The following is a 576,716-nucleotide window of genomic DNA, read 5'->3' as shown; positions in this document are numbered from 1 at the left end:
CTTTGTCAATAGACAGAGATGAAGGTGCACCCACAGAGGCCTCCTAACTAAAGCCCCTCCTCTGCTCTTGGTGCTCTGAGAGGGCAAAAAGGAGGCATTCTGGAATGGGGGATCAGGGGAGGCACCAGATCTGCTAGAATCAAAACCTGACACACCCCTAGAACAAGGAACATATGCCAGCCCTGAAGTTGGTGTGATAATCCACTGAGAACAAAGGGAAGGAATTATTTTCTTTTTAAGTCAAGGCGAAGGGGAGGGGAAGACACAGCTCCTGCTTTCTGCCATGAGCACAGCAGGGCTTGGATTGGGCAGTCCTTTTGTCTCAACTCTTGCATTCCATGACCCAGAAGGGGAGTTTGGCTTGCTAGACATGCATCTTTTGGCCTTAAGGTTATGGCAATTATTATTCTACAATAGCTGTTGTAACACTATCTATTTTAAAGCCATTTCTTCCAAAAGCCACCATTAAAGGACAGCATAAAAATATAAAGCAAAATTATGTTATAGCTATTACCTGCACAATCAAAGGTCTATCTTCAGGGCACACATCACAATACAAGTTTTCTTTACGGTAATTGGCATCTCTGACAAAGACCTGAGCATGCAGCATAGGGGTATAACACAGCTGGGCTCCATGGCGGCGACTTAACAGTCTCCAAGCCAGTTCACTCTGATCCACCATGGGAGCAACCACAAAACGGGCACCTTTCAGTGTGTTTCTCCAGAACTCAAAGCCCTCAAGTTTGGGCATCTTCCTTTGACTGGAAGAAAACAGAAACAAAAGGTTCTCTAATAGATTCTAGTAAGTAAACAACAGTTTATATGGCTTTTAGCTTTGTTCCATACACAGCTCTCTGCAGTAAGCATGCTAAAAAATGCACAAAACATTTGGGGAACCCTTCCTCCCCCCCAAAAAAAAACCCCACACAAAAGAAAACAATGCAAGAAGAATAAATGTTTGTAGAGCCCTGTAATGTGCAATTCAGATACTTGCAAGTCTCTTCTATGTTCTTCTAGGACTAGGTGATTGTTAGTGAACAGCAAGAGCAAATAAGAGTTTTTACAGGATTACACAGTATCCCATATTTTGGAATATCTTGCATTTACTACTTGTCTTTTTATATTTTATGATCATCATTTGATGATTCTGTGAACATCAGTGTGAGCTGTCTGATACTACAGTATTGCAAAAAAAGGATTCATAACATCACAGCAACACTCATTTTGATATTTTTATCTGATCTATTGTAACAATTGCATTACTGTCCATTAGCAAGCCAATGCTCAAAAGTGATGTTATATTAAGACACTACTATACAAATAGCACCAATGCAACACTTTCATCTTCTTATCCTGAGATCATTCACGTGGGGAAAGTATTGCAAGAAAAAGGGGCTGTGGACCAAAGCTTCAAGGTAAGTGATAGTCATACCACTCCCTCTGTCCTATGAAGGCTGGGGATACCCACCTGCTGCCTCACATCAGTCCAGTCCAGAGCTGACAAATATGTACATGCCAAAAGTTTGGCCAAACTGTGGCTTAGACAGGCCACAGAGGGACAGCCCGGGACAGCCGCCCAAAAAACATCCCACTCTGTCACAGATTCCCTCCGCCTCAGCCTACTATTTTGCTAAGTCCAAAACAGCAGCATTGGGGGGAAGCACAATGGTGGCAAAGGAGCCACCCCAGCTGTCCCTTTGCGGCTCACCTGTCTCTCCCTACCCCTGCTGTTCTGTCACCATGGTGCCAGCATTTAAGTTCCAACTAAACTGCAGTGAGGCACAGAGGGCTGGGATTTTAAGCAGGGGATTGCAAGTACTTTGATTTGCTTAGAGCAAGCAGATTGCTCGGTTTGCCTACTTTGTTGTGATTACGGCTTTATCAACTTGCTTAAACACTATACCGAAAGCACATTTTGGTGGAGGCAAGGCTATTGTCAGTGTGTCTTAGTCTCTCTCTCTTTTGTCAACTGTTCATTTTAATGCAAGTTGTTTTAAACTGCTTTTATTCATCATTTAAACGTGTCTTGTAAACCACTAAGGAGGTCTTACTACAAGCAAGCGGCAAAAAATACAAAGGAATAAATGAAAGTGCAAAAAAACCCCAAAACCCTGCAGTGGAGGCTCCCCCATCCCAACCAGGTAGGTTTGCATGTTCTTAAGGTCAGATAAATAAAAGAAGGAAGAGCAGCTGTTCTATGACGCTAGTAATATACCCCCCCCCACACACACACCCTTTGCAATAGAGCAACAGGGGCCGGTTCCGCGCTCCTTTCTAGGCTGGCATTATCCTGGGAGAAAAGGAGCTGCGCTGAAGAAGGCGAGGCACCTGCCGGGCGGAGGACCTTCCGGGGCCATAAGGCTTTTCCTGCCTCTCGGCTCTAAAGCGCGCCCAGCCCAGCGCTGCTCAAACCGGGCGGCCGCCCTCGAGGAGTTAGGCCGTGAGCCGCGCCCTCCCTCCCGCCCGCCAGAGTACACGGCCCCCTCGCCCGAGCCTTCCGCTCTCTCCCTCTCCGGTACCTGGTTCCTACTGAGGCAGAGCCCCGGGCAGGGCGCTGAGACAGCCGGACGGCGCCTCCGCCATCCCACTCCGACCGGCACAGCGGCGGTGCAACTTCAAACGGGGCTCCTCCGGAAACGGAGGCGCGGGCGGAAAGAGGCCGCGAGGAAACCCGGCCCCTCCCGGCCTCCCCCTAGCGGGCAGGTTCGCCCATGCTCGGAAGCGCCTTATGCCAGCTGCGCATTTAAAGCTCTCACAACGACAGCGGGGCGGGCAGCGAGTTAGCAGAATACCCCGGGGCAAAAAACACCAGAGAATTGTTCAACACAAGGAGGTGTGGGGGGGGGGAGAGTTATTGGGTTGTTTTTATTTTGATTTATATATGCCTGATGTTAGCCGCCCTGAGCCCGGTCTTGGCTGGGGAGGGCGGTGTATAAATAAAATTTATATACGGTATATATATATTGCGGTTTTATATTTTGATTTTGTTCTGTGAACCACCCTGAGACCTTTGGGTACAGGGCGGTATATAAATTCAATTAATAATGATAATAAAAAAGAAAGGGAAAGGACCCCTGGATGGTTAAGTACAGTCAAAGGCGACTATGGGGTTGTGGCGCTCATCTCGCTTTCAGGCCAAGGGAGCCAGCATTTGTCCACAGACAGTTTTTCTGGGTCATGTGGCCAGCATGACTAAACCACTACTGGTGCATGGAAACACCATTTACCTTTCTGCCGCAGCGGTACCTTTTTATCTACTTGCACTGGTATGCTTTTGAACTGCTAGGTTGGCAGGAACTGGCTGTTGTGGGGATTCAAACCGCCGGCCTTCTGATTGGCAAGCCCAAGAGGCTCAGTGGTTTAGACCACAGTGCTACCCGCATCCCTACAATAATGATAATAAGGCATGTAGTACTCTAGGGAAATTGTGGTTTTGTTTCCTTCGACATTGGTTGCAATAATAGCACAGAGTGGAATGTGGCTGCATGGGGTAGCTAGGGCAAGGGCCAAACTCTCTCCCCACCCTTTCCTGAGTTGTGAGATTATGCCTTTGTATGCTGTCTGTGAATTTAGGCGTGTGTGTGTGTGAGAAAGAGAGAGAGAGAGAGATTTATACCCACCTTTGAGTCAAGGGCAGAACTGAAAATTACTAGATAAAAGGACTGCCGCTGTTCAGCACCTGATCTCCCAAAAGGTGTAGTAGTCACACTTACTCTATTACTATGTGATGAGGTCCTTGTATTGTGCATTTTCTTGTGCCTATCAGCAGCAGTCAGTAAGTGGAAAATGCATGATGTGGCAGCATTGTGCTATGGGTGAGAGATACTATATGTAAGAAGGGACTGTTGGAGAACTCAACACAGGGATACAACTTCCTGTGCTGGCCCTGTGTTTTCATCTGGCTCCTAGTGTGGGCCTTCCTGGTCATAAGTACACAATTTCATGTAGGTGAATCAGTTGTCAAGTTTGTGTTCCAATTTATAACAGTTTATTAGCAACTTTTACAGACTTGTTAAGAGCTACTGGTTTTCATTTTGTCCTAATCTTGTTTACATTTTAACAATGAAGAATGTACTGTTAGTGGCTTTCCTGTATTTGTTTCCATATAATGAGGAGAGAAGAAACTATTTGAGTTTGGGCGTGGTTGTTTTCTTCAATGCAAAATTATGTGGACCGACTTAAACTGACCAAGCAGGAGCCTATGAGAACAGATGAGGCTTGGTGGAAGGAGAGGTGCTCCCCATTTATATGGAGATTATGTTCTGAGGAACTGCACACATCAGTGAAATTGTGTATAACTGAAACCCATTGGAAAAGTCTTAAAACACCCCATTTCACTCTGCTCCGCCCTGCCCACACCCTGTTCCACCTCCATCCTTTTAGTAACATTCTAGTGAGGTCTTTATGTTGTTTCCGGGTCACTTCCGGGCAATGCTTTTTTTCTAAAAAAATGTTTAGGGGTACTCTCATTCCATCTGAGACTCGGGAAACACCATAGCAGGAAATGAGGTCGCCATCGGGGATAGCAACGGAATTGACAATTTACCGTGCTAGAGAATGAAGAAACTAATTTTTAAAAATATTTTTAGTTTCTTCTCCCGTTAGATTCACAAAATGTTTAGGGGTATGCGTACCCCTGAGTACACCAAGAAAAAAAGCACTGCTTCCGGGTATACAGTCGCTCACTTAGTGAACATGCTGACTGTACTCAGTCATCAGGCTCCAGGGGTCAGCAAACTTTTTTAGCAGGGGGCCGGACCACTGTCCCTCAGACCTTGTAGGGGGCCGGACTATATATATATTTTTTGAGGGGGGAAGAACGAATTCCTATGCCCCACAAATAACCCAGAGGTGCATTTTAAATAAAAGCACATTCTACTCATGTAAAACCACCAGGCAGCCCCCACAAATAACCCAGAGATGCATTTTAAATAAAAGGACACATTCTACTCATGTAAAAACACGTCCATGGGCCAGATTTAGAAGGCAATTGGGCTGGATCCAGCCTCCAGGTCTTAGTTTGCCTACTCATGGGCTAGCCAGTAGAGCCAGGCAGTTACTGCAAGACCTTGGATAGTTCTGAGCAGACAAATTGTATCCACTGAGCCCTTATGTATTCCTCCTGGCTTTTACCCTTCTCAGACTCTACCCATTTCATGAGACCTAAGAACCTTAAAGAGCATAGCACTCTGAGTCCCTGTTAGATGCTGCCTGGTGTGTTGCCTGTGGTGATAAGCAGGCACTGGGGAGCGTGAGATTCCTAGTGTAGAGAGAGCGGGATCCTCAGAGGAACCTGGCTTTTGGCAGGGGAAATCCTTGTTCAGAAGTATGTGATTCAAGGGGCTCCCAACTGACAGGATCAGGCTCCAGCTTGGTCTTGGGACCTGGGGCCTTCATGACTTGTGGTGCTGACTCTTCTTCTCTTCCTTCTCTGGGTCAGTGTCAACAGGTGGCAGCACTGCTCAATTTTGTATAAGCAAAATAAACGCACACACTTAAAACATGCATGGGTAGTATCAAATGCTAGCTGTTGGCACAGCTAGATATGATCAGATATGTTAATCACAGTAAACTAATGTGAGCTAAGATGCAATACAGACTCTGGTAAGTTGTTTATTTAAGCAGACTCCACTCAACGTGGGACAACTTAAAAGTTTACACGGGACATGGTAAAGTTTAGACATTCCTGAACTAATAGCTTTCATTTTGAAATAAATAATGCAAGAACTTTTATCTTTCTCTCCCCCAAACTTCTCAGTGCAAGTATGCATTCTGTATCCCAATGTTACAACTAGCAGCCTGAACATTTGCTTAAGAATTGCCATAAGTAATGCTCTCTAATAATAAAAACACTATACCGTACTTCTGGTTTAATTACTGCAAATTGGCTCCTTTATATAATGACTAATGATCAGTGTGGATTCAAGGCTGCCTCAGCTATTAAGTAGGCTTAGGCTGCAATCTTATACAGCAACCTGGGAGCAAATCCTCATGAACTCAGTGCAGTATAAATTAGATGTGTTGGAATCCACCGCTAAGGAATCTGGAGCGAGCTGTAAAATCACACTCTTTCCCCCACTCCTTCCCATTGCACACATAACTAAATCTGTCCCTTTAAGCATGCTTTCTTGACTTTTACTTTGAATATTTTAAAAAAGAAAAACAATGTTTTTATAGTGCTTGGGAGAACTTTTTGTTGTTCTGAAAAGCAGTATAGAAATGCTTAAATAACCAATTAGGACACTCCAAACCTAAGTCCTTGAAAACATGCCCTAGCCTTAATTCAGAAGTATATATTTCATTTCTATCAATAGACATTTCTCTTTAGAAGAGAGACATCTTAGACTATAATTTAGGATGACTGCACATATGTGTGGGGTGGGCGGGGGTGGTGTCAAAATGGCAAGTACCACGCCTAATGTGTGTTCATTCCTTTCTTTTGAAGGTTAGAGCAGTGCTTACATGGGTAGGAGCTCCCTTGCCAAATTTGGGATTGAGGGCAAATTAGTTCTCCAGCCATTGTTGGACTAAAACTCTTGTCATCCCTAGCTAGCAGGACCAGTGGTCAGGGATGGGGATTATAGTCCAAAAACTGCTGGAGATCCAAGGTTGGGGAAACCCTGAATTAACATGAACAGTGCAAACAATGCTTGATGCTCAAATGTGCTGTTTAGGCCACAGTTCTAGGCAAAGTTACCTGAGAGTAAATCTCCATTGAACTTAATGGAGCTTACTTGAGCATATACATATAAAGGATTACAGTGGTAATGTTATATGTAATGCCTAAAGATTTTGAGAGCAGCCTAAGAGAATCCCACATTTTCGGATTTCAGAGTAAAAACAATTCAGAACTAGCCTCGCTACTGGAAAGATTCCACTCTAGTTTTTAGGTTTATTATAGATCACCTGCCTATGGCACACAGATTAGCTCCTGCAAATAAGTTGGTTTAAACAGTCCTCGAACCCCCTTCATTTCAGGTATGCTGATTTACTAAGACTGCAATCCCAAAAAACATTTTGGAAGAAGCCCTGTTAAACTCAGTGGGACTTGCTTCTGAATAGAAATGTATAGGATTGCACTGTAAACCTAATCAAATGTGTCCCCTGGATGAATTTTTCCTGTAAATACTAGCACTTTTAACAGCAGTTCTCAAAGCAGCTGGCATGGTGGTTAGCCCTGTTCCACTGACGGGGAAATGAAGGCAGTTAAGTTGATGAGCTTCTAAAACCACAAAAGAAGAAAGAACTAAGAGGAACATTTGAGACTACATGATTTCCAGTCATGTAGCATGGTTATTTGATTATACATGCATGAGGCATCAAAGCAAGAGGAAGCCACTGTCCAATGAACTTGGATAAGGTTTGTGCAGCCACCAAGCTATAGTACCTGAAGAAACTGGGGGTGTATCTCTCCCCACCCCGACCCCTGCTTCCAGAAAGGAATAGAAAATGCAAGTAAACATTAATAAGCACAGAGTATAGAAATAAGAGTCAAGGAAAGCCATGGCAGAGTTTAAGTCACCTTTAATTCCAGGAGAGCCACAAAAGAAAGGGGGCTCCAGAGCTTTTTCACCAAAGGAATGTAAAAATGAAAATGAAAACACACACACACAAAACAGAACAGGTCTGATCTGAAAACGTATTCATTTTACATTTCAGATTTCCAAGGAATTTTTCCTTAAAATTAAAAACTAAAACCAGCCACTAAGCTGCCTGTCCACAGAGGATCACCTAGCCAACCAGCCCCCAGCAGGTATGGAACTTGTGTGCAATCTCTATGCCCCAGCACTAATTAAAATAACCCAGCAGAGAACCTGGATTCTAAAGCAGTTTGGGGAGGCACAACAATCCTGCTGGATACTGATTGCTCCATGTGTCTCCTCTGTATCATTGTTGCAGCAAAGATGTTCCGATTCTTCTACAAGCATATCCAACATAGATGAGGCAAGAAAAGGCTTACTGCTTCCAGTTTTTGTTTTTCCAAAGGGGTTTTAGGCAAATATTCATAACTACTACAGACTTCTTTTTTTGGATGGATGAGACGGGGAGATGGTTCAGCTGTGGGAGGGTTAAATCAGGTTCTTGTCAACAAGAACTCATATGAAGTCTGAGCAACCCTTGAAGCAGCAAATGGGGTGGGGGGAATTAAGAAGCTAGATTGAAAGTATTTGGGGGAAATTACCACACTGGGTGCAGAAAGTTGTATACATCTGATCCATGCATTTTCCAGATGAATGCAGGAATTATCTTAAAATTGCCCCCAACCTCTGCTAAGGAAAAGACGCTACACATGCTCCAAGCTTGGATTCCCTTCCACCAGAGACTGAATATGGGACCAACAACATAGCAGAAGCAGCTTCACCTCTCTGTGGAGAAAGGTGGTGCTTATCATAGGAATCTATCTTCCATTCCAAATGACCACATTGTTCTAAAGATGAATTTTGGTTTTAATTTTGTAAAAACGAGGCAACCAAACAGCCGCAGAGGGAAGAAATACTCCACAATCAAATATTTTGTCCTTATCATTTAGCCAATCACAAATTAAAACAGTGAGCCTCTAATAAAGTAACAATAAAATAAATACCTAGAATATTTCAGATTAGAAATAATAGTTACAAAAAAGCCTCAATGGAATTAACTTACTGATACTGCTACAGAACTGACTCCTTCACAGACAAATGCGCCTCCAAAATCAGTTGCAGCTTCCCTCCTTACTCCCTAGGCTTGGTCAGTTTCACTTATCCTTTGGAATACTTCTAGACAACAGTACAATACAATACAATACAAAGCACAAAATACACACACACAGTCTGCTAATTCTTTTTTTTTTTGTGTGTACTGCAAATGGTGTAAAATGTTGCCCTCGATACAGGTCCTTGCAACAGTGCAAAAATAATGTCACTGCACTGGAGAGAGAGGGGAGGGGGGACTCTGGCCATTTGGACATCCTAGACTTGGCTGCGGAGCAGATGACATGATGGATTACAGGAAGAGTTCCTTGGGGTTGTCCTAAGGGTTAGCTTTGAATTCTCTCTAGCAATGACAGTAAAGTTTCTCAAGTATCTAGCCTTCTCGAACACTGTCCCGAGGTTCTGCCAACGAGCTATGGATGATCCCAGTAATTGACTCGACACCATCTCCTTCCAGGATCGTGCGATGGTCCCCTTCAACAATGTGGACAAACACTTTCCCGTCACAGACCTGCACAGGGCACAAAGATATAAAAGAGAACATCACACACACACACTTTTTTTAGTTTCATACACCTTCTGCCTTTCCATTCAGGAGAATGAGAAGGAACTCCTAACGACCCTTTTCTTCTTTTCACTACTTTCCACATTTTCTTCATCTTCTTTAAATCAATCACAGCCAAAGACATGTCAAGCAAGGCCTAAGACCTTTTTCTTTGAGGTTAATCATTCCATAACCTAGCAAACTAAATATTCAGCTGCTGCTGCTGCTGCTTCATAGGCCAGAAAAATACTTGCAGAAAGTAAAGATAAGGAGTTGCATCAAGCATTTGAGCTCTACATCATGTGCTGTTAAGCTTCGACTTTTGGAGCACTTCAGTTTTCAGTGAGGGGCAGAGATGTTTAGAAGATGGCTACAAACCATCAAGCAAGCTAGTTTTGTTGATTTCAATGGGACTTAAAAGCACACATAACTGGATGATGGACTGCAACCTATGTTACTTTAAGGGCTGTGGTGGGTGAAAATCCACAAAAAACCTTCCAGTTTCTTCTGTTAATGTTACTAACCTCTGAGAGCTTGTAGTCTCCTCCAAGACCTTCTCCGTACTCATTGTGGGTCTTTGCTTTCAGTAGCATCACATTGCCATGATACTTGCTCTGAGGCACATACTTGTCTCCTGCCTTCAGTTTCTTATAAAAGGAAGCAGCAGCAAAGGTAAGGGCCTCGTGGCTGAGGTCTCTGTGATTTTGAGTTATCAGATCAACAGACGCGTTTATACGAGCTTCCAGATCTGGTAGGGGTAGAAGAATCTCCAGCAACTGCAAATGGTACAAACAGGAAAGCTTTACCACAAGGTGCAGTTTCTAGAGTGAAACTGTTGTGAGCAAAATGTGCTCCCCCAACCCCAGCTGTGAACGGTGCCAAAGAGCATTACCTTATTGTATTCCGTGCCAGTGAACTGCTGAACAAAGGCACACAATGCTTCGGTTTCTGCTTCAGCCTCGTTTCCTGGAGTTAGCTTGGCTCTGTAGCTCTGGCGGGAGAGGACGGAGCACCAGAAAATTCATGTTAATCTTAGACAAAGAATTGAATTTTAGCAAAGGCACAAGCCCAAACCCCTTTGTGCCAGGCTCGGAGGAGGTGGGTTGGATCTTCCCAGCCCTCCCTGCTTCCACCAGCCTCTGCTTGCTGAGTGACAACAGTGTGGAGCTCCCTCTTTCTCCCACTAATATCCAGTGGGATCTCAGTTTGGTCTCCAGCTTGCCTTACAGAAATTGATTCAACAGGAAATGGGAGGCAATTCACATATGTGCACATGTAGCAAAATACATGGTTGCGTGCTATTCCTACATGGAAGTGTAATCTTTTCCAAGTGGCTCTTGTAGCTGGATTGGTCTCTTACCTGAGTATGTGCTGCTACATAGGAGTGAGAACCATCAAGCAGGAACAGGCTGTTGGGTAAATGGGAGGGATTCTGCTGAGCTTCCAGCTGACGACACATTTCAAAAGCAACACAGGCACCAAAGGAATATCCAGAAATCCGATAGGGGCCTTCCGGCTGCACTTTTTTAATGCAGTCAATGTAATAGGATGCCAGGCTCTGTATACTGTCCACAGGAGCAGCTAGTAGTGAGAAGAGGTAAAATGAGGAGAAGAATCAGGCTATGGATGATCACGGTCACAATTTTTAGAACGTTGCTGTAAAGAGCCAAAATTCCAGACTGTGGAACTGAAATAAATTAGACAAGTTTCTACCATTTCAAAATTGTTACTTTTTTAGAATATGGATAATTTTTGTCATGAACAGCAGAGATGTTCAGTCTGGACTGAACCTCTGAGCCTCTGGCAGCAAATGCTTACTTTTTGTAACATTTTTTCTATTAAGAGCCTTATAATATATATACTTGTGCTTGTATTTGCATGTATTTTTTTCAAGTGAAAGTTAACCTCAAGGTTTAGGGGGAAAACCTTGTTTGTAGAAATCTTAATTCTGTAATTTACTACATGCTAAATGCAATGAAGACATCTGGATTCTTCCTACATGATTGAGGAACAGACTCATAATCAACCATCGTGGCTAATTTCAGCCTCCACTCTTTCTGGAACCCTTTCTATGTTTTAAAGCAGACTTCATCAGCCTGGCGCCTTCCAGATATTTTGGACTACAAATCCCATCATCCCTAACCATTTGTCCTGCTGGCTGGTTCTAATGGGAGTTGTGGTTAAAACCATCTGGAGGACACCAAGCTGGGGAAGGACCGCTTTAAAATATACCATTTTGACTTGGTGCTCCCCTCCCCAAATTAAAGGAATAAGTGTTTTGTCCCAAAGGAATCCTTATTCCAGTGGTAAATTATCACCATATACCTCTCTTATGGCATGGAGACTTCCCCATGTACACATGGACAAAATATGCTTGTATTCAGCAAATTGGAATGTTTGTGAAAGATGTAAATTGATCCCAGCTACATTGACAAGGATGACCTCTGGACTAGACAATCAATAAGCATCACAGAACTACCTTTTGTGCACTGAAGTCCATAGGCTGGTATACGTAGTTTAGAGACAAGGTTGTTGAAAACTGAGAGAGATCCCTCAATAGGGTGAATGAGGAAGAGAGGCGGCTCCGTGCTTTTCACCTCATTCAGCTGCAAGACAGTTGGTCCATCTGGATTAACCAACAGGTTGTTAAAGTCCAATCTGGGTTGCTCTGCCTGACTGCCTTTTGTCTCATGGGATGATGCTTAAAAAAAAGCAAGTTACAGAAACAGATTATGAACCAGTTAATGCCACATTCAGTCTCATAAGATAATATAAGAGCAGATTGTAGGTTGGTTTTGGGACTAGTATCACTTGGCATACCCAGAATATCATTGGGCAGGTGTGGGTAAACCCCCCATTACCAGGACTGCTTATATCTGATTTCAAATGCAGAATCAGTTGTGCAATGAGCTTTTATTTTTTGGAATTAAACAAAAAAAAAAGTTATCCTCAGAGAAAACAATACACAATAGTTCTAGACTATATGTTGACTACATAGAAAATGAAAAAAGTACTCATTCTCTGTTGCTTCTGCAATAAAATAAAGAAGAAGAGAAGAAGAGTTTGGATTTGATATCCCGCTTTATCACTACCTGAAGGAGTCTCAAAGTGGCTAACATTCTCCTTTCCCTTCCTCCCCACAACAAACACTCTGTGAGGTGAGTGGGGCTGAGAGACTTCAGAGAAGTGTGACTGGCCCAAGGTCACCCAGCAGCTGCATGTGGAGGAGCAGGGAAGCGAACCCAGTTCACCAGATTACGAGACTACCGCTCTTAACCACTACACCACACTGGTGTTATTGCATCTATCTTCCCTGCTCCCAGGTAGCTAGTAGCAGTTTTTGGGTGGGTATTGATTGGGCAAACAGCATAAGAGGAAATGGTGAAAGACTCCTTAGGCCCAATCCAAGTGGCAGTCCCATTTAGCTGCTTTGGGAGCTCTGAATCGTGGCTCACCCATGTCATGTCAAGGCTGGCCCTGGAAACTAGAAAACCCTTTCTCTGGGTAGGTAGGGAGCTCCTACCTACATCACCCCTTCCTTAAGTGTCTCAAACCCAAAGTAGGGCAGATTTTAACCCACCAGACATACTTACTGTCTGTGGTCCCTGGTTTTGAAGAAAATTCTCGTAGTTTGTTAATGGTAAGCAACCTGACATCTCTCATTGACATGACAATGTCATAGTCCCTCTCCAGGGTTTGACGCACTTCTACACCCATCAAGGAATCCAGGCCCAGATCGGCCAGGGAGGTGTCGGCATTTAGGCTGCTTACGTCACGGACACCTATGAGAAAGAAATACAAGTATTATTTTTTTTTACTGCTGCTCAAGCCCCTCCAAACTGTCAATAATTTCTTCACAGATCTCTTTTCCTCGCTGACACAACATTGCTATGTATTTATTTAAATGGGTTTTTAGCATAGCTGTCTACGTTTCCCTTTTTTTAAAAAAGGGAAATTCCCTTATTCCGAATAGGATTCCTCGCAAGAAAAGGAAAAAGTTGACAGCTATGGTTTTTAGCCCACTCTAGCGTAAAAACCCTCACCACTCTAGCATAAAACCCCTCACCAAGATGATTGCTACACTTTAAAATACATAAGTAAATAAGCGAGCAGTAAAAAAGAAAAGAAAAACCAAATTTTCAGTACATTAATCATTAAAATAGTAAACAAGATAGTAGTAGCAGATAAAACAGTAACCTAAAATTAACAAAATGCTGACTGGAATAAATAAGTCTTTAAGATCCTATAACAGGTCAGCAAAGAGAGGGCCATGTATTTTTCCATTCAGATACCGCACTGTGTTCTCATGGCATTCAGTTTTATATGATTTCCTCCCTTTCATTAACCACATTTGATGCACTATTTCAAACTGTATAATAATTAGATCAACACCTTCAGCTAAGTTCCCAAACTCTTCCTCAATGTTTTATCTGATATATTTGTTTAAACTTTAAAGCAATGGTAGCTTTACAAACTGGTAGATGCTGTTTGCCCCAAGGAGGCTGAAATATAAATGACGGGGAACACGGATGAATGTTAGGGGAGCTAAATTAATAAATGTCTGCTGAATTCATCCTGAAGTATTCACAGGGCACTCTTGCCTTGTGTATGAGTCGAGTTCCTGTGGCTAAGTATGTGACTGCATGGGCATAGACCAGGCATGGCCAAACTTGGCCCTCCAGATGTTTTGGGACTACAACTCTCATAATCCCTAGCTAACATGACCAATGGTCAGGGATGATGGGAATTGTAGTTCCAAAACATTTCGAGGGCCAGGTTTGGCCATGCCTGGCATAGATAGAGGAGCAGGATGTCACCAAAGGAGAAAGGGACAGATGCTGGTTTTTAAATGCTTGCCTTTTAAAACTGGTGGCAAAAGGTAGCCAACATTTCTACTCAGAGTCACTGAAAATAGTGGACCTAAGTCAGTCACATCCATTAATTTTAATGGTACTACACTGAGTATGCCTGATGTTGGATACACAAGTTATTTAAGCAGCAGTATAAAACTACAAAACTATAAGGAGTATATTTTGCATTCACTACAGGGAATAAATGGTTGTATTGCAGATATGGAAGAAGAATATTTTGGGAAATTAAAGTAGGATGTAATGAGGATGTAATGAGGTTCCGAGTCATTTAAATGTTGGGAAATAATTTGTGCAATGCAAGAGAAAGCAAGAGCACAAATATATGTCCACATTACTGGTGTGTTAGGAAGGAATGATAATGATGGTGTTGACAGAGGGAAAGTGAGCAAACTAGCAATTTTAGAATGAGATCATCAAATGATGATAAGAATAAACAAATGATCATCAGAACATTCGACCAGTGTTTTTCTAAATTAGAAACAATCAACATACATTAAAGGCTATATTCAATACGCCTATGGTAAAAAGAATAATTCACACTACATAATTTGTTATATATAAATTATTTAGAATATAATATGAAAAAGTGAACAATTACATTAGGTCAAAGCAGAGGGAGAGAATCTGTATTTGTTGTATAACACTCCCACACTATATAGCCAGTATTTATGTAAGTGAAATATACAAATGGCTGAGCATTATCTTGAAATCTTATGTTCCAGTGGTTTAGAAATCAGTGTTTGAAGTCTGCTGGCCACTTTGGTGAGCAGAATATTCTTTAATTGCAAAGTTTAAACCACCCTCTCTTGGTATGACTACAAGGCTGGAAGTTCCACTTCTGTTTTAGATTAACTACAGTTAGCAATAGATCTGAACTTGAAACTGCAGTTAATATTAACTACGGTTTGTTGAAAATCAGCCACTTTCATATATAACGTTTTGAAGCCGGCTGATTTCATCTCCCAACATTTAAATGACTCAGCACCTTTTCATGAAAGCACGGTTAAGGTTAATGGCGGTTTGTCTGAATTTCGTTTAGCATTACGTGCAAACGCAGCCAGTGTTGGAAGAGGGTAGGAAGAAGTGGGCAGTAGTTAGTCAGCCGGAACCAAAAAGATATAAGACTTTGGACAAGAGAAGTGGGGGGAGGAGGCAGCGGTGGAGGAAGCCTCACGGGCACCTGGGGTGGTGCGCCCAGGGGCGGGGCAAGCGGCGCCCATAGGGAGGGCACACACGGTGCCCATAGGGACGGCCTGTCCACTGCTGAGGCCTCGCGACACACCCCATCCCTATCAGTGCAGCGGCGATGGCCCAGGGGGGATTTTGTCACCCCCCCCAGTGATGACACATGGGGCGAGCCGCCCCCACTTTCTCCGCCACTGGGTGGAGGTCTTTATTTCAAAGAAAGGATTGGAGCATTGTGGAAGAGACAGTTGCATGCAGAGAAAGTGGGGGGAGACAGGAGGGTTGTAAATGCTTCCCCATAATAACCCACTGTCTTGTGTAAGCCGTGCATGATGTGACAAGAATAGGTTGTTAAAAAATCGGATTTGCAGAACAAAAATCCCTATTTAAGGATTTATCAGATACAAAAGTAAAAGTATTATCAAAAATGTACAAACTGCTGCTAAAGTGGTAAACAAAAGAGGAATTTGTGAAATCAAGTATGATTTAGTGGGCCCAGGATGTGGGTCATAATATTAATTATGAACTATGGGAGAATTTATGGACGGTAAATATGAATTTTACGGCATGTTAAGCATTAAAAGAAAATATGATGAAAATGACCCACAGAAGGTACTTAAGACTTGCCAAACTAGCAAAAATGTTTAAAAAGGAAAAAAGGTAGTTCTGATAAGGTGCAATTATGTCCTTTATATAAGGGGTGTGGAAGAAGGAGAAATGAGAGAATAACTATTTTGGGGGGAAAGTTGTTGCTATTTTTTAACTGTGCTAAGATATTTAGTTGTCCGGTTTTATTTGTTTGCTTTTTAAAGGTTTTGTCAAGTAACATTTTTTATGGCCAAAAAACAAACATTGTCACTGAAGAAAAATTACCACTATGGAAGAAAAATAAACATTCTATTTCTAACAGTTCTTAATGGACAATTAAAGAAATAAAGAAAAAGGGAAAAAGGAAAATGTTGGAAATGTAGAGGGACCTTTTTTCCACATATGGTGGTCCTGTAAAGTGATCTGGGAATTCTGGGAAGTAATTTACAATGAATTAAAAAAGAAAATTCCCAAAAAAGCCTCTTGGGAATGGTAACAACAGAAGTCCTCACCCTCCCCCAAAAAGAGAATTTATTATTATATGCCACCACTGTGGCTAGAATCTTATTGGCAAAGGTGGAGCTCGAGTAGGGTGCCCACTAAGGAAGAGTGGCAATTTAACATGCTTGAATATGCTGAATTGGCAGGTGATATGATTGCTCTTACAAATGTGACCAGCAACAGAATACTGCTGGGTGGAGAGGGCTTTGTTCCAGCCCACCTCCCTGTTTTCCACAATTCCTCTCCTACAATCAGTCGGTATCCCTTGGCCACTTTGTCCTCATTAGGTTACACGTTAGAAGCCCTCCTCCCCTGCAAATATTTTTTGTACTTCTGCAAACCTTGGGGTTCCCCAAGCCTGTTGAGGCCACCCTCTTGCACATGGATGAGGTCACATAAACAGTGGCACTGACAGCCTTAACACTGGAAATTGAACTGGAAACTATTCCTTTTTTTTCACATGTAAAGGTAAAGGTAAAGGGACCCCTGACCATTAGGCCCTGTCATGGCCAACTCTGGAGTTGCGGCACTCATCTCGCTTTATTGGCCGAGGGAGCCAGCGTGCAGCTTCCGGGTCATGTGGCCAGCATGACTAAGCCGCTTCTGGCGAACCAGAGCAGCGCATGGAAACACCATTTACCTTCCCGCTGGAGCGGTACCTATTTATCTACTTACACTTTGACGTGCTTTTGAACTGCTAGGTTGGTAGGAGCAGGGACCGAGCAATGGGAGCTCACCCCGTTGCGGGGATTTGAACCGCCGACCTTCTGATTGGCAAGTCCTAGGCTCTGTGGTTTAACCCACAGCGCCACCCGCGTCCCTTTTTTCACATGTAAGTTCCTGCTAAGCGTTTCCATATTCTGGTCCCCACTCTATAATTGTCTCACTTATGCTCTCCCGAGTCTGTGCCTTGTCCCACTTTGTTCTCTGTTATGTTCTCTCTCTCTTCCAAGTTTCAAAAATGAGGGAGGTGACAGGTCCACACCTTTAAAACCCACTCCTGTGCAAACGTCTGGCCATTTTTCCTCCCACACCTAATCCTCCTTGCATCCACTTGCAACACACTGTTTTCCCCCTACGAAAGACTAGGCATGGCACAACTTTTCAAGAGCAACCCAGTTCTGTGAAATCATCCCCAGGGAACAATAGGGCTGATTGTCTTCTAGTATGAAAAAGCATAGCAGGCAATAATCAGGCCAGGAGAGATGATGCAGTGCAAGTAGCACAATACAATCCTGAAGTAACAGCAATGGATTGGGTGAGAAACAGTGGATATAAATAAACCACAAGAGTTGTAAAGAGGGCAACTTTTAATCTGCATGTTAATCAGATTTCAAAATGGTTCGTACTCTTGCAACTATTTCAGCAGCTCTGAGGGGAAGAAAAGGCCTTAACTGATGTTTCTGCTGTTTTGGTGTGCCCCCCCCCTCTCCCTCTCTCTCTCACACACACAATTCCTGCATATCTACACAAAGGGTGTATGGGGCCACCATTATAAAACTGTGGCCGTGAACCTAGAGTTGCCATATTCCAGAAAGTGGAAATTCGGACACAAAAGCCGTTCAGCTTTTTTGGCAAAGTTGTTGAAGTTATCCCCCCAAAATTGATAGTTCCTACATGGGTTGCCACACATCCGTGTTTTCTTGGACAGTTTCGTGATTTCCTGTAATTTCCGATAGACAAATCCAGGGTATGTCAGGGAAAACACAGACATATGGCAGCGCTACCATGAACTATCATAAAATACTGTAAAAATCCTGCCAGCTACACAGTGTGGCAAATTTCCTGGGCAGATTCATTACAAGCACCATAGCTAGCTCATGCTGTTAATTCATTTCACACCAGGATAGCTGTTTTATGCTAACCACTGGAGATTTTCAAAAAAGGCAACATCACAGAATTGCCGCCCATTTCCAGAGTGATATTTACCGAGAATGTGAGCAACAGCATCCACGAGGTCTTTCTGGCTGGCCCCATCACTTTTTGCCAACACTTTTTCTGCCAGGACGAAACTGGACATGACAGGCTGAGGCTGGTTGAGGAAGTGATCCAGAACTTCCAAGCATGAGCTGAGCCTCTGTGGCAGAGTCCCTCCAACCACAGTATCATTGGTGCCCATTGTCTCCAAGACAACACCCACGTCACCAATAGCGCCCCACTGTACTGCCAGGGCTGGAAAAGACAGAACGCATGGTGGTGTTTATAGAGCATATGACAAAACAAAATAGAGCAAGCAGACAGAAACAGACTTGGTGGTGCACAAAAGGCATTAGGTGGCATATGCCTAGTTCTGTGAAAACCGTTTTTTGCCTTTTACTTTCAAAAAGAAATTCCTCGGGGCTGGAGGGACTGTGCTGTTACCTGGAAGCCCATCATGCCGTCTCTGTTCACAGATGCGCTCCATGGTGGAGTTGGCAAAACCATAATTGCTCTGCCCGGCATTTCCTCTTCCACAGCTTACCGAAGAGAAAACGACAAAATGGTCCAGCTCTGGGCACTTTTGACGGGTTACTCTAGGGGGGGGGGGAAATCACAGGGAAGATGATTTGTTACTCATTTTCATGAAGATTCCTCTCTCCCTCATCTTAAGTATCATCAAGTAGAACAGTTGTTCATATTCAGTCTTCACATGCTACTTACTGGTCCAGGTTAAGCGTCCCTGAATATTTGGGTTTGTTGACTTCCTGGAAAAGTTCTGGTGTCTGATTTTCCAGCATAGCATCTTTCAAGACCTATAGGAAACCAGGAATTAGTGTTTTTCACATTTGTCCCCCACTCAGTCAAGTCAAGATACAAATCACGCTTTCCTTTTCAAAACAAATATGGAAACAGAATAGCAAATTCTGGACAAAGGGCCAACCTGGATGTACTGTTGTAAATTTAAATTGCATGTCTAAAAACGCAAATGGTAGCCATTGCAGAAGGAGGGGAATGATAATTAGTAGTTCTGAAGCTAGGGATGGTATGGTTAAACTTTCACACAATATTTGCCCTCCAGTGTGTGCTCTTTATATATTTTTAAAAAAAATACAAGCATACATTTAAAGTCAAGTCTAGTTTGGTCCTAAGAAATCTAGCTAAGATATTTTTGAAATATAAATTAGTGATTCTTCCTGATGAGGGTCAGATAAGTTCTCCTCATGCATTGCTTCTTTTACACATGTACAACATTAACAACTAATAGAACATGCCCCCCCTCGAATTTACTAGGAAACCTCACCCCTGCCCTTCAAGTTTTTCTGCTGACTACAAAATGAAGGGTAAGATTCCATTTGGTGGCTGCTGCTTCTCCTATATCATAAGCATAACCCTAGCACCTCAGTATGACTTTCCTCTTTTGACTAAACGACAACAAACGTGGAGCAATAGAGCGATAGTTTTCTGTCTTCATGACCAGCCTTCCCCAACCTGGTGCCCTTCAGATGTTTTAGACTATAACAGCCCTAACCACAGGCTATGCTGGCTGGGCTTAATGGGAGCTGGAGTACAATGATATCTGGAGACCACCAGGAAGGTTGTTCTAGAGTCTAGATCTTTCCAGAACACACTGCAGAAGAAAGCTAATCAGAATTGTTGCCTGTTAACGCGGCCCAGCCAAAGCAAACAGCAGATAAGAAGCTATCACAGCCATGTTGATCTTGAGCCACTCACCATAGCCAAGTTGAAGATGCCCCCAACTGGTCCAAGCTGAGAAGCTTCTTGTATTAAGTGTTGTGCCCCTTCAAGAGTCCCGACATCACTGGTTGACACGAGAACTTGGACACCCAACTGTTTCCATTCTTGGACACGCTTAGCCTGATAACCTGCAAATCGTGAAAATCTAGAAATGAGAATCACTGGGCACTGGATATACTTCTCATTGCAATTATTCTTCTCAGAAGTCTCGCATTGCTTCACTTTCTGGTCAGTATTTCCCCCTTCTTTCTTAATAATGGGATTAATCGTTGTCTTTTGTTTAAAGATGAACAAGTGCCTTTGCTCCTATATATATTGTGAATTTCTTATGCTAAACCTAGATGCTTCACAACTCCATTTCAGGTTCTCTCCCCAACCTCACCCCACATAATTTCCCCACCTCTTTTATAAACAAAAAGCCTGCAACCATTGTTCTTCAACATCATGAACTGACCCAATTTCTTGACTACTGCTCGCAAACTCAAATCTTTCCTTTCAAATGCTTTTCATTATCAACTCACCAGTTCGGATGCCGGAACGAGATGTTAGCACAAGCTTCTTTGCTCCTCTTTCAATCAGCCACTGAGCCAACTCCAGCCCAAATCCCCCAAGGCCTCCTGTGATAATGTACGTCTTATTTGGTGGGCAAGAAGTCCTGGATATGGCAGAGAGCTGGGTTCGCTTAGCTTCCTTTGTGGAACATTTCTCTTCTTCGTGGACCTGCAAATGATAGCGCAGACAGTTCATGAAAAACAATAATCTACAGAAAAACTGAAGCACGCTCTTTGTTTTTATAGCCTTGGTTTATGCTCTGCTGGCAAAGGATATCCCATGCAAGAAGCAAATGATAAATAAAGTGGAAGCAAGTGCTAAATGCTTTAGCTCATGGGTAGGCAAACTAAGGCCTGGGGGCCGGATCCGGCCCAATCGCCTTCTAAATCTGGCCCATGGACGGTCCAGGAATCAGCGTGTTTTTATATGAGTAGAATGTGTCCTTTTATTTAAAATGCATCTCTGGGTTATTTGTGGCGCATAGGAATTCGTTCAATTTTTTTTCAAAATATAGTCCGGCCCCCCACAAGGTCTGAGGGACAGTGGACCGGCCCCCTGCTGAAAAAGTTTGCTGACCCCTGGGTTTAGCTAGTCATGCAATCCCCTTTGGGCCAAGCAGAAGGTGGGAAAAGGCAAGGGCTGAATAGCTCTGTCTAGTGAAAAGCAGGGACATCCTCAGATTTCTGTCCCCTCCCCACATCTTGTTAAGTTTCAGCAGTGTTTTGGGTTTTTTTTTTACTGAGAGGACGCAGGGGTATGCATACCCCTAAACATTTTGTGAATCTATGTTTGGCCTCATTGAGGGCCAGTATTTCAATATGAGTAGGAAAATGGGAATAACCCTAAACATTTTCTTTAGAAAAAAAGCACTGCGTTTCAGTGAGAACAACAAACAATCCCTCTTCAAAGTGTTGGGGTTAGAACTGCTCACACATTCCCCACAGTGGGTCCTATACTGATTCCCATATATCATCAGTAAAGGCGCCAACAGATGCAGCTCCAGCTAAATCAGAATAAACTTAATCCACACTTTTGAGGTGCCCTGGTAGTGAGGATCAACCAGCTCACTAGTTAATGACCTTCCACTGGCAGGAAAAAGATTCTTCATTTAAACAGGCCTTTGGCCTTCTGAGCCAATTTGTTTTCAACTGCTCTGTGTTTTAATCTGCATTTTAAATTTCATTTACATGTCTTTTTTAAAATCTTATTTCTCTCTGGAGTTTTAACACAAACTTTTGTTATCTTGTTTGGGTATTGCTGTGAGTTTTCAAAAATTATTAGCTGCCTCCAGAAAAAGTGGAAAAGTGGGGTTTAAATGTAGCACATAAAAAATACTAGTTGTTTAAAAACCCGTGAAAAAAGGCCTTCATTAAACACCTTTAGGCGCCAGGCAAAAACATTCCCTCTTTAACCAGGCCTTTGGCTGATTAACATACAATGCCCTTTTTAAAATATGCTGGGGAGGAGGGGGTGTGTATTACTGGGTTGTTGTTATGTTTTCTGTCTCTTTATATTTTAATTTTATGTTGTAACCACCCTGAGACCTGTGAATATAGGGTGGTATACAAATTTAATAAAAAATAATAATAAATAGTGTTAACGCCACCTCTCAGTGAATTTCCCTCTCTCACTCCTAGGCCTTACTATCACCACTCATAGCTGATCAGCACAGTTTGCACACACTTGGGTCACAAATGCAGTCTTTAGATCTACCAACCATACCTTGATCACAACTTTTCCAATGTGTTTTCCTTGTGCCATGTATCTGAAGGCAGCTTCTACCTCTTCTCTGTTGAAGGCAGTGGTCCGTAGAGGTTTCACCACACCGTCTCTTATGCCCTTCGTCAGCAAGTCGGACACTATTTCCCAGTCTTGGTTTCCCTCCTCAAAAATGGCATCTAAAAGGATCCCATGGAAAGCCACGTTCTTCAAGAAAAGGGCCATTCCTACGGGGAGCAACACAGGTTTATGGGCTTTACACTCTATTATGGTCTTCACAACCAGCAAATTCCCTTTGAATATTAAAAGCAATTCACATACCAGTGGCACAGGCAGAAACAGAAGCCTTTGAAACGAAACTGCTATTTTTGAGAGTAATAACTCCTGGATTACATGAGCAAGGCTTAAGAGAGGCCAGTTCCACAGAAACACCACTCACACAGATTCATTGCAAAATGTATTAGAGACAAGCATCATGTTATTATGATGCTAGGAACAAGATGTTTAGGGAGAAAGCTAGCTCAGGAAGTGGTTTGGGGGCCATTGAAGAGTAGCGTGGTTTTGTTTCTCTGAATGACCATACTCATAAAATTAAAATAAAAATCTGAGTGAAATCTTACCAAGCGGTGTGTTGTTGGACAGGTCATATTTGCCTATTTCCAAGAAGCGTCCATGTTGAGCAAGGCAACGCAGACTGGCCTGGAGCTTCTCTTCTGATAAGGAGTTCAATACCAAGTCGACACCTGCAAATAGGAACAATATAACATTCCAGCACTGCACAGGATTCATGATGCCCTGTCTTCCTACTAAATAATCCACACACCCAATTTCTAATTAAATCTTAAGCCTTGGAAAAGGCTATATTACCTCTACCATTGGTAGTTTTCAGGACATGTTGCTCGAATGAGGTATTTCTAGAGCTGGCAAAGCTATTCGCATCAAGTTGTGGGAATCTTTTTTGGAGATATTCACGTTTCTCTTTAGAGCCTGAAATCAGACAATAAGCATTTTGTTTTAGTAAGCTCCAGTCCCTTGCAGGCAACTTTCTTCTGTAGAGGCCAACACTAAAGAGGAATAGAGCTGATTGTTTAATGCTTCCTGAAGAGATTCAAGAATTCACTGCCTCCCACAAAAAAGAATGAAATAACCAGGAAAATATTTCTTAATCACTCCCTCCATGTTTATCTCTGTGGAATAAAACATAGGCATACTTGTGATGCATACACTCTTAAAATACTGCTTCAAAAAATAAAAAATAAACTACCTCTGAACATGAATGCCTTGTTCCAATTGAGTGTCAGAATGATCAGTAAGGGCACAAAACAAGGACAATAGGGTGACTAGAAAAAGAGTGTCTCTACTTACCCACAGTAGTAAAGACACGGCAGCCCATGCTGAGGGCAATAGCAATGGCTGCTTGGCCCACACCACCTGAGCCAGAATGAATGAGCACAGTCTCGCCCTTCTTCATGCCGCCCCGAACCACCAAGGAATAGTAAGCAGTAGCATATACCACAGGAACAGAGGCTGCCTCTTCTAGAGTCCTGAAGAAAAGGAAAGAGGCCTTTCTCAGGTATCAACATATATTTTCTGAGCCAGTTATCATCTCTTGCAACTCTTCTCTACAGAGGGAAGAGGGATGGTGAACACGCAAGATCCTAGGGAATAAATGGGGAAGCTGCACTATATTTTGCATCATCCTTGACCACTGGGTTATGCTGGCTGGGACTAATGGGAGTTGGAGTCTAACAGCATCTCTGTCATAGAGTACTAGCCAATGAATTCAAAACAGTTATACTACTGGAAAAACCCCACCGCCACAAGATAGTTCTGTTGCTAACAAGGCATTATTTACATCAAATCCCAATTTGCTTTTAAAAGGTCTTCAGATCAGACAGAGTGTATGTAACCTAGCCCCCACAAGAAAGGAAATGTAAACTAGCCTACCAGTTTTGTGGAACCTCCCACAGAAACCTCTTGTCAGAGTCGACCACTGTAGCCAGTCCTTTAGCTGGTAGCAATCCCATCACTTTTTTCCCTGCAGGGTCAAGTCCTGAGAATTCCATTCCCAACATGCATTGCTGCAATGTCCAGTTTCCTGAAAAGAATGGAATGATCCCATGAAGCTACTCCAATAAAGTGTAACGCCTGGGAAAAGGTAACGTCTGATGTCTAAAAGTTTGGAACGTGGCAGCAATCAGATGCTTTTAACATCTTTGCCCCTTCCTTCTCCAAATCAGTAACCAATGATGTTACATTTCTTGATTTACTCTCAAAAGCAAGAATAGGTAAAGGGACCCCTGACCATTAGGTCCAGTCATGGTCGATTCTGGGGTTGTGGTGCTCATCTTGTTTTATTGGCCAAGGGAGCCGGTGTACAGCTTCAGGGTCGTGTGGCCAGCATGACTAAGCCGCTTCTGGCGAACCAGAGCAGCGCACGGAAATGCCGTTTACCTTCCCGCCGGAGCGGTACCTATTTATCTACTTGCACTTTGATGTGCTATTGAACTGCTAGGTTGGCAGGAGCTGGGACCGAGCAACGGGAGTTCACCCCGTCATGAGGATTCGAACCGCCAACCTTCCGATCGGCAAGTCCTAGGCTCTGTGGTTTAACCCACAGTGCCACCCACGTCCCTCAAAAAGCAAGAATAAGAACTTGCTAATATAAATAAGCTCTGCATATATATATATATTGCTCAAGGAGCTTTTCTTAAGTGTTGCATTAAATTAATTATACTAAGTGAGGCGAGAGAGTTAATCCAGTGCTATGAATGACAAAAATACAATTGAAGTGAGGAAAGGCCATTTGGCCTAGGGCACAGGAGTTCAATGTGCACAGGGAAATCAGTATCAGGAGATGTTTGCCATGTGACTCTGCTTTAAGTCAGGCCATCGGACCATTTAGCCCTGTACTGAGCATAACTGGGAATGTTCTTTGTCTTAGGCAGAAGATTTTTCCTAACAACCGCTACTTGAGATTCTTTAACTGGGCGAAGAAGCTGGGGGATTGAACCCCAGACTTTCTGCATGCAAATCATGACCGCGGAACTCTGAGCCCTCCCCTGTGTATTTATGCCTGGTTTTAGACATGGTGCCCCTTATTTTTTGATAACACACTTGCATGAAGCCCCCAAAATGGCTTACAGACCGTGTGTCACTCACAATGTCAAAATATCGCGAGGTCTCTCTTGAAAGAAAAATCCCTCCCAGCTCACCTGGAATGGCATCTGGGGAGAGTTTTCCTGTAGCCAACATAATGTCACGGAAATTGAGAGATGCATAATAGACTTTGCAGAGCTGGACATTGGGATTGGTTGTGTGGAAGTGGCGAAGCGGAGAAGCGATCCAACGGAGCGAGGAAAGATCTCCACGTGTCAATACATTCACAAATGCATATTCAGTCAGCTCCTGAGGTTGAACTGTGGCAGAACAGGAGACAGAGCAGTCAGCATTCTTCCATTGTTACAAATAAAAGTGTGTTTGCTTGTTAATTTGTAATAATCTTTATATACCACTATATCATGAAAAATATCAAAGCGGCTTACAATATCTACATATAAGACAAACACACAAACAGTTAATATCACACACCACCCACTAACCATTATGGAAAGGCGTATTTTTAATTGCCGGCACAAGCCTGGTGGCATAGAAAAGTTTTCAGCAGACATTTAAAGGTTGAAAAAGAAGGTGCCCGCTGAATCTCTGCTGGCAGAGCTTTCAACAGAACTGAACCTATGACACTAAAAGCTCTACTTTGTGTTGGTGTCAAATATGCAGGAGACAACTAATTACACTCCTACAGATGATCTCAGTGACTAAGCTGGCATATAAGGATTTACGCAGTCCCCAAGGTACTCCCAGCCTAAATTGTTCAGGGCTTTGTAAATTAATACAAGGACCTTGAACCTGGTTTGGTAGTAGATGGGCAGTCAGTGCAGATGTTTTAACAATAGTGTCTCGTGTCATCGGCCATGTGCTGTAATCACAGTTGGAAAAGAACTCATACCATTTGCTGAACAGATGCCAAATGTTCAAGAGGGCATGTGTTATTTCACAGAATCAGGATGATCATGTCCCAGAAGAACAATTATTGAGGAAAGAGACTGGGCCAAGGAGTGTCTTCTTACTTTTTGTTTTCCAGACCTTATGGCAGGAGTAGCAAGCATGGTGATCTCCAGACTGGAAGACTGCAGCTCCCATCATTCCTGGCCATCAGCCGCTTTGGCTCAGGCTGATGTAAGTTGCAGTCCAACAACATCTGGAAGACACCGTGTTGGCTAACTATGGTGTTGGGGAAATAAATACAGCGGTACCTCAGGTTAAGTACTCAATTCGTTCCAGAGGTCCGTACTTAACCTGAAACTGTTCTTAACCAGAAGCACCACTTTAGCTAATGGGGCCTCCTGCTGCTGCCGTGCCGCCGGAGCACGATTTCTGTTCTCATCCTGAAGCAAAGTTCTTAACCCGAGGTAATATTTCTGGGTTAGTGGAGTGTGTAACCTGAAGCGTATGTAACCTGAAGCGTATGTAACCTGAGGTACCACTGTATTGCTACAAGCTCGCTGACAATAAGAATCACCTTGTTTTAGCTGGAGATGTCTGAAAGAGCCCCACTTCCCATCACGATAAACATTCATCACTAGGTCATTCTGCAGAATCGTTTGCATCTGCTTGGTAGAAGGGGTGGTGGAGGGTTTAGGAGAAGAGGAGTCCAGGTTGGAAACAAAAAGGCACCTAGGAAGTAAAGCACACACTTAATCGAAGTGTAAGTTCACGTACATTTCTATCAGATGTTCATAAGTAGCGACAGGAATTGAATGCTGTCACTGGATGCTGAATTTTGGTACCTGATCCTGTTGCCCCCGGGCTCTTGGCGCAGGCAATTCACCATGCCAACAATTCCTGAAGTACCACAGCTGGTAGCCGTTAGCCACACAGGATGTTCAGAAGGTTCTGCTAGCATTTCCTGCAGGAGAGATCCCAGGCAAGCTGATTAGTTAACACAGAAAAGAAGGATTTCCAGAATGAAAAAAAGCAGCTCTCTCTTTCACTCAAACTGAGAGAGTGCACTTTTTAAAAAGCCAATAACTTCATTGAGAAGTAGATGAAAGGCCTCGGAACAAGAATGGAAAGCAGCTATTTCCTATATCGAAAACTGTTACCTTCAAAGGTTCCACCCATTTGTAGTGAGTCTCATCCACCGGCAGGAAAACAGGCTCCTTGGCAGGAACTGGCCGACGGCATAAAAAGATGGTTGCGCCAAAGGAAGATCTTTTTACAGCTACCAAATTCAGACCAGCCTTGCTAAGTAAGTCCTCCCATTCTACCTGCCAAGACAATAAATTTTAAATGTATAAGATGGGACCAAGCAAATGATTCTTGAACCAACAGTTGTCTCAGTTGCTGGCTTCACAAAACAAAGATTTTGGAAATCACCACTCTATTGTTGAGAGCTGATTTTAACTGCTGTTCTTGCCTTTTTGATCTGCTCTTTGCATCTGGTGAAAAATTATTGACTTCCATGGGGCTGCATGCAACAGATGATAGATAGATAGATAGATAGATAGATAGATAGATAGATAGATAGATATGATATGATATTGATCATATATTGAAACATATACAGAATGTTAATATTTTTGTTTGGGAAGTGTATTTATAAACCAGATACTTGCAGCCCTAACAATGCAATCCTATGGATGTTTGCTCAGAAGTAAGCACCACTGACTTGCGTTGGTCTTACTCCCAGGGAAGTGTGTAAAGGATTGCAGCCTAAATTTCAATTTTATTTGCTAATATCTATTGCCGTTAGGCTTAGCAACCTGGCTACATTTCAGCTTCTGAGATTACCTCTCCTTGTTGTTGTAGCATTGCATTTTTTTAAGAGGCCTGGTGAGTGTCTGTCACACCCCAGTCATGTACATGGATGGGAATTGTTGCTTCTGTGAATCACTAAGGTAGGCAGTTATATGGCTGGTTGTATACTGAGCAATCCTAACCCCAGCTGGGCAGCACTGCAGTGTGGCAGATCAGGTCAACCACTACCACAGGCAAAACCATGCTCTGTTCTATGCCAGCCTGGGGATGGCAAGTGGGGCCAGCTCATGATATAGTGAAACCTGGGATGGCTCAGCTGCTCCCCCTTTCCACCCACATAATTCTGTTTTGGGGATTTCTGCAAGCTGCTGCCAGTGGGAATCCCAGAAACAGTACCTCCACCTGCCTCCACTTTCAGCAGGCAGTTCCATGCCAGAGGAGTGACCCTGGCATCTCTGAGGGGATAGGTAGGTGGAATTCTTTTGGGCTGAGCAGAGAGACAGTCCTCTGCAATATCAACCGCTGGATTTGGAGTTTGGATTGCAGTCTTAGTTATTGTAAATACATTGTGATTGTCCCTAAGTAGAACAACAAAATAATTTACTGTTTTTCCAAGGCAAGAGTTCTCTACAGTGGTACCTCAGGTTAAGTACTTAATTCGTTCTGGAGGTCCGTTCTTAACCTGAAACTGTGCTTAACCTGAAGCACCACTTTAGCTAATGGGGCCTCCTACTGCCGCCGCTACACGATTTCTGTTCTTATCCTGAAACAAAGTTCTTAACCTGAAGCACTATTTCTGGGTTAGCGGAGTGTGTAACCTGAAGCGTATGTAACCCGAGGTACCACTGTACTGATTCATTTTCTTTTCTAATCATAAAAATGCCCCCTTCCCCAAAACAAAATACTTGATACCAGTTCGCACCATACAATTAGTATGCCTTTTCAAACCCTAAGAATAGGAACCAATAATCTAAACAACAGAGGAGAGTCTAAATCTGCCTAAAACTACGGATTATTTCTGGAGTTGTTTTTTTATGAATAGTTTAAAAGGAAAATGAAAAACGAAACACCACTCCAAATTCATTGCTCTGAGCAAAGCATGATCTACAGCCAATTGAAGAGAAATAACAAGGGCTTATAAATTTACCTGAGTCAAGAGACCAGGTTTCTCCTTCAGCTCGGGAGATGTGAGGAAGCTGACAATTTCTCCAAGAGTTTCTCCCTTCAGAAGAGTGTGCAGTAAGACAAAACCACCATCCTTCACTGTGGCCGCCATGTTGGAGAGCACCTCTGCTGGATTCCTGAAAGGGTTCAATGCGCAGTTGCACACGAGGAGATCAGCATTTGCCAGATTTCCAGAAGGAGGGCTTGCAGGGTCCCACTGCTGAGTAGAAACACCAAGTTCTTGCAAACGGCTCTCATTGGATGCCAATATTTCTGGGGCTCTGTCAGTGGCAGTGTAGTCCAGTTGAAGCATGGGTTGAGTGTTCAAGATACTTGTGACGCGCGAGTATAAGTGCCCGTCTCCTGCCAGGGCCTGTAAACAAAAAGAGTAGCCATTAATGAAAAGCACTGTGTGTCATTAACACATGGAGAAAGCACACTCACGGAGAAAAGTGTTGCCTCTCTGCAGAGCTGCACCCCAGCTCACCTCGACTATCTTCATCTTGCGGCTGGTGATGTTCTCCAGGGCCACGTCCACACAGGTCTTCAGCTCAGCAAAATCCAGCAAGCCATTGAGGAGGGGGTCTTCTTGAAGATGCAGCTTCTCTCGAGTCACAACCTGTTCCAGCTCTGAGTAGAGGTTTCCATTCAGCTCCAGGCGACAGATCTCAGCAAGTATGTACAGGAGGCCCTTCTGCTCAGGTTCCGTCTGTGCAGACGTCTTTATATTCTCTAGCCCTGGAATAGCCAACTTGACTCCATGCTTTGCTATCTTCTTCTGTAATTTCTGGATCAACTCTGTAGAGGAGAGAAGGAATATGAAAACAAAATTATTTATGTTGCTGGTGCTTTTGACTTTGCTAATATTGTTCACAGGATGCATTTGACTTCCACATATGCCTACCCGGACCTAAAGGTCGTTTCCTAAGGGGCTTCTCCATACCTCCCTGCCAAATGAGATGGGGTGTCTACTTCATACCGGACGCATCAGAAAGCATAGCGATATAAGAATCTTCTTACCTTTGCAATGGTCAAAGCTGGAGTCAAGCTGGGCATTGGAGGACAAGCAGCCATTCTCCACATACGGCACAAAGCAAAACTTCTCAAGTGTGGGAGGGGTCTGCTCCTGCTGGCGCCGAGGAGCCACACTAGCGTGAAGACCAGAGATCTGGACAGCTCCTGCTGTGATGGTGTCAAAGCAGCGGTCCACAACAGCATCAAAAGCTACAAGGCAAGGCAAGAGTCAGCAGAAAGCATTGGAAAAGCAGTGAAAATGCAGTGCAGTCAGATGGAGAAGAATCTTTCAGAATTTTGTCTAAGAGAAAATCCAGCTGCTAACAGCTTTATGACTCCCATAAATCTATCTTACTGCTTTAAGGTAAAGGGACCCCTGACCATTAGGTCCAGTCGTGGCCGACTCTGGGGTTACGGCGCTCATCTCGCTTTATTTGCTGAGGGAGCCAACATACAGCTTCCAGGTCATGTGGCCAGCATGACTAAGCCGCTTCTGGCGAACCAGAGCAGCGCACGGAAACACCGTTTACCTTCCCGCCAGAGCGGTACCTATTTATCTACTTGCACTTTGACGTGCTTTCAAACTGCTAGGTGGGCAGGAGCAGGGACCGAGCAACGGGAGCTCACCACGTTGCGGGGATTCGAACCGCCAACCTTCTGATCAGCAAGTCCTAGGCTCTGTGGTTTAACCCACAGTGCCACCCGCGTCCCTTCCATCTTACTGCACAAATACTTTTGAATTTTGTTGTCCATAAAGGAGCCCCTATGTCAGGGGTTTAGGAGCAGAGGCACGGGCAAGGGAGGAGACAGAGAGCGAAGGGGAGGAGGCAGAAGAAAAGATGAGTGATGACGACGACCCGAGATCTCCCAGTCTTTCCAGTGAATCAGAGGATTCACAGAAAGGAGCACCAGTGGCCAGGGCAAGGGGGGAGTCTAGGGGGGCACCCCAGGAAGATAGAGCCAGAGGGGACTCAGGGGGGAGCAGCTGGAAATCGGGACCAGCGTCACCGCCAGGAAGCAGGGAAGAGAAAGGGAGCCAGGGGGGAAGCGCTGGCAGCTCACCACAGGAGGGAGGGCATGAGTCAGGAGTGGCCACGCCTCCATCGGGGAGCGAAGAAACGGTTAAGAGGAAAGTGGAAGGTTGGGCGCGCGCGCCAAGTTCAAATGCAGAGGAAGGCGGCGCAGTAAGCAGCCCCGAAAGGGAACCAGGTCCTAAAGCCCGGCGCAAGGAGGCAGGAGGGTCCGGGTCAGCGTCAGAAGAATCCCGGAAGGAAGAAGCCCCGGGGGGTAGAGGGACCCAGAGGAGGACAGTCAGGCGGAAAAGGTGGAGCAAGGCTAGGATATTAAGTTGGTGCACACGGGGCGGAGACTCAGACGGAGCTTCGCCGATCTAGCTACTAGACGTAGAGTTTGCGCGCAGCAGCGTGAGAATGGAAACTGTAATTCAATAAAGACTTTTACTTAATGATCGCTGGCTAGCGTGATCCTCTGTGAGCTAGGATCTTCAAGCAGCTCTGACAGTAAGCTCCGTCTCAGCATTGTGGGCATCTACAGCCTCGAGGAGGGGAGAGAAACAGGTGCCTACTAGCGAGCTCACGAACGGCAGACGACATGACGGCTGAGCAGCAGATAGAGGACCTCAGAAAAGCAGTGGCACAACTGAACGCCGAGGTTCTCGCATCCAGGAAGAGAGAGGAGGAGGCAGCTGCCGCCTGCAGGGATCTCCAGGTCAGGTTAGACGTGCTGACAAAGCAGACACCCCGGCAGGAGGGAATTGGGTTGGCGAGACGGACAGGCGGGCTAGTCTCTCACTTCGATGGGAACCTGCAACAGTATCCCAACTTTAGAGCCGACGTACTGTGCGCACTGCAACTGCTGCATAAAGACTTTAGAGATGAACAAGAGAGAGTGGGGTTCATCATGTCCCATCTGCATGGGGATGCGAAAGCATGGCTACGCAATTTATGGAGAGATAAGGATCCGGCGCTCCAGAATGCGGATGCCTTTATTAAAGCGATGGATGGGTGCTTTTTATCAAGTATTGACGTGGATCTTGCACGGAAGGAGGTGCATGGGCTGAGACAAGGGAGGGCCAGCGTCAGGCAGTATCATGCCCGCTTTTTCGCCTTGGTCAGTGCCCTGGAATGGGACAGAGATTCGGCTCCGGTAAGAGACCTCTTTTGGGAGGGGCTGCACAACTCGATTAAAGATGAGATCGCGAGGGGGGAGAGACCCCGAACCACCCAGGAGGTCGTTCAGAGGGCACTGGCAGTGGGGGTGAGGCTGGAAGGACGTCCGTGGAGCAGGGAAGAAGGGCGTGGAGGGCGCGAACCAGCCGGGGGCCCCTCCTTCCTTCCCAGAGAAGCAGCGCGGGCGCAATCCACGCCTCCGCCAGGAGGAGGAGCCGAACCTATGGAGGTTGGAGGTGCAAGGGCTCAGTCAGCAACCAGAGCCCTAGCACCGGCAGCAGTGAAAGCGAAGCCTCCTAGAGGGAACAGGAAGTGTTACGTCTGTGAGGAACCAGGGCATATGGCAAAAGAGTGTCCCCAGAGGCCCCACAAGCTCACTGCAGCCTCGGCAATGGTGACTGCAGCAACGCAGCAAGCAGGACCACAGCAGGGAAACGACGCAGTCTGGCTGGAGGAAGAGGCTCTGGGGCCCAGCCAGACGTGTTAGTGCCGCAGTCCCCAGAGATTTTACAGCCCGTGAACCCCCTCCCGCCCAAACCAGTAGTGAGGCTCACAGCATCTCTCCAGCTGCCCAATGGAATCACCATAGACGTGCCAATCACCATCGACTCAGGCAGCAATGCGGACTTTATAGGACAGGACTTTGTCGACAGGCACGCTGTGCAGTTGCTGCCGGCCACACTGCCCCTGCAGGTTGTCACGGTGGATGGCAGGGAGCTGCTCGGGGGGCAAGTGGTGAAGCAGACGCCACCAATGGTGATGCGACTTGGGAATCACAGAGAAATCATCAGCTTCAACGTCACCCAACTATCTGACACGCCCGTTGTATTGGGCATGAGTTGGCTGGACAAGCACAGCCCAACGATGGCTTGGTACCAGAGGCAGCTGACCTTCGGCTCTTCCTTTTGTGCTGAACACTGCATAGTGCCCAGGCAGGAAGGAGAGGAAGAGGAGTCACAGCTGCTGCTAGGCACGCTGCAAGCGATTCCCCACAAGTACGCTGAATTTTTGGAAGTTTTCTGCGAGAAGGAGGCAGACAGGCTACCCCCTCACAGACCATATGACTGCAAAATTGACCTGCTGCCGGGGGCGGCGCTGCCTAAAGGGAAACTGTATTCCATGTCAGAGGACGAACTGCAAGAACTCAAGGAGTTCATTGATCATAATTTGCAGCGCGGCTTCATCCGGGAGTCCAAGGCAGTGGGGGGCAGTCCCGTATTCTTTGTTAAGAAGCGGGACACGCCCCAAAAGAGACTCGTAGTGGATTACAGGATTTTGAACAGTGTGACTAGGCCATCGGACTTCCCCATGCCCCGAATTGACGACCTCCTCGCGAAGGTACGGAAGGGCAGAGTGTTCACCAAGTTGGACCTGCGGGGGGCGTACAACCTCATTCGCATGCGGGAGGGTGATGAGTGGAAGACAGCCATGTTCACGCCCCTGGGGACCTACGAATATAGAGTTATGCCTTTTGGATTGCAAAATGGCTCCCACGTTTTTCAAGCATTTATGCATCACGTGTTGGCGGGACTGCTCTACAAGACGTGCGTCTGTTTCTTAGATGACATCCTGATCTTTTCGGAGTCGCAGCAGGAGCATGACAAGCACGTCAAGGAAGTGCTGAGCAGGCTAAAGCAACATAGGCTCTACGCCAAGCTGGAGAAGTGCCAATTTGACGTGACGGAGGTGGATTTTCTGGGCTACAAGCTGTCTGACAAGGGGCTCGCCATGGACAGCGCCAAGGTTCGAGCGGTGTTGGATTGGAAGAGCCCGCGCAACCGGAAGGAGGTCCAACGGTTTGTCGGCTTTGCGAACTTCTATCGCAAGTTTATCAAGGGCTTCGCGATGCAGACGGCGGCCATCACTGACACGCTTAGCTCCAAGAAAAAGAAGTTCATTTGGACAGAGCAGGCGGAGCAGTCCTTTCAGGCACTCAAGCGTCTCTTCGCGTCGGAAGAGCAGCTGCTTCATGTCAACCCCAGCAAGCCGATGAGGGTGGAGACAGACGCTTCGGACAGAGCCGTGGGGGCGGTCCTGCTGCAGAAAGACCCGCAGGGGGTGTGGCGACCGGGAGCGTTTTACTCCAGGAAGCTCAGCAAGTCCGAGCAGAACTACACCATATGGGACAGGGAGTTGCTGGCAATTCATGCAGCGTTCAAGGCGTGGAGGCACTTTCTGATCGGCGCCAAGCACACGGTGCAGGTTTGCACGGACCACAAGAATCTAGAGCACTGGCGCACGGCACAGTTCCTGAACCAGAGGCAGATACGTTGGGCTGAGTTCTTTGCGAACTTCGACTTCCGAATAGAGTATGTCCCGGGGGACACCAACATCATGGCAGACGCTCTCTCCCGTAAGCCACAGTATCTGGAGGACGCAACACCAGCGGCCGCCATGCACATCTTCGCACCGACAGTGTGGGCGTGCGCCGCGGCGACCGTGGACCTAGAGGCGGTACGGCGAGCGTTGCAGGGGGACTCCTTCGCACAAGCAAAGATGGCAGAGGTGCAAAGGGGCAAGGCAGCGGCCGACGGTTTCCAGCTAAGAGATGGATTGCTCATCCGTAAAGGGGCCATCTACGTGCCGGGAGACGAACTTCGAGCCAAGGTGCTGCAGCAGCTGCACGACGCGCCCACGGCCGGGCACTTTGGCAAGGAGAAGACGGTGGAATTAGTAGCCAGGGATTTCTGGTGGCCTGGAATGAGAGGGGAGGTCGCAGACTACGTGGCGAGGTGTGACACCTGCCAGAGGGCCAAACCAGTGCACAAACCGCCGGCCGGACTGTTGGAGCCGCTGCAAACTCCGGTAGAACCTTGGGAAAGGGTGGCCCTGGACTTTGTCACGGATCTGCCCAGCTCAAGGGGCAAGACGGCAGTGCTGGTGGTGGTGGACCTGTTTTCCAAGATGGCGCATTTCATTCCGTGTGCTAAGGTGGCCACGGCGGAGCAAACCGCCAAACTGTTCATAGACCACGTGTTCAAGGTTCACGGTCTGCCACGGTCTATTCTGTCCGACCGCGGGCGGCAGTTCATCTCGAACTTCTGGCAGAAGCTGATGGGCTTCCTGAACGTCAAGATCAACCTGGCGTCGGCGAGACACCCGCAGACCAACGGGCAAGCGGAGCGGGTCAATGCCATCATGCAGCAGTACCTGAGATGTTATGCAAATCAACAGCCTGCGACGTGGGTGGATTACCTGCCGCTTGCAGAGTTCGCCTACAACAACACGAAGCACGTATCCACGGGGGTCACGCCGTTCTTCGCCAACAACGGGAGGCACCCCAGAACCTTCCCGGGACTGGAAAGAATGGGGGAGGGGGAGCCGCAGACAGCAGATGCGTTCGCGTCGGAGCTGCAGGAAGTCCACGATCAGCTGAGGCGCCACCTGGAGCTGGCCAAGCACGCATACAAGGTACAAGCCGACAAGCACAGAAGGGTTGGAGAAGAGCTCCACGTGGGAGACTGGGTTTGGTTAGCGGCCCACGCAGTGCCGGCCAGGTCGTTGGCCAAGAAGAAACTAGGGCATAAACAACTGGGGCCCTACCAAGTCGAAGAGCAGGTCAACCCGGTAGCTTTCAGACTGGCACTTCCGGAGGGTTCCAGAATGCATCCGGTATTCCACAGATCGGTGCTCACTCCCTACAAGGCACCGCACAGGTTCCAGGAACCCGGAACGGCGCCGAGTCCGGCCGGAGACAGAACAGGCCACGCGGGAGCGGCACAGAAGGAACGCATCAACGAAGTCACGGAGATTTTGGACTCCAGATGGGGGGAAGAGGGGGTAGAATACTTTCTCGCCAAGGAGGGCACCCCGGCCAGTGCGAACAGCTGGGTGCCGGGATACGCCTTAGACGAACCTCTGCTCAAAGACGAGTTTCATGCCCTCTTCCCACATAGACCTATGCCAGCAGACTTTTTCGACGACTGGCTTTTCACACCCACGCTTTCGGCCAGCACGTTCCGGGGGTTCGACTCGGACGAGGAACCAACGCGAGACGTCCGTTCCCCGGAGGGGTCACCCTCGGGATCTGTCTCAGAACCCTCGTATTGGTGGGACGATAGGCCAGAGGAGCAGTTCCGCAGAAAGTGGCTGGACTGCTCAGGACGAGCAACGCCGCCAGGAGGAAGTGAGGGAGAGACGGACATGGACATTTTCGGGGACGACCCTGGTTTCGAGCACGGCGGCACAGAGATGGAAGCGGAGGTGACCGTCGTCGACGAGAGCAGGGAGGAAGTCCCGGAAGAGTTCAGATGGAGGCCCGCCACGGGAAGCGACCGATATCCGACGTTCGTCCCTTTGCAACAGCAGCCCCCAGCTCCAGCACCGGATGGAGGGGAGGGGGGACTGGGGGGCTTCGAGGGGGGGATGGATGTCAGGGGTTTAGGAGCAGAGGCACGGGCAAGGGAGGAGACAGAGAGCGAAGGGGAGGAGGCAGAAGAAAAGATGAGTGATGACGACGACCCGAGATCTCCCAGTCTTTCCAGTGAATCAGAGGATTCACAGAAAGGAGCACCAGTGGCCAGGGCAAGGGGGGAGTCTAGGGGGGCACCCCAGGAAGATAGAGCCAGAGGGGACTCAGGGGGGAGCAGCTGGAAATCGGGACCAGCGTCACCGCCAGGAAGCAGGGAAGAGAAAGGGAGCCAGGGGGGAAGCGCTGGCAGCTCACCACAGGAGGGAGGGCATGAGTCAGGAGTGGCCACGCCTCCATCGGGGAGCGAAGAAACGGTTAAGAGGAAAGTGGAAGGTTGGGCGCGCGCGCCAAGTTCAAATGCAGAGGAAGGCGGCGCAGTAAGCAGCCCCGAAAGGGAACCAGGTCCTAAAGCCCGGCGCAAGGAGGCAGGAGGGTCCGGGTCAGCGTCAGAAGAATCCCGGAAGGAAGAAGCCCCGGGGGGTAGAGGGACCCAGAGGAGGACAGTCAGGCGGAAAAGGTGGAGCAAGGCTAGGATATTAAGTTGGTGCACACGGGGCGGAGACTCAGACGGAGCTTCGCCGATCTAGCTACTAGACGTAGAGTTTGCGCGCAGCAGCGTGAGAATGGAAACTGTAATTCAATAAAGACTTTTACTTAATGATCGCTGGCTAGCGTGATCCTCTGTGAGCTAGGATCTTCAAGCAGCTCTGACACCCTATTTTTAAAAAAAATGGGATTGCCCATTACCTTCAATCTCATCGTTGTATTTCTGTGCACGTTCTTGGTGTAACTTTGGATCAATGCAAACAGAGCGGATTCTGGTTGGCAAGCGCAGACTTCTTCCTGTTTCCCCCAAGATGATCAAATGCAGCAGGGTGTCAAGGAATGTCACCCAATTCCCGCTCCACAACACCTTCCCAACATTCCCTGGGGACAAGAAGCAATCTAATTAGCACACAACAGCCACCGGCATGACAACAGCAGCACAAAGTGAGAAACTATTCACATCTCTGTCTTCTGTATCAACTGCACTGGCTATGCCCCCAAAGTCCTTGTGCTTTCCAAGCTAGCTAAGGGGAAGCAATGCCTAGACGGATCTCCAGTTTCTCAAAAGCTTGCCTAATTGTGAACATCTGTTATCAACATTTATGAATTAGAATTGACTTTCGTTTCATCATCAGTCACTGAGATGAAGAAGCTTCCAAAAAATGGAAGGCTATCAATGGCTATTGGCTACAATGGCTATGTTCTAACTAAACTGTTGGAGGCTGTACATTTCTCAACACCAGTTACTGGGAATCACAAGTATTCTTTTATTACCTATTTAGTTATAAAATTTCTATACTGCCCTTCATCCGAAGATCACAGGGCGCTTTACAATATGCAAGCACAAAAATACATACCGTAATAACAAATGAAAAAACCACCCCACATCATCATCATCATTATGAATGCTGTTGCACTCAGTTCCCGGCTTTGGAGCTTTCCTATGAAACAACTGGTTGGCCACTGTGAGACCAGGATGCTGAACTAGATGAGCCCTTGCTATGATTCAACAAGGGCCTTCCTACATTCAAAATGAATAGTAATAATCTTTAGCCCTATCTTTCAGTTAAGGTACATGGTCTTACCATTACTACTAGATTCCAAGAGTCCCTGGAATGTTGGCCCGTAATCATAACCACGCAGACGAAGCTCTTTGTAAATGTCCCCCTTGGTTAAACGGACGTCTGGGCATGTGTTTGGCTGGATCTCCAAATCAATTTGCTGGTTGCGAAAGTTATTCAGAGCGGTTTCTTCCAAAGGGCAGATTTTTCCTAGGAGACACAGTATGTAGAAGAAAGGGCAAGTGAATAGCGAGGCCGACACCCCTTTGATTTCTTCAGAGTACATGTAGTGGGAGCAATTACTTACCACTCACAGCCAGATTTCCATTCCCAGACACTTCAAAACGCTGAGAAGCTGGCATGAGTCTCACCTCTAGCTGTGTTGCACCTGCAAGGTAGCCAGAAATTGCCAGGATATTAGAGTTTAAACATAGCCTGCAGAAACATGGTTCACCAGACTATGTTAATTGCCTAAGCTGCAGAGACTTTGACTAGCCTCACCTCTCTTAGGTAGTATTGTTGCCTGGTGGATTGTAACATCTTCAAACATGACAGGTATTTCTTCCATGGAGGTCCCTAGAGATCTTGCCAGAGTGCGCCAGGCCAGCAGCAAGTAGCCAGTGGCTGGGTACAGAACCCTGCCATCAACGCAGTGACCCACCAAATAATTATCAGGTGATTCAGGATTCACATCTGTCAATGATGATTTAAAAAAAAAAATGAACAAAGCATATTTTTCAAACCTACATCTCTGGCCCAAGAAGACTCCAAAGCTGATTCCCACAAGTTGCCAAAATCCAAGCACAAATGCTCCCACTTTCCCCACCACCACTATATAAGTTTCAGTGCTGCAAACATCTAAAAGAAAGCAGCTCTTTCCCCCATTCCCTAGTTTCCCATCATCAATTTAATTCTGCTAAAGCAAGGGCATCCTTTAGGAGCTTGTTTTACTACAATTTCCACCATCCCTTACCCATTGGTCATATTGGCAGGGGCTGATAGATCTAGGAGCACAGCAATGTATGGAGGGCCACCGGTCCCCCAGCCCCATAGGAGCCAGCTCCTAGGGGTTGAGGTTCCTTTGGCCCCCCAAATAAAATATTTGAGGGGGCCACCCACCCCAGTTGATGGGCATCAACATTCAAATGTGAGCGATTATGCAGGGTGGGACTTACTCCCCCCCCCCTCAATATTTTATTAAAGTTGGCACCTCTGCCCATCCCTGTGTCCCAAAGTGTTACAAGGTGTATGATGGTTCAAACATTTCCCCTAGAGATAAATTCTGAAAATGCCTTTTTGAGCATTTTAAGATGACCTGCTTTTGGAGAACAAAGTAGCTGGTACACACCAATATTGTAGACTGTTGCTGATCCAGAACCACCAGCGCCCGTTGGGAAGTCTTCAGCTTTTGGGATATCCCATGTCTGACTGTGGTCCCAGAGAATGTAAGGGGAGATAAGGGGAGTCCCCAAAGGTGCAGGATATTCAGCAGGTGGAAACAGATTGTTCGCAAGGACATTGATTCTAAGAACACACATAAACATTGAATTTGTGAAGTTGCATGTAACAGTAAGAAGGTATAGTAACAGTAGCAAATGGAAGGCAAACCAATAGCTAGGAGCCAACATGGGACTAAGGACCCCCAAACACTATTTTCTGTGGTCCTGGTTTCTTCTAAAAATGTGCAATATTTTCTCCCTTCTCTTCAAACGGTAAAACAGCCTTTTGGAACATGGCAAGGAACTCAGGCATCAATGGAAGTTCTGGTTTCAGAGACACAGAGATTGATGTCGCTATAAAAGCTGGATCCTACACAAAGCTTTTGAAACAAATACACTAGGTTTTCATGAATGAAAGCAACCCCTATCCATTTTGCTACTATGCTCGTGTCATAAATGGCCCTGCAGCACTTCTCCCCATGACATTCAATCCTGCTTTAAGGTAGCAACATAGCTGGGGAGGGGGGAGCTACTAATGGTATAATTCAATCTATTCCAAAAATGACTTCCACTTGCACAATGGGAATTTCATTGGCTCTTCATCTCTCTTCCAGAGGGTCCCCCAACCCTTGTCTGGATTTGAGTTTGAGGGTGTGCAAAGGGCTGGAGGGAACAGGAAGTTTCCATTGGGCTCACAGAAGTCTGCTGTGCAAGAAGAGCTGCAGAGCTGGATATTGCCCTATGTTTCTCATTAGCTTTCACTCATCTCCTTACCCTGTAAGGTGGATTTTTCCAATATGTGTCAGAAAGAATTCCAGGTTGTTTTTATGTTCTTTCTTCATCAAGGGTAAAATGGTGCAGGTTGGCTTCAAAGCTCTTCTCAGAATTGCCTAGACAGGTGGAGTTCAAAATGTTATCAGTAAAGAAAAGAAATCACTGGCTTCCTTCTTCTAAAACAGACCATTAGCCAAGGTGGTCAAATGTTTTTCTGGCTCTACAAGAGAAAAATGTTGGCAACCCCAGAAGGAAATACCATTTTATATAACAATAATATTCTGACTTCTGCAAATGGAAGGGACTTCTCCAATGGAGGTTCCTGCTGAATGTGGTGATTTTTGCTAATTACAGCCCTTGGCACCACCACCCACGCTGTTCCAAAACAGTTGTTGGAGGAATATAGGGGGAACAAGGAATCAATGGAAATCCTCTCCCTTCCACCTCACTTTAACCAGCAACAGTATCCCATGAACAGAATTGGCTCAAGGAACTTGGAATCCTAGGCATTTCCTGGAAAAATCTACAGACACCCAGCACTCAGTGAAAGTAAAACACAAATCATTTTTTTAAAAAACAACAACAACACTAGACTCCAGCAAACACTACTGGTATACATGCATAGTTTTACAGGCTGTGCTTTACACTGTGAATCCATAGTAGAAAACCACAGACTAGACTAGAAAAACTGGAAAAGAAGTTATATGCAAAACAGCAAAGAGAGCAACAGGGCTTAGTAACTGTTGCATAATTTTAGGTTACACAAACCAAACCTTTGCATTTACATTAGTACACTGAATCTTCGCCATAAATGAGCTATGGCTTCAAGGAACCTTAAGAGGCATCCCAAACAAATACATTTTGCCAAGACACCTTTTTCCTTTTCAATCCTGCCACAAAATAAGACTTGTGCCTTGATCCAAACTACGTTTACATGGGATTTAGTTCTATTGGTGACAGCAGAACTAACGTCCAAGAAAAAAGGCTTAGGATTGCGTTCCAAGCCTGCCATTTATAAGCTCAGTTACATGGGAGTGAGCCTCATTGTTGAACTCATATTCCAATAAAATCCCTCCATTAGCAGTCTCCCTTCACTAGAAGGATCTCAATCAGAAGACAAATAAAATAGCCTAGGCATGACTCTGGTGGGAGACATGTATTTAGAAGGACCACAATGATAGACACTTGCTACCCATCTTTTCTCCAGTGGCCCCAAGGAAATGGAAGGAGTGACTACAGCCCAGCCCTTCCACAGCAACATGGGCAGCTCTTGATGCAATGCTGGGAGTAGGCTCTTATGAAGTTCTATATAGCTGCCTTGTGCTGTTTTCAGACAGAGGCACTGGGCAAATCAATGCCAACATCTCTATTCAGTAACAAACTGCTACTCCTTGTGCAAAAGCAGGGAGGAGGAACCTGTGGCCCTGCAGATGTTGCAGGACTAAAATCCCTGCTAACCCTTATTTAAAAGAAAACAAAACTACCAAAGGAGAATTCTTCTCTGACATCGTATCAAAAAACACAAGTTACCAACGAACCAGAAGAACTACCGTAACAGCTATGCCAAGCTCAGGTAAATAGGACAGCCTTTACCTGGCGCTTTAAGACTATAACGTAGGCGAGAAAGGCTCACAACATTTTATTGCCCAAGGTGGAGCAGCAAACAGCCACAAGTCAAGGTGTACAGTACTGAAGGCCAGTCAAGTTATTTTGGCAAGTGAACACCAAAAGAAGACATCTTCCCCTCCCTAGCAGTAAAAATACAAGAAGAACAAACTAAGCGACAAAGACATTTTGCCCTTTCATGAACACCCAAATTTTGCTGCCTGAGGTTGCCACCTAACTGTGCCTAACAGTAGGGTGGGTCTTGACAGAAGGCCCACACGGATCTCTTTGGGGAAGGAGTCCTACACCTGAGGAACAATAACAAAAAAGACCCTATCTGTTGTCACCAATTCTTTCACTTCCTGCAAGAAGACAGAAAATACCTCTAATTTTGTCAAAAATTCATTGCTTACGTCTTTCAATGTAAGTTGCTTGGATACCTTGGTAATAAGTGACTAAGAAATCTTAATGGTAATGATAACAAATGTTAAGATCACAACCCAAGATGTTATTTCATTTATCCTCCCTGCCACTTTCTTCTCACACATTACATTCATCTATTTGCCGGATTCTGTTTTCTTCTCCTTGGTTTCTCGCGTATATGAATACACTTAAATTACTAGGTTCTTGAGGGAAAGCTGCATGGAAATTTAGGATAACTGATGAGGGAAGGTGGTGGGAACCAGAGTGGAAACCATTGTGGTCACTAGGAAAAGGAGAATCTTGTCCCCATGCCTCACCAGCTTCAGGCCATGAGTGAACCCCAAGGGTAATACCTGCAGAAGGGCATGTGGGGCAATCTCCACGACCACAGCATCTTCTGGAATATGTCTCAGGCCTTCCTGGAACAAGACTGGGCTGACAAGGTTATTCACATGGTACTCAGCAGAAGAGTTCTGAGCCAGATCGCTTTGCCACTGAGATTCAGGGATGGAAGTGCTGATCCAGCGGGAGGAACGAGGCTTTGGACTGGGAATAACCTAGAAATAAAGAAAATGAGAAAAATGAGACAGGAGACTTAAGCAAAAAAGAATCGCACCATACAATGCATGTGCAACCTTTCCGCCCCAGTGAGGAGCTATTTAGGAGAATTACCTTCTTCAGGGCACTAAGCAGCACTGGTGCGATGGACGCCATATAGTACGAGTGGAAAGCAACTCCTGCGCTGAGCACCTCTTTCGCAAATACACCTTCTGCTTTCAGCTTGGCTACAAATTTGGCCACAGAGTCCTTAGGAAAGCGAGAAAAAATTAGCACCGAACAGGTGTTACAAGGGCCTGGTACACTGTAATAAGCCTCTGCCTGTGAAGCAACCATCATTCTCCATAATTCGCTCGTACATGGCTTATCCGACATTCCTAAGTGTATATGCAATAATACCCATTATATAAACCCAAATTCCCCTGAACACTGTGGAGCCCCGACCACAAGAAATGGACTGCAGCTGGAAGGAGGTGAGTTTTGCATTCTGACTGGGATTTACCAGCCAAATCTTTAGATTCAGGCTGCTAGCGTTAACTTTATTGCTAGCCTTCATTTTCAGATGCAAGTGATAGCATTTCCTCTGGTGAGTTTGCTTTCATTCTCAATTCAGTTTGACAGTATTTAATCAGGTGGCTCCTCCTGACCTTCTGATGTTTGGCCCGGGGAAAAATTCCAGTGATGAGGACACGTCACTTGATATCCTAAACATGTAGCAATGTAAGTATTGGTTCATACTAAGTTCTCACCTGAGGTCCTGAAACAGTGACAGTGTCTTCAGAGTTGTGACAGGCAGGGACCACTCCGGCAGGGCACTTACGTTTACACTCCTCCCATGTCAGACCTGTAAAAGACAGATTGCTTTGGATGAGTTCAGCCCTCTAAGGAGTAGTTATGAAGAAAGTTTTCCCTAAGAGCAAGTGAAGCAAAAGAACTCCCAATTTCCGAGTGTCTTATTCCCCAGCTAGAACTAGACTGGACATTCTAGAACACATTCCTTACAACCATTTCAGCTGCATAATACTTAGGGATGGGCAAATATATCAGTTTTTGTCTCTCTTAAAGGTAAAGGGACCCCTGACCATTAGGTCCAGTCGTGACCGACTCTGGGGTTGCGGCACTCATCTTGTGTTATTGGCCAAGGGAGCCGGCGTACAGCTTCTGGGTCATGTGGCCAGCATGACTAAGCTGCTTCTGGCGAACCAGAGCAGCACACGGAAACACCATTTACCTTCCCGCCGGAGCAGTACCTATTTATCTACTTGCACTTTGAGGTGCTTTTGAACTGCTAGATTGGCAGGAGCAGGGACTGAGCAACGGGAGCTCACCTCGTTGCGGGGATTCGAACCGCTGACCCTCTGATTGGCAAGTCCTAGGCTCTGTGGTTTAGCCCACAGCGCCACCCGCGTCCCTCCTTAGTCTCTCTTAGTTTCTCGTTTTTCCAATCATAAATTTGATTTTCCACTTCAGTTTGATTTTTTTTTAAGTCCTTATGAAAATTCATCAGCATTTTAGTGTTTTTTTTCTTTAAATTTTTTTATTCCTCCGCAAAGCAATTCCCCCAAATATGTTATATGCATCTATATGCTCACTTAACCCTAGTATAAATATTTTTAAAAAACACATACATTTAAGAGAAGTGTGAGTTTCAAAGGAAGGGTACGTTTTGGTTCAGAAATGGCTTTAGAAATTGTGACTGAGGTAAGTTCATCTGTAAGTGTGAACTGAATCCCTCATCACATTAGAGGAATTATGAGGACCAGGAATGATATTTTATATTATTTAAAATATTTACAGCCTGCCTTTCATTGCAATGTGGCACCCTGGCAGGGTACAATAGTATAAATTAAAACCAATAACTACAATTATAAAACATAACAGATAAAATATATAGTAAAAACTACAGCAGAAACACCAGTACCAGTATGGTTTAAAAACAACAACAACAACAACAACAACAACAACAACAGGCAGCTAACCCACCCCACCCCTATAAAGACCTGCTTGAATTGATGGGTTTTCAGTAAGTGCCAGAAACTCCTAAATGTTGGCACCAATCCTATTTCACAAGGGACAGATTAATACCATAGTTGGGGTGCCACCACAAAATAAGTCCTCTCCCTGGTTGCCACATACTAGATTTAACTTAGATGTGGAACAACCAATGACAGAATCAGCTGCTGATCTCAACACACACATAGGTTCTTATGAAAGGATGTTTCTTCAGACAGCTAGATTGAATGTTGCCCAAATCTCACATCCTAATCCATAAACAAGTAGGTGTGCAGTGCAATGCTATGCATGTTCACTCGGAAGTACTGAGTCATAACTAAACGTGCACAGAATTACAGCTACATAAAGCACAATCATACTTAGAGGTTAGATGCTTAAAAATCAAGCTAATCTAGCAAAAGATCAAACCAACCATATGTTGGGTTGTACCCACAGCAGTGGGAGGTCCAGTCACAAACCTTTCCCCCTTGCAGTTAATACATTTCCAAAGCTACACAAAGCAAACTGAAACCAATGTGCAATATCAGTATAGAAACCTGCTGCATCCCCTCAAGGGCTCATAAACTTACCAATCTAGCAATCACTGCTGTCTGTATATGTAACAATATTTATCTGTAACTGAGCCTCTGAGGCTTAGGCATCAACACTTACCCTGTAGAACCTCACTAATTCCTTAGTGATGGAGCTACCACTATCCTAATGGGTAAGGCTGATAGGAGCTGTAGTCCAGCAACATCAGGCAGGCATCATTTTGGCTACCCATGCAGATTATGGTCTGATTGATGCACATAAATTGTCCTTTTTATAAAACCTTTTGAGTGCGGGCTTCAATGAGATCTTGCTAAGGAGCTTCCTAAACTATAGCAGATTTAATATAATCCTGTCTCTCAATCGCCCTCATAACAGTCTCTTCTAGGTCTATCTCTTACCAATTTTAAAATGAATACTTTATAAAGGAAATGTTCCATAGGGTATTTTGTTGAAATGTAGCTTTACTAGAGAGTCGTAATACTACCTTGTACTATGCATTAGGATAGTTTATAGTTATTGTCTACCATTTAGATAGTATAAAGAAGATGAATTGTTACGAGACAATTTTGTGACGCTTGAATTTCCTGTGTAAAAAAAAATGCTCTTATCTGATTTTACAATGTGCAATACCAACAGCACCTTGCTAATCCTAAAGAAACTATGTAAGTAGGTGTAGGTACCAATCTGAAAAGAAAGGACCTTTGGGGCTGGCAGTAGCTCAGAAGTAGGACAGCTGTTTTGCATGCAGAACATTCCAGAAGATCAAAGACATCGCCAGGTAGGGATGAGAGAGAACCCTGACTGAAACCTTGGAGATTTTCTGCCAGTCTATATAGACATTACTAAGCTAGATGGACCAAATGTCTGACTCCTTATAATCAACCAGTTGTACATAACCAATTGTCAGACATATTATATATGCTCTGATGAATGCTTGCCTGCTTTTAAGCATCACAAAACCGGTCTACAGAATGTCCACTTGGAGGCCGATTAACAGCATGCAACAGCAACGAAACCTCAATCCGTAAAAACTCTGATATTTTTCTGAATTTTATCAAATATTGCCCAGGGTAAATAAATCCAGCCTCTTTAAACCTGCCCCATACTGCATTAAGGCAACTAGATGAGAACAGTTCTGTGAAGTGAAGGTAAGATTAAAACAGATTATCTGACAAATAAATAATAGAGCACATCTAGTTACCTACCAACAGCAGCCATGCCTCCTGGTGGTAGCTTCGCCTCTTTGATGCATCGGCCCCTCCAATAGGCAGCAAGAACAGCTTCTTCGTGACTTAAGGAGTTATCTGCATAGCCACAGGCTAACTCCCCAACCGAGTGACCAACAATTCCGTCAGGCTGCAAACCCATGGCCTTTAAAAGATCGATCTGTGCAATCTGGGGATTAGAAAATGGGCAGCAGTCTTTTATTTATGCCTTTGTGTGGAGTTCTCGCATGCCACTTTCTATCAGTCAAAGCGGTCTCAAAGTGGTTTTACATAAAAACAAGCAATGTGATTTGCAGAACTCATCTAATACAATTAAAAGCAACAGTAAAAAAGGACAATAAATGTTAAAATACAAAAATGGGGGGAGAGGAAGATGACAGGCTGAAAAAAATGACTCTAAACATGGCCTTGGAAATCCTGGGAAATGAGGGGAGTTTTTACCATGTGCTGGAAGCCCCTCAGTGCCATAGCCATACAAAATTCCTTTTCACTCTTCCTCTACTGCCTTCTTCATTCCGCAACAGCACAATGCTTATGGGTCTGCTGAATAACTTATCCTATTCCTACACTTGCGGAAATCTTGCTTATCAGTTGCTTTATGCAATCCACAGTCACATTCTGTTGCATCTCCTAGTAGGCCCACACACACTGCTCATTCACCTCCTCTTTGCCCTCATGCTGCCCTCTGCTTCCTCCTTAGCGGGAGCCAAGCAGGCTCAAAATGTAGAACAGCATATGCAATCTTACCTTGGGGAGTTTGCCACATGATACATGAATTTTTATTTGTTAATTATTACATTTATACCCCACCTTTCCTCCAAGGAGCTCTAGAGGCCTACAGTGTTTCTCCCCCTTAGCATTTTATCCTCACAACAACCTGCTTAGGCCGAGGGAGAATGAGTGGCCCAACATCACCCAGTGGGCTTCATGGCTGGGTAAGGATTCCAGGCCCAAATCTAATACTCTACTCACTACAACACATTGTTCCCTGGAAACAGGAAATGCCTAATAGCATTGACCCTTAACTCGCATTTCTTTATTTTTTAAAAAATCACATCTAGTGATTTTTCCTCCTCCCATCCGGCTTATTGAATGCCTGCTGTCAAAAAGGCATCTGTTGTTTTCCCTAGCTCTTTAGGAAAGTGCTGTTACGTGTGCACAAAGATCCCATCACTAAATGTACTCAACAGAAACATCCCCCTGTTGTCACACTCAAATCTGGACACCCACTTAGCAGAACTTGCTGCTCTTGAGCAACAAGAAAGAGCAAGACTCTGAGCTAACATCAAAACTTTTGTCTCTATGTGCCAACCTGCAGAATAATGGCAGCAGATGGTATGCCTATGCAGGTATAAGCAATCAGCATGGAGGTGTTGTAAAGTCTCACATCCGCACACGGCCACCTTAAAAGGGCTAAGGACAGGACAGCTCAGAAGGTGAAATGGGAGTGTTCAGAAATGCTCCTCTTTCCATTTTGCTTCCTCTACACAGTGCCAGAATAAAAGCAAAGCCTTTCGCATGGAAACTGGAGCCAGTTGCCAGTGATCCCGGGCTGAAAGGTGGGTTGCAAAGATGACTGTCTACATGATGTACATCACTAGAACTGATGAGGAAAACAGTGAGCCATCAGAAGAGTCCCGTTTCATGGGAGGCACAAAGCAAAGGCACAAACCTTCCTTCTTACCTGAATAGCAGCAAGTCCAACGAAAGCATTGACAGTGTCGTTAAAAGTGTTCTCATCCGTGCTCTGGAGTAGATCGGACACCTTCAGGCCCGTGTCTTTCAGAGCCTCATCTGAACGCAAGATGGATTGCCGGAAGAGATCAAGCTGCATCAGGCTAAGCCCCATTCCTTTCCACTGGGTGCCCATGCCTATGGGATGGAACAAGCAGAGGAGTACCTTTTAGTGCTGCTGGGTATGTGAAGAGCATGAGAATGTGACATTTTATTTTGACATTGAGAGTGCTTCAGATGTAAAAGATATGAAACCCTTCAAGCCAGGCTTTTTTTTCCAGCTGGAACTCAGTTCCAGCACCTCTCAGGTGGGCACCATTGCCATTATAAGAGAACAACGGAAGAAGGGAAGAAGAAGAAGAGTTTGGATTTGATATCCTGCTTTATCACTACCCAAAGGAGTCTCAAAGCGGCTCACAATCTCCTTTCCCTTCCTCCTCCACAACAAACACTCTGTGAGGTGAGTGGGGCTGAGAGACTTCAGAGAAGAGTGACTGGCCCAAGGTCATCCAGCAGCTGCATGTGGAGGAGCAGGGAAGGAAACCTGGTTCACCAGATTACAAGTCTGCCGCTCTTAACCACTACACCACACTGGTTCACTGGAAGTGTTCATGGTGAGTTCTAGCACTTCTTTTTCTAGAAAAATAGCACTGCTTCTAGCTAGCTAGAAGCATCATTTCATACGACCGGTGTGCGTAGCTGCCTTTTACTGCCATTGGTCTATCTAGTTCAGTATTGTCCACATCAACAAAGCTTCAGACAGGGAACATTCACAGCCATACTAGGGAGATGCTGGAGATCTGAACCTGGAACCCTCTGCATGTGAAGCAGATGTTCTGCCACTGAGCAGTGGCACTTTCCTAAATCTCTCTCTCTTTCTATGTGTGTGTGTGTCTGTGCCTGCTATAATCGGTGTGAGCTACTCAGCTTTATGACTGTATTAAATAAATCATAAGGCTATTTGGCACGACATAAAACTTTGCAAAATTAGAAATCTAGGCTCAAACAAAAGGAGAGTGCATGTGTGATTAGTATGCAATTTACCTGAGCAGATGTACCACAGGGGCCGCCCTGAGGACTGAGCATTCTGAACCTCCTTCACATCGCTCTCGCTGCCAATCAAGGTGTAGCCCCTATAAGGCATGGATGACACTGGTATCCCAGAGATATCATTGAGCATGCTCAGAAGTGCTGTGTGTTGCTGCAGATTTCTGCTCTGTTCTATTAACGTTTCTACTGCTTCTTGAGTCCTTCCACAAAACTGCACCAATCGTGGCAAATTATGAGTCTCCGGGGAGGAAGATGTCTTCTCGTTGGGCCTCAGAATGACATGGGCATTTGAGCCTCCAAAGCCAAAGGAATTGATACCACAAAGGTGACCTTTTGTGGGGGTTGGTTTAGTAACGACTTGTATACGACCATCTTGTAAGGCAGGAATATCTGGATTTGGGGTGTTGTAGTGAATGTTGGGTGCCCACAGACCATGCTCTAAAGAGAGAACCACCTGAGAAATAGAGAACATAACAGTGCAGGCTAAGAACATTTTTCAGTCATGCATATTTTGCATAGTTTGGGATAGAAACCTCAGATCCTCAGGAATCAAATTTCACATTAGAAGATAATCATTGCAGTTCAATCTACTGATATAGAAACCGGACATGTATCCTCACTTAGCACCTTTTCTTGTGTCATATCTAATTATCAGACTAATCAATTCTTCAGACGTTGGCAGGTCAGAATTATCTTCTACTGAGAATTTAAGGCTCAGAATGGTGAAGTAACTTGATAAATGCCTTGCGGCAAGTCAGAATGCTTGTCCAGAACCTGTTTCTCAAATTGTAGCTCCCACTCATCTAATCCCTAAATTTTGCTGTATCATACGCTGTGACACATTAATTATAGTTGGTTGATTAGAGGTATTGGCGCTATGATCCTTATCTGCAATGACCATTCCACACATTTGGCTTTCTCACCATCCAGCTATTCTTTCCCACTTTTCACAGGTTCCGTTCCTCTTCGTTTTAAAATGTGTGCTTTCTGACTGGCTCAGAACTGTACACACTGGTGTAAGCAAACGTGTTGATCAGGGATGCTGAAATGATGGGTGTCACGGGGCAAGTGTATTGTGAAAGAACTGCTGCTGCAAACAAAATCCACAGAGCTTCTGTGAAACAAAGCCATTGTGGTTTTGCACTGCAATGACTCAATGCTTTAGGCTTCAGAGACTGGCTATGCACACTTAATTGGGAATAAGCCCCATGTACTCAATGGAACTCATAAGCAGATATGCAGAGGACTGCACTATTTGTGCCATCATTATTTTGCATAGCAATGAATGCACCACCAAGGCACATTTTCCTTTGACAGATGAATAAATATGACAGAAAATGGACAATTTATTTGCTGAGGCAAGCAAATATTCTTGAGGTCACAAATCTTCACTGCAGCTGTTGCTTCCTATATCTGTCCCAGCTGCCCTGAACCCTACAGCCACAAACAGCATACAAAGCCAAGGAAAGACTCTTCAAGACATCTTTTCCTTCTGTCTTTTCCCCTCCCTCCCCCCTTCTCTTCCCTCTGCTCACCACTTTATCACTCTCCTTTCATCCCAAGGGACCAAGTTGCGCAGCTCTACCTCTGTGCATTGGTTTGGTTACAACAGGCATCCCCAAACTCAGCCCTGTTTTGGGACTATAACTCCCATCATCCCTAGCTAACAGGACCAGTGGTCAGGGATGATGGGGGTTGTAGCCCCCAAACATCTGGAGGGCTGAGTTTGGGAATGCCTGGTTTACAACAAGGCCCGCTCTCTTCTAGCCTTTGAAGCCCCTAGCCATCATAAATATTAAAAATAATGACAAACGGAAACAAAATAAGGCAGCCAAACCTTCCCCCAAAGAGTGAGTAGTTTGTTTACATAACCAGCTGATCTAAGAGGACTTGTTTGTTGCGGTCTAATCAGAACGAAAATATTTTTATTAATATTTACAGACATTTTAATGTTTTAATATGACAAAATCCAGATCAGTTACGCAGCAAAAAGATCTTTTAGCAAATCACCTCTTATTTACTTAAATCTGCAACTCAGAATGTGTGTCACATTTTGGTCTGATGCCCATAAAACAAGTTGTGAAACTTGGCATTTGATAATGCCAAAAGATTAACACTTAACTACATCTGAGACCAGCCCCCCCCCTTGAACTTGAGGTCCCTGCCAAGTGACCTTCTTACTTTCCCCTCCCCCACATGATTTGCCCTAATTACAACGGATAAATCTGAAGTCCCCCAACAGATTTTTATTCAACAGCTCTCTCTCTCCCTCCTGCCCAACACTAACGAATAGACATCAACTTCTCTTTTCTTTTTACCTTTGCTAAGGCAGCAAGACCAGAAGCAGGTTCTGGGTGACCCATGTTAGATTTAGTTGATCCAATCAACAGTGGTGGTCGATCTGATTGGCAAAAGACGTTGACGATGCCGTTCACTTCCTGAGGATCTCCAACCTAGCAACGGAGAAAGACAGGAAGTTAGGAGGAGCTACTGGATAGATTTCAAGTCTGGTGAGCTCTGTCAGATTTTTTTCTGAACAGCTGTGTATGCAGGTGTACAACTGAGTGTGGGGAAAGGAATACAATGCCCGCTGCTGCTGCTACGGTGGCAGTAATGGCTGAGGCTTTCTCATTAGAGTCCAGATCTGCCATCGCCTTGGCAGCCCCCACCCCCTGTTGGTGAACAGGAGGTGCTGCTGGTCTCCTCCCCACCCTTGTTCCTGATTTAGATCTTCACTCATCTCTTCTTCCCTGGAATGAGAGGGGTGAACGGCATTTTGGAGTTTGCCTCAGGGGCCAAAATGTCTTGGCCTGGCCTCCCCACACATGTTCCCATGGAGGAATTTAACACTGTGAAACCAGGGTGCAAACCCCAACGTTTCTGAAATATATTGAGAGGAATCGTGGAGTGAGTGGAGATGAGAGGAGGTAACCTATTATATCCAGTGAAAGCGTCAAATGGGAACTGCCGGTCTATGAAAGCAAAGCGGCAAATGGGAAATCTAATTGCTCCCAAACAAACTACAATAATATAGAACTAAAAAGAAACTAGCGTTGAATGAAAGAAAAGAGAGACAGAACAGGGGACATGGAGAGAGGGCAAACCTTGGTGCCTGTGCCATGAGCTTCTATGTATTCCACTTCCTCAGGCTTAACCCCAGACTCCCTGTACAGGGAACTGACCAACTGCTGCTGCATCCATCCAGAGGGGAACGTTACACCTGAAGCAAAAAGAATGGTCAATTCCTGGGTTCATACAAGGAAATTATCCATATGTTGTGAACTAAATCTTGCTTTGGCAGAATTTGCCTCTAAGTGCAGCATGTGCTGAATAAAGTGGTCAGAGGCCTAGTGGGCGGGGCGAGGAAGACCATTTCACCAGGCACAGTTTTTTCAAGGGCATGTTTTGCTTCTCAGACTGCCCCTGCCAGTCCCGCGCTGCTTTGCAAGTCTGATCCCACATTCCAGACTTGTGAAGCAGGGCATCAGGAGGGCACAACAGGCTTATGCCTGTCCAATCTAGCGGCTGAACCCCACTCAGCAAACTGCTCTTGTCTGTGAGCTTTGATTCAGGAGGTTTTTCAGTTCGATCAGGGAATAAGGCTCTCCTAAGGTGCTTTGAACAAAGCACCACCTAGCTGCTATGCATTTTGAGGAGGATGCCACAAATTTCACATTGAGCATCCAACACTGTAAATTGCAAAGGCTACTTTCAGAAGCACCTTCCCCACCCCATCACCGCTAACACCCAAGAGAGCTGTGCTTTCCATGTGCTCCCTAGATGACACATGACTATACCGCATTCCAAAATCTAAGGAAAGGCAGACCCAGTCACTGGGACGCACCTTCGTTTTTCACAACAAAGGATATGGATTCATTCAGCTTTAAGTCAGAGATGCTGTCTCTTTAATGGATTGCTTGGGTCTAAGCTGAAGCACTCTGCTACAGAAGCCCACATGGGATGAAGAGGGACGTATTATAAGTGAGCTCACAGCATGTGCCTTGGCCACATAGTAAGACCGGCTTTCCCAAGGAAATGGACAGATATGCGTGCCAGCAAACTGAACGCTGCTCAGCCTTCAGCCTTGCCATTCCCTCCACACTTCAGGCACGCTATCTAGCCTTCCATATTTTTAACTGAATATCCGGGCAGTTACACAAACTTTTGTTGTTGCTTCTCAAAAAGGATGTTGTTGGGGTTTTTTTTTAAAATGGAAAACGGCTTGTTGGGGAGGGGGAAGAGGAGATAAGCACCATGATGCACCATCAGTTCCTAAAGAAGGGCAAGAACTGTGTGGCAGAGCACATGCAATTCCTGGCATCTCCAGGGAAAACCCCTTTCTGAAACCCTAGATAGCTGCTGCTGGCCAGTGTTGACAGTACTGAGCTACATGGACCAATGGTCTGACTTTGTATAAGCCAGCTCCCTATGTTCCTAATCGCAAAGAACAGTTAACACCCAAACTGAACAAGGTGAGACTATTCCTCACCCAACTCCACTGGGTTACATTCCATCATCTACCAGGATGCATCTTAGAATGTCGCAAGCTCCAGATATTAATTTTAAACAAATCTTACCTTGCTCCTTAAATCCATCGGTATTGCACCCAGCATTGACTATGGTAGCGTAAACCCGTTTGGCTAGGGACTTCTTGGTCAGGAAAACAACTACAGCAGCTTCTGATCGGCAGTATCCATTCCCTGCAGAAATCCAGAGCCATGAGAAGCACCATCACCACCCCACATGTAATCCGCTTTAGATAGTTGGGTTTCTAGCTAAACTTTCTCAAGGTTGCTGAGCAAGCGAAACACAAAAGCCAGCATCAAATAGCCCTTATTCATATTTAAAATGGCTGGGCACTCAAATACCTCCCAACCTACTTATTTTGAGAAAAGGCATCAAGACAAAGCAGATTTTATTTTATTAGATTTATATAGCACCCTTCATCATGAGATCTCAGGGCGGTTCACAGAATTTAATAGCGTTACACAAGGCACATGCGTTTATCCTGATTTGTTTGCAGGGAGATCAGACAGTGTTGCCTATTTGATAAGCACTCACTCCTATTTGACCGTGTGGAAGTTAGATGACGTTGCATCAAAGTAAGAGTTGTTATTCCCCACTTTCCAGAACACTTTCTTTATCATACAAAAATCTGATCTTTTGGGGAAGCAGGTTGTGCAATATAATTGTGCAACCTGAATTAGCCAGTATGTGACTGAATTCCACCTGAAAATGACGACAAACTGGAAGTGCCCAGAGAAGAAGCGGAAGGAAGTCTTATATCTTGTTTGTTTAGTTTTTAAGTATTTCATTTCAAGGTATTTAAAAACCACTTAATATTTTAAAAACTCCTGTGAGAACTACTTATAAGGCTCATAACAGCTTTACTGATTACATCTCATTATAATGCTCTGTTCAAATAAATTTGAGCACTTGAACTACTTGAATCAATAAGGTTAGCAGAAGAAAACAAATTAAACAAATCGTTGTCATATAAAATGTGGTAGTTTTAACAGTCTGTCTGTGTGTCTCACACTTTTCCTAGCAGTTCTTCTAAAGTAACTGTACTTCTGTTATTCATATATATAGCTGGTGATATATTTATTCCAGTATGTGGATTTGAGGTATTTGCTCCTGAAGTATTCTAACAGGCAGATTAAATGATTTAGAGAAAATATCGCAGGTGGCGCTGTGGGTTAAACCACAGAGCCTAGGACTTGCCGATCAGAAGGTCGGCGGTTCGAATCCCCATGACGGGGTGAGCTCCCGTTGCTCAGTCCCTGCTCCTGCCAACCTAGCAGTTCAAAAGCACGTCAAAGTGCAAGTAGATAAATAGGTACCGCTCCGGCGGGAAGGTAAACAGCGTTTCCATGCGCTGCTCTGGTTTGCCAGAAGCGGCTTAGTCATGCTGGCCACATGACCCAGAAGCTGCACGCCGGCTCCCTCGGCCAATAAAGTGAGATGAGCGCCGCAACCCCAGAGTCGGCCACGACAGGACCTTATGGTCAGGGGTCCCTTTACCTTTATCATCCAATTAAGTTATAGATAAGATCTTCCCCAGCCAGTCAGTTTAAAAAAAGGCCCATGTGTGTATTTATATTTTTCTAGCTAGTTAAAAGTCTTCCCACACACACACAGTGAAGAACCTGTTTTACTTAACTGCAACGTTCAAACTAGTGCAAGATACCAATGATACATAACTTTGAAGATACTTTCATTTGAAAAGGAAAAAGAACAAGGTTGAGGTTACCTCACATTTCCTTGTTTCCTCTCAGACCTGCCTAGTATTATGTATTCATAATTTGGTTCCATTTTGCTATGTTTTGTATGACATCACCCTCTAAGCTTCCCAGAAGTTATTTACCATATTTTTCGCTCCATAAGACACACCCGACCATAAGACGCACCTTGTTTTTAAGAGGAGGAAAACAAGAAACAAGAAAGCAACGTAAAGCCTCTTGAGCGAAGAGGCAGGAGCACTCCGGCTGTGCTCAAGAGGCTTTGCGTGGCTATCCCTGAAGCCAGGAGAGCGCACCGATCCCTCTTGCTCTTCTGGCTTCAGCGATAGCTGCGCAGTCTGCATTCGCTCCATAAGATGCACACACATTTCCCCTTACCTTTTAGGAGGGGGAAAGTGCGTCTTATAGAGCGAAAAATACGGTATTTATATCTCCCTAGTTTCTTATTAAAGAGCCAATCTTTTGGGAAAAGAACAGATTATTATTCTAAAATACTCCTGTACTTTGAGAACAAGCTACCTTCCATGCCTGCTTGGTTCGGTTCAAGCTTGGTTTGTCTACGACCCACAAAGAAGCTCTTAGACAAAACAAAGCCATTAAAAGCAATTCATTATTGCAGAATAGCCTTGAAAGAACAGTGATGCCTTCTCTGTCTTTTCTGGAGACCAGTTAAACAGAAAGCTTATAAAAACAGAGAATGAAGAAAGCGAAAACCAAACGGTTTAGCTACTGGAGGAGAACAAGCCATGCAACTGAACACTGCTGTTGTCAGTTCCGATATTTGTTATCCTGAAAAGAGCTGGGACTTCTTAATTTACCAAGAGAAGACCAAGATTTACACTCCCTCAAAAATGGGAGTGCTGCTGACTGCTTCCAAAACATGGCCGAATATGAAAACAAACCCCTTACCTGAAGCATCAAAGGATTTGCAGGCACCCTCAGGACTAAGCATGCCAAGCTTCATGAACTGCACAGAAGTGTTGGGCTTCAGTACGAGATTGACTCCGCCTACAAGGGCTGATTCGCATTGTCCACTGCGGATTGCTTTGTAAGCATTGTCCAGAGCAACGAGGCCAGAGGAACACGCTGTGTCGATGGACATACTTGGTCCTTTGGGAACGAAAACCATGAAAGAAAGAAGACAACAAGCCACCATCAGTTGTTTTGCCTTTTCAGCTTTCTTAAGGCCATAGTTTTTGTTCTCTTGGGGAACAAAGCCTTTAAGATGTGATAACAGGAGAGGTTTCTGTTTACAGAGAGGAAAGTTAACTATGGTGGCACATTAATTCCAGTCCTGGTTTGACCCACACATGCCTACTCATAAAGAGTTTCAATACATTTGTCAAGTGCTGTGATTCTCAACAATGCCATAGTAATTCACCCATTAGAATTTGCAAAACATCCATCAAGAATATATGCTCTTTGTACTGAAGACTTCTGCAGCACTGTTATGGATCCTGTTCACCTACATCACAAACTTTCCTGCATCTTCCCCTGTCTGACCAAACATCTGCCCTGCCATGAGATAATCGGTCCATTGGCCCTCCATAGATGCAAACTTACCTTTGAAATCAAAGAAGTATGAAATTCTGTTGGCAAACATAGCACGTTGACAGCCAGTCATACTGTACCCCAGCAACTGTTCAGGGTCTACACTAAACGCTTCACCAGCTTCTGACCCACTCACACCAATCCACACTCCTGTGTCCGTGCCTCGAATGGAAGCTGGATTAATTCCTAAAAGGGGAGAAGGCCACCAAATGAAAGAAAATATTAGAAATATAATAAATATCATTGAATATTTGGAGGTGAGAAATGAAAAGCAGGGTGTGGAATTGTCAAAGAACGGATGAGGTCACTTGAAACATTTGACACTTAAGTGCTTGGTCCATGAACCAAAGGGTTGGGGCGGGGAGGAAACACAACCCACGACACAGAAGTAGGGACAAGAAGGGGGAGAAAGGCAGTTTATGAAAGATCTTAACTATTGTTGCTTGTAAGGAAAACGTGCTTTTGAATTGTTAGGTTGGCACGAGCAGGGACTGAGCAACGGGAGCTCACCCTGTTGTGGGGGTTCGAACCGCCGACCTTCTGATCGGCAAGTCCTAGGCTCTGTGGTTTAACCCACAGCGCCACCTGCGTCCTCACATGATCCCTACCACATAGCTAATAGGATGTGGGCAAGGATGGTGGGAAGAAGCTCACAGGTGTTGTCATTCTGTGTCATCTCTCATGCTAAGCTAAATCAATGGTCCAGAAGCAAAAAAAAAAAAAAAAAAAGACCCTGGAGAAGCAAAGTGGCTGCAAGGTCCTCTCTGGGACGCCCAACATTTGTGTGTCCTCACTAAGCCAAGGTTTGGTTTAGTGTATCATATGAACCAGGCTATTATATTACTGAAATAGGTGCTTTGACTTTCTTTTTCCTGTTTGCAGTCTTTCTGATTGAAAGTGGTATATAAATACTTGGAATCTTTAAAAAAAAACGCAACTATATAAACATGGTCCTTCCCTCACGGCCTTTTGAGTACAAAGTTTTCTTGGCAGAAATGACCCGAAGCAGAGAGACAGGCAAAAATTACAACTTTACCCCACATTGTTTCCTGAAATATGCAGTGAATTGCTGAACGGGGGGTGGGGAGTATGTTAAATGGGAAATGTGTTCAAAGAGCACAAGACAACAAGCCAATGCATGATGGCCCTGCTGATTATAAAAAATGTTGGCGAACGTGATCCTCTTTCTCTCTAAAGCAGATTATGACTCCCATCTGTGACATATAGGAGAAAATGTGTGAAATGAACCTAATTCTTAAGATAATTGAATCTTATTTTATTTTTTGTAGGAAGCATTGAAGCTTGCAAGAAAAGGAACCAGCATATAAACATTATATGGAAGCCCAGCCGGATATGGGCAGGATATAAACAAAACAAAACAAAACAAAATAATTAACAGAACATAGAATAAGAACATAGGCCCACCAATGCATTTCAACTTAGCTTCCTAAAAAATGGAAGTGTTGTCTCTGCCAGCCATAAGATTTCAAAAAGTTTTATCTAAACTTTCCACATTATTGGAAACTCTAATGTCTCCATTTTACACCAATGAGCAGGAAGGCTTCATTTGGAGGACATAGGAAAAGAGGTTGGAAAACGTGTCTTCAAGAGATCCCAGCTCTGTCAGAGAGGGACGTGTCAGCTGTGGACACATTTCCTAACACGTCTTTTCAACACTGCTACCCATCGTTACTGATACCAGTTATTAGTGTTGCTAATACTTTTGTATAATCTTTCTTTCACTGTCAAAATTGCAAGAAGCATGTTGCAACGGGAACTTTGCAAAGGTGTGACACTAATTTCAAAAGACACAGAAATGTCAAGGCCTTCACTGCAGTGGTTTCATCATTTAGTTCCAAGGTAAGTTTATCAAAATGCATGGTCATGGTGTTCTGACAAACAATAGAAGCTAGATCTCTCGGCAAAGACCTGGATTTAACTAAACTGCTGTGCTTAGCAGAAGCCAGTGCAAGGGCTCCCACTAGCACAACAGGGTTTCCTCCCCTCTTCCCCCTAATTTGCTCCAATGGATCATGTACACCCCAGAAAAGCACATGGGGGGTAACAATCAGAAGAGTGCAACACTGAATTCCTCCAAAAGTCTCTTTTGTTTTTAAAAACTGCCAACCCTCATGTCACAGAGTGGGGAAAGTCATATTTAGATTATTTCTTTAAGATTTGGAAGCCAGAATAAACCTGGGCAGTGTACAGAATATTTTTGCTTCGGTTCCCTGCCCCAACCCATGTCCCCCTACATATATGCTGTCCTGAAAACAAAGTTTGGTGTGCTTTGGGTCTGTAAATAGTTTACGTTATCTTGTGCAAGCGACACAATTTGTACACGATTGATTTGCATGTTAATAGGACTTTTGGAGCAGAATTCTAGAACTCTTTGCTCACCGCCATCTAAAATGGCCTCGTACGAGACTTCCAGCAGCAGTCGGAGCTGAGGGTCCATCGTGTGAGCTTGCTTTGGGTGAACTCCAAAAAAGGAGGCATCAAACTTGCTGATGTCCTTGAGCTTCCCATTTCTCCTGGGCAGTCCGTAAAGTCCTGAAATTTCAAAAGAAGAAAGAAAAATTACATCACGTCTTCTGTGATTAGAAATTGCATCTTGGTTGTGCTGCTAATAAATAATATTAATAATAATAATAATAATAATAATAATAATAATAATAATAATTTATTATTTATACCCCACCCATCTGGCTGAGTTTCCCCAGCCACTCTGGACAGCTTCCAATTGAATGTTAAAAAAATACAGCATTAAATATTAAAAACGTCCCTAAACAGGGCTGCCTTCAGATGTCTTTTAAAGATAAGATAGCTACTTATTTCCTTCACATCTGGTGGGAGGATGTTCCACAGGGCGGGTGCCACTACCGAGAAGGCCCTTTGTCTGCTTCCCTGTAACCTCACTTCTCGCAATGAGGGAGCCACCAGAAGGCCCTCGGCGCTGGATCTCAGTGTCCTGGCTGAACGATGGGGGTGGAGATGCTCCTTCAGATATACAGGACCAAGGCCGTTTATTATGTATAACACTGCTATTTCTACATCACTTCTTCTGTGATTAGAAATTGCATCTTGGTTGTGCTTATTATGTATGCCACTGCTATTGCTATTTCTATTTGCTATTGCGCAAAACTTCTTGCAGAGTTGCTTATATCATCTGGAGAGTTTGCAAAAGCACCATAGTTTAATTAGGTGTTTTTTTGGTAAAGGCAGACATCATGGAACTTATTTTCCTATTCTCCGAGCTTGTATGTGTTATTTGCTTTCTATTTATACAGGGGGGAAAGCCAGACAAAGATTTGTTTGGATTAATTTAGAACAGTGGTTCCCAACCTTTTTTTGGCCATGCCCCACCTAAGCATCTCTAAAATCCTTATTGCCCCCCACCCCCATGACATATAATTTTTATTATTCAAAAGGTGAACTCCTATTCACGTGGAGGAAGCGTAAAAGGCCATTCACTGTTAGTAACTCATTCTTGAATTGCCCCCCTTAAAAAACAAATTGCCCCCCTGTGGAGCGTGTGCCCCATGTTGGGAACAACAGATTTAGATAGATTCAACCTCTGAGGCAGAAGTTCCCGCTGAAGTCACTTTCAGCTATACAGTGGTGCCTCGCAAGACGAAATTAATCCGTTCCGCGAGTCTCTTCGTCTTGCGGTTTTTTCGTCTTGCGAAACACGGCTATTAGCGGCTTAGCAGCTATTAGCGGCTTAGCAGCTATTAATGGCTTTTAAAAAAAAGGAAACAAACTCGCAAGAACTCGCAAGACGTTTCGTCTTGCAAAGCAAGCCCATAAGGAAATTCGTCTTGCGGAACGACTCAAAAAACGGAAAACTCTTTCATCTTGCACGTTTTTCGTCTTGCAAGGCATTCGTCTTGCGAGGTACCACTGTATACTCAAGGACATCCAGGAATGCAGATGAGAGCACAGGAATTTGACAATGGTTCCTGTTCCTTAAAGGTCATACAACTCAATAACCCTTAGAGTTTATCTTTCCAATGTTTCTGTTTCTCCTGACAACAACAACTTAATATTTGTATCCCACCAATCTGACTGGGTTGCCTCAGCCACTCTGTGCGGCTTCCAGCATATATAGATAAAGGTAAAGGGACCCCTGACCGTTAAGTCCAGTCGCAGACGACTCTGGGGTTGCGGCACTCATCTCGTTTTACTGGCCGAGGGAGCCGGCGTCTGTCCGCAGACAGCTTCCGGGTCATGTGGCCAGCATGACTAAGCCGCTTCTGGCGAACCAGAGCAGCGCACGGAAACGCCGTTTACCTTTCAGCCAGAGCATTATCTATTTATCTACTTGCACTTTGACGTGCTTTCGAACTGCTAGGTTGGCAGCAGGGACCGAACAACGGGAGCTCACCCCGTCATGGGGATTCGAACTGCCGACCTTCTGATTGGCAAGCCCTAGGCTCAGTGGTTTAGACCACAGCGCCACCCGTGTCCCTTCCAGCATATATAAAGCATAGTAAAACATTAAACTTTAAAAAGCTTTCCCATATAGGGCTGCCTTCAGATGTTATACTCCTTAACATCTGATGGGAGGGCATCCCACAGGGAGGGTGCCACTACCGAGAAGGCCATCAAGATCACTAGACCTACCTGGTTTCCATCTCCGGTCATCTTCTGTGACCATGTCCACTCCATTGATCAAATTTTCCCAAAACTCTTGCAAGTTTTCTGATTCTGGCAGCTTCCCTGCTATGCCTGCAACCACCACTTCCTCCATCTCTCAACTCGTCTCTAGACAGCAAGTGGAGAAAAGGAAAATCAGGCCTATGCAGCAATAATGAGTCACGCAAGAAAATTACAATGCACTTGTAGAAGAAGGCTTTAGCCTAAGGAGTTCATGATTCATAATAATTCCATATTATGGGTGGAACCTAACGTAGTACTACGGCAATTTTTCTACCTGTACAATGATTTCTATCTGTGCAGCTGAACGTTCTCTCCCTTTCCTCCTCCCATGCACAGCCTAAATTTGTTCCATGCGGGCCCCCACCCATGATTCAATATCAACATGTAGGTGGCACCACTTGGGGCATCTTGTAACACTTGGAAAAAGCCTTTCAACACCTTGGCCAAGAATCCACCCTGTCATGTCTATGACTTCCAGCAATAGTAACAGGGTCAAACATATTGCGGTGGCTTCCATCCTGACCAGTGCTCCTGAGGGACTGTCCTTTTCTAAATAATTTTATTAATTTTAGTGTGCTGTAGTCAGATAACTGCAAATTTAGCAATGTAGCAAAGGGGCACACATCTGGCTGTATGTGAATTTTGTGCTACTAGTGATGAATTGACCGAGATATTATTGGGCAGCAAGTGATTTTTGCTTTAGTGTGTTATGGGATTAATATTACTATTGAGCACGTCATCACCTGCTGAATAATGGATATATACTGAATAGCACTAGTCAGGCACTGAGCAGTAACATCTTTATGTTTAGGTGCCTACTGAAGGCATGTTTATTCAAGAAGGCTGGCTCCGATGGGTGACCCAATAATTTACAGAATACCGATTGCATACTTGCAGATATGGTTTTGTTGTTTTCTAGCATTTGTAAGATGTTGTTTTATTGGATGGGATCTAACTAAAATGAGTTCTGTCAAAACAGAATCCCACACAAGAACTTCTGCTTGCACAGTGGGGTTCCCTCTCTCTTCCCCCACATGTGCCCCCCCAAAATTGGGGGGGGGGTCAGGAGAACCTCCAAAACAGCATGCAGGGGGAGGAAAGGGGAGAGTGCTCCATCTGACAAGCCAAAATGCTTGCCCTGGTGGAACGATTGTCAGAGTGCAACGTTGAAGTGCTCCCGATGTTTTAAAGCTTTTAAGAAACGATTTCAGAAACTGGGCCCTGTGTTTCATCATCTCGTACACTGCTTTGATGAACTCTAGCCATGAATCAGTTTGTAATTTCCCCCCTAGTTGTTGCTGTTGCTACAGATGTTGTCAGCAAATAAAACAACAAAGCAGGTTGACAATCTAGATAATAAAATTCAACATAACATTTCGGTGATCGGTGACATACCTAAAGGTATGGAGGGAAAATACTTGCTTTTAAGTAGTGAGGTAATATATTTTAGTATAGAATAACATAGTTTATATTTAGTTCTGAATGCTAAGGAACCAGTCCAAAACACTTTTTTTGGGGGGGGGGGGGGGAACGAGCTTGACAATAAATCCTTTGGCTATAAAACTATTGCAGTTCTCCCTTCAATCTCTCTGAGCAAGTTTAACTCATTGAAAGCTATTGTTGCTACTCTTCATAGAATCATAGAACCATAGAGTTGGAAGAGACCACAAGGGCCATCGAGTCCAACCCCCTGCCAAGCAGGAAACACTCTTCACCAGACTGTAGGTAGGACTTCCTAGAAGAGATCATCAGAGATAAAAAGGCAAAACTAACTGTTGTAGTGAAAGCTAACTGATAAAGAAGTAAAAGAGGCGCAGCCAGATTCCTTGGTTTCCTTTCCTTGCTTGTAGTGATTCATCAGAGCAGAGATTTGCTCTGGAGAGCAGAGCTGAGCTTAGAGCTAAAAGTGGGAAGTAGAGTGAAGCAGTGTGAGAGTGAAGAGACTGAGCTTTTCTAGGTCTCACGCCATTCTATGGGTACCACCAAATGTCCTTTTTATTGTGCTTACATTATACGATTTGTGCTGATGATGGTATTGAGGTGGTGACACGCAATCCCACTTTCAATAATGCTTATGCTTGCAAAGGTTCTAGGGTGATCATACCACTTCGTTTCCAATGACTGTATGTCCTGTAGCTTTCGGCTGAAATCCTGTCATACCACAAATATTCTGAGCACTTTTTGGGGGAGGGGGTCCCTCTTTTGTTGTTATAGTACAAGAATGCCCCTCCAGATGAAAACAGTACAGTAAAATATGTAAGTATGTCTTTTGAAGATAAGCTCATTTAAGGCCAAATGGAAGAGCAATGGAAATGCATAACTGAAGACTATAATTCCGATCATAATCAGTAAGCTGCAAGCCTGTTCCTGTTGAGGTTGGTATAAAAACAGCCCCCTTAATTTTAATGGAAGGGGACTGCAGTCTTCAATAATTATCAGTAACAATTATATCCTTACATTCATCTATCAGGAAACTCCTTTCCCTTTCCTATGTAGGAAAGTATTCAATTCATACAATGGCATCTAAATACAGTCATACCTCGGGTTACGAACACTGCGGGTTGCGCGTTTTCGGGTTGCGGACCGCGCCAAACCCGGAAGTACCGGAACGGGTTACTTCTGGGTTTCGGTGCTCGCGCATGCGCAGAAACACAAAATGATGTCACACGCATGCGCAGAAGCACTGAATCGCATCATGTGCGTGTGCAGACGCAGCGCTGCGGGTTGAGAACATGTCTCCCGCATGGATCATGTTCGCAACCTGAGGTATGACTACAGCAATTTAGCCTTATTTCTGTGCTGGCTTGTCCTGTTTGGGACATTCAAATGGACATCCATCATGCCAGCAGCACAGCAGGGTCACTGCTCAGCCCCATGAGAAGGCGGCTCACGCCTACACTGAAGTATGTTCAGAGATCTCCTTCACATGAGGGGATTCCGATTGGTCCACTGATGCCCCCTCACACATGAAAGAGCTTTAAATGCATATGTTGGCACACACAGATTCCCAAGCTCGCCAAGGATACAGCTGGTGGGGGGGGGCTATCTCATGCTGCCCTATAGCCCCCCCCCCACTCCTTGTTGTTTAGTGGCATCAATTACACCTTGAATGACCAAAGATTGATTGTTCAGTCACAGGTGTCAACTGTTCTTCTGTAAGATACAGTGGGTGGAATTCAACACAGTGAACATCCAGATTTCCCCCCTGTTCCCCCTGAATTTGGGGAGCAGGGAGTCCCCTGACACACTCCAGAGACCATTTTTGGGGTGTGGGGCACATGAGGGAAGGAGAGGGGGGGGGAATGGAAGTCCTTGCACAAAGCTAATGGTGTTGGTTAAGTTGAACCTACATTATATCCCACCTTTCCTCTAAGGCGTTCAAGGTGCATAAATGGTTCTTCTCCATTTTGCCCTCACAAGAACCTTGTGAGTTGGGGCAACTCACTACCTCTGAGCTTAGCCTTTTTCATGGGGTTCATTTGGAGGTAAATGAGGAGAAAAACCATGTACACTACCTTGAGCTCCTTAGAGAAAGGAGTGGGATATAAATCCAATAAATAAATAAATAGTCCAGGGGTAGGGTGAGGCCTGTGACTTCCAGATACTGTTGGAGCTACAACTCTACAATTTTATGAGTCTATGGATTCTCATCAGCCTTGGCTGGCATGGCCAGTAGTGGGGACTTGGACTGTGAAGATCCAAATTCAAATCTGCACTCAACCTTGGGCCAGTCACTGTCTCTCAGCCTAACAAACCTGACAGGGTTGCATGAGGATAAAATGGGTGGAGAACCACGCATGCCTCCTTGAGCTCCTTGGAGAAAGGGTGGTAAGTAAATCTTCCTAGGTACAGTATTCTTTCTCTGGTGTCCACAAGACATTTAACATCATTCAGACAGCAGAACAGAGCAATAATGAAGAGCTCCCTGTTGTACAATATAGAATTTAAAGACAGCATGAGGGTACATTATTTAATGGAAGTGCTATCATCCTAATTTAAAGCAGCATGCAATTCTACTCCCAGTAAATTCCTAATCAGATGTACCATTGATCATCTGCACATCCCATTCTTCTGGTTGTGCCTTTGAAAGCCTAGCCATTTATTTTCACATCCTACGCTCCAGACAACTGGGTCATTTCAAAAATCTGATCTAGTGATCCCGATAATGATCATGGGTAGGCAAACTAAGGCCCGGGGGCTGGATCCAGCCCAATCGCCTTCTAAAGCCGGCCCACAGACGGTCCAGAAATCAGCATGTTTTTACATGAGTAGAATATGTCCTTTGATTTAAAATGCATCTCTGGGTTATTTGCGAGGCATAGGAATTCGTTCATCCCCCCCCCCCAAAAAAAATAGTCCAGCCTCCCACAAGGTCTGAGGGACAGCGGACCAGCCCCCTGCTGAAAACGTTTGCTGACCCCTGCTCTTGATGTTGTAGGAATACAGCTCTAATCAGCCCCAGGCAGCAGGGCCAATAAGTTGTCGTTCAGCAACATCTGAAGGGCACAGTACTAACTCCCTCTATAAAGTGAATGATTTGCCTCTGAGGGAAGCAACGTTTATATGCTTTGGATCATATGTATCAGAATAAAGCTGAGAAATACTGATCAGCTCAGAATATATGAACTGAGATGGCCAAGGGGAAGAGATATTACAAAGATAAAGCAGAAATCTTTCTATCAACCTCAGTGATACAATGAAAGACAAGGCAGAGGGAGAGTGGGATGCTAGCTACGGTAATTAAACACAGGCTGAAGACCAGATAATTATTTTTTTCAGAGAGCTGAAAGTGCTATGAAGTAGGCATTGTACAACCATTTCACTGTCAGGTCTGGAAAGTGGGTTTCCTAGGTGCTTTTAGTGTTTCAGGACCAGACCCCATTGCATGCTCAGTCACATGTAGTTTCACACTCATAAATACTGTCCTGCCTTTCAAAAGTGGTTCCTTTCTGGTTTTCTGCTTGCAACCTATTCCTTCATCGATCTGATTTTACAGAGGTGCTTAAAATTATCAATCCAACATCAGGTTTATTCACAGTGTGAACGTGAGTATCTGTCCCGTTGTAATTGCGGTCTAATTATATCAGAATGGTGCAAGAGAGAGAATATGAAGATTCAGGGTGGAGCAAAGGCCAGGTATGAAATGTGAGTTTGAAGCAAGGGCAGCTCTATCATTAGGTGAAATGATGTCGTCGTCTCGTGCAGCAGATGAGCAATGGCACTTGGCCATCACTTTCTTCATCCATTTCTTCCCTGTGTCTTCTTGGCCTAGTTTTACTTGCTGGTGAATAGCTCACAGATGTCTGCCATAGACTGTGATGCTGCTGCAGCTGCTGCCCAGTGCCACTTCCTCAGATAGTGAGTGTGGCAAGCTACACATGCTCTGCGGAGTCTGTCTTTGTTAGCCTGGCAACCCTTCAGCTTACTTTTCTGCTCTTCTCCAAAATGGGAAGGCGGGAGAAGAATAGCTTGTCTATCTGCTCATTGGCCAACTGTCCAGGCAAGCAATTGGCTGATGGGGGTCCAGCAACACAGCAAGACACATCACATGCTGCATTGTGTCATGGGCGCTGCAGTGGGTGCAGCAGAAACCACCCATCACTCAGGCTGGAGGGAGAAGAGTAGAGACGGCAGAGCAGACAGACACCAGTCACCCAGGCATCCTCTGAGCCAAAACACTGCCATGTGAGCCAAGTAACCAGTTGAGGGGCAGGGTAGGACTGGGCAAGAGTGTTGGAGGCAGATGTTGGGTACACAGTGCCTGTGATGTTGTCTGGGATGAGATGAGGGGCCATTTAGTTTAGGGGGGACGGACATGAATAAGGACATTACAGAGGTGCATAAAATTATGCACGGTGTTAAGAAAGTGGATAGAGAGACATTTTCCTCCCTCTACCATAATGCTAAACCAGAGATTATCCAATGAAGTTGCACATTGGAATATTCGGGACGGACAAAGGGAAGCTCTTCTTCACACACAGTGCAAAATGTTCCTTGGGAAAAGGGATTGTGAAACCACTCTAGGAATTGTGAAGGACACAGAGGTCTCCCAACAACTCTCAGCACCCTTCACAAACCTCAGCTCCCAGGATTCTCTGAGAGAATATGACTATTTGAAGTAGCGCCATGGTGCCTTAAATTTATAGTGTGACTGTGGCCTAGGGCACAGACCAGAGGATGGGCAGTTAATTTACAGCATTTGCTCAAGCACACATATGCTTGAGTACAAATAAGTATTACAGTAATTATGTTGCTTCTGAGGGCAGGTTTGCATAAGCAGTCCACAGCAACCCCAGGTATGCGTTAAGATGGATAACAGAATATAGGTCATAGCAGCACTTTATGACTGGAGGCATAACGATCAACTATCCATCCTAGCTTGGTTCATATTTTACATTTTCCAAAGTGAGCAGGCATTCAATGAGCATTTGAGAACTCTTCATGAACAGAGGAAAGCGTCTATGAAGTAGTCCTCAGCATTTTCTCCCATAGTGTTCCTTTGTGACTGGCCTTTCTGCCGAATTTCACTTCTTCTTTTCCTATTGACTTTGTCAATAAATTTAAATGATCGCTGTTATGCAAAAGGACCTTGCAACACACCTAGACAGCCTTTGGCCTATTTTTGCATGCGTTGAGATTTCTGTAATATCCAGTGCAGTATTACACAGAGCTCTCTCCAATACGGATTTCTGCATTTTCTGATCTGAAATCATCCAAAGGAGGCCACACCATTGTAAGAGGGTACCTTATTTACACAGTATTTGTGCAGCCTTGTGGCACTGTGCTAACTCATTTATCATCCATAATAACCAGTCATTCTCACTGGCATTATGCACTAGTACCTACTTGTTTCATCACAGCACTTTGAGTACATTCATCGTACATTAACTACGCACTTAGTCTTTTCTTGTGATTGTGCTACAAAAGGCCATTTTAAGTGCATTTCAACAGGTTGCTTGTAATTCATTAAGTATCTCCCCCTCCCATTGTTTCTTTTCTTAACTGGAGGATATTTTAAAGATGTGTACTGAAATTCATTTCAAGACTGTGGCTGTGTTTTGACATCATTTCAAGACTGTGGCTGTGTTTTGACGTCACTATAAACCATGGTTTATTATGTTGTGAATGAGCCTAACCTCCCCTGAGCTTTCGGGCTCCCTTCTCCAGCACTGCTGTGAGGGGAATTTCAGATATGTTCACTTTCACTTAATCAGTATTTAGCCCATTTTCATTTTGCTAGTTTCATAAACTATGGCTTGAAGGAGGTTGTTTAAAACAAATCATTGTTAAAATTAACCATAGTTTGTCGGGATTAGGCAATGCAACAAGTTGTGGTTAAACAAAAATGCAAGCAAATGTTTCCAGTCATCTCCTGGTGGTTGCACTGGGGACAGGGGACAGTGGTCCTAAGAAACCATCTTTATTATGATATCTCAACACAGCCACACACTGTCCTTTCCAAATTACTCTGCTCCCTCTGAGAAGGGACATCCATCACGGCACATAATGAAGGTATGGATTGTTAAACCAAACCAAACCAAACCAAAGGACTTTAAATAATTAAAGATAACACACTTCTATGTGTACATTTTGAACCTCTTTGTTGTAAGCATGTTCACTTCGGGGGCATGGAAAAATTATGTGCTTATTTTGTAGTGTCAGATCAGTGGTTCCTAACTTTGTTTTTATTAAAGGGACTCACCAGCTGAGCGTTGTCTTTGGCAGCCAATCTCTTTATACTGACCTGTGACCATGCAGGGTGGCCAGGTGAAGAAGAGGTCAGGGCTCCTGCACCTCTGATAGTTGCATCAAAGGGAGAGTTTCAGCAGGTGTAACTTGTCATGCAATGTATACATGCCAATATCCTCTGTTCTACAGAGTTATGCACTATTCTCTTCTATATGCAGCCTCCAGTGACCATGAATACGCTCACAAAAGCCACTTCCTCCTACCCATAAGTCTCCAGTTAAATTAAAATGCTTGAATGTATAGTGTGATCCTAGCTATGTTAACTTAGAAGGAAGTCCCAATGATTTCAGCTGGTTTCACTTGTTCACAGCCAATGCTCTAATCCAGGGTTTCCCAAATTTAGGCCTCCAGCTGTTTTTGGACTAAAAATCCCATCATCCTTGACCACTGGTCCTGCTAGCTAGGGATGATGGGAGTTGGAGTCCAAAAACCACTGGAGACCCAAGTTTGGGAAACCCTGCTCCAATCCTAAACAGACTTTTTAGAGTAAACTCAAAGGGACATGCTCCTGAGTTACCATGCATAGGACTGGGCTGGTACAGTGTAATTCTGTGTTCAGGATTCTTGCTTGCACAAAAGTAAATTCCGTTGTGTGAAATGGGGCTTATTCAATCATTGTGTTTAGGATTGTGGCCTGATTTTTTATTTTGGTACCACAAATTCCTGGGCTAGCACATAAATACTTGGGACAGGACATAGCAATAGTTCCTCTAGCTTAGTTTAACAAAACGTGGGTGCATTTGGGCTTAAATGTGAACTTTAAGCAAACATAAATGAAATGTAAAGAATTAAATAAATAAAACCAATACAACAATCATTTACTCTAACACAGCAAGCAGATCCATCAGGATAAGTGCACCAGTCTCACAGAAGTCAACGGCAGTTCTACCATTTTACTTTTAAGGTCAACCTTGACTGAATTGCTTGTAAATCGAGAGATTAAGTTCTTTGCCTCAATTTGTTTCAGTGGGAGAAAGGGAACTTTTGTCACCAATGCAAGTTGCAGTACTTCTCAGTTCCTATAGACATTAAATAAATGTTCGTTGTTTTTAGATTGTTCTAAGCAAGGTTGAGAACGTATGACAAAAAGGGAAATATTCTGACTTCCTTGGTTTGGAATCTTACTTCAGACACTTAGGACAACAGTTTTGAGGATAAGCACACAAAAAACACAGACAAGGACAACTTTGCCACGGAGCTGGGTTAGCAAAGGGGGGCGTGGTACTAGTTACCCTCTATGATTTAAAATATCTAGTAAGATAAATTGCTGTACAACACTTTTTGTCTTTAAATTCTCCATGTTGCATGACTATGTTACCGTATAAAGTAATTTAAAAAACAGAGAAATAAGAGAACTACCTTATTTTACCTGTTTTTATGCAAGTCTGAATAAAATTAACGGGCTATAATACAAATAGCTCAAATTGCATTACAACTGCATCCCTTAGCTCTGAGATGGACAGAGTAAGGCTGTAGGATCATACTGCCGAGCTGAGGAATATGAATACAAGGTTACATTACGAGAACAATAGAATAATCACAGGCTCTGTGAATGTCCTGAAACAAAGAGAAAATCCTTCCCAATGCTGAGCAGAAATTGCTGACTTTTATCAGCTACCTGAGAAGAAGTGAAAGACTTCTTGGGTTGCAAGTGACGAAGTAGAAACTATCTGGTGTCCTCATTTCCTAATGTCACAATAGAGCAGAGAATATCCAGTGCATGTCATATACCTTCCAAACTCTTATCTCCTTCTCTGTGCTTCTGCATAATAAAGGTAAGAGCTGGAAATTAAGGGGGGAGAGAACCCCCCTTTTCTACCTAGATCTGCTGAAATAATGGGCTTCAGTGTGCCAGTGTAACTGTCCTCCTTGCCTGGTATCAAAATGGCTGGATGCAGAACACTTACAATGCAGCAAGGCTTAGCCTCCATCTCCCTTATTGCCAAACACTCCTCCCCCTTTTTATTCCATAACCTCAATACCGGGGGGAAACCACACCTCAAATCAACTTCACTGCTACCACATTACATCACAAAATTTCAAAGGCAGCAATTTACCTCTGCAATTTTATTCTGCCGTTAATTAAAAAATAATAAAATTAAATTAAAAAGAGACACACTGTTGTTGTTTTAATCTCAAGAGCCACAGCTTTTGTTCGTTCCCCACAGAGCTGGCTATCAAAATGGAGAACCAAAACCTGAGCTAGCATCGGAAGCTTCTCCGGTGTTACTTCTGAAAGATGTTGCGCTCAAGCCGCAGAGCCACCCGATCCCACCCGCCTGCGCCTCCAAGGCCTCCTCCGGGTCCGAGCTGATTTCACTTGGGAAGGCTCATCCAACACCTGAAAATGGATGTCGCCTTCCGATTTCGAAGACGGGCCTGGACGACCTATTCAAAACGGACGTATTTCAGTCTGCCTAGATTTGCACAACCCTATTTGCATAAGGAGGGTGGAAAAATGAAAACGCATTTAGAGATCTGGTGCCGCCAAGGCCGGTTCCCCTCCCCCACGCCGGGAGAGGAGGAGGAGGAGGAAGAGATCATGGCTGCTTCCAAAGGGGCCAAACCAGCCCCAGCGGGCAAAGGCACCGAGGGCATCCAGAGGGCCCCCATCAAGCCGAGGACAGCCCTAGAGGCGCCCCAAAGTGCGCAGCAGCTCTAGCCGGCTGCTCCGTTTCATTCATACAAGCGCCATCCGGAGAGGAGGAGGGCTGCCTCTCCCTCCATCCCGGCAACCCGAGCCGGTTACCTGCTCAGGTCCTTGAGATCGGCAGCCACCGCTGGAAGGTGATCGGCGAAGGAAGCGCGCTGAAAAGCCCCGCTGCTGCTGCTGCTACGCTGCCGGCCGCCAAGTCCCTGGCCGCCAAGTCCCTCTCTCCCTCCTCGTCGGTGCCCGATGCGTAACTGAGGCTGCCCGCGCCGCCTATCTGCGCTCCGCGTCCCTTTCTCACTGTCTCCCTCTAGCTCTCGGCGCTTATTTAAACAGCCACCACCTCCGGTGGCCACGCCACATGGGCTGACAGCTTTGCTCCTCGCCGCAGTCCAATGAGAGCTGGGGCTGGGCCTCCCGGCGCAGACCCTGGGGCGATGCCAGCCCCCTGGCTCACGGCAGCCTCTCGCCATCGCCGCGCGGAGGAGGAAGCAGCGAGCCAAAGAGCAGCGCCCGCCGAGCACGCGCTGCCCCATACTCAGCCCGCCTGGCCAAAAGCGCAACGGTGCCTGGCAGGAACTGGGCCAGCCGGCCGGCCGGCCTGCCCCGCGCGGTGGCGCATCACATGCCCGGGGGAAGCCTCCCCGCACGCACCGGCGTGACCCGGCCTGCCCTCGACCTGCGGGATCGCCCCGTCTGTGCCTTATTTTCGAGTTTCGTAGGGACCCCCCCCCCACGGAACTGAATCCCCCCCGGGGGGGGTCAAGCCTGGATAGCCCAGTCGCTTAGAGCCTGGCGGTGCTGATAACGCGCAGGTTGCAGGTTCAAGCTGTGTTGCAGAGGGTTGGACTAGATGATCCTTAGGACCCTCTGCGATTGCGTGGGAGCCATTCCCAGGCACCCCTTCTTGTCAGATTTATCAACACACACACACCCCCGTCGAGGGCGGGGGGGGGGAGTTAACTAGCCTGGGCCTGGGATGTGTGAAGGGCCCTGCGCGTGTCCCTGCTTCGTGGTGGGCTCTGCAGCGCCACCCACAGGCACTTCTGCCCCAGAGGATGCGCTTCCTCTGCTCGGTCAGCCCGCTAGGGGAAGTTGGCGCCTCCAACCTTGCGGCGCTGCCTCTTTTTTCAGCGTCTGGGAGGTAAATTGAAACAAATCAGCCCGCCTCTCTCGGGGGAGCAGATGGGCCGAGGTGCTTGGTGCGCGCTGATGCGCTGCTGAAAATACTCGACGTGAAGGAAATTTGGCTTTCTGGGAGAGAAGTGCAATTAACCCCCCCCCCCGCGCCTTGTTGTTGTTGTTATTGGTGTAACCTCGTAGCACCCCCCCCCCGCTATTGCTGCGAAAGGGGAAGAATTAATTAGGCTGATCTCTCCCTGGTTTTGCCGAGCGCGCGGCCTACAGGGGAAAAAGGAAGCAACTGGTGTCCCTGGGAGCTGAGCGCGGCGCGCTGCTTGCCTCGTTACACTCTGACCGAGTTCTTTCCCCGTCCCCTCCCGACAGAACCCGGCAAATGCAATGTACAAAAGAGAACCACACTTTCTTTAGGGGCCTAAAGTCATTGATTGGAGGTGTCCAATCAGGGGGCAGGGGGATGTAGGAGTGTACGTTGCCTGGCCAATCTGAGCGGCTGTGTGGGTGTTGCTAGGAGATAGGGTGATGTGGTGACTGTATTGAAGGGGATGGCTCTGTTTAGGAAATGAAGCTGATGGTGATGCAAGAAAGCGCCTGTGAATTGTGGCTTATTTCAGGTCATTCACCTCAGAAGAGTGCGAGCTTCCTCGGTTACTACAGTTCAGCCTTTAAAGCAGACTCTGGCTCTGTTAAATGGGCTCCCGGGATTATGTTCTCTCTACACGGGAGTATACAGTCCCAGGCGTCAGTTAACTAGCTTTCCTTACGGTTTGGGAACAAATAATGCTCTCCTCACGGAAGGCATCACGAGCTTTTCTTTGCCTCTCCGGATCTGGAGGGGAGAAAGGCTTCTCGCCTCAGTTTTAGGGTTGAGAACTTGTATGATCTTGTTCTGCTGGCGCTGAAGTCTATTGCTATCTGCTTTCCTTCGCCTCCCTCCCAGAAATGGAGGGAGCTCTGAACTTAACTCCGCACTGATCCACTCCCACTTGCTTCTCTGAAATGTAACACTCCCTTATAATGCAACACAATAAAGCAGCCACCCACATCCACCTACCCTTCTTGTAAATGCTTGATCTTAAAGTGACTTCTTATTTCTTAAGAAGAGGCCTGCTGTCTCTTCTCACAGTGGCCAAGCAGAGGCCTGTGGGAAGCACAGAAGCAAAAAATGAAATAGGCTTGGAAAAGGAAGGTGAGCCTAACATCCCTTTATTATTCAGTATGGTCACTTTGTGAATTATATCCTTGCTTGCCCCCAAGCTGTACTGTATTTCAAAACAGCGTGGCATGGTTTTGGACCAGAACTGAGGAGAACCACACAGAACTTCCCACTCAGCCATGAATCTCATTGGGCAGCTTGCCTAGTTGTCTCACAGCCTAACCTACTTCACAGGCTTGTCAGGATAAATTGGGGAGGGGAGTATCATGTCTGCTTCCCATGAGCTCTATAAAGTAATCCTGTTTAGTTTCTTTCATGTGGTGTAGAGTCATTTCTAAAAAGAAGGGAAACAGCAACTTCCAGGGCAACATTATTTATTTTCTCTCATATTTATCATTTTTTTGGTCATGCTTATTCCCCAAAATAAACATAATAATCATGTATTTATTTATATACTTCTTGGTGCCAAAAGAGGTTTCCAAGTGGTATATTAGAATAAGAAGTGTTATTTTATATGTTAGATTGGGAAAACTGATTTCCCAGTGATAATAGTTTCCTTTCCATTCTTGTGACTTGGGATATTCTATGGAACCCAGCTTCATGGTAACACGATGTGAGAGCAAAGAGGTCATGATTTAAATGGGTAGATCCCATGGCCTCTCAGTATCGATGCATACTATTTTATTATTAAAATGATCCATATTTTATTTGCTTGGCGAGATTTGCCACCTGTATCCATCTGGATTCTCAGTGTACCACCAACCCAGGCTTGAAGGCTAGGAAGGAGGAGTTGCTGTATTCTATAAGAATCCCTTCTCCTTGCCTAGGAGGATTCTAATTTTGTCTCCCTACTTTAACTGTTAAAGGTGTTGTTTGATCTGGTGTTGTAGAGTTGTTCATCCACATTGAGGCTATCTTATTTTGGGTGTCTTTGAGTATAGATAGGTGTATATATAATTTTTATTTTTCAAGGGTGTCATGACCACCATGACAACCAATAGACTGTTCCAACAAAGCCTCACACTGCAAATTCTGAGTCACACTGTTGATGGTGTTCTTGACAGGGCAGGAATATGGTGGTTTGGATGTGGCAGACCATTCATGGCTCCACAGTATGTTGACATCTTCATGGTTTACTTAGAACAATGCTTTCTCAGACTCTCTTCTATCTGAAATACATTGGTTACATCTGAATCATCCGGATTCATGGAGGAGAGGCACCAGGGCTTTGTTCAATTTCCCTTCACCAGCAGCCTGAACCTAGAGCAGGCCACTCAAAAGGATTGCTTTCTGGTTCAGATGTGCAATCGCATAATGGGCATTAAATACCACAACCCTACACAGGAAACCTATTGACTGTTAGTTACATGGTTCCAGCTTTTTATCCAGAATATGTCATGAAATCAATTGTCCACAGCAAAGCCCTACAACTGCATCTGTTCAGATTCACCAGACAGAAGCTCACAGCTTTAAAATTTACATTAGCTTTTCCCGGACTACATTTGTCTCCCAACAAAATAGAAACAACAATAGATCATGGCCAGACTGGTACCCAGGAATAATTTACTAGAGCACAGACTTAGAGGAGAAAATGACAGAACACCCTTGTCACATTTAGTTTCCAACTGAAACCACTTATCTACCCTAAGGAGTCTCAAAGCGGCTAACATTCTCCTTTCCCTTCCTCCCCCACAACAAACACTCTGTGAGGTGAGTGAGGCTGAGAGACTTCAGAGAAGTGTGACTGGCCCAAGGTCAGCCAGCAGCTGCATGTGGAGGAGCGGGGAATCGAACCCAGTTCACCAGATTACGAGTCCACCGCTCTTAACCACCATACCACACTGGCTCTCAATCCATCCTGAGGAATAACATCAATAGGTCTGTAATTGTTTAGATGCAGCTCCTTTCCAGCCTAAAACAGCTGATCATGACCACTAACATTTGACATAATAGAGATACAGACACACGGATGAGAACTTGTGGCAGATTCAGATGCCATCTTTTACCGATGTCTAGTCTAGCAACACTATTACAGGATCTAACAAAGTCATAAGCAACACCAGAGATTAATTCTGGTCATACTGCAACAGGCACTTAAAAGGGAGACTGCAGGGTGGAAACAGTGAATTACAATGAAGCAAGAGGTTCTGTGCTATGCTATCACTTGTGGACTGAATTGGAGTAATCAATGTTAATCTCTCTACATGAGTTAATTGGCTAATAAATGCTAATATGTTTGTATTATTAATAACTGATTTTTTTGAATGACCTCTGTGAAGAACATATCAAGGTCTGCATCTTTTGCATGCAATTTCTTCACACCTCACTGTTTATAATCCCTGCCCCAACAGTATGATGGAAAAGAACCCTCAGAGGTATGCTACAATGTTTATTCACACAGGGGATAATACTGCTCATATTTGATATGGGTTTGGCAGATCAGTCACAACATGTGGTCAGATCACCACCATATCATGTTTATGGGATTGATTTCAGTTGCTGCAATGAGGATGCAGACAAAATGCCTTGAGGAATGGAGTCTGCCACATGTCTACTCAACCTTGCCCATTCTGGGTATAACATCTAAGCAGAAGAAAGTTAAGTGGATGGGTCTAAGTGCTGGTTTATTTCACTTTGCATGTCTGTTTTTGGCTCAGAAAGGGCACTGGTTGTCCTCATGGATAACCTGGGAGAGCATGTCTCTGTTAATTCTCCTGAACGTCTCAGTGACTATTGATACAACCAGCCATGATATCCTTCTGAGTAGCCTGTTTAGCTGAAGAACTGGGGACATGGTGTTTTGGTGGTTCCATCCCCACCTGAAAGGCAGATTCCAGAAGGTGGAACTGGTAGATTACCTCTAGGTAGGTATGCTGTTGCGTTCTACAGGGGTCTGTCTTGTCTTGTTCCCCATTCTGTTTGACATCTACAGTAAGTCAAGTCATTTAGGGTTTTGGAGTGGAGTATCATGAATATCCTGATGTAATCCACCTCTGTATCTTTTTTACATATTTTTCATATAAGAGCGTGATAATTTTATTGGTGGCTAAGAGCTAATAAACTGATGCTTAGTCCTGGTAAAATAGTTACTGTTTATGAACGATTAATCAGTTTAGGCAAGGGATGTTAATCTGTTCTATACAGGGTTGCATTCCATCCTACAGGACCAGAGTTTTGGTGTGCTCTTATATCCAGCCTTGTTACTAGGAAAACCAAGTGGCTTCAGTAGCACAGAATGCCATCCATCCGCTGAGACTGGTGCAACAATTGTGACTCTTCCTGGGCCGAGATACCCTGACTAAAACAATCCATGCAAAAGCCCTACTCAAATTATAGAGGGAAGAACTGAGGCATGGCATGCACAGCCCATTTCAATGCTGCTCATACCCCCAACTCATCTTGTGAAACCTCTTACTCCCCCTCCCTCCCTCAAGGGAAAATCTCAGGGCTTGTAGTCCATGCCCATCATTCTTGAGAAGCCTTCTGTCACCTTTCCCTTTCTTCCTATCTGTTTGTCCTTTGGGAAAGGTGGAGGGGTAGGGCAGTGGACAAAGCAGCTGTGCTCTTTTATATACAGAGAAACTGTAGGAACTGTGCAATACATGTAGAACCAGGAGATCTGGGGAAATAAAATACTGGAACATATAATTGAGACGTCACTTCCTAGGTCTGTTCATATTCAGTGTTTCCTGTTTGATTTTGTGTATTTTGGGTCTATGAACTGCAATAAAGTTCTCTGTGTGTGATAAACTCTTGAGGAATCTATCTGAAGCATACTGAAACATATATTTATTTACCAGCTCAAGATGTAGAGGAAGGTGGTTTAAATACTTTCTACAGTCAAAAACATTTATCAGTGAAGTTTGATTAGCAAAATAGGAAGTAAGAAGGAACTTGACTAGTAACATTAATTACAAGACCAAACATGGTCAGAATAGGACTTAAACTTGGTATCACAACTTAATAACAAAATACTGTGCATAATTCAGATATAAAAATTTCTACTTCATTGAAAATTTAATCCTTTATGTTGTAGTTTCGGATTTTGGCCATTCGCTGAGGGGTCTGGGGCTTTCTGGTTCGGTTGTAAGATGACTTGTTTGGGTTTTGCTTTGTCTGAACTTCAAACTTAGTCCCTCTAACAGTCAAGGCAGCTGCTGGTACTCTTTCTGTGTAGTATGTGTGGGCTTCTTCCTGAGAGTCTTCAAGTCTTTTTGGTTCATGGATAACCTGGGATTTCTCTGCAAATCAAAAGGAAGAGAAAATGGATATTATTTTAGTTTGATGCCAATTGCTCAGAGCAGCATAAACATATATTAAGTAGTGGAGACAGGAACGTCTAGGGGAGTGGGCAGAACACTTTGAAAAATATCTGCCCACCCCAGTACCCCTATTTGCTATTGCCACCATTCAGGGGAGCAGAGCCAGAAGTCATATGATACCATTATTTCATACTATCAACAGCACCTGTTATTGTGGGGACACTACCATCTGTCTATGAATCTGACTTTATTATTGTGAACTGCTTTGAGAACCATTAGGGTTGAAAAATATACAAACACTGTAAAATAAATAATTTTCACTTGCAGTTAAGAAGGTTGACATATTGGTGGGGGATAAGATAACTTTTAAATCCTTGTGATTTATTGCCTATAAAAGAGTCATAGGTTTGGCTTTGCAATTTTTATTTATTTGAATTGTTTTAATGTTTTCTTCTCCTGAAGGTTTTTCATCTGATGGGAAAGTGCTGTAATCAGAGGCACAGAGCCTTTCCCCACTATAGTCTTAATGGTGTAGTGAAGTACAGTGGTACCTCGGGTTTAGTACTTCATTCGTTCTGGAGGTCCATTCTTAACCTGAAACTGTTCTTAACCTGAAGCACCACTTTAGCTAATGGGGCCTCCTGCTGCTGCCGCGCCACCGGAGCACAATTTCTGTTCTCATCCTGAAGCAAAGTTCTTACTTAACCTGAAGCACTATTTCTGGGTTAGCGGAGTCTGTAACCTGAAGTGTATGTAACCTGAAGCGTATGTAACCCGAGGTACCACTGTATAGATACATCTGTTACTGTATAGACATACAGTGGTACCTCTGGTTGCGAATGGGATCCATTCTGGAGGCCCGTTCGCAACCTGAAAAGAACGCAACCCGTGTCTGCGCAGCTTCTGCACATGCACGAGCGACGAAACCGGAAGTAACACCTTCCGGTACTTCCGGGTTGCTGTGGGACGCAACCTGAAAACGCACAACCTGAAGCAAACGTAACATGAGGTATGACTCTATCTGTTACTGAAATTCACTGATCAACAAACTTATTAAGGTCACCAACCAATTACATTTTACATTTATTTGTGGGCCAATTTGTTACTTCTTTGTATGAAAGAGACCACTCCATTCTTAAACATCCTGTACTGAAGTGACCAGAACACCTATGGCAAATCCCACTTCAAATCTCATCTTTACCACACAATCACTGTTTTAAGATGTAGCAGAAAGTGAATGGTAGATATCAAACAAGCATTTGAATTTTATTTTGCCTGATATTCCTAGGTCAGTAAGATGTTTACATTATCAGCTTGAAGGCTTCCATGTAAATACTGTTTTAAGGTGAAGGAGAACAGTCTTTCTGGAAATATCAGCTCTTCATCTTACTTTTTTTTTAAACTTCCAATTTTGCCTTTGGCTAGGCAGAAATGCAACTATTCAAACATAACTGAATGGATGGATATTTTGCATTTGTGCACTGCATTTCCCAAAAACACAACATTTGTGTGATGAATTTACCCAGTCCAGCTCTGTTACGATTATTTCCATACGAAAAATCACTCTCATACTTACAAGCTCAGATTCTGATACTAGGAATTGTCAAGTATAGAAAATCACATCAGAATAAGTTAATATTTGTAAAGCACTTGAACGATGAAAAGTCTTGCATAACAGCAAAGTAAAATTGCATTTGTAGAGCCAGAAAGGAGTTCAAATCTGTTGGTTAATATTCTACTCAGACCTCTCATTGTCTGGTGCTTTACCCACATGATGGAAAAAGTGTTGAAATTTTGTCCCATAAGCAAGAGTGAAAGGTAACATATGACCCAATAAGAGCCAAATTTCAGCCAAGACAACTGGACCAATCATAATGAGCTATAATAAAAGTGGTTCTTCAGTTTTCGTCATCCAAGTTCAAATATTGCAGCACAACATCTATTGCAGTTCTAACTGTTTCCCATTTCTCTACCCTTTGGCAGCTTTTTTATGAAGCTATAATTCCCCAAGGACTGGAGCTCTGACCACAAACCATAGAAACCTAATTTTTCTCTCTCCCCACTACTCAGCATATATGTTGATGTTATCAACTTAATTCTGTCAAGAATGCGGTAATTTTCTCAATGGATAAGGTAAATCATAGTCTAACAAATAAGGCAAGAGAAGGAGCTGGAAAACATTTGGTTTGTAGTCACTTTTCAGCCTTTCTTCTTCTAACAGCAGCTCTTTGAGCTACTTTTAAAACTCAGGAGATGATAAAAATCCGTGTCAACTCAGTGCTGCTGTTCGTGAGAAGTACATGCAAATAATCTTTTCTAGGTAAACTCTCTTTGTTCACATCTATAATCACACTAACTAAAATCCCTTTTACACTGCTAAATGCCAGCTGTTGAAAGTTGGCCCAAACAAGAATGTGTTAGAACACAGGGAAGACAGCTCTCCAAGTTATATGACTGTTCTGGGGAATAGGGTGTTATACCAATGTTTTCTTCAGCAAACTGTAGCTCTCTTCCTATTGGGGAGGGGGGATCTTGGGTACTAGACAACAGCTACAGAGCAAAAGAAATATTTAGTTCAGAACTGTGGCTCAACAACAGTCCGTCTGTTTCCTCTTGCAAGGGAGGGCAGAGATATTTTCCCAGCCTGGACCTCCGCATTCTGAAATGAGGAGAAAGAGTGATAACTAGTTGCTATGGTGACTAGGCCTTGGCCAAGCTGTGCCACAATGGCCATAGTATGAAGAAGGTACAAAGTTGGATACTTTCAGTAGCTTGGGCCCACTGTACATCCTGATAAGACCCTGGGATCATGTAAGGAGAGTAAAGTGATATGATAAACTTTTCCCTCAATACCTGCCATTTACCAATGCAGAACTAGATTTCAGTTATAAGCAAAGTAGGGAAGCGGGTGTGAAGAAGGACCCAATTAGCAAGCAAGAATTAGGGTGTTGGGAGGAGAGAAAAGACTGCATTTTTACACATAGACAGTTTGCTTTTAGATTTCATTCTGGCGGTTTGTGAGAATTTTATACTGGGTTAGGTTTTACTATGCTGACACACCTCTTTACCCTGGCTTTTGACACTTGAGGTGTATATTGATAGGACCCACATTCTTTTTATGATTATAAGTTGTTTTAAACCACTTTTAATGTTGTATCAATGTTGTAACCTGCTCTGGGCCCTCAGGGTAAAGGGTGGGTAATAAACAAGCAAACAAACAAATAAATCAAGCTATTGGTCCTGCCAGTAAAGTGGTAGGAAGGGAACAGGCTTCTTTCTCTGAATAACACGGGTAGATTGTCAAATCTACATTGCATCAATTCTGTGCACTCTACAGTGTTCCTGAAAAAATGCAGCAAAGATCGTTTAGCAATGTATAAATCGACTCAATCTTTTGTATTAAAGAAGAGATTCAACAAGGATACAAAACAGTCCTTATTTTCACCTGTAAGGTGATGGAGGGTGGCATTTTAAAGTCTTGCGATATACACATCACTTGCATCTGCATTTTGAGAGCCAGAATTTCTTTTTTGCATTCAGGTTTCCAATACTAGATTAGGTAATTGGTGTCCTTGCAAACTGCCAGTTGAGTTTCACCTGCTGACAGCATGAAACATTAGGCAAGTTACTGTGACATCTGCATGTGCAAACACTGTTTTTGCTTTAGCAACAGGTTCTTGACCTGCAGTATCTTCAATATCTTCAATGTCTCGGTGTACCAAATAATTTTACCATAGCACGTGGGTCATTGCCAAAAGCACACATGCCATCCCATACTGTCACCCCTGCTCGCTGCCACAGCCTATAGAAATGCTGCTATACCAGGACATAAAAATAATCTGCAAGTGTATTACACACGTTGCATTTTCAAAGCCCTTGGTAAACGTTAACCAATTAATCAAAATCCTGAAGCTACTCGGGAGAGGATTGTTCAATTTGTGAAATTGTCTGGTGGATTCATTTAAACAAACAAGCATGCCAGTAGGGAAAAGATTAAAAGCAAAAGAGACGGTCTAATACTGTAGAGGCAAAAAAGGTAGATGAGCTAAGACAATGATTCAAGAATACAAGAGGAACCCGCTGGATGAGGCCAATGGCCCATCTAGTCCAGCATCCTGTTCTCACAATGACCAACCAAATGACTGTGGGAAACCTGCAAGCAGAATTTGAGCATGAGAGCACTCTCCACTCTTGTGGTTTCCAGCAACTGATATTCAGAAGCATTGCTGCTTCCAACTATTGAGACAGAGCATAGTCACAATGGCTTGTAGCCATTGATAGCCTTATCCTCCATGAATTTGTCTAATCCTCCTTTAATGCCGTCCAAGTTGGTGGCCATTGCTCACTGCCATTGCTGGGAGTGAGTTCCATAGTTTATGTTCTATGTGAAGAAGTACTTTCTTTGGTCTGTCCTGAATCTTCCAACATTCAGCTTCATTGGATGTCCACGAGTTCGAATATTACGAGGGAGAAAACTTTTCCTATCCTCTGTCTCTATGCCGTACATAATTTTATAAACTTCTATCATGTTATCTCTAACTCAGCTTTAATCTTAACTAAAAAGTCCCAAATGCAGTGACCTTTCTTGAGAGGGGAGATGGCTCCATCCCCTTGATCATTTTGCTTGCCCTTTTCTGAACCTTTTCTACCTGTACAACATCCATTTTGACTCAAAAAGATTGAGAGTTAAGAAAATAGGCCAGCTGTTTTAGATGGGATAAAGGGAGACCTACACAAATGGGATTGCAATAATCAAGCCCAGGTAAGAGAATGAAGAATTTTAGCAGCATTTTCTATGGGAAAGTAAATGATAGAAAACAACTTCATTTTGACAGAGCAGCAAAATCACACCTATATCACAAGCATGTGAAACAGAAAGCGGGGGTGTGCACCATCAAGAGTTAAAGATGTTTAGGAGGGGACGTCAGAAGCTCCACTTCCCATCTCCTCACATTCCTTTCAGAGCTGTGGAGCAGTCTTTCTTTAAAGATGAAATGATGAGTTGATTAGAGATTCAGGTGGATAGCCATGCTGATCTGTCATAGTCATCATAAATAACAAGATGAAAAAATATTTTTTAATAATTCCAGTGGCACCTTTAAGATCAACTAAATATAAGCTTTCAAGGTATAAGCTTTTGTGTGTAATACACTTTGTTAGATAGTCAGTTGACGGGGGCGGCGCTGTGGATTAAACCACAGAGCCTAGGGCTTGCCGATCAGAAGGTTGGCGGTTCGAATCCCCGTGACTGGGTGAGTTCCTGTTGCTCGGTCCCTGCTCCTGCCAACCTAGAAGTTTGAAAGCACGCAGTGCAAGTAGATAAATAGGTACCGCTCCGGCGGGAAGGTAAACAGCGTTTCCATGCACTGCTCTGCTTCGCCAGAAGCAGCTTAGTCATGCTGGCCACATGACCCAGAAGCTGTACGCCGGCTCCCTCGGCCAGTAAAGCGAGATGAGCGCCGCAACCCAAGAGTCGTCTGCGACTGGACTTAACGGTCAGGGTTCCCTTTACCTTTACCTTTAAATGTGCCACTGGAATTATTAAAAAAGATTTTTTCATCTTTCATCTTGTTATTTATTACGTTAGTTGATTAGAACAGTGGTTCCCAATTAGGGGTCCAGGGACCCCTGGGCGTCCGCAGAACCATCCACTGCCAGAGGACTCACTTATATTGTTAATTGCACAGTGAAATCCTTTCACAGATCATCTAGCCTCTGCTCTTGACCAGAGTGCCTGCTTGTTGGCAGGGCCAAAACTTGTGAAAGAGTTGCTGGATGACAAGTGAGCTGGGATTGGGCAAAAACCTCTGACACAGTTTCTTGGGGCTCTTGCTGTTGGAGGGGGCAAGGAGAGATAGAGTGCACAAACAGCTTGTTAGTTCACATTTTTTAAAAAATGTAAGGGATCCCTTCCCTTTGCTCTCTACTTTTTAATTGAAAATAATTTCTAATTGCTTTCAACAACTTTCAAGTTTAGAGGATTCTCCCACTGCTTGTACATAGGGTTTTCAGTGAATTTGGGGTTCATATCTCATCTTGGAAATCTAAATGGAGAAATAGCTAAGCAATTTGCCACTATGATTAGCATAACAGCTAATCCTCTGATGATTTAGTTTTGTGCAAATGGCAGCCTGTGTGGATTTTGTTTTCTTGTTTTCTGTGGGAAGCTATGTGGCTACATTTGGGGGTGGGAGGAAGCAGGTACATGGCAGAATCCTAATGAATTTAAAAGTTGCTTGTTCCTATTGGGTAATCAGCAAGAATAAAAACCTTACTCCAAATAAGTATTGTATTTAACTAATTACTCTATTTAAGCCAGGGATGAAACTTGGGCACAGAAGGAAACAACAACAACAACAACAACAACAACAACAACAACAACAACAACAGTGTGATGAAATGGGAAGCCAACATACAGCCCCTTGTTGGCTGTCAAGGGGAAGCATAGTGAAGTGATTCTTTGAGTTAAGTGAAGTATGACTTTTTCTGACAGGTTCAAAATTTCCCTCTGATCAGTTGAACAACTTTGCATGGTTGTGTATGGTAGCCTACTTAGCAGATGTTTTCACATACTTGGAACACTTTCAACACAAACCTTCAAGGTAGTGATGTGAATATTTTTTACACTGAAGATAAGATTGAGGCAGTGATTAAAAAGTTATGGTTATGGACAAGCCGAGTAGACGGTGGTAGCCTTACTAACATCCCAACACTGGAGACATTTCTGGAGGCCACTGACGAAGAACTGATACCAGAAGTAAAACATTACATAAATGAACACCTGTGTGATTTAGCAACTAGCTTCAGAGATTACTTCCCTGCACCAAATTCTGAAAACTCATGGATAAGGAATCCTTTTGAATATGGTGGTGTACAACTAACAACTTTATCTGCGGAAAAGAAAGATGCACTTGTTGACGTGACTTGTGATGGTTCATTGAAATCATTTTTCAAAGTATGTAAGCTGGACCAATTCTGGGTGAAATTTTTTGCTGATTGTAAGAAGTTAGGTGAAAAGCTTTGAAACATCTACAGTAGTACCTCAGGTTACAAACTTAATTCGTTCCAGAGGTACGTTCTTAACCTGAAACCATTCTTAACCTGAGGTACCACTTTAGCTAATGGGGCCTCCCGCTGCCGCCATCGCGTGATTTCTGTTCTCATCCTGAGGTAAAGTTCTTAACCCGAGGTACTACTTCCAGCTTAGCGGAGTTTGTAACCAGAAGCGTTTGTAACCCGAGGTGTTTGTAAGCCGAGGTACCACTGCAGTTCTCTTTTGTTCTACAAAACAAACATTTTCAACATTTTTTTCATATATGAAGAACTGGCATAGAAATCGGCTTGATGTTGAACCAAATTCGAGAATAAAAGTTGAACCAGATATGGAAGGGATTGTTTGGGAGGGGGGGAAGAGTCATGATTTCTCCCATCACATTTAGATTTAGTGTGTTTTTAACATTCTGTTGGGAGCCACCCAGAGTGCCTGCTTTTTTTAGTATACCTAAAATCCTTTCCTTATTTGGGGCTACCCCACATTTTCTATATACATAAATATATCTTCTTCTTTGGCGATCACTTGTAGTGATGCTGGATTTTGGACCTTGTATAAGGAGAAATGATAGACACTTTCCAACGTTACACCATTGAGTTGGATTTGTGGTGCTGCAGAGGGGTTGTTTTGTGCTTGTTGGTGCAGCACTTTGGTCTTTTGGGCGTTGAATGATAGGCCAAGATTTTTGTAAGCTTCTGCAAAGGCATTTAGGATGGTTTGGAGGTAATCCTCTGAGTGTGCACACACTACATAGCAATTAGCATACTGAAGCTCTATGACGGAAGTTATGGTAACCTTACTCTTTGCTTTCAGCCTACTCAGATTAAAGAGCTTTCCATCTGTTTGATATATGATTTCTACTCTGGTGGGGAGTTTCCCTTCAACAAAGTATAGGATCATGGCGATGAAAATAATAGAGTTGGGGCAATAACACAACCCTGTTTAACACCTGATCTCACTGTGAATGGTTCACTTTGAGAGCCACTGTTATCTGTGATTGTTGCTGTCATATGGTCACAGAGGAGCTGAAGGATGTTCACAAATTTATCTGGGCAGCCGATTTTCAGAAGGACAGTCCACAGGGCATTACGATTTACAGCATCAAAGGCCTTAGTCAGGTCAATGAATGCCATATACAGGGGCTGGTTTTGCTCTCTGCATTTTTCTTGAAGCTGTCAAACAGTGAAAATCATGTCCACTGTCCTCCTCGAAGGTCGAAAACCATGTTGGGATTCATGAAGGGTAGCCTCAGATATTTTTAGGAGATGGTTTGCTAAGATCCAGCCGCAGCTAATGAAAAGATTCCTCGATAGTTTCTGCAATCTGTTCTGTCACCTTTTTAAAACAGATTGATAATTTCGGCATCCCTAAAGTCTGCTGGGGCCACCTCTTTCTCCCATATTTTTTCGATGAGCTTGTGAAGTTGTTGTGTAAGTTCAATTCCACCTACTTTGAAGACTTCGGCAGGTATCCCATCAGGTCCGCTGGCTTTGTTGTTTTTCATTTAGTTTATAGCTGTACATAACTTTCCCAGATTTGGAGATGCTGCAAGCTCATCTCTAATTTGTTTTTGTGGAATTTGTGAGAGGACCTCAGCAGCTATGGGGGAGTTGTGGTTAAGGAGATGCTGGTAATGTTCTTTCCAGCACAGTGCAAGAGCTTCTTTATCTTTCAGAAGTTTGGTACCGTCTGTTGAGCATAGGAGGCATGATTTATTGTCATGATTTATTGGCCCATAGATAGTCTTAGGGCTTTAAAGAAACTCTGTGCATCATGAGTGTCAGCTAAGTGCTGGACCTCTTGAGCTTTTTTTATCCACCAGGTGTTATTTAGATCTCTGATTCTTCTTTGAACCTCAGCCTTAGCGGCAACATAGGTTTTTTTCTTAGTGGTGCAGTTTCTATCTCTTTGCCAGATCAGAAAGGTCTTCCTTTTCTTGTCAATAATGCATTCAATCTCATGGTCATTCTCATCAAACCAGTCCTGGTGTTTATTGGTTCGATATCGAATAGTTTGTTCAAAGGCTGCAATAGTGGATGTTTTAAGCTTGGTCCAGTGTTCCTCGATGTTGTCAGGAAACTCCAAAAGCAGATGGTCCTTAAGAGTCGTTTGGAAGCAATCCCATGTAATAGGATCTTGAAGGGCTTGAGTGTTCATTTTGTGCCTTGGTTTCCTTCCTAAATATATAGAAAGCTCTTGGCCAGACATTAGCAGTTCAATCCTAAATATGCATGGTTGCATTAAGTTCAGCTGAATTCAGTGTAATTTTAATATGTTAAGAACTGAAGACTTAAGCAATGGCCATGTTTGCACATCACAGTAAACCATAGTTAACAGCTTACAGTGAACATGTAAGTTGCTCTGACTTCATTCCTCCTCAAGTGTGGGTGGAAGCAGCAAACCACATTCCCTGGCTTAGTGTTGATCCTCATAATTGTGGATTCCAAAACAAACCTTGGCATCATATTATGACTGTTCAGATTCCACCCACATTAGGGAAGGAACAAAGCAGGAGCCACTTGCACATTCATGGTAAACCATTTATTATGGTTTGCAATACTGTGAATGTGCAAATGCAGTCAAGGCTTACAATCACAGTTCTAATATGTACATTTCACTATGCACAGCGAAATTTATTTCTGAGATTTTTTACTCTAATACAAAGAACTAATTCATAATAACTTCACCTTTTATAAAGTCAGCATCAGAATATATTAAAGCTGTGCTTTTATATCTGCTCCAAACAAAGCTCATGTCATGAGGATAGGCAATAAATATTTACATTTCTTCCTTGGGAGATTTTTATCAAAAGTGGAATAATGCGCTGAATTATATAACTAACTGAGAACAGTGATAGTGTGTCTCTGACAAGCTTACCTGATAATCTCAAAGTGGCCTTTCTGCAGCAGTCTCAAAGTTATATATAAAACTAGGGTGGATGGCTGGTTCCCAGTACTAGAAAGAGTAATTTTCTAATTTTCTAATCTCAAGGAGTAGGAAGTTGCCTTTTCTGTCAAAGAATCCCTGAGCACCAATCTTGGATCTCTATCCAATACCGAGGCTATTGGAATAAGCTCTGGGCACAACATTAGTTCATCTGGGGTACATGCAGGCTTATTGGGATCCAAGAGAAGGGATTGCACTCCCTCCTAACATTGCAGTAGAAAGTCAGTAGGGAAGGACAATATGTCTTTTGGGAAAGTTCTGCAGAGCACAGTTTGAAAACTACTGTACTAGAGTAAGTAGTGGAGCTGAAACTACAGACATCTATTAATAGGGCATGCATGCAAGTATTCTCCACTCATTTCAAAATTGGCAAACAAAGAGCAAGAACACTGTGGATTGCACCATAAGTAGGGCAGAGGCATTCCAACGTCTACTGGTATAATGCGTCAAGAAACTGCTGTACAGTACCTGACTCGAATACAAAATTAAATAGCCACTTCATTCTATACCATGCTTACCTTGCTCTTTGTTGCTTTGGGGGCTGAGAATAGAAGGGCTTGATCCCATCTCTAGAATCTGCCAGATTTCCTCCAGGGAGCCAGCAGTGCCAGATGATGACAACAGGCCTTGCTGGAGTTGGCTGGGACTTTCTTTTGTAAGTAGTTGAGACTGGTGTGGAACTAAGGTTTCATGCCTTGGGGAATCTGCAACACGATTTCCAACAACTGATTCTGACTGAACCTGTGGAAATGACAGTATGCCCTCAGTAATGATCAGGGATCAATGACATCTGGAAATGAGCTGAAAATATAAAAAGCCAAGGGTAGGCTTGTATGGCTAACAATGTCTCCTTCCTCAGGTTAAGTTTATGATCTACTAAGACCCCTAGATCCTTTTCACATGTTCTTCTGGTAAGCCAGGTGCCCCCCCCCCAATCTTTGTGTTTGTGCAGCTTGTTATTCCTGCCTAAATGTGCAGCTGGTTATTCCTGCCTAAATGTAGAACCTGACATTTGTCCCTATTGAATTTCATTCAGTTAGTTTGGACCCAGTTCTCCAATCTGTTAAGGTCATCCCAACTTTGTCTTCTGTGGCATTAGCAAAGAATGGTGTCATCTGCAAATTTGATGAGCATCCTCTCAATTCCTTTGTCCAAGTCATTTATAAAGACACTGAACAACAACAGGCCTAGGACAGAATTCTGTGGCACCCCATTTGTCACTTTTCCCCCAGGATGACAAGAAACCATTAATGAGCACTCTTTGGGTTTGGTCAGTCAACCAGTTACAAATTCACCTAATGGTTACCTTGTCCAGCCACATTTTACCAGTTTTTCCACAAGTATATCATGGGGGACTTTGTCAAAAGCCTTACTAAAATCAAGATACACTATGTTCACAACCTTCCCCTGATCTACTAAGCTTGTAATTCTATAAAAAAAAGAAAAAAAAGAAATGACATTTGTCTGGCATGACTTGTTTTTGAGAAACCCAAGCTGGGTCTTAGTAATCACAGCAACTTTTCCTAAGTACCGTATTTTTCGCCCCATAAGACGCACCGGCCCATAAGACGCACCTAGATTTTAGGGGGGGAAATAAAGGAAAAAAAATTTATTTCCCCCCCAGGTGCGCTGCGCTAATCCAGAAGCTTGGGGCAAGCTGAGGTCAGCGCGCCCCAAGCTTCTGCGTGCCGGCAAGCAGTCCGCTGCCGCCCCAAGCCTCCCGCACCCGGCAGGAGGTCCCGCTGGGTGCGCAAGGCTTGGGGCGGCAGCGGACTGCTTGCGCGCACCTAGAAGCTTGGGGCAAGCTGAGGTCAGCGCGCCCCAAGCTTCTGCGTGCCGGCAAGCAGTCTGCTGCCGCCCCAAGCCTCCCGCACCCGGCAGGAGGTCCCGCTGGGTGCGCAAGGCTTGGGGCGGCAGCGGACTGCTTGTGCGCACCTAGAAGCTTGGGGCGTGCTGAGCTCAGCACGCCCCAAGCTTCTGCATGCCGGCAAGCAGTCCGCTGCCGCCCCAAGCCTCCCGCACCCGGCAGGAGGTCCCGCTGGGTGCGCAAGGCTTGGGGCGGCAGCGGACTGCTTGCGCGCACCTAGAAGCTTGGGGCGTGCTGAGCTCAGCACGCCCCAAGCTTCTGCATGCCGGCAAGCAGTCCGCTGCCGCCCCAAGCCTCCCGCACCCGGCAGGAGGTCCCGCCGGGTGCGCGAGGCTTGGGGCGGCAGCGGACTGCTTGCGCGCACCTAGAAGCTTGGGGCCAGCTGAGCTCAGCCCGCCCCAAGCTTCTAGGTGCGCGCAAGCAGTCCGCTGCCGCCCCAAGCCTCCCGCACCCGGCGGGAGGTCCCGCCGGGTGCGCGAGGCTTGGGGCGGCAGCGGACTGCTTGCGCGCACCTAGAAGCTTGGGGCCGGCTGAGCTCAGCCCGCCCCAAGCTTCTCGGTGCGCGCAAGCAGTCCGCTGCCGCCCCAAGCCTCCCGCACCCGGCAGGAGGTCCCGCTGGGTGCGCGAGGCTTGGGGCGGCAGCGGACTGCTTGCGCGCACCTAGAAGCTTGGGGCGGGCTGAGCTCAGCTGGCCCCAAGCTTCTCGGTGCGCGCAAGCAGTCCGCTGCCGCCCCAAGCCTCGCGCACCCGGTGGGACCTCCTGCCGGGTGCGCGAGGCTTGCAGACACTCGCCCGAAGCAGGGGGAGCCCTCCAGAGGGCTCCCCGTGCTTTGGGCGACAGGCTGCCGCCCCAAGCCTCGCGCACCCGGTCGGACCTCCTGCCGGGCGCGCGAGGCTTGCAGGCATTCGCCCCATAAGACGCACCCCGATTTCCCCTTCATTTTTGGAGGGGAAAAAGTGCGTCTTATGGGGCGAAAAATACGGTACTCAGAGTCTGTTTACTTTTCTGTTCAAGGGCCTTTCCTAGTATTGATGTCAAACTCACCAGTCAAGATGGGTTTAAGATGGGTTGGGACTGATATTTCATAACTGAATGACCTGGAAATTCACATCCAATATAAAGACAAAGCTTGACATAACACTACTAATAGCATACAAAGGGGCTAACTACATGTCACATAGAACTCCAATGCTATGGGGCTTACTATGTAAAAGCAGCTTGGGGAGTTAAATATGGAGTGAAGAAACAGTGGGAAGTGTTTAGTTCTTTTCCTGTTTGTGGGGATTCTGTTCCAAATTGCATCTCCACATGGTTTTCTGTCCAATGGGGTTCAGCATTATTTTATTAGCTTGATTATAGCTCCATCTACATACAGCGTGCTTTATTTACAAAGAACAAGAGGACGTGTTCCTATCCCAAAGGGTTTACAATGCAAAAATAGACACAAGAGAAAAACAGAAGAAGGTGAGAGAAATGTAGGCAGGGGTAAACAGGTGGAAAATATACAATGATTCCAGTTAACTATACTTCAGCTTAGTTAAAGTAGAGCATTGGGTCTCTAGGAGGTTGTTCAAAAGGCTTCATAAAAAAAGGGATTTGAAGTAAGTTAAGGAGATGGTCACATGGAAATTCAGTTCAGGGAGATAGTTCCATCCATAACAGGGAGCAAGGGGAATAAGGCAGAGTTGTTTCAGGGAACACAAGACATTTGGGTGCCGAGAGGTGAAGAAGCTGGATGATTTAAGATCACAGATAGAGAAGTGTTTGGACATATGTGGGGCTGCCTCTGAAGATGATTTGGAAACTTGAGCTGATGCAGAATTTGGTGGCCAGGTTGCTCACCGAGGCAAGACAGTCTGAGCATATTACACTGATCCTGGCCTGACTGCACTGGCTGCCAATTAGTTTCTGGACCCAATTCAAAGTGCTGGTGTTGACCTATAAAGCCTTACATGCGCAGGACCACAATACCTCAAGGACCACCTCTCCCCATATGAATGCAATCATCATCTTGAGGCCTTTCATCATGTGCCTCCTCCACATGATGTGGCAACACAAGAATAGGCCTTTCTGCAATGGCTCCATTTGTGAAATCCTCTCCCCAGGGAGGCTCACCTGGCGCCTTCAATATACCTCTTTAGGCCCCAAGCAATAAAGACTCTCCTCCTGGAAGAGAGGGGAGTGGTTGTGGGCGGGAGCCGAGCTCCGCCTCTAGCAGGGGGCGTTGCCCCCTGCCTCCCACTCACCTGCATCAACAGGCTCCACCTACTGGTGAATAAACCCCCCTTGTTTTAGACTCACCCCTCTCTGAGGGGGTGGAGTCAGCTGACGTAATCCAATGCCTAAGCCAATACCTTTTCACTTGCTGTAATCAATAAAGTTGTGGCCTTTTCTTGCCCATTAACCTTATAACAAGTGTCCTTGTGTATTCATTCCACTTTGCGGGGATCGGGTCCTCGAACCACAATGTTCTTTTTCAACCAGACATTCTATGTCTTTTAATGTGGGAGGAGGGGGTTATTGGCTTGTTTTGTTCTTGTTTTTCACGTGTATTTTGTGTTTTTATTTTGTATTTTATGCTGTGGACTAGCCTGAGGTCTTCAGATGAAGGGTGGTATACAAATGTAACAAACAAACAGAGCTACGGGGAAGCAAAGCAATAGAAGGTTAAACACCTATAAATATAAATAATAAACAAATATTTTAAACACAGATTGGAAGGAAGCAGCTTGGGGGTGGGTATTTGAATATAATACGTTGGACTATACCTGTTTCATAGGGATTTCTGCTTCTTCACTACAGCTGCTGCTTCTCGGGAGATTTTCGGTATTTAAGTTCTCAACAAAATAAGGACACTTTCCTGGGGCATGCTTTCTCTGCGCATACTGTAACTCCTGCCATGAAAAGAAACAGTCTAAATTAGTAGCTTTGATTTATTACAAGCTTCTTTCTCAATTCTCTAGAAATATGTTTTAATAAAATGGGACAGGTTAAGCACTAATATTCTCAGAAAAAGAACAGATAAAGCTCTCATAAAACCACTAACAGTGGTGGTCAAAACTGATTTTCTACATACAATCCCAAACTCTGGTTATTGCACTGCCCTGGAAGACTGCAGCCATGATCCGGTTATGCATGTCAAACCCCATTAACAAACTGGAGCATTTACAACACATGCAATTCAGTGCACCATCAATTAATTCTCTTCAGTTACAAAACTAAAACAATTCTATATTGCTTATAAATATTTTAATAAGGGATCACTGTAAGATTTTGTTGTTTTTGTTGTTGTTGTTTTTTTACTAAGGCTGGGCTGGTGCTCCCAAAAGCCTTGTCTTCTCATAAAAACCCTTCTTATCACTACAGCACTTCAGTTTGCCTACATTTTCTAAAAGTTAGCTACTAATTTGATGGTGTCTTTTGTTTGTAATTATATTACTCTCTCCATATATATACAGTGGTACCTCGGATTACAGACGCTTCAGGTTACATGCGCTTCAGGTTACAGACTCCGCTAACCCAGAAATAGTACCTCGGGTTAAGAACTTTGCTTCAGGATGAGAACAGAAATCATGTGGTGGTGGTGGTGCAGTGGCAGCGGGAGGCCCCATTAGCTAAAGTGGTACCTCGGGTTAAGAACAGTTTCGGGTTAAGAACGGACCTCCAGAATGAATTAAGTTCTTAACCCAAGGTACCACTGTGTGTGTGTGTGTGTGTGTGTGTGTGTGTGTGTGTGTGTGTAACGGTCTTAATCTATTTGTTGTTCTCTTTTAATCAATTAGGCTTCAAACGGCTGAATAGCATATATTTTTATTAAAATGAGCAAAAGCAACCAATCAATTCCTCTCCTCAGTCCACCCCCCCATCCTAATATTACATTCCTATACACGTCTACCCAGAAGTAAGCTCCATCGAGTTCAATGGTGCTTCATTTTACAGAAATTCTAAAATAGAATTTAAGCTTCCCTGTTCTTTATCTCTTCCCATAACTGAAAGAGGTGACTAGCTATGGACTTCACTACCTTTGCAAACTGAAGAGAGGCACTGGACAGAGCAGCCAATTCTGTTGGTTTAATTTTACATCATGAGCCAGTTGGCTGCTCTACAGTATGACTGTCTCCCTAGGCTTGCTTCATGTAGGTCATTGACTCCAAGGACTCATGGGAATCACAGTAATCCCAGGGTCCTTCTTAGTGCATAAAAATGATCACCAAATAGATCTGTTGACATCTTCATCTCAAACTTTGTAATATCACATTCCTCCAATACTTTGAGCTGTCTCTGATCATGATAGAAAAGTCAGAGTTGCAGTCAACTGTGTTCCAGCATGCCATGGAAGTGATTGCTATACACGGAGATAGTGAATCTTCTTTGGTGCAAGGGCTGCATTCACCTTGGTCAATCTTCCAGGGGCTGGATGCCAGTTCTGCAGTGTGGTCATAAGCAGGTTATTTCCCCCTCTCTGCTCATGAAATTAACAATCTGAAGACTAGGAAGGGATGATTTGTACCCCCATCAGAGCACTGGACTGGGTGGAGATACTTAAACCTTTCTGCCAACCCCTGTGCTGTGTCTACTTTATTTCTCAAAATCAGTGAGATCTGGGGTGGGGTATAAAAATTTTGCTTGAGGGAGGGAGGGGATATAGCCACTCTACCTGTAAAACATGCATAGTGAAAGCATACTGCATGTCACTCTCCAGTCCACAGTTTGCACAAAGTCATCGCTGTGACCAGGAGAGGGCTTGGCATTCTCAGGACAGGCTTCCCTCTGAACCAGGCCTTATGGCAATACTCCAGAGGTTCTGCACATACAGCAAGTACTGGCATGTTGCCTAAAGGAGAAGCCTACATTACCTGTGTCGTAAGCTGGTACTGGAGGTGCTCTAAAGCCAGAAGACGGTGCTTAGTCTCCCTGACAAGTTCTTTAGGATGTAGGGCACAAGATGAAGTGTGACCCTGAGGGTGCTTTGAAATCTTGAAGTCCTGAGAGCCTAGAAATCCTAAGAAAATAAATAGGTAGGAGTTTTCCACATTGCATTTAACATGGCATTTTAAAATAGAAAATATCTTGCCTACAAGAAACTGCTGCTCACAGCTGTAAATGAATTACACTGTTGTGGCAGTGTATCAGCGTGTAAGTTTAAAGAGATGTGTAGAAACTAGCCTGGGAAAATCTTTTCCAAGCAATGACCTTCACCTCTTCACTTCATTCAAAGAAGCTGGGCCACGGAACACAAACTTTGAAATGAAATTCTCATACAAGGCTTCCATTTAGGCCTCAATTTTGTTAAACAATAATCTCATTCTGCATTGTTTATTTCCAGGAAAGAAAATCAAACATACAACTGCTTATTTCAGGAATATTCAAAAATACATGATAAGTACATAACATAGTTCTTTGCTGTTATGCAACATGCAGCTGCCACTTTAACCTTTCAGTGCCAGTACCGAAGGTTTCCAAAGCCAAGAGTAAGAAACAAATACTCTGTTCATGCTTTTCTACCATATTCAATACTTGGCGCAACTTAATTACTAGTACTTCATTCTCAAGTGATAACTGGGATTTCTTAATCTCAGCAAAGAGCCTACAGACAACACTTCAGTTTCTTAGTGTTCTCAATCTCAGGAAGCTAAATTTCTCATAAAAGAACCAAGATCCTTCTACCTTAATGACATTACCTTCCTTTGAAGCTGCTCCAAGTTCTGCTCTTAGTCTGTTTACCATCTCTAGTAGCTGATGCTTCTCTTTGCTCAAACTGCAGATCTTTCTCACAGCTTCCTTCAATCTACCTTGTCTCACTTGTGCATGATTTCCTATAAGTTGATGGGATCCATCACCAGCCTCCATGCCAAATAACTGTTGCCTGAGATGTACAGAATCTTCCTGAAGCTTCCTGGTCACTGAATTCTAGAAGAATAAACGACAAGGATCAAAATAAATGAAGTGATTTTTTGGCAGGATATATATTCCATTATAATGAATAAAACCTATGCCCAAATGACAGCTACCATAAAAAGATTGCAGTCTTGAATAGTGTGTTGTATGAACCAAAACAAAAATGAAATTCCTATACTAATCTCAAACTGTGTGCCATGAGAAGTGCTGAAGAGTGTATTGAGAAATGAAGCCACCACTTTGGAGGCTACTTCTACTCTATAGCCCTCTGAAATGGGGAGACCCCATGCAGCACTGATTACTCCTTAATCTGCCAGTGCTGGCCCAAGACATTTTGCTGCTTGAAGTGAAGGACAAAATGGCACCTATTCCTATTCCATGTATAGAGAGTGACTAGACGGGCAGCTGAATATTACTAAGGCTAGCTTAGAGGGCAAACAATAGGTAAGTTATGTGAGCCAGTGTGGTGTAATGGTTAAGAGCGGTAGACTCATAATCTGGGGAACCGGGTTCGCGTCTCCGCTCCTCTACATGCAGCTGCTGGGTGACCTTGGGCTAGTCACACTTCTTTGAAGTCTCTCGGCCCCACTCACCTCACAGAGTGTTTGTTGTGGGGGAGGAAGGGAAAGGAGAATGTTAGCCGCTTTGAGATTCCTTCGGGTAGTGATAAAGCGAGATATCAAATCCAAACAACTCCTCCTCCTCCTCTTCTTCTTCTTCTTCTCTGCCCCCCAGCACTTTGCTGCTGCTTCCCACCCCACCCAGCATCTGCCACCAGAGGCAACCTCCTTACTCTGCCTAATGGTAGAGCCAGTCCTGATTAGTATACAGCAGAAACATCATCCCAATAAAGACACACTCCTGAGCAAACCTGCACTGTATCAGTATTTCATCTCCAATGCTGGTTCCTGAGCCTTCTGCCCACAAAATGCACCGTGCTGCCTCTAGGCTAAATATTCCAAATAGCTTGAGGCCTGTAAATCTATACCTCATTGTGATCTCTTATCTCCCCTGAGAGCAGGGGACCCCTCTTAATTATTCCACCTGTTCACCAACTTGGTTCATGAAGGATGTGCAGAGAAGCACTACTGGTGACTTCTCTTCCATGGAAAATCTCAAAGCTACGTGAGTCCTTTTTGGCCCGACTTTTGGTGGCCATGGTTAGGCTGGTATAATTCAAGTTTGATACTGTGGTTGACATTATGTAAAACTGGAGGTGTCTGATGTGGAAAAAATACTTGGGAATATAGTAAAGTAAGATAAATCTTATCCCTTTCAGATTGAATAGCTGCAATTTTAGCCAAATGATTCATCCCCCATAGTATGATGGAATAATACAAGCTATTCTCCTTTGCAACCAGTATCAGTTAAATTAGACCAGCCCTCTTATGATAGTCGTTCATGTATCCTAGTAGACTGGAATAACTGTGATACATGGAGTTACAATGCCTCCTAGTGGAAGTTGATGGATAAGTACAGATTCTAACTTTTAGATTAAAATACAGTGGTACCTCAGGTTACAAACACTTTGGATTACAAACACCGGGTTACAAACTCCGCTAACCTAGAAGAGTTACCTCAGGTTGAGAACTTTGCCCCAGGATGAGAACGGAAATCGTGTGCTGGTGGTGCGGCAGCAGCGGGAGGCCCCATTATCGAAAGCGTGCCTCAGGTTAAGAACAGTTTCGGGTTAAGAATGGACCTCCGGAACAAATTAAGTTTGTAACCTGAGGTACCACTGTATTAGAGAGTGCTGTGACCAGAGAATATGATGCTTCTTACAGCAAATATATAAAAAACTAAGTACTAGCTTTATTACGAATAAAAGAAGCCCATATTCCCAACCATTCATTGGCTATTATAACTTTGTTCCCTTGAAAACATTATTTTGTAATCGTAAGAGCACAAAGATTCAGCATTTTCCTACCACTTGTGTTTCTTGTGTTCTCACTGAATCCACCTGAGGATTTTTCTTTATGCTTTGCTTTTCCAAAGCATTCTTGGTAGCAACTTCATCTGGATGCAATTTACCTGAAAAACAAAGAACAGATAAAGCAGACAGCAAGCTGAGTTGGTCAGAATGCTAAATATTACCATAAACATGTCTTTCCTGTTCACATGCCATATATATACAATATTAGGGTCAAGAAAAACAGGTCCATTATTGTGAAAAGCTGTTTGATTATTCTGTAAAATATCAAGGAAATTTACCTATCAGAATAATCATACGGTTTCTTTACAGGGAAATAAAATGGCTGCAAGGAAAACTGGGTTTAGAAAATATCAATAATTTCACACACATATCCCTGATATTTCAGGACCTGTGTATAAATTCCACGGTATAAAACAAATCAGCATACTGTTTTTAGAAGGAAATTGTATTGACCTTCCAGGGCTACAAAAGGTGGCTTTCTCACATGGAAAGTTCTTCCATGAAGAAAAAAAGCATGAATACTGTGATCCACATGTATACAAAACGATGACCCAAACACTGTTTTCATGATTTTTCTTCGACAGAAGTAAAACTCTCTTTTAGGAAATTTATCATATTTTAAGCAGATCTGTCAACATGTTTCTCTTACTGTCTTGTCCAATGGTAATGTGGTAGGAAGTCTGAGTATTTTTATCACAACTGGATGATTTCAGAGAAGATACAGATAACTTTCCATGAACTTCAGGTGCATCTTCATATTGTTTGTCCATGTCTTCACATTTTTTCTTCAATACTCTGATCTCCTCTTCCAAGGATTGAACATAGTCTGCAAAAAATAAAGACAACTATCTCAGCCAGGTACTTTGCAGGCGCGAATAAAGTATTCAAAGGCTCACTGTGTGTGCAAATAAGAATTACTTCCCCCAAAGAATGCCTAGCCCTGGCTAGTATATAGCAGCTGCATCATGCCAAGGGGAAGGACAGGACATACGCCAAAGAAAGCCTGCACTATATCAGCAGGCGATCCCTCTTAATTATTCTACCAGTTCACCAACTTGGTACATGTATACGGCTTCCCATCCATTAAAAGTCTTGAAGCTATGTGAACCAATGCTGGCCTGGCTTTTGGTGGTCATGATTAAGCTAGTGTAATTTAAGTTTGATATTGTTTTAAATATTTAGGTGGCCTTTAAATAAAACTGGAAGTGTCTGATGTGGGATTACAGCAAAGCAAGATCAATCTTGCTGTCTCTTTCAGTTTACGCAGTTGCAAATGTTTGTGCAAGAACTGAAAGCCATTTTATCAAATGATTTTCACTTTCCCCACATTTTTTTTTGTAACTATAGGATTTATTCTCATAGGAATGTTTTGCTGTAACTATACTGTCTCAGTAGAACATTAGTTTTGCCTGTGCTGATCCTGCCCTCAAAATGTAACTGCAATGATCTCCATTTGTTCACATGTAGCTTTGATTTTTATCAATCATATGATCATGGTAACTTTTTGCTATGGATTGAAGATCTTTAAGAATGGGTCGGAGCTAAACATTACAAGCTAAGAGCGTTTGCAGATGACCTAGTATTGACTTTGCAAGAGCCAAACACTAGTACGAAAAAGGTTTTAGAAATAATACAACAGTTTGGCCAGGTAGCTGGATTTAAGCTGAATAAACAAAAAACCAAAGTCTTAGGAAAAAATTTAACAGAGACAGAAAAGGAGAAGTTTCAAGAGGAGACAGGGTTGACACTGGTCAAGAAGGTGAAATATCTAGGGGTTTATTTGACATCTAAAAATGTGAATTTGTACAAAGATAACTACGAAAAATGTTGGTCGGAAATTAAAAAAGATCTAGAAATATGGTCAAATTTGAAATTGTCAATGTTAGGCCGAATTGCTGTGATCAAAATGAATGTATTGCCTAGAATGTTATTTTTGTTCCAGACCTTGCAGATCCTGGATAAGATGGAATGTTTTAAGAGGTGGCAGAAAGATATTTCGAAATTTGTCTGGCAGGGCAAAAAGCCCAGAATTAAATTTAAAATATTGACAGATGCTAAAGAAAGAGGGGGTTTTGCCCTGCCGGACTTGAAATTGTACTATGAGGCAGCAGCATTTTGCTGGCTGAAAGAATGGATGCTCCTCGAAAATACAGACATCTTAGATCTGGAAGGTTTTAACAATGCTTTTGGTTGGCATGCATATCTATGGTATGACAAAGTTAATAGTGCCTTTAAGAATCACATTGTTAGAAAAGCACTGTTTAATGTTTGGAGAAGATATAAAGATCTGTTGGAAAACAAAACCCCTAGATGGGTCTCACCAGTGGAGGCCAAGGCAGTGAAGAAACTCAATATGGAGGTCGGATGGCCGAAGTATTGGGAAATTTTGGAACATGATGGAGATAAGTTGAAATTGCAAAGTTATGAGAAACTGAAGCATAAGGTACAAAATTGGTTTCAATACCATCAAATAGTGGAATTTTTCAAACAGGACAGGAAAATCGGCTTCCAGATGGAAAAATCAAAACTAGAAACTGAATTGTTAGAACCTAGTACTAAGAATTTATCTAGAATGTATAACTTGTTGCTGAAATGGAATACACAGGAGGAAACAGTCAAATCAGCCATGATTAAGTGGGCACAGGATGTTGGTCATAACATCATGTCAGATGACTGGGAATGGTTATGGAACACCGGTATCAAATTTACGGCATGTAATGCCTTAAAGGAAAACATCATGAAAATGGTATACAGGTGGTACATGACCCCAGTCAACCTGGCAAAAATTTATCATCTGCCCGATAACAAATGTTGGAAATGCAAAGAGACTGAAGGTACCTTCTACCACCTTTGGTGGACATGCCCGAAGATAAAGGCTTTCTGGGAAATGATCTATAATGAAATGAAAAAGGTACTTAAATGTACCTTTCCTAAAAAACCAGAGGCCTTTCTCTTGGGCATTGTCGGCCAATTGGTGTCAAAGAAGGATAGAGCTTTTTTCATGTACGCTACAACAGCAGCAAGAATACTCATCGCAAAGCATTGGAAGACACAAGATCTACCCACTCTGGAAGAATGGCAGATGAAAGTGATGGACTATATGACATTGGCCGAGATGACAGGCAGAATCCGTGACCAAGGAAAAGAGACAGCGGAAGAAGAATGGAGAAAATTCAAAAGTTACCTTAAGGACTATTACAAACTCAATGAATGTTAGAGTGTTTTGGTTTTTAGGAACAAAGGGATACAGTGACATAAGGTTAGAATATAGAGATGACTAAGATGACTGAGGTTGGAAAGTAACAATTGGGAGTTGCTATAAAATTATAGACATTGGGATGCAGAAAGGGGGGGTATGGGGAAGTCCCAGAAAAGAGGTTTATGAAAATATGTTATGAAATTATACGTGTATGTTTGTTTTCCTAAGTGTTTGTTTGTTCTTTAAAATTTGTAAAACCAATAAAAATCTTATAAAAAAAAAAAAGAAGATCTTTAAGAATGCATTGTATCTTTCATTAGCGTAAATGTATGAGGCAACTGAAATATGAATATAAACATTTATGTTAAGAAGATGATGAGTGCTAGAAGGGAAGCGCTTGTTAAAAGAAAAGTATAGAAATGGGCATATACACTCTGCAGTTAATATTTAACCCAATCAACATTACCAGCAGTACAAGAAACTACAGTAGCATCAGCCTTACCAGCATCTTGTGCTTCCATTTTGCTTTGGTCAGATGAAAGTGCCTGAATATTAAGGGTCTCCATTTCTCTCCTCATTTCTGCAATAACAGATCGCAAGGTACTGTTTTGCTCTTGTAACCTCTTTATATCAGCAGAAGGAAAACCTAGTTCAGTGGTTCCTACAGTATCCTGCATGGTAACCAAACAATTAAAGAAACAAACAAGAATTACACCCTGAAAGGACTCAAGCAAGCAAGTAAAATGCACCAAGAAAGCATAGTATCTTAAAGAAAAATAATATAAATGTCTGCCATGTGAACAGTAGAAAAAGGACCAATGCTGCAAAGTATGTATGATGATTTGTCCTGCTCTAAGACTTGTAAGCTGCATTAATGATATGAATGACAACTTGAATATGCTACATGACAGCAGCCCCACAGGTTCAGGGTAATATATTGGTTTGGATCCCAAGAGGTGCTGGTGGAATGCAGTTGGCAGAAGGCGTGTGCTTAGATAATCTTCTGTCTGACTGTCATCCCCTCCCCCCTTTTAAAAATATTTTATTAAGGATTTTCTTGTTTTACAGAAGTAAGTATAATGCCTCGTATTTTTTTCCCATGTAACATTTTTACAAATCCGTTTCATTTATTGAGACATTAGGGGGAGAAAGAAAAAAAGGGGGGAAAGAAAGGGGGGTGGAGGGAGGGAAGATGGATAGGGGTGGGGTCGGGTGGCGATGTTTCTATTATGTCATCCCCCTTGATATGCTGTGCTATGAATGAATGATTTGAGATTGACCGGCTCAATAGAAGAGGTCCTCTGCCTCCCTATGTAGAAACCTGTGACCTGCCCTGGTGATTCAAATACACTTTTGTGCTGGTACTGAGCAAGATAACATTCTTGAGGTCTATCTCTTGGGCAAAGTATTTGATAGCAAGGTGAGCTGACCACAACTCCAACCAATTTATGTTGTATAGACAGGTTCTCATCTTGTGGAGCTCATACATATTTCACCAACAACGACCTTTTTCATGCACAATAGCAAAGAGATTTTGCAGGACACTGTTTTGAATGTTGATGATAGCTGGATAAACATGTCAGAGAGCAGGCCCCAAAGTGTGTTTTGTTCCCAACCCTACCAATGCCCTTTGAACACCATTTAACATGCTGAGTATGTGCAATATGACTACCATATGTCACCACAGCACAACACAACACAACACAACACAACACAACACAACACCACAATGTTGCTCTTCCTGAGCAACATTAAAAACAAAGTAGAAAATATAATCTGATATACAATTATTAAAGTGTAAAACCACCGGTGATATAATTATATCAAACAGAGCCACCCTTACTGTGCCTGCAAAGAAAAAAAAACGTTTTAAGGTGATGCCTGAACAAAATTGTGTGGAAGACAGCTGGATCCGAATAGGGAAGAAGTTCCTGTATTATGAAATCATTCAATCTGACTACCTTTTCGAACACTCTCCAGATTTACAGGATGGATATTTGTATTTTGAACAGGTACCAACCACTAGAGTGCAGCAAATACATCTCTATCATCATTCAACAGTCAAAATAGTCTTTCACAATACAGTACCACTTAGCTACTGTGTGTGAAAAAGGTCATTATCAGTGAAAGCCATATGATCACTGAAAGATCAGAGCCTATCCACCTGGAAATAGTATGACATTTCTCAGTCATTCATATGCCAAGACAGATTTAAAACTGGTGTAGGGATTGATATTACAGATGGCAATCGTGGTAACAACAGAGCACAGCACTGAGGATTTAAACAGGCTTTGGTCACTAGCTCTAGCTCACTGGCACTGCTGTACTTAGCATGAGCAAGAACTGGGAAATGAGCAAACCTCCAAGATGAACATCAAAGCTGACAGCAACTTGAAGTCAAACAGCTGCTGCAAGAAATAAGTATTTGCTGCTTACTGAAAGGCAAGAAATGAGGGGCCCAAGCAGGCCTCCTTCAGGAGGGCATGGCAGTTTTGGGTGTTGTGACTGGAAAGGCCCTGTCTTCAGTGCTCAGCCACCATACTTCAGTTGGCAGGGAAACACTGAGCATAGCTTCAGAATGATGGTGATTTCAGTGCATAAACGGGCTCATGTGGCTGGAGGCAATTTGTCAGATAGTCTAGTCTCAGAAGGTTTAGGGCTTTAATGGCTAATAACAACAGCTTGAATTGGGATCAAAAGGGAGCCCCAGCCACTTGTACATCCGCCTTTCTGGATTTAGTTTCAGCTTGTTCAGTCACATCCAGCCCGTTCCAATCTCATACACTTGTATAGAACTTCCATCCTGCCCCTTAGGATCAGATGGATAAGAGAAAGAGTACTTTTTGTTATCAGGATCCAATCACACATGAGTACAATTCACACAGGGGCATATCACGATAATGCTAAATCACTGCTCATATTTCATAGATGAATGTGCATATATTTTGATGACTGTATAAATTCAGGTGACCATAATTTTTATTCAGTAAATATGTGTCTGGTATTCACTAAGTGTATAAGGGCCTTTAAATGGGTGTTCTCAAGGTGTCCTGCTGAACCAAAGTGAATTACAGAGTTATTTGATATAGATACAAATGACTAGCCCTTTATTACAGAATCATGTCAGAGTCAAATATGCTACAAAAATAGGTTGGCAAGCTGTCAAACCACCAAGAAGAAAACATAATATAGCTTTTAGGCATTCATTAGACCTCTGCACACGACAATGAGGAATCTGTATTACTCATGGAAATGCATTTGTTCTTCTACCAGTTTTGACCTACAACACTTGCTTGTTTTCCTTTTCCTTTCCTTTATCCTTTTGTATCAGGGATTGGACTAGATGATCCTCAAGGTCCCTTCCAACTCTACAATTCTATGATTCTATGTCTATTACATTGTAAGTCTGCGGACAGGAAACATTTTTGTTTTTTAATCTTTGTACAGCACTAGAAAACTGTAGGCATAAAACTACCTATGAATTTCTATATTTGTTTTTGTTTTTTAACATGGAACTCATGCTTGAAAATTTTGTAGCCAGAGACACTATGCATGGGGGAATTTAGGCTACATTCTATGTTCAACCAGCAAATGTATTCACATTATTTTCTGGTGTTCTTTTGTTGTAGTTAGTATAACATACCATTGTCTACTTAGTCATACTGCTAGGGCAATTCATGACTGCTTACACTTGTCTTCCTACCAACATAGTAAGCGGTCATGGAACTATTACCCCTCCTCCCGCAAAATAAATAAATGTTAACACCGCATTGCTTTCTTATTTGGCCAGAAGTCATTTCCCCAAGAATGTTTTCATATTATACTTTTATATTTCATGTGCTCATTCTGGACCATGAAATAATCCCTCTAGCCCTTCTAAAATATATGTATTATGCTATCCAGACACTGGCCAGATAAAAAATAATGCTAATTCAGTAGTTAACACCAAGCACAGCAGATTGGAGGGCTGGGGTATTTTTTACTATAATGTGCATGTGCAGCCAAGCTTTCCTGCTTTGCTCCTACTTTAGCTGAATGGGAAAACAAACCATGGGGTGACTGTTTTAGGGTTACATTCAAAACAAGGCCTATGGTTTGTTTATGATCAGGAAGTCAAGGGGTGGAGGAATACTTTTCCATCTTCAAATCAGAGTTTGTTTGGAGAGAAACAAACCATCAGTGCTGGTTCAGATGTAACCCTAATCCAGCTGTTCTGTGGCTTCGTCCCCCACTCAACTGCTCATCCACATTGTGATTTTTTTAAAAAAAACTTATATAGACTGAGTTAGTATAACATGTGAATGTGGCCATTGTGTACTGTTTCATACAGCAGTGTAAGTATACTTTCTTTTCTAGGCAATTCCTCAAAAAAATTATGAAGTTTATTTTGGATTAAGGAAGATACACCCAGGAAGGTGATGAATGGAAGATGAAGGGTCCTTTGTGAGGGCAGAGCAGAGAGGATCTCCCAGGCTGGGAGGCTGGGGAAAGAGGGGGAAGCTGCCAGGTGAGAGACGGGAGCATTCATCCTTCTGTGTGTGGAATATAATTGTGATAGAGGGTGTTGTAGCCATTATTTTCTCTCCATTTCCTTCCTTCTTTTCTATTCTCTCTCTTTACTCTTTTTTATCTGTTTTCTATAGATTAGTTTGGCTTTTATTGTATTTTATGTTGAAAACTTTCAATAAAACTTGATTGAAAAATAAGGAATGTTGGAAATGAAAAGGAGGGGGATTTTTATCACATGTGGTGGACTTGTAGTACGGTAAAAAGCTTCCTGGGAAATTACCGTATTTTTCGGACTATTGGACGCACCGGTCCATAGGACGCACCTAGATTTTGGGGGGGGGGGGAAATAAAGGCAAAAAAAATTTATCCCCCCCCCCGCCAGGCGCGGGGCTGGGGAAGCCGGAGCTTCCCCCTCCCCCAGAACGGGACCCAGAGCCATGCCGAAGCTGCGCGCAGCTTTGGCATCGCTCTGGGAGCTTGCGGGGCTGGGGGAGGAGGAAGCCTTCCGCCAGCCTCCAAACCATGTCAGGAGACAGCGGGATGGCGCGCTGTGCCTCTCCCGCTGTCCCCCGAGTTTGCGGGGCTGGGCCAGCCTTCTAACCAAGTCGGGGGACAGCGGGAAGGGCGCGCTGCGCCCCTGCCGCTGTCTCCCGAGTTTGCGGGGCTGGCGACGGGGAGGAGCAGGCTTCTCCCCCCGCCAGCCTTCTAGACAAGTCGGGGGACAGCGGCAAAGGCGCGCTGCACCTCTCCCGCTGTCCCCCGAGCTTGTGGGGCTGGCGGTGGGGCTCTCCTGAAGCCTGGAGGTTGTGGGGCTGGTGGGGGGGAGAAGCAGGCTTGCTTCTCCCACCCCCAGCCTCCAGATCAGGTCGGGGAATAGCGGGATGGCGGAGCGCTGCCATCCCGCTATTCCCCGACCTGATCTGGAGGTTGTGGGGCTGGTGGGGGGGAGAAGCAGGCTTGCTTCTCCCACCCCCAGCCTCCAGATCAGGTCGGGGAATAGCGGGATGGCGGAGCGCTGCCATCCCGCTATTCCCCGACCTGATCTGGAGGTTGTGGGGCTGGTGGGGGGGAGAAGCAGGCTTGCTTCTCCCACCCCCAGCCTCCAGATCAGGTCGGGGAATAGCGGGATGGCGGAGCGCTGCCATCCCGCTATTTCCCCACCTGATCTGGAGGTTGTAGGGCTGGTGGGGGGGAGAAGCAGGCTTGCTTCTCCCACCCCCAGCCTCCAGATCAGATCGGGGAATAGCGTGATAGCGGAGCGCCGCCATCCCACTATTCCCCGACCTGATCTGGAGGTTGTGGGGCTGGTGGGGGGGGGAGATGCAGGCTTGCTTCTCCCACCCCCAGCCTCCAGATCAGGTCGGGGAATAGCGGGATGGCGGAGCGCTGCCATCCCGCTATTTCCCCACCTGATCTGGAGGTTGTAGGGCTGGTGGGGGGGAGAAGCAGGCTTGCTTCTCCCACCCCCAGCCTCCAGATCAGGTCGGGGAATAGCAGGATGGCGGCGCTTCGCCATCCCCCTATCCCCCGAGCTTGTGGGGCTGGGGGGGGGGAGAAGCAGGCTTGCTTCTCCCCCCGCCAGCCTCCAGTTCAGGTCGGGGAATAGCGGGGTGGCGGAGCGCTGCCATCCCGCTATTTCCCCACCTGATCTGGAGGTTGTAGGGCTGGTGGGGGGGGGAGATGCAGGCTTGCTTCTCCCACCCCCAGCCTCCAGATCAGGTCGGGGAATAGCGGGATGGCGGAGCGCTGCCATCCCGCTATTCCCCGACCTGATCTGGAGGTTGTGGGGATGGTGGGGGGGAGAAGCAGGCTTGCTTCTCCCACCCCCAGCCTCCAGATCAGGTCGGGGAATAGCAGGATGGCGGCGCTTCGCCATCCCCCTATCTCCCGAGCTTGTGGGGCTGGGGGGGGGGGGGAGAAGCAGGCTTGCTTCTCCCCCCGCCAGCCTCCAGTTCAGGTCGGGGAATAGCGGGGTGGCGGCTCTGCGCCTCCCCGCTGTCCCCAGCTTTTGGGTGCAGGCTGCTGCCCGCAAGCCTTGCAAGCCCGCGGGACATCCCGCCGGGCTTGCAAGACTTGGGATAGCTTCCTGAAGCCTGGAGAGCGAGAGGGGTCGGTGCGCACGGACCCCTCTCGCTCTCCAGGCTTCAGCAAAAGCCTGCATTCGCACCATAGGACGCACACACATTTCCCCTTCATTTTTGGAGGGGGAAAAGTGCGTCCTATAGTGCGAAAAATACGGTATATATAATGAGTTAAAAATGTTTAAAAGTCCATTTGTGAAAAACCAAAGGCATTTCTGTATAGTAGGGAATGAGATCCCAAAGGAGATATAAAACTGTTTATGTATGCGACAACAGCAGCAAGATCTCTTTTAGCCCCAAAATGGAAGCAACAGGAAATTCTATTGCTAGAAGACTGGCAGATGAAGATGATGCATATGCAGAATTGGCAAGGCTAACCAAGAAAATCCGAAACCAGCGAGATGAAGCTTTCCAAAAAGACTGGAGTAAATTTGTACAATATCTGAAGGACAATTGTAAACAATTAACAACAGTAGCAGGCTTGTTGTAAGAAAACTTGCAAGGTTAAGGATTTGTACCTTTTTATATTTATTTTAAAAATTGTGATTAACAGAAGGAGTGAAACGTAAATGGGAAAATGTATAAATGCTATGAAGTAATAATGAATTATGGAAACCATGAGACGGAAGGGAGGGAAGTCAAAGCTCAATTGAGCAAATATGTAATGAGTATAATAAGGATTTGTTTAAATGTGATAAAATGGAAACTTAATAAATATAAAAAAGAAAAGAAAAAGAAAAAGAAAGTTCATAATCTTTTGGATCTGCTGGCATAGACTCCTCAACATGTTTCCTACATACCACTCCAAAATAGAAAGCATCCCCTGATAACTGACTGTAGCACTATCCACTACATTATTTAAGGAGGAAGCTCTGCAGAGAGATTTCAGGCCACTTTCTATTTTGGTTGTACATAAACGGCACTAGAGCCAGTTACTCACACACTACAATCTTCAAGGGCAGAGGGTAGCAAGAATGACTCTGCAAATAATAAAAAAGCTACTCTCCTTCAGCTTATGTCAGGAAATGCAAAGCCTTTCAGAAGCAACCACAACACCAAATACATGCAAGATTAAAAGCCAAAAATTAGCAATAATCTAGCTCTGCAATCACATTTTCAGAAATTGCTGAACAATTGCTTAAATTAACTTTAAGCTGCAATTGCTTCTCTAACCATGCAAAACAATAAATCTACTAGGAAAAAATCCATCTTGAATTCATCCTTATTCAGAACAAGAGGCTACAAAACCTCCCCCTTTTCATGCTTTGCTTGGACCGTAAGGCCACCAGGACTTCCTGTCCAATTTGCATTGTCTTATAAAAATTCTCTCAAGGCTGCATCCAATGCTGCACAATTCCCACATTGGAAATACTCCTGCACAGGAAACAGTGCACAATCATTCTTTTAAGTTAGCAGCTGTGGAGAGTGTGTGCTTTATTGCATGTACACATAGTGCATGTACATTGGAAAGCCATGTCTCGTCATGACTTTCCAATGTCTGCAGATGCAGTGAAATGCAAATATGTGGATATATAACATATGGCCAGTGCTCCGTTAGGACAAATTAAGCACTGACCCACCAATATATCCGCTATCCACCAGCCCCTACCTGCTTGATTTCCTACTTACAACTGTCCAGGGGGTAGCACTGTCTCTTAGCTTCTTCCTCCTTAATCCAAGTTTTGCCCTTGTAGAACTCAGCAGCGAGGAGGATGAAGAGAAAACTAGAAATCGCTGGCTCCTCCTGTCACTGGCTATTGCTGCTCTCCCTGCCTTCTGCTCTATGAGTCCCAACTGGCACCAGCCACCACTGCGTGTGACATGAAAGCTGCATGCCAACCCCATGTGGAAATGATTTCACTGTATTTTGTCACTGTTGAGGTTGTTCTCATATCCAAAGGGTCCGAAAAAAACTGTGTGCCCTTGATCACAAAACCTAAATAAAACCTAAATAAAAAGCCTAAATAAAAAAATGGCTTCTCTCACAGAACTAGCCCTGACCATAAAGTGAGTTGTTTTAGGATTAGTTCAGTTTAAGGAACAGCAATTAAGTAATTTTAACCTGTTTCACTCCTTTTGGCGTGTGACCATGCTTTCGAAGTTCCTGAACAGCTTGGTCCCTCTCAAGTGTTACAGCAGAAAGGACCTTTTCCATTTCATGCAATTTCTGTTCCTTCTCCTGTAATTCAGCAGTAACCTGCAAAACAAAATGATGGCAACTTGAGAAGACGTTCTTAGAAAATAACACTCCCCTAGCTTCTAGTACCTTCAATATTATTTTATTGCCATCAGACAACATACTGTTTAATCTCCCTTACCCTTTGAATTAAACTCAATCCAGAGTGACCATCTACATTGTGAATGGAAAGTATTGTGGAAGAGCTTTCCAAAAATGAAAGAACATGCCCTTGTTAAATCAGTAAACAATTCACTTCCATTTATCCAAGATAAAATTTGGCAATGGGCTATTCATCAAGACGTATTCCTTATAGAGGCAGTGAGGAATCTCTGGTCCACAGGCCCAATTAGGCCCACCCCATTTGTCCCACAAACCACATTCACATTCCAAGCACTTGCCAATCATATATGATGTCAGTGTCAGGAGCGTCCTACACGTGAGTAGGAACCTGGCAGAGTCACATGCCCAGCTGGCATGTTCTCTCCCTCCTGGTCTGTCGTTTGGGAGACTCAAAAGCTTTCTCTAGCCCGAACATCACAGAGACTTATACCAAGAGGCACCAGCACACTTTAGGACTAGCAGTGTTGGCAGTTCGCGTGACAGACTCAGTAGCGCAGCATTTTGGCTAGACTACGTTTATTTACATATATACACTTGGAGCATTGCAACTCAGCTTCTTTCTCTTCAGCATCAGTCAGCAAAGAGAAAGAACAAAGGAACAAATGTCCTACATCATGGAACACAGTAATACAAACATCCTGTCTCCGTCACTTCCCACTATGTGGAATGAAAACATACACAGTCATGTGATAAAAACAATCCCATGACTGCAAGCACAGGAAAAGAATCCTAACAGTCAGGTGTGGGCCTTAGTGATCAGGCAGGGATATAACGAATCAGGCAGCCCTTCAGCTATCCAGGATCCAAGTTGTTAAGAGCCTTGTAAATTAATGTTAGAACTCTGAACCTGGTCCAGCAAGGTATGGGCAGCCAGTGCAAGCTTTTGAGCACTGGAGTTATGTGCTAGCAGCTGACTGTCCACATCAACAGTCCAGCACTTTGCACCAGCTGGAGCCTCTGAACTGGGCCCAAGGGCAGCCCCACATAGGTTTGCCTTGCCACCTGCAAACTGCATCCAAGAAAGTTGTAGCTTAGTTTTTCCATCCTGTGTTGTATCTTATGTTGCTCCTTCTTTCCTCCTCACCTACCTCCACTCTCACCTGCAAGCAGAAATAATCCTCATGCAAAGAGCCAGCTAGTACTATACTGAGATCAGCTTGGTGCTATTTATCTAAGTTTTAAAAACTGAACCACTTTCGTGCATTATCTGGGTCAGCACAGACTGAATATGTTACAGGAAGAGAGTGCCAACTCCTTGGGTATGGTGGAACCCCTCAAATATTTGCTAGAAGCACAAAAGAATGACAAGTCCAAAGGTATAAAATCCCCCCTCATGAAATATGCCTCTGCTAATGCTCTGTGCTAAGCTGCTAAGCAAATGTGACGCAGTTCTGACCTGGTCCCTAGCTGTTGACAGGCTCTGTATTAGAGCCTCTGATTTCTGATATTGATTCCTTTCAGCATTCTCGTAACGCCGCTGCCAGTCCAGGACTATTTGCACTTTAGCCCTTTCCAGAATCTCTTCTCTCTCAGCTGCTAATGAGAGCTGCTGTTTATACCTAAGACAGGGAGAAATGAAGAGAAATTTAAAAAAAAATAATAATAATGGGGGGGATGAATTTAACATTTATATTTTAATGTCACAAAATATTCAACAATTTTAACCCTTTACAACTGAGGTGTGCAGCATATAAGGCAAGAACCCCAGTCCATCAGCAGCCAGATACAGCAAAGTGTGAGATCACCACTAGACAGAAGTTCAGTGGGTGTCTATGAGCCACAGAACCTTCTGTGCCACTGTCTATGGAATGCTCTCCCTAAAGAGGGTTGCCTGGCATTTACCATACATAAACATATTTTTGGCACCAAAAACCTTTATTTTTCTTTCAGGTCTTTAGTTGTTAACATTTCTAGTTCTGCTGTTATGGAATTTTTTGGGCTAATTAATTTTTACTGGTGACTACACTTACCGTATTTTTTGCACCATAACACTCACTTTTTTCCTCCTAAAAAGTAAGGGGAAATGTCTATGCGTGTTATGGAGGGAATGCCTACGGGTGGCATGCCTACGGATTTTCCTCTTCTAAAAACTACGTGCGTGTTATGGTCGGGTGCGTGTTATAGAGCGAAAAATACGGTACTTTGTTGGGGGTGGTGGGTTTGATTATTGTGCTGAGTATCTAATGTTTTATATTTTTTATATTTATTCTACTGGCCTGGTATGTATAGCACCCTAAGCCAAATTGTTGCTTAGTGAGAAGATGTGATCTCCTGGAGGGGATGTGGCTGGTCTGGAGAGAGTTCAGTCATGATCCCAGGTTTAGACACCATGCTAAGCCAAACATGCTTACATGTTTACACTAAGTCATAGCTGGCTTAGCATGATTTGCAAACCAGGTCACTGTTACTGAACTGTTTAAGTCTCTTTGAAACTGTGGTGTAAAGCGATGAATAAATCTAATAAATAAAAGAACAAATAATACTAATACTGTACTAATACCAACGCTGTACCAATACTACTAGTAGTAAATGGCTGAGTATGAATTTGAACCTAATTTCCCCCAGTACTAGACTTACACCCTGACCTCTATATCACACTGGTTTTCTGGATAACTTAATCACTGGGTGATCTTAATACTCATGTGACCACCCATTTTAATATCAGGGTGGTTAGCAGACCAATTGCTGGTTGCCCACAGCCATAGCACATCAGTGAGCATGCTTGCCTTCATGTCAACCTGCATGCTCAGCTCTTGCTTTCTTCTGTTTTAAAGCCGACTGGCTCTCTAAGGCAGAAAAATGTCAGGGAGCTAAAAGCACTGCAAGACATGCCATGAGTCAGCCCCCACCCCCTCTCCCCTGAGTTGTCTGTGGGCAGAGAGCCAGAAGTCACCAATATTATGTCAGACAGTGCACCTGCCTCTCTTTTTCCCTTCTGCCTTGAAAGGTCAGCAGACCTTAAGATAGACGGTCAGTACCATTCGCACAGCCTCATATGGAGTTTAGTTTGCCCTGGGTTTTCCTTCTGTGAGTGAAGGGCAAATACAAGGATGAACCTATATGATCTCCTCCCATGGCAAAGTGACAGCAGAGAATCAGAAGCAAGACCATCCATCTTATTGATGTGCAAATCATCCACAGCACTACTGGCACATGCCTGCCCCAGGACCTTTATCTGTCTTCAGACCACAAGGTCTCTCTCAGTTGAGGCTGGACCATCTAGTGTTAAAAGCAGGTTTTGCTCCAAAATAAACAGTATCCCTTTAAAGCAAGTGGTAGTGCAACCCTTCCTGACAAGACCTTTCTCAGACCTAGGAGGAATTAACAACTGTAGGGGAGTGGTAAACATCTTTTTCCTGGACCAAGTACTCAAATGAGTTGTGGTTGCCTTTGGTTGATACTGATTTTCTAGATCCATTTCAACTGAGATTTAGGCCTGGTTTTGGTGCTGACATTGCCTTGGTTGCTTGTGGAATGACCTCTATCAGGAGAGAGATGGGGGAGTATGACTACCCAGTAAATTCACCTGGATCTAACAGGGGCTCTCAGGGGTTATCAATACCTTCAACCATGATCATTCTGGAACTTCCATCTGTATTGGACATGGGCAGTACTGCATCTGTTCCTGCCTAGATGGTCATTTCCAGAAAACATTGCTGGGGGAGTTCTGCTGGGCCCTGTGGCAGTCACATTTCAGGATCCCACAAAGTCTCATGCTTCCCCTCATTCTGTTTAACATCTACATGAAATGGCTAAATGAGGTCATTCAGGGATTTCAAGTGTATTATAATCAACATACAGATGACATGCAACTCTTGTATCCTTTTTCATCAAAACCAGGTGAGGTTGTGGATGCATTAGATCAGTGACTAGTTGACGTAATGGACTGGACATGGGTTAACAAACTGAAGCTCAGCAAGAGAGGTACTGTTAGTAGGCAGTTGATCTGTCCAAATGACTGGTGTTCAGCCTGTTCTGGAGAGTGTTGCACTCTCCATAAGGATCAAATTCTCTAAAGCAGGAATGGCCTGCGGGCCAAATTGTGGCTGGTTGTAGGCCAAGATCGATCACGAAGAAAGATCCTGAGAAAACACTGGTTTAACCAGCTCACAAAGTCACTCACCTTTCAATATCTTGCAGTATGCTAGACAGTTGTGCTCTTAGCTTCACCTCTTCTTGTTGCAGTGCTTGAATCTGAAGGTCTTTTGAAACTGTCTCCCTGGATATCTGAGCGACTTGAGAATCCCAGCTTGTTTTCAGTGCCCCCAGCTCTTGTTGAAGTCTGTGAAAATATATAGAGAACACAAGTTTGATTACATTAATGTGGTTTTCCATTTTAAGCAAAACAACAAGCAAAAAGGGGGGACGGGACTGGCAAACAATAGTTCAGCCTCATTTATGCAAGTAGCCTAAGGGACATTCCAAACACCAAAGGATAACAGACGTCTCAGTAAAGTGAAATTGATATAGCCTTACAGTAATATAGGAAAAGATAAATAATGCAGGATTGGTATGGATACATATAAATTTAAGATAACCAAGGTAATGGGTTCCAGTGTATTACATATGCAAACAGGAGGAGGAAGCACTTGCCGTCCAAGTGTATTTTTCAGGCAAAGGCTGTTATATGTTCTACTAGTGTCTTTTATAATCAGGAATTTGTTCCCACGCACAAAATGTAACCAACTAATTGGTTCCTTATTTCTTCTGGTTTAAATGAATCTGCAATTACAGATGTTTCATCATGTTAAGTTGTTTTTCATCAGACACGTTAGATAAGGAAGAAGAGAGCAAATCCCTGAGACAGTAGGAAAACACAGTTCTTCCTTCTACTCATACAATCTTCAGTATGTATTCAGATAAGTATTGCTTCTTAGAATATAATGTGTTTCATTCAAGGAGATACAATAAGCAGCCTGTGTGTATGGGTTCCCAATGGCAAAAGATCCAAACCAATCAAAGTAAGACTCCAATCCTGATTTTTTTTCATATTCTTTAAGAACAAAAGCTTTAATATATTAGGACTCGGTTGCCTAAAGGTAAAGGTAAAGGGTCCCCTGACTGGTCCAGTTGTGGCAGACTCTAGGGTTGCGGCGCTCATCTCGCTTTATTGGCCGAGGGAGCCGGCGTACAGCTTCCGGGTTATGGGGCCAGCATGACTAAGCCGCTTCTGGCGAACCAGAGCAGCACACAGAAACGCCATTTACCTTCCCGCTGGAGTGGTACCTATTTATTTACTTGCACTTTGATGTGCTTTCGAACTGCTAGGTTGGCAGCAGCAGGGACCGAGCAATGGGAGCTCACCCCGTCACAGGGATTCGAACCACCGACCTTCTGATTGGCAAGTCCAAGGCTCTGTGGTTTAACCCACAGTGCCACCTGCATCCCCTAGGTTGCCTAGAGTCAGGCAAATTCATGGAGGGTAAAGTAATCACTGGCTACTTGTCATGATGGCTATATACTACAGATTCAGAGGCACTATGAGGAATGCTGCCCACATTTCCAGTCTGTAGAGTTCCCAATAGGCATTTGGTTGGCCTGTGCAGAAAAAGAATGCTGGAGAAGACAGGCCTATAAAATGATCCAGTAGGGCTCTTCTTAAGTTCTTATGTTGTTCTTAATAAAAAGTTTAGATAATAGAAAAGTGAAAGAGGTTTTTTAAAAAAATCAAAAGTGTTATTGAAACAGTAAATACAAACATTCATTCTCATAATACAGATATTTTATTCATCCTATTAAAATAATAAACAATGAGCTTAAGATGAACAAAATAAAATGTGTCCTTACATAATAAAAAGATAATCTATGGAATTCACTGTCTCAATATGCACGCTGTTCATTGGGTTATTATTTTAAAAAATCAGACAGTTATACATCTATCAATAGCATTGATAGATGCATAACTGTTTGATTTAAAAAGCTACTTTATTCCACTGCATCACGGATTAATAGTAAGAGACAGTAGGTATCACTACCTCTTCTGCACATACACAATGTAATAAGTGAATTGCATTTTCAAATGTTAGGTTGATTTACAGGCTTTGAAGTAACCATTTATACAAACCACATATTCTCCTTACCAGTCAGCTAATACCTTCCATCTAACTGGTGAGTGCTGCCTCTTCAGAACATTCAGAATGTTCTGTTGTAGGGAACAGGATTTGGTTTCTCTCAGAGCTATAATTAGCACGACCACATAGGGCACCGTGCTTTCAAAAAGTATTGGCCTATGTAGAGAATAGACACAAGAGGCCTAGTTCTGCTACTAGTTTAGTGAGTGATCCAAGTTAAATCCCTATACTATTCATAAACAGGAATGCACTCCAGCTTTGTTAGAACATACAGTCCAGAACACCTGATCTCCTGTTCCCCAACTGAAGTCATCTCTCAGGCATAAGTGAATTATGTCTCCAACAGAGACCAATACCAGTAGTTTCAGATGGAGCATGAAATGAATAATTAAAGGCCAGCAACGACTATTTTATTTAGTATTTATATACCATTTTTAATTTGCAGAGGTTTGCATTCTGTATTGTGCTTATCCTAGGAAATAGGCTACTCATCCTCATTTACAGTGAAAAAATTGCTTGAAATAATAGCTTGTGTGGGTCTGCACCACAAAGTTGCTTCAATTAGCCATTGATGGATCAATCTTCTATATACTACTTTTTTTTAAAAAAAAAGTTCTTATGCTTTCAGATTACACAGCATCCTAAAACACTTAATTTAATGAGGGGGGAAATACAATTGTGCAATCATTATTTCATAAAATGACTGGCTCACACTTCAAGGAAAGACTTCTTAACCAATTGCACTAGTTATCTTTAATTGCACCAGTTATATTGTCTTTTAATATCATTTTAACCTCATTTTGTCCAAGTGTCCCCTCATTTGAAAGCCACTGTGCATTCCTAGTCCTTTTTATATGCCTTGCCTCCTCTGTACTTTTTCTAGTTCTGTACTGCTTTTTAAATAGATGTATGCCAGATTTTGACAGTGCTAATATATATATATATAGTAAATGCACACACATTTAATTTATCTAACACTATTGCAAGAGTTCATAATATTTCTATTTTCCTATTAGTTCTGAGCTTTCTGTTTAGCATTTTTATCACAGTTGCACACATAAAGCTAATGTCTCAGTGAAAAACCCACAATGACTTGACATTCCCTAAACACCTCCCAGCTAATGCAGAGTTACAACAGAGCAAAAAAAAAGAAGGGGGAAAAAGATTATAGTGCTTCTCTCATGGTTCCATATACCGGGTAATATCCTTAAATAATTCAAGAGTATTGGTTAAATGTAGTTTTCATTTTTTAAAAGGGGGAAAACACGATACCAAGCTTTTCCTACCACACAAGTTTGCTTGCATACACATTCTTCACTTTTAAGTACCTACCCACTGTATTTAGATGCTATATAAATATTATTCATTTGTTACCAACTCTTCACTGTATCTTTTGGCAGCTCTCCTGGACACAATTAGACTGTTAAATTCTCTTTCCTTCAATGGGATTTAAGGAGCCTGTGTAAAGCTCGCAGCTTTTCAGTGCCAAGTACTAAAAGCAGGCTCCAGTTTCTCCTGTGCATGAGAGCAAGGCACTTTTGTGTATGCATCGGAGAGGGGTTGATATGTATTTATACCCAGCACTAGAGCTGAGAACCTCATGGGGTGACACTCCAGAGGAAACCTTGGCCTTCAAACAGGCTTTTCTAGGGGAGCAAATGGTGGGTTCCTGCTAGAAGGTTTCATTGTCTTGTACTTGATAAGTTTTAATTGCTTGAGTTGATTTTACTGGCCACTGTTTTATAATAATTTTATGCTATTACCTGATCTGACACCACGAAATCAATGAAAGGTGAGATAGAAAATGTAATTAATAAGTAAGATGGCAGCTGAAACTTCTCCTAAGAATGAGAAAATATTCAAGTGTAGCACTTTGGACCACCCTCCCCTAATTAGATTTGCTACCCTTTAAGCTAGGCATGGCTAAACTGGGCCATCAAGCTGTTTTGGGACTACAATTCCCATCATCCCTGACCACTGGTCCTGTTAGCTAGGGATGTTGGGAGTTGTAGTCCCAAAACAGCTGGCGGGCCAAGTTTGGCCATGCCTGCTCTTAAGCTGTAGTTTCTTTCTGGAACTTTTTCCATTTTAAAAGAAATCTGTGACGTGTATAATATCTTTGCTATCTTCTGATACGTTTGGTTGATTTTGATTTTTAAAATTTTCAGTTACCACATTTGGTGGATCTGAAATGCAACACAAGTGTTTTTATTTTTTGCCAAATCATTTTTATTGATTTTCAGAATTTTACCAAATTCGCCACAAATTAAGACAAATTTAATACAATTACACAATTGTTTTAATCTAGCAGTCTGTTCTAGACAGAGAATTACACTGTGTACAGAGAGTTTCTCCATCCATAACAGATTTTCTATTCAGTGGAGGGACCTGATCTGCATACAAATCTTTTATCACTTGCAGATTGACCTCTCCTTAAATGAAAGGCGTCTCCTGTGCACCTGTATGCTTGAGTGTATATGCAGAACTTGGCCCTTTGGCAAGTGTGTTTAGGACAAGCAGCACTTCTCAGTGTTGCATACCTGGTGGAGCATCAACCAAACTAGTATATAATGATGTACGTACAGGAACAACTGTATAATCTGTTATAATTAGTGGGATATGGACAGTACCCCAAGTCTTCTACCCTAGTATAACCCCAACACATATTCACAGCAAAAGGCAAAAATATATACTGACTAATACATCTAATTTTACATTTGACCTTTGTTTCAACAGCATACGAGAAATGCTGTTCTCTGGAGAGAAGATATCACAATTCCTTATCACTCAGTAATGAATTGCTACAATGTTACATGTTCTTACAATCCTAAATATAAGCAATTTGTTGCTTGGTAAAATTATAGTGCTCACCTGATAATAAATATACAATACTTTCAGAAATTGTATTCTGAGCCAAAGAATCTGCGGCTTGAAATGTGAACAAATTAACCAAGAGTCCCAGAGAGGCACTGCAACTGACTAAACGATGAATAAGTAAATATTTTCAGTTAATCTCTCTCCGTTAAAGGCCACATTCTGAGTCTATTCTAAGAACTTCTTGATGAGTGCCATTAAGTTGAAATCCCAAAACATATCAAAGATGTGGACTCGGAGCCCTGTTTCAGCCATGGTCCATTATTGTGAGATATTTTCTATGCCATTAATAAATTCTGCCTCAGTGTCAAAAGGAAATGATTTGGCACTGACGCTGTATAGCAAATCCCAGGGATACTCCTATTCAGCCATTCCATCAAGCTACAGCAGAAGGAGTGGAAGGGAAGGCCACATTGGACAACTGGTTTAGTAAAGCAGGAGTACTGCATTAATTGAGAAAGTGACCAATAGCTACAGATTGCAAAAGGAACAAGGCACAAAGCCTGTTCCATAGTGCACCATCCCAACTGGCTGCTGGCTGAAGCAGGCATCCTAAAACACTAATACAGTGGTGCCCCGCAAGACGAATGCCTCGCAAGACGAAAAACTCGCTAGACGAAAGGGTTTTTCGGTTTTGCGTTGCTTTGCTAGACGAATTTCCCTATGGGCTTGCTTCGCAAGACGAAAACGTCTTGCGCTTTTTTCTTAAAGCCCCTTGAAGAGGCGCAGTTGCGACGGACCGTGCTTCGCAAGACGAAAAACATCGCAAGACGAAAAGACTCGCGGAACGAATTATTTTCGTCTTGCGAGGCACCACTGTATAAATGTAGTGCATGCACACAAAAAGAAACATCTTAAATGTCTTCCTTCATTCTTTAGTTTGTATGTGAAGTTTTAGTATACCAGTTTGTTACAGGATGTTGTACCTAACAGTGGCCTCCTTCACATATCACGGTAAACCATTATTAATGGATAACTATGAATACAGTGGTACCTCTGGTTAAGAACTTAATTCGTTCCAGAGGTCCGTTCTTAGAATCATAGAGTTGGACGAGACCACAAGGGCCATCGAGTCCAACCCCCTGCCAAGCAGGAAACACCATCAGAGCACTCCTGACATATGGTTGTCAAGCCTCTGCTTAAAGACCTTAACCTGAAACCATTCTTAACCTGAAACCATTCTTAACCTGAAACCATTCTGCTTAAAGACCTTAACCTGAAACCATTCTTAACCTGAAACCATTCTTAACCTGAAACCATTCTTAACCTGAAGTACCACTTTATCTAATGGGGCCTCCCTCTGCCGCCCGATTTCTGTTCTCATCCTGAAGCAAAGTTCTTAACCCGAGGTACTACTTCCAGGTTAGCGGAGTCTGTAACCTGAAGCATTTGTAACCTGAAGCGTTTGTAACCTGAGGTACCACTGTATACCGATCTAAGCAATTTTGCTTCTTTATATATATTTAGGCTTAATATATTTTGAAAAGCCAGCAAAGGGGAGGTTATGTACCTGCTCTTGAGTAAGCACTAAAGCACACCACTTGCCACAATTCACAGATGGGTGTTGCAATGAACTGCTTGAAATGTCCCTCTTAATACTTGCTTAGTCATCCTGAGAGAAGTGGGAGTGTCAGTAGCTCCTTAAACAAAGTGTTAACTTTTCAGCACTGGAACATGGAAATAAGATGCCTTATCAGGAGTACTGCGAGGAATATACCAGCTGTGTGCACTACATCCTGGGATGTATCATGTACAAAACAAGTGAAACACCATGCTCTAAATAGGTACATTTCATCCAAAAATCAAAATGAGATCCTGTCATTTAACTTCAGATTTAATTACGGGAGAAGCAACATCATGCCTACCTGCAAAAGAGGGTACCTACAAATGCATTGCGTCATCACATGGATTCGGGGGGAAAGAAAGCCCCCTTCTCCCCTATATCCATGTGAGGATATAATCCACTTGTTTGCACTGAAACACACATCTACATACATAAACAGTACAAATAAAATCTAACTTACTTTTCAATGACAGCCTCTTTCTCTCTCAACTCATCTGTATGCCTCCATTCTGCCTGACGCAGTTCTGTTTCCAAAGTTTCCTTATTTATTTGCAGGTCTCGGACTTGATTTTCCCACTTCCATATCTGCTCAGTATGGGTCTCCTTTACTGAAGCAAGTAATGCATCTTTTTCCCTGGCAAAGTGATCTATAGCTGCGTGCCTTTTAGAAAGAACAAAATTACATTAAAAAGACAATTTGTTCTTTTGCATTTGTACTTTTTGAGACAATCAATCTACCAAAGTGAATTAAAACTTTTTTAAAAATAGAAATGATCATGCTGTACAAAGGTTTAAACAATGTACATTTTTAGAAGCTTCTGAAGTTATTTTACAGACTTGGTAAAAATCCTTCTGTTTAGCTTGTTTTTTTCCTACATGATAATTTTGATCTTTAGGTTGTCCGGTTCTGGGGCACTGAACAGTGCTAATATGATCAAAGGTAGGGATAGGCAATCCCATGAATAATCCTACTATGCGGCTGAAGATGTCCCAGTGAAAAATGGACATTCCGCAACTCCATTATGGCAAATATTTGCTATCTGAAGGCGATTAAGAATAAAACAGCAGTACCTGCTTTGCATCCCCAACATCTGCAAATAGGGCTCAGAATGTCCCCTGTCTGAAACCCTGGACAGCTGCAGCTGGTCAGTGTGGACAAAACTGAGCTAGATGGACCAGTGGTCTGACTTGGTATAAGCAGCTTCCTATGTTTCTAACTATGCTGGGGGTGCAAGGGGCCCTTTTTATCACAAAACACATTGGAAATGCTAAAGTTTAAGAAGTGGTTTCTTTAAATATTTCCAATGCCCTTTAGGAACACCCCAAAACCACCTAATTATATCAATGTGTTTAAAAGTGAACTACAGGAGAAAGGACCGTAAATTCAGAATACAGTAACCATTTGCCTATTTTTAGGCCCTAAACAAATCAAGATGTTACTGGGTAATGAATGGAGAGGGAGCACAGATAAAAACAAATACTTAATCCACACACTACTTAAGGACTATTTTATATATTACATTCTTAATGCTAACATGCAAAACAACACATCTTTCTTGAAACTTCAATATATTCATGCAGTAAGATTACATCACTATTTGAAGACAGAAAGGACAACTTTCAGTTACACCAAACACCAAAGTTATCTGCAGCAATTGCTTGTTGCCCACTACTTTTTAAAAAAATGACTGCTCTTAATGAGAAAAGTACACAAAGAAGACAATGTCATCTATCCAAAGAACTCACTTTCTCTCAAATGTTTCTTTTTCTTTTTTCCAGCTCAGCTGTACTGAATCGATTTTTCTTTCTAAATCCCGTATCCTGTATTGGCAAATATTGGAGGACAATAAAATAACGCTTTAAAATTAGTTCATTTGTATTGAAGATAAAGTGTTAAGAAAAAGAGAATGATGGATCTAGCATAGCTAGGTGCCCCACTGAATATAGTTTCTGTAGTTAAATATAGGATTTGTAGTTTTTAAAGCCTTGAGGTTTTTAATTAAGGTGTTTGTTTTTTTAACCAGCTCTTGTGGTTCATAGATTTTTGTTTCTGGTTGTTTTAATGCGATTGATGGGCTTTGAGGATTTGTAATAGTATTGTGTCCTGCCCTGAGATCTGTTCTGATGAAGGGTGGGTTAGAAACATCTTAAATAAATAAATATGTGAATGTGGTGCCTCGCAAGACGAAATTAATCCGTTCCGCGAGTATCTTCGTCTAGCGGTTTTATCGTCTTGCGAAGCAACCCTATTAGCAGCTTAGAGGATTAGCGCTATTAGCAGTTTAGCGGCTATTAAAGGCTTAGCGGCTTAGCTGCTAAAAGGCTATTAAAGGCTTAGCGGCTTAGAAAAAGGGGGGGAGCGAAAAAAAATCTCAAGACTCGCAAGACATTTTCGTCTTGCGAAGCAAGCCCATAGGGAAATTCGTCCTGCGAAGCACATTGAAAAACGGAAAACCCTTTCGTCTAGCGGGTTTTCCGTCTTGCGAGGCATTCGTCTTGCGGGGCACCACTGTATTCATGTCCGGGAATCATAGCAAGGAATGTCAGCTGTGCTTGAACTGAATGTTTTTGAAGGGATGTGAACATTTAGTTGAGATGCCTGCATTGCAGGGAGTTGAACTAGATGACCTTCCAGGGCCCTTCCAACTCCACAATTCTATGATTTTGTGATTCCAATTAAAATAAATATCATTCAGTTGAATGCTGTTACATCCCATACTTCTTGTACCCCATGTTGCTATTCTTTTGCAACCTTTCCCCACTGAGCTAGGGAAAGCAGAAAAGGTGAACATATATGCAGGGCAGCCCATTTCCCACCTGGCTCATAAGTTATTATTTTGATTTTAGGTGGGGATGGGGAGTCATTCCTTGCACAGATATAGATATCAGAAATGTAGGGAAACGTGTCGTGCGTTTCTCTTCAAGATTTAAATACTACAACTGCTACAAAATAAGTCATGTTACCAGAACAGTATTTGAGTAGAAAATGACTTGGAGAATGAAAACCAATCTCCTACTGGGGCAGTATTTTGACATAACCCACCAGGGGCACTGACTTGGACTCCAGGTTAAGGGTGCCCAATGGCGTCCACGACATAACATGATGTCATGTTGCGGCGGCAGCACAGCGGCGCTTCCGAGGCTTTGTGGGGTCTCAGAGGAAACATACGAGGATTCACAAGACCTCCAATGCAACTTCTGGTTTCTGCCGGAAATCATGTTCCGAGGCTTTGTAGGAACACGGAATGTGAGTGCCCTGGCACCCAGGTCCCTGTAGAAATGGCGCCTATGTAAGCCATTGTTATGTAAACACAGGTGGTTGTATCCAGTGCTACTGTTCTGCAATGGACTTCCCCTCGCACAACAGAACTTCCTCTTCCGTTCCTCTCCCCTGCAGTCCCCCATGCCCCTACAAAATCTACTCTGGATCAGATTTTGGGGGGTGTCGAGAGAGGAGAGGAAGTTCCAGTGTATAAGTGGAATGCTGCTTGCATTGCATTGCATACAACCCATGGTTCATTATCTAATTTGACAGAAACTAAAGGAGCAGACAAGACTGGAAACCAGCAGTGCAACTTTAAGCTATACTGTAGCAGTGAAGAAAGTATGACATGAGCCACTGATGTGCCAGATGTAACCTCAAGGGCAGCAACAACAAAAATAAACACATTCCTTTTACAGACATGAAAAAAATGGATTAAGAATATACTGGGAGGCAGAAAGGAATGATGAACTGAAAGGAAGTTTTTCTCAATACTCGATGGAATGGTACATTACTGGGCATCTTTCACAGCTGCAAGATCCTTTATTTCCCAATCCCTGCATTTGACTTCTTTCTCCAACTCCAAGTTTCTTGCTTCTGCCATTTTCAATGATTCTGCCACTTCTGTCCCAGCCTCTTTCAAAGCCTCCAATTCTTTGGTCAACAGCTTCACCTTTCAAAGAACAAAAAGGCACATGGGCTGTGTCTGCATCTCACACAAAGCCAAACCAAGGCTTAGTCAGATTTGGGGAACCTCCAGTCTGCAGGCCAACCCTGGCTCACCACGGTATTAAATTTAGCCCACACAACCATTTAAAAAACAAACACCCACCTGCCAATTGGCTGATGTCACACTGATGACAGCTATTGGCGGGGAGGGACGGTTTGGTTCTGCACTGGCTCTGTGTTTCTGTACCCTAACTGGGAACTGGCACACACAGCCAAAGCAGAAGGATTTAACCCTTGTTCATCAGCTAATGAACAGGGAATAAATCCTGCTAAGTGCAGCTGCGCCCACTTGTTCGCTCAGTTGAAAAAGATACATGCAGCCAAAGCTCAAAGTGGGGCTGTTTGAAAGCCCTTTTGCAAGCAGTTTCACACTAGTCTTTAAACCTCCAGTTTTCAGAAGTTCAAAGAGCAGTACAGGGCTGTTAGCAAAATGGCTTTCAAACATCCCTGCACTGAGCTTTGAAGCCCCAACATACAGACATAGTTAACTGCTCATGAAAGCTGGCACATCCTAATAAAAAAACATGGTTTAAAGTGGGCTTATAACATACAGTTTTGCTAACTATGGTTTTGTACGGTGTCTGAATTGACAATCAGTAGTTATGGCATTTAACCTCATAATGTTCCATGGAAAAACAGGCCATGAGTTCCATTGATCACTTATTGTCTATACATCACAAAACACACTAAATAGAAGTAATAGAATGTACATTGATTGATTGATTGATTGTTTGTTTATTTTTGCTGTGTACATTTCAAATTTTGAGGGCACATTTACCTTAAGCTCATGAGATAGAACTAAATTGCTCATTTCATCCACTTTCCGTCGAAACTCATGCTCTCTTTTTTTCATTTCTGAATCAAATTCCGCTAGCAGTTCCTGAAATGAAGTTGACGAAACAAAGACTGAAGTAATTCTGGGGTGAGAAACAGTGGATGAGGAGGTGGATAGAGGAGTAAGTGGAGGGCAAAGGAGGCATCTGCAATGAGAGTGTCTGGGCAACATGCCCAGTGGCAAGTTTAAATTTACAAAATTGAAAAGAGTTATAAGAGAAGCCAATGATGAGAAGGATCTTTAACTTTTTATGAACATAAGTATTCAACAAACAAACCTGAAGAAGACGAAACTTTCTGGGACTCCTTAAGGGAACTCATAATGTTCCTTTTGCCATACATTCAAAACATAAGCAAGACAGAGAGAGACTTGTATAAATTAGGGCTGCAAGCATTCAATAATTTAATCTGTAAATTATCAATTAAAAATTTAGATTAGGGGCAATTTTAATGGATGAGGCTGTGAGATGAAAACTCATTTATTTATTGCAGCTTTTTAAATTCCAGTTGTGTGTGTTTTAAGTCTTCCTTTTATTATTATTACTATTATGAAAAAAAAAAGAAACAATAAAAAATAATAAAAGTTCACCTTTTCTCTGGGAGGTAGCTTTTGTTTATTTTTATTTTTTATACCTTCTTCAGTATCTCAAAAATACTTCTATAGATAAATTTGGATTATACCTAGAATGTAATTTATAATCTTAAAGTGTCCTGAAATCAACTGATATAGGATATATAAACTTTTTTAAAAAATAAAGAATCAATTTAAATAATCAATTACAGTGGTGCCTCGCAAGACGAAATTAATTGGTTCCGCGAGTTTTTTCGTCTAGCGAATTTTTCGTCTTGCAAAGCACGGTGTCGGAAAAGTTTTGGAAAAGCTTCAAAAATCACCAAAAACCTCAAAAAAGGCTACCACACCGCGTTCTATGAGTTGCTCCTCGAAGTCAAGTCGCAACTGTATTAACAGTGTTAGGAAAAGGGAAACAAACTTGCAAAAAACGCAAGACGTTTTCGTCTTGCGAAGCAAGCCCATAGGGAAATTCGTCTTGCGAAGCAGCTCAAAAACCGCAAAACCCTTTCGTCTAGCGAGTTTTTCGTCTTGTGAGTCATTCGTCTTGCGGGGCACCACTGTAAATCAATTGATAGCCCTGTTGGTTGTTACATACAAATCTGGAAGGAAGATAACCCTGAAATTAGAGAAGTAGGGACTGATGCCGGAGGCCAGGGTGTTTATTTAGCCTTCACAACTGAGTAAAGCTGCTCTTGATTTATAGTTCTGACCTTCTTGAGATTTCAAGGTTGGCAAATTTAGCACAACATTTTGGCTCTACCCCTGTGGAAAGAATTTTACACCATCTCATTTTACTAGACACAATCTTACCAATTTTCCCAAGGGGAGGCTGCCAATGCGAGAAGATAACCAAAAACATAAATGCCACCTGATACCTAGAATGGGAAAGCAATTTCAGTACTGCTCATTAATCGCACATTACTTTTAATGTCAGACTAGGCAGGGGGAACTAGATGCCTGGGGAAAATTAAGTAACTGTAGAGTATAATGAACTCTCATTTGTCTATAGGAATGGCAACAAAAAATAAAATCTATTTATCTCATTTATTAAACATACTGTACCTGTCTTTGCAAAGCAAGTTCACATTCTACTTCCTGCAGTTTTCTCTCCAGTTGCTGCTTCATATCCCCATATTCCTGAAGATGCTGATTGATATCAGAGTCCTTAGAACTAAAAATAAAAATCCAGTGACATCACATTCACTATGGCTACAAAAATAATAGTTTTAAAAATAAGCACCCTTCAGTAAGAAGTTGTGGACTGTATTAAAACTAAGTTAAATAAGTTATTGTGTTTTGGAAGAACAACGGCAACATGTAGTGTGCACTTGAGCAAATACTAATTTCTATTCACATGCTCTTGAATCAAAATGGCCTCCCCCTAATTGCAAATGTGTCTGTACACATTAATTTGCCTGAAAGAATAAGAGTATGGCACAAGCACCGATCTAAGCTATTTACCTATTTAAATAGTATAAGCAAGTATTATGTAATAAAGCGTCTCATATATGCACCACTGAATCCTGCCACAATCCAACAGGTAGCAACAGATCTGATAAGATATCTCATACCTTGAAAAGCAGAAAGATTATAGCCAAGGAAGACCAAGGAACACAATGGCCTACACTGCACGTGAAATTCTCTACATCTACAGTACGTAATGGTTTGAGGCAGCTGCATACAAGACAAAACCTATGCACAATTGCCTCAAGAAAATGGAGTAGTACAGGCATTCTGTTTAGAGGGTTTGATTACAATACCCTCTAAAAAGAGATTCATATTTTTTGCGGCATAAGCATTCATTCACGAACCAATGTCCACTCTGTGTGGACTAAGTGTTAACAGCAGTTGCAAAGTCCTTATATACAAACAAAAAAGTGGGTAAACTAGGACAAAAAAGCAATGGGTAAGATCAGGAGTCCATGCTACTGACTGCTCACCCCCCCCCCCCATGTGGAAGGGGAACCATCTTCCAATTTCTTTATGGCAAAGACACAAAGTAGAATCAGCAGGATTGTGGGATAGCTCAGCCGGTAGAGCATGAGACTCTTAATCTCAGAGATGTGGGTTCTAGCCCCACCTTGGGCAAAATATTCCTGCATTGCTGGAGGGTGGACTAGATGACCTGCATGGTCCCTTCCAACTCTACAATTCCATTATTCTAAGCAGGATTACTACCAGAATGAGGTACAACTGGCTGCTGGCTGAAGCAAGCATCCTAAAACACTAATATGAGTGTAGTGCATGCACACAAAAAGAAACATCTTAAGTGTCTTCCTTGATTCTTTAGTTTGTATGTGAAGTTTTAGTATACCAGTTTGTTACAGGATGTTGTACCTAACAGTGTCCTCCTTCACATGTCACAGTAAACCATTATTAATGGATAACTATGAATATAAAGATCTAGGCCATTTTGCTTCTTCATATATATATTTAGGCTTCATATATTTTGAAAAGGCAGCAGAGTGACTGCATTTCAGAGGGGAGGTTATGTACCTGCTCTTGAGTAAGCACTACAGCACTGTAGGAACTGCAACAAAAAATAAAGACTACTTATCTCATTTATTAAACATACTGTACCTGTCTTTGCAAAGCAAGTTCACATTCTACTTCCTGCATAGTCCCTTCCAACTCTACAATTCCATTATTCTAAGCAGGATTACTACCAGAATGAGGTACAGAGAGAATCAAGGCTTGGATCTAGAAGGCTGAATTTCTGTCATAGCGACACAGCACTGGATCCCTCTTACCTGTGAAGCCGCTCCAACTCTAGCTGGTGTTCTTTAAGCTTTTGATGGTATTGGTATTGCAGAGACTCTTGCTTTTTTGTTTCCTTGGCAAGTGTTTGCTGCAGCTTATCCACTTGTATTCTAAGATCACTAACCTCTGCCTCTTTAGCATTTTCAACCATTTTCAACTGTATAAACAAGCGTTCATAGCGTTCCAGCTCTCTATCTCTCTCCTCTAAGACTCTAAGGTTATAGGTGAAATCTTCCTTTAAACTGTTGAATTTCCTGTGCATTTCTTGAAGCTGCTTTCTGGTTTCATGCAGTGATGTTTTCTGAAAATGGATTTGATGAGCTTGGAGCTCTTTCAGTTCTTTTTCTTTACAAATAAGGAGGTCATTCAACTCTTTCTCTGTATGGGGCATCATTGAACCTGAAAAAGAAAATCATTCATTAGGGCAGAGGATGGCATTTCTTATGGTGTTGGAGGAGACTCTTGAGAGTCCCATGGTCTGCAAGAAGATCAAACCTCTCCATTCTGAAGGAAATCAGCCCTGAGTGCTCCCTGGAAGGACAGATCCTGAAGCTGAGGCTTCAATACTTTGGCCACCTCATGAGAAGAGAAGACTCCCTGGAAAAGAGCCTGATGTTGGGAAAGATTGAGGGCACAAGGAGAAGAGGACAACAGAGGATTAGATGGTTGGACAGTGTCTTCGAAGCTACAAACATGAGTTTGACCAAACTGCGGGAGGCAGTGGAAGACAGGAGTGCCTGGTGTGCTCTGGTCCATGGGGTCACGACTAAACAACAACAAAATTCTTCTTGTTGTTTATTTACTTATACAAAGATTTTTATCCTGCCCTAATGCTTTTACCCAGTATGGTAATCCCTACCTGGCAAGAAATAGCTGGGTGATAGCGGCTTCAGAGTGTAATGGTCTGCATGGAGAGAGGGTTCTGCTCCTGCTTCCTGCTTTCAATCATAACCCACATCTTTAAACAGATTAGCCAGAGCTCAAGTTGAGTCTGTTGCTATCACATCTCATTTTACTCATAGCATGGTATTTTTCTGTGTAATTTATGACAGATTATTCCATCTGCAAATGCCATGCAGAAAAGCAACAAATGAATCAGACAAATGTTTCTTTACAATCCAATGGCAGCTCTTTAATCTTTTCAAATGCAAAATAAGGTTTTCAGATCAGACAGTCTAATAAAGCATCTCCAATGAGGATACAGCAGGCATATTTTTTAAATACAGATCCCACCACTGCTCGCTTACTGCTATATTTGTAATATTTCACTCTCCCACCAGTGGAGGACAGGATGCAGTTCACTGAAATTAAATAAATAAACAAACAAGCAAATTGTATTCCAGTAAATTAGTAACATATAAAGTCACCAACCTTATTTCTGCTTATGTCTGCTGTTAACAGATGTATGACAAGCAGAAAAAAATGTAGCAAGTGAAGCTTTCATCAGCATAGAAATAAAGTGATAGGGAAAGTTTCACTTGAATTCTATTTTGCTACTAAAAAGAAACCTAGCTGAGCAATTGTTTTTCTTTTAAAATCATAGAATCATAGAACTGTAGAGTTGGAAGGGAAAATTTCTGTTTATTTTTAGATTCTCAGAGTATTTATTAGACACTACTGAAAGTTTTTTTTAATGTATTATGTTTACTCTGTTCCTAAATGCATGCACTTGTGTGCTGGAAGTATAAATGAAATCACCTAGATATTTCTAATATTTTTTAAAGGCTAGTTTTTAAGCTATAAGCCTAGTCACACTCACTTGGGAGTAAGTCCCACTGAACTTATTGGAACTTACTTTTGAGTAGACAAACATAGTATTGCACTGTCAGTTAGCTGAGCTCAGCTCCCACTGAAGTAAATGGGGAAATTAGTCATGCCTTAGGTCTGATTGTTTTCCGTGGGTTTTACTCTCACATATTTAAAATGTATTGACTATCCCCTCTAAAGCAAAATAGAATTATTTGATATTAGCCAAATGAAAATAGTATCTAAAGTCTTTCATAAGTGGTTTTTTTTATTAAAAAAGGCTTCTGACACATCTCATTGGTTAAATTTAGTAAGTCAATCTTTAGACATCTTTCTAACGGCACTTGGAGATCAAAACTGAGGCAACACAACTTTCCCAGGAGCCTAACTGCTAGGCAGGCAAGTCAGGGTGAGGACAAAAACCTTCAAGTGTCATTACAGTGGTACCTCAGGTTAAGTACTTAATTCGTTCCGGAGGTCCGTACTTAACCTGAAACTGTTCTTAACCTGAAGCATCACTTTAGCTAATGGGGCCTCCTGCTGCCACCGGAGCACAATTTCTGTTCTCATCCTGAAGCAAAGTTCTTAACCCGAGGTAATATTTCTGGCTTAGCGGAGTCTGTAACCTAAAGCGTATGTAACCCGAGGTACCACTGTATTACAAAAGACATCCCGAATGGAGGAACAGGGGAACCAACCTGTGTTTTAAAGGACAGCTGGCAACCCTTTTCCTTTCCCCCTTCTGAGCCTGATTTTCCCCTCCCCCCCATTTTTGATGAATTTGAACCCAGAACATGTTGTGCCAGGAAAGAAAGACAGAAAATACCATTCTGGAGACCCAAGCCCCCTCCAAAAGCTGAGAGTCCTCCACCAGCTCCTGCAGCACCTGCCAGGTGACAAAAACTTCCAAGAAGACCAATAAAAGATCCTACTGTAACAAAGGAAGAACTTTGGGAAATGGGGGGGGGGATCGACGTTTTATTTGAGATTGAGACAATGGAAAACGCAGAAAGGAAAGAGCCTCTGAAAGAATCACCAGTCCCACCTCCAGAGGAAAGAAAGGAGAAGAAAAAAGAGGACCCCACAGTGTGGGAAAGACTTTCCAGACCCAAGAGAAGGTCTCCTTCAAAGGGGGGGGGGGTTAACGCACAGAACAAAGCAGCTCCCACAAGATAATTATACAAAGTTTATTTCCATCAAGGGGGGGGGGTGATTCTAAAAATTAAGGCAACACTGACACCATCTACTGCTCCTTCCCTTCCTGGAATAGAAATCATACTTTGCTAGCTGAGGCTCTTTTCTTCTTAAAGAGCTTTGTGTTCATAGTAAATTTACTATCGCACCTTTTTTGTATGCTAAACTTGTAAACAATATATAAAGAAGGAACTAGTTCTAAGAGCATTAATCTATTACTATTTTAAGAAGCTGGTATTGTTATAAAGCTGAAAAAGGGCAAACTGGCCTACGTAGCCCCGATTAGGCTAAAATATTCCAACCAGTCCTGATCACAAGGACCATACAAAATTAATCCCATTTGTCTTAATGGAAGAAATGGGCCGAGCATTCCTATACTCATACTATGCTGGGGAGGGAAGAGAAGCACCACCACTGTGCTGGTGGAAACAGTTGTGTATCCAATGTGTGTTTACCATGGAAGGAGAAGGTGAAAAACAAAAGCAGAAACTACAAAAAACACACAAAAAACCAGCAGGTACATTGCATGTCCCTGGAAACACCACCACAGCCCACCAAACCAGGAAGCACACCAGTGACAATGGCCACATGTCAAAAAGAGGGACCCGCCCCACGCGGGCCAAGTTTGAGCAATGGCAGCAGTCACTTCACCATACTCCCTTCACACTAGAAATGGATAGAACTAGGTAGTGGCCACATACATAGGCAGTGGAGCCCTATGGTACTGTTTGTCAAAGTAGCGACTAATGCTCTCGTGCGACTGCTGGTTTGGCAAAACAGTTTCTCTCCCCACCACCACCACCCCTCAATGAAAGGCGCACAAACACGCTGAAGCAACATGCAAGGGAAGCCTATGGTGCAATTTGCAAGACAGGCACAAACATGCTCCATACCCTTCCTATTTCAAATTCCCCCATGAGCAAAGCATCCTGTTCTGCCCTGCTACCTCCAGTTGCCAGAATGGAGCGCAAGGGTTGCATGCTTGTGTCTGGAGCCCTGAGGCAGAGAATACCCATTAAAGTCCAGACACAAAAATGTCGTGAGCATTAAATATGCATCATGCGAGACCGGAGAGATAAAAGACCCATGCCCTACACCCTACTATCTGTGTTATGGCCTCTTTCTGTGGGGGCTTAAATAATAGATTGGGTGCTAGTTTCTACCATACCCTATGCTCTGTCAAGAAGACACAGTTGCCAGTGATGGGTGACCTTTTTTTTTGTTGTTGTTGTTGTTAATGAAGTCAATGAGAGCAAAGTGTCTTTGATCAGGTCTGGGGCTGGTGTAGAGTTGAGCCATTAACAAGAGCATGGCCAGGGACTGCAGCATACAGTATAACTGTACCCCCCACTTCATGCTACCCATGTCCCACGCATGACTTTGCCTCATTTTGTCATGCATACCCCCCCTTCCAGGGCCAGATTTAGGTTTGATGAGGCCCTAAGCTACTGAAGGTAATGGGGCCCTTTATATGTCCAGCTGCCCTTTGTCAACAACAAATTGTCACAGTTTTTTGTGTTGAATATATCCCATATGGTAATTTATGGACCTGATAGAGATCTAAAGCCATTTGCACATAACAAAATATGTATTTTATCAAAGTAATTGTTGAACTGAAACACAATTAAAAAGAAGTATATTAGTTATTTTATATTTTGGTAATGTACATCCAGTTTTTCCCCCTTTACTTTTTTGGGGGCCCCCAAGAGAGTGGGGCTATAGCTTGTGTAGCTTATACGTAAATTCGGAACTGCCCCCTTCCCCTATGTCTGTGCTTCCTAGGATGATGGGTTTTAGCAAACCACACAAACCGCCTAAAATCCCCGCCCCCTTCTCCAAACCTGTATCTTATGCCTCACTAGACTGGCGATGAAAGCACCCAGCCCACCCTTCTCGTACAACCACCCCTTTCCTTGCACGAACCCAGCAGGTTCCAAGAAACGGCTCAATCTCGGCAACGGCGAAGACCCCGTTTCCTTAGAAACCACAGCGGCTGGTGCGACGTGAAAATGCTTCCTTCTGGCAACCGGCGCTTCGGGCCGTTGGGACCGCCCTCCGCTCCTCTCCGGTCGTAGCCTGTTGAGTTCTCCGTGGAAGCAACAGTAACTTCCCCTAGTCCCGCAAGACACACAGCCGAGAGCCCACGCTTCCTATCCTACCCTTTCCAGCTTCCACCAGTGTTGAGAATATTTTTTTTTTACACACACACCCTTTCCCCATCCTATAATGATCCCCAAGCGATGTTGACGGCGCTGACTTTCGCTCAGGCATGGCCAAACTTGGCCCACCAGCTCTTTTTGAACTACAACTCCCATCACCCCTAGCTAACAGGACCAGTGGTCAGGGGTTGTGGGAATTGTAGTCCCAAAACAGCTGGAGGGTCAAGTTTGGCCACCACTGCCTGCATTTCCTCTTCTGCCGAGGACCAGGCTCGAAAAGGCACTGCTCAGGCAATTAGCAGTTGCGTAAATGGCTTTTAAAAAGCAAATAGCGGGGTTGAGGGCTAGAGGCAGGTCATAACCCTCGCTTGTGTCCCCTACAGGGGCTTTAACATTACCTATAGACTTCCTCCACACACAGTACTGCTGTCGTGTTTTCATTGATCTATATATACATTTTTGCCTTCTCTTTAAAAAACAAAAAAAAAATCACAATGAAGAAATATTAAGGGAACCAGGTCAAGCCAGTTCAGTTCTAAAGAAGCATTTGTTTTGGGTAAAGCAGTCACACCCCACACACAAACTCTGTCCTACGATTCTCATGCTCCCCCCCCCCCTCTTGTCTACGTGAAGCTTGGAGCAACACAGGAAGATGGATTTAAACACTCATCGTTTTCGTCAGCCCCAGTGACTTCCCTGACTGGAACAGCATGACTAGTTTCCTGTAATAACTGTTAACATGTTTAAACAGTGTGCAGAGTTTGACGGGCTGGGGAAAAAATATGTCCTCATTCATTATTTTAATACAAGGGCAGAGAGTTAGGGGAGCTTTGGAGGGGAGGAAAGGAAAAATGTTTTCAGAAACACTTATTTATTTGTTTTGCAAGTCTTTGTATCCTGCCCTACACTAAATCATACAGATTTTGAAGGCAACAAACAAATATAAAATCATAATAAAACATAAAAAGAGCCTGCTGGATCAAGCTAATGACCCATCTAGTCCAGCATTCTGTTCTCACAGTGGCCTGTGGGAAACTCACAAACAGGACTTGAACACAGGAGTTCTCGATTTTTGTGATGGTGGAGACAGAGCATAACCATCATGGTAGCAGTCGAAATAAATAAAAAAAATTGTCCAGTAGCACCTTAGAGACCAACTAAGTATGTTCTGGGTATAAGCTTTTGTGTAGTCTCTTAAAGTGCTACTGGAATTTATTTATTTTATTTCAACTGCGTCAGACCAACACGGCTACCTACCTGAATCTAGCATCATGGTAGCAGCCAGTGATCGACTTATGAATTGGGATTCTTTGGGGGAAGCCATTACTGTTTAAAGTGGTATGATACTGCTTTAAATGTGTAGTGCATATGGGGCCCTTACTGAAATATGCATAGAACTGCAGCATTAAATCACAATACCACTAGCATATTTTATTCTTACTGGCTTTTTTAGCATTTGGGTTATTATATTGCTGTAATAATTTTTTCAAGGGCATTTTTTCAAAAGCTCTCACAGAGCTACAAATCAGCTATACTATACACCAGTCTCTCTGTCTCTCTGTCTCATAACCAAGAGACAGGAGAAACTGAGGACTAATTTTGGAATCTGCAATAAACTCTGGTTGATTTAACATTTCCCAGATGCCCACAGATATGTTGTTTGCTTAGCTGCTGCAGAAAAATATACATTTTAAAACATTATGAACACATTGAACAGTTCTTGGGTAACAGAAGTGTGATGTTTGGTCTTGTCTCTCACAGTTACCAAATTCCAGAACAACTAAAAAAACCAAAGACAGACTATGTACGTACACATTAGCATCTTAAAACACAGTGATCTGCATTTCAATTCACATTTGCACGTTGTTGTACATACCAGAGAGAAGGCAGGCATGGCTTTATCCAATGCACTCTTACCTGTTTGGTTTCCCTGAGCCTGCAACTCCTATTCATGAAGCTGGCATCTGCGCATGCACAAGGGCTATCTGAAAAGTACACACTGCTGCTTGACATCAAAGTGAATGTGGATTATGTTTTCAAATCAGTTAGAAGCTAGTTTGAGGGAAACATATCAAGCAGCAGTATTTCTAAAGAAACTAGATAGGGATTGTGGCTAACAACCTGGGTACGCGATTTCAAAAATCAGCGGTAGGAGGAATGCAGTGAAGCCAGAGTAAATGGTAATGTGTACACAGCCTCACTGTGAGGCATGGTGTGAACAATATATTATGCAAAAATATACAGAAATAATATTTGCCAATATGTTTCAGATCCCAGTGTGAAGCAGATCTCGGAACTGCAAGCTGTACTGGGCTACATTTTATGCAGACTGCCATTCATATTTTTACCGTTGTATCATTCTTCTCCCCTTCGTAGCCTTGTCGTGGCGAAGGGGCTTGAATAACTCCAAGAAGCTCTGAGCTATGCCATGCAGGGCTACCCAAGACGGACAGGTCATAGCCGAGAGTTTAGACTAAATGTGATCTACCTGGAGAAGGAACTGGCAAACCACCCCAGCATTTTGCCAAGAAAACATAACAAAGGAGAAGCTTTGAGAAGAAAGTGAGAGTTTCCTAGGCATGCTCTGGTTCATGGGGTCACGGAGAGTTGAACACGACTAAGACGACTAAGCAATAAAATAATTCTTCTAAGGCTACCCCAAGTTATGGAAAGGGTCTTGTAATATGAAATGCCTGTTTTGTTACCTGTTACTGTTACCTGAAATAAATAAATTAATACAATTTAAAACATGTTTGGAAACTACAGCTAATGCAAAATGTGGTGATCAATTTGTTAACTCAGCTGAATTCAAACTGCACACATTTTAGATCTGGAAGGCCATAATATGAAGTTTGGTGGGCATGCATGTCTTTGGTATGGGAAAGCTAAAATATATAAGAGCTTCATGAACCATGTTATTATGAGAAATCTGTATAGAGTCTGAGAGAAACATAAAAACTTGTTGGGAAGGAAAACACCCCATGGTTATTGCCAACAGAAGCAAATGCAATTACAATTAATTACAATTAAGAGAATAAATATGAAGAGACAGTGGGCGACTTATAGGGATTTGTTATATTTTTCAGGGAGTGAACCCAGATTAAAACCAATGGAAGAAGTAAGGGAACCAAATTACTGATTGGTTACAGTACCATCAACTATATGATATGTTCAGACTAGATAAGAAAAATGGCTTTTTGGACCAAGGCTCACAATCTGAAACAGAGTTATTGTTGAATAAGAAAAAAACAATTGTCCAAAATGTACAAATTATTATTGGAATGGGAAACAAAATATGAGCTGGTTAAAGCATCAATGACCCACTGGGTAATGGATATAGGGTACAGAACATAGAATATAGAATTAAACCTCTGGGATAATCTTTGGAAGAATGATTTGAAATTTACTGCATGCTACATGCTGAAAGAGAACTATATGAAATGATTCATAGATGGTATCTAACACTGAGTAGATTGGCTAAGATGCGGAATCGATTTGTGTTTGAAATGTAAAGTAGAAGGAACCTTTTTCATATGTGGTGGACATACAAAAAAATTAAAGAATATTGGGAAATGATATATAATGAGATGGGGGGAAATGTTGAAAAGAACTTTCCCCAAACAACCCAGAGGCATTTCTGCTAGGAATTGTATAGGAAGAGGTTCCCAGGAGTCAGAAAATTTTGTTTATGTATGCAGCAACACCTGCTCAGATTTTGTTAGCCAAAAGATGGAAGCCAAGACAGGTTCCTAGTAAGGAGGATTGGCAACTTAAGATGGTAGAATATGCAGAGTTAGCAGGTCTAACAAATGGAATAAGAAAACAAGAATAGGTATTTAAAGAGGAGTGGAAAATCTTTGCTGAGTATATTGAAAATAATTGTATATACTAAAAAATGCTGGCAGTATTAAAATAATTCAGAGGATGTAAGAATGGTAAATCAAATTAGATGGGTACATTAAAATATGCAGGAATGTTAGATAAGACAAATGAACCTTGGAAGGAGAGGGAGAGAAGTCAATGAATGTTTGGTATAATAAAATATGTTTAATTTGCAAAACAAACAAACTGTTGGTCTTGACCTTTAAAACCTCAAATTACCTGGACCAAGGTAGCTAAAGGCCTACTTCCTGTTGTGTGAACCTGCCTGTAAGTTGAAATCATCTTCAGACTCTCTTTTCTGTAAGTTGCAGTACTGTGTAGTATGAAGAAACCTGCTCCACAATAACTTGGAGCTGGACTAGTGTGGCCAGTGCCAGATTTATGTATAGGCTAAATAGGCTGAAGCCTAGGGCTTCTATATCTAGGGGGCCTTGCCAGCCCACACGCTCCCCAGCGGGTAGTCTCCCCTCTCCCAAAATTGCAAACCCAAGACTTCATGTGAGGGCAGGACAACTCAGGCCTCTAAATCTAGGGGGCCTCACCAGCCTGCCGTCTCCCCCAAGACTTCATGCAAGGGCCGGGCAACTCAGGCTCAGCAACTATTAGACTGAGGGCTAGCCAGTGGGGCCCAATTTGAAGCAGTGGGGCACAACTTGAATTTTTTTTTCTTGTAGGGCCCCAGTTCACAGCCAAAGTCTGCAAAATCTTATAGATATATATAAAATCCATCTAGATTACCCTGGTGCAGGGGCCCCCTTAGGAGCGGACCGCAGGGCCCAATTTGGCCCAATTGCTCCAATTGCCTTACCAGACGTCCCTGGAGACAGTCCCTGGATTCACCAATCTGTCGCCAGACAAAATCTGTCCCCGGATTTTAATTAATGTCCCTGAATTTATGCCTGGGGACTTCTGGCAAGGCAACATGGGGGGCGCCATGGCAGTGAGCAGCACCGGAGGTCCCAGTCATGTCAAAGTTCCTGCGGCCTGCCCTTTTTCTGTCATGGGAGAGACAGGCACCCACTGTATCTGTACTTTCCAGAAACAATTTAAGACATTTTTGTTTTAGCAAGTTTTACCAGGGAGACAAAAAATTCTCTGCTTTGGTGTTCATTTTGCATTGTTCTTCAACTTATCTTCAGTTGTTTTTGTAGTTTTAAAGACTATTTTGAGCAGTTTTATGGTATGTTTGCAAACATCCTTAAAACATATGTTAAAGGTAATAATAATAATAATAATATAAATGTTATAATGGCATTAACTACCAATGAGAACATAAGTGAATCCAAATTGTATTTAACAGCATACAGTCTCTATATTTATTATAATTATTTCAATGTGATCATTTCTCTTTTCTCTGATCCCTAAATACCAGTGCTAAAATGAAGCCAAAATGAAGCCAGCCTGTATCATACAGTAAATGGGCATTTATTGCAAAGGTATAGAGAGATGCATTTATGCATTTATCAGGAGTATGTTTGAGAATCCGTGAAGAGAGAAATAAACAAGTTACAGTCAAGCCATGTGAGAACTGAAGAAGACTTCCTGTAGTTCTTTCTAGCTGATTTGCATGTGTCCAGTTGACTGAACTCAACCCGCCAGAACCAGATTAAGTAGGTCACTTTCAAACAGTGAGTCAACAAAAATATCTTGCCATGCACTGTGGAGTGCTGCATCTCTGGTGCTCTCACTGTACTACCATATCTGCCTTCCTGAGAGCACGTATTCTTTCTGTTTCTGTCAATAACATAGCATGGGCACAACCTTTTAGAAGATAATATTGCACTATAAATTCCAACAGTCGTGATGTGGAATGGAAAGGAATGGGGTATAGCTTTGAAACACAACAAATCTTAACCAGAACTAACAAGGATTTAAAAATGTGACTTTCTCTACAGCAGCTGAGCCAGATAACCAGATAGGAAGACAGATAGATCTGGTAGCCGGCTGGTTATTGGGCATTAAAACATGTCACAACTGGTAAAATTGGTACAGGCTAAGGAGCATAATTAAATTAGGATGAAGGCTTTCTCCTTCCCCCCTAGACCAACCACTTAATGCTGTTCTGCTTGATCAATAACTGCAACCCACTTAGGAACTGCAAGCCAGCCTCACTAATTAGACGAGGGCTGAGGTGACTCTGACATGACTCCCTTGGCACCTCTTGGGCTGCTGAACTGTGTGGAGTCTGGGAATTGAAGTCAGTTCCATGGGTTTGAGCCAAAATGAGGTTGCCTGATATGGGTATGAGGCGGGTGGTGATTATCTCTCAATTTCTCATCTCATTAAGGATTAGATATCTACACGAGTGGAAGGCTATTTAGATAGCAGTTAAATAAGACTTATTGCTGCAGAACCTTTGTTAATTAACAACACTGCATTCCTTTCTTCTTCCAGGAGCTCAAACCTTGTTGTCTTGAAATTTCTTTGCTTGTATGAAAACAATCGTGTAACTGGAGGCAGGAACCAAAACAGCATTTTGTCTGATTGCCTGCTAGAAAGCTGAATGTACTGTATCATCCATCCATCCATCAATTTAAGAACTACGTGAAATAAGCACGAAGCAGATTTACTGCAAAAAAAAAAAGAGTACTTGCAGGGTAGTAATGATGACTCACATGCACGAGGTAATTTATGCTCTGACAGAGTCAAACACATCCTTCTCACTTGCAACATGCAGCCACGGCTGAAAGGAAAGGTACTTTCCTATCCATTGTCCTAACTGTTAACTTCCTTCATTGTGGCAGTGGTTATGAAAAGTCTAAACAATTTTCATCAAGAACTTTCTCAAACCAGGAATCCCCAGTTGTTTTTATCTTGGTGGGCGATCCTGAGCATGTCTACTCAGAACTAAGACTAATTAGGCTCAATGGACCTTATTCCCAGGTAAGTCTGTCAATATGTACAGGATTTCAGTCTAACAGTACAACTCTATTCCCTTCACTTTTCTTTAAGCAACACAGAACTTTAAAATCATACACCATAAAACTTTTCCTCAGATGAAGGAAATGTATATTATTAGCTAGGGGTTTCCCTTTCACCCTGTGTAGAACTGTAGCAAGTGTAGGCAGAGGAATCAATCGTGTTCATTGGTATTTTATTTCTCTTGGTGACTCTTATCATTTAGCGTAGAGCAGGGATGCCCAAACTTTTTTCAAAGAGGGCCAGATTTGATGAAGTGAACATGCGTTTACGATTTTACCCCAAACTTGTTGAGCTTTATTTTAGAATTAAAGTTGTTGAGCTTTTTTTCGGTTTGAAGTTGTTCAGTTTGTTTTAAGATTGAAGTTGTTCAGCTTTTTTTTAGGGTTTTACCCCAGGAAATAAACTGCCACAGGAGCCAGATTGAACCAACCGGTGGATTAGACCCCCAAAACAGATTTTGGACATGCCTGGTGTAGAGGAAGGATGGAGACTCCCCAGGCTCGACATATGTTGCTGGACGATAGCTCCCATAATTCCTTTCCATGGGGTATGCTGGCTGGGGTTGATGAGAGTTAGTCTGCCAACATCTGGAGGGTCAATTTTCCCACCCATATATGATCTTATTCTCTGGATTATCACTCAATAAAAAGCTGTTAATTGAATTGTCCCAGACCTTGTGTATTTCATCGCGTTTGACCTCACTGTTTACTCCATGGTTTACATTTCTCTCTCCCTCCCCATTCTGATATGTAAATATGCTTGTTAGTTAAAGATAACACTCCCTGCATCTAATGAACTGCAGTCTGCTTCATGAAAGCTTATTATGCCATAACAAATGTGTACATATTTAAGACTCTTTGTTGGTATTGCTGCAACAGACTTACACATCATTTAAAAGAAATTGTAGACAGCTATGCGTTCTGGAACAGGAAAAGAAGAACCCACAGTTGCTAGCGGAAGTTACAGAGAAACCTCAGTAAACGGTAGCTGCACCAGACTTGTAATGTTAATTGGGGTAGCATTCACTTAGAAAATAACATTTAAGAGGCCACAAAATGGCTTTGCTGTGCATGTTTCTAGTGGGGGTGGGGAGAGTAAAGGTGGAATTTTGTTAGGGCAGGGATGAATTTATGGAAACTATTGAGTAGGAGCTGTGATGCAGAACCATCTCTCCATGCAAGTAGTATGACTGATAGAAGGAACTGGCTGGGGCAAGAGGGTGGTATATATTTTTTAATCAGTGGGGGTTGACTAGATAACCCTTGGGATCCCTTCCAACTCTACAATTCTATGATTTTAGGATTCTAATATTAGATGAATCTACACCAAGGGTGGGGAACTTTATTAGAAAGCAAAAGTAGCCACGTTGGCTTGTAAGAAAAACTACAAAGCCTACATTAGAGCAGTGCCTTTATTAAGACAACCAAAATGGCATGTAATACTGTGCAAGCTTTTGAGTTCTTTAAAACTCTCCATCAGGGGAGATAGTAAAGAAAGCAAGGGGAGGGACAGCGAGAAAAAGGGTTCTTGGATGTGGAAGCCATGGAATCTGGATTTAATCAAGAAGATGGGAGGAGGGAACGGACCATAACATTAGGTGCTGCTATGCAGGTTTCAGGACGAGACCAGGACTGCTGGGATGAAAAAATGTACAAATGGTTGATCCCTTATACAGTGGTACTTTGGGTTAAGTACTTAATTTGTTCTGGAGGTCTGTTCTTAACCTGAAACTGTTCTTAACCTGAAGCACCACTTTAGCTAATGGGGCCTCCTGCTGCCGCCGTGCCACCAGAGCAAAGTTCATCCTGAAGCAAAGTTCTTAACCTGAAGCCCTATTTCTGGGTTAGCGGAGTCTGTAACCTGAAGCGTCTGAAACCTGAGGTACCACTGTATTATATCCAGTTGTTACCCAGATCTGTGTCCAAGAACACAGAAGTTCCTGCATGGGTGGAAAACAGAAAAAGAGAAACCAGACTGTTGTTACATTAACAAAGCTGGAAATTGTATGTGATGTACTATGTAAAAAAAATCTAAGAGTTGTATCTGTTGCTCCACCCACTGGCAGAGGAAGGGGGGTGTGGCGGATGCGGCCTGAACTGGGGGTCATCCATGATGGGGGGTGACATTGCTGTCGCCCCCTGGGATGCTCGCCACGGGCACTGCCCCCACAGGCACCTAGCCCTGCCCCTGGGTGCACAAGAAGTGCCCCGCTCCACCCACTTTCCCTCTAGCCCCACCCACCAGTGATGTGCAGAACCCAGAAATCTGGCCACAGCCCTTAGGCTGAAATGGTCTCCCTATCCCCATTTGTTTGTTGTTGTTGTTTAGTCGTTTAGTCGTGTCCGACTCTTCGTGACCCCATGGACCAGAGCACGCCAGGCACTCCTGTCTTCATCCCCATTTGTACCCATCTTAATAAAAGAGAATTACATATGTGTCATTAATGCGCACATAATTACACAGTAATGAAAAAGTGCACATTCCTGCATTGCAAGGGGTTGGACAAGATGATCCTCAGGGTCCCTTCCAACTCTACAATTCTATGAGCTAAAGCTTGTATGTATGTATATATGTATATATCACAGTTCAGACAGAAGTGTCATAAGATCCAGGGAAGGTCTTATCAGGCCTTAGAGTGGCCCACACAGCACCACTTCTGACACCCTTCACCCACACGGGGCTGGGAAGCCATTCAGTAGGTTTATTGGAACAAAGGAGCCAATTTTTAAATTTGTCCTATTCAAGCTCGAAATGGTTAAGAACGGATATCTCAACAGAGCTACAGAATCAGGTCGCACTTTTCACCATTTAATGTATGATGCTGCTGCGGTATTGAATTCTGATGGAATTGACATTTTTAAAAGCAGATTGTGAATGCAGCCCCGGGGGTGGGGGTCTGTTGAGGGGGATTTTGACTGAGATGTGATGATGCCCTTGGTTTTTTGGTGCACAATTTTTAAAGTGAGGTCTAAAAGTAGGGGAGTTTGCTGGGTGCCAGAAGCAGCGGAGGGAGAATGTGAACTAGCTGGACTGGCCAAGAGAAATGTCAGCAAAGCTCTGAGGGAGGAGAAAGGCATCCTGGACTGCTGTGCACAAGTGCCCTATTAAGAGATAAGCAGTGACAGGAGAGGAAAGCAAGCACTGCCATCCAAAATAGCCTTGGGTGACACAAGAGGGCAAAGGGACACAGTTCTGGAAGCTGGCAGAGGAACCTATGGCATTGGAACCTAGTAGAGAGATGAATGGACAGAGCCCTGGCCTGGAATTTAGTTCAAGGTGTGAAATTCAGGGTGGCATATGTATGTGATAAATGCATGCATGCAATAAGGGCGAAGAAGGAAAGCAAGCCATGAACAGCAAATCTATCTGTAACTATAAAACACTCTGATTAACATACAAATGAGCTTAAAATCATTCAAATATGTATGTGACTGGCAAGTAAGAGAACTGTACTGTACAAGCAGGTATCTGACCTTGCATAGAGACTGGGGCATGCTTGCACTTGCTCACACACCCCCTGAAGACACTAAAGATCAGGCAAATCAAGTTCCTCTATATCTTTCAGTCTGTGGTGCTCTTTGATCCGAGATGCTAACATTAATGAATCCAATAAAACTGTACCAAGTTTCAAAAAATTAGCCTGTCTCAGTTTGGTCCTCTGGCGACAGACACTTGATTTATCAATTTCTCCACCAGGGCAATATTCCATGCCTCATTACACTAGTCAGTCAGTGGAAGAAGCCTCTTGAATGTCTCCTGCATGTCCCTGTCTCTTGCTGCGAAAAAATATGTCAAGTCTTTCAAGTGAGACTGCACTTGATGGTCCGCAGACATGCTCAGCAATGCCAGAACTGCCAAAATGTAAATGCCTGTCCTAAAATCTTCCAAATTTCCCTTTCAATCAGTATGTTTGGTTTGATATAGGGTTATACTGATCAGTTACTGTTGTTGGATAAAGGCTGGTGAATTCTGCACTCCTTAAGCTTTTGCAAGTGAAATGGAATAGGGATAGTTCATTGGTACTTGATTTCAGACAAATAAGAAGCTGAAGGGAAGCTAAATGTAAGGAGAAATATCCCTTCCCTGTGTGGGTGGTGTTCAAAAACTCCTTAATTCAAGGAAAGAGGAGCCCACTATGGAGTTACAGAGTAGGAGGGATAGGCCAAATAATGTAATTACGTTGTATATGTGTTGGCTCTGCAAATCACACTTGTTGGTCTAAAACTGCTGGGAAAGCTTAGTCTTAAGAACACAAGAAGAGCTGCTGGATCAGTATCCTTTTCTCACAGTGGCCAACCAGATGTCTGTCGGAAACCCACAAGCAAGTCCTAGCACAACAACACTCTCCCTTCCTGCAGTTTCCAGCAACTGGTATTCAGAAGCATTACTGCCCTCCAACTATAGAGACCGAGCATAGCTATGATTACGGCTAGTAGTAATTGGCAGCCTTATCCTCCATTAACTCAGCTAATCCTCTTTTAAAGCCATCCATGTTAGTGGCCAGCATCACTGCCTCTTGTGGGAGCAAATTCTATAGTTTAAACTATGTGGTGTATGAAGAAGTATTTTCATTTCTCTGCCCTGAATCCTGGGTATATAATCCTAATTCCATACAGTTCTGGGTCGTCACACATTAATTGGGTAGCATCCTGGATAAACCTGAAATCCGCTTGGTTCTTGACCAAAAGCTGACTTGAGAACTTTGACTGTCTTACCTTAGGCAACCTGGTGATAGATAGCTAGGCATGGCTCCCTTTAGTTCTGAAACTGCCCCGGTGTGTCTGGTCCTAGATCAAGAAGGTCCTACTATTCTCATTGTTACAATGAATTCCCTTAGCACTGCGCCCGACCAAGGTCCAGATTTCTCTGCTTCTTTTCTTTGCCTGCTCCATTTCTGGCTTGTAGTTAATAGTAGTAGTAGTAGTAGTAGTAGTAGTAATTTATTTGTACCCCATCCATCTGACTGGGCTGCCCCAGACAATCTGGGTGGCTTCCAGCATATATAACAACATAGTAAAACATCAAACCTTAAAAAGCTTCCCTATACAGGGCTGCTTGCAGATGTTTCCTAAATGTTATACCCTAAATCTTCAAATCCAGTTCTGTAAGTCAAGGTCATTCTGGCTGTGGTTTTGAACCAGTCTGGTGCCTATGGTTCTGTCCTGCCCCCTGACCTATGGTGCCTCTGGTTCTGGTGTAATACACTGTGTTTATACACCTCTCCACTTACTGTATCGCCATATCCCATATCCGTGTCTATATGCACTGATTGAGCGTCAATTACTCAGTTTGGGGGGTGGGCACAGAAAGCGAGGTTGCGACGGCACAAAACCAGCAGAGCACTTTGGCACTGGTTTGGAGTCAAACAGGATGAGGTTGGATTTTTGGCCCTTTACAGTGGTACCTCGGGTTACAGACGCTTCAGGTTACAGACTCTGCTAACCCAGAAATAGTACCTCGGGTTAAGAACTTTGCTTCAGGATGAGAACAGAAATTGTGCTCCGGTGGCGCGGCGGCAGCAGGAGGCCCCATTAGCTAAAGTGGTGCTGCAGGCTAAGAACAGTTTCAGGTTAAGAACTGATCTCCAGATGGAATTAAGTTCTTAACCCGAGGTACCACTTTACTTGTAAAGGGTTTTGGCCCTTTGCACAAAATGCGGGATTCGCAGCACAAAACTTTGGCGGGATCCATAATTTCAGGGTCACACCTGATCCTGATCGCATTGCCCACCTACCAGCTCCCTGAGTTCCGACCCTGCTCCAGGGGGGAAACCCAGTTCTGTTTTTTCTCCCTGTTGCCCCTAGGTCTTCTTGCTCACAGCTCCTCTTTCCGTCTCGCCTCGGCGGAGGAGTCGCGGCCCACGTGCTCCCACCGACCACGCTGCCGCTCGGCCCCCGCCCCCTCGGAGAGCGGCCCGTGGGAGGCGCTAGGACCCGCCTGGCCTGGCCCCGGCTTGGCTCCCTCGGCCTCTCTGACGCGCTCTCCTGCCGAGCTGGCTGCGCGGCTCTCGAGCTACAGGCGCTACATCGCCCCAGGACGGCAGGGAGCCACGCCACCGAACCCGCCGCGCCCGGGGACGAAGCCACGCCCGAACCTGCCGCCCAGCCCAGCCCAGCGGTCCGGGATACCCAGGTAAGCGAGCTGTGCGCGGAGGGGAGATGCTTCTGCGGAGCGCGCGCGCCAGGGGACCGTCCGCCAGTGGCGTAGCGTGGGTTGTCAGCACCCGGGGCAAGGCAAGTAATTTGCGCCCCTCTGCCCTAGGGGCAGAGAGCTGCGAGTGCGAGCGCCCCCCCCAGATGTTGCGCCCGGTGCGGCCGGCCCCCCCTGCACCCCCCACGCTACGCCACTGCCGTCCGCCCGAGTCGCCTGAAGGGGCTCTGGCAGGTGGCGCTCGGGGGGCACCTGCGCGCTCTCCTGGCCCGCCGGGGTCTGCCGCTCGGCGGCACCTGCTCGTATCTGGGCGGGTCGGAGGCGAGGGCTGGCTTAAGGCTGGGAAGGAGCGGCGCCGGGTCTCCTCTCCAGCGCTTGCGGAGGGAGATGGAGGCGCCAAGCGGACGGAGAGACTCTCGCCTGGCGGGCTTGGCGTTGACGCAGCTGTGCATGACTCAGGGCTGGTCCCCCGCGCCCCATCGCTGCCCCCTTCTCTCGCGGCTGCCTCCCCAAGATGCTCCTGGCCCGGCCTCGGCTGGACCAGCTGAGCAGGGGGCAAAGTAGGCGGCTGTCTGCGCGCCACAGGAGGGTGGGGAAGTGAAAGCCGGAGGTCTGCGCGTCGGCGGGGGCGCATCCCATAGACAGACCTCCGTAAGGCTCAGGCATACATAGCCCCATTGGGCACCGTATTGTCCAGTTGCCCTTATTTCCCCAGCAACGGCATCTCCACGATCGCGCTTTCCCAGCGCCCCCTCCTAGCCCATGTCGCGGTGACCGCGGCTCCAAGAGGCTGGTCCTCATGATCCCCAAGGGCTCCTCTGCTAGCGCCAGGCGTCCTGGCCACCCTGAGCGGTCTGGCTCCGGCTTCTCCTCCTCCTGGAGAAGTTCATTCATTTCTCTCCCGCGCATCCTTGACCCAAGGAGTTCCGTGGCCAAGGGAGATTTGCCCAGGAGAGATGCTTGTGTCGGGACCAAGCGAAAGCCAGTCTCATCGGGGCTTTTAGACAGCCCTTTTAAAACAGGCGATCAATCCATCCGCCTCTCTCTTCCTGAGCGCATCTCCCTCCCTGTTTCAGCGAGACCGACTCGGAACCGGAGCCAGGGGCATCACAAGGAGTCTGGCTTTTCCCCGAGGAGGGTGCTGAGAGGCCTTTCTAAACATCAGAAAACACCCCAGAACAAGGCCTAGATATAGATCTCTAGTTGGTGACGATGTTCGGCTGGATCACAGGAGCACTCGATTTCTGTGCGCACCGCGTGAGATGAGGAGGGGAGGCTGGGTCTCCAGCGAGATCCAGTTTCCTTAAATGTCACAGGGATTTAAACGCTCGTGAAGGGATGACAGACAGGGAGGGAAGGAACTGGGCTGGGAAACAAGGAGCAAACCTCGCGCGCGCCTGTTTATCAGGGGAGAGGCTGGGCAACGGGAAGATGGGTAACGTTTAATCTCTAGGGTCAGAGATTATCCGGCTCAAATCCGCAAGAGACTTGGAAGGCTTACCCTGAAACCCATTTCCCCACTCCCAGATGATCCAGGTGGGCTGTGTGAGGACGCTTTTGTCCCTCAGAGGTACTCTGCTCTGTGCTGTTGTTTCCAACCTGAACTGTGCCATTTGAAAAGGAGTTCTGGTTCTAGATGACGTTCTGGTTGGTGTGTGGTTCTGGTGTTTAGATGGTCCTCCGCTCACCTGCACTTGTATCCATGCCAGATCCTTGGATAAGATTCCAAGGTGCTTTCTCTCTGTACACACAGTCCCGGCTATGGTAAATGATTCCCTTAAACTTCATTTATCTGTAGGAATCAATCTCAGCCCATCTCTGTAGTCAGCTTGGGCCTGATTGGCTTCTCCGGCCAGTGCCCAGTTACTGATCTAATTTAATCCAATGTTTTTTGACGGATCTAGGGCATTTGCTTGGAATTGAAATACTGCGCCTCCCTGGGCATAGATGTTGTAAACAAATGATATGGGCACGATTGTACTTCTTTCTTATTTTGCTGCTTTTTTGCTTTGGTATGTTAATTAAAAAAAATACGAAATTGTAAAGAACATAAAAGCGAAGCTGCTTATATCTGCCTGTGCTGTTTGACTGGTTCTTGTCTTGAATTGCAACAGCGACATTTCTCTATTAAGCAATATCAAGTCTGACATCTGTGTTTATACTCTTTTCTTTTTCTATTTGAAGTACTGGTGGCATCAGATTGATTTTTTTAGCTGCATATGACAGTAATTAGGTAGTGCTGCAGCTACATGCTCCATTATTCATTTGGAAAGCCCACTGTAGCGAAAGGTATTTATATTTCAAAATAAGTGTGTATATTTACTATGATGGGGTTATAGAACAGCAATCTGAGGACCCAGTAGGAAGCCAGATTTGGTGTTTGGGTTAACTAACGTATTTCTGAGCCCTTTACAAACACTATAGATCAACAATTCACTAAGCTTTCCTGTCAACTATAATGATAACAATAAATAATAATAGAAAGGAGAATAACTCTAAATAAAATGACAGTAAAAATGTGAAGCTGTAGATTTATTATTTATTTATCACATTTATATCCCCCCTTCCCTGCCCCAAGGTCACCCAGATGGCTGAATGGGGATTATGAACCTTGGTCTCCCAGGTCCCAGTCCAACATTTTAACCATTACGCTACACTGAATCAGTTATGAAGCTGGTACTGCAGTGTTCTTGCTTTTCATTTATTTATTATACTGCTTTAATACTCAAAACATTCTCTAAGCAGTTTGCCAAACCACCAAAGTGGTTTGACAGCATGAGGAAGGGTCAAGTAGGTAGCTAGGACCCGCTGGGTTTGGGGCTGTTAATGTGGTTCCCCAACTTCTATTCCCCGTACAGTATATAACACAGGCTGCTTTTTCTGGAGGGGAAATTCTCAAGAGGTAGACTTACATAGCTTGTGGCATCATCTAAAGTGCAGTTCTACTCTGGCTGTAAAATGACACCGCCATCAGTAGATCTTCTCCCAGGGAGTATTCGGTTCTCCCCATGACTTCAGCTCTGATCAATGCTATGCAAACATTTGTGCACGTGAGTAACTTGAGCTTCGTAAGTGGCACAATCCGGTAAGCTCAGAGTGATCACGGACATGTGGGCCTTTACTCATCTGGCATGGAGATTCGTAGGACGGGAGCAATTAAATGGAGGTATTAAATGACCTTTGTATTGCCAGTTTGGGGCACAAGGGGCTGAATTCTTACTCTCTAGAGCTGAAGGCATGAGTTTTTAGTACGTTGGATATATAGTCACGATGACTCCCGCACAGTAGCAAACAGCAGCTTCCTTTTTTTGGATGCTTTAAATGAAAAAAGTGCAAAGCTAGTAACGCGAATAATGGCTTTCTGGCCTATCTGATGGATCTGTGCACTCAACTGCTAGGAAACAGCCTCCCCCCACCCCCAATGTGTCCACCGGAGCAGAAAAGCCTGCAGGCAATTATGCATGAAGCCAGCAAGGAGGACACTGCCTGGTTTTCAGTTCCAGGCTGAATTTTGAGATTTGCAATCCTGGTAGTTAAGCATCATCTGCATGTAGTATAAAACACACCCCATACCAGATGGCAAGGGGTGTTTTTTTAAAAAAAGAACAATTGGAATGTTTTTTAGTCATTGCAATGATTGGTTACTCTTCCTCTTTCTCATGAAAGAAAGGAGAGCAGTTGAATTAAGTGCTAAATTGCTTTTTTTTTTAAAAAAAAGCCTTTTGGACTGGGTGGTCATGAAGGGGCTTTGCATTTCATACTCAAGTTAAGAGCTGAGGAGTCTTGATGGGTGTTGGGGTGGTGGCAATGATGATCAGTCCAGGGAGCCTAGCTGCCTTCCTTGCCACACACGCCCCATTCTTTACATTGCAGGTTTAGTGGTCCAGAACATGTGTGTATGTGCATTTATTTCATTTGTTGACACTATCAGGATATACAATTTGTAAATATATGTCATTAATTTATTTCACTATACTATACCAATGTGATGGGACGTGGGTGGCGCTGTGGTCTAAACCACAGAGCCTAGGATTGGTGGTCTGAATCCCCGTGACGGGGTGAGCTCCCGTTGCTCAGTCCCAGCTCCTGCCAACCTAGCAGTTTGAAAGCACGTCAAAGTGCAAGTAGATAAATAGGTACCACTCCAGTGGGAAGGTAAATGGCGCTTCTGTGCGCTGCTCTGGTTCGCCAGAAGTGGCTTTGTCATGCTGGCCATGTGACCCAGAAGCTGTCTGCGGTCAAACACCAGCTCTCTTGGCCAGTAAAGCAAGATGAGCGCCACAACCCCAGAGTCGTCTGCGACTGGACCTGATGGTCAGGGGTCCCTTTACCTTTACCTATACCAATGTGATAAAACAAAAGGTCCCATGGGACATTTCAAACCCACCTTTTAATTGCAGAAGTGATCTCCTTGGGATGAAGCTGAACTAATAATTAATTGCTTAATTATTTAATAATTCAGTTTATTCCATGTACATCCCACCTCATCCCAAGGGCTTGGGGCATTTAAAAAATGTTATTGCTAACTGCAACTCCCCCTCTAATTGCAGTGACTCAATCACACACAAAGTAATTTTTTGGAAGGCGGGGGAATCTTAGAATGATTCCTACAGCTGGGCTTTGGCAAATTTCCAGGAGAAGGAATTTTGGAGTTGGGGAGGTGGCAGAGGAGAATCAGACACTGGGAACGACTCTCCAGTTTCATGTGCTGCAGGTCTAGATCTGGAATGAATTGTCTACCAATTGGCCTTCCAACTAATTCATGCTGAAATATGGAGGAATCTCTGTCTATTCCCCCACCCTCCTGGTAATTGGTTACTCTTCCGGAAGCATCTGAGGTTCTGTACCATGTGACAGTGTACATGTTGCTTGAAACACCTGAATTGATCCGGTTACGCATATTCCTTCCCCCACAATCTCTACCCACACAGTGCTTTGGTTGTCTTCTCTTTCTGCTTGTGGATACTCCATTATCAGTATTTAAATTAACAAAAAATATTTCTGCATTGTACTGATTAGTACATTGCACTCCACCTTTCCTCCATCTTGGAGCACAATGCAGTGTACACAGGGTTCCCAGTCTGCCTCCCTAACCCACCCGCTGATGAAACCCATACCTCTTTAGCATGAATCTTAGCTAAGCCAGGAAGCCACTGGGACATTTTGTTAAGTCATTCCCTTTTAGCACCCCTATAAATATAACCTTTTTGCTTCTGCTGTAAAGATGATTGAGATTCTGTGTGTGGATTGCTTTTCAGCTCGGAGAAAATTTCCTATACGTATATGTGGGTGTGGGTGTGTGTAAATATCACTCACTATGCTGTGGATAGTAAGTGAAAGAGAAGGAAGCAACTGAGGAGATTTGAGGAGTAGGTTGATGGAACCTGTTATCAAACAGGACCAAAAGGGCAGATTGCAGGGCGGGGGATGGCAGAAGAACCACATGTTTGCTTCAAGAGAAGGGGGATGTTGAAAGAGGATGGAAGTGGAGCAGGGGAGGATTAACCTCTGGTAAATAACAAAGGTCACCAGTGGCAGAGACAAAGGTTTCTTTTGACATCTATGAAGTGATGTCTCTGCAGAGGTGGACTAGGCTCTGGCCTCAGAATACAAAGCCGCCAAATAATGCCTCTGTGGGAAATGGACCAAATGTCTCTCCCCCCCCCCCCCCACAGATTTCAGTTTAAATTAGAATTAATTGTGGAAACGCTGTAGTGGAAAGTCGGCTTTGCTAATCAGGAAGTGAAGCTCACAAATTAGCAGTGCTGTGGTCAAGTGAATGTCAGACAGAGTAGCAGATAGCATCAAGTTATAGGGGAGAGACCAGTGTTATTATAATGGGCTTGGACCTGTGAGCCCTCAGTTTGAATTCCTCCTCAGCATGGTGAGGAGGAGTTACTGTGTTTCATCCTAGCATATGCTATGGTCCTTTTTGTGAATCCAGCGTAGCAACAGTGGGCAACAGAGCTTCTCCTTTATCTCCTCCTCCCTGCACCTGCATAACCTGGGGTTGGGGGACCCTACAGAGCAGATTTTGGGGGAAGCTGGCAGAGAGAAACCAGAAGTCCCATTGTGCAAGCAGATTTCCATTGTAGAAGCTGGCAGACATCACTGGATGTCACCCAATATTAGAAAAGACTTGCAAGGCATTTTGTACGCTAAAAGGTGAAAACTATGTATCCATTCACCCTTCCACAGGTTTTATTCAATCCCAGGGCACAGTTATCCCATAACTGGGATATCCCATAAACAACAAAAAAGGGGGAAATTGGTACACATGTATTTCCAGACACCTTGAATACTATAAAAGTCTGACAACAGGACACCCCCCCCCCCAAATAATCAAGTTAAGTGACGAAACGTCTACCTCAGAAGTGGGAAACTCACCTGTGGCCCACAATATGTTGCCAAACTGCAGCTCCCCTCATCCCTGACTACTGGTCATGTTGGCTAGGGGTGATTCTTTTTTTACTTATTCTTAAAAAAGAGAGACTGCATTTAAAGCATAAGTTTCAGAAAACACGAGACAATGTGTCACATGGAGTAATTCACAAAAGAATTTTTAAAAACCCAATAAAGCCATGCAATATTAATTTAAATCTGCAAAATATTACTAAAACCCACACTAGGTAAGCAAGGAGAGTTTTAGTCAACCGCATCCAGAAGGCCACAGGTTCTCCACCTTGGGTTCATAGCAGAAGTATAGCAGCAAGGAAGCCACATCTTTTGTTACCTGAGACTAAGGACAAGATAGTATCTTCCTCCATTCCATGAACAAACGCTGACTAGACTGGTAGTCAGAATTGTATTTTGACACTGGCAGTGGGACACCATTCTCTACTGAGTGGTGATGGGCTGTAGCTGAAAGCCGTGGGCTATTTCATTGGAAGATTAACTATATCCCGCCTCTGGCATTCTCCAGCTTTTGAAAATAAGGTAAATAAATACTCTCTTCCTTAGTTTAGCATGCAGTGACCACTTCTCATTTGGGAAATTAAGTCCGCAGTCCTGAACAAATTGGATTTTTCCTATTAAGCACAAATAGAACACCCAATATAACAACCCTAAAGAAACACACAAACATATAACCATCAGTGTTACATATAGCCACTTTGTGTTAGCCACTCTTTAGCACTTCATTGCATGCGGGAGTCACCTTCAATGTACAAACTAATGTTTTATTTTATACGTGGTAAATATGCACTTTAGGCTAGGGAGTGTCTCCAGAAGGACATATGTGAGTGTGATTGTGGGCGTGTCTGGGTTCTGAAAGTTAATATAGGAAACAAAGAGCGGCCTGACTTCCTGAATGGTGTCACGTAGTATTTTGCCCTTAGCAAACCTCTTAAGTTGTTGTAGAGGCAAGTACCCGTACTTGATAACCCTTTTCCATTTGAGTAGGGTTGTGGTTTTTTGTTGTTGCTTAGAACCTTCCCAAACTTGCCTCCTGTATCATTCCCCCTGCAGGGCATAAAGCAACTTGAGAGGAATTTTTAACAAGAAAAAGGCTAGTGGGGAGCAGATCCCCACAATGCTCATTTGTGGAAGATTACATCTGATCTTATAAAAAGAAAACAATCGGAATAAGTCTACACTAGCCTCAGTGATGTGGCCCCTAAATAAGTTAATATTTGCCTTCTCCCTTAATGTTGTTTCTTCTGTTTTTATTATTGAGTAGCTCTATACTTAAGGACATAAAATAACCCTGCTGGATCAGGCCAATGGCTTATCTAACCCAGCATCCTGTTCTCACAGTGGCCAGCTCAGGCAGATGCCCATAGAATCATAGAGTTGGAAGAGACCACAAGGGCCATCGAGTCCAACCCCCTGCCAAGCAGGAAACACCATCAGAGCACTCCTGACATATGGTTGTCAAGCCTCTGCTTAAAGACCTCCAAAGTAGGAGACTCCACCACACTCCTTGGCAGCAAATTCCACTGTCGAACAGCTCTTACTGTCAGGAAGTTCTTGCATGAAAAGCTTGCAAGCAGAACCTGATCAGAACAGCACTCCCTCCCCACCCCCACCCCCACCTGCAGTTTCCCATCCACTGGCATATGGAGGCATGCTGCCTCTGATTGTGGAGCTGGAACATAGTTGCCATGGTTCGCTTGTCTGCTTTTTGAATTGGTCTAATCGTTAAAGCCTTCCAAGTTGGCGACCATCACTGCCTCTTGTGTGAGCAAATTCCATAGTTTAACTGTGCATTGTGTGAAGAAGGGCTTTCTTTGGTCTATCTTGAAACTTCCAATATTCAGCACCATCGGCTACCCACATGTTCAAGAGGCATGGGTAGGCAAACTAAGGCCCGGGGGCCGGATCCGGCCCAATCGCCTTCTAAATCTGGCCTGCGGACGGTCTAGGAATCAGCATGTTTTTACATGAATAGAATGTGTCCTTTTATTTAAAATGCATCTCTGGGTTATTTATGGGGCTTGCCTGGTCTTTTTACGTGAGTAGAATGTGTACTTTTATTTAAAATGCATCTCTGGGTTATTTGTGGGGCATAGGAATTTGTTCATTTTCCCTTTTCCTTTTCAAAATATAGTCTGGCCCCCCACAAGGTCTGAGGGACAGTGGACTGGCCCCCTGCTGGAAAAGTTTGCTGACCGCTGTTCAAGAGTTATGAGAGGTCCATGAGAACTTTTCCTTATCCACGTTTTCAGCACCATCAGACATGCCACTTTGCCCCTGCAATTGAGGGAGCTGGGGCCATGTGATGGAAGCACGCCTCCTCCTTGAAAATTCATGGGGGGGGGGGACCCTCGCCCCACTCCAGATGGCACACCAGAACACCATGCATAATTTACACACTGATATCATATCTCCTCATATATAGTTTTCTCTAAACAGCTTCATAGAGGAGTTGCTCCAACTCCGTGATGATTTTGTTTGCCCTTTTCTGAACATCTTCCAGCTCCACAATATCCTTTTTCAAGTGAGGTGACCAGAATTGTACTTCAAATGTGATTGATTTGTGTAGATTATTATATTTATATTATAAGCTAATGGTATAATATTGGCTTTAACTTCTTATCAACAAAGAACAGAGAGGGTCAGGCTGTGATATTAAATTGGCCGTTGGGATTCTGCCACAGAATAAGCATGAACAAAAACTTGAACAAAAAATGGATAATCACCTAGGATATAATTGAAACCTGTTGACAAGTCTAAGTGAAATATGGAAAGATTTTCAATAAGTTCTTTTGAAAAAGGATTACAGCACTTCCTTTGTTGTCTTCTCTGTGCTCTTCATACTTTTCTTTTAAAGAAGTCATGTTATCTAGCTATGGATCTTATTGCCAATGTAGGTTAAAGTTACGGGTGATACTGCTATGATAGGAATAGTAATTAAGAATTTGCTTTATTTTATTAAAATGGCCCAAATGATGCAAAACAGCAGCAGGGCATTATATTTTTACTTCCTGATATAGTACTGCAAAGGCAACAAAGAGGAGGGTGAACAAACTACTTTGCATACTCAAGCCACAACTTCTTTTGTTCCTACCTACATGGGGAGAGCACTTGAGTTAAGAAAGCAATAGGCCTGAGCTGCTTCATGTGATTTACGGGTCCAATGTATAGTGAGAGGCAGGATGTCAAGCACGCCCTCAGGAACAACTCACAACTGAGTCAACCTGAAGTGAATGCTACATCCCATCCCCATTTGTTCCGTCTTTTGTTTCTAGGCAACAGGCTGGGGAGCAGAAGCACACTTCTGGAGCCTGATTTTCCTCCATTTTCAGTTGGTAAGGTTACCCTGTATTTGTGTGTTGGTTTGTAAATATGCGCTTGTGTGAATGAGGACTGAGGGGAAGCTACTTGGCTGAATCAGTACATTTGACTTCTTTGCCAAGTGCTACAATCTGATGGCTATGATCAAGCCAGAGAGAGGTGTCAAGAGTACAGCCTGCATATGCGTTTGTGTGTTTTTAACCAACGTTGAAAATAACGCCTTTTTTAAAATACATAGGGACAGTGCTGCTTGTAAATGTTAATATGCGATCTTAAGGGCGTGCATTTGTTGTTGTTTTTTTAAAAAACTGTGTGTATATTCCAGCAGGTGTAGGTTTTATATTCAGATTGCAGGCAAGGAGAATTGGGGGAATAAAGGGGTGGGGGGGTGGAGAAGCTTGTGAAAACGTCTCACAAGGCAGTAATGCGTTTGTTTCCGGCCTTTTATTGTGCACGTGCTCTCTCTCTCTCCGTGGGCAGCTCTCGCCAAGAGGAATATTATATTCTAAAAGTAGCCATTGGTCGCTTAGTCGGTGCAGTTGCAACAAGAAGTAAAGGCGAGGCAGGGTTGGCTGCAGATGACCTTAGGCAACCGCTGTTGCCAGATCAACGTTTGAAAAATAAGACGCCCGGTGGCAGTTTGGGAAGCCGCCTTCTATGTATTCTGTGGAATGGACCATGGAGCTCGGGGATGTTCTGTATTCTGACAGTCTGATCCATCGCGTTACGCTACCCAAACTGAAGAGCCCGGGAGGCTGAATTTAAAAGCCGTCCTCACTGAATTTGCTTCGGCCCGTTAAGAGCACGGCTCCTAAAAGCAGTGAGTTCTCTCCCTCCTTTCATATAAATGGATTGAATCATAAGGGTTATAAAGCATTTAAATGTATAACGGCGGTGTTCTTGTTGGAAACGCCATCTAGAGCAGATATTAAAAAAAGGCGCGTGGGTCGTCTTGGCTGCAAAGCCATTAAACTTTCAGAGGCTTGCGCCTTACTTTCTTAACAGCCAGAGGGGGTAACAGAATAATTTGATTTCCTTCAGATCGACCAATGGTGCTTGGATTATTATAAGGGAGAGGAGTCGTCCCCCGCCCCCCACGCGACTTTTCTCCTCTAAATAGCCTTATTATGTGACCACTTAACGGCTCCGGGGTTGGTAACGGCATATAGCTGATGATCGGACAGAGTTGTTCTTGTTTGGCTGTTTAATTATAACTTGACCCCAATTAGATATTGCCAAGCGTTGCATCCGCGTGCGTGTTTGCTGGTTCTGAAGCAGGTTTTGCGCTATCGAGATAACGATCTTAAAATCGGTTTCGAGGGAGAATGTGTGCGTTGATTTTCCCCTCCTACAGATGGCTGAGGCTACGCGCGCTTTCTCGGCAGGGAATGCAATACTATACTAGAGCAACTGCTCCGCTCTCTCTCTCCCCGGCTCAACCACGAGGTGAGCGCGTGTATTTCTTGGTAATTGCAGCCGGCACTTCCGGCCTGCCCCTCTGTCACGTCCTGCACGTCTGCATGCGGGAAGACGTCCCCAAGTGCTCTAGCCAGCCTGTGCCAGCAGCCCTCGTGGTCTGGGCGTGGAGGCTCCGGGGTGGAGCCAAAGCCCCATTGGAACCGCATTCCAAGCGGAGCCCCCTCCCTCCTCAGATGTGCCTCTTCCTCTCAGATTCTCTCCTGGATCCACCGTGATCCTCGTAAGAGGTTTCCGCTACCAGATGCCGCACTCATGCCTTTGCAGCTTTGCATTAAAAAATGCAGACTTTACCCCTTGCACTGCTTGATCTTTGGTGTGTGAGTTTCCCCCACGTGCCTGTGTGTGTGTGTTTGTGTGTTTATCCGACTGGCAACTGAGAGCACTTAATGCATAGGATGAAGTGGGTTGTACTGGTCCACGAAATTTTATTTTAACACTTTTATTTAAATAAAACAAAGTTAGGTATGAAATAGACAATCAAGAAAAATACAGGTAGAAGAACACTACAGCAACATATTTTATGCCACACTATATTTATTGGTGTTTAAGGTACCTTAACACTGGTGGTTTTTTAAATGGCACAGTGAAGCCTTTGGTAAGTTGTCTACCTCCTATTCTGTGGGACTGTGAAGCACAGTGTAGTGGTAAATCCTTAAAGGAAAGCAGTGATTCTTTTCTAAAATGAGAGGTGCTCCAGCCACCCTAGAAATCCCATTTTTGACCCAAATCCTGCTCCCTATTTGCAAGTGGATGAGGGCACCCATTTCAGGGATATATAATCCCTGCATGTCTTCATAGGCATACAGTCCTGACATTCACAATAGCTGCTAGTAGAGCTTCGCTGTAAGCAAGCCTTGACTCTAGCCCTGCATGCAGGACTGGCCTTTGGGAATTCTGAAGGTCATGTGCAAAGTGGGCACTGATGTCCCCCTATATGATGTTATAGAGGAGATATAATTCTAGTTGCTTTAAAAATGAGGTCGAATTAAACAACCTCCACCCAAGGCTAATGCTTAGTACATTACAGATAGGTAGCCGTGTTGGAAGTGTGCATGCACACGAAAGCTCATACCAATAACAAACGTAGTTGTCTCTAAGGTGCTACTGGAAGGATTTTTTTTTTTTTTACATTAATCCAGTCCCTCTCATTCAGTGTCAATGTACACCACCTGTAACTCTTTCTTACCTAGTAGACTAGAATTAATATGCCTTTAAAAGAACCCTCCTGTTCTTTCTATTGGAATATTCTTTCAGTGCCAGTAGCGTGCTGGTCACTGTGCAGAGAGCACAAACATTACATAACTCTGCTTTGAAATGGCCGTGCTTTATTGCGTAATAACACCACAGCTCTGCAGTACGTACAGGAGAGTCAGCGTTGGCGTTATGAGATGGAGTGCTGAAATTGGTCAGGCAGATGCAGGTTTTAAATCTCTGCTCAACCATAAAGCTCATTGCATGACCTTGGGGCAGTCCCTGCTCCTGTTTACAGAGACAACGGGGAGAAAAAAAAATGCACGTGCGGTACCTGAACTCCCTGGGGGTGTGTGTGCAATAAAAGTGGAACTTAAGCCCCCTGCTCAGCACAATCTGCACAGAGATTTTCCTTGTAGGATAAGGATGCCAGGAGCTACAAGTCATGATGGTTTTGTGTACTGCTTCCAATATTGGATGTGGTACCCCATCAGAGACTGCGGATCACTCTTTGTGTGGTACTAATGTGCTGCTCACCTGGTTGGCCGTTGTGAGAAAAAGGTGCTAGGCTGGATGGGCCATTGGCCGGATCCAGCGGGGCTCTTCTTATTGTCCTTAATATTCTCAATATGTGCACACTTCCTTGGAAGCATGTCCCATGATAATGGCTGGGATTTTCTTCTAATTAAGCATGCATAGGCTGTAAGAGTTGTACTGGACCCCAAAAGCAAAATACAACAAAACAAAACAAAAAGCCAGACTTGTTGAAGAAGCTGCATAGTCTGGGGAATACATTAGGACTTAGATCTCTAAATAGATTTTTCCCCCCTTTGCTTTTTAATTGTACTGTGCAGTAGCAACATTCTGGCCGCCAAAATATAATGGATGAATGAGGAAAAACCAGAAGTCAGCTTTTCTTTTCATACATTACGCTCACTTGTGTTAAGATGCTTCTATATCTCCAGGCACCAGAAATATGCTCCCCACCTCTTTGGTTTGGGAAAATCCTGGGTGGCTTTTCCAAATTTTACAACCCCTGAAGCTTTCGTTGATTAAAGTACAGTAGTGGCAGGTAGTGGACACAGCTGTTCCCCTCTACAGTGAGATTTTGAGCCACTGTTGCTTATTATGAATTGTCTCTTTTTTGGCACTGGTAAAGAACAACTTGATATGACAGAATCTGTATGGGGAACAATAAAGGAAAATGTCTTTAGTTCTGGATTAAAGCAAATCCCATGTGTCATTCCTCTTTAAAAATGTGTTTCTTGAATTAAACTCTCCTAGGAATAGGCTTAGCCTTAATTGGAAAATGGCATCAGTGTTCTGCTGAAATCCACATGGGAGTTCATAATTCATTTTCATTTAATGTGTGAAATGAGAGACAAATCACACAAATTAATGAACACCCATATAATTGTCTTGGCAAGGATATGCACAGTAGAAAATTAGTGTTGCATGATTTGGAGGGGGAAATGGGCAGGGATTTATAGGTAGACAATTCTGGTAAAGGCCAGAGTTTCTGGTTACACATTACACCAATTCTTATTCCTGTAGAGGACATTTGTCGCACAATCTTAGACTGTCTGCTCAGAAGCCCCATTCAGTTCAATGGCATTGGGTACTGTATTGCAACCTCAGTACCTTATTCGTAGGCAGAGGAGAAAATGAGTTGGAAGATGAGGAAGGAGAAAATGCGCTGATTTGAAGGAAAGGAAAGGAGGAACATTCACATTTTGTAAGGTAAAACCTGGAAGTTGAGTTGAAGATGAAACAAAGGAGGATGGGGAATAGGGACGTTTTTGAATGATAAGATGGGTGATATAACACAGGGATGTCCAATTCCCAAGTGACTGCGATCTACTCCCACCATAAAAAAAACTGGTAGTGATCTACCCATTGGATTGACCAGAGTTGTTGAGCTTTTTTTGGGGGGGGCAAAGTTGCTGAGCAATTTTGGGGGAGACAACAACAAAGTTGCTGAGCTATTTTGGGGGGAGAAATCGCTTAAGTTGTTGAGCTTTTTTTATTTTTTTTATTGGGGGGGCATCACTCAGGATCACACGATAGACCAGGATTGACCAGGGACGCCCCGTGATTGACCGGTAGATCGCAATCAACCGGATGGACATGCCTGATATAACAGATAAAAGAAGAGCAGGGAATGAAAATTTATAATCCCACAACTGTAGCAGAAGTTAGCAGATCATTCCTGCTTCCCCATCTCTCAAATGTTTATTGTACCCTTCTGGCTGAAAACAGACCCTCAAGGGATCACCTCGTGTGTGTGTGTGTGTGTGTGTGTGTGTGTGTGTGTGTGTGTGTTCTCTCTCTCTGGTAATTAGGGGAGGCCCAGCTCTAAATATCCTGACTTTCAGGAGCAAAGCTGGTACCCCCCACCCAAGAAATTAATGTAAAATGAAATAAATTGAAAAACAGAACAATCAACTATCAGTACAATTAAAAAAGCAGAACACTAAAGGACAAATAGGTAAAGGGACCCCTGACAATTACGGTAAGTCCAGTCGCAAACGACTCTGATCCTATATCCCTCTGAAATAATTGGGCTTTTAATGTTTTCATTAAAGTTGTGAATCTGAGGAAACTGAGTAGATAGCAAGTTCCATAGGATAGAAGGTACCAGATACATTCCTGACCCTAAGCATGTGTGTGTGTGTGTGTGTGTGTGTGTGTGTGTGTGTCTATGCATATATGAGGTGATACCTAATGTATCCTGGGTCCAGACCATTATGGCCTGAAAGGTTAAGACTCCACACTGGCAAAAAGTTAGAAACCACTGGAGCTCTTTCAGAATGGATGACGTAACACGCTTTTTGCAGTTAGCACTTGCAAAACACAGGGCAGTTGCACATCCTATCACCTTAAATGTTCCCAAGCATTCATTAAAGCAGCCCTAAGGCAGTGCTTTCTTTTCACAGCCAGTGATTTAAACAGCATGAAGTGTAGATGAAGGGGGGAGAGCAGGAGAAAAGTCTCATTACTAAGACTGTGCCACGCAAAAACACCAATTCCCCATAATTTCTCCAGCGCCAAGATATTCTTCTGTTTTGAAAGACTGTCCCCTTCCCTCAACGACCCAACTATCAGCTGCTGGCTTACCTGAAGAGGCGAGCAAGAAAGCAATGCACAGTGGTTGAACACAGGTCAGAGATCATCATCTTGCTGCATTGCTAGAAGTCAGATAGCATCGTACTTCAGAAATATCCTAGCTAGAGGATTTTCAGGGATGAAGATTACTCTTGGGGATGGAGGATAGGATGGCAAAATATCCAGTTGAAGGAAATCCCTTAAGTTCCCAAAGGGTTTCATTCAGGTGGTCCATGGTGTGTCCACATTATTCATTCATTCATTCCATTTTTGTTGCTTTTATTTGTTGTATTTTATTATATTACAATTTATATTCCACAGAATTTAAATTGTAATACAGAGTAGGAAGTAAAAGCAGCCCCTAGCAAAGCGCAACACCATTACCACAAAAGACATAAAAATCTTTCCGTGATCTGCTGAGGCCCACAGCGATTTTGTAGTGGTCTGCGGGGCTGGGGTGGGGGTGGGCGAAGAGGTTGGGAGCCACTGCCTTAAGTCATTTCGCTTGGCAGGCAGATGGCTGCATTTTGGAAGTGAGAAAGGGCTCAGGGTGGGGGATGGAGAGAACCCTGTCACCGATGAATGACTGATGTGATGATGAATGCCAAGTCTTCTTCATATGCTATGTACATAGGGAAGTTTGTTAGCTGGGTTTCTGCCTGAGTTGCTGTCAGGCAGAACGGTGCAGGAGAAGAACGAGCAGCTGGCTGTGAGTAGGTGTATGCATGGATGGATGCAAGTTTCTATGGGGACAGAATAGCTTATCTCCTCCAATAGCAGATCTGTTTTTGAGAGGAAGGGGGAAAGGATTTTCATAAAGGTCTCCTGCAGCAAGACCCGATGGCTTATGGGTACTGAGGGCTTTTGTTTATCTTTACTGAAGCTGTCTGGAGCTAATATATATTTAGATTCAGATATAGATTTGCTGTCCCTGGAAAGTGCATCCATGCCAGATAGCAAGCAAATTACCTGGTACTCTTGCATATACAAACAAAACCTGATAAAAGCATTATATAGCACTGGCTTTTGCAGCTACAGTTCAGGAGCAATACCATGATGAATTGCCAAACAATTTAATTGGCAGACAGGCGGTACATGTGAGATAGCTGCTCCCCCCCCCCCCACTTTACTAAAGCAATAACTCAGATGGTGGACTTAGGCATTTGTTCCCTTATTAGTACTTTTATTTTTCAGCTTCTTGTGATAGTGAGTGATGGTTCAAATCCAACCCTTTTTTCTAGAAACGCCCCCCCCCCCCACCATACTGCTGTTAAACACTGATTGATTTAATAGCCCATCTGCCTACTTAGACATTTTGCTGATGGATATTTGATTGACAAGAGCATAAACTCTGTTGGGCAGTTAAGAGAGGGACCTCAGATAACCCTTACTGTAAGTTCACTAGCGATGACTCGGAGGATATACGTTAGGAGTACGTATAGGAAGTCAAACGTCAGTGCCAGAAAATGTGGTTTCATTGTAGATTGGCTAAGGATCTGCATGATACTGGGAAAAAGAATTTTCACTCTTCTTGTTGCAGTAATAAAACAGCAAGCCTTACAGTACAATAATGACACTTGCCAAAATGTGGGCATCTTCAGCATTCCTTCATTTTTTTTATGGAGAGGTGACTGTTTTGCTGTTCAAGGCCCAAAGTCTCCCTGGGCACATGGAACATGTCGCCTCATTCTTTGGATCGTGCCGTTTATAATCGGAGTGTTGCTTTCATGCCGGTTTCATGTTCTAACTTTATGCAGCTCAAGACAGCCTGTGTATTTGTTGTAACCAAATCTTCTCCAGCAGAGATGATGAAGGAAAAGCATTTGGATGTTTTTCTCCTGAAAGAGCAGCTTCATGCAATAGATCTGCTCTGGAAGGCTCTGCCAGGTTTATTTCTGGAGCTTGACCGTGAGATTGTTTCTTGTAAATTGTGCAGCCCTGGGCCTAAATGTCACAGAAAGGACTCTGAATGATCACATACTCATCACTCAGCCGTCTAGACATCAAGTGACTTGATTTGCAGCTCTTGCAGGGTCAAATGAATCATATAGCATGCAATAATTTCATGGCCATTGTCTTGCAAGCAATAGGTATTGCTTAGAGATAGACATTTAATACAGCAAATAACTGAATCCACTGCCTTTGTTCCTTGACTGGTAGCATGTGGGGACATAGGAAGCTACAGTATCTTGTACCTAATCAGACTATTTGTTTATCTAGTCCAGTATTCTTGGATTTGGCTGGCAGCAGCTCTCCAGGCTCTCAGAAAGAGAAAGGTCTTCCAAATAATTTGCTACCTGATCCTTTAAACTGGAGATGCTGTGGACCTTGTGCATACAAAGTAGCACAACCACTGAGCTCCTGACCCTTCTGAAGCTGGGGACTTTTAAGTGATTTTTGCCATTAGCCAAACAGAAAGTTAATCTGTTCTGGATAAATTCATTAAACAAAAGAAACAGAATTAACAATATGTGTATTAATTTATTTTATTGATGATGTTTATGTGCTGCTTAATATGTGAGATCCCTAAACAGTTTACAGTGGTACCTCGGGTTACATACACTTCAGGTTACATACGCTTCAGGTTACAGACTCTGCTAACCCAGAAATAGTACCTCGGGTTAAGAACTTTGCTTCAGGATGAGAACAGAAATCGTGCTCCGGCGGCGCAGCGGCAGCAGGAGGCCCCATTAGCTAAAGTGGTGCTTCAGGTTAAGAACAGTTTCAGGTTAAGAATGGACCTCCGGAACGAATTAAGTACTTAACCCAAGGTACCACTATACATTAAATACAATAAAATCATTTTTAAAAGGAAATGGAAATCTTAATAATAAAAGTAACAACAACAACAACTTTATTATTTCTACCCTGCCCATCTGGCTGGGTTTCCCCAGCCACTCTGGGTGACTTCCAGCACATATAAAAACACAATAAAATGTCAAACATTGAAAACTTCCTGGCACAGGGCTGCTTTCAGATGTCTTATCAAAGTTGTGTAGTTCTTTACCCCCTTGAATAATTATTATTATTTTACTATATAAAGCATTATGATCAGGAATACAAAGAAATACATTGATTGAAAAGGAGACTCCATCAAAACATTCAGCAAAGTATCAATAAATAATAAAACAGAGCCGTCAATGAATCTTATGAGCCTGGAAAATTCTGCCTAAACAAATAGGTCAGGGTGTGTTAAAGTTTGCCACTGTTTGTAAATGTGGGTATATAAATTTATCCACATATTTAATGACTGGAAAAATATCAACAAAACCAAACAACTAAAGCATTATTTGGACCTTACAGTTTAACAGGTATGTGACCGTGTAATAAATGATTGATAGATAGATGTCACGGTTGTATGTAAGACCAATGTGTGAGCAGGCCTGTGCCAAGAAGCCCTCACATACAGTGAGAATGTCTGCCTTCACAGAATGCCCATATGGGGAGGGGGGAGACTATGTGCAGCTCTGTACTTGCAGCGGCCTTACACGTGAGTATAACTTCTGAATAGGGCACAGCTCTCTGCTCTAATGGTACTGTATTCATACACACTTTGCATGCTGACATTTACAGTTGTCGCTGGTTTAAGAAACGACTCTGCTATGTAGTATTCATCCAAAATGAATTGGGTGAAGCCAGGTGGAAGTTGTCCTTTGGAAGATCTATTCATAGGAGAAACACATCCCAACACTTACTGCATCAGATAGATTGATAGAATATTAAAACAACAAGGACAGCTTGGTCAGTTAGAGCGTGGTGCTGATAATGTCAAGGTTGCAGGTTTGCTCCCCATACTGGACAGCTCCATATTCCTGCATTGCAGGGGGTTGGACTACTAGATGATCCTCAGGGTCCCTTCCAACTCTAAAAGGTAAAGGACCCCTGACAGTTAAGTCCAGTCACAGATGACTCTGTGGTTGCGGTGCTCATCTCACTTTACAGGCCAAGGGAGCTGGTGTTTGTCCACAGTTTTTCCTGGTCATGTGGCCAGCATGACTAAGCCGCTTCTGGCGCAACGGAACACCGAAACCAGAGCAGCGCATGGAAACACCATTTACCTTCCTGCCGGAGCGGTACCTATTTATCTACTTGCACTTTGACGTGCTTTCGAACTGCTAGGTTGGCAGGAGCTGGGACTGAGCAACGGGAGCTCACCCCGTCACGGGAATTTGAACCGCCGACCTTCTGATTGGCAAGCCCAAGAGACTCAGTGGTTTAGACCACAGTGCCATCTGCGTCCCTTCCAACTCTACAATTCTATAAATATCCCATTTCTGTCTTCTGCAAATCCTGCTCAAAAAGGACCTCCCACTTTCTGCTCCACTCTCCAAGTACACAGCTATACAGATGTTAATGCAACAATAACTGGTAGACAGTGGGGACTGGTCCACTAGGGAGAATGGGTCACTGTCCCATCAACTTCAGTCTGCCATCAGCTAGCCCCCACTTGTACTTGCAACCAGTCCAAGGGTTGTTCACTGCTTGTCAGAGCTTCCTCTACCTTAGTCTCAGTGCTGGCCTTATAGAACTCAGCAAGTTGGCTCTGTCTGTTGATCTCCCTGCCTTCCACCCTACTGATCTCAATGGGCACCAGTCACCACTGCTGGGAATAGGGCAGACCTTCTTCTGCATAAGAGACCACTTCATCTAAAAAGCTAGCCTTGCCTTCCATAGGAAGTCAACTTTTATGGACCCTACTATATTAAAACTATTCATTGCATAACCAAGACTGAGCTTATCATATCTTATGGTACTGATGGAATATTTAAATACATTTCTTTTATGTCTTAGGAAACAGATAAAATCTCATCATGGGAGCTGTGGTGGTTGACGATGGTCCTAGCGGAGTTAAAGCCCCTGATGGCGGCTGGGGCTGGGCTGTTCTTTTTGGGTGCTTTGTCATCACGGGATTCTCCTATGCCTTCCCAAAGGCCATGAGCGTCTTCTTTAAAGAGCTTATCCGGGAGTTTGGTGTTGGATACAGTGACACCGCGTGGATCTCCTCCATTCTGTTGGCTATGCTTTATGGAACAGGTAAGTACTTACAACATTCTAAAACTGGGGTAATAAATACATGAAAGAAACATATTACTCTATTTTATTTTATTTTATATATATTATAAAGCGTGGCTTTTACAATAAAATAGTTTGTTCCCCAAACCAAGAAAACAAGGGCATTAAAAATAAGCAAGTCTATAAAGGCAGCATTAAAATACACTAGTCGGAATAAAACAGACTAAAGGTGAAGGGACCCCTGACCATTAGGTCCAGTCGTGACCAACTCTGGGGTTCTGGCGCTCATCTCACTTTATTGGCCGAGGGAGCCAGCGTACAGCTTCTGGGTCATGTGGCCAGCATGACTAAGCCGCTTCTGGCGAACCAGAGCAGCGCACGGAAACGGTGTTTACCTTCCCGCCAGAGCGGTACCTGTTTATCAGCTTGCACTTTGATGTGCTTTTGAACTGCTAGGTTGGCAGACTAGCACAAGTCAAAAAGTTCAAAATAGTAATAAGATCTATTCCAGGTGCTGGGAAAACATCCATGTAGGTGCCAGGTTCTAATGCTGGGGTGCCACACTGAAAAGGCTCCTTTCCTAGTGATCACCTGTCGTGGCTCAGGTGGCAGCAGAACTGGAAAAAAGCTCTCTGAATATGATCTAAAATAGAGTGGAGAACCTTTTGGGGCCAGATGGGGCAACTTTGGCAGGTGGGTGTGATAACCCACATGGTGCTCACCTTATGTCATGGGCAGTGAGTTCAAGCCTGCTTTCTGCAGGGGTCAGCCACATGATTAAATTCTCCAAGGGAAACTTGGTTGCACAACAGGTCCACTGGGCTTAAACTCACAGACAGGCTTGAACTCACATTGATCCATTGGGCTCGAACTCACGCTGACCTACAGCAAAGGAACCATCAGGAGCTTGCTTTAAACTCCCAATAGTTCCTTGGTAGTCACATTGGTACCTGCTCCATCCCTGGTATCACAAATGGTGCCAGGGGGTGGGGCAGGTGGGGGTGGTTTATAATGGAAACGTGAAGGCCACCAATATCTGTACACATTTAAAAAAAAGAAAGCTAACAGTCTCAAGTATCCTCCAGATGTGTTGGGTAAGCACCAGCAATCTAGAGCCTTGGTCAAATGAAAAGGAGATGGAAAATGGAATCTGACGTCTTCAGACTCAAGGTCTTCAGACAACTGAATCTGGGTGGGCCTTATGAGAAGAAATACAAACCGCAACTGATAGATATATTAATGATCTGGGAAGTTACAGAAACAAACATCTTACCCATTCTCTCTTTTGCTCAGGGCCCCTGTGCAGTATGTGTGTCAATCGGTTTGGTTGCCGTCCTGTTATGCTGGTCGGAGGACTCTTTGCTTCATTGGGGATGATCGCTGCTTCCTACTCCACTAATATAATACAGGTCTACCTTACCGCTGGTGTCATTACCGGTAAGTGCCAGTGTCAAAGAACCCAGCCAGTGGGCTGACTGTGTTACATGTAGCTATGCTACTGGTTGCTATAGCTTGTGAGAGAGGGTGAGCCAATGGGGGGGGGCATGTGGTACGGCATCTCTTTGATGTGCTAGTTTTGTATTTGTGGGGACACGTGTATGTAGGGGAGCACTGATCCCTTAATGGCATTCTTAAATGGTGCAGTTTCACGTTGCATGCACTGGTGTAAAGTAGGTCTCTCATTCACAATGCCCTTTCTGTCTACCACTTCCTGACATTTTCTAAACCAGTCCTTTTGCCATATGCATTCTCTCTGTTGACTGGCCTCAGGCGTCTTCTCACTTCCTTGCAGTCAAACATCAGTTACCATTCTTGGTTCCTCTGCCAGGTCAGTGAGGTGCCTTGCTCACAACTATCCACACGTAGCTGCAAGCCTGAGTCTGTTGCTGGTTGTAGGGCCCTTCCAAACTGGATTTGTTTTTGCAGGTGGGTTCTGCAAGACTGCATCAATGCAGCAGTGTATTAGTGATGGATCTACAGTGGTACCTCGGGTTACATAAGCTTCAGGTTACAGACTCCACTAACCCAGAAATAGTACCTCGGGTTAAGAACTTTGCTTCAGGATGAGAACAGAAATTGTGCTCCGGTGGTGCAACAGCAGCAGGAGGTCCCATTAGTTAAAGTGGTGCTTCAGGTTAAGAACAGTTTCAGGTTAAGAACGGACCTCTGGAATGAATTAAGTACTTAATCCGAGGTACCACTGTATACTGGACTGTCCACACATTCTGTTTTATTTGTTGTTCAGCGACGATTCCCCAACGTGGTTGCATTATTGTTGTCTGGAGCCCTACCCTTGCACTATGGCTCAACAAAGATGGGGGTGGGCATGGGAAACATGGAACACTTGTGGTATGAAAAGATACAGGATTTCAGCAGGAAGGTGAATCAGAACATGCACTGATTGAAAATAAAGTGGTATGTCCGCCCTGAAATTTTGTTGGTGGAAACAGTATTGAAAGAGGGGTTGTGTATAGGTGTCCCAACACCATCATGAACACAAATAATCATAAATGCATAATAAAAAGGAAGGGGGGTGCCTTCATTCCCATAAGTGTATCTGTGATTGATAAGCATCAGGTACAAAATGAAATCAAATGAGATCTCTCATATATTTATGTGATTACTATGGTTACCTTTTTTTTGGTGGGTTAGAAAACGGAATATTTCTTCCCCTTAAAATAGGCACAAAGCAAGACTGGTTCTGTATGTGTGAAAAGAGCTAGTCCAGGTATGAGCAGGTTATAGTTTCCCTTGAAATCAAGATGCAGTGTTAAGTGTGTAAGGACAAAAGAAGTAATTATAATTTAACAGTTTTCAAGTTACTCTATTTTATCAAAGCAACTAGAAAAAATATATATTGTGATGGGAAGATCTCACACAGGTGAAGGGAAGCAGTGGGGAGGAGGGGAGGGTTAGGTTGAATTTGGGAAATAAAATAATACATGGGACAGCAAAGGATATAATAGATTCTTATAGAATAGTAACATATTGTAACCAGAATAGAAGTTTAAAAGGGGAAGTAAAAGTAATTTTAGTATTCATTATTGTAATAGTTATTATTATTTCTTATTGGTAGAAGGCAATGTTAATTTAGACTTCTTTGTTTTGCTGTCTGTATTTCCCCCCCTTTTTTAAGCCAATGAAAAAAAGGAAAGAAATCAAGATGCAGTGAATCTTACCAGACTTGATCCAAGCCTTTCCATGTTTCATGGATATATAGACTGTAAAACCTTAAAATCTGCCCGTTTAAATTCCTTCCAAAGTTTCCCACTTCCCCAGCAGAGAAAAAGACCACACTTTTGGTAACTTAAAAATGTTTTACTTACAAACTCTCCAAAGGACAGCTTGATGTGCTTTTCCATACAGCATTCAGAAAAGTTGCACAGGTGGTAAAACTTAGCTTAGTTCCAAAGTGGTAGAAGTTCCTACATTCTTGGTATAGGAATTCAGGAGTACTTGGTGAGAGCCATGCTCACATCTCTTTGGGGGTTCTCTAGTAGACTGAGGGGCAACAATAGGCTTGATTACCCATTTCCTTCCAAGATAAAGGAAGTGACCCAGCTAATCCTGGCAGGATAGCTTACTCTATGGTATTAACCCTTTCATACATTAATTAGGCTTAAGCATATTGGCTATATGAGGCTGGTTATATTGGTTATATGAGGCTAGTCTTCCTGCACAGGTTTGGACAAGAGCATGCAGCCCTTAAAGATATGCTGATGTCTTTGGCCATACCCCAAACCGTACCTGGGCTATTTTTGTATCTTGAGCTGTAAGTTGCTCACCTGCAGCGCCTGCACCATAGAGCACTCCTGTTACATATGCTGAATGTTGTTCCTGATTTAAACTCTGGCATCTGTTCTGTTTCAGGACTGGGCCTGGCGCTCAATTTCCAGCCATCGCTCATCATGCTGAATCGCTACTTTAGCAAAAAGCGACCTTTGGCCAATGGGTTGGCTGCAGCTGGAAGCCCTGTGTTTCTTTGTGCTCTTTCCCCCTTGGGGCAGCAACTACAGTATGTGTATGGATGGCGAGGAGGATTTCTCATCTTGGGGGGGTTGCTTTTGAACTGCTGTGTTTGTGGAGCTCTGATGAGACCGTTGGAGGCTCCTAAAAAACCTGACGCTTCCCAAGCGGCCCCTGAGAAGCAAACCAAGAAAAAGCTACTGGATTTCAGTGTCTTCAGAGATCGTGGCTTCGTAATCTATACAGTAGCTGCATCCATCATGGTGCTGGGCTTATTTGTGCCCCCGGTCTTTGTGGTGAGCTATGCTAAGGATATGAAGAACCCAGACGGCAAATCAGCTTTACTTCTGACCATTCTTGGAATGATTGATATCTTTGCTCGGCCCATTTGTGGAATAGTGGCTGGCTTGAAGTGGGTTAGGCCCCGTTGTGTCTACCTCTTTAGCTTTTCTATGCTCTTTAATGGTTTTACTGATCTCATGGGGTCCATGGCCTACAATTATGATGGACTGGTGGTCTTCTGCATTTTCTTTGGCATTTCCTATGGAATGGTTGGTGCTCTTCAGTTTGAAGTTCTCATGGCTATTGTTGGCACACAGAAGTTTTCCAGTGCCATTGGTTTAGTTCTCCTGATGGAGGCGATGGCCGTTCTAATTGGACCACCTTCAGCAGGTAAATGTTACATTCAGTTCATTTGCTGTTTGTCAATTAAGGGATGGGGCAGGTTTATGGGGAAAGACAGAAAAGTGATGGCAATTACCATGGGATGCAATTTCTTTTATTTTGAGGCAATGAACAACAGGCTTAGTTTTGGGTGGCGCTGTGGTCTAAACCACAGAGTCTAGGGCTTGCCGATCAGAAGGTCGGCAGTTCGAATCCCCGCAACAGGGTGAGCTCCCGTTGTTCAGTCCCAGCTCCTGCCCACCTAGCAGTTCAAAAGCATGTCAAAGTGCAAGTAGAGAAATAGGTACCGCTCTGGCGGGAAGGTAAACGGTGTTTCCGTGTGCTGCTCTGGTTTGCCAGAAGCAGCTTAGTCATGCTGGCCACATGACCCGGAAGCTGTACGCCGGCTCCCTCGGCCAATAAAGCGAGATGAGCGCTGCAACCCCAGAGTCGGCCACGACTGGACCGAATGGTCAGGGGTCCCTTTACCTTTACCTTACAGATTTATTGGCCCCATGACTACGTTATGTTCTTAACATAGCCATGGGGCCAACAAATCTGTAAGGTAAAGGTAAAGAAGAGGCTGCTGGATCAGACCAGTGACCCAACAACACTATCCACTCCTCTGGTTCTTGGCAACTGGTACTCAGAAGCATGCTCAGAAGAACAGAGACATGTGCAAGAGCAGACTGAGGATCAGGGACAAGGTGGAGTGGTTGTGGTTACAGGCCAGCTTTGTCAATCAGCCAAAAAGTAGCACACTCACATGTACCATACTGAAAGTTAAAAATAAAGAGCTATCAGAATTCATAGGTGTCAGAGCTGCTTCCAGATCCTAGCTCACAGAGGATCACGCTAGCCAGCGGTCACTTTATAAAAGTCTTTATTGAGTTACAGTTTCCATTCTCAAGCTGCTGCGCGCAACTCTACGTCTTAAGGGTTAGACCGGCAAAGCTCCGTCTGAGTCTCCGCCCCCTGTGCACCAGCTTACTAACCTAGCTTTACTCCACCTTTTCCGCCTGACCGTTCTTCTCTGGGTCCCTCTGCCCCCCGGGGTCTCTTCCTTCCGGGACTCTTCTGACGCGGACCCCCCGGACCCTCCTGTCTCCTTGCGCCGGGCTTTAGGACCTGGCTCCCTTTCCGGGCTGCTTACTGCGCCACCTTCCTGTGCATTTGAACTTGGCGCGCGCGCCCAACCTTCCACTTTCCTCCTGACCGTTTCTTCACTCTCCGATGGAGGTGTGGCCACTCCTGACTCGTGCCCTCCCTCCTGTTGCGAGCTGCCAGCGCTTGATGCCTGGCGCCCTTCTTCTCCCCTGCTCTCTGTTGGTGACGCTGGTCCCGATTTCCAACTGCTCCCCTCTGAGCCCCCTCTGGACCCTTCTTCCTGGGGTGTCCCCCTAGGCTCCCCCCTTGCTCTGGCCACTGGTGCTCCTTTCTGTGAATCTTCTGATTCACTGGAAAGACTCGGAGATCTCGGGTCGTCGTCATCACTCATCTTTTCTTCTGCCTCCTCCCCCTCGCTCTCTGTTTCCTCCCTTGCCCTCGCCTCTGCTCCTGAACCCCTGACAGTAGGGATTCTAAATTTATTGAAAATGTTTCTTCAAATTAAGAGAGTTGGGAACTTAGAGAATGGGTTTGATTGAACATGTTGTTGATGAAGCTGTGAATTTTCTCTTCCAGGGAAAGTCTTGGACGCAACACACAAATATATGTATGTTTTTATTATGGCTGGCGTTGAAGTGGTCACTTCGGCTTTGGTGCTGGCTATAGGAAATGCCTTCTGTATTAAAAAACCAGCAGAAACACACACACAAGAAGATGTCGCTGAAAGAGAAGAGTTAAACAAATCTGGAAACGCCAAGGTGGACTCTGTTGAAGTGGAACACTTTCTGAAAGACGAAAAGAATGGGGAAGTTGTAACTAACCCAGAAACCTGTGTGTGAATGTGACATGGACGAATGCCATATATTTAGAGGAGGAGTCAGAACATTTCAACACTTAATTTATTTTAGAAATAGGACTAGCTTAGGGCTGGGCCATCTTGTTAGGGAACTGGAGGCCAACCAGCTTGTGAGATCACCCTTTGGAAGCTGGCTTGTTCAAAAACCTTTCTCCCCACTTAAAATGGGGTTGATCTTCAGGCTAAGCTGCCTGGGCATACCTACTGCTGTAAGCTAAACAAATGGCCTTCTAAACACATGTAGAGGTCCCACTATGCATCACAAGAAAATGCTCACTTCGATGAAACTGTATTTTAACTAGAGAGGAAGTGTACATAAATGTTCCCGTAATGCAGAGGAAATACCCGTCTATTTTTGTGTGTGTGGTGCACCTCAATGTATCTTCCATGTCTTTGTGTGCTTAAGGAGGAATGGCTTAGCAAGGAGAAATCTCAGGGACTTGGTTGTCTCTAATAGGTTTCCAAACCTATTCTTTTCCACATGTGTTTAGATCATTTGACTCAACCCTAATCTAATTTTGATAACCTGTACAATTTTCAATAACTTTTTGGTTTGTTAAATTGATTTTTTATGAGTTTTGTTTTCATTGTCCTTTTTACTGGAAATATTATACATGTACCGAGAAGGACACTGCAGTCCGTCCCAGGAAACTCCACAACTGCTCTTCTCAAATGACATCTGGAGAAAAGTGATGTTTAGTTCTAGCAGGCCAAAAGAGCAATCCTTGTGTGCTCCCTGCTCAACTCAGCTTTAAGAACAGACCCTCATTTATAGAGGAAGCCCTTCCAAACACAGGTGATGGCTATTCATTTCTAGACGTGAGCCTCCAACATTTGCAGGTTCCAGATGATACTGGAGGAGGGGGAGCGCCCACACCTTGCGTGATCAGGCGCAAAAAAAGAGTTGCAAAAAGGTGCTAACCAAATGCATTTTCACTAAACACCGTACCACCTCCATTTTGAGGCATTCATGGGATTGTTGGTCATTACAGGATAGAATGGTTGAAAGGAAAAAGAGGAGGGCAAAGGAGGTAGGCTTGCCTCCTGGCACCCATATTCTTTGGAATTAAAACTCCAGTGGTGCAGCTCTCCTGTCTCTGTCCACATATTACTTCACAAGCTGCTGAGAGTCACAATCAGACAGCAAATGGCACCCTGTGGGGACAGAGGTGGGGTTGTTTGCAGAGGTGAGATGGGTTTCATTTGGAAGCACAGTGTTAGGGGAGGCGAAAGCAGTTTAACTCACAGCATCTCCTTACTTAAAAGAACCGCTAGGCTTGCTCCGGGATTCGCACTACCACTTAATGCATGTTAATCACAGTCATCTCACAATTAACATGGACTCTAACCTGCTCCTTCGTAAAGTATTTTAAAGATGGGCCGATGATTCTAAGGGCTTGCATACACAATTAGAGGCATTTGAGGTTCTTCCACAGGTGGGTGTTTTAGGGTTATTAGTTCTGAATGAAAAACCACATAAGCGGATAGTTGATATAAGGAATTGAGGTTAGAATTTTGAGTTGTGCATCGATCCCATCCTATGGTTTACATAGGGGGTCACCAAGTGGCAGCCACAGGCAGAAACCTGGCCTTCAACATGAAGTGTCTGGCCAGCCTGTTACTATACTACACTACATTCATGCCCTACAAGCTCACTAGACGGGTAAGATGACATGATAGCAGACAGATATTGGCTTATTCCTCTGCTCTTGTACCATCCCTTACACCATGCGTATGTGGAAAATGTCAGGCTCTTAGTGGAAGGGAGATTGATGAAGGGAGACTGATGAGGATACGTGATAATCTTAGTGGAAAAAGGATGGTAAAACATTTCTGCCATGCACTCTGAGCCCAGAAATGAGGTCAAATCCATGCATGTATGTCCCAACTCACGGAGTTAGAAAATTGGTTGTCACTTGCTTACAAGATCACTAAATGATGACTGGGCACATTCTGCCAGTTGTCAAAGATGATGGTTCTTTCCCTAAAAATGCAGTGTGATCTTAGCCCTGTTCACTCATTCCCTCTCATGTGATTCCAAGTGTTTGAGTGAAGAGAGCAGGGACACAGTTGCTAGCACCCTCCCTACATTGTGATTCCAACAGCTTGTAGTTGTGTTGCTCTCTACATAGTCAAATGCAATTTCTGCAGCAGAGAAAGCAGGCTCCTCCCTAGGGAAATTCTGCTCAAACGCAGAGGGATGCCGGGAGGGGCTGATGGGGACATGATGGAGGGGGTGAGGCCAACAAGTGCACTTCCTCCTCACATGCATGTGGAGGAATGAATAGGAGCATTGCCAAGACACTAAGAAAATAGTCAGAGACTTCTAATCTCTAACATAACGTTTAACCAAAGGGGGAATGTGCTGATTATTACTTTTGATAACATTACATTTAGCAGAAGCTTCTATTCTTTTGAATTTAGTAGTAGCAGCTGATGGCCAAACCCAGGCAAAAACGACCTCACAAAACTTAGATCAACCTTGATCTGGAATACATAGTATTTTGGGTGAAGATACCAAGATCTAAGTTAACCTACATTATGAGAAGGAAATGATTGCTCTGAGCACCAAAATGAGGTGTCAGGTTGATGCCCTGATGAAACGATTAAAAAATGGTAGGCTAAGATAGCTGTACCACATAAAACATTTGCAAGGGAGGGCATGTCAGCTTCTTGGGGGTGGCAGTCCAAAGCTGGCTCCTCAACACACCCAAAATTTCATTAATATGTTCCTTAATCAAGTTCCTTAATCAAGATAAGCATTGATCTAGTGAGAACTTCATACTGGCTATTGAATTAAAATGTATTTGATGGCAGGGGCCAGATGTTTGCCTGATAATTTTATTATTTTGTATTCTCCTAGACATGCATACATCAGCTATTTATTTGTAAACCCAGTACATTATTTGTATGGAACAGTCTCCTTGTCCTCTTTCAGCTGCAGATCCTTTGCAGAATTCTGGCTATGCCTGTTGATTTAAGATGGTTAGGAAACATGTGTTCTGCTGCACTGACTCATGTAGAGCTTATTCAACACCATACATCTGCTTCTGGACTGTGCTGGGGGCGGGGGAGCAGAATCACATGCCCCCAGCAAATGCTGTACTCTTTATTATTAAACTGCAGTGTGGATTACACTTCCAGTCCTAGAAAGCAGCATGTTGATTGTTGTGAAATAAAAAGCAAAGAACTAAATATTAACAACTTCCCTACTCCCCAAGCTTCAAAAGCTATTTGTCAAGGAGTGAGTGGGGCTGCCATTTTGATAAAAATAGTAGTAATAAACGACTCAGAGCTCAGTAGCCCTCCGGATCATAGCTTACATATTTAGAAGAGAAAAGGAGAAAGAGAGAAAGGAGATAAGAAATGGCAAGCTAGAGCCATAGGGAAGTGTTGCTTTCACCTCACAGGACTTTGCTAAACAGTAGTTTTAAACAGTCACAAATGCTGGGAGGAATGATGTTCCTTTGTCCAAGCTCCTACCAGGTGTCATTTTTTAAGGGACATAAATTTAACTAGCTTGTGAAGTGCAGGATTTCAGAAATCAGGGATACAAAGGAAAATCCTTTTACTGGGACAATTTGAGTCTTGGCTTCATACATTTCTTCTCAAGACAGAAAGCTGCTTACAACGCCTTTGTTCACAAAAAACAAGAAAAAAACCCCATCACCTTCTCATTGACTATATCTATGTATCTTTTTTTGGGGTGGGGGCAAAATCTCTAGAGAAGAAATGTACTATGTATAATGTACAATTAACAACATTTCCACGAGTTTCTATGCTAACTGCAAGGGATAAAAAGAAACCCCTACCTCTTGGTGCAGTTCTGTGAAGTAAAATTTACGACACTGTTTTCTGTTCAGTACATGGCTATAACTTACACAGTGCCAGATGACGTTTGACTATTCTATATTTGATGGACTTTTCTGTTATCCCCTCCAGCTGTTTTCTATAAGGAATGTATGTAAATATGTATGTGTGAATGCAAATGTGCGCAAAAGGGTTTGATGCAGGAGAACACGTCTGCAAATGAAAATGAGCTACAGCAGCTTACACAAGTACCCTTTGATCCAGAGACATGCATGTGCTCAAGAACACACATAGCATCTCTTGAATGGACAAAGGTTCTGATTCTGCACACGTATCAGGATATGCAGCCTAGGTCCGCAGTATGCCCTTCTAAGATGAATGGGGAAGATTGTGTGTGCAGGGGAAACTGTGGGTCCATTGATACTCTCGCACACAGATCCCTGCATTCAGGTATCCAAACAAACAAAAGAACCAACTTGGGTTCTCTACTACATAAAGCAAAAGTACCAAATTATTTTTTATTCTCTTTTTAAATACATAGTATACAAAGATCTATATTTTTATCTATTTGGAGGAGGAGTGAAAGCAGTTGAACCAAATAGGTTGAATAATGCAACAGACCTTTAAATAGTGACCAGGAGCCTTGTTTTTCCCCTGCCCCCTTCAACACACAATTGCTGAAGGCACACACCACCTTGGGGCATGTGATGAGGTTATGTGAACACAAGATGCTTGGAAACGATCCATTCTGGTGAGTCCCTTCTATGCTATTTTATCCAGAGTCTATGCAATTCTTTTCATACTTCAACAAAACTAGCCCCCTTCAACCGTTACCGTACGCTCAGAGGTTTGCCTTCTTCATTCTCAAAAGTGCAGCTGCTGCTGATGTTGCTGCAGCAGCAGCTCAGTGGTGAGGGAGGGTTTCCAGGAGAACAAAGCTCTTGTGTGCTATGGGCAATATTTTTGTGCAGGATTTGTCTGTCTCAATTGTCGGCGTGTGCGTGTGTGCGTGCAATATATGGCTGTGTACGACTGTGCTCGTGACAGGTTTGAAGCAAGTGAAGTCACTTTTGTCCCTGCTTTCATGTAAATGCACTTTAATGTAATACAATGTGGATGTCATGTCAATGTAATCTGGATTTATGCTTTTCTAGTGAACTGTTACAACCATAGTGAATAAAGCTATTTATTCTGTTGTCAAAATATTGTTGCATCAGGAATTATGGCTCTGAAAATTCATTCTTCTGCTATTTTTATTTTATTCTGAGGCTTAGTCAACAGCCTAATTTTCTATCCAGCCTCAGCTCAGGCATCTATTTGTCGTGCTAGGTTTCCAAACCTGAAACATAAAAATAGATAATGCCCGAGAAGCAGATGGAAAATAATCATGTTCACACTTCTAGAATGAGGGAAGACTTCTAGATCAGAGGTTGGTGGGTCTAGACAGATATAAGCTAGGCTATCTATTTTTCTTGAAATAACACACTGGGCTTGGAGGGGTGTTTTTTTTTCTCCTGACTACTTTGCAAAAACATCTGACTTCTCCATCAGGTTGCCTTGTCACTTTTAATCTGCAGTTGTCTAGGTGATCTTTGCCTGCAATTCTAAGCTCTCCCCCACAAACTGAAGGCCAGAAATATACAGTGGTACCTCAGGTTAAGTACTTAATTCGTTCCAGAGATCTGTACTTAACCTGAAACTGTTCTTAACCTGAACCACCACTTTAGCTAATGGGGCCTCCTGCTGCTGCCGCACAGCTGGAGCACGATTTCTGTTCTCATCCTGAAGCAAAGTTCTTAACCTGAAGCACTATTTCTGGGTTAGCGAAGTCTGTAACCTGAAGCGTATGTAACCTGAGGTACCACTGTACTTCAAAAATTGGAAGTTCTAATTCTTGTGACTGACCTTAAGTAAGGATGTAGGTGGTTGGTGTTCTAACTGCTTGTCCTTTCACTTAATATATGGAGCACTGATTTAAAAACAGGTCAAATTAACAAGTTAAGCCAATGACCCCAACCAAGCTCTGCTTCCATCCTATCTCACAAGGCACACTAATTTATCTTAAGTACCAAAAGGAAGAGTTTTGTCATTTACTGAGACACAATATGAAAACCTACATTTAAAGCCCATGGTTTCCCTTAAATGATCCTGGAAACTGTAGTTTACCCTCACAGAGCTACAATTTCCAGCATCCTTAACAAACCACAGTTCCCAGTATTCTTTGGGGGCAACTGTATTTTAAATGTGTGGATGCAAACTTTGTTTTAAAATGGGAACATAGAGCTTTGAAAGCACTGGGTTATGACTACTTAATACTACCCAGGTATCTGAGTTGTTAAGCATTACCACTGAAACATAATCCTCACACTTCTGGAACCAAGCTTGAAAAAGGATGTATGCTGCTTTTTCTTGAACCAGTTCAGGTGCCAGGGATTTTATGCAGCTCCACAATTTGTGGGAAATGTGCCTGCTCCGTAGTATTTTCTACAGCAATACCCATAGGTTCAGGGTAACACTGGGCTTTAAATAAGGGTCTGCATACATTTGCGGCCGCTGCCGTTTAAAGAAGGGGTTACATGCAACGCTTTGCATGTTTAGCGTGCAGAACAGTGGGAGTTGCTGACTAGTGGGCAAAAACTAAGTGTCAAAATCAGGGAAGACTAAGCATAAAGGCAGGGAATGCCGCCTTGATAATCCTAGCTCCATAAGGGCGCCATGTTACTTCTATTCCTGGAGCCAAATTTGAATAGGGTAATCTTTCATAAGCTGCCCTGAGAGCCTTTCAGGGCTATGAAGTGGGATAAACATTCTAAATGAAGATATGCTGCAATATGGGGCTGGGGGAGCAATCACACAAACTAGCAGATTCAAGATTAGGATCACCTTCAGGTGGTGGGGGTGGTGTTGAAATTGGGGGTTGAGAGGTTGGAGAAGAGACGGAAAGTTCTAGGTGGGGCTGCAGTGAAGGAAAATAATTGGTTTGAACACTTTTCCTCTGCCTAACTTCTCCCCTTCAGAAGCTTTTGCAAAGGGATTTAAATTAAGAAAACCAGATGTGGAAAAGGGTTAACCCCACTTCCCTAGTACAGTACCGCACCAGGCATTAAAAAGAAAAGAGAGCAGATCCCAATATTACTCAAATACATATGTACTTTGCGTGAAAAGTCTAGAAACTAGTTTCTGCTATGGAACTAAAATCCTTAGGATTACTGATACACAAACTAGGTTAAATCTAGATTTCTTTGTTTTTGTTTATTTTGAGCAGCTCACCATATGGCAAAGTACTATTAGGACAAAATAACAGCCAGGCTTTACTGTAGGGTGGTTGAACACTGAATGAGTGTGAATTATATGGAGGGGCAGATGGCAATAGCTTCTGCACAACCCAAATTAGGAAAAAGCACACATATTAAACTGCAGGCAAAATTAACTTGGAACGCCAGTAACTCGAGGGCTTTTCTTAAAAAAAATAAAAATGTTTTGAAGAAATGTTTTTGCTAAATGTTGAAACACCAGACAAAATGGTTCTTTACTCTCATTAAGTACAGGTGACATAAATTCATATACAGTGGTGCCCCGCAAGACGAATGCCTCGCAAGACGGAAAACTCGCTAGACGAAAGTTTTCCGTTTTGGAGGTGCTTCGCAAAACGAATCTCCTATGGGCTTGCTTCGCAAGACGACAATGTCTTGCGAGTTCCTGCAGGTTTTTTTCCCCTCCCCCCCCTTTTTCTAAGCCGCTTATCCGCTAAGCCGATAAGCCGCTAAAAGCCGCTAAAAGCGCTAATCCGCTAATCCATCAATGGGCTTGCTTCGCAAGACGAAAAAACCGCTAGACGAAGAGACTCTCAGAACGGATTCTTTTCGTCTTGCGAGGCACCACTGTAGAAAGCCTTTACGTCCAGAAAGAGGTGGTTGTTTCATTTTGAGCCCATTTAATGGTTTTAGTCGAAACTCTGGCCCCCTTCACTTGTTCTCATGAAGCTGCAGTGTGGGGCTGTGTCTCTGGTCCCATTCTTAACAGCACACCTCTGCTTGGCTCCCCATTCCTCTTGCCTGCAGCAGGGAGGCCTCTATGTTGAGACTTCCCTGGATACTGGAACTATAGCTAGGCAGTATGAGATAATTATGTAGCCAATGACATGCCAGCACTTCTTCTTTATGATGAATGAACAGAGGCACTAGCATCCCATCAGTGCTGACTAAGTCTTGTGGAGGGAACACCAAGTAAGTGAAAATAAGTAGGTCGGTGCCTGACAGTAGCGCTTCTCAAATTGGGCCATGAAAATGCAATCCAAAAAGCACCCAAAGTAAATTGCTTCCACACTTGTAAAAAGCAAATTTATATCAGCCTTGTATTTAAGCGCTCGCCTAGTAGCACTAGCCAGGGATGCAGAACTTACGGTCCTCCAGATGCAGTTGAACTATAACTCCCATCATTCTGGGCCACTGACCATGTCTGATATAGATGTTGAGAGTTGTAGTTCAGCAACATCTGGGGAGCCTCAGGTTTCCCACTCCTGCCATGGGCAATAAGGAATTGCATGCAGGTGAGGGAGCAAGCTAGTTCAGGAGAGATGGGGTGCTGACCTCTGTCTTCTTGGCAGAAAGCGGGCTGGGGGAAGAAAAGTCCCTGACTGCACCCTGACCTTTTATGGTTGTGTTTTGTATGTGGAACTCCCTGCCTCAAGAGCTCTGATTATCGTTCTTTGCACTGGTATTCTGCTTCCACTTGACAACTTTGCTTTCAACAAGCTCTCAATCCTGTTCCTAGATCAGTGTTAAGTACTTACAGTGGTGCCTCGCAAGACGAAATTAATTCGGTCCGCAAGTTTTTTCTTCTTGCGAGTTTTTCGTCTTGCGAAGCACGGTTTCCCATAGGAATGCATTGAAAATCAATCAATGCGTTCCTATGGAGACCGTCCGGGGACAGAGGGGAAGCGCCGTGCGCCTTCCCCTCTGTCCCCGGACCTGTTTAAAGCAAGGGGCGGCGGGGAGAAGATTGCTTCTCCCCGTTGCCTGCCCCGCAATCTCCAGGGACAGAGGGGAAGGCGCGCGCGCCTTCCCCTCTGTCCCCGGACCTGTTTTAAAGCAAGGGAAGGGGCAGCGGGGAGAATAGCTTCTCCCCGTTGCCGCCCCTTGGTTCAAAAGGGGTCCGGGGACAGCGGGGAAGACGCGCGCGCCTTCCCCTCTGTCCCCGGAGATTGTGGGGCAGGCAACGGGGAGAAGCAACGGGGCAGGCAACGGTTTTGCGAAGCAAGCCCATAGGGAAATGCGTCTTGCGAAGCGGCTAAGAAAACGAAAAACTCCTTCGTCTAGCGACTTTTTCGTCTTCCGAGGCGTTCGTCTTGTGGGGTACCACTGTATTTACTGCCTGACATTTAAAATGTTCCCCCCATCCTTCTTTCAATACGGTTCAGTAGTTACTGTTATGCATTTTAGTATTTTAATGATGTAGAATATTGTTGGTTCTAATTCTGAGTACTTGCTGTATTCTGTTGGCTGCTCCAAGTGCTGCCATAAGGAGGGAAAACAGGAACAAAACTAATGCAGCAGGCTGTTGCAAGAGGGACAGAGGAGGTCTTATTCAAGAACTCTTTAAAGTGCTGTAAAAGTGAGGTGTGCCTCCAGTTGGAGAGAAAATAAGGTTTGGAAAATACTGAAACAAGAGTTCACCTCTACATGCATATCCAGCTTCTACTGCCAGGTATATTGCTAGGTGAAGGACAAGCCCTTGTCTGTCTCACTTTTGGAAGGGCCAAATGCAGCCTATCTGCAGCGCAATTGAAGAAGGCAGTGTAAGTGATACATAACCATCCACGGAATGAAGGTTTCACTGTTTATTTGCTTAGCCACTCCAGGATATAGTATTCTGCTGGGTAGTAGTATAGTGCAGCAATCTTTTAGATGAGTCAGGTCTCCCAAAGATTGACCTGCTACTTTTGGAATAATCCCACTGGTGGCTTAACAGCCATGTGACTTTTATTACAATCCTGCTTATTCTACATGACTGTATAATGTCTGGTTTTATTTCTGAGCTTCTACATGTCATGGTACAGTAAAGAGACTGTGACTGCCACTGGTGGTAGGAATCACTCCATTTTGTCAAGTTTTGATATTGACTAGTTTCCGAAGTTTACATCTCAGTCCTTACTTATTAACTCTTTTTGCTATATGAATGTTTCAGCATCCGATGCTGAAAAATGCATGGTACAGTGAGATAGACCCAGATCTATTATTCTGTGCTCAATAGCGAGTTCTGACATCTTCCTTTCCACTTTTGTCTGCAGCAGTGGTTCCCAACTGGTGGTCCGTGGACCGCAGGGGTCCACATAACCCACCTAGGGGTCTGTGGCACCATCCACATAACAAAAACTACCATACAGGTATCAAAAATTTCAAAAGTAGGGGTCTGCAGTACTTAGCTAATTGGGAACCACTGACTTATAGTGTATCTCACCCTTTGGTGATAAACCCACCCTGCTTTTTCCACTTCCAACTTTCCATTTCCTCCCAATCGCACTCCCAGAAGATTTTCACATCACCTCCCTCAAATTTCAGTGGCCACACCCCAAGTCAATTTCACATTCATCCCAGCAGAATGAACACTGCTGTCTTCACAAGTACCTCAACTAGAAACCAATACTATTCCTGGAGCACACAAGAGGAGGGGAAAGGGGAAAGCCTTGCTAAACTATAAAAGCTAGCAAAACAAAAATTAACTCCACAAGAAAGGTCAGAAGTCACAGCAGATGCCTGGCCTTAAAACCCAGGTGAGGAACCTATAACCCCTACAGATGTTGATGGTACCCAACTTCCATCAGGTCCAAACAGCATGGCTGATAGACTGAGAAGATGGGAGTTGTAGTCCAGCAACATCTGGAGGTTCCCCACCCCTGCCTTAAAATTTCTGGCAGTTGGCTTTGAATAAATATGTTGTTCTATAAGCAGAGAACCCATTAGATGTGCAAATAAAGGCAAAATAGATAGAAGTCCTTATGAATTTATTTACACAATTATTAAAGTACACAAATACAGTGGTAATACAAATGAGGTGTTCCGAGATAACTTGATACCAGTACACAGGTTTAGAGACATTCTAACTATATTTTCAGTAGGTGATGGTGGGATTTAACTATAATGGAAGGGCGCAGACTGCCCACAACCAAGTACAAGTCTAGAAATTTGCATCAGTCAACTTTTTAAGTATAGTACAGCAATTGAAGGTTCCAGATATATATAGAGAAGAAGAGGCTGCCTTTATAAGTCTCTAACATTACATCATTTGACCACAAGTATTTACAAAGAAAGCACACAGAAGTGTAGAACTGTACAAAATGGAAGTGCACATGCCTAAAGAACCAACATCCACAGTAACCAAGTGATATAGTTATGCAAAATTCTCCATGGACCAACATTTAAAAACATTCCCATTGCACTTCCCCAATTGTGGGTTGCATCAAATCAAGACTTTTAAAATACAAATAAGCACTTGGTTAATGTTCTAACATAGCTAAAGGAAAGCGACAAGATTGTTCATATCCACAAAACTAAAAAGGAACTGGCAAAGCTTTAAAACAATAAATTTTTTTGCAAATTAAGAGCAAAATAAAACCATGGAGTTCTATTAGCCACCAAGTTTCCAAGGAAGCATGAATCTCACATTTGTTGATTAAAAAGTAGTAACACAACATATCTATGTATTGCATCTTCATTCCCAAGGTGGGACTGGTGGTACTTTGAGTGGTATTTGGTATGATTCACATGCCTTCTACTTTCCCAGATTACAGTGGGATAAATATATTGCTCATGAAAACAAAGGTTCTTCCATATTTATAGCTGGCACACTCATTTGCTAAGATAAGTGTTTTGGCCATTACTTAAGTATATCATCAGCTGAAGGCCAGTTGTTCCAGACTTGCACACTTTAATATTAAAGAATTCAACAAGCTTGAATGTTCTCTTGGCATCTCGCAGCAGGAACATTTTGTTTATAGCTCGGAGCCTTGGCATAATGCAGCAAGCTCTAAGCACTTGTCGTTCTCCGCGTATTCAAGAGAAGCACACCTACTACAACGCTGCTCACACCGCAGTGACAGCATTCAGATTTTATTGGCATCTGTACCAAAAACCAAGCAGAAATCATGGATCCTGTCACTCACATGGAACCCTGCTCAATGAATACATTTTACATTCACTTAATAAAACCTTCCTGAACAGGTTATTTTAGAGCTTTGACTTTTCTTCTTCAGAGTCTATGAAGTGATCTTATCACCTCTACTGGGTTTGGCTACTTCTCTTTAAAATTATCTTCTGCTCTTTCTTGGACAGTACTAGAGACGAATAAACATTGGAATAAAAATATGTTTATGCTGCATGGTGACTGAACTTTAAAAAAAATAAAAAACCCTGGAAGAACAAGACAGCCAAAAGCAAAGATAATAAAAATGTATTAAAAAAAATATTGAGAATACTCCTCTGTAGAATGGGACCATACAAAAGTAAACAGTGTAAAATAAAAGCAGACTGTTCAAATTCATTTACACATTCCCTGCCTGACTTAAGTTTACAAGAAGTTTCAAGTCTTGTTTTTATTTTGTTTTAAACTTCAGGATTGTTCACATTTCTACATAGGTTCCAAATCAGACAAAAACGAGATTGATTTTTTGTTTTTACAGAGAGTTAAGCCAAGAATCTTAGCAAAATGAATACAAAACTTTCTTAAACCAAGTAAAAGATTCATAGTTACAGTAGAACAATAAAAAGGGGGGAAAGGCTGCCGCCTGTGGAGGGAGAACTGAAATGGCTATTAAATAACAGGCGGTTAATGCTGTAAACCGTCTCTTCCTTTTCCAGCTGTGTTGCTAGAGTTCACATAAGGTTATCAGGTTTCTGGCCAAAGCCTCTTGTAGTGGCAACTGCTGGATTCTGTCCATGTTCCTGCGAGTATCTTTAAGTAGCAAGGAGAGATCCAGTTGTGTTATTTCTTCTGCTCTAGTTTGGGGTAGTTTTGCTAGTAAAAGCCATTGGTAACAGGAGATCAGCCATGCATTATCTGCCCCTCAATGGCAACATTTCACCGATGCACAGCAGACTGGAGAATACTGGTCGTCGCCAGAGCAGGAATCTATTGAAGCCAAGGAACAGGGTGTCAATAGCAGCCCACACCTACTGAAACGGCATAAAAACTGATCCATTAAAGTCTTCTTGGCCAATACAACTGAGCAGATGCATTCACTTCAGAAGGATGAAATGAGTGTGCACAAATCTACGTCCTGACAGAATCGCCGTTACACCCAACAGGCGGCACCCATGAAGTGAATGGCATTTTCCTTTTGCGTAAAGGCTAAGGCAACAAAGGCACCTCATGAACAAGGAGAAATAGTATGAAGAACGAGGAAAGAAGCACATGCTGGCAAAAAAGACCGGATGACTCGGGTAAGCTCTTGAATCAGTAATGAAACCCAAATCAAGAGATAGGGTGATAAATGCAAGTGTTATATAAAAGAAATCCAACTTTTCAGCAGCAACACTGTATTGAATATGTTCTACAAGATCCTTTCCATAGCATATGCCAGTATTAAGCAAGGCCCCTGTGAACTCTGCAATCAGAAATTTGCGCCCAACCTGGCAGTGTAGATTGTCAATCACAACCAGAATGCTGAAAGTGATAAGGATTAAGTGAATTCTAGGATCTAGAAGTCATTGTCAGTCTTAGTTTGTGGAGGCTTCAGCACATTGCATACCTGAATGAAGGAACAATTTCTAAAGAATTGCCCCAACACTTTGATCAGCCATTGAGGTACCTACAAATTCTCTGAAAGTCCTCTGGCTTTTTGGTTCAAAATGAAAACTGAATGAAATTTGCCTCAGTCTCTTCCCTTCAAATATACGTGTGTTGGATGGGAAACCACTGTCCGCCTTTTTTTTAAAAAAAACCAAACTATTATGCACTCTGCAAGTTATGGGGACAGTGCAAAAGGAAGTCCCTTCCTTTACAAGCACAAAATAAAATTTCAGTGGCAAAGGAATAAAACCTCTGCCAACCTAGGTGGATTTGGAAAACAGCTTGCACAAATCTGATGGTGAGAAGAACAGTTTCAAAGGATCCATCCATACTTCGTTCAAGCCTTGTGGAAGCAATCCTAAATTCAATATTACAGCAGCCAAAATTAAGCTACTCAGCTCTGTGTAATGTTTGGACTGACAACAAATAGCCTGTTTACATAGTTTTGACCCTTGGAAGAATTGGGACTATTCTTTTGATGCACAGTTCATAGGGACCTGTTATTAAGTCAAACTGCAGCAGCGGTGATGTTTTGACATGCAACAAGAGGTTAATCATTACAGACAAAGACCTTGATAGTGGACTGGATTCTACAGTTCTTCACTCAGAGGCCATTTTTACCCACTTTAGTTGCTAAAATGTTGATCTTTGCTGCCTGACCCATTTCAATTCCCTGCCGCCACCGCCACCGCCGCCACCACCACCACGTGAAGTGGGGTAAGCTAGCTGAAAAATTCCCACAGAGTACAAAGTACAGGCACTCTACATCTCTGCTGTGGTCCTGCCTTTGTTTTAACACACTCTCAAGACAAGCAGAAGGAAGCATCCCGTTAGGAGGACCCAGTGTGAACTCTTCATTCAAGGTGGTTCAGAAGAGAATCCTCTCGCTCAGTCGAAAATATGAACAGCTGGATTATCCAGATGATCTGACCCATGTGGATAATCAGTTTGCTAATGTAATTAACAAAGTAAAGGGCTATGGAATCAAACGAACACAAAAGCAGCAGGGAGAAGAGAAATAAGGTAGTGAGAGATTAGTGTAATGTGGAGTTATAACAATGGCAGGGAGAGGGAGAGCGCCCAATAACAAGGATCTAAGCAACAAGAATTCAGTCTGACCGAAAAGCAAAAGGAACAGCCTCTACAGGTTGGCAACAAGCTACAGATTGTCCACACACACACACACACACACACACACACACACACACACACTTCATTTTGCTCTGCTGAAGCTCCTTCTATCGTCAAGACAAAAAGATCAATCAATGGATAAGCTTTAGAACTGCTGCTCTCACAGGCATCCATTCATTTTCTAACCATGCAACCATTTAGAAGTCCCCTGTAAAGAGTCTAGAGGCACAGTTTCATCTTCATTGTCAGTTTGAAAATGTTTTTTTAATCTTTGGCTGCTTGTGGGAAAGGGACGAGAGTAAAAGGATGCATTAATGCTCTGTTCTAATCATACTTAAATTAGGCAATTAAAAGACAATATTAGCCTAACTTTTCACAGTACTGGATACTGGTGTGTGATTGAGTTTTATTGCTCTATCCAGTTTTAAGTTATTTTAAGGTTTATAGCTGTGAAAATGTTTGATCCGATTTCTGCTAAGATACAAGGAGTCTGTGAGTGATAAAAAACCTTTCATTTATATCCTCCTCAGGGAAATGGACTTGCTGAAAGTGCTGGAAGGCACATTATTTAAAGTTCTAGTTCTGCAACGACACTTCTTGCAGACTCTCAACTATTTAAAAAAGACTCACATGTTTTGTTGCAATAGGGTACTATAATTAACTTTAAATTTGCTCAGGAATGCAGGTCTTATATAAGACACAACAGTCAATTCTAACTTTTAATAGCAAACATGTACTGTAATAATCTTGTGATTAGCAGAACTAAGGCCCCCTTCAGATGTGGCATTTCTCCTATACCTGGTACAATTCCAAATTGGTTAAGATTCAATGGCATGGTTCGTAAATCAAGGCAAGCCAAAGACAGTAAGCTTATGGAGGCTGCAAATTTGAGGACTCCCAGAGAACAGCTAGCAGTTGCTCATCTTCTCCCAAATCTTGTGTACCCCTACATCAGATTCTTTAAATTATTGTCTGTTTGGCTGTACGTCACTTTGGGCTGCCCTGGACAAGATAAAGTCACTAACAAATTTAATAAATAAAAATAAATTAATAAAATGCTAAGCCAAAGTTTGGCTGAGCATATCAGCCAAGCTCAGGCTGGTCGACAAGTTCTTTTTCGCTAACCATGAGTTGTACGGGATTTTCTTGGCCAAAGTTCATAGTTATAGTAAGGAGAGGGCTTAAGCACAAGTCCAGGTTTAGATGATGCACTAAGCTAAAACTTAGCTTAGAAGCAGAAGCCTGCATATTTGAGTAGTCCTGGTAAGTGACTGCTTGGTTTACAGACATAAACACCAGGCTAGTGAATTAGCAGAAAAGCAGAAGGCTAAACAAGGCATGTACTCTGTCCTTTACTGGGAGATGATTTCCAAGCGAGAGAAAAAATGCCACATGAAGGACCTTAAGTATTCCAGTACCACACTGTAGGTTACCCTGCAAATATACCATCTGGTCTAGCGACAGTTATGGAGCAATTCTAGTGAAGTACTAAAATTTTTCAAAGGGGTGGGGGGAGAAATAGTTTTAATTAATTTGAAGCACACCTACTACTAAGGTTATCTGCAAGGTAGAAGTAAATAAAGTGCTGAAAGACATGAAAAGTCACCCAATTTGATGTCCCCGCAGGAGTGAATCCAAACCCACCCGCCAAGCTGGTGTCTCGTGAGAATGGACTCACCCAGTGCTGCTTTCCAACGAGAAGGAGACGAGCAGCTACTTGCCATGGTGTTCGAAAGGAATGCTATTCTGAGGTGGGGGGGAAAAGACAGCCATTTGTAACAATTCCACTGCCCAATATATAATCCCCAACTATGATTCTAACTGGAGCTGCTCTGAATTTGGAATGGTTGTTGATTCAGAGGCCTCGCAGACACTGATTCTTCAGCGATTTGAAAGCCCCTACAAAGCTGACAACTTCCTGACTTTAAGGAATGTGTTTTCAACAACTAGTGGTTTAACGAAAGGCTGCTTCCGCAGCAGGTGGCAACCAACAGTTTTTGGAGGTGCTTTTTGTTCCAGTAACTCTCAGCTCAAAAGCATCACCATCATGTTAACTGTTTATTGCCAGCACTGGCCACTGATTCAAAAAACATTTTCCTGTGTCACAGCGACTACTCTGCACAGTATTTCAAAACTCTTTGCAACGGAAGAGAACCCTCATCTCATTAGCACTAAAGTGTGTACCAGCTCAATCTGAAGCCAGCCTTCAGGCTGTAATCCACAAACAAGCATATGGGCACAACTTTGAGAGTTCAAGCAGCAGGCCTTTTACACTCTCTCCATGACAGCACACAACTTAGATCTTGCAGGCTTACTAACCTTACAGATCCACCACATCTGTGTCTGTAACACTGGCAATTCAAAAGAATCTCATATTCTCAGGGAAACAGGTTTGATGTACAATACATTTCTAAAGCTAATAAATGCCAAGTTTTTCATTCAATCTGGTCAAGTAGAGTTAGTAGGGATCACAGCTTCCTGATTCAAGTCTATTCCCCCCCAAAGGTTCTCAATGCCCCCTTTCCTTTATGCTCTGAGTAGTTAACACATGTTCACACTTATACATACACCAACACTTAGCAGCTGGAGGTGGAGCTTATCTATGTAAAAAAAAAGTGGGGTGAGAGGAGAGAAAGGCCCTCTTACTTTGGGGGCAATCACTGCAACATCAGAAGAAACATTCAGTTTAAGCCTTAAATGCCCTCTACCCATCTCCAAGTATGTAAAGCTAAATTCAGCAAAATTGCAGCAAAAGTTTTTACTGCAGTCTAAGCCATCTAGAAGTGAGAGGGTCAACTGTTTATTCATAGACGGCACATCAGCACTTCCCATCCTTCAGAAGATGGCCAAGCTGGAAAACATCGCATTCTTCATAAATGAGTTTGTAAAAGGCACTTTGTCATTCAGGTAGCAAAAAGGAAATCTGTGTACATGATAATCAAGAACGTGACCAATTTTGTTTTCTAACCAAAACAAAGATGCCCCTGCATCTTTCCCATGGTAATGGAAAAGGACAACCAGAATTTCCAAAAGAACAGAACCTCTGAACATGTTTGGGAAAACTTGTGTTTAAAACAATAAGAGAGAAAGATTAGAACACACCTGATGAATCAAATGTTACATCATTTAATTAAAGGCCCGCTTTTACAGAAGAATGTGAAGTAAAAGGAATGGCTAAGGGAAGACCTCCAAGCACCACTACCTATACAGCAGCATTACATGTATATAATGAGCAAATAAAGTTCATTGATTAAGATAAAGCAATACTGAGGATATGGATCAATTCACGGAACTGTCAGGTGAAATTCCCTTAGGAACAAGGGGCCATTAGGCCACGTGCACTACCACCACATGTGCTATGATATGCTATGGCATGCAGATTTACAGCTGCAACTGTTCCATCTATGGTGGTGTGCATACAGTTGCATGCACAAATACAGAATCATATCATGAGTATGATGGGGAGTGTCCCTGCAGCTTCACTACACACAAAACTGCTGGCCAGCAATTCATTAAAACAGACTTTAGGCCAAGAGTGAGAAGAATAATTTCATTAAAACAGCCTTTAGCCCACGAGTGAGAATCTAATTTCATGCAGGAAGGGAGAAAAGATAGACTGGTGGTTGGGAAGCCAAGAGAGATGAAGCAATGGAGGGTAGAGAAGCCCTAGGTAAGCAATTCGTTCAGACCACTAGCCAAAGAGGGAAAATTGTTGAGAAGGGGCAAGGAGAAGAGAAGCTGAAATGGAGAGCCATGGAGGAGAGGAAGCCATCTAGAGCTATCAGTTCAAACCTTTGGCAACAGTGATCTGTCCTTCTCCAGCCAGCCTGCTAATGCGAGAGAAAAGTAGGTGGCCTGTTCACTTTTGGCTTTGGCCTTGTCCACTGCCATCATGTTGCCCACCTCCAGATTAATCAGAAGGGAATGTGGCCAGTTATTCAACAACAACAAAAGGGAATAGGGCCCACCCCCTGCACATTAGATAATAGGCCTATGAATCCAAGTATGTGTCAAGACTATTCTCCAGAGGGAGCAGTCCTCTTTTTGTATTTTCTCAAAAGGCAGAGCCTCCGTAGTCCATTTTTTGTTGAAGTGATAAACTTGTGTGTGGGTGTGGGTTGTACCTCTTCAGATCACGAATGGGGGCTGACATTAACAAAATAGTCCTTCATACAAGAGATTCACTTCATTTGTAGAAGTAGGTCAGGGAAAAGGCTAGGACCCTTCCACCAAACATCTAGTTTTCCATGTGGAAAGATTTGAGAGGTATGTGTACTGAGTAACATTTGGTCATCAGTGCCCCCAACTGTAGTCTGGAGGTATGCATATGATTGAGGTGGGGTTTTCTTGCCAACCAGAATGCCAACCATTTTCAGATTTAGACATACCTTGTGTATTTTTTGTTCCAAGAAACCCTGCTCCATTTCCAATATTCTCCTCCCAACCACTATGATTTTGAAGATGGTAAAACTGATTGCACTTCTGCATTGCAGCCTGGCTTTCCTTCTATTCATCCTCTAGGGAAGGCTTTTGCCCACCCTACTTTATGACTCTCTAACTTTAGCAACCAGCATGAACCACAACATTAGTCTTTCCATTTGATCTCTTATATGGCCATTAAGTATGGAATCGTGTCACTTGGCCCACAACCACCTACCATACCAACTGGAAGGAATTTTTGGCAGAGGCCAAAGCATGAATCTGGTCAATGTAAAGGACCTAGAAGTTTAGCAGTTTTATTTAATACTGTACAGTAGAATTCAAACCATTTGAGAAGAAAATTGTCCCTCTTAAATCACTTCTCTGATCTTTATTAACTCTTCTTTCTTCACCATCTTCTGCCTTTTGTCTCATTTGCTCTTCCTTCTGCCTTTCTTTCTCTGCAGCAACTTCAAATTCTCAGCTCCCCGCAGGCTTCACACACAACCCATCCCCTGGTGTACCTGCTAGAGTGGTCACCAAGGAAATGGTTAATGTTGACCATAAGATATCATTACTGGGATTTTATGCTGACAGATGAAATATTACTGGGGTCCCAGATAAGAATTCACATAATTTAATCATGTTTGAGATACTTTGGAGCTGTGGAAGAGGCTATTGTGCTTGGATTGGAACTATGAAAAATTACAATATATATATATATCTGACTGATCTCATGGCAACATAAGCATAGTAAGTAGGCTGTATTATACCTACTGCAAGAATTGTGATTTGTTAGGAAAGCAGGGTCATCATCACCAAGGGAAACTCTCTAAAAGTGGTAGCAAAGAAATTAGTACTAAAGTGGAAATCTTCAAAGGAAAGAAGACAGCAAGACCTTTAATCTTTCAGTGTGTCAGCATAGAGATTTGCAGAAAGGGACGTCACACATTTGTATACTGTAGTTCTGTTAAGGGACTAGCCAACCTGTGTTTTGTTGCTGCTAAACCTCTACACCACAATGCTGAACTCCCCGCCCCCACAGGCTACCATGAACAGCACTAAAGTATAGCATGGGGAAAGCAGTTCAAGCCAGTAACCAGGAAGGATGCATAGGCAGACAACTGATGTAAAATTACTGGCAGAGAGCCAGAAGAATAGCCAGTTTTCTGCTGATAGAAGCACACCAGTGTTACAGTGGCAAAGGAAGTGTGGGCTGGTACCATTTGCTACTTAGCAGGGGCAACTCTCACTCACCCCAGGAAAGTGGCAAATTTCAAAAGCGCAGCCAATTTCATTGAAGAAACAACTGCACTACACTCCGTACATTTTCATTTCCAAACTCAAAAGCCTCAAGTTTGGATAGAAGGATATTTTTGAAACAGTATTTAAAAGCTATTGTGATAGACCAATCTCTTTTCATTCAGGAAGTGCTGGATTCCATACTCTTAATCTTCATTCTCTTTTGCAAGAGTCTGAATAGAAAATGTAGGTCACAGAAATTTCATACATTTGTGACTTAGCAAAGAGGGTCATTTGTAATTGCATGAAGTACGCAGTGTAATGCTCCACTGCATTACAATCACCATTTTGTGAAGCACCTTGCTCAGTTTTTGGGGAAAAAAATAGTTGCACATTACAGATTATTCAAACAATTTATGAAGTACATGCCCTTTGCTAGGAAGAATGAGGTACACGCGAGAGGGCTCATATACCAAGATACTTCATTTTGTAGCAGGCAGGGATCATATACCAAGGAACATCAGTGCCATCAGACTAATCATCCTTCGAAGTTTTTATAGTCAGTGGAAGCTAACATGATCTACTACAGAAACTGGGAGTGGATCCTTTTTGGTTTGAATTCCACTGTTTAACCCACAACTACTTCTTACATAGCAGGGATGTAGGTGGCGTTGTGGTTTAAACCACAGAGCCTAGGACTTGCTGATCAGAAGGTCAGCGGATTGAATCCCCGCGATGGGATGAGCTCCCGTTGCTCAGTCCCTGCTCCTGCCAACCTAGCAGTTCGAAAGCACGTCAAAGTGCAAGTAGATAAATAGGTACTGCTCTGGCGGGAAGATAAACAGCGTTTCCATGCGCTGCTCTGGTTCGCCAGAAGTGGCTTAGTCATGCTGGCCACATGACCCGGAAGCTGTACGCCGGCTCCCTCGGTCAATAAAGCGAGATGAGCGCTCCAACCCCAGAGTCAGCCACGACTGGACCTAATGGTCAGGGGTCCCTTTACCTTTTTACTTCTTACATATGTTAAGTACAAGGAAGGGCAATGGCAGCAAAGCAGCTGGAGAGGGCTACAGCTAGTAGAAGGGAATTTACCTTAATCAGTTTGGAATTTATCTACTCAGATTTTCACTTTTGGGATTCTCAACCTTTAATGAGCTAGGTTTCAAAGATATTTATATTTACAAGATGAACCAACTGAAGTTTTAGTCTTGTTTGGCTCATAACCTGTCAGGTGTTTTTGGAACGAGGTCCTGAGAACAGAATGAGCAGTCGTCTCATCCTGAAATACTGCGAATATGTTTAAAGTATGTTTCTGAATCAGTTGTTAAGCTTTTAAATAAACGATTTTACTTTAAACAAGTAAACAAAAAAGTGAACAAACTGCACTAAATTCATGAGCTGGTAGAACTCATGAATGATTTGAAGGGGATGGAGGGTTGGTCTATTGACACATTTTTTGTAATTGGTCCTAGGATCTCTGCTGGAGCAGTACAGAAATATTTCAAACTACTTTTTACCCATTTAACACAGCCAAGGCAAACTTCACAGTTCCACACCCATTTTTTATAAGGTAGTCATTTCAGATGAAAATGACCAATTAAATGTGCAATGCAAACCATCATCACAAACAGAGAGCTAGGAAAGAGACACCCTGATCTAGACAAGACTTATTGGACGTTTACTGCCTTCTAAGTTCAATGGATCAAAAACAAGATTTGCGGATATTAGATGCAATTCATTCTGCTTTTCAATGGCCCTGGTGTAAAGGAAAGCAAGGAACTACACCTCAGAGTCTAAAAGTGCTTTATTCCAGGTCATTTAAGTTGTTAAAATACGCACTTTCTTCCTCTTCCTTCGAGGTCTGCTGGAGCTTGGCTTTACAGATGGAAGATAAAAGAGATAGTCTCAAAACTCCAAAAGGTTTATTTTTCCTTCTTCAAAATTATCAAGTCTGCAATACACCCACAGGACACACCCATTTAAATCCTAGAGAGAAACATCTTCCCCAGCTCCATCCTAGCATGCAATGCCAGGATCTTAGAGTAGGGATCAAGGAGATCTTATCCACTGTGAATCTGGCCAGTGTATATTGAATGAAGGGGGAAATATGCTTTATACACCTCTTATTCATTTCCTGGAGTAGACATTTGTTGGATATTAACAAAAGGAAAAAGAGGTTCAGAGACTCATTCAAAAAGCTATCATCTGTTTTGCCTAAGACTGGAGGTAGCATTCAAATCAAGCAAAAGTATGGTGTTAAGAATGTATTTATAATCAGTATGATAAAGAATGCCTATTAGGTACAGACTCTAGGCTTCCAGAAAATCTTACTTGTGTTGTTTAAGGACTGGATCTTTCATTTTGAAGCCTCAGTATATAGTATAATAAACTTTAATCACTTTATTGCGAACACTAGTGATGGGTGACAAAATCTGTGCTCCTATGGAGTTGAAACTTGAAATTCCATATTATTCTACATTAAAGACTGTCTTCCCAAAAGGCTTTTGCTCTTTGTATCAGATACTATTTAGCATTTGAGGAATTGTGATGGTTCTGAGCTAGAGTCAAACTACATACCTTTAGCAGTAACTACTGGTCATAGGCAAAAGTTTATGATGGTTTTGATATAACAAAAGCAAAAAAACCCAGAAGTTTTATTTACTTTTGTGAAGTAAACAAAGAACAATTCTATGCATCTTTACTCAAAAACCAAGTCCCAATGTGGTCAATAGAACTCACTATAGCCATGATGTAAAACAATCTCACTTTTTTCTTACTGCAACAGTTAATCCAAACTAACCATAATCAACACATTTCCTCCTTTATACTTTTAACGAAAAAACTTTTAACCCTCAATTATCTTTCCAACAAACAGGCACCACTGGTTTGAGGGTTTTCTATTTTTAAAGCTACTAAAAGCTCCTTTGTCATCTGCTGCCCTTGTCTAACATTTGTGACTGTTTGAGTTTTGATGCTTGGTGCTCTAAACACCAACTGCAACATCCACATTTATGTCCTGTTCAGCTGTAGAACCTTTTGCTCCTTTAGCATTTCTTCAACTGACACAAAGTCAAAGATCAATTTGCCAATGCCTTCAAATGGCTCTTCTCCTGATCTGGCCTTCCCAAAATTTTAGTGTGTTCTCTGGTTCTCATACATACACCCTTCTCTTAGAATCAAACCTGAACAATATCACTGTTCAGAAATTCACAACTGGTTTTTTAGCTACTATTTTGGAATGAGAAAGCCTAGAGTCCCCTGCTGTGGCTTTCATGAGACAAAGCTTCATTTTGTAAAGTACTGTAGGACTTGCATGAAATCCAAGCCTTGTTTGGTTGTGTGGCACACATATTGTGAGGGAATCTACAATGGAGTAAGAAACTGGAATGTTTCAAGCTACACATGTTAGTGAATATCCTCTCTTCAGGCACCAGACAAACATTTTCCTTCTGTTTGGAAACAAACAAAAAAATGACCAACAAAATGGAGTCAATTGTCATTCCACTGCACAACCATGCAGGATATGCATTTATCTTCCAAAAATACTCTTTCTTTTATACAACATTAATTTACACTTACAGCCTGTTATGTGAGCTGTGCTGTAATTCAACTGAAATACTCTGAACATATGCCACAGGTTATTAAAATAAACCAGTAATGCATGCTGTAGGCAATTCGTTACAATCTGCAATTAGCTGTCCCATGGTCAAGAAGGTTGCTTACTGCAGTCAGGTACAGACTCATTCACAACAACTAGTCTAGTTTAGCTCCATACTTTCAACAAGGATGCATGCCCAGGGCTAATTTGGAAATCATTTTTTACTTCTAGCTTTAGTAAATTCTACAAGAAAAGAAAATCAAAGTAGTATGAATAGTACCATCACCTAACAAAGTAATACAAAGAATGCAAGACAGATCATTCCTCTTTCAACCTCGTATTTCACAGGCATAACAATTTCAGTGCTACAGTAGCTTTAAGCACACTCCTCTTATACCGGATATGATTACAGATGGTCACTTATACCAGACAGAAGCTGGTAGCTATTTTCCATAAATGGCAATTTATTTGAAAATACAGCTCAAGCCATGTCAAAATTGCCAAATGGGTGCAACTTTGCAACTAGACACTACAGAACAAATGACTGATGACTAAGGCTACAATTTACATTGCCCATGTGTAATATTGGACAAATTGAGTCTGTACTAAGGATAAAAGGAGAGCACTTATTGATCCTTCTTCGGCATGAAATGTAACAAGTAATAGCTTTGATTCATTTGCACAAGGCTTCTGAGATCTGCAGTGGTTAGAAGAAAACATGACATTTAAGTCAGTTGATGATTCACATAGTATAGCAAAAGTCACTGATATTTCCATGGCTGTTAAAAGTCTGTATCCTGCAAATACACAAATATCCAAAAAGGCATTAAACAAGGGAGGTATCCAGCCTCAATTTTAATAACCTATACAACACCCTCCTTCACACTTAAACTTCAAGGTCAGAAAGCTAAGGACTTCACAAGTAGCAGTTCTTCAGCTAATTCAGATCAACTAAGAGAATGGCATGTCTAAACATAATTGTGAGACGATCTATCCTACTCAAAGAGTATTTTTACTCTGATCTTGTCAAAGGACATTACTGAGCTCCTAGTCTTTTCCCCATAAAAAAAATCAGAACTGTTTTGTACCTGTGAGGTTGACATGCGTGAGGTATCTTGTCGGCCTGTTAAATCAGACGAGGAGATATTGACAGGGGCCCCACGATGCAATCGCATACTCACTTTCCGTTCTCTCTCCATTCCAGACACTGGCCGAGGAGATGTGTTTGCTGACCAAAAAAAAAAAAAAAAGAGTAAAACTTAATTTTGTGCCTGTATTTACTAGACAAAATAAACTATTGCAATAAAGGGAAGCCGACAGAGGCATCACTTTATAAGCACCTTCATAATGTCAGAACTATTAAACCCATAAGGCACTCAGTCCCCTTTGATGCCTAACAAGGGAGAGGCTTGTAAGTCAAGAAATTAATGTTAAAAAATACTGTTCTGAAATGTTGAGGGTTGGATTCAAAGAGAACCATGCCAAAACGGACTAGCAGAAGAAGAGTCTCCTACCCCCCAACCCCCTAAAAGCCTTGAGGTGTTGAATGGAGGCAAGAGGAAGAAGTGATTAACTAGAAGGCAGCCCACCTCAAGGCATTCTTTGGCTTACCTGTATGTGAAGTTGGGGTAAGAGGGGTTGGTGGAGCTACATCTTGTGTCCCCCTCAGCCTTCCAGAGGCAGTGGAAGGTAAGCCACGAACTGCAGGATTTCGTGTGTGTCTCAGTCTTTCTTCTCTCTCTCTTCGTTCACGCTCAGCATCTTCGACTGCACGGCTTGCACCCTGCAAGAACATGTAATTTGGCATTATACCAACATTTGGAATCAATTAGTTAAAAACCTGTATTCAGTGTTGAGAGTAGTTGCAGTGTCAATGCTACGCTGCTGAGCTTATCTAGACCACTGAAAGACAGTCAGCAGGGAAAAGCAGACCCTGGGTCCAAATCAGACACAGACTCAGAAGGTAGCAGGTTATTCTCTCAGCCCCGTACCTATTTTTAAAAAGGGAAATGAATGGTGGTCACAATATTTTTTAAATTTTTAACAGGATTTAGTTCTTTATATTAAAAAAATACTTATTTGCCACAATTTCATACAATATTACCTACTAAGAGCAGACAAAATCTGCTCTTCCAGCATGGAACATATCCATGATGCCAGAGGATGTGGAACTTGCAATTGCTAAGAAGATACAAAGAAAACACCCGGGTACCTATAGTATTTGTCCAAAATAGCTCAAAGTTGGAAAATACATTTGTTCAAAGCTGTTGCACAACACTTTTATGACTACACTAAAAACAAAAGAACAGTGGTAGCATCAGACAATATTTTTAAAGAAAGTCAATCCTGACATCTTTCTTCTTATACAGCAGCAAAGAATAGGGGATTTATGTTGATGATTCTTGGAAATCAGTCACAAATATTCAGCCTGGTAGCTACCCAAAGTAGAGAGGAGAAATATCAGGTGCTGGTTTACTTGGCAGATACCTCCAGTATTGGAAGTGCATGCATCTGAATATCAGGTGTTGGGGAGAGTGCTGTTGTGCTTAAAGCTGGTTACTGTGAGAAAATTACACTTCTTATATTCTTGGCTTTGTCAGCTGGAAGAAAGTATTTTAGCTCCACTGAATCCAATGCTATCCTCAATGTACTGCACAATCTCCATATAGACCAAATGCTTAACAATTTGCTTGATCAAACAAACAAAAACCATACCACAGAGATCACTATCCATGTTGCATTCTTATTAGCAAAAGGTGTGAAGCAAAGTGACAATTTCCCTGAAACCCATATGTTGTAGTTCTGAAATCACTGTAATCACTGTTAAAAAAACAACAAAACCAAGTGTGGAATGAACACCAGCAAGTTATCACCTAACACGTTTTGCCTTTTGCTGATGTCTGCATAATATTTACTAATGTTACAATAGAATTAGAGAGGGAAATGCAACAGCTGAAGCAGAAAGTGTGAAATTGGACTGGAAATCAATGATTCAGAAACAAAATGGATTATGGGAGACTTCATAACACTGGTCCTAAGCGGCTAACAAATTATTCTGAAGGCCAGTTTAGGGTGCTTTGCTGCCACATCTAAAGCCCCAAGGGACCTGGAGGCCAAATACCTGAAGGAACACTTCCTTCTCTATCAGCCTACCAGGTCATTAACATCTGTAGCGGAGGTCACATTTATGCTTCCATCACCAAGTGAAGGATAGGGGGTTGTGGTGCATAAGGCCTTCTTGGTGGTGGTTCCTCACCTATGGGATGACTTCCTCCCTGCTGACACACATATTGCACCAATATTATCTGCTGGGTCGACAAGTGAAGACACAGCTCTTTGCCCAGGCTTTTGAGAGGGGGTTAGGCACACTTTTGGAAACTGCAAAAAGGCAGGCAGAATAGGGAATTCTTAACAGAATAAAGTAATTACCTGATGATGAACTATCTCACTGAAAAGATACCCCTATGATCTATGGTGTGAATGATGTACAAAATATTTCCTCATTATCATGAAGAAATGTGACTGCACATGAGTATAACAGATCGATATAGACCAGCTTTGGTTCCAAGAACTGGTGTACAAGTCACACCACATGGCCTTCTAGCAAGGCTTCTGCCTCAGAGTGGATTTTTAGGGATCAAAATGCCTTGGCAAACCTAAAATGTACTGAACTGATCCAAAGACAGTTTTTTTCCTTTTGGTCTGTAATGTAAACATGCTCCAGACAGAACAGAATGGTGTGACATCAACTTGTATCACATTTGCAGAAGAAAGAATGACTAACACTGAGATACAGATATTCAATAGTGTCTGTTAGGGAAGGACGAAAGATGGATGCAAGTCACAAAGAATGGCATACTGAATCTCAAGAGTATGAAATGCATATGCCAATTATTGTGCAACATCTCATACACACCGAGTTCTTTATATTTAAAAAACACAGTTAATTTTATTTTAATCATATATGTGTGTGTAAATCAGAAACCATGCAGATTCACCTTAGCTCTTTATTCAAGTACCCGAGAGAGTGGTCTCTGACCCCATGAGAGTCAGAGAGTCCTCTGCCGACATGTAGACTTCAAAAGATTTTTATGCATAGTCACGTGAAGTACAGGGTTCACTTCCTTAAAATTAAATGGAAGGTACAAGCAAAAGTTTCAACATGTTTCAATTTTTTCTAAAAGAAACTGTTTACCCTGTGTAGCGATACTTCCCTGTTCTAGGCAGCTTGTGGTTACATGTGAAAGCAAAACATTGCAAATGCTTGTTCTAGTAGCTAAGCGGTGAGCTTTACCATTTTTTCTGTATCCTGCTTCTCAACCAGGTCAGAGTCTATCATGTTTTAATCCTAAATCCCCAACCAAACTTATAGATTTCTCTAACAATGCATGCACATACACATAGATATACAGACCCAACATGCAAATAGTGTTTTGTTAATAAAAACTAGAAAAGGTAGCAAGGTTTTTGCTTTTGGAAGAAACAAGAAACACTTTGGAAATCCAGCTAGAGCCACTGTCACAAGCATACAATATTTCTGCTTTCTCGTCTGTCTTGCTATAAATACAGAATGTCAGGCTTTTTTCTGTTTTAAAGTAGGATCTCTTGCTAATCAAAAATTTAAACAAAATGTGAGCAACTGAAAGCCTGCAAATGCAGTACAAATTTATGTCTTCTCTTTGGGTATGCAACTTCTATCTTTGGAAGTACCATTGCCAATTACAAAGCCTTCCAAAGCTTCCAAGTTTTTGCTACAAGGTAAGTGACCGCAAGCTGACCACCAAAGTAATGCAGTTATATCATAAATTTTAATGTCATTCTACAGCCATCTTACAGCTTCCATACCTTCTGGTCATTACAAATTATAAAATAGCTGAAGACAACACCCAGAGAACCCATTTGGTCCCCCAGAGTGATTATGGTAAATGTGCACAACCTCTTACAGCTAGGCAAGGAATGAGACAATATCAGATCATCAGCTTTGATTATTTACAATTGGATACATTGCAAGCTGCCACTCAAATACATAGATCCCCAGTCTTCAAGGATTGACAGAGGCATCCCAAGCCTGTTTACTACAAAGCAAATCGTACTGTGTTCAATGTGGCTTACTCCCAGGTGAGTGCTCACAGATTTGCAGTTTGATACTTTAACCACTAGTCCTGTTATAAAGCTAAAACTGATTTCAGTTTCATTGCTTGTAACAGTTCATACCAAACTGCCATTTGCTACAAACATGAACAAGCACTGTGAAATATATTATTTCCCCTCCAGCACTCAATGTCAGATATCAAGCTCTCACTCTCAGTTTTTCACAATTAAAAAAAAATTAAGTTAGTAAGTACTGACTACTTACAAATTTCAGCATGTTCCAGTCAAATACATAGTCATAGGAGAAGCCTTGTCTGTGGAAGAGGTTTCTGAATAATTGCCTTAGATATGAATAATCCGGTTTGTCATCAAAACGCAACGAGCGGCAAAAATTCAGGTACGTAGCAAATTCAGCTGAAAAGAAATGAGAAATCCTGATGATATTATCATAAAGTCAGTGCAAACAACAATATCCAGCACAGATTCATCAGCTCATCTGCTTTCCAAAGTATTGGCTCAATGCTTCTCATAGTAACCAAGGTGACAGAACCGTGAACTGCTTTTCCCATATGTAATCGGGAAATGATATGTTTTTTCACATGCAGCACAATCCTTCATGACTGTCAATGTATCACCATCAGGGAAATTACTAGGCTACAACGGCAGAGGCAACCTGCAGAGGAGTGTAGAGAGCCCTATTCTAGTCCACAGTGGTATAAACAATAGAAAGATTAAGTATGGTACAAAGTTTAGCAGGTTGCTGAACTAGGATCTGGCAGATCAGGGTTAAAATCTCTATTCAAGCTATGAAGCTGTGTGACTTTGGGCCAGTCACTGTCTCTCAGTCAAAGCTGTCTCACAAGGTTGCTGTGAGGATTAAAAGAACACAATCATGTATGCCACCTGAGTTCCTTGGAGGAAAAGTGCAATGTAACTGTAATTCATAAATGCAATAAAACAAAACAGAGAGATATATATTTCTTTTTAAAGAAATAAAATGCAGCCCCTCCCTTTTTAGCAATGACTGGTATCTTATGCACTGTGAGTGCACATGTGCTAACTGAACATGTAACTCGTTTGTTCATCATGGTAAGCTGCTCATTGAATACCAAACATTGTAGACAAGAGAGAAATCCATACATATACAGCACCTTGGAAAGAGGGGAGCACTAAAAAAAAAGGGGGGGGGGTTGAAGTTGTTTACAAAGCAGCCAAACAACATGCCTTCATTTAACTATTAAATGAAATTTTAACCAAATAACAAGGAAGAGTTAATACATACAAATAAGAGCTAGAATAATTTCTAAGATAGAGAGGTAACAGAAAATGTAACATCAAGTTAATGTAAGTTCCACTGAAGAGTTAGCTTTGAACTCAATACTGAAGACATCTATTTCAGAGAATAAACTTACAAGGGTATCCTTTACACAAAACCTCAATGGGTGTGGACATTTTCTTTTCACTGATGCGTTCATATTTCTGTCTTTTTGTAGCTGCCTTCAATCCCTGCCAGGGGAGGGAGCCCAGGTTAAAATACATGAGTACATAGCCCAAGGACTCCAAGTCATCTCTGCGAGATTGTTCTACAAGGAGTAGAAGAGTGGAGCCATTAGGTTCTATCATCTGGTGAAATGGTTCAAATATGCTTAAAGCAAAAATTACACAACAAAGATCTTACCTGCAAGAAAAACATTGTTAAATAGTTAATTTCAACCTTGCCAATAAAATCAGTATGGAAAAATGGTTTACTCTTGCAATTATCCAACAATTATTCTTAAAGAATCCCATACTGGAAACTGTTCAAATGGCCATATAGGTCCATACCACAACAGAAATACAGAATCATTCACCCACAACACTTGCAGATCAACCAGGGTTTTTCAGCTTTGAGTGTAAAGGCAACCATTATTTAGTTGCTTCTGGCTCCTTCCTGCCCCAAATCCTCTGAATTGAAGAGAGAAGGTGGATCTTATTTCATTTTGCTTGAAACTTTTACAGTCTCTGAATGCTGCTCTTGCCATGCTAGTGTGAGGAGACCTCTCCCCATCATCCCCTGAAATTCATGGAGAACTCTGGGGGAGGGGTGCAAAGACATCTGTGGAGCCCTGCAATCAACCAAGGCAATCCAAGCCACAGTGCCAAGAAGAGACATACTGCAGAAAGCTGCTAACGATGATTCACACCACTGAGCCAAGTTGCAAGCTTAGCCACAATTTCTTGACACAGGCTGCAGTGAAAGACACAGTGTTCTCCAACCCATATCTCTCAGAACTATAATCTTCTTTATGGTAAAGTTCTTTGTTGTTGTGCCATTGGAAACAGCTTCTAGCAAGGCAAGTTTTATGTCTTGCATGCAAGTGGAGGCAAACAGAAACAAAACAAATCCTGAGATAACTTTTACAAGCTTGACCTGAAGGGAAATTTCTTCTCAATCCCATATATGGTAGTCTGACCCCAAGAAGAAATCTACCAAGCTATCCCAATGGAAGTTTATTGGATGAAACACTCCCAACATCTTGTTTGAGGCTGTCACATGCATTAGAGAGCATGACCATTGTTTCACTGATGCACTTACAGCGGAATCCTAACAACATCTATTCAGAAATAAGTCCTACTGGATTCAACAGGGCTCACCCCCAGATCAAAGCCCCCTCTTTTCAATGGTAGCAAGAACAATTTATTTTATCCAGATGTCTTATTGTATGAACACTCCTACAACAATAACCAAAATAATCTGCTACCAGCTCACCAATTCCAAGATGAGTGTTGATAGAGGCATAGCGGGCAGTTCCTGTTAAATTTTTATTTTCACGATATGGAATGTGCTGGTGCGTTCGAGCATCCCGATATTTCTTGGCCAGCCCAAAATCTATGATGTAGACAAGATTGCCCTTCTTGCCTAATCCCATCAGGAAGTTGTCAGGCTTTACATCTCGGTGGATGAAGTTCTTCGAATGAATGTATTCTATTCGGCTAATCTAATTGCAGAAAGACATAATTTCAGAATTACAGCATATAAAACCTTTCAAAAACAACCAGCTGCTCCTTTATCTTGGGCTTTAATATTAAAATCCTACTTTGATAACGTTTAAGCTTAAAAGCTATTTGCTTGCTTTATTATGCCTGAATATTTATTCTACTTAACTCCCTTTTTAAAATACCACAAGCCAGTTTAACTTGTTTCTAACTGTGCAACTGTACACATGACAACTAGGAAGTAAGTCTAATTAAGATCAATAGGATTTACTGCCAGGTACGTGTGTATAAGATTGCAGTCTAAGTGGCTTTCCTCCTGAGTCTTTTGATGAAGCAAGAATTAGTGTCTTAACTGGATCTCACTTTGGGCACTGACAGGGTGACATCCCCCCCACAAAAAGAGCTGTGTAGGGATCCTGAGGGACATCTAGTCCAACACCCTGCAATGCAGAAATCTCAACTAGAGCTTACATGACAGATGGCCATCCAACATCAGCTTAAATAATAATAATAATAATAATAATAATAATAAATTTTATTTATATCCCGCCCTCCCCAGCGGGATATAAAAACCTCCAAGGATCTTCAACTAGGTAAGATTGAGTTTTGGCTCTAAAGATTTTGCTGTAACAGTAGTACAGTGGTACCCCGCAAGACGAATGCCTCGCAAGACGGAAAACCCGCAAGACGAAAGGGTTTTCTGTTTCGGAGGCGCTTCGCAAGACGAATTTCCCTATGGGCTTGCTTCGCAAGACGAAAGCCCATAGGGAAATCTCCGGGGACCTGTTTTAAATTGCTGGCGGTCGGGAGCAAAGCGTTCGCTGCCGACCCCCAGCATTTTAAAATCTCCCCGGGACAGCAGAGAAGTCCCGCCCCGCTCGGGATGGCGGCGCAGAGCTGTCTGCCGTGCCGGGATCAGCGCGGGCTCTGCACGGCCATCGGGAGCCGGGGGCAAAGCCCGCCCCGCTCCAGATGGCCGCGCAAAGCTGCCTGCAGTCCAGGGACTGCAGGCGGATCTGCGCCACCATCCCGAGCGGGGCGCTAAGTCCCGCCCCGCTCGGGATGGCGGCGCAGAGCTGTCTGCCCTGCCGGGACTGCAGGCACATCTGCGCCACCATCCCGAGCGGGGCGCTAAGTCCCGCCCCGCTCTGGATGCCGGCGCAGAGCTGTCTGCCGTCCGGGGACTGCAGGCACATCTGCGCCGCCATCCCGAGCGGGGCGCTAAGTCCCGCCCCGCTCTGGATGCCGGCGCAGAGCTGTCTGCCGTCCGGGGACTGCAGGCACATCTGTGCCGCCATCCCGAGCGGGGCGCTAAGTCCTGCCCCGCTCTGGATGCCGGCGCAGAGCTGTCTGCCGTCCCGGGACTGCCATCCCGAGCGGGGCAGGAGCCTCCATAGGCGCGCGTCACCTCTCCAGCTGGGAGAGGGCGCGCGGGGCTAAAGCAGCCCCCTGCGACCCTCTCCCGGTTGGAGAGGTGACGCGCGCCTATGGCAGGAGCCTCCATAGGCGCGGGTCACCTCTCCAGCTGGGAGAGCGTGCGGGGGGGGGGGGCTAAAGCAGCCCCCTGCGACCCTCCCCCGGCTGGAGAGGTGACGCGCGCCTATGGCAGTTGCCTCCATAGGCGCGTGTCACCTCTCCAGCCGGGGGAGGGTCGCAGGGGGCTGCTTTAGCCCCCCGCGCGCTCTCCCAGCTGGAGAGGTGACGCGCGCCTATGGAGGCTCCTGCCATAGGCGCGCGTCACCTCTCCAGCCGGGGGAGGGTCGCAGGGGGCTGCTTTAGCCCCGCGCGCGCTCTCCCAGCTGGAGAGGTGACGCGCGCCTATGGAGGCTCCTGCCATAGGCGCGTGTCACCTCTCCAGCCGGGGGAGGGTCGCAGGGGGCTGCTTTAGCCCCCCGCGCGCTCTCCCAGCTGGAGAGGTTACCCGCGCCTATGGAGGCTCCTGCCATAGGCGCGTGTCACCTCTCCAGCCGGGGGAGGGTCGCAGGGGGCTGCTTTAGCCCCCCGCGCGCTCTCCCAGCTGGAGAGGTGACGCGCGCCTATGGAGGCTCCTGCCATAGGCGCACGTCACCTCTCCAGCCGGGAGAGGGTCGCAGGGGGCTGCTTCTCTGCTCCCGCCCGCCAGCATTTTAAAATCGCCCCAGGACAGCAGGGGCTTTTAAAATGCTGGAGGTCGGCAGCAAAGCCCTCCTGTCCCCGGAGCTTGCGGGGCGGGAGGTGGGAAGAAGGGCTTTTCTTCCCACCACCAGCCTTCAGAACAGCTTTCTGAAGGCTGGGGGTGGGAAGAAAAGCCCTTGTCCCCCCCCCCTCAGCCTTCAGAAGAGGTCGGGGGACAGCAGAAAACTGTGTACTGCTGAAAAATATTGGTGGGTCCAGCAGGCAAGATGGTGAATGGTGCTGTGGCTGGTCCAGGGAGGGGCTCTCTTCCAAGCCCCTGGGAGCCTCAGCCAGTGCCCAAACTGTCTGACTACTGACCCTGGCGTCATCTAGCACCATTGCTATATCATTTCAGTGCCACTTGCTTGCATAAAGCATGGTTTCCAGATGCTTCAAATGGTAGCAGTACACATAACTGGAATATTTATGGTCCTGTTGTTTTACTTCAACCTTTCTGAACCTAAGGGTTTAAAAATGGACACACATACAGACATCCTAATATCCATTAGTGAAGATATTATTCATGGACATATTTAGTTCTTATTGTCTTCTATGTCTGTGCAGAAGTACAAACCAAGAATGTCTTCACACTTATTTTGGAAGAACAATTCACAAGTTGATTTATATAACATTTTCAGGAAGTTATGTATTATGCATAAACTGGCCAATTTTTGTGGCAGCAAAGTTTTAAATACATATAGGCTCAGATTCTGCAACTTGATCCTAACATAAAGTTGAAGAATCTGTAAAACTTGATGTGTTGACTGTTGTTACCCCTTGAGGGAAAGATTAGCTTTTAAAATAATTGCAAACCCTCATGTCAAGAGATAGATAAGGAATGTAGCCTAACACACTAGAAACGGGTGAATGCTTTAGAATCCAGCCCAGCAGCCACTAACTACACAGCCTCTCTTTGCAACCCTGAGAACAATCCATTTTGGAAAAAGTATGTATTTTAAAGAAGCACAAGCATGTTTCTCACTGCAGCTAAATTGGTCTGATTCACACTGGCAAAAATAACTTTAAAAGCATTATTTGTACTGGACACATTTTATTTTCTGGTATATGAAGAGAATAGCTTAAGTGGTAGGCTTTCTACCTGCCCTCTGAAAGAAAGGAGTCCCAAATTTTGTTCCATATAAGACAATTGTTCCATATAAGACAATTATTTATAGAATGCAGAGAGGATTTAAGGAAGCCCTCCTACCCAATAATCAAGACATGCAAAGATTTTAATACCATTTGGTCAGCAAGTAAAAGGACTGTCTTGAGGCTGAATTTTCTTGAACAGAAGTTAAAGAGATCTTCAAGGCTTGGTCCCAACAATTCCATCACCATTACATTGTAGTCACCTTCAGCACCGCACCATTTGATTGTGGGAATGCCCACTAGAAAAAAGGGGAAAAATTACTATTGTATTTTGTGAAAACAGAAGGTATCTGCACAAAATATGTATGACACACCCACAGATTATTATCTAAATTACAGCACATTTTTCTTCCTGAAAAATGTATGCATTTGGGGGGGAGGAGATGGGGGGAAGAGACTGGAACTGGAGGAAGGTCCTGGGACACCTTGTATAGATGTGCTTCCAATGGGATGTGATCTTCTCCTTCTATCTAAGTACAAGTACTCCCTATTAAGAAGCCAAAAGGGAGGGAAAGACCATTGTTGTGCTATGAATCCTAACTATCAGGCATCAAATTAGTCTACAGTAGCTATGAATACTCAGAATTCAACAAATATTTTATAGCATATTTGTATATGACATTTTAAATCTGTGCTGTTTAACCTGGGCTCAGAAATTATGAGGTTCCCTTGGTTACAGCTTCAGAAGATTCCCCCCAAATAAGTTCTGAGAGTTGCTCAATTCTTTCACCACTACCTGCATTCCCCACTCTGACTGATATTACTATGTCATAATTCTAGGTAATTAAAGCTAGAAGATCAGAATAAAGAACACTTTAAACAAGAGATGGGTAACCTCTGACCCTCCAGGTGTTGTTGGACTCCAAGTTGCATCAGCTCTGGCTAGCAAGGTGATTGGCAGGGGATAATGAGAGATGTAGTCCAGAAACATTGATTTCCCACCCCTACTTTAAAATAATCTGAATCATGCAAGCAGCTGGCTCAGTGGTTACCAGCACAGAGCGGAACTGTGCCAGGTCTGCATTTGGCTTCTCTCTCCAGCATTGCAAGATTGTATGAGTAAGAGCACATATATTTATGCATCATCTAGAGTAACACAATGCAGAACTGTAATAATATCTGCTGAACCCCATCTCCAGAGTATATTTGCCTAACTTGGGGAAGGCACATTCAGGTACTCTGCAATGGACAATGCTACTCATCTGAAATGAGTAGCAAATTACAAGACTTGCAAGAACTATGCCCATGTAGTTAACTGTTGTCAGTTAACAGATCCACACTCAAGGTTATAGCAAAACAAATGTAATAATTTTTGTGCCTCTGAAACTATAAAAAGCAGTTTGCAATTACTGAGAAAAAGTATAGGTCCAAACAAGAAAGCTTCTCACGAAGTTCAAGAGTGAAATGGTATCTTGCCTATATGGTATTACATGCAAAGACCATGCCTTTAAGTAAAAGGATCTGCCCAGTTTTAAGATTGTCAAACCAGGATTGACACTACTGTCAGAACATAATTTCAATAATATATATATCTCATTTGTGTGATTGAAAACCTCTCATGTTCATGATCTACAGCTCAAGAGTTCCTTTCTTTTAACATTACAACTCAGAAATATGTCACAGATAAACAACAACTTGATTTGCATTTAAGTAACGAGCAGACAGGTTGAGGTAGTGTTGGTAATCCACGGGCTCAGAGGGTAACTCTTAGTGAAGCAATTGTTTGTCAGCCTCACAACCCCCTGTGTAAACAAGAGCCTACCTTATTAGAACATTGAGAATGAAGACTAAAACTGAAGTCCCACCCATACTTACTTAGGATTAAAGACTCAATGAAGTCAGTGCTACTCTTATTTCTAAGAAAGCACATTTAGGATTCTACTGCCGTAGCTCCCTAGTGCATGGCAGGAAGGTAACCATGAAATCACTTGTGCACATATGCAGTGCTATCTGCCTTCTTCAGTTTATAGCTAGAACATTAGTACCCATATGACTTATCAGCACAGATAATTTTTACCTCCACCCTGCATCATTTTGTAAATTTTGCTTTCTATATGGAGTTGAGGATGTTTGGTTTTCACACATTCCAATTTGATGGCAACCTCTTCTCCAGCAGCAATGTCAGTCCCTAAAGGAGAGAAGAAAACACAACTTCAAAATCCAAGACTATCAAACATGAACTAACCAAAGGAATTGCTTATACACCCTGGCAATGTGTGTAACAGTTGCTGGCATCACAAGGTAGTTGTACGGAATAACCAAGAAGGGGGGTGAACCATGCAAGCCTTGGAGAAAAAGGTGGAGATGTCAGTCGCCAACCTGGCATCTAGAGATCTCCACGTGGTTGCAATTGTACCCACATCAGGAGCAAAATGCGCCTGGTGCCCAGCTAATTTCTAACACTGCATGTGCATTCCCCTCATGCTTTTGAACTGATATAACTTGCATTGGTAGTGTCACCTATACATTACAGGCAGCCCTGTTTACACATGTTCAATATGTGTATGACCCAGAAATGTCATAAAGACATCAATGAAATATCTCTAAAAGGGTGGAACACGGGCAGGGCAGAGGTGGAATGGTGTGTTTGCAGGCTTTTTCAATGGGTTTTAATTATACACAATTTCACTGATGCATGCGGTGCCCGGGAACATAACCCACGCGTAAACAGGATACAATCTAGGCAAACTTAAGCCCATTTAAGTCTTAGTGATTTCACAGTGGGTTGTATCCAAGGGTGTCCGCAAGTGAGCAGAACAGATTTCCTCTTGTGCAACTGAACTTTTCTTTTCTCCCTCCTGCAGTTCCCATGCCATATACCCTCAAAAACTGCTTTGGAGGTTTGGGGGAGTCTTCAGAGAAACCTAGGGTGTGCACAGCTGGCTGCAGGGGGGAAAGATAAGAAGATGAAGTCCTGTCCACAAGCCCATTCACACATTAGCTCTTCATCAAAATCAATGGGACATAAGGGCTCTAAAATGATGGTTAAGATTCTACATTCATCTGTTGTGTGCAAAAGTAATTCCTTAATTTATAACCAATGATTTCAATAGGTTTCTTATTACTCAGTTTCTCAGTATCCACTAAGTTGTGTTTTGTAATGCAGCATGTACTGTACTACAGTATCATGAGCACCTGCAGATTATGTCCTATTTAATATACACAAATCAAAGGGAATTTATTTATTTCATAAAATTTATACACCACTTGATTGTAAAAAACCTCAAAGCAGTTTACAAAAGATAAAATAGTAAAATCAAGGAAATTTCACAACCATACTTAAAAACATATAAAAGTTAAAATGCTAAAGCATTACCTCAACTTTCTAAGCATCAGGGTAGGCTTGTTTAAACAAAAACATTTTTAGCAGGTACCAAAAAGAGTACAGTGAAGGCACCTGCTTGATCTCAATAGGCAGGGAATTCCAAAGTGTAGGCTGCTACACTAAACAATCACATTCTTACATGAAAAATGTTGATGTATGTTTTTAGCTTATAGTTGATTTTATCTTTCAAATGTTTTATAGAGCTGTTTTTACTGATAATGTTATTGTTTTATTCCCTTTGTAAACTACTTTGAGGTTTTTTGTTAACAATTAAGTGGTACACATAAATTTTATGAAATAAATAGACAAGCATGGTAGGGCTGTAATTAACAAAGAAAAAATAGTCTACTTTCAGTCTCATCTAAGTCTGGGAGCAGACGAAATGCAAGAGGAGAGAGAACATACGAATTTAAGGCATGCCTTTAAGCTGATAAGGACATTCCACGCTCGTGAATAGGCAGGCCCACTTGCATACAAGACACAGGAAATGTCAATGACAAGCAACGGATTGCACACAGCACAATGACTTCTCCAGGTTCACATCTTGATTTAGCTGAGCCTTCTAGTTTTAAACACTGTCTCCCCTTTCTAAACATGATTTTATTTGGAAGGCTCTTGCATGTAGCACCAGTGTTTCACATACAGACTACATTATACACATAATGATTTTGGCTAAGAGAGAGAGGTTAATATCCGAGGTAACAAGGGATTAACTTTTTTTAAACAGAATGAATGCAACAGTAGTGTTACAATATACAACTTGGTTTTAGGTACAGTCATACCTCGTTACGTTTGCTTCATGTTACATTATTTCAGGTTACGTCCCGCAGCGACCCGGAAGTACCGGAAAGGGTTACTTCTGGGTTTCGCCACTCGCGCATGCACACAAGCGCCAAATCGCGCCGCGCACCTGCACAGATACGGCGCTTCAGGTTGTGCTCTTTTCATGTTGTGAACGGGCCTCTGGAATGGATCGCATTCGCAACCAGATGTACCACTGTATATGAAGACTGTGACATGGTGTGCACACACATTGTGCATGCATGCACTCTCTCACTCAGGGGGTCGTCTTTAACATGTCCCATATTAAGCCTTCTATATTGTACTTATATAGGGGAGAACTAGGAAGAAGTATGCTGCTTAAAAGGGTCAAGCCATTTTACTGCATATTATCTTTAGAACAGTACATAAAATATTAACTCCACTAAGCAAAAACCACAGGCCATAAGCAATTTGTTCTTTATTCACTTAAGAAGGGGCTCAGCTGCAACCATGCACAGTTAGGTACAGATTCCTGAGCAAGGAAGCTTCTCTTAGGTAAGCACATTTTCTGCCAAAAAAAGTTTCTAGTGACTGGGCAACATTTCACAATTCTTAAGAAAACAGAAGCTGGCTAAAGGTCAAATTCTGGGATAAGTATCATGTCTATGTAAGATATATTTCACCAAATGAAGTTGTTAGCTATGTTTTCAAATTAATGCACAATACTAATTTGCCATGGGACTCGCAGCTTCTGCTACAATAGGAGGAGTTGGGATCTTCCTGACTAAGAAGTGGCAAAAACTACTTCTGTTATAAAAGGAATCCGCACCAATGAAAAACCAAAAACCTCAAGATCTTCCTATCAGACATTAACATTTATTTTATGACTAGCAGAAGCTGAGAAACCCCTACATCTCCTATCTAGAGACAGAACTTTGCACTGGATTATCTGGAATACCTACTTACAGCCTCAAACCAAGTAACAAAGGCCAACTGACCTCTACAACATATACAAAGAAATAACAGCATTGGTCTTGCTGATGCAGCAGAGTAACACTGATAGTGCGAGCTATACTTCCATACATTAAAAAGCTGTTCCAGAAGAACTCAACTCAAGGATTCCTAGGATCTACTTTTCAATACAATATGGAAGTTGTTACAGAGCAAAGATGACTATTCACCAAAGCTATTAGGCAATATCCAACTGTTGTGTTCTGCTTGTGCAACCGATTCCCCCTTCCTCTCTTCTCTGAAGTCCCCTGGGTGACCCCCAACCCAAAATCTGTTCTGGAGGGTTAGGGACCTCTCCACAAACTGAGAAGATTGGAAGGCATGAGTGACAGCAGAACAGCTAAGAGCAAGTCCATTCATTCCATGGGTGCAACAATGGATCTTGTGTTGGGAAGATTTTGTAACATACCAATACTCTAAGTGAGCACAAATGTTTCTTCAGTATAGCTTAATTGTATTGTACCTACAAGGGCTTAATTGTATTGTACCTACAAGGGCTGCTTTGGAAATCATTCGTGAGAGGGCAAGGTATCTATCCATCTTTTAAATACATAAAGGAGTATGGGAAATATTCTTACAAGAGACCAATGCTTAACTATGGTTTAACACAACTGACCAACGTGCTCGTGTTCACTGCTCTGGAGTCCCTGCTTCATTTTTCACATGTTCCTTGCTACAACAAGCTACAAGCCTTGGACTGTTGTGCTGCCTATACCTGGGCTCAAAGTTTGTTTCCCCCAAACAAATCATGAGTAGTAAGGTAAGAATAAACCTTGGCTACCTCTTATAATTTGTTCGGAGAGAAACAAACCACAATATCTGGTCTGAATATACAAGTCAAAGCTTGTGCCTTATTGCTCCCAGAGCAGTATGGCCAACAGCAAGGGACGAACAAAGCAGGAAGCTTTGATCAGCAGGCACCCACTACTAATTTGCAATAAACTGTGGTTAAACATTAAATATGCTTTATTGCGACGTGGAAACCAGTTCACTTATAGGCATGAAAGACTTCACTGTGTTAGGGGAAAGTCCCAGAATTAGACATTTGGGCAGATTTTCTCTTTCTTTCAAGGATTACAATGGTTAAACATTTAACCATCTTCAGTGCTTTGTTTTAAGCTACTCTCTGTTGTTTCACAAATATGACAATTTAAAGACTCATTATTTGGATGCTGATATTCTAACGAATTGCATACACATGGCCAAAATATGTATGTGCTTAATACCTATTTGACACACCATCTTTATATATAGGCTACAGATGCCTGCAGCCTCTCTTGTACTTAATTCTCAAAATGAAAATAATCAAATAGGTAGCTCCTCCTCACATAAGCTAGAAACATCTGCCTGATATTTGACAGCCAGATGGACTATGTTATTAAGAACAAGACTAAAACAACTCTTCTGATTATATACAAAGTTTCCTAACCTGCACAACTACTTTAACTACTGCTCCCATAGGTGGAGCTGCCACAGCACGACCTTTCTCCTTCTGGGGCCGCACCCTTATATATAGCTCCAAAATAACTGCTGTACTTCATAACTCTCAGATAGCTAATGATCCTGTAGTGTAGAGAAATACCTTAAAACTGTTCTCAAGTAGCTTTATCAGTAGGCCAAAACCAACACCAAGGATGGTGACACTAAGATTCTAGAAAACTGCATTCCCACAATCTTTGAAAACAGATGTCCAGTTTTAGAGTACAATGATTCAAAACTAAAGTGCTAGTTGTTCTCATCTGCCCCCCAACAGTGAAGAACAAAGAAGTACACAAGTTATTTAATGTTATTAACACATCCATATTCTAAAGGCCAGCCATGCACTGAAGCAGATTTCAAGAGGGTGGGGACCCTCTCAATTAACAAGAATTAAGAAGGCTTCACAACTGGTCTCACTGCTCCTGACATGCATAAATTAGTGTATTTTTAAACGCAGGAGCTCAGACTTGGATTGACTTACACCCTTGTGTAGATAGCAGCATGCACAGTCAGCAATCCCATTACAGTCACTCAATGCATACTGCAATGCATAGACATATGCCTTTGCAGGATTGAACCATTAACTATTTGCCAGCATCAGTTTCATCTATCAGATTTTTTCCCCTGGCTTACCTTTGCATAAAGCCTATGAATTTGAAAGGCGACACCTAGACTAGCTTACAACATACAAAATGCAGGAGAAAATCCACATCATCCCTCAGGGTCTATTAAAGATTTATTACCAAAGATGTAAGTTAGCAGGCCTCTGGCTCAGGTTCACAGTTACACTGCCATCAAAATTAGGGGACTAAGCTGAAAATAACCAGGTGTGCCTTAGTTCCAGAAAGCAGCGCAAAACCTGTAATTTCTCCCCATGTGACAATTCAGCTAAAAGCTATAGCAGACATGACAAGTGACAAAAGGAGAAGAGTTACTTTGCAAAAAATAACCTAAACCTAGGCAATTATCTCTTTCAAACCAGGCTACTTCCTGGAAGCCTCACAGTAAACAACTCCATCTGAGTATTATTAATTTTTCTTCACCGAAAGCTGGTGCATTTCCAAACCTCATACTTCACTGTCAGAACCCTTCGGCCCAGAAACATGCAGTCAGGAATTTTTTTCCACCCCAGCTTAGAAGCCAAATAAAAGAAGTGGGGAAGAAAGGGGGGGGGGGAGAGAGAGAGAGGGGAGAGAAAGGAGACAAGAGCGATTTGCCCAAGGTCACAAAGGAAGTAACTGGGCACTACTGGGGCTCTCCCAGTCCTCATTTCCCCCCGTGTCGAGCCAAGGCTAACTGTAAACACGCTTGCTCTGAAGTCAGTCTCCCTGCAATACCCAGGTCTTCCTTCCGAGTAAACCCTGACTGTAACTGCGGTGGTTGAGCAGGCGAGGGACACGACGGTTTTACTTCCCGCTACGGGGCTTGATGCGCTTCTTGGGCGTTCCTCTGTCACCTCACGGGAAAGCAGAGTCCGCTTGGGGTGGGGGGGCCGCGACCTGAAGGCCCCACCAGAGCGCCAGAGGCAAAGCGACCCCCGAACTCGCTTCTCCAAAGACAGCCGCTTCCCTCAGGCCGTCGTCGCGCCCCCCCTTCCCCAACCCCCTCTCGGTTCATGCCAGAGCGGCGCCCCCTCACCGAGGTAAATGTCCCCGAAGGAGCCGCTCCCGATCTTCCGGCCAAGCCGGTACCGGTTCCCGACTCTCAACTCCATCGAGGCGGCTCGGCAGGACCCGGACCCAGTCGCGAGGGACCCTGACTCAGAGCAGGGCGACGCCAGAGACCATCGCGGCCCTTAGCCCCGCCTCTCGACGCCGGAGGGATTCGGGGGCGACAGCGCACCCCGGGTGGGGAGGATGGACGCAGATTCCCCGAGACCCGGATCCTCCCTCAGCGCAGCTAAGCCCCAGCCGCCATATTATGTGACCTCACTTCCTTGGCAACAGGGGGCGGAGCTTTGCGACGGAGGAGCATCCTCTTCTGAGGGAAAGCTGGGTCAGGGGGACCAGATTGTGAGGCCGCGCGCGCGAGCGAGAAAGAGGTGGGGAGGGAGAGGGGCCGCGTCTCCATGGTAACCGCTGGGCGCTGGAACCTGGGCGCGGGGCTTCCCCTCGGCTCATTGGCCGCTTTCGCCCCGCGGTAGGGTTTGGACTTGGCCCCACCCGTGAGAACCGAGGCAGCTGCCACCCCATAACCAGGGCTCCGCTCACGGGCGGGTCCAGCAGCAGCTGGCTGCGCCCTAGTATTGTCAGAGATAATTGGGCTTATTCACACAAACTTTTCTATAGGCTTCTGAGGCTGGAATAGCACGAAGCATGGTTGCAATACCGTCACGTAACCCCGTAAAAAGATGGTGCCAAAGCACATGCTGGGGTTTGTCAACCCTCAAGATCTGAAACCGTTTCCAATTGATTCATGGATGGCAGTGTCCTTTCTTGAGGCGGGGCGGCTGGCAGTGGGAGAACTTGCGGAAATGTTATGAAATCATAAGGATGAAGGTGGTTCAAGGAAGGCTATTCTTGAGATGTAAAGCTGTTTCTTATCGTTTCCCCGCTTCAATTTGGGATTTGAGCTCAGGATTTGCACCCTCCCCCAGGATGTGGCTGAAAAACAGGTTTCACATTTGGGCTGAGTTGTCTTTAATATGGGCCTTTTCATCTGGGAGAAGTGAATTCATGAATTTACTTCGTATTCATTTTATAGTGTTCTTACTCAAAGGCATGAATAGGAGGAGCCACGATGCATATGTTTTACACTGGATGTTTTGCAGCTGATAAGCATCAGTCTGACTTAATTATGGTGTTTGGTGTAACGTGAAGAAACAAACCTTAACTTTGCTCTTTTATATCTAACTTGAGCTCTTTGGATTGCCAAGGTTAAGAATGTATTCATCAGTCTGCTTTGTGTAGTCCACAAAATTGTGTGCCCTAACAGATTTGTCTCTTGAGGTGCCACTAGACTCTTTAGTTTCTTATGAAAGTTGACATTCAACATCATTCATTTAATACAAGATGACATCATTTTAGGTTCTCTTTAGAATGGACATAGTGAAAATATCATGTGGATCCAGAATTTTGGGAAGTCTTAGTGGACACTTTTTATATATAAAATGTCAAAATGTATTTATAACCATAGTGTGTTAGGCACAGTACTTGTTTCCTACTCTTTAAGATGGTAGGAAGAAGAAAACTGTGTTATCACTTTACACATAAAACATTAGAAAAGTAAAGTACTTTATTTACCAATGAGTCTGAAAAGTGCTGGTCAGAGTCTTAAATGATCTGAGGCATGAGTATCTAAAGGAGGATTCCCCCCAAAAACATTTCATAGTTAACCCATATTATGAAAGGTTGTTGTCAAGATAAAAATACTGCAATAAATTGTTTTATCCAAGAACCACTATTTGAAATCACTAGCACTGTGTCTTTCAGTTAAGGTGTGGTATGTAGGGCAGTGTGGGAGAATTATGAACATATTTTGCATTGTCTGACTTCCATAGCGATTGGTTTGGGAAAGTCAAATGATGGGGGTAAAGTGACCAAATATACTATTTGATATACAATGTTTTTAAAGTGCTGGTTTGTCTTTCGAATGCTTTAAAATGAAAGCAAACGATAAGAAATTAAGTATCCACCAGTGACCACTTGGGGTCAGTATTACACTACTGTTATTGAGCTTGAAACTAGATGCCTTCCAATGCCCACTTGGTGCAAAATATTCCCACAGCTCTGATTAAACTCAAGGTTATGTAACCCATGAAGGAGAGAAAGTAGTCAAATATGTAAGATTCTAGTACTCGGAGGTATGCTACTTCTAAAGACAGAAGTCCCTCTTAGTTACCATATGTAACAGGCACTACTAGACCTATTCCCAATGAAGACGTCCAACTTAGCAGCTCTAGCAGCACTTCCATAAGCATGCACTGTGAAATGGTATTTACCTTCTTCCCACCATTCAAACATGTAACCCACCCATTTAGGTACATTTCATCAAAAACCAAGTGCTTCAGACTATTGAGGGTGGGTGGATTACATGTTTGAATGTTCAGTTTAAGTGCATCCTTTAAGGCTGTCCTACATAATTTCTCTGCATGTGTGGATTAGCCCCTACTTTCATGCAATATGTTCTCTTAAATAACACTGGTGATGTTATGGAGAAATATTAGAGACGAGTTTCTGCCAAGTTATTCAAAAAGCTATGTATTGCTACAAATGCACATACATATAAATACATCAAGGCAATGAAGAAAAGTTAATCCACTTTCTTAAAGTCACAGGGTACACCATCTGTAGAGAGAAGAGTATGAAGAGCAAGTCAGCAAATGTTCAAGAAAAAGGATGCATCCTCCAAAAAGCCAATTAATGCATAAGAATATGAACAGTTATATTAGCAAGGATTTAAGCAATGAATAGCACTAGACTATGGAGCTGTGAGTTAAACCACTGAGCCTGGGGCTTGCCGATCAGGTCGGCGATTCGAATCCCCGTGATGGGGTGAGCTCCCATTGCTCGGTCCCTGCTCCTGCCAACCTAGCAGTTCGAAAGCACGTCAAGTGCAAGTAGATAAATAGGTACCGCTCTGGTGGGAAGGTAAACAATGTTTCCGTGCATTGCTCTGGTTCACCAGAAGCGGCTTGGTCATGCTGGCGACATGACCCAGAAGCTGTACGCCAGCTCCCTTCGCCAGTAAAGTGAGATGAGACCCGCAACCCCAGAGTCGTCCGTGACTGGACCTAACTGTCAGGGGTCCCTTTACCTAGCACTGGACTAAATGTCCAGTGAAACCAAGTAATATTTACATTTGTTTTAATTTTTATTGTTAATTGTAAACTGTGATTTCAGTGTTATTGATTGCTACGCTGGGACCCTTGCAGGAAGGGCAGACTACAAATACTTGTACTACAAATGCATGTGCTGTTGTGTAGCATAATTCAGTGCATACATTCTCAAAAGGAAAGCCCACTTAGTTCAGTGCGCTTTATTCCAAATAAGTGCACACACTTCACTAACCATTAAAATTCAATACAAAACTGCAATGAACTGAATTTCTTTCTGACTCTGAAATTGTAACAAGGAAATTTAAACTATATTGCCCGCAATTCTCCAGCAGCATTTCTACTTCAGTTGATAATTACCTCAGTCTAAAGTCATCAGTTTAGAAATCTGAGTAGTGTTTCAACCTGCAAAGTTAAAACAGAGTTAATATGCAATAGTTTGAGATATTCCCAACTACAAGACCACAAAGCACCCTGCTTTAGCTTTCTAAATTATACCACAGTGGTTCTAATATTTTATGGCAATGTTTTCATCTAACATCAACATGTCAGGGTACAGAGTAGCAAAGTATGTTTTTAAAAGAGACAAGGGAAATAAGAATGTGCAAGAAAATTCAAATTGTGCCTAGGTCACTTAAATTATAAAAACCTGTTTTATTATTATTAGGTATCAAAGGCAATATTCATCTAAGCTATACTAAGACTAGTTACTCTGAGTATGACTAACATTAATGCTGCCCACAGTCAATAATATAACACAAATCTGAAGAAATCTAAGAGTTAAGTATCACTGTAATTGCAGTAGCATGATTTAATACGTACCTGTACAATAAAGCTCTGCCTTTGTTATTTGCTATGGAAAAATATCCACTTCTGGGTGAGAAGTCCATGGAATTAGCCAAGTATATTAACTTTTTTTTGAACACCGGAAAATTTGGGAATACAGTAAATGAAGGAATGTGCACCTGCGAAGGAGAGTGGAGCAAGGTAATGAAACAGAGGGGCTGGGTAAGTGAAAGCATACTTCACTGTCATACATAATATAATTAATAATAATAATATTTTTTAATACCCCACCCTCCCCAGCCAAAACAGGGCTCGGAGCAGCTAACATGAAAATAAACCTTCAAACATTAATTTTTACAGTTACTTTCAAGACAATAACTCTGAACCCAACACTTTATCTTAAGCAAAGGCTTGTGCACAACTAGCAGGATTTTCTAACCCTTTCCCCTGCATCTGCCCATTTACAAGCTACTTTAGAAATTCCCTGAGTTTTGGTACAGAGGATCTCCCAGAATGGGAGGCCGGAGGAAGAGGGGGAAACTCCCAGGTGAGACCTGGGAGGCTTCACTCTTCTGTGTGGAATAAAGGTTAAGATATTGGTCTTTTATTCTCTTTCACTTCTTCTTTCTTTTCTTTTCCTTTTTTCCTACTTTTCTTCTCTAGATTACCGTATTTTTCGCCCCATAAGACGCACTTTTTCCCCTCCAAAAATGAAGGGGAAATCGGGGTGCGTCTTATGGGGCGAATGCCTGCAAGCCTCGCGCGCCCGGCAGGAGGTCCGACCGGGTGCGCGAGGCTTGGGGCGGCAGCCTGTCTTCCGAAGCACGGGGAGCCCTCTGGAGGGCTCCCCCTGCTTCGGGCGAGTGTCTGCAAGCCTCGCGCACCCGGCAGGAGGTCCCACCGGGTGCGCAAGGCTTGGGGCGGCAGCGGACTGCTTGCGCGCACCGAGAAGCTTGGGGCGGGCTGAGCTCAGCTGGCCCCAAGCTTCTAGGTGCGCGCAAGCAGTCCGCTGCCGCCCCAAGCCTCGCGCACCCAGCGGGACCTCCTGCCGGGTGCGGGAGGCTTGGGGCGGCAGCGGACTGCTTGCGCGCACCGAGAAGCTTGGGGCGGGCTGAGCTCAGCTGGCCCCAAGCTTCTAGGTGCGCGCAAGCAGTCCGCTGCCGCCCCAAGCCTCGCGCACCCAGCGGGACCTCCTGCCGGGTGCGGGAGGCTTGGGGCGGCAGCGGACTGCTTGCGCGCACCGAGAAGCTTGGGGCCAGCTGAGCTCAGGAGTGCGCAAGCAGTCCGCTGCCGCCCCAAGCCTCGCGCACCCAGCAGGAGGTCCCACCGGGTGCGCGAGGCTTGGGGCGGCAGCGGACTGCTTGCGCGCACCGAGAAGCTTGGGGCGGGCTGAGCTCAGCTGGCCCCAAGCTTCTCGGTGCGCGCAAGCAGTCCGCTGCCGCCCCAAGCCTCCCGCACCCGGCAGGAGGTCCCGCTGGGTGCGCGAGGCTTGGGGCGGCAGCGGACTGCTTGCGCGCACCTAGAAGCTTGGGGCGGGCTGAGCTCAGCTGGCCCCAAGCTTCTAGGTGCGCGCAAGCAGTCCGCTGCCGCCCCAAGCCTCGCGCACCCAGCGGGACCTCCTGCCGGGTGCGGGAGGCTTGGGGCGGCAGCGGACTGCTTGCCGGCATGCAGAAGCTTGGGGCGTGCTGAGCTCAGCACGCCCCAAGCTTCTAGGTGCGCGCAAGCAGTCCGCTGCCGCCCCAAGCCTTGCGCACCCAGCGGGACCTCCTGCCGGGTGCGGGAGGCTTGGGGCGGCAGCGGACTGCTTGCCGGCATGCAGAAGCTTGGGGCGTGCTGAGCTCAGCACGCCCCAAGCTTCTAGGTGCGCGCAAGCAGTCCGCTGCCGCCCCAAGCCTTGCGCACCCGGCGGGACCTCCTGCCGGGTGCGGGAGGCTTGGGGCGGCAGCGGACTGCTTGCCGGCATGCAGAAGCTTGGGGCGTGCTGACCTCAGCTTGCCCCAAGCTTCTGGATTAGCGCAGCGCACCTGGGGGGGAAATAAATTTTTTTCCCTTTATTTCCCCCCCTAAAATCTAGGTGCGTCTTATGGGCCGGTGCGTCTTATGGGGCGAAAAATACGGTAGTTTGGCTTTATGAAAGTATTAATAAAAAGTGATTATAAAAAAGAAAATTTCCTGTCCAGGATCTTTCTAACTACAAATTTTGCATATACAGTTACAATTTAAACTACATGGGCTGATCCTCACCCCTTGTGGGCTGCCTGTTCCTGCACTTGCAGGATATGAACCACATGATGTTTCCACCAGCTGTGTGACATCTAGGTTTTTCTGGAGCTAAATCCCACTTTTCGCCTAAATGGTAGCAATGTGAAAAGCTTTTCTAATATGATAAAATGGATGTTTTGGGGTTCTCTCATTTTCCCGTTCCAAAACAGAAATTGGCAGACTGTGTGCACCTGGTGAAAAGGAAAAGGTTTCCCCATATAAAGCTCCTAAAATGAGAAATGTTTGCCTCAAACCATAAAGTATAGGCATTTCTGTCTTTCTGTTGTCGTATTTTTGGTAATTTCCCAGAAGACTTATTCAAACTCAATACATTCTCACGATCCAAGAACCACGCAACGTGTGTGTCTGTTCTATGTATGTGAAAATGCTTGCAGCTTGCAATTACTTGAGCAACTAGGATGTCACAGAATGTTCAGACATGCAAAGCGCTCAAGGTGAAGTGGTCAGCAACCGAATGCTGACAAATAACAAAACTTCTGTAAAGGAAAATTATAATCACGAGCAGGAGAAAAATTCTCCGGTTAGCGACCTAGTTATAATAGTTATAAGAGGAACTGTTTTTTGTTTGTTTTGCTGAATTAAGGCCAGGGGAGGTGGACAGGGGATCTCTGTAGGCATGGGAATCCAAGGCTGGGATGCTGAGGAGGACCTTAGGAGCTGAAAAGAACAAGCAGGAAAACTCCAGCTTAAATTAATACTTAGCCATTGAATTAAACTTAGGAGAAATTCTTACCAGCTTTACCGCCTCATCTACTTTATTAGAAGCAATTGCCAATATTTCAGTGGTGGGACTGAAGGATAACGATGTTGCAGGTGTGACCAAGTTCATTATAGCTTTAAGAGGCTTAGGACTAGTTTCTCTGAGACAGTCATCCTGAGCATACACATTCACAACTCCAGAACTAGAACTAAAAAAAAAAGAGTTTGTGGTTTATAAAATCCTTAAACCAGAATTAAATTAACTCAGCAATTTATATTCATGATCCTATGTTTCTCCAGAAGTACCAAGCATCATTTCCTATCAGCTATACTGAGGAAATGTTCATGCGTAACTATAGTAAAATCTAATTCATGTAAGTAAAAAGAGTGCATTTTTTTACTACGTTTATGCTTATGGTAAGTTTGTAGAAGGGAGGCTCCATCTACAGAAAGAGGTTTGACAGCTACAGCCATTCCTAGACTGGGAAAGCCTTGCCACAGTAGTTCATGCATGAAGTGATTTCAAGTAGATTACTCCAATGCACTCTATGTGGGGCTTTCCTTCTGCTTGCTCTGGAAGCTGCAGTTAGTGCAGAATGCTGCAGCACAATTGCTGACTCCTACATATGCTGCAAGAAGCTCACCTGTATCTTAGGGGGAGCAATTAGCCACGGCCATTTTTCAATCAAGGCAAGCAACAAGGCAGCTCTACAGAATTTAAGGGCAAAAAGCTGCTCAATATGTATCAACCACAGACTAAAAATAAGATATTTCTGAAGACTACTTTGATAAAGCCTGGAACTTGATCTAAAAAGCATTTGCAATGTGTTTATCTGTCATACTGGCAAGTTATTTTGTTACCATATATAAAGATACACCACTAAATTATTTGTCGATTTTGCCCTCTGAATTTGGCCTCTTATAGCACATTACAAAGAATGTTTACTCAGAAGTAAGTCCCACTGAAATCAAGTGGATTTAATATGCTGAGAGCTGCAACATTAGTAACGCATGTCTAAACCCATAACTATCTGACAACTCCAGTGTCTTTGAAGTAGAGACCCTTCCGGCATGATCCAAGAAAAAAAATATCTTAAAATATTGGCTCTGCTTCCACTTACCCACATGCCACATACTGGTTGTTTTTGGAGACTGCAATAGATGTACCACACATACAACCTTCGTCATAAAATCTGTTTAGGCATCGTCTGCTTTTTACATCCCATACAAAAACTTCACCCTGAACTGACAGAGAGAGAGACAAATAGGGAATTTTTAAGAGGAAGTAATATATGACATCAAAATGCTGGATTTAAAGGGGGGGGGGACCTCTGCTAAACTATGAACAACTGAAGAGCACAGCAAGGAATAACTCCATACACTACTCAAAGATTATAACTATTATATAGTGAGTTTCTATTAAATAGGTACTCACATGCATACATCATAAGAAGTAAAAGGCACAACTGTTTCATGGTTTCTGGGGAGGTTGTATCGGGTCACAAATTCCAGTTTCAACTTAAGGCATCTTGCTATGAGTGCTTTCTAATCAGAAAATGAGCCTATGACGATTACTACTGTAACAGCTGCAACAGAGGCTATACAAAGTTCTCCTTTCACTAAAAAATGCACACCTTCATACAGTGATGCCACATCTTATCTGACTTACCAGAATGCGTGTAGATTTTGCTGCTATCTGGAGAGAAAGATGATTCCAAAGACTTCCCATTTATTTTCATGCTCCCAATAAGCTCTTTCGTCTAAAATAGAAATGCAATTGCTGATCAACACAAGTAGTCACAATATCATAAAGTGAAAGGGTCTGGTCTCATGAGAGGAATGTCATCATACAGTCATAAAAAGGAGGGGAAGAAAATTTGTAGGGTGCACGCAAATAAATATTGGCTGAATGTGTTTTCATATATATATTTCTTAGTACACCACTGTGTTCCCTAATATGGTGCTCTGTTGCCCTATTTCCCTCCTGTTATTTATGGCTTTCTTCCTTTGGTTTATCTTTTTCCTTCTACAGTCTCCACCACACCACTGACTTATACATTTACAGTATTCAGATGACTTGTTTAATAAGAGACACTTACAACACAAAACTCTAAAGATAATCAACCACTTAACTATTAGCCACCACTATTTGGATTTAACAAAATCAAAGTCAAGAAATCCACACCATCCCTGTGACCTGTCTGCTGAAATGGCTACTGCTGAGCAGCACAGAAGTTTTGCATGAAGCATAAGACTGCAAAATGCTATGTGGTTTGTATTTGCCATATTAGTATTAAAATGTATTTTTAGTATGAACTCTAGCTGATACAACTTCTCTGCTGGTAGAATTGTGTTGCTGTTTGAACTTAAAATGCTCATTTTCAGAAACAAATGCAGATTTTACCTTCATTGTCAACAAATGCAGATAGCCTGATGTTCCATTAAGGAGCAGGAATCTTCCATCTGGTGATACTTCAAAATTTTTGATAAACTTCTCCTCTAAACCTTAAGTCCAAAAAAACAATATGTGTTATATAGTTCCAGCACATATATATAGGAGCTAATTGTCAAAGCTAACTATTAGCTTATAAATTATGGTTTAATCTGGGTGCTTATTTATAAAGAATAATAAAACGTTATTTCCTTGAATGTTTATTCTTTTTCTTATAGATGCCATTGTTCCAAAGACATGGAAGAACACTGGGCACTAGTTCTACCGCCATGTGACACAGTAAGAAGGAATTTAATTAGAAATCTTTTATGTCTAATTCAGAAAAAATAAAATTATATTTGAGCATTATTCGAATCCACTTAAAATTCAGTGTGTACAAAAATATAAGCAAGCAGTGAAACCTCACCTCTGATATGGGTTATAGGAATAATTTTTCCAGCCATCATGTCGTATATATAGAACCGCTTGTTGTGTATGCTAGTTGCAATAACTTGCTCTCCATCTGCACTAAAACGTGCCTTGTACACTGGAAAGCCTTCCAGATGAATGCTCTGTATCTTTGGATTAGCGATGCCATCCACCTTTAAAGAGAAAAAGATGCATTCATTTTTCACCTCAGAATGGGCAATATTTAAGAGGATTTCTAAAATACAAATGTAATGACTAGCGAATGCCAGTTTGTCTTGAATTTAAATTCCTTGATTTGACGGCAACCCAGAGTCCCACAGAAACATTGGGTTGCTTCTGCCTGCTACTGCACCATATGGAGCTCCACCATAACAAGGAACCCCTTCTGCTTCTATGCAAACAATAGGGATGACCCACTTGCTTCCATGCACTTTTGACTGCTTCCAGTCTTTAAAGTTTGGTATTTAAACCCCACCCCACCCAACCACCACATAGGTGTCTAAAGTATGTCTCAGCCAATCAGTTCCTATAAAATAGTATACAAGAACATAGAACAGAAACAATTGCATTATATATAAGGTAATTATTCCTCACCTGGAACAGTGAAACAGACCGATCAAGCCCAGCAGTCATAATAACTTGAGCAGAAGGATGGAACTGCACAGTTGTCAGTTTTGCATCTGACAGACGTTCACTATTAGCAAACTTGCAGTTTTTCATCTAAAATGCAGAACAGGAACATGCTATGAAACTGCATAACCACTAAGTACGTATAGAAAAGAAAAATCTATGCACTCATGACAGTATCCAACACTGCACAAGCAGCACTAAGCTACCCAAATAAGACCTCCCCTTCTGCTCCTCCCTGAATACCCCCACAAAAACTGCTCCACAGGGTCCTTCAACCGTCTGGAGCAGATTTTGAGGGTGGGTGTGAGGCTTCAGGACAGAGAAGAAGGTTCAAGTGTGCAAACAGAAATCTTCTGCCCAAGTGAAACAGCAGCTTTGGACACAACCCTATGTCTGCACTACTGAAATATATTTCAGCAAATTTGCTACCAATTCTGTCCTAAGATACATTCAGTGTTCTAGGCAGTTTTCCATTTCCTAGTTTAGAGATGCATCAGCGATCCAAATTTTTATAAAATCAAGTTATATTCAATTCTGTGCAAGTGGTGTTCTGCTCATACCTGGAATTTCCTCTTCTCACACTTCCCAAAAATCTGTTCCAGATGGTCCTCCAACCACCTGAAGCAGATTTTGAGGGTTAACAGCAGGCTTGCAGGAGAGGAGAAAATTCCCAATGATTTTTTTATTTTACTGTTAAAGCTCTACATCAGTGTTTCCCAAACGTTTTTGGGCAACGGCACACCTGTTAGCCGGAAAAAAATCTCGCGGCACATCACCATTAAAGCCCCGCCCCGTGACGTCAGCGCGCAGCGTCACGCCGGGAGGGACGCACAAAAGCGAAAGTTTTTTCCCTCCCCCTTGCCGGGGTGGGAGGAGGCAGCAGAGCGAGGGCAGCTGAGGCGGCGGCGGCTGTTGTGGTGGTGGCGGCGATAGCGGGCGGAGGAGGGGGCGGCGGCGGGAGTTGCTGCTGCTGTTGTTGCTGCTGCTGCCCGGACATGCCGGCCTCCTCCTCCTCCGCTGTCTCGCGATCCTCCCTTTTGCGCGCGCTGCCCCGCCGCTCGGCACCACCACCGCGGAGCCGCCCCCGGCTCGACGCGGATCCTCGCCGCCGCCGCCGCCTCTCACCGCCCGACTTGCCCGCCTTCCTCCCACGGCACACCAGCCGATGTCTCACGGCACACTAGTGTGCCGCGGAACACCGGTTGGGAAACACTGCTCTACATAACTATTTCATCATACTTAAAACTTTGCCAACTAAATATTCAAAACATGAAAATGCTTTCAATGTGTTGCATGAAGGGTCTCTTGAAACCTGTTGTTTTTCTCATATTTAACAGCTTCAAAGCCTATGAATTCTAATCACAAACACATTGTGTGCATGAAAATGAAAGATTGTTTTACCTGTAAAAAGCCTCTTGGTAAGGAGTCTGACACTGTCACGAAATTGCCTGTCTTGTGCATTAGTTCATCCCCTTCATCTTCGCTGTCATCTTAAAAAGAAATTATTTCAAACATTGTATTGTTTTATCTGTGCAGCCATATGAAAAGTGGCAACATAAGCTAAATGCAATATATGAAAAGAAGTCAGAACTTATTCAGTATACAGTCAGGTAGCGTGTCATAAACCCTGCTCCTAGTCTCTTACAGCAGCTTGCAACGGTCAGTGGTAAGACAATCTGCGTCCTCAGGTAAACAATCTAAAACAGGGTAGGCAGCCTTCAGGGTTGTGTGATCTACTTTGTTTTTTACTTGAACCTTGAAGGCAACCAAATTAAAGCCAAGTGCAAAATAAGAACTGCTTAAAATTCTCAAGGATAAGAACTGGAGTCAGATGCAAAATACTGTATTTTTCGCTCCATTGGATGCACCGGACCACAGGAGGGGGAGAACAGGGAAATTTTTTTTTTCTTGTTCTCCCCCTCTAAAACAAGGTACATTCACCAGAGCTTGTGGGGCTGGCGGTGGGGGGGAAGCGCTGCTTTCCCCCACCGCCAGCCTCAAAGATCCCTGAAGCCTTTGGAGCGCAGTACCCCGCTGCCCTACAGAGGTTTGCGCGCAGCCGTCCCCAAGCTAGAGCAGCGAGACGGAGCCGTCCGTCTTGCTGTTCTGGCTTGGGAACAGCCTTGCTAGCTTCTGCAGGACAGCGGGGTGAAGGCACCCCGCTGCCCTGCAGAGGTTTGCGCGTAGCCGTCCCCAAGCTAGAGCAACGAGACGGAGCGCTCTGCAGTGCTCAGTCTTCCTGTTCTGGCTTTGGGCTTAGCGGCGCAGCCTGCATTCGCTCTATAGGGTTAATTTTTGGAGGGGGAAATGTGTGTCCTATAGAACGAAAAATACGGTAAGCAGTTAAAGAAAATGGAATGGGATGTGCAACCCAGGAAACTGGGAACCAAGCAAGCATGTTCTTTCACACAAACACCCACATACACTTGAGGATAAGCCAGCTCCCTGTAGCTGCTCCTTCTATGGCCAATGGATGAGGCCAAGTTGGTCTCTCCCTTGCCATGATGTTCTTCCTACATTAGTCCCTGCGAGACTTCCTTAATCAGAAGTCCCAAAATCTTTCTCTGCAGAACATGTGCAGAGGATTGCATCTTAATTACTTTATTGACTTTGGTTCATGCTATAGAAAGTCCCACATTTACCTTCATCTCTGGCTTTTCTTCCTTTCTTCTTCCTGTCCCTCTGTGCCCAGGAAGGGGTTGCTCCCATTGCACTCTGAAATCTAAGGAAGACAAGTCTGTACTTCACCCACAACTGTTACTTAAGACACAGCCTTATTCACTGAGGTAAGTAAAAAAAAACCTGTCAGAAATTTTAAGTAAATATGCCAGACAATTTTGAAAGATGGGTGAAAGAATGATGAGCATTAAATATCTGATGAAGAGAGGGATGCAGGGCAAGAAACTCAGGACAGACAGCCTTATAGTATCTCTCTCACACCCACCCACACACCCCTTGTGATGCAAGAGCAGATGCAAGCTGTTTAAAGGATGGACTGTGGAGGATGAAAAACATTTTCCTCAACCCTCCCCACCTCTCGCAAGTAAGCCTCTCATTATGACAATAAATAGGGAAATGCTTTTGAAGTGTCCAAGCACCCCAGCCATTTTTGCCCTTCCTTTTTAAGTTCAATTGGAATCATCCTGCCATTTCCCCTTTTCTCAATATTAAGCAGTAAAACTTCATAGCTGCATAAAGAAAATTGATATATATATATTTTGCATTTTAGTATGTATGGAAATAAATATAGACATCTTCAAAAATTCAGATTAATTTACAAATTGTCTGTTTTGAGAAAACACATATTGGAAGGCCTCTTCAAAAATGAGGTTATAGGCCAACATTTTTTGATGCCAATTCAAATAAATAATCAAAAATTATTTTTTCTTAAGATGGTTGTCTCTTATCCATGTTACCATTAACACTCACTGTTCTTGAAGTCTTCTTTGAAGTTTTTCCTTTGTAAGCTTCTTTTCTGCATCACTTTTCATCATGTTTTTTCGAAATCGATGGGTCATGTCAATTCTAGGAGAAAAAAGTCACATGCTAAATTTGTATAGTTCTGTAAAAATATTAATTTTACCAAGATGAGCACTTTACAAATTAAAGCAAGTGAATAGCTTATATTTTCAAACAGTGGCATGTAGTTCATGTTACATAGTAAGATTACATAGTAGAGTCAACGTGATGGAGTGGTTAAGAGTGCCAAAGTAAGATTGGGAGATAAAGGTTCAAATCATCACTCAGCCATGAAATTCACTGAGTGACCATAAATAAAATACTTCCTCTTCCTAACCTACTTTACAGGATTAGCATGGGGAAGAAATGGAAAAAAGTTTATTTTAAAATCAGCTATAAGGTTCTAGAATTTCCAAAGCTCTTAAAAAGTGGACATCCTGGCAATATTTTGTAAAAACTTGCAGAAAGCACACACATTAACATCTTCACTCAGAATGAATGGTTAAGATGATGGGTGGTATCCAATTGTGCACTGATGCAATGGACTTCCACTTGTGCAAAAGTGACTTTCCTTCAACCTGCAGCCACCCAAAATCTGCTCTGGAGGATTGACAGATTGCAGGGGGAAGAGGGAAAAGGTAAGTCACAGTACATCCGCTGGTGCGACTCTTGACCTTGCACTCACAGTATGTAAGATGCTTACACCCCAAACCTACATATGTTAGGTTGAAGACAAGCCCCACAGAGTTCAATCCAACTTGCTTACAACTACAGCTTTGCTTCACCACACTTGATTCACGAGTCAATTTACAATAGGTGCATTACACATCAAAGTAAACCACTAACCATGGATTACTGTGAAATGCAAACATAGTCTATGAGTGCTACTTACATTTCCTCAACTTCATCATCTTCATCCACCCATGCTGGTTTTTCAGATGGAAGAAAGTTGTCTTCCGTTTCATTATCCACTTCTGAGCCATCAGATTCTCCTTCAAGGAGATTCCCACTGAGCACATCACCAACCTTAAAAAAAGAAAGAATATTTTCTTTAATCTTAGAATTTAAAAACATGTTACAGATTGCCACCCATGAATCTTTAAAAATTCCTTAAAAACTTATCATTGTTTATTCTCAGACCACTTGTCAGGAGCCTGAAACTGAGATAACTGACAAGCCCAGTCTCAGCTGTACTGCCACATGAATCCTGAGGCATTTCGGACAGAACTTCCTGATAACCACATACCTGAGGAACATTGTGCTGTTCTACAGCACCCATATAATAGCTTTCAGAGTTCAGAAGGCATACTTGCACTGTTTGCTGCCATGACAGGACAGTACCCCACATCTGGATACTATGGTGAATTTACAAATATTTACGTGAACTGAAAAGTTTTTAGGGGGTGAAGAACTAATTTGCTTGAATGTTACAGTGGGTATTCAGACTTAATTTACCACCCCCTGGAATACTTTCAAAGTGGACGAGACAGAAGATTGTGACCTCTAGATAGGGCATTCACACAGCCACCTACAAAGGGACAACCATTAGCAACTTTACAACCTCAACTGTTTGACTGAAGCCACAAAAAAATTATTTTTAAAAAACAGCACAAAAGAGTGCCCCTTTTCTATGCTGTGCTATCATAACTACAGCTGCACCCCTCTCTTCTGAACATTTGCTACTGAACCGGCAGGGCCGGCACCAGTTTTTGTGGACCAATGCTCCAGGTGTGTGAGACAGGCAGAAATTCCGTAATATGTACTGGTGAAACATCTGCATCACTGTATCTGCGTGTCCATAAACATCCACTCGTGCAATTCAAGCTTATCACGCTGCCAGCAGCTCGGGCAGGGATGTGGGGCTCATAGAAAGAAGAGAAAGCTGGTGGAAAGAACCATTATCCACTAGATACCGTGAGGCTGATTATTGCTATCCAGTCCGGGGGGGGGGGGACACACCAAAACAGGCTTCCCGCCTAATACCTTCGCCAGCGGGCCTTGCAGACGCTGCAGGTCGTCGTCTCCTTCCTCCACGTCCCCAAACAGCAGCTCCTCCAGGCCACGCTCCGCCGCGGGTTTCTCTGCCACGAGAGCCAAGTGCTGAGCCCGACGGATCTCCTCCGCGGCAGCCGCCATGTGGCCGCCTCGCTCCTCGCCTCTTTCAAGCGGCCCTTTTCCGACCCGACGCCGCTTTCTGCCCTTCGACGCGCCTCGCCGGCCCGCAGCCCTCGCCTCCATGCTACCTCTGCCTTCACGGGACAAACCGGAAGCGGAAAGGCCCGCACGTTCGCGTCACGGAAACCGGAAACGCCCTTCCCGCTCAGTTACCACAGAGAGGCACGCAGGCGCAAACACGTCCGCCCTCCCAGCAACAGTACTCAATGAAGCCGCCGTGACGCCGCCTGAATGAACATGCGATGTAAACAAACAGATAGATTACCAGAGAGATACGCGGGCTGAGGGGGCTTTCGGCGCGAGCTCCTCACCCCTCCCCACCCCAAGGCAAATGGAGACCGGAATAAAACGATCTGCGTAACATTTGCCTTTTTCTCTATGTCTTTGCCTTCCCCCGCTCCGTGAGAAGCACTGCCACGTGACCTCCTTGGCCCCGCCTCCTTTTCACATGACCTCAATGTTTCAGTGTATTCCCCCCCCCAACACACACACACTCTCTTTCCCCCATTTTTTCCCCTCATAAGAACCGCTCTCTAGGCGGGCTGTCCCATCACTTGTAAAACAGTGGGGGGGGGCAGGTGAAAGCACCTTTTTAAAAAAAAGATTAACGTCTCCTCAGTTGAAGGCAAACTGAGACGGAGAGAAGCATCCCATCAAATCTGTAGCCGGTCGCGTCGACCGCTTTAACGCCGCGGCTGCGACCGTCCTCGGTCCTCATCGCCTCTCCTCCCCCCCCTCTTCCGCATCATAGTTCAGGCCGCCCAGCCGCGTACGGCGAGCGAGGGCGATCCAAACAGCGAGGGGGCCAATGGGAGCGCGCCGTGGGCTGGGGCCGTACTACGCGTGCGCAGTGCGGTTATGCTAATGTTGTTGATATTCTGGGGCTTGGAGTTGAATGTCTTTTCTCTCACACACTCTGCGCTCTTCCCCCCCGTTTAAAGTGAGAGGCTGAACTTTCCTCCTCCTCCAACCTGGCTCTGCCCCTCGGAAAGGGGAGGGGGAGAGTCCGGGGGGTGGGGGCTGAGCCGAGGGGGCGGGAGGGGGGAGGAGGAGGAGGAGGTGAGCGGCGGCAGCGGCATCCTTTGCCCATGAGGGCCTGATGGAAAACACAAAGGACCTGGTGAGTAGCGCAGAGCAGCCCCCTGGGGGGGTCGAGGGAGGCAGAGGCAGCGGCCAGCACCGGGCAGGGCAAGAGGCTTCGGCTTCAGAGCGGGGTGGCTGACCTGAGAGGCTTCAGGGGGTCACGCTGCTTTGGGTTCCCTTCCTGAGGGGCTGGGGGACCCACGCGAGAAATGGTGTGGGGAGCAGCCTTGCATTCTGTGCCGTGTGGGAGGGAAGTCAGCAGCAGTGGCGGGCTGAGAAAGGCAACTCTGGGCAGGGAGGAGGGTGGGATGTTCTGCGAGAAATACTGCTCCGTATAAGCTACCTCTTCTCCATCTTCCCCGACCCACCCACCCGTGTTTTCTTACTCCCCACTCCCCGGCAACATGTGCAAAAGTGGCGGGGACTTGAGAGAAACTTCTGCCTCCTGTCGGAGTGCGAGTGGTTCATTCATCGATGCCTCTTCGAGGTTTCCAGAGTCCCTTCCGCGTTCCTTTGGCTGCCCGTTCCTTGCGTGCTGTGTAGAGAACTCGATACCTCTTTTTGTGTGTGTTGGTACCTTGGCCAGTACTGCGGCTCCAGCGTTGCCCTAGTAGTTTAATGATAAAAAAGCGAGGAGATTTTGTGCCTCCTTGAGCATCTTGTGTGGTACCTCTGGCTACGTACTTAATTCGTTCCAGAGGTCCGTTCTTAACCTGAAACTGTTCTTAACCTGAAGCACCACTTTAGCTAATGGGGCCTCCTGCTGCCGCTGCGCCGCTGGAGCACGATTTCTGTTCACATCCTGAAGCAAAGTTCTTAACCTGAAGCACTATTTCTGGGTTAGCGGAGTCTGTAACATGAAGCGTATGTAACCCGATGTACCACTGTATATGCTTTGCAAGGGGATGTGCAGACCAGTGTTCAACAAACATTTCATTTGATTGTTTTTAGAAGGTTGAATGTGGCCTTTGAGAGGATAGAGGAAATGTTTAGGTATGCCAATGTTCAGTAGCGTAGAAGAGAAAACCTAGTAATCCGGGAAATGCCATGACAAGCCTTGGTTCTATTTCTTTATTTTCCTGTCATCCTTGCTACTTTTCCTCCCCTAACATTCACACTAATCTGTAGGATTCTGCAGCCCGCTTTGTTGCATACAAGCATCCTGGAGCAGAAAGTAAATGAGTCAGTTTTACCTTTCTTAGGGAAAGCTTTCAGAATTAATGCTATAATGAAGACTTTAAAGAGAAATTGCCAAATTAAGATATGCTGAATGCTGACAATGAGAAGTTTCACTGGATAAAGTACGAAAGTTGTAACTTTTTCATTTAAAATGCATCGACTTTAATGCATTATATTTGTGACGTTGAAATGCTGATATCAGCATAAAGTCTCATTTCCTTTGTTAAATGTGGCTTATTTGTAATTAAACTTAAAATGCAGAACATTCTGTTATGTATATAAAACCAGTGTGGTGTGTTGGAGTAAGATCTGGGATACCAGGGTTCAAATCACCTCTTGGCCATGAAGCTCAGTGAGTGACTCAGTCACTGCCTCTTAGCCTAGCTCATCTCACAAGGTTATTGTGAGATGAAATGGAGAGAGGGAGTACAATTTATGCCACCTTGAGCTCATTGGAGGGAAGTGGGATATTAACTTAGTAGCAATAATAAGTAAACATTGAGCCCTATTTTAATGTGTGTGTTAAGAGATACAGTAGTTTTAAAAGTTTTTTATTTGTGACAATGTTGCTTTGGACACTGCTGATGCAGAGCTTTATTCTCAAACTTTTTAGCGCTTTCCTCCCTAACTTTCCATTGCATTATGTATCTAGACTAAACACCTTTTTTGTCTTAAGGCAGTCTTCCCCAGCCTGATACCCTCCAGATGTTGTTGGACTACAGATCCCTTTATCCCTGATTATTAGCCATGCTGGCTGTGGCTGGTGGGAATTGGAATCCAAAACATCAGGAAAGCATTGGGTTGGGAAGGCTGTCTTAAATGACGTGTGTGGCTTTGTCTTGCCTTTCTACAATACTTGATTGGGCTTTAATAGGGAAACACTCATGTGCATGTATACTAACTATTCTCATTTGCTTCAGTCTCCTGCCCCATTAATTTGTCCACTGTTCTCTATTCTGCCCATTGTGCATGGACTGTATACCAGAACATGGTAGCATGTCTGTCTTGCAAATCTTTTACATCCTTAAACAGAGTATCAGCAAATGCCTTACAAAAGCTTCTGAATGCATAGCTATTGGAGGGAACACCGTGTTCTCGATGTTGTGTTGTCAGTTAACATGAGAGAGCATTTGGATCTTACAGACCTAGCTGGTCCCCTATGTGAACTAATTATGCATTCTAGAATAGTCCCAAAGCCTTCTGTAATGTTTGTTGGTTCCTTGACAGATCTGTTGATATGGAAAGTGCTCACTGAGGGTAAAAGTTCTGAAAACTTCTGGATTAATGTATACTGGAAGACGACTGGGTCATACCTTCTGCTATCACTGTTGGTACCACAACACACAACAGCATGTGCATTAAATGTTATGGGCCAATCATGCAACCTGCTGCACTAACAATAGGTTTGTAGGATAAGGACCAATTATTATTCTGTTGCTGCAGTTCTTAAAACAAATTTTTATTGGCTTTACTTTTTATACAAATACAAGAACCATTAAACACTTATGCAGCAGTGCATCTAGTGGTGTTTTTTCTATCCATTGACTTTAGACATGAGCTTACACATTCAATGTTCAAACATATTACTTAATGTAATCTCTCCACTGAAAAGATTGAGCTGTTAGGATAACAATGTCTCGATTTTGGTCATTAACATAGCTAAAGAAAGGGCTCCACGTTTATTGGAAGGTGTCTCTTTTCATTAAGCCTTTAATTGTCCTCTTGTGTCTGGTGAGACGCTCAGACATTGCTGCACCCCAGATATTATTTTCCCAAATGCTCAGAGTTATTTCAGTCTGGTTCTTTTATTATTGAGCTATCACTAATCATGCTGTGGTCAGTAAGAAGCCTACTAGTTCTCTGTAGTGAAGGGTGGAGCCCAAGTCTATGTCCAAAGACAGTAAGGCTAAGATAGGATTTGGAGAAAGAGGTTGGCTTGTAATTGTGGATATAATGCAGAATATTGCAAAATTTCCCACCAAACATGAATAAACCAAGTTTTCCATAACCATTCCAACATAAAAGGCAAAGGGAGGGATTAATTTTTGCCAGCCTGACTGTCACCACCGCGGTGCCAGTGGAGGCCTCCTGTAAGCAAGCAGAGATTGTTTTGGGTGGTAATGGCCCAGAGACCTCATTTGTGATCTTCAATTGAGTGGCCTAATTCTGATTCCCATACAGTTTGAAGGCCTCCAGCACCCCCTGCTTCATGAACTAATAGATTGTTGTATATAGGGAAGCGGCATCTTTCAGGTCATATGCTGGTTACAGCTGCATTGTTATAATCTGTAATGATTAGCTATGGCTGTAAGACAGCAATGAGTTATTACTTTGACTTGTCAGTTGGTTGTTGTAGCTATGTAAAAATTGAGGTCATTGACAAATGTTGCCTAAAGTCAGTGCACGAAGCTGTTGTTTGACATGAGCTAGGCAGAAAAGAGGTGTTTAGAGATGGGGTTGGGAACTGCTTGTCTGCATGACATTACAGAAGATTTTTGGTCAATGTTGAAGCTATTTATGTTGGTGCAACATTATATGCATAATGTTTAGCACCGCAGCAAATGATTATGTTGAAGTTGCTATTGAAAGGGATGAATGAGCTGTTGCTACAATTGATTCATATCAAAACCATTTTGTGCATCTTCACAGTCACACAACTTAAGTTTCTCCTGTCTCTTTCTTGTTCTTCAGATTGCAAATGCCTTGAGATGAGGATGGATTTATTTATTTAGAACATTTATTGGCAGCCCAAGCGACAACGTCCTCTGGGTAGTTCACACAGAGTACAATTTAAACATTGATTTTCAGTGTTTTAATTAATCATTCCCTGCCCTTCAAAACTAGCACTAGCAGCATAACAGCATTTAAAATCAGAGGAAAACAATCAGTCTATGGGTATTCTGGGGCAATATGCAACTTGCGCTTCTTCGCCAGGACTTGTTAGATCCCTGAAATGTTTAAGCTGTAAGTTAAACTAGAAAGAATTGTAGTCTGTGGCCATAATAGTTTTTAAAAGTGGACAATCATTGCAGCATATATTTAAGTAACTGCAAATGTAATCAAGTTCTGTGGTGCCTTAACTGCACTTGGGATAGTGGTCTCTAGCTCTCTCTCTTTTAAGTTCTCAATACCATGCTGCTATGCAAACTTGCCACCCAAGATGAATAAAATTTCAGTGGGTGATCATCACAGAAATGCTAGTACTTCTTTAAAATTATAGCAGAAATTATAATAAAGCATACTATGTATGTAACATGGATGGATGTTTCTAATTTTGTGAATGTCCAAATATGTAATTTTTTCAGGCTTTCCATTTACTGTGACTTTTGCTGTGGAACATTGTATTTACTTATCCTGCCTCACCCTACAAATTATGAAAGTTGCTGTGTGAATAAGTGTATGTCAAGTACTCATGTGTAATGCAGCCATTACATTTTCACAGGCTCTTCTGTCATCCCAGTAGCACGTATGAGCAATTCAAGTTTGCATGACTATACTTTGCAGGTTGCAGTCACTATCTTTTTCTCTTAATGATGCTCAGGTTGTGTCTAATAGTCATAAGCAGTATAATAGTTATGGGACAGAGATAGCTTTGGTTGCCTTGGTGGATAACCTAACGATGAGAACTGGACAGGGGGAGTGTGTCCCAGTTGATTCTGCTGGACCTCTTGGTGATTTTCAAAGCCATTGACCGTGGTAGCCTTGCTGGGATAGGACTTGGAGGCCCTGTTTTACAGTGGTTCCATTCCATCCAGGAGGGGCCAACCCAGAAGTTAGTGCTGGGGGACTCTTGTTTGACACCTTGGCTGTTGGCTTGCGCAGTCCCTTGATGTTACGTTTTGTCCCTCATGCTATTTAACATTTACATGAAACCACTGGGAGAGGTAGTCCAGAGTTTCAGGGTTCAGTGTCACCAGTATGCTGATAACACTCAGCTCTATTTCTCCTTTCCACCTAAATCCTAAATCCAAGGAAGCTGTTAACTGGTGTCTGTGATCAGTAATGGACTGGATGAGGGTGAGCAAATTGAAATGTAATCTACAGGTAGGCAAGACATAGATGCTCTTGGTCAGTCAGAAGGCATAACAGGGAACAGAGATTCCACCTGTGCTAGGTGGGATAGCACTCCTTCTGAAGACACACGTTTGCTATGTCTGGGCATACTCCTGGACTCAGCCCTGATCATGTTCGCCCAGGTTTCTTTGGTGACCAGGAGTACATTTGCACAGCTAAAGCTAGGGTGCTGGCTGTGCCTGTTCCTTGAGATGTCTGATTTGACCACAGTGACACATGCCTTAGTTACATGCCATTTGGAATACTGTAATGCCCTCTTCTTGGGAATGCCTTTGAAAAGTGTATTGCTCTAAATGTTGGACATTCAAATACTGCTGACAGGTCTGGAACTGTTATGAGTGGAAGACACTATTTTTCAGTGGTCTGCTCCTTCCTAATTGCTCAATATTGGAAGGTAGCATTTGATGACTTCTGTTCAACTATATACTACTGTATATCATAAGGAACTACTTTGTCCATCCTGCCATAGAATGGGATTGTCTGATTTATGGATTGGGGTGCTATTGATATGTGGATAAAAACTGGAATTATTATTTTATTTTTACAATGATTTCAGGAGTGGCATTTTTTTTTAGCAAATAAAATGTGTAGCATGATCTGCAGTATGCAAGGGATATCTCCTTACTAATGGCATTCTGAGATTGCGCATGGTAGAGCAGCCATTCATATAAAATCTAACTTTTGTGATGCTTGTATTATTCTATCTCTGTCAGTTGCCATGGAAGTGTTTCTATGACAAATCATTAACTTTATGGGAATAGTCTACTTCAAAGACTGAGAATATGTGATGGAAACAGATGAGGGGTGGGTTGTGCTTAGTGGCTAACAAAAGGGGGGAAATGGACCCTAGAAGTTGCAAAGAAGAACAATGATACACTCTGGCTCTGGCTTTTCTCTCTAGTTCTGGTGTGAAATGAGAATATACCACAGAAAAGCTCCACAGTTTTCTGAAGAGAAAATGGTAGGTCAGTGAGCTTAATTCCCTTCTCTGGTTTGTTACGTGGGGTTGCATCAAGTGTGGTGTAGTGGTTAGAGTGTCGGACTAGGACCTGGGAGACCCGGGTTCAAATTTCCACACAGCCAAGAAGCTCACTGGGTGACCTTGGGCCAATCACCTGGTCTCAGCCTAGCCTACTTCAGCTAATGTATGCTGCCTGCTGGTTAGCCAAAAGTGGATGAACTGTTGATAAACAATGCTGGGTATACCAACACATGATAAACTTACCCTTGAATTCTGCAAAGACTATTGAGGACTTTGGTGGCATAATTGAAATCCGTAACTTCAGGACTGATGCATTCTATAGAGAAGCTAGCAAACCAACATAATTTTTGTATAGCTCATTGCTTTACATTTGCCTATATGTAAAGCAACCTAAGTGCTCTTCTGTGATTTCTACAGTGGAATATATAAGGGTAATAAATTAAATGTTTGTGTTTGGCTATTGAACATAATTTTGTTGGGTGCTCATCCTGAATATTGCTTTGTGTAGTGCAAAGTATTTCATTTTTAGTTTATTGTATACCATTGCACCTATGTAACACTTGCAAATTGCTTTTCATTTTGTCTGTCTACATGTGTTGTTTCTCTGTGTAACTTAAGATTATATAGTATGGATCTTCCACATTCAGTAGAAACCTGTTAAAATGCTGAAATATCTCTTTCAGATCCTTTTGTTGAGAGGTTTTAACATTTTAGCTTTTCTTTTTAGACTGAACATTCTTCAAGATCTGAAAGGAAGAGACGTGATTCGTTCGGGATGTTTGATGGTTATGATAGCTGTAGTGAGGATACCAGTAGTAGCTCAAGCTCTGATGAGAGTGAAGAGGAAGTTGCACCCTTACCCTCAAACCTCCCAATTATCAAGAACAATGGACAGGTCTACACATATCCAGATGGCAAATCTGGCATGGGTGAGTGCATGATTTTTCAGTGGAATGCTAAATCAAATGACCACTTCTTATTTCTATGGTGCCAACTTCTTTTTTCTGCTTGGATGTTAGGAGCAGTGACCAAAGACTGATGCACATATGTGTCGCTTTGTGTGAAGACTGTTCTACTGTTTCATGTCACTAAACTAAAGCTAAACTGCTCCTAGACAACCATAGAAGTGTGCTTAAGTCCTAACAAAGTGCGTGCATGATTCCTTCCTTTAGCATGCTTACAGAAAAATATTCAGAGTTCAGGAAGAAGGGGACATCACCACACCTGAAAACTTAAGAGATATTGGCTTGGATCCATAGTTCCCATAGGTGGTAATCGACTACACTCACTCAGAGAAGGCTTACTGAAATTAATGGATCTAACTTAGTCATGTTCAGTAATTTCAGTGGATCTGCTCTGAGTAAACTTGAATATCACCCCCTGAGTTCCCCTCACAGGGCATTCTCACTGGAGAAGAGGAGGAGGTGAATTTCGTCTGTTCCTGCATCTTATTGCAGACACTGAATAGTTGCTCTGGTGGCTTGTGGGACCATCTTGAAGAGTGTTGAGGTGCTCTTGGGGGAACAGGAAGCAGCAACAATTGTTGCCTTCCCTTCCTCCAGTGGGAGCCTGTACTGAATCTCAATTCCTTCCATTTGTGGAAGTTGCACCTTGGATCCAGCCCATTGGAGAGGTGGCACACACTCCTTTACCAAGGAAGCCACAAACTAGACCATCTAGCATTTCTTCCCAAGCCATGCTCCAGATTTCCTCTCCATGTCTGTGCATGCACACAAAGTTCACAAAAATTGATACAGAAGAGGTTCTAATCCCAGTTAGGATAGTAGGGGGCAATATAAGAAAAGAAGAGCAAGATTTGGGATGAGGGAAGCTTGTGTGTGTGTGTGTGTGTGTGTGTTGCGTGTTACCTTTTATCTGAGGATCACAGGGTGGGTGACAGTATAAAAACTAAAAAATACACAACATATTAACAAACAAGACAATAACACACCCCAGCTATTTAAAAACTTAACTGTTTTTATGAAATCAAATGTTTTAAGTAATTGTTTCTAGTGCAGTATGCTGTTTATTAGGGCTTGGCAATATCTGGTTTTCAACAACGTGGTATATCATCAGCTAAACATCATGATATACCAGTTGAAGTAAGGTTGTAACTATGTAGAGGCGAATGGGGTAATGTGCCTGCAACTGCTACTACTTTGGGGTCTAAAACTGATACATGTTTACTTACCTTTAACATATTGGGACAACTGTTATTTTATAGTACAGAGCAACAGGGGCATCAGGAATCATGCGAGAAGTGATGACCGGCTTCATAGTTTTCCCCACACCACAGTTTTCTTTTACAAAGCACACACATACATAATGATTCGTGATACATCAACATGTCAGATATTATGAAACCATTATTACCATGCAGACCGCAAACCAATTTTGGATGATATATCAATACATTGCCCAGCCCTACTGTTTGTAGCATACTTGTGGAGGATGCCTTCACCCAATTTTGGAAGGGTTTTCCCCTCAGTCAGCACATTGAGTGCAGGCCCCTGACTCTCCTGAGAGCCTTTATGGAGGGCTGCTGGGGAGAAGAGAAGAAGGAGCAGGGAAGCCAGCTTCTGCCAGCCTTCTTCTGTGGGTTAGATCTGGAGAAAAGCACGTTATGCGCAAATAATTAAATATTTTGGAAGATTCAAAATTTTTTGTACAGTGGAAGTGGTAGTTCATTCTCTTCAACAGAAATGACTCTCCCATGTCAAATTAAGGAAAGAGGAAGAGAAAGAAGTCCAAGATAAAAAGCTGTTTAGAATCTACATAGAAGCTATTAAATATCTGATTGATGAAGGATTGTATTATAAAGATAATATATAATGCATATTTATATTTGGGGTGTGTCTAAGTGTTGATAGCCAACACACAGTTTGAGTTGACTATCTTCTATGTGGACTGCATAGAGCCATGGCTGCTTGACAATGAATGTGGCACTTTATAGTATAGATGTAATACATTGGCCATCTTTCTCCCTTTATCAGCTACCTGTGAAATGTGCGGGATGGTTGGTGTCAGAGATGCCTTTTACTCTAAAACCAAGCGCTTCTGCAGTGTTTCCTGCTCAAGAAGTTACTCATCGAACTCTAAGAAGGCCAGCATTCTGGCCAGACTTCAGGTAACGGTACAGTCACAGTTTTATTATCTTTATTATATAGATAAGCTTTAAAACAGATTTGTTACAATGCAGATTAATGCATTTATTTATTTTTTAAAGTTAACTGCTTTTAAGTTAAATATAATATGAGAGCCCTATTGGATGGGACCCAAAAGTCAGTATCTGGTATCCAGCATTGGCTAACCAGATGCTTCCCATAAGCAGGTGTGAAGGCAACAGCCCTTCTTTGTTTATCAACAGCATTAAGCGCCTGCTTAACACTCATCTGTTCATCCAGGCATTTGCTGCTTATTAATTAATTAACTTGTCCATAATATTGCAATTTCCAGAAGGATAGCAGCATTGGCCTCCTGTAGGAAAAACAACAAAATGTGTGGTGCCTTAAAACTAACACATTCATTATGGCTCTAGCTTACTTTGTCAGATGCATGAAGTGAAATCTTAGTTGGCAGTTGTGTAAATAACCAAACTGTAAGGTGAAAGTTGAATGACAATGAGATGCCTTGGAAGGCAGGCTTGCGCTTGCTCACAGACAGCCCCCAAAACCTAAAACAGTTACTCAACCATCAACAAAAAGCCACATAGCAGAGATAAGGACACTAGAGCCCAACTCCCATGTCCACTGTGGCAACACTGTAGCAGGATAGAATAATGTCATCCACAACTTCAGGAGCTCATTCGCCTGCTCGTCTTCCAGTGTGATTTATTCCATTATCTGCCAATAATGTCCTTCTACATAGGACAGCCAGTTAAGTCTCTGTGCAAAAGAACAGAAATAGATAGACACAAATCTGCTAACAGAAATGGCAGTATTCATAAACCTGTAGGGAAATGCTTTAATATTTCAGGACACTCTGTAACTGACCTTAAGGTGGCCATTCTGGAATGAAGGAAGTTAAAGGATGTGGGTGGCGCTGTGGGTTAAACCACAGAGCCTAGTACTTGCCGATCCCCGTGACAGGGTGAGCTCCTGTTGCTCGGTCCCTGCTCCTGCCAACCTAGCATTTCGAAAGAACGTCAAAGTGCAAGTAGATAAATAGATACCGCTCCGGCAGGAAGGTAAATGGCGTTTCCGTGTGCTGCTCTGGTTCGCCAGAAGCAGCTTAGTCATGCTGGCCACATGACCCGGAAGCTGTACGCCGGCTCCCTCGGCCTATAGAGCGAGATGAGTGCCGCAACCCCAGAGTCGGCCATGACTGGACCTAATGATCAGGGGTCCCTTTACCTTTTACCACATGAAACAGCTGAGTTAGAATTTATCAGTAAGTTAGATGGCATGAGTTCTAGGTTTGCCCTTGTTTGTGTGGACAAACTTTTTCAGTTTGGTGAAACGATCTCTGCCATAGATTTTAAAATAATACAGAATAACCACCTCTCTTCATTTTTTGATTTTGTACTGTTTTCAAAACTGTTTTTAGTTTGTGTTTGTCTTGAAATGCATATGGAAGGCAATTTGTAAATTAATGAATTAAATAAAATGCAGAGAGGGCAGGATTCAAAGAAGTTGTTGCGATGGGAGAACACTGGGGCTGCTCTCCACCACCACCCCACACCACCTCAATCTGCTTTGCAGAGCTGGGAGAACCTCCATAACAGGTTTAGGAGGCGTGTGGGAGGAAGGGCAGGAAATATTGTTGCGCAAATGGACCTTTCCCCCCATGTGCACTTAGTACTAAGTTGGATTTCACCCAAAGGATTTTTATTATGCTACATGTGTTAATTGACTTACCTCTGCCAGGGATATCTGACATCTATTATTGTTTCTTATGAATGGTTCCCTGCCCCATTATAGTTGTAATTCAATTACCTCAGCAAAGCTGGGTAAATTATTATCAATCTGCGGTTAGAAAAGTGTGCCTACATGTTTAAGCTCTTATTATCACAGTCCGTAATCTTTGTATCTATCTCATTGCCATTCAGCTCCCACCTTACAGTTTTCATCCTCTGTATACCTGCCAACTAAGATTTCGCTTTATGCATCTGAAATGGGCTTGAGTCCACAAAAGTATATATCACAATAAATCTTGTAGTGTTTGAGGTACCACAAGGCTTAGTTGTGTTTATTGGCTATAGTAGTTACATTTTATTGTATTGTAATATTTTATAATGTGGATTGTGTTGTGTGTATATGTTGTATGTTTACATAATGTAAACTGCTGTGAGATAATACAGAAAAAGAGCATTGCAGAAATGTTTAAATTAAAACCACTCGCCACTTGAATCTAACCTAGTGGTTGTTACCACTTCTCAGTAAAACAAACTCTGTAAGTTTGTTATGTGTACAAATAAAGAAGTACAAACAATTATTTGGAGGATCAGGAATGAGCCACTATAGTAATAATGATGATGGTGATGATAATTATTATTACTATTGCTGTTACTATTATTATTATTATTATTTATACGCCACCCATCTGGCTGGGTTTCCCATCTATGCATGACTTCCTCTTCCTTTTGCATAATGAACTTAATAGATGCTGGCTGGTTTGTCAAACCACATTTTGCCATGACAGCAAAACTAGCAAAGTTGTTTGAGTGACCTATCTGAACCAGGATCAGACAGTTCATGGACAGATTCTTCCATTCCACACCATTATTTGGAGGCTAAGAAAATGTGAGACTGGAATGTATTTATTTAATAAGTTAATGTAAGTTAGTGTGTACGAATGTGGTTTTAGTTACATTGGGTTGTGTACAACACTGCTGTTCTACTCACACAACATACTTTCACATGTGCAATGGAGGTGACCCTTCTGGCCTCTCTTGTGAAACCCCTCCAAATCTGTTCCAGAGAGTTAGGGGACCCTCTGGAGCAGATTTTGTGGGCATGCAGGGAGAAAGAGGACGTCCTGTTAAATAAGGGAGACGCTGCTCATGCAGCATTACCTTCTTTACATCTTCCTTTCAAACAGCTGCATTGATATCACTGTGCATATATGTCGGAGAACACTTTTAACTACAAGCTTCAGATACACAGATGAATTGGACTGAAGAATGCTAATCTCTAGTGCCCCCTCCACTCCATTATGTAATGGGTGTAAAAGTTGCTTTAAAGCTCGGTAGTCCAAATACTTTCAATTGGCTTCTGCAAAAGCTGGTGTAAGAATAATAATAAAATTTTATTTAAAAATTCCATCATGTTTGCAATGTGCAGTTTTGCTAATGTATAATGCCAGCCTTGAAGGAAAGATTGTACAATGGATTTAACTGCCGAGAGCTATTTGCACCTGCGGTGTTAGATATCCTTCTAACAGCAGAATACTAATGCATTTTCATCTGAGAGCGCTTGTTAAGCTTGAAAGATCATGACTAATTCCATTGCTCTCTCCAAATCCTAGTTCAAGAGTTTTGAATAATTAGGATTCGGTGTTACTTGTAATGTTAGAATACAGTGATCAGAAACACGATTTTTATATATTAAGCTTATAAGCTACACCCCCCCCCCCATTTTTGCTTGTGTTTCCTTTGAGACATCAAAAATTAAAGAAGATATCATGCCTTGATAGGTTTTGGTAGCATCTGTTAGTTTGTACAGCCCTTCACTGAAACAAAAGATATTTTTGTCTGCGTTTTGTGCTTGGATTGCACATCAGTTTTGTAGCATATGGAGTGCATGCTGCACCTTTCCTATTTTTGTCAGTGCACAAATGCCACGGTTATAGTAACATTCAGTATTTAAAGAAAATTCAAATTAATGTTAAAATAGCAGCAGGCTAGGCGGTCTTTTGAATGGGATTTACCCAGCCCAGAAACTTAAAAAAAAAAAAGCTTTCTGATGAATTCTGTTTCTGAAACTGCAGTGTTACATTTTGTGCAGCAGATTTCCAGAAAGCCTGCTTCTAAAACGTCTTGATGTGAGTTTGAAAAGAACCTTATTCAGCTCTTGTTGTTTTAGGGAAAACCTCCAACAAAGAAGGCTAAAGTGCTACAAAAACAACCTTTAGTTGCTAAATTAGCTGCATATGCCCAATACCAAGCAACGGTACAGAACCAATCAAAGACGAAAACAGGTAACGTGGAGAAGTCTCTGAGGAATTATTATTGGGTTAACATTCAGTTTTTCAGCTTTGGGGAATAATTTCGAGAAGAATTGTAAGGTTTTTCTAACCACATATTTCAGCAATTTCCAACTGAATAAGAGGAATAAAGTTTGCTAGTATTGTGGGGTGGGGTCTTTCATCTGAAGCTGAAGGGCATTGGTTGTTGGGGTGAACCTGTGAAACATTCTGAGGGGCTTGGCTCATGTGCCTTGCTTTCTACCCTTTCAGCTGTATTGGCATTTTCAACAGAACACATTGGCTGCTCTAGGGGTAGATAGATTTCTTTCCCATACTGCTATATCCATTTGACTGGATATAATAACTAACTGTCATGTGAATCCTGATGGCATCAGTGCATGGGTTAGAATTGGTTTTTTGTTTTTGCTTCTGGCCTACATTAATTAGTTCCAGTCTAATCTATATTCTTTTGTAAAAACAAGTTAATTTTCTAGAGGATTTTCTTTGGATAATCCACCATATTCACCTTGTGGTCATGCTTACAACCGTGCATTTCTGTTTCCTCCCCCACCCTAAAAGAGACTGGAAATGAATTTATATGTATGAAAAATATATTTAGTAAATTATGTACCCATTGCTAAATAAAGTAACTCTTTCTAGCATCTGTTCCAGTGGAAGGCTTCAGTTGGGGCAACTACATCAATAGCAATAGTTTCACTGCCGCTCCTGTTAATTGTTTTAAGCATGTAAGTATGTTGCCTTTGATTTTATTATTTTTAGTAAATAGCTATGAAATAATTGCAACAGAGAATTTACAAATACCCTGGTGAGAGTAGACTTCCCCTTCCTCCTACAGCTCCCTCTTCACTCCCCCAAATCTGCTTCTGAGAGCCCACCATTAAAGCAAATTTTGGGGGTATGTGAAGGGCTGCAGTTGGTGGGGAGTGAGAAAGTGTTGCTGGCAGACTAGCACAACTAGAGTTTATCCTATGGCTTTCCCCCCAATCCTTAGGCATATATGAAATTTTACTGATCTAACAACTGCAATCTTGGGAGCTTCCATTTCAAAGATGCATGATGCTATCCAGTTTAAATGCTAGCTGTCAAAGCTGTGTGCAAAGTTTCAAAGCAAGTTTTGGATGTGGTTCTTGCCTGTGTGCATAGAGCCGATTTACATACTAAGAAACTGTCTTGAAATCTTGTGGACCTTGAGAAGCAGCCCAGTTAATTGAAACCAAGTTAGTCTATTGGTTTGTCAGGCTCGGGTGGGGACCTCAGCCCAGCCCAATCAAACAAAGTCCTTTGAAACTGCCTGCAGATCTTCTGTGAACAAAACAGAGCTCTGCACTGTCTCTCCTTAGAAGCAGCTGGAATTCAAAACAAGCGTGTTTTTCAGGTTAGTTTCACAAGAAGGAACATGTTGTAATATGCCACTCTGTCAGTAGTAAGGTGCATTGTATACAAGGCTACATAATAACGATAAGGTTGTTCCTTTTCTATAACAGAGGTCAAGATCAATAAATTGCTTTATTAGCAAATAGGCAGGCACATCCACAGCAAGGTTGTTTTAGGAATGGGTTCAAGTGATGCTTGTAAAACAAGACTGGTTTGTCTTCTGAGTGTGCTCTTGCCAGTGGAAGAAGAACCAATTTTTGCCCATTCCTCTCCCCTCTATTGCACTGGAGGGGAAATGGGCATAAATTTGTGGCCTCTCTCCCACCCTTCTGCTGGATGGAAAGTTTTCTGTGAATGGAGAGAAGTCAAACTTTCAATCCAAGCCCCTCTTCTCTAAAGCCCCAATTGTGATGAGTTCAATATTTCCTTTGTGCTGCATGTAGGGCCAGTTTAATCATTAAAATGGTGGGCTGTATAGGTAATCATCAGGATTAGGAATATCACTTTGTCCTGTGTTTTTATTGATCTTAACATTCATAACTTTAAAAGACAAATTCTACTGCCATACTCATCCCTTTCCGTGATCCCATTCTCTCAGCACATTGTAGCTGCTAGATCAGAGGAAGCAAATGTGATAACAGTAATTCTGACTGGGTTCCTTCAGTCCCTTTTATGAACGACGCATGACCAAAATGAGGCAGGTGCTGAAACTTTTTTGCCTTGTAGTAGTTTGCTGTTGCCACCTGCTTGTTTAAGTCGTTGGTGGTGCAAGTCATGCACTGTCAATGACTTTAGACATGTTGGGAGAGAAGAGGCCAAAATCAGCAAGCACCAAGGGTGTGGGTGCAGCAAAATGACAAATGATTTGTATCAGCAAGCAGAGATTGTTTCCTTCAACCAAAGAAACCTGTGTAGCATGTGAGAGAGGAAGGATAGCTGCCTTCTTGATGGTCTGGTTATCCCTGACAGACTGGTTTGCTTAAAAAAAAAAAGTTGAAGCAATTTAAATTTATATATGTTTCTGGGGATTGTGGAATTGTCTTTAAGGTTGCAATCCTACACATGCTTTATTAGGAGTAAGGCCCATTAAACACAGTGGGAATATCTTTTGAGTACAGAATTAAGTTGAAGGTCTCATATAAATAAATTAAGACTATGAGTTTTCAGAACAGAACTTCGTCTTTATTAAACCACTAATTTTCAGACTCGATTTGTATCATGTGCAAGACACAGAAAAGCTAGTGAGATACCTTGGGTGAGCAGCCATATTATTGGAAAATAATTCCTTTTGATTAACCCCCCGCCACACACACATTATACTTGCCCCTGTACATTATATTTCTCTGAAACATACAATAAAATCCAACAAACAACAATAAATGAAACAATCAATTACTCTAACAGCAGAAGTATGATTTAAATTGTATGCATTAAAATATCTGGAAAATAAATTCAGTTTCACATGGTCCCTAACATAGCAGGCACCAGATGATTGTCCCTGCAGAGAACATTCTGCTGTTTGCCCCCCCCCCCAGCAAGAAGTCTGGTATGTTTAGCCAGTAGAGAAGAAGTGGAGGGAAGCACAATGGCACTTTTCAAATATGTGGAAAAACGTGTCACATAGAAGAGGGCAAAGATCTGTCCTGTGCTCCTCAGAGGGCAGAAGTAGATCTAATGAGCATAGATTACAGGAGGGTAGATTTCACTGAGCATTGTGAAAAACCTCTTGACAGTAAGAACAGTTTGAGGATGGAACCAGTTACTTAGTTGGGGTGGGTGAATGGGCAAGCTGTCACCGGAGAGCTTAACATAGAGGCTGGACAGCCATCTCTTGGGTTTGCTGTAGCTCTGGCATACAAGCCCCCTCCAGTTCTGATTTTATGATAGTTCTACTGCATCTCCTCCGTTGGGTGATAACTGAGGACTTGGGGGGTGTCCTTTCTCCCTCCTCTTAAAGAGCAGCAGAAGAGTGAATTATGAGGTTTACCTAGCCAAGAATACATGGGTCAGCTCTGTGGCAGTGAAGGTGCAAGGGTGGACAAGTGCTCTTTGGTGCTTGCCTGCTACTTGCACTTAGGTACGTTGCTGAGTCACAGACTTTGTAGCTGCTTTTTCACCAGCGTTTTGCTCTGGCTGGATGTCAATCTGCTCTGCATGCAGAGTGTCCCAGGTTCAATCTTCTGCATCTCCAGAAGAAGCTGGGAGAGACCTTTGCCTGAAATCCTGGATGCTGCCAGTCATTGTAAACAGTACTGAAGTACTGTAGATGGATCAATGGTCTGCCATGCGTAAGGCAGCCTCTATATTTGAGCATGCTCTGGTGTACGGTGTAGTATTATAGAAATAACGGTGATTTATGAGGAAGGAGACCACAATTAGATGTTGTATGTTCTCTTAATTCTTTCAGTTCAGCCTAGCATAGGCAGATGACAATACGTGTCTCAGAATTTCATCCTGAATTCCTTGTTTTATATGGTGAGCAACACAGTGATGAGGATTGTGTTCTGCTGCTCATACTTTCAATAACTATCAACAACATAAAAGTACAGGAGGTTTTTTGGGGGGACGGGGAGATATCTAATGAAGCTAAATGACTCACAAATGAATTATGCAAGACCCAAGTATGCATTTGGAACCTAATTTTAAGGTATTTCCTAAATTGAGGTAGGGAGCTAGATCCAGTCAGTTGGCCGGATCTTGCATTGCTGCACCCTTGGGCCATTTTGGTGGGTGGGGCCCTCCCACCTGACTGTCATCTGACTTCACTATGATGTTAGGTGACCCATTTTTCCTTTGTAGTGTGGCAACTGGGCTACATAGAAATTCTAAGCCAAGTGGGGGTTGAAGTTACCCCCAGTAAGCTGATTGTAGCTGACTCCAGGCTCCATTTTTGGGTGGAATCAGCTGTGGTAACTCAGTAGCACAGCATATTTGAGCTGGTTTACTTTTGGTGATGGTTAGCTGATTGGTTGTGCACTGGCGAGGGAGCCTACCTGTCACCATCAGGAGTGCCTTTAAAAGTTCCCAGTTGTGCACTGGCAGTATGCCTTTACCTGCCCCTCATCTGATGCAGCATTTGTGGGGCTGTGGTTTGGGGGAAATGGCCTTGCAGACCAAATTGGGACCCCTGCCAGACGTAATTAGATCTATGGGCTGGAGGTTCCCCATACCTACCCTAAATGGACATGCCTATTAAAACAGAACTATGTAGGCAGCACAGACCATTGCAACAAACTGTTCTGATAGCATTTCACGCACAACCTGCTATTGATTGTGCTGGTCAACACAGTCATGTTTTTAATCTTAGTTTCCATGCCTGAAGTCATCTGTACGTATATTCTGTTTCAAAATCTACCTCCAAGAGCGTGCACACTTGCAAACTTGCAAATCGGCATTCAAAACCATCTCTAGCAGCTATATGTTCAGTGTGGTGTAGTGGTTAAGAGCGGTGGACTCGTAATCTGGTGAACCGGGTTCGATTCCCCGCTCCTCTACATGCAGCTGCTGGGTGACCTTGGGCCAGTCACACTTCCCTGAAGTCTCTCAGCCTCACTCACCTCACAGAGTATTTGTTGTGGGGGAGGAAGGGAAAGGAGATTGTTAGCCGTTTTGAGACTCCTTAGGGTAGTGATAAAGTGGGATATCAAATCCAAACTCTTCTTCTTCTTGATGTTGAGGAGGAAATGAGCTTTGTTACTTTTAATTCATTCCATTGTGCCCATATAAACAGGTATAGGGATTGCAGATGACTCTACGTAGTAACATATAGTACATTAAATAGGCTGCCTTGTAATTAGCATTCAGATGTTCCACAAAGGAGCGCAAATGCTTCCTCTTATTTATGTCCTAATTGCTGCTAGTGCAAACAAATGGTCGATTTGTTCCAAGGAAGTTGTAAAGTCTTATCTGGAGCTTTCCCTAGGCTTAACTTCATTATAGGGTTGCATGATTTCTACAAAACACACCAAATTCCATCAGTAATATTACTAAAAGCTTTGCATCTCAAACATTTTGCCCCACCGCCCTTCTGGAAGAGGGGAGGGTGTCCTATGGAAAGTATATTTTTTGTTGCACAAGTCCCGTTTTTAAAGCGAATGTGCATTGGATGGATATGGAATCGTTAACTGCAACAGATCAGGGTCACTGTGCAGAACCAGCAAGAATCTTCATCACTTTTTGCTCACCATGCAGACCTGGCCATATGTGCTAGAACTGGGATTGGAAACTTGTGGTCCTGCGGATGTTACTGGACTCCCAATGCCCATGGCCAACGATCAGGGATGATGGGAGTCATTGTCCAGACACAGGTTCTTTATCCCCCTGTACTGGTAATAGTACAACAGACAAACATGACAGCTACTAGCATTGTTCTCTGCATCAGATAGTGGATGGTCTTAAACCTATGCACACTTGGGAGTAAGTACCATTGAACTCAGTAGAAACTGTTTATTTAGTGCATTGTAACCTGGTTTTCAGATGCAATTTATTTATAAACTGTATGTAATTACATGAGGAATATTTTCCCCTTTTCACTAGATGGCACTGATGCATTATCGGCTTACTAGCACTCCTCCCCCTTTTTAAAATGCAGATATTATTCTCAATCCAGAGAGATATGTGAGGTCTGCATGTGCAGTGGGGCTTTTTCTGTCTGATTCCATGCAGCAGCTTTGTCTGAAGCAAGCAGTTATTTAAATTTATGCTAGTTTTTTTAAAAAAACAAACAAACAGTTCATTTATTGTGGGGTGGGAGAGCCTGCTCTTGGGTGGGGTAGCCTTGTGCTTGCACCCACATGAAGGGAACTCTGGATTGTGGCCACTGCACATGCAACAGATATATCAGGTGCACCTGGAAAACAAAAATCTTGCACCATAGTTCTAAAGCCCCAGAGGCCTTAAATATTTCTGCCTGGTGTTTTTAGTGCATTTGAGAAAAGCCAGTAGTAATACTTAGCTATTCCAGGCAGAGAAGTTACAGGGTCAGCCTTTTTTTTGGGTTGGGAAGCCCACTAACATGAACCTGGACCTTGCCCATCAAGACCTTCCTGATTGCAACTTACCTTGCAGGGAAGGCGGCTGTCCCTCCCAGATAATTCCTCCAGAGTGTGCGCTGGATCAGAGTGGTGGCCCAGGCAGACCTTCCTTTTATTGGGAAGGAGCCCAAGATGGATGCCTTCATCATGAGTTCGAAAGGTAAACTTGTTCTTATCTGTATGCTTATGGTTCTGCTAGTAAGTGTATTGCGCAAGAGAAGACAGTATGCTGGATATACACAGTGTACCATCGTTTCAAGGCCACGAGACCCAAACCCATGATGGCTTTCTTTGGAAGCGACAGCCATATGGATTGGTGTAGGAGGAACTAGCAGAACCGCGATCTTCACAGACAAGGACAAGTTTAACTTTCTGCTACACCCCTATACCAATCCGAAACTTTGAAACCCGATGCATTCAATTGTGTTTCAATCGAACGGAGTTTTTGACAAGCACGTGTGACTCACAGGGATGTATGGCCCCAGTCTCTTTCTCTCCATATGACCTACCTCACAGGGTTGTCGTTAGATTAAATACTAGAAAAGAATCACTGCTGTCCTCCTGGCAAAGTTCCTGTGGGTAACAGTTTGGGACAGGTTGTGTGCAGAGCTGCAGTATGAGATAGGATGGGTGCATCTGTGACTCTGGGGCGTGTGGTTCCTTATGACAATCTCTCACGTGCCCATGGCTCCAAAGAGCTTGACAAGTCCTCACTGTAGCCATTGCGCCACACTGTGATATTTCGTAACTAAAGGAATAGACACCACACATACCGTCAGCTAGGTGACTCCCTCTGCAAGCATTGCACTCCTGGCCACATTTTAGCTTCAGTCATGCCCAGCAGTATTTTTTCCAGTACTTTACTTAATGGAGAAAGGAAACCACAATAACTTTTGAATCACGGATTAGAACTTGACCACTTAAAAGGTCTACTTCACAAAAAGGCCAAACAAAGTATATCAGTACTTTTCACCAAAATTTGAAAGAAATATGTGATTTCTTTATAAATGGGAAAGAGGTCAAACTTTTAAACTTGTTGGATCTGTGATAATTTTTATTGGATTGTTCTTTTTTTGGGGGGGGTACTTTCATAAACCTCATCAGGTAGACCATGTGTATGCAAAATTTCAAATTCACCAGTTCTGTTAGCTATAGCCTGTTGAGACTTATCATGATGGAACTTGATTAACTGTAGAAGAACTGCCCTGCTTCTATCATCAGCATTCCCACCCCCCAATAATACTCAGCCTAAATCTGTTTTCTGAACCTTGACAGCACCTGGCCATAAAGAGCTGCTGAAACCTCCTCCTCCTCCTCCTCTTCCTCCTCCTCAAGAGATGATCTAGTAAAGACCAGAATTCATTCAAAATCAGAATGTTCCTGTTCACAACTACATCAGTTTCATTCTGGAGATGATACATTGCTGAAGATACATTCATGTTACTACTTCTGTATAGTTTTCATTTGATTGTCAGTCCACTATTTTAACTAGTTAGGATTTACCAACCCAATCCTCAACATGTCCCACTGAATTCAATGGGCCTTACTACTAGTAAGTATTGAGGGCTGCTGCCTTAGGTCATAATGCCTCCAGATTTGTCACTCCCAGACTTCTATGTATAGCTTCCAAGTTGACGGCTCAAATATTTAATGTGGCATGTATATTTTATGCTAAAGCACTCCTTACTCCCTAAGAGTTTAAATAGACATGTTTTCAGTTAACATTCCCCTCATGTGTAAACTATTTACCTTGCCAGAAAAGTAAGCTTGGTTGCCCTGGAATCACTTGCTGACACATCTGTGTAAGGAGACTGACTTATTTCTTGTAGCTTCTCAAGTATACTTTAGAAGGAACTTGAGTATTTCCACAGCTGGACTAACTGCATGCTTTTCTAGCATGTGCAGAAAAGAAAGTTATTCTTGCAGTAGCCCATTTTAAAATATTAATCAGCAAATCTTCAAAGGTATTTCATCAGTTCTTCATTAATTTAATTCATTATAGCAAACTCTATTCATTTCCTATTTAGTCCAATATCTCTTCCCATTCCTGTGTTGCGCATTCTGTTGTTGCTGTTCCTGAAGTAGTTAAAATCTGCAGAAAGTTCGTATTCCAGGTTCACCCACAAATGAAGTCATTTTCTCTTTTTTAAAAAAAGAATTGCAACTAATTTCCACACATTGACCATTGCTAAAAAGGGAAAGCTACACAAATCATTTTCTTCACACAATACTTTAAGGAAGTGATGCTACAAGGAGTCATTAATGCAACAAAGAACTTAAAGGATAATTCAGATTTTTAAACTATGAGGTTACTGAAAAATAAAATTACCATAATACCTCACTGGTTGTGGCGGGTGAGAGAGGGAGGGATTCACTGTCATCAACAAAGGTAAGCCATGAATTAACCAGTTTTACAAGCAGTAACCAGATAGCTTCCCCCGGAAAGAAAAGCCAGAGAGCTTGGCTAGTATTAATAGGTGGAAATAAGTGTTTTTATGAATTAAATGGTTTCTAACTTATTTTCCTAACATTGCAGGCACCTATGGGGACTTGCTGGGGTGACATCTCAGAAGGTGTACGTGTAGAAGTCCCTAACACAGACTGCAGCCTACCTACCAAAGTCTTCTGGATTGCTGGGATTGTAAAATTAGCAGGTTATTAACTTTGCATAAAATAATGCATTTTAAATTGTAACTGTCTCAATAAATAATTCAGGGATTTGAGCAGGTGTATATATTATTTAAAACAAAATGCATAGCAGAATGGATAAGTCTTCTGTGTTGAATGGCCTGATACTCAAGGTTGCCATAGTGGGGCAAGTTCCTATTAAGTCAACAGTGGTTTTCCAAGCAGATCTGTTTGAAACCCTGCCTATAAGGGATGATTCTGCGGAATTTAAAAGACTGTCATATTCAGATCTTGAATGCTACAGACACTGTTAATTGTAGACTTTGTTCTCATTCTTCAGAGGGTGATAAGGAGTAATTGTAATTTTTATATTATTAGAGCTACAATTTATATGTTTTCAACTTTAGGGGTTGAAAAACTTTTCCTTTGAGTAGTTTCCGATTCCTGATAAGTCTCTTGCTTGTGATTTTGAGCTAAGACTCATAATTTCCCTGCAGACTTTATTATGTGAAATTCCCTTTATGATCAACACACTGCTGTCCTCCAAGCAAAGCACTCTAGGTGTTTGAAACAATGTTATACACTCATGGCTTGTGGCTCTTTCTTTCTCTGTGACCTTTGAATGTTTGCATTGAGATAGCAGTTAAAGCACCAGCATAGGTCAGGCAAATTAATCAAGCTGAATTTGCCAACAGGCTCCCAACACATAGTTTGAGAAACCTCATGTAAAACAAATTGCCTTAAAATCGAGGGGAAAAATATATTTCAGGGCCATGTCTTCTAACAGTATACTGTGCAGGGGTCGCCAACCTTTTTGAGCCTGTGAGCTCATTTACAAACTGGAGAAATGGTTGTGGGCACTGCATGTACGCAATAATAGGCGCCAACTCCTAGGGGCCCAAGCAATTTTGGCCCCTCAATTTTTTTTTTTTGAGGTGGCCGGGCCCCCTCGATATTCAGAGGACGTCACACAATGTCCCTCCAATACTTTGGAGAAGCTGGTGCCTCTGCACTCACGGCAACCTATTATATTGGCTACAATAGATTGCTTCCTTCAAGCTTAATTTCTGTGGATGAAGAGACCTACGAGGACCCTGCTGGTGACCCCTAGTATAGTACATTCGTACCTTGGAAGTTGAACGTAATCCTTTCTGGAAGTCTGTTTGACTTCCAAAACGTTTGGAAACCAAAGCACGGCTTCTGCAGCCTGCAAGCCAAGCGGAAGCCGCAGAAGCCCCGTCGGATGTTCAGCTTTCAAAAATAGTTCACAAACCGGAACAGTTGCTTCTGGGAACCAAAACGTTTGAGAACTAAGCTGTTTGAAAACCAAGGTACGACTGTAACATCAATGTAGGAACTTCCCCTGTTGCCAAAGTACATTAATCTCCTGCACACCTACCCCAATCTCTACTGTGGTGCCTCCCTTCTTTCACAGCTCTAGTATAGGCAGTGGCAGCTGAAGACCACTTCCAACATCAGCTCGCTTCCTCTGGAAGCTGTTCCAAATGAAGGGGAGTGCGTGTTTGATTGTGGTGCATTTCTTCATTAAGAGTAGCATGGATCAGCATGAGATTTCCTTCTCTTTCAGGTTACAGTGCTTTACTAAGATATGAAGGCTTTGAAAGCGATTCAAGTCTCGACTTCTGGTGTAACATCTGTGGTCTTGATATCCATCCGGTTGGTTGGTGTGCAACAAGTGGGAAGCCTCTAGTGCCGCCTCGATGTACGTAAATCTGACTTTTAACAGGCTGACCTTTAGTTGAATTTATCTTATGCTCTCTGTACTGATCCTTTAACTTACATTACATACTCTCTTATGTTAAGTGTAAGTCTGATATCACAACATCTGTATATCTCTCTCTGTATTTATCATATGAATGGATGTGCTTGCGTCTAACTCACGTTGTTGTCAAAATAGCTAAAAGTACTTCACTATGATAACGTATCTGGATTTCCAGTAAATTCTGAAGACAATAACTTTTTGACATTGTTCATTCAGTGTCTTGCAATACAAATTTTCAAAAGTGGTTAATGTCTGTTTGTTTTTCTGAATCTTGACAGCCATTCAACACAAATACACAAACTGGAAAGCTTTTCTGGTGAAACGACTCACTGGTGCCAAAACTCTTCCTCCTGACTTCTCTCAGAAGGTGAGGCTGGTTTCAAAGAAGACCCTTGTCAGCCTTTTTGACTTATTTATTATAGTACTTACAAAATGCTTTTGAGGATGAATACTCTAAAAACTGTTACATAAAAAGTTAAACAGTAAAATGCAATATGAAAATCAGAACTGGAGCGGAAAGCAAAATCTGGCAGCAACAACAAAAAAGCAGCAACAGTTGGACCAGAAACAAAAGTTTAAAAAGCCTAAGTTATGAGAGCATCACAGGAAAAGCTATTTTCCTAGTTGACAGTCTAAAGTCTGAAAGTGATGGTACCTGTCCTTGTTTACTGATCATAAAACTGGGTGTGGAAAGGGGAACAAAACAGGGGAAAGCACTCCCTGTGATACTTGTGGGCAATAGCAGATTCACATAGCCATTGTTGTAGATGGGTATTTGCAGAGGTACATATGTTAACGCTGCACGATTATATATTTTCAGGTGTCAGAAAGCATGCAGTATCCCTTTAAGCCTTCTATGAGAGTAGAAGTTGTTGATAAAACTCATCTCTGCCGAACACGGGTAGCAATTGTAGACAGCGTAATTGGAGGCAGGTTAAGATTGGTATATGAAGAAAGTGAAGACAAAACAGATGACTTCTGGTGCCATATGTACAGCCCACTCATACATCCCATTGGTTGGTCTCGGAGTATAGGACATCGGTTCAAAAGATCTGGTAAGCTCCTCTTGTGCAGAGTTTCCCACAAACAAATTAATATATCACATTGATGTTCACATCAGCTTTCAAGATATGAGAGTCGGACAGAGGAAGATGCTTTGAGGTTTGCTTGCTTTTTAAGCCATCAAGTGGTATACATTTTATGGAATAAAAGTATTTTTTAAAAATGCTTTATTTGGTTTTGGTAGGCGTTTGTATTTTTAAAAGGTCACATGTTTGAAGTAGTAAATTAGAAATCTTCAACTTCGTTTTTTCCCCTTTTTCACAGATATTGCCAAGAAACAGGACTCTTATTTTGATGCACCCCCACATTTATTTGCTAAGGTATGATGTTTTGCAAGGAACTTGATTTATAATGGAGGGAATTGTTCATCAGCATTGAAGCTGGAGAAGCAAATAGACTGTGATGCTGACCTGTGTTGCTTCCATTTCTTGCCTCAAAATGTTTCTTTAGGTAAAGGAAGCCGAGTCAAGTGGAGAATGGTTCAAGGAGGGGATGAAATTGGAAGCCATAGATCCATTGAACCTTTCTGCAATATGTGTGGCAACAATTAGAAAGGTAAATATATTAGTTTAATTTTGCTTGTAATTTCCGTTGCTATTGCTCTTAAGTGAATTTTCATTTTGTGTATTTATGTATTTTATTGTGTATTGCACTTCAATATATAATTAGTTGTTTTGTGATTTTAAACTATTGCAAGGGGGCGGGGAATTATATTAAACAAACAAATCATGTGGTCTGCCTCTGCTCCCTTAACTCATGTTTTTAAGGAATCAGGAGTATTGCATAGGTACTGGTTGTAACCAGCATAGTGTTGTACAAAAAATTCAGGAACCATATGGACAATATTCTTGTTTGCCTTAAAACAGGGTTGCCAAATCAACCAGTAGCTGAATTTCTTTGAAAACTTTTGCTCTTCACTTCCTGGTATTTCCCCACCTTTAAATTACTTTAACTTCTAAATCTTAACCGCTGTTTGTTTGTTTTTTGTTTATCTAGGTATTAGCAGATGGATATCTTATGATTGGGATCGATGGCTCTGAGGCAGCAGATGGGTCTGACTGGTTTTGTTACCATGCCACCTCCCCTTCTATATTCCCCGTTGGTTTCTGTGAAATTAACATGATTGAACTAACTCCACCCCGAGGTATTCATACCTTCTTGTGCATAAATCTATACATGTCTTGCAAGCTGTGTTGTGTGAAATAATTCATTTCTTTTTCCTTAAGCTTGTTTGCAAAAATATCCTTTACATCTCTCTTTACATCTCTCTTCAAACTCTAGTTTGGAGTTGCCGAACCAATCGTCGTTTAGCAGACAAGTGTTTCATTATTGCTTGCTTAACTATCCTTTGGCTGGCTGGGAATGTTGCAACTCTCTTTTTCTGACTTGGTTCTCCCGTTTGCTTTTTAGTCAGTACAGAGTAAAGGAGTATAAGAATTGCCACTGCTGTGGCTTGCTGAAGTGGTGTAGATGGGACAAGCAGCTAGGCTAGGTGCATTACGGTTTAATGCCACCTCTTCATTAGTTATGATATCCTCAAAGTAAGTGGCACTCTTCTCACCTGTCTAGGCCAGACTGGCCTAGTAACAGCATATATTCTGCCTAGTTTGATTGATTGCTTCCTGTGATTTCCCCCCTAAAATCTGGGCTCAAGGTCATCCAGTGAATCTGGTTGGCAGGAGATTCAGGATAGGCAAAAGGAAGTACATTTTTGCATGACAATGTGTGAAATTCTCTGCCTGATATGTGAAGGCTACTATCTTAGATAGCTAAGGGAATTGGATAAATTCATGCAGGGTAAAACTGTCAGTGGGTATCAAGGGTTTTTTGCTTTTTTGTTTTGCATTTAAGGTTAGTGGGGTGGCCTCTTATTCAGAGCTCTGTCTGTACATTTGTGGTCCTTTATTGCACTCTGGCACTTCTGCTGAGGGAAGGGCCATGATTCAGTGAGAGATGGCATGTTTTGCATGCAGAGGCTCTAGGGCTGGGTTCCAATGTTCTTCACCCCCAGTAAGTGTTCCAACTAGTGTTGTGATCTGTCAACATCTGGAGGGCCCTCAGTTGAGTCCCTAGCATCAGCAGTGAAAGGGATCTCTGATAAGGTAAAAGAGACCTCTGTCTGATACCTTGGAGAGCTTTTGCCAAAGTAGACTATGCAGGGCTAGATGGACTGAGGATCCCACTTGGGAGGAGTAACTTCATAGTTGATTCTAAGAAATGTATACCCTGTCCTTCCATGGTTATCAAACTGCTTGGGGCAGATTGTGTGTGTGTGTGTGTGTGTGTGTGTGATTGTGTGTCTGTGTACGGATCAGGGCAAATGTTTTTGTGATGCTACTACATAAATGTTAATCCCTTGTAGGTTATGCAAAACTACCTTTCAAATGGTTTGACTACCTCAGGGAAACGGGTTCAGTAGCAGCCCCTGTGAAGTTCTTTAACAAGGTAAGACCAAAATATTTCACAATTGTAGTGTACCTACAATTTGTGGTGCTCATTCCTTTGTCGGCAGCCCCATAGAATCTAGAAAATGTCTTCACATGTAGCTGTTATAGAAAAGCATCTTAACTATAAATAGAATAGAGTACTGGCAGAGAAGTACTTTCAGTAGATTCACCCTGTGGATTTAAGACTAATGAAATGCAATGGTGGTTGAAGAAGGAAAAGAGTTATCCCAGTATTGCAATATTGGCATTTGAATCCTATATGAACACCTTTAGTTGGAACAGGAATATCATAGCTGGGATGTAGTGAATGCACCCATTTCTGTGCCTCTCTTCCTTGAGGATATGCAACACTGAAAAACTCAGATATTTTATGTCATGTATACAAGTCTTGTTTTGCATGACCATACCAAATTAAATTAATTTTTTTAAAGAAAAGCTTATTAAATAATTGGTTCCATTCTGAAGCCCACACTTCAGTTTCCAAAAACTGAATATATTAGAGATTCAATTATCAAAAACCTTTATGTTTAACATGTTACATTAAGGGCTTTCCATTTTCACTTCTGCACCAAAGTGCTAGGAAACTACAACTGTTGAAAGGGCCACACCCTCAACAGATATATCATTTAGGCAATATTGATATGGTATCCTATCCTGTGGTTAGTTCCAGCTTTACCACTACCTTGGGGCTGGATGGCTGTCAGTGGTGGAGTGGTGGACCTAAGTATGTACCAGATTTTTCTGTTCACTGAAATACATACCTGGAGCCTATTTAACTAAAGCTTCCATTCCACCTTAAAAGTACCAACTGACAGCTAAAGTAAAGCATGACCAGGTAACTTGACTTGGGATCTCATGAACCCAGTATTTATAGCCAAAGTGAACTAAAGGTGACGGTAGAAAGCTCTAGGAGATCCCATGTGTTGTGCTGGATCATCTGTTACTACATACCTTGGTAGAATGAGAGTGCTCACAAGTCTAAGGAAATGTACCAGGAGAGAGAAAGGTTCTGTTATGGGAGAGGTGATTGTGAACGTGTTTTAATCACAAAACTTTGCTTTTCAAAGCAATATGATGTACTTGTCTTACATCTCTGTTCCAGGAAGTTCCAAACCATGGGTTTCATGTTTCAATGAAGCTGGAGGCTGTGGACCTCATGGAACCTCGTCTAGTATGTGTGGCTACAGTAACTCGTATTATTCACCGTCTGTTGAGGATACATTTTGACGGCTGGGAAGACGAATATGATCAGTGGGTGGATTGTGAATCTCCTGACCTCTACCCTGTAGGATGGTGTCAGCTAACGGGTTACCAACTACAGCCTCCTGCGTCACAATGTAAGTTGACCTTAATTTCTCTCTGAACTTTCTATAGCTGAAATGTAGCAGACCTCTCTATGGTAAAATTTTTCATATCTTTGTTTCTATTTTTAGATTTCGATCTATTTGCTGCCAGGTTACCAGCTAGCGCAAGGGTGTAGTCTGGGCAATCGGCTTCGACTTACACAATGCCATTTGCTTAATACTCCAGAGCTCAATCCGTTTTGCTCTGTAGTCAGTAGTACTTCAGGGTGTTTGTCTTATTCTGTCCCTGTTCGCCACTGATATTTGGAAGGCAAATAAGAAAGCAAGTTGCTTTTAATGCAGTATTATTGGGAATACTGTATGGTCATGTAGATTAGCAAGTAATTTTGCATTTATTACTTTAATTAACTAATTTCTTACATGCCCCTCAAGGTAGTTCACAAATATACAATAAAGAGATAAACATTGTATGTGTTTGCATTGTTACTATATTTTTATCCTATTGTTCTGACTTTTGGTTTATTTCTCTGGTTCATTGCAGTCTTTTAATGATGCCCTTACAATGATCAGTTATAGTAGAGTCATATAACAGGCTTAGCAGCTTGACTCTTATTAGTTATCAGTTGTACTGAACATATTTTAAAAGGCAGAATGGCTCTGATTGGCCCAGATGGTGTGCATTTTGTATGGTAAAATGATTTTACACGTGAAAGTATTAATCATTCCTGACTTGGGGGAATGATTCTATGTCGTTTACTACCCTGCAACACAGTTGTTAATTCACATCTGGATCATTTTGCTTCCTATCACGTTATAATCACTTTGTCAAATGCAGGATCAAGTAATGTGATATTAAAAGAAATGAGTGGCTCCGTCTAAAATGTCAAGAATATTCTGCAGTTTCAAGTGGCACAGGGCTAAAATTATACTGAATATAGGTGTTGCTGTCCACGAGGCTTCTGAAACACAAAACATCTCACCTGCAGTGTTTTGCCTGCACACAAAAAGGTGTTTAAATTCACTTTCTTTTTAAAACCATACATTTCAGCATCAAGAGATGGTCAGTCAAGCTCGTCAAAGCAGAAGAAAAAGTCAAAGTCACAACAATACAAAGGACACAAGAAAAGTGGGTAACAAAAATTATTTGCTTTTACTTTCTTGCTACAAAACTGCCTTTTTCTCTCAGGAAAAATGATGGTTGCGAATGATGCTTTCTGTTGAAATGTTTTTCAAGCTTAAAGTGCATTATGGCACAAGGAAAACTTTTTCAATTGAGTCTTTTTTTTGTCACGTGAAGTAAAATAAAGTGCAAATATAAGTATTTTTTTAAAGCAAACTCTGTGGTAGTTTCTACTTAATATCTTGGTTTCAGTTTTAGGTCCTTTCATAGAAAACTTTTTCTCTCCAGAATGATAAGAGATTGATTAATTTTTGTTTAGGGTAGTACTGTCATCTTCACCAAGATAAGATAGATGATATATTTTATTAAGCCATGTTGTTCATAGAACTAAAAATTAGTGCTTTTTTTAGATTCACATAGAACAGGCATAGGCAAACTCGGCCCTCCAGATGTTTTGGGACTACAACTCCCATCATCCCTGACCACTGGTCCTGTTAGCTAGGGATGATGAGAGTTGTAGTCCCAAAACATCTGGAGGGCTGAATTTGCCTATGCCTGACATAGAATTAATTTCAGTCTAAAGTTAGAGAATACTGTAATCGGTTATAGTAAGTATACAGAGTAAAGTGAGGGTGAGTGTAGAAACAGAAATGAAGGATTATTTTTTGAAGTGAGAGCTTAGAAAAAACTTCAGCACAGAATGTTTTATTGCGTGTCTTGACCATTATAAGGTTAAGTTTGACATTCTTTATATTTTGCTTGATTGGTTTTCATGCTGGTCTTTTCATCTGAAAGATGACAGCTTTTTGTGGCTACAGGAGCTGGCAAAATTGATCTATAGAGTTAATACCTATGGAGGGTCTGAGACACTGGAAAGACTTCCTTGCGTAGGGAAGTGTAATGAAATTGTGCTATATTTTAGCCAAATTAGATTTTAATTGGAAAACTTTATTTTGGACAGGCACACATTACAGCTGAGCTGTTAAGTTTCTCTTAGTGGCTCAGCCTACATGGAACTTTTAATTTTGTTCCAGGCAGTGTAGAACATTAGAACTGAAATGAAATCCATTGTACATTGTATTCCTTTGTATTTTTATTCTGAAGCAAGTCCCACAGGCCTGGTTCAGATACCTGGTTTACAGTTTGCTAAACCATGATTTTTAGGAGCTGGAAACAAGTGATGGAACCACCCCTCCCACCTTTGACATCTTCCTTCCACCTTGCTTACACTCTGGTTTAATAAAACCACAGTTAATAGTTATGTCCAAAACAGGAAACTGTAGTTTAATGTTAGTTTTACCAATAAGGATATTAAACTCTGAAGTTGGTTTAAGATCCTTGTTGGTAAATCAGTATTAAACCACAGTTCCCCATTTTGGAAACCGCAGGGAAGGTTGGTTTGATTAAACTAGGATGCAAGCAATGAGGAAGGAACATGTGATCTCGGTGCTTGTTCCCATTGCTAAAACTGGAGTCGCAAGCTTGGGAGTAGAACATACAAGCCAGTGGATAGTGTGTTTGGGATTGTAGCCTCAGCCAAATTCCTTCTGAAATGCCAAGTTTCCCACTTATATTAACAAACGGAGAGCATGACCAGTCCGTTGTATCTGGAGCAGGTAGGAGCGTGTGTGAGTTGAATGGGGATGGAGAGGAAGGTGAATTCTGGTGTATCTGCAAACATACTGTATCTTGCCCTGTAGAACTGGCACATTCTTTAGATTGAATTCTGTTATTTTATTGGGAAATGGAATGCTTATTCTTTTTGGATTTTCAGAAAGGCTCAAACACCTGCAGTTCGAATCCCCGCAACGGGGTGAGCTCCTGTTGCTCGGTCCCTGCTCCTGCCCACCTAGCAGTTCAAAAGCACATCAAAGTGCAAGTAGATAAATAGGTACCACTCTGGCGGGAAGGTAAATGGTGTTTCTGTGCGCTGCTCTGGTTCGCCAGAAGCGGCTTAGTCATGCTGGCCATATGACCCGGAAGCTGTACGGCGGCTCCCTCAGCCAATAGAGCGAGATGAACACCGAAACCCCAGAGTCGTCCGCGGCTGGAACTAATGGTCAGGGGTCCCTTTACCTTACAAATATTTTAATTCTCTCTTTCCCCTTTATCACAACAGTTAATGCAAAGTCATTAATTCCAATAATGAAGCTCCTTAGTGTTGCTTTAGAGTTAGACAAATTGTAAATTCACAGAAGGCTATAGACATTTTCAAAGCAATAAGGCTAGGACAAAACCTGTTTGCTAAAAATGAGACGCTAAAATGATGTTGGAGCTTGTTACTCCCTCTGCACCTTTCTTAGCTCAACCCTTAATTTAAGAACTCTTCTGAGATGAAGGAACTGACAACAAGCCTCTTGTTTCATCCTCTTTGTTTGCTTTTGACTTAGCTCTGTGGCAATTTTCTCCTTTGATCTGACCCCATTAAAAAAAATTAATGAGTTGGAGCCTTCGGTGAAGTTCAGCTAAAATGCTTTATTTTATGTGGCAGGACCCAACTCCTTGAATGTGTACTATCTGATAGTGAACTAAAAGGAAAGTTATTAATCTGCCTCCGTTTATTATGAGATGAAAACAACTAGTCTGATTAGTCCTACTGTATATTGATTTTCTGCTCTGACTCTTGGCATTTTAAGTTGAAGAAAGCTTTATTTATTTACCATGCTTTAACTGTGGGAAGCTGTAAACCAATGCAGCTGGATTAATTCACGACAGTGCCTTCTTCTTAAAAGCATTTAGTAGTCATATTTATTATATTTATATTAAAAATTATAAGCTGCTTTTTAGCCAAAGAGGCCTCAAAGCAGTGTACAACAGCTACATAATGCAATAAGCATTTTCAAAAATAAATAAATAAAAGGAATTTGCACTTTCTTCCGATGGCTGCTTAGTTCACTTGGGAATATTAGTACATACAAGGTGAGGGGTTTAGGACTTTCATGAACTTTAGTACTTTTTAATGCTGACCAAAAAAAAACACTAGCTGTTTTAGATTGTAATGATGAAGACTTTTTGCTTATACCACCTATGTCTGAGAAGTAGACAAAATGAATTGTACTAATCTAGCAAGCATACAGTGAGAATATTTTGTATTGGAACGTCGTTACCAAGCGAGAGCTACCACCTTTACAAAGCACAGCTTCCTGGAATTGGGAGAATATTCTACTCTCTGGGATACCCTCATCACCTGGCTCAGAAGGCACGTGTAGCATCTGCCAAGCTGATCCTGACTTTGATTATTAGGATGCAGCAGCTACTACCGTTTTCTATTTTCTCCTGCTTCTCCCCTCGGCCCAAGCCCAACTCCCAAATTTAAGACAGACAGAGGGAGCGAGAAAGCAAAGCGCTTGCCAGTCTCTGCTCATTGATGTGCCCATGGCAAGAAACTGTGCCACCTACCATCAAATAAGCACACAAGTACTTCGGCATGTCTTTGGTCAATCAGATGCTTAAAACCAGGAAGGGAGGTGAAGTGATGCTTTTAGGGCAGGCTTCCTCAACCTTGGCCCTCCAGATGTTTTTGGCCTACAACTCCCATGATCCCCAGCTAGCAGGACCAGTGGCCAGGGATGATGGGAATTGTAGCCTCAAAACATCTCGAGGGCCGAGGTTGAGGAAGCCTGTTTTAGGGTTTGTGAAGGAAAAAGCAGCATTCATACCTGTCGGCCAGAGGAGTGCTTCAGGCAAGCCAGCGCTGCACATAGACTCATATGTACTGGTAGAACAAAGCGGCTTCCACTTTAAGCCTGCCAAAGAAGTTCATTCCAGGAGAAGCCAGTTCAAGGGTAGAGTGAGTATTTTCACACTTAGGTGGAGATGCCCAGATAGGGGCTGAAGTGAGTTTACAGAGATTACCCCTCCCACGGTTCCGAGATAGGAGGTTCTGAGAGCTCAGAGTTCCATAGCTGGAACCCAGGTAGGATAAGGTGGTCTGTGAAGATGGGTCCCAGGTCATGATAGTGCTAGGGATTATGTTCCCTATCACGATTTAGTTCTTTTTAAGGTAGTAACCAGGTGAAAGGTAAATGTCCAGACTCTTAAGGCTTCAAAACATTTCCCAGACCCTCATCCTTTAAATCTTTATTCAAGCTGGGATGAGCGAGAGAGAGTACATGCCTACAACCCCACTACACTTTAGACCACGGCTGGTGACAGCTCCTTGTGGAGAATCTGTAAGAAAACAACTGTGGGGCCGTGACCTGCACGGGGGTGTCTATATTGCTTAGATCCCCGTTGTAGTCTTGGTCTGGATTTCGCTTCTCTGCATCAATGGGAGTTTCTCTCTCAGTTCAAATAGCAGCCTAATCATTCATGCACTTAATGATTGCGTGAAGAATCTCACATCCATTTTGGTGTTGTGTGTTGAGAAAATAAAGGATCTATTTGAGCAAAATGCAAAAATCTACAGAGTTCAGTAGCTAATGTAATATTCTTGTCTTTAACCTTCCATGGCAGAAGCTTGAAATACAAATTACTTTAGGTAGAACATGACAGTTCACAAAGAGCCTCAGTAACTCTAAGGTAGCTTTCCCCCCAACTTTGCAGAGGTTTTATTAGCATGAGACATACTGCAGTGAATTTAATACTAAAAGTGCTATAAAATGGAGCCCATTCTAGTAATACAACATGGAAAATAGAATACCCACCTGCCACTCTTTGGGTGGAAATAATATGTGTTCCCAGAAGGTGGGAGGGTACTTTTGACACCACCCATTTTTGGTTCTCCGAGCATTTTTGCATAAAAACACTTGTTAGTCAAGGACATCACAGAATATTCAAATGCTATCATATTATTCGTTTTTCTCATATTAGTGTGCTGTAGTAGCTGCTGTACATTTTTATTTACATATCCATTCATGATCTGAGAGATGTTGTCTCTCAGAATCATTGACTGATGAGTCCTGCCTTCTGAGTCAAGTCAGAGAAGGTCACTTCCATAGAGTGAAGCTTCTTCCACCTGTTGAAGCAGGAATTCACAGGTAAGATCTTACCACCACCTACACAGAAATTCTTCAGTAAACATAGCTTCTCAGCGTTATTTTTTGAAGTTTCAATACATTTGCCCCATGATTTTTGGGTGGCAAATCTGCATTTTTTATGGAGCAGCTCTTCAGATTGGTCATGTAGGCACTCTTTACTTATCAAGAGACAAGGGATTAGAGGTATCGTAGAAAGTAGTTTTTTGTATAGCAGAGCATGTGCTTAATTGGTGTGACTTTAATTATATATGAAAACCCTTAGTTTGCAGGTTTTACATATAAGTTAGCCTGTGATTTTAAATTTTTACTGAAGAGTAAACCCAGAGGTGAGACGAGCAATTTTTTCACTAACAAATTTGCTTTTAAGGGTATTTCTTCCATAAAGAGAGTATTAAATTTAAGGTGATTCCTGAAAATGTGTTGTCATAGGAGGATGTTTCATAGAGTTCTGTGGCTCTGCCATGAGTCACCAGCATCACTTTCCAAAATAATTCCTTTGGCTGTAGTTAACGAAGATCTGGGCATGCACCGAGGTGTCCATAAGTCCAGTGAGCACCAACTGGAGGCCTTTCTCAGTGAGTGATTAGTCTTGAGTTGCTTTAACACACTTTGATCTAAGTGTTTTACTTTAGTTTGACTTGATGTTTAGAGAGGAAGATACCAGTTGGGAAGAAGCCTGTCAGTTTGTCGAGCGTCCCCATGACAGGTGGGGTGCGGAGGAGCTTCTCTGGTGATGAAGAGTTGACTCCTCCTCAGTATCGAACCCTTCCAGCACAGACAGCCCCGGAGGCCTGCCAGCCTCCCAGGACTAGCAGAGAGTTCAGTCCCAGCCTCAAAACAGGTAATTGGTCATGTAAAAAACAACAACAACGCTTATTAATGGAGGGCAAAATTGATTGAGGATCAAGCATGGTCAGGCATGAAACATGCTGACTCATTGCCGCCCTCACTTTTCATTTAAAAATAGAAAGAACATCCATTTCCTCCAGTATTTGCATCAGCCCATAAGCCCATCTCATTGAATTAATCACAAGTGTTGAGTCCCTGTTTTTTCCTGCTGCTTCAGAACTCAGCAAATCTCCTCAAAATGAACTAAATGGAAGTGCTTTCAATGTACATACTGAAACAAAGTGAACTAAATGCCAATAGATTTCAGTTATCACTGGATATTATTTTATATCCTGGATGTCATATCCAAAAATAATCAATGGTCACCCTAAAAAAAGAGGGAAACTAGTTTTGGAAGATTTTAAAAACATCACCCCCCAAAATTAATAGACCTTTGTCAACAGCTTGCCATATTTTTCTTTAAGCTGAAAACAGATTTCAAAATGAGAAATACTCTCATTTATATGTTCCCAAAATAAGTCCCTGTTGTGTGTTACTATTCTGATTATCATTCTGACACAATGAACAGGAGAAAATGAGCAGAATGAAAGGGATTGAGTCACACTTGAGATCAATACAAACTGTAAGGTTGACATAGATGCCTCTTTCCAGCTGTAAGAGAATTGAAAGTACAAAGCAATTTACTCCCAACAGTGTTTAGTGTGGAAATAGGTGCTTATTTAGTCTGAAGTAGACGGCTGCCTCTAAGAAAATGCAGGAGCTTATATTGTCAGTCTAATTCAGAGCTCCACTATGGAGAACTCCCCCACTTACTAGTACCTTGCTGGGCTTAACAGTGGAAAGGGTAGCACTGCATGCACAAAGGATACTGGCAGGCTCATTAAAGTCTTGTCAATGTCCATATTTAGGTTGAAACAAAATGGTGCCCACTTGGAAAGGTGCTAGGTTTCAATCCTAGAAATATAAACAAGTTGGGTCTGCTCCCCTTCCTTGTGAATTCTAACTAATGCAGAAATCTGGCTAGATTGGGAGGTTCTTTTCTGGACATAACCCAATTTGGACTCCACCAGAATCTATTGTAGGATCTTTCCTGTTCCAGGAGGGGCTTTTCAGGCATGGCCACAGATGCATATTGTCATATACCTGTGGCATGATTGGCGCGTTCCTTTTCATAAAGGCCACTGCAAAGGCTGCAGTTTGCTTGACATGAGTCAGTCTTTGCCTGCCAGCACCAAGCAGCTGTTCTGGTATTCAGCAGGAAAGGTCCCATTTACACCATGCAGTGGGTTGCAGTGTGCACAGGGTCTCTGAACAGCGAGGAACCAAAAATCTGCAAAGCCACTCAGTATCACCTGCTTCTGCTGGGGTGAACAAATTGAGGATTTGATTTATTTATCAAATTTCTCCTCACCTAGCTCTAGCTTTAACTATTCCTACTTCTTGGATAGTTGTAACTATTGGAGTACATACTTACTACAGTTGTTGGTTAGAGAAAAAAATGTTCCACATCTCACAAACGGGAATGAAGTGTCTTTCCCCGTAAGCATACTGAAGACCTATGGCATATTTAAAACAATAGGCAGAAAGCCAAGCGCAGCTCATTATACATCCTCATTTTTCGGTCATTACAACATCTCTATACAGATGCATTGTTCAGTGGTAACTCACCTCGCTACTTAAAAGCTGGTCTTGTTTCCTTGAGTGTTCACGCTACTAACTTTGTTTGTATTTTAAATGTTAAGAATTGTAAAACTGGTTGCATTTTTTCAGCACTGAAAACATCAAACCTTTAGGTAATTTTTGAGAGATTGGTCTCTTGGAGAACATGCAATGTCCCCAAATGAATCCCATTTGTATACATGCATACAGTGTTAATTGATTTGACGTAGGGTCTTCAATGCACTGAATTTCCAAGGTTGCAAGGGTAGTGGGCTGGGGGGTGATTGGGAATGCTACAGGACCTCATTGAGTTTACAAAAGTTCAGAAGAAACTTGCATATATCTGCTACCTTCTTGCCTTCTGAGAACTCTCCATGTTTACCCTAACCAATAAAATATCAGAGTCCCATATATCTCCTTGTATCATACTGTATATGTAGGAGCCAGGCCCAGCTGTGTGGCTTTTTGAGATGGCTTTTCTTTTCGCAATATGCCCTTTTCTAATCCTTCAGATGAAATGCTTTATTTGTGCCACTGTCTCAGGCATGTTGAAAGATCTGAAAACAGGTATTTGATGATAGGGATGAAATTAGCCTCTGTGCTTCCTTCCATCAATTACTAAGGGTAGTGCCAGAATACCAGCTTACTTTGAACTGTAGCTGCGGAATTTCACCACTGGGATCTACATGTGAGAGGTCCATTTTCAATATGAAATAATGATGTGATGATGAAAAAGCATGCCCCCCCTTTTTTGGTGCAGCTATTAAGAGCATTGGAGCATAGATCCATAATGAATTTTGTAACCTTAAATTTAGGTCCACTTGCCAAATAGAAATAACTAGAATGAACTGAACAAAATATTTCCTGTGGTGTAAGATGAAAATTGAGAGCATTATAATGAGCAACCAGACTTCATTATCATGCATGATATTTTCTACCTTTAATTAACTCCTGTAGCTACAGCTGAGTTATTTTCTTCATGTTCCTGAGGAGATGCCTTGACTCCAATTGCTACTGCACTAATAGAAAGAAAAATATCTCCCCCCATGCTATTGCCATTTTGTAAATCACCAGCATTTTTGTATTTAAAGCTAAGAGAAATAAAACAGGAGCTTGAAGCAAATGATGTTGTTTACTGAGCTCTTGCACAAAATAAATAAGTTGCTTGCTCTTCTGTAACTCCATCCTAGTTACTGCCTTTATTAGAAAGATGAAATAGCTATAGAATGGTAATGGGAAAATAATTGATGCCCCGATGGTAGTGACCCATGAATATAATACTCTCTGAAAAACAGAACAAACTTGTTTGATAACTGGACCATCTACATATTTGTATCAAATCATCATGAAGCTTTGAGCAGGCTTAAGTGGCTTGAGAGACCCTGACACCTGGATGCGTTTTTCCCAGGTGGCCTAGCTTTGGGGACTCCTTTATACTCCCATAAGGTATATGTAATTGAAGAATCCCAAAGCTAAAGAATCCTAAAGGGGATTTACTGTTGGCCTTGGTACACTGCCCAGAGAGTTATTGTACCCAAAGATTCCCAGCGTTTCAAAAGTGTTCTGCAATTGGCATGGAAGTGATTGCCCTTTTGAGACCTAAAGCCTTTGTAGACATGTTGGACATGTGGTCCTTTCTTCGGGGTCATTGTGACCCTGAAGTCCAGCTGCTCTCAGTCTTTGATTGTAATAGAATAGAATATGAGACAATTTCAGTCTGTTCCCCATTTGATCCTCCATGAAGCTCCCTCTCCTTGAGAGATTTTTAAATCCACTCCACTTGTAGGGGTAGATACAGCAGGTGGGTTACGCCTGTACAGTCTGCCAAAATGTACGGGTGGAAAAAGAGTTCAGCAGTCTGTGATTACTAAAAGTGATATACAAGTGTCCTAGGAATTTGGGGGGGGGGGCAGGGAGAGAAATGAATTGAGTAAATATTTATTTTGCATGTTGTAGAATGTGTATCATTCTAATGTCGTGTTTTAATATTTAAACTTTTTAAATTTTATTTAGCAGAGGAATGTGAGTCAGCAAGGAAGATGAGATAGAACCATACTAAGAGCGAAACCAAGTGACCTCTGTTTTAGTAAGGTTCCAAGTAGCAACAGGTTGTACTTTTGAGACTGCGTTACAACATGCTCCTTTGCACTTTCCAAAGACTATTTATGTCAATGTTTGTAAAGTAAGCTGCAATATTGGATCCGAGAAAAAACAACAACAACTGAACTTGCCATCTTGTCATCAAAAGCTGCCTGTAATGGATGCTTCAGAAGAAGCATAAAAGGAAAAAAATAGCAGTTATAGTATATTCTTTTCCCACATCAGTCCCTTTTGCCAGCCAGAGCCTTGGATTATTTTTATTAATCTTTTAGTTATTTCATGAGCAGTTACTTGGCTCTTTTGGATATTGTCTTTCTTATTAAAGGCTGTATATGTCTTGTTTGCTACTTTAGTCAGTGTCAACAGTTTTTATGCAGCTATCTATGTGACTGTTATATCACATTTTTAACGGAAGAGACTCTCTTAAAAAAAACTTGTCTGAACCATATTTGTTTCCTTTGCGTCAGATATAGCACCCCTTCACCATACCATAGAATCATGGAGCTGGAAGGGACTCAAGGGCCATCTAGTTCAGCCCTCTGCAATGCAGGAATCTCGGCTAAAGCATCCATGACAGATGACCATGTTTTGCTGGTTTGCCAGTATCATAACAATAAGAAGCAGCACAATTAGTGCATTGAACTGTAAAATATTTATGTCAGATATCCATAGATGGTTTTCAATATGTACAGCAGTCTTTTAAATTGACTGTGCTTCCTTTGAGATCTTTTGAAAGTGTTAACTAGGGGATTGAACTTGGAACTGGATCTGCCAATGGACAAGATCCCATATGCCCCGCTCCTGTAGACCAACTTTGACTATTGAGTAGGACCACCCAGGGATGTAACGTGGTGGTGGGGCTGCCAGGGTGATGGCCCCAGGCACATTTTTCCAGGTGGCACTGATCCCGCTGCCCTGCCAGTCCTGCAGCACTTTGCAAGGCTGGGATCTGATCTGAATGATTCACCAGGCAATTCATTCAGATCAGCTGCCAGCCTTGCAAAGCGGCACAGGGCTGGCGTCACTCCACCGGCATCTGCTGTTTATAGCCACTGCTCCTGCTCCTCTTCACAGACACACAAGGACTACCTGCATGAAACTTGTGGACTACTTGATAAGAGGCAAATTGGCATATAACGGCAAATTGCCATTAAAATGAAATCCAAAGTAATGGCAAAAAGGCAGCAAATGCTGTTTTGAATTACTGTATTTTTCACCCTATAGGACGCACTTTTCCCCCTCCAGAAATGAAGGGGAAATGTGTGTGCGTCCTATGAGGCGAATGCAGGCTTTCGCTGAAGCCTGGAGAGCGAGAGGGGTCGGTGCGCACCAACCCCTCTCGCTCTCCAGGCTTCGCGCACCTCTCTGCAAGCAGCGGGAGCCCAGCGCTGGGCTCCCGCTGCTTGCGGAGAGTTGCCTGCATGCTGAAGCCTGCGGGCGCTGAGCTCAGCGCGTCCAGGCTTTGTGCACCTCTCCGCAAGCGGAGGGAGCCCAGTGCTGGGCTCCCGCTGCTTGCGGAGAGTTGCCTGCATGCTGAAGCCTGCGGGCGCTGAGCTCAGCGCGTCCAGGCTTTGTGCACCTCTCCGCAAGCGGAGGGAGCCCAGTGCTGGGCTCCCGCTGCTTGCGGAGAGTTGCCTGCATGCTGAAGCCTGCGGGTGCTGAGCTCAGCGCGTCCAGGCTTCGCGCACCTCTCCATAAGCAGCGGGAGCCCAGTGCTGGGCTCCCACGGCTTGCAGAGAGCTGCCTGTTCTGGGGGCTGGGGTTGGGGGAAGCTTGGGCTTCCCCAGCCCCACGCCTGGGGGGGAAATAATTCTTCCCCCCCAAAAAAACTAGGTGCGCCTTATGGGACGGTGCGCCCTAGAGGGCGAAAAATACGGTACTTTTTAAAGATATTACTATTAAAACTGGCATGCCCCAATTTAGCAAGGGTGATCTCCTGGTTCCAATCACTCTCCTACATGCAAAAGGGGGCTGTGCTAGGTGAAAAGCAAAGGTTCTCATGCAATTAAAACGAGTGTGGAACCTCTGACCTAGGGGTTAAATGAGGCGCTCCCTAGGCAACACCCCTAAAGGCCTTGTCCTTTTGCCTGGCTGGAGTGCACCCCATTGTACAAAGACAAAGGTCGCATCCACTGCACCGCCCAAAACTGGCATTCCACACCCCGGAGCTACACCTATGGGGATCCATGTCAGACCAGGGGTGTGTGTGTGTTTACCTGCCAAACAGATGATGGCAACTTTTCAGGCTGACTTCACCATCCATCTCTTTATGGAGACACGTGTGTTCCGTGTGGCGATTTGTGGGTCTGAGCCACTGTGTGAAACATCAAGAAGGCAATGCTGCTGCTTTCTTCAAGGCTCTTCGTAGAAGACTAACGCTCATGCTCTGGTGATGCCGTTTTAAGAAAGGAGCAAGCAAATCTAGGAGGACTTGGATCTAGGAATCAAAATGTGAGGGATGGCTGAAGAAAGTAGAACCTAGGGAAAATGTGGGCAATACTCCTAGAAAAATACATAATAATACAGGGTGATTCATCATGAAGTCTACAGTTCCCATTCACTATAAATGGAAACTGTATACTTCATGATGAATCACCCTGTACTTTTTAAATATATGAAAGGCTGTCATAATTAACATAGAATGTAGGAGGATATTTGACTGTATGACCAAAATGGCTTCTGTCGAGTGAATGATTCTGCTTGTTCTGTTGATGTCATGAAAAGTGTTCGTTATGGGTCTGAGCAATCCTCTACCAAGATCAGTATCTTGGGTTTAGGCCCAGCGCTCACTGAGGTGGTAAACTCTCGCTGAGATGTAGTACTTCAGACCATAGGTGGGGACCTGAATGCTCACTCTCTATATATATATATTATACAGAAAACTAGGAGAAGGAATCTAGCCTAGCTTCTCCTTAATTTGCTGGATTTCTGTGTGCAAGGAATCTTCCTTAAAACTAGGGAGGTTTTTGCTGTTGAGCAGAACAAATGATGCAGGTGTTTATCATGGGTTCATGCACGTTTTGGCTTAGTCACAACCCTTATGTAATATGTACAGTATTGAACCTTCTTGAAACCTCTGTGTAATTGTGTCCCACTTTGAATCCTATATAAAACTATCACTGGGGTGAAAACACAGGATTCTGGGACTGGATTCTGGGTTGCCTGTGTGGTTTTGCAACATTCCCATCACATTCTTCATCAAGCAGCCTGAACACTGCTGTACCTAACTTCCCCTATATTTAAATTTCACTTAATTCCTGTCTATTTGAAAAGAAATGCCTTATTTGTAATTATTGCAATTGTGTGTGTTCAAGCGGGGGGTGGGTGAGTACCATTTTAGCAGATGGGAGATTATGTGAGAAAAGTTAACATATTTTTAAAAATTGTGCCTTCACCAATGAAAAGTACAATTTTAGAAAAAAAAATTTACTAGTAAGCAGATTTGTGCACATTTAATAAATTGAAACATCCAGTCAATCAACTTTTAAAAAGTTGGGTAACAGCACAAATAGCTAAGCTATTGATCCAATAAGATCTGAGTTCCAAATCCCATCTCAGCTGGATCTCACTCGTGTTTTTAAGAAAAATCACTCTCAGCCTGAGTTTCCCAGTCTGTTAATGTACTAATAGTGGTTAATAGAAGAGGGCATGCACGTGAGAGCAAATAATCGAAAGGTTGAAATACACACTGATTTTTTTTTAATGGAAGTACTAGATAATAGTAAAATGAGATCATAACTTAATACAGGGGATTTCTGCTTAGTCCTTTGTGCTGTATTTGTTCAACAATCAATGCCTTGTTTTCCTCCCAAAAGTTTCTTATGATGAGTGGAAATGTTGTATCTTGAAGAGAAGGATTCTACTGAATCTATCCACAGTAATAGTACTGTGAGCAAATCTATCCACAGTAATAGTACTAAAAGGTCATAACCGAATCACCTTTTCTTTCCTCCCTCCTTTTCTTAGTCACATTTTCAACTACAGCCCATGCGTTCAGTATTTTTCAATGTCTCTACTTAATTTTAAATTTATTTTTTTCAGTGTTAAATTGTGGGGGTTTGCATTTTGTTACAGAGGTAACAACAAGTTGGAGCATGCTTGAAAATTTCAGAGTCTGAACTGAAAGGAAATGTGTCTTCAAATGTTCACCAACTTTTCATTTTTTAAACCTCCTTTTTCATGTTTAGTCTCCTCACTGCAGCTGAAGGAGGAGTTGCTAGATGGAGAGGAATACAACTTTCTTCAAGGAGCATCTGACCAGGAAAGCAATGGGTCAGCCAGCCACTACATCAAACAAGAACCCTAAGGGCAGAGCAGGGCAGGATGGTACAAAAAGAGCCTTTCTTCAAGACTGATGTTCCCATTCTGAAGATACAGTTTGATGGCTTCTACTAAGGGCACTTTGCTAACTGCAGATAAGATTTCAATTCAGAATTTTTGGAGGATGAGGAAACTATTTTAGTGAAAAAGATTTTTCAATTTATTAAAAAATAATTGACACTTGTGTTGTATTTGAAGCTTTTAAAAGAATTTTTGTAATATTTTCGAGTTCAGATTTATTGTGCATTGTTAAAAAAATGAGATTCTAATTTTTTGGTAAGAATTAAAAGCTTAATTATAGCAGGATTGCAGGAAACCCTTTGAAGAAGATGAGGTGGTAGTATTTAGTTGAAAAAAAAAAAAAGCAAATGAACTGTTTGTAACAAGTGAGCCTTCTGGTACAAGCTGGGAGATTCTGAATTTCAAACTACACTAGTCATACCCTGTCTTTTCCATGGTGAAATCATGGGATTCTGATCTTAGGGGTGGTGAAGACATACCAAAATAGGTTGGAAGAATGGAGTCTGGAAAGGGTTCCTCCTGGAAGTGGCAACATAATTTTCAAGAGTTTGGGCTTAAATTTTTGGAGAACGAAGCTGAGGTCCAAGCTTTTTGGAGGCCATTGGGTTTGGGTCGGATACTGCTGCATTGTGGTTTCCTGTTCACATTTTAAAATGTTGAGATATTCATGGAAATGATTAGCAAAGCTTCAGCACGTTTCGGCTGGAGAGGTTACAAAATGGACATGAGTTTGTGACTTTTTTTTTCTTGTGTAAGGAAAACGAGGCAGACGCAAAAGGCCCTTTTCTACAGAAACTTTGTGACAGGCCTGCTTTCCATCCCGGTGGAAGACACAGCTGAGGCAAATAGAAGAGGACATGTCATTTTGCTTTCCCTACCCATTTGGAAGAGCTTTTGGGTTATGAATTGAACTGGCTTGCCTAAGGATGACATGGCCCTGCTTTTAGGCCTCATGCTTTCTTTGACTTGGCTGCGGACACCATTTTCAAGCAAAAGGTTTTCGAGAACACGTAATGCCTGATGTGGCAAGAATGCTGAAGAACCTGGAATCTTTCCTCCGAGAGTTGAATCTGTGTGGATATTTGCAGATGGCTTCATTCTCAGAACTAACATGCTGACATTGCCACACTGTGGTGTTGTGACAGGATGATGGTGCGTGTCAAGAGTTTTGCTTTTACCAGTAAGGTTCATTAACTAAACTCTCAGGAATTAACTGCTTATGTTCTGTAACTGCTTCTGGGTCATTGCAGGTCCTCTTTAGAGCAGTATAAATGTCAAATTCTTGACTCTAGGGTAGGACTTAGAAGAAAGTAATCCTATAGATTAACCTCTACACACTTTAAGCCTAATGCTTTACATTGGCAACTTGCAAAGCCCCAGAGATGATTTTTTGGCATATGTTTTGAATTTTTAAAAACGCATAGAAAGTTGAAAACCAGCAATTTTGATTCTTTTCTTAATTAACTTGCTCTATTGTTGGGTACATACCATTGGTGATATGCAAAGGTTTACCACATTCTATGCAAGAGGGGATAATGGTATAAAATTTTGTAACTACTGGAAGTACATTTTTTTCTGTATAGTATAGGAATGTATGAGAACAATTTCTAGGCTTCCCCCCCTCCCCCTATAGCTGGGCCATTTTTGACTGCTTCATGTATACATATTTTTAAACTGATTATCAGGTGTCAAATACTTGTGAATTTAGGTGATAATTAGATATTCTCTGTCTCTAAAAAGATTTTGGCTTAACTGAGCTGCCTTCATTTTCTTTTCCTTGGGTAGAATGGCCGCCCGCTTCCACAAATGCTGCACTGCAGCTGTTTTTGAAACTTATCCAGTTTGTAAAGCAGCTTCTAATGTGGGCCGCTTTGGAGGGAGGCAGCAAAACACTGCATTGTGTGTACACACCCACAAAGGGGTTCACTAGATTTCAACTAATATTTTGAAAAGTCACCATACAAACGGACCTAAGAAATCCTCCTCCCTCCCTCCCTGTATTTTTGTTAATCCTTAAACCAGTGCCTCTCAAAACCAAGGATGATCCATGCCATCAGGCCAGTTGATAGAATGATCTAAAAGGCAGAGACTCCAGAGAGAATTGGAATCAATTTCCCCCCCATTTTAAGGTGTAGTTCTGTTAGCCTTGCTCACACCTAATAAAGGCAGCATACTCTCTCTGCAGGACTGGCATAGTCAAGATTGTTCAGAGCCTGTATTTTCATAGGGTCTGACTTGGAAAGATTTAGAGTAGCCCTTGTACAAGTATTTCTTCTGATTTCAGTAGGGACCACTTGCATAATACTGCTTAATATATAAAAAAAGATACAGGAGAAGGCCTAGACTAGTGTCCTCTGTCAAGAGGAGAGGAAAGCCAGAAAGAGAGCTTAGATTTGTTTATAAATTGGGTCCTGTATGGTCATAAAATCCAATCTTGAGCTTCACCCAACACAACATACCCTTTAGGTGGAATTGCCCCCTTTTTACCTGACAGAAATTCCGTATCTAAAAACTATATAATGGGCAGAAGTTCAGAAGGTACAGCTTTCTTCATCACTGCACATTTAATGCTTTGAACACTGAACCTGCTGGATTTCTGCTAGTCATGCAGTCTGTCAGGATCAAAGGTGGAAATCCTCCTCCTACCTCTGTTGAATACGGCAGCTCCTGGAACATCCATAGCCACATTTGATCCTTACCACATCAACCTGAAATAGTCCCAGGGACCTGTTGGACCTTGTCAGACCTAGAACCATGCTACAAGGGTGATCATCTTGATTAGTGCTACGTTGCTAGTCTTTGGGTTTCTGGAGGTAGAACTGCATACATGTTAAGTTGGTACCACTGCCAATCTAATCCACCCCAATTTCTGCCTGTAGGCAGAATACCACATCCCAATACATAACGTGTGTATGGTAGACTTCTTATTTGCAGAAACACCTATTATTAAAATTGCTTCATGAATCCCTTGTTCCAGCTTAGTTCCCTGGAGTTATTACTTCTTTCGCTTTGTTTATTCAGTGCTGATTCTAAGAAACATTTGTCTGTGGCCTCTTAATGCAGATGATGACTGGGTGGCAGTGAGCTTTCTTAGTACTGGGTTTAATTGCTTTGGTATGCATGCATTTTTTGTATAATTTAGCTCGAAGAACATTCTCTTTATTTTACTGTGAACTAATTAACACAAAATTGGGATGGTGTGTTGGGGGAGGGGGAAAGAGTTGGTCAGGGATTTGATGCCTGTACTGATGCAAAGGGTCAGCTATTTTCAGTATTTGGCGCACATTTTTTAAAATATAAACAAGAAGGCACCACAGACAAGGTCAAGTTGCATTGTAAGTGCTCCTTCTTTTTACAGCTGACCCTGTTTTGTTTTAAATTTCCTTGCTGAATCTGACAAAAGCAAAAGCAGTTATCAGTTTCTTGTTCTATTGATACTAACACGGGTTTCAGTGTTTGTTCGTTTTTATTGTCGTCGTCATTTTTATGTGATGTGAACACCTTCTCCCATCAATATTTGTATTATGGTGCTAATATATTTGGTAACAATCCTTTATTGGAAAGGGATTAAAACTGTGATTAAATTGATTTTTTTTTTCTTTTTAATTTTCATATTTAAGTAAAGTCTCAGCCATTTATAAAAAAAGAAGAAAAAGCATCAACTTTTGCCCTGGAAAAACGATCAGGGCAGAAGTTTTAAAAAAAAAAAAGTTGAATAGGGTTTTTACATCATTTCTGTATGTATTTGATATAGATCAATATCTGTATAAATTTAATCTTTTATTTTCTGGTAACTTGTGTGGTCAAATGGGAGCATTTTAAAACCTCTAATGAAATGTATATAACTCAGTGAAAATGCTTTTGATGAAATTAATGTTACTTTCATTTTTACCAGACTGCAAATTTTCAAGCATGGATGTGAAAAAAAGCATTAAAAATTATAACTTTGTGTACAAGATGAAAATAATTCACTAAATTTGCCTTTTTTACACAAAATAAAAATGTTAAAAGTAAAGCTAGGTGGGTGGACTTTTTCCTCTCTCATTTTCAGGTGACGCCAACATGAATCCTTAACAGCAGCAATTTGCTTAGAAAACCAGAGTCTGGTCACACAGAACGCCAATAAGGCTGCTGTCTCATGGTGAAATTGCAATCTCATCAAAGTCAGTCAGTCCAATAAGCACTAGTACAGTCCTGTCTGGATTTAACTCTGTTAAACCTCAGCCATATGACCACAACTTCCAAACATCAGTTGAGCATGTTGGTCCATTGATCCTCCACCCATTCTTCTTCCAACAATTCTTATGTCGTCCCGAAACTGGTAGGTTTGTGTGGAGAACATGTGGGAAAGTGCTAGCAGGCACCCTTTCACAGGAGACTTTTAAAGGGCTAGAAATAATTTATACTGTGGCCCTGGATGTTTATTGTATCAACTTTAGTAAAACTTAAAAAGAACTTGGACAAGTTCCAAAAATCCTCCAGCTAGAAAAGAAAATTGGTAACTAATTCATGTGATCGTGCTGAATTAGTACTTACTGGTCCTACTTTTAATCCACCATACATTCTTCTTTTTAGGACTACCTAATAATGCAAGAAGGGACGGGGGGGGGGGCGCTGTGGTCTAAACCACTGAGCCTAGGGCTAATGGGGACAAAGTAGTCCTAAACCACTTTGAAAAACAATGCACAAGCTCCAGTGAAGCTTTAATTTGCAATAGTTACATTTGCCAGGCTATTTTTAATTTACCGGCACTCCTAGTAATTCTACAATAGAAACTGTTCATAAGCTACCTTTTCGTTTCTCTAAAATGAAGAAATGAAAACTAATAATTCATATTTTATTTCTTAATGCCAATAATCACAAAGGTAACCGTGATAATTGCTCCCAGGACAGCAGGTGGGTGGAATGAGATGCTTTGTTGGAAGAAGGCAGAACTTGTCACCAGGACTAATCTATTCATAAACCCAATCATGAGCACAAGGTTTGTAGTTCACAAGTTCTTCAGGCTTGAACCACAGATTGATCTCTTTCTGAGCACTTTCCACAGAGTCACTGCCATGAATGATGTTCCTACAGGGAAGACCAAGGAATTCAGTTTACAAAACTTGTGTAGCATTTAGAGACATTTCTGAAATAAGAATCTGGAACAGACTGCTTGACAGCTAAGCCTACACATTTGAAATGTCTAGGTTGATAAGAAAGTATCCACAAGAGTCAGTCAGTTTAGCTTAAAGGATTTCTCAGTCACACACACAAAATGAACCTATCATCGCCTTTAATCAAATGACCGGCCAACTGTACAGGTAGTTTCACGGGTATATGAATGGCTATCAGCTAGCCCTTGATCATCAGTACCTTAAATAAGCGAACAGTTAAGCTGTTTGACAAAAGCAAGCAGAACGCGCAATTTATCCTGTTAACACAAAAGCATTTTATTCTGCTGGAGGTATGCTTACACTACCCATTCTCTTTTAAATAGTGAGGCATGTATTCTGAACATTTTCTTTTAAAGGTTTTGATAATTAGTAGTACTTCAGTAGCACCTTGCAAGTCTTATTTAATACAGATAAATATCAATCCCAGTACCAACCTGCCCACTTGAATGCAGAAGTCGCCACGGATAGTGCCAGGCTTGGAATCTGCTGGGTTAGTTTCCCCCAACATCACTCTGCCCGTCTTCACCACATTGAGTCCTTCCCAAACCTGCAAGAATAAACTGGTTTAGCACATATGTTTAACCACAGTACTTGACCAGATGGAAGTGATGAGAGCTTTTCTTATGGAGTATGTTCTTCATGAAATGAAACCAGCTCTGGCAGGTTGAGAGATCCTCAGAAGACCACGTTGTGGGGGCGCGCGTCATTTTGTCAGGCAACCGATATGCTTGTGAAGACAGAACGTTTGTGATGGCACAACACTGAATTACACCCTTGCTGTACATCTGTGCAGCAGGTCCCGGGAGTTTCTCTTTTTAAATAAGGTGGGGAATGTTTAGGGCTTTTTCCTTCTCTACCCTTTCTAACTGAAAGATGAAGAGGCCAGTTCAAAGAATGCCCACTTGCAAGTACCACAATTCCAAGTGGATTCACTTCTTAGTAAACCAAGTTAGGGTCTGGCTGCACAACATTCGCAGCAGCGTTAGCAGACTGCAAGAGGAAATTATTTTGGAAACAGCCAATCATTTCACTGTTAGCAGAGAAGAAAAAACAAAGTAATAAATTCAGAGTGGAGTTAACTTGCACCATCTCGCCTTTCTTTACTTTTCCACAAAGGCCTAAAGGAGAGGTAAGCTAACCTGTGGCAGCTGGGCTACAACTATATGACCACTGGTTTGGGCTAATGGAAGTTGGAACCACACCTGGAGACTATCAGGTATGAGCCACCCCTGGTCTAAAGAGACAAACAAAAGAAATGTTTAAGTTTACATAAAACCACTTACCATGGGTACTACAGGCCCAGAATTCATATATTTAACCAAACCAGGGTAGAACGGCCGATCTTTCAAGTCAATATAGTGCTGTTTGAGAAGCTCTTCAGAAGCCTATAAGAAAAGAGATGGTTAACCCTCATGATTAACTGCAGAAAGGAGCTGCTCTGAGCCACCCCTACTTAAACTAAGTTACTTAAGAAGAGTCCTGCTGGATCAAAGCAAAACCTGTCTAGTCAGTATCTTGTTTCCCAGTGGCTACCAAAAATGCATATGGTATGGGAAGCCCAAAAGCAGGACATCTAACACTGAGACAATACAGTGCCAAACAACAAGTAGCAAAGCACTTGTAACTAAGCTCAAGAGTTAGGCTATAAGAAAGCAAACTAATGGTAGTTTGGACAGTCAGTACCAACAGATCGTCCAGCAATGCTGCTGCTGCTGTACAAGTTGCATATTATCTTACTCCGTATAACCTTCTAGTCAAAGTCATACCAGCTTGTATGTATTGGGTTACACAGGTAGTTTTAATAGAACCTACTGTACTTAGCAGGGAAGGGACAACTACCAAACTGAAACAGCAGGAAGACAAGGCTTGTATTGAAAGGCTGTATTTTGACACATACTGAAACTAGGATACATTTTTGTCTTGTTTTCTAAAGTAGCTTTTGCTCTGCCTTAGCCTTGTGCAAGCTACAAAAAGTGTGCATAGGCCACGGGTGCCCAAACTTTTTTCAAAGAGGGTCAGATTTGATGAAGTGAGGCCAACCAGAGTTGTTCAGTTTTTTAAGGATTGAATTACAGGTAGGTAGCCGTGTTGGTCTGTCATAGTCAAAATAAAAAAATTCCTTCCAGTAGCACCTTAAAGACCAACTAAGTTAGTTCTTGGTATGAGCTTTCGTGTGCATGCACACTTCTTCAGATACACTGATTGAAGTTAAGGATTGAAGTTATTGAACTTTTTTTTAGGATTTTACCCCAGAAGATAAACTGCCACAGGAGCCGGATTAAACTCCCTGACATAGGCACTAGGGTATATTTAGCTTTCCTGCAGCTATATAAGCTAAATTCAAAAGACAACACACATGCAGACCACAGTGCAACCCTTCACTAAATATGTGTCCTCGAGAGCATACCCCCTCCCAAAATAAAACATTTCTGAGTGAAACAGCACTTGAGCTCAAATCATCCACAATCTGCAACCCATGTCATGGTTGAATAAAACACGAGGCTGTTTAGCTCAGTCAGTAGAGCGTGAGAATTTTAATCCTGGGGTTGTGGGTTCAAGCCCCACTTTGGGTGAAAGATTCCTGCACTGCAGGGGGTTGGACCTCATGGCCCCTTCCAACTCTACAATTCCATGATTCTATAAACCGATACTTAAAAGACTGTATAGGCAAAAGATATTCAAATGTTGAAATATTTCAAGTCATGTCAGAAATAAACAATTTAAAGCGCAAATACAAGGTCACACCTCCGTCTCCACCTTTGATTTTGAGCTCTCACTGGTAGTTCCATTAGGTCACCTCATATACAGCACAATAATGAGCTTTCTGGTGCTAACTGGCATCATGACTCACTTGATGGGTCCCTCAGATTGATGAATGACTACTGCCTAATGTTGTACACCTCAGCCCTGTTCTAAATCATGACTAAACTTATCAATTAGGGTAGGGTGGGAGAAGCTGAAATGGATGGAGCAGCAGAAAGAGGACAAACCCTCTGCAAGCAATCAGTTCAGGCAGTTGGTAGGATTGAAAAGTTCCTCCCTCAGCAACTTACTAGACAGGAAGGGAGATGGATCTACTTTTTGGTTCTGGCCCTGCCCACTGCTGGCCTGCAGCCTCTGATTTCTCTCTCATACACACACACACATACAATGCAGAAAAAGGTTCTCTAATCCTGCTTTACTGCACCATTTACCAAGATTAAACTTACATGCATAAATTTCATAGCCACCAGTTTGAATCCCTTCTGTTCAAATCGCTTGATGATTTCACCTATGATTCCCCGCTGGACTCCATCAGGCTTGATGGCAATGAATGTGCGCTCTGTGTTGGAAGCCATTATCTCACTGCAAAGGAAATGCTAAGAGAAGTGAGTAGGATTGGACTAATCCCCACAAACCACCACAGAAGATGAACCTATAGAGGGAAGGAGTGCAATCAATATAAGTAAAGATTTTACAGCAGGACCAATACCACAGAAGAACCTAGAACAGGTTACCCTAACCTATCGACATCTAGTCGTTGTTGGACAGCAAATCCCATTATTCCTGACTGGTGGCTATGCTCACTGGGGCCGATGGAAGTTTGAGCCAAACATCTTGAGGGCATCTGGTTGAGAAAGGCATGTGAAAAAATGCGCAAGGTACTTCCTGTTCGTCAAGGTGACCGCTGTTCAACATTAAGAGGTCAACTCACCAACAGTAAAACAGGGCTAATTAATTATTATTATTTTGCATTTCTTGTAGAAATTTTAAGTTAGCTTTTGAAAGACAATCTGTGTGATAAATTGTCTCCCTTGAACTGGTATACCATTAACTATGAGAAAGTGGCAACGGCAGTTGGCAGCCTCCAATGTCATTCCTCTTACGACTTTTGAGATCTGCCATCTTAGGAGCACACCAAGTCCTGTGATTTCTTAAGAATCCTTTCAGTAACAATATACAGTTTTCATCTTCAAGTTGGGAATGCATGAAAATCTTACTTTAAAGAGCAACCCAATGCATTCGAACAGGACACAAAAGCAACCAGGGAACAGACTGTGATCTTTGTTCCATTTTTTAAATATCTGCAGCGTCACCAAATAGATAATAAGTAATCGTATTCAGGGCCGTAGCTATGGGGTGGTAAGGTGGGCCCCTGCCAGGGGCGCAAGTGAGGGGGCGCTAAATCAGCTAAAAATATGTCTATGGTCACATGGCATGGCGTATTTGAATGGCAATGCCCATCAACTGCGGGGAGGAGGGCTGTCCCCCTCAAATATTTTAAGGGACGGGAGCAAAGGTACCTCGGCCCCTAGGAGTTGGCTCCTATGTTATGCGATCTGATGAAGGTCGGATCTCATTTGGGGAGGGTGTTTTGGCACCCTTTGGGGCTTCTTCCCCGCCCTAACTGGAGTTGCAATTCTACACCCCTCCCCCTCCCCCCAAGTACCGGGGCAGGCACCATTCGACTGCACGTGGGCAAGGCTTCCTCCACCATCCGTCCACGTGTCGCGGAAGAGCCCTTTGTTCCCCTCCCCTCGGGCGGCGTCTATTTGGGCCTCTCCGCCCTGGGGCTGCAACCCTACACCCATTTACCCGGGAGTAAGCCCCACTTAATCCAACGGGACTGACTTCCGAGTAGACAGGCACAGGCATGTGCTCTGCGGCGGCAGGGCTGCCTCCTTCTTCTCGCCTCGGCCGCCTCAAGTTACAGAGGCCCCCGAGGGGAGGCGAGGAGAGGTGGCTGCGCCTCCCAGGCTGCTGCAAAATGCGCTCTTTTTTTGCAAAAGGCACCCTCCCCCCAGCCGCCATTTCCTCTTTAGCCGGCTCCAGCTGCATTTCTTCCTCCTCTTTTTTTTTTTGCCCCAGAACCTCGTTTTGGTTTCTTCCTCCAGGAAGAAAGTGAAGAAAGACCAAAGAAAGGGGTGGGTGGTGGGAATAAAGCTCACCTCAGCTGCAAGGAGTCTGGTCGGGCCCGGAGAGCGTGTCTGCAGCTGCCGTCTCCCTGCAAACCTCCAGGGGAAGAGGCGGAGCAAGGCCGGGCCGGCGCCGGAGACAAGCCGGGAGGGGAGCAAAGGAGGCGGGCTTGGTCGTCGGCTGCCTCCTCCTACTCCGCGTAGGTCCCTCGCCGCCGCTTTGGTTTTTGCAATCTGAGCAGATGGTGGTTCCCCGCCTCGCCCCAGGATCCCAAGTTGGAGGGGGAAAGCATGCCAGCAGCATTTCTGTGTTTTCTCCACTCCAGTCAGTGGAGGAAACAGTCTGAACAATATACAGTACAGCACAAAGCAACCCGGAGATTGCTTATCCTCAGAACTCGTTGAAATGAATGGACCTGAGTTATATAGGGCAACCCTAATCGTGCCCGCTACTTAGAAGTAAGTCCTATAGAATTCAGTGGGGCTTGCTTCCAGGGAAGTGGGGATGGGGCTGGAGCCTCAGTCACGTTCGTAGGTAACAACAGGACTACTCTATTGGATACAAGGAAGGGATTTTAATCTGCATGGGGCCAGAGGGCTGATGGGAGCGGATAGGGATTTTGACAGGTGGGTGCTCCTTCCCACCTGTCAGATTTGGCCTGTGAGGCAGATCCTGATAAAGATCTGGCCCGTGGATCCTAAAAGGTTCTCCACCTGCTCTAGCTAGGGAGAGCCCATCAGTACAAGCCTGCCTCTCTGATGCAGAGGGGAAGCTGATAAAATCAGATAAAACATGTTTTGTAGCAGACTGTCTGGGATTCCCATTTTTTAAACAACACAACTTAAAGTCCTCTGCCTTTTTGCCAAGAACATGTAAACTGTGCTATGATGTGCTTTGCTTTTTCCACCAAGCCCAAGCATGTACTTTGCTTTCCACAATATCACAGGCTTCTCAGTGTAATAATTTCATGAGGTATTTTTGCTCCCATTAACATGTTGCAGCCTTTAACCACTTCCTCCAATCACTCCCCAAACTGACTTATTTACAAAGGAGATCCATTACTTCTCTTGCACCTACCAATAGTTAAAGGAACCCACACACCCCCCCAAGTAGATTAGGCCCTCAGGACAGAAGTTATTTTTCACAATATCCTTGCTGAAAATCTCTTCCCCTCTCCTGCAAAAGATGCTATTAACACCAGTTGAGGCAGGAACATGTAATAAGGATACCCATCCCCCACCACCAATACTAATACCAGCTTCATGGATGTAATTTCTAGTGGGGAAACTGGGCAGGCAAAAGTGTTAGCACCCTTTCTTGCAGTGCTGTAGCCTGGGTCCAGTTCAGGTGGATCTTCAGCTACTTTTAAGTCTTGTGGAGAAAATAAACAATCCTATGTATTTGATCATTAAACATGCTAAACTGGGGTTTGCACTGTGGAAAGGAACATACCGTATTTTTCGCACCATAAGACGCACCGGCCCATAAGACGCACCTAGATTTTTGGGGGGGAAATAAAGGGAAAAAAATTTATTTCCCCCCCAGGTGCGCTGCGCTACACCAGGAGCTTGGGGCGTGCGGAGCTCAGCGCGCCCCAAGCTTCTGCGTGCCGGCAAGGTCTCCGCTAGCGTGGGAGAGCCGGGCGCCTCTCCCAGGGCTAGCGGACCCCTGCGCTAATCCAGGAGCTTGGGGCGTGCTGAGCTCAGCGCGCCCCAAGCTTCTAGGTGCGCGCAAGCAGTCCGCTGCCGCCCCAAGCCTCGCGCACCCGGCAGGAGGTCCCACCGGGTGCGCGAGGCTTGGGGCGGCAGCGGACTGCTTGCCCGCACCTAGAAGCAGCGCGCCCCAAGCTTCTAGGTGCGCGCAAGCAGTCCGCTGCCGCCCCAAGCCTCGCGCACCCGGCAGGAGGTCCCACCGGGTGCGCGAGGCTTGGGGCGGCAGCGGACTGCTTGCCCGCACCTAGAAGCAGCGCGCCCCAAGCTTCTAGGTGCGCGCAAGCAGTCCGCTGCCGCCCCAAGCCTCGCGCACCCGGCAGGAGGTTCCACCGGGTGCGCGAGGCTTGGGGCGGCAGCGGACTGCTTGCCCGCACCTAGAAGCTTGGGGCGTGCTGAGCTCAGCGCGCCCCAAGCTTCTAGGTGCGGGCAAGCAGTCCGCTAGCCTTGGGAGAGCCGCGGGGCTCTCCCAGGGCTAGCGGATCGCTGCGCTACGCCAGGAGCTTGGGGCGTGCTGAGCTCAGCGCGCCCCAAGCTTCTAGGTGCGCGCAAGCAGTCCGCTAGTCTTGGGAGAGCCGCGGGGCTCTCCCAGGGCTAGCGGATCGCTGCGCTACACCAGGAGCTTGGGGCGTGCTGAGCTCAGCGCGCCCCAAGCTTCTAGGTGCGCGCAAGCAGTCCGCTGCCGCCCCAAGCCTCGCGCACCCGGTGGGACCTCCTGCCGGGTGCGCGAGGCTTGCAGACACTCGCCCGAAGCAGGGGGAGCCCTCCCGAGGGCTCCCCGTGCTTCGGGCGACAGGCTGCCGCCCCAAGCCTCGCGCACCCGGTGGGACCTCCTGCCGGGTGCGCGAGGCTTGCAGACACTCCCCGCACGCGCTCTTCCGGCTGGGGAGGTGACGCGCGGCTATAGAGGCTCCTGCCATAGCCGCGCGTCACCTCTCCAGCCGGGAGAGGGTCGCGGGGGGCTGCTTTAGCCCCGTGCGCGTGCTCTCCCGGCTGGAGAGGTGACACGGGGCTGTAGAGGTTCCTGCCATAGCCGCGTGTCACCTCTCCAGTCGGGAGAGGGTCGCGGGGCTATGGCGTCTTCGCTCCATAGGACGCACACACATTTCCCCTTCATTTTTGAAGGGGGAAAAGTGCGTCCTATAGAGCGAAAAATACGGTAGTTTTGGGGAGGACTGCTCATGATTTCATGTGCTGAAGATCCCAGCTGGCAGATGATGGAAGAGACCTCTGTCAGTACTTTGGAGAGCCACTACCAGTCAGAGGAGACACTACTGGAATGACCTGGTGTAAGGCGATTTCTTATGCTCAGAGTTGAGAAATTATAATTCATGATCTGAGCTTTCAAACGTACAAGCCAATCCTGCTGTAGAGCAGCCTGTCTGCTTTCTTAACTGTGATACATAATGTGAATTAAGTTTTTGTAGCTCATGTAATCAAGATAAGGAAACATGTAAGCAGATGTAATGAAGCTCAACAGAATTAAGAAGCTATGCTGTACAATGCCTTCCTTTCCAACAACAAACAGTAATATAAATGAGTGACGGGAGGCACAGCTTAGTGAATGTCCCTCGTATTAATCGCCTTTTCTCATAATGCATTTCATAAGCATCTATACTAATCTTGCCTTAAAATGGCCTATGAGCAGAGTTAGAATTAGAGGGGATAAAAGAGTTTAATAACCATCTGTATAAAGCTTTATTTTCAAATTGATACCGCAACCCATGTGTATCCACTAGAAGCAAAACCAACATTTAAAATTTGCTAATATTTGTTACAATTAAGTTTTATCCAGTGCCGCTATTGAGGATGTCTTGTGGGAACACTGTCAGCTTACGCAATCCGCTGATGTGGGCAAGGTGCTGGCAGCAGTACATCTGACCACATGTCCCCTTGACCCCTGTCCCTCCTGGCTTACTAATTCTAGCAGAGGGCAGCTGACTGGTTGGGTCTAGAGTGTAGTTAACACTTCATTGTATGAGGGATCATCCCTGCTGCCTTGAAAGGGGCAACTCCTAAATTGTGGCAGCTCCTAAAGAAATTGACTCTGGACCCCTTCGGCTAGAGCAACTATCAACTAGTTACAAATAGCTGGTCAGGGCCCTGAGTCTCCCTTGGTCGCCCTGATGGATGACCTTTGCAGAGAGCGGGACAGGGAGAGTGTGACCTTGCTTCTTGATCTCTTGTCAGCTACCATTCACCACGGAATCCCTCTGGACTGGCTCTGGGGAATGGGAATTGGGACCACAGTATTCTAGTGGTTCCAATCCTGCTTTTGGGACAGAGTCCAGAGAGTAGCATTGGGAAAGTGCTTTTCGGCTCCCTGGGCAGCTATGTTATGGGCTGCCACACGACAGTCATCTTATTTCCAATGCTATTTACTATTTACATGAAGCCACTGGGAGCAGTCATTGGGAGTTTTAGGACAGGGTCTATTTCTCCATAACATAACTCAGCTCTATTTCTCTATAACATCTGAATTAGGAGAGGCCATACAGGCTCTGGGCTGTTGCTTGGATGCAGTGGTGAGATGGATGAGGGAAAACAAGCTCAGCTTGGACCCTGGCAAGATGGAGGCACTGTGGGTGAGTAACTCCCATGTCTGAGAAATTGGGTCAATTGCCTGCCCTGATTGGATTGTACTCCCCCTGAAGGAAGAGGTTCAAAGCTTTGGGGTGCTTCTGAATCCAGTTCTGTCACTTGAGGTTCAGGTAGCCTCAGTGCCTTTTACTAGCTGCAATTGGTACAACAGCTACACCCATTCCTGGACCAGGAAAGCTTGGTCACAGTAGTCCAGGTATTGGTTACTTCAAGGCTGGATTACTGCAATGTACTCTTGTGCTGCTGCACGATTGCTGATAAGGGTGAGACTTTGCCAGCACATAACACCTGTGTTCAGTGCCAATTTGCTACCGGGCCAGGTTCAAATTGTTAGTATATAAAGCCCTTAGCAACTGGGGACCAGTCTACCTGCAAGATCACCTTATATGCGAATTCAACCACTTCAGTCTGTAGAACTGGCACTCAATATTTTAGTGTGGCAGCATCTACACTTTGGAACTCCCTGCCTTTTGATATCAGACAAGCACGTTCACTGTGCACTTTTGGCACCTACCCAGATATCTAGAATGTTGGTGTGTGTTTTAATCTGTTTTTAGTTTTTTGTATGTTTTAAATAATTGTTTTTACTGATAATTTCATTGCTTTATTCTTTTTGTAAACCATTTTGAGGGTTGTTTTCTTTACAATCAGGTGGTATATAAATTTTATGAAATCAATCAATCAAATAGATTACATTCTATAAGTATTCAATATGCTGTGATTACACCATATTTAAATTACACTGTAGTGTAATGTTTTGCATTGCTGCATTCATGACCTGGCATTTTAAGGTGAAACAGAATAGCCACTCTGCTGATCCATTCAGGGAGTATGTTATTTATCACTTGTGTAACGTATTCAGTGGCAAATGGTTTGTATACAATAGCTTCTCATAATAGTAGTGGTAGTAGTAGTAGTAGTAGTAGTAGTAGTAGTAATAATAATAATAATAATAATAATAATAATAATAATAATAATAATTTATTATTTATACCCCGCCCATCTGGCTGGGTTTCCTCAGCCACTCTGGGCAGCTTCCAACAAAATATTAAAATACAATAGTCTGTTAAATATTAAAAGCTTCCCTAAACAGGGCTGCCCTAAACAGCCCTTCTCATCTTGCAAACTCATAAATATGAACAACCTAAAGTAATGGTTGACTCCATTGAGTACAGTAAATATAATAAAATTAAGCATGTGCGTTTGATAACTGCTGAAGGAGAACAAAAGTGTGTTCTCTTCTTCAACAGCCCTCACCCCATTTCCTTTTCTAATGAATAAAAGTATATTCCAGTTTAGTTAAATAAAATCTTCAGTCAGCACAACAAATACAATTAACATTTATAAATCATACAGGGCATTTGGGGAAACAATTTTAGAGGATATTGGAGGTAGGAACTGTTTCCAGATAAACATAACAAAGGAATACACAAGTTTTTAATCATAGATCCATGGGTGCTCACAGCTTGTGTAGTCGACAATTTCTTCTGGTGTGAACCATAGGTTGATTTCAATCTCAGCATTTTCTACAGAGTCACTGCCATGAATTATATTTCTGAAAGGGCAATAAAGTTGAAAAAAATTTGATTATACTAATCAAACAGAAAAACATAGAAATAATAGTTTTATTGGCTGTTACGTTTTGACAAATGGACAATAACCCCTCCCCCCATATTACCGTAATTGTGCATATACTGCAACAGAGAAGTGACTTTGCTGGATGTAACGTGAAACCCTTGTGTTTCAGTAATTGTTTGCTACTATAACAAGCTATTTCTTTTCCACTCCTTTGCACCCTCCTAAGACAAAGTGTTTATTTCCCACAGGGGCAGCATATTAAACTGTGCGCAAAGTTTCCAAGTCTTAAATTTAAACCACAGTCCAAAGTTTTTATAATACTACTTGTTAGACAAGGCTATGGCGCTCAAAGGAAAAAACAATATCACACAATGTATTCTTTGTAAAGGAACTCTGAGGTGCTACAACAGCAGTGTTTGATGCTTTTAGCAGGCCAGCCTCTCTTCATAACCTGTGCTGCCCCAAGGCCATCACATGCAGTAGCATAAGGAAATGTGGCAGGAGGAACTATGGCAAAGACAGGCACTGAGATAATGAAAAAGGCAAAAGAAGCAGGGGCTTGTTAGGCTTGCTGTAATGTTGGGAAGCTACTATGAGAAGCACCAGCTGTTCAGGTCATAACTATTAATTTACACTCCAAATGTCTTTTTAAAAATACAGTTGTACCTTGGAAGTCAAACGGAATCTGTTCCGGAAGTCTGTTTGACTTCCAAAACGTTTCGAAACCAAAGTGCGGCTTCTGATTGGCTGCAGGAAGCTCCTGCAGCCAATCAGAAGCCATGGAAGCCCCATCGAATGTTCGGCTTCCAAAAATAGTTCACGAACCGGAACAGTCACTTCCGGGTTTGCAGTGTTTGGGAGCCAAAATGTTTGAGAACTACCGTAAGCTGTTCGAAAACCAAGTATGACTGTAGTAGTAGTAGTACCATGTTTTTCTGTGTATAACACGCCCCCGTGTATAACTCTTTGCACAGAGTTGTTGAGCATTTTGGGGGGAGGATTGCCCAGGGTTGCTTTTGGGGGGGAGGGGATTGCTCACTCACCCGCCTAAACAACACTTCCAGAAGCCAACAAACATCTGACCGCTCACCCCCAGAGGCTGCCTATCGCCCGCCCAATCAATAAAAGCCCTTGATGCAGACACTTATCACATGCACTACCGTCGCTGACAGTCTCCTGCTCGCGGCAGCAACCAATCCCCCACCCCCCCTCTGAACTACCCATGTATAAGATGACCCCTATTTTTATACATTACTTCATCGAGAAAATCCTTGTCTAATACACAGAAAAGTACTGTACGGTAATAATAATAATAATAATAATAATAATAATAATAATAATAATAATAATAATAATAATAATAATATTTGTATCCTAACTGCATGTAGACTAGAACTAGTTAGCAATTCCATTTTGTAAGACGTCAATTCGGAATTTACCTGCCAACTTGCACACAGAAGTCACCACGAATTGTGCCAGGTTTGGAATCTGCAGGATTAGTTTCTCCCAGCATTACTCTTCCGGTCTTAACTACATTGAGGCCTTGCCATACCTTGAACAACCAAAGAACTGAGATTAAAACGATTGTTGCAGTAAAAGAGTAAAAGTCATTATATCACAATATTCTCACCAACTCCACCACCGTGTGAATAAGACAGCAGTGTGCAAACGGCCTCTCGGAATTTACCCCATCAGTGGACAGAGGAAAAAGCAGGGGACCATTTCACAAAATTCTTCCAAGGGGAGGGGGAGAATTTTTCCAACATTTGCTTAAGGGTATGGCTTCCCACTAGCAGTGTAATTTAGCACAGTTTCAATATTTTAACCTAAATCTTTTTTAAAATCTTTTTTTTTTTCTGGGTTGGTAGCCTGGTCACCATTTTACACCCTCCATAATTCCCTAGATTATCTATCCATAGTTCTGGGACATTGTGAAACAAACAAAAGGCTGTCATTATAAAATGCTTGAGGAAATTTGGGGAAATGGTATTAAGTGGCCTTCTTCTAGGGTGAGAAAAAGGAATGAATTCAGAAGATTTATCAGAAAAATGTCTTATGAGAAATTTTGACTCAGCTGTAATTAATAGAATTTGGTTGTAACTAATTAAGCTTTGAAGCTTTCCTTAGGCCTGTATGGACCGTGACCAGAACCAAGTACAGTATAGCATTATGCCCATTTAAGCCCCACTGTTCTCATGGGACTTAGATGGCCAGAATGCATGTGTTGCTCACAGGAACACATGAAGCTGGCTCTTACTTAGCAAGACCACTGGTCCATCTGTTCCATCCAGTACAGTTTCCTCTGGCTGTGAGCTATTCTATTTCATTTGGTAGCCTGTGGAGGGGGGGGGGGAATCCCCTTCTGCTTTTGTGGCTGAGTGCTGCTACATTGTGTATATTGGTGAGTCAGCCAGCCAAATTTCTTTGCTAAACACCAATAGCCATCACAAAAATGCAAATTTTCAGGTAGAGGGATACCTTTTAACAGAGGCGATCCCCAACACATTGGATCCCAACTTGTGTGATAATTTTATTATCTCATCTACAGTGGTACCTCGGGTTAAGAACTTAATTCATTCTGGAGGTCTGTTCTTAAGCTGAAACTGTTCTTAACCTGAGGTACCACTTTAGCTAATGGGGCCTCCCGTTGCCGCCGTACAATTTCTGTTCTCATCCTGAAGCAAAGTTCTTAACCCGAGGTAATATTTCTGGGTTAGCGGAGTCTGTAACCTGAAGTGTCTGTAACCAGAGGTACCACTGTATTGGACTGCTAGAGCAGTGTTTCCCCACCTTTTTTGGGCAACGGCACACCTGTTTAATCAAAAAAATCTCGCGGCACACCACCATTACTGCCCCGTGACGTCAGCGCGCAGCGTCACGCCGGGAGGGACGCACGAAAGTGAAAGTTTTCACTTTTTTTCCCTCCGCCTTGCCGGGGAACCTCCAAGCTTTGGGGGTGGGGGTGGGGAGGCAGCAGAGCGAGGGACTGAGGGACGGCGGCAGCTGAGGCGGTGGCGGCTGTTGTGGTGGTGGCGGCGATAGCGGGCGGAGGAGGGGGCGGCGGCGGGAGTTGCTGCTGCTGTTGTTGCTGCTGCTGCCCGGACATGCCGGCCGCCGGCCTCCTCCTCCTCCGCTGTCTCGCGCTCCTCCATTTGCACGCGCTGCCCCGCCGCTCGGCACCACCACCGCGGAGCCGCCCCCGGCTCGACGCGGATCCTTGCCGCCGCCGCCTCTCACCGCCCGACTCGCCCGCCTCCCTCCCACGGCACACCAGCCGATGTCTCACGGCACACTAGTGTGCCGCGGAACACCGGTTGGGAAACACTGTGCTAGAGAAAACATGATACCTTATGTGTAACATATTATCCCTACTAACCAGTAAGTGACAAATTTTACAATGATACACAGCAAACAACATCTTCCGTTTCTCTCTCTCTCTGGCCACAGATGCATAAATGAACATTTACAGTTGTACCTTGGTTGACGAACGGAATCCATTCCGGAAGTCGGTTCAACTTCCAAAACAATTGCAAACAAAGGCACGGCCTCCAATTGGCTGATTGGCCCCGGAAACAATGCCGACAGCCAAAACGGACGTTCGGGTTCCAAAGAACGTTCACAAACCTGAACACTCACTTTCGAGTTTGCGGCATTCAGGAGCCAAAATGTCTGAGTTCGTCAACAAAGGCGTTCATCAACCAAGGTATGACTCCACAGGCATTCCATTGCATCCCTCCTCTGAACATAATGTTGGCATACGGTAGTTTAGAATCTCAAAGCAGCAAATGTTTTCCCCATTGCACTAATGGAGGGCTAACAAGTCAGACACACATTTTAGATTTTTCTCTAATTACCACTCAAACATAAATAACGTGCTCATGTAGTCCCTTAAATAATGTGTGTGTGTGAAAAGTAAACAAACCATCATGTCATAAAAGCTCTGCTATCTTGTGAACGTTTCATTTTGTGTATTTTATCTGAAGGAAGTTTGTTCCTCCTCTTCTCAGACAGTAAAACACCAATTTTTTCTAAACTAGTACAGGCAAAATACTACATTATGGGCCAATGCAAGTATAGTGCTAAAGAAAAAATAATGTTTGACATTGTTTTCAACCCCTATTGCTTGTAGCACCTTTCAAACTCATTGCTTTATTCCAATATAATCTTAAAGTGCTTAGCATATAGATAGTTTCACAATTAGCAAGAAGACATGTTGCTCAAATCTGCCAGCAGTTTTTGTTGCTGATGGGTGCTTATCCACTTTTACAACAAGGGGGGGGGGATAAGGAATTGAACTGTACAGTGGCAGTACCGTTTTGTAGAATCTGAACCAAACGATTGGGGTTAATTTGAACATGTAGATGTAAGAGGCTTACACTGCAGATTCCAGAGTACATTTACAGATCTATTTCCATTCAAAAACTGTTAATTCAAGCAGGCCCCTAACTCCAGGTGTACGCTTTGACTTATACAGAAGCACATAAACTGTGGCTGGGTCTGATTTCTATATCCTTGAGTCTCTCCAGCTCTCCACCATGCCCACCCACAGTCATAATTTGGATGCCTGCATCCATTGTGAATTATCAAGTATGGACAGACTGTTAGAACCGAGAGATGGCAGAGCCTAGGATGGTCTGGGCATAAGATGCAGTTTTCATCTCTCAGGTAGCAAGATGCTGTGACAACGGCAGCATCAGAGCTTGGACAAAGCACTGAAGGGAAGGCAGCTATTTTTGTAATTCTCGCAGGCCTTGCTCATCTAGAAGAAGATAGAGGTTTGGGAGGGGTTTTTTTTACACTCGTTAATATTGCTGCACAGTTGCTACTTTTAACGAGCAATTGCTATGGGACGATGGGAGTTATCCCAAGGCAACAGTGCAGTTTTGCACATGTAACCTGTGTAGTTGCTATGATGACTGCTTATTTTTATTTCATTGCTATGTGACGATAAGATTCTAATAGTGGTTATCTAAATGGGGCCATAGTTTGCCAACCTTTCAAAGATCTGGGGTTACAATTAGATCAATTAATTGGCCTTTGGCTGATTAACATTCCATGCCCTTTTAAACGTGTTTGTGGGAGGGCGTTATTGGTTGGTTTTTGTTCTCATTATGCGTTTTGTGTTCTCATTTTGTATTTTTGTGTCGTGAACTTCCCTGCAATCTTTGGCTGGAGGATGATATACAAATTTAATTAATTATCATGATTGGTAGTACTAATATTGCTAACTCTGAATTCTCCATTTGAAAATATATTAAAATGGCAGTCTTTGCTTAGAACTTTACTTTCTATTTAGGCAATCACATTGTGTTACATTTGTTAATCATATTTTGAATCTGGGCATTATTTAATTTTTATTCTATTTAAGGAATGGAAGCACATCCACATAAAAATGTAGAAGTTAGGCTCTTAGTGATATTGTGGCCTTGTCCATTATTAGTATCAGAGGTTGTTTTTTTATATTATTATTATTATTATTATTATTATTATTATTATTATTATTATTATTATTATTATTCAGAGGTTTAGAACAATCATATTGTTTTGTTTCCTTCCACAAGAATACATATAGCATATACTGTATTCTGAAGATGCAACCAAACTTCATCTCTTTTCTCAGTGCTTGCTGCATAAAGTTCATTTGCTTTTTAAAGAAATCAAGGTTATTTGCTGAAGACTTACCATGGCTACAACAGGTCCAGAGTGCATATATTTAACTAGCCCAGCAAAGAATGGCCTATCTTTCAGGTCACTGTAGTGTTCACTGAGAAGATCTTCAGAGGCCTGCAGGAATAAAATGCTTAGCATAAGAACTTAAGAGCATCTTATGTCAAATAAAATTAACTACAAGAGTAGTATTAATCCTTAAATTGCACGCTTGCTTGTCAAATATTGGCCCTAGCACTTTATTACAATATTGGTTTAGCTGGCTAGTACAGATTTTAAACAATATTTATTTTGGTTCATTCGGCAAGATGATTTCCACTCAAGTTAATTGAACAACGCATTTGCACCTCCCAGAAAATCTGAGGCATTAACTTTAAAATATACCTCTAAGGACACACCTTTCCGACTAAGGACAGCTGCTTACTAAAATTAGAGTACTCAGCGTGGCTTTACTTTCTGCTAGATATTGGAAAGGATCCAAAATATTAAGTTATATTGTAAAATACTGGATCAGTGGTGTAGTGGAGCAGGAAAGAAATGGGGCTACAGCACAGTTCCAGAACATTTCTTTCAGAGCAAGAATCATAACAATAGCGGCCAAAATTCCAGGGTAATTGACAGACCCTCTGGCAAGTGAATGAGGTGATAAGGAGGCTTTTGAATTTTACTACAGTTTGTGACATATTAATATAGAGGAAATCAGTGAATAAGGATTAATATAGAGGAAGTCTGAGAATCAAGCAGATTCTTCTTTCTTTTTGGGAGGGTACTTCTTCCTTGGAGGGGTGAATACTTTGTGCTAGCAGTATCAATGGAAACATTTATTTGCAAAACTGTTTGCATTCCTATTAAACTTACAGTTCAGTGAGTTTTAGAAGTTGAACCTATGCTGTCGGAAGTAAGCAGCACTGAGTTCAATGGAGATTTTCCTCAGGTAACTATGCAAATCATTGTAGTCACTACAAATGTCTCATTGGGGGTCTGAACCCGGGTCTCTCCAACATGCTAACCACTACACCACCCTTGGCCAGGGTTCTAGGCATTGCACCATAATGCACTCTGTATGCAATGAACTGGATATTATGCTATGTACTGCTGAGGGGTATGTATAGGTTGATTGACAGGTCATCAACCCAGCCACCTATATTTGTGGACTCTCCTTGGGGTCGTAGCTATGGAGGCTGCAATGTGCTGCAGTTCAAAACTGACTACTTCAAATTTATTTCTGTTCAGAGTCCGCTTTGACACAACAGACCGATAAACAATGCATGGCAATTCTGCAACAGAATAACAATGCTTGGCAATACCTCGACAGAAACTTACATGCATGAATTTCATGGCTACCAGTTTGAATCCCTTCCTTTCAAATCGCTTGATAATTTCTCCCACCAAGCCCCGCTGTACTCCGTCAGGCTTGATGGCGATGAAAGTCCGCTCAGCAACTGAAGCCATTGTCCTACTGCAATAGGAAAGCAGCGATATGATCAAGATCTAAATCCTGCTATGGCAGAAGTCTGGAGGGTTTAAAAAGTCTCAGTCTGTTGCAGCATTATGCAGTATTAGACTGAGGACAACCCATCAGTTAAGTGGATTAGGCGCAGTATACACACACTATTCATCTTACATCAGAGGATAACCAGCACAGCAGTGGTCCCACAAATGTGCCTAATAGCTGCATATACAGTCAGTTTAGCACTGAAGAATATAGAAACATTACAGTCAGTTAGAAAGGAGTTATATTACAGGTGTACTCCAAGTTACACAGCAACTGAGATTTGGCATAAAGAAAATGGATAAAGCCTGGTTCATAACTTGTATCTGGTTTTACAGGCATATCCATATGTTCTCATAACACAATTACGACACTGAGCAGATAAATGTGAAAGTTATCCCCCCACAAGGACCAAGATACTAGTTACAATTGTTCAACTTGAAACATGGCAATTTCACTTTCCAAGTAATACGGAGGGGCCATATTGCATACAAGACCTAATGCCTGAATGAGGATTATGTATTTCACTGTTCGTACCAACTGAAACTAACAGAAACCTTATTTTCAATTTGGTGTTTTTAGGATCAGAGTAGTTACACATCAAGTTTTTGTACACTTTACTGATTGATTGATTGATTGATTGATTGATAGTCATTTTACTGTAAACAGTATGCAACCTTATAAGCATTTATAGGCTACATGTTTCTGATATACTTACTAAATTATATTTATTATGTTAAACTTCAAAGAGCTTTTCAGAAAAGTGCACATTTTCATAGGATAGATAGAGATACACCTCAAAGGTCATCTAGTTCAACACCTGTATGCAGGAAATGCTCTACTATAGCTTCCCTTACAGATGGCCATTCCAGTCCCTATATATATCAAGGATACAGAACATTTGGCCCTTCGTTGGTCGGTGGACTCCAAATCCCATCTTCCCCTGTGACCACTGACTATGTTAGCTGAGTCTGATGAGAGGTTCCCTATCTCTGCTACAGCTTCAGTAGCAAGAGTTTCCTATAGTTATATTATTGTACTGCATTTCATTATTTACTCATTTTACAAAAAATAGATACTGCTTGACTGTAAAAAAAAAACTCTTGAAGTAGTTTCCAAAAAGAATGAGACAATTAAATTTTCAGTAAAAACAGTTGAAAACATTTAAAGCATTAAAAAAATTAAAATCAACAGTAAGCTAAAAACAAGGTTTAAACACTTGTCAACATTCTACATATCTGGATAGGCTTGCCTAAACATATGGTTTAAGCATGTGCCAAAAAGAGCACAGTTAAGGCACCTACCTGTGGTCAGTGGGCAGAGTTCTGAAGTGTGTCCCCTGTAACAGTTCTAGTTCTGCAGACTGAAGTGATTGACCAGGCCTATATGGGGCATGGTGATCTCGAAGGTGAACTTCGCTTCCCCAGAGACTTCTCAAATGCCCATGTGCTTGCTAGACACCCTTCCCTGCCTGCCTCAAATGCCTACACACTGCCCTCTAAGTATACTAATTCCATAAGCCTTCTCCTGCCTTCATCTCACGCTGTCATCCACATCCCTTTTCTGACAGCTTCTGCGGCACTGCTGCTTCTGCCACACCTTATGACCTCTGAGACATCTCTGTCTCTTCCCCCAGCATCCCGGGTCTCCTTGAGCCATCTCTCCCACCCAGTTGTGCACCCGTACCTGTCTGCCTGCCGTTGTGAATCCGCTCGTGCTGGTGGCTGTGGTAACACTGTCGCTACTACAGCCCCCAGCCTGGCTACAGCCCAGCCTCACAGTGGGACTCCTTCAGGTACATTCCCTTCTCACCATACCCATTAGCTGCCTTAGGTCTTCAGCTTATTAGCAAAGCAGGGACAACTTCCTGGCGCTTTGGGCGCCATCTGCCGCCGGCTTCAAAAACTGCTCCACAAGTTTCTCAGACTGGATTGCTGGCATCCATCTGTCTTGAGACAGACAATTGAGAGAGCCTTGGGGGTGAAGTTAGCAGCACTGCAACAAGCTCCCCAGGGTGCAAGGCTGGAAATAATAACAATAACAATAATAATTTATTATTTATACCCCGCCCATGTGGCTGGGTTTCCCCAGCCACTCTGGGTGGCTTCCAACAAAACACTAAAATACAATAACCTATTAAACATTAAAAGCTTCGGAAAACAGGGCTGCCTTAAGATATCTTCTAAAAGTTTGGTAGTTGTTGTTCTCTTTGACATCTGGTGGGAGGGCGTTCCACAGGGCGGGTGCCACTACCGAGAAGGCTCTCTGCCTGGTTCCCTGTAACTTGGCTTCTCGCAGCGAGGGAACCGCCAGAAGGCCCTTGGCGCTGGACCTCAGTGTCTGGGCAGAATGATGGAGGTGGAGACGCTCCTTCAGGTATACTGGACCAAGGCCGTTTAGGGCTTTAAAGGTCAGCACCAACACTTTGAATTGTGCTCGGAAACGTGTTCTCGGAAAAGTGGGTATGGAGGTCCTGGGCTGCCCAGAGGACAAGGCCACCCCTGCTGGCCTCGCTGATATGGTCCAAAGTAAAGCACAGCAATATGCTTGGGCACTAGTTGGCTGTAGGATTTGCAGCAGGAGCTGTACAAGGCACCATCCAACCATCTTGGGGACTCCACTCCAGATTTGTGTAGGCTTTACTCCTTAGCATTTTCTTCTCCCAAAGATATCCTGCAAGGCAGCGGAGGTCTAGGATCAGAGTTTTCCTTTTCCTGGATGGGCCACCTTTCCAGATTGACCAGCCCCATCTGCCCCTCACTTCTCTCTACAGCACATAGAAGGAATAACAATAGCAATAACAATAATGATATGTTAAAGGCATTCTCACCCACCTGGAGTTTCAAGCCTTCCCACTGTTACCCAGGAGGGGGGAGCAACCAGGTAAACCTCAAGACTTCAGGTTGGCCCCAAGGGTTTGTCAATCCTACTAGAGACTGGGAGTATTTTCATCCTGATTTTCTTCCCACGCACAAAGTTTGTGAAGAGACTAGACAACACCAGCTATTTATTGAGCATGCAGTCTGATGCATTTGCAGGGAGATTATATGCCATTAATGGATTAATTAATCACGTTGTTGTTTACTTTACTTTCCCAGTGCAACCCAAAGCAACTTACAATAAAACATTATGTCAAGCAACTGTGATGTCATACTTTCAGTGAATTTCCCCATCACTTTCCTTATTGCAAAGAGAGAAAAAAAAGTTTTGGAGGGAAGCAGGTTTGTTGAGCAAAGGCACCATATTAACTTTAATTTGCTGCCATGTTCTTGAATCCCACTCAAAACTAGCAGCCTGGAAGCACCCTGAATCACCAGGATCCTATTCCGTCTTTAGCATCCTCACAAGCTGTTTGTTGTCACCTTTTCACATTGCATAGTATTGATATAATTTTAGTATCTTCACCTCATTTATCCTTTCGCTGCTTTCTTCTTTATTTGTACTGTACTTCAGCCTTTTGCCATTTGTCTTTTAATCCAATAATTGGATTGATCCTTGGTCTTTTTTTCTCCTTCCTGTGGTTGCCCTTGATCCTTTTATCCTCTGCCCTTTAACACTCAAGCTGTGATTCCAGACACACAAGTACCAGCATTTTCAGTGTGGCTGTTCCTACTAATAAAAGTAATGTCACCACCATCTCTCTCTCTCTCTGTACATCCAGTGTATGTATTTCCTTCCTATCATTTTAACAGAGAGAAAAACCTAAAACGGCAGATTTTCCTAAATGCAGACTTCCCATTTCTAATAATCTGTCAGTATTTTTCACCCAGAACTGTAAAAAGAGTCCTTATTGCTTTTGCTTACCATAGTTGTATCTGGAGGTGGGGATTAACCATTTCCACCTACACACTGTGGTCCTGATGAAATCCATGCCCCACTGAAGCTGCCATTGGCACCAAGTAATAAAGCACCCTTTTAGAAATAAATCCGATTTATGTGGAGAGCGCAACCAAATCCTGATATCTTATGGTATTCACAGATTTCCAATGGTACAGTAGAGGTCCTTAGCTGTCCCCCAACTCAGGTTGATTTGAAGGAATAATAATAATAATAATAATAATAATAATAATAATAATAATAAATTTTATTATTTATACTTCACCCATCTGGCTGGGTTTCCCCAGCCACTCTGGGCAGTTTACAGCATATCTAAAAACATAATAAATAATAATTTGGAGGAGCCTCCTCTTTTCTAGTCAGATCAAAATTCAGTCTTCCATTGCAGACTGTGCAGTTTGACTCTCTTCAGACCCAAGAGGGCCATATCCAGTGCTTCATCTTCTTCCTCTCCTGTACCCTCCAGCTCCCCACTCCCCAAAATCAGGCTTGGGGATCCTCTGGAGCATATTCTGGAAGATATTGTGGGGTGGGGTGAGGGAGAGGAGAGGAAATGGAAACAGTGGATACAACCCTTTATATTTATTTCCAAGTGACAGAGGTATGAGTCAGAAGTACACGATACCTGTAAAGCACATTTGGAACACAATATTTCCCTCAAAGAATTATGGGCACTGTAGTTTACCCTTCACAGAATTACAATTCCCAGCAACCCTCAACATACAGTGCCCAGAATTATTTGAAGAGGAAAATGTCCTTTAAATGTATAGTGTGTACACAGCCCATGTGGTAGCCGGCTTGTGAGGGAACAGACCCTTCATGTCACTTTTGGAGAGAGAAGTTTTTTTACTCATTTCATTTCAACCATAATGAAATCATTGTTTATTTTTTTCTGCTCTTTCCTTTTCTGCAGTGAAAGGCTATTAGCTCCTATGTGAAAGCCACCTGCTGCTTATTCTGGCAGCATGACCTATTATTGGATTAGAGCATGACCTGCCCCTGATCTAGGGTCATCCAGACTTGCTTTCATGCTACATTTCTAGGCACAGGTCTGTGCTTTAAAGCTCCCTGTCTGAGCATTTTTTTAATTATTATTTTTTGGCCCCAGTGCTTTCCCCATGAAACCTGCTCTTTACTGCTGAATTGGAGCAGACATGCTATGTGCAATGTTATTAGCATTATCTATGTGGAAGCGGGACGCGGGTGGCACTGTGGGTTAAACCACAGAGCCTAGGACTTGCTGATCAAAAGGTCGGCGGTTCGAATCCCTTTGACGGGGTTAGCTCCTGATGCTCGGTCCCAGCTCCTGCCAACCTAGCAGTTCGAAAGCATGTCAAAGTGCAAGTAGATAAATAGGTACCGCTCTGGCGGGAAGGTAAACGGAGTTTCCGTGTGCTGCTCTGGTTCACCAGAAGCAGCTTAGTCATGCTGGCCACATGACCCGGAAGCTGTATGCCGGCTCCCTCGGCCAATAAAGTGAGATGAGCGCCGCAACCCCAGAGTCGGCCACGATTGGACCTAATGGTCAGGGGTCCCTTTACCTTTACCTATACCAATGTGATAAAACAAAAGGAAGCACCCCAACACATTTTGAACCCTTTGCTGGCCATAGGTGCCAGCTCCCTGGGGCCCTGGGGCCCGAGCACCCACAAAACTCCCCATGAAGGGGCTGGGCACCGGCAAATTTCGGCGCCAGGGCCATGCACACTGCATAGCACTGGCATGCATGGCCCCGGGCACTCACAATTGTGGGGCCAAGCTATCACTCCTGCTGCTGGCAGAGGAGCTTCTGATTTCTACACACAAGCCTATTGAGTTTTGGGTAATCACGGCATTGGAGAGGGAGGCACTGTTGCCTGTTAGTGGGAGGGTTTGTGCTTGTGCTCTGTATGTGGGGAGGAGTGACACCCATGCTGTCACTGGGCATGGATTGGTACTTTTTCTGCAAGGGTAACTGGAGGTGACATAGAATCATAGAGCTGGAAGGGACCCCAAGGCTCATCTAGTCCAGCCTCCTGCAATGCAGGAATCTCAACTAAATCTCAACTAAAGCATCCATGACAGATGACTATCCAACCTCTGCTTTAAAACCTCTGAGGAAGGAGAGTCCACAAGCTATCGAGGGAGTTCGTTCCACTGTCAAACAGCTCTTACTGACATAATGCCAAGGACCCTGTGGGAGTGGCTGATAGCTACCTTCTAACAGTATTATCTTGGTCTCTGGTTTGCTGCTGGAGTGCATATGATTAGGACAATATCATGCACTGGCCTTCTCCTGGAACAGTGGGATTGTAGGATCAACATACCCAAGCATGATGTCCTTAAATACTCCTTGTGAATGACTGCCAGGAAAGCACCTTGATCCATGATTATGATCTTAAAGATTAAATCTTGCACTGAGACTCTGCGCATGCAACATACCAGATAATTTGAACCTCATGGTATGTATCTTTAGATAATGTCATACTCTTAGCTAATTCTGGGATCATGGTGCATTTTCTGGAATGTGCTCTCCCAATCTGATTCCTTCACTGTTGCCAGTGTACGAATGATCTAAAAGTCATAAGTCAAATGGTAAATATTCAACTTGCTAGCCATCAGCTTGAAAATACACTCTACCTGTGATGTTTAACCATTTCCAAACATTAGATTTTTAATGACAGCTTTTATTCTTGCCTTACAGTCACCTATGTCAAATTGCCCATGCAAAAATACTGGATTGAAAGTCTTTATGTATAGGTACAGCATGCATTATTGAGAGTGAATAAGAAAAATAAAAGTGATTAATCCAAAGGCCACATTATAGCTCCAGCCAAAACATATTATGCCAAGGTACTTCTTCCAAGTGGTATTTAATATACCCCCATACCTGTTGATTTTTATTTGGAGTCCTGTGGATTCTTCTACATAGTCAGCCTTTGGGTGTGATGTAGTGGTTAGAGTATCGGACTAGGACGTTGGAGACAAGGATTCAAATCCTGACTCGGCCATGAAGCACACTGGGCTAGTCACTGCCTCTCAGCCTAACCGATCTCAAAGGCTTGTTGTGCAGATTAAATGAGGAATGGGGAGCACCACAGCACCTTGAACTGTCTGGATAAAAAGGTGATATTACATGCATGCAATCAATCAATCAATCAATCAATCAATCAATCAATAATACTTCCACCCTATACCGATTTACCTAGGAGTAAGCTCACCAAACAAAGTGTTATTTCTGAGTAAGCATACATAGGATGGTGCTGTAAATAAATTGCAAGTCTTTGCTGCTCTCTAGTGGAAAATGCAATAATGGCTTTTACAGCACAGCACTGATAACTATATACTTGAAATAAAGGCAAGAATCAAAGGTAATTTACGCGTACCCCTAGATTATTGTGTGAGCACATTGGTGCTTCCTCAATCTTCTTTTCCAACTGCTGCTTCTGCAGAAATATGTACAAGGTTGTTCTCCATTCATCACTTCCCTCACTGTTGATTTCTTAAGTCTTGTCAAGCAGCAATATTGTGAGCAGAAAACTCTGCTGAACATGCACTTGAGGTCATTGATACTACTGCAACTCATATTTTAGTTTTTGCAACCAGCAGCTTCATTGCTTGAGAGGAAGAAGTACTACAGCTACAGTTGTCTAACTGTACCCCTGATACCAGGCAGGCAGCTGCGCTGTATCCATTTCAGTGCCTGCTTAAAACATTTTTGTTTAGGCAAGACTATCCAGAGATGTAGAAGTAGCTTTTGAAGCTACTGTGGATTTTAATATTATTTTAATGCTTTAAAACAGGCTTCCTCAATCTTGGCCCTCCAGATGTTTTTGGGCTACAACTCCCATGATCCCTAGCTAGCAGGACCAGTGATCAGGGATGCTGGGAATTGTAGTCTCAAAACATCTGGAGGGCCGAGGTTGAGGAAGCCTGCTTTAAAATATATTTTAAACTTTTTTTACCAAGAATTTTATTGTTTTTATTCTATATTTTTGTAAACCACTTAGATGCCCCCTTACAATCAAGTTGTGTATAAATTTTGTTAAATAAGTAATTCCCCTTAATGCTGAATCAGAAATGAAAACCCAGAAAAAAAATATACAACCTGTTTGGAAATCTGTGTTCATGTTACCTGGGAATTCAAAGGGACTTCCTTCTGAGTAGGCATGTTTAGGGTAGCAGCCTTATTTAACTTTAAAAGTTCTCCACCTATGAAAGATTCCATTATCCACCTCCTGACCTAGAGCTTCCTGTTTTCTACTCTTGATTCATGATGCAAGTGAAACTAGGGTCCTTTGCTGATGATTGAAAAAGCCACACTTTTTGATTAGATGGAATATAAGCCATGAGCAACATATATGTATTCTGAGCTTTTTAAAGTGCTTCACTATTAAATAATAAAACTATGCTAAAATTGGCATGAACTTAGTGCCAATGAAGCCAAAAAACCACTCCTGGGTAAAAAAGTTGACAACACAATCCTATACAGTACATATTTACTCAAAGGTAATCCCTACTGAACTCAATAGGACTTTGTTCCAGGTGAGTGTGCTGGCTGGGGTTGTTGCAGGCAAAGGGTATTGATTGATTGATTGATTGATTGATTGATTTGATTTATTACGGCCATTGGCCCATATCTAAAACAATACAAAGGGTAATATCCAAGTATGTCTGTCTACTAGAAGAACTTCCCTTTCCTCTCCTCCCCACTGCAGCACCACACATGCCCTGCAAATCTGCTTTGGAGGGTTGGGGGACAGTCTAGAAAAAATAATTTGGGGCTGCAGGGAGAGTTAGAGAGGAAGGGCAGGTCTGTGAAGGCAATATTGGATATCACCCAAAGTCACTTGGCCTCTTTGATTCTTAATGTCATGTCTTCTTGGGGAACCGCAATGCTTACTTTATACATACATTGAAAGAGCTTGGGGCAGCTTTATTAAGTGATGCATTACTTTAAATAAGTTAAAGCCTAAGCATAAATGGGCCTGTAGTAACATCGAATTGGGTTCCCTGCACTTTTTTTTTTTACTGCCTACCCCACCCATATCCCATATCCTTCTGGTCAGTTTGTGGCATTTCAGGAAAGCCAGGTAGTTGCCATTTTCTCTTATTAGGTTCTCTCTCATGCGCTACAGATATTTCCCTTGAAAATGTAACTATTCAGTGATGAGAAACATACTGTATTGAATGAAAAGCAAAAATATGAATATCCAGTGCTCTGGCAGGACCAGTAGAGGGAGCTCAAATTACCAACACATGTGAACGGTTAATATAACAAATGTTGCTTGCACAAGCATTAATATAGACCAGGGGTCAGCAAACTTTTTCAGCAGGTGGTCAGTCCACTGTCCCTCAGGGCCCGGACTATATTTTGAAAAAAATAATAATGAACGAATTCCTGTGGCCCACAAATAACCCAGAGATGCATTTTAAATAAAAGGACACATTTTACTCATATAAAAACACGCTGATTCCTGGACCATCCCAGGGCCTTAGTTTGCCTACCCATGATATAGACAAAGTCAATCCTATCTGTCAGAAAGTCTGTTGGTTACTTTAAAGTTTAAAAGACTTAAGCAAACTTAAGAGAGTTAGAGAATGAGATTTCAATATTCAAGAAAACAAACAAAAAAAATTATTTGAGCTCGCCAGTTGCCCAAAAGAATTCTCTGCAGCATCGGTACCATAATTTGTTTTGGCTATAATGCCTTTGGCACTTCTGAGTTTTGTTTTCACAGAAAGTTTCCAGCAGAGGCAATAAGGAAGCAGAATCCGACTACAGTGCGAAATTGCCACATACATAATCTCTGCTTCACGCCCATGCGACAGACTTGACCTAGTGGCTGGAATGCATTCAGAACATCACAAGACTTAAGTTTGGACACACCCATCATTTTCCTTCCTCTGTTGCTACCACTCTGCTGCTTCTGAATAATAATAATAAAAAGACAGATAAGTCTTCTTCTTGTTCTTCTTTTTCCCAGAAGTCCAAAAGGCCCCCCCTTTTTTTCTCCACTCCGTTTAGCACATGTCATTTTCTTCACAGACAACAGTTGTAAATGTTTTTAACAAGTTACAGGCTATGTTCATTCCTGTTCTTGGCTGTTTATACTTTATAAAATCCTGTAAACTGTATTTTAGTACCTTTTTCTTTTGCCCTCTGACATTTTAGAGCATACTAGATTTTAATTGTTTCTTACATCATCCCACTTTCTCTTGAATCTGTTGTTTTAACCCCAACCAAAAGGAGCCAAAAGAACCCCAACCAAATTTTGCTCACATTCATTCCTCATTATCTTTGTTTTTCTCCCTTCCTCATCCCGTGTCAAAACATATATTGCAAGCACCTTGGGGCTGAGACCTTTATTTTCAAAACATCATTCTATAGTGTGTTATATGCATGATGATGTATAAATAATGTGGGCTAAACACACATTGTGAGGGTTACTGCAATCCTAGCCACATTTACCTTGGAATAATTAAACTCAGTGATACCATTTACAAAGACGTGAGACCGGTCCTCTACCTGATTACATTTAGGCAGGCAACAAAAAAAACATTTTTTATTCTGCTGGACTTTTAATGCTTTTTAATTTACTCGTTCCATTTAGCTCAGTTGGTTAAGAGTGTGGTGCTGATTACGCCAAGGTCATGGGTTCAATCCCCTTACAGACCACCTCCACTGAAAAAGGGTTGGACTGGATGATCCTTGGGGTCTCTTCCAATTCTACAATTCTTTGTATTTTCCTTTTGGCAGCACCCTTTAATTCCCATCGGAGCAACTGGAGAAAGCAGAAGCCTAAATGTTTTCAGACTTGAATATCTTATTTTCTTAGTCGCCTGTAACATACACAACAACATAACACATACACAATTTGAAAAATTCCTATTTTGTTTTCTTCTTGGGATCCCCTTGCAAGGGGTCAAAAGCCAGTATAAATAGGTTTTCATTATATACAAAGAAGCATGCTTAGGATTGCATCTGAGGAAGTTGGGCTGTCGTGTCATCATCCTAAACGGTGCCAGAACGCTCTTGTGACTCTTTATGTGGATGCAAACCTCCTTGAATCCCTGTGGCCCTTGCGCCTGAAGAAAAAAGCCCACCGGCTGGACCTGAGGATGTCGGAGGAGGCCTAGCTTCCCACGTTGCCCTATTTTCCCTCTCCCGACTCACTGACAGTGCCACGGCCACGCCCGGGTCCTGGGGCCCCGCCCAGTCCCACGCTCACCACACGTCAGTCAGCCTTAGCCCCGCCCTCGCCCCAATTCTTCGAATGCTGAGGGGCGCCGGTGCCCCCGCCCACCGACACACGTCACTGCCCCGCGTCCCCTCCCTCCACTCCGGCGCCGTGGGTGAGGTCAGTGCCGCGCGCCTGTCACCCAAGCTTCCCTCCTGTTCGCGCTGAGCTGTAATCAAGGCCCCGCTGCAGAGGGAGGCAGGCGGGCGGTGCTGCTGCTGCTGCTGCTCCTCCTCTGCTGCTGCTTTCTCCTGCCAGGGGCTTTTCGCCTCCTCTCCGGCCGGCCCGTGCTGCCCTGCGCTGCGAGGCCATGGAGCTGGCGGACGGCGTGGTGTACCAGGAGGACCCGGGCGGCCCCGGCCCGGCCATGATGTCGGAGCGGGTGTCGGGTCTGGCGGGCTCCATCTACCGCGAGTTCGAGCGGCTCATCGGGCGCTACGACGAGGAGGTGGTGGCCGAGCTGATGCCGCTGGTGGTGGCCGTGCTGGAGAACCTGGACTCGGTCTGCGCGCACAGCCAGGAGACCAGCGTGGAGCTCGAGCTGCTGCGGGACGACAACGAGCAGCTCCTCACCCAGTACGAGCGGGAGAAGGCGCTGCGGAAGCAGGCCGAGGAGGTGAGTGAGGAGGAGGAGGCGGGAAGGAGCGGGGCGGGGGGGGGGCTGCTGCTGCAGGGCCGCCAGGAAGGGTCCCAAGGGGAGGGGGTCCGCTTCCGCACGTGAGAGAGAAGAAGAAAGGAGGAAGAGGAAGATGTGTATGTGTTTTGGAAGAGTGGCATCCCAGGGTGTTGGCGGGATGGGAGGATGAAAGTTTTGGGGAGGGAGATGAGGCAACTTCGCTGGTGCAGGTTTGGGTGTGGCAGTTGTGGGACGACGACACAAAGAAGTACAGTGGTACCTCGGGTTACATACGCTTCAGGTCACGTACGCTTCAGGTTACAGACTCCGCTAACCCAGAAATATTACCTCGGCTTAAGAACTTTGCTTCAGGATGAGAACAGAAATTGCGCGGCAGCAACAGGAGGCTCCATTAGCTAAAGTGGTGCTTCAGGTTAAGAACAGTTTCAGGTTAAGAACGGACCTCCGGAACGAATTAAGTACTTAACCCGATGTACCACTGTAGCAGCGTTGAGCCCCCATGGAAGTCGCATATGTCAATGCAAGTGGGGTGGAAGGAAGTGGACATAAGTGGAAGGAAAATGCTAAGGGAGCAGGCTGACACAGTGACAGTAGTGTGAAGCTGCCAGGGCGGGACCTGCAGGAGAGCCTGGTGTGTTCCATAACTCAGAGGATAAATGCTGTTGTGTGTGGAGCAGAGGGTGATGTGGCAGGGCTTTAGTATCTTGCCTGGGAGCTTCCTCACGGAATTGGTTGGGCTGCTGTTAAACTCTAGAATTCTGGCCAAGGTGATTCTTACGCTGTAGTAATGCCTGGACTTCTGAAAGGTTCCTTGTATTGTTTTCAACGCTCCCCTTCTCTGGGGCAGCATGCTAACTTCCTTAGTGGGTAGCTGTCACATGTTAATCATGCAACATGAAGCCTAGATAAATGCCTAAGATGTGGATAGTCTGTACTCCCTGGAATTGGACAGTGTTTGTTTTCAGGACTGATGGATGAAAATGTCAGTTAAAGCAACAGGTGGTGTAACCAAATAGTCCTTCACTGAAAAGTCAGCATCTTAAACATCAGTGGTGAGTGCCACATTATTTATATCACATTTTAGACTTTGTTGCTACCGTATCATGTTGTTGCCTTTGTTACTTATCAAATTGTGCGCTTTTTAGAAAATGGGTAGATACCACCGTTCATAATATTACTGATTTTTGAAGAGCGTGTACAGTGGTATCTACCCAGTTTCTAGAAAAGCTGAGAACAAGCATAGTGTGATCAGTGATAAAAGCAATATAGTCCACGCTTGGTATATTTCCTCTGCGTTGGGAAAGCAGCTAGGAAGGCAGATTTTGACTGGACATAGAGCAAGAAGTGAAATGGTTAAGCAGACCACCTCACACATCTCTTCTGTTCACAATCTTCAAGGCTGCTTTTCATTAAAACAACAACAAAACCAAAATCAAACTTCAAGGGGAAGAATCACACAACTGAGCATCACTTGCAGGTTGGCCCTTTGATGCTTTGAGTGCATGGAGTTTGTTTATTAAAGTATTTTTCCCCCTCCTACTCTCCAGCCAAAAAAGGCTCCCAGAACAGCTTTACATATCATGAAAAATACTGTCCCTGGCCTCAAATGCACAGTCTAATAAGACACAACACAAAAGGAAAACCAGGAGGGAGGAGGAAATAAGCAAAGTCAGGTTCAAGTTCTGACATAAAAGGTCTAATGACCTACAGGAATGGAAAAGTCCTAGGAGAGGAAGCACTTGAAGTGCAGGTTTCGCAGCTGGGCCAGTGGAGTAGTCATGCATCCCTTCTCTTTCATCCTCTGCATCCTATTTACCTGATGTAAATACTGTTGCTAGGTAGAAATTGATGGCAGGAAGAGCCTGGCTTCTTAGCAGGACAGATAGTGGCCTTGCATCTTTTCTCCTCTCTCCCCTACAGCAGCCTGGCGTAGTGATTGCTGGCAGGTGATAAGTGCCAGGTTCAATCCCTACAACACTTAGTTTAAAATATGAGCTGGACTGTGACCCTGCTCAGCTGATACAGTATGCTGTTCGCATGTGCTTTGTTTACTTAGAGTAACAGTTTATACTATTGCAAGCAGAAGTAATCTTGGGTATCACTGGTGTTGCTTTCAATTTAGAAAAAAAAATCTCTGTATTGTGTACCAAGCACCTGGTTATTCTGTTTAATACTGGTGCCTAGGGACAAGAAATATTTTTCTAGTGCAGTGTGTGGCTTTGAATTGAAAAATAAATTGAATGCCATGGCAATCAATAATATGCTACAATGTACCTGGATCAAGGTAGGTAAGCTACACACATTTTTAGTATGCTTTTTGTACATAGTATATGTACACGTCAGGTTTTACCTTTTAATTAGCAAGTAACATCTTTATTACTAAGTGGTCAGTCCTTTAGGATTAGGATATGGGAATAAAGTTCCTGGCCCTGCCTGATATATTTTTGTGTGTGACAAACCAGCTTCATAAACAAAGATGCTGTGTGGAGCATAAATTGTGATTTAAATAGAAATTTCAGTGACAGCTATTGGTTGCATATTACTTATTGACTTGCTTTAAGTAAGGATCCTCTCACTTAGATTTTACTCATCACTGCTAGTGTGTCAAACATCCAAATGTACACCAGGAGGCAAAGTAGCAACATCACCTATGCATAGATGCTGTTGCTGTAGTGTTTTCACTATTTTGTTACTTTTGTGTTAAGTATGTACCATTTAGTAATCATGTAGAAGTTAGTTGTTAAGCCATTATGTATTGCTCTCCATAAAGTGAATGGGTTACTGTAGATGCATGCAATGCTTGTTCATGTGGCTTGGAAAGCAGCAAAATCTATTTATACCTTGTTTGCACATGCTTGGCTGACTGTACTGCAGGTGCAAATGAAAAAATGAACTTGTGTTTTCCAGTTATGTTAAGCCAAAATTTTAAAATGTGGTCCTAATGTAGAAAGTTAATATACTTGTAGATGTCATAAACAAATGCCCAGGATTGGCTCCTCTGAGTAAAATTGTGCAACTTGTGAGACTTAGTTGATTATAGTTAAATATTTTGCTGTAAAATATTGGTGATTTGTTGCTTACCCACAGGACACGTCCAAGTATATCTTTTGCATGTGGCAAGGTTCCTTGATACACTTCAGGCATTTTCAAGTAAAATGGATGTTGAATAGCAGGCCTGGAAAAAATGACTGCTTGAGACCGTAGAACTGTTATGAATGAATAAATTTTATCCTTCTCAATGACAAAAACAGTCTTTGGGGAGCTTAATGAGATAAAAATTACATAGAATTATAAAACCACAGTCATAAAGTGTTTAAATATAGGATATAAATCAGAAACAGAAATAAAAACAAATGCATAGCAGCATCTAAAGTTTCAGATTTTAAACTACGTATATCTTATTAGCTTATGTTATTAAATATGTTATTAATATTAAAATCTTGAGAAAATAAAAATATAATGCTTACCTGCCGCTGCAAAAGACCAGAGCATAGGTGCCAAGAAAGCCCTTTTAGGGAAAGGGCATTCCGCTACTTGACTGCCACCATTAAAAATACACTCAATAATAATAATAATAATAATAATAATAATAATAATAATTTATACCCCATCCATCTGGCTGGGTTTCCCCAGCCACTCTGGGTGGCTCACAATATATATCAGAACATACTAAAACATCAAACATTAAAAACTTCCCTAAACAGGGCTGCCTTCAGATGTCTTCTAAGAGTCAGATAGTTGTTTATTTCCTTGACATCTGAAGGGAGGGTGTGAAAAATGAATGTAATATTTTAGCTGCAGTTCATTTATTTTCAGCTTTATATTGCTGTTATAAAAAAGCGTGCCTAGACATTCCGTTGTTGTGCCCAGAACCTAGGTTTAAGGTGCCATCACATTTACTCCTGTAGGGTTTTTATTTCTGCAATGAATTCAGATTAATCCATCAGTATATCTGAAGGAGCGCCTCCACCCCCATTGTTCTACCCGGACACTGAGGTCCTGCACCAAGGGCCCTCTGGCGGTTCCCTCACTGCGAGAAGCCAAGTTACAGGGAACCAGGCAGAGGGCCTTCTTGGTAGTGGCCCCCTCCCTGTGGAACGCCCTCCCACCAGATGTTAAAGAGAACAACAACTACCAGACTTTTAGAAGACATCTGAAGGCAGCCCTGTTTAGGGAAGCTTTTAATGTTTGATGTATTACAGTATTTTAATATTTTTATACCCAGCCAGGTGGGCGGGGTATAAATATATTATTATTATTATTATTATTATTATTATTATTATTATTATTAGCATCTGAATTTCCCCCCTTTGAATGCTTTATGTCTGTATGTAGTGGTGAAGTGTGAGCAAATAGAAATACATGTGTGCCTTTTTTAAAAATAGCGATGCCAAAGTATCAGTCATGATGGTCTTTGCTTTTGTTCAGTGTTCCTTTAATGCATGTGGTGATTTCTCATAACTGATAAGAGTTTTCAGAGAGTGAGGTATAATCTTGGTATACTAGAAAGTTTCAGGAAATGGAAGAATCAAATGACCAGCCAGAGGTTTGCATGTGACTGCTAAGTAATGACGTTGCTTTTCCAAAATGAGCACTCTGAAAAATAACTTCAGTTGAAAAGGGATCTTTATATCTAAGATGTTCCAAAACAAAAAAATAGATCTAGATGCTCTTCCTTCTGTGTTTCCTGTGCCCTGCAGGTTTTTTTGCTACTTTTTGAGTGGTGGTTTGCCTATGAATCATCTGACCATTTGTTCCTTCCAGTGATCCTGTATTAGGCTCTCCTGTTTATCTTCAAATGTTTGGTTATTTTAAGGGGTCTCTAGGGATGAATGGGGTGTGTGGTAGAATTAGCCTTGCTCCTCGTCTCCTTCCTTTCTTTAAATCTCCTGAGAATTGCGTATTTTGTGCAATCTGTGAAGGATCCCTCACAGACATTCCTTGCTTCTTGGACTGTACTTTATATGAAAGAGGGGGAGTGAGAGAAGGCGGACTACAAAGAAATGGCAAGCCTCTACCACTTCTGGCAATTGACAATGTTTACATTTGGAGGATCAAATCTTGGCTTTAGAAGCCAAGATATAAATTCACCTTCTGCACCCACAAGAACCTCCTTCACTTCCTCTTTGGGGTGAGTAGGAAAGCAGTCCAGGAAGCTTTTGAACCCATGGCTTAATATCCTGGCTTGCTCCATGATTAAGCATAGTTTCTCAGTCCCAATGTAATGGGAGGCTGTGGTTCACTGTGGCTTCCTGATTTGTTTCCCTGCTTTCAGAAAGGGAGGGGTGCAGGGACTTTATGTGAATCCTTGATTTGAAGCCCCAAACCAGAGAACATGCCTATTTATTTTTAAGCAAGTTCAGTATTGAGCCATCATAACATTGTGTTTGGAGAGGCTCTGAGATGTTGATCAGTGCAGGAAAATATAAATCAGAAGCATGTTATAGATGTCTCAGAGTGGCGAGGGCCTGCATGGAACAACTATTGCAAGTGAAGTCCTCCTTTTCCGCCTGTGGTTTGTTGGCAAACAGCCCTCATAAACCACTTTTACACACTGTTGTCTGGTACAGTAATTGTGCGATGGTTTTGTCACAAAGTTGCCTGAATAGTTATTTGGTGTATATTTTACAAGTTTGGGGGGCCTTATTGGTCTAGTACATCCTTGAATTATGATAGTTTTCCTAACTGTTCTGCTGTTTTCATAGGAGAGAGACTTGGTATGTTAATACAAATAGTATTTAAAGGAGGTGGAGGCAAGAACTCATTTATTCTGTTAAATTTCTTAATTTCAGAAGAACACTTGAACTGAGAGTTGTTTACTCTGCAATGCCAAAAATGAAGTGCTCTTAGAAAAGTAAATACTGTATGCCTTAACAATGGCATTCCTTTGTACAACTAATATGTATGAAGAATTATGATAGGTCCATGCCAGAATGGTTCACAATGTTAAAGACTCAATGTAAAATGAGTAAGGGATAGCTAAGGGAGAACAGTCCAGCTTACTTCTAAATAAAAACTTTTTTTCAGGTTAGCAATTATCATTCAGTTTCAGCTTGGACCTTTCGTGGTAGTTCTAACTTGCAGCTTCAGGTAATTGTATTGTGACCTGAAGTTAGGCAGCACTAAGGAAGTGTAGGATCTATTGCTTTTATTGGTATAGAGTGTGATAATGACAGGGTCAGAGGGAAGTAGGTGATCTGATAAGAGCTTTCGATGAAGACTTTTAAGTAGTGTAGAACTACCGTATTTTTTGCACCATAACACTCACTTTTTTCCTCCTAGAAAGTAAGGGGAAATGTCTGTGCGTGTTATGGAGGGAATGCCTACAGGTGGCGGGGGGGGGGGGAGAGATCTGCTGCAGTCGTGAGCAGAGGATCCATGGTTCCCCTTCCTTCCCTCCTCCGTGTCTCGCTTTGAAACAGCAAAGCGGGAGAAGAGCCGCTGAGTGGGAAGGAGAGAGGGACAGAGAGCCTGCTTCTTTAAAGGAGCAAAGTGGGAGAGGAGAGGAGCCTTCTCCCCTTAAACCCCTCTTCTGTTCCATTTTTGGGGGGGTTCAGGCCAAAGTTGTTGAGGTTTGTGAAGAGCTCTAAAAGAATTTCTCCAGACTGAGTAAACTGGTGGTAAAATGGAAATTTGCAAGTGCAAAATGATCCACAAAAAATCTAAATTTCACGGACTCTTGGGGTCTGAACTGGCAACAATAAGACTTTGGGGTCATAGAGGATAGCTCAAGGAAGATGTCAGCCCAGAGTGCAGCAGCTGAGAAAAAGGTGAATGCCATGCTGGGAATCATTTGGAAAGGGATTGGAATGTCACAATGCCATTATGCAAATCTACAGTGCAGCTGCACTTGGGGTAATGTGTACAATTCTAGCCGCCTTACCTCAAAAAACCTATGGTAGAGCTGAAAAAGGTTTAGGAAAGGGCAACAGAACTGATCAAGCTTACAGCTTTTGGAGGCTTTTTAGTTTTCGAGAGAAGGCAAGAAAGAGGCAACGTGATAGAAATGCCTGCAATCATGTCTGGTGTGGAGAAAGTGGCCAGAGATAGGTTTTCCTTCCTTGGGCAGGCTTCCTCAAACTCGGCCCTTTGTAGTTTTGAGACTACAATTCCCATCATCCCTGACCACTGGTCCTGCTAGCTAGGGATCATGGGAGTTGTAGGCCCAAAACATCTGGAGGGCCGAGTTTGAGGAAGCCTGAACTTGGGGGACAGCTGCTGAAGCTGAATGTTGGAAGATTTTGGGCAGACCAAACAAAGTACTTCCTCACATGGTGGGTAGCTAAGCTACAGATCTTGCTTCCACAAGAGCCATTGCTGGCCACTAACTTAGGTGGCTTTAAAATATGACTAATTGACGTTAGATTAGGTTGAAGCTATCAGTGGCTACTTGGCATGATGGGCTAAGTTCTACTTCCATTGTTAGAGACTAAAGGTAAAGGGACCCCTGACCATTAGGTCCAGTCGTGACCGACTCTGGGGTTGCGGCGCTCATCTCGCTTTATTGGCTGAGGGAGCCAGCGTACAGCTTCCGGGTCATGTGGCCAGGATGACTAATCTGCTTCTGGCAAACCAGAGCAGCGCACGGAAACACCGTTTACCTTCCTGCCAGAGCGGTACCTATTTATCTACTTTCACTTTGACGTGCTTTCGAACTGCTAGGTTGGCAGGAGCAAGGACCGAGCAACGGGAGCTCACCCCATTGCAGGGATTCAAACCGCCAACCTTCCGATCGGCTAGTCCTAGGCTCTGTGGTTTAACCCACAGCGCCACCCCCGTTAGAGACTACAGGCCTCTAAATACAAGCTGCTGGGAATGACAAGTAAGAAGAATGCTGTTGTACTTTCAGGTTTCCCATAGGCATCTGGTTGGCCACTGTGAAAGCAGGATGCTTCTTATGTTCTGAAGGCTGATTGCCACAAGCAAAAGTTTCTTCCCTATGGTGGCCCCCTGACTATGTATTTCCTTTCCAATGGACCTACATTAGACTTCTGCATCCTAGGCTTTTCAGAAAGGCCCAGAGATCTCCCCCTCCACCCCACTTGACCTCCCAGGCTTTATGTTAATTAGCTGGGTGATGTTCTGATTGAATTATGTTCTTTTGGGGGTATGTGGGGTAGATTTTAGGTTTTTAAAAAATATATACAGTATATTATTTTTTCTTTCATTGTTTCATTGTTCAAGTAAGCTGCTTTGGATGGGCATTTGCCCCCCAAAGAGGCCTAAAAATATTTTAAGCAACACATAAAATGCACATGCCCATGAATATTTTGTTTCTTTTTTGAAGAAATTTATTGAATTTGAAGATTCTCAAGAACAAGAAAAAAAGGATCTGCAGATAAGAGTGGAAGCTTTAGAGTCGCAAACCCGGCAGCTTGAACTGAAAGCAAAAAACTATGCTGATCAAAGTAAGTGGGACTTTATCAGTGGATTATAACTAATTATAACCATTGCATGGTTTGCATGATATTTTCACTCTTATCTTCTAATAGAAAAGAGCATAAAATGACTGCACCAGTACAATTCACTAGCGGGAGTGTTTGCCTTTTCATGTATGTATGTGTGATTTAAGTTTTGTTTTGTGTTGACTGATGTCCAAGATCATCTTCTCACTAACTTTGTTAAGACTTTCTTGAAGTGCAGTTTCAGCTTCTTTTCTCACCCGAAAAACAATGGGTGATATCCAACTACAGAGGCCCACTTGCACAATAGACTTCAACACGTGCAAATGGGATATCCCCCTTTTCCCCCCGCAGCCCCACAAATCTGCTGTGGAGTGTTTAGAGCAGAAGATCCTTGCATTGGGCAGGACTAGATTATTATTGTTCTTATTGATTGATTTTATGTGCTGCCCTATACCCAGAGGTCTCAGGGCAGTTCACAGAATCTTGCAGTCCCTTCCAACTCTGCAGTTCTATGATTCTGTCATTCTGTGTCCAGAAATTTCAAAGCAACCTTGATTCTACTGATCTTACCATTCAAAAGTGGCTAGGAATCTTGTTAATTTAATGTTAGCTATGGCTCAGAGTTTCTTAAGCTGATAGAAGGGCCTTGGGCTAGCTAGCCCTGTAGGATTTCTTATTTGTATAGCTGACTTTATCATATCACAAACTACTTTTGAAACCCCTTTCAAAGCAGTTTACCTTGTGGCAAGAGGGGATGGGGGATGAGGCTATTGCTAAAGTCTGAAGTCTTGTCAGCTGATGGAACTTGTTTCATAGTTCCTTGGATGCAGCTCAAGTGTGTTTTTGTTTTTAATTTAACCAGTAGCGAATATTTTGCTGCTACACAATTGGCAAGCTTATAATTGCTCTCTAAGGACACTGGAGTGGTTTATTAGCCTCAAAGTAATTCTGGGAGATAGTCATATGTAACATCCTTATCCATGGTCAGCGGAGCATATGATAAGATTGTATCCCATCCTTCTCCTGGTTTTTCCATGTGAATTCCTGGCCACTTTAAATATGGCTGCTGTTTTAATGCTAACCAGGGTTTGCTAGGATTACTAATCAGGTTCAAACCTCAATTACAAATCTTCTATAAGAGGGAACTCTGGTTAGTGCTAACCGGGGTTAATGTTGGTGCTGAAATAAGTCTGTAGGCCCCCAAACAGTGACCTGGAATGCAACCCTCAAGTGAATGGGAAGTTGCCTGTCAAGTGTAAAACATTGTAATAGAATGGCCCAGTCACATGAATTCAGAATGTGCAGTCCCTGACATGGATTTTAAAAATGAATAAAGGGGATGGAAAAACTAGCCACAGCCTTTAACCTTTAGTTGCCCATTGCAACCCACCTCTGCCCCCTTTTTCTGCCTCTACCAGCATGATGGTGTTGTGGTTGCGTGGATGGGGTTGTGATGAGACTGGGCACAGAAGGGAGTCAGGTCGTGGAAGCAACCACTGATGTACAGCTGCCTTATTTCAGAACCAGCTGTAACTGGCACTAATCATGAATCCAACTGCTGCAATGTACCTTGAGTGGCTTGATCACCAAATCCCATTAGAGAAAATTAAATCTCCTCTCGCATCTTGTCTCATTCTTGTTTTAACCAATAAAGAAGAATCCTCTCTAAAGATTGCCACAGAGTTTGTCGTCATGCTGTAATAGCAAAGGAAACACAGAATTGTGAAGCTGCTTGCTGCTTCATCTTCATGCTGAGAAGTCAACAGTTCTTTTTGAGACATTGCCCAAGGCTTGTGCTTTTTGAAAGCTTCTCTTGCTATGAATTTATGCACTGGATTACCTAAAAATGCCACTTGGGATATCTTTTTGGCTTCCATTACTTGTTTTGCAAGGTTATAAGTAAGGTGATGAACTAATGCTTTGAGAATTTCCAAAATTTGGAGAGCTTTGAACTATAGCCTGAAAACTGTAATGCTGAGAGCTGTTTCTCACAGTCATCTACGGGGAAAAAGAAACATATTTGTCATGAAGTCGTAAATAAGTTGTCCACTGTTCATTGAAGCTGCCCAGCAGGTTCTTAAATATTTGGATGCATTTCAGATCTCACAGCAAATACATGGTAAACACAAGGGGGAAATGAAGACCTATATGCAGTGGAGGGCCTCGGGTTTATCAAATTGTCTAGGACACAAACAGTGCAGAATATCCTCAATAGCACATTGATACCATAGCAGCTAGCTGTTCCGGTTGATCTTAAATGCCTGTTTGCAGTGTTAGTTTTGAGCTATGAAATTTACTTTGGAATATTGCATGGATGTACCTTATTATAAAACTGGAGTTTCATCATTGGTTATGCTATTAATCCATTTGGTTTAGGTTTATAGACAATTAATACTTTGAGAAAGCAATCACATTAGTCAAACTTGCCTTCTTTGGTCCTCACGGTCTATAGCTTTAAGAGAACTTCTGTTGCAGTTGTGGAATTAGTTCTAGGAACTGTGTAGGTTTTGCCCTTTTATGACACCTGCAGTTTTTATGTGCCACTAGGCCTGCTCACACATGTGCTTTGGCTGATTTAGGGACCATGTATGTGTGGTTCTTACGTTTGTGGTTTCTGTTTATGGATTGGGAATCAGATGCTTAGTTCCCTGATCCAATAATCAACTTTGACAGTATAGATTTATCTGCTTGGAGGATTGAAGTAGCAGAGTTTGCCTCCACCGTACCCCAGAGTGGATTGATGGTGTCAGATCTGAACTGATTGACTAGTCAATCCTATGTATCTCTACTATCTCTTAAAGAAAGCTATCAGGTTTGCTTGGAGATTTTACTCAGAACTATGTGCTTTAAAGAAATCTGTTTGTTATTTATTATTTCAAATTTATAGTCTACCCTCCCCCAAAGGGAGCCTAGGGCAGCTAACAACCAGTATTAGAAACTGAGATATGAAAGCTAGGAGCTAAATGGCACCTTAAACCTGAGTTGTGGACACCACAATGGAATGTCAGAACCTATCAGCTTGCCTTACACTGCAGTGATTTCTTGGAAGTCGACCAGGCAGGAATTTCTCCTCCCACACCCTCAGTGGCAGCAATAGTGGCAGTTTTAATCTGAAATCTTAGGTGCAGTACCGCACCCAGAGCTCAGAAATTGCTCGCGTTAATGAAATTCCCAGTCGCAAAGTGTGCCTAGAACAATAGGAGTTTCACACGCTGATCACAACAATAAAATTACATTAAAAAAATTAAACAACACTGCTCAGGTAATGTAGACAGTTAGTACCAGCAATGTAAAAGTTTCATAAAACTACAGTTCAAAAGCATGGATAAACAGAAGTCTTTTGACACATTTCCTGAATGCATATAAAGTGGGAGACAGACTGATTTCCATTGGAAAGGGGGTTCTGTAGCTGGGGTGCTGCCCTGCCTCAGTTCCCTGTTTGTTGTGCTTCTCCTATTGATGAGCTGTGCCTTGTCCACAGATTGCAAATTTGAGGCTGGAAAATGCTGGAGAAGGCACATTTTCAGTTCGGTCTCAAGTCATTTGGGACTCTTTAGGGGAACATATTAAACCTACTCTATCCCTGTTTTCCCAAATGTGAGTGTGAACACTTGAAATTGGAAATGGCCCTGTGAATGTAAACATGACCTTCATCTATTTGGATCTCTCACTTTTAAATTTTATTGCTGTATTTAAACACAGGGAACCTCTGTTGAGACCATACTAAATAATTTATTTAGAAAATGTTTACCCTCCCTCTCTCAGATTTGCAAGATGCTTCGTCAATAAATAATGCATCATAATGTAAATGAGGGGTTTCTGCTCTCAATGAGTGCTTTGAAACTCTTCATATTGCCCTGAACATTCCCAGGAGATTTCTGTGTGCTGCTGCTGCTCTCAGTTAACTCTCTTGCTACCTTTGTTTGATTCTCTGTGAAGGCCTCCAGAGAATGACATTCCAGTTTTCCAGTTACATTTGAATATCTCCTGATTTATGGGGTGTTCAGAAAGAAACGGTGCAACGTTACTAAATGAAATGAAATGCATCTTTCTCCCACATTGCTTTCAAATAGCATTGCCTGAAAGCAACCACCCACGAATCACATTTTGGCTAAGGTGGAGTTGTGCTGGTGGATTACCAGGGTGGGCAGAGTCAGAGCAGCTCCTCAAGGTCCTGTACCTGGGCAAGAACAAAGGTGATCTTGTATATCCTGCAGCTTTCAGGTCATGGCAGTTGAAACAGCCAGTGGATGATGATGGTGATGATGATGATGATTTGGCCAGTGGATTATTCAAAAAATGTGCAACTTACCTTTGCCCAAACAGCAGCTTATTTTCCTGTACTCTTATACAGAGGCATACATGCCTGCTTGTATGTGCTGACAATCAGTGTTAGAAACTGGGATGGAAAAGCTGGGAGCCAAAGGGCTTCTGGGATCTGGGTTGTGGATCACAAAACAGAATGTCTAGTTGCCACTGGTGGGGGAGGGGAGTCGGCCGGCAATACTTCTTATTTATTATTTTAATAAGCATGAATTAATCTGCAATTCACATAAGTGACATATTGTTAATATCTTATTTTTGGCAGAAATTGTTAATACATGTTTAATTTGGTGTTTACAATAAAAACATTGGGACCATACTTTGGTTTTCAAAACACTCTGCTCTTTATTGCTAAACTCCTTAACGTGTTGTCTATCCTTAACATAAACTTCGAGGCTTCAAAGCTGCATACATTGCAGTAATCCTTGAGTGTCAGCCATGCGCAAAAAAATGACACCCAGACTTATTGAAGTGCTCGCAAATGGAGAATATTTAGGCGCAAAATGTACCTGGTATCCTGCTGACAATGGTGAAATATTTTAAGGACTCTTAGGAGGAAGAAAGTTTGTTTACCCTGCTGACTAAGAATGGGACAACTGGCTAATTTAGAAGGTGGTTACTTTAAGCCACTAATAAAACACTATTTAGGGGATATGGAAACTTTAGGGGTCATGGAAGGCTTTTGAGAAGTGGGATGATTTAGTTGTGGATACCTGTCTTAGTTTGGATGAGAAGGGATTGGACTAGATTAAGTGGATCTTATAAGTGTGTGTTGTCGCCTGCGTGTCCTGCCAACCTAGCAGTTCGAAATCACGAAGTGCAAGTAGATAAATAGGTACTGCTCCGGCGGGAAGGTAAACGGCGTTTCCGTGCGCTGCTCTGGTTCGCCAGAAGCGGCTTAGTCATGCTGGCCACATGAGCTGTACGCCGGCTCCCCTGGCGAATAAAGCGAGATGAGCGCCGCAATCCCAGAGTTGACCACTACTGGACCTAATGGTCAGGGGTCCCCTTTACCTTTACCGGTCGCCTGCGTGAGTACATGAAAAAAAGAGACTCTGTGTGCTGTCCATTGTTGCATTCACTTGTGCAGATATCTTTTTTTAGAAGGCAGCAGTGAAAAGACTCAGTTCCTCTGCTTCAGACAGGTGGAAGAAAGTGGAAGCAATAGGTTGTTTCATTTTTGTTCCACGCTTCTTAGTTCCTCTGAGGAGTTTCATTTTAGGGAAAGCTTTAACTGGCTGAAGTACCTGGTGAATCTGTCGTGGCAACAGAGCCAATTTAGCAGGGTGCTAAGTTAGACTTGCCCATCTGTTTCTGACTTGACTTTAGAATAGCAGGGCTTTGTTTCTTCCCCAGTGTCTGCTTTCAGTGGACCAGCAGATGTTCTGATTGCTATCTTGTTAGCAAGGAAGTGTTATACTCAAGACTTCAGGTAGCCAACCTGTGACTCTCTGGGTGTTGTTGTATTCCAGCTCCCATCAGCCCCAGCCAGCATGGCCAAAGATCATGATGGAATTTTTACTTATTATTTTTTAATAACCTGTGTAGCCTGCTTTTCATCACGGATGTGAAATACAAAATAAAAAATCTGGGAGGCCACTGGTTATTGACCTCTGCTCTAGACCTATTGGATCATGAAGCAAAATACTCCGGGGATTGTGTCCATGTATTTGAATTTTCTCCCCCAATTTATTCATGCTGACCTCACCTGTTGTTAGCTGGTACTGCTGTTGATTTTGCAATTTTGACTATGGTTTGGTTTGCATGACACACTAAACTGTAGCTAAAATAAACTGGCTTAAGGTGGACAAGTAGTTTGCTGGTGCACACTGCTGAAATTGCAGGTGCTTCCCTCCTTTCCCACTCCTCTTGCTGCTACGCTGCCATGAAACAAGCCATGGTCTGGCTTGTCGTGTTGTCTGAACTGAGGCTTGTGCTTTGTTTCTGTCCAAAGAAAGCACAAATGGCGAGCTGAACATGAGGCATTTGTTCACAATAAACCATTTTAAACAACAACAACAACTATGGTTTTGTTTTATGTGATGTGTGAACTGGGCCTGTGGAAGACAAAGTATTGATTTTGAACAGCGCTGGCGATTCTTGTGCTTATGTGAGTGGGCAACAAAGATCACCTAATGTTCAGAAAATTGGTGCCTGTTATGCAAGTAGATGTAAATTGACTAACACTATATAGATATCTAAAAGACACCAGCCCTGCTTATAAGGCAAAGTTATCTGTTGTTGACTATATCCTCAAGTCATTGACACCTTTTACTCTGCAGGTATCTCTACATGTTGGCAAATTAGCAGTCCACTAGATGGAGCAGAAGCTATAGTTGTTGGATGGCTCAGTAAATAGGAATGGTTACATTTTGCAGCTGTGGACTAAAATGAAATGAATGGGAAAGATCTGCCTGCTTGGTTCTTGTGTTTTGTAGCTGCCAAGTGGGGAGAGTGGCTTGAAATGGACATGCATTAATAGCTGTAAATGTACTCTGGGTGGTGTTAAGGTCCTATATAAACTATAGATCTGTTATGAGTTCTTAATATGCATATTTAAAAAAAGAATGAATAGCACTTTCTAGAAAAAAGTGGCATCTTCATATATAATGGTTGCTATAATAGAGATGGGTTTAGTAAATTATTTCCTGAATCCTGCATAGGGACCTAGGAGCCTAGGCACAATACATCTAAATACAGTGGTACCTTGGTTCTCGAACTTAATCCATTCTGGGAGTCTGTTTGACTCCCAAAACTGTTCGAAAACCAAGGCATGGCTTCCAATTGGCTTCAGAAGCTTCTTGCACCCAAGCGGAAGCCGTGTCGGACATCTGGCTTCCGAAAAACGTTCGCAAACCGGAATGCTTACTTCCAGGTTTGCGGCATTCGGGGGCCAATTTGTTTGGGAGCCAAGCCATTTGAGAACCAAGGTACCGCTGTATTTCCTAAACATGCCATAACCGTTATATGCAATCCAAATTGGTATCTCATTTGATTTGGCAAAACAGGACTCCAGTTGGTGAGGAAACACTTGAAAATTAGGAATACTAGGTGATGGTGGGTACTGTTGTGTCAGGCAAACTTGTTCACTCCATCCCAGTTTCTCTTAATTTCTTACTTTCTCTTGATAGTATGTGTGGACTGACAATGGTATGTTGATTTGATTGCCTTTATAGTACAGCTTGACTCCCTTAATAATTTTTAGTACTGGGAGTGCACTTTTAGCATTACAAGAACCCTGGTGGTTGAATAGTCTGGTATAGCTCTGTCCACTTGTTGAAGAGCAGCTAGCCTCCTTGTTAAAGGTGAAGGGGCAGGATGCTTCTTCCATGTCAATCAGGCCCTTGACTGGAGAGCTTTAGTGAGCAAAGTTCCTTGATTCTTGTTGGGCAACCTGAATTTCTTCAAGAACAGTGGAGATTGGATTAGGCCCTGACTCTGGGACTAGGTTTGGTGTTCCCTCCAAATGCCCTGGGCTGCAGCCTGACCTGCTCAATGCTCTCTTGAGAAAGCATTTGGAAGAGGAAGAAAAGCAGGAGCACAATTTTCTAAAAAACAGAGCAGAGTTGGTTTCTGTATGAATAGCTTTGAATTGTGGAAACCGGAGATGATGTCTGTAGACTCTGTTACTGTGGCTGTCAATGTCTGTTTCTGAGTGAATTAATTATCTTTTTCAGTTACCAGACTGGAAGAGAGGGAAGCAGAACTGAAGAAAGAATACAATGCTCTTCATTCAAGACATACAGAGGTAGGTAATGAGATATTCCTTGGGACTTGGTGGGAAGGGCATCAAGGGAGCTTCTACTGCACCCGTGTTTGCCGAGGGCTCTCCAAAGCTTTTGCTGTGAGTTTTTGGAAGGTTTTCCGTGTGTTCATTGAAATCCTTTATATTAAATTGTAGGGCAGAGCCGGATTGATATTGGCAGCATGCATGATCCTAACATGATGTTTGCTGAGATTGAGGGACGGGTGGGATGCAGGCTTATTAGCTTATTAGCCTAGCGGGAAACCAGAGTTCCCTCTTAGTTTGTTTCAACTCTTTCTTTGCTTGAAAAGGTAGTCTGTCACCTTAGATAGTCATGTCACCCATTATGTTTCAGGTGACGTAGAGAAAGACCTGATGATTAGCAGTCAAATTTCTTGAGATATGCCAAGACCCTCCTTGGGGAGTACAACTTACTTTTATTTTATTTTCCCCCTGCAGCTTCTCTATTATATTGCACATTTTGAATTTAGTACAAATATTCTTTGTTCAAAATATTGATAAATCGAACTGCTTATTTGCAAGAACAATTTGGCCAATGTAATTATGGTCAAGTTGATATAAACTTGTATTAGAAAAAAGCCCTCTCTGTTGCATGGAAACCAGTAGAAAAAAAACTAAATTTTGTGACCAGTATTCATTAGCAGACGTGCATGATTTTGTTGGCTAAGGCATGTTTCATTATAAGGCCTTCTGACTTGCTTGAGGCATTTCTAGACAAAGACAATTGGGAGCTACACCAGGCCTCAATGTTTGCTCCAACACCTCTTGCTCAGTAACAAATGTCACTTACTGGCAAATTGGAAGATGAGGAATTCTGAGATGGCTGGTCCATCTCCCCGCCCTGCACTAAGTCCCTCTAATAATAAAATGGCTGCCCATGTGGTTCTGTAGGGGCAGCCATGTATTTTTCTTGGCAGAGTCAGCATGTTGTAATTTGCAGCTCCATTTTCAATGTGTGCTGTTGTAGCAGATACAATTTTTAGCTGCTTAGAGTAGCTATTGCCTGTGAGGGAAGAAGAAAAATAGAAAAGGCAGCATTTGGAGAACTTCATAACAGTGTCAGTATTCGGAAAACTTGAAAAAATCAGATCCAGGAGCTCTTTGAGGAAACCTGATTTTCTAGATCCATTTCAATCGGGGGTTTAGGCCTGGTTTTTGTCACAGAAACTGCTTTGATTGCCCTATATGATCTGTGTTGAGTGAGGGACAGGGAAAACGTGTCCTTGTTAATTCTCCTTGACCTCTCAGCTTGGAATCTTCAGCTGGTTCAGTGACCAGGTTTCTCACTAGGACAATTTGAGTATGGCATGCCAATCCTGACCCGATTGCACTGGCAACCAATAAATTTTTGGGCCCAATTCAAAGTGCTGGTTTTGATCTTCAAAGCCTTAAACAGCTCAGAACCACAATACCTCAAGGACCACCTCTCTATGAACTGACCTGGAACGTGTAATCATCAGTTGAGGCCCTTCTTTGTGTGCCTCCTCTGTGAGAAATCCAGAGGGTGGCAACATGAGAACAGGCCTTTTCTGCAGTGGCTCCCTGTTTGTGGAATGTTCTCCCCAGGAAGGCTTGCCTGGCACCTTCATTACATATCTTTAGGCACCAGGCAAAAGCATTTCTCTTCTCGCAAGACCTATGGCTAGTTAAACAGTCTAAGGCCTTTTAAACTGTGTGTGTTACTGTTTTTGCTTCTTACTATTTTATGTATTTTTAATGTTTTTTTATTGTAAACCACCCTGTGATCCTTGCATAAAGGGAAGTGATTTATTTATTTATTTAAAATAAAAACTCGAAGGCTGATCATGTTCCAGTATGTACGTTTGAATGGAGATTGATTGAATTCCTCAAGCCAACTCTAGATGTTTTGTGTGCCTGATGTTGTCAGCTTGAACTTTGTAACAAGTAGAAAAAATGCAGGGTACAACAGCTTTATATTTTTTGCTTTAAAGAGCGAACGCAGTCTTACAAAATAGTATTGTTGCCAATGCTGCAGCCTAGGTCCTGGTTGTTAGAAAAACCCTTGGCGATGAAAAGGGCTGTGAAAGGAAAATGCATGTACTGTTGGTGTTGATTGCAACCAGCAAAACCTTTTCCTTCCACACAACTACTTATGTAACTGATATGTTGAGTCGCCCGTTGACAGATCTTGACATTATGTGAGTGGACATAGAGAAAAGTATACAGTAGTAGGAGATAAATATTCAGCTTGATAAATAAGGATGAAGATCTGTAGGCTTTTAACTTCATGTGATTAAGATAGCAATGCACATTTGGCTTCTTCAGGAATATTGTGTAGGACCATATTTATTTTTAATCCATTTTTTCAGACATCAGTTGTGAGTCACTCTGGGATATGTTAATAATTCTATACAGTGCTGGTAGCTGGCGCTTGAACATAAATGAAAATGAGGGTTTAGCGAGCAGGAAGAGCCTGTGACAGGAAGCAGTTCAGACTCCAAAGCTGCAGCAGAGCAGAAGGTCAAGAGACTTCTGAAGAACCCAGAGAGTCTCTCTCTCCTGCTGGATAATGGATAATGAGGAGGGCAGAACAGAGAGCAGAGGGAAACATCCAGGAAAGGAGGAGCCTTAGTAAGGGTGGAAGGCAGGGACCTCTGTCCTGGCAACCGCTCCATAGGGGCAGGACCTACTGGGAAGTGTTGCTGAGTTGTATGCCATTTCCTGGAATAAAGAGTTAACTTCACTGACAACAGAGCCCTGCGTCTTTCACACTGATTTGTGTCTATGACTCCCACCCTGACACTTGATATGTCTCATTCACTTACTTACTTAAGGTGTGATAGCCAGCTAAGTCATACTTTGGGTAGACCCACTGAAATCAATGGGCAAGTTATAGTAGTTTATTGATTTCAATGTGCCTATTCCAAGTATGGCTTAGTTGGATATCATTCAAGGCTATTATTAATGTATGTCCAGCCTGGCAAGTGTAATTGAAAAACTTAAATGATCAAGACTTTATAAAAAAAAGAACAGAGCAGCAACTCTACAGCTCCAAGATATGAATACGATTAGAATATTGAAAGATCACATTTGATCTCAATAATGGAAACTAACATCTCTGCTATTTTTTTAGGTATGCTCTCTTTCTTTGCTATGTCTGGTTACATGTGCTGATTTGGTTCAGCTCTTCCTTCAACAGTTGCAGCAGTGCAAAACCTGCTATTTTAACAGATTTTGAGTAATTACAAGGATTAGAAGGACTCATCTCTAGGCTACTTGTCATAGATTTCCCTCCTGGAGAGCAGCCAAGTATGAACAGAATAATTGGTTGCAAGCACATGAATGAATGCTGGTAAAATTGAAGCATTAGTTTTTAAGATATGATTGGAGCAGTTATATTTTGGGTGGGGGAGGAATTGTGTACCACTGTCCAGTGGTTCACATTGATCCATCTCTGCCTTTTCGTGACTGTTGACCAACACTCTCTGTTTTGACTTTATGTGGTCACCCATCCTTGTTGCTTGAGTCATAGATTACTTCAGGTCAAGAAGGTGATAAATTTACACTGACATATATATCTTTGGGAGAGAAACAGATTGTCTAAAAACAGAACTAGCAAAAATATTTCTGTGTTAATGATCATGTTTGGCTGTTTTGGCTACATGGCAGTCTATGTGCTACTTTTGATAATATTTTGACTTTTGTGAACAGTAAGCTAAATAAATTTTTATTCCTGGTTTATTAGCCAGGGAAACACATAACTTGATTATTTATGAGCAAATGTGGTTAATGCTTCAACTCTTGGAAAACCTAAGTTTGATTCCTGTCCCATCACACCTTTTGAACATGCGTAAAACAATTTGATTTTCAACAGAACCACCATGTTAATGAAAAAAAGGATAAACACATTTTTGAAATGGAATTTCCTTCCAGATCCTGGTGGGAAAAGCTTATTTGTAAGTTACACAGACCTTTCTCCCCAATATATTGAACTAGATGCATTAAATATCTTGTATTACAAGGATGCAGGATCTGTTGCTCTTCAAAATCTTGGGCTGTCAGCCCCAGTTGCTATGGCCAGGGACCAGGGATGGTGGAATTGCTAGTACAGCACCATCTGGAGGGTGCTGGGTTGGGGAGGCTGATGTATTCTTAATTTGGAAGGGTGGTTTGTAATAATAGCAGGTATGTATAAATCCCTGGTTATGAAATGATAACCAGAAGGATAATTATGTATTTGTTTTGTAGACTTTATCTTCTGTTGGATTATTTTTGAATGATGAGTGGGTTACAAATTATTCCTCTTTAATATTCTGCATTTCAGCATAAAAAAGTTTGGGCAACAATTGCAAATATCCCAGTGAGGTTAACTTAATTGAAGCCATTACATTATCAGTACTGGCAAAGCAAAAGTCAACAATAGCGTCATAACTGTTGCTGTTCGGGGTGCTGAAAAGACAATTGAAGAAAAAGAGCAAGTGGAAGCCATTGTAACTATTCTTACATAGCTCTGCTGTGCTAAGTGCATGTAGCTTGTGTCACTTATCTATTGTCTTGAAAAAGTCTTGCTACTCTTCCAGTGCTTGTCAGCTGACAATGGTTATTTGTAATACTGAACGAGTTTAATGGTTCATAGTATGGGGGTAGCAAATAAGCAGGGTTCCAACCATGAGCCACTGCAACTTGAGAAGACTAACTTTAACATTTGCAACTCCCTGCTGTGTAGAAAGCATGATTTCTCCCTACTACAGAAAATCTGTCACTGTATAGGATTTCAGCAGAAGCTCCTTCGGGGAATTGGGAACCCCATTCAAGATCCAGGAGAATCATCACCTGAGTATCCGTTATGAAGGTGTCGGTCTCCCAGACACAATTGAGATGATTGAATTTTGAGTGTTGACAGATGTACTGGAGTGATACGAATGTGCATAATTTTATGGCTTCTTCTCTTCCCAAAATGTCAGGGACAAGTTAACACGCACCACCAATTTTGGAGTAAAGAAGAAATAGTTTGAGGGTGTTGTAGTCATATGTGGTTACATGGGTTGGGGCAGGGAGAGATGCATTTTTTGAGGAACAATGAAGGTAATCTTTATGCCTCCATAAATCCGAATTGTAATATATGACTCTATTCTGATATGGTTGGCTGTGTCTTCTAAAATCTGATATGAAATGGCATACATTGAAATTTTATTTATAATTCCTTTTAACTGTGCATCCGGTTGAACTCTCTCACAAGCTTTATGGGCTATGAGTAAATCAATTTGTAAGCTGAAGAACTTTAAGTACCTGAAGTTTTTTTAGACCCAGTAACAAATTGACTCAATACATTTTTAAAATCAGATATTTAAGAAGGTGGTACACATAGTTTCAATTGTGGTATAATTATTTTTTATGGGAAGCAATCTTGTAGGCATATATAGCAGAAAAGTGGAACATGAGGAAAATGAATAAATTAATCATTTGCATAGCAACTGCACATGCCAGTCCTTAATGGGAAAAATAATGTTGTATCCAGTGCAGCCATTTTATTCCAGTGTAGATTTTGGTGACATGCAGGGAGAGGAAGGGAAACAAGTTTGGATATTGTCCTTAGTGTAAAGAAATAGTATTTTAATGTTTTGAAGTTGGTTTGTTTATTGTTTGTTTGTAAGTCATATTGGAAATAGTTGTGTATTTTAAAGGTGGAATATAAATGATAAATAATTGTCATTATATTTCCCACTGTGTTTTAAAAAGAAAGAGTGGCAGCTGTGTCACATGTGTTTGAGATGCAGAGTATTCACAAATCACTTAGACATTCAAATTGGCTGACGGTGCAAACAAGACCTCACAATATCATCAGTATAACAATGTTAACATTTTTTAAAGTATTCCATTGGTAGTTATTAATGGTAAACACTATTTCTTCTGCTTCCTTCATTATTTGGGCACTAGTAATGCAGAACTAACCGCTTGCAGCTTAGAGCTTAATCTAAAATGTCCCCGAAGGCTGGAAAAAACAATCATGTTGCATATTGAGTGACCACAGTGTGATATTATCTGATGTGATGGTTTGTTCAGCTGTAAATAGTTTCATTTGCGCTAGTTATTAGTTCTGCTGTGGAGGGAATTGTATTAAAATGTTGCCTATTGAAAAAATTGTATTTTCATGTTAAGGTCATATGTTCCTTCAGAGAGACTGAGAGATTTTTTCCCCTATATGTTTTAATCTTAGAGATATTTTAGGTACCTCTTGTAAAGGTGCATCTGAATCCTGTGGACATGTAACTTTTTTCTCTGCATCTTCTTGTCCTCCGTCATGGCCAGAAATGTTCAATGTTTCCCTCGTTGACTCCTTCCTAGCCACTTAGGGGAAACAACACATTTAGAACACATCTTCGGAGAGAAGATTTAAAAAAAGCTTAACAAACCTCTTTAATTAAGTTACCTTACCTTGGAATTTGGACAGGTAGGGCACAATTTCAGACCCTTGTGGAATGGTGGTGCCTTAATTCTCAGATTAAAAAGAAGTCCATGGGGTTGCTAGGATCCTTTGGAGTACATTTCCTTGTGCTGAAAACTTTAGAGAGTACAACTGGGTGAACTGGGTCTGGAATCAGCCTAGTGTGACTGATTATGGAGCCACACAAAATCAACAGATTTGGGATGAGATGTGATGGAGGATAACATGCCAAGTTCAAGGGGAATAAAATCGGAAACTATTTGACATTTTACTTTTACCTTATTGCTTTTAAGATGTGATGCACCTAGGATCCCACTTCAGTATAGAGCAGGTTTCAGGCTCATATCTGCCCTGCTCTGCCCTTTGTACATGAAAGAAAGCATAGGAGTCGTGCCTGACTGCAGAAACCTGTTCATTTTGCAAAATACATGAAAGATACGTGTACTGTGTGTTTTCTCAGTTTACTCTTGCATCTCTTCCACTCACTGGGCCTCCTGTCTATTCTGTCAATTTGCACCCGGGTGAAAAACTATTGGTGTGTATTTGTATTGTGCTGCTCAGATTGCTGTTTGCATATGCTGGAATGGGGACCTTGGAATAAGCAAGACAGTCAGTGTAAAAGATCAACGAATAGCCTTCTCAAGGTGTGTTGTCAAGGTGAAATTTCTGTGCATACTGGGAGGGGAAAATAACATTGCTGTAAAAAAGATATTTAATGGTAAAATGTCTTGATACTTGGGTTACTTCATAAACGGAATTAAGTTTATGATCCGAAAACAAAATACTCATAGTACCTTAAGAGAAGGTTTATTCTTTGGGGCAGGTGGTGGAGGCATATATTGTATTTCCATTCTGCTTAAACAGATATGAATAGTTTTCTAAAGTAATCCCCCCTCCTTCTTAATAACAGATGATTCATAATTACATGGAGCACTTGGAAAGAGCCAAACTTCATCAACTGACTGGGGGTGACCAGCTAGAACCCATCATGCACAGTAGAACTAGGTAAGCTTTACTGATCTTTGGCTGAAGATAATCTATTATATTTTATCTTAAAGACTTGGTTCTTTGTCTTCAAACATTAGGCTGAATGATGGGGTGGAATTATTCATAATTGCAGTATAGGAGGGGTTATCGGAAGGGGCGGGTTATGTTTTTGCTGTTGGGACACTTCAAGGCCTGGACTGGCTATCTGCTAATATTTTAACTTTAAGCTTGTACCCATATATCTGGTATGACAAGCTGTCCCTCCTTTTCATTTTCAAAAAAAGCAGCAGCGAAAAGATGAGCAATTAAAGGTTTTGAAATAATTGAATCGTGGTTGTCTGATGTGTACCTTCGGGCACATGTCTGTGAGAGGGCGTCTCTGGCGGAAGCTTTGTGACTACATTATGTAGATGTCGGAGCCTCCCATCCAATGAACTGGAGCTGAGCAGCCGAGGTTTGAAGTAGTGGGGAGGAGAAAGAGGCGAGCAAGCTTGCTTGTATCTTTAGGTTGCTGCATAGATGCTGGGGAGAAGAGAAGCAGCTCCATGGTGGTTTTTTCTCCCGGTTAGGTGGGGGAGGAGAGTGAGATGATGTCATTTTGCTTTGGAGCGGCTGCTGCGGAAGAGAGTGGAAAGCCGCTGCTGATGGCATTGTTTTTGTGGCAGCAAGTGAATGACAGACACTCACTACAAAGATACTCCCTTGTCCCCTGCGTAGCCTTGGTTCTTGCAGTTCACCATGCCAGCGCAGCGCCATGAGTCCTGGATGCATGCTGCTATTGGTGTTTGGCTTCGTTGGCGGGGCGGTGGTCATTAATTCAGCTATTTTAGTCTCTCTCTCTGTTTTGCTGCTTGTGCACTTTTCTATATCCACTGGCGTGCCAGCTCTGACGCAGAACTTACCAAGGATTCTCAGGTACCCTGAACTACGGAGCCTTCTGTCATTTTTGCTGTATTCTTTGTTCTCTCCTTCCCATTATTTCTCTTCTCTTGGGAGGGGAGGCAGGAAGGAGAGGGTGGGACGATGCTAATCTCTTAAGTGTCTGTTTCAGGCAGAATCTAATCTCTGTGTCTAATCTCTGTGCAAAAATCATAAAATGCCTGTTTTAAAATGTAAAAATTGGCTTCATTGTGCTTTTTTTGAGACTACAAAGTCATTTTTGTTTTTGAAGGCTATTAGCTTTTCTCTTTTTATTGCTGAATCCTGTAAACGGCATAAAAGTGCTATGTGAATACATTGTGGACAAAGCTTGTATTCACTGTATTGTCAGGTGCTTGACTAATGCTGGGCAGCCTTGCTTCTGTGGTCGTTTAGGCCTTTCATTTATTTGGTCTGTGCTTTACTCCAGAGAATTCTGCAGAATCTGCTAGCGGATAGTCTGTGAAACTATTATAATAGCACCTTTGCATCTTTTTGTAAATCGAATGCTGACAAGCTAAGGTGTAGACTGTAAAGTGAAGAAATAGGGTTTAAATATCTTGAATTATAAGAGCAATGGCAAAACTCTTTTCATAGGAGATTGTAATTTGACCAGTAATATGGCTTTCTGAAAACTTCTGTTATGTATTTAAAAGTATGTAATCCAGTACTTTGATGCATCAGGGCAGAATTTGATTGTGCTTAGCAAGCAAAAGTAAAAAAATCAAAGTGCAACTTTTTACAATATAGCAAACACTGTTTCTAACTTTATTATGGCTAATATAATTAGTAGCATCCATACTACCTATTGTGAATAATTTTACCTTTGTTGTTACGTAAAAAAAATGTTGTTATGTAAAGTGAGCTTCATCCATGTCTTTAAAACAGCATTCTTGACCAAATAGACATTGCTTTACCTCTGATTCTTAGATTCTGCTGGGGGAGGATTCCCAAATATTTTATGTTACCCCAGAATTGCAGGGGTTGGACTAGGTGACCCTTGTGGTCCCTTCCAGCTCAACAGTTCTGTGATTCTAAGTGCAAGAAGGAATGATGAGGTAGAACACCACCAAGGGAATGCAAGAATCCGATCTCATTAGAGTTAATTTCACATTAGCGGTAAAAGAAAATGTAAAGTTTTATTCACAAGGATCTGTGTGGTTCCCTTGGTGTGTTATCTTCTAGTAAGCTTTTAATACTTCGAATGCATATGTTTAGACATAATGCTAAACCAGGTTTTTAGAATATGGAGTTTGGAATATCATTCAAACCCTAAAGTGTAGTTAATATTTTCTGCTCATACTAGAATTAAACCAACTTCATTAACTGTGGTGTGATGGTCATAGAATCGTAGAATTGTTGGTTTGCTTCTGCTAAACATAGCTAAGATTAACCACAATTTGTTCAGATTCAGACAGCATGGCAAGCTACAGATAATTAAAAAGATGCAAAAGTTTCTAGACTCCTCACTGTAGGAGGAGGTGAAAGAAGGAGCTTGCAAACCCAGGGAAAGGTTAGGCTCATTTTTGTAATTCTAAACTATGGTTTAGCATTACATCCAAACCAGCCATGTGTGTTGGTGTTTTCAGTATTTTGCCTGTTGTTGAATATGGCTTATCTGCAAGTACTTTTTAAAGGTTTTGTAGTAAATAGAAAATTCAGATCATGTACGTTTGCCTAGAACTATAGAGAATTTGGCTGCAATCCCTCATAGCTGTAATTTTCAGTAGCTGACCGCTAACCTTTACTTGGTTTAGTGGATTAACAATGAATGTGTGACTTTGTATTGAATCAATGGTATGTTTTTAGATAATGGCATTTACAGAATAAAAAGAGCTCTTAATGTTCTTTCATGGCATGGCATGTGTATATAGGAAAATGCTGTGTGGGAGATAGCATTTAAGAAGTCCTTAGTATACTGTACTTCTTATTTTGAGTATTTTTATTACAATGTTTTGTTTGTAGAATTCAAATATTTATAAAATAATATTTATACAGCAGTAGAAAACATCAAGAGTAATTAGTTTTGGGAAGTAGTTTTGTAGCAGGGTACAACAGGCAAGTCTTTCCAAGGTCATTCTGGTTTCTACATTTAGCAGATGCTAGTCTGTGCATCTTGAATCTCTTCTCTCTTTGACAAACATGAAAATTAATATTAAAAGTAGATGAAAAGTTGACCTCAGAGCTTCCTTTAATTAAAAAAAATTTTTTTGACATGCACAGTAAGAAGATCATTGGTTAGCATGTTCAATAATCTCAAATGTATGTGTCCTGGTCCCTTATCTTTAAATAAATTTTTTAAAAGGTAAAAAATACTTTGCAGAAATTGGCGTTCTAACACGCCCTGTGTGTAAACGAGTTGACTTCATTTTGAACCCAGAAGGAGAGAGAATTCTCACCTCCTCATTCAGGATTCTCCAGTCGCCTGTTTTTGACCCTAAAATGTAGCGTAGTGAAACTTTATCAAAATAATTTGAAGAAGGCATCAATAACACAGGCTTAAGTGGAGCTTCTTCCCCTCACTCATATGCTTTTTACAAATGTAAGAATACTAAACAAGCTACTTGAATGATTTCTAACACTCATAGCAAAAAGTCTGGTCAGTTGTGCCACAATTCCTACAGAATAGTTACATTGACAAGATTTGCAGTGCAGCGACCTTTACTGCTGTGGTGATTTGATACTTGCTTCAGTAATTCATCCATACATAGTAGAAAAATTAACCCGTCACTCAACCAAAACCTTCTTATTATCATTGCTTGCACAGTTACAAAATTAGACAGATTGGCAGACAGTAAAGTCACATAAACAAGAATTTGCCTAATTATCTCTCCTTTGTTTCTGTTCCAGTAAATTAAAGTTTAAATAAAAGATTCCATTGGCCAGTTAACCAAGATGTGTTTTATCATTTCTTCATTGCCAAGCTTAGTAATGATGCTAAATGGGTATTGCTTCTGCATAGCACCAATTCTGTGTGAGTTTTATAGAGGAGGGTCAACTGCATCATGCTAGGGATAGAGTTCTCCACCGGGGAGGAATATGAAGAGACCCCTTGTATTATACGACTGGAAGATGTTTGTACTGTCAAAGTAAACTCTTGGATCATATGTACAAACCAGTATTGAAATAAGGAACGTTGCCTCAGTTTAGCACTGGGGATTTCCGCTTTTAGAAATTTGTGTCCAAAAAGAGCCCTTAATTGTTCCTGCATTGGTTGAAAGACCATATTTTTCTTCTTCTTGGATTTCTCTGCCTAACTAGAGACTTTTTAGAAGTTTTAACACTCTCCTAACGAAACAGCATTGGATAGAAACTCGCACTCTTGCTGATTGTATATGCATGATAGTGTCCATGGCTAATATTTAATCACTTGCTCAGTTACACTTTTGTTTTCCTTCTGGTAGTTTTCTGTCCCCAGTTCATATACAGTCTAAGCTGAATCTGTTTGAGACCCAGGTATTTTGCATTGTTTTGTTAATCAGACCCGAATGCTTTTATTCTATTATCTTTCAAAATCTGCTGTTTTCAAATCCAATGTCTAGGTCTTCTACATGCTGCCATACATTTGAAGTATGTCTTTGCCCACATTGTTTTGTGGATGCTTGCAAATTTTAAGCCCCACCTCCACAGCACTGGTGTAAGCTAAGGCTTTGTTGTCATAGCTACTGACAGTCAATTTAATTATAGTAAAAATCATTACAAACAGCACCCCTGAGAAACGAGTGGCTGTAATCTAATACTTACATGTAGAAACTCGTGAGAGAACAGTTATCTGAAATGTACTTTGAAATTGCTAATTATTCTTAACTCTTTTATTTCTAATCTTCAGTTTCATAAAGTATCGAAGTGGCTTACAACATAAAAAGTATAATAAAACCGCTCCATAAATATCCATACAGCATAATTAAAAAGTCAATAAAACAGATAGCAGTTGGTTAAAAAGAGAAATTAATATTGTGAAGGCCTGGTTACAGGAACTAAATATCAGCTTTTACTACTTCTCCTGAGATTCGAAGGTCTGTTCAGTGTAAGAAACGAAAGCAAATAACTTGGTTTTTCCTTCCCAGCAGAAAGGAACCTCCCATATCATTGGGCATCTTCCCACTACCTCCAGGAGATGCACTTCTCACACCTGATAATCACAGAGGAACTGTGGAAACTCCTGGGTCAGATAATTGGAAGTTCCATGAACTAAGTCAGCCACGTTCCCGCACCAGTTTAAAGGTGACCTAGTGCTTTTATTTTTCCCATCTGGTGAGGTTTTAATAATATGTTTCCTATGATGCATTGTGCCTGGTTGAAATCTAAGCCCCAAACTATCTTTCTTTAGTTCCTAATCTTCTTAAAATGAGAGTCTTTCCAGGTGAGTTGAAGGTGAGTCTTTTTTCTATTATATGTTTTGATGAATGGGTCTCAGGTTGCACTGGACTATGGGGGAAGACCAGGACCTCAATTCTGGTTTTCCAGATACACCACATCCTTTTCACCAGTTTTCTAGATGGGTAGAGTGCCTTTTCTAACTCCTCCATTTCTTGTCTCTCTGAAATAACTAATATTTCAAGCTACAGTTTTCTTTTAGATGGGTTGGGGTTATGTGTTAGGTTTTTTCAACTACACTCTATTGCTCAGATAACTGTTGCATAATGTCTGTAACTTTTAGAAGTATTTAAGGTATCCTAGATTGTACAGGATCCACCTAGCAGGCATTTGTTAAGCTCTGAAGTGGTTTACTAAAATCCACTGAGTACAAGTCGGAAGTCATTTCCATTTAAATTTCTTAAAATTCTTTAGGCAGTTCAATATCGAAATCTTTAATCAGTTGTTACAGCTTGGGGTTGATTATCCAGCAACCAAAAGGTGATGTTCCTTGATCATTCTTCCATGTCTGTGTACAGCTAGGTGGATTATGTGCAAGTCAAATTGTCTGGTTAAGGGACATCTTTTGCACTCTTGGGACACTGTGAAACTGTATTCTGAAATGCAGAAACTAAAGTACTGTAAAGTAAACTGAGAAAAACAATGTCTCTGAACTTGTGCCTGATGCTTATTCTTTCATCATGTGTGCCATTTGACACAGCTCTAAAGCCCCTAGTTGCTCCACAATTTGTGCCAGTACATTCTGTGCCCCCACATCTCTCTTAGATCCTATGTATGTACCCCATAGGAGGCCTTAGGTGAGTTGCATCCATATAGAGTGTCTCCCTGTCCCTTTACAGTTGTAAAGTAGATTGTACACATGAGTGTGGAAGGTAACTTTGAACTACATGGCAAAGAATAGGTAAAGGTAAAGGACCCCTGGACGGTTAAGTCCTGTCAATGGTGACTGTGGGGTTGTAGCGCTCATCTCGCTTTCAGGCCGAGGGAGCCAGTGTTTGTCCACAGACAGTTTTCAGGGTCATGTGGTTGGCATGACTAAACCATTTCTGGCACTGTGGAACACCATGACGGAAACCAAAGCTCATGGAAACGCTGTTCACCTTCCCGCCACAGTGGTACCTGTTCATCTACTTGCACTGGTGTGCTTTCAAATTGCTAGGTTGGCAGGAGCTAGCAACGGGAGCTCACCCCATTGCAGGGATTCAAACCACCAACCTTCTGATCAGCAAGCCAAAGAGACTCAGTGGTTTAGACCACAGCGCTACCCGCAAAGAATATTGCACATTTAAGGTGGGATAGATAGTTAAAGGAAGTTGTCAAGAATGTACAGGCTATACAATTGGATTACGGAAGGGGACAGTAAAAAGATACAACTCTTGTAACCCGCTTTGTAAACCCTTCAGGCTAAATTGCATGCTTGGGGAGACTCCCTTCTAACCGATTAGCAAAACCATTTCTTGGGAAGAGCAAAATTTGCTAAGTTATGTGTCTATTCTACACAATACTCCATTCTGTGTTGTTGGGGGTTTTTTGCCCTGCTCTTTCATGAAAGACATCAGGGTGGTCTTCCTAGTTCTTGCCCTACCTGTTTTATCCAAACAGTCACCCTGTGAGATTGGTTAGGGTGAAAAATGATAACGGTGTTAACACATAATGCCAAGTTATAGTTAATTCTAACCATGGTTTGTTGAATATACCATGAATCATAGAAACATATAAACTGCAGCTTGTTTCTCCCAAGCTTGATTTGTTTTCCCCTCTGGTCTTGCCTCATACCTTTATAGCTGGACATATGCCTGGGGTGGCCAGATAAACCATGGTTAAGCAAGAATGCCAGGTTCAGACATAACACCAAACTGTAATTAAAATGAACCACAGTTTGTAAGCAAACAGCAAACCATAGCATCGTATTCTGGTTAGTCTGCTGGGCCGGGTTCACACTTTGGCTAAATAGGCAATGGTTTTGCATTATGTGCTCAAGTCCCTTGGCTAGTCCAGTGAGCTTCACTACCAAGTGGGGATTTGAACCCAGGCTTTTCACTATTCTAAGTTTGATATTCTTGGTGGTAGTCAAGGTATACTCTGGGTAGACCAACTGATATTAATGAACCTAGCTTAGCCATATTAATTAATATCAATGAGCCTAAGTAAATCTTGGTTGAATGTCAGCCCCTATTTGCCGACATACCCGCTGTTTGCCTATGACTTTGCCTCCTGTCCCAGATGAATAGAGGATGGGAAGGTGGAGAATGCAGAATTTTTGAGGCCAGAATAGATGTCACAACACTTAAAATCGTAATGAGAAAGTAAGGAAAAATACCCGCAGTCAGTTTTGGATGAAGCATTAGCTAATGTTTGCCCAGACAGTTGGATAATTCAAGTGCAGGACCAGAAATGCAGCAGTTGCAGTAGATCAGTAGAATTCTAATTATGAAATTGGGCTAATCTGTTTCTCGGTTAAACTATTCAAACTAAGCTCTGAGGTTTTCCTTGGCCCCCTTCTCTTGGCAGTTGGGCCATTTGTTGTGAGCGTTTTGTCTGCTAAGGTCAGTGAGTGGTCTGTGTGCTGCATTCTTTCCTGGATGCAGCTGGAATACAGACGTTGGGAAACGTTTAAACAAAAGTCAAGTTCTTATTCCGCTTGAGTGCGGAGCTCTGTGGATGCACTTGGTTACGACTGCAGTTTCCTCTCCATGAGTGATTCGGCTAAATTATTGAGGAGTGTTGGAACTGTGTGGCTTTTTTTGGAAGAGTGGGTGAGATCCGAGAAATTGGGAGAGGAGAAGGGCAGTTGTCTTAAATAGTGTACAGTACTTTTAAAATGTTCTACGAGTTTCTGGCAGGGGCAGGCTGTGAAAGCATGTTACTAGGCTTGACCATTATCATTTAGTATGCCCTGGACTGGGAGGCACAACATGATGGAGATGCTCATCAGTTTCCAGCATGGAGTTATCTGATCTGCAGGAGAGAGTGAGGAACACTGGCTCAGGGCTGAGTGGTTGCAGTCCTAGACCAGAATCTAGTAATTTAATGTTTAATGATTAAAGTGGTCTTTAAGTATCTCTGCTTCATACCAATGTACTTACTACCAAAATGCACTTACTAGAGGGTAAACTCAATTTAACATAGCGGGATTGACTTCTGAGTACACACAAGGTTGTACAGTGGTACCTCGGGTTAAGTACTTAATTCGTTCCGGAGGTCCGTTCTTAACCTGAAACTGTTCTTAACCTGAAGCACCACTTTAGCTAATGGGGCGTCCTGCTGCTGTCGTGCCGCCACCGCACAATTTCTGTTCTAATCCTGAAGCAAAGTTCTTAACCTGAGGTAATATTTCTGGGTTAGCGGAGTCTGTAACCTGAAGTGTATGGAACCCGAGGTACCACTGTACTTTCAACCCTCAATTTTGTTTCCTCGTAAGCAGTTTTGGAAGAAATGTTGCCTCATTCCACAAAGGCATGAAACTACAAGCTTCTCCTTAAGTGGGTTTATTACAGGCTGGACCAGGGAAGATACTTTATGACAAAACTAGAAGGATATAAACCCAAAGATGTCTGCAGTCTCCAAATTGTCAAGCTTAAGCTGGAAGGATAGTTATACTGTGGGCAAAAACACTTTGCTAAAGGGACGGAATTCACATGGCCCAAATCTGGAAGCTGAAAGAAGTGTTAAGATCGAGGAAGCGAGCCAAGAGGGAGCTCTCCAGCTCACCCCTCAGTTTAAATGGGGCCCGGCCACACCTCCCTGGCCAGTGGATTGTCTGGCTGGCAAATGACGTGGCTGGGAACCTCCAAGTGACATGGGACTTTGTCCCCCGCCCCCAGAGGGTAGTGGGCGGCCATGTGGTCCACTGCAACTCCTCCCCACTGGGAAGTGGAGCGGATTTGCTAAAGGGACGGAATTCACATGGCCCAAATCTGGAAGCTGAAAGAAGTGTTAAGAGGGCAGGTCAAGTGCCAAGGAAATGGGGGTGGGGTGGTTTGGAGCGAGTAAGGCTGGCAGGAGCAAGGGGAAACACAGGTGTGATTCAGAGAACAACCTGTGATGGTGGTTGCAATGATGGAAGAGTGAAGCAGAATGCTTGGATGGGACCTAGGTTAGGTGTTGGTGAATCTGGTACTTCTGGGCAAGGCCAAAAAGCTATGGTAGAATTGTTCACCAGGTCCAACAATTGCCCTGATGCTGCAAGATTGCTGCTGGCAAAAGTGCTTCAGTGTACAGGATTTTTATTCAAGGTGAGGCACTGATATTTGCATCTGCCATATGTAGTATCTTTGTCACAGAGGAATGTGCTACCGCTGATGTTCTTCCCTCTTATCAGTTTCTTGGCAGACGCCCAAGCTTGGATCAGAATTATTTGCTAAGTATTTCATTGTCTGCAGTTGGGGCCATACTATATATAATGATACAGAAAACTAGTGCTTTAAGCAAGAGTCTGTCCCATTCATATGTAAAGCAGGGGATACAATTTAAATCTCAAAAGGGGCATAGGCAAGGAGTTGCTTGACCCTTCACCTTTCACGTATCTGACCTTGGGGAAGTGTCGTGAGAGGATTCTTGACATAACATTGAAATTGAGATTTTCTCTTTTTGTCATATGCCACTATAAATGGATCTGTTGAAATGCCACTCTGATGTACTTCTTTATGCAAATGCTAAGCAAGTGTTCTGTAAAGCTTTGAAATTTAACGCTGGATTGCCCAGTGTTGCATTTGTAGTTTCAATCTGTTTCAACGATATGGTCGTAACCCGTTATTTTGCAGTATGAAAGAGGATCACAAGGACTTGTGTAGGCAAAATGTCTCTTAAATTCAGCTATGTTTTCTGCTTGTAATACACTTAGTTCTTACATTAGTTCCTGGAAAAAGTATGTTTTCTGAGCCATTGAGAATGATCTTGGAACTTTCCATGGCACAGTTTGCTCAACTGAATACTAAGAAGAAGCAGTACAATTTCTGTGTTGACCATTATTTTTTTACCTAACTTATAGAATTTCTCTCTCTCCTCCCTCCTTTCACTGTAAATGATTTCAAAGCACCTTGCAACAACAATAAAAACAAATAAATCAGACAAAAATGCACTGTCAAAAAGCATTTAAATCACACGTATAGAAACAGCAGAGCCAGTATAAACAGTATCTAATTTTTTTTAGAGAGATGTTGAATACTATTACAACCATGGGAGAATAGGACAGATTTTTCCTCGCTCCTGAAAGGTAACTAAGATGGTGTTATGCAGACATGTCTAGGAGGAGAACTGGCTCCAACAAGTCTAGTATCTATCCGGTGACTGGGAATGTTATCATATAAATTCTGTAATTACTTTGAATTTCTCTACACTTTAGGATGAACTTTCTGATGTTAGCCAAGCAGGTTCCAAATGTACTACGCCAGTCTTAACTGCTGCTTCAGATGTCCTTGCGCCTGCTGAATCTCCCTCGAAAGACCACAAGGAAGGGCTTGAGAAGGACTCCGATATAGGGAACAAGAACATTGAAGTGCAAGTAGCCCAAGAAACAAGAAATGTGTCTATTGGTAAGTTCCTAGAATAGATTGTGTGGCTAGAGCCAATACTATGCGCACTTTAAAACTGAATTTTTTTCCTGTCTTACATGTAAATCTGTGTGCGTACTAAGTTCCAGAAGAATAGTTATTGATTAATATTTAGAGGAACGGGTGATGTTCTTGATTAATATTTAGGAAACATGGTGTTCTTGTGTAATAAGGTGCAAGTATGTTTGGGTGTGGTTATCACACTGGGGTTGGGGACAAAATTGTCCCCATAGCTTCCAAATCCATTGTATGGTCTATGAAGTATAAATATCCATACCTCCTTTATGTACTTAAATTAATAAAATGTACTTAGAACGAATTAATAAAATGTTAAAGATCTATAAACTGGGAAAAAAACTATTTCTTATATGGAAATGTGTTTTGTGCAGAAAGTGTCTTCTTTGTGAAGTCACCCTTGCAGTAAAAAATTACTGTAACATTTAAGGGACAATGGAGTGGCCATTTAACTTGTTGCCAGTGTAATTTTATAGTTCAGATGTCTGTTCAGCCGTGAATCTCTCTGGTCTTTGGCAGTGCTTAATCTCATAATTTAGCCATTGCTTCATTTGGGTTGCTGTGGAATTAAAATAAGATACATAGTAGTTCCCTTAAGCTCTTGGGATAGGATGAAAAAGAAATGGGAATAAATAGTTACTTCTGATCTGTTCCCCAGGTTCTAATGAAAATGAAGACAAATCTGAAGTTCAGGCAATCATCGAATCCACTCCAGAGCTGGATATGGATAAAGACCTTAGTGGATATAAAGGGTCAAGGTATTTTGCTGAACACTTCTCATCAGTAAAGATCTTTGGGTGGGGGAATGTACAGGGCAGGGTTCAGCTAAGTTGTTGCATGTGTGGAAGAGGTCCATTCATGCACTGGGCCTTTCCCCCCACCTCCTGTGCACCCCCATACCCCCTAGGCCTGCTCCGTATGACTGGGGAAACCCTCCAGAACAGGTTTAAGTGTAGGCGGGGGTGGGAGGAAGTCCCATTGCGCAGCAGACCTTGTTCCCTGCATGCATACTTAATGCTATGTTGAATTCCACTTATAAGATCCAACAGTCTTGTTGGGCTGATGCCAGGACCCCAAAGGCCCATACGTGGCCCACGTTGCATAGGACGCTTGGGAATGTCTGAAGCAATACAGTTGTCCACTGTGCTGCTGCTCTGCTTTTGACTGCCTGTCCGCCCAGTGCAAAGGGTCCTGATCTGCCGAGAAGATCAGAGCAGTGTGTTATGCAGCAGTCATTGTCCTTTTACTCAGGGTCTTCCAGGAGAGCTAAGAACAGTGTGTGTGAGAGCAGTGGCGAAGCTGCATGCTCTGCTACTGGGGGCAGAGAGCAGGCGGGGGAGTGGCTGGCGCCCTGGAGGGCGTGGCATGTTGTCCGTGGGGGTGTGGCACGCATCCCGGGGGTGTGGCACACCACCTGTGAGGGCGTGGCTTGCGTTCTGGGGGCGTGGTGTGCCACCTGTGGGGGCGTGGCGCCTGGCACGTGGGTGGGTGTGCGGCGCATGTCCGGGGAGGCCGCCGCGATGTCACCCTATTGGAATAGTGGTGCCAAGGGTGGTCTGCGCCCTCCGCACCCCGTTCCTCCGCCAGTGCAAGAGAGTCCTGTGCTGCTTCTGATCTGCTTAAGTGCTCCAGAATGCAAGGGCAGAGGGCTCTTGGGGTGGGAAGTTAAGGAGGGCTGACCTCCTACTGGTGCCGTGGGGAGGTGGGCCAGGGGAAAAGAGTGAAAGCCAGTCAAGTGGATGAAAGGAAGAGTAACCCAGGTGACGAGCTGTGCATTTGGGGTAAGTGGGGAGGAAGCATTACCTTGACACATGTCTCTGCCCCATGACAGTTAAGCGCACCCACTGGTAGGTTTCTAGCACATAATTCTAGAGCCACACCTGACTGTAATGCCTGACTTATATTGGCGGTTGCCAATGTGACACCCTCCAGATGTTGTTGGACTACAACTCCCATCTTCCTCAGTTGTTGGCCATGCTAGCTGAGGGTTTATGGATGTTGTAGTCCAACAAAATCTGGAGGGCACTACGTTGGCTACCGCTGCTTATTGCTGTGTTAGCTTTTATGGGCTGGAACCCACATTGTCAGACGCATGGAGTGATTTAGAAGACCATGTGCCCACACACATTAACACTCATTTGTGTGCGTATATTTACATATTTTTAAAACTTTTATTCTCCTGACTTTTAAATTCCAATTCTGTTGTGCAGCACACCTACGAAAGGCATAGAGAACAAAGCATTTGATCGTAATACAGAATCACTGTTCGAAGAACTATCTTCTGCTGGCACTGGTCTGATAGGGGATGTGGATGAAGGAGCAGACCTACTGGGTAAGTGGGTATTCTAAAAAAATCCTGTTGATTTCCATCCATTTCTTCAGCTTAAGAACTGTGAAGGTAATTGTTCTGTGAGAGTTGAGGAATGAAGTTGTTGAGAAAAGTATTCATGTTCAGTACTTCGTTTTAAGTAAGTTTCTTCTATATATAAAATGCTTACTAATTAAAAATGGTGAAGTTGAAAACATTCAGTCTCCTACATGAGGTTTTTACCAAAGGGAGTCTTTCGACTATTTATTCAGATCTCTGCTTTAGTGCAGTCCTAGGTTGCACTCAGAAGTAAGTTCCATTGAGTCCCTGATAGGTTTGGGTAAGGTTTCAGAGCAGGTGTAGCAGCTACTCACCAGGTGAGAAGGAAGTCATGTGACATGGGGAGGATATCTGAAACAGCCCCCAGAACCACCAGCCTGTACAATAATATGCAGAGGCACAAGATTACCCAAATATGAAGTGAATCTAGCATTTGCTCTGAGTTTTTAAGGACTGGTGAAATAACCAGTTTAATTTGGTAAATAGCAAGCTGAAAATAGAGCCCTCATTGGCTGCTCCTGTCTCTTTTGGTCATCAGCATACAAGGGCAGGAGGGGCCTCATTTCTGAAATACAGTCATCCTCCATTCTTTGATATGCAGAGGTCCCTCTAGATACCCTTTCTAACGACCCCCATCCAGATCCATTACAGCCTAGATGATTTTTCCAGATCGGAACTTCTCCACCAGCTATAGTTAAAGGAGATGAGCCCAGTTCCACAGTCAGTTCTGTTAAAGAATGTAAGACTATCCCCATTAGGAGGATTGCTAAACCTACATAATAAATAAACCTAGCACTGCTCAAACTTTGTAGATTCCAATTTGATGCAAATCAAGGCCCAGTAGCAGTTTGGTGGGTTGGTTCTTACAGGCTGTCAGCAGATGTCTTTTGCAGTGTCAAACATTTGCATCATATGGAATCAGTAAGCCAGATGCCTCTATAGCAGCCCTATACTCCGCTGTAAGAGGGGCACATTTTCCCCAAGCAGATTTTCTATTTTGGGTCACGAAGAAGACCAAAGAGGCCCATTTAAAAGGATCGGAAAAAGGCAAATGTTTGTCTGTATTGCTAAATATTATTTTGGACAGTGAGCCTAAGATTCTAGCTAGCCATGGGCACAATAGAAGATGAAGGTTTGGTTACTGAGTGGAAAAACTCACTCTGAATGGGATTCGCCTGCCCCTCTCTCTAGGGTCAGTGGCCCCTTCTGAAGAGCATGCGATGAGGAGTGATGGGCTGCAGTGGGAAGAGGGAATTGCCCAAAATCAGCTGTAGGCCAAGTTTGCAAAATGTCATATTTGCAGAGCTACAAGCGAGACCTCGAATGCAGATTTAAATTCAGCAAATGGAATAGTAGTCTATAAGTACTCACAGAAGGAAACAATGTTGACAAGGGAGTGTTTCCAGCTGATCAGGAAGAAAAATAGACAGCTACCCAGTTGTGTCGCATCTCTGGGATGGTTGCCACGACTTTGTGTGAAAATTGTTCAGGTTAGCCAGAATCCTCACTTCCTTTTAGTGTACATGCCTGAACTGTGTAACCCAAGCACAAGCTTTAAAGGGCCAGGTGGTTGAGCTCAACTGCCCTGCTCCCCCTAATAGAGCACATATGTCTGCCTTCTCCATACCACACACTCCAGGTTCTGTTGAGCAATTGAGGTAGGCCTATATCACTTGGCAACTGCGGCTAGTGGGATTGCTGTTTTGTCTGTTTCCCTATGGCGCAACTTCATTTTTATGCTACAATGTCAGCACAGCACGGTATATGCCAGGCACTGCTGCAGTCACAGGAATGAAAATAAAGGTTTCAGTAGTAGTTCTGCTCTTTCTGGAGTTGAGCAGGAAACATGCCCTGGCATAGCCCAGGTGCCAGGATTTTTTTTTATTTTATTGGAAGGTAGTTACCCTAGTTACAAAACTCTGCATGCAGCCTTGGCTAGAATTATGCGTTTCAACAGATGTGCTGCAGATACTCAAGTACATTTTATTCTCTTTGTGGTGGGCAATATAAATTTCATTCATCTATTTCAAACAGCATTTATGATTTGACTTTATTTAAAAATTAAAAAAGCATTACAAGTATTTGGCTTTCGAAAAAGGGAGGTCACATATGTAGCTTGGTGAATAGCATCAGTCTTCTCCATTCGTTGTCCTCTGAAATTAAGTTGGCTGATTTGAATGAATATCCGATGGACAGCATTAACTAGTGAAATGGAGAGTCTTGACTCTACTGATGTCCTTTTAATGGGTTTATTAATGAGTTGCTTTTAAAGCTCTTGATGTCTGTTTTAAGAGAGAGTTGCAAAGACAACTCGCATAGCCCGGATTAGGGACGAGGAATCTGCTACCCTCCTGATGTTGGTGGAGCACATTTTCCATCACTCCTGACCTTTGGCCATCGTGGCTGGATGGGAATAGAATCCAACATTTGAAGGGTAGGAGGACCCCAGACTTTAGCCTGGATCTTCTAGGATTTGAAGGGAAACGACTGAATGCGGCAGAATAATCCTAATGTGTTTATACAGAAGTCCTACTGAGTTCAGTGGGACCCAATTTGAAATAAGTGTGCATTTTGTATGAAATGCCTTGTTTTGTAGCGTGATATGCAATATATCTGCTGTTTGACTTATGGAGCATGGTTCCACAATGTTAGTTTACATGGGATTCTCCAATTTTCTTTCTCTTGGGCTGCATACCCAGGGGAATATTCTGGTGTGTATGCTTTTTATATTTTCGAAAGTTATTGTTTTGAAGTTCAATATTCTTGGCTGCTGCTATCATAACATATGTTGTTATTTTGGTTTTTATCCTGCTTGGTATCTCCCCCCCCCCAACCATTTTGTTTGATAATCGTTTCTCTGTTAGGGACACCAGCAGTTAAAAGTGTAGTGCAAATAACTCAAGTCTATCTCTACGAACAGCACTTTTTGAAATCCTCTAAAAACTCAAACTTCAGCCACTTTTGAAGATAAGACCCATTATTTTCTACAGCTATAGGCAGATACTGGCCCTAGTTCTGTCTTGTGAAACCACCCAAACATGGAGAAGCAGTTGGAAATAAGAACAGGGTTTGAAGTATTTTGTATTCTCATTTTGTATCCTCCCTGGGATCTTGGGATGAAGGGCAGTATAAACAAACCAACAAACCTTCTGAAACCATCATGACTGTTTGCTGATCACTGAGTACAGGGCCCCCTTCTTATGTATTTAAAGCACAAGCACATGTCAAACGCATTGTAGGATGTAAATTGAAGAGCTGGCTAGTTGGAGGGCATGAAGAATGCATTGTGATGCTGCTATCCTGGCAGAATGGGGGCAGGGTGCCTTTCTCCTGCGCAGCAAGAAGCTGCCTTATACTGATTCAGATCACAAATCCACCTAGCTCAGCATTGGCAGCAGCTCCTCAGGGTTTCAGGCAGAGTTCTCTCCCATCCCTACCTGGAGATTGAACCTTCTTGAGACCTTCTGCGTGCAAAATAAGTGCTCTGCCATTGAGCTGCAGCCCCTCTCCAACAGGGAGACTTCTTGCAGGTGGATTTTGATCTGTGCATCTGCGTCAGCACTGTGAGAGCGGCCACATAAAAGCGAGATACCTTGTTTCCCTGGCATCAGTCAGCATTCCATGTGTTTTAGAGAATATGATCCTTGTTTCTCAGAAGAGTACATTCAGTATGCTTAAGGAATCGAGGAGCAAGATATTGGCCTTGTTCCAGTGACTTCGTCCACTACTCCAGTGGGTGCACAGAGCTCCCCTCCTTGTGCAGGTACTTACCTGTTCATTTCAATAGAGTGGGCAGCTTGTGGTGTAAATATATGGACTTGCCCTCCCTGCCTCCTGCCAGGTGAGCAGTGCAGACCATTTGCTGTGGAGAAGCACTAAATTACTACGTGCTTATTCTGTTTGAGGAGTTGGTCTCATTTGCTCAGTTTTGCAAATACATGTGTAAATAGCAAATACGTTTCAACGCTATATACATTTTAGCAGGGTCTTAATTTTCCTAGATTTGCCCAGAAACCTGTAACCTTTTATTGGCCTATGTTCTAAGATTGATGTAAGAAGCGAAGGCCAGTTTAAACACCCAGGGTTTATTTATGGTGAGCCATCAAGAATGTAGCTATGACATTGCCACTTCTCCAAAATATTATTGGAATGTTATAACTTTATATACCTTTCAGAGGTCTGAAATGTGTAGCTGTTGGTATATTATAAGCTGTAAAGGTCATCCCCATAATGGACACTTTAACAAAGTAACAGCTGCCAGTGTTTGTAACACCATTTATACCAAGCATCCCCAAACTCAGCCCTCCAGCTGTTTTGGGACTACAATTCCCATCATCCCTGACCACTGGTCCTGTTAGCTAGGGATGATGGGAGTTGTAGTCCCAAAACAGCTGGAGAGCCGAGTTTGGGGATGCCTGATTTATACCAACAAACCATGTACGGTCTCCACTGTCCCTTCCCCAAAAAGATACTGCAGTGATGGGAAAAGTGTGGAATAAGGCAACTAAAATGGTCAAGAACATTTTCTGCCTTGTGGAAACCCTTAAGAATTTGGGACTTTAGGAAAAGAAAAAGGTGATGTGGGACAGGTAAATTATGTGTGGCTTGGAAAGACTAGATGGGTGGGTGTGTCCTTTTGGCTTTACCTTGGGGTCATTAAGTTAAATTGGGCACTACCTTATTTTCATATGTGTGTGTGAGTGTGTGTTCACACCCACCCACACCCACGCCTTCATCAAAAAGAACCAAGGAAAGTAATTCAAAACGAACCAAAGAAAGAAGTGCGTGGCTGACATGCAACCCATAATTAACTGATTAAATTCCCTATTTTAAAATGTGGTGATAGCCGTGGGCAGGTGGCTTCAAGAGGCAGTGGCAGGAGGTGGGGATTAGTCAGTCTTGAAGGGTGTAGATCTTTCTACAACCTCCCTGGCTAAATGGAACCCCTATTTTTAGCAGTGTTACCTTTCGGGATTTAGATTCCTGGGGACAAACTAAAGAAAAAAGGCTGTTGCTTTCATAGCCTCTTTACAGGTTTCTTGGAGGTTCCTTGGAGATGGGATGCCGGACTAGAGCAATGCTTGGTCCACTCAGCTTCTCCTAGATCTTGACCATACTTTTTGACACTACTCTCTTTTAACTGTTTTTGTCTTACTATATGAGTCATTTTTAAATCAGAACATAATTTGGCTTCAGGCGTTTACTGCTGGCTTTGCTTTGAAATCACTCATATCTCTAGTATTGTGCTGTACCTCACTCATACTCCTCTCCTTACATAAAATATTTCTTCTTCTTCTTGCTCTTCATGGGATTCATGGGCTTTAAAGACCATAATTTCTTTGGTAAGGTATCATCTCATTTGGGGAACATTTGCAAGGGCGTTGCATTGTCTTTGAGCTTTTTCATGTTCTGCATCTCTTCTCTGTGTTGTGACACAGCTTTCAGCATCAAATATACGTAATTTAAATTTGTAGTGTAAACTTTAATTGATTTTCAACACTTGTTTTAATACAATTTATTTTCTGCAAGAGCAGTTAAACATTGGATTCTTGGACTGAAAATATTTTGCATTGTTCTTCTGGGCTTCAGAGAGCCTACCTGTTGAACACGTTAAAAGTCCAGCAGCAAGATTTAGTTTTGAAAACTGTCGTTTCAGCTATTAAGTAATCAGGTGCTTCGATAAACTCCAAGAACAATCCTACCTGCATAGGTTGTTCTTCCATATTTATATTTTATTGAATGTTTGACAGGTGGCTTGTAAACCATTTTGGAAATGTTCATTAAGAAGCAGTATGCAACTCTATTAAATAAATGATTGAATACATTTCAGTGGAGGAAGCTAATCTGCATGCAAGCAGGGCAGTACCTTCCACTGAAATTAATGTGGAGTTCCACTTACATAGTAGCCCCACATGAACCTCGGAGCAGCATACACTAAACTCTGTATCAGGGTACATAAGTTTGAGAACTGGCACTTGCACTAGTAATTTCAATGTTTTTAAGCTGTTTACTCTGTTCTGTCTTTGCAAGGAATGGGTCGTGAAGTTGAAAACCTTATCTTAGAAAATACACAACTGCTAGAAACCAAGTGAGTAACTTTTTCAGCTGTTGAACATAGAATTGCTTCTGCTAAACTTGTTTTAAAATTGATCATGAGACTGGTTGTTGGTTCATAAAGGATATAATCAATTATTCCCAAGGCCCTTGTTCCATATATCTAGGTGACAGATGTAGGTTAGTTGATGCTTTAGGTGTTTGCACTATTTTGATGTCTAATGGTTAATATAATTAATATAATAGGCTGTCTAGTCATGCTGGCCACATGACCCAGAAAGCTGTCTGTGGACAATCGCCAGCTCCCTCGGCCTAAAGTGAGATGACTGCCGCAGCCCCATAGTCTTCTTTGGCTGGACTTAACCATCCAGAGGTCCTTTACCTTTTACCTTACATATTCCTTTAGTTCATGAAAGGTACAAAATTACAAAAAGCACAGGGAATCTCAGAACATTAGAGCTTGGGTTTCTTAAGTGTAGCTGACCATCAATAGCTTCAGGACAATCAGAAACAACTCTCCCTCATTCACTAATTTGTTTGTTCCCTAGAGCAGTGCTTTTTTTTTCTTTAAAAATGTTTAGGGTTACTCTCATTTTCCTATTTGAAATACTGCCCCTCAATGAGGCCAAACTTAGATTCACAAAATGTTTAGGGGTATGAGTACCCCCAGAAAAAAGCACTGTCCAAGAGGATCTGCTTAGATGTCGCAGAGCTAGACTAGTTTAGGCGGGGCTAACGTTTTTGGGGCACAGGGTTCACCAACCCTCTGGGGCCACACACAGTTGTGGATATGGCCAAAAGAGGGCGTGGCCACTCAGCACTCTCACATGTGCGCAGACACCCACAGGCATACTGCTCCCCCCCAGGTGTACAGATCAGATAAGGAGGTGGGTTATTGCCGAGTACTGTGTTCACTTACCTGTATTTTTCGCCCTATAAGACGCACCAGACCATAAGACGCAACTAGTTTTTGGAGGAGGAAAACAAGAAAAAAAAAATCTGAATCTCAGAAGCCAGAACAACAAGAGGGATTGCTGCAGCGAAAGCAGCGATCCCTTTTGCTGTTCTGGCTTCTGGGATAGCTGCACAGCCTGCATTCGCTCCATAAGACGCACACACATTTCCCCTTACTTTTTAGGAGGGAAAAAGTGAGTCTTATAGAGCAAAAAAATACGGTAATCATTTTTGCTGCTGTCAAATTTAGAGGGGTCCTGGGGGGCAATATTAGACACCCCCCAAACTGAGGGTTAGACAACCCTGAGCTAGTCCAATATGGCATATTATACTATTTGCCGAATAAAAACAAATGTTGCAAACTAAGTTTTGTGCAAGCTGTTGAAACTGCCGCTGTGAATAGAAACGGGACACAAAATATGAATCTGGGGCAGCCAGTGCCAACTTAATGCTGCAGCAATTGTTCCATCAGTGCAAACATTTCAGCTGGCCCGATGTGGTGATGCACCCTCCCCATACTGCTCTGGGGATTCTCCTGGTGGAAGTTGTAGTCCAGGCTTCCGCTAGTGGGACTCATTAGTTTCATACTGCCCAAAGCTATTTTTGTAAGTGGGGGGAGGGGTATAACTCTTTGTCGCTTGAATTCCTATGATAGGATTGAAATAACGGTAGTAAAAATAAATAGATCAATTTCTGTGATACTGGTAAAGATAAAGGGACCTCTGATCATTAAGTCCAGTCGTGACCGACTCTGGGGTTGCGGCGCTCATCTCGCTTTATTGGCCGAGGGAGCCGGCGTACAGCTTCCGGGTCATGTGGCCAGCATGACGAAGCCGCTTTTGGCGAACCAATGCAGCACACGGAAACACTGTTTACCTTCCCGCCGGAGCGGTACCTATTTATCTACTTGCACTTTGACGTGCTTTCGAACTGCTAGGTGGGCAGGAGCAGGGACTGAGCAACAGGAGCTCACCCCATCGCGGGGATTCGAACCGCCGACCTTCTGATCAGCAAGTCCTAGGCTCTGTCGTTTAACCCACAGTGCCACCCGCGTCCCTCATGTGATACTGGTAGACAGTGGCGTAGCGTGGGGGGTGCAAGCCGCACCGGGCGCAACATCTGGGGGGCGCGCTCGCTGCCTCCGGAGTCGCCGAAGAGCCTCGGGCGCAGGCTGTAGCAGAGCCGCATGTCTCGCGGCGCCCGGCTGAAGGCGCCCGGCAGGTAGCGGCTCTCAGCGCTCGCCGCGGAGGACGCGCCAGGCAGCCCCTCCTCACAGCCCCGCCTCCGCCGGTGCTGCTGCAGCTGCTGGGCCGTTGCAGTTTCCTCGCCTCTCTGCCCCCCTCCTCCTCCGGGCAAGCGGCGTCGTTTGGGCAGCAGCGCCAGCGGCAACTCGCAGGTTAGGGGTTGGGGGGCGCAAATTACATGCCTTGCCCCGGGTTAGGGGGCGCAAATTACTTGCGTTGCCCCGGGTGCTGACAACTCACGCTACGCCGCTGGTGGTAGAAATGACCTAATTACAGCTATCTTTGTTGTCTTCAGAAATGCCTTGAATGTGGTGAAGAATGACTTAATAGCAAAAGTAGATGAGCTCACCTGCGAGAAGGATGTGCTGAAAGGAGAGCTGGAAGCTGTAAAACTGGCCAAACAAAAGCTTGAAGAGAAGAACAAGGAATTGGAAGAAGAACTTAGAAAGTGAGTGTAATACACATGTTTCATGTACAGCAGAGAAGATCTTACCAGGGATTCTGCAACTAACTTCACTGATAACTCTTGCATCTTGTTTAGAGCCCGTGCGGAAGCAGAAGAAGCGAGGCAAAAAGCAAAGGAAGATGATGATGTATGTAATTGCATTGGCAGCTTTTTATCTAATCCTGTTTCTTATTTGTGTAACATTGCTCTTAAAATACCCTGACCTTTTGAAAGAGTTTTTGAGAAGAAGTGTGCACTTGTCCTTTCTTTATCTGCTGCAACTCCTCTTGCAGTTGTAGAGTGGACTGTGACATCTGGGGGATGCTGAATTAGTCTGCTTCCTCCACCCCACTCCTCCTTTGGACACCAAGCGGCTGTGAGGGGCTGCTTCCATTGTTGGCACTGTTTCTTCCCGCCCATTACTGCACTTTATATATAGCCATAAACACCTGTAAATTATTTCGAAACGACTGTCTTAGGCCCTTAGCGCAGTTCATTGGTGATGGAAGAGAAAGTACCTCCTCCTTAAACTATACATAATTTGCTACGTTAAGCATTCTTGGTTCTCTTTTCCCCCCACCCCCATGTGCAGAGTGACATTCCTACTGCTCAGAGAAAGCGATTCACTCGGGTTGAAATGGCCCGTGTCCTCATGGAAAGAAATCAGTATAAAGAGCGGCTAATGGAGCTCCAAGAAGCAGTGCGATGGACTGAGATGATACGGCAAGTGCAGTTTTCTTATGCTTGTTCATAGTATTTTACGGTTATGGTTGCAATGCTGGATAGCGCGCTCTCTCTCTCTCTCTCTCATATAATTGCAGTGGGTTGGACTAAATAATCCTTTGGTCCCTTCCAACTGTACCAATCTGTGATTCTGTGAAACTGCTGCTATTATTGTATTGCATTGTGGAGAGTAGATTATTTTTAACAGTAAAAGGGGGCAGGGCCATCAAAGGGGAAGGGCTGTAGCCCTTCTACATACTTCGCATGTAGAACATCCCAGGTTACCTTCCCAAGTAGGGCTGAGAGAGAGTCCTGCCTGAAAGCCTAGAGCAGCGGTTCTCAACCTGTGGGTACCCAGATGTTGTTGGACTACAACTCCCACCACCCCTGAGCTCTGGCCTTGCTAGCTAGGGGTGATGGGAGTTGTAGTTCAACAACATCTGGGGACCCACAGGTTGAGAACCGCTGCTCTAGAGAGTTGCTGCCAGTCAGGGCAGAAAATAATGAGCCAATGTTTCTCAAGCTTGTGTGTCCAGCTGTTGTTGGACTACAACTCGTATCACCCCTGACTTCTGGTCCTGCTAGCTAGAGATGATGGCAGTTGTAGTCTGGCAACAGCCGGGGACCCAGGTTTGAGAAACACTGAGCTAGATGGACCAGGCAGCTTCCTACCCTCCCCACCCATTGCTTAGCTCTTGGCATTTCCCCCCCACCCACCCAAAAGCTGGGCACACATTTAGTATCATATCTCTGAATAAAGAGATGGTGCTTGGCAGACAGACTCCAAGGAGATGATCTGCAGCAGTAGGAGGGGCGTAGTGCACCTCTCACTTTGAACTTCTTCCCTAGGCACTCCTGTACTTTTAACATCTCATTTGACTGCCACCTAATGGTTGGATGTGATTGCTACAGTTTAGTTTTACTACGGAAAGATATTTAGACCTCTTTGTGACTAAGTTGACTTGTTTTGCATGAGCCACATTCTACCATGGAGCAGTCCCCGTATTCCTTGCACATGCAGCTTTTGCAGCCATAATGCTTGGTACTTCCTCTTCTGAAATTATTTTGTACACTTGGCTGTTTGGAACTGCTTTCCTAATGCATGCATGAGGTGGACAAAACCGTCATCGAGCAGTGGATGATCTTGTCAGGAACTTAACCTGTAAAGTGAACAAAAAAACAGATTGAAAAGCGCTTGATGCCCTTACACTGTTTACCCTTCACCAGATAGACTTCATCAGATATATGTGTGTGTGTTATACCCTTCACCAGATATATGTTTGTGTGTTTTTCGGGGATGAGCGGTCAAAATAGTAACTTGAATTTTTAGAATATCCAGATACTAATTTTGTTGAACAGTAATCTAACTTCATGTACAACTAAACCCAGAACAGGTTTAGAGGGCATGTGGCAGATACACAGGAAGAAGTGAAGAATGGAAATGTCTTTCTGCTCAAACAGGCCTTGTTCTGCACACACATGCCCCACTTAGCACTATGTTAAATTGCACCCTCTTTATTCAGCAATCCCTCCCCACCCACTTCATCAATTTAATAGTATTGTATCTTGCAATCAGACAAGAGCCATTTGCTACTTTGATGTGTCGTGCAGAGCATTCTAGGTCATCCTATTGCTCAGCTAATTAGCTTTTGATTTTTTTCTTCAGGGCATCACGAGAAAATCCAGCCATGCAAGAGAAGAAGAGATCAAGCCTTTGGCAGTTGTAAGTACTGAAACGCAATCAGATGCTGGTATTATGCACAAAAGCCTTTTTTGTTTCTTTACTGCGCAAGGAACCAATAACAACAAACCTATTTTCTCTTTGCCATCTAGAATGCCAACTGGGTAAGACTGACCTTAAAGACAGATTGTAAGATGCATCTTGCAATGTTGGTTATGCACTTGGCCGAGAAACATAACTGCCTTAATCTAACTGTGGCATTAAAAAAAAGAAACCAGAATTCTGACACAAGAGTACAGAGTTTTGTTAGCAGCTGTTCTATGAATATGAAAGTAAAGTGAAGTTTGGGTAGCTTTTGGTGTGGTTTGCATATAATTTTAAGTACCCCAGAACTTGGTGTGAGAATTTGTGAAGTGCTAATTTATGTTCCTTGTTCTAAACGTAATTACTGAAGCCAAATGTGAGAGAGTACTAAAATTGTGAGAGATTAATTATTGTGTGATTAAATATTAAAATCTTGTGGATCCCAGAAGTTATTTTATTTAATACTTTTTTGCGGTTTAAGATTTAATAGAAATTTTTGGGCTCCTGTCTAAATAGTAGTGAATCTGCAGGACTTGGCTGTGAAGGTGCTGGATTCTCGTGGGACTGTGTTTCTTTTACCTTTATTGTAGTTCATATTCTGAACTGAAACCAATCTTGTCTATCCCTGCCTTTTCCGGTGGGAAACAGAATTCATTGAAGTTACGGCTCCTCTATATCGGGACTCATAGTCTGGTAGTCTAGTAAACTTGTACTCTGTGGCATACGCATGATATACACAATGATATTTAGGTTATATGAAATGCTTTGGGCAAACAATCTGCAATCCTTACAACAATCTTGTAGGCTATGCCAGATTTATCTCCCTGTTATAAATAATGGTGAGATGGAGGCAGCATCCTGCCTAAGGAACATTTACCAAGCTCTGTGATGAGTTGTGTGATTTACAGAGCAAAGCTCATGCTTTTAATCACTATGGCACATCAACTGAGATAATGATCAAACTGCTTGTGTGCCTATAAGTTTTGGGGAAACTATACTGTTTATCAATGCTTCCGAGCCTGAATTACTGAGTGGTGTTGCCTATGGTGGCCTTAACTATCTCGGGTCTAGAAATTTGCTATACAGATAGAGAAGCATCTCAAATTTTCAGGTGGAGGAGTCCAACCCACCCTGGGACCTCAGGATGAAGGGCAGGCAATAAAAAGATGGAAATAAAAGTAAATACATGAAAATAAAAATAGAAGCCAGCATCACTTTTTTTTTTTTGTACCAGCCCTGTATTTTATAGAAAGCTGTTTTTAACACCACCAGAGCATTCTCTAGCCCCTGCATAAATGCCAAGTCTTTATCTTCATTCTTGGCTTGAATGTGCATGGAATAGTTATTATGAGTGTTGCAAGCGTAATGCTGCTGTTCTGATGGTGTGAGCTGTGTGGGACAGTTAATGGCTGAGGGGTTTGGGCCCATTCTTTTCTTACTACGTTTCCTTACTCATTGCTGTACATTTGAAGCCAGTTTGGCTTTTGGGTGTGTCTGTGTACTCACATGCCTCTACTTTTTTTTTTTTGTGGTCTCCAGTTTTAGCAGACTATTCAGCTCATCAGGCAATACTGCTAAGAAACCAGAACCGCCAGTTAACGTTAAGTACAATGCTCCAACCTCCCACATTACTCCATCAGTCAAGAAAAGAAGCAGCACTTTATCCCAGTTACCCAGTGACAAATCAAAAGCCTTCGATTTCCTCAGTGAAGAGTAAGACTTGCTTTGCTTATACAAACTAAAAGTATGCCAGCAATATAGAATTATTTGAATATATCAGCAATGCCAGCATGTATTGTAGTAGAAATATCAAAACCAGGGTTCAGGTCGATCAAACCTTGAAGTATTGGAATAACAGATAGTAGCTGTTGGATTTTTATGGACAAAAAGAAGACTGTGTGCTTAAATGTGGTAGCCTCTGTTGCATAACAGTTACAACAATTTATTCAACTTATTATATTATTATGCTTGGGGGCTGCATAACTAGTTAGCCTGCCATGCCAGAATCTTGCTTGTTCTCAGAAATAACCTCGCCCATATTTATCTAGTTATCTGGCCCAAACATGGAATTAAGCAGTACCCTTGTCCGTTTTGATACTTCTGTGTAAAATAACCCATGATATCCACACAGCACACACTAATGTGGCATGTTGCCTTTGGGGAGGGGTATACCTTAAAGTATAATACCCTTTACTGCCTTACTTGAACTCATGTAGCTTGTGCTTAAAATCCCTCAGTGCCTTTCAGCACTGTTTTTCGTTTCCTCAACAGTGTTTCCATTCACAGTGCTCAGTTTGTATGTTTTGCCCAGGTAGAGCTTTTGTTAATTGTGTTTGCTAAGTTAGCATGAATCAGAGGAGCCCAGAAGCGCATGTCACCAGTGCTCTGATGTATCTGTGGCTGGCTCCTCCTGGCACAGTGAAAGGTGCTATAATCTATGCAGCACTAAATGGTGTAGGACCAGAGCAGTTCGGGGACAGTCTCCTCCCATGGTACCCCATTAGGAACCCTATGATCTTATTAGAACAAATGAGCCAAGAGAGAACTGAACTGGGACCTTTGAGAAGTTTGCCAGGATATGCACAACCTCCTAACAACTTTTGAAACTGCAAAAAAGTAGCCCAGCTTGGTTTGGGCAAATATTTTAGCAAGCAAAGGAATGTGGTTGTGGAGTGAAGTGGGGGGGGGGGCAGGAATAACAGAAGTCTGAATCAGCATTGCCAAGTCCTCATCAAATAAAAGTGTGGCTGTCCTCTCTTCAGAGGTTGGTGGAAGGCATCCTGGGTTTCCAGGTGTAACCAGAAGCCTCTTAAGGCTGTTAGTGTGAGAGATGAAGGGGTGGAATGGAAAATCCTCTCCATGATTAGAATTCCCAAATCCTCAGGTCATATGGCCTGATTGTTACATTAGAGAACCCCCTTTGGGTGGAATACAGAATATGGGTAATTTAAAAAGACCTTCACAGATCGTGAAGCTGAGGCTCCAGTACTTTGGCCACCTCATGAGAAGAGAAGACTCCCTGGAAAAGACCCTGATGTTGGGAAAGATGGAGGGCACAAGGAGAAGGGGACGACAGAGGACAAGTTGTTTGGATAGTGTCTTCGAAGCTACCAGCATGAGTGTGACCAAACTGCGGGAGGCAGTGGAAGACAGAAGTGCCTGGTGTGCTCTGGTCCATGGGGTCACGAAGAGTCGGACACGACTAAACGACTAAACGACTAAACAACAACAAAAAGACCTTCAAATTACAGCTTTCCACCATACCAGTTTGGTCGCAGCGTCAGACGTTGCTTCCCCCTCTTCATTCAAATATGTTACCAGATGCAGACTTCAGCAGCAGGCCGTGCCAGAGAGCCATGCTGCCCTTAGAAGCATTGTGCTGACAGTTTCTCACTGAGAGAAAAAAACAAGTGCCTTGAAAGAAGTAAAGCGTCCGGGGAGTAATACAGATTTCACTTGTGTATTAACTTTGAATAACCTCTTCTGCCACCTCCTACATAACTTTGAAAAGTTTTATTTTGGGCTAATGGGGATTGGAAGGTATAGAGGAACTTGGAATAAAAAAAAATGTGTCCCTCCCTTTTGCCAAGGTCTGAGGCCAGTCTTGCCTCACGTAGAGAGCAGAAGAGAGAACAGTACCGCCAAGTGAAAGCCCATGTTCAGAAGGAAGACGGTAGAGTGCAAGCTTTTGGTTGGAGCCTTCCTCAGAAATATAAACAGGTATTGTGTTCATCCCTGTTCATGTGTTTTAGTTTGGGGATATTGTGGTGGCAGGTCACTGAAGGCATTTTCATTTTCAGCAAGGTGGGAAACCTGTAACCCTCCAGATTCCATCAACCTCAGCCAAAACATGGAGCTATTTAAATACCTGTGCAGAGATTATCATGCCTACAAATTCCCATATAGAATTATTATTATTAATTAAATTTCTATACCATACTTCATCTGAGGATCACAGGACAGTTTACAGTATAAAAACGCAAAAATGCATACTACAGAAAGGAAGAAAAACAACACACACACACACACACACACACACACCAGTTTTAAAGGCCATAGATTGTTTAATTAGCCAAAGGCCTGGGAGAAGAGGAATTTTTTGCCTGATGCCTAAATACATGTAATGAAGGTACCACACAAGAATAATACCTTGACAAAGCTAAAGCAAAATTGACAATTAAAAACAGCAAGTTTGGGGCACTTTAAAGACTAGCAACTTTATTGTGGTGCATGCTTTTGTGGGTGACAATAATGTTAAGAGTGGCCATTCATAAAAATTAAAAAGATGTTAAAAACACAGGCATCCTGGTATTGGTAAGCCAAGTAACAAGTGTAGCATGATAAAAATCATTTATCTCCACAAGTTGATAGCGTTGAACCTCTCATCAGTTTCACATTGCAGTCTTCCTTTAAAACCAAGTATCACATAAAGCCTCCTTACAGCTCCACAGAAAACTAAAGCATCCTTGAAAGGGTTAGAAAGGATTTTAAAAAGCCTAGCAAAATGAAGGCAGGATTAACATAGTGCAGGTATGGGACTGAGCAAAGCAGTTTAGCCCTGCATTTTGAAATTACAGGGCTGCTGCGGAAAGGAGACCTAAAACAAGGGAACTCTAATCAGGGTCCCATCTGAACTCAGGAACCTGCATGTTGCACAAAGGATTTCTGGTTAATAGTTGAAGGCAATTCCTTTGTGGTAATCACAAAGCGTTGGTGATCTGTGGAGCTATCATGTTTACTTGTAAAACATGTAAAACATGAAACTTTCTTAATCCTTCTTATTAAAAGGCAGAATTTTCCCATTTAAACACAAATGCTGCTGTTCAGAAAGAACAACTAGCAATAAAAGGTCACTGAGCTGTGGGAAGAGTGGGATGGCTTTGTGTTCAAACCTCTTTGCAATGGAATGTTGTTACTGCACATTTTTCTGAAGTTTGAGAACATGTGTGCTACCTTGCATATTTTTATGGGAAATGTTTCAAGGTCTTAAACCATGGGTAGGCAAACTAAGGCCTGGGGGCCGGATCCGGCCCAATCACCTTCTAAATCCAGCCTGTGGACGGTCCAGGAATCAGCATGTTTTTATATGAGTAGAATGTGACCTTTTATTTAAAATGCATCTCTGGGTTATTTGTGGGGCCTGCCTGGTGTTTTTACATGAGTAGAATGTGTGCTTTATTTAAAATGCATCTCTGGGTTATTTGTGGGGCATAAGAATTAGTTCACCCCCCCCCAAAAAAAAATATAGTCCACCCCCACAAGGTCTGAGGGGCAGTGGACTGGCCCCCTGCTGAGAAAGTTTGCTGACCCCTGTCTTAAACTATGATCTGCGTAGATAAGTATAGCTTTAACCCCATCCCAGTCTTTGTGCATAAGGCTTTGTTTATTTTACACTCCTCCCCCCCCCCACTCTTTTTATATTAGCTGCTGAGAAGGGCCTCTTAGCTAATCTGGCAAGATAGACTTTTAAAATTACAATACTGCCCCCCTCTGGCTTTGATCTCACTAGTGTATGACTTTAAAATGAGTGGATCTATGATTGTTCTTCCCAGACAGTCTAATATTCTGGTCATCTTGGCAAACCTATCAAATTCTGATATGGGCTTGTGACAAACTGGTCTGTAAGATGCCAGAAACGTTTTGAAGCAAAGTAAATATTTCTTTCTCACTTTTTAGGTTGTAAATGGTGGTGGCCAGGGGGATAACAAAATGAAGAACTTACCTGTGCCTGTTTACCTAAGGCCACTCGATGAAAAGGATACATCCATGAAGGTACACCTGTCTTCCTTTTTCTCCAGTTCCCTATTTTCAAATAAAGAATGCCCCATTAGTGATTTTTAGATGAGGCCTAATTCTGCATGAGCAAGTTATATCCTTTTTAGGTTCTGAGCAACGCCTAGTTTAATTTAAATTGCAGGTGCTTAATAAATACTTTTGAGAAACTCTGGTTTTTAAATATTGTCATATTGTTATTTCCCTAAAAGCATAATGTATGATAGGGTGCAACAAATGTTTGCTGTCTTTTTACGTCTTATAAAAAGACATGAGAACCAGGTTTTCCCAGTGGGTTTTTATAAAGTTCACTTGTTGTTTTGTAGCTTTGGTGTGCTGTAGGAGTTAATTTATCGGGAGGGAAGACAAGAGATGGCGGTTCAGTGGTTGGTGCCAGTGTGTTCTACAATGATGTGACGACTCTAGATGCAGAGAGCAACAAACAGAGGAGTGCATCACAGAGTAGCTTGGATAGATTAGATCAAGAACTCAAGGTAAGGTCAGAGGCATAATCAAAATGTGAAACTGTTTGCAAATCTATTAACACTTCAAGAAAATAGAAAACTTCAATATTGTGTTCATAATTCAATAATTATGGCATGATTGGTTCAAAAACATTTTGGTGCCTGCTCATGAACAAGAACCAGTGTTTGCTTGCTAGTTCGCTAGTCTTCATTAGACCCCAGATTTCCATGGAAAAACATTCATGTGCTTTTACAACACGTTTTGTATTGTATCCGTCCATCTAGCTCTAGGTTCCATTAGATGCTTCTTGGTTCCAAAGCTTTTATAGTGGCCAGGTGGAGCATTTGGAGAAGACGAAAAAATCTAGTTCCACAAGACCAACATGTTTATGGCGTGACAGAAAACTTGCCTGTTCGGTTTAGTTCATGAAAGTGTATTTTGCATAACTATGAAAATAATGTGCGGGAGTTTGTGTGTAAAACTACCTGCAACACTCCTGGTACAGTGGTGCCTCGCAAGACGAAAAGAATCCGTTCTGTGATTCTCTTCATCTAGCGGTTTTTTCGTCTTGCGAAGCAAGCCCACTGACGGATTAGCGGATTAGCGCTATTAGCAGCTTTTAGTGGCTTTTAGCGGCTTATCTGCTGATCGGATCAGCTGATAAGTGGCTTAGCGGCTTAGAAAAAGGGGGGGAGGGGGAAAAAGCAGCAGGAACTCGCAAGACATTGTCGTCTTGCGAAGCAAGCCCATAGGAAATTCGTTTTGTGAAGCACCTCCAAAACGGAAAACTCTTTCGTCTAGCGAGTTTTCCGTCTTGCGAGGCATTCGTCTTGCGGGGCACCACTGTATTTAGTAATTCTGGTTGCTTATTCGTCTGCATTTGTAGAAAATGCATGTAGCAATTCACAATGTGATTCTCTCCCACCCCCCACCAAATAAAAATGAGGTTGAACTAGTAAACTCTAAAATGACACTGTGACCCAGTTGGCTAAGCCCAGTGATGGCTTCAGATGATCAGGCAAACATGAGGGTTTCCTAGCAGAGAATATTGTGGCTGTAGTGCTCCTCCCGCCATCCTGCTGGTGCCTTGCTTCCCAGGGCTAAACCAGGGAGGAGGAGGAGGAGGAGGAGGAGGAGGAGGAGGAGGAGGAGGAGTTTGGATTTGATATCCCACTTTATCACTACCTGAAGGAGTCTCAAAGTGGCTAACATTCTCCTTTCCCTTCCTCCCTCACAACAAACACTCTGTGAGGTGAGTGGGGCTGAGAGACTTCAGAGAAGTGTGACTGGCCCAAGGTCAGCAGCTGCATGTGGAGGAGCGGAGATGCAAACCTGGTTCCCCAGATTACGAGACTACCGCTCTTAATCACTACACCATGCTGGGATTGTTTTCATCATTGCAAGGCTAGTTGTCTCACTTCAGACAAACTACAAACTGTAACCGAGGCTTGTTCTTGGTTGTGGGCAGTTTGTTTGATGGAAAGCAGTTGTCAGCCTGGGTTTGGACATAACCTTGGCAGGATCATGGCATAGCTCTGGGTAGCGCAGTAGAACGAGGGGAAGAGTTCAGTAGTCTTAATCTTCTTTCTGGGAAACCCACACCTTTGCTCATTCACACTAATACATGGTTTAGGTTAGTGTTATATGCAAACTAGGCCTGCATATTGTGTAATGTTTACTTTGGTTGGTCTTGATTTCCGCCTACACAGGACCAGCAGAAAGAGCTGAGAAACCAGGAAGAATTGTCAAGCCTTGTGTGGATCTGTACTAGCACCCACTCTGCTACAAAAGTCATCATTGTAGATGCCAACCAGCCAGGAAACATCCTCGACAGTTTCATTGTTTGTAATTCTCATGTGCTTTGTATAGCTAGTGTACCAGGTAAGAGACTCAGGTGAGGGGGGGCAATTACTTGAGTTAACATGGGTTTGCTTCTGTCTGTTTTGGAACTGCTGTTAAAATTCAGCTGGGCAGTAAGCCTTTTTCAGGTAGTCATAATGTGTGTAAATTGGCCAGTAAACTCCAAGTCAATTCAGCTTTTGCTATGGATTGTTACTGAACAACCTGATTCGTTCAAAATGTGGCTAAGCCATGATTTGTTTAACTTCCAACTTTTTTTGTACATCCATACCCACTTTTTTTGTACATCAGACAAAACAAGCTGCAACGACTTCGCTATGATCCGTAAGGTTAAGCCTGGTTTCTTTAACCAACTATGGTTAAAACAAACAAATGTGCATTACCTGCAAGAACAACCAAGGAGTAACTTGCTATGTAAAGTGTGAAAACCCTCCATTTAATGTCTGAGGGTAGAATATAACATAGTGCTAAGTCCTGTGTTCTGTCAGCACAAGAATTTCTGCTTGTGCAATGGAGCATTCTCCCCTATCCCCCTAAACCAGTTTTAGGCTTCACCCAACCCTCAGGAGCAGATTTGGGGAGGGTATGGGGGAGGAGGGGGGACGCCTGGTTGCGTAAGTGGAAATCCGTATAGCATAGATTAATAATAATAATAATAATAATAATAATAATAATAATAATAATAATATTTGTACCCCAGCCGGAGCTGGGCTCTGAGCAGCTAACATCATATAAATAATACAATATGCATAAAAATAATCAATCAATCCTGCCCTGTATTTTTAAAAGAAGCTAATAATTGCTGCTATAGGGTAGACAAATATATACTTAATTTACATTATTTATTTTGGAGTTTTTGGTGGTGCTATTACATTGTGTTATATACAGAGTCTTTTATCTGTACCTGTGTCTGAAGCCCTAACTCCATTAAAGCAGTGCTGTAAATTCTTCCTAAGAAGCTTATATGAAATGGTTTTAGTCACGTCATCGCTGCACCAACAATTAAAACCTTTGCTGTCAGAAATGCTTCTTTGTTTTGGCTGTTCAAAACAAGTAGAATCCTAGTAACTAGACAAGTTCAACAAGTATGTTTTAGGAACTCTCCCTTTTATTTCTGAACACTAAGAATTAATTGCTTTGTTTGTACCTTTTACATCATAGCAACCATACATATAACAATTCCCTGTTCTTAATGCCTGTTTTCAAATCTACTTCTGACTCGTTCTTATATTTCACTGAAATCTGGTGGGTAAGCTATGTGATGGCATGCATTAGCTTTGATAGATTTTGTGTTACGATACACATGACAGCAAATTGCAAATATTTTATGAAAACCACCAACCCGCAAAGGGTACTGAAAAGTTAACTATCCAAGGTACTGAATGAAACCTTACATTTTTGTTTCAGGAGCCCGCGAAACTGACTATCCTACAGGAGAAGAAGGGTCACAAGAACTGGACTCTGGTCTGGTGGACAAATCATCCTTGTCTGGCAGTATGAATAGCAACAGCTCAGCAGAAACAGACAGTCTTTTAGGAGGAATCACAGTAGTTGGTTGTACAGCAGAGGGTATTACAGGGCCTTCTGCTGCCCACAGTGCCAATGGTGCCTCCCCCGAGACAAATAAACAGCCAGGTATGAAAACATTCACAATTTTTATTCAAAATGTAGTTTGTTGCAGCATGGAAAATTGTTGAGTTATCGCATTTTAAAATGGAAGCAAAAACTTTCAGATCTCCTTGCAGGGAGGAAAGATGGTTTACCGGAGAGTGACCAAGCATGAAGCTCTTTCACATAATGCTTTTATCGTATAGTTTAGTGTTGCATCCAAACATGGCCTGTTTGTCCGAAGGAGAAGCCTTGCACTTCTTCTAAGTGATAATCACAGGGTTAATTATAATTGAGCCTCTTCACACCTCCATCTATCCATCCATCCAGGGGATGTAAAAGTATATAATTAGTAGCAGACAACATGCTTGTAGTCCATTTGAGCTTATTAATGCAACATGCTGATTTGTTACAGAAGAAAGTGTGTTCTTTGTAGCAGGGATGGAGTATACATAATACAATGATGCCGCTTAGCAAACAGACTTGACACAGACTAATTCTGCCACTTGGCCATTCTACATACAGTGAGGGGGGAAAGTATTTGATCCCCTGCTAAATTTGCACATTTGCCCTCTGATGAAGAAATGACCAGTCCATAATTTTAATGGTAGGTTTATTGTTAGCTGTGAGAGAGAGAATAACAACAAAAAAGCCCCAGAAACCCAAAAGGTCAGAGATTGATGTGCATTATAATGAGTGAAATAAGTATTAGATCCCCTATCAACCAGCCAGATGTCACTGTACATCACCTTATCTTCTCAGTTTAGATATGTCTCTCCTGTATAAAAAACAAAAAGGAACGTAGAAAGAACCAAAGGAGTGACTCATTAGGGCACACATTTTCATGCATGCTTTCTTGTAGTAAGGAACTGAGTGACCTATAACTGAAAAATGTACCTTAGACGTTTCAGCTGAGAATGATGCAGTGGACGAGAACATTCAGACGGCAGAGGAAGCGACCGAGGCGACAGAAGTCAATGCTGGCTCAGGAGAAGAAGCTGCAGATATTGCACAAACTGGAGTCTACACAGAACATGTCTTCACAGATCCTTTGGGAGTTCAGGATACCGTAGAGGGTTCTCCAGCGTTTCAGCCTAGGTATGCCCCCCTTTGCATGAACAGAAAAGGAGTAGTAAAGGCAGAAAGAGATTATACTGCATTTCTAATGACAAATGTGTTAACATCTTGTGGTACTGAGTTCCCAAATTTAAATTGGAATTGCTAGAATGTGCAGACTAAGTAAAAGAGTATTGAAACAAGCCTAGTGTACTTTGAACAACCTTTTCATATTTTTAACCATTTGACTTTCCCCTTCCTCTCAGCAACGAGTCAGATTTGTATAAGGATGTTGCCGTATTGCCAAATGAGCAGGATCTCGTAAGAGAAGAAGCACAGAAAATGAGCAGCCTTTTGCCAACCATGTGGCTTGGAGCCCAGAATGGATGGTAAACCAAGAACCTTAATTCCAAACTATTTCACTAATAGAAATGTGTCTAGTGATCAGTTCAGTTTTTTCCTTTTCTGAGGCTGGTAAATAATCTCTCTTTTTTTAAAAAAAATATGAAACCTCAACCTTGAAATTTGCTCTGAATTACAGATTTAGGTGAGATTTTTAAACAATTAACACCGATGATTGACTAAGCCCCAATTAATCTTGTCACCCAGTCATCTGCATATTCAGTCAGTGATGTGAGACCCAGCCAAGTAACTTAAAGCTGACACTTGAAAGTGGGAGGTTAGATAAGAGGTTCTGCTGTTACAGTATTGCATCTTTGTTTTAATAAGTAAAGTTTTATAGCCCGCCCTTAAGCAAGAGTACTGTTGGGTCAGCTAACAATAATAATAATAATAATAATAATAATAATAATAATAATAATAATAATAAACAATACAGTCATACCTCATGTTACATTTGCTTCAGGTTGAACGTTTTCAGGTTGCATCCTGCGGCGACCCAGAAGTACCGGAAAGGGTTACTTCTGGGTTTCGCCGCTCGCGCATGCACAGACGCACAAAATAACGTCATGCGCATGCACAGAAGTGGCGATTCATGACACACGTAGATGTAGGTTGCATTCTGCTCATGTTGAGAATGGGCCTCTGGAATGGGTCCTGTTCGCACCAGAGGTACCACTGTAGTTATACAGAAGATTTAAAAGCAGAGCAGCCGCTAAAACCAATTTCTGGTAAAAGAAGGCAGGGGGAACTTAAAAAACAGTCCTTCACTCTATGATTTACATTTCTGTCCCACCATTCCCCCCAAAGGAGTCCAGTGAACCTGCCTGAGGAGAGCATTCAGTAAATTAGAGCACCACTGTCAGAAAGGCGATTTTCTTGGGTTGCCACCTGCATAACTTTTGACGGGAAGCACTCGGAGAAGGGCCCCCGGCAACAGTCTTAAAGCATGGTGGATATTTACTGTTGCCTGTCTCATCCCTGCCTCCCTCCAAAAGCCCAGGATAGAAGGCTTTGCCGCAAGCCTAATTGCAACAGGGATAGGATGGTTTTGGAGGTTAGCTCTCCCCTAGCTAGCTGTGATACACACCCCTGCCGCCACCCCCTGTTGAAAATGTCCCTGCCACAAGTAGACTTGAAATAAACCCATTCCCTGCTGCAGTTACATTCGGAAATTGATTCCAATTAAAGGCTTTGTTCAAGTCTAATTGTAGTGTGAGAGGGAATGAATGTAAGAGGGAGGGAGGGTTGGAGAGAGAGATCTTTCAGGAAGATCGCACCACTTCCATCCTGTTAGGCATGAAAAAAGCTAAAGCATTTTTGTCCAGCCCTAATTGCTGATGGCAGGGGCTAATGCACATGTGGTGCCCACAACAATTTATCAAGTTCCCAAATGTGCCCGCTATGTTAAAAGGGTTTGTGGCCTCAGTAAAGGTCGTTAAAGGTAAGCACTAGCATTTTGAATTAAATGATCCATTAGCTACTGACAGCAAGTTTAGATTCCTGAAAAGGGCACCAGCAAAGCTGAACAGAATTAAGCTACTGAAATAACCTAATTCAGGCTGGGCAAAGCAATATTGTTTAAGCCAACTTGTGATTTATTTACTTTTAAGCTAACAGCTATAAACAATACTGCCATTTTTAAATGCTAATATGGATTTTGGAATATTGGATTTTTAATTAATCTGACTTTGTCGTTGCAGCTTATATGTTCATTCTTCAGTGGCTCAGTGGAGAAAATGTGTTCATGCAATTAAACTTAAAGATTCTATACTCAGTATAGTGTAAGTTTCTATAAAATTAATTTTTCCCCCATAATGATATTCACATTTCTGTAGTTTAAAATGGAGTTAGCCGAGTAGAAAATAATTACACTAAAAATAGCTTCTGTGAAATGCTGGTTCAGAAAAGTTTTGGGTTTTTTTGGAGGGGGGTTTGAAGAAGAGAATGGCACATTGGGAATTGTCAGCAAGAAAATAGAAAGTGATGTATTTGTTGGCAATCATAAAGCTGTCATTGATGATCCTTCAAGGAATGTTTGTAGCTGGGATGTCACACCCACTGAAAGCTAGGAGGGAAAAGTGTGCAAGCAAATTTTCCCACAGTCTTTAAGTAATATTGCTGGTTTAGCAGGACAGTCTATGAGCAGAGATAGATTCACAAAAATCTATCTTCCCACATCACAAGCATGAAATGTTGCTGTGGGAGTGTCGTCCCCCCCCCAAAAAAAAATTACTGATACCTGTTCCAGGGTATGTCCTGTGTGATCCTACATTGCATGAGCATGTGGTTTGGTTTTTGTTTGTTTGTTGATCTCCTTCAGTGGTTTGTACCATAGTGTAAGCTTGGGGAGGAAGGCGCTTTTGTAGTGGCCAAGCGTATTGTCTTATAAAATAGGAAACTCAATAAATCTTCTCCTGCTCTGAAATAGTTTACTGAGGTTCTTTGGGGCTTGGTTAAGAGATAAAACAATTGCTTAAAAGACCATGAATAAATTTGATACAGTATTATTACCATGTCTTCGTATGCTAATTATGATAACAATTTCAGTTGAGTCTCATTTATATGTGAAGTTTAGACAGATGGCATGCACTGATCGCCTGTTAGGGAGAGGGTGCCAACATAGGATGTGTTTGTTTTTGTGTGTAGTGTTGACAGGGCTTAATGAGCACAACAATTTATTACTATGGTCAGAGTTTCCTCATAATATACATTTTCCCTTTCTTTCTTTTCTAGACACGTAAAAGGAATAGTATTAGTTGCACTAGCAGATGGAACTTTAGCAATATTTCACAGAGGAGTAGGTAAGCTTTCTATTTATACACCCTAGAACTGTCACATATTTATATGTCTGGTCTGCTTCTAAAATGTGGATACATTGCAGACCTTTACAGATCATCTGCTCAGTGGGAAATCTTGTAATTCTTGGGATAATATTGACCAAAAAATGAGGTCCTCCATTACTGCTACTACTACTACTACTACTACTACTACTACTACTACTACTATTACTATTACCACCACCATCATCATCACCATCAATTTATTTATTTCTACCCCACCCTTTTCTCTGATGGGACTCAATGTAGCTTTATTCCATCTCCAAGTAGTATAAAGAGTCATCAAGAATGTTGACTTCCCTCTCTTCCCATTCATCTCTGTTCCCCTTAAAATATGCGGCTTCATTGCGGGCTTCATACTTGCAGTCCTTTGGGTAGCCTGGTGCTGTTTTCACTGCTGTCCTGTGCATGAGCAATGGATGGGTAGAGTCTCATTTGCCTGTGTGTAGCATCCTTTTAGGAACTGATGCGCCGTAGAGCACGTTGAGGATACCTAAATGTGAAGGTATCTCTTTTGCTTGTTTGTGTTCAAATAGATCTGAACTATTGCCTTATGTACAAGTCAGTGTGTCATGATTTCTAAACATCCACTGTTCTGTGGGTGGTATTGCTGTTTTGGGTTTATTTTGCCTATCAGAGCACTTGAATGCCTATAAAGAATACGCCACATAACTTAAATGAGTATTCCTTGAATGTAAGGCATGGGTGTCTGGGCATTTATTCTTTGTCACCCTTCCTGCATTTGGTGCTACCCAGATGTTTTTGCGCTACAACTTCTATCTGCCACAGTCAGCATGGCTAGCGGTCAGAATTGATGGAAGTTGTGACCTGAAACATCTTAAGGGCAGGTTGACAGAGGCTTCTTTATGCCATTATGGATTTTATCTGTTCCCTATAAAGTTATGGATTTGAATAATGGAAAATAAGTGAATAGAAATGTAGTAGTATACATATTTTAGTCATGTACACAAATTAACATTTGCAGACAAGGTTTGCTCATCCCCTTAATAATTTCTTCTTCCTCCTCTTCTTCTTCTTCAGATGGGCAATGGGACTTGACAAACTATCACCTTCTAGATTTGGGCCGACCTCACCATTCAATCCGGTGTATGACTGTGGTACACGATAAAGTCTGGTGCGGCTACAGAAACAAAATTTATGTGGTTCAGCCAAAAGCCATGAAAATAGAGGCAAGTTAAAGCAACCATTTAAAATTGGTGAATAATCAGGGAGAACTCATTTAGAAGAAAGGAGGTTAAGTAGGAAATGAGATTATATGGCATAAAGAGAACATCTATGAAGGCCAAGCAAGCAGGATCATAAGTTATACATGACCATAAATATGTGAAACATCACTGTCAGAAGATAGCCATTAGTAAATATTCCTATTTCAGTAGATTTACCTTTGATCCATTGAAGGATGGCTGGAGGAGATCACAGGGGGCTCACAGGATCATTTTTTTTTAAAAAAAGCAGATTTTAGAGCACTGATGCATACTAAACAAAAGAGCCATTGCTGATCCTCTCGTAACAGTGTTACTGAGGGGGGGAGGGAAGATGTGATCTTATTTTATCTTAGTAATGTGTAAACTGGAGGCATTGGAGAAGTATTTTATTATGCATTCCTTAATTAAACTATAATTCATTTCAGAAATCGTTTGATGCACACCCAAGGAAGGAGAGCCAAGTGAGACAGCTGGCCTGGGTGGGAGATGGAGTGTGGGTATCAATCCGTTTAGATTCCACACTCCGCCTTTATCATGCTCACACTTACCAGCATCTACAAGATGTCGACATCGAACCCTATGTAAGCAAAATGCTAGGTAAGTCATTGGCCTGAATCGGACAAGTCACCTTCTTGTACAATTGAAAAGACATGGATGACTAATGTTGCTGGCTGAACACCCTACAAATTACTGCATAGTGATGGCATGTAGTTCTAGTTGCACTACAAATAGTAGTAAGGTCTTGTGTGTAATTTCCTCTAAGGAAAACGTGAGATGTGAGGCCTTCAAGGGCATAACGGGGAGGCACTAAGAAGACCATTGACTACATTCCTTCGAAATGAGAAAACAGTCTCCTTGGGAAAAGAGAAGAATAGGAAATGTTAGGCGCAATTTTTCATGGGGCAAAATAAGTTGAACTTTACTATACAGTGGTACCTCAGGTTAATTATTTAATTCGTTCCGGAGGTCTGTTCTTAACCTGAAACTGTTCTTAACCTGAAGCACCACTTTAGCTAATGGGGCTTCCCGCTGCCGCCACGCCACCGGAGCACAATTTCTGTTCTCATCCTGAAGCAAAGTTCTTAACCCGAGGTAATATTTCTGGGTTAGCGGAGTCTGTAACCTGAAGCGTATGTAACCTGAAGTGTATGTAACCAGAAGCGTATGTAACCAGAGGTACCACTGTACTTTTAACTTTGGGAGTTTCCTCTTCATATCTTTATTTCAATCTTTAAAAGCTCCAGCTAACTCAGTATTGTTGACGCTGGCTGCAGCTCTCCAGTTTTTCAGTGAAGTTCTTTTCCCATCACCACTTGGAGATGTGGGGATTGAACCCGAGATATTTTGCATGCAGAGCATTGTATCTGCCATCAAATTACATGGGGACGGCCATGGAGCTAAGGAACTGTTTGGAGATTTAAAGAACCCGAGTCATTCAAAGAACAAAGAGTTTCCAGAACTTCTCTTTTTGTTTGTTTATAAAACATGGAGTAAAGTTAGGTTTAAAATGGGACATTTCCTGCAGATATGTATCTTTTGGTTTCTCATGAGTGCTGCTGTGTTTGTTTCAGGTACTGGAAAACTGGGATTTTCATTTGTGAGAATCACAGCGCTCATGGTGTCCTGCAATCGGTTGTGGGTTGGGACAGGCAACGGCGTCATTATCTCCATTCCATTAACAGAAAGTAAGTGTGATAAGAAAAGCAGATTAAACAAGAATGCCACTATTTCAGACCAGATAAACTCTTGTGCTGGCCCGTGTTTGGTGTTCTCCAGCAACTCTGGTAAATTTTCTGATTTCAGTCTGGTCCGATTCTGTAGTTTTCACAGGGATTCTCAGGGACTGGCAGCTTCATATACTAAAACAACAGCAAACCTTCTCAGAGATTTGATGGTACTCCTCTGTATTTACAATTGCAAGCAGATGGAGGTGGGCACACTAGATGTAATGCTAAGTAAGTCCTTGGAAAACACATCAGTTTTCTAATTTAATAGCAAATGAGGGGCTTATCTAACAACTTTGTGCCTCGTCATCTTCCCACTGCGTCAGCCACTTCTCCCTCTTCAATAGACCCCACCCAACTGTAATGCTGCTGCTTTCATCCTTCTGCCCTGTTTGCTTTGGAATTCCTGATAGATTCTGCAGGTGATGACTTTCTCTTCTCTGGCTGCCACAATCCCAGCCCCTAGCTAGAAAAACAGACATAGAGAGGGAGCTGCTTCTGTTCCGAGCTTGTAAATGCTAGGGACAACTAGATTCAATTTCTAACTTTTTCTGGATCTGCCTAAAATGTACACGCAATTAAGGAAACTGTTATAAAATACTATTTTGTTTAATACGCAGCCCACTTCATTCCATAAATCCTTGCCCCAAAACTCTCTGCTTGGGGCTTCCATTTTTGAATACTTATTTAATCATGTTTAAATAACTACAGATTTTTCTCTCACTATGCTGAAAATGCACACTATTCTAGTATAATATTGGTGTAATGCTGGGGTGGACTGTTGTGGGTTGTCATGGTATATTTTGCTAATGATGAATTCTTTCATATCAGTTGCTTTGAACACCACATGCATTGTTTTCCATGCTGTACCATTACATTGATCATCCATTAAATGTCCGGTTTTGCGTTGCAGTTATGTGCATTCAATCAAAAACAACTACTTTGAATTGTAACAGTTTTTAAAATGGTGAAAATGCTCCCGAAAATCAGCTACATTCACCTTAGGCTTTTTTTAAAAAATAAAATGCAGTTAACTTTTTTTTAGAGGATAGAAAAGAGGAATTGGTGTGTTTTTTTTATATATGCTTCTAGGACTAAATAGGCAAGAATATGTAGAGATTGCTGAGCTGGACAGATATCCTTACCACCACCAGTTGTTTTAGCAACAGGTGCTCCCAACTCCATATAAGGTGTTCTAACGATTGTGACGATAATGTTTGTGACATTATCCTTACCACCTAGACAGCATCAGTGGAACTTCAGAGGAATAGGTAAGTATGGGGGTGGTGGAGGGGGAAAAGTCGGGTGACAGCTACCCACCCCCTTACCTAAGACAATGTCCACTGCTCGTTGGCACACAAACTAAAATGTGAGAAACAGAGCTGGTGGGTCTTTTTTTCCCCCCTTTCCCTTTCCTGGAGGAGGAGATGGCAGTCTTATTCCTGTCAAATTTGATGGTGTCCGTTCTTGAAGAAAAGAGAGAAAGGGGAAACGCAGTTTGCCAATATGTCAGAATATTAAAGGTGCTCCTACCTCCTTTGGCCACTGAAGCTGAAAGAAAGATGTTCATTTATCTCCTTCTGATTGTACCTTCTAGTAGTTAGGAGCTTAATATATAAAGCTCTTATCAAAAACCAGAACGCAAGTGGTGGGTTCTCATTAATCCTTCTCCTCTGCTGTCATACCTATCCATTTTTCCCCTTTCCTCCTTTCTTACTTTAGCTGTAATCCTCCACCAGGGACGTTTACTGGGGCTGAGGGGTAAGTGCTGATCCCAAACAAAAAACAGTTCTGTTTTCTCAGGCTTCTCTAATAGCCACTCTGAGGCTGTTTCCCATTTCTCTAAAATTTACTCCCCCCCCCCCTTTGTATGTTCCTAAACCGTTTTTCCACTTGAGGTTACCTGCATTGCAGTTTTTTATGTTTGCTAAATGACCACCAAACCCGCTGAGCAGTTTAGTGTCTTCATCTTTTGTTGCAGCTGAACTTTTCATGCCGGCTTCTTGTTTTTCTTCCAGCACCATTTGTAATATCATAACCTTATAAGTGTCATTAATCCACATCATATTTCTCTTGTTACAAATCACATTTCTTTCCCTCTTCTGATACTGTTACGAGTGGAGATAGTTTTGTGTGTCTAGCATACAAAATCACTTTGTGGAATTGAAACTAAGGACTTAAAATACGCCCCCATTCGTTGCCTCTCTCTCCTTCCCAACTCTTGGCTTTAAGAGATCTAAGAATCATGGTTGCCAAGAAATATTTTCTTTAAAAGGAGAGTTCTGTGGCAGTTTAAAGGCAGGCTAAATTTATTGGGGCAAAAGCCTTTGTGGACATGTCCATTGAAGCCAATGTCACAATAAATGTGTTTGTTTTTAAGGTGCCAAAGAACTTTGGAGTGTTGGTTACAGCAGACTAACAAGACTATCCTCTGGAATTCCCTTCTTGAGCGTCATTTACCTATGTTAGAAGTCTATATTTCACTGATAAGCCCAGTCCGTGGATCCCCTGTGGAAAAATCTGACATGCATACTTTTTTGTGAATATAGGTTTTGTTTTGCAAAAACGTACAATTTATGCTAGACTAGCAAACTACTCCCTTTCTTCCCTGAGGTATTTCAAATAACTAAGCATGCTGTCTTATTCCTTTCCAGCTCTGTCTTGAAACGGCATCTTCTTGCCCTTTTGTTTCATTTATCTAAGTTGGCTTTAGCTTCTAGACTGGTAACCGTGCGGTTTCGTGATGAAACCGAACTTTGCCATATTTGCAGCTGTCCCTTTCAAGTGGGAAACATTTCCTTTCTCTCTCCCTAGCTAACAAAGCAGCAGCAGGTTCTGGCAACCGTCCAGGCAGCGTAATACGTGTGTATGGCGACGAAAACAGTGATAAAGTGACACCTGGGACCTTTATACCTTATTGTTCAATGGCACACGCACAGCTTTGTTTCCATGGGCATCGTGATGCTGTTAAATTCTTCGTTGCAGTACCTGGTAAGTTTTGTGCGGGACTCCTCCATTCAGTTTTCAGGTTTTTTTTTTACAGTTAACGTGCTGAGTGTGACCGTCATGGATGATATTCCACATGGTGCTAGCAGATAAAACGTAGCTCTCCCTTCTGCTCCTCCCTCTTGCAGCTCCCCATGACACTCTTAATCTGCTCCAGAGGAACTTCCAAACGTCTGGAGCAGGTTTTGGCATGGAGGGCGGGGAAGAAAGGAAGGGGAAGTCTCATTGCGGACAATGAAAGTCTGTTGTGCAAACGGGCTGGTGAATGGATGGAAAGACCAGCAAGGAGATGATTACCGGAGTCTAGACAAGAACTGACTGGAGCTTTGTTGGCAAGCTTTTCAGTTCCATCATCTCATGCAGGAGGAAAAAGTATAGTTAGTTTCTTCAACAACTAACCAATTGTACCAGCAAGGTGCAATTCAAAGGCCTCGTTGAATCCCAGCCATCAATACTCCCCTCAAGTATTGTTAATATTCAGGGAAAGAGATACCAGCTTTGCTGCACCTCTCAATTTTTACAAGAATGCCATAGTTTTAATTTTTAGCGGGTTACCTATACAGTGCAAACGTTAAGCAATGTGTCACTACTCAGAAATATTTATTTATGAAAGGCACTTAATAACTAGCATATCTAAGCGGAGCGCATAAAAATAAACCATACAGAGAGTAAAACAATTAAAAGTCGTCATAAAACTGAGTGCTGCCTTAATTTTTGCTGTCCCAATGTTTACAATTTCTTTTCATGCGTCGTGAGAGATGACAATAGTTTAGCAAAGATGTTTAAGATTATCTAGGCAAGAAGGTCAGACACACTTAGTAGTGAAGCAGGGAGTGACAGTCATTAAGTTTTTTTTGTAATACGAGAAGGGTTTTTCTTTTTGTTTGTGGGGGGATGGGGACGGACGACTGTTTGTCAGCATCTGCTTAATGACTTCAGGAAACTTGTTTGTCAAACTACAGTACTCCATAAATCATAATGTTGTTGATGCTTCCCCCCCCCCCCCAACATTAGGTCAGGTTATTTGTCCACAGACAGGAGGAGGCCCAGAGCCACCCAGTGATAAATCTGCCGTATCCGCGCAGGAATCCAACAGCCAGGCTCCCTTAAAATCCATGTTGGTGATAAGTGGAGGAGAAGGGTACATTGACTTCAGGATGGGTAAGAACCTTTAATTAACTTAGAACAATTCAATAAAATGCTAGAAGATATGATCACTTCTTTCCACCCCGACTGAACTATGATTTGAGGATGGTTTGATTTCAGAAAGTTTCCCAAAACTCCCTAAACAATATTTCTGTATTGTCAATGAACTTGTATCAGTGACAATTTAGACAGGCCGGATTATCCATAGCAATGGATTGGAAATGAAAAATCTTCTTGCGGCCTGATGGGCCATCAAATATCCTCAACAAGTGGCAGGTACTACTCACCTCATCTCTGGCTGTGTCTCCAATTGCAGCCAGTTCACAGTGTCCCATAAAACTCCATGGAAGCCATTGATAACTAATCCCATCACTGTGCCTCCCCTGTTTTCCACTTAATCCCACTCTGGGTTCCTAGTTTTGATAGCAATGTGGTGATGAAGGTATGAACCTGATGCACCTTTCCATAGTTTATGGCTAGTAAACCCTTTTTAAAAAAAATCCCATTTATTCAAGCCTGTGATTATCAGAACATTTGATTTCCCCCTCCCCCTTTCATAAAACAGATTGTACTGAATTATACAAATTATTCCAATTTTGTTCCTAGTAATTCTGGCATAGGGACGCGGGTGGTGCTGTGGGTTAAACCACATAGTCTAGGACTTGCCGATCAGAAGATCGGAGGTTTGAATCCCTGTGACGGGGTGAGCTCCCGTTGCTCGGTCCCTGCTCCTGCCCACCTAGCAGTTCGAAATCACATCAAGTGCAAGTAGATAAATAGGTACCGCTCCAGCGGGAAGGCAAACAGCATTTCTGTGCGCTGCTCTGGTTTGCCAGAAGCGGCTTAGTCATGCTGGCCACATGACCCGGAAGCTGTACGCCGGCTCCCTCGGCCAGTAAAGTGAGATGAGCGCTGCAACCCCAGAATCGGGCACGACTGGACCTAATGGTCAGGGGTCCCTTTACCTTTACCTAATTCTGGTATGCTGCTTCTTCCAGAAGCCCTTGTTACAGATTACTGCCAGGAGACTACAAAAGAGTTTAGCTTTTTTTCTGTCACTGTTTCATGCTGGTTTTCACATATGTGTTATTTGTTTATTGTTGGGAGCCGCTTTGAGTTGCTTCTCAAATGTGTCTAGCAAGTTTAATAAATCGCTTTTGCTTCCAAGTGAGACCGGGTTGCGCTTGGGCCACCAGGTCCCACCCCCGCCTCAGCACGGTGCAGGGTAGCATCCCATGTCACACTGAGGGTGTCTCAGCCACGCCATTTGCCAGGCGACCAATCAGGACGCTGTGGGGGCGTGGCCGGGGCCAATTTAAACCACGACGCGACTCTGGAATCATGTGTAAGGGTAGTCCGTTAAAGGAATCCAGGGGTGTGGATCTTGTCTGAAGCCCGGGGAGGGGCTAGGGCCATGCCATGACCCCAGCAGGAACCCAGGGGGGCTCGAGTTGACCCACATCGGCGGGGCTCTCCCTACTGGTGATTTACCCTTCCAGACTTCCTGCAAGGCAGGCAGGAGTCAGATATAGTCTGTGGATGCAATGCCCAAGTCAATACCGCTCACATTCTGTAACCAATAAAGTTGTGGCCTAAATTTTGCCCATTAAGACTAACCTAAATTCTGTGTCCTTGTGTCTTTATTTTCCTGGGGGTTTCTTGGGGGTCTTGAAGTGCAAATAATAATGAGAAGAGAAACCCATTTGTGTTAGGGGCAGGCTACTGTTGTATTCTTTAAGAGCTCTCTGGTTCTTAAACTTTAGCAGTACCATTGCAGACATAGCGGGCAGCAGATGGCAATGGGTTATATGTGTGCTATTATGTGCATACATACATAACCTGCAACATGGTGTATTTTAGTAATATTTCTGTTTTCATTGAGTTCAGGCGACAGCTGTTTTTCCTTTGGACTCAAATTTCTAGTGGGCTACTGCAGCCTTTCTTTGTATCCCCTGGAATCACCTGTTCACATAAAATGTTCTGCCTTCCTTCCCAGGTGATGAAGTTGGAGAATCAGAAATCCTTGGAGAGGCACTACAACTAGAGCCTTCTGTAGCCAAAGCTGAGAGGAGCCACCTGATAGTGTGGCAGGTTATGTGCGGCAGTGAATAAGCCCCTCCCTCGGAAAGCGGCTTGAGACTGCAAAAGCTTTTGCATGTCTTTTGTTTTCATTTTGTTTCTGTGGAACCTGTTTCACTACATTTGAGCATTTCTTTGCCATTTGACTTTATATCACATACCTCTCAAACCTTAACAATACAAGAAATTTGCTTGTGCTGTTTTACTGCATCAGTGTTACGCAGCGAGAACAAATTGGTTTCCCCAGACAAATGCTATACAGTAATTAGGTCTCCCAAATGCCCCACTGCAATAGAATTCAGTTTATTTTATGGTGTCACTTTTACACACACACACACACAATCTTTATTACGGTCCAGAGACCAACAAAACATTACAAATCAATACAGAGTTCATACAGCCTACCTCCAGATTACTCAAGCACTTTGTTTGGAATATAGGGCTCATTTGTTCTTGCAACCACCGATAAGAACTTTGCCACTGCCAACGTTCTAGCTTTTGTCCGGTCTTCCAGTAGAAACCTGACATAGTGAGACTCTGACTTTCCCGGGAAAGGCACCAGCAAGGGTAGTATCAGTTCAGCCCTGGCCTGCTCATACTTCGCACAATGTAACAAAATATGACCTATGGAATCGATGTCTTGGGCACACGAGCAAAGTCTGTCCTGGTAGGGAACTCCTCTCAACCTACCATCCAGCACTGCAGAGGGGAAGACATTCAGTCTGGCTTTGGTGAAAAGCCTTCGATAGTTAGGTACTGTCAGGTTTTTGATGTAAGATGTTAACTCAAAGACATACCCATATTGAACTCCTGCTGCCAGTGGACTACAGACTGCGTGTGACCGAGATCTCAGGTCACTGTGTGCATTGTCCCATAATCTTTGCTTTAAAACCTTTTGGGCGCCTTCATAGCCCAGGTAATACAGTTGGGGGGGAGACAGACCAATAGAGGTGGCTTTTTTAGCCATGGTTTTCTGCCATTTGCTGACAAATTCCTCATTGGTCAAATGTTGGTACAGACCCTTCCCTAGATTAAACACTGAAATCCTGAGCCAATGTCTTAGGGCAGCCCACCACGCTCTAGCTGAAATTGGGCATTCACCAGCTTCCAACAGAAGTACGGAGTTGGGGACGCAGTTAGGTACCTGCAGCAGAGATCGTATAAATTTTGCCTGAAAGCCATCTAGCTTTGGCAGGTCCCCATTATGCCAGACATTTGCTGCATACAGGAGTTGGGAAATGGGCTTTGCATTGAAAACCCTTAAGGCTGCTGGAACATATTTGCCGCCCTTTGTGAAGAAGAATCTCTGTATGGCTAGCTTTGTAATCTCCGCCTTTTGAAGGGAGGTTTGCCAATGGTGCTTCCAAGATCCTGTATGATGGAATGTGAGCCCTAGGTAACTGAAGTATTTTACCTGTTCAAGGTTATGGCCATCCAGCACCCATTTAGACTGGGAGAATCTTCTTTCGAAGACTAAGATTTTAGATTTTTCATAATTAATGGATAAACCATTTCCAGAACAGTAATCAGAAAATTTCCTCAACAGATAATTCAAGCCCGGCCTGGAACGCGAGATGATGGCTGCGTCATCAGCATACAACAACAAAGGGGTCCTTCTCATTCCTATTTTTGGAATGTGTCCATCTGGGTCCATTAAGTTCTCTTCTAGGTCATTTAAGAATAGACAAAACAATGTGGGGGCCAAAATACAACCCTGTCTCACCCCCCTAGTCATCTCGATGCTGTTTGATAGCTGTCCCTGTTGACCGCATCGGACCTGCAGTTTGGTTCCATTGTACAGGGCTTTTATAAGAAAGAGAAGTCGTTTGTCCTGCAAAATCAGACTCAATTTGGACCATAGCTGGAATCTGGGGATGGAGTCAAATGCTGATTTCAGGTCCATAAAGGCCACGAAGAGTTTACCCTGTAGATGTCTGGTATACTTCTCAGCTAGGAAGGACAGCATTAGACAGTGGTCTGTTGTTGAATGGTTCTCACGAAAAGCTGCCTGGGCTTCAGATAGTATATTATGTTCATTTAGAAAAGTTGTCAGTTTGCTACTGAGGAAATGGGCATACAGTTTCCCAATTATTGAGAGCAGGCTAATAGGCCTATAATTGGAAGGTACATTTGGGTGGCCTCTCTTAAAGATTGGAACTACTATAGCATGTTTCCAGCTATATGGTACCTTACCCGAGTTATTTACTACCGTAAAGAGTGCTGCCAGAAGCGGAGCCCACCAGTGCTGGTTTGATGTAATCAACTCTGCTGGGATAAAGTCTTTCCCCGGAGCCTTTCCACTCTTTTACAACAAATTTAGTCGAAGCATCTTGAATTCATCTGCACATTTGAGTAAAACAGCAAAGTTATTTCCGGTGTACTGTTTCAGAAATACCAGATGAATTATATCCAAGTGTCATTCTGTGCATTCGGTGAGGATTAAAACAAGATGTAAGTTCTTTATTTTTTCACTTCTAAATCCTCCCAAGCTTGTTTGCCCTGATGTATTGAATGTGCTTTGCTCATATCAAGATCCATGGGCTGATAACATAAAGTTTCTTGTTTAATTGCCAGTAGCACTAAAGATGAAAAGTACTGCCCTTAATAATGATAATTGTGGTATTTTATGGGGAGAATCCTTTCCTAGTTTCCCTATGTACTTGGGACATAATCAAGCTGTTCCCATCTTGATTAATCTCAAAGGACATTCTTAGAATCATTTGCAGCCTGATTGTATGTTCCTTGGGCAGAGGATAGGTCACCTTTGCACACCTATCATCTTGGATCCCAGCTGGTCAGGTTCATGATACGTGACGTAAACAGACTCAAACAGGGAGCAAATTAGCTGAGAGCTTTTAACTACTCAAGTGAAAAATCACCCCTAAATTGGTTCCAGATGCATTGTTGTTCATAATCCATTTAACTATGTATGTGAAATTGTATGCAGAGAGTTGCCGATCACTTGCAATGGTGTGGTCACTTACGTTAATGGGACAGAATCACTGTAAATGGTCTGGGAGTCTACCCCCGAGTCTGAGGAAACAAAAATAACTCCATCCAACTCATTCTGTTTTACTACAAGCTTTGGAAAGAGTGATCTCCTTTGCTACAGATTTCCCCAATTGAATGCTAGCCTTTTAATTCCTTAAAAGGTGTAGCAGCTTCCTAATATTTCATTTCTTGGAAAGTATGAATTAAAATATTAATGATCATCTGGTACCTGCCAAGAGACTGTGGCTATTCCCATTAGATGGGATCAGATTTTAGTGACAGAATGGAAGATTTTCAAAAGCGTTTCAAATTAAATAAAGGAACAGTCTTGAAAAACTGCCTAAACATTTTTATGCAATAGGAGCAGTTTGTGATCTGTCAAGGAAACATGTATTTATATATAATATATATACACACACACACACACATTAATTTTTTTAAAATCATGTTAAGCTGAGATCTATTGTGTAAATATTTATTTAGGCAGCTTTTTAAAAAAAGAAATGAGCGTCTTACCTGATAAAAAAAAATTAGTAAAACAACATTCAGGTCTATTGGTTATAGATTTATATGTATAAATACTTTTTAAGCACCATATTTTGTACACAACAGATAAGTTCTGGTAAGTATGTATTTAGACCATGAAATGTGTGGTTAAAATTTATTGAATGTCTAATATCTTTGGTAATAGATTTTTTTCCTCCGATATGCCAAAAGCGATAAGTGATCACAATTTACTCAACATTTTCAAATGGCTAAACTGTGTTTAGAAAATTTGAGAAAACGAACCCTGATCTAAAAACCTTATGGAAGATCCAGAAAAACATGTAGCTTTTTCTCTTCTTTGTTTTCCAGAATACTCTCACATGCATAAATACACCACACTCATTTGTGTTGCAAATCCAAGCACTTATCCAACACTGGAGAGAATACAATTCAATTTGGAGAGGATGTTCAGAGGGGGTAAAGGCCTTTTGCTGCATGTGCCTAACTTGGCACAGAGAACTGTATCAAGACACACATTTTGGCTTTTATACTACCCACTCCTAGCTGTATGTACAGCATGTAATATTGTGTGTCCAAATGAAATGCTCACTAATTCTTCACAGTTTCATGAGCCCATCAACTTTAAATCCTGCACTCTTGTGGGCACCTCTGTAATCCTTTCATGGTATGATTTCTTGGAAAGTATTCTCCAGATCGTTTATGGGTGGCTGAATCGCTACATTCACATTCTTGGAAAAACATACTTATTTTCCATTTTAGTGTGGTGCTTTCCTTAATTATTATTTTTTTTAAATTAAGGAGCTATTTCTCCGAAGTGCTTCACTGCTGTCAGACAATAGATGCACCTGGGTAGCATTTTTAATAGCTTGCCAGTTGTAGTGAGTAAACTGAGCCATTCTGTTCTCATCGAGTCAAGTGCTATTCACAGCAGAGGAGTCAACGGTCCAGCAGAGACTTCAGCACTATTTTTCAGTGCAAGTGAGAGATTGGCACATGTTCTCTTTCCCTTGTTCATTTTTAAATGTATCCCTTGTCGTAAAGAATAGCAGGTTTAGATGGTGGGCGTCACCACCATTCACTAAGATTTAAACACTCCCCGTTCCAGCGCACTTTTTAAACGATAGGTGGTAAAGCTCGCTAAATTTCATGCATCAAATGATTGCCTAAAAGAATAAATAATCTGTTTTGAGAATGTCTTATGTATCACGTACTCATAGTTCTAAAATCAGGAGTTGGAATGAATCTCTTGATAGTTAACAGTTTGTTAATGGTTTGAGAGAGCATTTCAAGCACAAAAATATGCAGCACATGATTTGTCTGAATAGATGTGTCTTGCATGGTAAAAGGTAAAATGAAATTTATATATCCTGCCATACTGTTCATTTCTTTGTAAGGTCTTCCTGCGTTGGATCAGTTAGAACTGGCAGAGTGTAGACACTTTATCATAGGCTGCCTTAGTAACTACAAAATGTTTTTATAATCTTCTAATATGCTAACTGTTCTAATGAACATGGTGTCTTGAAGATAATGTGTAACTGAATATTTATTTCCATGTGAGTATTATGAAAGTTACCAAAGGACTGAAACTGACTTGGCACTCTTGCAGTTGACCCTGTGCATAAAGGATCTTATAAAGATCCTAAATTTGTAAAAATGATGCAGAGTGGAAAAAAACACATTTCTTTGTGGATGCTAATTTTATTTTCCTAACAGGGTTATGCCATATTGTAACAACCTATGTTGCACCTCAAAACTTTGTTCTATCCACTAAATATTTTTCCTTCCCTCTAACAATTTCTTTGCTGCACATTTCTCAATCTTTTAAACATGTTTTAACACATTTTATGGTCTTTAATTTTTCTGAAAATGTTGTCTAGACACTTTATGCTGAATTTTAATTGCCTCTGTAACCTCGAGATGGATACTGCAGCATTAAAATTGCTGTCTGTTTAAAACTTGAGGCTTCTTTCTGTGAGCCAGAAAGCTCATATAGCAGTGAAGTTATTTCAGTATTTATTATTGAATCCTTGGGGGTTCAGAATGTAACTTTGTACATGAAATATATATAAATATGTATATGAAACGCATCCTTGCTTTAGTGTCTTTCTTACACCCCTGTGATGAGGTTATAATAATTAAGGATTTATTCCATCTTGTCAGAAATAGCTTTTTGCAAGAGTAATGCAAAGAAGACCACAGATTGATTTTTATGCTGTCATGTATTCAGCATGTATTTGTGTGGTTAAGGAAATGTAGGTGATTACACCTATGCAACCCCATACTTTACCTGACCAAATTGGCCATGGTAACAGCCACTTAACAACAATAATGAAAAGACAAAACTCCAAATGTCATTTTGTAAGCACCCATTGATTCATATTGTTGAAGTATGTAAGGTCTTCATGTCATGATTGGGTAGAAGAGATGCATGGAGAAAGGAGGACTCAAGGCACTCTTTGTAATAATAATAATAATTTATTATTTATACCCCGCCCATCTGGCTGGGTTTCCACAGCCACTCTGTGCGGCTTCCAACAGAATATTAAAATACAATAGTCTATTAAACATTAAAAGCTTCCCTAAACAGTGCTTTCTAGCAGGTACCTTGCACCCCCATTAACTGTATGTAATAAGGATATCATGTGGCTAACCTAAAAGCCTTATATATCAATCTCTTATCTCATAGGATTCCTCTTAGATAACAATTGTATCAGCCATTTTATTTTTGTTCTTACATTTACCATCTTTCCCTCAAGGATTTCCACCCACCTTATTCTCACAAGAAACCTATTCCATAGGCAAAGCTGAGAGAGAGTGATTTGCCCTGGTGAATTTTGTAGCTGAGCAGAGATGTGAAACCGGTTCTTCATAGTCCAAGTCTAACACTCTATCCCAGTTTACACACACTGGTTTACCATGAATACATCAGTCTGGGCTCTCTTGCTCCTCCTCACTAGGCGCACAAAAGAAACAGCAACCCCTGATTTAGCATTATGTCTGAACCAGAGATTGTGGATTTTTTGGGGAGCAAACAATCCATGGCTTTGGATCAGACATAGTGCTTAGTCAGGGATTACTTTCTGCAACTAGTGGGAAGGAACAAAGTGGTTAAGATCAGCAGGTATGTGGTAAAAATGTAGATGTGCAAACCAAGCTCAGTCTTATTATCACTTAGACTTGCAATTTAAAACCCTGGATTTACTTTCCTCATATTTTGAGAGAGATACAACAAGAGAAATGTGTATGGGGTCCCAGCATTCTGGTCTAGTGATCTGTGGATTATAATTAGTCAACTGACAGGTGAAATGAGTATTGTACTTCAAAACCAGAGTTCATCCTTTTGAGTGCTAGGAAGTGCTCTGTGGTGTAACCATTACAAAGATTAATCTGAAGACTATTATGGTGCTGTTCTGCCATCTCTTCCCTAGAAAAATCTGCATATACTACAGATCATACTCTATTCTCAGGTGATACCATAAATTTATGGCACCCCATGCTTTGCCCCAGTGATGTCCAAAAGTAGTGATTGGCCACTGGGTCGTAGATCAATCTTTTGAGTGTCAGCATTTGAGAATAGGGATTCCCAGCAGAATACTTTTGTGTTCAAATTACCAAAGGTTAAACTTTCCCCTCCCAAGGAAAATTTGTGTTTCTAGTACTGTAATATATATTTTTTTAATGTTAACTTCCAAAGTTCAAAGATGACAGTTAGTATAATTAGATTTTGTCAGTTCCCAGCAAAGTATTTCCATATCTGGCGGAAATTCCCTTAGTTTGTTACATGGGCACTTCTATCAGAGAAATCCAGTTTGCAGTTTTAAAAACTCAGCTCCACCATTCATTACCTTTGTTTCCCCCCAACATCATTTCTCTTCATTAAATAGATGGCCCTCACATGCCAAAAATTAGCTGATGAATCATAGCCTAAGCATGAGTAGGATTTCCCTCATGACTCCAGCTGGGATGGAAAAGTTGCGCGTTACTTTTTTCTGTCCATGTTGCCAAACTGCTCCACTTGGCAGCTAAGCCAGTTTGCACGATGGGCTGTTGGAGTCTCTGAAGTGAAAATACAAATCAGCTTATTAAGGTCAAGAGGAGAATGTGAGACTATGAATGAGGTCTGATTTGCCTCTTATACCAAAGTCTCTTTACAAAAGTAAAAGTTTCTGCTTCTGTGTTTGGCATCACCTGTTACACAAGAGCTTTATTTTGATTTTTAACAAGCAGTTAAAATGTTGGACATTGAAATATATATTTTCTGGAAGATTATAAGGAAAAGTAAGTCATTTCCTGCAAATCAGATGTTTCTGTTTCTTTGGGCTTGCAGTACCTTAGTGGCCCCAAAAAAGGGATGCAGAGGTGTGAAGACAGAGGGCTGAACTTAATGGGACATGCAGTCATACGCCTCTATTTTTAAACCAAAACAGCCTCTGGAAGCTGTGAGCTTGAACAGAGGAAGGGAACAGAGAGAGAGATGGCTGCTTAATCCTGTCCCTCATTCTTTCCATTTAAGATCCCTCTCACTTTTCTCAACTGCTTTTCTCCCTGCAGTACACACACATGTGCCTGTATATATATTTTTCCCTTCACGGGAGAAAAAACGAACTAAAGGATTATTTTGGCCAGAAAAAAATGGCTTAAGATAAAAGGGTTAAGGAGTCGCTTCTCTCCTTCCACCCCCATTTCTCTGTTCAAGCTCAGACTTCCCCCATGCTGCTTTTGGTTTAAAAATAAAGTTGAAAGATAAACCCAATGTACCTCTGTCACTCCTTATCTTGGCTTGCCCTTGAACAAATCAGGAAGCAGTCGCAAGTTATTTGTGGTTTCAGCATGACTCTTCACCCATCTAAGTGGTGTCCTCCCTCCTATGGCAGACAGCCTGATAGGTTGCTGGCATTTCTCACATTGCAAAGCAGCCCTCCCCAGCCCCTTATGGGTGCTATTGTAATCTGAGAAATGAGCTGGAGTGGGGGAAGGGACCTAAACAGCATTGTGTATCTTATCGGTAATATGCCTAGAAAACAGTCAACTATGGCTGCTGCAGCATCAGTTACCTCAGGCTGCAGATTAAGGAGTTTGGTACTATCCCATCTGCCTCAGACTACGGCCTAGCCTGTTTGTGAAGCATTATAGCATTTATTTACTGTATTTTAAAAAAATAAATTTTCTAAATGACTTAGGGACACCCCCCCCCAAAGAAAGTTGCAGATTTTAAAAGACACGGGGGGAGGATTGGGAACTAGAGAGCCTGAAGAGGGAGAGGGGGAAATACCCTAGTCTCAGGCTCCTCTGGGCCCACAGGTCTTGATTATTTAACAGATTCAACCTGTTTGAGGTTGAGTGACAAGATGAAGCTGCCACTGCTTCTCAGATAGTTGTTAAAGGAGACCGTGTGGGGCAAACAGGAGCTGCTCTTCCAGGACTTGAGGTAAAAGAGTAGGAAGGTAAGGACCGAAATCCTTTAAGGTTGCTTTTTGAGAAAGGTGTCAGGATGTTCAAAGTTGAGGAACAAACCTGGAACCAAGCCAGGGCTATAGACACAGATTTCTGAAGTATTTTAGAAGTCAAAGCCCATAAAAGTGCAGTCTTTACCACAGTGCCTTCTAAAATAAATGGGTAGCTCTCTCCTCTTAAGGATTAGTCCAAAATTTTGTTTCCTGTTGTTGCCAATTTCACTCATTTTTACTACCGACGACCAAGTTGCTCTAGAAAACGTCCTCAAAGGCATTGACCACAGCCACAATTTTGGGTAAATAAGCTAGGTTTGTCATGAGACACTTATTTCCAGAGCTGCTGGGGAATGAGTGGATTTTAATACCAAGAGTTGCCACCATTTTTGACTAAATGTTCTCTGACATCTGTATAACATCTGTCTATCCATGTGAAGCTTCTCTTGGGACAGCAAGTGTGGTGATAGGTTTTAGCTGTTTGATTTTCACCTGAATTGTAGCTGTGGTTATGTAATAAAAATACAGCATTTTTAGCAAGCAGTCCTGTTATTTCGGGGTGGGTGGGACAGAGGATTACGGCAGAAGTATTTTGACTCTTGGCACTGATCAGTGAAACAAGAAAGTGTGGTAGCTTCCACCATTCGGTTTCACAGGCTCCTAAAACAGGCCATTTTAATAAACCACTTAGCGGTTCTTGCAGCCAAGCGGTATATAGGTAAAGGTACCCCTGCCTGTACGGGCCAGTCGTGTCCGACTCTAGGGTTGTGCACTCATCTCACTCTAGAGGCCGGGGGCCAGTGCTGTCCGGAAACACTTCCGGGTCACGTGGCCAGCGTGACAAGCTGCATCTGGCGAGCCAGCGCAGCACACGGAAATGCCATTTACCTTCCCGCTAGTAAGCGGTCTCTATTTACCTACTTGCACCCGGGAGTGCTTTTGAACTGCTAGGTTGGCAGGCGCTGGGACGGAGCAACGGGAGCTCACCCCGCCGCGGGGATTTGAACCGCCGACCTGACGATTGGCAAGTCCTAGGCGCTGAGGTTTTACCCACAGCACCACCCGCGTCCCTTAAGCGGTATATACATTTTATTAAATACATAAATATTGTTGAAGGAGAGGCTTCATTTGTAAAGAAGCCAAGGATTGTAGGAAGTATCTCGCAGCCAGATAGTTTTAAAATGGCTTTTGTAGATACTGTGAGGAAATAAAGGAAGCCGGACGAGTGAGTGGAGGTTTTGGGAGACATGGAACAAGACATGGGTGGGAGGAATTAGACTGAGTACATAGACACATCAGACTCCATTCTTTAGGATTTGTGACTGCAAAATCCTATCCGTGCTTCAGCTTTTTGTCAAATGGATACATGTGCAAATAAATTGTTATGGGCTCTTATTTGGCATATCTGTAAATGCCATTCATGTTGACTACCGGACTATTCAGAACAGGTAAGTAGGTTCTTTATACTCAAGACTGTGCAAACCTTGTAATAGGCCCAGGCCAGATGGGAGATGTAGGCCCCATTTCAATAATCTTTACCAGTGTTCCCCCTTTGCATCTACTAGGGCAGACCCTCCAAGTGTCCCTATTTTCCAGAGGCGTCCCTGATTTAAAGAAGCCGTCCCAGTTTCTGATTTGATCCCAGAATGTCCCACTTTTCCTTAGGATGTCCCTATTTTCATATGAGAAAGTTGGAGGGTATGGAGTTATGCAACCCCTGAGCCGTCTGAAGGCAATCCTGTATAGGGAAGTTTTTTAAAAAAATGTTTAATGTTTTATTGCGTTTTTATATATGTTGGAAGCTGCCCAGAGTGGTTGGGGCAACCCAGTAAGATGTGTGGGGTATAAATAATAAAATTATCCTTATGGAATGGGATGTCCCTATTTCCATTGGAGAAATGTTGGAGGGTATACCAGGGAGTCTTGGAGTAGGCCCCCTCAAAATCATAGGCCCATGTCAATTGGCACTCCTGCCCCCCCCAAAAAAAAATTCTGGCTCATTAACCATTACTGAAAGCAGCTCAGTTTTTCTCAGGCTGCTTGCAGACCACAACACAGGCTGGTTTGAGGAGATTTCACACAATTTCTGTGAGCTTTATCACAACAACACTTGAATTGTGTTTCTTTTTGGTCTTGTAATTGTAATCTAATGAAAGTGTTTAGATTGAGGAGGCTAAAACTATTAATTGACATTCAAGAGGCCATGGGTAGAATTCAGTGTAGCACTAGGTGGGTAATGAGGTCTGCTCACAAAACTGGACTCCTCACCCCCTTGCACCCCCTAAACCTGCTCTGAGTGTTCCTCCAATTTCCCAGAGCATGTTTAGGGGGCGCGGAGGGCAAGAGTTCTGAGGTATTTCTGAGACATCTACCAAGATCAAGTAATTCTGGCATTATTAAATTAACCTTGTGAACGTTATTTATTTAGAACCATTAATCAACTGCTTAATATTTAAAACACCTCCATGTGGTAAATAATAGAAAAACAAAACAAATACAACGTAAACCAATAAAACAGCAGTAGAAAAACATGTAAGAGCATATAAAAGCAAAAATAATAATAATCAAGGGACTCAGACAGGTTTCAGTCTTATGGGTCTAGGAGTATATATTCTTTAGAAATTATGTTCAAATGCATTTATCAAACTACTAGCAAGGGGAGCCTTGGCTACAAAGATCAGCAGTCATAAAATAGGTGTAGATTCCATCTGCCTAAAATACATATTGAAGACTTAGACTACTACAGTACAATCATTGTCATTCCTGCTGAACACAAGATGGCACTCTTGCATTTTCCTACACAACATTCAATATTAATTTCCTTCTCTGCTAATCTTCCTAATTCATGTTCTCTCTCTTCATACCAGTTTGAAAAGACATGAGTATATATATTGGTTTACACAATGCCTGGAAATAACACAGTGGTGAGAGGCTGAAAAACATGTTTATCTTTTAGCTGGATCACCTATTCTAAAGAAAACTGGTATGCATGAATGGCAAAAGCAATAAAGGGACTGTCAGTAATTAAAAGGACACTTAGTTTGAAACCTTGCCTCTTTCAATTATCTGAAGCAATCCTCTTATCCATTATGGAAAAATCAAAACACAACGTTATTACATAAGAGCATAGTATATTACAACACACAGTGTCCTGGTATAAAACCTCAAACCTTGTTTGTGTACATATATAGTTCCCATGTTCCCTGAAGGCTGCTGTGGTTTCCTATGTAATTTCATTTGAGGGAGAGAATGGTTCTACGTATCCAAACTGATAATTAGTGGTATGACATAAGAGATACATGTATAAAGGCTGCCTGTTCTTTCCCTTTTTTTGTCCTGAAACATTTGAGGATGATTTGGCTGCTCAGGAAGTAGCAAGAACTTCCTGAGTGCATTCTCTATTGGGCAAATTAAATGTTCTGACCTTCTTAGTTTTACAGGGATGATGAACCTGTGGCACTGCAGATATTGTTGGATTCCAGCTCCCATCAGCCCCAGCCATCAAGGACAATAGTCATAGGAATGATGGGAGTCTGAAAAGTCCACAGTTCCTAATCCCAAAAGATTACGCAAGGGACTTTGTGTTGAAGTTTGTAAAATTATGAATGATGGAAGGGGAAGTGCAGGAGATGGAGTCTCTCTCTTGCAGTACTAGAACTTTAACTTCTGGAATTTACTACCTCAAAATGTGATTATGGCTCATGGTGGCTGGTGTGCATTGTGACTGGTAGGCAGAAGGTGAGAAAACCAACGGTAGCTGCAGCCAGAGCCAATGACGGGCAGTGCCAACTCATTCTAGTTTTGTCCCCATTCACTTCCTTGCTGAGCTCCACAAAGGCAACACTGAATGCCACCCTCTGCACTGGTTATATGTAAGAAGGCAGGCAAGTCGGGGTTGGCTGAGGTTGATTGGGCAATGTCCCATGTGCTCAAATGGACCAGCCTCCCAGCTTACTTTATTTTTTAATAAAGAGATTAGACAAAAACACTAGGAATGGTGTCTCTCAATGGTATGTTAATCATGGCAGCTAAATGGAACCTCGGTGTGCAGAGACGGCATATTTCTGAGTAGCAGGTGCTGACAATAAACAATAGGGAAGGCTATCATCTTTGTGCCCTGCTTGTGTGTGCTCAGAGCTTATCTGTCTGGCTGATCTTGGAACAGACTGAATAGATGGATAGCTCGTCTGATCCAGCAGTGCCATTCTTATTCATCTGTAGTCAGGCACAAGCTTATACAGCCTTGTCTGCTTGAGTGGTTGCCATCCCAAACCTGGAACATATTGCATATTTGTTTAGCCAATGAGCAGGACCCAAGCGTGCCTATGGTGTGGTCCAAGAACCAGCACTTCAGGAGAAGCATAAGCTTATCATTGTATCATTCCCTCTTCACGTAACACTTGAAAGAGGGAACAGGTGGTCTCCCTAAGCTTACCTGGCTGTTAGACCTATGGCAGCAAAATGTATATCTGGGCCCCTCTTGTTACATTTGCTGTCAATAGGCTGGCTGTTCGGTTTTGGCATCTCATGAATGTGCTTTTCACCATACGACATGCATTCCAGGGCAAAGGGACGAACCTGGGATTTCTAGATAAACAGTATTAAAAAAAAAACCCACAAAGAGCCAAAAAAGTCAGAAATAAGGGATGCTCGTTATAAACTATTAAAAATGTGCATTTCACATACTTTCATTTTGTTTTTTGCACATTTGTTTTAAAAAGCAAGGTGATGGATCACAGGTATAAAAAAAATAATTGCCCCCCTTCCCCAAAGTAAGAACATACTTGCAGGCCTGAACTGCCACTTACAGTGTCATATCCTGTCTTCATATAATGGAGGAGTAAGTGAGAGTAATGCTGTGCAAAATTTCCAAAGTACCGTGCTTGATTAATTTATTAGTATTTTTAATCGACTGAAAAAGCCATCGGTAATTAATTGGGCAGCAAATTATCAATTAGCAATAAAAATTTGTATGGTCAATTAAAATAATTTTGTAGGTAGGTTGCAGCCCTACTCCCCCCCCCCATGTGGTCCAAGAAACAAACAGTCCCTGGAATCACTACCTCAAACAGAGATAGGGAATCTGATGTCCTCTGGATGTTGCTGGAATACAACTCTCACCACACATGATCCTTGGCCATGCTGAGTGGGCCTGACAGGAATTAGAGTCCAATATTATTTGCAGGACCATAAGTACCTTATCCCTGACCTGGAACCATCCAGCCCCCCTGTGTTTTCCAGAGAGGAAAAGATTAGCCAGAGAACACAACAGCCTGCTCATGCTATTCATTTTAAAAACCATTTAACTCTTGTCTCAGCTACGAAACTCTAGAAACTGATTCTGTTAAGGGGTTAGAACTCCTTTCACCTCCACAAAACTACTCTTCCAAGCAGGGCTGGCCCACCCATGAGGTGGGGCGAAGCAGCCACCCCAGATGGCAGAAACACAAGAGGTGGTGCCCCCACAAGTGGCTGCCCACCCTGTTGCCACCACTGAAGCAACACACGTATGGGAGGTTTCAGCAGCAGCAGAGTGGTCTGCCATTGGCCTCCCCTGCCCCTAGGGGCGGAGAGAGACCAGAGGCAAAGCTCTGCAGAACACCTCCCCTCCTGGTAAGATAGCAAGGGAAGGTGTTATACTGTCCAGCTTTTCTGCTGGGTGGGAAGGGAGGTTTGGAAAGGGCTCCTACTTAAGGCGATCTTCCTCCCACCCCAGCCTAATGGGGAGAAGAGGCTTTGCAAGCAGTGGCATTGCATCCTTTTCTGGCACCCGGGGTCAGGAAATCTACCGCGCCAGGCCAGGCATGCGCTTATGGGGTGCAGAGGGTTCACAGAGCCTGCACGCCAGCTCAGCCCTGGCCACCAGAGCCGAACCGTGTGTGTGTGTGTGTGTGTGTGTGTGTGTGTGTGTGTGTGTGATTTGAGTGGGAAAACAGCTAGTAGGGAAAGAGTTGAGAATCTGCTCTTCTTCTGAAACTATTTTTTTTTTTAAACTGTTGGAATAATGTTTATAGGATTTAGACTCAAGGGATATATAGATAGTTCAGCACTGATGGTAAGAGGTGGTTTGTTTGTTTTTCATTCTCCTTTTCAGGCCATAAAATAATAAAACATTAAGAAGTTCTGCACCTGTAGGTCTTTTCCATGCTGAAAGGTATGTGGCTCTCCAGAGCAAGTGGAACATAGCAATTGCTGGCAGTTTTGCCTTTTTCTTGGTTGGAACTTGCCCCGTTCTGCCAGTGACTATTTGTAGACAAAAAGGGGTCTATGCTAAAAGTGGCAGCTCTAGAAAAAGTGTATCTCAGATTTTAATTCTCTGGCCGGATTCCCAGACTCCACATCTGCTTTTCACTTCTACCTTTCAGTATTCAGAGGCCGGGAGCTCATGCTGAGAGAATGCAGAATCAGCAGCCCAGTGGTTGTTAAATGGGTGAAAGAGTGAGGACTTACCCAGATGAGCAGTGAGTGTATCCTCTAAATACATTTTTGGGCCTTTGTCTTTGCAAGTCCCTTATTTAAAGCTAACAGTACAATATCCAAATAATGTATGGTTGTGGATGGGGAGAGGTGAGGGGAAGACATTGCTTTTTTCTCTCCTGTTATACATAGGATTAGATACATACTATTGCATTGGAAATGTTCTTGCAAATATATAAATGTGTGTGTGTGTGTGTATCCCCATAAAGATGCGGTGGATAGTGCTACACACATAAAATTGGTTGTAGTGAATGAATGCATCTGTTATCCCTGGTCCCGGCAACCACATGCGGAAATAAGTGAGTGAATAAGAAGAACCTGAAAGGAGCTCTGCTGGACTAGATCAATGGCTCATCAAGTCCCAACACCCAGTGTCCCACATTGCTCAACCTGTTGCCTATAGGAAGATCCACAAACACAGCAGGAAAGCAACGGCCCTTTCCCTTATTGTTCCCCGGGGCAAATACTATTCAGAGGCATACTGCCTCTGGTCCTGGAACCTTATCCATCACAAATGTCTCTAATCCCTCTTTACAGCTATCTAAATTAATCTAAACAGATTCCGGCAGCAAGTGCTATAAACTCATTGGGCAGATCCACATCGTACGATTAAAGCACATGCCTTCTCGCAGAGAATCCTGGGACCTGTAGTTTGTTAAGGGGTTAAGAAATGTAGCTCTGTAAGAGAGAAACCACAGTTCCCTCACATGCTTTAAATGTGTGGTGTGTGAAGAAGTACTTTCCCAGATCTACTTCCATACAACTTCATGGGATGGCTCCAGGTTCCAGTACTATTCTTCATGTCCTCTGTAATTTCCTAAACCTCTATCATGTAGCTTTTCTTAAAATCTAAAAAGTTAAATGATGTAGCCTTTCCTCACAGGGAAATCATGATAGTTTCGTTCATGGCCTTGCATATTTTCAGTTTACATATGAGGTCACTGGAGGAGATGCATAAATCTATTGTGACTGTACCTTAGAAAATCCCTCTGGTGGTGTTGAAGCACAAAGCTGTATTGAAAGTAACTCAATCCATTAAAAAACAGAGGAGGGGCGGTTGGAAGAGAAAGTCTCTGTGGGTTATTAAGCAACTCATGTGTGCATGCATGCTAATGATACAGAAAGCAGAGCTCTTGGTCATAGGAGATAATGCAAAAATCATGAGACAAAAGGGCAAATTATACTTTGCATGAAACCAATTAAAATTTGGATTAGCTAGCTTGTAATATAGTCTCTACCCAAGCATCTTTCAGAAAATGACTGTCATCCATTTATGGGGGATTTAGATGGTCCTTACTCCAGTTAAAATGGAGTTGCTATACTAGAAAGCATGGGATTTTTTTTACTTTAAATTCCCTCAGGGCAAAACAAACTCTTGAACACCTCAAGAAATCATTGTGTTTTAAAAAATAAAGTTGGTTGCCATGTGCGTAGCCAGGATTTTTGTTAGGGGAGGCAGAACTTCATATTTGTACTGAATTTTATTGATTGGGGGGCAGCTACCCCCCCCCGCCCCAGCTACACTCATGTTGGTTGGTTTAGCCTGGAAGCTGAATCCACTCAGTCTTTCCACCACCTGTTATGCCTCCTCATTCACACATCACTAGCATTGCTTTAAAAAGGTAAATAAAAACACAGAGTTCCCACGGGTAAAGAAAAATGGTTCTTTACTTAGAGGGTTTTTTTTGTACAGTATTTGCAAGGATGGCTTCAGATGCGTACATGGTTGGGAGCTGGTTTCTCACAGCTACCTCATGTATGAGGTAGGGGAAGGGACACAGAGCTTGGGGGCTTAGTGAGAAACCACAAAGTGTGTTTTCCCCTCACAGTCTGTTAGTCTCAACCCTGCCCTCTTTCTCACAACCATGGTTACAGAAACCCAGGAAGGTATTATTGTACCCCTGTGGAGGCTGGGCGCAGGACAAGCAGGTGTGATCCTTTCCTTCCTTCATGTATTCAGAGAAGGTATGAACAGAACTAGAGATTCCCTCATCCGCCTTCATTTTCTTGCCTAACCAGGCCTAACATACCAAAGCGGCCATCTTTTTGCAAAATAAGGTGAGCCCCTTTTCTGTCACAATCACAGACAAATTTATAGTTGTGGAGAAGATAGCAGGGATTTTTTCAAGTCTTACCAAGCAAGTCCCAAAATGCACATTACAAGTGCTCATCCATACTTGTCTCCTACTTTTTAGGCATGAGTCCAAAAGCTTTTTTGTTTCCACTCCCACCTTCCCCATGAAAACTGGCTGTTTACCGCTAAATCACAACAAACGTCAAATCAGGTTTTCTGCGGATTGACATTTGCTCCAATTCAGTGGTAAACTGCAAGTTTCCCCAGGGAAAGCTGTGGGAAAAAGAATAACCTCTTGGACCTTTGTCTAGAAAGCACGGGGCAAGAAGTGTGGATAGGATTGCAGCTTTAGGCCATCAAAGGTGGTCATAGTGGGACTTACAGCAGCCAGGACCTCTAGTTCTTTATTATGTATCATTTCCAGCTCCTGGGGGCCTGCTCTCCCTCCATTACCCCATACCATAGCAGGTGTTTGAAGAACCTCATATTTTGCTACCAATGAAGGTTTAGCACAGAGCTTCCCAAACTTTTCATGTTGGTGACACACTTCTTAGACATGCATCCTTTCGTGAGATAGTAATTCAGTTTTACTAGCAAACCAGAAGCTTAAACTAACCCCTTCTCAGCCCTAGAAGGAGTGTGGGGAACATTCATGCAACACACCTATACACAGCTGCTGACACACTAACATATCATGACACACAGTTTGGAAAGCTCTGGTTTAGTACATCAAACCCATAAGGATTTTTAGGGGGTGCTGGTTATATTTCTGTGGTTGGAACAAATCAATCTGCATGCTTGAATTAATTCCTGTAGATAAACTTACGATTAGAAAACCTACTAAACAAACATTTTGCCATTGTACAGTCAGTGTTATTCTAATGTGAACAGTTCAACACCTTTAAAAAGTTGGTTTTTGTGTCTGGAATTAATAGATTTATGATGCAGTAAATACATCCAGCCTGTTTAAATAGAGATCTTTATATGTCACTACTGTTGTTTGTGACCCTTTAAATGTTAATTCTCTATTACAAGGATGAGCAAAATCGGTCCCTGAAGCACTTTAATGTTGCCTACAAGCTTAATTTATATGCTGAAATTTGACCTTTTAAAAATTAAATCCTGCTTTAACCACTGTGGCTGTTGGTTGGGTAATAGCCATATATCAGAAAACAGACTCACAAACCAGAAGACAAATTTCCACCTACTGTTTTCAAAATATGATTATCTTATAAGCTTAGCATATAATTTTGAGAAATTTATCATGACTGAGAATATTAATTAATTACTTAATTAAAGGTGGTAAAGGTAAAGGGACCCCTGACCATTAGGTCCAGTTGTGGCCGACTCTGGGGTTGTGGCGCTCATCTCGCTTTATTGGCTGAGGGAGCTGGCGTACAGCTTCCGGGTTATGTACATTAATTAATTTCATGTATATACCACCTTTTTCTTCCAAGGAGCTCAAGATGGTGTACATGGTTCTCCCTTCCCCATTTTATCCTCACAACAACCCTTTGAGGTAGGTTAGGCTGAGAAACAGTGACTGGCTCAAGGTCCTGGTTGAGTGGGGATTCCAACCCTGGCCTCCCAGATCATAGTCCAACATATGCATACAACATCTGAAGAGGGACTTTCTAAATTTCCAGCTAAATGATAGTTGGGAATGAATTGTCAAAAATAGGAAGCAGCCAAAGGTTCATAGGTCATATGGGATCACAGAAGAGATTCAGATCCATCCATCCATCCATCCATCCATCCATCCATCCATTCATCCATCATGGCCTGACATTTTACTGCTCTGCAGTGAATTCAAGTTGTGCTAATCATGTGTCTATAAATATTAAAATGAGCTGCAGTTTCCCAGAAGATTTGCCACAGAGTATGTGAATAACTTTGCCTGTGTCTTGTTGAAGGAGTACCAGATTTGGGGGAAGTAGCCTTGCTACTCTTGTGCTTTTTCAAGTCTCCCCACCCCACCTTACCCACTGCCTCAAAGGTCCCTTCCTGAATGAGTTTCACCAGGTTTCTAGAACTGAGGCAATACAAGCAGGAGGGGGGGTGTTAGCTTGCTCTTTACCCATAAGAATACTCTGGACAGTTCAAAAGCTCTCCAGTACTCAAAACATACACAAAAAATAGGAAGCATAAGTATGGCAAAGGAAATTCTATATTATGGTCACTGAGCACGAGGTGCAGCTGGCATTAACGCAGTGCACAAAACTGTTGTTCACACATCCCTCAACAAGGAACATTTTCTGAGAAACTTAAAAAGCAGTTACATTTGTTTATTTTCAAAATGTAGTGTATAAGAATCAATGACAACTGTGCTTGGAGGATATGATTTCCTTATAATGGATAGGCTAATGGGAAATAGATATCCCCTGTGAGAACTCAATAGCTAATTCTAATTTTCTTTGTATGGTCTGAAGGCATATGATGCAGCAGCAAGTCTGGGTTGGGTTAGCACCTAGGTCAGGCGACCATCTGAAAATTATATATATATATATAAAACTGTTCTTTAATTTATTGGTTTTTTTAAATTCACTTCTGTATAAAGTCATGAAACATACATTCAATATAACAAGAAATACAAAAATAAACAACAAAATGATGTTGTTTTAAATATGTTTAAATATCTTGAGTTTTGGCTGAGATCTGATTAAACCTGGAACTCACAAAAATAGATTCAAGCCTTATGATGACATGAGAGGACCATCACTCTTAACGACGGGCAAAATTATACTACATTTTTGGCAGTGTTTCATAAGTGGATATGCTTATGGCAAGCATTAATAAGTAGGAAACGATGGACATGCTATTTATGTATGTGTGTTTATGTTCCGGGCACCACATAGGGGCATTTTTCCTGTGCTTTCCAAACTCAAGTGCAGTCCAGGAGCGGATAAAAGGATTAAGAGTTATTTACATTCTGTCTGCAGTTCCGTTCTGGAAAGTGGTTAAGAAAACTAATTGCTCTCATAACATTACTGCATAGCTTTTACATTTAAAGAGGGACATTCAGTACTTAATAAAGACTACCTATGTTATATTTCTGACTATGAGCCCCTGTATTTGATGATAGCTTTGTGCTGCCTTAATATTAGAGTGGCATACTGAATAAAGAGAACCTGGTTTAAAGTTGCAGCTCATCCAAGGAGCTACTGCTCCAACATCACCACCATCCATGACTGATACGGCATCACTTTGAAAGCTGGAAATTGCAGATCGGTCCTAATTATAAGTGTACAGTGGTACCTCGGGTTAAGAACTTAATTCATTCTGGAGGTCCATTCTTAACCTGAAACTGTTCTTAACCTGAGGTACCACTTTAGCTAATGGGGCCTCTCACTGCTGCTGCCGTGCAGCCGCTGCACGATTTCTGTTCTCATCCTGAAGCAAAGTTCTTAACCAAGGTACTATTTATGGGTTAGCAGAGTCTGTAACCTGAAGTGTCTGTAAGCTGAAGCATCTGTTACCCGAGGTACCGTTGTATACAGTATGAGGTTGAGCAAGATGCGCAGGGGAAAGAAGAACCACCAGCATCAGATTGCCATTAGTGTCTTAAAGATTAACTGGCCACAGTCCTGAAGATGCTCCCATACAAGTTATACTGAAAGGAAGGGGCTGTCTATGTAAGAGCACTCCTGGTAGATTGTACCCATAGTGGGCATTTAGTGTGGGGTGGATAATTTTTTTCAGTCCAAGGATGGGGATATGCACCAGTGGTGGGTGGGATCAGAGGGAAAAGTGGATGAAGCAATTAATGTAAAACTTATCTTTGAAGAGGAGGCTAGTTTCTATACAAACACACCCCTCTCTATCCCCTATCCAGGCAAGCAAGAGGCATGATCAGAGTTCAAGGGCATATTCCAGCCAGGCAAAACACTTAAGGGGGGCATAAAAGAGGGCCATTGAGGGCATGGCCTGCAGAAAGTCCCAAGGACCAGATAGAGAAGCAAGATGACTACAAATGGCCCCAGGTCTGAGGATCTGCAGCTCTGGTGGATAACAGACTGTCCGTGCCTCAACAGTGTGATATGATGGCACATAAGGTCAATACTGTTTTGGGAATATTTTCACTGAATAACAGTTTCCAAGATTTCATGAGTAATATTACCACTTAAGGGGAGGACTGGAGCTTTGTACTTACTGCACTTGCAACCCAATTATGCCTCTTATTATTTCTCACCACCACCACAACACTTCTATGAAAAAAGAAAAGCAGTTTGGAGAGTTGGAGGAGCAGCAGAGAGAGTGTTCTTAACTGTTCTCCCAGCTGCCATTTCTTAACTTTCAATCTCTTCCTAAGGGCTCTTTCATTGTGTGGCTGAAAATCAAGTGAACACAATGAGGTAGCCCTGTGAGGTAAGGGAAAGCTATGAGGCACACAATTTTGAATGGCAATAGCAGGCAAGGGAAAACAACAACAAAAGCTGGCCAATGGGCCTTGATTACATTTAATAGCCAGTAACTTTGTATAAGACCTCATTTGGAGTACTGGGTTTCAATTTGGGCCCCAAAGTAAAAAAAAAAGTTGTGAACAAGTTTGACAAGATTTTTCGTGTAATAACCTGCAGTTTCATAAGAGTATATATTTAAAGGAGATGAATAAATGGCCAAATTAAGTTAATTTGGATATGCAGATATATTAAAAATAAATTTAAGGAACCCCAGAAAGAGGGGGGAGGAAGCCAAGTTTTGAAATGTTAAAATGACTGTAAAATTAGTGAAATGTATAAACCTGAAAAGCATAATTTTTTAAAAAAACAAGTTTGACAAGATTTAGACAGTGATAATACTGATAGTGGGCCCAGAAAACAAATTGTGCAAAGGAAGGCAGAATGAACTGAGTGTGCTTGGCTTTAAAGGAAAGATAAGAAGGAATATGGAAAGCTTTCAATGTTTAAAGCCATCGGAAGCACACAGGGAACAATTATTTACCTGTCCACTGGACAAGAAGCAATGGATTTAAAGGACTGGAAAGTATACTTAAGCTAAGCATTAGTTATCTAACAACACACCAGCCATAGAGGTTGAAAGATCTCCTTCTTTTCAAGGTTTCTAAGGAAAGTTTAGGCAAGTCTCCACTAGAATTTGATGCTGGAGATAGATGAGAGCCTCCATAAGGTCAGCTCTTGGCCTAGATAATCCTTTTGGTGCCACTATTTCTGTGATTCGAAACAGCAACAAAAAAATCTTCCGATCTACAAAAGTAGCAACATTATTGAATTGCCCTGCAGTCACCTAGAAATAGCAAGGCTGGCTGCCAAATCTTTGAACTTTCCTTGGTATTTAAAAGGTCAGTTCACCATAGCAACCTTGACACTTCTCCAGTAAAGCCAGAAACATCAACATTTAGTTAAAAGGCAGGGTTTATCCATTACAGAAGAATATAGAAGGAGTCTTTTGTTTGCCAGATTTGAATTTTATCATCTGCTCCTTTTTCCTTGCCTACCTTCCTTTTTAATATCTGATAAGATGGACCCAGACGTGAATATACTTTAGCTTTCCTGTACTGTACTTGCATTCTCCTGTCCCAGGGCCTCACATTACTAATAATAGGTTCAGAAGATGTGTGTGAGTGATTTAGGTTGGAAAAACTGCACAACAATAGAAGGGTTAAATGTCCCTTATCCTACTGCTGTTTGGAAAATTGCCACCTTTCCCCTCCAGTACCTGCATTTAAACAACCTTGGTGGGTGGTCTTGATCCAGTCATGGATCTTCTCCATAGTGTGTAGTCTAGCCGAACACATGAAGAAAATGAGCAGTGTATACTGATGAGTTAAAGTACCCATCTGTATTTGCTTGACAAAATGGCTTTACAAAGCAAATACATTACTCCCTGAGAAATTAATTGAAACGGCAGTCTTGCCATGCCAGCAAAACAGCTATTTTAATAATTTATAATATATCAACCTGGCCCTGGGCAAGCCGAAGATCTTTAACAATGCCCCAATTTCAGCAATCAGCTAAATTTAGAAGGAGTTGTACTGGTAGCTATCCTAATTAGTTTTTAGTGGATTCCTACTACTAGATTTCTGTGATCATAGCCTATAATTTCTGATAGATCGGTGACAGGCTATAAAAATCCCTGACCCATCTTTTCTATCTTGAAAGCCCAAATATTTTGGGTACGGAGAGACTAAAGAAATCTGTTTTCATCATAACTGGAAACAAACTGTCCTCTGGCTGGCTGGCTAATCTAAGCCAGTGTCACGGCAATTCCTATCAGGACTGGAAATATCCCCTTAGGATCTGAGTGATTTAATTCTCTTCTTCCTTTGTCTCATCTGAATTGTACCTGGCAGTGCTTTAAAAATGACGAAACTGGAACATTTTGTTACACAAACCTGTCCTTCTTGAATTATTTCCCCTAGTTCAGGTTAAGGTTGGTTTAAACACTACCACTTCCCCATTGTGTATTAGCTACTAATTTCATAATTCATAGCAGTTCAATGGTGCCAGAAAACTCCTAGTGATTTCTAAGCAGGTGAACTAACTAGCAGAGAAACTGAGCTCCTATGAATGACACACTGCCATGGTAGGTACTGCGCACAATCCAAATCAAGTTAGGCATGCATATCTGTCACATTGAGATCAATAGAGTTTAATGGCGTTTCCACATGGCACTTTATTGCAGACTTGCAGTTGCTCATTTCTGCAAGTTCTGCACAGCATCCACACATTGCCCTCATCAAAATGCCATCACATATTAGTTTGCTATTTAATATGGATTTACCATTTCCATGGAAAAATCTAATGTTTACATGCCCCCCCCCAGCCAGCCAGCAACAGTAAATCAGGATTAAATATTTGTGATATATGGGATAGCATGTTTAACGAGGATGACACTGTAAAAATCTTGCATGAATCCACAATATACTGCCAATACATGTATGATTAATTCATAAGAACATAGGAAGAGCCTGTTGGATCAAGCCAACGGCCCATTTAGTCCAGCATCCTATTCTCGCAATGACTAGCCAGATTTCTATGGGAAGCCTACCAGCAGGACAGCACTCTCCCCTCCTGTGCTTTGCAGCAAGTATTTTTACTCAGAGTAGACCCATTGAAATTAGTGGACTTAAGTTAGTTCATTAATTTCAATGTCTACTCTGAGTAAAAGCTAGTTGATCATAACCCAATGTTATTAACAAGTGATAGAAGGTAAAAATAATTCTTTCTTCATGTCTGAATTTTCTTATAATTCTATATTATTCCAGATGATTGCATTTGGATGAATTAATTCTGAATGTGTTATAACAGCAACTAATGCAAACTGGGATAGTTATGTCACCTTTTAAACACATGTTACTATACAGGGAAGTTGGTATTTTCACAGTTTCTTCTAATTTGAACTCTTGGATTGAAAGAACGGTTAAGTGTCTTAAGGAGAAATTTACAGACTTCCTTAGGCAGGGATAAGGAAAACATTTGAATATCATCCTACTTTGCAGTAAGAGTAACAGCACCCTACTACAAGGTTACTTGGTTTCTCTTCATTCAGAACCTTTGGATTGCACTTCAAAGGGCAAAATGTTCAAACCATCTTTGACTTGAATGGTTCTATACTTAATAAATAAAAAATGTATACAACTATTTTCCTTCCTCCCCACCCACTCCAAACCTTTTTGAAGGATGCTAATAACCTCCATTCTCTCTGGTCCTCAGTACATCCCTTTATCAAAATCTTTCAAATAACTGAATGATTAACATAGTTGTTGCACTTTTGATATCAGCTGTATAAACAGAATGCTAGAGAATAAGATTAGCAGGTTGCCTGAAAAGCAACTTCATACAAAGGCAGTTACATAACTTAGTAGGTCACAGCTCCAACTAACCCTTTTACAGGCCATGAATCCAGATTTATTTCCCGGAAGTTACAGCTTCCATATATGAGAGTGTTTTTAAAGACATTATGTGACTAGAATCACCCTTGAAGCCTGTTCTCCAATTTCTAGATTATAAGCACCCTTCTCTAAAAGACTCTGCTCTTCCTCTGTACGATTAACTTTCAAACATGTATAGTGCACTTCTCTGCTTACAGACATGTGCTATAAATCCATTCACATTAGTAAAGGTTCAGGAGGGGGAAAAGTTCAGCACTAAATCAGTGTATGTCACAAATAGTGGTTCTTGGTCAGCACCATGCATCACCTTTGACTTGAGAGACATGGATGGAATTGCTGTCTTGGCCTCATCGTAATTATACTTGGAAAACAGCAATAGGTTGCAGCTCATGAAGCCTAGATGGCTGTTTTCGAGGAAAGAAATTTAGCTGACTTTTCATTATTTTGAAGACCCGGTTGTTTAAAGATTTTAGTATCTAGGAGCAACAAGTTTTACTGCCCATTCTGAGGGCTTTCATTGTAGAAATTACCTAAAGCCTATATTTTGCAAACGTATTGGCACAGGGACTATAAAAACTGTCATTAGGAAATGCACATGCAGGGGGAAATCCAAGCTCCTTTTTCATCATTGTCAGGAAGACATTGGGTTAGTACCGTACAATATAGTGATAAAAATCAAAACGTTTCTGAAGCCTTGAAGGTGAGTGCATGCCTTTAGTCTTCCCATGAGAACAGAAATTATGATTCAGCTTTAAAGAGAGGCATTATGGTAGACTGGCCAAAGCATTAACCTGGGACCTTGGAGGACATGGGTTCTCCCACCATCAGCACTGCTTAGAATCATAGAATGGTTGTTGAAGCTGCTGGAGGCAAAGTTGTCATGTTAGAATAGAATAAAACTATTGTTCACATTTATTATTATTATCATTATCATTATCATCATCATCATCATCATCATCATCATCATCATTAAATATTAATATTAATATGATTAATAGAAATTAATAAATATTAATTAATAAAATAATAATAATAATAATTAGAGAATCTCTTTTTGACCTTTTTGTGTGGAAAGAAAAATGAATGAATTTGGGTCTATAGATTGGGAAATTATCACTTAACAGAAGAAAGAACAGCTGGATGTCTTCCTAGAGTGAAAACTTTGAATAATCTTTTTATATGAAACTGAAAGCAGGTGAATCAGAAGTCCGTTTTATTTCTTTTTCTTTTTTTCTTCCTTGTTCTCTGCCTTCTTCCTTGGCTTTTCCTTTCTTTTGTGTTCGTTACTCTGGGTCACTATTGGGATTATACACACATGAAGGTAATGGATGGTTGGTGAAGGACCTTGTGTGAGAGGCAGGAAAGGGAAGATCACCCAAGGTGGTAGAAGAAAGGAAAGCTCCTAGGTTACAGCTTGAGGGTCCACCTAGGCATGGCCAAACTTGGTCCTCCAACTGTTTTGGGACTACAACTCCCATCATCCCTGGTTAACAGGACCAGTGGTCAGGGGTAATGGGAATTGTAGTCCCAAAACATCTGGAGGGCGAAGTTTGGCCATGCCAGACACCTTTCTGTGTGAGCCAAGGGTTAAGAGCTACCTTTGAGAGAGGACTTTGCATTGCCTTTTTTCTCTTTATGTTTTCAGTTATAGCAGTTTGTTTTTTATTGTATTATGGAAACGCCTCGGTAAGATTTCAGGGGGCAAGGGAAGGAATCTGCAGCTTCTATCACCGGTTATGATTCACTCCAGGGGACGCAGGTGGCGCTGTGGTCTAAACAACATACCACGTTATTATTTTGTGGGGCAAATTTTTTTTAGAAAAAAATATAGCTCCAAAGTGGGGAATTGTTATAAGAATTTTAAGGTCTTAGATATATAATAAATGTTCACAAATGTACCAAGCAAACACGTACATAAATGTATAAACCACATGTCTGGAGCAGCACAGGAATACAGTCCTGAAACCATTTTGACTCCCAAACTGACCAAATGTTTCTCTGCAAGGAGGGAGAGGGTGAGGGAACCTTCCCATTGTCTCAGGAATTAAGTGATTACCATCTCAAAGGAATGGCCAGACTACCAGGAAAGGCAATCAGATAAGTCATCATAAGAAAACCTGGCAGACAGGTGATAAACAAAGCACTCAGATTTCTGTTGTAGACAGCCTTTTCTATGAGGTAGATATGATGTATCTGGGGGGTGGTCTTGGGCTACAGCCCTTCTGTGATGTATGTATGATGTTTCTGGGGGTGGTCTTGAGCTCCAGGGCAGGGAATTTCAAAATATCTATATAAGGGGAGGCACACCTTTGTTCTGGGTCCTCCTCCGCTCTCCTGCGTGTGAGGGGAGCACCCTGTTGCAACAGTTTAATAAAGACCAGGCTTACTAGCTGCTTTGCTTCTCAATATTCTGTGGTTGGCCTCTGTTATTTTTTCCTACCAATAGAGAACCTACAAAGGACTCTATAAGGGCTCTTGTATAGCCTATAAGGGAATAAGGGCAGATTTTGTTTACAGCACAAGCACTTATCCTATTGAGGAAACAGTCAGATTAGGGGGAATCCAAGTCTGTTACGGTTCTGTTACTAAATAAAAATAATCACTCATGGGTAATGACTAAGCCTAAATCCTGAATCATTGCTAACCTTTCCAGTTCCCTGGTATGTGGAGGCTATATAAAATGGAACCTTCCCAAGAGAACTTTCTTGTGTTTGTTTCACACACTACAGGGAGGCAAATCCAAGGTTGCCATTGCATGTACACTCAACTAGAAGCTGTAACCAGTCCTGGCTCCCCAAATAAGTGTGCCCATAGCTGCTCGAGACACTTCTTTGCAAGTATGTGTGTTTTTAGGACCACATTTGAAACAGCTGGAAAGAAAATGTAATGGACAATGCAGCCTTGCATGTCATCAGATTTCAAAAGTGCATTGTCCATGTCCGTCCCCCACCCCATTTTATTTTATTTTTTGTACATTTGCAACTGAAATGTAGTGGGGTAGAAGCTTTTGTACAGTGATACCCATTAGCAGGGCCAGGCTAATACATTTTCCTGCCTGAGGCAAAGAACAAGATGGTTCCCCTCATTCTTTGAACAGGCAGTACTTTGGCACTGGTGATGGGAAAGTATTCTTCACTGCTCTTGAAGGCAGCAGGAAAGCAAAGTGGGGATGTGTAGGCCATGTGGGACACACAGCTCTGTCCATGACCAGAGAAGAATGCCTACAGGGGCTCAGGAGGAAAGGCTGGGTGGCTGCCACTCCTGCCCACCAGCAGCTGCCACTTGAGGTTTTTGCCTCACTCAGTCTAACAGTAGAGCCATCCCTGCCCATGAAAGCCATATTTTTTAAGGAGTTGCACACATACAATACAATAGGCATAGCTTTTTTGTTGTTGTTGTCGTCCTAATGCTTCACAATAGATTTCCTCTGTCAGGGAGCTCTGTGCAGATACTGCTGTCCGATACAAACTGTACAGTTAGCTGTTTCTCTCAGAACCTCTGTTCAGGAAACTGTAATTCTCCCCACAACCTTTTTATGTAGACTCAAATATATTCTACATTATTTGGATGAACTATATTCTGCTATAGCAGATTTCAAAACAAAACAAAACAAAAATCAGAGCCCATTAATTTAGATTTACTGTTTCTGCAGTCCAGTTCTCTCATTCATTTTCCACCTATTTATGAACCCCATTTTGATGGGCGTGCCAATTTTTCACTCTGCTGGAGTGAAATTAATGATTTAAGTGTGTCTAACTCCCCAATTTTTCACAATAGTGGAGGTTGAGTTACACTGTTCTGTAAGTGTTACGCATTGGGACTGCCTTACTCTACAAGGCAGATTGAAATCTTATAAATTAACCAAAAGTTGGTTGTGTACATTTGTAGATGTATGATTCACATGCAGAGGAGAAAAGGAATGACCAGACTAGATTTTGGAAAAGTATATTGGCAGCTCACTCTGCACAGTTGTTTTCTTACATGATTCCAAATCCAGTGTAATTTATTTTACCTCTGCCTGAAAACACCTTATGTGTGGAATTCAACATAGCGCAAAGTTGGGGTATGCATGCAGAGAACGAGGTCTGCTTGCACAACAGGACTTCCCCCTCTGTCCTCCCTCTATGTGACCCCTAAATCTGGGGGGAGGACAGGGGAGGAAGTTCCATTGCACAAGCAGACCTTGTTCCATACAAGCAACAATTTAGCTTAATCCCATCCCAAATCCATATAATAATAATAATAATTTATTATTTGTACCCCGCCCATCTGGCTGGGTTTCCCCAGCCACTCTGGGCGGCTTCCATAGAAACCAAAAAAACTTTATATTAAAATATAATTTATCTGCGAATTTACCTCTCAGGTACTAAAAAAATAATAATACAGTGGATGCTCAGGTTGTGAATGTGATCCGTGTGGGATGCACGTTCGCAACCTGCAGCGTTCACAACCCGCAGCAGCACGTCTGCGCATGCGCGGGTTGCGATTCTGCGATTCTGCGCATGTGCAAAGCACGATTTACTGCTTCTGCACATGCGTGACCGTCGAAACCCAGAAGTAACCCGTTCTAGTACTTCCGGGTTTCGGCGGGTCCGAACCTGAAAAAACGCAACCTGAAGCATCTGTAACCTGAGGTATGACTGTACCTGTGTTTATATGTGAGTATTCCAGTGTAATGTTTCCTAGTAATAACTTTATACTCAGTCAGAAAATTGGTCCATTGACCTCAATATCTTGAAGCAGCTCTGCATTATTTCAGACAAATCTTTCCCAACCCTACCTGGAAATGTGGTTACCGTAAGTGTGATATAGTGGTTAGAATGTTGGACTAGGGCCTTGGAGACCAGGGTTCAAATCCCCATTCATCTATGAAGCTCATTGAGTGAAATTGAACTAGTCAACTGCTCTCTAACATACGTCACAGATTTGTTGAAAGCATGTGGGAGACCCATATATGCTACCTTGAGCTCCTTGGAGGAAAGGTGGGATATAAATGTAATAATGAATAATATAAAAGAAACGAAGGATATTTTGTTTGCAAAGCATGTGTTCTAACCTCTGAGCTTCAACCTTTCCCCTAGTATGTAATCTGGAGCATTTTTAGTTCCTGAGCATAAGAACTTGTTCACACTCTGGGTGGAACTTTCAAGAAGAGCTCCTTGAGTTGTGCTGCAGTGGAGGGTCTTCAAAGTTGTTCCAAATGTTGTGGGCATGTTATCAGGCAGCGGGAAGTGCTGCTTTTAGAAGCCTTGTATTGTATATGGAACATTGCACACCATAATTAGAGCCAAGGCTCTTTGTGGTCAAGTTGATATTCCAAATTATTCTGCATGTGTTTTTCAGGTTTACTTGCCATCATTTTTGTGGAATGCTATGAGCAGAAAATGTTGGACACATACATTCATTGTTTTAGCGAGAGCGAAATCTGGAGTGCTTCACACATATTTGAAAACATATTTCTGGACTGCTGCTCACTTTGTGATTCAATTTAGAGTTCCAAATCCGTTATAGCTTTTGGCTTTGCTGGCCCACAGTACTCCCAACAACACAAATGCTGAAATACAAGCTGCAACTCCTTATGCAAATGAATTTTGCTTTCAGCCTCCAGATCTAAAACTGATTGCCATCTTTTCTGTCAGAAATAAATTTTCACCTAGGTCAGGTTTGCCTTTCCTCATATAAATCAGGACCTGATTTAGGCTGGTGATCCTGATGGGTCTGGAGGATCCTGATCTAAAGCAGGGAATTGGACCAGATAGGCTTCAGGATTGATATAATACTACACTTCTATAATTTGAGACCCCTATAATTAGTGAGGCCCAGCATTTTATAACCTTACAAACAAGTTTGGAATTTAAGAAGTTCTGCTCACTACTGAGTGGCAAATGTGGAAACTAAAATTAGGCAGATGTTGTGATGTATGGCACCAAATACATCACAAACAAGCTGCTAATGGCTTTCTTTAATTTAATGGCTTTAACAATCTATTCTGACATCTGAGCTCCAGAAAGCACTAGGACAAGAAGTGGCTACATCCTTGGGGGCCCATCTGCTTTTCCATTCTCATTTACAGGACAAGCAATGGTGCATACAGGCAAACCATGTAGAGATGTGCTATCAGTTTGGTTCACCCCATTTGAGGGCAAGTGATCCTGCTCCAATAACCTGGTACAATTTGTTATGTGGTCATGAATCTCCGAAAGCTGAAGTTTCCACATTGTAGGTGCAGAACCTATGTCTGTCTTTACAGATTGTGAACCTATTGCTCTTATCGATGGGAGTTGGAGTCCAACAACATCTGGAGGGCCACAGATCCCCCACCCTTGGAGCTGAGCTTAATCCAATTAAATTTGCACTGCTGCCTCTTCATGCACTTGATACTAGGATTGTGACTAAATGCAGACTTTGTGGCTGCAGCGTCAAGCCAGGTTTTCCACATACCTCACATCCTTTGCTTAACATCCAATGTGATGAAAAGTTCTGAAGAACTCAAAAGCTTGCTCCTTCTTTTGTGACATTTTTGTTGATACTAATAGATATATTGCCACCTAAAAATTTGGGCATTTTCCCAGTGGACCAACATGGCTTCTTTTGCTTTTTGTGCAACCAGGAGTGAGCAACATAATAATAATAATAATAAATTACAAAGCTTTAAGGGTGCTGTGACATCATTGGTTTATTCCTATCACATTCTTCCTAGCTGCTTACACACTTTAAAAGCTTAAAGATGTATCATATGATTTGTGCCACAAATACATAGCCACAAGTTAGGATTCTAGTCAGATATATTTAGTTCTGTAAAGAGATTCTACCAGCACCCTTAACTGGCCCCTAGTTCCATACAGACTTTTTGACATGGCAAGGGCAATTCTGCAGTACTGTCTGAAGCAACAGTTTTCTCCAGGAATGAGTTACCATTCGTCAGTGGTCTAAGATTAAGGGAGTTGGGAGTCCCATAATGTCTCTGGAGGGTCACAGGTTAGCCCTCTTGTACCCCTGAATAAATGAAGGATAATAGGTTAAATATCTGTGTGAATTCTGGGATGATTTCCACTTCAGGGAATAGCAACCAATAAGTGGGTCCCAAACGAAGGCATTAGTGAGTGCCCAGCAAAAAGAATAGGAACCAGTGTTCTAGAACACTTTCTAATTACAGAAGTCCCTGCCTGCTTTTAAGTTTGCCAAGCACCAGCAATATACTGTATTTTTTCATGTATAAGACGATGCTTTTTGCTAAAAAAAAAAAGCAGTCAAAAATTGGGCGGTCGTCTTATACATGGATAGGGGTTTGGGCTCTGGCTCTGGCATGGGCAGCCAGGCTCAGGTTTGGGCTTGGGCTCTTGAAATATGGCAACCCTAACACTGGCAACACTATTTAAAAATATTGATTTCATAGAATCATAGAATCATAGAGTTGGAAGAGACCACAAGGGCCATCGAGTCCAACCCCCTGCCAAGCAGGAAACACCATCAGAGCACTCCTGACATATGGTTGTTAATTTCTTAATTTTGGGTTCAAAAAAATAGGAGTCGTCTTATACATGGGGGTTTCCTATACACGGAAAAATACGATATTATGACCTCTACCCCTGCCAGCTTTGTCCCCTGTTGTTGCTAGTGAACAACAGAAAGGGGGTGACAGTGGCTCTCCTTACACCCCACCACCTCCACACAGTGTGTGGTGGGTGGGACTCACCTGTTCTAACAGGCCTATTTAACTACCGGGTATTTGTTGCCTTTCCTTTGCAGGAGAAAAGCCCTCTGATAGAGTGTCTGGCTCTTCTGCTCTCAGTATCAAAGGGGTTAAAACATCATGATGAATCACAAATGGGAGGGGGCAGGAAGGTGGGGAGGAGGAAATGCTGGCTTTGGAATTCTGTCTGGAGCCACTACCTATGCTTGACATCTGTATACTTGGGGTCAAGCTATGGCTGTTCTATTTTGAGCCCTGGAATGCCAGGACTGCTGGGCATTCTGTCTGCAGCAGTCATTAGAACCATGTGAGTTTTCTGTCGCTAGGCATAATGCCTGCTGCATGGGCTTAGATGCTCAAGATGGTACGTCTGTGCTGTAGTATTAGTGCAGCATAATAACATCTCTTTGCTAGCGTTGTGCTTGGGGTGGGGTTATCTTTCTGTTCTCCCCGCCACACACACATACACCGGTCTCTTCTGCAGTTTATTTTCAGCTTCCTTGTTCTTTTGCCCTAAGCTTCTCTTTGCACCAGGTGGTCAAGCAGCTGGTGAAATATTTTTATATCTCTATAAAGTGAAATGAGATTGGGAAAAGGGGTGTGAGTGAGTGTGGCAGTAGTGAATGAGCAGCTGAACGCATGGTAGTGGAGCAGATTGCGCAAAAGCAGTTGACTCTCAGACCTCATATTCAAGGCATACAATTGGCAGCTATTAAGAATTGCAGAACAGGTTGCGCTGCAGAGTTCCGCAGTTGGAATAAATTATTATGAACTGGGCCCACTTGCTTGAGTGCATCCCACCCCAGAGGAAGCATTGGAGCAAAGGTCAAGCATGTTTTCTCTGGTTTGATGTTTGCTCCAATTTATCACTAAAGAGCGGATTCCCCCTTGGGAAAATGGTGGGGCAAGGGCAAAACCACTCAGACCCATGCTTCCTAGGCATGGGGCAAGTAGAAGTGTGGACCAGCCCCTAGTTACCAAGGAAGTAATCCAAACTCCCACTTTTGGGCTTTGTTAGTGCCTGTCTCACCTGAGAAGACCTTACCTGTTGGTGCCAGCAAAAGCCTGCATGTCTGGAGGCCAGGCTAGTGATAAACAATAGTGGTACATGTGGATGGCTGGAGCTGTCCTCTGCCCAGTGGAGTCCTTCTGCTTATCTGGATGAGGTGGGGCACCAGTGCTCTTATTAGTGCAATCGCACAGTCCCAGCTTTACTGCTGCCCCACCCTGTTCAGGTAGCAGCATTATTATGGTGGGGAGGGGGTGTCACCTGTGTCTTATGGTCCAAGGCCCCCAAAGCTGTCCATTCACATGAGAAAAGGAATTGAGGCTAAATTGCAGGTCCTGCTTATGGGTGTTTATGCAGACTCCCCCCCCCCCGCCCCTTGCATCTATGCATGTTGTACAGATGCTCTTGGATTTTGTGAGATTCGCTGGAGCCAATGAGTAGGCGGTGTTAAAACAGAGCAAGCAACATACCCTATGTGAGATGCTCTCTCAAAAGAGTCCCATAGTTCCTGGCATTTCCTGTGCATTGTCAGGAGGAACCAAATGGATGTGGTTGCTGACTGGCAGCAAGAAGAAAGGTTAATCATCATCACCGTCATCATCAGAATCAGAGACATTGAGGTACCAGGGACAGAGGGAGCTAGTACTGGCAGGATTTATAGGCCTTAAAACATAGGCAAGTATGCAAGTTAGGCCTCGGGCCTATTCAGAGCTCAGGGAAGAATGTAGAGTAGATTATAGGGATACAACAGGGGCACTACAGGGAGCAGCATCTGAAGGGTTTTTGTTGCTCATCTATAATTAGTATACATGCATCATACTATACTACCATGTCTGGCAATAAGTATAAATTAAGCTGAAAAGTCATGTAAGCAAATACTATTTCTTGCCCATTTATAAATCCAGTCAACAGCTTTGTTGTGTCACATACAACTGCAGGGCACTGCACAGCCCTAGCAATATGCCATGTGTTGCTCCCAAGGTTTCTAGGACCTTCTGCCATGCTTCTTCCAGGGTTGCTGATGTGGCCATGGTCTTTGTGGCACCTGTTCTGTCTGCCAGTTATTTTCAAGGACGTTTGTATGTGACTTACATTTTTATATGGACATTTTTAAGAGCTATGGTTTATAACACTGAGATTTGTTTAGTTCATATGTGACCACTGATGGAAACTGCTCTTTATTGTACGTGTGACTACTTCTCACCAATGTTGTTGTGAGTAACTGAAAACCTCGTTCATGAGATGAGTAAAACTAAATTCTTGGTTACATGTTTGGTACACAACTGGGGGGGGGGTATAATCTGAGCTTCAGTACTTAGGAACAGCATAGAAAATTGCTGGAAAGTAAAATCCGCATGTGTCATATACTGCTAGCAAGTAGGAAATGTTGAATCCTCTCCAGATTTACCGGTTATTCTAAAAAGAAGGTTGCTTGTATAAGCTGCTGGAAAATGTTAATTGGCAAGGAAAAATTATGTTAAGTAAAGTACTCTGGGGGCTATTCAGAACCATAAAATAAGATAAGGGAAACAGTGAGTGTTGATGTACCACATTCTTTAAAGGCCACTTAACCAGGCTTGTCAGTGACTTCCTATGTGCTAATTATAGCATGGAAATACATTCAGGCCGGCATATGACATATGCAATTACCTTGGGAATTTGGCAGAGATTTAACCTAGAAACAAATCTCCAAACAATTAATACAGGATACTTAGAATGGTGATGGATGGAACCCATGATCGATGGGAAAAGCAGATGGAACAACAGTCACAGGAGGAGGAGGGAGAGATGAGAGAAGAGCCTAAAATCTTGTTGGAATGTGAAGAGAGTGTAGCTGACAGTAACATGAAAGAGCCAGGAAAACAGGCTGACGTGTACAACACTGATGATCTCTCTAGTACAGTATGTTCTAAGCACACTGAAGGGAAAGGGAAGCCTGGTCACAATTTTAAACACGAGATCCTTTCTTCAGTTTCAAGGGCAGGGTTGGCTTCCCTTCCCTCCTCCCTCCTTTCAACTCCACCTCCCTTTTTTAAATCAACCGTGATGCTGTGGACTGATCGTATTAAATTTAGTGCCATATTTTTATGACCCAACTGTGCACTTTGCTGCTGGCTGTTGTTATAAATAGTAAAATTGCTCTTGCCTTCTGCAATTGCTCTTGCAGAAGGCAACTTGGTCCTTCAGTGGGTTCAGAAAGCTCGGAGTAGTTCTCATTGCATCAACAACATCCTTATAGTTGGCTTTCAACATCTCGTTTGGCTTTCTTAGGTAACAGAGGAAGTGGCTGAGATTATCAATCCATCTAGCTCAGTATTGCCTACTCTGCTTGGCAGGTGGCCCTCCGAGGTCTCCCCCTTCACCTGATCCCGAAAGGGCTTCCAGATTGTCCCTATTGTACAAGTTGGATTAAATCTCAAACCAGTAAATTCAGTTTGTGCAACTGAAATGGATTTGGTGCTCTTGCAGAACAAACCCACTTCCCCCAAATATTTACTGTTATGTAAAGTAACAGCAGAATGCATTGGGATAAAATGCTTAATGCAATGTTTTATTAATTATCCAGAAACCAGAATGGAATGCATGCTAAATAAACAGGTTGTCTGGAAACAACCTGAGATCGCCCTTTAACAAGAATTATTAAGGGCTGCACTTGACATATTCTGCAGACAAAGAGTGTAATCAGCTAAGCCCTATTCAGGGTAGACCCATTTAAGTTAATGGGCCTAAATTAATCATGTTCATTAACTTCAATCTGTCTACTCTGAGTAGTACTAGCATTGGCTACAACTCAAAGCATGTGCTCTACTACTGAGCTATAGCTACTTACGGAGAGTATTGCAGTGTTTCTTAGCTCATATAGGCTAACAGACCAATATACAGTGGTACCTCGCAAGACGAATGCCTCGCAAGACAAAAAACTCGCTAGACGAAAGGTTTTTCCGTTTTCAATTTGCCTCGCAAGACGAAATTTCCCTATGGGCTTGCTTCGCAAGACGAAAACGTCTCGCGGCTTTATTTCCTTTGTCTAAAAACAAAGACATGTTTTGTTTATAAAGTTAATTTATTTTCCCTTCAATTTTTGAACTGCTCTTTACAGTATGTGTGACTTTAAAGAGCAGTTAATAAACTGTTGTTGTACCAAATTTGGCTTTGTTTGGACTTTTTTTGACCATAGGAACGCATTAATTGATTTTCAATGCATTCCTATGGGATTTCGTGATTCGCAAGACGAAAAATTCGTTAGACGACAAAACTTGCGGAACGAATTAATTTCGTCTTGCGGGGCACCACTGTAGGCAAGTATTTGGGCAGTGCAATGGAATATGTTCAGTCTGAAGAAGAAAGAAGTGCTGAGGCTTGCTGCATCTCTGGGTATATGCTCACAGTTATGTTCAATTTGTTGCTCAAATATTTTGAATACAGCAAAAGTCACCAATGATCTTCCAAAGGAAGCCAAAACTCAGACAATGCTGATGCCCTTGAAACTTTTAACCACTCTGGGATGTGAGAAACACATTACAATATAAAAGTAGCATAAGTCCACAAAAACAGAGCCGTATGAAACCTTGCACAGCTTCCTTCACTTTAAAGTTTTAACTTGTTGAATGTTCTTTTTGAGTGTTCAAAGCACTTCACAGACATTCTCAGTAGTACTTAAAAGAAGTACTTATGGTAAGTCAGTATGGTTATCTCCCCCATATTGCAGAAGCTGGGGGAACAGTGGCTTGTCTGAGGCCACCTGCTGGTGAGAGAAGCAGATTAAAGTCTGTGGGGAGGAAGCAGATTAACGCCAGTGTTTGTGACGACTTTCCTGCGCTCTCAGAGGTTGGTTAGTGGCTTTCCTGTTGGAATGTGACATTTAATGCTGTTTTAAACGATACTTTTAAGTCTGTTTTTTATTGTACAACACTTGGAGTATGTAGATAGAAAATAATTTTATAAATACAGTAATAATACTAATAACTATATTATTATTGATCCTGCCCTACTTGGGCTGTAGCTCTCCCTGCTCCTAGTCCTCTATGTATTATTATTATTATTATTATTATTATTATTATTATTATTATTATTAACTTACTTACTTATAAGACACATAACATTTTGTTAAATGCTGTAGAGTCACAAAACTAAGACAGCCCCGGCCTGTAGGCTCACAGTCTATTAGATGGTCTTGTTACATATCACAAAAATGGCTTTGGAGCATCCTAACATAAAATCTTCCAAGGTTGATTTGTATCATGTGTAAGCTCAACAATGTGAACTGAGATGTGACTGTGTGGGCAGTTAAGTTATTCGGCAACATTGGCCTAGGGTGTTCCAGAGATGACATTCGTACCTGGCATCGTTGCTTCACTTAGTGAAGTCAAACGCCAGTTCAGGGGCATTTCTAGAAGTAGGAAGACTTTGTCTGTGATTGCATTGGATACCCACGACTTCCAAAAAGCTTCCCTTCTCCCCATCCTGGAGAGTGGAGATCCTGTAAAGAAAAAAAGGAAGTGGATCTCTGCAGACCTCTGCTAGCCTTTTACTTTTATTTTTTTCTGCGTTCACTACATGTCATTCCCACATGATTTTAAGACAGATTTCTAGTGCTGTGAGGATGTGCAGTTTCTTCCAACATATCAGACTGCTAGCAGGCTTCATATTAGCTTCCTAGGACTTAGTTTCCCTGTTTCAGGGAATCTTGTTCTAAGGCAAGATTCTTCAGTTGTGCCCCTGCTCTGCTGTAGCTATCAGAACTAGCCTTATTTTGCATGTTGCTTTATAGAGAGGCATATGATGTTCATGTCAGGGCTTGCTATAAAGTCAGCTGTGGCTTCTTGGATTACATAGGATGATATATAAAGTCCACAACCGTATTCCCTCATCTCCAACAGCTGCACTAGGTCTCACTGAGGAGCATGCATGACACAACACACAGATCAAGATGGCAGAACAGATTATGGAAACATTTGTTATTTTCAACTACGTAGAGAGTAATGAGACTGAACAGCTTTGCAAAGAGCTCCAGCTATTAATTACAAGTGTTCCAACAGGAATGCTGCCCTGGTTATAGGTTAGCCTTTTGATTATGGACTTTTTAAGAACGTTTATTCTTTAAATTTAAGGTGTAGCATTGAATAATGGAGAGTAATTAATGGGTATCTCAATCTATGTGAATGTTTAATGAAGAAAAGATAGTATTAAATTAAAAATACAAATTATTACCTGAAAAGGAATCTAATACACTCTGCCTGAATTTAAAAAATGCACATCTGGGGTTGTGAGGAAACTGTTCTCTGTAAGACCAGCATCAAATATCTGCAAAGCTGGAAATCTGCAAGCTCCCATATACCAAAAGTGGGGCCCCTGCAGACCCCAAATATTTTTTTAAGTATGCATGCATGGAAACTATGGTGAAGAGAGGAGTCTGGTCCCATCTGGGTATTTGGTGATCTCAGCCCCACATAGTTTGAATAGCTGGCAGGCTGCTTTCAAGACTGGGTGGTTTCTCCGAGTCTCCTGGTGGCAGGACTTGCAGAGCCAAGCCAACAACTGCAACAGCTCCTGGCTTAATTCAGCCTGGGGACCGCTGTGGAGATCAGGAGAACCTGAACCCTAAGCCTATCTTTCATGCTAGGATCTTATTGCTCTTGAGAATGGCCATTGTGACATGCAGGGCAGGACATGCAGACAAGCTTAGGTAGAGACTCCTACAACCCAGCAGCTCCAAGAGCAGCCTCTCTGCTCGTTTTCCCACGGGAGCAATATTATGCAGGAGCCTCAGGTCAGGCTGTGTGTGTGTGTGTGTGCACACGCACGTGCATGTGTGTATGAAAGAGAGAGAGATTGAGACAGAGAGTAAGATTTGAAGGAGCACTGCAAGAACTGCAAAAGCTTGGCAGCACTGCCAGTCCTAGCCCTCTGTAATTAATCCTTGTTTATTTAATTTGCCATATTTAGTAACCACACTTTCAGTTATTGAGGCAACTCAAAAGGCGGTCATACTTGCATGTTGTGAAAGTCCTTACAGGTATTCGACATGAAGGCTGACTCTAGGCATCACTATTCTGATGCCATGAAAGACACTTGGTTATTTTGATGCATTTTGGAAACCTGGTATATGCACAGCAGTTCTTACTGCCCATTCTGTGTGTATGGGGTGTTCAAGTGTGGCTCTAAGGCAAGGGTGGGCAGACTTCAGGACTGCGGGATCCACTTTGTTCTTTACTAGAACCATGAGATCCACCAGATGGTAACTGGTGCAAAGACATACATTTACAAATAGAGAATCCTCAGCCTAAGAATGTTGTTTTGAGTACTGGAACACATGATTTCCCAACCCCACTTTCTTTGGGCAATATAATGTAAAAGGGGACTTTTGCTGTTATTGCTGGTGAGCAATTGGGAATCCAAAATCCTTGCCGATATACTTAAAATCAGCCAGAGATCTCTCTTCAGATCCCAGTCTACCTTCTGCCCTCCCCTGTTTTAAGCCAATGCTTCTCAATTTATTTGATGTGGTGGACCAGCATTCCCACCCCTAATGTGCCAGGGACCAATACTATATTTGGTCCCTAAAGTGTCTCCCCTGATCTGGGCTGTGTGGGACCTACTGTGGACCAGCAGGCGATGGCTTGTAGACCAGCACAGTTGGGTGGACCACCACTTTTAGTAGCACTGTTCTAAGCCACGGAACATTCCTGATGATATGATACCAGTCTACTAAAATTACCAGTTATTTTTCCTGGAGAATAAACTGAAAAGGGAGAGTTCTATTGGCTGAAATCCATTTAAAATTAGTGGTGATGTTAAGCAGTGAAAGTCAATTAAGTACAGTTGTTCCATTTGTTTCAGTGATACTTTATCCAGCAATAAATGTGAAGCTGTTGTCTGTAACAGAACAGACTTCTTCCTGTTTGCTTGGAAGTCCCATTTTGTCAAAAAGAGCTTACTTTCCCTAGTATGTGTGTTTAGTTAGGACTGAAGCCCAAGGGTTAATGTTCACAACCAGCATCTCCATGTTATTCATCTACCTGTTGCTGGCAGTACCACTTTATCCTTTAGGTAAGGCTCAGATGTTCAAATGACAAATAACCCTCTCTGCACTTACAATGGCCACACACTGAGAGGGGCTGTTGTAATTGTTAGAGCCCTGCTGTTGAGAGAAATTCGCCTCTGATCAGCGGCTTCAGCCTTTCCCTTCCTCAGCGCTGCCCACTCTACTACTGAGTGGTACAGCCAACAGCCTTTCCTGTCAATAGGAAGGAAGGGAAGACACCGACCTACCAAAATGAAACATAACTTATTTTCTGCAGTAAGCCTGTTAATGTTAAAATAGGCATATGTACAGGGGAGAAGGAATTTATCTTTGCTTGTATGTTGATTATGCGGGCAGTCAGTTGGGGTTATAGCTAGATCTTGGAGACAGGAGCAGGTGGGCTGAGACACAATGCCTGTACATGGCATTGGGATGTTGGGATAGGGGAATCTGGGATAGGGGATAGGTGTCTGGGTGTGTGTATTTGTACCCCAGAGTAATTGGGTATTATTATTTTTTTAGGCGTATATATTTAGGAGTTCTGGTTCTGGCAATTTACATTGGCAGAGTTGCGGCAAGTCTGGGGGGGGGGGAAATATTCTTCACACCTTTTAAAAAAGTTTAGGAATATATTACCTGCTGATGTATTTATTCTCAACGAATGTGTAGTGTGTGATAAACGGGAGGATTTGCATACTGAACCATTAAAAGGTCTGCTTCATTACGGAGAGACAAATACCTCGGGTTAAGTACTTAATTTGTTCTGGAGGTCCGTACTTAACCTGAAACTGTTCTTAACCTGAAGCACCACTTTAGCTAATGGGGCCTCCTGCTAATGGGGCCTCCACGCCGCCGGAGCACAATTTCTGTTCTCATCCTGAAGCAAAGTTCTTAACCTGAAGCACTATTTCTGGGTTAGCGGAGTCTGTAACCTGAAGCGTATGTAACCTGAAGCGTATGTAACCCGAGGTACCACTGTATTCTAAACCTAGAATTTTCAGAAAAAAATTATACATCTCGAAATCTTTGTAAGGCTGCTTGCAGGCAGACATTTCATGAGTTGCTAACATCTTGCCTGTGCCTTTAGGGAGAAAGCCAAAAATAGTAATAATAATATAAAAGTTCTAACAAAAAAAACCCATCTTCTCAAAAACCTATTTCTGGTTAATTCTCTTGGGGGTATGAGTTACATAACATTTGGAGAAAATAAGACCACACTCCCTGTCCGTCATTCTGCAGCCTTCTTGAGAGAAGGTTGGGGGAAGGGAGAAGATCAAAACAACAGCCACTGCCACGACTCTGCAACTTAAAAAGGTTTATTTTGGGTTGAGACATCTGGTTGTTCTAGTTTAAGGCAACATTTGAGCTTTTGGTTGCAACAAATAGCACAGATGGCTATGCTGATATGCCTAGCGTATAACTGAATATGGTCCTGTACCTTGCACCCCAAATATCTAATTACTGCATGCTGCCTTGTAGACTTGGTTGCTTTTTATGAGTCTCAACAAAAGTGGATATTGTGAGCCCTTCTCGTTGCCAAGGGACTTGTACTTCAAGGTACCCTTGCTATATTTGAACATATTTTTAAATACACGCCAATTTCATATAGATACCTATTTGAACATCTGGAGGGCTTATATTGACATATGCTTAATTTTATATGAAAATACTGGTGGCTGTTGTATTTGCAAAGTGAACTGACAGCGTGAATTATTGTTATATGTTTTTCTTTATGTCCTTAAAAAAAAACCTATCCTTTTTCCATATACACATAAACTTTTTATGCTTCTCTGATTACCCCTGTCAGAATGAAAGCCCATGGCCTCTCCATTTTATGTATTGGATAGAACATCAAGGAAGATGAGAAATTCTACCTTCTGACAAAGGCAAAGGGATGTTCTAGCCTCACAGACCAAACCAGCAGGTCCTACTTTTGCCTGAGAAGCTGTTTTCCCCCTGCCATGCCATGATGTCATATGATATCAGGTATTTATCAGGTGAAGCTGTGACTGCAAAGGAACCACCAGAAACCTTTCAGTGCCCTCTCGATTGCACCTTTCAAAGTGTGGCTTGCATTTGGTGCTCAATGCAAGCCACACTGCTGGGGTAGATCCATTCAGGAGCTCCAAAATGGATCCAATGTCTGTTGAAAGCATGAGGAGCTCTGGAATAGATAGTGCAACTTGAATTCACCACCAAATCTAAGGTTCCTGATTGTTCCTGTTTCAGTTAGTGCTGGATGCAGGGCTTTATTCCCAGCAGAACTCAGTTCCGGCATCTCTCAGGTGCGTGCCATTGCCATTAAAAGAGAGCAAGGAGGCATTCATGGTGAGTTCTGGGACCTCTTTTTCTAGAAAAATAGTACAGGCTGAATGCAAGCCACACTGCTTTCTGCAGTTCTAGTTACAGGTAGGTAGCCGTGTTGGTCTGCCATAGTCGAAACAAAATAAAAAAATTTCTTCCAGTAGCACCTTAGAGACCAACTAAATTTGTTATTGGTATGAGCTTTCGTGTAAATGCACACAGATACACTGAAACAGGTGCTACTGGAAGGAATTTTGCTTTCTGCAGTGGCCATGGGGTGTCAGCTGGGATCTAGAGGGGCTGGCAACATGGCCTGCTAGTTAGAAGGGATTTCCCACTCCTGTTCTAACATCCATCTTTGTTTTTATTTCCTTGCTCTGCTTGAGCTAGGTGATGTGCAGAATTCTGCCATATCTCAACAGGAATTCTGTTCCACAGGAAAGGGCAGCCACACTGAAAGCCCTGCTCCAAGTTGCTATGAAATGGGCTTCTGAAATCTTGGAACTTTCATGAGAAGCTCTCCTGCAGACCACAGTGACCTACTGGGTACATAAAATATAAGACAGTCTCTCAGTTCACCAGGTCCTGAGCTATATAGGGCATTATAGGTTAGTGCCAACGTCTTGAACTTGACCCGGTAGTAGATTAACAGTCAGTGCAAGTCCCACAAGTAAGGTGTTGGCAGTAGTTTGCCCCCACAAGCATGTGCCTTCCGTCTCTCTTTAAGTTCTTGTTCCTGTTTGAGTACCAAAGTTAACTCTTCATTTTCATTTGTTTCTCTGATTATTAGAACAATTATGTCAGTGATGTCACAAACCCTATCCAGAGCAGCAGCCTGGACTTTGACTCCCACCAGACCACAACCATCAGAAGCAGTGGTACTAGAAACTATCTCAGGCCACAGCCTCCTGACCTGGCCTGAGCCTCAGGGGTTCTTTGGCCATGGACTCCTGAGTTGGGACTTCCAGAGTCTGTGTCCTTGGAGCCTTGACTACCTGAGAAACTAACCCACTCCCCTCTGTACCATGAACCCTTGCCCATGGTGACTTAGCAATGTACATAGGAAGGAATGTCAGAAAGCAGTAGTAGAGCTGGTTCCAGATCAGCAGTCTGCCCCTTTAAAGCCTACCATTTCTCAAAAACAGGGTGGAGCCTGGAAGGAGTGATTTGGCCCTGAAAACACAAAACCCCACAATCCATTATTAGAGTTCATTAGAGCAAGTGGCTTGCCTGGAGTTTTCCTTGCTGATTCCTCTCATGGTGCCCTGTGGGTGCCTTGCCAAGATCAGTATAGGTCAAGCATTCTCAGATTGCGTAACCATCAGTCCTGGAGCACTCATTGAGCAACATGGATATGCTCCTGCCACCCACTCCCTTGCCTCACCTTTCCCCTCCAGGGTGTGGCTGACCTGTGCTTAAGATTTTTCTCCACCCTCAAAATCACTTGAAGATTTATCCATCTTCTGCATCATGTAGGAGTTTTTGACAGACCAATTAATAATTAAAAGAACTTGATGTGCTCAGTTATTTGGATGCCCGTGAAGAAGGATGTTATATTACCCAGTGGACTGAGTTTGTGCTATCATGGACTGAGTGAGCTACCCTCTCTAGTCTCACAGATTTAGTCCTTAGGGGTGTTTCTTCAGAGTACATGCTTGTAGCTGAATGTTATTAAATCAAAGCACAAAAATAGCAGGACAATTCCCGTGACAATCTTAAGAGCCAGCAGAACGAAAGGAGCAGGCTAAGTTTAAAAACAGCTTGGTAAATATATTCTCTGGCACTGAAAGAACAAGCTGCCATGTTTTGCCTGTGACAGTCAGTGCTCACTCCAGGTTTTGGTGGGCCTTTGGGCAGAGCACTTTCAGTGGTCCTCCTCTCCCTCAGTGAATCTACCTCCTAGCTGCCATGGTTGCTAGTGGCTCCACCTCCTCTGCCTTATCTTGTTTCATGAGTATCAACCACTTGTTTGCCAGTCAAAGCCAATGAACAAGTAGGCAGTGACAGCTCTTCCTCCTGCTTCTCACTACTGTTGTTGCTTGCTTGCTTTCTTGCTCATCCCTGCAAACTCAAGAGTGAGGAACAGGTGATCAAGGAGGTTGCACCAGTGAAGAGAGAAGCAGACATACTGTGTGTAGCTGTCTTTGTGCCAATGGCAGTTTTCCTCCTGGACAAATGGCAGCTGCAGGGGCCTCAGAGCTTGGCCAAGGCCATGGAAGCAGTAAAAGTTAAAGTTTCTTTCATCCACCCACCCTGCAGTCATGATGTCAAGCATGCAAAATGCAATCCATACAATTAGTTTCCTGACATGCCTATTTGCCCCTCTGTCTGAATAGGTGTTAAGTGTGTTTAGCCACAGTCATCTCTTTCTTTCCTAGTCTCTTCCCCTTTTTGTGTGGATTTCCCCACTGTATAGTTTAGATTGTAAGATTCTGCAAGAGCACCTCTTTTTTGCCTAGGAAACTCTGTAACATGACATGCATGATTATTATTCTTCATTATTATTGTTGCTATCAATAATAGTAGTAATAGTGAGCAATGCACAATTATTTTCCATTTCTTGCATCTACTATCCATAACTTCCTTGCCCGCCTGCAAGGTTGCACTATTGTGGAGATTTCTGCAGTATATATTGGGGGGGGGGGATGCAATGCGCCCTCACAGATAGCCCATACATTGCAATTCTAGAATTGCTGTATTGAATGTGATTATACAAGTATTATAGGTAGCTACTGGCTACGTGCCATAACTGGAGCTGTGCAATTACAAACCCACACCACCCTGCACCATTTTATGAATTTGCTGATTTTAGCTTCAGATTTTTTTGGGGGGGGATTGTGTTGCCTCTGGGCTCCCATGCCATATGGCCAGCTGTCTTTGCCTGAGAGGTTTGGTAACATCAAAGCTATTCCCTCACTGCAAAATTATCACTCTCAGTCACCAAGGCTAGATTCCCTGTCCCTTCCTCACCAACATCAAGATATACTGTTGTCGATGAAAAGCCATTTGTGAGAGTAAAGAAGCCTGAGTGTTCCCAAAAAAGGAGATCCAGGGTAAGTAATATATCAGGAAGAATTTAACTATGACAACACTTCAGAGCTATCTCTAATCACTGAACGTTCAGGGATGGGTGACTTGCCACTTTTAGAATGTTGTAGACAACAAGACAGGAGGTGCCTGTAAAGAACTGAGAATGAATCTATGACAGATGTGAGCAAAGATAATTATAATGCAAAAACATGTGTTAGGGCAATGGCTGTACTTAGGCTATTACTACTGGTATTGCTATTAAGATTTCCTTTGGCATGAACTGTGGAAGCTTACTTTCAAGGTAAATAGATCGTGGACTGTCACCTAGGACTACAGCTTAGAAATTTGTAAAAGTGTACTCTGGTTAGTACAGTATTGGCCATTTTTAACTCACTCATTCAGTCCGAAGCCCAGAAATGGCACCCAAAATTAACTACAGTCACATAAACCAAATGAATAATAATGAAATTTGTCTGTTTTCTGTTGCCAAAACAATGGAGCTATTTGTGGTCACCCTCCTCAACAGAAATGTGAGGGGAGAACTGGGATGCTGTCCTTCCTTTCCCATGACATGTCATTAGCCAAACCTCTGTGAGTTAGCAAGTGCTGGGTGGGTGCCCAGTGTTCTGTTTTGCTTTTTCATTGTTAGCACTACTTATAATTTGTGCATAACACTCTCAAGCCTCCATGCCTATTTTCTATTCTAAGCCAGCAGCAGACTGTTCATTTTCCCTGTCCTATTACTGCGCTGGCGTCGTAAGCATGCAGATCTAATCTAGTGTTTGCACAAGAGAGCATTAGGCTGTTCTTCTTGTGTCTGGTTCATAAAACATCATAGTCTTCCTGGCCCTATGCTAATCCTTCTTTTGGGGCCCCTTTCACCCTCTGTTCATCTTCACTAGCTCTAGTCCTCTCTTCAGGCTGAGACTGAGCCAGCCACAACCATAGGATATAACAAAATGACCATATTCAGAAGTAATGTGTAAAAGGCTCCCCTTGCACATACAAAATGATCTAGCTCCAGCTGCTATGGTTTTTCCAGGACACATGTGAATATATCCCCATTGAGCTTTAATATCTGAAAGCTGAGACCCAGGGTTTTAAAAAAATGACGTTGTACTCAAGCCAACACAGTGCATATCAGTATCAACTTTTCAGTGTGGTAACAGCTTTCCAAATCAGGCTGAGGCACAGGTCAGTTTGACTTGGAATTTTAGTAGCGCCCTCTGAAAGGACCTTGATTTGGAGGAACGAGGCATTGTAAAGTTCAAGGGAATGAGCTCCATCTTTCTTCCCCTGCTCCAGAAGATGGATGCTTTTATGGACTCTCTCACATAAAAACAAGCTCTCCCCAATTCATGGAACACCACCAGCACACCAGAGTGGACTCTAGGGTAGCTTTCTCCTTGACATGTTAGCCTTATACATCCAAGCAGTACAGATGAGGGGGAAATTGGATTCAGTTTGCACTTAAAGCCTTATTTCTCAAAATCACACTTTCCAAAACAATATGAGAAATATGAAATATGAAAAAGCCATCCTTTTTAAAATTTGCACTTATCTGAATTTGTAATGCAGTTCTGCAACCAATCAATGTTTACAAAAATGAGTATACTAGTTTGCATTTAGTTTGCATTAAAAAGAACTTATTTGTGAAAATAATGCAATATATTAGGCAAAATTGCTTGCAAAAAAGTGTGCTTTAGTTGTTGTTGTTAAAAAACCCATACGAAGATATGTCTATTTTGTGAAACCCACACACACAAAATGCTGATGAATTTTCATGAGGATTTTTTTTAAAAAGAAAACTTTCAAATTGCTGCAGAAATGTAGAGAACTGAATTTAGCATTCAAAAAATGAGAAACTGAGAGACCCAAATTGACAGATTCTTCCATCTCTACCAATGAGATTTGTTGTGATTGATTGATTGATTGATTGATTGATAATGTTTGCCTGATGACAAGTATAGATGTATTGCTTGATGGCTAAGGACTTGTGCAAACATACAACAGACATGCACCTTCAATAAACAGGTGATTTATCATGAGCTCCGGCCCCTAATTCTCCTGTGTGCTGTCCATTACCCCATCACGTTCTGCCCCTTTGCTTGTTTAGGCTCTTTCCCCCAGGTTCCACTCAGGTACCAGATTGTTTACTTTTCGTGGACAGGCGGAGTCCCCAGATCCCGAGTGGTCCCCCCCGTCATGTGGAATAACGACTCAAGACAACGTGCTATGGGATTAAATTGGCCACAACTTTATTAAATTTCAAATGTGGGTAGACCTTGGCTCAGGCATTGGGCGTTCTGCTTCCCCAGTCCCCAGCCGGGGACCTAGGGAGCATCAGGGTTATTCAGTGTGTGTGGGGGGGATGGGCCGGCTCTGGAGTACATATGTTCAAGCAGAGATAGCCGTCCCCGTTACGCCCCCGCCGCAGGGGAGAGCAATGACGACCTTTCGGCGTACGGTCAAAGCCTCCCTTCAGAAACCCCTTTAATGGGGAACCCTGGTATCGCCACTGCAAAGAGGAAGATGGACTAAAGGATTCCGCCCAAGGCCTGATACCGCCAAAGTTGTGACGTTTTGCTACGGGAAAGGCGAAACCTGCCAATTCAGGGAAATTCCTTTCCGGCCCTTTAACAGCGACCTTAACATAGCAGCGCCCGCATACCTGTGAAGAAAGTTAACCTGCAAAACCTGTGAAGAAAAGTTAACCTGAAAAATAAGACATTAACGGAGGGTGGGTAGGGTGGGAGAAGCTCTGGAGCCAAGTGAGGATTCCCAGGTAAGATCCTCCCTCTATTATGTGGGCAGGTAATCCCTCCCCTACCTGGCCTGGTCTCCTTGGCAACGCTTCCCCCAGGTGGGATTGGACAACTGACTGAGGTAGGCGGAGACCTCCAGGTATCCCACCTGAGGGAAGGCAAAGCCAAGCCTATGCTGATGGAGCCGCTCCAGATCCAGGGGCTGCGCGCGTCCACGCAAAGGGCGCCCCCCGTTTTAAGCGGGGAGCGGTCATTCATGAATTTGCAACCACAATGAATATTGATTATTTGGAAATTTGAATCATCCTGGGTGCAAATGCACTTATGCTCTTTGTTCTAGGAAGAATTTTACCATATATTGATGATATGAAGCATGCATTGCCACATCTGATTTGGTGTCAACATCAAGTGCTCAAACACCCCTCCCCCCATGTTAAATGTGTGGTACTTACTGTAACAACTTCACAATGAGTACTGGCATCCTTTCTCTCTCTCTAAAAAGAGCACTGGTCAACATGATCCGAAGTCACACCATACATTTAAATCACTATGATACCAATTTAAACAGTTGTGGCTTCCCCTAAAGAATTCTGGGAGCTGTAGTTTGTTAAGGGTGGTGAGAGTTGTTAGGAGACCCCGTATTCCCCTCAGAGAGTTACAATTCCGAGGATGGTTTAACAGCCAACCCCTCTTCCCAGAAAACTCAGAGAGGGGAACTGGTGTCCCCTAGCAATTCTCAGCACCTTTAACAGACTATACTTCCCATGATGCCTTGGGGAAAGCCATGATTGTTTAAAATAGTATCATTGTGCTGTAAATTTATGGTGTGAATTGGGTCATAATCACATGGGCAGAAATTTTCAACTTCACCTTACTATGTTTCAGTCATTTGTGCAGATGCAAGTTGTATGCACATAAAATGATGGCAGCTCTCTGCCCTGGGTCCACTTTGATCCCTTCGTGTTTGGAGCAATTCATTTTATTTTTGTTTAATTTTTGGACATTTGCATAACTCTGCAAATTCATTTGCTGAGCTAATGTGAATGATGCCAGATCTTGAGGAGTAAAACAATACAATAACCATGTCCACATAGTCTATATGGGCAGCTCATTTTTCTCACGCTAATGTTTACAGGCATCAATATGTACTTTGGGGGGGGGGGATATTTGAAAGAAGCAAATAAATATTATTTGCACTGTATATAGCACAAACACTTCCCAGAATAAAAACACAGTAACAAGTTATGCAGACATAGCCCTGGCCACTGTAAATCTGTCTCTTCTTCTGGTGTTAACTTGGTTCCAATTGGGGGATAGGTAGTGCAATTTAGACAAGGCAGATGATCAGTAACAAGAGAGAGCATGTTATGTTCCAGACTGTTATTGGCCCATGTTAATCTATACTAAACCCTTTTTAAACAAGTTGCAATCAGGATGATATTGCTCTGTTTTAATTCATTCTGTAGATCTCTAAATACAATGTCAAGCCTCACATTTTCTTCAAACTAATAATAAATAAGGGAAAACTATATAGGATGAAATCCTTGTTGCCGTGACATTCATAGGTGTATTGCCACTGATTTTACGGAAATCAATATACTAGCACAAACTGAAGGATCTGTGTGTCTAGCTCTGTTTAAATCAATACCAAATATTAAGCTGATTATTAGAACCATTTCCCCCCCTTCGTTTTGAGAAATATTCAAATGGGTTATAATTTTAGCCCTTTGCTAGCAATTCCTGCAGTTTAATGCTAAATCCTTGTAGCTTTAGCCTTTACTCTACCCAGTCAGGCAGCAAAATAGGGAAATCCCAGCAATTTGAACTTCTGATGATCCCTGAGATTTGAGGATTTTGTTCCCCACTCAGGCTAGATGTTGATAATGCTTTGGATTCAGCTCTGCCAATCACATCCTTTCTATCTAGGGAGTATGACAAAAACAACACATTAAAATTTACTTTCCTAGGAGGAAACGAGAGTGAAAGAAAGAAGGATCAATTTGCCAGTTTTGCCTTGCTGAGTATATAGGTCAAGTAGTTAAAACTTTCCTATTTACAGAGCTGTTTGTTATGCTGGGTAATCAAATAAGACCCTGCTATGTACTAAGTCCAAGGGACGCACGGGGCACATAGCCTGACCTATACTTGAAGAATGGTATGTACTTTGGGATGCTACTGAAAAGCTAGAAGGTTTCAAAGAATTGAAAAAAGAGTTTTCAGATTCTTAGGAAATGAACATGGAAGCAGGGTATGCAGCTGCCGTTCATGGCATCTGGCACCTCTAGGGTTACTGAGACACACACCACTCCTTTGACCTTTGGCAAAACAAGTATTACTGCTACTGACAAAGAGGAATCTATGCTTGTGCTGTTATTGGTTATTTGCGTTTGAGCTTTCTCCTATCAAGGCCAAACATATTGACAGCATATTCCCAGCTCATTGGAGCTGAAAGGGCAGTTGTTGCTTGCTTTTACAGAATCATAAGCTAAATTAGTTATCATTTTCTCTTTGGGCTGTTGGCATGGATATTTTAAAACTTCCTGTGGGGAAGAAACTGCTAGATCAGCTGCTTGCGCGTGAGTAGCCCAGCCAATCAGCCTGCATAAGCTGCAGGTGGATATGGGGACGATGAGAGGCTGCAAACTTTCAGCCTCTTCCTGACAGCTTATAAAGGGAAGGTGGTAGAGTACAGAGAAAGAAAATGAAGTTGGGGGAGAGATTTAGACAGGCTTCAGATTTGCACCAAAATGCAGTTGAATTTTCACGAGGATTTCTTTTTTAAATTGATGTAAAAATTTTAAGACTTGACTTTAAGACTGGAAAAAAATAAGAAACCAAAACTATCCTCCATCCATTGCAGGCAGTGGTAGATGTGTTGTCTACCTCTTTCCCCCTGATGAACATGGCTTCTCTGGTCCAATGGGAAGGAGGTAAGAGAATGCATGCAGCCTGTGCTTCTGAAGGAAGCTCTGAGAGTTGTGGACTCTGGAAACTGTGACCACTTCCGTTAGAAATCTTGCAGCCCATTCCTTAAAAAATAGAATAAAAATCTAGAACACATATCAGTAGAAACAACACTTACTAATTTGAGGCACAAATCTACTTGAGAAGACAGTTTCATTACCATACTAGTAGGCTTTCTGGTATTATTCATTTATTTTTAAACTGTACGGCATACCACCCTTTACCATTGTTTCCAGGGCAGTGTGCAGCAACAAATAAAATAGCATGAAAGAATTGTAGCTGCAGGAGGTAGGCTTCAAAAGGCTGCAACCATATGTAAATTTACCTAGGAGTAAGCCCCACTGAACTCACTGGATTTGCTTGTGAGTAGGCATGCATGGTAAAATATTTTAAAATATCTAGAATTTAGTCTCCATCTGGTACCTAAAGGATAATGATGTGGGTTGGTTGCTGAGGTGAGCATCCTTAGGGAGGAAGTAATACAGGTGGGATATTACAGCCCCTAAAGCCCTTTCACTGGTCACTTCACCTCCAGTAGTGGGAGCACCTGAAGGAGGGTTTCAACGCCGTTGAATCAACGGACGACTGCAGATATGCATCTAAAGGCACTGCTTTCCCCACAACTTTGGGAGTGAATAACTCACATCATGTAATGTTCCATTCTAAGCAACAAGTATAAGATAACAAGCCACCCCAAAGTGGCCCCACAAATCCTTTAACAACCATTGCAGGTTTGGAAAATCATACAGAAAGCTGAAAGGGATTGTAGGCTTATTTTTAGTCACATCAAGTCTTTATCTTTAAACAAAAACAAAAACCTTGTGTTTATGTGAGAGCACTGATGAAAAGTGTGGGAGAGCGCAAACACACACACACAGAGTTCTTGGCTAAATAATGAAAAATACACTGCTAAATAATAAAATATGCTCACTGGGACATAATGGAACATAAAAAGAAATGCTGAGTGTCAAAGATCAAGCTTCTACTGCAGGTCATCAAAAGTTCAACAGAGTGGATCATATTTCACGTTCCTTGCAGCTGTTTAGACCTAGTTGCAATCAATTGGAATATAGTCTGTTTTTATTCTGGGATTATCCCATAAAAAATTGCAATCTTTAGTCACTTAATCCACCAGAGAGAGATGTTGATTTATAGTGGAATGAAATATTCAATCCTTAGCACATGGGGTGTTTTAGAGTTAAAACAACAATTGAGGTTAAACTGCTGTGCAATGTTCCTTCCAGCACTCAGAGCTGTTCCTTCCAGCTTCAGTACATTCACTTCAGTTTGCAGTGCTGACCTATTGCAGATTTATGATTGGAAGACAGCAATGAAACTTAATGTGTTGCACTCCTCCCAGATCACCTAGTTACTGGTTTCCGCATTGCTACTGAAGCAGATTGGCTAGTTCTTGGCTCCCCAAGTGTATGGTTTGGTGGCGGGTTAAAGACCACTGTGGACTGGGGCCGGACAAGACTGACCAGGCATTTGAGAGATTGAGTCGCTTTTCATGAGTAAACTGTTCATATTATATAGTGCAGAATAAATCCTCCTTGGTGAATAACATTTTTCAACTCACAGCTTAACACAGTTTAAATTAGCAAGGGGCAGCCTTGTTGTCTGGACAGACTAGGTTACCAACTGAATTTGAGCACATGCACACATATCTGGTTACTGAGGATTTATCTGGCTAAGTTTTACTTAAGAGCAGACCCATTAAATTAATGAGCATGACCAAGGTCCATTAATTTCAATTAGTATATCCTGAGTAAAACTTATTACTTCGTTGAATATAACCCTGTAATCTTTAATCATATTTGGATAATAGCTATGAGTTAGGGTTTCAAATGGATGTCTCTGTGACCGGAGGTCTATTCAAACAATAATATGCATGTGGTGAATGAAAGCCCTTTCTGTCATGCTAGTTCACCAAATCTCCATAACTGAACAGCAATGCCTATGGCATTGAACACAATTCTTACGTAGGCCTATAGGGAAGCAAGTGGTCCCTAAGGTCACCTGGTCCTAATGCAACTATAGCATTAAAAGCCAGAAGCAGCATTTTGAACAGAGACCAGAAGCACAAAGGAAGCCAAAGGAGCTGATATAAAGATAGGTGTTATATGCCTTAAGCTGTAATTGCTGTATTTTGCATTAGTGGAAGCTTCCCGACTGGCTTCTAAGGCATCCCAATGTCTAGCAATAACGAAATCATTAATGACTGAGACCAAGTCCGTCTTCATCAAGAAATGCCAATCCTGATAAAAGGCACTCCTAACCACTGCAATCACCTGAGCATCCAGGGGGAGTGATGAATCAAGGAGTACTCCCAAGCCATATACCTGCTAATTCCAAAGGGGAGTGCAACCCCAATCTAGAACATGTTGACTCGCCTTATTTAGATCGCACCTATGCTTGACTAGTAGTACTTGCATCTGGATTCAGTTTGTTTGTTAATCCCCACCTGAACTATAGGAGTTAATGCAATTTAATTTCACAGGGTCATATAGTTTCTGTCAGAATATTCTTCAGATCTTGTTAAAATCCTATGGCTTCTGATGGAGGAAAATTCTACTTTTGAAGCTTACTTACTTGGAAGTAAGAGAGTGCTGAGTTGTGAATCTGATACCAGTGTCCCCCAGCTGATGTCACTATTTTCCTCACAGTCATTGCATAACAGTAGAGTGATTGAGGCTATCTAACAATCAAATTCTCCATGCCATTTCTTTTTAGCAAGGGAAGAATATGATTAGATGCCTCCAGGTCTTATCCCTTACTTTTATATTAGCTGCTAACAGTGATCTCCCCATAGTATGCAGAAAAGTAAAATATGCTGAACATCTAATCAGTGCATTTCTGACTGGTACACACACACACACACACACACACACACACACACACACACACTACTTGATACAGGGAACATTATAACTTTCTGAAAAGGATGACACATGTCACAGTTATTAGAAACTTTATTATGACCGGTTTTGACTACATTAAATGCTATCCTGCCAACTGAGCTGGAATTCTAGGGCTATGTTTGCACGCCACGTTAAACCATAGTTAAACTTGTCATGGGCACCACAAAATACCCATTAAACAGAGGGGGAAATAGCTGTGCTCAGACCCTTCCCCTCAAAAAATCCAGGCAAAACATTATCCCCAACCTCACTCCACAGACAAAAAGAGCCTGCAGACACACCCATACCAAAGTGGAGGGGGGCAATAAAACCTTTATTTTTTAAACAGAAATATTGATTGGGGCAGTGAGCCTTCGGGATGTATCTGAGGGTGAAATGATACCCAAGAACATCAAGTTGGAGACTCCAGGTTTAATGTGGCCTGAAGTTGAACTTAAATCCAGCCAGACTGATCACAGACATAGTCAGATGTATACAGGACACTACTGGCCACCTTTTCTACAGTGGCTGTGAAACTCTTTGTAGAGGTGATTCTGTCTTACTATTGTTCACCAGAGTTAGGGTATGCCTCTGGGGAAGGGGGCAAACAGTGTACTGTATTGTGACCAAGACGTTGTGTTTTTAACATCGGAATGTATGAACAGCTACATTACTACAAGTAGACATCTCTGCAATACCATAAAAGATTATTTGTTCTCACTTTTGCAATGAACTAAGTGTCTAAAAAGCAACCGAGATTACACAGCCTTACTTGCAAAAAAGGAGAGAGACATTTGATGATTGCTGAAAGACAGTTATAATTCTGAAGTCGGAATAGCTTTAGGAACAAAACACCTCAGCACTTTTTCTGCAAAGGTCACTTAAATCTATGGGGAAATTAATACTGTATTATGTTCCAAGGATGCTATGAAGTGATTTTGTCATCTAGTCTTCTTCTTTTTTTTTAAGTGAAAAAATCTAAATTGTCTTCCAGAAGCAAGTTCTCTGGAGACAAGGCTGGTGCTAATTTTAGTCACTGTGTAAACTAATGTTCTGTCGTTCAGTTATTTAAGTTCCAACATAAATTTACCTCCCAGTTGCTCCTTTCTACTGAGCTTTTATCCTAAGGGGCTTACATTTACAGATAAAAAATGAAAGTTTGTAACTGGAAATACACATTTAAAAAATCCTCATTATTTGATCCTTGTACTATAAATCAGGAAATATCCATCTCCCTTGGGCCCATTAGAGGCTTATTTAATATTCAAGGCATGTGTGTCAAATGGCTTATCCCTAGTCGGTGACTCCCAAGATGGCTTCTATCTGAAGCCACCATGAGGCCAGGCACTAAGCCTAGTTCAGGAATTGCTGTGCTGACAATCAGCTAGGATGAAGATAGCATAGCCTGGTGATTAGCTGTTCTTTGTGTGGAATGCAGCTCCTGAGACAATAAAAGCAACCCTGGGTTGTGTGACCGGAGCAATTGAGACAGCGGGTGTACTGGAGATGGGGCAGTTTCTAGGGCCTGTCTGGCTCCCCTAAAACAATGTGGAGAGCAAGAGGAGAAAGCCTTGGGAGAGTTTCTGTGAGAATTTCCACAATGGCAGAGTTACACTATGCTCAAGGCCTGTGTGCCCTTTAACTGCCAAGATTTATATAAGCAAGTGTTAATGTATACACAATCCACAAGAATAATGAGCTGGTTATTTTCCTGTCCAGGTGTTCAGGAATACAGCCTACTGAGCTAGAATAGTAAATATAGATAAGAACAATGGGTTTTAAATAGAGGGCACACTGTTCCTTGCTATCAGCCCATGCAAATATTGCAGATATGTGTGTGTGAGTGTGCGCATCCATGCACACTCACCTAGCTTGCACATGCTCATTATTTTGAGGCCTCCTTTACTCAGAAGGATAGTCCACACCAGAAGCTTCCATGTGCCAGTATGAAAACAAACATATAGGATACTTTTTAACAATCAAATAGGAAAATGGGAAACTTATATATAAAAGCACCTTATATGGGCTACATACTTTACATTAATTAAACTCAAATCCTTGACCACAGACTCATCATCTAAAAGCCAGCTTCAGTGTAAAGGAAAGCAAAACAATTTTTAAAAACCCTGTGAAAAATCAGAATTTTATATCTTTAAAATCAGGCTTCAATCCTAAAAGCACTTACTGGAGATTTGGTCCCATTGAGCTGAATGTAATTTACTCTGAATAAACATGTTTAAGATTACTTTGCCAGGCTGTGATCCTACACACACCTACCTGGGTGTAAGCACCAGTGACGCTTACTTGTGGGTAAACATTTATAGGATTACACTGCCTGTTATTTCTTGCAAACAGTTTTGAAAGTGGGTTGAAAAACTGCAGAATCCTTTGTCCTTTGTCCTCTGCCAGCACAATTCCACAGAATGCATGCAGAACCGTTATTTAAAAATTCCCTAGTCCTAGGAAATACCACAACACAGTTATTACTACTGTACTACTTCTGGCATTTTCATATTGACATGACTACCTGTCTTGCAGAAGACCTATAAGCAATCTAGCCACCCTGACTGTCCACTGGAGGTCACTGGTTCTTTGCAGTGACAGTACTGTTTTGGGGACTGAATAGATTGGTTGTAGAATAGAATTGTGGACAAATGGGGCTGTTTCTGTGGGTCCCTTTAACACTTATCTATGCAAACCTGCGGGCACTTTGAAGATGGTGCCCAGCGTTGTGGTGGCTGCTGTTGTATGGTGTGATCCCACACTGCAGGGGATGTATGTGTGAATAACATGAAATTGTGGGTGGGGGCAATCGTTCAGCACTTGCCAGGAGGGATCAAACTATGCACACACACACACACACACACACACACACACACACACACACACACGAATAGGGTATGTGAATAGGACACTTGTTATAGGAGTATGAGAAAAGTAATATTCAGTGTTTTGAACCTTGGGAAGTTAAGCATTTGAGGGATGCTGTAGATATGAGAAGGAGCCTTTTTCTAGTGGGTGTTTTACAGGCAAGATGAGCCACTAACCTTTATGGACATCTGCATTCTATTTTCGTTTGCTTATGTGTGTCATTTGATAGCCATCTTGGCTGCTCATTAACTTCAGCTGCTCTGTAGAACATGACTGAGGAAGTTCCTCCCTGAGGTCTCAGTAAGGGAAAGTTGAATGGTGGTGTTGGAACTGCAGCCTCAATACTGAGGTGTTACAAATTCCATATGTGCCGAGTGAAGTTGAAATAAGATAGAGTGGACATTTGTACGCTCACTTTCCATATCAAGGTGATCCAGCGGTATTAAACTCTCTTTGTTAATCTGCCCCTTTCAAATTTCATTGCAGTCAACACAGCAATGCACTTAGGAAGCTGATTTCAATATAGTCTGGAAATACAAAAAAAATTCTATTAGATTATAATTTGTGGGAGGAGAAAAAGTTCTGAAATTTAGCAGTGAATCCACTATGGAAGTGCTATGCACATTTTAGGCAGACGTACAGTCTTCTCCACTAAATCAAGCATGTGGGAAGCTTATTATGAGCACACATCAATGCAGTAAAACCTCAGTGACCCCTCTTTTTATAAGTACATCTTTGAGTGCTTGTACAGAGTAAGTAGAACTACATCAAGGCTCAGGCCAATATGATGCCGTAGCGGAGAACTGTTGTATTAAAGCTGCTTTATGCAGACTAACTTAGCGACCAGAAAGGAGGATGCAATCACAAGACATTGTTGCTTTCACAAATGTGGTTTTGGATTAGAGCTGCCAGACACAAGATGCTTTGTGCTCAGCAAAGATGGCAAAGGCATTGTGCTTGAAAGGCATCTCCTCGAAGTAATTGAAAATTACATGCAGAACGATTATAGGTTGGATGTGTACCAAAGGGTAGGCACCAACAGAAGAAAGCGTTGCATTGATTAGATTCTCTTTAACTTAAGCTGGTTAGGAATACTATATTCTTTTCTTCTGCCTGCCCTTTAAAGCACTTGGCAATATTTCCTTGCAACCCATGAATAAGAGACAAAGATTCTTCACCATGAAGACACTTGTCAGAAAAATGGTTGCTGGGGAAAGCATGTGTGAACTCACATGCTGATTTGTGATTGCACATGCAAACTTGGCTAAGGAAACAAGCAAGCTAGGAAAGGGAAAAGGTCGCAGAGAGAGATCCCACCCTGAAAAAAAGCAGTTTATTGAGACCTTGTATACAGTGGTACCTCGGGTTACAAACACTTTGGGTTACAGACTCTGCTAACCTGGAAGTAGTACCTCGGGTTAAGAACTTTACCTCAGGATGAGAACAGAATGAGGCCCCATTAGTTAAAGTAGTACCTCAGGTTAAGAACGGTTTCAGGTTAAGAACAGACCTCCGGAATGAATTAAGTTCATAACCAGAGGTGCCACTGTATTTTCAGTAGAAGACTCTTCCTTGGGCAACTATTTCCTGAAAGGAGCAGCTTGAAACAGTCACACTCGGTTTGCTAAAATATCTCCTAGGTCCTAGGACAACTCTTGGGGAACTTTTGCTAGGTTGAAAATAAATGCATGAATTTCACTTCCATAATGTGTTTACATATGCATGAAGTGTGTGCTCATATCTGCAATTTTGTTGCTCCTCCAACCTGCTACCAGCAACATATACCCCCTTTTGTGTCGTCGTCCCCCGACCTCCGGCGCTGCTGGAATTTATCCTTTAACTGTGATCATGCTTGCCTGGATGGAGAGATGTGTGTGTATGCCAAGGCGGGAGTCAGGTACAGGTCAGCAGTAACTCACAAGGTGTCAATGAAGTTAACTCTTTATTCAAAGAAACAAAACAGCTCAGGCCTCATGAGCACAGTGACTATTTCCTAGTAGGGTGTAGCAGCATGCTTCTTCTTCACAGTAAGCTGTGGTTTATGTCTTACTTTGGCTGACTGTGACATGCATACCAGTCTACTGGTTTCCCAGCCTGACAGCAGTCATGTCCTAGCAAATCATGACTACTGTGCCTCTCCAGTAAAACAAACAAACAAACAAACAAACAAACAAACACATTTTTATTCTATTCCAGTTAAAGCTAGTTGTGTGACTAGGGAAGTTGCTGAAGTTTGTAATTACTTGGCTTGGAATTTGAATTTGTCCAGCTTGTTAATGCTCAGCTCTGTTATAAATCGAGTGTAATTTCACCCAGACTTTCTTCCCTGGCTGAGAATGCAAAATGAGATTCTGCACGTGTGAGATCAGCATTCAGGCTGCTTTTGCTTGTGCAAATGTTCTTTAGGTTAGCCCCATTTGTTGTTGTTGTTTAGTACTAGAGGCTATGGAGATGAAACTCAGTCCCAGTTCTGTCTACTGCAATGGAAAGTAGCTCTCCAGAGGTCTTTCACAGAATCTGCTACCTGATCTGTATACAGAGGTCACACAGTATGTCATGTCCAGTTGTGGTCTTTCTGGTGCTATACAGGAAAGGAAAATTAAACTCAAAATCTTTGGGGGAGTGGGGGCTCTTTTCAAGCTAATGTATGGTGCCCTGTTTAAAACCAAACCATTGTGTAAGCAGACCAGCCTTGATATAGATGAACCATATGGTTACCTTTCCTCATTCTGATTTTATTTAATTTTGTTTTACATTTACCTTTCCCATGTATTGCAGAAGGGTTGAAGCTTTATGGTTGCCTCTGGGATCACATTTCTCTCTCTCTCTCTCTCTCTCTCTCTCTCTCCTCCCAAGTTCATGAAAATCAACAGGAGGAGCCACAGTGATGTGTATACCAGTGTTCCATGCCTCAAAATTCAGAACATCTTACTCAAAAGTAAGTCCCACTGTTTTCAGTAGGGTTTATTCCCAGGAGTGTAGGTATCAGCTTGTTCTGTTAATCTCTTTGGGTTACAGTCCTTAAGAGAAGACAATGCGAGCGTGTCATAGAGCAAGTCTAATAACTTTTTAAAGATAGATCAAGCACTGAATACTTTAACCTTCTCCCATCCCCATCCTTTTCCTTTTCTTTGAAAATGTCTGATTTGGGGTTGGGTGGGGGAAATGCTTGCTTTTAAATAGTATTGTTTGCAGCAACTACATTATAAAAGTTTTGGCGGCTGTTTTTAACTGTGGGGTTTTGCAGGAGGAGAGAAGTGCACACAGCATTGTATTTATAGGCTTCTGTAGGATTAAATACAATGTGTGGGTGTGTGCAAACAATATGATTGCTGTAGTTTTGTGCTTGATTTCTTTTTTCTTTTTTAACGTTCCTTATGTAACAAAAACAACTCAAGAATTAAGTCTGTATGAACACTAGACTCATTTAAAAAAAAATATCTATTTGAGCTTCCATAAAATTATTCATGGTTATACCCTCTATACTGTATTGTGTATATTGGAGAGATTGGGATGGGGGAAGGTGGTGTTCACACAAGCCACTATAGGCACATCTTTTTTATTAGGCTCTGTTTGCACAGGTGCTGGGTAATTATTTTGTGTGTGCATGTTTTGTACTGTGAGGCTGAATTGTCCTGAGAGTTGCTGTGGCATAGTGAATACAGTGTTGGATTTCCACCAGAGAGGCTTGCGCTCCAGGGCCAGGAATGCAGGCTATGGGAGCAAAAAAAAGCAGAACAAAACCCACACAAAGAGACTGGGAGTGGGTGAAATCAGGGCCACAACTTACAATCATAAGTGGCATTAGTATTGGGCAAAGTTCCTGGCAGGATACTCAGAGGGTTTGCTGGTGAGCAGAGACCTGACCCAGTGCAGCCCATTCTGGTGGGGAGCCTTGGGCAAATATCACTCAGCTTCACAGCATTGTCATGATAATAAAATGGGGGAAACTCATCTCTGCCACCCTAAGCTCCTTTGAGGATGGGCAGGTTATAAATAAAAAATATTTATTTAGCAGGAATGGCATTAGATGAAGGAACACCATAACAGACTAATGCCTAAAGGGACTTTTTCCATAGTGGTATCCCAGCTATAGAACTCCCACCTCTCTGAGTGCCGTGCAGACTCCCTCCATGTCTAGTGCAGACTTTGTTCTCATTTAGGCACAGGCTAAAAACATGGTTATTTGGGGACTTCCGGGGGCGGCGCGAAACTGTAATGGCGGTCCTCTTCGGGCTCTGAAGAGGGGCTCCGCGGAAAAGGGTCGTTCGCTGCGGCATAGCGACGACCCATCAAGATAAACCACGGGTAGAGTGAGCCCGTGGCCGTGGGACTCGGCGGGCACCAGAAGCTGCTCCGAAAGCACAGAAGGGACCCCGTAAGGAGACCCGGAGTGAAGGAGGGGTAGCGGTGCTGTGAGTTCATCGCTCTTTCCGCGGAAGCGAAGCCGCGCGGCTGTTACAGATGAGCGCTGATCCTTCTTCCTAAAATCAACGCTAAACTGCAAGCAACATACCCGTGAGTAAAGGGGTTTAAAATTTGGCAAAGAAATTCGGTTAATTTGGCTGAAAGCGGGAGACGAGAAAAGGGAAGTCCGTCTTCCGACATTGCTGACAAGATCAAAGCAAAGCTTTTAGAAACGGAAGCATCTGAAACGGGACTTTGGGAAGCTTAAACTTTTTCGTGCTATAAAATTTGCCTTTTTTATTGAGCTCAAGGTGGAAATGGACATTGACTAAAAGAAGCAGCAGATGGTGACTTTCCTCCTATCTTTTGTTTTCTTTGGGCTGTATTTTTAAAGAGCCAGATTGTCGGGCTGCCAGAGAGAGAGATTGTGTCAAACTGCGGAAACAGTTGCAAACTGTGCTAGAAAGTAATTGTTACATTTGAGCAGAAAAGACTGATTGGGATACTGTTACAAGCACCTTTCGTGAAACTTTGTCGATTTATAAAAGGTGCTTTGGGAGATCTTGAATTTATGAAGGGACTTTTGGATTAACGAATTTATTGTTTTGAAGCAATTTGGAACTTCAATGGCGGATTACTTCCTTCCTTGTCTTTGAAATCGGGTGGCACTCCCCCTACAGGGCTTTCGGATTACAAAATCCTGGGAACTGACTTTTGTTTTGAATTCCATCTCACTGGCTGTTTACTCCTGAATTTGTCTTTCCCATGGAACAATAGACAAATTGACCTTGAACATTGACAGATGTGTAATGAGTGGTGCAGGGAGAACAAGAGCGTCTAAAGCAAAGGAATCTAAAGAGGCTAAGGAAAAAGAAAAGGAAAAGGAAAGAAGACCAGCACAATTTGTACAAACAACATTGACCCAAGGACGCCGCTCGTCGGTTCCAGCTGTACTGGTGTCTCATAGAGAACAAGGGGAAATAACTGAGAAGTCCACTGAGGAAGATATGGCAGCAGGTGGGTCAGACACATTATTAAAACAAATATTGGAGCAACTATCAAGTTTAAATCAGAAGGTGGACGATCAGTCTGTGAAGATAGATAAAGCAACTTCCTCGATTCAAAAACTGACTGACCAAGTTTCCCAGCACACGCAAGCCATAGAGAAATTGCAAGGAGCAACAGCGGAAAATCGAGAATTAGCTGGAGAAGCAATCCAGAAAGTGGGAGTCCTACAAAAAGAGGTTGAAGAAATAAAAGGAGAAGTTAGGCCCCTGCACAAACAGGTGGGTGAACAACAAGTCTATCTGTCAATGGTGGAACTGAAAAATCGTGAGAGCAACATCAAATTGAGAGGTATTCCAGAACTCGAGCAAGGAGATTTGATTGGATACATAACACAGGAATTCTCGAAGTTCTGGGGTTTAAAGGAAGACACGGATTTTAAGATTGTCTCGGCATATAGATTGGGAAGACTGGTAAGGAAAGACAGATCCAGAGACTGCTTGATAATTTTAAGAACAAAGGAAGAGAGAGACAAGATCCTAGGCCTTCACTTCAAAAAAGCAATTGAAATACAAGACAAAAGAGTGGAAATTTACAGAGATATCCCGAGGCAGCTGCTGGACCTTAGAGCCACCTATACAGAATTAGCAAAATTGCTGAGACACAACGCAATCCCCTATAGGTGGGAGTTTCCACAGGGACTATCCTTCACCTACAAAGAAAGGAAGGTTAAAATAAGAACACCTGAAGATAACCAAAGGTTCCTTCACGACCACGGAGAAGATCTCCAAAAAGGAGCGGATTGGTTTCCAGTTTTACCAGCACCAGCACCGCCCGGAAGTGGGCCAACGCCTATACCTTCGGGATCTGAACAAAAGGAAGACACCCCATCTTAAGAACATCTTAAATAGAACAGGATGTCTCTGCAGCTACTTAGTTGGAACATAAATGGCGGGAATTCTCCGGAAAAAAGGAGAAGGATATTTCATATCCTAAAAAAAGAACAATTGGATGTAATATGTTTGCAAGAAACACATGTGACTAGGCTCCACAGGAAAGTATTAATTAATAAAAGACTTGGCCAAGAATTTATCTCATCAGACAAAGTTAAAAAAAGAGGTGTTGTAATTTATGCAAAGGAGAACCTGTCGCCAAAATTTTTATTTAAAGATGATCATGGAAGAATCCTCGCAATTGAAATTCAAACACAAGGGGAAAAGATTTTGATATTAGGAATCTACGCGCCAAATGATGGAAAATCAGAATTCTACAAGAAGCTGCATGAGACAATGATGGACTATTTGGACTATGCTAATATTATTGTGATGGGAGATATGAATGGGGTGGTGTCTACAAATATGGACAAATCCCAAAATCAAAACTTAACAACAGACGGCAGACTCCCTAAAACTTTCTTTGAAATGACAGACAATATGGACTTGATCGACATTTGGAGGACAAAGAACCCCTTGGGTAAAGAAGGAACTTTCTTTTCCGAGGCCCACTTGTCATGGACACGAATCGACCAAATTTGGATATCTAGAGGGCTAGCTCCGAAAACGAGAAAAGTGGAAATCTGCCCAAAAACCTGCTCCGACCACAATGCCATAAAAATGGAATTGAGACTTTTCCCAACTGGATCCTTCAGATGGAGAATGAATGACACCTTATTAAGAGATCAAGAGATTGTGAAGAAGGCCCAAAAAACACTAAAGGACTACTTTGAAATAAATTTGAACACTACGGTGGAGAAAAGAACAATCTGGGACGCAAGTAAAGCTGTAATGAGAGGGTTTCTGATTCAACAGAATTCGATAAAAAGAAAATATTGGAATGGAAAAAAAGAAAAAATATTAGAGAAAATAAGTGAAGGAGAGAAAAAATTGAGAATCAAACCGAAATCTAAAGAGGTGCTAAGAGAGATCAAATTTCATCAAGCACAATATTCGAAACTGATCAATCAAGAGATTGAGTGGAAAATTAAACAAATGAAGCAGAGATCATTTGAATCAGCAAATAAATGTGGAAAGTTGCTGGCTTGGCAGCTGAAAAAAAGACAAAAGTTAAATACGGTTACAAATCTGGAGATTCAAGGAAAAATAGTTCAGAAACCAGAAGAAATAAGAAAGTGCTTCCACAGATATTTCAAAGAGCTCTACGCACAGGGGCCTCAGAAAGAACCGGAAATGGACCAATTCTTGGAAATAAATGGACTACCTAAAATAAGTCAAGATAAAAGATCAATTCTTAACAGCAAAATAACTCAACAGGAAATTGAAGGTGCCATCCAAAACATGCAGCTGGGCAAATCTCCAGGCCCGGATGGACTTACCTCCAAATATTACAAAACTTTGAAGGATTTCTTGATACAACCGTTGTTGGAGGTTTGTAACCAGATCATGGAGGGGAGGAAGGCACCGGAAACGTGGAAAGAAGCATTTATCACATTGATTCCCAAGTCAGAAAGGGAAAAGACTCAGCTCAAGAACTACCGTCCCATCTCACTCCTGAATGTGGATTACAAAATTTTTGCAGACATTTTAGCAAGTAGACTTAAAAATGTGTTAAATGAAGTAATTCACAAGGACCAAGCAGGCTTTCTCCCTGGTAGACACATGTCGGACAATACCAGGAACATTATTGATATTTTGGAGCTGTTGCGAATTAGAAATACAAGGGCTGCTTTAATCTTTATTGATGCGGAGAAAGCATTTGACAACATTTCTTGGATGTTTATGAAGAAGAACTTGAAAGGGATGGGAGTGGGACGGGGGTTTGAAAATGGACTAGAAGCAATCTATTCAGAACAAAAAGCTAAACTGATAGTGAACAATGTGGTATCGGAGGAACTTCGAATTGAAAAAGGGACACGACAGGGGTGCCCTTTATCCCCTCTGCTATTTATTTCTGTTCTGGAGGTATTGCTGAATATGATTAGGGAGGACCAGCTGGTGCAAGGTATAGAGGTCGGAGCGAAACAATACAAACTGAAAGCCTTTGCAGATGACCTAGTCTTGACAGTACAGGAGCCAGTATCTAGTACAAAAAGAGTTTTGGAACTTATTTTGGAGTTTGGTCGGGTGGCGGGATTTAAGTTAAACAAACAAAAAACTAAGGTTTTGGTCAAAAATCTGACACCTACAGAGATAGAGGAGTATCAGAAAGAGACAGAGCTAAGTGTGGCTAAAAAAGTGAAATACCTGGGGGTATACTTGTCCACTAAAAATTTAAACCTTTTTAAAGATAACTATGAAAAATGTTGGTTGGAAATTAAAAAAGACTTGGATATTTGGTCAAGATTGAAACTTACCTTGTCAGGCCGAATCGCAGCTATAAAGATGTGTGTTTTGCCTAAAATGCTATTTCTATTTCAGACCCTTCAGGTCGTGGACAGAATGGAATGTTTTGGAAAATGGCAGAAGGATATTTCTAAGTTTGTCTGGCAGGGCAAAAAGCCCCGAATAAAATTTAAAATACTAACCGACTCAAAAGAAAGAGGGGGGTTTGCCCTGCCGGACCTAAGGTTGTACTATGAAGCTGCAGCCTTCTGCTGGTTGAAGGATTGGTTCTTGTTGGAAAACACCGATGTCCTAGATCTGGAAGGGTTTGATAATGTGTATGGTTGGCATGCATACTTGTGGTATGACAAGGCGAAGGTCCATAAATTGTTTAAAAATCATATTGTCAGAAAATCAATTTTTGCCGTCTGGACGAAGTACAAGGATTTATTAGAAAGCAAGACCCCGAGGTGGCTATCACCTGTGGAAGCCAAGATTTCTAAAAAAAAGCCCAATATGGAGGCCTACTGGCCAAAGTATTGGGAACTGATTGAAAGAGTTGGAGATAACTGGAAGCTCCAAAGCCAGGACAAATTAAAAGGTAAGGTGCGAGATTGGTTACATTATGCTCAAATTCAAGAGGTATTTAAAATGGACAGAAAAGTGGGTTTCCAGTTGGAGAAATCGAAACTGGAGACGGAGTTGCTAGAACCAAAGACTAAGGTACTTTCGAGGATGTATGACTTGCTGCTTAAATGGAACACACAGGATGAGACAGTTAAATCTGCTATGATAAAATGGGCACAGGATGTGGGACACAACATTATGTCTGAAGACTGGGAAAGGTTATGGAACACCGGTATGAAATTCACGGCATGTAGTGCCTTGAAAGAGAACATTATGAAAATGGTATACCGGTGGTACATGACTCCAGTCAAGCTGGCTAAAATATATCATCTCTCTGATAATAAGTGTTGGAAATGCAAGGAGGCAGAAGGGACATTCTTTCACCTCTGGTGGACCTGCCCGAAAGTAAAGGCCTTTTGGGAAATCATACATAATGAGCTGAAAAAGGTATTTAGATATACCTTCTCTAAGAAACCAGAGGCCTTTCTCTTGGGCATGGTGGACCGGAAGGTGCCAAAGAAAGACAGAACCTTGTTTATGTATGCAACCACAGCAGCTAGGATTCTCATCGCTAAGTTCTGGAAAACACCAGATTTACCCACACTGGAGGACTGGCAGACGCAGTTGATGGACTATATGGAGTTGGCAGAAATGACTGGCAGAATCCGAGATCTGAGCGAAGAAACTATGGAGGAGGACTGGAAAAAATTTAAGGACTATTTGCAAAAACATTATAAGTTGTTTGAATGTTAAGATACCGCACGATTAAGAAATGTTATGTTTCCGCAATCTATTTTAAGAAATGATAAAGTAAGTATTGATAGAAAAAACGAGAAATATTTGAAACAAATTATTATGTTTATTAAGAATGTCAAAACTTAATTACAATTTTTTGAAATTGGTAACATAATATATTTAAAGGTATAATAAGATGGGAAACAAGATAACAAATTGCTGAACTGGCTAGAACAATGAATGCAATGCTGAGAGGATGCGAGGAGGTCCAAAAGTGAATTGCTGAAAGATGTTAAGGAAAGTTTCATAACACTTTTTCTTGTTTTTATTTTTCTTTATATATATATATAAAAAATGTTTCTTGTATGTTGCCATGTAAACAAATTTGTTAATCTATGAAAAGAAACGCAATAAAAAATCTATATAAAAAATAAAATAAAAACATGGTTATTTGGTAAGGCTTTGGGAAGCAACTGAATGTTTCAGCTGGAACGGGATGTTTAGAGTTTAATTATGTGCCTTATCTCTGTGTTTATCTGCTTTTCTATTTTAATGTTGTATTTTAACAAATGTTTTACTGGATTCTTCACCTAAGAGATGGCCTATACTTTTAATAATAAAGCAAGTGGTGTGGAATCTGCACTGATTCCCATCTGCAGTGCTCTGACTGACAGGAGCAAATACAGGTGGATGACGCTTGCAGTGGATCTGATCCTTGGGTTTCTGCCAAGAGGACACATGCACCTTATCTCCTTCTGCCTCAGCCTATCTGGATCATTTCATAGCCAGCCTGAATGTCACATAGTTCTAAGATTATACCCTTCTAGCTGACCTGGAAACAAACAGACCAGACAGAACTGATAGAGAATTAGCACAGCCAGTTTGGAAAGAATGCATTGTTCTGTCACAGTCAGGAGTCCTAGCTGGGAGACAGGGCTCCAGCCAGCTGGGAGCTTGTACTAGGGACAGAGACTAGGGAATACCAGATCACGTATCACTAGCACTAGCTCAGTCAAGCATAGGTCATGTTCCAGCAGGGCAAGGTCAAACACAGCAGAGCGTAAGTCCATATAAGCAAGGTCTGACAAATCAGAGGTCAAAGTCCAAAAGGCAAAGAAGCAAGCTATGTAGCGCCTGGATAGCTCCAAATTGTACCTAGGCTGTTCATCAGACAAGGCAGGCTTAAATATTGCTCCAACAACCACTGCGGGTGGCGCTGTGGGTTAAACCACAGAGCCTAGGGATTGCCGATCAGAAGGTTGGCGGTTCGAATCCCCGCGATGGGGTGAGCTCCCGTTGCTCGGTCCCTGCTCCTGCCAACCTAGCAGTTTGAAAGCACAAAGTGCAAGTAGATAAATAGGTACCGCTCCAGCGGGAAGGTAAACGGCGATTTCGTGTGCTGCTCTGGTTCACCAGAAGCGGCTTAGTCATTATGGCCATGACCCAGAAGCTGTACGTCGGCTCCCTTGGCCAATAAAGCGAGATGAGCGCCACAACCCCAGAGTCATCCGCAACTGGACCTAGTGGTCAGGGGTCCCTTTACCTTTACCTATTGCAGCTTGTAAAACAGTGATTTAATTGCCCCCCAAACCTCAGGCTTTTATATACATTATTTACACAATGAGTCCCGTCTAATTGGCTTGTTCTGCTTTCCTCCTGGAGCCTGATTGGTCTTTTCCTGCAGGCCAATCAGTTGTTGCATTCTACGATCCTACCAGCCTAATAGGTTGATTGACTTCCTCCTGGAGCCTGATTGGTCTTCTCCTGCAAGCCAATCAGTTGTTACATTCTAGGATCCAACTTGCCTATTGTTCTAGGATCCAAGCTTAGTACAGTACATAACACTCCCTAAGCGCAGTCACTAATTAGGATCATGCCAAGTGTTCATAACTGCCTTGTCATTGAAAGCCCTATAAAACCTACTATTCTCTGTTAGCGATGTTGGAGAAATCTGCTGTAAGCAGACAGATACAGAAATTCCCTCATCTTGCTAATACACTTGCTTGTTAGGATTGAATTCCTTCTAGCGAATGCAAGCAGCATTGTTGTCAAGGTTCTTGTCCCCACACCCTTAAGTCCACAGGTTATACTTAATTAATGATGTATTTTACTCTTATTTGAGATGGCTAAAAAAGAAATCCCATGATACATCAAAAACCACACATTATTCTGTGCACCTATATGACAGACCCAAAATGAACCCTTTTGCTGTGGGTGTTGAACTGACTGTCCAGCTTTTCTGTTTTTAACAGGAAAAAATGTTTTACTTTCCCCCACCAAAATAGAAATGGCCTCAGGGGTGTGTGGGTGTGGGTGTGTGTGGAATGTGTTGGGAAATTTCTACACCAGCTCTTAATCCCATTAATGCTCTTGCTGATTTTATACTACTCATGTTTTTAAAGTTGGTTTTAGCCTGTTTTTTTTGGTTGATTGTAATTTACTTCTAAACAAAGTGTACTGTTTTTCCCCTTCTTCTTGTATTGTAACCCCCTCCCCCTTGGATATTCTACAGGCAGGGATATACTTTAAAATAAGAAATGAGTAAATTGCAGGGTAGTGATAGCCTGCAATAGAATACCATGATTTAAAAAATGAACTTGCACTCTGAGTTTTGCCTAGCTTCCATTAATACTCTGTGGGAACTTTATACATGATCATAAACACCTATAGTTCTGACAATACCATGGTGATGTTCCTTCAGTTATGCATTCTTCTAAAATTAATATATTTTTAATTATGTACCTCTCTATATAGTGTAACTCTGCTTTGCTAGAGGCGCTTTAGCTGCTGGCCATATTCAGCAGTACAGGGATAACTGTCAGGAGAATCTCTGATGCTATTCATGTTGTGATATCACTCATCCATTACTAGTGCCTCCAGTAACCCAGTATTTTCTGATAGTATCAAGAAGCTGCCTCCGGTGAAAAATACTGGCTTGTTGTACCAGAATGCCTTGTAAAAAACCATCAGCACTGCAGAAGGCAATTCACTCATTTGCAACAGAAAACTCCAGTTGTTACCCTGGCAACCAACCAATGAATTAGTCAGCATTATAATTATGAACACACCATTTTTTAGCAGCTTCAGTAGCACTTTAACAGGGTTTTTCTCTTACTATTATTTTTGTAAGATATAAAGTAGAAACAAAAAAGAGAAAGGGGATTACAGAATTTATACAATATTTGGTATACCCTAATATACGGTACTCATTTGTATGTTTTTTAATCTTGTTCCAGTATAGTCACAAAAGGACTCCAGTCATCCATAAGTGAGAACTGTGTATTTGAAAAGAATTATCAAAGTCCGCACTACACAAGCCTAGGCAGTGTGTCTAGAGGTCCTCCTGGCTGCCCAGATGACAAGATCCCCCTCTTGGCCTCGATGTTGTGGTCCAAAGGAAAGCAGAGCAAAACATTTTGGCACCAGCTTAGCTGCAAGAGTTGCTAGAAGGAGGTGTACAACCATATTAAAACTGCAGAATCTCCTTCAGTCTAGATGAGCTTCTAACCTTTCCTTATCAGCTAAATGCCAGATGCTGAGTCAAAACAGGTTCTCTTCCAGCACCTGTCTTTCAATTAAAATCTGTGGCTTTTAAGCCAAAGTAAAAGTAAAGCAGATAAAACAGATATTGCCTGTATGTTGCAACTAATATTGACAACTGAGCCAACTGACTTTAAAACTATTCAAAATAAAAACAAATTAAAACAGATGAGGAGCTCAAGGACAAGCAGCCTTACTCATTGCCATCTTCAACTGGAAGTCTTGTTATTGTGGCCTATGGGGCTCATGGTAATCATGGTCCAAAACATTTAGGGAGCACCAGGCTGGTGAAATTGCACAAAGTAGCATATGGTGCAAAACTAAGGCAGAATAGCCTATCCTTTCTAAATTGGTTTAAAATTCAAAAACAAAAATATTTCAACAGCCCTCCTGATGTGTATTGCTCAATCCCCAAACATGCAGTGAAAGTTACAGAATCCTTTTGCCAGCTTTTATTTTGGCACACTAGCAGGGGGAAAATCCCAGCTGAATCTGCAAGGCCACCACTGTTGAACAAGTGACTACTGGCAGCATATTTTTAGATGAGCTATGGTTCTCTGTGTTTTTTTTTCAAAGATCCCGGTTATTTGAAATGATTTAAGCTGTGGGATATGGTGCTATCCTACCAATATTTATACTTTGTTCATATATGTCTGAGCTACCAGATTTACTACTTGCAAAGCATATCCAAGTGTATTTTTGGTTTAACACATGGGGAGATGTTCTGCAACAAGACTGTCTGGCCACGCAGTAAGAACTAGTATGCAAGCTATATGAGCTATGTAATGAAAACCATTGGGCTGGATGCCGTCCATGAGCCTAGTCCAGTTCTCTAGTGCATAATGAGACCAAGATGCAGGTCCAGTCATAAATCTGTCTGCTTCTTAACAGTGAAATATATTGTTTTTATAAAGTTTTTATGGCTGAATGTGCAGTTGTGTGAATCTTTCGCTTTGACTGCTTCTTTAATGAAAAGCAGCATTGGATGCTAAAACCAAGACCAGGAAGAGAGGGGAGGTTGCTCAACCTCTTTGCACTTGTCTATTCAAAAGCTCTCCCCCCACAGCTCTTTTTCTTTCCACTTAGGAAAAGATATGAGAACCCTGCGTCTTTTCCCTTGTGGCTGGTAAAGCAGCATGAAGAAGTGATTTTGAATGAACTGGCAAAAGCCCTTAAAAAGGGCAAAGAACAGGCAAAGGAGGGGTATTGCCCAGGAAGTGAGTGTTGCCAAGTGAGAGCCCAAAGGACCAGATAGAGGTCCCTGGAGGGCTGCCTCGCGCCCCTGTCCCTGAGACTATTGTGATGTTTAGCAGCAATATTCCTAACAAATTAATCATATAAGTTTGTTGCAGAGCCCAGTTCAAAGTGCTAGTTGTCACGTTTAAAACCCTAAACAGAGGGTTATCTGAAGCCCCACTTGCCGCCCTGTTATCTGCCCAGCCATTGAGGGTATCACTTGGATTTATGTCCCAGCATTGTCTGAGGTTTGGCTAGGTGTTCAGGACAAGGCCTTCTCAGCAGTGGCACCTCTGTCCACTCTTTGGACCTCCTTCCCTCAGGTGGTGCATTTGTCTCCCTCCCTTTTTTTCCTTCAATGGATGATAAGCTTTTTATGATGACTGAGGCTTTCTCTTGTTTTCTCCCACATGTTTGCTATGTTTAATCTGTGAATGAGGCTATTGCTAGGTTGTTGGTTTTTTAGATTTGTTTGGTTTTGATGTTAGTAGTGCTGTATTTTGTTATGCGCTTTTAACTCCTTGTCTGCTTGCTATGAGAAAAGTGCATTATTTGTACTTTTGGCTGAAAAGTACAAATAAATATTAACATAACATATAAAATTTCCTATGACATTTCAGATACATGTCGCTTGTAAGAGTTCATCATGTCAGTGCATTCTAGAGCCAGTAATTTGTTAATTTGACACATTTCAGTTGTGCAGTGCAGTAATCAGTTTAAGCTTTGCCTTGCCAAATATAGCTCACTGAGTATTTTCAGATTATGACTTTACCCAGGGTGTTACTACAGGAAAAGACTCTCCTGCTATAAAGGTCTCCCTTGACTAAGTGAGCATCCTGTGAAAGATGTCACAATGTGCATAGTTTCAATGTATTATGTTGATATACCACTCATCCATAGGAATGGCAAAGTTGTTTCCAGAAGGTGAAATAATCTGATAAACAAAGGGAATTTGCAAAGGCAGCCACTGTGAAATATGGGTATAGCTGGAATAAATTAATCAACAAAGGGGAAAAAAATCCTTCCTGTAGCACCTTAAAGACCAACTAAGTTCGTTCTTGGTATAAGTTTTCGTGTGCATGCACACTTCTTCAGATACACTGAAACAGAAGTTGCCAGATCCTTCTATATAGTGAGAAGGTGGGGAGGGGTATTACTCAGAAGGGTGGTGGGAATTGGAGATTGGCAGATAGCTGAGATGAGCCTGTTGACGACTCTTAACGACTGTAATAGGTCTTACAGGAAAAGGCAAGGGGTGAGAAGGTGAGAAATGGCTTAGTCATGTATAATGAGATAAGAATCCAATGTCTCTGTTCAGACCAGGTCTCTCCATTGTTTTAAGTTTGGTAATGAGTTGCAATTCAGCAGCTTCTCTTTCCAGTCTATTTCTGAAATTCCTTTGTAGTAAAACAGCTACTTTGAGATCTTGTATAGAATGTCCTGGGAGATTGAAGTGTTCTCCTACTGGTTTCTCTGTTTTGTGATTCTTGATGTCAGATTTATGTCCGTTTATTCTTTGGCGTAAGGTTTGGCCTGTTTGTCCAATATAGAGAGCTGAAGGACACTGTTGGCATTTGATGGCATACACAATGTTAGACAATGAGCAATTAAATAGTCCCGAGATGGTATGTGTGATGTTGTTGGGGCCAGTAATGGTGTTGTCCGGGTGTATGTGGCAGCAAAGTTGGTATCTGGGTTTATTGCAGGCTCTGGTGCCAGTGTCCGTGTTAAGTCTGGTTGTAGTATTATTGTGGGTTAGGAGTTGTTTAAGATTGGGTGGCTGTCTGTAGGCAATGAAAGGTCTTCCTCCCAGAGCTTGAGAAAGAGAACTGTCATTGTCCAGGAGAGGTTGTAGATCTCTGATGATGCGTTGAACTGTTTTAACTTGGGACCTATTACAGTCGTTAAGAGTCGTCAACAGGCTCATCTCAGCTATCTGCCAATCTCCAATTCCCACCACCCTTCTGAGTAATACCCCTCCCCACCTTCTCACTATATAGAAGGATCTGGCAACTTCTGTTTCAGTGTATCTGAAGAAGTGTGCATGCACACGAAAGCTTATACCAAGAACTAACTTAGTTGGTCTTTAAGGTGCTACAGGAAGGATTTTTTTTTTTTTTACTATGGCAGACCAACACGGCTACCTATCTGTAATCAACAAAGAGCTATTGGTATTTAGGTGTTGTGTTGATGAAGCTTCAGTCCTATATCCTTTTACCTACAGTAACTCCAACTGAACACATTGGGGCTTACCTCCACATCAGTGAATGCTTCATATATGAAGAAACTACTAACCTTGTTTCCTGAAGGCAGTACCCCCTTTGAATTTTCGCCTCCTTACTCTGCCTTTAAAAAAACACAACAGCCAGCAACCCTTCTGCTCTGGGCAAATGTACAAAACCAACATGATGAGCAGTTTATTTTGCTTGTAGACTCACTACTGAGCACTATAAAGAGCCATGAATATTTAAACACTGGCTGCCTAGTCATCTTCTGTTTGCATTCCACTGAACATTCTACTGATGTAGCACGCCAACAGGGATGTTTGCGGGAGCATAAAAGAGAATGTGAAAAATATATATTAAAGCAATGTGTTTGTTCTAAGAGTATTCACTCCCGCAGAAGAAAAAGACTAGCCTTTCTTTCAGCCTGCGTGTGTTTTCAGCAACCAGGTTGGCAGTCAATGCCATGTCCAAGTGAATTTTGAGCAATTGCATTTTCTCTCGGTTTCAGGTCACTGAAGTTTTTTTCCCCAGCTTCAAAACCCATGCAAGGCAAATGAACCTGAGTCTCTGCCAGCTTTATTTTGGAGCATAAGTAACCTGGACATTTCGCCAGCTGTTGCTTATGCTTTCATGGGAATGTTTTATATAGTGCAGGTGATGTGTACAGATACACAATAGCTGTTCCTTCTATGAAATATGCAGCATTAGATATAAGAATATTGATTTCAGCCAGACATTTAGGGTATTTTCAGACTTGAGTTTATTGAGGAATTGGTGATGTTCATGCATGCAAGAGTATTGGAGTCTACACAGCATTGTCATAAAAATGCCAGCCTATGCTTTTTTAATGGTTGTAGAGGAGGAAGCGCTGAATGACATATTGTTTGCCAGTTAGCTCATGCTGTCTACCTTTCTGGTTTTTTGCCTTAGCAGCAGCTGGCAAAGGCTTCTACATGAAAGATAACAGGTTAATGGTTTGGGAAAGTCAATAGGAAAGTTTCTTAAGGACATTCTTAAGGATATCAGAAGGATCAGCTGGCATTAAAAGCGCCACTGGATTTAAAATATTTATATCTCACTTTTCTAGTTATATTGTTTCATACAATAAAGTGTGGACACTTTCTGTGGTTGCTCCCTAGTCCTAGAATTGCCTCTCAAAGAAGTTAGTCTAGCCCCATCCCGGATAGTTTTTAGGTGGATAGTAAAAATTATGGTTTATTTTGTCTCGTTTTCAGTGGTTTTAATTTCACTGCTTTCTTTGCTTTTACCCTTTCTTTGCTCTTAATTTTTGCTTAGATGCTTATAATTTATTAAATTGATGAATGGTTTTATTGTTTTAGCGTCACAAGTATTGCTTGGTTGGCCCTTGTTTAAGAATGAAGAGAGGCTTAGAAGCGCTCTGAGAAATAATTTTTTTTTAAGTGTAGAAAACATCGCCAATCAGGAAAATAGCACCACGTGGCAACCTCAGAATCAGCAGTGGCATGTGAGGAGGGTGGAACGGCAGTGTCACCCTCTCAGTGGCAGTGCTGTGTTCACCAGGATGAGGATGGGTGAGATGGCATCAAGATTGGGGTCGTTTCAGGTTGGTGGCATCTCCATGGGTGTGGAGGTTCCCCAGATAAGTAATGTGTAAAAAAGAAAGAAAAAGCATATACTAGGGTAAAATGTGCATAAAAATGCATACATTAGTGAAAACAACATACAAAAATGCATTATATTAAGGAAGATTGCTTTGCAAAAGTGTGTGGGTTAGGAAAAATTGCATACCTATATATTATGAGTATATTATGAGTATATTATGAGACTGGCATTTTGAAACGTTGCTAAATTTTCATGAAGACTTTTTTTAAGCAATGCGGAAAAGTGGAGAGCTGAACTTACGACTGGAAAAATGAAAAACTAAGAGAATCCAAAATGACCAAATTTTCCTATCCCTATAAGTATGAAAGAATATCTGTGTTTGAACATATGAATGAATCTGAACCTTATAAATGAAACTCGAAATGTAGTCGAAAAGTTGAATAAAGGATTAGGGAATGAAGATGAAAAGCCTTCAGGACAACCATTTTTTAAATGCCCCAGCAATGGGTGAATGAGTGTTTTGAGGTTATTCAGTCAAAAGTTGTCTTTCATTAAAAAAAAAAGCACTCTGTACCTATTACTTACCCGTGGCATTAGCTGATCAAAGAAGCTGTGCAAAGCCAATGTAAACATTCTGATTCCGTATAGAAAGCACTTGTTATCAGGGATGTGTTGGGATTGGAGTTCATAGCACAGAGGATTATTTATCCAGTATGACGATAATTTTTCGTTGGCCCACACTGGATTTTCCAAAGCTGAGAAATGAAGGTCAGGAAGTAACTCTATCTGGAGTTATTTATAAACCAGGTGCTTGCCACTTATAATAGTGACATTTGACATGGGGAGTTGTGGTGGGGGCGGCACACCAGTGGTGTGTATTGATTACCAGCAGTTTAACAACCGCTTCCTTTCAGGACCTCACCAAAGGGCTAAAATGTGAGAAAGGGTGAATTGGGCTGCTGATACTCAGTGGCAACACTGATAAATGTAACTCATTGAAAAATGCAATCTAGACAGACATGATCTGCCTAGACTAAAGGCATCTTTCATTCACATCCAAATAATTTATTTTTCTTTCCTTAAACTGGATTGATGTCTTGCCCTCAGCTTAATTATTTCCTTGGGGCTTTGTGTTTATGTGAAGTTGTTTGTTGTTTTAAGTTCTAGGCAGATCAGAACTGTTTAAATGTGGTCCTAGTCAAAGATTTTGTGTTGAGGATCTTGGAAAGAGCACTGTGTACATACCTAGCAGGCCAGCTCAAGCAACCGTCTCATAAAGCTTGTGCCAAAGCTCATCCCATATAATTTGTTGTCACTCAATACTGAGCAATGCCTATTGCTTGAGCACTGAGGTTCTCAGGCTTCATGCTCCTTCATGCTACCATTAGGCAGAGTGAGGTGGCCACTTCAGGCCGCTGATTTGACTGTTGTGCAAAGGCAGCTAATTGTTACTTAAAGTAAAGTTAAAGGGACCCCTGACCATTAGGTCCAGTCGTGACTGACTCTGGGGTTGCGGCGCTCATCTCGCTTTATTGGCTGTGGGAGCCAGCATACAGCTTCCGGGTCATGTGGCCAGCATGACTAAGCCGCTTCTGACAAACCAGAGCAGCGCACGGAAATGCCGTTTACCTTCCCGCCGGAGCGGTACCTCTTTATCTACTTGCACTTAACGTGCTTTCGAACTGCTAGGTTGGCAGGAGCAGGGACTGAACAACAGGAGCTCACCCCGTCACGGGGATTCGAACCTCTGATCTTCTGATCGGCAAGTCCTAGGCTTTGTGGTTTAACCCACAGCACTACTTACACTTCCCTTTACTTCATAGTTATATTTTTACTTGCAGGCAAGGAGAGAGGTACTTGTGGGATTATCTACATCAGGTGCCAAAATGAACTTGCTGGCTTGGTTGCTCTATACCTTACTGTTGGGGGGGAGAGGGGGCACCATTTGCTCTTCTGCCTCAGGCAGTGAAATGTCTTGGGCCAGCTCTGTCTGAGAAGAGACCATTGTTCCTGTTTATACTGTATCAGCAATGCTAAAGAGAGAATTAAAATGGATTTCCCTTTCCAAAGTTTATTTTATTTCTTAGCTCACTCCTCATTGGCAGGAGGTCAGGGTACAACATAAAATAAGTTATAAAATAAAAAAAACAGTAAAACAAAAAGAAAAATTATGAAGTACACTGTAAAACAAAGACAACTAAGTACAGCTAGACAGATAGGGAGGCTAAAATAATTTAAGCAGCGCACCACACATTATCCGTATACATGTGTGTATGTGTGAGGTTCCAGTTTATATCCTCACCCTTCATTTTTGCGATGAATTAAGATGGCTATCCCATCACAAGTATTTTATCTGAAAGTAAAGGTAAGTTTTATTTGTTCTTTTATGCTTTACCATATTGGCTTATGGCCAAGCCTCAGGCCATCCTCATTCTGCTGCTTTTAAAAAACCATACAAATGTTGCCTGTCATGTTAATACAATGGGCTGGAGTCAAGCTGCTTTCTATTTATAGCTTTCTTGGAACTAAGAAAATGAGACAAACTGAAAATATATGCTTAATCACCCCCAGGAAAAGCTACCATTATATTTTTGGTTGCATAAGCATACTAGATTGGAAAATCTGGGATCTGTTCAAGACCTTTTGATCAGAGCTTTGCAAGCGCAGAAAATTAAAAACACAGACAGATGGGGATTAGAGTTGAGCATCGGGAGAATAATTTCCTTTTTTAATTTTAGTTCCACCCATGTATAAAAAGTATTAACAGCCCAGTTATGTAACTTGCATCAAAGCTCAACTATATATGGAACAATAATGCTAAATGTAATTAAGTCATTACACATTCTGTGTTTGTTTTTATGGAGAGGAGATTATTTTCACATGCATGAAGAAAATGCACCAAGCATCCAGAAAGATAAACAGATGGGCCAAAATCACTCATCCAAACTTTTTTGGATGTTGAGAGTTTGGATACCCAGTGCTTTTTTGTGGGGGTACTCAAGAGTACACAGTACCAGTGCCTTTTTTCTTTCAATGTTGAAGACGGTTGGGGAAAACCAATTTTGCAAGAGATACAAAGAAGAAAGAAACACCTGCTTCTTGTTCCCTTAAGAAACCTCTCATTTTAAAACAGGATTTTCTCCTTACAATCATGTTGCATACACAAACAGAACAAAACTTACATGTTCAAATTCATCTGAATTCAGTTTTAAGAAATGAGAAGTCATCCAGGAGGAAACAGAGCATGTATATAAAAATTGTAGCTAAGAAAGCAAGAGTAAGATGAGGCGAACAGCAACAGAGTTGAAGATCATCAGCACACAAATAATCCTGGAAACAAAACAACCCCCCCCCCAAAAAAAAACCCCTGCAAAATATTAGATGCAGAGGGGAAATATAATGTTAACAAAGAGATTGAACTGTGGACAAAACTTTCAGGAACAGGAAGGACCACAGAAAAGCTGGAGAGAGAGAGAACTGCTCACAGAAATCTTGAAGGAGTTACCTAGCTTTTTAAAATAATAGCAGATGGCTATACTAAGGACCATCAATTATACTGCAGTCCTCTGCCCCCACCCTGCCAGCTTATTTCCTTCTCATTAGAATCAATGAGAGGGAAACTTGTCATAACTGGATGGTGAGGAAGGAAAGATGCAACACGGCTCTTTTGCCCTGTTGGTACAAACCGAGCAGAATACAGGAAAAGGTGCTTTGCCTGCCTTTGGCTCCATCTCCCCCTTTTTTTGTATTGCCCTGACTGAGTTTTTTCTAATAATCTTGCTGAATCCTTTTACTCTGCAGTCATTGGTTTTGTGAGAATTTTCTCCTAAGATTTTGAATTGAATCAAATTAACTCTAATTTCAGAGTAGTTACTTGTCTGCCATGAAGGTCAAGGGACTTTCCCCTTGTGTGTATCATAACACTTCAGAGCTGATTCCTCACACCATGCTTTCAACCACATTTAGGTAATTTTAGACTCTGGACTTAATCTTATGGGGATTCCCACCCCCCTCCGACTTTAGATGGTCATGTGTACTACGTAACTTGCTTCAAAATGTGGTCAGCCAGTCATTCTATGGTTTTTGGAGGCCCTCTTTTTGCTCATTCTTCTGAGCAGGGGGTCCTGGAACTCTGCCCAAAAGTCCCACCCTGATGTCATCATCACTGTTCAGTGTTCACATAGGCATGATGGTGGTAGTTTGCCTTTGAGAACAGGATGCCAAAACTTTTGTGTTGTAACACCAAAGGATAAAAAAATCCAGCCAGACATGTCTATGTTAGCCTGTTGTAGCCAAAACAGCAAAAGGACTTGTGGCACCTAAAAGACTAGCCAAATTATTGTGCCATAACCTAAGAGAGAGAAAATATTGCCTTCATTTGGGAGCCAGACTTCCCCAATGCTCAGCTTCCTGGCTTTGTTTCTTTGATAGTTTAGATAAGCAAACACTGAGTGAATTCTAGACAAGGGCCCTTTGAAGGCCCTTCAAATATCATCAGAGCAGCTCTGGGACTATCTGTTCTGCAGCTGCAAGCTCTTAGGGAGGAAATGGAGGGTGAAGCCCAACTGGAACAGGAAACAGAATGCCTTGCTGCTCTAGAAGAAAGGGCAGGAGCTAGAATTCCACAGATCCTGGTGTTTCCCCCAATGTAAGCAATGTGAGCATCTTGATAGCCACATATGTGTGTGCGGAACTAGATAGATATATCCAAAGGCATGCATCAACAACAAAATTATATTTATCTAGTAGCTACCTGAAAGGAAACACTGCTCAGCAACTGCTCTATTTTATTGTCATGGTCACAGACCAGGAATCCTCACAGATGCAGAGCCCTCCTACAACAGCTCTAAGGTGAAGATGGATCCACTCCCTATTACTTCATCCTCATCCCCTGAACTCCAAAAAGACACATCTGCCACCAGATGCTGATGAAGAGAAAACAGTCTCTTCAGAGGATCGGGAAAATTCCAAAGAACTTTCCCCAAAACAGACCCCACAGCTTGAAACCCCAATGTCTAGAGCACAGTGGCGTAGCGTGGGGGGTGCAGGGGGGGCCGGCCGCACCGGCCGCAACATCTGGGGGCGCGCGCGCTCGCACTCGCAGCTCTCTGCCCCTACCTGGCTCGGGTAGGGTTAGGGGGCGCAAATTACTTGCCTTGCCCCGGGTGCTGACAACCCACGCTACGCCACTGCTAGAGCAGCCTTTCTCAACCTGTAGGTTCCCAGATGTTGTTGAACTACAACTCCCATCACCCCTAGCTAGCAAGGCCAGAGCTCAGGGATGATTGGGGTTGTAGTCCAACAACATCTGGGGACCCACAGGTTGAGAACCGCTGGTTTAGAAAAAGCCTCCAGTTAAGAAACAGTCTTTGGCTCTTTAACTGGCCATTTGTGGCACTTGGGGCATGGAGCTTCTAGCTTGACTAGCCAAATTATAAATTGACTAGCCAAATTATAAAGTTCTACCACTTGCTCCAATACAGTGCTGAAACAGCTTGTATTTTTTTACTGGTTCTGCAGGACTCTAACAGTAGTCCAGAATACCACCCATTGCATGTACAAAGAGCAGAGAGGAATGATGTATAAAACTGGCAGTTGAGAGGAAGAAGTCAACTCTCACTGAATGAGATGGCAATGGGGTACAACTAATAGATAGCTAATGTTAGCACAGGGCTAACAGAAACTTTCAGAAAACCTGTGGCAGTCTGCTCTCTTTTTGGAAGTGCTCTAAAACGGGTGGGCAACCTAAGGCCTGGGGACCAGATGCGGCCCAATCACCTTTTCAATCTGGCCCATGGACAGTCTGGGAATCAGCATGTTTTTACATGAGCAGAATGTGTGCTTTTATTTAAAATGAATCTCTGGGTTATTTGTGGGACATAGGAATTCATTCATTATTATTTTTTCAAAATATAGTCCGGCCCATGACATGGTCTGAGGGACAGTGGACCAGCCCACAGTTGAAAAGGTTTGCTGACCCCTGTTCTAAAACTCTGACAAGGGAGGCTAGGTCAGTGGAAATAATGTCAGAGAAACCTGAAGCAAAACTGACAGGCTACAGTTCTTGTTTGTACCAGTATTGCAAGGGGAGGGGGTTCACCATTTTATTATAAGTTGACAGCCCTTAGCACCAGCTAGGTACCAATAAGCTTGCCTTTTGTCTAAAATTATATTATTATGAAATATGCTTTTTGTTTGCTATGCTACAAACTGCTCTTGATTTTATTCTGGGGATAAAATGTTCCTTGCATAAAGAGTCCATTTGCATTAAATCAGTGAGCATGTACCCAGAAACATCAATTAAAGTTAATAAGATACTTTCGTATGGCATCAGGAAAGGTGGAATCATTTAAAAACTGTTAAAACCACTTCCCTCTGGTGCTTATAGCAGCAGGGTAGCTGTAATCTCTTGTTTTTCCTTTCCTCCCTTGGAAACAATAAAATCCCTTAAAGTTTACCTTTTGAAGCATTCTTAAAATACAATCATATTAATCTTTAGTCAACCCAAAACCAATCTACTGTTTTTGCTTATACAGTAAAATATCTCTTATCCTGAATTCACTAATCCTTGTTCTGGATGTTGCATTACCGGTATATAACTCCCACACAGGTCTGGCCCTACCATTAGCCTGAGTGAGGTAGCTGCCTCAGACAGCAGATAGGAGGACTGCAGCCCCACTGATATTCCTCCTGTGTCCTTCAGCACCTACGGTAAGTTAGCCTGCTGCCCTCAGATGTAATGATGTGCACTAGCCCATTGCTAGTGTTGAAGTGAGATTCAGTTGCAGCACCATCTTGTCCTTTGCCCCAGGCAGTAAAATGTATTGAGCTGGTTCTGCTCCCACAATAACTACCATGGACAATTATATGTATACAAACATGGTAGTGAGTTTCCTGCTGCTCATTTGTTCTCACTTGTTGTCTTTTTTTAACAGACTCACAAGACATTCACTGTTTTCTTACAGTGCCTGCCATTTGCTGGAAACTAGCAAAGTTTTACCTAAAATTAGAATAAGAATTCTTTCCCAAGAGATCAAGCAAATCTCTATACTGTTCTAATAGCTGGCCCATGTTCCTTCATAAAAGAATGTAAGTGATTTGCCTTTGGATTGGTTCACACATAGGTTTTCTTCATCTGATAGCCCCATTTAGTGCCAACTATGTGAGGGAGTTCTGAAAAGGCACCCAGGTAACCCTAGCCATGAACACTGACATGCACAATAGTAATAAAGAGTTGACATCAGACTGAATGGGGCCCTATATGTATGGACACATACATGTCTGGACAGCCTCTATGGGGATTTAACCTGGGGTGAAAAGAAGTGTAGGGGGTTAGGAGGTGGGAGGCTATCCAACAGGTGCATCACTACTTTAAAAATTAGATCAGGATATAGATTTCTTCAACATGCAGTGACAATGGCAGTTTAGATCAAATGTTTTGGGATCAGTCCAGTTTTCTTATCTAAAAAGCTGTTCCCATCAAGTTGCAATGATGGGTTTTCACTTTCACAGTATGCCCTAATAGAAGGTCAGTGTGTGTGTGTGTGTGTGTGTGTGTGTGTGTGTGTGTGTGTGTGTGTATTCAGCTGAACAAACTATTTGGAAGCTATTATTCATACGCTTAACTTCACAGTGGATTGCATGCATGATTCAGCAGCTAAAATAGTTCTACTATCTTCACCTTCAGATATTCATTTTATTGTTACTGTTACTGTTATGGGTTGTTGTTTTTAATCCTTCCTCCTTAGGGCCAAACCTGTTCCTATTTCATCACAGCACTATAATGAATTGCAGCATACAAAGCTTGTCATACAATATGCAGTGCTAGAGCAGAGCAGAGAGAATCTTTGGGGTAGGTTTCCATAGAAACACTGACGTACTGCCTGGCTAACAGGACATTGAGTTCTTGAATGAGAGGCAGTTTAAAAAAAGAAGAAGAAGCTGTTAAATGGCTGAAAGCCAATCCAGCTAAACCATAGCTTTGGATCTTCCTGCAGAGTACAACTCTAAAAGCTGGGGAGAGGGGGTGGGGTGGGATGGGGAAACTGCCCTTCACTTTATAAAGTTATTACTGTTGGACAGCTGTATTTTGTAAATAAGGGAAAGCAGCAGCTCTAGAAAATAATTAAACTGCTAATCAGAACAGAGTCAAGTGAGAGTGCCAGAAACATGTCAGCACCTGAGGCTGCAAAATGTCTCAAACCTGCTTTGCTTCTGTCACCAGATGCAGTGACCCGGCTGCCTTTATGTCAGTAGAAATCCAAGCCGCAGGGTTGCAACCCAGTGGCAAAGTCCCCAGGCTGGCCCTGGACTTAGGCAAGGTATTTTCCTCAAGTTCTGCATCTGTATTTTGAAATGTGTCATCCTCTTGTCTGAGGAGGAAGAACCTTCTTGGCTGGAATACGATGCCTGGGGGTGATCACTCAGAAGAATAAAACAGGACTGCTGTTCTGCTTTCCCCATGTATGAAAGCTAAAAGAAAAAGTAGGTTTGACAACTTTTTCTACTGGCTCCCCTTTTGTACCTTTAACAACAGTCTGGCATACAGGATTTGAACAGAAAAAGATTTGATGGCATGGTGATAAAATGATGAGAAAAGCTTCATTTGCTTTATTTCTGTTAAAAGAGCAGGCCCAATAAATTAAAAAAATATGGCAAACTAAGAAAATTTAGCCTGGTTCAGATGTAACCTGGCTATCTTGGTCCAAGAAACCACGGCTTGTGCCTGCATATTCCCTCCTCCACTTTTTTCATGTGCCACAATGCAAAATTTCCAGTTTGACAGAACACAGTTTCCAGTTATGCCCCAAGCTGCAATTTTAGATGGTTGCAGTACACTTGAGAATAGTGGAACCACATGGAGATAGTCAATGGCATGCATCTTTCTTACACAAACTCTGCCTTCCCTCCCAGCAGGGTGAAGGTTGAATTGGATGAGAAAGGCCCAAATGATTGGTCACACCCACATGGTTCTTCAGTGCTGTTGTGTGGCATCAGGACACTCAGAAGTGCCTTCCCATCTGAAGTTAGCTTCCAGGTATTCTATCTCCTGGTGGCTAGAATAGCAACTGTAATACCAAATCAGTAGTGGGGAAAACAGTTGCTACTGGAAGAGGTGCTTCCTAACCTGGGGGAGTGGCACTATTCCCTCTCCCAATTACTGATGGTGATCACTGCCATCATTGCCTATGTGGCATATGGGTGTTGGACATGCTGCAAATAGCACTCTCAATACTACCTGTCGGAAAGTTGTTACTTGGATTAAAAACTATTTCACATTCCTGTTTTTCATTACATTGCCAGATATTTTTCTGATTTGTATCTAGTTTGACATCACTATTTCTTACTGGAAAAATAGTCAAATATTAAATAATACATGGTGTGGAGGGAAAGCCACTTTTATTCAAGTGGCAATTTGCATGTGTGAATGAGCCATCAGAGAGCAATCCCCTCAGACAGAACTTTAGTAGTACCCCACATAAAGCTTTTCAGTGGAGTCAGTTCACACATATAGGGCACTTCCAGACTTTCAGATATCTGGGTAGTTGAAGTTTCCCATGACTACTATATCTCTCATTTACAAAGATAACTTTGCTAATATTTTGTTCATTTTGCATCCTGCACTTTCTTGTGCAAGTTCATAACCCTTCAGAGCAGTCAGCAATATACTGTATATATATATATATATATATATATATATATATATATATATATATATATCCCACAGTGCAAATACTTACAAAATGCTTTTGGTATGTGCCACATTGCAAGCACTTTAAAGATAATTGCTACTTCATAAATAAGAATATTCTTCAGAGTCAGAACACATAGATTGCTTTCATCTAGGAACCATGAAACAAACCTAGTGAATGTGCAGCAAAGGCAACTAAGATTCAGTGCCAGTAAATAATGCAAATTGAGGCAAATAATAATAGCAATCCTTGATTTAGTAGGCCTTTAATTCAAAGGTTTAAAGAACACTAAGTAATGCTGCCTCTGTTTAGGGTTCAACAACTTTTGGCCCTTCATTTAACATTAAAGAGGCTGCCTATATATATAAGCTGGGAAACCAAATATGCTCCCTTAATTCTTCTCTCTAGTTGGAAGGTTAGAACTGATCTCTCCAAAGCAAAAGCATCAGGAAAACTCATTAAAACTCCTGCGTGCCTTTACAATTATGCCCAAGCCACCAAAGTCATTGAAGCAGAAACCACAGCGTAGAGAAGTATTTTTTTTTACTGACACTAATTTAACAAAATAAACTATTATTTTCTGCCAAGTTTGCTGAAGCATTGTTATAGGTGGTGCTTATTTAATCCTGGAAGTACAGGAACAGCAAGTTCAGTTATCTAACTAAAGAAATAAAATGAAAATTGGAGTGGGGTATGAAAGGGGTGCTTCTGTCTGATCTCCAGTTGTGTGTGTGTGTGTGTGTGTGTGTGTGTGTGTGTGTGTGTGTGTGTGTGTGTTTAAAAAATAACAACATAGGAATGTGAGCCAGACTTCCCCCTGTAGTAGCTGAATGCCTTTTAAAATTATGTAAAACCACCACAGTGGGACGCGGGTGGTGCTGTGGTCTAAACCATAGAGCCTAGGGCTTGCCGATCATAAGGTCGCTGGTTTGAATCCCAGCGACGGGGTGAGCTCCCATTGCTCAGTCCCTGCTCCTGTCAGCTTAGCAGTTCGAAAGCACATCAAAATGCAAGTAGATAAATAGGTACCGCTCCGGCGGGAAGGTAAACAGCATTTCCGTGCGCTGCTCTGGTTTGCCAGAAGCGGCTTAGTCATGCTGGCCACATGACCCGGAAGCTGTCTGCAGACAAACGCCAGCTTCCTCGGCCAGTAAAGCGAGATGAGCGCCACAACCCCAGAGTCGTTCGCGATTGGACTTAACAGTCAGGGGTCCCTTTACCTTTTAAAACCACCACAGGGCGGTTTTTGAAGATTACGTTCATTTAATCAATCCTGATCTTGAATACCAGCCTTTGGTTCTGTTTTTATAACAGTCAAGTCAGATTAAACATAAACGCCACAATTTGTTTTCAAGATCACCTAATATGGATTTAACACAATTTAAATATCTTCGCATAGTGAGGATGGTTAAACTGAGTGTCCCCCCCCCCCTTTGTCAAAAATTCTGATTCAGTGAAACTGGAATGTTTTTGCAAACATGAATGTAATTTAGAATGACTTGTTTTCCTGAGAAGGGCCCTGTAACTTTTGAAGAGTTGTACAAACAGGTAAGCTAGAAAAGGTGACAGCACTAGGTCCGCCTAGCCCTGCAGTCTCCAAATCTGATGTGGGTTTCATCAGTGAGGCATGGGCAGTTGCCAGGTTAGTTATACAACCTTTTTCCTGATGCTTCACAGATAAGTTTTTGTGCACATCTTGCTTGGCCAGAAAGCAACATGCTACCTATGCAAGCAGCACCGTGGCCTGAGAACCAGCTCTGCCACTAAATCTCAACTGAAGTGTGCCATAGATAATTGCTTCACCCTGTAGTAACTTGCATCAAACGAGTTAGCTGTGAATGCACACTTGCTATGTACCTATACATGGTAATCTATGGTTTGTTGTCTGCTGTTTTTAAAATCTGCTTTTCACTGTATAGTCTTTCTGAAGAAACGTGAGGTCCCCATTAGTTTGGAAGGAGAGGCATTGGGAGGCCCAGTTTGCTGAGGCTTACTCAGTTCTAACTTTGAGGCCACTCAAGGAACACCATGCTGAGATCTCTTACTGAATAAGAGTTCCTTCTTTGCCTTTCTATAGCACCAAACCCTCAATTCGACCTTCCACCCCTAAGCAGCAGAAGCATATCTATCAAGGCAATGGTGAGTGTGAAGACAGAGAATTTCCATCACTGCTGCAGTAAAAGTGCTGCCAAAGCTGGTGGGAGAATTTTCTTGCTTCTGCAGAAGGAAGGAAGGAAGCAGAACCTCATAGTCAATAGCAGGAGTGAGCACTGCAGGTTATCTCCTTTGACATGAACAGGAGGAAATGTTTTACAAAACAGAGGTGGTCTGTGGAATAGTAGATGATTGGAGTTACAACAGATACCTCCCTAGATAGGCTGGTAGTACCACTCTGTAGGCCTCATTATTCTACCAGCCCCCCTCAGGGTGTTCTTCAGTTTTCCGACTATAGAAATAAAGTGCAGAATTCACACAGGCATGCAGAGCTTTGAAATTCTCTATTATGTGCCTTCAGCAAAAGCAAATATTCAGGGAAGCATTTATTTAAAGCCAGAAAATGTCTGGCAGAAGAGAATACGATTGAAATATGACCGCTTTGCAGAACCTGTTGTGGATTTTGATTATAACTTGGATCTCATTGACTACTATAATCACCCAGACAAATCTATACATGCCAACACATATCTTCACTCCCCACTCCCCAGGTACACCTTTGACATGGTATTTAGAAGCGGACAGGTACATTATGAATTTCTTTGCTTTTGAAAATGCTGTACTGCATCCTTATGTGGAATTTTATGTAGCAGTTGAGCTACTTTTTTAAACGTACTCCCATACCCTCCATCTTTTCTCCAGTTAAAATAGGGACATCCTATTCCCTAATGATAAATTTCTATTTCTACCCCACACATCTTATTGGGTTGCCCCAGCACTCTGGGCAGCTTCCAACATACATAAAAAAACATAATAACACATTAAACATTCAAAAGCTTACTTATACAGGATTGCCTTCAGGCAGCTCAGGGGCTGGATAACTCCATACGATCCATCATTTCTCCAATGAAAATAGGGACGTTCTAAGGAAAAGTGGGACATTCCACGATCAAATCAGAAACCGGAACAGCTTCTCTAAATCAGGGATGTCCCTGGAAAATAGGGACACTTGGAGGGTCTGTACTTGCTAATATTTGATGAACAATTCGATGCACGGTTTTTACTTGGGAGGGTAGTTAGATACCGTATGTCAGTAGCCTTTGTTATAAGCATAAGAACAAAATAAGTGGCTGCTGGATGAGGCCAACCAGAAGCCTGTGGGAAGCCTGTGACAGGAATGGCACAGCTTTTAAGCGGGGTAAGTAGGATTGTTTCTTTTCAAATATTTTGTGAAATGAATATTTTAGTTTGTGCTTGCTGCTGTTGTTATCTAACTTTAATGTCTTTGTTAGTTTATTTTTACTGTGCATGTCACTTTAAAGCACTTAATTACAACATGTGACTAAAACAACAACTTGGATGTAAGCCCCTTTCTTCAGTGAAGCTTAATATCCTAGTAAGTATGGACTGCAGGTAAGGTAAAGGTAAAGGGACCTCTGACCATTAGGTCCAGTCGTGGCTGACTCTGGGGTTGTGGCGCTCATCTTGCTTTACTGGCCAAGGGAGCTGGCGTTTGTCTGCAGACAGCTTCCGGGTCATGTGGCCAGCATGACTAAGCTGCTTCTGGCAAACCAGAGGAGCGCACAGAAACGCCGTTTACCTTCCTGCCGGAGTGGTACCTATTTATCTACTTGCACTTTGACGTGCTTTCGAACTGCTAGGTTGGCAGGAGCAGGGACCGAACAATGGGATCTCACCCCGTCGTGGGGATTCGAATCGCCGACCTTCTGATCAGAAAAGTCCTAGGCTCTGTGGTTTAACCCACAGATGCCCTAATTTGAATTGTGATCACAGCAGAAGGAAAGGGTTAAAATCCCCCCATCTCCCCCAGGCCTCCTACCCCAGCTGTTTACTTTTTAAAAGGTCATTCTCACAGTTACGTGAATGGTGTTGCACCTAGCTTCGCCCTGTATTTTGGTGAAAATAGAAACTCTCAGCAGGTGATGTTTATAGGGCAGTCTTATAGTGTCATAACCTTTTGGGAATAAAATCCATTCATGGTGTTGCTTCTAGTAAGATCAAACACAGGCATCTGCAGAAGAATCAGCGTTCAGAAGGGGAAATCTGAGCAATACTGCAAAAAATAAAAATAAATCACTGTGTGAGGAAGAATGATACTTATTGTGTGAATGAAATTTCCAAGTGACCTGTCTAAGAAATTGCCGCTGCCACCATCCTGTGCTCTGCTTTTATAGTTGCTTTTTGGAGTGCTGGGCCCAAAGTTGGAACATTGTGCTAGGTTAGGGGGCCTGATACATTCTGCACTGCAGGCAATGAGCTTTAATAAATAAATAACCTCCTGAAAAGCTATGGTTGTAGTTCAGTGTATTGCACTGGCAAATAATGAGAAACAAATTTCTATATCAAAGAGATCCAAAAATAGACCAGGGCCAGGCACAAACACAGTCATGAAATTATTTGTCCTTGATCTCCTCAGTACGTCAGATTCAAAGCCAGGCCTCCTGCTTCCACTCTGGCACCTTATCCTCTAGACCACATTGACACAGCAGAATTGTCCATATAAATTGCTTAGAAATTGTTTGTCTTGCCTCCCCTGCAAATTTATAAGCAGGCCACACAATGTACTCTTCCAGCTAAAAGGAAATACCTGCAGAGGCTCCATGTTCCTTGCTCAGCAGAACATCATTCATTTTGTTTTGGTTAGAACTTTGTGCAGAGGTCCTTTTTAATTTTAAAAATAAAATAAAGAGCTACAGGAGAGCTGTTGATGTAGGAGAAGTTCAACAACGAGCATTCAGTCTCTAAGGAAGTTTTATTTAAAGTGTACAGTCACAAAATGGTGTGGGCTCAGGGTGAGGTGTCACTCCCAACGTCACCAAATGTTGGGTAAGCCATTGTTTTCTAAATGTTTCTCCACACAGAAAATGTGACAGACGGGTAGAGGCGATTGGATTCATCTCAACTTAGTCCAGCAGACAGTTTAGTTCTGAAAGATACGCCCAGCAATTTTCACAGTGATTTCTGTCTGAACCAAAATTGGCAGCCATTTCATAGAACTGCTATCTGGGTGGGTATAGTAGGACAATTATTGCCTGCACCTAACCACAGATATGAAAGGAAAGGAAAGTGGACATCTAATTTCCCTGAGAAATTTTTGTCTCATCTGTCATTTTCTGAGTCCCTAGAGAAAAGCAATGCATGCCATATGAGAGCATGGGAAATACTATGTGCTGTTGTTTTAAAGCCAACCTTTTTGTCCTCTGTATTTAAAAAGTGGATCTTATTTGAAATGACATGGATATGTTGAAAGTATTCACTGACCTTTGCAGGTCATTCTCTAAAAATGGATTTTATCACTAGCATCATACCTATACATGCTCTGAGCAGTATGAGTGGTGTGAGTGACAACTTTTCCCCACATAATGGACTGGAGCGGTGGAGAAGGACCTCTCTCTCTCTCTCTCTCTCTCTCTCTCTCTCTCTCTGTGTGTGTGTGTGTGTGGGGGGGACTATTCTGCTGTTTCCATCTTAAAAATAATAATTGCTAGAGGACCACAGCAGGGGTGTGCATAGTTAGGAATAGTGAATCTGACATCACAGAACAGTATTTCATAGACTGTGTGGGCATCAAGAGAATCTTCTCACAGGTCAGTCCTAAAAAGCTGAGCAGAGCCAGCTCTGCCATTAGTCAGACTGAGGCAGCTGCCTCATTCAGCAGAAGCCCCCAAGGCGGCAGCCTCATGGGTGTGCTGTCTGCCCCACCACCGGTGCAGAAGCGGCACTGGTATTGGCTGAAAGCACACAAGATCTTATAGAGCATGCAATATCTCGTGCAATTTTGCTGAGATCTCACCCATAGTGGACAAGATCTCACCTGAAACTGATGCTGCTGGCAATGCCTCTTCTCTGCCAGTGGCAGAGGCGGCAGGGCAGGCAGAGAAGTGGTGCCAGCAGCTGCAGGTATGGAAGCATTGGCGGCAGCAGCAGAACAAGGCAGCAATTCCTGTTTTGCCTCAAGTGGCAAAACAGGAGGTGCCGCCCTGGATCTGAGCATCTGCGGTGACATGAACAGTACTTTGCTCAGTAACAGCAACTGCCTAGGACTGGGAAGGGCAGTGCTGTCCTAGCAACTGGGATATTCACTATTAAGAAGAAAAACTGTCTCTGAAAGCCCTTTTGGAACTGCAAGAACACCCAAACAAGCTTGCAATGGGTTTGTGGAGGAAAATGTTGATTTAAGCATGTTAGGTGCTGACTAATCAATGGCAGGGCATCTGGAAAATACATTGCAACATATGGAAGGGCAATTCTAATCCATGTTAATGATTTTGGGTGCTAAGCATGTATTAAACAATGGCAGTGAAACAGACCTTCCAAGTGTCCCTATTTTTCAGGGACGTCCCTGTTAGAGAAGCCGTCCCGGTTTCTGATTTGATCCTGGAATGTCCTGCTTTTCCTTAGGACATCCCTATTTTCATTAGAGAAATATTGGATGCCCCTGGTATGGTAGGATGCCCCTATTTTCAATGGAGAAAGTTGGAGGGTATGGAGTTATCCGACCTACGAGCCATCTGAAGGCAATCCTGTATAGGGAAGTTTTTTAAAAAATTTTTTTGTTTTATTATGTTTTTATATATGTTGGAAACTGCCAAGAGTGGCTGGGGCAACCCAGTAAAATGTGTGGAATATAACTAGTAAAACTATTAATATGGAATGGGACGTCCCTGCTTTCATTGGAGAAATGTTGGAGGGTATGGTGAAACAGTGATGGTAGAGCTAGAGTTGGGGGTGTTTAGTTCAGATTAGTTCATACAAAAATAATACTGAAAATCTGCTAGGGATACGATGCTCTGCCTAAGAAACTAATCTCTCTCCTTCTCCCTGCTCCATTAGTTACAGGACTAAATTTGATATAAAATGGGAAAAGAGGGAGGACCCGAGTTTGCATTGGTTGCTGGGGAATAAGCATCCCATTACCTATCACAGGTTTATAGATGACTCTCACCATTGTAGCTCATATGCTTATTACTACTCTGGCAATGCCTGCGAAGTTGCATTAGGAAGAATGGCAGTGCATCAGACACAGTCTTTTTAAAACATTACCGGAACATCCTATACCTCAATATATAGCTGCAAAAAATATCCATTGTGGAAAGACATGTGTCTGTGTGAAATGCTTCTTTAGGGAAGCTATGCCTCTTGCAGAGCAGCAACACACATGTGCAAACAGAAGAAGCAGAAAACACACACACACACACACACACACACAACCCCCCCACTGCTATTCTTACAAGTGTTCTGTGTCTCTCAGATGCTGAGCCTGCAGAAACAGTAGATGGTGCTGTGGGAGTGTTCCTGGAGATACAAGGGAGTGATTGTTTTTCAGCTGTAACAAATGCTGGCAGCTAGGATGTCCTTCCCACTACAAGTGGGCCTGGTAATGGATGGACATTGGGATCCCATGCTTTGAGACAGATGATATATTTCCAGGTTTCTCCTAGTCCTGAGCAGGCATGCTGATCTTCTCTCTATCATTCCATTTTTAGTTTGTGCTGCCAAAATGAGCACAATCCAAGCCAACAATATAATCTTCTTCACTGGATTTTGCATTGAACATTTCCCCCCCATAGCAGGCCTTCCACATTGTCACTGTTGTGTCTGGGTTGGAAGATGTTCTCAGTTATGGAGCAATGTGGTTTTAAAAAATACAAACCTGCTAAAAAATAAACAATTTCTCTTCTCCACATACCACAAGTCCACTTTTTATGTACCCACTAGCAGTGCAACCTAGTCATGGCTGAAGTGCAAACACAAAGATTCCAGAAGGGTTAGAGTTGGCAATTTTTGTCCTCAAAGAATCTGCCACCTTGAGGTAATCACCTCTGAACATGTCCAGAGTGTGTTTTCTCTATGGAAAGAATCTGACCTTGCTTCCCTTGCCAGAAGCTACCTGGTCATCAGTCATCAGACATTAGATCTGGTATTCAGTATCTGTTTATTGTTATGTTATGTATTTTGTGTTTTTATACTGTAAAGGGTCCTGTGATCTTCAGATGAAGGGTGTTAGTTAGTTAGTTAGTTAGTTAGTTAGTTAGTTAGTTAGTTAGCTAGCTGTTTGTTTGTTTGTTTATTTATTTATTTGTTTGTTTGATAATATATCACTTCTGTTTTCCTGCCCAGGGCAAAGTAGTCAAGCAACTGCATTACAGGCCAAGAAGCAGTCTGGAATAAGACCAAGAGGCCTGGACTCTCTTTTAGGTGGTTGCTTTGGCTGGTAAACCAATGTTCACACTTGGTTCACACTTGTTGTATAATAATTATTTTATTTTATTTTATTTTTATTTTTACCCTGCCCATCTGGCTAGGTTTCCCCAGCCACTCATCAGATGTGACCTGCCAACAGTATCAGCCACTTTCATACTTCTCTTTTTAATGGTTTGATCTTATGTGGTAGCATCATGCACATACATACACATTCTGAACACATAAATGCCCTATATACACGCACTCAGGTAGTCCCCACACAGTGCTTTTGTGTTAATGTGTTTATTGTGATAGCTCAGCTATACGTATCGATAGGAAAAGTGGAGTGGGGGGAAGGTCTTCTGGATTTTTTTCTCCAGCTCTGCATCCTTCAGTTATGACAAGAAGATAAAATGATGGCCCAGCTCAAGAAATTCTAGCCTGCTGGGAACCCTAAAAAAAGAATGTGAGACTTAACCCCTTATGATTCAAACCTTATTTATTAAATATGTGTTAGCCTTTATTAGTATGCTCCCTTCAGTTCTAATGATTTAAAAAAAAACAACCTCAGGTACTTCAGTTTCAGTTTCATAGAATATAATCATAGAGGTGGAGGCAGAAGAGTTTTCTATCTGATTTGCAATAAGTTCTCCCTGTTCTCTGGATGTGCAATGCAAACAGGCAAATCATTTGGTCACCTACTGACCCATGAAACACGGGTGCACTTCAAAGAGGAGTACTGTACTCTGCAATAAAGATTAGTTTCAGAGCAGCCAGAAAGAAAGAAAGAAAGAAAGAAAGAAAGAAAGAAAGAAAGAAAGAGCAAAGTACAATGAGTGCAGTGCTCAGGGACAAGTTTGAATGAATGTTCTCTTATACTATAGCTGGACATCTCTAAGCACTAAAAGTGCAGGTCATTTGGAAATGTTCATTTTAACACCAAGTCCAACTGTGTCTAGGGTCATTGCAAGTCAATAGAAGGGGTCAGGTTTTGGGGGCCCAAGTTGAGCAGGGGCCCCAGGCTCTCAGCTGTCATTTTTAAAAAAGAGAGTAAGCTGACCAGACGTTTCTCAAGAAAGTTAGTGCGCAAACCATGGAAGCAAGCACTTGGCAGGCAGCACCATTGCTAAGGACACTTAATCACTTAGTTGTTGTTGCTAAGCAATCAGCGAAAGGCACGTTGACCACTCCCACCTGCCCCCCTCCCAGAGCAGCAGAAGCTGAATGAGGGAGGATATTGGGGTATATTTCTTTAAGCACTTTCCTCATGATGTCCACATTTGCTCCCCAAGTGTGCTGCCTTTACAGAATAAAACACAACTGGCAGGTTTTAGTATGATTTACTTTAAAGTAAAAATAAGTGAGGTTGAAATGAGATAGGTTTCCTCCCTACTGATTTTTTTTTAAAGTGACATCAAAATCATCATCTCCCCCCACCCACAATTTTCCATGTTCTCTACACAACCACAAGTGGGCTGCTTGTCATCACTGGGCTGTTATTTATTAATATACAGTAACCATAAAACAAAAATGCAAAATGAATCAGCAAATACAATCATAAAATTATTAAAAACCTTACTGATGCAACAAATTAGAACTCCTAGATGCTGTACTTTAACCCAAGGATGTCAATATTTGTATACTGAGGTTGGCAAATTTTTTCTGCACATATATGTTTCGCTGAGAGTTGTGAAATTGCACATACACTTGTTCAGTTTTTGTGTTTTGGATTTTCCTCCCAGGAGCTCAAGTCTATGTACATTGTCTCCCCGCTTTGTCATTTGATCTTCACAACAACCCTTTAGGGTTGGGTAGGAGAGTTGGCAGTTCAGGCATCAGAGTTGTAAAACTACACAGAGTACTTTTTGCTTGCTGTTATTTAATCAGGGTTCGTTTGGGTATTTTGCTGTAAATATCAGGACTATGAAATGTAGTCAAAGGCTGCTTTTCTAGCTTCCTTTACATGAACTGTGAATAATAATAATAATAATAATAATAATAATAATAATAATAATAATTTATTATTTATACCCCACCCATTTGGCTGGGCTTCCCAGCCACTCTGGGCGGCTTCCAACAAAATATTAAATGACATTACTTAAGAATATAGGAAGAGCCCTGCTGGATACAGCCAATGGCCCATCTAGTCTCTAGTCTAGCAACCTGTTCTCTCAATGGCCAACAGATGCCCGTGAAAAACCTGCAACCAGGACCTGAGCAGAAGAACATTCTCCCCTTCTGTGGTTTCAAGCAACTAATACAGTGGTGCCTCGCAAGACGAAATTAATTCGTTCCGCGAATTTTTTTGTCTAGCGAATTTTTCGTCTTGCGAAGCACGGTTTCCCATAGGAATGCATTGAAAATCAATTAATGCGTTCCTATGGTCAAAAAAGTCCAAACAAAGCCAAATTTGGTACAACAAGAGTTTATTAAGTGCTCTTTAAAGTCACACATACTGTAAAGAGCATTTCAAAATTCAAACCCAGAATTTTTTTAAAAAAACAGCAGAGTGGCCCAATGGTCACAGAAAATCATAAAAATGCAGGGGGGAAAAAACCACAAGCTTCCAGATTCTTGCAAACCCCTCCCCAACTGTTCCCCCAGCCACCCAGCACACAGAAATTCAAATCCAGAATTTTTTTAAAAAAACAGCAGAGTGGCCCAATGGTCACAGAAAATCAGAAAAATTCAGAAAAAAAACACAAGCTTCCAGATTCTTGCAAACCCCTCCCCAACTGTTCCCCCAGCCACCCAGCACACAGAAATTCAAATCCAGATTTTTTTTAAAAAAACAGCAGAGTGGCCCAATGGTCACAGAATATCAGAAAAATGCAGGGGGGAAAAACACAAGCTTCCAGATTCTTGCAAACCCCTTCCCAACACCAAGTCCTTGAATTCCAAACACCCCAACCCAAAATCCAACCCCCCCCCAAAAAAAAAGTTTTAAAAGCTTAACTTACCAAATGGCAGCAAAAGAAGCTTTGGAAAAGCTTCAAAAATCACCAAAGTCTTTAAAAACCTCAAAAAAGGCTACTATGTACACTGCGTTCTATGAGTTGCTCCTCGAAGTCAAGTCGCAACTGTATTAACGGTGTTAAGAAAAAGGAAACAAACTTGCAAGACATTTTCGTCTTGCAAAGCAAGCCCATAGGGAAATTCGTCTTGCGAAGCAGCTCAAAAACGGAAAACCCTTTCGTCTAGCGAGTTTTCCGTCTTGCGAGGCATTCGTCTTGCGGGGCACCACTGTATTCAGAAGCATACTGTTCTAACTATGGAGGCAGAAGCATAACCATTGTACCCATTTGCCACTGAAAGCCCTTTCCTCCATGAATTTGTCTTTTAAATCCACCCATTTTGGCCCTTACCGCCTCCCACGGGAGGGTTTTCCATAGTTCAACTATGCACTGTATGCCATATATTTGCTTTTCCGCCCAGGAGCAGAAGGTTGTTTACATTTCCCTCCCCACATTTCTGTTTGCAACAGCCCTGTGAGGTAGGCTAGGCTAAGTTAACAATTGTACATAAGGAGCAGCCCTTGTCCATAGATTGTAAGGAGGTGGGAGCAGAATAAAGGGCCCCTCATCCAAATACAGTATCAGTATCAAACTTTATTTTGGTCACAGACCAGCATAAGATAAAACATACGGATAAACTGAACACAGAAGACTTAAAACAGGTAAGGAATAAAAAAATCTAGTAATAAAAAGGTGATTAGATCATACATACTTAAAAAGATAGAAACAGGGACAAACAGTTCAAAGTGACTGTAAGGGAGGGAGTGTGAAGGAGCACAGGTCTTGCATTTTGGGCCTAGTTTGTGGCGCAAACCATCCTTTGGCGAATATCCATCACGGCAGCACAGAAACTAGCAACTCAGTATGTAACACCTGTGTTTTCATCTTGAAGTAACAGGGAGGTATAGAGTTCTTCTGTGCAACCTGGGAATTTGTGTGGTATAGGCAAGATGAACCTAGCTCGTATATCTGTATAGTATTGGCAGTGAAAAAAGACATGTTCTGTTGTTTCCAGTTGCCCAGAGCCACATGGGTATTTCCTCTCCTCGTACACCCCAAATACAGTGTACCAGGCTAGGAAATCCTGTTGGCATCCCTGACACTGTCTATGGTAGGCATATTCTTTTGTGCTGGCAGAAGAAGCGCTTGTCGGTTTTCAATTTGTTAGGCTAAAGTAAACAAAAGCTGCCTTTGTGGCAGAAAATACTAAAGCTGAGTGTGTTGGGTTAAGAGTTTTAGTTAGATGTCCAATGAATCTGTGATGAATTCCTTGGTCTGATTTGTGTGATTCAGGGCTCTCATTTCCAGAAAAGTTACCAGTGTGCATGTTTATCAGTCCCATCATTGGGGCTGCAGCTGCAGGGGATTTTGCTCTTCTCTTGCTAGACTGATAGGCTAGGAGGGCTGGTGGAGTCAGAGCCATAAATATAAGCATTGGTGCAGGCTACCCCAACCTGGTGCTTGCCATATGTTCTGGATTCCAACTTCCAGCATCCCTGACCATTGGCCATGTTGGCTAGGACTGATGGCAGTTGTACTACAAAACATCTGAAGGGCACCAGGCTGAGGAAAGCTGCATCAGCATGTTGATGTAGAAAAGTATGAGAAGCCAGTGAAAAGATATAACAACAACAACAATAGAGAGCCAGTGTGGTGCAGTGGTTAAGAGCGGTAGACTCGTAATCTGGTGAACTGGGTTCGCGTCTCCGCTCCTCCACATGCAGCTGCTGGGTGACCTTGGGCCAGTCACACTTCTCTGAAGTCTCTCAGCCTCACTCACCTCACAGAGTGTTTGTTGTGGGGGAGGAAGGGAAAGGAGAATGTTAGCCGCTTTGAGACTCCTTTGGGTGGTGATAAAGCGGGATATCAAATCCAAACTCTTCTCTTCTTAATAATAGTAAATTTTATTATTTATACCCCGCCCATCTGGGTGGGTTTCCCCAGCCACTCTGGGCAGCTTCCAGGAAAATATTAAAATACAATCATTCATCAAATATTAAAAGCTTCCCTAAACAGGGCTGCCTTCAGATGTCTTCTGAAAGTCAGATAGTACTTTAATTCTTTGACATCTGATGGGAGGGCATTCGACAGGGCGGGCACCACTACTGAGAAGGCCCTTTGCCTGGTTCCCTGTAACTTTGCTTCTCACAGTGAGGGAACCGCCAGAAGGTCCTCGGCGCTGGACCTCAGTGTCTGGGCAGAACGATGGGGGTGGAGACACTCCTTCAGGTATACTGGGCTGAGGCCATTTAGGGCTTTAAAGGTAAGCAACAACACTTCAAATTGTGCCCGGAAACGTACTGGGAGCCAGTGAAGGTCTTTCAGGACCAGTGTTATGTGGCCCCGGCGGCCACTCCCAGTCACTAATCTAGCTGCTGCATTCTGGATTATGTGTGGACAACATGATTAAAGTGAAAAGGAGCAGAAATCATTTGAGAGAAAACTGCTGCTTTGTTTTACTAAGGATCAACTACTTTTAAATTGTGTTTAATTGCCATAGAGACATCACTGTTGCAAATCAATTACTTTGTGTGTATGGAGTTGTCTAAGGCTAAAGAGCAGGAAAAAATATCCATGTTTCTCAAGTAGGGCCAGTACTTTCTTCCCCAGCTGTCAAAGTCAGAGGAAAAGGCAGCTGAGGAGATGTTTTGAATAAGCAAGCCTATGACCCCATCCGCGCTATATTTTTAAAGCACCATGGTGCCACTTTAAATAGCCATGGCTTGCCCCGAAGAATTCTGGGCAGTGTAGTTTGTTAAGGGTATTGAGAGTTGTTAGGAGACCCCTATTACTCTCAAAGAGTTGCAATTTCCAGAGTGGTTTAACAATCCACTTTCACAGGGAACTCTGGGAATTGTAGCTTTGAGAGGGGACCAGGGGTCTCTGAACAACTCTCAGCACCCTTTACAAACCACAGTTCCCAAGATTCTTTGGGGGAAACCATGACTGTTGAAAGCAGAATGATACTGCATTAGACGTGTAGTGCAGAGGGGGCCTATGATGTTAGAGGTGCAAACAGCTATTTCAAGTGTATGCATGTGAGGGCATGGGGAGTGGTAGTACAGACATATGATTATGATTACCAAAGTACAGCAGAAAGTGCCATATGACAATTACTGCCTCTTCCATTGCTCAAAATTTTGGAGTGGTATTCTCAATCCTAAAAACTTTCATGGATGCAATGATATATTTTGAGGGTTTTGCACTTGTAAAGTGCAAAGTGATAATGCCCCGTTCCATCTTACTTATTTGCTTATACAAAATGCCATATGCTATTTTTCATACATGGCATGGCTGGCTAGCTTACAGAGTGGATCTGCCTCAGAGGGTATTTTTGGTGTCTCTCCCAGACTCCTATAAATTTGACAGTTTAAAAACTGTTCTGCTGAGATATCTCCCACCATAGTGTTGTAGTGTACCCACTGAGGTGCTTGCAGGGTACCAGAACCTCCAAAAGTTGGACACCTCTGTGTTGACTTACCTTGCACAGAAGCCTCTCCTCTCTTTGGTGCAGCACCACTGCAAGAAGATCCTAGAGCAGGCATGGCCAAACTTGGCCCTCCAGATGTTTTGGGACTACAACTCCCATCCTCCCTAGCTAACAGGACCAGTGGTCAGGGATGATGGGAACTGTAGTCCCAAAACATCTGGAGGGCCAAGTTTGGCCATGCCTGTCCTAGAGCATGTCTTTGGCTGGCTGCCTTCCTATATCTCCCCTACACACCACAGGGTGTGTCTGCTCACCCACCTGGCTGCTTGTATGGGGCATGTGCTGTCTGTATGTGTGCCTGCATTCACATGTCCATCTCTGGCATGCAGCCTTCGGAGGGGTGGTAAACTCTCTATGCAACCCTTGGGCCACAAATGGTGAGCCACCCCACATATATGGCATTTTTTTACAAAGCACACTTGAACATCCCTTCCACTGTTTATACTTGTGAATGGCATTGTTGTGTGAATCAGACTGATTAATCTGTGGGGTAAAAACATTAAAACTACTTAATTCTTTTTATAGTTTCATGGCTAATGTCACGTTTTGTGGCAACAAACTCCATGCTTGCTGAGCAGCTTTAGTTTTCCACTTTGCATGAGCCCTGATTTTCAGAAGTGGCTGGCATCCTTTTCTCAACCCTGGGTATATATGTGTGTGCTTTCACTCTTAAATGTTGGGTCCAGATATATATATTTGAAGCATCTGCTTTGTTTCCTATTTCCTAGTGATACCGTGAAAGCTAGTCATTTTACAAAGTGCCATGGAGATGCATGTAGCTGTCTACATGAGCTGTACGTCATCAAATACGGAGATGAGTTTTGTTCTTTAAATGAGTCATCATTCCCTTTCTGACCTACTCTTCTAATTGCTAGTCATTTATTCTTTGGGAATTCATTATCCCCGCCAGTAGCTTTTAACAAACAGGCAGCAGCCTGGAGTGGCAGGTATTTGCCTCTGAGGTACCTGATGTGTGTGACCAATTAAAAGTCGTTTAGAAACCTGACAGTACTTTGCCATGGTTCCACCACCAAAAATGATCCTCCATTCAGGCCTCCTGCATTTCACATGTTGTCTTTGTTCCAAGGTCAGCCCAGGGCAAGGCCATTTAACCGACTGAGAAAATTCTGATGCTGAGCAATGTTCTAGTTAAATAAGAGGCCTTGGGAAGGGATTCTCTTGAAGTCCCTTGTCTCTGTCCGTCTGCATTTCAGTCTCACTAACTGTGGTTTCAGGGCAGTGATTGGACTGTGTGTGTTGAACATTGCCAAAGGTCTACACATCTTCCTTCATAGGTCTATTGCTCCCACATTCCCATGAAGGAGAAGATTCCCAATATATGTTTCTTTCAGAGGAAGGAATACCGGAACTCTTAATGTTTTCCATAAACCTTTCTACTGACAAAAGTTACACAGCTGTGGAGATCAGGCAGAGACTGTTACCGCCCTAGGCAAAATCAGAGGTTATCCCCTTGCTTGGATTCGTACAACCTCAGTTTCCCATTGTAGTTTTGCTCATGTCTGCCTCAGCTGCTTCTGTGGGTTCTGTAAGGGCTGCAGTCCTAACCCCACTTATGTGGGAGTAAGCTCCATTGGATTCAGTTAGACTTACTTCTGAGTAGACATGGCTAGGATTGCATTGTTAAGGGCACTTCTAGATGAAGGCAATTTAGCAGCACTTTATCATTGCTAATCTGCTTTAAACTGGAAATGGAATAGCAACTTTGCTTCCAAGCTTCTAATATGCTGTGGTCGAGTGGCAGGCTCCCTTTCCCTTGCTCGAAATATCAGAGGTGACAGTGGAGTGGGGGCAGTTATTTTCATTTTAGCCATTATATGTGAGAAAGGATTAAATGCTCCCCACCCCATGAGAAATGGCCAGCTGAGCAACCCAGGAAATGGCTAGAGCAATTTAACAAGCTGCAATAGCAGTATGAGAGGACATCTACATCTGAGAAAATTGCACAATTGCACTGCTATTCCACTGAGTTTTGTTTTGCCAGACTTTCTGAACTGGGGGGGGGGGGGTCCAGAAGCTGAACTGGGAAAACATGAGAGTTGGATGTTTTGTCCCCAATGTTGTTCTTATGTCCCCTAAAAGTAAGTGAATGAAGCCTGGCTATTCCACAGTAAATGCCCAGTGTGGAACCAGGCTAAGAAACAGTAGTTATTTCACATAACTGTGGTTTGATAAAAGGGGCAGAGGTGTTTGGAAGGTGCTTGTTTCCAAAATCCTGAAGCTTACACTGTACTGAGGTTTATACTGTAAACTGTGATCCTCAGATGAAGTGTGGTATATAAATTTAATAAATACTAATACTGTAATAATATTCCTCCTTTTTAAAAAGAGTTTGCTGTGTACACCTTTAAAGCACACTCAAAACACTTTCCCTCAGAGAATTCTGGGTACTATAGTTTGTTAAAAGTTGCTGGGAAGTGTAACTGTGAGGGGTAAATCTCAGGGCCCAGAATGCTTTGAGGAAAAGAAGATGCTTCGGATGTGCTCTAAAGATATAGTGTGCATATGTAGCCTTTTTTTTTTTTTTTGCTGCGCTATGTGTCCTTCACCAAGTTCCCAGTTGTGTCTTCAAAACTCTGTCAACACAAGGACATGGTGATGTAGAGTGACCCATGCAAGAGGTCCCATATGTGTTCCATGGCTAAGGTTTTATATACTCCTGTTGCTGTGCCGTGATTTACTCCTGGGTGAGACACCTTGATCATGAAGGAATCCTATCTTCTGATGATATGGGGTAGGAAGAGTGTGCTGTTGTTTTGGGCTTTTCACTGACTCCACCAGGAGTTTTTGATTTTCCAATCCCTACTTTGCTGACACAGCATTAGAACGGGGCAGGGGTTACCTTTGAACAGGCAGAGGATTTCATCTGAACACCATTCCATTTTTGCCACACCTCCGGCTCCACCCATTGGAGAGGACTGTTTGATGTAGTGTTCAGTTACATGACTGAGAAAATCTGGGCTCAAATCCCACCTCAGCCATGAAACAAACTGTGACTCTCTTGGCCTGCCCCACCTTGCAGCAGTTTTGTGAGAATAAAAGTTGGAGACACACCACCCTGAGGAAGGGTAAGGTTAAACTATACCGTAATAAATAACACACCCACCCCTCTGCTCCGGTATTTTGTTACTGCACTCTTCCACTCATGTAACATAGGTAAAGGTAAAGGGACCCCTGACCATTAGGTCCAGTCGTGGCCGACTCTGGGGTTGCGGCGCTCATCTTGCTTTATTGGCCGAGGGAGCCGGCGTACAGCTTCCGGGTCATGTGGCCAGCATGACTAAGCCGCTTCTAGAGAACCAGAGCAGCGCACAGAAACACCATTTACCTTCCTGCTGGAGCGGTACCTATTTATCTACTTGCACTTTGATGTGCTTTCGAACTGCTAGGTTGGCAGGAGCAGGGACTGAACAACGGGAGCTCACCCCGTCACGGGGATTCGAACTGCCGACCTTCTGATCAGCAAGTCCTAGGCTCTGTGGTTTAACCCACAGCGCCACCCGCATCCCCCTCATGTAACATATTGCCATGCAAATGTAGTTTCAATATGCAAGCATCTTTTGTGTTCCACTTTCAGAAGGGAATGTAGCAGTGATCCTGTCTCACCCAAGTGAGTAAAGTATGGAAAGGCTGTAGCCATAGTGTTAGGTTGATAAATGCCTTGGTGTGGTGCATTTCCAACAACAAATGGCAAGCTTAATGCCAAGTACAGCACGGCTGTTTTCTGCTGTGGTTGTGCTCCAAGATACACATCAACCAAGATCTGACCTCTCTGTTGACTGCCTGTGCATTGGGTTGTGGGCTTCCTGGTTAATGATTGCAGGTGCCCCTTCCCTCCATTATGCTAAGGTCATGGTTATTCTTCCACTCCCATTCCTTATGCTGCATTCAAAGCACAAGGTGCCTCCAGGGAGAGGTAAAAGGTCAGAGGGCTGGCATGCCTAATTGCTACAGCCAGCAGAATCTGAGATCTGTGTCCTTGCTGTTTATCTTTAATTTCATCAAGGTTGGCTGAACCAACCTCTAGGCACATAACCATGATTCTTAACATTGTTCAAATTAAAGCCTAGGCCAAAAAGAAAAAAAAGTCAGAGGCCCCCTTAGTACTCTCCAAGCACAAAAGGAAAGGCAAAGGTTTTCTCAGCCAAGTGAGCTCTGCTTGTGTGATGAACAAACAGGCCTTGTTCTTTCATTACACTTGAGAGTAGCCAGTTTGGCTCATTCCATTCAAAGAATCATACAAAAGCTTGATTAGGTATTTCAAGAGTTCATGTTTCCTCAGACTGCAATGTTCTTCTGAAAGGAACACACAAGGTCTCTGACATTAAGCATTCCCACTGCTGTGTTTGTTTACAGATCTGTTGCAACATCACAGCCCGTGTTCAGGTAGTAGTAAAGCCACCTATTGCACGGGAACCAAGTGTCTAAGATGGACCTCCTCCTCTAACAACCTCCTCATCGTCATTACCTGCCCTTGACCATAAGATCCCAGGGTGGATTACAGCAATTAACCTGTCCAACAACTACATCTACAGTCAGAGACTACTAGGTATCTAGGAAAGGGAAATTTTGGTCCGGTCCGACCATGAGGCAGAGTGAAGCATCTGCCATATCCTCTGGGGCCCCTAAACTAGGATGTTCCTAGACACAGTGGAAGTTGCTGTCCTGTCACCAGAGTTGAAGTAAGATTCAGCTGCCAGTTCAGTTGGATTCTGTATGTGGAATGTAAGAGCCCTATCTTGGCCTTTTCCTCAGGCAGCAAAACAATGACCCTGTTGTTTTCACATCCCTTTGTCACGCTCTCCACAGGGAAACTTACTCAGCACCAAACTTTTAGCTGCCAGGTAAAAACCTGCTTATTTTATTTTTAATAATTTTTTGTTGGTTTTTACACATATTTTCCAACATAACATCCTTTTAAACATAATTGAGAAATTTTTGCCTATCACAGCCTAAGACTTCCTTCAACCTCAACTGATGGTTTTCTAAAGTCTTTCTAATTATGCATTTTGTTACTATAAATACTGATATAAACTCAAATTTCCAATACATCTATTCTTAATTCTTCTCACAATAATTTTTAAATTACTCCTTACAAAACTTATTTTAACCCTACAAGCGATGTCAATTGGTAAAAACCTGTTTATTTACCTTAGCTTTTTTGTATGTATATGTTCTGCCGAAGAGAGCACAATCTACCTTAGCTTTTTAAAATGGCTGGCATAACATAGCCTTTCCTCTGCTGCAGCCATACTTAGGTGCCCCATGCCTGCAATTTGCAGTTGGAGGGCAATTCAAATGGGGATGGCGACAAAAGCAAAAGCTTAAAGTCCCTTTCCGCACATCATGGTCCTTATGCAGTTCATGCCCTCCCTCATGTACTATATTCTTCTTTTTCTTTTTTGCATGCTGTTTGTTTTTATACCAGCCACATTAGGGCCAAAGGCATTCACATGTCACATTTAATTGGACCTTGGCTCTTCATATTTTCTCGCTGTGTTTTTTTAAGCATCTGGTGTTATGTTATTATCTTTGGTCTCTTGTTTTTAATTCTGAAATTGGAAGTGGAATATATATATAAATAAATGTGCAGATTCAGGATGTCTTAAGGGAAAGCATATAGGATTTTAAAGACAGGTTGATGCTGGCAAATTTGGCACATCCTTTCCTTTCTCTAAGCACAAGGTAACAGCAGAACCTCCATGATTCTCAAAATTCCCTTGCAGCCACTTTTGCTGTGTCCCTTTACATTGCTCCATGTCAATACCATTCATGTAAGCAGTATTTGCTTTACTTCAAGATCTGATGGTTTGGATGTTACCCAAGTCATTTGGATAAATGAGGTTGAATTGTATAAGAATCATGGCTGTTTCCAAGCTAAATGTGAGTTTCACATGGCAAAGCATTCTCTCTCTCTCTCTCTCTCTCTCTCTCTCTCTCTCTCTCTCTCTCTCTCTCTCTCTCATGTTTTTGAGCATTGAAAACCCTCATCAAACCTGCCATTATGAATGAGAAGCTTCACAAATGCAAAATTAGAAGGTTACAAAAATATATCCTGGAACGAGGAAGGAGAGTTTGGGTGAGTCTGCCTACACAACATACATTTAAAGCTTATTACTTCCCCCAAAGATTCCTGAGAACTGTAGTTTACTCCTCACAATTTGCAGTACCCTTAACAAACTATATGTCCCAGGAGTCCTTGGAGGAAGCCATGGGCTTTAAATATATGGTATATACTACTGTCCCAACTGAGTGTGCATAGGACTGCAGCCCTGGGTTTCGGTTTTTTGGTTGCAAGGTTAGAAGGCCAAAGAAAGACGATAAGCTTGGAATTGCTATAAGGAAAGACCGCAAGGGATAGAACTCTACCAGCAAAGATAAGAGATGAAACCACAGATATGGGATTAAGCAGCAAATTGATCAAGATTCTGTAGAGGAAAAGAGATGTCTTAGATGGATTTAGCTGGATAGTAGGTGGATTTTTAGCATCCAATTCTGAGTTGTAGGAAATGGGACAGTGGCAAAAGAAAGTACATGATGTGTTTGTTTAGAGCACAGACAGATAAATAGAGAGCTTTCATCTAACATGAGGAGGGGGAGACTTTGAAGACAGCTTAAAATGCTTCACTATTTATCCTAATCACAGGGTGAGTCAGTGATAAATTATGTTTATCCAGTCCTGTATTCAGCTTTCTGTAATATGGTGAAAGAGCAGCTGATAATATAGTCATACAGTGGGAGCAGATTCTTACCCCTCTCTCCAAAAAGGGGCGGGTGGGGAGAATTGAGTCAGCCAAAATCATGTAATTATTATCTGAGGTAAGAAAGAGACATCATTTATTCCCAACCAGTTCTTAATGCAAAGTTATACACTGTGTAGAACTGCCCAGATTTCTCTTAAGAAGCCCGTGCCAGCCACTGTTAGGCAAGTGAGGGAACAAATACAAAGGGAATAAGGAACCAAAAAAATGAAGGTTTAGCTTGACTTGGAAAGTTGGCCATGACAAAAAAGAAGAGAGCTCCTTATATCCAGGCAGATGAGCTTGAAGATTTCATAGAGGTTCACCCTCAATCTGAATTTCTACTCTAACTAAAGAAAACACTTATCCAGATGCTAAAGTCCTGAAAGATAATAAAAAATTAAAAAATTCCTTCCAGTAGCACCTTCGAGACCAACTAAGTTTGTTATTGGCATGAGCTTTCATGTGCATGCACAGTGTATCTGAATAAGTGTGCATGCACATGAAAGCTCATACCAGTAACAAACTTAGTTGGTCTCGAAGGTGCTACTGGAAGGAATTTTTTAATTTTTTATTTTGTTTTGACTACAGCAGACCAACATGGCTAGCCACCTGTATCCTGAAAGATACATAGCTATTCCTCTAATTGCCCTATATGTGTCCATGTTGCAGAGGAAAAGCAGTAGCCATTAAGTCATGGTGTCCAGAAAGAAAAAAGAGTAAGAAGGTGTTTTAAAGGACGGGAAGGAAATTGTTTAGTGCACTGTGAATGGTTAAGGCTAAGGCAGGGAATGGACGGCCAGCTTCTGAATTATAATGAAGTTGGTGCCATCTGCCAGTAACAGCTTCATTGTTGTGGAACACATGCACTGAGGCATAGCCAGGACGCCCCACACAAAATCCAAAGGAAGAGGTAACATTGACAGGTGGGTTCCCACTCACCCTGTCTCTGATAACTCTTCTCGTTTTCTGTTGTCTGTTAGTATTTCACAAGACTGATCTAAGATGGCTACCAGAGGAGGGACTTTCCACTGGTGATGCCCTGTTCATGCAATGCCGTGTAAAATTGATATCCTTCATGGAAGCCTCCACTTGGATCAAAGAGCTTCTAGGACTGATTACAATTGGTGGGGGGGGGGAAGCAATGGCTAAAATGTTTTGATTTGAAAGACAGTTAAATTGATCGTTTAATTTACTCCTTGATGATACCTGATGGCTGCTTATTTTTATGTGTTTTATTACAAATATTGTGCATGTGTGTTTTAAATTCTATTCTCCCTCTGCAGGGTTATTGGGTTGTTCTTGTTTTTATTTTGATTATGTATTTTGTGATTTTATATTGTGATTTTATCCTGTGAACAGCCCTGAGACTTATGAGTTATAGGGCGTTATATAAATTCAAAAATAAATAAATAAGCTACTACTGATGTCAGTGAGTCCACCTTGAGTATGACTGACAACACCCATAACAAATATATACATATTCTCCTCCCCCCCCCCACCTAGTATATTCCCCATCTTGCCCAGCTGAGTCACTCCTTTTGTTTTAACGATTTTGGATTTTATACTCGAGAATCATTGTCTTCTTGCTCTTCCTTATAAATGCCATGAAGCCCACTAAGTGGCTTGGAGCAAGTTACTGCCTATCAGCCTACCCTGCCTCACAGGGTTGTTGTGAGGATAAAAGAGTTAAAGTGTGCATGCCACCTCCAGCTCTTTGGACAAAAGGTGGGATATAAGTGCAATACTAAATTAACTAACTGCAATCCTATCTTGCGGGGTCGAAACATCATCTGAAGTCAAACACAGTAAGATCGATATTTATTATATTCCTGCAAAATCTTCTCCTAGTAACCTAGCTGTACTTGCTATTACCCATACTCCTTTTACAGCTCATTCTACTACTATTTGCAGTTGAAAATGTATTAATTCGATTCTGGGCAATCTTTTCTTTCGCACATTAATTCTGTTGCAAAGACCTGCTGTTATTTCTTGTTTAACGTTGCAAAAATGAAACTGTATCTGCCTTTTGCTATATAACTACAACTCTAGTTCAAGTGATTGTTCCTCATCTTGATTGGGCTAATATTAGGCCTGCTGGTTCCCAACTTTTCATCTTCCCCTTATTTCAGCTTTGCTGCTTCTCTGGGCTTCTGTTCTGCTCATGTGTTATCTCTTTTTTTTCTTTTCTTATGTTGCTTTACTGCCCCCCCTTTTTCCCTTTTCCACTTGCTATAAACTCATTTTTACCATTAAGGCCCGTCATGCTCCTGCGCCTTCCTTGATTTCTCCTTGTTGTTCCATCTTGTTCTTCATGCTTTGTTTAATCCTATCTTCAGGCTAAGCCTCCTGCTTTCTATTGTCACTATCTTGTCACTGATCCTGTGGGCCTAAAATGGTCTTTTAATAGATATATTGTATAGGTGCAGAATAAATACGGTAAAATGTGGCGACAATCATGAAAACAAGTTTTCTTTTCTTTAAAAGTGAAACTGTGGCCAAATAACATTTGCCTCACCTTTATTAAAATTGTGTGAATATATCTGTTGCTAGATTAAACTGCTTTGAGGAGCAGATCTAGGTTACACATATGAAGTTTTCTTACTCCAGGTCAGCTTATTTATCCATCTAGCCCAGTGCTGTCTGTTCTGACTGACAGCAGCATTCTGGGGTCTGAGGCAGAGGCATTTCCCCTCATCTGATGTTTGATTCTTTTAAGTAGAAATGCCAGGGATGAAACAAGATTTTATGCATGCAAAGCGTATATTCTATCACTGAGTTATAGTCCCTTGCGAATCAATAGACAGGTTGATTATCCAGTGGTGTAAGATAAGATAAACTTTAAGTATTAGTAGGAATTGAGGTGGTATTGCAGGCTGTGGAAGACACTTATTCATTCTGCTGTGTTTATTCAACCATGTGAAGAGTGAATCAGTAACAAACTGTACAATCTCAGAAATTCCTTTTGAAAAAGAGACACTTCTGAGCCATTTTAGCAACTGCTATCTATTTTTCACTAGGAACTAAGGAGACATTGATCTCCATTTTGTGACCATTTATCTGCATTTTATGATCACACAATGCAGTTTGTGGCTTATAGTTGAACACATAAAATTCAAGTTCCTAAAATTTCCAGGCAGGTATTGTTTCACCTTCATAGCAGTTCTGAAATAGGTTAGATCCATTGAAGTCTAACAATGGTGATTTTTTAAAAGGGTTTTGTCATCTTAATTGCTTGCTTGTTGTATCTACTTCCGTTCTCATGCCTAAGGTATTTTACATTTCATTACAACCCTTTTTAAAGCAGATGTATTTTGTGGTAAAGGTAAAGGGACACCTGACAGTTAAGTACAGTCGCAGACGACTCTGGGGTTGCGGCGCTTATCTCGCTTCACAGGTTGAAAAAGCCAGTGTTTGTTCGCAAACAGTTTTTCTGGGTCATGTGGCCAACATGACTAAGCCGCTTCTGGTGCAATGGAACACCAAAACCAGAGCAGAACATGGAAACGCCATTTACCTCCCCGTTGGAGCGGTACTTATTTATCTACTTGCACTTTTGGTGTGCTTTCGAACTGCTAGGTTGGCAGGAGCTGGGACCGAGCAACGAGAGCTCACCCCATCGCAGGGATTTGAACCTCCGACCTTCTGATCAGCAAGCCCAAGAGGCTCACGGGTTTAGACCACAGCGCCACCCTCAGCCTATGTATTTTGTGGTAGTTTCCATTAAACTGGGAGAAGCCACCATTGAGTTGAATCCATACTGAGTCGTGCTTAACCTTCACAGCTTAAAAATATATTAAAACATCAGCCATCAAAAACTTCCCTAACAGGGCTGCCTTCAGATGTCTTCTAAATGTTATATAGTTGTTTATTTCTTTGACATCTGATGGAGGGCATTCCACAGGGCGGGCGCCACTACCAAGAAGGCCCTCTGCTTGTTTCCCTGTAACTTTGCTTCTCACAGTGAGGGAACTGCCAGAAGGCCTCGGAGCTGGACCTCAGTGTCTGGGCTGAACAATGGGGGTGGAGACACTCCTTCGGGTATACTGGACTGAGGCCGTTTAGGGCTTTAAAGGTCAGCACCAACACTTTGAATTGTGCCCAGAAACATACTGGGAGCCCGTGTAGGTCTTTCAAGACCAGTGTTGTGTGGTCTCTGTCGCCGCTCCCAGTCACCAGTCCTAGCTGCCGCATTCTGGATTAATTGGACTTTCTGGGTCACCTTCAAAGGTAGCCTCACATAGAACGTGTTGCAGTAGTCCAAGCAGGCGATAACTAGAGCATGCACCACTCTGGTGAGACAGTCTGCGAGCAGATAAGGTCTCAGCCTGCGTACCAGATGGAGCTGGCAGACAGCTGCCCTGGATACAGAATTGACCTGTGCCTCCGTGGACAGCTGTGAGTCCAAACTGACTCCCAGGCTGCGCATCTGCTTCTTCAGGGGCACAGTTACCCCATTTGGGACCAGGGAGTACCCCACACCTGCCCGCCCCCTATTCCCCCCAAAGCAGTACTTCTGTCTTGTCAGGATTCAACCTCAACCCATTAGCCGCCATCCATCTTCCAACTGCCTCCAGGCACTCGCACAGGACCTTCACGGCCTTCACTGGTTCCAATTTGAAAGAGAGGTAGAGCTGGGTATCATCTGCATACTGATGAACACCCAGCCCAAACCTCCTGATTAGATCTCTTGTTATGAAATTCAAGTAATTGCAGGTAGATCCAAGTGGGATACATCCTTGGAATGCTGGCATTGACCACATGCACCCTTGGAAAAATCAGTGGGCTAACCTCTTCATCTATGAATTATTACAGAAGGGTGAGGGAAATGCTGTATAGTCTGAGCACAGGAAGAGGAATCAGATCCTCTCTCCTCTTATTGTTGTTGCTTTCTATAAGTCCTTCGTCTCCTGTATGACTTAGTGGAACAATAAATCATTAGGGATGTTGACACTATGCAAGGGTTACTGGAGCTATGGTAATAAGAGATGACATGTGTGCTGATCTTCCCCTACCATGCGATTATTAAAAGCAGGGTGGCTCCATTGGGACCATGAGCTGACAACCATGTATATGAATGAAGCATGAGGTTGGTTCAAGTTTTGCTAATATCCAGGAAAGAAATAATTCAACAACTGAAGCTTGTGGCGAGCATCACCATGACTGATCTCTCAACCTTTCCAGAATGAACACAGGAAGAGCTCTGCTGGATCACACCAAAGATCTAGCTAAGCCAGAATCCTATTGACTACATTGGACAACCAGATGAGTCCAGTAAACCAACAAGCAAGACATGTAAGTAACAGCCCTTCTCTTCCTATTTTCCCTCTTCTCCTGTAATAATTGGTATTTGGAGGCATAAGTTTGCCCTTGAACCTGCAGGTTCCATTTAGCTTTTCAGCTACTAGCTGTTAACCGGCCTGTTCTCCATTCATTTCACTAGTCTCTGTTTGAAGCCATTTAAGCCAGTGACCCTCACAATACCTAGCGGCAGATGATTTTGTCAGCTAATTATGTGTTGTGCAAATATGAATTTCCATTTGCCATCCTGAATCTATTGCCAGTCAGATTCACCAAGTGACCCCAAATTCTTCTGTTATAAGAGAGGAAGAAAAATTATCTCTTTTCACTTTCTACACACTGCACACTTTTTTTACAAACCTCTTATCAGCTATTATTGTTGTTTTACTGATTTATCCCCTGTCCTTTTCAATTACAGGGACTCAAGGTGACTTATAGATAAATAGAAACAGCCAAAAACATTTGGGAAGGGGGGAGGGAACAATAATTTTAAAACAATTGAATAGAATTAAAACTATATAGAACTATAAAATATCTATTAAAAACACACAGGTAGTTACAATTAAAAAAGCACAGCACCAACCCTTTCATTAAAAGTGGTCAGTTCCCCAAAGCCTGTTGAAATAAAAAGGTCACCTGCCGGCAGAAGGACAAGGAGGGAGCCAGTCTAACTTCTCTAGGGAAGGAGTTCCAAAATTTGGGAGCCACCACTGAGAAGGCCCTCTCCTGCTTTGACAGTTGGTATCCTTTTAGGCTAGAATAGGGCTGCTTTCTTAAATCAGGTGGTTTCAACAGGCAGCACACTGGCAATTCAATTCACACAACCAGAGGCATTCATGTAGCACTGGTGGAAAAGAAACAGCACCAGTGACAGGTAGCAGTGCTTATTTGTTACTGTTTTTCCACCAACTGAATGAGCTACTGTAACTGCAGAATACTTAATGCTATGCTGCTTTGTGTCACTTCCAAAAAACAACCATACAAATAATCCTGGTGCACTCTGCCCTTGTAAGGTAAGCCTAACAACAACAAAGGATAAAAGCCATATATTTTCCAGAATTAGTAATCACTTATTGGAGAGGATGATTATAAAGGTCTTTATAATGAAGAAGCGGCACAGCTACATTTAGATAAATTGTCCCTTCATTCTGTTGCCAAAAACTTCACTAATATTTTATTATAAAATACTTGGTTTGTGTGGACTCCTGAGATAACATAGTATATTAAGAACTTGACAAATGAAAAGTCTTTCCCATATGCCACAGTTTGTCATTAGTGGCATTAGTAATTATTATCATGAATGGTAACATAAGCACACACTTCATGTAGTCCAACAGTCATAGAGGCATGCTGAAAGCTTGAAAAAGTACTGGTATTAATTAAACTTGGATGACTACGTTATGTACTGCCATTTTCCCTCCACATGATTGACACCTGTGTTCACCAGAAAGACTGTCCAAGGACCACAGCTGATATATTATTACTGAAAAGAATGGCTATCATGATTAATCACATAGATGAATAACAATGATGAAATATCACCAGATAAAATGTGGTTATCATAGCATGTGTGAAATTAAAGTAGTTGACTTGAAGTTAACAATTTATGTACTTCCTTTGGGTGTTCAGTTTTACATTATTATTATTATTTAAAAAGTACTCTCCCTTTTCTGTAATACAACATTGGCTTTTCTTCTATAAAGAGATCAAAATGTATTGTTCAGCCCACTTTATACAATGGGAGCAATTGTCAAGGTATTCACAGTATTGCTCCTGACTGTGAGGTGTTTTGAAAGAGCAAAAGATATCTGGGAAACCAGGTAGGAAAAGGTAGCTAATAAACTTCAAGAAAAGGGCTGTGGCTCAGTGTTTAAGACAAAAAAATGCTTTGCATGCAGAAGGTCACAGGTTCAAGCCCCAGTGAGGAAAGAGACATGGCTGAGTCCTTGAGAGCTCCAATACATATAGTACAACAATCCTCTGGTTTGATATAAGGTGGCTGCATATTTCCATAGTATGGGAGCTCAGAGATATGAAAATCCAAGTGACAGATCATAGGCTGCCTCTAGTAAGTTCAGTTATATCACACTTATTGCCCATTAGACAAGAAATAGTTGGAATTAGCATTTTAAAAGGGCTACATGGGTAGCTCATTGGCTGACCCTGCACCAGTCATTCTCTTTTGGTTGGCTTAACCTGCATCAAAGTGTTGATGTAACAAAATGGTGGAAGAGGAAAGAACCTTATATGCCGCCTTCAGCACCTTGGAGGTAGGGTGGTATAAAAATTGGGAAATTTCCAGAATCGTTATATTCATATGCAAATTTAAACAAATGTAATTGATTATGGCTCAAATCTTAACTCTGCTTAATAGAGAATAAGTGCCATTGAAGACAGTGGGACATATCTGAGTAGAATTGCCCTGCACAATTTCTTTGATTAAGCAACTAAGATAATTGATGACAGCCCTGCTTATTTTCTTCTTTCTTTTCTGTCAAACTTTAGTTCCTAAGATCTTGGGAAGAGGGACCTTTTTCACTTTAACGTATGGTATAAAACAAGGGTAGGGAACCTGTGGCCCTCCAGATGTTGTTGGACTTCAACTCCCATCATCCCATTGGCTCTGCTGGCTGGGGCACATGGGAGTTGGGAGTCTAACCACAAGCTCCCATCCCTGCTATGTAGCAGGCACCTAGATGCCTGATGACCCGCCAGCCCTACTAATTCAGGAGTTTCTGCTATCTGCAGTTCAGCTTGAAGTTTTGTATTTAGGAAGTCCTGATGCTGCTCAGGGACACAGCACATGTCTTGCATGCAAAAGGTCCCATATTCGGTGCCCAGCATCTCTAGGTAGGCTAGGAAAGAGCTGAAACCTTGGACAGTCACTATCATTCTGTGTGCAAACAGTGTTTATTTCAGAAATGTATTTCCCATTTTCTCCTCCAAGAGGAGCCACTCAAAAGCAACTAACAAAATATAAAAACAAGCACAAAAATAAAAACAAGAATTCAACATTAGAACAAATTACCAACAACAAACAAGACTAAAAGCATCATCAGAGAACACAGGGGCTAGAGCTAAAAGCAAGCAAGCAAGCAAGCAAGCAAGCAAGCAAGCAAGCAAGCAAGCAAGCGAGAAACAGCAGAGTCAAAGGCTTCAAAGGTTGGCAGAGCACAAGAGAAAAATAAGCTAATTTCTTAAGGCAGGGAATTCAATGTACAGGGTGCTGCTATAGAGAAAGCCCTTTCATGCATTGCCACCCCACCAACTGTAACTCAGAAAGCAAATGGATGATACAACAGGGCTATGTTCTACCTTAGAAACAGTAAGCCTCTGAATACTGGTTGCTGGAAAATCACAAGCAGGGAGAGCAAGGTTGCGCTAAGGTCCTGCTTGTGGGCTTCCCACAGGCATCTGGTAGCCATTGTGAGAACAGAATGCTGGACTGTATGAGCTTTTGGCCTGATCCAGCAGGCCTCTTATAAGTGACACATTCACCTTGGAGCAGACAGTCTTTCAAGTAGCTTGGGCTGAAGCTATTTAGGACTTCAAAGGTAATTACTGAGCCAGGTGGACCAGTGGTCTGACCCAGTTTAAGGCAGCTTCCTACGCAACACCAGCGTTGGCTTTTTTAATTTACAAAAGGAAACTTTTAAAAGTTGTTGTACAATAGATTATATGGTTATCCAAAGGATCTCACAGCTACACGTCTCCATCCTGTCCCCATTTTATCACTACAACAATCTTGTGAGGTTAGGCTGAGATAAAATGAGGTTCCCACAACCCCACCCCCTGCATTCAAGGATTGTGCGAGGTGGGGTTTGTGGGGCAACAACCACACCCAGCAGCCATGCCCCTTCCCTGCCACCCACACATTTGGCATGCATGCACATAGAGATCCTCCATGCAAACATTCTATGTGCGCACATGTAACCTGGCATGTGCCCCACAACCCCCTTATACTTTCCTTGAACGCATGGCTTCCCACACCACCACCACTACCAATATAAACTCCCCAATAGTGGCTGGCCAAATCAAGTGAGCTCCCTGGCTGGATTAGGTGGCCTTGTCTAATATTTTAACTGGCCTCAGATTTATGCTTAGACATGTTTGCTTGCTTATGTACCCCTTCTAACGGAAGCAGTTTTACAATCCCCCCTCCCTTAATTTTCTTAAAAACATATGCGTGACCACTAGTTTTCACAGGAGCACCACTCATTTTAGGAGAGTTGTGTTTTAAATATTTTTCCCCCCTTGAATTACTCTGAGGCCAGCTATCCCGGAGGGGGGGGTCTGTTTACTCTCCCTGCCTCCTTCCACCACGTGCCCCCAGTTAAGTGCGTCCTTTGACGTTGCTGAAGCAGGTAAGTGAGGCAATGGCTTGCTGCGCTCCAGTCACGGTTATTTTCTTCCACTGTAACCTCCATTAACTTATTCGCCGCCACCCCCCTCCCAAAAAACCCGACTTTGACGTATTCCTCTTGGATACTGAGTGACCAATCAAGCAGTGACAGAGGAGGGAATGTAGCCAATCGGTCATCGTTGCTACCTGTGGGCAATATTTTTAGCTCAAAGGGAATTAAAAGAAGGGCGGCGGGAAGATGAGAAGAAGGGAGAGAAAACAAAAGGAAGTATTTTTGCGCATTCAACTGCGACGTTTTTGCGTACGTTTTATTATAAAAAACCCCAGTAAGTTACGTATTACCGTGAAAAACAAAAGAGAGGCATCTATGCGCATAAAGGCAAAGAAGGTTTCAAATATGGAATCAGACACAAACGCAGAAATCCGGTTGTTTTTCTTCCAGTCTTGTTGGCGACGCTCGCACGATTCATAGCCCCTACCCACCACCCCGGCCTCGCCCGGTTTTATGTGCTTTGCCTCGACGCTGCACAGCCTCATAAGTCCCCCATGCAGCACTTCAGGCTGATTTCAGTCATCTTCGTGGAGAAAGCAACCAACGCAATTCCTTCCCTTCCTGCGAAGATGGCAAAGCTCGACAGGGAAGGGCTGCCTGGCAAACCGCAGAGATCCTGCCTGGTTCAGCAAAGCCTCGCCGTCGCTACTACGGAAACCGGACCTCGCAAGTCCCTTCGCTCTTCCTCCCTTTGAGTGGCAGATTCCCGCGCCCAATGACTTTCTCTTCCTTCTCCCAGCTCCAACCAACGCAGTCACACTGGAAAGATTGCGCTTTGCCTCCGCCTATAGAAAAGGGCAAAATTGCAAAGCGACGTTTCCCTCCTCACCCACCTCCTCGTTTGCTTTACCTGCAAGGCCTCCCCCTCCGCTTCCTTTCATCTCTCTGCTTTAACTTCTCTTCTCCCGCTTCCTTTGCATTGCTTTTTTCGTCCCTAATAATAATTTTTAAAAACCCAGGGACTACCAGGAGCAGCGCAGACGCATGCGTTTCAGCAGCGGGGTGGGGTGTGCGAGATTGGCACGCAGCCTGGTCACCGGTGAGTGACCAGCTTGGGAACCAATGATAAGAGGAAAGGGGGCGGGGATTAGAATTAGTGGATCTAAGATTACTCAGCCGCTGCTCTGTGGTAGGAAGCTTGCCCACCCAATGCCCCCCTCCCGCTTTCACTGTTTATACGTCAAAAAGAGCTAGAGATGAAGGTAACTCCCACCACCACAAATATCCCCGAGTTTTCTTCCTTTTTTGCCATCCCAGATCACCATTATCATCAACTAGGCATGCTGGGTGCCTATTACCTTCATCATCATCATCATCATCATCATCTGACACTTTAGAAGTGTTACAATCAAGCGATATATAAATAAGCAACACTAAATTATTTGCCACGCTGGATACTTATTCCCTTCAGCATCATCATCATATGACGGTTTTAAGAGTTGTTACTACAATCAAGCGGTATGTAAATAATGAACACTAATTATTTGCCACGCTGGGTACTTAAATCCCATCTTTTAAAATTCCTTCGCAAGATCCAAAGGCCAGAACTTGAATATATCCAACACAATTTTTCCAAAACAACACCAAAACCTTTGTGTTTTTCTATGAGTGTTCGTTGCGGTTGGTGTCTCGCTAGTAAAAATGTCTGTCGCTATGACTCCAGTTACAGATAGGTAGCCGTGTTGGTCTGCCATAGTCAAAATAAAAAAATTCCTTCCTGTAGCACCTTAAAGACTTAGTTGGTCTTTAAGGTGCTACAGGAAGGAATTTTTTTATTTTGTCGCTATGACTGACATGGGTGTGTTTAAAGGGAGTGTATTATGCTATAGTGTATGTTATGTGAGGCAGTGCATCGCTGCGCCCATTGAGGTACACTGCACCACCCGCGGGGATCAGTCCATCCAGTTTTAGGGTAGGATGGAAGACAAATTAAAGGAGTGCATTTAGAAGCACTATTTGGGTGAGGATAAAAGTGCTGCCTCCCTTTTGGGAACTCAGCTCGTGAAATTCAAACAACTTCCCCGCCACATAGCCCTGCCTTGGGATTTGTTTGTTTGACAGGTCTCCGAGTATGACGATGTGTTAGGAGCTGTGTTGGGTTTTTTTTTTAACCCAATATAGATAGTAACTATAGCAACTGTCGATTCAAATCACACCCTCGCTTTTTGATAAGCCAGGTTGTGGGTTTTTTTAAAAAGGCGTTGTGCCTTAGGTTTAGGCTCTTCTCAATTACAGAGGACTATTTAATGGTCTGTATCAGTGGCCAAGGCTAGAGACAGGGGAAAGAACGCAGGCATTCAGAGTACAGTCGCGTTTCTTTGGACCCACGCTGATACTTTTGAAGAATCGGGAATTTTAAAGCAACGCAAAAGCCTGCAAAACCTGCTTTGCCAAAGACAAAAGGTGTCAGCAACCATCTCCATATCCATTTGCCTTCATTCCGGGGAGGGGGCACCGGGACCCCCTGACTGGATGTAGAAGCATTGAGTTTGCCTGAGATATATTCTTCGGGAATAATTAGAGGCGGAGAAATGCCTTCCCTGGTTAAACCAGGTAAGTCTAATGCTAGCATCGCTTTCTATCAAAGGTATGTCACTGAATTAATTCTATTGGTATGAAAACGACGACTCCTCCCAAAAGGGAAGAAGCGCGAGTGCTCCCTGCCCGTGTAGTTAGTGTCGGGTCACCTTAGACAGGAGGAGGCTGAGGAGCTCTTGGCCTTTGATGCCTCGCAATTCTCTCTTTCAGGTTCGGGCACATTTTCCCCCTCGATGACGTCAAGAATCAAGGAGCATCCTGGGAAACGTAGTTTCGTTCTCCCTGGAAGGGAGGGAGGGTGTGCGATCAAAGGAGAGTGACGTAGACGTTTGACGTAACCGCAAGCCTCGAAGCAGCAGGGGGTGGGGATGAGGGAAGGCGTGAGCGTAGCCGTAGAGAGAGCCCGTTTCCCATTGGCTCCTGAGAGGAAAGTGTGGGGGGGGTAGAGAAGGGGAGGGGGAAGCACAGAAAGCAAGATGGCGATGAGCAGAATATATCAATACACTAAAGATGTGTGCATAAGAAGGGTGGGAGACCCGGAGCGGACGTATAGGCAGGGGAGGAGCATCTGCAAAGATGGGGAAGGAGGAGGAGGTGGCAGCAGCAGAGGACGACGCTGTTGGCAGGAGAGTTAAAGGAAAAGCAAACAGCAGAAGAAATGTGGGAAGAGGAGGGAGCAGCTGCCAGAGGAGAAAGAGGGAAGCCTGAGGACGACGGCAGAAGGGAGAAAAGAAAAGGCGAGGCGTAACTCAGACCTCGAATGCAATGCAGCTCTACGTCACTGCCGAAATTTAAAACAGAATAGAACTGGGCGGGGAGGGGGAAATGTGTGTCGCAAAGTGAAACCTACAAGCAGAGGGACATGGGGAGGGCACTCTTATGCTGGGGGTTGGGGTGATCTGTTTGTGAGGCCACCTGGATAAGGGAAAAGGGCAACGATAGGAACCCTCTGCTGGGGGGAGAGCGAAGACAAGGGGAGGGGGAAGTGGGAATGTGATGGGACCGAGGGGTTAGGAGTAGGTGGGGGAACAGAGGCGGGTGGGGACTGTGCCTTATTGGCAAGCCCAATGCCCCAATCAGGAGCAGCGCCCGGGACAGGGGACGGCCGATTGGTAGGTGGGTGGGTGGGGCCAGAGAGAGCTGTGGGCGGAGAGCGGGTGGGCGTAGCCACACGGGATGAAGGGGCGGGGCAAGGGAAGGCATATATAGAGGAGCGGCGAGCGCTCGGGCGCTACAAGAAGGCGTCTAGCAGCTGCTGAGGCGGAGCGCGCTGTCTCTCTCGTCCCGGGGTGTGAGAAGCGCCATCCTCCCTTTTTCTCCCCCCACCCTTTCCTAGCGCTCTTCCTGGGGTTATGGGGCTTCGGTACTGAGCTCCTCCCTCCTTTCCTTCAACCCCAACCCCCGGGACTGCCACCGGGATTTGTTTGCACTATTCACATCACCTTCTTCCCCCACTCACCCCGGGTGAGTATCGCTCCCTCCCTCCTTCCTTCCGTGTGGGGCGAGCCGTGGGGAGCTGCTGCTGCTGTCAAGACCCGGCTGTGAGGGATGAGGTGGAGGTCGGCGGGGGCTTGCCATAGGCCGGCGGGGCTTGGAGGGACGACAGCGGCCGAGAAGATAGATTCGGGGGGTGGAGGAGGGCAGCTTACCGCACCCTCTCGCCTGGTCGCCCAGCCCCATAGAGCAGGGCCGGCGCTGTGTGTGAGGGGTGGCGGTGTGGGGCTTTTGTGCCAGCGCCTCTGGAGGAGGAGAGACTGAAGAGTTGGCGCAGCTCGACTGGGAGGAGAGGAGTATTGGGGGGGGGGGGGAGGCTGGGGGAGCCTTCGTGGGGCCGCCCCACGGAGGTCGGCGAAGGGGGCGTCGGACCAGACCTGGCCGGCTGGCGTTGCTGGTGCGGAGGCAAAGGGAGGGTGTTGGCAGAAGGGCTGACAGGGCAGCGCTGGCTGAGGGTGTTGACACAGCCCTGCAGAGGGAGGCGGGGAAGCGAGCGAGCGAGAGGCGCTGGCAGGCGCAGCCCTCCGAGGCAGCGGCTGGGGAAAGGGGGCTGGCGGGGGGGGGGCGTCGGTGGCACAAGGCAGCCTCGTACAGCAACCGTGTGTCTCGGGAAGGGGGGGGGAGGATTCGGGTGCCAAGTGTGTGGGGGGGTGGTTGTTGGTTGGCACAGCTTTCCTCCCTCCACCCCACCCCCCAATCCCGCCGTGGCTGGGGAGGGAGAGGCTGCTTAGGTTGTCTGGCAGAGCCCCTCCTCTGGTGGTGGGGGGAGGAGGAGGGGGAGGAGGCAGAAGTGTTGGGACGGCCCTCTTGAAGGTTGGCGGTGGAGGGAGGGGAGGCGCAAGTGTAGTTGGCACAGCCTGTTCGGGGAGGGGAGTGCAGTTGAGGTTGGGGACGAAGGGGGTCGGCATAATCCCACCCAGACGAGAGATTGTATGTGGGGTGGGGGTGATGGGGACTCAATGCATTGGCAGCAGTCTTAAGATGGATGTGGTTGTTGTGAGGCTGTGGTGGCAAGGGCTGAGAGAGAAGGTAGAATATAGTATGGTGCTGAGAGAAACACACCAGCTATAACTGGACGGGGGGGGGGACCTTTGGGTAGGGAGCCTGTCTTTACTTGAGTAGAGACCGTAAAGATCCAGACAATACCAGGTCAGAATGGCAGAGCAATCATAAGGCGATCTTGCCCATATCTGTTCCTACATATGTTCGATCAGGTTGAAAACTCACTTTTAAAGGTAGTGGTTGCCCTTCTGGCTCAAAATCTTGTTCCTAGCACAAGGAGATGAGAGGGAAGGCCACTGGGAGTGACACAGTGGAGAACTGGGCCTGGCTTGACCAGGGGAGAGAGGACTTGGCCAATCATCTCCCTTTTCATAGAAAGCACTTTTTCTCCTGCTGCTGGAGCTCCAAGAGCTGTGAGCAGAAATCTAATGAGACCCAACTGCCTGGTTATGTAACGCCCATATACCCCGCTTAAAAGTTCCACCTTTCCCCCTCTCGTCTCCAATTCCTTGACTAACGTAATTAACATATATAATTAATTTTAAAAGGTTATTTTTTAAAAGCTAGAAAACATTTGAACTGTTCCAGGTTGTTTTGTTTAATCAGGTCTTTGTGCCAGGGAAAGGATGCCAATTTAATTTCTGTTCTTGAAAGGGTAATATATTTCCTATGTGCAGGGGTGGTTAAACAGATGGATTAATAAATCATTTTGTATGTTCGATGTAGCTAGTCCAATCAGATCATCTGTACTTTTATATGTTGCATTTGTAAATATATTCTGTTTGCCCTTGATCTTTCCTTATCCCCACCCAGTGCTGATCCAGCAATCGTTTAAAGGTCGCCTTATCGTACAGCTGGTAGTTCTCTTATCATGTAAAGAGGGCAAAAGGAAAGGGAAATGTCTTTAAAAGCTGGGTTAACCTCTGAAAGCTAATCATTTAGGGCAAGGAAATAGAATCTACTCATTTTTAGTGCATTTTTGCTTTCTAGCTTATGAACTTACTAGATTTCAAAACTACTGTTGCGATGCAATGCAGTGCAGTTGAAAAACAATGTTAATGAGTAAACACAACTTTATTAAATTTTGTAGTAACTTTTTAAAGATAGAAACCTTGTCTTTACAGGCTTTTAATATGGGCAGTATGATTTTTCATAGTATGTTAATGTTATTGATTTAGCATTGTAATTTGTATTACAATTTATTATTAACTCTATAGAGCTGCTACATTGATTTCATTACAAATGAGAATACCATCTATGTAAGGAATCTGGCTAACAGCTTTTTCAAATTTCCCAGTACACTGAAGATTTTATTACATTCTCTTTATAGTATAATGTATTCGTAATTAAAAATTGGTTGTCTGGTAAGGATGGACTTCTTGCTTGATACTTTATAATGAACTTCATGTGTGAATATTGTAATAAAATTATAATTCTGGAGTTGTATGTAGATTTTTTTTTAAGTACACATTTTCTATCAAAATATAGCAATTACTTCTCTTTTCTTTGAGCTCAAGCAATTTTGAAATTCTACCAGCATTGAAAACTACATGTTACACTTCAAACTAAGAGTTTTATAGCCTCAAAATGAGAAATTCCTTTTTAGTCTATTAGCATTATTTTCAAATATCTTAATGTTATGGCTGGCTTCTGTCAGTCACCAAAACTATAGGTGGTAGCAGAAACATTTACAGGACAACTACCACTGTTTAGTTTATGTCTTAGACTCTTGCTCTTCTCTCCACATTACTTAAGTACCTGAGCTGCAAACTCAGAACTTGAAATGCATCCATGGTGATCTTGCATTTGTTCTCTGTTTATTTAATCTGCTTAGCTTTTAAGTTGCATATACAGTGCCAGTGTGTTGCAAATGTCTGTAGTTGGGAAATATAACCTATTTTAGGGAAAGTGTGATGCTAAAATAAGAGGCCTAGTTGACTTGCTTGTGCACTTTCCTTATTTGGATCTTTGCTTTTGTTTTTCTTAAAGGAACAACACTACTCAAGGTGAAGAATAACAATCTTCTAGAATCAGCACTTTGAACAAATTTTTGCTTTCCTGTGGTATTTTGAACATTTCTCCCATTCTTTGTGGTTTGAAACGGAGACTTTGTAATTCTGTGCTGTTAGCAGCTATGCAGCTTGAAATACAAGTAGCACTCAATTTCATTATTTCGTATTTGTACAATAAGCTTCCCAGACGACGTGTGAACATTTTTGGTGAAGAGCTGGAAAGACTACTCAAGAAGAAGTATGAAGGGCATTGGTATCCAGAAAAGCCATACAAAGGATCAGGGTTTAGATGTATACATGTAGGGGAGAAAGTGGACCCAGTTATTGAACAAGCATCCAAAGAGAGTGGTTTGGACATTGATGATGTTCGTGGCAACCTGCCTCAGGATCTTAGTGTCTGGATTGACCCGTTTGAAGTTTCATACCAAATTGGTGAAAAGGGACCAGTGAAAGTGCTTTATGTGGATGACTCCAATGAAAATGGATGTGAATTGGATAAGGAAATCAAGAATAGCTTTAACCCAGAGGCCCAGGTGTTTATGCCAATTAGTGACCCAGCATCTTCTGTCTCGAGTTCTCCTTCGCCTCCCTTTGGTCACTCTGCTACTGTGAGCCCAACCTTCATGCCCCGTTCCACACAGCCTTTAACGTTCACCACTGCCACATTTGCTGCCACCAAGTTTGGCTCAACCAAAATGAAGAACGGCAGCCGCACCAACAAGGTCGCCCGCACTTCTCCCACTAACCTTGGCTTAAATGTCAACGATCTGCTGAAACAGAAAGCTCTTTCCTCCTCCATGCACTCTCTCTATGGTCTTGGCCTAGGTAGCCAGCAGGTTCCACAACAGCAGCAACCACCACAACAGCAGCAGAAAACGTCTGCTCTTTCTCCTAATGCAAAGGAGTTCATTTTCCCCAATGTACAGGGCCAAGGTAGTACAAACAACCTATTCCCTGGCGACAGTCCCCTTAACCTTAGCCCTCTCCAGTACAGTAATGCCTTTGATATGTTTGCGGCCTATGGAGGTCTAAATGAGAAGTCTTTTGTGGATGGCTTGAATTTCAGCTTAAATAGCATGCAGTACTCTAACCAGCAATTCCAGCCTGTTATGGCTAACTAAAACAAAATACAAATCATATTGTACAAGTTGAAATGCACGTACCCAAGGGTGTATCTTTTCCACCTCTTGAGTTTTTTTTAAAAAAGCTTGTAGTATGAATACATTCAAGCTTGGTTAGATAAGGACAACATGCATCATTTTTTCATTTGCCAACCAAGCACAAAGTTATTTTTTACTGACTGTACATTAAATATACTCGAGATATGGCCTCTTACAGTATTTAAGATATAGCAAGGACATGGCTGATTTTTTATATATATAAAAAATTGGCACTAATAAGTGGGTTTATTGGTCTTTTCTAATTGTATAATTTAATTTAGTACAAAGTTTGTAAAATATCAGAGTATATATTGTTTCTACAACATGGTATTGCATTTTTATCTTTTTACTACAGTGATCTGTGACAACTGCAGCAGCTTCATGTTGTATTTTTTTTACTGAAATTATAAAATTCATCTTAAAAAACATCAATTCTAAAAAGTGTGCAAAATATTCCTTAAGCGGTGGAATTCAAATTGTATGGAATACTTTTTTCCAAGAAAGAAACACAAATTGTATTTTCTGTTAAAAAGTTTAAAGATTTTTTGCTATATATTATGGAAAAAAATGTAATCGTAAATATTAATTTTGTACCTACATTGTGCAATACTTGAAAAAGGTATAAAAGTATTTTGAGTCAGTGTCTTATGTTAAAGAGAGGGACTGAAATAGTTTATATTAAGTTTGTATTAAAATTCTTTAAAATTCAACTGGTGTTGTGGATTTTTTAAATGGTCAAATAACACTGCAATGTTAATGCCTGGGTAGCAGCCTCTATTAACATGGATCTTATAATATAAAGCAGTCTGCTGTGTTGATGCAAGCTGATAATTTTCTGTGCTACTTACTATTGTAACGCAGTGTACTGTTGTATTAAGTTTATACTTCATCAACTAATTTTCATCCTAAAGCTCTTCCTATATGAATCCCCTTTCCATACTGCAATCAGTTAGCGTTAAAACATTTATTCTTAAACAGTGAAAGCCATATATTATTTAATGCTGGATTTATGAGAATAGTTTATTAAATCTATAGAGAATTGGGGAGGGGTTATAATGAAACTCATGTGAATCCAATAATCAGTTTTTTTTAATCTTGTGTTAAAACTTTAGAGCTCAGAAACCTACTTGAAAACATGCTTTTTAAGGAAAACCAGTTCTATAAATATATTTCATCATTGTTTGATCCATTCTGTTCTGATAAATATTGCAAGATAGAAATTGTAAAATATCATTTAATGGGTATTTGAAGAAACACACTCCCCCACTCCTTCACCACCTCAAATAATAAGAAAAAGTGGTTTGTAGAGGCTAGTGAAATATACACAGGCACCTTAACACATAAAGTTAGTTCTGCAGTTGAATTTCTCTGGAGCGAGTTTGAAAAGTAAAATATGGAGCAAGGTAGCAGCTGTGGTTTTCCAAAGCCTGACAACTAATTTGACTGACATTTTCTTGCCCCATATTGTCATTCTTGTAGCACACAATCCAGGGTCAGTTTTGTAGTATGTGTATATGTAATTAAGTTCTGGTGTTCTGCAGGCTCCATTGAGATAAATGCTTTGAGTCATCACTGCTCCTGGTTTTAAGTTGGGATGAGGGTGGGTGTTTCCAAGTTCTTGGAACAGAATCAAGCATGCTGCTTAGCACCATCGTACACTTTGTTTTGGGGAGGCTGGAATTGGGCTGTGGAGGAAAATAAGGCCAGCAAGAGTAGGAAGACTGAATCCTGACATAGATTTTACTTTCTCTGTGTACTAAAGTTCAATAGCTGTAATAGGGCTTGGGATTTTTGTCCCTTTATCACTCCTCCTATCTGGTACACTTGTATCGACCTCAGCATCTGCTTCACCTTGACAATCCAGCAAATAGTACTGAATGTATAAAGCAACTTTGTCAGATCAGATCTGGCATAACATTGTCTACTTTCACCGGGCATAGCTTTCACACAAGAATCTTCCAAATCCTGCTACCAGAGATTACGCTGCATATACCATGGATGGAGCTGGGGCCGTCTTGCTGTGTGATAATTATGTGCCTTTCTGCACTCCCATTAAGCTGCTCCCATTTGCCCACTAAAAGCAACACGGTAATATAAATGATGGAGCTCTCTGTTAGTGTTTAAATTATTAACTGAACAATGCAGTTATTGTTCAATTGAAGTTAATGTCCCAGGAATTAAGGTCAGACTCCTTTCAATTTGCCATGTAGCACCAAGATCACTATCATCTTAACAAACTTCCATGACACAGATAATGACACGATTGGATAATGTGTTCATATAATCAAGGTACAAGATATGCACATGCAACCTAGTTGAGCTAACACAAAAGTAGGTTTGAACTGCATCTTTTGGAGTGGGGTTTTTTTTTTATAATTCACCCTCTTAATACTGAAGGCATTGTTCTAACTGATGTACTTAATTCTGTCCAGATCCATACCATACATTTATAGCACATGACAGTTCCCAGGATTTTTCAGGGCAAACCATTTCTCCCCCAGAGCTACAGTTCCCAGACCTTAAACAAACTACAAGTCCCAGGGTTCTTTGAGTGAAGTTTTGTACTTTAAATGTACATTGGATGTGTGTTAAATCTATGGTGTGGATCTGGTTGGAAGAAAGACTGCAGATAAGGATGGGCAGTTTTGATGATTGCCTTTATTTTTCTCCTAAAGACAAACCCTTGGTGTATTATTTATGGCTGCAAAGTGGTCTAGGAATCCTAGAAATAAATAAATGCTCAAATTAAAAAAGAAAAGGTTTGAGTATTTAGGGCTTGCATTGTGAGTTTATTGTAGGTCAATGCAGAATTGAAGTGTGACTAATCACCAAGACACTATGATGATTACATATTAGATTCAACATAGGTACTACTAATTTTTTTGTTTTTGTTTAAGAAGAAATGCAGGGTTTCTGCTTAACCCAAGTAAGGTGAGGAGGAGGAGGAGTATTTATATTTTGCTTATATACCACAATGGCTTGTAAGTGATTTACAACTATAAAATCAATACTGTACATAATTAAAATACACAAAAACATTTCCATTGGAATGTTAAAGGAGACGTGTGTCAGGCAAGTCCCCTTTCCTCATTTTCTTTTGTCATTTGTGCAGTTGCATTTGTGTGTGTGTGTCCTTGCAATGTTATGCAATTGCACATTATTCAGATATTTTTCAGTTGGACCCATGACTTCTGGGCAAAATCTTTTCCAATATAGGTAGAAAATAAAATTAGGCTTACATCAGGACCAGCCAATGCAATGTCAAGTTGGCCACTGCTGTTTGAACTTGAAGGATGTGCTCATAATTTGGCATCAAAGAATAATTTGGAATCCAGTAGAGAAGTGGAATATGCCTTCCTTTGCCTACACATATTGTATCATGAAAGTACTGTATAGTACTGTTGATTTCATCAGTACTTGATTTGTAATATGTTTCCACTTAATGCATTTGAGAACTTATGTCAAAATGTACTCTGTGCACCAGAAAGTGCTCACTTTTGAGATGGGAAATGTCATATTGAATCATGCATTGCAAAATTATGGGACTTACCTGACCAGATTACTAAATCAAATGTCACTGTGGCTGCAAGTCCTGAATCTAATTACATTGCCTATGAGGTGGAACACTGCTGTATCTCTGTAATTTATAAACAATGGCCTCATCTCATGAACAGTCTGCATTTCTCTCTCTGTGCATATTGTATCATTGGCGGAAAATAATAATAATGTGCTTACTAATTTTGTGTTATATCAATCCCAGTGTAATCTCAGGACTGCAGTCTTAAGCACCGATCATGGACAGGGAGCAAATCCCACTGAACTCAAAGACAAGCTCAGGATTGTGCAGTATACTGTTGAGTTTCTCTTACAGCCTCCATCACTGCCATTTGGCTCTGAAATGTAGTTATGAAGATTAGTGGGACAGAAATTGTGACTTGTGTTTCAAAAACTGTATAGTGGTTCAGAGTTTCTGGCTGCTTAGGCTGTGCATGCATCATCTCTGACACTGCTCAAAGTAAGCAGGTCACTTTCTTGTACATAATTGCATTTTATAGGTTTTTAGCAAGCTGTTTTAAAACAGAATCTTAGAATGGTAGAGTTGGAAAGGGACCATGAGAGCCATCTAGTCCAACCCCTGCAATGCAGGAACCTTTTGCCCAACATGGGGCTTGAACCCATGACCCATGAGATTAAGAGTCTCATGCTCTACAGACAGAGCTTAAAATAGGTTTGTAAAAGGGTAGATCAGCCACGTGACTTCTAGCATGACTTGAGTCTAGTGTATAAAATATATTTCCTAATACAGGAAAGTGTCAGCTTTTGACCTGATGTGCTTTCAAGGTACATGTTAGAAATATATTTCCTGCACATTATATTTTCTATGTAGTTACCAGCCCAAACTTTTTCATGTAAAAGCGCACACATGCAAAAGTGACAGACAGAGATATGCCAAAACTGAAGAAGGGCAAATTATTCACCATTGCCTAACCCAGATCTGTGGCCCTTGAGCTGCATGCCGTCTGCAGTTTCCTCCAGGTCTGCCCTTGGCTTTCTAGATGCTACAAGCCTATTTTTGCCCCCAGGCTTCAGTTTCTTTTAGTCTCGTGCGTTTTCCCCAAGAAAAAGCAAACTCGAGCTGAACTGAGAGAAGGAAGGAGAGGGTTGAGGTTACGGTGGCCTGGCTGGTTTATACAGCACCAGTGTATTGTGATTATGAATTCTGGGTACATGGTGGCAACTGCAGGGAAGATGGTGATTTCTAAATTGAAGCCGAGATTGTTCTGTGTGGTGTGCGTGTATGTGTGTTAAAAGAAGGGAGTGTTTGTTGTTCGTGTGTGTGAGGAACTACCTACCTGATGCCTACATTCTAAGCATAAGCAGAAATTGGTGGTAATGGTAAAAAAAGGACACCATGCTATTCCCACCATAACCCCTCCTGTCCCAATTCTTTACTCAGAGCAAGCACTTCTGTGCAGCCATTCACTTCCTTGTTCCAGAAAATGAGAGAGAAAATAAGTGGATCCACCCACCTTTGACCCTGGATTTGCCTTCCATCAGGTGAAGTCCCTGACTGATGCTTCCTGTAGGTCAACAGCCCTTCAAAGTTCTGTACCCTTGGTGTAGTCAGTAAGATAACACAGGTAAAGGTAAAGGGACCCCTGATCATTAGGTCCAGTCGTGGCCAACTGGGGTTGTGGCGCTCATCTCGCTTTACTGGCCGAGGGAGCCGGCGTACAGCTTCCGGGTCATGTGGCCAGCATGACTAAGCCACTTCTGGCGAACCAGAGCAGCGCACGGAAACACCATTTACCTTCCCGCCAGAGCGGTACCTATTTATCTACTTGCACTTTGATGTGCTTTTGAACTGCTAGGTTGGCAGGAGCAGGGACCGAGCAACAGGAGCTCACCCTGTCGCGGGGATTTGAACCGCCGACCTTCTGATCGGCAAGTCCTAGTCTTTGTGGTTTAGACCACAGCGCCACCCGCGTCCCTAAAATAACATAGACACAGGCTTATTTCTTGGAAGGGGGGCACCCACCATGTTGTGCCTTTTCTCACATTCTAGTCAACAGCACTTACGTGTTCCACACCCTTAAAAGGGGTACAAAAATCTGATGGTAAATACAGTACCAAGATTGCCACGTGCCAGAAGGCTTATGTGATTCCATCCCCATCCCCCTCCTATCCAGTTCTCTCTCATCTCCACTCTAAAAGCCTCATTCGCTTATTTTTGCCACTGCACTGGCACATTCTGTCCCTTCTCCCTGCCATGCTCTGCATGCACACCTTCACCTGCTGTGAACTGTGTGCCACCATCTGTTGTGCGCAGAACCGCTGCCACCCTTGCTCTGCTCCACAATTTGAATTTCCTGTCAGTGCTGGTGTGAAGTTGAAATGCCAAAGGGAAGTTCTTCCTCTGACTCTGGTCACCACCATGGCCCTTAGAGGAGTCACACCTTGAGACTGTGGGCCCTGCCTGAGTTTTTTGGCTGCTATTGCCTGCTGCTACCTCTGCACATCTGCTGGCGTGTGTGGGGAACATGGCTATCCCAATTAGCAGTAACTGAAACATCAAAATAGCTGACTTCTGTACTAGCCAGTGGTGCTTTGGAAACAAGCACAGCTAGTTTATGTAGCATCTGTTTGCACATAATACGTGATCAGGTTGGTTTTAGAACTCTGTACTGTTCTATAATGTTTGAATAAGAAATACCTCAGAGTTTGTATGTCTCGTTTGGAAACCGATGAAGCAAACTGTCTGGTTCAGCACTCTTTACCCCCCCCCCTTTTTTTTTGGTCATCAGCAAGCTGATTTAAATGGAATGAACAATGTTGACTGCATTCCTCTCGTGAGTAGCATTAAAAAAAAAAATTGCTAAACTGTAAAATCCTGCTGAAGTGATTGTTCCAGAAAAGTGTAGTGGTGGCTGGGCATAGTCAAACAGACTGTGTTCCTGTGGCTTTTTGCCCTGTTGGCTTTATATATTATTGGAGAAAGCTTGCTGCACAGAAGTGGGGGGGGGCATTTAGCAGGATAAAGCACACTGCCCTCAGTATTCTCAGACATTTACCTCACAGATAAAGCATGATCAGTGTGCAGAGCTGAGAACAGTTGTAAAATATTTTTAGAAAAATCTTGGCATGCAGCAACGCAGAGTTACAGACCCTTTTACCCCCATCTCTCTGCCCTTGTTTTGTTACTTTCAGATTTGACCCAACAGGCTCTGTTTTGATTGGATTTGTGTAGCTGACTTTGAAAAACCAAGCTTCAGATGAATAATCTGATAAACTACTAGGCTGACCTCATTTTTAGAATGCAGGCCCCATAGGAAAACATGCCCTGTCTCTTACGACAAGGGGCCTCAATCTCAAGGTCTTGCTGAACCTCTTCCAGGTTCATTGAGCACCAAGGGGCAGTCCATAAAATATATGCCCTTTATTATGTATGTGTAGTAGATTTGTGGAAAAGACATGACTGGGCAATGGTTAAAATAGGACCAAGCATGAGAAGACGATCTTTCTTTCTTTCTTCCTCTTAAAAGGATAACATTCTTTTTGGATGGTCCCAAAATGCTGGCCTGTTTATAGGACATACAGTACACAGAATATGAGAATAACAGCATCCTTTCTCTGCTCTGTTTCCAACATCACAGCAAGGTGCTATGAGGACAGGTGCAGGAAGGACAGAGAGAAGCTTTAGGAAAGGCAGTGCTGTCGTGAATGGGAGTTGTAGTCCAACACTTGGAAAGCATCATATTGGGTATTCGTGCGCTAACCACTACACCACCCTGACCAACCTCACTATTCTTTCACCATCAGCTCAGCCTGATAAATTGTGTTTGATGTCATGTAGTGCTGTTCTTTCTTGTTCTCTGTGTTTTGGATCAACACAGCTGTCAAGATTTTGGACATGTCTACGGACTCTATTTGTGGGATGTGGCTATAGGCTTTTTTGGGGGGGAGGACTTTGTTGGGGGGGCAGAACCGACATGATTGTTCAGTTAGTTAAATATTTCTATTGTTTTACTTGATCTGGGGAGGTGGGCAGCTGCCCCTCCCTGTCCCCAGCTACGCCCATGGCTATGGGGGCTGTCAAAATTAACTCCTGCACCAACAGTTCCCATTTTGCCACTGATAAAAAGTTGGCCATTGATCCACAGAGAGATACTCACAGTGGTGTTTGCATAAATCATTCTGTTTGGCTGCATCCCTGTTGATTCTATTCTTATGCTGTAAATCGGCTCCCTTGGGAATTTGGAGGAGGGTTTTGGAGATAAGACTGTATCTCACTGGGTAGAGGGCACCGTTTTCATGCCAAAGGCCCAATCTCATTCCCTGGCATCTCCAGTTTCAAAAAGTCAGGTAGCCATTAATAAGAAAGAGGGCTGCTGCCAGCCAGAGTGGGTAATATTGTGTGTGCTAGATGGACAAGCAGTCTGACCTGCTTTACAGTAGCTCCCTTGTGCACCTGAGACTGATGTTCTTAGCCTGCAGATCACGAAGCAGTGCAAATCATGACGCAGGATTAGAGTGGAATTACGTTACAGTGAAGCCTTTAAGTGATCTGCTTCGTGAATATGGCTGCGGATGTGCGACTAAGGTGTGCTTTTTGCTGTTTGTTACACAGACTCAAGTTCCACAGTAATTTTGTGGCTGGCCTATAGAAATCAAGAGATTCCCCCCCCCCCCCGAGCATATTTCCATTTGCCAGAACAAGAGAGCTTGATTTGAGCAGCACATGATTAGGAAACTCACGTCACACCCACCCACTGAATTTCAAATTGTCTTTTCTGGAAACAACAAGCTGCTCTGGGAATAATCTAGTCCTGGATGACACTGGAGAGTGCCACTCTGGCGTTTTCCTGTCAGAGGCCTTTTAGGCTTTTGTTGGATGCTGCAGACTATTTTCATTACGAGAGCAAGAGCTGTATACTTGCTACAATACGCTCGGTTTGAAGAATCATTTGGCTTGTCATTGACAAGAAGGAAAAATACTACAGTATACCGTTCCATTTCTAGTTTATGATGATTTTCTGCCTGCTTTTATGAAGGCAGAACTAAAATGTGCTGCTCAGTCTGTATATTCCTCATCAGTCAATTTTTAAAAATTCCCTTTTTATGTTAAATAATGTAATTCGAATTCTAAATAACAAATGAGACCTGAAATAATGAGCTGGATCCAGTGCTAGCCCCAGAGTAGACCCAGTGAAAGTTAATGGGCATGACTAACTTAGATTTATTAATTTAGATAGGCCTACTCTGAGAACTAGTGATGTATGGAAGTGAGAGCTGGACCATAAAGAAGGCCGAAGAATTTATGCTTTTGAATTAGGGTGCTGGAGGAGACTCTTGAAAGTCCCATGGACTGCAAGAAGATCAAACCTATCCATTCTTAAGGAAATCAGCCCTGAGTGCTCACTGGAAGGACAGATCCTGAAGCTGAGGCTCCAATACTTTGGTCACCTCATGAGAAGAGAAGACTCCCTGGAAAAGACCCTGATGTTGGGAAACATGGAGGGGACAAGGAGAAGGGGACGACAGAGGACAAGATGGTTGGACAGTGTTCTCGAAGCTACCAGCATGAGTTTGACCAATCTGTGGGAGGCAGTAGAAGACAGGAGTGCCTGGCGTGCTCTGGTCCATGGGGTCATGAAGAGTCGGACATGACTAAACGACTAAACAATAACAACACTCTGAGAACATGTTGCAATGTGAGGTGAAGTTGTTCAGTGTTTCAGCCACCCCAACCTCCCCACCCCAGTTTTCTGTCTCCCCTCAACCATCTGATAGCACCAGTGAGGTGCATGTTGGTGCAAATGGTGACAATGACCTCCTCCAGTGGCCTTGAGACTTTTGCAGCGCCTCCATTTTTTCTCCCTTTGGCTGTACTAGCAAGGCCAGATTAAGGTGGTTGGGGGCCCTGGAGGAATTCCAGAAATAGGACTCTCCTTCCCCTTCCAAAAGCAATGCATGAAATAAGGCACCAGAAAATCCATATTGATGTATCTTAAAGGCTATTGGTAGGATTCACCTAACAAACACCATCAGCAGAGGCCCTGCACAAGGCATCTGCATAATTGACTCTGGGGTGACTGGGGGAACCCCCAGGACAGCACATGGATGGGGGGGTCATTCTGTTTGGGTAACTGATAGGCTTGCACAGATGGAACATTCAACATACTGTGAATTACACCCCCCCCCAAATATTATTAATCAAACTTGCATTGACTACGGAAAAAAAAATACTCTGAGGCTGTACTGTTTCACATCTCTCAGCAAAACACAAACATCTGGGCAACCTTAACAAACAAAAAGAGAATACTCTGAGCACATGCAGTCAGTTTCATATTTTAAACTCACTTGTTTTTGTTCACTTCCCATCTTAGGTCAGTCACCAGCTCTCAGCCTAACCTACCTTATGTAGCTGTTGTGAAGATATAGGACATGGGTAGGCAAACTAAGGCCCGGGGCCCAGATCCAGCCCAAACGCCTTCTCAATCCGGCCCGCGGACAGTCCGGGAATCAGCGTGTTTTTACATGAATAGAATGTGTCCTTTTATTTAAAATGCATCTCTGGGTTATTTGTGGGGCCTGTCTGGTGTTTTTACATGAGTGGAATGTGTGATTTTATTTAAAATGCATCTCTGGGTTATTTGTAGGGCATAGGAATTTGTTCATTTATTTATTTTTCCAAAATATAGTCTGGCCCCTCACAAGGTCTGAGGGACAGTGGACCGGCCCCCTGCTGAAAAAGTTTGCTGACCCCTGATATGGGAGGAGGCAAAAAATCTCCACATGTAACCATGTGCGGCTGGTGGTGGTTGCCTTTGTTCCAATGAACTGATGCTTTGTAAGTTAATTTTACACTAAATTCTTAATGGCTACCTGGACCCCAGCTACTTATTGTGTAGTAGCATTTGCAGTAAATAACTTGTAGGGAGCATCTGATCTCTCATGAAAGCACCATAGGACAGATTGCCAGGAAGAAAGGAATCAAAGGGGAAATCTGGGCAATTCCAGGGATTAGAAAGGGATTCTTGCAACATGTCAGCCAAATCAATCAATCAATAACAGTTCTGACTTTACTCATTGGTTAAAAATACTGGAAGGCAAGGAACGGCCTGGCTGGCTTCCCTCCCAGAAATACAGTGGCTTAGAAGTATGCCTGTACATTTTGCTTTATAACTTTTCTTATAGTGTGGTTAGAGGTTTACTCTCCCCCCCCCCCCGCCCAAAGAAAGCTCAGAGTCTGGGTCCCCTTAAGGCATTGGCCCTGGTGCAATTAATTGCACATTATCCAGCTGATCACAGGCAGTAGGCAGGGGCCAATCACACCCTTTAAAAAGCACATAGAAGTGAAGAAGGAAGTGAAAAAGGGCACTTCCTCTCTCAACTCCATGACCTTTTCCAGGCTGAGACCAGGACTCAACTTCCCAAGGAAATGTGGAGAAGGGGCCTGCATAAACGTTGAAAGAAGCAGACAGAAAAGGGTGAGGTTGTGGGGAGGGCAGCAGCAACCACCACCAACCCATTGCTATTGTGGGAGGGAGTGTGTAGCTTGTAGGTTTGCTTTTTTTTGTTTTGCCTCTTGAGTTTCTCCCTCTCTCTAGGGCTGATTTTGTCTCTCTGGTTGGGTTTGTCTGTGTTCCTTTTTATTTTGCTAGGCCTGTGTATATTGGAAGAAGAGGAGTTTGCCTTCTGTAAAAGTGGTGTTTGTGTGGCTGGCCGCATGTAATAATATAAATTTTATTTATACCCCGCCCTCCCTGGCCAGAGCCGGGTTCAGGGCAGCTAACAACAGTAAAAATTACCGTAAAAACAGAATGGGGGGGGGGGGAACCAATTTAAAATACAGGTTAAAATGCTATTTAAAATGCAGCCTCATTTTAAAAGTAGTCCATCGATCAAAAATGTCCTACTACCGCAGTCGTTTTGGTGAATGGGCAGCCCCCCAACCCATTAACAGTCATTTTTGTGAGGGTGCCTATGGCCCACTCCCAAGGTTGTAAACATGCCCATGGGCCTCAAATGACTTAATTAGGCTGGATTTAAAAAAAACACAAAACTTTTCCTTTTTTTAAGGAGGAGTGTACTTTATTCATTCATTTATTGCATTTATATCACACCTTTTTCTCCAAGGCGTTCAAGGTAGTGGACATGGCTCTCCCCACCCCCCATTTAATCCCCACAGCAACCCTGAGAGGCAGTGCCTGGTGCAAGGCCACCCAGTGAGCTTCATGGCCGAGTGGGGATTTGAACCCTGATCTCCCAGGCAGAGATGATGTGTCTCTCATTTGTGGGTGGTGCCATTTGGGCTACAGTAAGCAATGTCACTCCCAGCCTGGACACTGGAAATAGAAAGGATGGTTATAATCTCCACAGAAAAGTAATGGTTTACAATATGTAATGGCAACCTTAATATTTTCCCCTAAACTTCAGTCCCAATTCTTGCCCAGCATCTCCAGCTAAAATATATAAGATAGATAGCAAAGCTGGGAATTATCCCTTCATCAGAGCTTGTTTTAGACAGTCCTGGGTTTGATTGGGCCAATGGCAGATCACTATTTATATGTTCTTAATATTAATCTTAGGGTAGCCAAATGCAAAAGAGAACATGGCTGCTGCTCCTTTAATAATGGGACAGAAGAGGGGATTTCAGCAGATACAGTTCCCACTACAAGCTACACCTGCTGAAATTCCTCTTCTCCACAACTATGAAAGGTGCAGGGCTCTTTTTCGGTACCCAGGCAATCTAATCCTTCTCTACAGAAATGTAGCTGAAGTTGAGGACGCTAAGATAGGCACAGAGCAGTAGAGGTTGCTTGAAAATTTCAAAAACACCATTTGGCACTTTAAAATAAATTATTTACTACTTGTCATAACCAATTATCTAACAGAGTCAAAATGAGCAATTCCCCCCCCCCCAATTCCATTTAGGAAAAAGGACGCTGCTAAGGTAATATCAATGCTTCCTGATACTGGCTTTTCCGATTGATTTTAGTGCTTTTGCAAATAATTGGGTACACTGTAGTGTTGCTTACCTGCAAGCCAGGTGTTAATTGTGTGCCAGATTCCAAATCCCATGCAGATAGTTGCAAAGGACCACTGGTGTGTGTGCCTGTGTGAGGGAGCAATAACAGAATCCACTGCGCAAAACTAGACATGGTATCTCTAAGCCCCATGATAATGTGAGGCGCTTCCTGTTTTCCTCTCAGTTTTGCACACAGCTACTGTTGCTGGGGAAGCTGACATCTAGGAGCGCCCTTAGCAATTAAGGCAGGAGCCAGTATGGACACGCTTTCCCTTGTGTTTCACTAAACTCATTATATTGGCAGTCAAACAGGAAATAAAAGCCGGGCAAGCTTCTCCCGTTCCTCAGCAATGGAGTCACTGCAAGGAGGAGTGCTAGGATTAGGAAGAGCAGCCCAGAAGCGTCTCTTTTCCTTTCACCTTCCCATGGACACAAAACTCAGAGGTGTAGCCGTGTTAAGTCCATTGCAGCAATAACAACAGTGGAGTGATTGCCCCAGAAGCTTTCCTGGGCCATAGCTAAGTTTGTCCAATGAATGAAGCATTACCCAAATTTGGCAGATTACACAAACACCCTCACATGGGTGCGGAGGGGAAATGTTGTAAGCGGTGAGGGCGAAAAGGCCGCAAAATGCAAGGAAGTAGAAGGCTTCTAAGATTGCTATACAGCACCAAAATGTATACAGTGGTACCTCTGGTTACGAACTTCGTTGGTTCCGGAGGTCCGTTCTTAACCTGAAACAGCTCTTAACCTGAGGTACCACTTTAGCTAATGGGGCCTCCTGCTGCTGCCGGCGTGCGATTTCTGTTCTCATCCTGAGGTAAAGTTTTTAATCTGAGATACTACTTCCGGGCTAGCGGAGTCTGTAACCCGAAGTGTTTGTAACCCAAGGTGTTTGTAACCTGAGGTACCACTGTACAAATTAGTGCTCTTACTGCAGTACTAATTTAACATACAACAGAGGGTTGCTTTTCCATTAGAAGTGTTAAATTAGCATAGGATAGCTGGCTTGGAACCATGATCTTCCCACCCTGCAATAAAACGACTCTTGTAGCTCAGTGGTAGAGAATCTGCTTCGTATGTACAGTGGTGCCTCGCAAGACGAAATTAATCCGTTCCACGAGTCTCTTCGTCTAGCGGTTTTTTTGTCTTGCGAAGCAACCCTCTTAGCGGCTTAGCGCTATTAGCGGTTTAGCGGCTATTAAAGGCTTAGCGGCTTAGCGGCTAAAAGGCTATTAGCGGCTTAGCGGCTTATAAAAGGGGGGGGAAGCGAAAAAAATTGCAAGACTCGCAAGACTTTTTCGTTTTGCGAAGCAAGCCCATAGGGAAATTCGTCTTGCGAAGCACATCGAAAAACGGAAAACCCTTTCGTCTAGCGGGTTTTTTGTCTTGCGAGGCATTCGTCTTGCGGGGCACCACTGTAGAAGATTCCTGGTTCAATAACCAGCGTCTCCAGGTAGTAATCAGAGAACCTCCTACACACAAAGCCCTTAAGAGAGTCTGTGTGGACAGTACTGCGCTGAATGGACCAGTATTCTGACTCTGTATAAGTCAGCTTCCTATGAGTCCTTTTCCAGGCCAAACGTCAGCGGATGCAGAATTCTTGCCATGAAGAAAGCTTCAGCTCTCGAATTTCCCCTTGCCATGCCGTTGCTAAAGGCACAGGAACTCTGCCAGTCCTAGCCCCATCCTATCCTTTAACTCGGCACCACCCATATCCAGTCCTCCAGCCCTTTTAGTCAGTACTGCTGCACCCATTAGCCCTTTGCTTGCATGGATAATTCAGGTCGCTGTGATGTGAAGTAAAATGCTGGTGGCAGCAAACACAAATGACCCGCATGCTTCTCAGGTTCAGGTTTGCTAGTGAACCAGAAGAACCAGAAAAGCTGCCAGATCAAGGTCCAGAAGACAGCAGAGGTGGACTTTCCCCCCTGTGTTTTTAAACAGGTCTGTAGGATGTTCTTATCAGGTGGGCCTTTAAAAAAGGCAATTAACCCTGGAGTGCTCAGTGTCCAAACCGCTGTGCACAGGAAACGGAGGGTCACTGCAATTTGTGAGGTTTTTAATCTCTGTTGAAGGGATTGCAGGCTGAGGAGCTTAAGATGCAGGTTTTATTTATTTAAAAGGGCATTCCCTTCCGGTCTTAATGCTGCAGGAAAATAAAGGATGACCTCTCCCTGCCCCTTAAACCTGAACGTTAGTGGCATCAAGATGTTTAATGAGTCGTTTTTGGTGACATAACATACGAGAATAGTGAGGCATAGAAATAGAAAAGATGGGGAAATAATAATAAAAAGAGAAGGGTTCTACTTTCTAAGAACTTCTTTGGGGCTCCTCCAGACTGGCTTCTACTGCAGGTGTACTTTGCAACGTGCTCCGTAACCTTGACACAAAAATAGGGCATTAGTGATGGATTTGTTCTGCTTTATTGGTTTGTTCTGGGATGCATCCCCAACGCTACCACATTGTTGCTGTCTGGAGGGGCTGTAGTGCAACAAAGAAGCACAACCCACCCTGAACATCTGTGGTATGAGAAGTTACTGGATCTCAGCAGGAAATTGCAGGGTATGCACTATTTGGAAACGAAGCAAGTACAACTGCCTGAAAAGAATTGCAGGCACAAATCATACTGAAGGTGGGATCACTGGCGACCGCCCTGATAGCATCGTGAGCACAACTCATCATGAAGTGGTTTACACATTCTTGATTACTTTGCATTCAGTGCGCTCCTGCCAGTGCTGTGCACACATAGCATTAGCCATAATCCATATCTATCCTATATCTACCGTTTTGTTTCTGATGAAATACTGTGTTTTGATGCATTTCACCCCCCAACCAGCTTTGGTTGAAATTGAGTAAAAATGACGGAGCTACATTTTAACCTAGTAGTGTGAACACATCTGATGAGCAGGAGAATTTGGGGAAGGAGCCCAGCAGGTGGGGAGATGGGGATTCACATCCCAGGTAGGGACCGAACAGGCTGTTAGGGAAGTGTTCTGCCCCCAAACTATTGAATGTCCTGGGCCTGAGTTTCATGGCACCTTAAAGACAACACACATTTATTATGCCATAAGCTTTGCTGAATTCAAGCCCACTCCAACAGACACATTCATCAGTTTCATTGCAGTGTCGTATAACCTGGGACCATGAAACATGAGCAAAGAGATTGAATAAATAATGCCAAATATTAATTTAGAGATGCCTCATTGCTATTTTGGTTGCACTTGCCACTCACACCTCCAGCAAATGCCAATATGTGTGTCCTCTTCTATACTGTAGATCTGAAAACAATAACCAGTCACTTTATGACTTGTATCTGGTTTTTTTTGTTTTCCAGTTCTACAACACCCCAATATTTATGATATGGTGGTACAGAAACAAAACACCATTTATTTTCTTACAAATGGTACAAGCCAACAAATACTCTTAAGGGACAAAAGTGTGATCCAACATATAAGAAACACAAATGGATGATTTTAAAAATCAGTGTAGCTGCATTACACAAAATCCAAATAGTCCCATGCAGAAGTAATAGATGCTGTACTATAGTTCATCCTAAACAGACGGTTCATAGTCTTCAACAATAGGTTGTAGTGCGAGCTGCTTTGAGGCATAAGAAGAATCAGAGATCAGAGGATTGCTTGCTCCAATGCTGGTGGGTATAAGGAATATTAAGTCAGTGTGTCTTACAAAACTCTATGTTCTTGGTGATTAGATACGAAATGGAGGCAGGGCTCTTTTGTAGCTGGGTAGAACAGGGAATTTTGGCAGGTGCAGTTTGGCAGCAGCATCTGTTGAGATTTCCCTCTTCCGTGCAGCTGTTAAAAGGTACAGAAATGCTCTCATCCTTTGCGCTTGACCATCCTACACGTATTTTGTCATAACGGGGCAGGGGGAGGAATTCCCCCTCGCTTCATAAACGCCAGCTAAAGAAGCTAATGAGCAAAATAGGCAGTTCTAAAATTTCCCCCAACAGTTACAAGCATCTCTATCTTGTGATGTCAAGTGCCACCTGGTGTTTGACTTAGTGAAAAGCAATGGGATGTGGGCCAGTATTTCTCAAGCACCATCTTGTGTACCTTGCACAGAATACCAAGCACAAAAATTCCCTGTACAAGCATTTTTTTCTGTTTGGAGGGTAGTGGGGGGCTGGCCATCAGCAATGCTTACTCCTTGGCAGGTGCCCCTTTTTGTACTGCAGCACTTTAAAAAATGGTTGGGACGGAATGCTGCAACTTTTTTGATGCTCTATATCCAAAGCATAACTTCTGGTGTATTTGATTTATTTGGTGTGTTTTTTAAGTATGCCCTGCCTCTTGTCTTTAAAAAATAGAAGAGACAAGTCACATTTTTTCAACCCCATTTGCTTTCACAGCACGGGCAAATAATTGAGTTCATATTCACCAGGGGATGGAGAACCTGTGGTCACATTCCCTCCCAGGAAACCTCCTATGGACCATATATGAACGGTGGGAGCTAGGACCAAAGACAAAAATGGCCAGAACAATGGATGAAACTCATTTGTACAGTAAACTGTATTCCAGCCACACCAAAGTTAGAGGTTTACACACACACCCTCTTCATCCCTGCAAGCAAGAGGTGTTATCACAATTCAAGAGACATGTTTCAGAGAGCCAGTGTGGTGTAGTGGTTAAGAGCGGTGGACTCGTAATCTGGTGAACAGGGTTCGCTTCCCTGCTCCTCCACATGCAGCTGCTGTGTGACCTTGGGCCAGTCACACTTCTTTGAAGTCTCTCAGCCCCACTCACCTCACACAGTGTTTGTTGTGGGGGAGGAAGGGAAAGGAGAATGTTAGTCGCTTTGAGACTCCTTCGGGTAGTGATAAAGCGGGATATCAAATCCAAAATCTTCTTCTATTAAAAAAAGAGAGAGACTTGTTTCAGCCAAACACAAGCACTCAAGGAGGGCACAGAGCAGGTCCAATGAATGCTGTGACCTGGGAAGAGTAGAGAGGGTCTGTTGGAGAGGTCTCTGTAGGGCTGCATTTGGGCCCCAGGCCTGAGGTTCCGCACCCCTGATAGGCACACAATTGCCTTGAGAATTCGTTGGGCCACCGCAAATGGTCTCGTGGCCCGACCACGATGGGTCACACTGAGGGATCATTTATACGGGCATCAAGCTAGAGCTGTGATCTCCCGGAGACTGAGTGACATTGCCAGACAAGAGGACATAGCCCAGGTAAAACCAGGGATGTTCCTAGGGGACCAGATTTATCAGACCATACCAGCTCCCTACCTTGCAGAAATTCCCTATGTGGAATACCGTAGACTTCTTACAGCGGCTAGATTAAATGTCCTTGACGCTGCGATATTGTGGGGAAGGTACAGGGGAGTACCATACGCCCAGAGAACCTGTCATTGTGCCATGGGTGTGGTTGAGTCCACCGAACACATTCTCTTGACTTGCCCTTCTTATGCAGAGCTTAGACAAAATTTTATAGACCCACTCCTATGCCAATTTAGCTTCCTATCCGGAGAAAACCAGGTTTTACACTTGCTGAATAACGTCACTAGAGCTATACCTTCCTTGGTGGCCAAATTTCTTTTTTTAGCTTTTAAGCGCCGCAAGACTATAATTGACTGTATTGATATGGGGCTATCTGTTTAGCCTATTTTAGTGCTGACTAAGTTCTAAAATCTTCCTGGATTTTTGTCAACTGTGTATTGACAAATGTACTTTTTCTGACTGACGGTCGAATAAAAAGGTTGATGATGATGATTATATGGGCCACCACTATGTGTGACTGCTCCCCTCGTGATTCTTCAGACTGTGCGATAAAATATTGTTTTCATTTGTGTTAATAAGCCCTCAGAATAATTCTGTGCCATCCAGCTCTTTTGAACGGGAACTATTAATTGCAAAGCACCTTTTAAGGTTGAATTGGCAACCATAAATTTAACTTAATGTTCCAGGGAGCTTTCAGTTTGCAAAATGAATGTACAAGTTTTTTTACTGGCCCTGCTCCTATACCTTTCATAACAGCCTAATGTTTTTCCTGACATGCATGGAAGTTAATAGTGGAAAAATGCATTTTACTGTTCCTTAGAGGTTGGGTTTTTTTTTTTTTTAATAATCCCCTTAAATCTGAAACTGACAGACATCTCCATACTTAAGAGGGAGGGTAGATGGGATTCCTTTTACAATGCAAGTCGTTAGTTACCTGAAAACCTATTCTTCAGTGTGTGGATCCTATGCAGGTCTGAATTGGCCCAAATATACCCTCTCCTTACTCACACGCTTTGGCTACGTGCACCCCCTACTTTGAAAGCACATGATTTCCCCAAAGGATCCTGGGAATGTAGTTTACTCCTCACAGAGCTACAATTCCCAACACTTTTAACAAACTATGGTTTCAATGAGTTTTTGTGGGACTCATGTGCTTTCAATGTATGGCATCTGTGCAGCCTTCCAGCCTTGCAATTTGATCTGGTGATCTTGCACAGAGTTCTGTGACAAAAGTGTGATCATATCCACCTTAAGCAGCCTATATATTCCAAGTGTGTTTTTGCCTCAGAAGTCGTCTCCTTTTACCCAGCCCTAGCCATTTTGCTGCTTCTCCATAGGTGGGTGGTTGAGATCAGATGAAGAAGCAGCTGGTTAAAACAACACAGACGCTTAGCTTAGCTCAGCGCAGCCAATGCTATTTAAGTGATGAGCCGTGGGATAAAGTGAGGCTGTTGTGTGGCGGTTCGCTTCTCTCTCCTGCAAAATGGTTCCGCTTGAACATTCTGCAGATAGCTACCACCAGCGCATACCATTTGCAGCAAACGGGGCACTTGGCACGGCATTTCGTAAAGATGCTCCTCCTTTTCCCTTTGGCAGCCAAGCATTTGTGGTTTAGCAGAACAGAAGGGAAAGTGCTTATCTCTAGTGGACCAGAAAGTGAATCTGAGGTCTGTGGGAGGATTGTGGTTTCATTCGCGTGTGGGTTCCAGCCCCAGATTTTCATTCCTTGGAGAGCTGTGAGCCCAAAAAAAGGGTAGGGTATTTAAGCACTGCACTCAGTCTGAAAGTTATCGCTATATTATAATCGGGTGTCAGAATGAATTCTGGAGTGTAACAAACAGCATGTAAGGTTTGTAGGTTTTGCCACAGACCATCTCTTGGGAAGGTCTGTTCCACCATCAAATGACTTCTACTGTCAGTAACTTCTTCCCTATAAGGGTCTGGCAACTTCTGTTTCAGTGTATCTGAAGAAGTGTGCATGCACACGAAAGCTCATACCAAGAACTAACTTAGTTGGTCTTTAAGGTGCTACTGGAAGGAATCTTTTATTCTTCCCTATATTTACTTGGAATCTCCTTTAATCCACTAGTCTGTGCCCTAGCCTCTGGAGCAGAAGAAAACAAGCTTGTTCCATCCTCCATGTGGCAGCCGCTTAGATATTTGAAGATGGCTTTTATATCTCATCTCATTTTTGTCACATACTCACTTCTCTTAGCTCAAAGCTTTCCAAATGTGTGCCGTGACACATAAGCCTGTTCCTCATAAGGCTTGGTTTCCAGACCCTAGATCATCTTGCTTGCCCTCCTCTGCACACATTCCAGCTTGTCAACATCCTTTTTAAATTGTGGCACCCAGAACGGGACACGGTACTCCAGGTGTGGTCTGACCAAGGCAGAATAGAGCAGGACTATGACTATCCTTGATCTGGACACTAGACTTCTGTTGATGCAGCTTAGTACAGTGGTACCTTGGGTTACAGACACTTCAGGTTACAGACTCCACTAACCCAGAAATAGTACCTCAGGTTAAGAACTTTGCTTCAGGATGAGAAGAGAAATCGCGTTGCGGCGGCAGTGGGAGGCACCATTAGCTAAAATGGTACCTCAGGTTAAGAACAGTTTCAGGTTAAGAATGGACCTCCAGAACGAATTAAGTTCTTAACCCGAGGTACCACTGTGCAGCATTAGCTTTTTTTGCTGCTGCATCACACTGTTGACTCATGTTAAGCTTGTGGTCTGCAAAGACTCATAGATCATTTTCACATGTACTCCTGGCAGTCCAGATGTCCCCCACCTTTTATTTGTGCAGCTGGTTCTTCCTGCCTAAGTGTACATTTGTCCCTATTGAAATTCATTTTGTTAGTTTTGGCCCAGTTCTCCAATCTGTTAAGGAGTGTCATAAGTGAACAGTGGGGAGAGTAAAGATTTTCTTTACTAGCACAAATGTAGCAAGGGAATAAGCCCTGAACATTTTCACCTGACCCATGTTATATTCACACTATGGACAGTTATGATTCTCTTGTCAGAAGTGGATCTCCTGTTGAGAAGCACAGTTTACTTAAGAAGCACACAGGCTAGCTTATCTTTAAGAACGGCTTTGCTGAGCTGGAGTGTAGTGCTTTGTCTCCAGCTGTAAATAGCTACAGAGCTGAGAAGCTAATGAGCAGGGCATTTTGATGGATCATAATCTAGTATTCCCACTTACTTGACTTAGCCCTGAACCTACCTCTGTTGTTTTTATGCAGCGCAGGATGGGCAGCTGAAAATGAGCCCAGGAGTCCACCTATAATAGATAGGTGTGTAGCAGAAGGAATTTACGCTGCATGGCAAGTTGCAGAGAAAAGAAGAGGAGGAGGAGTTTGGATTTGATATCCCGTTTTATCACTACCCGAAGGAGTCTCAAAGCGGCTAACATTCTCCTTTCCCTTCCTCCCCCACAACAAACACTCTGTGAGGTGAGTGGGGCTGAGAGACTTCAGAGAAGTGTGACTGGCCCAAGGTCACACAGCAGCTGCATGTGGAGGAGCGGGGAAGCAAACCCGGTTCACCAGATTACAAGTCTACTGCTCTTAACCACTACACCACACTGGCTCTCCAAAGGGAATTTCATCCAAACGATCCTTTTTTTGTCATGCAAATGACACTTGCTGAACTTCTATTGGCTACATGACTAGAACTGAAGGTGCAAGGAGCCCTGTCCTGTTTTGCATCTACCCTTCTTAGTTCCAGCTGCTGTTTCCTTACTTGTGCCTACACAACACACCAGCACAGTAATTACATAGTGACCTGAACTGAGACACAGTGAACCACTGTGAGTATTGGGGTGTGTGTGTGTGTGTGTGTGTGTGTGTGTGTGTGTGTGTGTGTATGTAGAGGGTTGGAAATAACTCTGCCCACTCCAGTAGTCAGAGCTTCAGTGCCTTAAACAGCTGTATGACAAGCAGAGCTTGCTCTTAAATGTTGTTTTGTGTTGTCCTTTGATTCTGCTCTGTTGTAGTTGTTCTTAATTGTATGTTGCTCCGTTGGTTTTATTTGCAAACTGCTCTCTCGGAGTTTAATGGCTCATAAGTAATTTAAATGCATAAGATTCAGCTGGTAAAAGGCAATGCTTTCTCCAGCTTGTAAATTCAGTGGTAAGGTGTGTGTGTGTGTGTGTGTGTGTGTGTGTGTGTGTGTGTGGAGACTTTACCTGCGGAATGTCTTCCTATCATACAACTCTTTTCTTGCAGTGGAGGGGTGGGGAAATAGAGGTAGAAACCTTATGAATACCTGTGACCTAGCAGAGAGGGCAGGATGGCTCACCCTGCATTTTATTTGCTCAGTGGTTGGGGTGTAAACAAGCTGACAGAGGATAACCACCCCCTCCCCGCAACTAAACAATTGAGGAAACCATCCTGGGCCCTGGCACCCTTTGGAAACCAGCCTTACAGTGCATTGCGTGGGCGGATATTTTTAATATTTCATGATCCTGGCAGTTCTAGAATTAGAAAATATCCTGGGTGCGCTCTCTCTCTCTCTCTCTCTCTCTCTCTCTCTCTCTCTCTCTGTGTGTGTGTGTGTGTGTGTGTGTGTTTCCAGGCCTTACAGTGCCTGACAGGAAACAGATAGGCATTTAGAAGAGCATGAATAGTAAGTTCAGGAGCTGGAACTGCTTCTCCCAGAGGGACTGCATTGCTGTCTCTTTCATTGCAGGGTTAACCATTTCCTGCCCCTGGAGCTCCCCGGCTCTTGAAAATAAGGTGAATAGCAGGCAGTGACTACTTCCCAGTTGGGAAATGAAGGCTGCAATTCTCAACACAGGCTGCCGCACACAACACGCAAATTACATGGGGGTAGTTGCGTTCAGATATATGAATATAAGGCATACCAACATGTGTTTATTTGGAGAAATGTGCATTGAATTTGTGTGATGTCTTCTTGGAAACAAGCAAATGCAAAGAGAAGCTGAGAGTAACCCAAATGGACAGATCCATTTGGAGTAGGGGTTGTGGTTTGTGTCCCCTTTGCCAGTCTTGAGAGTGCCCAGCAAAGCCTGGCCTTGCTACCTTCTGCAGCTGGCTCTGGATAAAAGTCCAGTCTCTTGACAGGCCACTTTGCACCTTGCATTTTTTTTTCCTGCAAAGAAATCAATCCTGCACCTATGTAGGAGAAATGTCCCAGGTGCAGTTTTCCTCATCGCAGCACTGCAGTGACCTTAGAAACACCCTCCTGTTTCAGCAAAGGTCTTAAAAAACCTGCTCAGAATTTGAAGCTGGCAATTTGAAGCTCCTTAACTCTGTTTCGGACATGGGTGGCGCTGTGGGTTAAACCAATCAGAAGGTCGGTGGTTCGAATCCCCACAACGGGGTGAGCTCCTGTTGCTCGGTCCCTGCTCCTGCCAACCTAGCAGTTCGAAAGCATGTCAAAGTACAAGTAGATAAATAGGTACCGCTCCAGCGGGAAGGTACCTCCAGCGGGAAGGGAGTTTCCGTGCACTGCTCTGCTTCGCCAGAAGTGGCTTAGTCATGCTGGCCACATGACCCGGAAGCTGTATGCCGGCTCCCTTGGCCAATAAAGTGAGATGAGCGCCGCAACCCCAGAGTTGCCCACGACTGGACCTAATGGTCAGGGATCCCCTTTACCCCTTTTTAACTCTGTTTCAGGAGAAAACAAAAGCAGGTAGGTCCACCCGACATGCTGGTCTGGGTCACTTCCATATATGTTAGTTGGTAGTTTCCTGTGTCTGGGGCAGGAGGGGCAGGACAAGACAGGACCAGCATGAGAAAAGAAGCAGCGAGGAGGATGACCGCTTCTCTTTTATAACATGTAACTCAGTTTCCAAGCCTGGTGCATACGTGGAGCAAGTTGCTCTGTCTGAGGGTCAAACTAGACCAGGGGTATAAGGAATCTGTGGCCCTCCCGGTATTGCTGGACTCCAGCTCCCATCATCCCTGCCAAGGACCACACTGGCTGGGACTGATGGGAGTTGGAGTCCTACAACATCTGGAGAGCCACCAGTACCCCCACACCTTACATAGACCATTGCTCACATGTACTGCCTTTCCCCCCGCTACATGGCCTTTGGCCTTTTTGTTCACACTTTAAAATTATATCCATGGTACTTGCCAAGTTCTCAGCCACAGTGCTTCTGTTTGTTTGTCTCTAAATACCTGTACGCAGATAGCAATACCTGCACGCTGTCCCACAAGCTCTTCTTGGGCTATATGGCTTTGTATACAACCCTTCCCTTTTTGCAATGGACTTTACCTCTGTGTGCAGTATTTCTCAGCTTACGCTTTGGGATTTCGCACACCAAAACACACCACACGCCCTCTTATCCCCTGAGTGAATCCATATTTTGTTTACCTAAATCCACGTTTAGTTTTTAAGGCTGCAGTTCTAAGCCTACTTAGGACCAGCTCGGCTTGATATCTAGAGTGCTGTGATGATTAAGATCTCCCATAGTTTAGAGGTGGCTTTGTCGTCTGTTTTCTTCGATGGCTGCCAATCATGATGACTCTATTCCTCCAGGATCCGAGGCAGCATGCCTCCTCTGTACGCCAGTTGTGGGTTCCCACAGCAGAATCTGGAACACCACTGTGAGGAACAGGATGCTCAGCCAGGTAGGTCCTTGTTATGAACCAGAAACCAGGCTCTCTTGCCTATTATTATTATTATTATTATTATTATTATTATTATTATTAATTAGCAGCCTCGTGCTTTGCCGATCAGAGATGCCAAGCTCTGTGAAAGGGTTTTCATCTTCTCTTTCTTTAGAATCATACAGTCAGACTTCAGGGATCCAGCTCTCTGCCAATGTAGGAATCTTACTACTACAGCATCCTTGGTAGAGGATCATCAGTCTTATGCTTAAAAACCTCTATTCATTAAAATAAACAAAACCCAAAAACCAACTACTGCTAGCTTTGCAGGGAAATTAATAGCTGCTCTTGCATTCCTGCCTTCTCTTCAACATCATGTTTAACTTTCTTGCTGTTAATTAGCTGCTATTTATTTATTTATTCTGTTAAGTGACTTAGCTACGATATTCCAGGACCCAATTCATTCCTAGTGCGGTGTAACAAAATTCTATAAAACCCTAATAATATATAGAACCATAAAATTTAAACCACTTTATGCCACTTTCAAACCGAGCTGCAGCTGTTAATTGCAATAATTGATCAATTTTAAAAAGCAGATTGAAATGTCAATGTTACTTTTAAAAATAGAGATGGGCCACCTGTATTTTCTTGGGACGTGAATGCCACAGGCATGGGGACTAGAGTGGGAAAGACCTTGTCCCTAGTACCTGTCAACCTCCTATTGATGGGCCCAGAGAGCAGCTTCTTAGTAGTAGACCCTCAAGTAACTGACAAGTTCTCTGAGGGTTCCTCCAGAAGAGAATTCATCCTGATTTGTCTGCACTGTACTTAGGCAGAGTTTCGACTGTATCTAGTTTTTACTGAGCATTTGTTCAGAGGGAAGTAATCAGACAATGAGCATTCATCCTGATTTGGTTACATAGTGTTTACAGGTTTTCCTGTCAATTGTCCGTTCATTTCACACTTTTCAATACATTTCCCCATCACTTTCCTAACTGCAAAAAGTCTTATGCTATTGTGGTTTTTTAAAAGGTAGATTTCAAGTGCCAGGGCAACAGAGTGCCTTAACCCACTTTTGTTGCCCGAACCTAATTTCCTTGGAATGCACTTGAATCCCTCCTGCAAAATACTCATTCTGGAGGCACCCTAAACTCAAATATGTTTTCCCCAAGCCAAATGTAACGGCATTGCTTGTTGGCATGACAAATTATAAATGACAGTGGGAAGAATGTAGGAGAAAGGGAACGCGCCTACCCAGTGCTCCTTGCATACCTGCACCCTCGGGCCCTTGGAGGAGGTGCTGTGGGGGTGGGAGGGTGGGAAAGGTGCCCCTTCAAAAACAGGTGCAACACGTCTTCATCAGGATTTCAAACTGCCAGGGGGCTGGACTTTGGGGGGGGGGCATGTGAAAGACTTGCTTCTTTTCTTAGGCCCTTCCCCCTGCCAAATCCTCCCCCTCCCCCTCTGCCCCCTTCCTCTGAATTAGCAAGTTTGTTCTGAAGCCTTCCTTAGCCACTGAAGGGTAAAACAAAGAGGCCTTATTCGCGGCCAGCGCTGACAACCGAGCAAGTCAGACAGCTGTGTTGGGCCTTTGCAGTTTGAAGTGGCCCATTATGGCCCGTCCTCGGCCACTGCGTGCCAGAGCTGAATGGAGCTGTGAAGAGAACTGAAGTCCTTTCTCTCCAGCTCCCATGTTATTTCCTCCTTCCGGCAACAGAGGGAATCTTTTTAGAGGAAAATGCCCATAGCAGACGGGTTCCATTTAGAAATATCTCAGCTAGGAGGCTCGGGCCTGCCTATTGCCAGGCTTTGAGGGATGGCGGGGGGGGGGGGGAATGCTCCAAGAACTGGTGGCTGGGGGGGGGGCAGGGTGGATCATGCTCATGTACAAGGCCGGGTCATTAACAGCAGTGCCAGTCTTGTCTCTAATGCACTGGAGGAGCCCCCCCCCCCCATCTCCCACTGTTTGACCCATCCTGCAAGCCATGATGTAAGCCTGAATTGGCTGAGGAGGATTCCTCCAGCAGCGTCGGTACTGCAATACAAGTACAGAACAATATGGGGCATCTTTGCTAGTCCCATGTTCTCCATCCTCCTCACCAGGAGTTTGTACAATCTGTGATTCTGTATACAGTGGTACCTCAGGTTAAGTACTTAATTCGTTCCAGAGGTCCGTTCTTAACTTGAAGCACCACTTTAGCTAATGGGGCCTCCTGCTGCCACCGCACCGCCGGAGCACGATTTCTGTTCTCATCCTGAAGCAAAGTTCTTAACCCGAGGTACTATTTCTGGGTTAGCGGAGTCTGTAACCTGAAGTGTATGTAACCTGAAGCGTATGTAACCTGAGGTACTACTGTAGTGTAATTGCGGATCACAGGACATGCCTGCTGAGTCATGAACCCCAACTTCGCATTTTTCAAGCTTGAGGCCTTAACCCTGATGGGACACTGCCATTTTTTAAAAAAACAAACAAACTGAAAACATGTTTCCTTGTTATGAAATTACCGGTAACCTTTTACGAAAACATCTCGCCTCTTAAATCTCAGTCTTTGTGATCATTGCTGCTAGCCAAATAGGTTTTTTTTTATAACCTGAAGGGGTTAAAACATTTCCACTACATATTTAGTCAGTTATACATTCCACAGACATTCCCGTGGTTCATGCATAAGCTGAATCAGCCTTACGCACAAAACACAATATACCTTCCTACACACTTTCTGTTCCCCATCTGGAATGCAAACAATGCCAGCGGCCTCCTGCTGTATCCTCCATAAGCTAGCAGAGGCTGTTGCAGAAAAATGCTTCTATCCAAACAGTCCCCATCTTCCTCTTTAACTATAAAATGCCTCAATAAAGATCACAGATTGATTAGCCTTTTGTACAATAGCAGAGGCAGCCTTTTGCGTTCTTCTAGACTGGCTTTCTTTGAAAGCTGAACAGGGAAGGAAGATGGCATGAATATCACATGCACTCAATATCAACTAGGCAGGTAGCGTCCCTTAAAGGTAAAGGGACCCCTGACCATTAGGTCCAGTCATGGCCGACTCTGGGGTTGCTGCGCTCATCTCGCTTTATTGGCCGAGGAAGCCGGCGTATAGCTTTTGGGTCATGCGGCTAGCATGACTAAGCCGCTTCTGGCGAACCACAGCAGCGCACAGAAATGTCGTTTACCTTCCCGCTGGAACGGTACCTATTTATCTCCTTGCACTTCGACATGCTTTCGAACTGCTAGGTTGGTAGAAGCAGGGACTGAACAACGGGAGCTGACCCCGTCGTGGAGATTTGAACCACCAACCTTCTGATTGGCAAGTCCTAGGCTCTGTGGTTTAACCCACAGCGCCACCCACGTCCCTTAGCACATACCTATTCCTTGATAAAAGTTATGTGGGCCTATACTACCATAGAATTAATTCCCAATGAGCACTTACTTTGTCTTAAACTTGTTTAGGGTTGCAGGCTTTAACTTGTTTAACCGTCATTCCTTCTTCCCAAGGAATCCTGGGCATTGTAGTTCTGTGTAAGACAGAGGTGGGGAAACCGTGGCTCACCAACTCTCATCAGACCCAGCCAACACAATCAGTGGTCACAGCAACATCTGGAGGGCCCCAGGTTCCTCACCCCTGGTGTAAGAGAAGGATCTGTAATGAAATTCTCAGGAACTCGCTGAACTACAATTCGCCAAGATTATCTTGGTGGATGAAGCCTTGGCAGTTAAAGCTGGTTAACCCCAATGCAAACTAACCACGCTAAAAGTAAATTTAGACATTTAGCTTGATTAACACTCATTAAGTGATGAGAGTTTACCAATCTTGATTGGCTTCCCAGTTGCTATAGCTCAGTTGTAGGGGATTGGGGGGGGGGAGAAATTAGATTTAGTTCATATTTTATACATAATCTACACTTTCCAAAACAGAAACATATCCATCCTTTGAAATTCATAAGACTTTGAATTTTGCAGCATAGCTCTCCAGACTGGAAAGATTCCTTATCCAATTTGAAGCTCATGCAGATCTGGAAGGGGTAGCTAATACCTCAAAATAGTAGTAGTAGTAATAATAATAATAATAATAATAATAATAATAATAATAACCTTGACAAAACAGAAAACGGGGGTCAAAGTAACACAATTAAATTCAGCAGATACACATGCAGTGTTTTACATCCCCAACCCCAAATCAAATGCACAGGTATAGAATAGAGAATACCCATACTGGGAGTAGTGCATGTAAAAACAAGACCACAGAATTGCTGTTCATCACGAGATGAACATGAGTCTGCAGTATTGTGCGGCTGCAAAAAAGACTAATGTAACTTTAGGCTGCATCGATAAAGCCATGGTTTCCAAGCCATCAGGAGACCTAATAGTTTATTCAGATCTTGTCTAAAGTACTGTGGCCAGTTTGGTATATGATGATTTAAGAAGGATATAGAAAAACTGGAATGGTCAGAGGAGGGCAGCAAATACAAGTCAGGAGGAGTATGGAAAATGTCCTGTGAGGAAAGGTATGCTAGGACTGATGGGGGATGAAAGCACTCTTCAATACCTGGAAGTCTATCCCGTAGAAGAGAGCAAAGACTAGTACTTTGCTGCCCCAGAAGGCAGAACTAGATAGAGTGGGCTTCAGTTCAAGAGAGTATTTTTTGGCTGAACGTAAGGAGAAACCTTTCAGCAACGAGTGTAGCTTGACAATTGAACCAATTACTGGAGATGGGCATTCTCCCTCATTGGAGGTCTTTGGGCAGCCATCTGTTGAGGGATGCCAAAGCTTTGGATTCTATGCATGCAAGTATGGGTTAGGACTTGGTGGCCTACAAGACCCCTTTCCATCTCTATAATTCTTTTGGAAATAAAATTGGGTTTTCTGCAGTCTGATGGACGTCATACAGTTGCACTGTGATAAGTGAATTAATGTGACAATTAACATGGTAAATACCCTAGAAACCATTAGCCAGAGCCGTAGCTACAGGGGAGCTAGCCAGGTTTTTTTTTACCTTGCAAAGCCTCCAGAGGGGTGCCATTGAGGCTCCCAGCCTGTGTGTGTGTGTCTCCCACCTATATCAGAGGACCTTCCCTGTTAAACGTGGAGCATTCATTATTTATTTTTTAATTTTTGCGTAGGAAGGTGCAATGAGTCAGGTCCTGTGTTCGGTTTTGCCCCTAGGCTCCTTGTGCTCATTGTCTGGCAGAAGGCACTGAAATTACTTCAGTGTGAGTTTGGCTTGATCAGACACAATCTGCAGAAATCTGAAATTCCTATTAAATTTGCGGCTCTTTCCCTCTGGCTTGCATTTCAGATAACAACACATTCTGCGATGGATTGGTTTAACTGGTATAATTATCATAACTATAGACAATAATGTACACTTCTTTCTCTCTCTTACAGCCTACTTAAATGTTTGTGATACATTTCAGCTGGTTTTCACACAGGTCTCCGTACTCCAAACGAGAACAATGATCGTTAGGTTGATTTAGGTCTGAACCAAACAGAATGCTACAGATTTGGTCTTTCGCGGTTAAAGCTGCGTTGGTATTGTGCAACGATTGCTGGGGTCGTTTCCAGGCAGATACGTTTTCAAATCTGCTAATAGCGGTTTGCTGCTATTTTAAGTGCTTGCCCCCCCCCCCAAAGGCTACTGCCTCATTACTACACATGATTAATGAATTAATATACAGCTTCTGTGTAATACATAACATCAATCAGCAGAGATATTTTCTTTAAAAAAAAAGTTTCCAGGCTAGCCTACCTTTTTTGTTAGCACTATATAATACAGGAATCTGGAAAGCTGACAAGATACAAGCAGGGTATTAGTGCAGTCCTGAGAACTCTTTTAATAGCTCACAGGTTTTCTTGTGGATGACCTCACGAAGCTTCCGAACGCGCCGGATGCTGGAGGCCCCCACAAAGCTGTCTGGCTGCAAAACAGCCATTCCGTTGTGGACGTCGCCCATGATGATGAGCTGACCACCCGCTGCAGTTATGTTGGGGCACGGGCAGCTCCAGTTCATGTTTAAAAGGGTGATTTCCAGAGGCTCCCTCCCCAAGAATTTCAGCCCCATTTTCTCGTCCTTTAAAATCTCCTCCACGGTCACCAGCGCGTGTCCCGAGTCCTGGTCCTCCGTCAGTTCGGTGACGCGGCCAAGAATAACAAAATCGCTTTTGCAGAAGCTCGTCACTAGCTTTTGGCGGGGTTTGCAAGCCTTGCAGGCTTTGCAGTGCATGTTCCTAGGGAAAGGGCACATCTCTTCGCAGGCCTCTCTGCTCTCAAAGTTATTCTCGTTGCCTCCGCAGCCTCCGTATATGAAAGACTGGCATTGTTTCGTCAAGCTGTTGTACGCCCACCGGGGCTCGTAGGCTTTGCAGAGGCCTTGGAGGGCTGGCAAGTTGCAGATGTTGATCGGCCCATTCATGCAAGTCAGCATGCAGTTTTCATAGGTCTCAAAGTGGTTCAGGTTGCTGTTGCAGTTTCCGTAGATGAAAGTGAAGCAGTTGTTTTTCTTGGCGTCGTAGTACCATCGGGTTTGCTCCTCCCCGCAGTCTTCACTGTCCGGCTGCTTCAGACACTCGTCCGTTGGAAAGTGGGTTTTGTTCTGGGCTTCTTCCATTGACGTAGCTTCTCCTTTGAGGACCGACAGTGGGAAATCTGCCTTGAGAATCCCGCCAAGGTTTTTGGCAGTGCAAGTGTACATGCCTGCATCTTGTAGCTGGGTGTTGTAGATGACCAGCTGGGCAATGTTTGTGACCACGATGTTCCCTCGAACGTGGTTGGGCCTCATGATGATTTTCTCGTTACTCTCGGTCTGCTTCTCCCAAGTGATTTCTGGCTTGGGTCGTCCAGTGACATCGCAAAGAAAGCTAACAGTCTCACCTACGTAGACAGACTGATGGGCTGGGTTGTTGACTAGTACAGGTGGAAGGATGTCAGTGATGGTTGTTTCTAAGTAGGCAGTAGTGGGGCGAGCTGTGGTCTCCGGCGGGATAGGGCTGGTGTTTGGCCATGTAAGGTGGTAGCGACAAGTCACCACGTTGAGTGTAATGCTTTTGGTACATGCTTCTGCATCCATGTAGCATTTGTTGTAATAGGTGAGGCCATCAGATGCGCAAGTAAAACTCGGCTCTTTTTCACACCTGTCTTTGCATTTGCAAACAGGCTGCCCATCCCAGATGTCGCACTCTGAACCTTGCTGAATGCACATGAAACGGTCACACGTTGCCTCTTTGGGCATCCCAACAGGTCCTTTCTTCCCTCTCACATCCATGTACCGAGCTGCAACGCAGCTCCTTGTTCCGCAGACATTAGGGCAGCACTTCTCAAAGGTCTCGCATTCCTAAGACAAAGAAAAAACAAGACCATGGTGACAAAATCTTTGTAAATTAATTGGAATCCCCAAGTAGATTATACTGCTTCTTAAGAGAGATGTCAAATTTGTAGAGTATTAGGAACACCTAATATTAGGCATTTTGAAAGGATATTTTGATATTTCAAAATACCACGTTCCCCAGAATCTCAGCCCACAGCCAGCAGGGCCCCCAGACTCTTAACTGTTTATAAAGTAAGTTTCTAACCCTCCTAGTAGAACTTACTTTAGAGTAAACATAGATAGGCTTGTGCTGTTTTTTTAAAAAAAATCTCTTGGGAAATCCCAGTGGTTGTACTTCTATGTTCTGGGACTACTTATAGCTGTCACCAGGGATTGAGGAATCATTTTTCACTAGGCCATCTGGAGTGGAGATTCTGTTGTGGGGTCTCTTCTTGCACTCCCACTTCCGTCTTGGCATTGCTCACTTCTTCACACCCTTTGCATGTCTCACTTTGAGTCTTGTTGTGAGCAGAGGGATTTACTCCCATGCAAAGGATCATGGCCTGAGTGCATCTTACAAATATTCTTTTTTGTCCTACAGGACCTACACAGAGCCATGGCCTTGTAAGCCCTAGTTATTCCTCAAACCTTCTTTTCATGATCTAATCTAGATCGAGGGTTGCTTTAGCCACTTGAACAAAGTGGTTTGCTTCTTGAGGGGATGTTTCCAGAACTTCCCGCAAGCCAACCACATATGTTCCACGCTGGCTGAGTCATGACAGCTTTCTGGCCTGTCATTCATGAACATCTGTGAGTGGCCTCTTATTGTTCTAGCTTCAAGGCTCCTGTAGGAGAATAGAAAGGTCCGGAACCAATTGAGATTATCAGTCGGTTATATTGTTGGGTTTAGGCTCATCTGATAGGGTGTTAAGTGTGGAGAGTTTGTCCTCAGAGCCGTAAATTGGGAGGTTCCTGCTCAAATGTCAATTGCCATTTCAGGGTGGGGGATGAATTTTACTGAGACCACAGCAAAGAGGGATGACTTAGACCTCCCCTTATGCTGCAGGGCAAATGACTATCAGCCCATCCCCTCTCTTCAGCACCGGGCATTTAATTTTTTGGGAAATGTCATTAGTATCAAGAAGCATTATGCATTTTAGCCTGGTGAAAACACTCAAGGGTGGTGAAAAGCAGAGCCACACCCCTGGCTTACCGGAAGGCATAGCTTTCCCCTTGTTGCCTCCATGCTGTTTAGTATTATGAGAGCCAGTGTGGTGTAGTGGTTAAGAGCGGTAGTCTTGCAATCTGGGGAACCAGGTTCGCATCTCCGCTCCTCCACATGCAGCTGCTGGGTGACCTTGGGCTAGTCACACTTCTGTGAAGTCTCTCAGTCCCACTCACCTCACAGAGTGTTTGTTGTGGGGGAGGAAGGGAAAGGAGAATGTTAGCCGCTTTGAGACTCCTTTGGGTAGTGATAAAGTGGGATATCAAATCCAAACTCTTCTCTTCTTCTAGTATGGCAGCTGGAATCATCCAGGGATTTGGAGTTAAATATGCAGATGACACTGCACCCTCTCTCTCCTTTCTATCTGATTCCAGGGAAGCAATGGAAATCTGCAATCTGTTTATGGGATTGTGATGAGCCGCAAGTGAGCTAAAGAGCTGAGACAAGACAAGGATGCTCCAATTGGCTTTGGCCAATAGGAAAGCCAATTTGGCAATAAGAGTTCAGCCTGTTCTTGACAATGGGACAGTCTGCCTCTGGAGTGTTTATTATTATCATTAAAAAGAAAAGGAAAAAGAGGTTGCATGGTTATCTGCCAGGGATGCTTTAGATGCATCCTGTATTGTAACTTCTGCACTGAGCATTAGGTTGGACTACAGGATGTCCATACGGCCTTCCAGCTCTGTGAATCTGTAGGTGGGCTGCCTTTGAAGAGTGCTCAAGAACTACAACGGATGCAGAATATTGGTGCTTAGAATGTTCATAGTATTGTGGATTTGGAAGGGACCCCAAGGCAAACTGTCCCATTGTGCACAAGAAAGGCACAAATGAATCCCATTGAATTCAATGGCAGCACAAACATCCATTTCAATCTTTCTGTTTCTTTCTTTTAACTGGAATTGCATATTGTTTGGGGGGCTGGGTTTATGCCCCAGCTCTCTAAATCCCACTGGAACTTCAGGTAGTATGAAAAGCGGCTTGCACATGTGCACCATGTAATATATCGACAGTGTTTGAATTGGGCTGAGGGACAGGGTCTATATGGAAGTCTGCAGATGGCACATTTAAATTTATAGTGAAGAGGTTTTTGATTATTTACTTTGGGGCCAGTAAACTCTTTGAAACACTTTGCAAAGCCTGCGGGAGAATCATTGACAATTGTTTTCCTTGTGTCTTGTGGGTAGCTGATGGAAAGGGGGGTACGCCTTAGTTAGACATTTAGCTGACTGCATGCTTTGAGAGGCGCATTGCATGACAGGGCCCTCATCAAGCACAGTCACTCAGGCGATTCTTGGGTACAGCTCTTGAATCTCATGCTGCTTCATCTGTACCCTAAAAATCTTCCTATTCCAAGCAATCACTTAAGAATCAATGAAGAAATTGGCCTGGTAATCTACTTTGATCATAACCACAACCACAACCTCTTGATTTCATAAGCAGCACAATTTAACCAGCAGAATTTTTGTGTGTGTGTGTTCTAAAGCATTTCAGTCATATCTCCTCTCAGGTTCTCAGCTTGGAATCTGGGATGGGAGACATTGCTTGTCACCAGAACTGTCCTTTGTAACCAGATATTCTGGAAACATGAATAGCATGGAAATTCAGTGACACTTGGGGTCTGTTAAACTTTCAAATGATTTAGGAGTTTCTGCAATGTCTTTCTTCTTGCATCAGTGCCATTGGAGTGAATGTATCTGTTTGACAGAAGTTGTATGAGAACTGCCACGTTACTTTCCTCCTTGGGGGGGGGGGGAAGCAACTAAGGTGCATATACAGTGGTACCTCAGGTTAAGTACTTAATTCGTTCTGGAGATCCGTACTTAACCTGAAACTGTTCTTAACCTGAAGCACCACTTTAACCAATGGGGCCTCCTGCTGCTGCCGCACCACTGGAGCATGATTTCTGTTCTCATCCTGAAGCAAAGTTCTTAACCTGAAGCACTATTTCTGGGTTAGCGGAGTCTGTAACCTGAAGCGTATGTAACCTGAAGTGTATGTCACCTGTTACAGATAGGTAGCCGTGTTGGTCTGCCATAGTCAAAATAAAAAAATTCCTTCCAGTAGCACCTTAAAGACCAACTAAGTTAGTTCTTGGTATGAGCTTTCGTGTGCATGTATCTGAAGAAGTGTGCATGCTTCAGGATGAGAAGGATTTTTTTTTATTTTGTATGTAACCTGAGGTACCACCGTAGAGTCATAGAGTCACCTGGTCCAACTCCCTGCAATGCAGGAATATGCAGCTGTTGCATACGAGGATCAAACCTGCAACCTTGGCGTTATCAGCATCATGCTATAACCAACTGAGCTACATCATGCTGTAGCGTGTTTTTACTTTACCAAAAACAAAAAGGAAGAGGGGAAAGGTTGCTCAGTCACTCTTTCAAAAAGCGAGCATCCACAGTGGCGTAGCGTGGGGGATGCAGGGGGGGGCCGGACGCACCGGGCACAACATCTGGGGGGGGCGCTCGCACTCACAGCTCTAAAATCCACGGGTTAGGGGGCGCAAATTACTTGCCTTGCCCCGGGTGCTGACAACCCACGCTACGCCACTGCAAGTACGTGATGCAGAAAGAGCACAGGCGGGTGCCTGGATGCCACAATGAGCTGGCAGCGCTGGCCGCTGGATGAGCAGCCTTTTCTTACTTGCCAGCTCAAGTTGCATTTGGATCTGGAAGTGCTATGCAGGAGGTCCTGCCCAAGCTGTCATTTTTACTGAGTCATTTCTTCTGCCACTGCTGGGCTTTAAAATAGGTGCTGTCAGGGCCATGCCGTGCCTACGGAGGCAATTTAAAGTCCTGCCTTTAGAAGCAAGTGGGCTTCAAAAATAGGTGGGATTGGCATGGTTGTTGTATGCATTACCATGGAGTCCCGTGTGTGTGTGTGTGTGTGTGTGTGTGTCTAGTATTCTTGAAATGCACCTGTCAAGGCAAGACACAATGACACACGGTGAACGGCAGCCAAAGAGAAAAGTCCTGCAGCAAGCCCTGTGGTATGTGCTGCCTTGGCACAGATTGGCTTTTGACACTGTTGTGATTGTCAAAAACGGATCCCTGCTGCGGGGCCGGGTGTGTGTGTGTGTGCATTGCTCAGCATGTGTCTTCATACGATTAACTTTGCCACAGAATGGGGCTGATTTCCATCTTCAGCTTTCACAGGAATTGGCCTGGAATTAGAGAGCTGTCAGCCCAACAGATAATCAGATCTCTGAACTAGCAACCAAGTAGGCGAGGCTATGCCTTTTACAGGACGTGAACTCCTTACACATCCCTCTCTTGCTGGCCGGGGTTTGGTTTGGTTTTGAAAGGACTGTTGACAATTAATGTGCGCTGCTACAGTAAACAAAGCATCAACACACCCAGCCGCTACCATATTTAGGAAGGCAATTAAATTTAAACTTAAGAGGAGAAACAAAAGTGCATCACTTACCAGGTCAGTGTCGCATTCTCTCCTGCAGGTGCTCTGTGCGTCAACCCAGAGGTTGGGATTCATATCATTTGGACATATCCCAGCGTGAGAGTACCGTATTGGAGGCAAGGCAGTGCCTTTGAGGGGAACCTCCAGAAGCAATAGGATAAGGCTCTCTCCAGACAGCATCCATATCCATCGAGTGAAGAATGTGAAAAAGGACATTTCAGGACAGCTCCAGATAAAATATCCACAGTTGGATTGGGATCTGGGTATGTCTGTGCCTGGGTTTAAAAAAAAAATTAAGGAAAAACAAAACAAAGGACCCCAACTACACCTGCTTTCTTTAAGTTCCTGCAAGCTTCCTTTTCCAACTTGCTCGATGGCGTAGTCTGCTCTGGACCGTGTTGGATTAAAAGTCTTGGGAAGGAGACCCCTTATTTTAAGCAAAAGGCTCTCAGTCCAAGCCAGAGTTCGCTGTATTTATACCCTGCCTCTGTACAACAAGTTGGAAAAAGTAAACTCTATTTCTGTGACAGGCACACGCTTCTTATGTCCTGGTGGCAGTCGTACAGATTTGTTACAAGGGGGGAAAAAAAGCTGGAAAGACTTTTAAGGCTGGAACTGCCACGGTGGGACCCCTGCATGTTTCTGAATGGAAGGGAGGCCTTCTTAACCCCTTTAGACCTAAAGTACTTCCCTATGCTAAGAATGGCATTTACTTCTGAAAGAGTGCTTGTCTAAATAATATGAACCTACAGTCGGAGGGATTTCCCTATGCCAGGGAAATACATGCAACCGCTTGTTTAAAAGGAGCAGCTTAATAAGGCTGAAGCAATTAAAAGCTTAAATATAACTTCTGATTAAAAAGAAGAAAGAAATGTGGAGGGAGGGAGTAGCATGTTTCAGCGTCGGATCTGGAAGGCAATACGTCTTTACAAATTACCCCCCGCCCCAAGTCCCTAGTCTGCTTTATTTATCTTTTCCCCCCAAGTTTCTTTCTTTTTTTCCGCTGCACTCCAACCCCACCATGGGAAATTTTTAAAAATTCCTTCACAGTTCACGAACATGAGACCCCTATTGTACGACTTTTTGCTGACCTCTTTAAGGGGAAAAAATAGGAACAGTTTAACTCTATGGAAACCTGCATAAAGGAATGTACTGCTTTTTTTTTTTTGCATAGAGGAGGGGGAGACATGGGGAAAACCACAATCAACAGTTAAGTTCCCTCCGCCCTGATCCTGATAAGGAAGGGTTTGTACATTGCCCACCAAGAAGAAGGGTAATCTCATTCCCAGGGGCCAACGAGAGAGGACACAAGCACTTGGAGAAGTCTGATAGTAAAGGAGTTTGGGGCAGGGAAGGTGGCTGCGACTCCCCACCACCACCACCACCGAGGTTTTTGTTCCCTCTCGGCGCCTGCTATGAAAAGCATGTGCTGCATGGAATCCAAGAAGCTGCTTTAGGTGAGGCAGAGAGGGCCTGTGCATGCCCAGTGGGACGTTTGATCTTGAGCAGCAGACCCTTGTCAGAGCCTCACCATGCACAGTTTCTGAAGCCTCCTCCCCCAGCCCCATTTCAAGAAAAGTTGGTCCTGTACGCCGCCCCCCCTACCCTCACCCACCTGTTTGGGAAACCCAAAATATGCAAAATATGAGCAAGCCAGGGCTGAACTGATACTACCCTTGCTGGTACCTTTCCCGGGAAAATCAGAGGCTCACTATATCAGGTTCCTATTGGAAGAGCGGACAAATGCTAGAACATTAACAGTGGCAAAGTTTTTATCGGTGGTTGCAAGAACCAATGATCCCTATATTCTGAACAAAATGCTTGTTTAACCTGGAGGTAGGCTGTATGAATTGTGTATTGTGTTGTTTGGGAAACCAACGTCCATGGGTGCACAGAAGAGCTACTTCTTCACATCTCTCTTGCTGAAATCGGAGGCTTCCTCATGTGTGGGTTTTGTCACGATGGCATGGTGTGGAACACATATAACGTATCTCCCCTGAATGTTTCAATCCTTGTTGATTTTGGATTTAAGGATATTACCTTCCAGAGTCAGGCTCTTCTAGTGGGAACTTGAGTTTTTGAGGCCTTTAGCTCATAACTGATGCAAGATGGTGGAGAGTTAGAGGATGGGTTCTGCATTTAGGTTCTAGCGAACAAGCACGTCTCAGGATGCAGGAGTTGCATTCCCCACACCAAGGGACTGCCTAATATGATTCTACTTCCCTGGGGCACATCCAGGAGGCGCTGTTGCTTTGTCCTTGAACCTAGACCAAAGACAAGGCTAAAACTGATAAACCACAGTTTCATAAGGGTACATTTGCAAAGAGAGAATTTACCTATATGCCACAGCGTACTGTGCTTTTGTGCACAGTGGTAGAGATGATGTACTATGTCACCCATATCACAGACTAGTGCCAGTTCTGCATAGTTCTGGACAACATGGTTTTTCAGATTTTAGAGCTTCGTAGTGCACTACCATGTTGGTATGTAGGCTGCAGGAGGTGCAGCCAAACTAAAATGTGTTGTTTATAAATCTCAGAAGTGAACTCTCATTACGGATTTGTCTCTGGTTCAGCTATGGTGGGAATGGTGGTGGCAGCATTGCTAGTAGTGCCTTTCCAGCAGACTCAAAAGGAATAAGGTGTGTTCTAGATGTCCTGTTTCCTAGTCTAGAAGCGTGGCATTACGCTTTGGGTGAGCTGCTTCTCTGTATGCTGGGGTGGGTGAAAAACAGGCACTGCCATTTTCAAGGTGCATATATGTGAGCCAACTTGCATCAGTAGATGTCTGGAATGCCAGAAGAACAACATTTAACCATGTATGCACACTCCAAGGGGAAGTGCTATTGTCGTCCTCCTCCTTCCTCAATCTGTATGTATCTTTCATCCCCGTCCCTTAACCGGTGGCCTGACCTTGTCACAAAATCCAGGTCAGATCAGGAAGACTTACAATGCTTCTAGTAGATGCTTTTACTTCGGTCAGCTTTCAGGGAAACAGAGTTCTGAAATAATATGTATAATATTTGTTCAATGCTGAAGGATGTCCCTTTTATAATTTGTGCAGTTTGGGTTTATACTGCTGAAAGCATAATGACCGCTCCCCGCATAAAACGGGGGGCGCCCTTTGCGTGGACGCGCGCAGCCCCTGGATCTGGAGCGGCTCCATCAACACAGGCTTGGCTTCGCCTTCCCCCAGGTGGGATACCTGGAGGTCTCCGCCTACCTCAGTCAGTTGTCCAATCCCGCCTGGGGGAAGCGTTGCCAAGGAGGCCAGGCCAGGTAGGGGAGGGACTACCTGCCCACACAATAGAGGGAGGATCTTACCTGGGAATCCTCACTTGGCTCCAGATCATAATTGTCTTTTGTTGTCTGCATCTGTGATCTTCTATTGCATGTATCATCATATGATTACACCTCCCTTCCTCTGTTGCATACATTTTCCTGCATCTTCCTGTAATCCTCCGTTGAATGCACATTATTGCAAAAAAAAAAAAAAAAAAGCCCACCGAGAAGTTTATTGAATACATAGGTGGAAGTGTAGACAATGCTTGAAGTAAATAGAAGTTTGCTGACACTTTCCTAGCCAAACTTTTGTTTCATTTGCACAGTTGTGTACACATCAAATTTTAGAGACATGTGGGATGTTGGTCTTCATCATGGCAATTTACCACAATGCTGTAAGTGTGCAGTTGCATAATCTGTGCCGCCAATTGAGTAGTACCCGGTTTTGTGTATCGCTTCTTGCATCAGGAAGAATGGATGAAATGTGCAAGATATGGACAAATGAAACATCACAAACTTGTCCTGTGTGTATCAGTTGGAATAGCTGGGTACGTATTTTAGATTCCCTGCCTTCTACTGCCGGGTCAAAGACTTGAAACCTGGCTCCTCTCTCTTTAGAAATTAGCCAATGCATCCAGGATTAGATTAACTGGTAAGATCATTACATTGCAACATAAGGACTTCAGGCCCAGTATGATTCCCAGTATGATTCCCTTCCGTTAGCACTGCAGGGCATTTTTTTAAAAAAACCTTCCATTGGTGCTTGTTGGTGGGACTCCATTGAACATATTTTTGTGTAGGTTGCAGGCCTTGAGCTTTTTCTGGAAATCACAGTAGACAGAAGCTGACAGATTTTGACTAACTTTCCAGAACTGGCCCTACCATGTCTCAAGAGGGAAGAATCTAGGAGGAATAGATTAAAGCAGGAACTGTCTGAATGGTGCGGCAATAATTTTAAAAATGTTGGGCCTACCATGTGTGCCTACCATGTGTGCCTTGCGTGCTCTGGTCCATGGGGTCATGAAGAGGCAGACACGACTAAACGAGTAAACAACAACCATGTGTGCATGTGGGTGCCATATGGCATACCACTTCAGGCAGCAAAATGTCTTGGCCTGGCACCTTGATGATGACTTCCTGTCACTTTTGATCCACATTCAGCCATCAGTTTCTGATACCTAAGTACTCCGTGCTCCAGAAGAAGGGCATTTTTCCTGGTCTTTCTGTGGATGCTCTCAGCACTTGTATGTATATCAATTCATGGTAGTTCATAATAGCACAATCCTTCTTATCTTTGAGTTTTGAAACAGAAATAGGCAGAGGCCTCTGTAGGTTGAGTGTTGTTGAGTGGGTTGAGGATCTCTGAAGGCTGTGAAGTGGTACCCCCAACTGGAAGGTTGTACATTTCAGTCTTAATCACCTTGCCTGTGGTGTACAGAAGCAAACATGTCATAGAGGTAGGCAGAGAGCAGTGGTATAAAATTGACCTAATGGTTACCAGGGCAAAATGATTTGCAAGACCCCACTTCAAGATTCAAATAGCATAATTATATTAAAAGATTTGTACCAGTGAAACCACTGAGCACACTGGCACATAGATTGTGTTCTTTGAATGTGTTTCCTGTACGTTCAAAGAAATTTATAACTGCTACAGCTTAATTCCAATGGTTTAAAACTGACTAGGAAGGGGGGGGAGGGGAAAGGTTTGTGACAGACACTTGTATCACTCACCAAATGTTGATCTGTTATGAATCATGGTTGTTGAGTCATTTTCTATGACTCACTAAGAAAACTTGAGACTTGGTTGAAAACTCCTAGGAAATCTAAAAGGAATAGCACGTCTCATGTTTATTTGTTAAAAGCTATTCTATATCACTTTCCCCATTTAATCCAGATCCACTATTTCTGTGGAAAATCTGGTAAGTAACCAACAGAAATAGCAAACCTGATTAAATGGGAGAAAATATGTGATGGCATTTTGATGAGGGCATTTTGTGGATGCTTTGCAAAACTTGCATGCAGGAGCAGCACCAGGTCCACAATAAATTGCTGTGTGCAGAGCCACTCTGCCATAAGGCAGGCTGAGGCTGCCGCCTCAGGTGGCAGAAACCCCCAAGGTGGCAGCCTTGTGTGCACCCTGCCACCAGCACAGAAGTATTGGTCAAAATAGTGTGAGATCTTGCCCAAAATAGGTGCTGACACAGGCACTGCTTCTCCACCAGTGGGGAAGGCATCAGGGAGGGAGGGAGAAGGGGTACCAAGAGCAGCAGGTGTGGCGGTACCAGTGGGAGTGGCAGGGCAGGGCAAGGAGGCACTTCCTGTTTCACCTGAAGCGGTGAAGTGGGACATGCCACCCCTGGCTGTGTGAAGTCACTCCTTAACTAATACAGTGGTACCTCGGGTTAAGTACTTAATTCATTCTGTAGGTCTGTTCTTAACCTGAAACTGTTCTTAACCTGAAGCACCACTTTAGCTAATGGGGCCTCCTGCTGCTGCCACGCCGCTGGAGCACGATTTCTGTTCTCATCCTGAAGCAAAGTTCTTAACCCGAGGTAATATTTCTGGGTTAACGGAGTCTGTAACCTGAAGTGTATGTAACCCGAGGTACCACTGTAGTATAGTTTTCTGTTAGACTATGTCTCATTTGGCCTGTCTCCAGGCTCCACTATTGCACTCGCTACAGGCCCTGTACAGGTACTAGAACTGTTCATTTTAAGAGTTGGGCTGTGCTACACACCAAGAAGGGTGGAAATACACAGAGTCTGCCTTAGAGTGTGCTCCCATTACTTGATTACTCCAACTCCATTGTGCTCCCACTGTTGCATTCACACAACTTAGCCACAAAACACATTGATCCCGTAGTTTCTTGACAATGAGCGGCTCACACCTTCCGTTGTGGGCGCCCTTTGCGGGACCGCACTGCAGCACCTTGGTCGTGTGGGAACCATCAGCTGTTTGGGCTGGCCCGCCTCCCTGTGGTAGTCATTGGAGGTTCCCGCCAAACCTCAGCATCACAGAGAGGTGCAGAGCATACATGCACAGAATACAGCTTCATTTGTGCCCATGGGGGCCCCTCAAATATTATATTTATTAATTTTAATACACATACACGCAGCTAGCCAACCAGAGGTTTAGAGAAATCTCTGAGAACACTTCTGTTGACACCTACTGAAGATAATAATTTCATGAGACCTTTTGCAAATAACGCTTCATGTGTTTACCTCAAGAGAGAGAAAATATTCAGGTACGGGGCAGGACATGAGAACAACTGTGCTGCAAATACCGAGGTAGCTACCAGCACTATACAACTTGAACGATAAGAAGAAGTGAATGTAGGGAACTACATGTTGAAAACCAAACCAAACAACGTAAAATTTGAGCTGCTTACACAAATGCTGGTACCCTACAGAGACTTATGGCTTCGGGCATGATACTATGGGTTGCAGAGCATTTTTCTATTCACAGCTTTCTAAATATTCTTCTTGGTTAGCATATTATGCTGCTTTGAAGGGAACTGTATGTCATTACGGAATGTTAATTTCTAGCCATGGCACATATATTATCAAAGTTTGCACCAGTATCCTCAGGCAGCCTTTGTTCACAACTCATCCCATAGATTCAATCTCGCTGTAAATGATCTGAACAGTGTAAGTACTGTGTGTAATGCAGTTTGCACAATTGAAGCCATCATATGGCCATCGGATGGCTGCCATTAACTAATTTGTGGATAATGTTGCAGTGGGGACAAAACAACCCCCCCCCCCCGCTTCTGTGACCCTGGCAGTGGGTGTTGCTTGTCTTTGGGCTCAGAGATGCAATGTGCATACTCTGTGGGATCCTGCAGTATACATGTCCTCCCTGCGCTTAAACCAACACAACATACCGATGGGCATTTTGTTAAGTCCTATTATTATTGTTATTTATTTAAAACATTTTGTATTTCCTTTCTTCAAAAAGACTTCAAGCCATTCAAACAATTAAACCGTCTGAGTCCCCCTATGAAGAGATTTGGAATAAACTGCTAATCAGTGCAACACTTTGCATCACTCATTCTTTCTAATGAATTTTAACATTTTCTGCTTTTTTCTGCTCACCTTCTACAAACTGTAAATTTAATGCATATAGGTTTGTTTTTTTTAAAAAAAAGAGGCACCCTCTCACTTTTACAAGTAGACATCAGACAATATTTTAGGTTGCTTTCTTCTTTCAGAAAGATTACAAGCCCAGAAAACGCATGTAGAAAAACATTGTTGTAATCCAAATATTTTATTCATTAGCTTTTGGCACAGATATCTACTACATCCTGTGAAAGCTTAATTTTTTTTTTAAAAAAAGCAGCTCAGTATGACACATTCCCAGGCAGTACTTAAAATTCTTACAGCTCTGCTAACAACAAAGTCGCATGTATTGGTGTTTCAGTTGACTAAACAAAGATGCTTTATAGCGTAAAACGGTCTCCGAGAGGAGTTGTGGTAGAATGTGACTGGTGAATTATACTGTGGAATTAGAGACAAGTATATCATCATTGCACATACTACAGCAGGGCCCAGTTAACCTGCTGAGATTGAGAAATGGCTATAGAACGAGATCCTGTACAAACAGAGAGATGGAGTTAAGGGAGAACTGAGAAACAGCTGTTCATACTCCATGTGTCTCCAAGAAGAATGTGCTGAGGATTTGGGAGATGAATTCATTTAGCTAAACTTAGGCTACAATCCTCTACTCACTTATGTCAGAGTAAGTCCCCTTGAACTCAGTGGGGCTTACTTCTAAGTAGACAAATATAGGATTGCATTAGGAGCTGCCTTTTTTAAATGAGAAGCTTCTGGTCCACATGGTTGTGAAGAAGAATTTAAGACATCTGGGTGGTATATGCTAGAGACTTAGAAATTTAAAGTAAGCTATGTCGCTGTGTCATTCACTAGTCTCACAGTACCCCAATCTCTCTTCTCCTGACCAAATCCACAAATTCTTCTCTACTTATAAGCCAAGTCCTTTCTAAAATAGTTTGAATTCCGACAAAATAGAAAGTGTAATAAAAAAGCGTTGCACATGTTATTATTATATTTTTTTTGTAATGTTCCTACCTTGCAGAATTTGTTCTCAACACAGAACTCATAGCTATGTTTGCCTATCATGTGTGTGATTGGGCAGCCAGAATAGTTTAGCTTACATTGCACGTATAACCTAACACGTTGCCATATGTGATATTAACTGGTTTTATTTGCCCCTTTAGGTCACAATATGTCATCCTTCTAAACCTTTTCACTGGTGACTTTGAGTGATTGTCTTATACAGTTGCAAACCACAATTGCTTTCTTTTCTGCCCATCATCTTACCATATGATTGGTTCAGAGATAAAACATTTGCTAATAATGCCCCCAGTCCTTCTGCTGGAGGTAACTTGATCTAAAAGTTCCCAAGCTTAGGAGGAAAAGGAATCTGCACCTGTTCCTGTTGCTTTGCACCAGAGTGATATATATTCATTACATCATGGATGTCCCCGGCATGAGGACAGAGGCAGGCAAGGTCACACCCACCCCTTCTTCTCTCAGTGCAAAGCAATGTGTGAATGAATCCCAAACAAATGATATATCAGACTGGCTGCTGCTGCTGCTGCTGCTGCTGCTGCTGCTGCTGCTGTTGAATGGCAAAGTCTCTGGCTCCTTGGATAATAGTTATGTTTCCCTTAAATAGCTTGGTAGTTTAGTACAGGTTTTCCTTTGTGCAATGCTTAGGCAGCTCTAGCTACTCTGTGGGATGAAGCCCTTAAAAATAAATGCTATAACAATCCTATATTAATTCAGAGTATTCAGAGTACATTATATGTAAAAGGTAAAGGGACCCCTGACCATTAGGTCCAGTCGTGCCCGACTCTGGGGTTGCGGCGCTCATCTCGCTTTATTGGCCGAGGGAACCGGCGTACAGTTTCCAGGTCATGTGGCCAGCATGACTAAGCCGCTTCTAGAGAACCAGAGCAGCGCACAGAAATGCCATTTACCTTCCCGCCGGAGCGGTACCTATTTATCTCCTTGCACTTTGACATGCTTTCGAACTGCTAGGTTGGCAGGAGCAGGGACCGAGCAACGGGCGCTCACCCTGTCGCGGGGATTTGAACCACCAACCTTCTGATTGGCAAGTCCCGTGTGTCACATTATCGGAAGAATTACACCAATACACTACATTATAGGTAGTGTATTGTTATAATTCTTCCAGGGAGTGCAATATTTTGTCCCTATATTACAGAGAGGGGACTGAGGTTGAGAGACAGGGACTTGCCCAAGGCTGTATAGTTGAGTGCATGGTAGAATTGAGTTTCAGTTCTGGGACTAACTGATTTGTAGTGCAGCCTCTAAATGCTTTTGCTTTGCTTGCTCTGTTTACATGACAAACAGAGATGGAACCAGGCGTTCAGGTGTGGCTTGACGATAGGAGCAACCTAAGCAGGTCCCCCCCCCCCCCGGATATCTGTATTTTTAGAGGCTGAAGCACCATGTAGAGTTGAGAGGCACATTTTAGGGTGGCACCCAGGTTGTTCTAACTTATACTAATTGATCTAAATTGCATTAAATTGTTGTGCTGCTCAGGAAGACTGCTGTGGCACTCATATCCTGCTTTTGGGCCACTGGGAGGACAGATTGTGGAGGCTCAATGGGCCTTTGGTGCAGTGGCGTAGCATGGGTTGTCAGCACCCGGGGCAAGGCAAGTAATTTGCGCCCCCTAACCCATGGATTTGCGCCCCCTAACCCCCAGATGTTGCGCCCGGTGCGGCCGGCCCCCCCTGCACCCCCCACGCTACGCCACTGCTTTGGTGTGGTCCAGCAGGGCTCTTCATATTTTCAAGTACATACTTGTGGCACGATTTGTCACTCTACCTTCCTTGTCGCAACTTTGCTAGCCCCTCTCTCCCTCTTGTTGTGTGACATAACTTTATTAATGATCACGGGGGGGGGGGCGTGCCCCTGGGAAGCAGGTTGAGGGACTTGTGCTTGAACTGTTACTTCTAGCAAACAATACCAGTATGATAACTTCACAGAGTGCCGGGAAGTTATGATTCTATGAAGTTCATATATCTCTGCAATATAATATTTGCAACATGCTGCAGTCTAAAATGGTCTACCTCCATGATAGCTCGCTGTTAGTTCTATTTGCATGTACGTTTTGGTCTCTGAAGATTTATGTTTGGGATAGATGAGGATGTTCACAGGAGGGTGATGGACAGAGGATAAAGGAACCTGTGTGAGAGGCAGGCCAGAGAGGTTTTCTCAGGATGTGAGGCTGAGGGGAAAGGGGGAAGTTCCCAGATGAGAGCTGGGAAGGTTCACTCTACTGTGTGTTTGAATAAGGATCAAGGTATAATTATGATAGAGGGATTGGTATTTTGGATAGATAGATAGATAGATGATAGATAGATAGATAGATAGATAGATAGATGATAGATAGATAGACAGATAATAGATATTCCTTCCTTTTCTATTATTCGTTTCTTTTTTCTTTTAGATTAGTTTGGTTTTTATTGTATCTTAGGTTGAAAACTCTCAATAAAATTATTATTAAAACAACATGATCTACTTTCTCTGCACTGCTGCTGTTAACTGTTTTGCTAATGTTAAATATAACAAGAGTTGTATATCAAGAGATCATATTTAAGATTGACAAAGGTCCTCCCAAGGAGCCTTTGAAAGCAGCTGTTTGGCTCTCCACATCAGAAAACGATGCTTGCTGGCATTGGTTGGTTACTTTTTTAGTGCAAAGCAGAAACTAGCAGCAGATGAACGACCTTGATAACCTGTTATACTAATGGAAAACAAATTAACACCCTGTTTTAATGTTATTGAAAAAGAAGTGTTAGCCTTAGTATACTTAATTGCATAATTTAATAAAAACACACCAATAGCAGCCTAGCAAGAGAACGGTAGGGTCACGGGTGGTGCTGTGGGTTAAACCACAGACCCTAGGACTTGCTGATCAGAAGGTCAGCAGTTCGAATCCCCGTGAGGGGTGAGCTCCCGTTGCTCGGTCCCTGCTCCTGCCAACCTAGCAGTTTGAAAGCACGTCAAAGTGTAAGTAGATAAATAGGTACCGCTCAGGCGCTGCTCTGGTTCGCCAGAAGTGGCTTAGTCATGCTGGCCACATGACCTGGAAGCTGTACGCCTGTTCCCTCAGCCAGTAAAGCGAGATGACCCCAGAGTTGGCCACGACTGGACCTAATGGTCAGGGGTCCCTTTACCTTTAAGAGAATGGTAAAACATCCACTTGGCTGCCTCTTCTGCCATAATATTGACTATACTGTATCATACACAATAGTTTTGTGTAACTCAAAAGTTTGCGTATCTGTATATAAGCAGATTATACAGATGTCTGTCAAAACTTCTGAATCAAAAAGTATCCACTCTTCATTTCTCCTACTCCCCATTTGAAGTGGGTACTGGACCACGCAGGGAGAGTGTCACCAACCCAGCATCTAGGAACACTTTTATTAGTGCCACTGAACAGAGGTGCCAGACTTTGAGCCTTCCATTAAAAAAAAAAAATGGTGTCTCTAGTCCTAGAAAGAAAATTAGGAAGCTTAACATCTAGGCAAACTTTTAAGCCGTTGGTTGCCAACCGAACACAAACAGAGGGGTGAGTTAAATGCTGATTCCTCCATTTCAGGGGATTGGATTAGATGAACCTTAGGGTCCCTTCCAACTCTATGATTCTTCCAGATCCTGCAGCACAGAGAACTTGCTTGAGTTTGAAAGGGCCACCTGCTTCCAACTCCAATTGGTTAGGATGTTAACTGCTCCCCTTGTTTCTAGAGGGAAGGTTTTGCTTGGGCAATAATTGTGGGACAAAGATGAAGGAAAGAAAAGAGATAGGGCAGTTTCTACGCCTTTGGGTTTTGGGAGGATGATGGGAGTGGGAAATTATTTTGACAGTCTTGTTTATTTAGGTGAATGACTAGGGTCCCCCCAAAAGAGCTGCGCACAGGGCCCCACAGACCATAAATCTGCCATTGCTCACCTACCTAAGCATTTTCACTCAAATGTAGATACTATAAGGAGAAGTCAGGGTCCTCTGTCAACTTTTTGCTATTTTCAGGGCAGGGGTGATGGTGTGGGGAAATCTATAATGCCAGAGAACTTATTATAATGTTATGAACTTCCTGAACACACTCACATTGTTTGATGGGAAGCAGTAATATTCTAGTAGGGCCAGACGGTTCCTAGCAGTATAATTTATGCTCCGGCAGATTGTCTCTGCTTGCATAGCTTTATCTTTAGAGAACAGACCTTACAAGTAATCACCATTTGTTTTCTCATTGTCTGCTAAAATAACCTGGCAAGGAAGTCCTTGCCAGCTGGACGGTGGTTCATTAATACTAGGCTCATTCTTTCTGAACTGTAAGAGGCAGGTAGACTACAAATTCTAACTACGGGATGTGTGGTTCTGCTGAGCAGTGAATAATTGGTTTCAGTAGTGTAATGGATGCTGTTACATATTTACAGAATGAGAGGGGAAGAAGGCCATGCATTACTTGTGTCAAAGCTAAGCCTGTCTAGCTGGGGAGAAATGAGGTAGCTTGGATCGGCATGGGAGCTATCGGCTAGTGCCATGGTAGGCTTACTTCCTAGCCAAGAGGAGAAAAAAAAAGTGACTGCTATCAAATTTTAGTTGCCTATAGCAAAGACCAGGAGCAGTCTGGTTCTTGAGAAGGGGCAGGCGAAACATTCAGACTTGTGTAAAGCATGGAAACCCTAAAACAACGTGTGGTGGCCCTGATCTCCTGTGAGGAACTAGACTTGTCCAATATTCTGTGTTCCTTTAATTAATTGACTTTCTAACTTTTGTAGTTGCAGAGGTAAGCTCACCAATGTGTATTCTAAGACCAGAAACCAAATCCTTAATTTTTCAGTCTAATTATTTTAAACTATTTGAAAGGGGACTGACTCAAATTTCATACCAGTCTGTGAATTTCCCCTTTAGCTATAACTTGGCACGTGCTATGTTAATACACATGATATACAAAATTTCAGCATATCAGTGTATGAAAAATAAATTTGCAAGGCCCGAGATAGCTGATAGAACAAACAAGCATGAACGATATTAAGATTTTCAAGGGTCAGCCACAACACTTTTAAGAATACCAGAAAAACAACAACAGAAGCCCTATTACTTGCTTGGGCTGGCCCCCAAATTCCTGGAAGTCTGCAGAATTCTGTGATGGATTTTGGCATCTGTTTGGCTTAACCCATTGCAGAATTCAATAAGAATTCAATAGCATCTTCCATCTAGATCTGGAACGGTTCTCCATTGAGCCGGACTTCGCTAGTTCTCCTTAGAGACGTCTAGGCCTTGGTGCCTGCAGATTATAGGCACATCTATGCCTGTGGAAGCCTGACTATAGATTTTGCTATCTCTGCCAGCTCCTTAGAGCCATTGTGGTGGGGGTGGCAAAATACGCTTTATTTGTACTGTGTAGGCTGTGTGAATCACACCCATTACCATTATCTTTGGATATATTTTATTACAAAGGAACATGTTGTCATGAGAAGCTCCACAATTTTAAAAACAATTTTCATCTCATTTCAAGGCTTGCATGTGCGTTCTGTATAACTCAAATCCTTTAAATTATCTGATGTACATCAAGTGCTTTTTCTTTCTTTCTTGGTAAGAAATGAGGTGCCGATACTCATGTCTTGATGAAAGTTCTGTGGCTGCAAGCACAAAATTACTGCCATGGGCAGAAAAAAAGAGGTAAAAGTATAGTACTCTGTACGAGTGCGTACTTCCCCATCCCTCCCCCCAAAGCACTGTGTAGATTTATTACAATGACATTATCACGACAATATTTTTTCCTCCATATGCTAGTGTTGGGTGATGCTGTTGCCAGTCATCAAAGACTTGGTTTCCATGTTCCCCATTGTAATTTATTTGGAGAATCTTGGGTATACTAAGGGTTGGACAAAAAACAAAAACAAAAATCACCAAACAGGTTAACAAACAATGGGCGCTTTCACAAAGTCTAATCCTGATGACAAATTACTCTAACAAACATTTCTTGTGCCGCCAATATATATTATGTAAAACCTTGTGACTTTCATTAAGTGTCTATAATGCAGATTAGTCTGTTTGGGTGTTTGGTGCTGACCTCCAGTAAGCTTCTAAGCAGTTATAAGAATTTGCAAGTGACAGGCAGGTAGAGGTGCCGTTTTTCCTAATCCTATCCTATGAACTCCCAATACAGTAATATGTATTCATAAACAGTTTGTTTTTCTTTGCTCCGTTCATTGGCTTCTTGCTCCCACCCACGACTCTTTTGATCTTACTTTGACTAGGGCAGAGCATGACAAAGGCTGTGACCATAAAGTTGCCAAAAGTATATTATTTCACTGGTCTGGCTGGTAAATCCAAATTTTGGCAGGTATCCAGTGTTGCAGCCTAATTCCTGGTCCGTGCAGCAAATGCATTACGATAAAGACTACTGACTTGCACAGACCAATTGATGATGATGGTGATGATGATGATAATAATAATAATAAAATAAAAAAAAATAAAATTAAAATAAAATAAAAATAAATAAAAAAGGCTGCCTTCAGATGTCTTCTAAAAGTCTGGTAGTTGTTGTTCTCTTTGACATCTGGTGGGAGGGTGTTCCACAGGGCGGGTGCCACTACTGAGAAGGCCCTTGGCCTGGTTCCCTGTAACTTGGCTTCTCGCAGTGAGGGAACCGCCAGAAGGCCCTCGGCGCTGGACCTCAGTGGCCAGGTAGAACGATGTGGGTGGAGATGCTCCATCAGATATACTGGACCGAGGCCATTTAGGGCTTTAAAGGTCAGCACCAACACTTTGAATTGTGCTCAGAAATGTACTGGGAGCCAATGTAGGTCTTTCAAGACCGGTGTTATGTGGCCTCAGCAGCCGCTACCAGTCTAGCTGCCGCATTCTGAATTAGTTGTAGTTTCCGGGTCACCTTCAAAGGTAGCCCCACATAGAGCGCATTGCAGTAGTCCAAGTGGGAGATAACCAGAGCATGCACCACTCTGGCGAGGCAGTCCACGGGCAGATAGGGTCTCAGCATGCGTACCAGATGGAGCTGGTAAACAGCTGCCCCGGACACAGAATTGACCTGTGCCTCCATGGACAGCTGTGAGTCCAAAATGACTCCCAGGCTGCGCACCTGTTCCTTCAGGGACACAGTTGCCCCATTCGGGACCAGGGAGTATCCCATACCTGCCTGCCCCCTCTCCCCCCAAAGCAGTACATCTGTCTTGTTAGGATTCAACCTTAACACGTTAGCTGCCATCCATCCTCCAACCACCTCCAGACACTCACACAGGACCTTCACCGCCTTCACTGGTTCTGATTTGAAAGAGAGGTAGAGCTGGGTATCATCCGCATATTGATGAACACCCAGCCCAACCCCCTGATGATCTCTCCCAGCGGCTGCATGTAGATGTTGAAAAGCATGGGGGAGAGGACAGAACCCTGAGGCATCCCACAAGTGAGAGCCCAGGGGTCTGAACACTCGCCCCCTACCACCACTTTCTGAACATGGCCCAGGAACAAGAGCAGAACCACTGTATGACAGTGCCCCCAGCTCCCAGCCCCTCTAGACAGTCCAGAAGGATGTTATGGTCGATGGTGTCAAAAGCCGCTGAGAGATCCAGCAGAACTAGGAAACAGCTCTCACCTTTGTCCCTAGCCCGCCGGAGATCATCAACCAGTGCGACCAAGGCAGTTTCAGTCCCATGATGAGGCCTGAATGCCGACTACATAGGCTTGCATCCCATCTGTCACACTGGTGCATATCTGCTACACAGTTAGTGAATACACAAGGTTTTTAAGAGGTGGGATGGCCATCTGTCTTGGATGCTTTAGTTGAGATTCCCTCATGGCCCAGGATGGGACCAAATGACCTTTGGGATCCCTTCCAACTCCACAATTCTGTGATTCTTTACTTCTGAATTGGAACAAATGGCAATTGGGTTTTCCTTGCCTTATTCCTGCTTGGATGAGAGTAACTACTGCTTGATTCAACTGTTCTGGCAGAAGGAGAACTTACGTTGTGTAGCAATGAAACTCTGCTAGCATAGCATTTGCGAAATGTACCAAAAGTGCAACACCTCTACCAGTGGGACACCACCAGGGCAAAGAGGATGGAGGTGTTTTCTGGCCTGAGTAATAGCACAGTGTTATACCAGCAAAATAGATAGTGTACATCAAAGCACTCCTGGGGAGTCCCAGACAACTGCCTGCTCCTGCCACCACAAACGTGTTTCAATGAACCACAGAGTCAATCACAGTATAGCACCTGAAGTAGCTAAGTCCAGATCACATATTAAGACGCATGCCACTGGGCTAGGTCACTCCCCCATATGCCTGCAGAATTGTACACATAGGGAGCTTGGCGAAAGGGCACTCTTTGTGGAAATTGAGCACTTTGCAGTTAGTCAGGCCAAAAACAAAATCAGAAGGGCAGATGAATAGCACATCTCCTCCTCAAATCCTTTCACACACTCTTCTGCAGAACTCTAGACACAAACACCCACCAGCAATCTCAGCTCCTCTCCTGGAAAGAGAAATGCTCGCCATGTTGCCTCGCCAGAGAAGGGGAGCCCATAGTTCAGACTAGGACTTCTCAACGCCTTTTGTTGCTCCCCCAAGGTGTCAGCGCCCTCAGAACCACAGAGTGATTCCCTCCTGCTTTCCCCTACAGTATAAGGCTCAGACCTTAACCACTTTCCTTTCCTCCACATGTGGCAGCTGCCTGTGTTTCTCACACAGAGGAAGTGGGTGGTGCTTTTACCTCTAGGAGTCTGTGTTGACCACAAAGCCCACAAGCCACATAAGCTCCCACCATGCATTATGGGTATGGTGCCTTGGAAGTGTAGCTGGAGAGGACATGAGAGAGTACCTTCTTTGTGACCACACTAACGTTATGGCTCTCTCTTAGCCACTTCTTGGTGGTTTTTCACCCCCAACCCCCAACCCATGAAGATCCACTTATTTCAACAGTCATTTGGCCTGTGGGGGTTTATGTCCTGGAATTTATAGTGAAGGCTGAGCTGTTGTTCCTGTCTCCTTTTATAGGCTTCTAGTTTTTGGTTTATTTGTTTTTAATGGTGTATTGCAAGCTGTTTTCGGTGTTTGTTCGCAGACAGAAAAGCAGGATACACATTTTATTTTAAATGATATCAGGGGGCCTACTAATGGGAGAGTGGGGAAGGGGGTTGGGGCACACAGAACCAAAGAGCACCTAGCCAGCCTAACCCTTTAATTACATAGGCATGACTCTTGTAATCAGTGTAGCTTATGTTATAGGAGAATCGTGGCTATGGGGAGGGGATAATAATCCTATATTGCTTGCGTAAGATCTTTGTTTTATTTCTGCTTCCAGGGAAAGCAATGCCCTGGCAGCACTAAAGGGCTCTAGTGTGGAAGCAATCAATGTCTGTTTTCTTGATTTGGGAGCTGGCCCCTCCTGATCATTTTGCATGCTCGTGCCTCCAATTCCGACATAATCATGTCAACGGGCAGCGATTTGGGATAGTGCATTTGCTATAACAACAGACACAAGGGACATTTCCTTTCCAATAAGCTTGTTTTTTTAAACAGTAAGGGCTTTGCATCATCACATTTTAGCTGTTATTTTCTTTTCTTGGTGTGCTGTATTGTCAGCCGGTCTTCCTCTTTCTTTAGACTTGGGGTCAAACTGGATGCTCAGTCACATCAATGTTCTCCCTGAGGTTTTCGTTGTTGTTGTTGTTTTACCCAAAGCAGCTGCAGTAAGCTGCAATCAGGAGCAAAAGATCATTGGGAGGAGAGCGTGGCTTAACTCTTGCTTGAGATCTCTTTTTTTCCTTGTTAAAATCCCTCCAAACTTTGCCTTTGCCCTTCAAATATGGGTATATCCATATTTTTTCCCCAGCAAGGCAAAATGAAAGCAGATTATAGGGAGAAAGAGTTAGACGTTGTTTGCTATGCTGCAGTCTTTGAGATTTTTATTTTGTCCTTCCTCCAAGAAGCTATGGTGAATGTACGTAGTCCTCCCTCTCTTTATTCTCACAACCAACTTGTGAGATAGTTTAGGAAACTGACCTGATGACAGCGAGTAAGCTTCATGGCTTACTGGGAAATTGAAACCAGTCCACCTTGGTTAAGTCCAACACTCTAACCACTATTCTACAGTGCCCTTCTTATAACCTTCTGGTCACATTGCAGCTTCCCTTGGCTGTTCAGCAAACAACCCTCAAGCACCCATATCACACAGGTGGAGGAAACATCTACACAACTGGGAATCTGCTACTTATTTTATAAAATCATTTTCTATACCACCTAGCTTTTGAGGTGTTAAATAATAATAATGACAATCCCAAATGTTTGAGGTCCAGCAATTTTTTGTTAGTGTAATAGTCGTGCCAGTAAATCTTCATCTTGGTGTGTGACATAGCAGCCGATAATACCTGGAAAGAGCATTTTGAACTGTTGATGACTTTAGCTTAGATTGACAGAGGTTGGCAAATTGAATTCCACATTCAAGGCAGATGCAATGTTTGTTTAGCGCACACATGGATAAATTGCATTTAGAAAAAAGAGCTGTGTAAGGAGCAAATACTTTAGAGAATAAGGCTGAGAGCTTAACTGAATACTGATCGGGGGGGGGGAAAGGAGGCGGGAGGGAAGAGGCTCACAAAAAAAGAAACAAACATCTCGTGATACGGCACGCTTACTTGTGGACTGTACTTTGAGTTCTGGTTTTTAAGAATATTGGGTCATTTAGAGGATCAAGGCTCAGGAGAGTGTAGCACAGGAGTGGCAGCCAGCCGCCTGAAGTCAAATAAACACTCCACTAATCCTCTCCCACACTGACTTATGTGAGCGGGAAAATTGTACTGCCTAAGAAAAAAAACTGTAATTAACGGTGCTGAAAGTGAACCTCAAAGGTATTGTGCTCCTTCAGAGAATATGTGTATTGCTGGGGGGCGGGGTCCACACCTGTATATTTTAGTGACTCATTTGATGACAGGTGGGAGAGAAGAGCCTTAGCTGTGCATGTCGAAGGTTCAGTTTCCATCCTCTCCAGGCAGGGCTGGAAATTGATTCCTCTCCGACACCCAGAAGATACGCTGGCGGTCCGTGCAGACAATACTGAGCTAGAGGAACCAAATGGTCTGGCTCAAGGTAGCCATCGCCACAGAAGAGATCCTGCATCTAGATGTAGGAGGCTTTCATAGATAACATTCTCCGAAAAGAAAGTCATCCGCTGAGGAAAAAGGGAAGTAAGGAGTTCACAGGCAAATGATTTGGGCAAAGGGGGGAAAAAACATTGGAGAAGTACAGTCAAGGAGATACCCAGAGAAGTGACAATTCTGCCTCCGTCCCCCTGTCAAAATGATACGGCTTGAGTGATGTGAGAGCATGTGTGGCTCAGCAACAAAAAGAGTTCAGACAGCTGTGATTGTAGGCAAGATGCAAGAGGAGCCAAAAAGGGAACATATTATCATTTTTTTTTTTATAAATTTTTTATTGGTTTTACAAAATTTTAGAAAACAAACAAACACTTAAAAGGACAAACATACATGTATAATTTCATCACCTATTTTCATAAACCTCTTTTCTCGGACTTCCCCATACCCCCCCTTTCTGCATCCCAATGTCCATAATTTTATAGCAACTCCCGATTGTTACTTTCCAACCTCTGTCATCTTAGTGCTCTCCATATTCTGACCTTGTATCACTGTATCCCTTTGTTTCTGAGAACCACAACACTTTAACATTCATTAAGTTTATAATAGTCCTTAAGATAACTTTTAAATTTTCTCCATTCTTCTTCCACCGTCTCTATCCGTTGGTCGTGGATTCTGCCTGTCATCTCGGCCAATGTCATATAGTCCATCACTTTCATCTGCCATTCTTCCAGAGTGGGTAGATCTTGTGTCTTCCAATACTTCGCGATAAGTATTCTTGCTGCTGTTGTAGCATACATAAAAAAAGTTCTATCCCTCTTTGACACCAATTGGCCGACAATGCCCAGGAGAAAGGCCTCTGGTTTTTTAGGAAAAGTACATTTAAGTACCTTTTTCATTTCATTATAGATCATTTCCCAGAAAGCCTTAATTTTCGGGCATGTCCACCAAAGGTGGTAGAAAGTACCTTCAGTCTCATTACATTTCCAGCATTTGTTATCGGGCAAATGATAAATTTTTGCCAGCTTGACTGGGGTCATGTACCACCTGTAAACCATTTTCATAATGTTTTCCTTTAAGGCATTACATGCCGTAAATTTGATACCGGTGTTCCATAACCATTCCCAGTCAGCTGACATAATGTTGTGACCAACATCAAAAAGGGAACATATTATCAGATCAGAATAGTTACTCTGGGAGTAATTGCTGTCTGTTTTTATTTAAAAGCAGCATAAACACAGATGAGAATGGAAAACAACAACAAGACATGAAGGATCACAAGTCTGTGATGAAGGCCCAAAATATGCTGGTGGAGATGGATAAAGATTCATAATACAATAGTCTAGCACCCCTAGGATTAAAAAACAACAACAATTTGAGTACTTAAATACTTTAAATAAAAATGGTGAGCACTTTTTACGTTCAGGTTTTCAAAATGGATCTGGGAGCAAAATTAGAAATCCTCATCAATATTTTGTTGCTGGACGAGATCAGATATATTCAGTTGGCCACATTTTTATGGGCCTTTCATTTCATTATCGCCAGGTGTTTTCCTGGTACAGAGATGGGTGGCAGGGAAGTTCCACCTTCTGATTTTTAGTGTCTCAGGTCAAGTTGCAGGTAAGGTCACAGGAGGAGGCCTAATGCAACCCTATCCATACACCAACATCTTGACTCCTGATGAGATATAAATATGATTTTAAAATATAAGGCATTGCAATTTTTAAAAAAAATTATGTTCAAAACTTGAAAGATACAAACAAGGAAGATGCGCCTTTAAGAAAGAATCTCAATAATTCATCATCAACCACTAAAAATACTGCTCTCCTCAAATATTAAACAGTCTGATATCTTAAAATAATTGAACAGGATTTGAACTAATAAGTTTGCACCATCATATTACAACAGGTCATACAATACATTTATAAACTGTTTAGGAGTGCACCCCCACCCAAAACACTTATGTAAATAACTGTAAAAAAGCAGCTTTTGGTGAAATAGCAAGATGAGTGGTTTGAAATCTTTTTTCATTGTTCTCTTGTGACCTCTAGTGGCTCGAGAGAGAGGGAGACTTGCACATTGCAATCCCTTCATATAGCTTTGGAAAACAAGCATTTTTTTCACACATACCTCACCTAGAATGACAGCATCACTACTCTGTTGTAGTTTCAGTTATTTTTAAAGCACCACCACTGTTCGTTGCACATTACAGAGCAATGTTAGCACCACATACAGAACCTTGACCTACAGAGATTGCGTGCAGATTGACGGCATCTCGCTATTATTATTCAGTGAAGGCTTATTCTAAAAGTGGCATTGCTCCTTCCAAAGTGCTGGGAAAGGCTACTTCATCACTGTTTAATCCAGAAAGTATATTATCATTATGTATCTGTATTCTGTGTTACCTAAGAAAATTGTTGCAGGGTATCTGCACCCCCTAAGCTAGCCTGGGACTGTTTTTGTTTAGTCCTGGGCCTGGGGTCAGGCGGGAGAAAGGATACTTCCCTGCCCTTTACCTGCTGTTCTAGGTTACATAAATACCTTACCAAAGAGATAGAAGGTTCGGCTTTGAAACTGGCCAGTCACAAATCGGAGTATGTTATTTGCTATATACAGTAGTTGTGTCGTGGTAGTGGGGACTGGCTGGGAAAGAGAAGTTTCCTTTCTTTTTCTTGTAAAATGTTCCCATTTGGAACAGAAATTGCAGATTTTTAAAAAAGAAAAATCCATGTCACACATCCTCACACAACCCTAACCCCCACTTCCAGGAACTAACTGGAAGGTGTTAGGGGTGTGAACAGGCCATTTTCCTCTCTTCCTCTGTCCCCTCATTTTCCTTTCACTCTCAGCATTCCATGTCTTAACTGCTCTCAGCCAGCCTTCCATTCCTCCCTTTAAACTCTATTTTGTTATAATAATAATAATAATAATTTATTATTTATACCCCGCCCATCTGGCTGAGCTTCCCCAGCCACTCTGGCCGGCTCCCAATCAAGTGTTAAAAACAGAACAGCGTTAAATATTAAAAACTTCCCTGAACAGGGCTGCCTTCAGATGTCTTTTAAAGATAGGATAGCTGCTTATTTCCTTCACATCTGAAGGGAGGGTGTTCCACAGGGCGGGCGCCACTACCGAGAAGGCCCTCTGTCTGGTTACCTGTAACCTCACTTCTCACAATGAGGGAACTGCCAGAAGGCCCTCGGCGCTGGATCTCAGTGTCCGGGCAGAATGATGGGGGTGGAGATGCTCCTTCAGGTATACAGGACCGAGGCCGTTTAGGGCTTTAAAGGTCAGCACCAACACTTTGAATTGTGCTCGGAAACGTACTGGGAGCCAATGCAGATCTCTCAGAACCGGTGTTATGTCGTCCAGGTGGTCACTCCCAGTCACCAGTCTAGCTGCCACATTCTGGATTAATTGCAGTTTCCGGGTCACCTTCAAAGGTAGCCCTTGTTTTAAAGACAAACCATACATAACACAAACTAGAAATAAATATGGCATTGTTCTCGTTCTCTGTGTGTGAGCAGAGAAAAGATTCAACTGTTATTCACAAATGAGAAAAGAAGGAAAACCCCCACTTCTGTTCCCCACTCCAGCCCAATTGGTCTTCCATGCCTTAACTGCTTTTGCCTATAGCCTAAACTAATAGGCTCAGACAATTTGACAAACTTCTGATTCCTTTAGAACTTTTTGTTTGACCCCAGGTTGGAGAGCTGGCCATAGAAAACAGTGGAGAAATCCAGGATTTAACATAGCTGTAATTTAGAAGCAACATTCATCTCATCCCCTTCCATTCCATTTCCTGCCAATGGCAAATTAACTAAATCAATTCAATAATGCAGTTTCTGACCGCTTCTGGGTTTTGTTTTATTTTTTGCTGCTCACATTTTCCAAAACATTCAACCATTTTTGTTTCGTCGTTTGAAGTGGAAAAACCTTCACAATTGTCTTCTACACCCTCGTGTGTGTTTGTTTGGTTGCTGGACTTTTATATGTCTGTTATTTTATATTGTTGTATATTATGGAATGTTTTCCGACTCACTGAAGTTAATGAGTGTCCTTTTTTCCAGAGATTCACTGACGTCTTCATATTATTGTCCAAACCTGCAATCCCTGTGCAAAAGTACTCCCATCAGACAGTGAGACTTGCTTCCACGTAAACATGTATTAGGGTTGAAATGCACTGCTACAATTTGTACAATTAGGTTCCTTAGGGATGCAGTCTTAAGCATATACAGTTGGATATAAATCGGATTTAAATCAGTGGTCTGTTTAAGATTCCTGCATTGCAGGGGGTTGGACTAGATATAACCCTTGTGGGGGGTGTCCCTTCCAACTCCACAATTCTACAATTCTTAAGTGTGGCAAGGCTCACTGAATCGTGGTCCAAATCGTGGCCCCAGGTTTCTCTTCCAAGTGTGTAAATAAGGAGGCAGGTCACTGGCATGTGACACGTTCATCTCCTGCTTTCAGCAAGTGGTTTGTGAGGAATTGTTTTCCTTAGAAATGCTTTTTTACCCACTCATTGCCCTTTAAAAAACAATTTTATGTAAATTGTGTTACTTTTATTGTTGTTAGCCGCTCTGAGCCCGGCTTCGGCTGGGGAGGGCGGGATATAAATAAAATTTTATTATATTATTATTATTATAACAACAACAACAACAAAACCCAGGATAATTAAAATCAGTTGGCTATGGCAAGATTCTGCACAAGCCTTCAGAAACAACCTTAGAAAGCCACTTCAAGAGGAGCTCCTGCACATTGTTCCAACCCCTGTGTTGCAATTTGTTGCTGCTGTTAGAAGCATTTGGGCTCTGGCCGCGGCTGAGGCTCCTCATGGTACACATCACCTCTCAGAATTCCTTCGTTGCCAGGGGAACGGGGCTCAGCATCACTAATCCGAGCGCGTTCTAAGAGGCGGCTGCCCTCCCTGCTCGCTCCTGAATCCCTCGCCTGCGGGTGCGATGCGAACAGGCCCCCTGACACCTTCGGAGGGATTTCTCCCCGCTCTTTCCCCAGCCCACCTTTCGACCGGCCCAGCTCTGCTTGGGCACGTAGGAACCAGAGGCTTCTGCCTGGTGTGTCACTGAGAATAGAGTCCCGCAGACGAGAGGGAGCTGGGCAAGGAGGAGCTGCTCTAGCGGCGGCAGCAGCAGCAGGAGGAGGAGGAATTCCCGCTCCCGGAGCGAGAGATCCCTGCAAGGGGGGGGGGTGCAAGGGGCACTTCTGGGTCAGCCCCCCAGGAAGGGGAAGGGGGGGCAGAGAGAGGATGAGCAGCCACCTGGAGCTGGAGGAGAGGCTCAGGGAAGCTGCTGCCCTAGGCGACCTAGAGGAGGTGCAGACGCTGCTCGACAAGGGGGTGGAGGTGAATGCCCAGAATGAGATCAATGGCTGGTAAGACGCCTCTGCTTTTCTCTCCTCCCCCAGCCCCTCCGCGCTGTACTCCTCATTCCCGCGGTTAGCAGTAGGGCAGCAGTCGTCGTCGCTAATACACTTCCTTCCACCCCTTTCGAGGCTATATATGGTGAGGCAACCGCCAGCAACACGTTACACGCAAATGCAACTTCAGCGAATGTGTACCCTCTGTGCCCGTGTCCAAGAGCATCTTTTCCCCCTGTGTGTTCCCCTTGGCCCCCCTCTGCCTCTGAAATGCGTGTTTACTGGGAGTTCATCTTAAAGGCAAGTTACAGAAATGCTCCCCACGGGGGTGGGCAAAATCTCACCAGCATCTGACAAGAATAGATGGGTCAGATGTCAAGGCTTCATCCTGATTAGTGGGCTGCCTGGTTATGAAATTCTAAGCCAGTGGCGTAGCGTGGGTTGTCAGCACCCGGGGCAAGGCAAGTAATTTGCGCCCCCTAGAGTGAGTGAGCCAGGTAGGGGCAGAGAGCTGCGAGTGCGAGCGCGCCCCCCTCCCCCGATGTTGCGCCTGGTGCGGCCGGCACCCCCCACGCTACGCCACTGTTCTAAGCAGAAATTCCTTTCAGGCTTTGGTTCTAGAGACTCCTGGAAAAAATAGAGCCAGTATGAACAAATCACACATTTGCCAGCCATCACCTTTCCTAATAACATCCAGGTGTGTGTGTGTGTTCTCCTGTTCAAGCTGATTTAGCCCTACAAGGCAGGTCAGGATCACTATTTTCTCATAATTACAGACATTTGATAATATTTATTATTTATAGGGAACCTATGACTAAGTGCTGCTCAAAATGAGATAAATGTTGGTGGGGCTCAGATTTGGAGACTCCCGAGCTCTCACTCTGAGAGCCAGCCTTCAGTTTACTCAGGAGAACTGTGATGAATCTTCCAGCACATTGATTTTCACTTCTAGGATGAGCCATTGTGATTGCGAGGGAGGAGTTAATTTGATCAGAGCAGCCGTGCTCGTCCCCTGAGGGACAAGGGGTTTATTAGCTTGGGGAATTGGTGTGAGGGGAGAGGTTCAAGTAAAATTCTTGCCCAGTGCCACTGTTCTGATCCAGACACACACGCACTTGAATTATTAGTCGAAAATCCCCTGCATAACATGTAGTTGTGCAGTTTGGCTCTTAGCCATTGTGATATTCAGGTCACAGAGAACAGAAAGCAGATGACAAAATCCCGTGTTCTCCCCAAAGGATCAAGCACAGCTTCTATTATTTTCTAATGCAAATTCTTGTATGGGAGAATTCTTACAGGCTTTGAGCAAATGGGAACCCCTGTTGCATAGGAATGAGTCTGTGGACGCCCTTGTAGGGAGAGTGCCTGTACTGTTCCCATTAAAACTCCCCAAATCTGAACACATGACAGATGTTCTCAGAAAACCTTGCACATGAAGCAGCTTTACGCAAGAGGCAGAGGACTGGGCTATACAGCCCCAGTATGTCTAATCTGTGGTTCTCCAGATGTTGTTGGACTACAGCTCCTGCTGTCCCTGCCTTTTGGCCCTGCTGGCTGGGATTGATGAGAGTTACAGCAGAAGAGTTTGGATTTGATATCCCGCCTTTCACTCCCTTTAAGGAGTCTCAAAGCGGCTAACATTCTCCTTTCCCTTCCTCCCCCACAACAAACACTCTGTGAGGTGAGTGGGGCTGAGAGACTTCAAAGAAGTGTGACTGGCCCAAGGTCACCCAGCAGCTGCATGTGGAGGAGCGGAGACGCGAACCCGGTTCCCCAGATTACATGACTACTGCTCTTAACCACTACACCACGCTGGCTCTCACAGCCCAACAATATACAAAGAGCTACCGTTGGATCTAGTCCAATATTGTCGAGAGAGCCACTGCCAGTTGGAGTAGAGTCTTGGACACCTCTGCCTAAGCAAAGAATTGAACAGAACAGACACAGTACATAGTTAAGCATAGTAGAATTTGCTGCCACAGGATGTAGTGATGATTGCCAACTCGGATGACTTCAAAAGGGGGTTAGACAAATTCATGGAGGATAAAGCTATCAGATGCTAGTCATGATGGCTCTGTACTGTCTCCAGTACTGAAGGCAGTATGAACGCCGTTGCTGGGGAACACAAATGGGCAAAGTGCTGTTATGCTCATGTGGGCTTCTCATAGGTTTCTGTCTGGCCAGTCTGGGAACAGGATCTCGGACTAGGTGGGCTTTTGGTCTGATTCAACAGGGCTCTTCTGTTCCTATGAATTTGAGACTTTCTGCATGCAAAGTATACCATTTACCCCTGAGCTACAGTTCCTCTCCTATTAAATCACATCCAGTGAGCACCAGGATTTATGTGACGTGTGTCTTCATGATTACCTCTATATGATTGTGTGAGTGCAAGCAGAGTAGGCTCAAAAGTGTGGGGTTTCAGATTTTTCAGACTGTGTGATTGAAGGCAGTAGCTTTTTACAGTAATTTGGTCATTGAAGTAGCTTGCATGCCTTTGTTTTGCTCTCTGAATCCTATACTGTTGCCATGAGTGGGTCTTTCATTAAAATTGCAACTTGGGTCCTTCAGTGCACTCATATTCAGGGCTTGTGGTCTGGCAACATATTAGTCTTATAATTATGACCGTCACTGCAATATTAGAATTGTGAATATGGCTTAGAAAATGCCCTTCCAATGCAGTTAATTGGTGCTGTATAATTCATTTGCTTTATAAGTTTAGTAAGATCATTGTCAAGTTGGCAGGCAGCAGTCTTCCTGCCCCCTCCCTCCCAATGTTCAGCTCAGGACTGGAGATTGTACTGCTGCAGTAACACCCAGGCATGAGATGGTAGCATATAGTACATATGGCTAATATTTGTTCCGCTACAAAGGGAGAGAACGTGTGTGTGATATTTAGCAGAGCCCGATAGGGGCAGAGTGCGGGGTGTGTTCCTCTTCTGGCTTCTCAACATGGTGATCACTACCAGTAACCGAGAATGAAGGGGCAAAGTGTTGGGAGGGTTGCATTGGCTCCACTGCTGCGCCTGCACAATGCCATCCACTCCACTGGCTGCTACTGCCTTTAGGCATGTAGCCATCTTCTTGGCTGCAATACTCTTGTGCCTGCTTTATTGTTTGCAAAGGGTCATGCAAAATTGACCCAGTTTGAGAGATATTGGGGTTGAATTTGATACTGAAAACAGACAATACTTCTGGGCCTTGGGATTTTGAGCGAGTGCCATGGGTGCAAACCCTTCTGGTTGCTTTTCCTGTGATGTGGAAATGAAACCAATGAAACAAAAGAAGTATGCATGTGCATCAAGGACAACTGTACCTTTATGAGCATCAGTTAGCTTAAACATTAACTGTCATTTAGCTTAAACATTATTCTTTCCCTCTCCAGCTTATAGTGTTGAATGCTAGCTCAATAAGCAAGCTTTGACTGCACAGTTAAATTGGGCCTGTTGATTTACAACAGAAAATAAACCTCAGCCTGGTCACAAAGCTTTCATTCTTGCATAGTAGTAACATATTAGATTGGATTCAGACTAGGTTTTAGTTGAACTTAGGTCCCACTGTAATCAATGGAAGAAATCGGTCATGACTTGAATTATATTGAGGTCAGTGGAAAATAAGTACAACTAACTTTGTCTGGATCAATAGACAAGGTGTAATTGTTTCATCTCTGACAAATTTGAGCATTTTTTTAACAGCTCTGATGGTACACATCATGCAGACATTTAATGACACAAAACAGTGACTTTCAGAATAATAACTTTACAAATGCTTGCTAACAAATATGTTTAACTTTTACAGGACATGTTTGCACTGGGCTTGCAAGCGGAATCATACCCAAGTGGTTTCTTACCTGCTGGATTCTCGAGCTGATAAGGAG

At 42.9% G+C, this 576,716-nt stretch overlaps 14 protein-coding genes and 3 long non-coding RNA genes across 55 annotated transcripts in view; 6 read left to right on the top strand and 11 right to left on the bottom strand.

Annotated features, from left to right (window-relative positions):
* The window catches only part of DUS1L (dihydrouridine synthase 1 like), a 15,436-nt gene extending 12,764 nt beyond the window's left edge, over positions 1-2,672 (bottom strand). The window contains 2 exon segments of the mRNA XM_081183899.1: positions 515-761; positions 2,520-2,672. Of these exon segments, the coding sequence (XP_081040025.1) occupies positions 515-751 (237 nt within the window). The 5' untranslated portion in view covers positions 752-761; positions 2,520-2,672.
* Positions 2,673-5,600: 2,928 nt separating this feature from the next.
* On the bottom strand, positions 5,601-73,048 carry FASN (fatty acid synthase). Its single transcript, XM_081184509.1, has 43 exons — positions 72,837-73,048; positions 62,303-62,443; positions 60,077-60,229; positions 57,689-57,862; positions 57,035-57,235; positions 54,461-54,583; positions 52,988-53,103; positions 52,202-52,336; positions 49,878-50,337; positions 48,784-48,971; positions 47,079-47,268; positions 44,079-44,173; positions 43,444-43,578; positions 43,125-43,328; positions 40,744-40,859; positions 39,879-40,054; positions 39,032-39,223; positions 38,838-38,918; positions 38,555-38,740; positions 37,671-37,850; positions 30,330-30,533; positions 29,797-30,107; positions 29,293-29,682; positions 27,491-27,655; positions 27,176-27,294; positions 26,908-27,062; positions 25,541-25,744; positions 24,273-24,423; positions 23,691-23,869; positions 23,193-23,312; positions 22,946-23,068; positions 22,329-22,552; positions 20,576-20,774; positions 20,031-20,182; positions 19,020-19,111; positions 18,741-18,892; positions 18,309-18,551; positions 12,828-13,016; positions 11,714-11,935; positions 10,595-10,815; positions 10,127-10,225; positions 9,759-10,010; positions 5,601-9,201 (listed from the first exon to the last, which is right to left on the bottom strand). Exons 2-43 carry the CDS (start codon positions 62,427-62,429, stop codon positions 9,064-9,066), a joined length of 7,536 nt encoding a protein of 2,511 aa, XP_081040635.1. The 5' UTR covers positions 62,430-62,443; positions 72,837-73,048; the 3' UTR covers positions 5,601-9,063.
* Positions 73,049-78,800: 5,752 nt separating this feature from the next.
* Positions 78,801-135,017, bottom strand: CCDC57 (coiled-coil domain containing 57). 8 transcript variants are annotated; one of them, XM_081184535.1, is made up of 19 exons: positions 133,355-133,462; positions 130,607-130,753; positions 129,738-130,146; positions 128,050-128,158; positions 126,358-126,459; positions 125,366-125,523; positions 123,335-123,409; positions 122,049-122,249; positions 115,203-115,361; positions 112,476-112,638; positions 110,843-110,977; positions 102,693-102,861; positions 99,641-99,817; positions 98,986-99,089; positions 96,842-97,070; positions 96,017-96,162; positions 93,929-94,054; positions 89,811-90,033; positions 78,801-79,274 (listed from the first exon to the last, which is right to left on the bottom strand). In XM_081184535.1, exons 3-19 carry the CDS (start codon positions 130,139-130,141, stop codon positions 79,051-79,053), a joined length of 2,904 nt encoding a protein of 967 aa, XP_081040661.1. In that variant the 5' UTR covers positions 130,142-130,146; positions 130,607-130,753; positions 133,355-133,462; the 3' UTR covers positions 78,801-79,050. The 8 variants fall into 8 exon arrangements, 7 of the variants coding, with proteins under 7 accessions (XP_081040661.1, XP_081040660.1, XP_081040659.1 ...); XM_081184534.1 differs by lacking the exons at positions 130,607-130,753; positions 133,355-133,462 and adding exons at positions 130,995-131,048; positions 131,543-131,763; XR_014005315.1 differs by lacking the exons at positions 130,607-130,753; positions 133,355-133,462 and adding exons at positions 84,188-84,331; positions 134,897-135,017 and having other exon boundaries at positions 79,074-79,274.
* A 12,578-nt stretch (positions 135,018-147,595) lies between these two features.
* SLC16A3 (solute carrier family 16 member 3) lies at positions 147,596-175,490 on the top strand. 4 transcript variants are annotated; one of them, XM_081184621.1, is made up of 5 exons: positions 147,596-147,782; positions 168,102-168,344; positions 169,617-169,760; positions 172,194-172,961; positions 174,636-175,490. In XM_081184621.1, exons 2-5 carry the CDS (start codon positions 168,122-168,124, stop codon positions 174,896-174,898), a joined length of 1,398 nt encoding a protein of 465 aa, XP_081040747.1. In that variant the 5' UTR covers positions 147,596-147,782; positions 168,102-168,121; the 3' UTR covers positions 174,899-175,490. The 4 variants fall into 4 exon arrangements, with proteins under 4 accessions (XP_081040747.1, XP_081040746.1, XP_081040748.1 ...); XM_081184620.1 differs by lacking the exon at positions 147,596-147,782 and adding an exon at positions 157,374-157,549; XM_081184622.1 differs by lacking the exon at positions 147,596-147,782 and adding an exon at positions 157,600-157,720.
* MBTD1 (mbt domain containing 1) lies at positions 158,979-283,672 on the top strand. 11 transcript variants are annotated; one of them, XM_081184560.1, is made up of 18 exons: positions 158,979-158,989; positions 235,579-235,634; positions 242,560-242,761; positions 244,826-244,965; positions 248,855-248,969; positions 249,618-249,703; positions 257,922-258,039; positions 259,602-259,736; positions 260,075-260,163; positions 260,617-260,851; positions 261,123-261,178; positions 261,309-261,413; positions 261,855-262,002; positions 263,221-263,303; positions 264,408-264,642; positions 265,658-265,735; positions 271,358-271,549; positions 279,504-283,672. In XM_081184560.1, the coding sequence occupies exons 2-18, from the start codon at positions 235,614-235,616 to the stop codon at positions 279,620-279,622; spliced, it is 2,157 nt and encodes a 718-aa protein (XP_081040686.1). In that variant the 5' UTR covers positions 158,979-158,989; positions 235,579-235,613; the 3' UTR covers positions 279,623-283,672. The 11 variants fall into 11 exon arrangements, with proteins under 11 accessions (XP_081040686.1, XP_081040690.1, XP_081040683.1 ...); XM_081184559.1 differs by lacking the exon at positions 158,979-158,989 and adding an exon at positions 241,752-241,811 and having other exon boundaries at positions 235,566-235,634; positions 244,826-244,959; XM_081184556.1 differs by lacking the exon at positions 158,979-158,989 and adding an exon at positions 241,752-241,811 and having other exon boundaries at positions 235,566-235,634.
* On the bottom strand, positions 177,670-218,814 carry CSNK1D (casein kinase 1 delta). Of its 7 annotated transcripts, XM_081184633.1 has the most exons (10): positions 218,487-218,811; positions 212,289-212,399; positions 210,362-210,510; positions 206,742-206,970; positions 205,405-205,575; positions 204,258-204,406; positions 200,513-200,684; positions 199,990-200,129; positions 191,321-191,388; positions 185,712-187,851 (listed from the first exon to the last, which is right to left on the bottom strand). In XM_081184633.1, exons 1-9 carry the CDS (start codon positions 218,560-218,562, stop codon positions 191,356-191,358), a joined length of 1,230 nt encoding a protein of 409 aa, XP_081040759.1. In that variant the 5' UTR covers positions 218,563-218,811; the 3' UTR covers positions 185,712-187,851; positions 191,321-191,355. The 7 variants fall into 7 exon arrangements, with proteins under 7 accessions (XP_081040758.1, XP_081040759.1, XP_081040757.1 ...); XM_081184632.1 differs by lacking the exons at positions 185,712-187,851; positions 191,321-191,388 and adding an exon at positions 177,670-180,064 and having other exon boundaries at positions 218,487-218,814; XM_081184631.1 differs by lacking the exon at positions 191,321-191,388 and having other exon boundaries at positions 218,487-218,813.
* Positions 221,032-234,577, bottom strand: UTP18 (UTP18 small subunit processome component; the record flags this gene model as incomplete). Its single annotated transcript, XM_081184596.1, has 14 exons — positions 221,032-221,134; positions 221,983-222,027; positions 222,445-222,587; positions 225,425-225,599; positions 226,512-226,635; positions 227,060-227,150; positions 227,795-227,895; positions 228,249-228,423; positions 228,845-228,970; positions 230,282-230,370; positions 231,523-231,602; positions 232,310-232,405; positions 233,232-233,365; positions 234,323-234,577. 13 exons carry the CDS (start codon positions 234,575-234,577, stop codon positions 222,003-222,005), a joined length of 1,614 nt encoding a protein of 537 aa, XP_081040722.1. The 3' UTR covers positions 221,032-221,134; positions 221,983-222,002.
* An 808-nt stretch (positions 283,673-284,480) lies between the features above and the next one.
* On the bottom strand, positions 284,481-289,889 carry LOC308581891 (nucleoside diphosphate kinase). Of its 2 annotated transcripts, none has more exons than XM_081184678.1 (5): positions 289,742-289,889; positions 288,023-288,158; positions 286,097-286,198; positions 285,248-285,360; positions 284,481-284,727 (listed from the first exon to the last, which is right to left on the bottom strand). In XM_081184678.1, exons 2-5 carry the CDS (start codon positions 288,149-288,151, stop codon positions 284,610-284,612), a joined length of 462 nt encoding a protein of 153 aa, XP_081040804.1. In that variant the 5' UTR covers positions 288,152-288,158; positions 289,742-289,889; the 3' UTR covers positions 284,481-284,609. The 2 variants fall into 2 exon arrangements, with proteins under 2 accessions (XP_081040804.1, XP_081040805.1); XM_081184679.1 differs by having other exon boundaries at positions 288,023-288,172; positions 289,742-289,838.
* A 5,106-nt stretch (positions 289,890-294,995) lies between these two features.
* On the bottom strand, positions 294,996-313,811 carry NME1 (NME/NM23 nucleoside diphosphate kinase 1). 5 transcript variants are annotated; one of them, XM_081184682.1, is made up of 6 exons: positions 313,680-313,811; positions 310,708-310,873; positions 302,588-302,723; positions 301,280-301,381; positions 297,037-297,149; positions 294,996-295,574 (listed from the first exon to the last, which is right to left on the bottom strand). In XM_081184682.1, the coding sequence occupies exons 3-6, from the start codon at positions 302,714-302,716 to the stop codon at positions 295,457-295,459; spliced, it is 462 nt and encodes a 153-aa protein (XP_081040808.1). In that variant the 5' UTR covers positions 302,717-302,723; positions 310,708-310,873; positions 313,680-313,811; the 3' UTR covers positions 294,996-295,456. The 5 variants fall into 5 exon arrangements, with proteins under 5 accessions (XP_081040808.1, XP_081040810.1, XP_081040809.1 ...); XM_081184684.1 differs by lacking the exon at positions 310,708-310,873; XM_081184683.1 differs by lacking the exons at positions 310,708-310,873; positions 313,680-313,811 and adding an exon at positions 305,591-306,799.
* A 165-nt stretch (positions 313,812-313,976) lies between these two features.
* Positions 313,977-386,129, top strand: SPAG9 (sperm associated antigen 9). Of its 6 annotated transcripts, none has more exons than XM_081184528.1 (30): positions 313,977-314,429; positions 322,738-322,858; positions 330,856-330,926; positions 338,261-338,355; positions 343,326-343,479; positions 348,977-349,166; positions 349,858-349,957; positions 351,410-351,531; positions 357,598-357,655; positions 360,115-360,267; positions 360,361-360,412; positions 360,857-360,987; positions 362,654-362,710; positions 364,292-364,465; positions 366,343-366,472; positions 368,429-368,524; positions 368,851-369,018; positions 370,699-370,870; positions 372,257-372,484; positions 373,360-373,555; positions 373,780-373,902; positions 375,616-375,696; positions 376,649-376,716; positions 377,794-377,942; positions 378,404-378,575; positions 379,550-379,663; positions 381,425-381,463; positions 382,517-382,693; positions 383,723-383,869; positions 385,851-386,129. In XM_081184528.1, the coding sequence occupies exons 1-30, from the start codon at positions 314,124-314,126 to the stop codon at positions 385,964-385,966; spliced, it is 3,960 nt and encodes a 1,319-aa protein (XP_081040654.1). In that variant the 5' UTR covers positions 313,977-314,123; the 3' UTR covers positions 385,967-386,129. The 6 variants fall into 6 exon arrangements, with proteins under 6 accessions (XP_081040654.1, XP_081040653.1, XP_081040656.1 ...); XM_081184527.1 differs by having other exon boundaries at positions 343,323-343,479; XM_081184530.1 differs by lacking the exon at positions 381,425-381,463.
* Positions 386,130-391,160: 5,031 nt separating this feature from the next.
* On the bottom strand, positions 391,161-394,611 carry LOC308581908. Its single transcript, XR_014005372.1, has 2 exons — positions 394,190-394,611; positions 391,161-393,487 (listed from the first exon to the last, which is right to left on the bottom strand). It is a non-coding gene; the product is annotated as an uncharacterized lncRNA (long non-coding RNA).
* An 81,558-nt stretch (positions 394,612-476,169) lies between these two features.
* On the bottom strand, positions 476,170-510,523 carry LOC308581873 (uncharacterized protein). Of its 2 annotated transcripts, none has more exons than XM_081184651.1 (3): positions 507,620-510,523; positions 506,194-506,464; positions 476,170-476,398 (listed from the first exon to the last, which is right to left on the bottom strand). In XM_081184651.1, exons 1-2 carry the CDS (start codon positions 508,444-508,446, stop codon positions 506,284-506,286), a joined length of 1,008 nt encoding a protein of 335 aa, XP_081040777.1. In that variant the 5' UTR covers positions 508,447-510,523; the 3' UTR covers positions 476,170-476,398; positions 506,194-506,283. The 2 variants fall into 2 exon arrangements, with proteins under 2 accessions (XP_081040777.1, XP_081040776.1); XM_081184650.1 differs by lacking the exon at positions 476,170-476,398 and adding an exon at positions 503,745-504,291.
* Positions 498,975-576,716, top strand: part of LOC308581872 (ankyrin repeat domain-containing protein 40-like) — an 83,179-nt gene continuing 5,437 nt past the window's right edge. Inside the window, exons 1-2 of one of the 2 annotated variants that reach the window (XM_081184649.1) lie at positions 498,975-499,085; positions 576,638-576,716. The exon at positions 576,638-576,716 is cut by the window's right edge and continues 70 nt beyond it. In XM_081184649.1, coding sequence (XP_081040775.1) covers positions 499,084-499,085; positions 576,638-576,716 — 81 coding nt within the window. In that variant the 5' untranslated portion in view covers positions 498,975-499,083. Of the gene's footprint in view, positions 499,086-572,350; positions 572,858-576,637 lie in introns of those variants that run through there. The other variant, XM_081184648.1, reaches the window with a different exon arrangement.
* Positions 507,268-512,422, top strand: TOB1 (transducer of ERBB2, 1). The gene is made up of 2 exons (XM_081184652.1): positions 507,268-507,508; positions 510,530-512,422. Exon 2 carries the CDS (start codon positions 510,675-510,677, stop codon positions 511,671-511,673), a length of 999 nt encoding a protein of 332 aa, XP_081040778.1. The 5' UTR covers positions 507,268-507,508; positions 510,530-510,674; the 3' UTR covers positions 511,674-512,422.
* Positions 522,457-548,165, top strand: LOC308581914. The gene is made up of 3 exons (XR_014005378.1): positions 522,457-522,703; positions 536,001-536,092; positions 548,051-548,165. It is a non-coding gene; the product is annotated as an uncharacterized lncRNA (long non-coding RNA).
* LOC308579795 lies at positions 523,269-524,388 on the bottom strand. Its single transcript, XR_014004586.1, has 2 exons — positions 524,255-524,388; positions 523,269-523,561 (listed from the first exon to the last, which is right to left on the bottom strand). It is a non-coding gene; the product is annotated as an uncharacterized lncRNA (long non-coding RNA).
* WFIKKN2 (WAP, follistatin/kazal, immunoglobulin, kunitz and netrin domain containing 2) lies at positions 541,390-548,661 on the bottom strand. The gene is made up of 2 exons (XM_081184588.1): positions 548,023-548,661; positions 541,390-543,398 (listed from the first exon to the last, which is right to left on the bottom strand). Exons 1-2 carry the CDS (start codon positions 548,224-548,226, stop codon positions 541,878-541,880), a joined length of 1,725 nt encoding a protein of 574 aa, XP_081040714.1. The 5' UTR covers positions 548,227-548,661; the 3' UTR covers positions 541,390-541,877.

This window comes from Podarcis bocagei, assembly GCF_964188305.1.
Source record: "Podarcis bocagei genome assembly, chromosome: 2".
NCBI classification, from domain to species: domain Eukaryota; kingdom Metazoa; phylum Chordata; class Lepidosauria; order Squamata; family Lacertidae; genus Podarcis; species Podarcis bocagei.
This window is presented reverse-complemented; position numbering and strand designations above follow the sequence as displayed.

Bases quoted from the DNA above. Each gene is read 5' to 3' on its own strand.
- SLC16A3 (XM_081184621.1), top strand. From the start codon at position 168,122: ATGGGAGCTGTGGTGGTTGACGATGGTCCTAGCGGAGTTAAAGCCCCT. The intron at 169,761-172,193 runs GTAAGTGCCAGT...GTTCTGTTTCAG, and splicing joins TACCGCTGGTGTCATTACCG to GACTGGGCCTGGCGCTCAAT. The intron at 172,962-174,635 runs GTAAATGTTACA...TTTCTCTTCCAG, and splicing joins AATTGGACCACCTTCAGCAG to GGAAAGTCTTGGACGCAACA.
- SPAG9 (XM_081184527.1), top strand. From the start codon at position 314,124: ATGGAGCTGGCGGACGGCGTGGTGTACCAGGAGGACCCGGGCGGCCCC. The intron at 370,871-372,256 runs GTAAGAGACTCA...TTTTTGTTTCAG, and splicing joins TTGTATAGCTAGTGTACCAG to GAGCCCGCGAAACTGACTAT. The intron at 378,576-379,549 runs GTAAGTCATTGG...TGTTTGTTTCAG, and splicing joins CTATGTAAGCAAAATGCTAG to GTACTGGAAAACTGGGATTT.
- FASN (XM_081184509.1), bottom strand. From the start codon at position 62,429: ATGGAGGAAGTGGTGGTTGCAGGCATAGCAGGGAAGCTGCCAGAATCA. The intron at 24,424-25,540 runs GTGAGCTGGGAG...CATTCTTTTCAG, and splicing joins CTCCCCAGATGCCATTCCAG to GAAACTGGACATTGCAGCAA. The intron at 13,017-18,308 runs GTAAATATCACT...TCTTTCTCATAG, and splicing joins TGCTGTTGCTCACATTCTCG to GTGTCCGTGACGTAAGCAGC.
- NME1 (XM_081184682.1), bottom strand. From the start codon at position 302,716: ATGGCTTCAGTTGCTGAGCGGACTTTCATCGCCATCAAGCCTGACGGA. The intron at 297,150-301,279 runs GTAAGTCTTCAG...TGGTTGTTCAAG, and splicing joins CTGGACCTGTTGTAGCCATG to GTATGGCAAGGCCTCAATGT. The intron at 295,575-297,036 runs GTAAATTCCGAA...TTGCCCTTTCAG, and splicing joins TTCTGTGTGCAAGTTGGCAG to AAATATAATTCATGGCAGTG.
- LOC308581891 (XM_081184678.1), bottom strand. From the start codon at position 288,151: ATGGCTTCCAACACAGAGCGCACATTCATTGCCATCAAGCCTGATGGA. The intron at 285,361-286,096 runs GTAAGTGGTTTT...TTATTCTTGCAG, and splicing joins CTGGGCCTGTAGTACCCATG to GTTTGGGAAGGACTCAATGT. The intron at 284,728-285,247 runs GTTGGTACTGGG...TCTTCCCTGTAG, and splicing joins TTCTGCATTCAAGTGGGCAG to GAACATCATTCATGGCAGTG.
- CSNK1D (XM_081184630.1), bottom strand. From the start codon at position 218,562: ATGGAGTTGAGAGTCGGGAACCGGTACCGGCTTGGCCGGAAGATCGGG. The intron at 212,400-218,486 runs GTGAGGGGGCGC...TCTCTCCTTTAG, and splicing joins CTTCGGGGACATTTACCTCG to GGACTGACATTGCTGCTGGA. The intron at 200,130-200,512 runs GTAAGCCAAAGA...TTTTTTGGTCAG, and splicing joins TACCCCAACTTCACATACAG to CAAACACATCTCCTCGGCCA.
- LOC308581873 (XM_081184651.1), bottom strand. From the start codon at position 508,446: ATGCCGACCCCCTTCGTCCCCAACCTCAACTGCACTCCCCTCCCCGAA. The intron at 506,465-507,619 runs GCAAGCCCCCGC...CTTTCCTCTCAG, and splicing joins CCAAGCCCCGCCGGCCTATG to GAGCCAATGGGAAACGGGCT.
- CCDC57 (XM_081184533.1), bottom strand. From the start codon at position 135,002: ATGGGAGTTGTAGTTCAAAAAGAGCTGGTGGGCCAAGTTTGGCCATGC. The intron at 126,460-128,049 runs GTACAGTATGTT...ACTTCATTTCAG, and splicing joins AACTTGCTTTGCAAAGACAG to GAACTGCTAGCGGAATTTGA. The intron at 122,250-123,334 runs GTGAGTTCTTTG...TCTTTCTAAAAG, and splicing joins AAAGAAACATTTGAGAGAAA to GCACGCAGCTATAGATCACT.
- TOB1 (XM_081184652.1), top strand. From the start codon at position 510,675: ATGCAGCTTGAAATACAAGTAGCACTCAATTTCATTATTTCGTATTTG.
- MBTD1 (XM_081184556.1), top strand. From the start codon at position 235,614: ATGGAAAACACAAAGGACCTG. The intron at 248,970-249,617 runs GTAACGTGGAGA...AACTCTTTCTAG, and splicing joins CCAATCAAAGACGAAAACAG to CATCTGTTCCAGTGGAAGGC. The intron at 264,643-265,657 runs GTAAGTTGACCT...CATACATTTCAG, and splicing joins ACAGCCTCCTGCGTCACAAT to CATCAAGAGATGGTCAGTCA.
- WFIKKN2 (XM_081184588.1), bottom strand. From the start codon at position 548,226: ATGTCCTTTTTCACATTCTTCACTCGATGGATATGGATGCTGTCTGGA. The intron at 543,399-548,022 runs GTAAGTGATGCA...TCTTTGTCTTAG, and splicing joins GAGAATGCGACACTGACCTG to GAATGCGAGACCTTTGAGAA.